Source organism: Ambystoma mexicanum, chromosome 14, assembly GCF_040938575.1.
Source record: "Ambystoma mexicanum isolate Mex_15411 chromosome 14, UKY_AmexF1_1, whole genome shotgun sequence".
In the NCBI taxonomy this organism is placed as follows: Eukaryota; Metazoa; Chordata; class Amphibia; order Caudata; family Ambystomatidae; genus Ambystoma; species Ambystoma mexicanum.
This window is the reverse complement of record NC_090940.1, coordinates 301,818,555-302,395,270: the sequence shown is the minus strand read 5'-3', so window position 1 is coordinate 302,395,270 and position 576,716 is coordinate 301,818,555. Positions and strand designations below refer to the sequence as shown.

General features: G+C 46.7%; 1 protein-coding gene across 1 annotated transcript; it reads right to left on the bottom strand.

Annotated features, from left to right (window-relative positions):
* Window positions 1–100,846: 100,846 nt before the first annotated feature.
* Window positions 100,847–573,433, bottom strand: HHIPL1 (HHIP like 1). Its single transcript, XM_069637428.1, has 9 exons — window positions 573,025–573,433; window positions 568,135–568,784; window positions 530,761–530,904; window positions 487,290–487,618; window positions 333,431–333,557; window positions 317,935–318,080; window positions 201,212–201,293; window positions 142,322–142,404; window positions 100,847–103,100 (listed from the first exon to the last, which is right to left on the bottom strand). The coding sequence occupies exons 1-9, from the start codon at window positions 573,313–573,315 to the stop codon at window positions 102,442–102,444; spliced, it is 2,511 nt and encodes an 836-aa protein (XP_069493529.1). The 5' UTR covers window positions 573,316–573,433; the 3' UTR covers window positions 100,847–102,441.
* Window positions 573,434–576,716: the final 3,283 nt, after the last annotated feature.

Genomic DNA, 576,716 nt, shown 5'->3' with positions numbered 1-576,716 from the left:
AACGGAGGGCATATTTGCCTTGAGATCACCAAATTCAGTTACCAAGCTGGAGCAGGAGCTCGAGCAGAGGATAAAGTGCAAAACCGTCCCTTGAGGAATTCTTTGACCAACCTGTGTGACCAAAGGGAAGGTGTATCTGAGGCCCGCGTGTAATGTGAGACAGCTGCTAAATGCACTTTAATGGAAGAGTGTGCTAGCCTAGCTTCTGTCAACAATATAGTTTGCAGATCAACTTTATTTTTTGTAACCAATTGATAGTGAAAACTATGAAAGTAACCTGCTGGGTTTGAACCTATGTAATAGGCTGCTTTTTATTAAAGGCTGAAGCATCGCTCATTCAACTCTAAAGAACACTAGGAAGAGTGAAGCCCTGAAAAACATTTTGTCATATATTTTCAGCAAACATGCTACGATTAAAATCAGCAGGACTGTATTTTTCTGCACCATGTCAGTAGTACACACCTCAACCAGTTTAGAATTCACCAACCAACCATATAAGTCCAAATGCATCATTTATGTATTTTTGAAATTGTGACTGTTTTATATGTATAATGGGAACCCTGGCCCTGCATTAGAGTTACCGGGACATAGTGCATCTGCTATTAATGGGGCATGACTGGAGCTTTGGCATATAAAGGCCAGAACACTCCCCTATGGCGCATTCCTTCCACTATGTTGTTGGCCTGTAATGGTATATTTAAAATATGCCATTTCCTAAGAAGCACAGAGCAAGTGCAGGCTACAGAAATATTCCCCCAGCACAGCGATCACAGCCCATCAAAATCAGGCCCCCTCTTTAGCTCTATCTTTTTTCTCTCTCCCTCTGTCTGTCTCTCTCTCTCACTCTTGCTCACTCTCCTCCTTACTCTGTGTGTGACAAAATGAGTACCCTGCTGCAGACGTACAAAGATGAGTAGTGACTAAAGTGCCTACTCAGCCCCACACTACTATTGAACCAGCAGTCATCCCAATCAAAAAGGGGAACAAGGCACAACCAGAATGGTACTCCTCCTTCGCCTCTTTTGGTAACATGGGTCATGGGCAGGTTATATATTGTTAGAGGAGCATGTGAGCTGGCAACAGCAACAACCCCAACAACATTAGTACAATGATTCCACAAATATAAGAATGTCCATTCAAGGTTCTATACAAATATATGACCTTTAATGAAACTATCAATGCAGACAACTAATTAAAACCTCTTCAGTCCCACCCATGCAAGAGAAACACAGAGAATGCAGACTTTTGGTAAGAAATGACACCCTGGAATGATGTGTAGGTTTGTTCAGGCAAAGAGAGTTTAGCAGCAATATCAGTGTTCAAGTAAATGTCTTTAAGACGACAGAGAAGGGACTTAGAAGTCACTATGGTCCTTTGAGCTAAACCAGCGTGACATGACCTTTTCAGACACATTTTGTATCTTGTCTTTGGGGCTCGACAGCATGGAGCAGAACCTTTGGGTGCTTTGCTATAGTCGACCCACTGTGGAGACGATTGAGACGTGTGATCCCAATGACGAGGCATAGTTAAGTTGGTCCAAAGTGCGGCCTCCCATTGGATTGAGTCAGCATTCGAGAAGGTCACATTAATGGCTTCCGAGTTCAGTTCTGCGGTCTCTTCAGCAGAAACATGATGCTTCTACAGAGTCAAGTCTGCATTTGAGACGATGATTCATAGGTTTCTAGCAAGTCGAGCTGGCACTTGAGACCAACCCCGGTAACCATATTTTAGGGGAGATAAAAACAGAAATGGATCTCTTCCAGAAGCATGCGAACAGGGAGCTGAAGTTCCTGGACTGCCCTAAGCAGGCGAGTAAATATGGCGAGAGTGAATGTCAAGTCAGTTGCTTCCATGGAGTTGCATGAGGACTGATGTAGTTTATATCTTGACTCCTATTCAATTACCTGAAATCGAAGATTGGTTGGGTTGTTGTGACTGGAAATCATGTGGATTGGCAGCCTTTCCAGGTTTCTGAATGATCGTAAATATATAGTCCTGTAGACAAAGTCTCCATCATGCAAAGCGTGTGGGCATACGCGCTGTGGGGTTGCTATGGTGTGGAGTGCTTGATTGTCTGTGATTATCATGGAATCCTTGCCATACACAAATAAGTGAAAGTGTTTGCATGCCTACGCTACTGCCAGGCTTTCTTTCTATGCTTGGGAGTATTTTAGTTCTGTATCCGATAAACGTCTGCTGACATCTGAAATGATGCAGCGTAAACTATAACCTTGGAGATCATATTGAGCTAAAATGATGCCCAAACCTACTGGACTAGCATCTACTGTCACTTATATAAGTTTGTACGAGTCAAAGTAGTATGCACATTTGACCCTACATGTATCTGTCATAGTAAGATGTACATGGCCAGGAGAATAGCAACACTACTCTGGCAAGCAGCCTGCCTGGGCGTTCACTCTCGCCATATTTTCTCACCTGCTTAGGGCAGTCCAGGAACTTCAGCTCCCCTGTCTGCATGCTTGCGGAAGAGATCCAGTTCCGGTTTGATCTCCCCTAAAATATGCAAGACAACCAGAGAACCAGAGGTTCAAATTCCAGTCCCACACTTAGAGACTGGTCTCCAGTATTAAGCATGTTATAAAAGATTAAATACATGTCGAAGCAACAAGGCACTGATGAATTGTGCCAAATGTGACTCAACATTCTTGAAACCAATTTGAAGTTTGGTTTTGTTTGCTGAGATTTCCTAGTGGTGCACTGATCGATGTAAAATCCTGAATGTACCTAGTACGGTAGCTTGCCAAACCCAGGAATAAGGAACGGTCTGCTACATTTTGGGATTTGGGGGGGGGGTCAGTCAGTGCAGAGATTTGTTCTGGGTCAGGTTCAATGCCTTTGTGAGAGAATGTATGTCCAAAGAATGTGGCATATGTTTCCCAAATTCACATTTGTGCGTATTTAGTGTAAGTTTGGAATCTTCCAATGCTATACAGACTCGTAATGCATCAGCATGTTGTTCCTGTGTTTTTATGAAACCAATATAGCATTTTTTAGAGGGTGTGGATTGTGTGAGCAGTTCTGCAAGCAATTCTGAAACATTTTCTGTGTTGTCTGTTTCTTCTGAGTGGCATTGTTTGCTGTAACAATGATCCAGGGTTACTTTCCATGAGTCACTGCTGACATTCAATTCAAATTATGGCCACTGGACATCTGCATCACAACACTGAATCTTGCGAGGACCATGCTGAGCCTCAAAATGTAGCTGCTCCCAAGAGACACCAGTTTGGCAAGTAACATCATTAGTTTGTGTAGTTGTCTGAGTTTTTATGCTCCTCCTCTTCCTAGGCCTCTAATCGAAGAGAAAAAAAAACATGCTTAATTTATAGCACACATACAGAATATATGAATTACAACATGAAAACGTAATATCAATTAAATAACTGATCTATTTTTTTAAAAAAACCTTTCTGTAATGTATCCTTGTTTTCTGAATTTTCCTTGAAACAGTCAAATTGGATTTGCTAACCACCAGACCAAGCTGAAAAAAGCAGCATTTTGAAATTTTATAAACCTTGAAATGTAGTCTTCCACTTAAAGAATGATATATACATACACCCATATATAACACAATGCCACTATGGAAACCATTAAAACATATTAAATCAAATCACAGTTAAAATGTATGATAACTGATATTTTACAATATCTTATGTATACCTCTTGTCCATGTATCTCTTCAACTTCGACAACTTCAGTGGTACATTCCTTGTACATAACAAATTCAAAGAACATTGATGCAATTGTTAAACAATTTAATGTTAAAATCATTTATTTCAAAAAGTACATCTTGAGAACGTTTATTTCATTATTGTTGACCTTACAATATCAGTTAACTATGTAAAAATATATGGTTAGTCATCAGATTAAAATGTTTAAATTTGTATTGACATAAAGTTGAAAACTGTGTACATGTAACATTCTAAAAAGACATATTTGCAAACTGTACCTGATAACCTTCTGAGATGTTGCAGGGAGTTGGTGCGAGATCATCCTGCAGAACATGATTAAATTATGGCCCCTTTAATGCGTTGTAATGTTATATTCTTTCACTGATTGCATTTTTCGCTAAGCAGCTAAAGTTTATAAACAAAAACATACACCATTCATATAGTGACAGGGTCTGTTATTCAGTGACAAAGTACATTTTTCTGAAGGTTTACTTTCATTGTTGCATGTGTTTCTGAGATAAATACATCGAGGTTGATGATCTAATGTTTTGGAAATTGCTGACAGTATTGCAAATTATCAAAAAAGTTATCTTAAATGTAAAAAGATATTGTTAATCAATAACTATTAGTATAAATCAATAAATTATCACTTCTCTTACCTCATCCTCCACACCGGGTGCTTTAGAAGAATAGTACGTTGTTGATGTTCCAGGCTCTGCCTATATAACAGCAATTGTGATAATAAAGATATAACATCAAAAAAGAAATTACATGTAAAAGATGGTTGATATTGACAAAGACGCCTATAAACCAGTTTGTATCAAAAGCTAATGTTATATATAGCAATAATCAATATGTGTTAAGTTGAACCTGAACAATATTTTGTATAGTCGCATCTGAAGGAATATTCTAAGAAAATTACTTGAAAGGTGTGGCCAATGTAGCATCACAGTCCTTTAATCATTGTATATATTCATACTATTGATCAATAGAAAATGGACATTAGTATTATAATTTAGACCCCATCAAAAACAATAAAAAAAGGTTTGTGTGCAAGTTGCTTGGACTCACCATTAGGATCTTCGATATGTCTATGGTTTCCTCCATGGTAACAGTCTGTAATTCCATCAGTGTGGTCTGCTTAAAGACAGATATGGTCATTTAAAAAAATAAATGACCTATTTTTAAAGGACACAGTGTGAGTGTATGGAAAGGCTCCCATTGCACTGAACTATTTGAGTATCTCTAAAGTGCGGATAGACAAAGCAATCTAAAGATCAAAATGTACAAACCACAGTACATCGTGTCACGTAGGATCTTGTGTAATAAAATATCATTGTAAATATTCCTCAAACACTGAAAACAATTCAGTATGATACCTGTTCACAGACTATTTCAATATATTGAGTGGTCATTTATAAGACATATTATACAGGCATATTTAGAAAAAGGTCAAATACATTAAAAAATTCAAGATCCAATGCTCAACCTGGGTCAGCGTGTGCTAAAACTCAGTTGGAACTGCATTGAGAAGTAATTTGTGAAGGAGTCTGCAGCTACCCTTTTTAGTGTACTTTGAAGAGGTGCAGGTTTGCCAGGGGGAAGGGAGAGACACAATCAGCGATGAGGCACGGTCGGGAGGGCTAAGAAGCGCAGATCAAGCAGATTCCCCAACTTCTTACCTGGTGGCCGCAGACAGGGTGGTGAAACATCTGCACTCACTGTCTACGTCTCAGACTCCTTCATCGCCAAACACCTGCATCAGTCAACACTGCGGCCTTGACGAATGCAAAATCCCAGTCTTCCATGAATCCACCATGTAAAGACATGATATGACACAAGTCTGTACCACCTGTGTAAGAGATACAGAAATAGTTTACTTGAATAAACCCAATCATTGAATTTTGTTTTGTTTGTACAGCCTTGTAAAACATAAGGCATTGTTATTCTTTAAAAAGTACCTTTTTATGCAAAGTACTGACATTACATCTGGTTTCAAGTAGGGATCAATTAGAAATGTGAATGCACATTCCAGCAAAAAACTGTTTGGGAGATACATCCAAGTGAAAGAAACGTAATTGTTCGGATGATAAATCTAAAGATGAACACTTTGGTTTGAGATTAGAATGAGGAATTTATTCAATTTACAGAACAATTCTTTTGTCAGTGATCCATCGAAGTTATATTGATGTAGAGGAACAACATGTTATGTTAGCCACCTCGGTCGTCAAACACACAACATATATATGGTGAACATACTCATTACTTAGATTACGAGGGCGATCTGTAGCTCGAAGTTCATGCAGAAGGACCCTCATAGTTTGCAGCATGGATCTTGTAAGGCAGGCGGCCCTGAAGTTATGAAGTTGGGTAACGCATAGCGGTGGTGTGTCTTCTTTGGCAATGTAGGCCGTGTTTTCTCTGCAACAGAAGTTCTCCACCAGAGTAGGCATAAGCTCACAACAATGGCAGGTACACCAGGTGGAAACGTGTTCCATGCGGCTGGGTTGAGGCTCCGGTGATTGACCCTCATGACTTTCATCTGATTCCACATTGTCTTGACTTTTTTGTCTTTCAAGGATTTCCTCTTCTGAATATTCGGGCTCGTACAGGTCGGGCTGAATTGTTGCCATAGTTCCTGAATAGTGAGGAAGCACTGAATCAACAGTGAGTTAAATAAAAACCTTTTTTTTGTTTCTATACAGTAAAGAAAAGACGTTTCCCATCAACATTGAATGTTAAAGAAAGACAAGCGAAGAACCAGCCATGTTACAAAAACACATTGTGAAAAGGCAAGATTTATAGGCTCAAACTTTAAAAGTTTTCAAGGTCACACGTTTAAGTATGGTTTGGTAAAGACATTTGTACATAATAAAAGAAATGAAAAGCGACTACTGAGTTAGTTCATTTTAGGCAGTGTAAGTACCGGTTCGGAGCGTATCGCACTTGGTAGATAGCTGAACAGAGCAGAAACAAGTCAGGGAAGCTTGAAATGAAATACACTGGCACAGAGGAAAAAGAAGCTAACAACGTTGTGGGATCAGAAAGGGTATGTTTACACTTGTCTAGGAATGAGGCGTCTTGGCATTTCCATGGGGACACGTCAATAGATTGCGCACAGAGGACGTTGATATGAGACATGCATCAGCTTTGTGAAATGGAGCGTGAGCGTCTAGTGATGTCAGCGTTAGGGGCAGGTGATCTGAATTAGTGCCACAAGGGCACTTGAACTTAGGTCGATGGATCATCATATAAGATTAGCACAAGATGGCGGCACCCGACGCGTCGTTTTCACATGTGTTAAAGTGTGAAAAACTCTGGTAAGTTGCATTGGAATGTTTTTTAAGAACGATCGATGTATGATTTAAAAAACATGCCCGATCGATTCGGCCAATAACGTTTCTGACCGAGCTACCCCTTTAATGCTCCTACGTGAGTTATACAATTCCTAGCACTTTTACTGTGCACACTCAACTACTTTACCTTTTCAATTCACAGCCGTCCATATTGTTTACAAGTATGTTTAAAAAAGGCCAGCGATAGCGGCAATGCTTGTTGACACTGCTCACCATGTGTAATCATATAAGCCTGCCGATAGCTGGAGAACTACAATCAGTCAGTCCTTTTAAAGTTCTGGTGCCAGCGCATGTGGGGCTGTGTGTTACTGGTAAATAAGCAGTGGGCTCGTTTTATTCCCGTTGGCACGTGCCATTCTCAATGGGTAATGGTGCCTTATTGGACTGTGCCAGGTGCTATACAGTGTGAACACTGCATTCAGTGGTTCAAATCCCAGCAGGGCCAACCCAGCCTGCATCTATCAAGGTGTATCAAAGGGGTACCATTTGGTTGGCTAATAACTATATCGCTCATATAGAGAGCTTTGAAGTCAAAAGAATCCGGCAGTATGGGCTGTATAGAAATCCAGTAACACAAAGGTTGCACCGGCATAGCGAGATCACATCTAATGACACAAGCACACCACAAGGCACAATGAAATAGGCAGTTGCTCTTTCCATGTTTCAACTGATAAATGACTCTGGCATAAAAATACAACGCCAAACAATCCCTCATTTACAAAAATGGGAGAACATTTTCAATTTCTTATTCAATCGTGCCATCTAGTGGTTATGTTCTATATCACAATTAGATACTGGTGCATTTACACTACATACTTTTCAAAACTGCCCGGCAACGTGTTTTTGTTTTTTTGCAGTTTTTGGTGTCAGTCATATACAAGTTCTGTCTTTTGCTGTCCGGTGGCTTCCCGCTACGTAGTTCAGTATCGTGGGCTCTGCTACTACCGTTAGCACTGTACTACAGCACATATATTCTGGTCCGTACTAGAAGAGAAGTATCTAGCATTGCAAGAGTGTGTGTTTGTGGAGTGGGTTAAAGGGGGCGGCACGAAAAAAGTAATGCTACGTTCCCCGCAAATGTAGTGCGCGCGATTCCATACGGTATCATCCACACTCCCCAATCAACGTTTTTGGTAACATTAGTGGCAGATGGCATTTTAACACATATACATAAAAAACGAAAAAACTGCAGGATCGTTACCAGGCTTGGATTGGCCTATGGCCGAACAAAAAAACACAAAATGCTGGTGTGGGCCAGTTTTTGTTGGTCAAAGTGGGCCACTTTTTGGCCAATGAGTTACTTCACTATGTGGCTAGTTGTTTTGACCAGTGTTGCTGAGTAATTGTATTCTTTAAAATGCACAAATTGCATCACATTTTATCAAAACACTCCCCCTTGGTTACTATTCAAACGGTGTCACAAAGGAATGAATAGCCATTTGCAACTTTGGGCCACTTTTTCATTGGTGCCTGAGCCAATTTTATGGCTCTGTCCAACCCTGTTGGAGGGCTGCAAGCAAGATGTTCTCTCTGACCCCGGCTTTCTGCACAGGTTACTGAAATCTCGCAGCACTTCCCTCTGTGCCACAGCTTGCCTATCAGGCCCTGGTCTCTGCTGATGGCAGGCAGCTAAGCAACGCAGACACATCTTTCTAGAGTTACCCAGTTTCTGCTTCCTACTTCCACCTCAATGCTGATGTTACTGTGGAGTAAACAGGGTCATTAGAGAGAGGGGGTCAAGAGCGAGTGCACTGAGTATGCTAGAACCTAGTGGGAGCCCATTCCTGCAGGCCCAATGAATGCTGGCCAGCTGCCCCGAATGGTTGAAGAAGGGCCAGGCTGGGCTAGGCCACAAAGCAAAGGCCAAGCCGTCCTCTGGTGCTCCTTCTGACAATGTGTTGTAACGGCATCTGTGTGTGGATGCAGGATGGTGATATAACATGGGCATCTGTGTGTGGATGCAGGAGGGTGATGTCACATGAAACCTGGAGTGTTGGTGTGACTGGGTTCTATGGGTTCATACAGTGACAGTTGGAGTTGCCTTGCTGGATGGGGTGAATGTCCCAGTATTTGTATTATCTGACTTACTTGTGCTCACAGTCTGGAATAAACTTACCTGTAACATACCTCCTGACTACAGCGTGGTGTGTTAGCCTGAGAACCCCATTACTTCACTGGCGACGAGGATTCTTGGCTGCTGGGAGGGGACACTAGGGGATGAAGTACTGCCCTCCAGGTGTGACATCCAGCCAGGCAGGTGCCAGTTCCTTGAGGGCCAGAAGGAGTTGATCCGGAGCATCCTGCAGGCTGGGTAATGCAGGAGCAGCAGCTGTCCAGGGTCAAGGCCCAAGCTGGGCGGCCTTGATGGTCTGTCCGAGCTGGCAGTCCAGGGGAGGCAGGGCATGACCAGCAGCGACATGGGACGAGGCCCAGGAAGGGTGGCCTTTGTTGTTACTGTCCGGGCGGGCAGTACAGGTGGAGGTGCTGCTGGTGTCCGGGGTCCTGGAAGGTGTTGCGCTCCAGGCAGAGCGCTGTCTGGGCTGGCCGACTGGTGTCAGCTGGCAGGCGGTGCAATAAGGTTCCAGGAGACTCACAAACAGCTGGGGGCCAAAAAGGTGCACTGTACTGGGCAAGAGTCGGCTGTGACAGAGTTACGGCGCCGGGCGATGCAGGAACAGCTGCAGTTTAGTAGTCCATCCATGGCTGGGCGGCGCCAGCTGTGGTTTGAGTCTCCAGGGGACGGGTGCGCAATGCCTTGGAGCACCTGCACCGAAGCGGCTGCACCTTTGGCTGTGGTGTAGGAGTGTCCTGGGGCCCGCCGCAGTGTCTTTGGGTGAGTTGCCAGGCGTGGTCATCTATGCATCTCAGCCGGAGCTCGGAGTGAGCGTGGCGAATTTGGGTGACCCTGGAGGTGTTGCTGGGTACGCGGGTGGAGTCATACTGATGATGGCAGCTGCTGCGTTAACCGCCGCACACAGCTGACGTTCTAGTTGGGTGACCTGCTACAGTTTTGACGAGTTGGGTGCAGGATGTGGTGCAGTGGTCAAGGGTTCCTTGAGTTTCGGAGACGGTGTTCCACAGATACTATGAAGGACTTTTTGGTACATGCCGAGGAGCCATGGGGCGTGTTGCTGATGAGGAGGTGGGAGACCGTTACAGACAGAGAGGTCTGTCCTATGCCTCGGTTTTCCAAAGAAGGTATTTCGTTATTAGCGGTGAGGGGCAAGAAGCACTGTTCTGATGTCGGGGGTCTGAGGACAGGAAAGACTTGCTGTGTGGAGGGCCAGGCTGATGTTGTTCAGGTGTCTGTTGTGTGCAAAGAGAAGGCTCTACACGGGGGTCATATTTGCCCACCCTGTAAAATTATGTACATTTCAAAGCTGTCAGTGTACCAGAATGCCTTTGTTGTTCTGGATCGGGGGAGAGAAGCATCCTTTTCTCTGCAGGTGTGGACAGGCTTGAACTGGCCTATATGGCAATAGGCCCATGGCCCAACCAAAAACACAGAATGCTTGTGTGGGCCAGTTTTTTGGGTCAAAGTGGGCCACCTTTTTGGCCAATGGGGGCCAGTTTGATGAGATACTTCAACAAGTGGTTAGTAGTTTTGACCAGTGTTGCTGAATAAATATTCTTTAAAATGCACAATTTGCAAAAGAACTCTCCCGTGGGTACTATTCAAACAGTGTCACAAAAGGAATGAATAGCCATTTGAAACTGTGGGCCACTTTTTCATTGGTGCCCGAGACAATTTTATGGCCCAGTCCGACCCTGATTACAGATGCAGGAAACTCCTCTATTACAGCGCTGTCCAGGCTCTGTGGGGCAAAATACATGCACACCTCCTAATTTGCATATGGATTGCACCAACAAAAGTGACTTAATAGAAAAGGTCATTGCAAGGAGCATCATTAGTCTTTGATACTTGGAGGCACCATGGGCGTGACTTTACAATAAGTTGCCATAAGTAAGCCAAGTGGCAAATAACTTTGTGGTGCAAAATACCTCAATTGCACTATTATTATTTATGCAGCACCTCTATAGTCATTAGACTTTTTTTTTAATAATAGCATGACATATTAACATAAGCTAATCACTTCCGGGGCTACAGATAAGACACAGAGCGATTACATGATTTGCCCAGGATCACACACTGTGGTTAAATGGTGAAACCGGGATATGGACCATTTAAGTAACCTACCACATTTTCCCAGGTTTAGTTGATATAGGTATTTATTAAGGTTTTGCTTTCCATTTCATGTAAACCATACTTTATTTATAGCAATGCCTCAGAAGCAAACCATGTTACATAATAAACTAGCCTTTCATGACAAACTAAATGTACACTATATACATTGTTACAGAAATATGTTGAGCAATAAGAGTATGGCTTTAGTTTTATTCTCCCTATCCTACATGCAAAGTCACAATAGCATCATGCAGATTAATGTGAGCCTAACAAATCCCCCTTGGGTTTTAAAGCCATATTCATTATTTCATAAAGCATGCAGCATTATGCAGCCTTCTCACTTCTGATCACTCCCATTCCCATTTCTTAAGGGACAAAAGTCCCTGCTAATAATCCCCCCTCCCTCCCATCAATGTATAATGGCTCTGATTGTAATGCTCTGTTGAAACAGAGCAATGTGTCAGGTCCCTGGGAGAGCCCCTCTGATGCGCGGAGCTCGAACGTAAACACGAACGTTTGAGTGCTAGAAAAGCCGAAATGACAGGGTGGGTCCCGCGTCCTGCAAACCCCTTCACAGTCAGCTCAAAGCAAAAGCTAGACTTTGGCCATCCCGCTAAGGGGGTCTGCAGATCGCGTGACCGACCTGTCATTTCGGGACATTGCCCTCCTAGCAGGACACCATTCATTCAATGTCCCAGTCTGGCTCTTAAAGGAGCCACGGGGTGCAAGCTGGCCCCCACACCCTGGTCTGGTATGCCACTTCTGTGCCGGAACCTCAGGACAGTGCTATTTCCTATTGAAAGGGACCAGTGCTGGGAGAATATCTGACCATGAGCATTGCCTGCCTCAGAGAGCCCGCGCTGCGGTTGCAGCACCAGATATGATTCGTTTGGGAATAGTGTCTAGAATTCAATTATTTCAGTGCTTAGTAGTGGAAAGAATATGTAATGAAGTGCTACGGAGAAATGTGATATTTTTATTTTTATTATGATTAACTTTTGATGAGAGGGCTCTGGTGTTTGCACAATTTCTGTGAAACTGCACCACAACAAACTAGTCCAGGATTTAGATCTGAAGTGATCCAATAGAAAAACAGTTGGGACTCTGGGTTGCACTGCCCTGAGCTACATATGTTTTTTTCACGTTTCTCCACTGAGAAAAATGTCTTACATAACAGGCCATCCTCTGGCTGAAAATCTGAACCAGTGGGAACTCAAGTTAGCAGGATCACACCAATAGGCCTGTGCTGCTGGGTAAAGGGTAATTGTAACCCCGGGTATAGAACACGTCACTTTCCTGGAACTCCTGTTCTCCAGCATTGGTATATGTAATGGAATCACATGCTTATGAATATTCCCTGTCATCAGGCTGGGAATCCTCAGAAATATTAAAGCAGTTTACCTTTAAACTTTTAAACGGTTTGTCACTTTAATGCTCTATCACAGTCACTTTGGGTCATACTGCCCAAGCCAATCAGGCAGTTGCCCTTAGTTCCACGCCTGGCGGCCAGCTTCAGATTTGGCAGGACATGTAATGTGGCAGGATGAGCCATAAAAAGAGCCAAAGAGGGGTAGGAAGGAGGGTCACATGTGAATCCATGTAAGATACCAATGCTGTAGAACAGGAGTTACAAGTAACTTGTTCCTTCTCCATCATTGGGTCTTTCAACAAATTCACATGCTTATGACTAGATTAAACAGCAGTACATATACACAAACAAAACGGGTGGAGGCACAGCTCAACAGAAGCAACAAAACTCACCTCTGGAACACTCACCTCACCTGAACAGGTCACGAAGCACTGCTTGGCCGACTCGGGACTCCTCCCTGGAATCCCTATCGACGCAGTAGAACCATGTGAAGGTATGGATAGACCTCCACATGGCCACCCTGCAGTTGTCGAGCAGGGGAACACTGGACAGTAACGACGTAGTAGAGGTTGCAGCTCTTGTTGAGTTTGCTCCTGGTATTCCTGTTAGAGGCCTGTTGGCTATATGGTGGCTGAAGGAAATACACACTGACAGCCACCTGGCAATGGTAGATTTAGACAGGGCAGAACCCTTGCCTACAGGTGCAAAGGCAACAAACAGATGAGACGACTTTCAGAACTTCCTTGTACGAGCGACATAGAACTTGAGGGCTTGGACGACATTCAAAGAGTGTAGGGATCGCTCCACCAGAGACAAAGGAGAGCCAAAGAACACTGGTAAGATCAAGGGTTCATTAAAGTGGAATGCAGAGGGACCTTTGGCATGAAGGAAGGGTTTGCAAGCTGAACCACCTCAGACTGGTGAAAACTCAAGTAGGGAGGTTTGCAGGAAAGGGCTTGCCGCTCGCCTACCTGTCTGGCTGAAGTAATGGCAAAGAGGAACAATGTCTTCCAGGAGAGAAACTTCAGCGAGGCTATATGTAGAGACTCTAACGGAGGGCATATTTGCCTTGAGATCACCAAATTCAGTTACCAAGCTGGAGCAGGAGCTCGAGCAGAGGGTAAAGTGCAAAACCGTCCCTTGAGGAATTCTTTGACCAACCTGTGTGACCAAAGGGAAGGTGTATCTGAGGCCCGCGTGTAATGTGAGACAGCTGCTAAATGCACTTTAATGGAAGAGTGTGCTAGCCTAGCTTCTGTCAACAATATAGTTTGCAGATCAACTTTATTTTTTGTAACCAATTGATAGTGAAAACTATGAAAGTAACCTGCTGGGTTTGAACCTATGTAATAGGCTGCTTTTTATTAAAGGCTGAAGCATCGCTCATTCAACTCTAAAGAACACTAGGAAGAGTGAAGCCCTGAAAAACATTTTGTCATATATTTTCAGCAAACATGCTACGATTAAAATCAGCAGGACTGTATTTTTCTGCACCATGTCAGTAGTACACACCTCAACCAGTTTAGAATTCACCAACCAACCATATAAGTCCAAATGCATCATTTATGTATTTTTGAAATTGTGACTGTTTTATATGTATAATGGGAACCCTGGCCCTGCATTAGAGTTACCGGGACATAGTGCATCTGCTATTAATGGGGCATGACTGGAGCTTTGGCATATAAAGGCCAGAGCACTGCCCTATGTCGCATTCCTTCCACTATGTTGTTGGCCTGTAATGGTATATTTAAAATATGCCATTTCCTAAGAAGCACAGAGCAAGCGCAGGCTACAAAAATATTCCCCCAGCACAGCGATCACAGCCCATCAAAATCGGGCCCCCTCTTTAGCTCTATCTTTTTTCTCTCTCTCTCTCTCTCTCTCTCCCTCACTCTTGCTCACTCTCCTCCTTACTCTGTGTGTGACAAAATGAGTACCCTGCTGCAGACGTACAAAGATGAGTAGTGACTAAAGTGCCTACTCAGCCCCACACTACTATTGAACCAGCAGTCATCCCAATCAAAAAGGGGAACAAGGCACAACCAGAACGGTGCTCCTCCTTCGCCTCTTTTGGTAACATGGGTCATGGGCAGGCTATATACTGTTAGAGGAGCATGTGAGCTGGCAACATCAACAACCCCAACAACATTAGTACAATGATTCCACAAATATAAGAATGTCCATTCAAGGTTCTATACAAATATATGACCTTTAATGAAACTATCAATGCAGACAACTAATTAAAACCTCTTCAGTCCCACCCATGCAAGAGAAACACAGAGAATGCAGACCTTTGGTAAGAAATGACACCCTGGAATGATGTGTAGGTTTGTTCAGGCAAAGAGAGTTTAGCAGCAATATCAGTGTTCAAATAAATGTCTTTAAGACGACAGAGAAGGGACTTAGAAGTCACTATGGTCCTTTGAGCTAAACCAGCGTGACATGACCTTTTCAAACACATTTTGTATCTTGTCTTTGGGGCTCGACAGCATGGAGCAGAACCTTTGGGTGCTTTGCTATAGTCGAGCCACTGTGGAGACGATTGAGACGTGTGATCCCAATGGCGAGGCATAGTTAAGTTGGTCCAAAGTGCGGCCTCCCATTGGATTGAGTCAGCATTCGAGAAGGTCACATTAATGGCTTCCGAGTTCAGTTCTGCGGTCTCTTCTGCAGAACCATGATGCTTCTACAGAGTCAAGTCTGCATTTGAGACGATGATTCATAGGTTTCTAGCAAGTCGAGCTGGCACTTGAGACCAACCCCGGTAACCATATTTTAGGGGAGATAAAAACATAAATGGATCTCTTCCAGAAGCATGCGAACAGGGAGCTGAAGTTCCTGGACTGCCCTAAGCAGGCGAGTAAATATGGCGAGAGTGAATGCCAAGTCAGTTGCTTCCATGGAGTTGCATGAGGACTGATGTAGTTTATATCTTGACTCATATTCAATTACCTGAAATCGAAGATTGGTTGGTTTGTTGTGACTGGAAATCATGTGGATTGGCAGCCTTTCCAGGTTTCTGAATGATGGTAAATATATAGTCCTGTAGACAAAGTCTCCATCATGCAAAGCGTGTGGGCATACACGCTTTGGGGTTGCTATGGTGTGGAGTGCTTGATTGTCTGTGATTATCATGGAATCCTTGCCATACACATATAAGTGAAAGTGTTTGCATGCCTACGCTACCGCCAGGCTTTCTTTCTATGCTTGGGAGTATTTTAGTTCTGTATCAGATAAACGTCTGCTGGCATCTGAAATTATGCAGCATGAACTATCACCTTGGAGATCATATTGAGCTAAGATGATGCCCAAACCTACTGGACTAGCATCTACTGTCACTTATATAAGTTTGTACGAGTCAAAGTAGTATGCACATTTGACCCTACATGTATCTGTCATAGTAAGATGTACATGGCCAGGAGAATAGCAACACTACTCTGGCAAGCAGCCTGCTTGGGCGTTCACTCTCACCATATTTTCTCGCCTGCTTAGGGCAGTCCAGGAACTTCAGCTCCCCTGTCTGCATGCTTGCGGAAGAGATCCAGTTTCGGTTTGATCTCCCCTAAAATATGCAAGACAACCAGAGAACCAGAGGTTCAAATTCCAGTCCCACACTTAGAGACTGGTCTCCAGTATTAAGCATGTTATAAAAGATTAAATACATGGCGAAGAACAAGGCACTGATGAATTGTGCCAAATGTGACTCAACATTCTGGAAACCAATTGGAAGTTTGGTTTTGTTTGCTGAGATTTCCTAGTGGTGCACTGATCGATGTAAAATCCTGAATGTACCTAGTACGGTAGCTTGCCAAACCCAGGAATAAGCAACGGTCTGCTACATTTTGGGATTTGGGGGGGTCAGTCAGTGCAGAGATTTGTTCTGGGTCAGGTTCAATGCCTTTGTGAGAGAATGTATGTCCAAAGAATGTGGCATATGTTTCCCAAATTCACATTTGTGCGTATTTAGTGTAAGTTTGGAATCTTCCAATGCTATACAGACTCGTAATGCATCAGCATGTTGTTCCTGTGTTTTTATGAAACCAATATAGCATTGCAGTAATTTAGGCAATTTGGAACATGTTGGATTATTTTGTTAATTTCTTCGTAGAATATTTCCTCTGCAGAGGATACCCCAAAGGTTAGTGCTTGTATCGATAGAGACCCAGATATGTGGCAAAAGTGGCTCTATAGCATGATTCAGGTACCAATTCGTTCTGATGGCAGCCTTTGCTGAGGTCTAATATTAAGAAAATGGTGGCTCTGTTTAGTAAATGAATGCCCTGATTAGGCATTCCCATGTCCACACAGATGCAGATGTGTTGGTCTGATCCCTTCTTGGGTACTGGGACAAGGGAGAAGACCCATGGAGTGGGAACTTTGGTCAGTTGTATTATTTCTTGATACACAATATCTTGTAGTTAATTTTCTTTTTGTGTCTGCATATTAAACAGTATGCCACAATATGGTTATGCTTTGGGCTTTATGGACTGGTCAATATTCTGTTTGACTAGACATTTCTTTAGTTTTGCCACACCTTGGAGCTAATCATGGAAACAGCTTCTCAATTTTATCTTTGGTGTTATGTTATGGTTGACTATGATGCAGTAGATATTATGGACCAGACCCATGCGTACAGTTGTTCTGTAGCTTAGTATGTATCCATTCTGGGTTGCACCAGTGTCAATGAGAAACTCAAGCAGGTGGTTATTTATATTTGGTAGAAGAGGTGTTTTCTTGTGCTGTTTTGTTTCATAATGCGAATACATATCCTCTTTTGCGGTCTTCTCTCAATGATGCACTGTATTTGCTTTCAGATGAGGTTCTTGTGTGTGGATAACGCAAATGTTGTGGTCTGGTGATTTGCAGTGCATCCTCATGGATTGTCTCTTTTTTTCAGGTGATTGTCCTCCTCGTTTGTCTTCTCTCAATGATTGAGCATTGTGTTTCTTTGGAGGTAATGTGTTTCTTTGGGCGGTAATGTGTTTCTTTGGAGGTAATGTGTTTCTTTGGGCGGTAATGTGTTTCTTTGGAGGTAATGTGTTTCTTTGGAGGCAATGTGTTTCTTTGGAGGCAATGTGTTTCTTTGGAGGTAATGTGTTTCTTTGGATGTAATGTGTTTCTTTGGAGGTAATGTGTTTCTTTGGAGGCAATGTGTTTCTTTGGAGGTACTGTGTTTCGTGGTATGATGAAGAGTTGGTGAATCGGGTCGCTCGGTATATAGAAGAGTTGGTGAATCGGGTCGCTCGGTATATAGCTTGATAGTAATGTTCACTTCCACACGTTGCGCGTGGCTGGCCAATGCTGGGCATTGGCCTTCATTTGGGAAAGTATGTCCACACCTGTATCAAAGATGTGCAGTTGATTTCATGGGTGTTGGTGATTAATATATTTGATGTAGAGGGGCAACCAAGGGTACGCTTATTTTAACCATGTCCATGGTTTCCAACTGTTTTACTTTAGCTATGGCGCCATGGCTAGAATTTCCTCCAATGAGTTAGTCTTCTGTAGTAATTTATTTCTAAACGTGGAATATTCACAGCCCTCTATAGTTAGTGTTTTTATTCCTTCATCATTGGAATAAGGATAGAAGTTACAGTGTTTTACCCCTGATCTTAGTCCTATATATGAAATGATCCCTGGCTTAATCGTTTTCTTGGTGTGTGTGTGGTGTGAAATGTCTTTCATAAGTAACGTTGATATGCGGTGCGTACTTGTGTTCCCACTGTGAGTGTTAATATACTCTCGAGGCATGTGTGTGTCTTCCTGGGGACCTAAATCTTTCATCCACCTGATCCATCTTGAGCCTAAATCACTGGAGTCAGTAAGGTCGTATGAGAGGGGTGCGTGTAGCGCCAATGTATCATGCAATGCATAGGATGCTGGCCTTGTTGGAGTACTCTGGCTGGTAGATAAAATGTCTTCCTCTGACATGTTGACTATCGTGGAGGTGTGCAGTCCCTCTAGTGTATGTGTGCTGGCATGCTAATGGAGGCTTTGACTTTGGTTCTTCTGGGCACTATGTGCTAAAGTCACCAGGATACACAACAAGGGTGCACAGACCTGATGGTGTTTTCGATGTTCCCCTTCAGTTTTGAAGGATATGCAGGAAAATGGTGATTTGTTATAGCGTCATGTATTTTTCAGCGGTGGCATTGCAGCTAGTGTCGTGGTATGCTGACAGGGATTCGTGCTCTTCCAGTAGCAGTATTCAAGTAGTTGCTGAAATGTTCACCTTCATGATGCGTCCATGCAGTTTTAAGCAATAGTATTTTAGAGTGTGTTGCAGTATACTATAGGATCACACTCATTTCTGGGTGCTAAATCTTTGATTCCAGTTTCCGAAAACAATCTTCGATGTGGTTCCGTCTGCCTCTCTGATGCCTACTGTAGCAACAAGGAATGAAGAGACTGACCAAGTGGTGCCATAGTGGTTGCTTTAGAGCTATATTAAATGAAAAAACAAACCTATCTATCCCTACCGCTAAGGGAATTTCCCTAAATAAACCTGTGTTCTCACCAGGAAGTGTGTGTGAGACAAAACAAAAACGCACAGTTCCAGTCACAAATGCTCCTACTCTATCCATGTCACTGCAACAAAAGACCATAGAGTTCAGTTATTGTTTGTAATCCAGGAGAATGACTGCAGTTCTCCAGGATGTAAAGCATCCAAACGCCTCTTGGGTTGTTTAAAGCAAATGTTCCATAAAAGTGTGGGTTCTCCATAACCCAACAGAAAACCAAATAGTTACATAAGTTTGTGTGGGGATAGGAGAATGACCCCCTTCTCCTAGCTGATTCCCCAATGTCTTACACAGTTTTTTAACAAGATTTGTAGTTCCCTTATGGCGGTTTTCACAATCTCTGGGTTTTGCACCATTCAGGCTCCAGCCCCACAGAGACAATGAAGCCGTTCCCAGAGTTCTTCTTGACTTTCCAGTATTACACCTCCATGAAACTGGCCTGGTAACTGGATCTTAAAATGGTTTACAGTTTTCTCAGTTTATTTATGGTTTATAGTCTCATGGGACTTTCTATTTGCCTGGCTTTTCAAGCGTGAAGAAAATGACAATTATAATGTTTTTCTTCTTATCTTGAGGAAGGTAAGGTTATGGTCACGAGTTGAAAGGGCGGGTTCTTGGCCACATCGGGTTTTGACCAATCAGCAATGTGCGACAGACTGATGACAGAAGATAATTGACCTTCGGATTGGTAGACCAGCCCTGGATGATGCTGAGGTGTGCCCAGTAGGACCCCTCCATCTCCATCAATGATTGGCCTCCTGAGAACTTTGTTCTCATCAATGATGTTTCCGAAGACTCGTTGATGGGTTTCAGTTCCTTCAGACCGTACTTGAGACATTAACCACTTGAATACGGTTTAAGAGGGATCTGATTTCCAGAGCAGTACTGACAAACTTTAACCACAACTGCCAAGGTGACAGTTAGCTTTTTACAATTCTTAATCTTCATACATGTTCAGCTAACAGTTCTTTACACCCTCCTGGTATTTCTAATGTCCTTTGAGGCTCTCTTAGGTTTCCCGTGGCCCTCTCCCGGACTTTAATAATTCCTGTTACCTGGTACTTTGTATCGGGAGTCTTCACCGGTTTGGGCTGGCTTTTCGTGACATCAATTGCTTTTCCCCACTCTCATTGGGATTTGCTTCTTGGGCCCTGTACCGCTGGCTTTCAGGAAGCGGACCAGGGACTCAACCTTCCCACCTTGTATCAATCCTTCAGCCACCACCTTTCTGGATACTGATCAGGTTTGTGTAGGTAACTGATCAAATGGGTAAGATTAGCGGTTTCGGTGCAGTTGTTGGACCGCCCGGTCTACCCATTACAGGTCACACCACCACAACCCAATCTCTATCCTTCTGTAGGGTTGAATCTCGGCTGACTGGTATGAAGCTTTCCCCACGTCTTACAAACCATGCATTTCTGGCTAACTGGGGTGTTCTGCCACTCTTGTTTGGCTTGCCTCTCACCCAGCGGCCACCAGCTTTCAGTTGTACAGTGTTTGGTGTTCCACCTCCATGTGGGACACTTATTCCCTTCTTCGTTTCTGCTTTCTTTATGGCCCAAACCCTGTCAGCCTACAAGACGTCCTTGTGCCTTCCTTGAACCACTCTCTCCATGTCTCTTGCCTGGGATCCTCGGCCTGCCTTCGGGTGTTCTCTTGGCTTCGATCTTGCTCTGGTTCTTGATTTCTTTCTCCACCTCGACTACTATCTCTATTTCATTTTCTCTCTCCGGTACTCTCCTCTGGAGTCTCTTGGGTATTCACCACAGTACCCTTCCTCGTACCCTTCTGCCTTTGTTTGTTTCTGACGCCCTGATATAGTAGTGCCCGCCCTGACGCAATGTCCAGTCCATTAACTATAGCTGTTCTGGTACTGTTCCCGGTCGCTTGCATCGTTCGAGTGCTTCTTCATCTTAACACCTAAAATATCATTATGGTACGATGTTTCACAATAACACATGGTTTTGGACATGAGTTTAGACCCATGAGGTTCAGTGACTATCGTCAGCCTACCGGGTTGGGATTTAAAGGGGCTGTGCCTCCCGATCGCATCCTTATCCCCAGGAGAGGAGTCTCTCTCCATGAGATCCTCCCGCATGTTACCACCCCTAGGGGGACTATTGGTTAGCTGCCTCACCTCCCTAACCTCATGGAGAGGGGTTCTCCCCTGGAGAGATGTGACACCCTCTTAAGCATCGTCACACTACACAGCACACTCCTGCGGATGTGCATCGCGCCTGGCTGGCCTTTATTTTGTTAGGCTGCAGTGTCTCTCGGGCACCCAAGATTCATACCCTTCCTCGCCATTGTTATGACCCATGTAGGATCAGAGGCACACAATATTTTATATTGAGGTGTGCCTGAAATAACAACTCAGGAGCCAGCATGGAGTGTTACTGCACTTTGCTTCCCGCTCTCTAGCGTCACTTCCTTTCCTTCCTCCACAAACCATCCTTGAATTAGCCCACCTTTTGATGATGAGAAGCGGCTATAGGAGTCATGACAGTTTGGCATGTAGTGCGAGCTCCTGCATCACTGAGAGCAGTAGAAAGATTCATGATGGGGCCAGGTTCTACTGCGTTGGCACACGTATGTGGGGAAAGACGTGCGCCACTTGCAGTGGAACCATTTGCAGAAGAGCTTTTGCAGAGCCTGTGTCTCATATGTGGCTTCACAGGAGAAGGAAAATAAGGTTGCACTCTGAAACTATTTAAGAAACATTCAGTAATTTAACATTTAACAAACTGGCTCAAGGGTGTCTGAAAAGCAACCACTCCCCCCTAATGTACATGCAATTAACAACCCTTTTTCAAGGCAACTATCCAAATGTACATAGCAGAGAAACACTAAAAGGGTAACACAGATTGCAGTGGTCAAGCAGCGGATGATTAATTAACACCCACCTGAGTTATACTATGCAACAGTACCTTATTGGCTGTGTAATGGACATGACCTTGTCCTCCATGTTTGTTTGGTAGAATGTTTCTGTTTCATTCACAGAAAGAAAACTGTTAAATTACAGAAACCTTTATTTCGTAGCTGCTAGTTGGAAGTAAAGAAGACCTTAACACAGTAGGCCTATTGGGCAAACCTTATATATTCCTCTCTAACGGCCAATTGAAATATGCAGAAACACGGAAAATGAGAGGGTATTGAGCGATTTCTTATCACCTGTAGCCTAGGTATCTGTCCCTACAAAAAGACTCTAATTGTCCTTAAGTGTAGGTGCCTCACCCTAGTAAACACTGATGAGCCGCCTATCTAGGCGAGGGATAGAGGGAAGGTTCTGACCCTATCTCACTACTTTGTCAATATCTTGTGTGCATCTCAAGCTGTACTATCACAGTAAAAACTTTAAAAACTAAAAGGTTGATAAGTAGTATAACTGGACTAGTATGTTTATAGAGTTGTATTTGTTACTATCCAGTCTACTTATATAAAAGACTCTCAATCAGCAACAAGCATACACTGCTGTTTCGAGTAAAGGACTCCTTCTACTTAGATATGTGGAAGATGTCCTTCTGGCACACAAACAGACTTGGGTGAAGACAGATCTTCACTTTCAATTGATGTGAGTTTCTGAGGGGAGGTGTGCCATTATCATTATGTACATCCTCACTTGTCAGTCGACCGGTTTCGGTAGCGCTTATCTGATTTCGCCACCTTCTTCAGGACGGGCTGGTGCAGGGTTGCTTCCGAACCACATTATTGCGCCTTCTGATGCCAGAAAAACATACCACAGCTTGTCACTGCATACTGTGTTCTGCCCACAATCAATTGAGACAAACTTCTCCTGTGTTTATATTGGTGAGTTTATTGTGGTTTCTCATCTTTGTGCGTGATAAGTTGTGTGTCTAATTCTTCCATCCCACTTCAGTGTTCGAATCAGGGCTCGATGTGACTGCATTAGTCAATGTGGGCACAATACTCTGCTTGTTCTAAAGACAAGAAGTAAAGAAGACCATAATGCATAATAGGACGTCTCCGGTCTGGTCATAGAATTGGCAGCAATGCTGGATCTTTCCCTTGAGTGCCCTGGCAAGCCAGAAGAAGGACTCGGACCAGAGGACATGTTTGAATGTAGTTTAATTTGAAATTAAAAGAGAATGCCTGACTAACCCTACTACTAAAAGGGAGTTCCCTTACTAACCAAACTAAACTAAGGTGTTTGTCTATAGTCCAAAACAAAAATAGTCTTCAGTACAAACCTATCCACTAAACTGGCCCTACCACTTAGCAAAAAGATAAAAGAAATTGGTTAAGTGTTCTGCACTCTTGTTTCTTCACAAATGTATCTCTGGCTGTCCCAGGAATCCCTTCTGGGTTTGGATACAATGGTTAGAAGTGAATAAAAGTTCCTTTCCAAGAAAACAGTTCTTGCCAGTCTATCAAAAGTTCCTCAAAATTCCCCAAAGTAAAAAAAAGTCTCAAGTTCCAGGAAAAACAAAATGTTCAAACTTCTTTAGGTTGTTGGCTTTTTCCTGATCCATTCAACAAACTTGGTCGATCTCTCCACACTTCCACCAACTTATGTGTCCCTCCATGCTTTCATGGTATCTGCTTTTCACCCTGCTTATTGTGCCACTTTGGCTTCTTTCGGGTCCTCTGACCCAATATCTCACTTAGGTCTTTAGGGTTCCTATGACCCACTCTGCTTCTGGTCCTCTTAGTTTTCTTGGGTCCCTCTGGCCCATCTCAAGGTTTATGTTGCTTGGATTTCTCAGGCTCCCCTAATCCTTTTCCTTATCTCATTCTCTATCTTCTCTCAGGGCCATGTGACCCTTCTCGAGGTATATGCTGCTCAGGTTTCTCGGGATCCATTAATAATTTTCCTTGTCTCATTCTCCTTCTCGACGGTTCCTGTGACCTTATTTGTGATTTATGCTGCTTGGGTTTCTCAGGCTCCTGTAGCCATTTTCCTTGTCTCGTTCTCGCACCTCTCTCAGGTCCCTGTGACACTTGGATGGGGCTAGTGTAGTCCTTGCCTCTTCCCCGCTCGTTTTCTCTATTCTTCTCACCCCCCCCGAACTGGGGAACCCACATACCGACTGTGTTGCGGTGCTTGCTTCAGTGAGGGTCCATCTTGTAAGTGACAGCAGCATTCTCCACGGCTTGCCACTTTTCCACTCTGGGTGCTAGCAGTCTTCACTTTCTGGGGCGACCCTTTTCAGTGTACTGTGATTGTTCATACGTTTCTTCTGGAAAGTGCATGCTTTCAATTTCAGACACTGGAAATCCACAGCTCAAGAGCCATTTTCTTATTAAATTGAAATCCTTTGGAAATACATGCAGGATTGTACTCTGACTTTTAGCATGGCTGTTATTAGTGCAACTCAAAATGATACAAGAAGGCACTGGTGGTGTGTCCCTATGATATGAGAAATATAAATAAATATTACTAATAAAAAAGTATCACAGTGAGTAAATCAAACATCATATTCCTTTCATAAAAATGGCACCTAAAGCAAACTTGCATTGAAAACATGCACTACAAAAGATTACATTTGGAAACAATACTCTGCAACGTTATGCGCTTATTACAGAGATCCAAATGAGAATAGGGTTTACATTGAGTATAAAGCAATAGCAAATGGCCTAGCAGAGAACGTTGACACTACAGAAAACAATACTAAAAGTTGACTATAGGGTACTTAGAAAAACAGATGAGCCGACTCAGCAAACAAGGTAAAAAGTGGAGAGCTGGCGATATCTGTTGTCAATCTCACAGATGTGTTCTTGTTAACTCCCACATTGTTTATAAAGGATCACAGAAGTGGGTGTGTATGTGAATGTGTGACCTGCTAATTCCAACCCACACTTTTTGACCTCCTCAATCCCGCCAGTGCAGCCCCCTTGCAATCGCACGCCCACAGGTGCGAACTGTCACTGATAGCGGAGGGGGATGAGGCGAGCACAATAGGCCCAGGCACAGTCAAAGGACACAGACATGTGTTGATTGAAGGGATGGGGTCTTCAAAGGGGAGTCTGGAGACACCGGGAATGGGCTGGCCATGTGGATAAGGGACCCCATGTGAAAGAACTCTTTGTGGTGTACATGGTATTTGGCAAGTGAGCATTCTCATCCTCCCAGCACCATTGTGAGCGCACGCCCACAGGTGTGAACAGCCATTTATAGTGGAGGGCGGGATGGATGTGTATGAGGGGAGTGTGATAGGCCAGTAAACTTGTTAAAGCACACCAATCTTTTATGATACTCTTAGATGTTTGGACGTATTGTTACTAACAACTGTCCAGATTTACTATTTTTTTTTATTTTTTTTATTTAGTTTGGTAAAGTGGATGGAATGACATTACAAATGATACTGCCGTGGTCGAGGTGCTGTCTGTGTAAATCCACGGTATTGTCCATGGTGACTAGGGAATTCATCACAAATGGCTCAAACCACACAAGCAGGTATGACTTGTCGAATGCGAAATCCCAGTCTTCCATGAATCCACCATGTAAAGACACAATATGCCACACGTCTGTACCACCTGTGTAAGAGATACAGAAATAGTTTACTTGAATGAACCCAATAATTGAATCTTTTTTTTGCACTACCTTGTAAAATGTAAGGCATTATTATTCTTTAAAAAGTACTTTTTTGTGCGAAGTACTGACATTACAAGTGCTTTCAAGTAGGGATCAATTAGAAATGTGAACGCACATTCCAGCAAAAAACAGTTTGCTAGATACATCCAAGGGAAAGAAACGTAATTGTTCGGACGATAAATCTAAAGATGAACACTTTGGTTGCAGATTAGAATGAGGAATTTATTCAATTTACAGAAAAATTATTTTGTCAGTGATCCATCAAGGTTATATTGATGTAGGGGAACAACATGTTATGTTAGCCACCTCGGTCATCAAACACACAACATATATAAAGTGAACTTACTCGTTACTTGGATTATGAGGGCGAACTGTAGCTCGAAGTTCATGCATAAGGACCCTCATTGTTCGCGGCGCGGATCTTGTGAGGCAGGCGGCCCTGAAGTTATGCAGTTGGGTAACACATAGCGGTGGTGTGTCTTCTTTGGCAATGTAGGCCAAGCAGCCAGAGTTTTCTCTGCAACAGCAGTTCTCCACTTGAGATCACCACATTCAGTTACCAAGCTGGAGCAGGAGCTCGAGCAGGAGGAAAAGTGCAAAACAGCCCCTTGAGGAATTCTTTGACCAACCTGTGCGACCAGAGGGAAGGCGTATCTGAGGCACGCGTGTAATGTGAGACAGCTGCTAAATGCACTTCAATGGAAGAGTGTGCTAGCCCAGCTTCTGCCAACAATATCGTTTGCAGATCGACTTTATTTTTTGTAACCAATCCTTACCTTACTCTGTGTGTGACGAAATGAGTACTCTGCTGCAGGAGTACAAGGATGAGTAGTGACTAAAGTGCCTACTCACCCCCACACTACTATTAAACCAGCAGTCATCCCAATCATAAAAGGGAACAAGGCACAACCAGAATGGTGCACCTCCTTCGACTCTTTGGGTAACGTGGGCCATGGGCAGGCTATATACTGTTAGAGAAGCATGTGAGCTGGCAACAGAAACAACCCCAACAACATTAGTACAATGATTCCACAAATATAAGAATGTCCATTCAAGGTTCTATACAAACATATGACATTTAATGAAACTATCCATGCAGACAACTAATTAAAACCTCTTCAGTCCCACCCAAGCAAGAGAAACACAGAGAATGCAGACTTTCGGTACGAAATGACACCCTGGAATGATGTGTAGGTTTGTTCAGGTAAAGAGAATTCAGCAGCAATATCAGTGTTCAGGTAAATGTCTTTAAGAAGGCAGAGAAGGGACTTAGAAGTCACTATAGTACTTTAAGCCAAACCAGCGTGACATGACCTTTCCAAACCCACTTTGTATCTTGTCTTTGGGGCTCAACAGCATGGAGCAGAACCTTTGGGTCCTTTGCTAAAGTCGAGCCACTGTGGAGACGATTGAGTCGTATGATCCCAATGGCGAGGCATAGTTAAGTTGGTCCAAGGTGCGGCCTCCCATTGGATTGAGTCAGCATTCGAGAAGGTCACATTAATGGCTTCCGAGTTCAGTTCTGCGGTCTCGTCGGCAGAAACATGATGCTTCTACAGAGTCAAGTCTGCATTTGAGACGATGAGTCATAGGTTTCTAGCAAGTCGAGCTGGCACTTGAGACCGACCCCGGTAACCATATTATAAGGGAGATAAAAACGGAACTGGATCTCTTCCAGAAGCATGCGGACAGGGATTGAAGTTCCTGGACTGCCCTAAGCAGGTGAGAAAATATGGCGAGAGTGAACGCCAAGTCAGTTGCTTCCACTGAGTTGCACGAGGACTGATGTAGTTCATATCTTGACTCCTATTCAATTACCTGAATTCAAAGATTGGTTGGGTTGTTGTGACAGGAAATCAGGGATTGGCAGCCTTTCCAGGTTTCTGAATGATGGTAAATATATGGTCCTGTAAACAAAGTCTCCATCATGCAAAGCGTGTGGGCATACGCGCTGTGGGGTTGCTATGGTGTGGAGTGCTTGATTGTCTGTGATTATCATGAAATCCTTGCCATACACATATAAGTGAAAGTGTTTGCATGCCTACGCTACCGCCAGGCTTTCTTTCTCTGCTTGGGAGTATTTTAGTTCCGTATCCGATAAACTTCTGCTGGCATCTGAAATTATGCAGCATGAACTATCACCTTGGTGATCATATTGAGCTAAGATGATGCCCAAACCTACTGGACTAGCATCTACTGTCACTTATGTAAGTTTGTCCGAGTCAAAATAGTATGCACATTTGACCCTACATGTATCTGTCATAGTAAGATGTACATGGCCAGGAGAATAACTTAGGAGCAACACTACCCTGGCAAGCAGCCTGCCTGGGCGTTCACTCTCGCCATATTTTATCGCCTGCTTAGGGAAGTCCAGGAACTTCAGCTCCCCTGTCTGCATGCTTGCAGAAGAGATCCAGTTGCATTTTGATTTCCCCTAAAATATGCAAGACAACCAGAGAACCAGAGGTTCAAATCCCAGTCCCACACTTAGAGACTGGTCTCCAGTATTAAGCGTGTTATAAAAGATTAATTACATGTCAAAGCAACAAGGTGCTGATGAATTGTGCCAAATGTGACTCGACATTCTTGAAACCAATCGGAAGTTTGGTTTTGTTTGCAGAGATTTCCTAGTGGTGCACTCAGTGCTTTAAGTGGGCCGGGGCCTGCCGGGGCCGGGCCCCGGCAGTCTCCAAAAAGTGGGGCTGAGCCGGGGCCCTGCCGGGGCCCCCCAGCCTCACCACGCCATGGCAGGACGCATTATCCCGCCGCGGCCGCAGCCGCGACGGGAGATGCGCCCGCCACTTTAACGTCAGGCGAGCTGACAGAAGTGCCAGCCAGGCACAGCGTTGCTGTGACTGGCTGGCACTTCCGTCAGTCACTGTAACTTTCTCTGATGACCCCTCATCTGAGGGGCCATCAGAGGAAGCTAGAGTCCCTTAGTTTTCCCTCGCCAGGTCACTGACCCTCAGCGAACCCGCGGGCTCCGTGATCTAATCTGCAGATTAGATCACGGAGCCCGCGGGTTCGCAGAGGGTGAAAGACGCCTCAGGGTCTGTGATCTCTGCTCTAAGCAGAGATCACTGAGCCCGAGGCGCCTTTCACCTTTGGCAAGGCTTTATAAAAGATGCCTTCAACTGTGTACGTTTAAGCCATCTTTTATAAACGTAGACATATTTCTATGTTTATAACAGACAGCTTGAATCGTACACAATTCAAGGCATCTTTTATATAGCTTTGTCGACGGACAAAGCCACCTTGGGTTTTGTCCGTCCTCAACGCTTTATAAAAGATGGCTACGTTTCAAGCCGTCTTTTATAAACATAGACATATGTTACAAATGTCTATGTTTTTAAGAGGCAGCTTGAAAAGTACACAGACCATAGTTAGGTAAGCACACAAGTGTGCGTAACTTACTATGGTTTGTGCACTTACAAGCCACCTTGTATAAACATAGAAATATGTAACATTGCTATGTATATAAAAGAAGGCTTGAAAAATCACAAACCATAGTAGTACGCAAACAAATATATAAATGCTCAAATACATTTATATATTTGTTTGCGCATCTTACTATGATTTGTGCACTTTTAGGCCATGCCCGCAATGGAAGCCACGCCCCCAAACGAGGGCCCCCCTCAATTTTTTACCCCACTTAAAGCACTGGGTGCACTGATCGATGTAATATCCTAAATGTACCTAGTACGGTAGCTTGCCAAACCCAGGAATAAGCAACAGTCTGCTACATTTTGGGATTTGGGCGTGTCAGTCAATGCAGACATTATTTCTGGGTCAGGTTCAATGCCTTCTTGAGAGAATGTATGTCTAAAGAATGTGAGCATATGTTTCCCAAATACACATTTGTGCGTATTTAGTGTAAGTTTGGAATCTTCCAATGCTATACAGACTTGTAATGCATCAGCATGTTGTTCCTGTGTTTTTATGAAACCAATATAGCATTGCAGTAATTTAGGCAATTTGGAACATGTTGCATTATTTTGTTAATTTCTTCCTAGAATATTTCCTCTGCAGAGGATACCCCAAAGGTTAGTGCTTGTATCGATAGAGACCCAGATATGTGGCAAAAGTGGCTCTATAGCATGATTCAGGTAGCAAGCTGATGGCAGCCTTTGCTGAGGTCTAATATTAAGAAAATGGTGGCTCTGTTTAGTAAATGAATGCCCAGATTAGGCATTCTCATGTCCACACAGATGCAGATTTCTCGGTCTGATCCCTTCTTTGGTACTGGGACAATGGAGAAGACCCACGGAGTGGGACTTTTTGTAGGTTGTATTATTTATTGATAAACGCAATGTTGTAATTAATTTTCTTTTTGTGTCTGTATATTAAACGGTATGCCACAACATGGTTATGCTTTGGACTTTAATGACTGGTCAATATGCTGTTTGACAAGACATTTCTTTAGTTTCCCACATCTTGGAACTAACGATGAAAACAGCTTCTCAATTTTATCTTTGGTGTTATGTTATGGTTGACTATGATGCAGTAGATATTATGGACCAGATCCATGCGTACAGTTGTCCTGAAGCTTAGTATGTATCCATTCTGGGTTGCACCAGTGTCAATGAGAAACTCAAGCAGGTGGTTATTTATATTTAGTAGAAGGTGTTTTCTTGTGCTGTTTTGTTTCTTAATGCGAAAACATATCCTCTTTTGCGATCTTCTCTCAATGATGCACTGTATTCGACTTCAGATGGGGTTCTTGTGTGTGGATAACGCAAATGTTGTGGTCTGGTGATTTGCGGTGCAACCTCAGGTAGTGTCTCTTTCTTTCAGGTGATTGTCCTCCTCGTTTGTCTTCTCTCAATGATTGAGCATTGTGTTTCTTTGGAGGTAATGTGTTTCTTTGGATGTAATGTGTTTCTTTGGAGGCAATGTGTTTCTTTGGAGGCAATGTGCTTCTTTGGAGGTCATGTGTTTCTTTGGAGGATATGTGTTTCTTTGGAGGTAATGTGTTTCTTTGGATGTAATGTGTTTCTTTGGAGGTAATGTGTTTCTTTGGAGGCAATGTGCTTCTTTGGAGGTAATGTGTTTCTTTGGAGGTAATGTGTTTCTTTGGAGGTAATGTGTTTCTTTGGAGGATATGTGTTTCTTTGGAGGTAATGTGCTTCTTTGGAGGCAATGTGTTTCTTTGGAGGTAATGTGTTTCTAATGTGTTTCTTTGGAAGCAATGTGCTTCTTTGGAGGTAATGTGTTCTTTGGAGGATATGTGTTTCTTTGGAGGTAATGTGCTTCTTTGGAGGCAATGTGTTTCTTTGGAGGTAATGTGTTTCTTTGAAGGTAATGTGTTTCTTTGGAGGTAATGTGTTTCTTTGGGGGATATGTGTTTCTTTGGAGGTAATGTGCTTCTTTGGAGGCAATGTGTTTCTTTGGAGGTAATGTGTTTCTTTGGTGGTAAGGTGTTTCTTTGGAGGCAATGTGTTTCTTTGGAGGTAATGTGTTTCTTTGGAGGTAATGTGTTTCTTTGGAGGTAATGTGCTTCTTTGGAGGCAATGTGTTTCTTTGGAGGTAATGTGTTTCTTTGGAAGCAATGTGCTTCTTTGGAGGTAATGTGTTTCTTTGGAGGATATGTGTTTCTTTGGAGGTAATGTGCTTCTTTGGAGGCAATGTGTTTCTTTGGAGGTAATGTGTTTCTTTGAAGGTAATGTGTTTCTTTGGAGGTAATGTGTTTCTTTGGGGGATATGTGTTTCTTTGGAGGTAATGTGCTTCTTTGGAGGTAATGTGCTTCTTTGGAGGCAATGTGTTTCTTTGGAGGTAATGTGTTTCTTTGGAGGATATGTGTTTCCTTGGAGGTAATGTGTTTCTTTGGAGGCAATGTGTTTCTTTGGAGGTAATGTGTTTCTTTGGAGGTAATGTGTTTTGTGGTATGATGAAGAGTTGGTGAATCGGGTCGCTCGGTATATAGCTTGATAATAAGGTTCACTTCCACACGTTGTGCGTGACTGGTCAATGCTGGCCATTGGCCTTCATTTGGGAAAGTATGTCCACACCTATAGCAAAGATGTGCAGTTGATTTCACGGGTGTTGGTGATGAATATATTTGATGTAGAGGAGCAACCGAGGGTACGCTTATTTTAACCATGTCCATGGTTTCCAACTGTTTTACCGTAGCCATGGCGCCATGGTTAGAATTTCTTCCAATGAGTGAGTCTTCTGTAGTAATTTATTTCTAAACGTGGAATATTCACAGCCCTCTATAGTTAGTGTTTTTATTCCTTCATCATTGGAATAAGGATGGAAGTTACAGTGTTTTACCGTTGATCTTAGTCCTATATATGAAAGGATCCCTGGCTTCATCGTTTCTTGGTGTGTGTGGTGTGAAATATGTGTCTTTGATAAGTAACATTGACATGAGGTGCGTACTTGTGGTCCCACTGTGAGTGTTAATATACTCTCGAGGCATTTATCTTCCCGGGGACCTAAATCTTTCATCCATCTGATCCATCTTGAACCTAAATCACTGGAGTCAGTAAGGTCGTGTGAGAGGGGTGCGTGTAGCGCTAATGTATCATGCAATGCGTAGGACGCTGGCCTTGTTGGAGTACTCTGGATGGTAGATAAAATGTCTTCCTCTGACATGTCGACTATTGATGAGGTGTGCAGTCCCTTTAATGTATGTGTGCTGGCATGCTAATGGAGGCTTTGACTTTGGTTCTTCTGGGAACTATGTGCTCAAGTCACCAGGATACACAACAAGGGTACACAGACCTGATAGTGTTTTCGATGCTCCCCTTCAGTTTTGAAGTATATGCAGAAAAATGGTGCTCTGTTATAGCGCTGATGTGTTTTTCAGCTGTGGCATTGCAGCTAGTGCCGTGGTATGCAGACGGGGATTCATGCTTTTCCAGTAGCAGTATTCACATAGATACTCAGGAGGATAGCTCAGGGGCAACATGCTCGCCTTGGAAGCAAGACGACATGATCAACACAGGTTCGATTCCCAGGTCCGCGCTTAGAAACCTCTGGGTATTAAGCGCGTTATAAATAACCTATCATATCATATCATAGTTTCTGAAAAGTTCCCCTTTATGATGCATCCATGCAGTTTTAAGCAATAGTATTTTAGAGTGTGTTGCAGTATAGTATAGGATCACACTAATTTCTGGGCACTATATCTTTGATTCTAGTTTCCGAAATCAATCGTCAATGTGGTTCTGTCTTTCTCTCTGATGACTACTGTAGCAACAAGGAATGAAGAGACTGACCAAGTGGTGCCATAGTGGTTGCTATAGAGTTCTATTAAATGAAAAAACAAACCTATCTATCCCTACTGCTAAGGAAATGTTCCTACATAAACTAAAGGAACCTGTGTGCTCGTCAGGAAGTCTGTGTGAGACAAAACAAAAAGGCACAGTCCCAGTCACAAATGCTCCTACTCTATCCCTGTCACTACAACAAAAGACCATAGAATCCAGTTACTGTTTGTAATCCAGGAGAATAATTCCAGTTCTCCTGGATGTAAAGCACCCAAACGCCTCTTGGGTTGTTTAAAGCAAATGTTCCATAAACGTTTGGGTTCTTAATAACCCAACAGAAAACTAAACATAAGTTCTTGTGGGATAGGAGAATGACCCCCTTCTCCCAGCTGATTTCCCAATGTCTTACACAGTTTTTAACAAGGTTTGTAGTTCCCTTATGGCAGTTTTCACAATCTCTGGGTTTTGCCCCACTCTGGCTCCAGCCCCACAGAGACGATGAATCTGTTCCCAGAGTTCCTCTTAACTTTCCAGTATTACACCTCTATAAAGCTGGCCTGGGAGCTGTATCTTAAAATGGTTTACAGTTTTCTCAGTTTCTTTATGGTGTATAGTCTCATAGGACTTTCTATTGTCCTGCCTTTTCAAGCATGCAGAAAATGACAATTATAATGTTTTTCTTCTCATCTTGAGGAAGGCAAGGTTAAGGTCACGAGTTGAAAGGATGGGCCTCTTGGCAGCATCTGGTGTTGACCAATCAGCAATGTGTGTCAGACTGATGACAGAAGATGATTGGGCTTCGGATTGGTAGACCAGCCTTGGGTGATTCTGGGGTGTGCCCAGGAAGACCCCTCCATCTCGACCACTGATTGGCCTCCTGAGAACTTTGTTCTCATCAATGATGTTCCCAAAGACCCGTTGATGGGTTTCAGTTTTTTCAGACTGTACTTGAGGCATTAACCCCTTGAATAGGGTTTAAGAGGCATCTGATTTCCAGAGTAGTACTGACAAACTTTAATCACAACTTCTAAGGTGACAGTTAGATTTTTACTATTCTTAATCTTTATACATTTTCAGCTAACAGTTCTTTACACCCTCCTGGTATTACTAATGTCCGTTTCCCTTGGCCCACTCCCGGACTTTAATAATTCCTGTTACCTGGTACTTTTAAAAAAAAAAATGTTTTATTAATTGTATTTGGTTCAAGAAAACTTGGACCTTTACAAAAAGATAAAGCAATTGTTACAAATAGACATCACATAGATAAAACAATAAAAACATTTCATTCAATTAATTCATGTGTTCATCTAAATACATTTTGCTTTTTGATTCTTTTGTGAATTTGAAAATACAATCAGACATGCTTGAACCTGATTCTAACTCGGGGACAGCATACTATGTGTATTTAAAACATTGAATTAAAATCCTAAAATCCCTTTTATAAAAACTAAGAAAGTATCCTTTGATCTCATGTCGGCTTATTTCACTCTCAATAGTTGGACAAGTGCATATATTAGTGGTTTAAGTTCCCCAGTCATCATTCTTGCCCAGAGTGTTTCTTCACAGTGCTCAAAATTGATATTGCAAAATTTTGATAATAAATTAGATCTCCTAATAGTAAAATGGGGACACTATAAAATCAGATGTTTCAACATTTCAAATTATTCTGAACATGGGATAAAATGACATTTTTCAATTACTTTGTGCTCACTTTCCTTATTCCACTGTTTTGTCCTTTCTCTTGTATGAAGCAAATTTAATTTAAACCACATATACTTCCTTTTGTAGTGTTGACATGGGAAAGTCTCAATATAAGCATGTCTAGGAGCCCGTTTCTTCGCATATTTACAATACTCCAGGTACATTTTATACTTTCCCATTCTTGTGATAGTATTACACCAGTCAATTTCAAACAGTTTCTTCTCAACATAAACTGGTCTAAACGATAAATCTTCAGTTGTTATGTTTAGTTCATTGAAACAATGTTGCATTTGACGATGAAAGGTATTAATCGATGGCGTGTTCAAAAGTTGGTTATTTGTTTTAAATTTATAGTATAAGGAGTTAGGTTGAGCGAAGCACATTTTGGATTAGTTACATAATTGACGCCATTTCCTTCTTGATGACAATGCTACTAGACCTAATTCATGTCTTAAAACACAGTTAGGAAGACTTAGTGGAAGGTTCAATGCCTTTTTTAGCAAAGATCCTTGAAGGCTGTCTAAACACGTATCAATCACCATCAAACAATTATCCAATGTATACAGAAGAATACTTTCAATGTTCAAGGTCCAGAAGTCTATTATCGGTATTAATGAATGTTTACAGTACTTTGCATAGATTAACTTCAACTGCGAGATAAATGGGCGGCTTTTAAGTTTTAATAAAGCTGACCAATATTCCATTGAGTTTGCCTCATTTATATTATAACCCAGATATATTGTATCCTCCAGGAGTGGTAGAGTAGTTTGCTGCAGATACCATCTGAAATGTTTGATTTTTGATTTTGTGTTTGTGCCAAATTTCATGATAGCTGTTTTTGCTGGGTTGGGAGATAGATTATGCTCTCGTGCAAAATTCTCAAAAAGATGATGTTTATTTTGTAAGCCAATTGGAGTTGGATCGAAAATGATTATATCGTCTGCAAAGGCGAGCCATTGCAGACGTAATGTACCTAATTCTACCGAGAAGAGACTTCTTTCAGACCAAGTTGCATCCATATCTGCAATATATAAATTGAAAAAACAGGCAGCTAAATTACAACCTTGTTTCAAACCTAGTGAGGTTTTTATCGGAGCAGTTGTTCTCCCTTCTGCTGATATATACGAATCCTATATGATGTGTCTGTATGGAGTTTTATAAACCAGTAAATTAGGGCAGGACAGATACCCATTTTTAACATTTTCGCCCACAGCAGATTGCGTACTACACTGTCAAAGGCTGCGGACATATCAATCATGGCCCTATATACCGGATAGGAGTTCTTAAGTTTTGTGCCTGCCTTTATATGGGCCATTATCGTGGAATTTAAAATGGTGCTCATATCTTTGCGAAAACCTGTTTGAAATTTAGACTACAGATCTAAATACTTAATTTCTTTTTCTAATTCACACAGGAGTAGTTTTGTGAAAATCTTCAGTGTTGATGAGCGAAATGGGACAATAGTTCTCTGGAAGTGAAGGGTCGCCCTTTTTGAATATTGGAATAATAATAGAGGTGGTCCATGATTGCAGGATCTGTACAGTAGTAGCAATGTTATCAAACTTATTTTTTAAGATTATGGTCCATAGGTTTTGCATCAGTCTTATAGACACATGGTGGTTATCCGTCTGGTCCAGCAGATTTTGTGTAGGATAATTTGTTTATCGCCCATGTTATGTCAGCGTTTGACCATTGATAAGGAGTAAGTTCTTTATAACAGAGCAATGTATTAGGAAAGTTCCTAAATGTTTCTGGCAAGTCAAATTTGCGTGTGATGAAGTTACACCAACTATCTTCAGAGATACAATTTGTCGTAAGAGATATTACAGCATTGTCTTTGCTTTTTATGGTTTGCCAGATTTGTCTTGTATCATGTCTACATATGGCTTTTATTAAGTTACAGTTCACTCTATTGTAGTTCAGAATTCTTAGATGTCTGAGATTATTTTGATATTTTGCTATTATTTCTTTGTACAATTTCTGATAGTTAATTGAGCTAAGACCCCTTTTCCTTAGAGTTCTCAATTCTTTGTTTTTGTCACGTTTTAAAGATTTAATAATCAGATCAGAAGGATGGGTATAAGATTTAGGCTTACTCTTGGTATGGAAGTGTTCTAATGCAGATTGGACTATCTCAGCGCAGATTATCTCTATATTAATAGTCAATATGAACTGGTCTTTTATGGTATCTTCTATATGCTTCAATACATATGCAGAAAATTAGTGGCATAAGTTCGAATTCCATCTGAGGGATATCAAGGGGCGGTCCATCTCTACGTGGGCTACAGATAGATTTAACGGTAGAAGGGTACAATCCAGCTTAAGTGAGAGCGGTTACCTGGTACATTGTGTCAGGAGTCTTCACCGGTTTGGGCTGGGTTTTCGTGCCATCAATTGCCTTTCCCCACTCTCATTGGGATTTGCTTCTTGGGCCCTGTACCGCTGGCTTTCAGGAAGTGGACCAGGGGCTCAACCTCTGCACCTTGTATCAATCCTTCAGCTAACACCTTTCTGGATACTGCTCAGGTCTGTGTAGGTAACTGGTCAAATGGGTAGGATTAGCAGTTTCGGTGCAGTTGTTGGACTGCCTGATCTACTCACTACAGGTCACACCACCACAACCCAATCTCTATCCTTCTGTAGGGTTGAATCTCAGCTGACTGGTATGAGGCTTTCCCCATGTCTTACAAACCATGAATTTCTGGCTAACTGGGGTGTTCTGTAACTCCTTCTCTTGTTCGGCTTGCCTCTCACTCAGCGGCCACCAGCTTTCAGTTGTACAGTGTTTGGTGTTCTGCCTCCATGTGGGACACCTATTCCCTTCTTCGTTTCTGCTTTCTTCATGGTCAAATCCCTGTCAGCCTACAAGACGTCCTTGTGCATTCCTTGAACCACCCCCTCCACGTCTCTTGCCTGGGATCTGCAAGCCTGCCTTTGGGTGTTCTCTCGGCTTCTATCTCGCTCTGGTTCTTGATTTCTTTCTCCACCTCGACTACTATCTCTGTCTCATTTTCTCTCTTCGGTATTCTCCTCTGTATTCCCTTGGGTACTCGCCACAGTACCCTTCCCTGTACCCTTCTACCTTTATTTGTTTCTGACGCCCTGATATAGTAGGGCAGCTTGCCCTGATATAGTAGGGCCCGCTTTGACGGAATGTCCATTCCATTACCTACAGCTGTTCAGGTACTTTTCCTGGTCGCTTGCATCGTTCTGGAGTGTTTCTTGATCTTAGTACCTAAAACATCAGTATGGTTCGGTGTTTCATAATAACACATGGTTTTGCACATGAGTTTAGACCCATGAGGAGCAGGTACTATCGTCAGCCTACCGAGTTGGGGTTTAAAGGGGCTGTGCCTCCCAATCGCATCCTTATCCCCAGCAGGGGAGTCTCTCTCCATGAGATCCTCCCGCATGGTACCACCCCTATGGGGACTATTGGTTAGCTACCTCACCTTCCTAGCCTCATGCATAGAGGTTCTCCCCTGGTGAGAAGTGACACCATATGAAGCATCGTCACACTACACAGCACACTCCTGCGGATGTGTATCCCGCCTGACTGGCCTTATTTTGTTGGGCTGCAGTGTCTCTTGGGCACCTAAGATTCATGTCCTTCCTCGCCATTGTTATAACCCATGTACGATCAGAGGCACACAATATTTTATATTGAGGTGTGCCTCAAATAACAACTCAGGAGCCAGCATGGAGTGTTAGATCTTTATTGTTTACTTCACTTTGCTTCCCGCCCTCTAGCGTCACTTCCTTTCCTTCCTCCACAAACCATCCTTGAACTGGCCCAACTTTTGATGATGAGAAGCAGCTATAGGAGTCATGACAGTTTGGCATGTAGCACCAGCTCCTGCATCACTGAGAGCAGTAGGAAGATTCATGCTGGGGCCAGGTTCTACTGCATTGACACACGTGTGTGGGGAAGGACGTGCGCCACTTGCAGGGGAATAATTTGCAGCAGAGCGTTTGCAGAGCCTGTGTCTTATATGTGGCTTCACAGGAGAAAGACAAATAGATTGCTCTCCAAAACTGTTTAAGAAACATTCAGTAATTTAACATTTAACAAACTGGCTCAAGGGTGTCTGATAAGTAACCACCCTCTCTTAATGTATATGCAATTAACAACAGTTTTTCAAGGCAATTATCCAAATGTGCATAACAGAGAAAAACTAAAAGGGTAACACGGCTTGCACTGGTTAAGCAGCAGATTATTAATCAACACCCACCTGAGTTATACTATGCAACAGTACCTTACTGGCTGTGTAATGGACATGACCTTGTCCTCCATGTTTGTTTGGTAGAATGTTTCTGTGTCATTCAAAGAAAGAAAACTGTTAAGTTACAGAAACGATTATTTCGTAGCTGCTAGTTGGAAGTAAAGAAGACCATAACACAGTAGGCCTATTGGGAAAACCTTATATATTCCTCTCTAATGCCCAATCAAAATATGCGGAAACACGGAAAAAGAGACGGTATTGAGTGATTTCTTATCTCCTGAGCTTAGGTATCTATCCCTACAAAAAGACTCTAATTGTCCTTAAGTGTAGGTGCCTCACCCTAGTAAACAGTGATGAGCCGCCTATCTAGGCGAGGGATAGAGGGAAGGTTCTGACCCTATCACACTACTTTGTAAATATCTTGTGTGCATCTCAAGCGGTACTATCACAGTAAGAAAAACCTTAAAAACTAAAAGGTTGATAAGTAGTGTAACTGGACTAGTATGTTTATACCGTTTTATGTGTTACTATCCAGTCTACTTACATAAAAGACTCTCAATCAGCAACAAGCATATACTGCTGTTTCGAGTAAAGGACTCCTTCCACTTAGATAGGTGGAAGATGTCCTGCTGGCACACAAACAGACTTGGGTGAAGAGAGATCTTCACTTTCAATTGATGTGAGTCTTCAGTTTCTGAGGGCAGGTGTGCCATTATCATTATGCACATCCTCACTTGTCAGTCGACCGGTTTCGGTAGCACTTATCTGATTTCGCCACCTTCTTCAGGACGGGCTGGTGCAGGGTTGCTTCCGGACCACATCATTGCACCTTCTGATGCCTGTAAAACGTACCACAGCTTGTCACTGCATACTGTGTTCTGCCCACAATCGATTGAGACAAACTTCTCCTGTGTTTGTATTGGTGAGCTTATTGTGGTTTCTCATCTTTGTGTGTGAGAAGTTGTGTGTGTAATTCTTCCATCCCACTTCAGTGTTTGAATCAGGGCTCGATGTGACTGCATTAGTCAATGTTGGAACAATACTCTGCTTGTTCTAAAGACAAGAAGTAAAGAAGACCATAATGTATAATAGGAAGTCTCCGGCCTTGTCATAGAATTGGCAGCAATGCTGGATCTTTCCCTTGTCTCGTTCGCTCTTCTCTCAGGTCCATGGGACCCTTGGATGGGGCTAGGGTAGTCCTTCCCTCTTCCCTGCTCGTTTGCTCTATTCTTCTCATCCCTCCGAACTGGGAAACGCACATACCGGCTGTGTTGCGGTGCTTGCTTCAGTGAGGGTCCATCTTGTAAGTGACAGCAGCATTCTCTACGGCTTGCCACTTGTCCACTCTGGGTGCTAGCAGTCTTCACTTTCCACTCATTTTTTCTCTCTCTCTCGCTGGCTCTCGGTCGGAGATTGGAGGACTCAGTTCTCTCTTTGTCCCTGGACTCAGCATCTGTGTGCAGGCTCTGGACCCACCACATCCTGTTCGTGGTCATGCCTCCAGGTCCGTTCGTTATACGTGGCTCTGGCCTTGCTCTCTTCCTCATCTGGCATACAGCGTTTCCCTCTGGCATCTGCCTCCTTCTGAGCTGCAGCCAGCTCCGCTGGTCTGCGCAGCTCCTCCCCTTTCTGACGGTCTCACGTCTGAGATGCATCTCAGCATTGGGTTTCTCCTTTATTCAAGGATTGTTGCCCCTTTAACCTTGCTTCGGTACTCAGAGGGGGCGTATTGTTCAACACAGGTTTTCAAACACGTGGAAAGTTCAGCATTCCCTTGAGCCAAACTGCAACCTAAATGTTTGCATTATTTTCCTGGTAGGTGTCTATAGTCCCAGGATAAGTGCCTGGTGCAGGTTCCTCATTTCAAATGAACAGGGAACGGGTGGCCAGGCTTTTTCTATTGCAGCTGCAAAGTTATGGAATTCAATTCCATTTCTTTTAAGATCTACAGCAACTCACTTGGAGTTCACGCTTGCTTTAAAAACGTTTTTGTTCTAGTTTCTCCTTTTAGGTTTCCGGCTGTTGGTTGGTTCTTGCCTGTCCTCTTAGCGCCAAGATATCTTTGGTTATAGTGCGCTTTAGAAATACGCTTAACATATTTGGCTATATAAGCCAATAAGCCAATGTCCACAGAAACTTGCCTAGTACCTCTCTTACGTGGTAGTGCGGGTAGGATGGCAGTTCAGGAATCTTTCACTCTGATCACTTGCACTGATGGTCTGTAAGACGGGCCAAAAAGAGTCTTGCCATGGATCTTTTCCAGGACCCAATCTCCTGCTTTGAGAGTATTCTCAGGACTGGCCTCAGCAGCTTCCACCTGGAGGGATTCCCTCAGCAACGTTGTCGCCAGCAGTTGCTTGTGAGTGGATAGGGGGCTGGGAAGAGTATGCAGTTCAGGCATATACATCTTTCTCCCATACAATAGTTCAAATGGGGTCTTACCGTTGCATGGAGACTGGCGTGGTAAATTATTCACACTCCTGATTACTAATGGCACAGTCTAACCAGTTACCACCCAGTGACAAAATGCATTTAGTCAGGGTTATTTTTATGGACTGGTTTGCCCTCTCCACAACCCTGTTCATTTTGGTGAAAATGGGTGCGAGAATTGCAGCTCTGTTCCCCATGGACCATTATCAGAATGGAACGTTTCAGTCGCCGTCATGGCTACTACACTCCTAAGGGCCTGTAGGACTGATTTGCAGCCTGCTTTATTTTGAGGAATCATCCTAGTGCAAGAATCCACTATTACTAGAATGTACTTGTACTTATTTACTGCTGGTAATGGGCCTATGTGATCCATATACTGGACATCAAAGGGTGAGGCCCCCTCTTTCAAAGGAACCTCCTTGGTTGTTTGCTGTGGTCCACAGTTGCCTGTAAACGTGTCACAGTTTGCAATATATATTTGGACCTGCTGTCGAAGCCCTGGCCACCAGAAGCGATCAAGAAGCAGCTGTGCAGTTGCACCCACCCCAAAATGGACAGATGCAAGTCCAGCGTGTGTGGCTGCAATCAGCTTTTCCCTGTCTGCTCTATTAGGGATTCATCTTTGAATAGGATCCCCTTTCTTCATTGGAATGGTAACTATTGCTTTGATATTTTCAATGTCATATATGTAATTACTGGGGAAACCTTTTGGCCTAGGTACAATGCCTAAACAAGCCTCTTATTTCCTCATCCATTGCAGTCGCTGAGCGAGTTTGGCTGCTATTGTTTTTCTCACTGTGTGCTCTTCGGTATATTTATCTGCCAATGCATTGCCAGTGCTATGAATGTGCTCTTTGGTATGTGCTCTTTTGTGCATTACCCATAGCAAAGATCAAGTCTGTTTAAGATCCCAAACCTGCTTCCAGAGCTGCCAGGAAGCGATAGTTTTATGCCTAATGCCTTTGAAGTCATTTTGCATCCACCAATGCAAGTCAGTGTTATAAGCCGTGACAATGTAATCTGAATCTGAGACTACTAGAGTGGGCTTCCCTGTATCTGCTTGGCGCAATGCAAGCAGTAACCCATGCAATTCAGCTGTCTGGCCAGACATGTCTCCCAGATGCTTTGTTGCAATATAAGTGTGTATGAATGCTTCTACATGTGGGAAGTGTCCTACAACAGCTGCACACGCTGCTGATTACTTGGACTGCCCACTGCTGGAATTGCCGACCCATCGAAGTAAATTAACTGGAAAAACCAAACAATGGTATGTCAGGCTGATGTGTCTGCCTCCGTGTCCATTGTCCGACTCAATCCACTCAGTCTTTGCAATTCTGCCTTATAATGGTATTTCACATCTGGAGCATGTTGAGATGCTAACCACTGAATCCATCTAGTGTGTAATGCCTTTGCATTTGGAACGCTAGCTTTTGTGGCAGCTTCAAGTTGAGCTAAAGGTGTGTTATGTGTAAGGTTCTATTTGCTGCCAGAGGTCTCTCTTTCTGAATAATCATCTGAACTGAAGTCAGAAGTTTTTCCTCAGGTGTACATTTTAACTCAGGTGTGGAGTATACATGTGACTTATATGCAATTGGTTTAGTGTCCCCTAGATTGCACACTGTGTATGTGAAAGCATTAACTCCCACCACAAGGTGAATCTCTGAGTCTTTATCTGTATTCCTGTCCTGCAAAGGACCAGTGTGAGTCATTAATGAATACACCTGGTGCAGAATGTGAGTGTGCCTTGGCAGCCAGTGAGCTGCCTTGAAATTCGGTTTTTATCAAAGCATACAATGGTTTCACTAGCTCAGCAAAATTAGAAACATACGATTTGCCAAAATGTCCTAGAATGGCCTGTAACTGCCTAAGCATAGTGGGCGGTCTTATATTGGCACACTTCTCAAGAAAATCTGCTGACAACCCTCTGCCCTCATCTGAAAGAATGAATCCTAGAAAGGTAAACTCACAATGAGCTATTATTGATTTTTTAAAATGAATCAGGTACCAATGTGTGAATGACTGTCTACTTGTTGCAAGTGTTCACTGCGATTCTCACGGGTGATATAAATATCATCTCCATACTGCCAACAATTAGGAATGTCTGCAAGCAAGCTCTGTACTCTACGAGATAATGTGCTACGTGAATCTTTATACCCCTGCATTATTCTAGTGAACTGGAAATGTGTTCCCTTAAAAGTGAATGCAGTGTAATTCTGGCTTTCTACACTTAGAGGTTGTGTGAAATACCCGTTACTAGTTGAGGTTTGTTTTATATTTACATCTGTGTAAATTGGCTAGCAATCCAGAACTGTGTTGGTTCTGGACTGCCTCTGCCTTACAATGTGCATTCAAAATTAGAAAATCTACAATAAAACGTTAAGTACCATCAGGTTTTAAAACTGGGAGCACTGGACTGTTATGTGGGCTAGCTTGCTTTATGATTACCCCCTGGTCCATTAGCTGCTCTACTATGGTTTGCATGTGGGCAACTGCCTGTGGTTTAACTGGACACTGCCTTTGTGGCGGGGGTGGTTTCAGTACTGGAATTACATGTGCTGGACATTCTTTATCATGCCCTACATGATTTTTAAACAGCTGCACTGCTGCCAGCGCTGACCATTTTCTTGCATATTTTTGCATTAGTTCCCCACTTACTTCGTTTGCAAAAGCAGGCATTACCACTTCCTCACCCCTTGGTGCTTGCCTTACATACAAAGGTGGCCAGTCTTGAAACGCTAACAGCCCTTTATGTTGAATGTGTAGCTGTGGCCAAAACAGTGCTTCAATCTTTTTGGAATGTTCGCCTTCTAGCTGAATGGTTACAAAATACACTTTATTATGTGCTAATGCCTGCCCAGTGGGTGTAGTGATCTGCGCATTTCTGTGTGCCCTTGCCTGCTGCAATAGTGCCTTGTGGCTGCATTCAAATATGGAAATGTCAGACCCAGAGTCTAATAGGACCTGAATACAATCTGTGTGTCGATTAGTATTGGGGACAATGCGATGAGTGCGTGGACTCTGCATTCTGTGAAACCTGTAGTACTGCTGTGTGTTTTTTCTCAACCTTTACTTCCTTCCCCTCAGCCTTAGAACGGTCTGGCGTCCGTGCCTGTTGGGAAGGAGACAGGCTCTCATCAGTGCCGTAGTTGTGTGGACTTTTCATGTGTTTCCTATCTCTAAAATAATAGTCAGTAGGTCTGAAATGGGACTGGCCCCCAGGCTTACCCCATTATCGTCTCCCCTGTCGTTCCCTTGCCACTGTGTGGCCTGTATATCTCCTGTAGTTCTCTTATTCTTAGGCCCATGTTCAGGATATTTTTCATCCTCTATGGGCGACAATTGCCGCCTCTCTGGTTTGTCGCCTTTTTTAGCATGGAACGATCCTCGTCCTTTCGAGGGCCTTCCTTCATGGTGTGTTTCTTTATCTGGCTTAAGATCCTTCTTACACTTGTTATGTGTCTCTGCAGGTCCTCTGCCCAAGTGATCCCTGCACAGCGATTGATAGGTGGATGTCACAATGTCTCCAAATTGCTCTCTTTTTTCTTGCTCATTTAATTGGGACAATTTCATATGGACTTCTAACCTAGCAGGCTCCCCTTTTAATAAGGGTAGAATTATGCTCTGAACCATTTGATAATTGTTCATGGCTGCGGTTGCACCTGCACCTTGTTTTCCCATGATGTCAGCTAGTATCAGTGCTAGTGATGTGATGGACGGCGTGCCTATCAGCTGTAAATAAAGCCAGCTATAGATTGAGATCCAGCTGTCACAGCTCACTAGAGGCGGTGTGCAGCCAGATGGAAGAAACATGGCTAGGGCCCTATGCCTGTGCCAAGGGGTGACTTGTGGATAGGCAGCTTGCAATTGTCCCACTTTTTCTGAATACCACTTGGGAATGTCTTCATTCTTGGATGGACAAGATCCCAATATTATTCTCAATGTCTGTAGTTGTACCCCACCTGGATCCAGCAATCCTTGAAGTTGCTGCGCGGGTGCTATACTCTGCTGAGCTGCATATTGCAGCGCAATGTTGCACCCTGTATCAAAGTGGGTGGCTAACAACTTGTAGTCAGCCTGCAAATACGGACCTGCACGGTTTGGATGAAACCGGGCCAAGAATTCTAGTGACAGATTGGATGTAGCTCACGGGCCATGCCTTACACCTCTTTGTGAGTAAACTAGATTACATCTAAACCAGTTGACATTACTTGTATGTGTTAAAGCCAATTCAGGATACTGGTATGGGCGATACTGAATGGTGTCTAAGTCTCCCCTCACTAGGAGACTTGCATATACATTATTTGTCCTGTTAGCAGTCTTTAGGTAAGAAAAGAGCGATTCTGCTGGCAATCCACCGAGTTGCGCCACTGCTACTGTGAAATTCGTATTCACTGCATGGCAGTGCGCTGCTCTGAGCCAATCATATAAAGCTATTCTACAATGAATGGGAATATTGATTTCCTGGTGCGCCATCTTCCGTACGCAATCTAACCTCTTATTTAAATAAAAAAAGCTTTTTAGAATTTTGTTTTTTGCCTTATCGTGACTGGGACATGAGGTTATTTAATTATTAGTAATGCTCTGGTCATCTCCAAGATGTCTCATCTGTTGCGGGTGCCACCTTACAGAATTGCCCCTATAGGGCGTGATTTTCTGCCCCCCCACCCAAAATAGGGCTGTGTGAAGTGAGCAGGGAATCAAACGTCATGTTCTATGGCTAGACATGCCCCCAGGATTTAGTCTAGCGCTAGGACTGTTCCCTTGGGTGTTTGCACCCCTTGACATACTTGACATAATACAGCCAGGAAAAATGTTTGTGTGATTCATTTGGACTCAGAGAGACCTCATTAGGAAGCGTTACTCAAAAATGTGAAACTGACACTTGAAGGTAGCAAGTCAATATATTTAATATTACTTCTGTTCTCTGCCAGCTCTAATTCTCATTACACCTGCTATGGAAGCAGCAATTATAAACGTAACATATTACCAAACATGTGAAGAGCGTTATTGCTTAAGCTAAAAGCATGATTTACATTTAATAAAGATCAAGTACAATTCATCATTTTAAGATACCAGCTTCAGCACCATGGAGTTTATGTTATGTTGGTCTACACTAAACTATGGTATGATCAGGAGTGGTGTAACATAATAAAGCACGCCTTTAGTCTCAGAATACATGCATACGGTTCGACTTCCACATTCAAACTCTGTCATGATCTCTGCTTCCAAAAGGTCAGGGTTTTCCCAACTCCCTTGGAAGCAGATCCATAACCCAGGTTCCAAGTGCCAACCAGTCCCAATTGGGACCTTTTGGACCCAGTCCTGGCGCCAGTGGCACCAGGCTCATAAATATGCCCAGTCCCAGCGCTGGAAGCGCCGGGCTCATAATGCTTGGGTGGACTTACCTGCAGCAGACCATGCTGCTTACTTGCCTGCCAGTTGAGCCTCTGATCCTCTTCTGTTTGGAACTACTTTTCCTGTTGGGTGGGGCAGGAGCCACTCCCTAGGTTCAGAACACTGGAACTCTTCTGGAAAGCAGGAACTCTTTTCTTACCTAGGCGTGGCTGTGGAAGGAGACACCTAAGCACTACAGGAGGCTATTTAAACCACACCCGATGGATGAATCTTGCTTTGCGTTATTCTGCATCCTCTGCAGCAGAACGCTCATCGTGTCTTCTGCATCTGATCCTGGGCCTAAGGAAAAAGGCTTACCATCCTGAATCCAGTCTTCAGCAACACCTATAAAGACAAGAAAGAACAGGTTAGCATTACGGTCTTCAGTGACAGCGCTTCACTTACCTGGTCCATCGGCTGTCACCAACGCCTCGCGCTGCATTCCGGCATCTGAAAGACAAAGGCTTACCTACTCTTTGTGCGCTCCGGAGGTCTTAGCACTGCATTCCGGCATCTGAAAGACAAAAGCTTACCAACTCTTTGCACGCTCCGGCGCTGCATCCCGCATCTGAAAGACAAAACAAGGTGCGTTTAAAGACATTGGGGAACTTTAATACTCACGTGCCATTACTCCTTTCCACATCTAACCCAGTGGGTATTCCGGCACCCTGCAGCCGCTCCGAACTTGTACCTGCAAAATAAAAAGACAGTTAGAGCGCATCGTGAAGCAGGCAACAAGCGCTTACTTACGTGCTTCCAGGCGCTTCTATTCATCACACGGGTTCCATCTTCAACTCACTTCAGCCCGTCATCCGCCATCGCCGGAACCCTGCAAAACAAGAGACATCATTACTAAAGACTTTTAAAGACATTAGAATTACTCGAAACTTACCGTTCGTGTAGTAAACGACGGACAGCAGTCCTCTGAAGTCAAGAGGCCTGCTCCCCTTATCCAGTGAAGAAACTGGTTACAGCACCCTGCCCCGAAGCAGATGGAGAGCACGGCGTTCACTTACCTAAGGTGAGCGCGTTAACCTTCGGGGTTCTACAGGAGAAGAGAAAGGGAAGAAGAGAGAGACATTCAATAACCCAGTTCATTAATCCCATATTTTCTATCTGCAGACACCTTACCCTTCGAGTCAGACATACAGTGCACAGAGGTCCAGCCCAAAGAGCCAGCCGTGTGTTACACATCACCTTTGAAGATACGGTATACGCCCAGTCAAGACCGGCGCCTCTACGGGAATCAGGTGAGCGTTACAGAACACAAAGCCTATTGCAAAACTCCCGTCCAGGCGCTATGGAAACCTCGGATACCGACCAGCTAGCCCAGTTACTTGGGGAACTAAGGGCAGAAGTGCATGCAGCCCGTCAGGAAACGAACGCTCTAAGAAGGGAACTGATTATTTCCAAGGAGCGAACAGATGATCTCGCTAGACAATTGCTACAGTCACAAGCCGGACAGACCCCGTTACCCGCATCTGGGGGAAATCTTCCTTCTCCATCCTCTATGAATCCAGTGCAGATCAACCTACCTGGGAATGTACCTCTGGCTCTGCCCGAACGATTTTCTGGTGACCCAAAGAGGTTTGCAGTATTTATCAATCAGTGCCGGTTGCATTTCCTATGCCGGCCAGCAGCCTTTCCAACTGATCAAGCTAAAGTAGCTTTCGTGCTTTCGTACCTTAGTGGCAATGCGGCAGACTGGTCGATCCCTCTAGTAAATCAAGATGATCCGGTCCTCCATGATTTTCAAGCTTTTCAGCTCAGTATGGAAAAACTGTTCGCAAGACATTCACAGGGGCAGGCCTTGGACAATGAGCTTCTTTCGTTGCGACAAGGTAATCAAGACCTTTTGGCTTATATTGCGTCTTTCAACAGACTGATAGTGGAAACTCAATGGCCTGAGGACAAAAGGATTACGCTGTTTTATAGAGGTCTACGTGGAGAGCTCAAAGATGTGTTAGCCCAAGTAATGAATCCCCCACAAGATTGTTCGGACTATATAGACTTAGTCGTTAAAATAGATCACAGGCTGCAGAACAGGAAGGCCGATCGTTCCAAGTTTGATGCTCGAGTATTTTCCAAACCGCCAACTCCTTCCAAAGGAGTAGACTCCGGGAAACCCATGCAAATAGGGGGCCTGAAAGGTCCTCTAACACAAAAGGAGCGGGAAAGGAGAAAACAGTTGCAATTATGCCTCTATTGCGGAAACTCAGGGCACTTTCTTCGAGACTGTCCGGTGAAACCTGCCAAGAAGGCAGTAGGAGCTGCAGTTACCAAAGTTACAAACTCTGAGCAGGGAAACGACCTCGCCCGACAAGAATAGAGGTCCTCTTGCCGAGCGTGAAAACCAGTTCCATGACCTCGCATTTCGTGATACCTATGGTCCTCATTAGCCCTGATAATCCGGATCGATTACATGCAATTGAAGCTTACGTCGACAGAGGTGCCATCGGCAATTATGTGGATCATGAAATGGTTTTGAGGATGAATCTAACTCTTTGTCCCAAGACTGTAAAGGACGTCATTACTACGGTGGATGGGACGGAGATAGCCTCCGGACCAGTAACGCATACCACTCAAGAAGTGACGCTAGTAAGTCAAGATGGACACCATGAGAAGATTGTGTTCGATGTGATCAAGGCCCCTCAGTTTCAGATTATTCTAGGAATACCTTGGTTAGAGAAACACAATCCTCTGATCGATTGGCGAGCAAGAACGGTCCAGTTTCAAGAATGTGTCTCTACTTGTCACCCTCCACCTGGTGTTGCACTGGCAGCAATTTCTTCAGAGACTCCCCAGTTACCTCCCGAATACCTAGAATACCAAGATGTTTTCCGGAAGGATCAGGCTAACTCTCTACCTCCTCATAGGTCTTATGACTGCCAGATAGACCTGATACCTGGATCTACTCCTCCTTGTAGTAGAATTTATGCCCTCACCGAGCCTGAGAACCTTCACCTTCAACAATACCCTGATCAATACCTGGCAAATGGGTTTATTCGTCCTTCCAAGTTCCCTGCTTCTTCAGCTTTGTTCTTCGTTCCAAAAAAGGAAGGAGACCTTAGAACTTGTATAGATTATCGCTCCCTGAACCAGATCACCGTCAAGAATAGATATCCGTTACCTTTGATCCCTGAACTCCTGGACCAAGTCAGAAAAGCATGCATATATACAAAGCTGGATCTTAGAGGAGCCTACCACTTGGTACGAATAAAAGAGGGCGATGAATGGAAGACGGCCTTCCGCACCAAATATGGGCTATTTGAATATCAGGTCATGCCCTTCGGACTTTGCAATGCCCCGGCCGCCTTTCAATATTTTATGAACGATGTCCTCAGAGAGCTCATAGATGTGTGTGTTGTTGTTTACATTGACGACATCCTCGTTTATTCTTCATCGGAATCTGAACATCGGAAACACGTGAAAATGGTCCTCGAAAGATTGCGTCAACACAACCTTTTCGCTAAGTTGGAAAAATGTGTTTTCAACGTGACTGAAGTTGAATTCTTGGGATTCATATTATCACCTAGCGGAGTGCGTATGGATTCAAAGAAGGTCGATGCAGTTCTCAAATGGCCATCACCATCCTCCGTAAAAGGTGTGCAAAGCATGTTAGGCTTCGCAAACTTTTACTGCAGGTTTATCCCCGAATTTTCTCGAATAGTCCAGCCCATCACTGCCTTGTTAAAGAAAAACAAACGTTTTGAATGGTCTACCGAGGCGGAACAAGCTTTCCAGGATTTGAAGACTAAATTTATCTCTGCACCAATCTTAAAACACCCTCGCCCCGAACTCCCCTACATCATGGAAACTGATGCTTCAAGCCTTGCCATGGGGGCAGTTCTATCACAAAAGGACCCGGTAACCAATCAGTTGCATCCCGTGGCATTTTGGTCCCGCAAATTCTCGCCTCCTGAAATCAATTACACGATTACTGACAAGGAACTTCTGGCTATCAAGTCTGCCTTTAAGGCTTGGCGGCATTATCTGCTGGGGGCCCGACACACCGTTACTGTGATTACGGATCACCGAAACCTGCAATATTTGAAAACCGCAAAAGCCCAATCCTCTAGACAACTCCGTTGGGCATTATTCTTTGCCGAGTTTGACTTCATAATTACCTATCGACCTGGTACAAAAAACGGTAAAGCTGATGCCCTTTCTCGGATGGGAGTGGAAGAACACTTGATCAACCCTAAACCTGTACCAATCATTCCCGAACAAAGAATTCTGTGTGTAATCGCTACACAATCCATAGAGGAAGTTAAGGATAAAGCCAGGCAACTTGTAACTCCAGCAGACATACAGAATTGGCATCTGCAGGGAAAGGACTTTGCAGTAAAGGACAACTTATTGTATTTCCAAGAACGATTATACCTGCCCAGCACAGATTTACAGAAAAAAGTAATCTCTTGTTATCACGATTCTTTAATGGAAGGACATCCCGGTATGGCCAAGACCTCAGAAAAGATCAAGCGCTACTTCTGGTTGCCGTCTTGAAAAAAAGATATCAGAGACTTTATAATGTCCTGTGGAGTATGCGCCCAAAACAAGAGTCAAAAGGAAAGACCAGCAGGCCTCTTACGCCCTATTGACATCCCACCTCGCCCTTGGCATACGCTTTCTATGGACTTCATCACCGATCTACCTCCATGCTCCGGATACAATATGATTCTAGTAATCGTGGACTTATTCTCCAAGATGGCGCATTTCATTCCGCTCAAAGGCTTGCCAACAGCAGCAACTCTGGCCCGATAATTTCTCGAAAACATCGTCCGACTGCACGGTTTTCCTTCGGTTCTAATATCGGATCGAGGTAGTCAATTTATTTCTCATTTTTGGCGAAGTTGCTGTCGGTCGGCTCAAATTGATGTGAGACTATCGACCAGTCACCACCCTCAGACCGACGGACAAGCCGAGAGGACCAATCAAACTCTGGAACAGTATTTACGCTGCATGCTGCAACAAACTGAAAAAACTTGGAAAGACATCCTTTGGATAGCCGAATATGCCTACAATAACTCTGTCCATTCGGGAACTGGGAAAACCCCGTTTTTTCTTTTATACGGCAGTCACCCTCGAACCTCGGAGTTGGATCCCCTCCAAGATCTTGAAACACCAGCAGTAGACTACCTGCATTCTACAATCACCCAAGCCTTTAAGGAAGCTGTTTCTCACCTTCAAAGGGCTAAAGAACAATACAAAAAAGGAGCAGATCAACATCGGAAGGAAGCCCCTCAATATCAAGTAGGGGATCAAGTCTGGTTATCCACCAAATATCTACCTCTAAAAGGGCCACGCACATTCAACCCAAGATACCTTGGTCCTTATTCCATCACTACCATAGTAAACCCAGTAGCGGTCAAGTTGGACTTGCCCCCGGACATGAAGATACATCCGGTCTTCCACATCTCTCTATTAAAAACCGTGCAACCTCAAACCCAACTAACTAAATCTCCAAAACCTATCCTAGTTGATGGAGAACTCGAGTTTGAAGTCAAAAGCATTCTGGACTCCAAGATCTCCAAATCTAAACTATTTTACCTAATTGACTGGAAAGGCTACGGCCCCCAAGAGAGATCCTGGGAACCTGCTGAATATGTCCACGCTCCTCGCCTAATCAAAAGATTTCACCGAACATTTCCTGACAAGCCAAAACCCCCGGAGAAGCCCGGTTTGGGAGGGGCCTTGAGGGGGGGTACTGTCATGATCTCTGCTTCCAAAAGGTCAGGGTTTTCCCAACTCCCTTGGAAGCAGATCCATAACCCAGGTTCCGAGTGCCAACCAGTCCCAATTGGGACCCTTTGGACCCAGTCCTGGCGCCAGTGGCACCAGGCTCATAAATATGCCCAGTCCCAGCGCTGGAAGCGCCGGGCTCATAATGCTTGGGTGGACTTACCTGCAGCAGACCATGCTGCTTACTTGCCTGCCAGTTGAGCCTCTGATCCTCTTCTGTTTGGAACTACTTTTCCTGTTGGGTGGGGCAGGAGCCACTCCCTAGGTTCAGAACACTGGAACTCTTCTGGAAAGCAGGAACTCTTTTCTTACCTAGGCGTGGCTGTGGAAGGAGACACCTAAGCACTACAGGAGGCTATTTAAACCACACCCGATGGATGAATCTTGCTTTGCGTTATTCTGCATCCTCTGCAGCAGAACGCTCATCGTGTCTTCTGCATCTGATCCTGGGCCTAAGGAAAAAGGCTTACCATCCTGAATCCAGTCTTCAGCAACACCTATAAAGACAAGAAAGAACAGGTTAGCATTACGGTCTCTAGTGACAGCGCTTCACTTACCTGGTCCATCGGCTGTCACCAACGCCTCGCGCTGCATTCCGGCATCTGAAAGACAAAGGCTTACCTACTCTTCGTGCGCTCCGGAGGTCTTCGCACTGCATTCCGGCATCTGAAAGACAAAAGCTTACCAACTCTTCGCACGCTCCGGAGGCCTTCGGCGCTGCATCCCGCATCTGAAAGACAAAACAAGGTGCGTTTAAAGACATTGGGGAACTTTAATACTCACGTGCCATTACTCCTTTCCACATCTAACCCAGTGGGTATTCCGGCACCCTGCAGCCGCTCCGAACTTGTACCTGCAAAATAAAAAGACAGTTAGAGCGCATCGTGAAGCAGGCAACAAGCGCTTACTTACGTGCTTCCAGGCGCTTCTATTCATCACACGGGTTCCATCTTCAACTCACTTCAGCCCGTCATCCGCCATCGCCGGAACCCTGCAAAACAAGAGACATCATTACTAAAGACTTTTAAAGACATTAGAATTACTCGAAATTTACCGTTCGTGTAGTAAACGACGGACAGCAGTCCTCTGAAGTCAAGAGGCCTGCTCCCCTTATCCAGTGAAGAAACTGGTTACAGCACCCTGCCCCGAAGCAGATGGAGAGCACGGCGTTCACTTACCTAAGGTGAGCGCGTTAACCTTTGGGGTTCTACAGGAGAAGAGAAAGGGAAGAAGAGAGAGACATTCAATAACCCAGTTCATTAATCCCATATTTTCTATCTGCAGACACCTTACCCTTCGAGTCAGACATACAGTGCACAGAGGTCCAGCCCAAAGAGCCAGCCGTGTGTTACACATCACCTTTGAAGATACGGTATACGCCCAGTCAAGACCGGTGCCTCTACGGGAATCAGGTGAGCGTTACAAACTCACGCTTTCAGGCCTTGCTGAGCTGCATGCGAAATTGACCACGACTTCCTATCGATCGGGCCTGCTCACCTTCATTCGTGCCTTCTGCTCGTGGGACCGGCAATGGATGTCTCTTCCAAACCCACATGATTTCTTCGGCAGCGCTGTGTGTGTCTCTACCCCGTCAGCCTGTGCTTTTTATATTAAAGCGGGACATGGTCTGCCTAAAATGTGTGCGTCATTTCCTTGGCCTGTAAAGCTAAAGTCTAGAGCTTAAACCTGCTCCTGTGCTTTGCTTTGCGTTGCCTACATGATGTACCTATGTTCAAAATCAAGAGACATGCAATGTCCTTGATCCTTGTTTTTTTCCCTTAGAGAACATGGGTTTCCGCTTGAGGACAGAGCACCATGTGTGTTTTGCTCCTAGACAACTTTAAACCTCATTCTAGTAAATGCTTTTCTGAACAGGGTAAGAGCGATACTCGTCTGTGAACACATTCAACCATCCGTGTGTATTTTTGGTATCGTGCTTCCTGTCCTTGGCTTATCTATTCTGACTGTTGTGAAAAAAGCATCCCTTCAATTAAGCCATTTGAGACAGGGAGCTGCTATTTTGTGGTTAGAAAGAGGAAGTTATCATGTCCTGTTCATCGCCTTTGCTAGAGCCAAGCAAAAGACTATGCGTTTGTTCTTTGCTGACTACACGTTAGTTTGTATTCAATGGTGCCTATATCAATTACAGTATGTATCTATGCTTGTCCTTTGAAAGCAGCTCCTGTATTATAAGTGAACGTGTGCTTTCTGCTCAACCAACACTTGTAGTCTCTTGCTAAATATTTGCCTGGTCTGAGCCAACTTGTCTTAATATGGCTCATTAATCCATGACACTTCCAAGATACCTCAATTATTGGTTTGATTATGAATTCATTACAGATGGAGGCGACAAGGAACAGCTCATATTTTATATATTTGTCCAGTATAGACCTTTCTGAGGCCTTTCGACAGAGTACATGGTAATGTTTTATGGTGAAAGTTGTGTGATTGGTGATAATCTGACGATCTTCTCAAATGGATTATTCTTTTGCATACAGGCACCCGTATTCAAGTTAGACTGAATTAAAAATGCAGACATTTAGGGGTTCAAGACAAAGGTTTATTCTTGCACTTGGCCTTTTCAATGTAGATCTATCAGACCAGCATTACGTCCATGGACAGGGACATTAAGTCACCAATGTTTGGAATATGCCGACAATCTTAATTCGTTAGATCAGACCCAATCAGACCCAATCGGTCTACAGCAGCCTTTAAATGCCTTACAAGATCACACAATTAATAATGTTTGTCTATTAACATTAACATAACAATAATTCTATATTTTTCTAAGTCAAGAAGAAAACAAAAGTTAAGCTGGTGTATTAATGATACTGTTAGTCATGACGAAGACATTTAGATATTTGGATTATTTCATTACGAATAGACCCTATAAACAGACAATTAAGTAGGCTCAGTGGGTTCGATATATTTACTGCAGGGTCGGATTGACCCCTCAGCCTTTTGGCCCGTAGCCGGGCCGAAATCATCCCTGGAGAGTGGGGGCCGGTTTCTGGCCATGCCTGGGCCGGTTTGGAGAAAAGAAATGTTTTTTTTATTTATTTTTTTAATTTTTTTCTTTTCAAAAAGCCTTTCATCCTTCTTAGGTCAATAAATGAGTACCAACACAGGTTGGGTGATATGGTATGTATATTTGTTCTATAAAAAAAAACTTAAGCGTAAGTGATATACAATAATATTATCATTTGTCCTTGGACGTCTGCTTGGATTCACAGTAATTTGACAATATGGATCTATACACACAGATATTAATGATACATATGGTGATCCATTCTTGTATGAAATCTACATCACATTAGTGGACTCATAACCATTGTTTTCGTAGTGTACTTAGGAACAATGCCATTTGATGTCACTTCCTGTTTTGTCAAGGGGTGAAAGGTCATGTTTCATCGCATCCCAGCATGTCACTTTGAGGTGGGGTCAAATAACATCACTTCCAGTGATGTCATCAGAGGTCAAGGGTTGTGAGGCGAGGGGTGGGCCACTTTTATTTGGGTGACCGGGCGTATTTCTTGTCCCACCTGATTTACTGTGCGCTAGTGACCACTCTGGATTTAAAACCCTATAAACTTCTTGATCGGCAGCGAAGGATTCAATATCTGGGAAGGTCACTCGCGCTCAAACTGTTAGTATTGCCTAAACGAAATAGTAATGCAAATGAGTATAATCATAATAGGTAATTCTGTAGTATTCAAAGTTTATTTTCTGTAGTATACAGCTGACACGTGTTTCGACCACCTGGTCGTTCTCAAGGCTGTAAACAGTTATGAGCATTTGGTATGACACAAAACAAAATTGAGCAACCAAATGTGTATATAAAACCAAACAATACAATGTCATTATATTGGTAAAACCAAAATATAAAACATACCAAACGTACCACATTTCAGGTCAGAAGCGGGGAATGGAGCCACTTGATCAAAATTAAAAGAAAAATACAAAATTCCAAATGAGTAGAGTGCAACAAATGTATAGTCGTTATACATGAGCATCTAATTTGATTCGATTACAGCATCCTCCTGTCCTGAGCAAACTTGAAAGATTGGTAGTGAAAGACGTTAGATGTGAAAACCAACTGACTTGCATTCTAGTTATAGCCACGAAGGCTGATAATGCCCGTATTTAATAAATATAAATCACCCATGCATGTGAAAAGGTTCATAGTGCATTAGTGGCCCATAAGGATTCGTAAGGATGGTAAAATTCCAGTTAGAGATAGTGAGGTGATTAGATTTGAGTTATTCTAGATCTTGTATGCATGGATACTCAGAAAAGGGGCTTACCCTGCTGATGAGGAAATGCAATCGTTCCCCTGAAAACATGAAAAGATTGTTAGGGAAGTGGACGATTCGAAGGGACTAAAGATTCATGTCCATGGAGTTTTTTAGAGCAGATTCGCAGATACAAAAAAAGCTATCAGAGATTTATCACAGATAATCAATTATGTGTGCATGCAAGGTGAAGGGGATCTTAGGGGTCAGGCATGAGATTGCATGTAAGGCACTCAGAATACCAGGGGACTGGACTGGCATTCTTTACTGGGCATACCCATTATAAAAAATACCATGCCTTACCCCTGGGCCCCAGAGCCTCACGCGCAACAATGACTGTGATTATGTGTATGCAGGCAATGCCTGGCACAGTGGTCAGGCATGCTATTATTTACTGAACATCTATCATAGATGCCCATTATAAAAATGACATGCCGGTCCTCACACTCACACATTTAATGTGTTTATGTATGTATGCCAAACGCTAGTGGCCAGGCATGGCATTTTTACTGGACATCTTTCTCTTTCTCTCTCTCTCTCTCTCTCTCTCTCTCTCTCTCTTTCTGTCTCTCTCTCTCTCTCTCTCTCTCTCTCTCTCTCTCTCGTACAGGCAATCATTGGATCACAGGCACAATTCACATAAAAACACATTTAGGTAGTCAGAGAAGGAATTCAATACTGCAATGAGAACACACACACATATATAAGATGCATATAGCATAGCAGAAAGGATTAAAAACAGGCCGGCCACTATATTTATGATAATTCAAAAGAAAGGACTAGTTAGAGTGCACCATCATTTCCATTTTTAAAGAAAACAAGTTTTGCATTTTTTTGAGCTGCGGATACAAATAGACGACCCCAGCAACATCATATTGAAGGGAAAAATAAATAACCAAGGCCTATTTTAAGGAAATAACTGATCGCTTTGCTAGCTTAGCATGGCTTTGCCTCTTTTTGGTTCCTATACGGAGCAAGAAACCATATTAGCTATGGACACGCCAAGAAGAAAGAAGGGGAGCGGCTGAAGAAGACGACATCCTTTTTTGAAAGCGTTTTGAATTTGTTATGTTGTTTCTTTTGTCTTTTATTATTCTATCATAAAGAAGGAAACAATGTAACTCTGGTGGTGTGAAGAATGACACAACCACAGAGAAAATGTTTCCTTTGTCACTATAAGAAAAAATAAAAATGGAGTGTGAGCCCATGAAAAAAGAAAAGAAAAACAATTATGTATGTGCTTTGTGGTCTCATGTCATAGACACACCCAAGTATCAGCCAGTACGTATATAGCATAGGTGACACTAAGATATGCATGAAAGGGAGAAAGAAGTAGCCAGGCTATTATATTAGAAAAAGAGGAGATTCAGTAGCAATTGTTTTTAGTATGTAGGAGTGCTTTAAAGAAAGCGACACAGTTATTATAAGGTTCAGGTTTAAAGAGGAAGTACTGATGATAAAAATGTACGTATTCTTCAAGAAACTGACCCAGTTTTTATATTACCAATGCAAGGGCAGCACCTGCCCTCCGTGTGATTAAAGGCAACCGATCCTGCGAGCAGGGAGAAAAGCCCTCATTGTCATGAAAAGGGTTTTTGGAGGGACCCAGCCAGATGCCCAGTTGCAACTAAAACTGAAGAGTCTCTTTATGAAACTCCCCCATTCATATAAATAATAGCTCCCTGAAGGAAAATACAGTGTCAGACAAAAATATATTTCAAAATGGATACTCAAGCGCAAAATGGTTTCCCGGCCTAAGCCAGGTGTGGAGGACTATGACCCATGCCAAGAGTTTTCTGACAAGCAACAGAGGCTGATACATTGGAGAGTCTTTGGCAGCATCTTGCTGTGAGGTAATTAGGTTTGTTAGGTTAAAAATGGAAATTGTCAGAAAAAGCAGAAAGGATCGTGATGAGGCCAAATAATTATGGGAAGCTTAGATACATTTATCTATGTTGTTATTGAAGAGGGCACAATGTGTTTCATGCAGACTATTCTGAGAGACCAGCTGTATTATTTTGGCACCATATAATAGAGTATATATATATTTCTCCAACAGTATAGAGCACTAACTAACTTGGCAGGACCTCAGCAATCAGATAAGGATTAGATATTGTTGCATGGAAATGTTCTTGGCAGGAGTTGAGCACTATCATAGTTGTTTCCAGCCAAGTCTAAAATAAGCTTATCAGTTTTGTGCATCAGAGAAAATTGTGGATGCCAGCTATGCTAATGTGGGCTTGTTGTACACACAGGTTAAGCTATCCAATGATACTGAAGGAATGTTTTCCCTCGGACTAAGGGGACCTATCAGAAGCATATCATGTACAAGGTAGTCATTTGCATAAACATGTTGCAGCATCTAAAAAGACTATAAAGCATGTTAAAGGAAAACAATGTCTTTGAGTGTGTGTCTTGTTCTTTCATCAAAGCCACAGAAAAATGAGGCAAGCTTCAAGAGGGGGTACAGGATCTCCCCCATTGCACAGCATAAAGGCATACACACAAAAAACATACAAAACCATGTCCCCAAGATCACACAATTTGCGAGACATGCGCTGAGAATAAAAATGTAATTATGAATGCAAATTACATTAAAAAGTAGGTTAACACAATAACAAATGATACAAGATTAAGCACAGTAAATATTTATGGGGAACCGCAAGAATTAATAAGGTAAAACACATTTTTTCAGCAACAATGTTAAAAGTGCATGCATTGATGCAAACATTTGTATTTAGAATGGGGAAGCAACAAGTAATGAGAGGAAGTGCTCTCAAACGCACAAGGGCTAAGGTTACACACACTATAGATGAAAAGCATGATATATTTTATAACAAATTAACAGTTGTATTGACGAAAGATCTCAGTAAGTAACTAGGAGAGAACATACACTAGTTTTCGGGATTAGTTCTGTAGACATACAAGAAATTACACTAGTATTGTTAAGGCCTGTACATGTAAAGGAGTTGTCATTAGGTCAAAGGAGTATTTTATATAGAGCACACACCCTGATTACTATGATTTTCAAGAATAAAAAGTGCATTATTTAGATTTTTGCAGGGTTTGTTTAGATGAAACATATTCATGAATAAGTGCAAGAAGGCTGTGAGCGGACAAGGAAAAACAAGGAAGGCTTGGCACAATTATTAAGCACGATATGGATTACTATTAGGCAACGATGAACTGATTAATTAGGAGGATTAGGGAGAAGTGGAATTTGGATATATGGAAATAGAAGGTATTTTTCATGAGATTGGGGAAAAATAGAGATAATGAGGTTAGAATCCCTGTCATGATATGCTTATAAGGAGAGGGGGAGCGATACACACACATACATACACACACATATAGAACCACACCCACACACACACACACACCCATGCCCACACACACACAATCTTGTGGCAGTACAGGCAATCAATGGATCACCGGCTCAATTCACATAAAAACACATTTAGGTAGTCAGAGAAGGAATGCAATACTGCAATGAGAACACACACACATAGGCTGCGTTTGCTTTACATTAGGAACACCAGTTAGAAACATTATGTCCTGCTGAAATTTAATATAAGAGTAGCTGGATTTTTGAGACTATAAATGGAAGAGAGATATGTATACCTTGAATTTACAGGATCAAGAAGAGAAAGAGAAATGCAAATCCATCTTAAAAAATGCATTGAAAACCAATTCATCGAAATCCTATCTTTACTATAGAAAATGCCAATCCATCGAAACCAATCCATCGAAGATTGAAATACAAAGAAGCAGAAAAATCCCATGATTAACATGTTTAAACGTATACTGTATACATATGATGGGGGGTCCCTACCAACCCCTCACCTTAGCCCCCAAAGCCCTCACCCACTGCCCGTCTCACCCAAAGATACCTCTGTGGCATAGTAACTGCGACGTTGAAGCCCCACTACAAACAGTTAACCCATGTATAAATAAACAAGAGTAAAGCACCCTATGTTGTGACGTGAGGACAAATGATGATCTAAACGTCATTGTCACCGGGATCGGTGATATCCTCGTCAGAGAACATAGAATCCGATTCACCACCCTCCCCTAACTCCTCACCTTCATCTCTTCTTCCTGTACCCTTCTTTCCTTTACTTCTTGGTCGCTCCTTTTTTTTGTGTAGGTAAGGGCGCCCACGGAAGGAAGCCACCATGTCACCCAAGAAGGGTACCCGGTGACTCCTCCCGGGAACGCCGGGAAGGGGAAAAAGCCAAGTGGCACAAAAAACCCCTGAGCGACCTGCGTGACTCTAATAACGAATGAGCTGGTATACTGGGAGAATGCAGTCGGCTGAAGCTGAACTCCGTGGTAGAAAGGTAGGTGCTCCGGAGGAAGGTAGAGAGATATATATACCTTGAATTTACAGGGTCAAGAAGAGAAAGGAAGGGTTTATGGTCTTTGCATCGAAAACTTTGCATCGAAATGCAAATCCATCTTAAAAAATGCATTGAAAACCAATTCATCGAAATCCTATCTTTACTATAGAAAATGCCAATCCATCGAAACCAATCCATCGAAGATTGAAATACAAAGAAGCAGAAAAATCCCATGATTAACATGTTTAAACGTATACTGTATACATATGATGGGGGGTCCCCACCAACCCCTCACCTTAGCCCCCAAAGCCCTCACCCACTGCCCGTCTCACCCAAAGATACCTCTGTGGCATAGTAACTGCGACGTTGAAGCCCCACTACAAACAGTTAACCCATTTATAAATAAACAAGAGTAAAGCACCCTATGTTGTGACGTGAGGACAAATGATGATCTAAACGTCATTGTCACCGGGATCGGTGATATCCTCGTCAGAGAACGTAGAATCCGATTCACCACCCTCCCCTAACTCCTCACCTTCATCTCTTCTTCCTGTACCCTTCTTTCCTTTACTTCTTGGTCGCTCCTTTTTTTTGTGTAGGTAAGGGCGCCCACGGAAGGAAGCCACCGTGTCACCCAAGAAGGGTACCCGGTGACTCCTCCCGGGAACGCCGGGAAGGGGAAAAAGCCAAGTGGCACAAAAAACCCCTGAGCAACCTGCGTGACTCTAATAACGAATGAGCTGGTATACTGGGAGAATGCAGTCGGCTGAAGCTGAACTCCGTGGTAGATAGGCAGGTGCTCCGGAGGAAGGTAGAGAGATATGTATACCTTGAATTTACAGGGTCAAGAAGAGAAAGGAAGGGTTTATGGTCTTTGCATCGAAAACTTTGCATCGAAATGCAAATCCATCTTAAAAAATGCATTGAAAACCAATTCATCGAAATCCTATCTTTACTATAGAAAATGCCAATCCATCGAAACCAATCCATCGAAGATTGAAATACAAAGAAGCAGAAAAATCCCATGATTAACATGTTTAAACGTATACTGTATACATATGATGGGGGGTCCCCACCAACCCCTCACCTTAGCCCCCAAAGCCCTCACCCACTGCCCGTCTCACCCAAAGATACCTCTGTGGCATAGTAACTGCGACGTCGAAGCCCACTACAAACAGTTAACCCATGTATAAATAAACAAGAGTAAAGCACCCTATGTTGTGACGTGAGGACAAATGATGATCTAAACGTCATTGTCACCGGGATCGGTGATATCCTCGTCAGAGAACGTAGAATCCGATTCACCACCCTCCCCTAACTCCTCACCTTCATCTCTTCTTCCTGTACCCTTCTTTCCTTTACTTCTTGGTCGCTCCTTTTTTTTGTGTAGGTAAGGGCGCTCACGGAAGGAAGCCACCGTGTCACCCAAGAAGGGTACCCGGTGACTCCTCCCGGGAACGCCGGGAAGGGGAAAAAGCCAAGTGGCACAAAAAACCCCTGAGCGACCTGCGTGATTCTAATAACGAATGAGCTGGTATACTGGGAGAATGCAGTCGGCTGAAGCTGAACTCCTTGGTAGATAGGTAGGTGCTCCGGAGGAAGGTAGTCAGTACGTAGTAAGGAATACCACAAGGGGAACCAAGTCCATAGGTGTAGCACAAAGTGATAAGGCAGTCCAAATACAGGCCAGGATCCGGTACACGGGAAGTCACAAGGGAAGTATCCGAACAGTAGAATCAGCAATCCAAGAAAACAGGCAGAGGTCTGGTACACAAGGAGGCAGGCAGAAGGAAAACAGGAAGGGGAAATAAGGTAAAAGAACGGGAACAGAGAAGAGCTGGGAGAAGAAGGGTAGCGAGAGGGGAGGAAGGAAAGAAGCAGAAGAAGGAGGGCAGAAGGCAAACAAGGAGTAAGAGGACCAGGACCCGAATAGAGATCGGAAAAACTGCAACCAGGGCGAACGAGGGAACAGCAGGCAAAAGGCAGACAGCACTAACGGAGGAAACCGGAAGCGTTGCAACGCGTACGCAACCCGGAAGCTGCTGTATTTAAACTCCGGGACGCGTCAGCGCGCATACGCATGGGGCAGTGCTGCAGGTGGGCGTGACGGGCTACCAGCGTGTGCGGCGCAATAATGTCCGCACTGCCAGCGGTTCCACAGGCGCCAAGTGCTGCGCGGCATGACAGTCATACTGTCAACTGTGAGGAGAGTGAATAGACACGAAAAGGTTATCGAAGTAGATTAAAGACAGAAAAAGTTACTACAAAATATTGGTAAGCATAATTCATCATAAAAACGACCAGAATATAGCGTATAACATTATCAATTTAAAAGGTTGGCCGTTATAATACATATCTGTTTATTTTCTTTTACAGATATAATGACAGACACAGTCGAAAATGAGAAAAAAAAACAACTAGTGTACTTAGGCTACACATATAACAAGGAAAGGTAGATTAATGGACGGTACTATTGGAAGTGCACAGAGTATTTTCAAAGGCATTGCAAAGGGTGGGCGATTACTCATGAGGAGAAAACAATGCTTAATAGTGAACAAAATCATTTGACGGACAATACAAACGTGTTAATAAAAAAGTCACTGCAGGAAATTAAAAGTAAAGCACAGGAAAACACATCGGAGCCAATTGGTTCCTTCATCAATCAGATTTGTACTAAAATACTGTTTCATGTGGCGGCACAGATGCCGGAAGTCAAAACAATTTAAAGGCAAATAAACAGAATGAGACAAAAAAAGGAAAACTTTCCAAATATACCAACCACATTTCAAGAAATTGACATACCATCACTGTTGCCAGTAAGAGAAAAAAATGAAAAATTCCTTCTTTTTTCACAAGAAATAAAACAAGAAATAAATCCTGTTATTTGGAACGAGTGAAAATATGAAATGCCTGAAACAGTAAAAAATATGACATGGTGACGCGACATTCAAGGTTTGCCCGAAACCCTTTACACAATTTTACAGCATGCACGGGATTGTTGAAGATACACTAGTGCCGTTAGTATACGTGCTGATGCGGGATAAAACTGAGGAGCAGTATAAAGCAATTTTTAAATTCATTAAATATACAATGGCCCCGGAAAGTCCCCAAAACATGATAGTAGATTTCAAAATTGCACAGGGGAAAGCCATAACAGACACATTCCCGGCGTGTAAAATACAAGGTTGTTTTTTTCATTTTTCTCAAGCAGTGTAGCATAAAATTCAGAAACTAGGTATACAAACAAAATACATCACTGATTCAGAGTGCCAACATAACATTAAACTATTGTTCGCACTGGCATTTGTAAAAATAGATCATGTCGAAACGTACTATGAACATTTGATTGAAACAGATTACTTTAAAAATAATGAAAATTATTTAGAGCTACTACTAGATTACATGGAAAGTACATGGATTGGACAGCTTACACGGAATGGCACAAGAAGGAGACCAAGTTTCAATAAAATGTTATGGAGCTGTTATGATGCAGTGAAGGAAAATCATGCAAGAACCAACAACCGAATGGAGGGTTGGCACAACAGACTTAATAAAAGTTTCAAAACAACAAATCCATTCCTATGGGCATTTTTACAGCAAGTGAAACTTTTACAGGCCAGCCAGGAAATAGACATAGCACAAACCATCTCACGAAAAAAACACACCAGCAGAAGAAAAAATATAGGGACTACGAGGAAAGATTGAAAACTTGCATTAACAATTTCAAAAATATGGATAAAATCACATATTTAAACAGTGTTGCGTTCAAGTTAAAATGCTAACAAAAAAGAAATAAACTCACAATTTTCCAGTGGTAGCCATGAATCCTCGTAAAAGGAACACATAAAATTCGAAGAAAGGTTTGAAAAAACGCCCAAACAAATCAATGCAATCAAAAAAAAAAAGAAGCCAAGCACAAAAATCCATTTAAAAACCACTCCAATCCGGCAAAAAAGCCATATACCGATGAGAAAAAATGATGCTATCCATAAACAAAAAAAATCCAGGAAGAAATTTAAAAAATACCATACGAAAACATCCACGAGGAGCAGGAGTTCAGTTGAGAGGACCGACAACAACAAACGGTAATTAAAAAATGGTGCTTACGTAAAAAGGACGCTTATGTCGAGCGTATGACGTATAGGGAAATGTTGTATATAAAAAAAGTTAAATGCATTTGAAAAATGAGCGGAGATCGTCATCTAGAGGTGATTGAAAAAACGAAATTAACAAAGTATTTATGTAAAAATTAATTATATATTTAAAGGGATGGTCTAGTAAAAATTTGTATTTAAAAAATAGATAGGCAACATAAAAAAAAATACTAGCATTCTCCGTTTTAAAACTTCCTACGTAAAATTTTGAGCTATTCAAGCTCAGAATTCGCAAAAGCAAGCACATGGGCGCATCCATTTTGTGAAATGGAGGCCCTCTTGTGCTGGCTTTTGCTTTTGCTGCACTAATGAAGGAAAAGCCAGCCAGCTGTAGTAAACAAAGGCTACCGCTGGGTGGCTTTCCCTTCATTAGTGCTGTAGGCGGAGGACGGGGAGCGGAGAACAGAGCAGGAAAGCTGCAGCTGAATCTCGGTAAGTGCTATTTATTTATTTTTTTAAATAAGCACTAGCTGCAGTTTTTTTTCTAAGTTTTCCGGGCTGGATGAGCCCGGAAAACTTAGAAATAAAACCGCAGCTTTAAAAACGTTGTATTTATGTTTGCGGTCACTTTTGAAGCGACCGCAAACATAAATACAACGTTATTGTGTTGGAAAACGCGGCGGTTTTTCTTTCCAAGTTTCTCAGGCTCCTCGGAGGAGCCTGAGAAACTTGGAAAGAAAAACCGCCGCGTTTTCCAACACAACCGCGTGTGTTTCTTCCTGTTGTGGCTATCACTTTGGGTCTCCGGTGCTCCCAGGGGAGCATCGGAGACCCAAAGTGAGAGCCACAGCAGGCAGAAACACACGCGGTTATGTTTACATGCCACGTAGTGTTTCTACCTGCAGCCGATTTCCCATTTGGGGCTCTCGGGCTCCCCGTGGGGAGCCCGAGAGACCCAAATGGGAAATGCTAAATGCTGCGTTGTCTGCCTAAATCTGCTTTCCCATTTGGGGCTCTCGGGCTCCCCGCGGGGAGCCCGAGAGCCCCAAATGGGAAAGCAGATTCAGGTAGAAACAACGCGGTTGTTTTCCGCAATGCCGCGTTGTTTCTGCCTGAATCTGCTTTACCATTTGGGGCTCTCGGGCTCCCCAGGGGGAGCCCCAGAGCCCCAAATGGTAAAGCAGATTCAGGCAGAAACAACGCGGTTGTGTTGGAAAACGCTGCGGTTTTTCTTTCCGAGTTTCTCAGGCTCCTCCGAGCCGGAGGAACCTGAGAAACTTGGAAAGAAAAACCGCAGCGTTTTCCAACACAATAACGTTGTATTGATGTTTGCGGTCGCTTCAAAAGCGACCACAAACATAAATACAACGTTTTTAAAGCTGCGGTTTTATTTCTAAGTTTTCCTGGCTCCGCCTACAGCACTTATGAAGGGAAAGCCACCCAGCGGTAGCCTTTGTTTACTACAGCTGGCTGGCTTTTCCTTCATTAGTGCCGCAAAAGCAAAAGCCAGCACAGGTGGGCCTCCATTTCACAAAATGGATGCGCCCATGTGCTTGCTTTTGCGAATTTTGAGCTTGAATAGCTCAAAATTTTACATAGGAAGTTTTAAAACGGAGAATGCTAGTATTTTTTTTTATGTTGCCTATCTATTTTTTAAATACATTTTTTTACTAGACCATCCCTTTAAAGTTTCCCTTGCAAAACCATTATATTTATATTTTTAAAAAACTAGTTGACAGTTAATAATTGTGAAAAAAAAATAATAGAGTTAATGTTAAAAATGATATAATACAGTTGATTAATATTGTAAAAAATGATATAGTTCAGTTAATAAATGTTTGTAAAGAGTTGCCTACGTGTGTTGATAGACTTCGTACACCAAAATCCATCATCAAAATACCATCGAATTTTATTCAAGAAAAAGGCATTTCGATAGAAATGATTTTCGTTGAATATAATTTGATGGAAATGTCTTAGATGCAATTAAATTCCATGAAAAGTCCAGATACCGATAGGAAGGGTACACACTAGACAACTTCATATAAGAGTGGTAAGGATTCCTACTGGCAGGGCCAGGTAGAAGAGTGTGCATCAAATTCCCAGAAGGGATAACAAAAAGAGAAGACAATACATCCACTAAGGCAGTGGAGGAAAAATGTATACAGAGGGACAAAATAAAAGTACACATATGTAAGGGATTATAATCAACTATAAGAGTTTGTGTTGTGTTTAGACTAATTAATATAAGATAATAATAAACAGTTAAAACTAAAGTGCTGAAGTAAGAAGTTCCTAACCAAAATATCGAGGTCAATCCAGGGGTTGAAATAAATAAAGAAAAAAATTAATTAATATTAAAGCAACACAACATACAAATTGATAGAAGGTGTAAATAAAGGTACAAAATAACATTCTGACAAGGTTGATGGAGGAAGGTGTGGATAAAATATTCTGTTTTTCAAACAATGAGCAGCAATGGATGGTGCCTGTTCAAATTGATCAGTGTAGTATATTTGATAAAATAAATGTGATTAACGAAAGGCCTAGAAGGTATGGATGGCCAAGATTGAGCTAACAGTATGAGAGAACTTCTAGCAGAATTGCACGAAAGAACATATAAGAGTAAGTAACAAGAACATTTTTTATGTTTATATGAAAATGTTGATTTATGTTTTACAGATGAAAACAATTTTCATTTTTGAAGCGCGGGAGGAAGGTCTATATGGCCTCAGCAGAGTATAGCGATATAATGGGAAGAAACATTATGACAAGGTAAGTACTAGTGGACAAGTAGACAAAGAAAAGGTAAGTACCAGTGGACACAGTAAGTGTGTGAATAACCTCATTGATCATTATTAGGAGAAAGAGGACCCAGGTGAGTACAGAAAACAGTATTAAGGGATCAGTCTTTAAATAGGTAGCATTTTTCCCAAGAAAGGTGTAAATAGGTGTGAGCACAGAAGAGTGCATATATGCGAGTATGGCCATATCTAATGAAGAGAATGAAGAAGACTTTTGGATAAAAGGTGGAGTAGTCTTTTTGAAAATCCTGATGATAAGGAATGTCAAATATGTACATTTGGCAAATGCATGAAACTTTAGGGATAGGCAAAACATTGTATGCCTATATGCCACATTTGTATGCACTTAATAGGATCAGTGCTTATTTCTAAATACAATAGGTAGGTAAGATTAGTGTAGGAAGGGCAACAAACATTTTTAACAGAATAAATACATCGGTCTCCGGTTGGGTCCTCGACTGGTTTCTTTCCTTTCTCACTGATTGATCCCAATCTCTTCTTCTTTCTCCTTTCACCTCAACCCCCTTCCACTCACCTGTGGAGTTCCCCAGGGTTCTGCTAATGCAGCTTGATCTGGCCCTCCCTTCTACGGCTGAGCACTGTCGACTATGCCTCTCTTCGATCTTTGCCTGGATGGGCCACAACTGTTTTGGCTTAACAGCGATAAAATGGAGATTCTTATCATCCGTCGGTGCCCCTCCTGATGCCTCCCCCTAGTCTTCTGCTTTCTGGCTGCCTGAGCTTGGGCCCCTACCACAGCCTTCTACAGTGGTAAAAACCTTGGGGTGATGCCTTCAGCCTCTCTCCCCATCCTACCTCAAGTGAGCGTGGTCTGTTAAACGGTTCATTTTAAGCCCCGGATCTTGCGGAAAGTGCTCCCTTTTCATCCCTCTGCACTCCGTCTCCTGGTTGTCTCCTCTCTGGTTGCGGGTTCTCTTGACTATTATAATTCTCTTTACTTAGCCCAACCCAGTTATTTCCTTCACGGTCTTCAGCTCCTCCAGAATTCAGCAGCTCGTCCAGCCACGGGCGCCTCACGACTTGCTTCTGCCTCTGCTATTCTTAAGTCCCTGAACGGGCTCCCAGTAGCCAGTTGGGTCAAAGTTAAGGCCCTCTGCATAGTGCAACGTGCCTTCTACAAAGCTGGCCTGGAATACATGCAGAATAAACGTACTTGCTAGGTTCCCACATGTCCTCTCCGCTCTGCCAGTGTGCTGTGCATCGCTGTGCCTTGTGTCAATCGCTCCAGTGGGGGGTGGGGGGGGGACTCCTTTTCAGTGTCCACAGTTCACTTGTGGAATTCTCTCCCTTTCTCTCTTTGTAGGGTCTATGATCATCTGTCATTTAGGTGCGCTGTTAAACATTTTTATTTTCGGCCTAATTTCTAATTTCTGCTGCTTTTTCGATTCCATCCTCAGTCTTGCCTTCAGCACTGTGATGCCCTAGCTGGTGTAGGTTTGCGCTATACAAGTGTTTATAACATGACAAAACATAACGTATACATCAAATATGGATGAAGAGAAGGAAGAGGTTATATGACTGAGGATAATGGAATGAAACAATCGTCACCTAAGTTATTGTGCCCTTTGTTTATGGCATGAGATTGATATTTTATTGAATTAATTGATTTGATTCAATGTTTGTGTAATGTATTTCTATTTTTATATCTGTGATTATATTATTTATTGGATATATTTGTGATTATTTTGTATAAAAACGTGTATGTTGGCATAACTGTAATATACACAAAAAAAATGTCTAAAGCCTGTGTGTCTACAAGCAGCCAAAAGGTGGCAGGTAGCACAGCCCAAAACACCTAAATAAATAATAAAAAAAGGAAAACGGAGGAGCAGCCATTAATACTGAAAGTATACCTGGAAATGTAATCTGGAAAGCATATTCTAGATCTCTATGTTCACTTAAGATATGCATTTTGCCTTCTAACAATAGGACAAGGTAACTGTGGTACAAGTCGAGAAGGCTATACAATTGCTGGATTGTGCAGATTAACTCCAATAAGGGCCTAGCCTCAGCCTGGGAGGAGTCCTGCTTCAAACTCCACCATAACCATCCCCATAAAGTTCCCAGCAGGTCACAAGCACCTCCATGAAACCCATCTGAGGTTCTGCTCACAGAGGAGCCATGAGTCAAAATCCACCCTCATTTAAAAAGTGCCCATATTTCCCCCTAGCTTTCCTGTCAATAGAATCCTGCCTTTTTTGGCCCATACCGGGCCAAGGGACATAAGTAAAAGGGGTTCTCCCCCCGTTTTAATTGGGCTTCATTTTAACATGTCCAGGTTCAAAATGGCATCCTGACATTGGAGGCCTAAAGGCCTCACCACTGCCGAGCCAAAGACAGTACTTGGTGTCCTCAAATATTTTCTGCAAACAGGCAAGTCTTAGCTCTTTGAGGGTACTGCAGTGGTGGTTTGGCAGAGTATAAAAACTTTGCACCATAAATGGGTGAAAACAACAGGAAACATTTTGCAAATTTTTCAGGGAGTTGGGAGCATGGCAAATTCACATTTCTGACATTCAATCCATTCCAAAATGTTTCATTAAAAGGGACTGCAGTTTTATAAGCTGTGCAGATTACCGCTGCTCTTGCCTGCAAGTCCATTTTGGAGCACATTCACTTTGGTTGCACGCCAATTCTCTGGATTTTGGCTTGTTAGCTGGTAGGCTGTCTGCCTGCCTAGGGAGCTCCAGAACACTGATCTCTGGGTGCACTTGTGTTCACATTGCCAGACTGAAACACCCCTCAGTTCCGTGAGGTGAACTTACTGTGGCATAAACCACTGTACAAGCAACACTGCATGTTAAAACCTTACAGCAACAGTAAAAGCATAGTAGCATAACGGAATGGTGCCAGTGTCACTGCATCTAGAGATAGAGAGACATCTGGTCCTTTACCCCTACCTACACTGCATGTCCCACATGCGCCTTTCACACAGTCCAATAAACTCAGCCTGTATAGGTAGCTCAGGCTATTTTGTCTTGCTATAGATGGCTATTACTACTAATACGCTCAACAGTGCACCACTATATATGCATCCAATTAAAATGTTGGCAATTATTGCCTCTGAATCATGCAGTGCCTTCCCTTTACTGCCTACTTACGACATGCGATAATGGTATTTGACTTTGGCGGTATTTCCATATAAAGTACGCCCAAAATCTCAATGGCACCCTGTGTCCCCCTACTATTTAGCCTCTGTCTCACTCATAGCACTCGCTCCTCTATCGGTTTCTGAGACGCTGAACTCTTTCTCTGCTCTCTGTCGATCTTTGCTTTAACAGCAGCAACCACCCACTCCGCTCTTTCTGATGATGTCACTGCGCCCCTACTCTGCCTCCCTTCACTCTAACTACCTCAGCCCTAAAACGGTTTGGCCTCTGAATCAAGTTGCTCACAGGACGTTAGGGGGGCACGAGGGACTCATGCTAGCACCTCATGTAGGTAGATGTTTCTTTCGTTCCTTTTCCAATCCTGCCAATGACAACTCTCAAATTTACTTCCAGCTGTTTTTTTTAAATATAAATCATTCTTTATTGTTTTTGTTCGCAGACAACCAAAATGAAAGATCAAACCATTACAACTACAGGTCAATCATTACACGTTCAAAAGCATGAACTGTCCTACCCATCCCTTACCCCATCCCCCCTCACCCTTGTGGTCTCCGAAAAGACGCCTCCTATCATCCCACGTCCCTCCTCCAGGTATGCTCCGTTCCCATCCCCCACCCGCAAAAGCCTGACCCGTCTCCAACCATTTCGCCCAGAGTTTTTGAAACGTTTGGGGGCAACCCCTGTCCCTGTATACCCTCTTCTCCAGCTCTACGCAATAGTCAATTTCCTCTAGCTATTGCTGGAATCTGGGAGTTGCAAGGGTACCCCATTCTTTTGCCGTCCAAAGCAGTCATTTGTTTTTGTTGCTGAAGCCCCAAAGAAACCTAGCCACACATTAGGCAGGATCAGCTTGGAGCAGTCGGGTATCGTCTCCTCTACCATCCCGGACATTTTGTCACTCACCTCGTCCTAAAGGATTTTACGAATGGACACTGCCAGACTAAGTGATAAAAGGAACCCACTCCCGTCTTGCACTTCAAACACATTGGGGTTTTTGAGTCGCAAATCGTGTTCTGCTTGTTTCAGCCACGGCTCTATACCTTCAAGTGTTAGAGCGCCTTTGAGAAGGCAACATCAAAGAGAGGATGTCTCTCTTTTGCTCGCCATCTATGGTTTTCAATAAGGGGGTTTCTTTGTGAAATATGGCTTTTGGCCCTTAGGTAATAACAACATAATTGATAGATTCACTAATCAGTGCAAAGAAAACATTGTTTAGCGTTTTCCTTGTACCTTTGACGCTCCACGTATCTCTAACCTCTAAATGACACCTTACATTGGCATCGTTTTTAATCTACCAAACACATCTGTGCATGCAGGCAGGGAACCTTTTGGTTTTGGGTTTTCCCAGGCCACTCTATAGTGCTAGATCGCAGTTTATTTAGGCCTGTGCTTCAAATTAAAGTCTATGCTTGGCATATACTGATACAAATGTACATTCGTTTTCCAATGGCATACAAGTTTAAGGAAGGGACCAATCAGGAGCCCCTACCGATATGTGAATATGGGGTGCATCTATGTCACATCCAGATATTGCATTCCTAACTCTCCTATTCTCCATATCTGCCTTGTAATGCATGCCAATGAATTCCATGCACATTCGAATCACCCTATCTTTTCTGCATCATACATTCTTTGGTACACCATGCTCACTGTAACTCTCTTCCTTGCAGTAAAACAGCCAGCGGTACTTCCTGTGGCCAGAACACCAAAAAAGTGTATTGTAGGGTTGTCACAAACACTAAATGAGTAATAAATGAACGATGCGTTTAACCCCCCTTCTGGTTATGCTGAGACAGGGTGCATGAGCTCGCCATGACAAGGTTCCCAGGTGACACAGGAGGGATATGGCACTGCAGTTCATCCAAGCTGACTGAAATTAAACTGGACATGGCTTTTAGCGCATCAGAAATTCCAGTGGTTGTGATTAATTCAAAGCTTTCCATCCAACACTTTTTTTTTTTTTTTTTAAATATTTATTTTAAACAGGCAGGATAAAGCGATACAACGTCTGATCAAACACGACAAATGGCATAAAAAGGATACAGCTGGTTGCACTTCCCTCCCCTCCCCCGGGCTCTATCGTTCTTCTTCCTGTCCCTGCTGGAAGTCATCGTCCCGTAAGGTTCTCCTGGCTAATTGGGGCTTGTACGTTAAGGCTGGATAGTTCCGATCAAAGTCTAGAATTGGGCCCCAGATGTTCTCGAAACGATGCAGGTGGCCTGCCCCGGCTGCTGTAACCCTCTCCGCGATTAGGATGTCCCAGATTTTCGTCCACCAGAAAGGCATTAGTGGGCCCTCCACCGTTTTCCAAGTGCGAGCTATTACGTTTCTGCCCGCCAGAAGGCATTGGGACAGTAGTTTGGCCCTGGGACCGGACCTGGGATAGATCCCGGGGACTGGGGCACCCAGGAGGATGGGTTCGGGCTCAAGGGGAAGTCGTACCTTAGTGATGTCCGTAATCATCGCTAGGCATTGTTCCCAAAAGGTCTGGGCCCTCGGGCAAGACCACCACATATGGAAGAAAGTTCCTACCTGGCCGCATTGCCTCCAACAGTTCGGGCTGAGTGTAGGGTTCATGTGGTGTAATCTCAGAGGAGGATAATACCATCGGAGGAGGATTTTGTAGGCGCCTTCTCTGTTCGTGATGCAAGACGAAGAGGAGTGAGCCCGCGACCAAATATCAACCCACAGCTGGTCTTCGACTGGGTGGCCTAGGTCCGCCTCCCATTGAGCCATGTATCGGGTTTTGGAGGTAAGGAAGTCATTTTGAAGGCGCATGTATAGGGTGGAGATGCTTCCCCTGGGTGGGAGATCATTTAGGGTCAATTCAATGGCCGTGGGGGGCCGGGTGGCGGCTTGACGGGTCTGTGGATGAGAGCACCAGTGGCGCAGCTGAATGTATGTAAATCTGTCCTGTTCCTGCAGTTGGAAGAGTTCTTTACATCGCCCGAAGGTGCAGGGCTGTCCCCCTTCGAAAAGCTGCCCCAGGGTCTCCAGGCCCCCCGCTATCCAGGATCTGAAGTTCCGGGTGGACCAGCCAGGTGAAAAGGCTGGGTTCAGGAACACGGGTGAGGAGGAGCTGAGTCCCACTGGGGTTTTCTTCTGTTTCAGCGCTTTATCCCAGGTAGTGATAGTGTGTTTGGTGGATCTCAGGAGGTCCTGCCATTGGCGGCGATCGGAGGGATTGATATGCGGGAGAAAGCGTAGAGGGAGCGGCAGTTGTGCTTGTTCGAGGTCCACCCATTTCGGACGGTTGGTAAGCACCTGCCATGATCGGATGCAGGAGAGCTGGGCCGCTATCTGATACTTTCGTAGGTCCGGAACTCCGAGGCCACCCAGTCTAGCATTGCCCAGCATCGTGGTCTTGGAGATTCTGGGCTTCCTCCCCTTCCAGATAAACCGTGACATTTTCTTTTGTAGATTTTGAAGGGCCGGGGCCGGGATCGATACCGGAAGCGAGGAGCAAGTATATAGGAACCTTGGTAGCAAGTTCATTTTACAAGCCGTGATACGGCCCATCAGTGAAATTTCCTGTGTCTCCCACCGTTTCAGGTCAGCCTCGAGGTCCGTGAACAGTTGGGGAAAGTTAGCCCGGTAGACGTCTCCCGGGTCAGCTGGGATCCGGACCCCCAGATAGCTGAAGCTCTTAGTTGTCCAGTGTATCGGGCACATTGGGGCCAGAGCCTCCTTGACCTCTCGGGGAAGGGCTACCCCCATGGCAGCTGACTTCTGGTAGTTGATGGCGAAACCGGTGACCTTTCCATAGTTCTCTATCTCAGCTAAGGCCTGAGGGAGGGAGGCGCAAGGTTCTGTGATGGTTAATAAGACATCGTCGGCATACAAGGCCAGTTTATGGTGTGTCGTACCCGCCTGGAAGCCCTTGATCCGCGGGTTTCGCCTGATCCGTTGGGCGAATGGTTCCATGATTAACGCAAAGAGCAATGGGGATAGCGGGCAGCCCTGTCTGGTTCCACAGGTCAGGTCAATAGGGGGAGAGAGGATGCCATTGACTCTGAGCAAGGTCTTGGGCGCGGTGTAGTTAGCCCAGATCATGGCACGGAACTCTGGGCCAAAGCCAAAGGCCTCGAGGGCAAGCTTCATAAAGTTCCAGTCTACTTTGTCGAAGGCCTTAACTGCATCCAGGGCCAGAAGGACCAGTTCTCTGGAGTCTCGGGAGGCTAGTTCCACCAGATTCAAAGCTCTACGAATGTTATCAGTGGTTGAACGGTGTGTGATGAAGCCACTCTGGTCGGCATTGATTATCTCTGGCAGGATCCGGGACAAGCGGGTTGCTAGAATTTTGGAGTATATGTTGGCGTCTATATTGAGCAGCGCGATTGGTCTGTAGGACGCCGGGTCCTTCGGGTCGCCGCCAGGTTTGGGCAGCAAGACTGTGATTGATTCTTGCATTGACGGAGTTATAGAGCCTGTGGTTTTGAATGAATTAAACAGCTGTACCAGGGGTGGGAGGAGTTGGGGTTTGAAAACTTTGTAAAATTTTGCTGTGTAGCCGTCCGGACCAGGGGCCCGAGACTTCAGGGATTTTATCGCCTCGTCGACTTCCTCGCCGGTAATTGGGGCTTCCAACGAATCCCGGGCTGCGTTTTTCAGTCGGGGGAGCGCTGCCCCTTGCAGGTATTCCCTCTGTTCCTTGTCGTTGCGGGGCGGGGCGGTCATTACCTGGGTCAGGTGGGTCGATGCAATTTGAAGCTTGTCGAGATCCGAATATTGAGTCTTGCCCTGCTGATCCCGTAAGCCCACGATTGTGTTATTTCTTCTCATCTTGGCAAGTTTGGCCACCAGCAATTTGTTCGCTTTATTATTTTTGGCATAATAGAATTGTTTGGCTTTCGTCATTTGATGGGCGGTGTGTTCAGCATAGTGGGCTTCGATTTTCTTTTTTGCTATGCGGAGGGCTCGCTGCGTTTTAGGGGTCCAGCCCTTCTCCTTGTGGATCCTTTCAGCCCTCTCCAGATCTTCTTCAAGGCCCTGGCGGATTTGTTGTTTGTGCCTGTGATAGGCTGCCCCTTTGGCGATCAGATCTCCTCGCACCACTGCCTTCATTGCGTCCCAGGTGTTGGCTAGGGAGGTATCTCCGCTCGGGTTTTCCTTGAAAAAGTTGTTGATCGTGGTTGCGACTGCGTCTCTGAGTGGCATCTCATTAAGGATGGGGTCATATAATGTCCATCTGCGCCGGTGGGGGTCAGGAGGCCCCTGGACTCGGATTTCCAGGGTTACCGGGGCGTGGTCGGACAAGATTCTGGAGCCTATGGTCACCTCCTCAGCGAAGGCAAAGATTTGCGGGGATATTAGGAGGAGATCTATTCTGGAGAATGTCCGGTGAACATAAGAATAAAAAGAAAAGTCCTTTTCGGATGGGTGGAGCACCCTCCATGCATCCACCACCCCCAAGGTCCTGAATAGCCGTAGGAGAGCCAAGGCCGTGGTGTAGTCTCCGGGAGAGGGCGGATGCGATTTGTCCTTCACGGGGTCCGGGACCCCATTAAAGTCCCCACCGATCACAATCTGGCCTTCCAGAAAGGGAGAAAGAATTGTAGTTAGCGAGTCATAGAAGGACGCCTGGCTCGCGTTCGGTGCGTATACGGAGACCAGGGAGAACAGCTGTCCCGCCAGCAGGCATTTCACCGCTATATAGCGTCCTTCCGAGCAGCTTATGGTGTCCAGAATCTGGGGATTCAGCCCCCTCCGAAACAAAATCGCCGTGCCACCTCGCTTGGAATCACCGGATGCGAAGAGTTGCTTTGGAAAGTCACGGGAGTGTAGGCGGCTGAAGTCTGCCGGTAGCAGATGACTCTCCTGTAGCATGGCCACTGCAGCGGTCTCATTCCGGAGCTTTTGCAGGATTGATTTGCGTTTAGCCGGCGAGTTCAATCCCCTGACGTTTAGGGAAACAAAGTTCCAGGTCTGCTGATCCGGAGCGGGACTTGGGGTTGCTGATGAGACTTGTGGGAGGGGGGAGGCCATTAAGGAATCAGCCATCATGCCGTGGAAGATGAGCCCATCTGTTATCCTGCTTCTGGGGTTTTTGCTCGGGCCGCCAACGGGAAGTCCGAGATTTAACTGGGGATGGGGGACCCATTGTGGGGTTGGCCCCTCCCCTGGCCAACAGGGCCGTGGAACGGGGGATAGCCAACATGGCTGAAAATGTGAGTGAAATGCTCCAAGGACTCATAGATGGAACGTACCTTGGAGCCGGGCACGGGCCGTGGGGGGGGAGCCCGCCGCATCAGGGATGGAGATCATCCATGTCTTCAAAGAAATGGCGCTGGGATATGGGGGTCGCAATAGTCCCTTGTGGGGTCGTTTCCAGTTATCTTCTCCTCCTAAATCTTGGGACCTTCGACCACGTGTTATGGTTGGACCTGGGGGAGGCTATGAGATCCGAGTCCGTTGCCGCTTCGGAGGCCTGTGGAGGCGAGTGGGTAGCGGGGTCCGGGTGCAAAATACTTCCAGCGTCATCCAGATGGTTGATCCGGCGTGTAGTACCCTTATAGGAGAATTGTAAAGCTGTAGGAAAGAGCCATTTGTAGCGGATTTTTTGGGCTTGCAGGAAGGTGGTCAGCGGGCGCAGGGCTCGCCTTTTCTGGAGGGTCAGCGGAGATAGATCTTGATAAATCTGGAGAGGAGACCCTTGGAAGGTGATTTCGTCCTCGGAGCGGCTTATTGCTGAGATGGCTTCCTTTGTTGTAAAGAAATGCACCCTAGTGATCACATCGGGAGGGCCGTCTGTCTCCACACTACGGCGTGGGATTAGTCTGTGGGTTCGGTCCAATAGCAAAAGTGAGTCCTCCGTATCTGGGAGGAGAGACCGAAAGAGGAGGCCCACATATTCGGCAAGCCCCTGGTCTGGGACTGACATAGGAACCCCCCGGATGCGGAGGTTGTTGCGTCGGGTTCTGTTCTCCAAATTTTCTTGCTTATATTCCAGGATTTCGCATTTGTCCTGCAAAAGTCCCATGGAGCGCTGGATCGCAATCAGGGAAGCGGTGTGGTCCTGAGCTCGATCCTCAATCTCTCCCACTCTCTGTTCCACCTCCGAGACCCTCTTGTCGGTATTCTCCAACTTGGCAGTAAGCTCCGACATACAGGATCGAAATTCGGTTTTGATGTCCGCCATAAAGTTACGGAGGTCCTCCTTAGTTGCTAGCGGTCCCTTGTCGTCCAGGGATTCTCGTGAGGCGGGGGGAAGAGTGTCCGGTTTCTTTGCTTTGTCGGACGCCATTAGCATTGTTGCTATGTCCGAGGATTTGGCGGATTTCGGTTGCCTGGACATCGTATGGCCTCACAGACTGGGATGAATGTCCCGATATCTTGGTTGCATACGGTGGGTTTGAGTGCGTAGGGGAGAGGAGTCACAGGATTGTCCCGGTTTTTCTGGTACCAGGGGAGATGATGAACGTGGGCCGGGGCGCCCCAGGAAGCGAGCAGGGGGCGGTAAATGGCTCCCGCCGGGGTGCAAAGTCCGGAGGCGATGGGGTGTTGTGGTCGCCCCGCCGGTGCCGATCAGGGGGACCGCAGCTGCGTGTTGTGGCGCGTAGGCAGAAGGGGCCGGGCCCGAGGCACCTACTCCGTTCCCCGCCGCTCGGGGTCTCAGCGGGGTCGCTGGAGAGTGGTCCGGGTCCCTCCAATTATGTGGAGCCGAGTGTTTCAGGACTCAAGGCAGCTCAAGGGTGTGTAGGAGGGGCTCCGATGGTGAGGGGGCCGGGAGGCCTAAGGCATCTACTTCGTTCCCCGCCGCTCGGGGTCTCCGCTGGGTCCGGGTCCCTCCAATTATGTGGGGCCGAAGGTATCTGGGTTCAGAGCCGCTCAAGGGAGTGTGTAGGCGGAGCTCCGATGGTGAGGCCGCGGCTCGGCTGTCGTCGCTGGGTCCCGTCCGCCATCTTGGATTGCTTGGTGGAGGAGCCGCGAGTTATCAACGGCCCGATTATCTTTATTTCGGCGAATTCGAGGCCCAGCAGCGCATCGGTGGGGCACCGGACCTTCCCATAGCCCCTCACCGAGTTGGGTCCAAAAACGCTGCCGGGGAGCCTTGGAAAGCTGATATGCAGCGGGCTTCCCACGGAGGCCATCAAGGAGGCGACTGCATGGTCCGCGCTCCAGGCCACGCCCCCATCCAACACTTTTTGATTGGTTAGCCTTATGATCAATTTTACTAGGCACGTGATGATCACAAGTACGGTCATGAAATAAATACTAAATATGATTGCAACAGTGAGAGGAGTTATATGTTTCTCTTGTGTTCGTTGCTCTTTTAAGCCTACAGTCTGAGCACAGTGGCAGTTATTATTTCAAACAGTTTATAGAGAAACCCTTAAATGAATGAAATAGGAGTCAAGCTTGGGCCTCATTACAACTTTGCCAGTACACAGTAAAAGTGCCAGTAAATACGTTTACCAGCACTTTCACCGGTCCTGCAAAGTATGAGTTTGCTGGAACACAGTCGCCAGAATTATTGGTGCCAATATCACCAGTGCTGGTAATACCGGCAATAACAGAAACATGCACTGGTAATACTGGCACAGTGTTATCACCAGCACATCAAGGGATTGGATTTGCTGGTAATACCGGCAAAACCAAGGCAGAGATAACATCACCTCAGAGCAGCCGGTTAATTGGCACTGGCGAAGTAAATAAGGCCATAGGTGCACCCAATCCACCCACGTGCACCAAATTCACACAGGAAGACTACATAAGGGCCACACCTACCCCACAAACACTTCCACGCTGCCACTCATTGCTGCATCTATGGAGCTGGAGGTGCTACGTGCCATTCTACAGCTGCAGGGGCTGGAGGACCAGCATAGGCAACAGGAGGTCAGGGAGAGAAGGAGGAGGATGCAGGTGGAGAGGCAGGACGTGGTGATCCCTTGTGCCAGGTCCCCACCCTGGGCCCTCACTGACAGGCCTATGCTAACCCTGTACTGCCTAAACAGGGAGACCATACTTGACCTCCAGGCCCACATCCAGGAGGATATTGAGAGCAGGATTGGCATCAGGTCAGTCATACTACTGCTGCTAATGCTGGTGTCGGTCCTGCACTTCCTGGCCAGTGCCACGTTCCAGCACTCTGAGAGCCAGCTGCATGGCATTTCGCAGCCTGCCTCTCCAGAGTGCTGGAAGCCCTTGTGTGCCACGTGGATCAGCAAATCACGCTCCCCACCAGCAAGGCACAATGCAAGGCCACCAAGGCCCACTGCCATGCAATTGCGGCTATGCCCAATGTGGTGGCAGCATTGGACTGCACACATGTTGAACTGGTGGGCAGGCGCCTCAGAGGTCTACAGGAACGGGAAGCAGTTCCATTCCCTGAATGTCCAGGTCAGCTGTGATGCCGACCTTACCATCACGCACTGCTGTGCCCGATTCCCAGGATCAACCCACGATGCAATGGTCCTTCGGGAACAGCATGCTGACAACCTACATTGAGTGTCACAAAGGACCTGGATATTGGGTGAGTACATGTACAATACCATCTACTTAGTAACGCAAGTGACAGGGAAAGGGGGGGGCACAACAATTTGACAAATGCATGCCCAGATAGCACCCTGCACATGCAGGATGCCCCAACGCACCCCTCAATTCACAGGCCACAACACACGAGTATCACATGACTGGAGATGTAGCAGTCACTAACCAGGCCATTTCAAACCCAACAGGACATCCACACGTAATGCACTACAGGTACCATAATACAACACCCCCTGAGCAGTACAATATGCATGACTGTAAAGTGAAACAGTGTGGCACAATGTGACATGCACGCACAGACTGACCATTGAGATTTCACTATAACAGGTGGAATCATTACTCACACCTGAGTTGTTACCCTTTTAGGTGACACTGCTTCCAAGGCTGATGACCCCTCTGAGGAATACCCAGATGCTGCAAGATGTGGCATTGAACAGTGCCCATGTAAAGACCAGGGAGACCATCGAGCGGGTCTTCAGGCTCTTGAAGACACATTTCAGATGCCTACACCGGTCTGGGGCTGCGCTCATCTACAGGCCAGAGAAGGTGGAGCAGATAGTCTTGGCCTGTGCAATGATTGATGACCTTGCTCGCTTGGTTGATCAGGGTGGTGTTGGGGAACTGATTTTATTAGACCTGTCAGCTGCCCTCAATACCATTGACCATCCCACCCTGATCTCCCGGCTGTCTGCGGGTCTGTCTGGCCAGGTCCTGGCTTGCTTCTCTGCCTTTTTGTCTGACTGTACCCAGTCTATTTTTCTTGCTCCCTTTTGCTCTAGGTATGTCTCTCTGTTCTGCGGAGTCCTGCAGGGCTCTGTTCTATCTCCCACTCTGTTCAACATTTATATTCGCCCACTTATCCGCCTTATCCATTCCCACGGCTTCTTGTGCTACTCCTACGCTAGTGACACACTGATCATACTTCGTCTGGATTCTGCCAGGCCTGATACTACTACACGGTTTAAGGGGTGCCTTGAGGACTTATGTTAAAAAAGACAGAGGTTGTGGTTGTTGGCACCTCCAGCCCTCTGTCTTTATGGACCCCTGACTTCTGGTCTGCTATTCTTGGCCCGTTCCCTTCCCCTGTGAAGGATCTGGGGGTTAATATCGCTTCCTCTTTCTCTATGTGCGACCAGGTCGCCTCTGTCTGTAAATCTGGTCATTTCAAACTTAAAATCTTACAGAGGTCTTGCCTTTTATTCCTCTGAAATGTCAGGCACCCGTGGTAACGCGCTCTACCTGGCTCAGCCTGCTTATCTTGTGGGCCGTCTGCACCTTCTTCAGAAGGCAGCGGCTAGGTCAGTAACTCGCCCTCCTTTCGATGCCCCCCCTTCTCCGCCAGCTTCATTGGCTTCCGGTCAAGAAACATGTTCTTTCTAAGTCACTCTGTATTGTGCACAGAGCTTTTTTATAAATGTGGTGCTGAATATTTGCAAACGAAATTCCCTCATGTTCCCCCGAGATTCCTTTGTTCACAGTCAGCATTCCTGATTCAAATCCCTCATGTTAGACTCTTGCGTATGGGTGGTCATGCCTTTTCGGTAGCAGCGGCTAAGGCTTGGATTTTACTCCCCCTGTCCCTGTGTGCCACCTCTGACCATTTTCTGTTCTGAATCTTGCCTGCTTTATCCTGCTATATCCTTTTGTCTGGTGACCGCCATGATGCCCTTAGGTGAACGTGCACTATATAAATTCACTTAACATAACAATGTTGCACAACATCAGCACCATGCGCAACATATCCCTGCCCCCAGACCTGGGCATACCTCCACCAGAGGATGCTGATGCAGTGCCAGCCGGGCCCATGCACGTGCACATAGAGGGCAGGGAGGGCCCCATGGCCCGCCAAGAACTGAGTTTTTTTTTGTATGCCCTCCACTCTGTACACCCCTTGCACATGTGTAGTCATCGTGCACCATCACAGTAAACACTTATTTTGAAAAAAGGAAGGTCCAGTCAGTGATGATGTTGACAACTATGTTTAAACCAACAACAAAAATACACATGCAACTGGAGGTGGTGCTGAGGCCTTTGGCAGGTCTGCCTGCACCTGCTGGGCCTGATGTTGACAGCCCAGACACGTCGCTGTCAGAGGACAGTGTTCCTGTTGGGGCGAGATAAGCATGCTGTTAGTCTTCTGGGAGTAATTTATGCGGGCTTGCATTACACTCATGCTACATCGTGCATGTTCTTTTTTTTAAAACTCTTTATTTCTCATTTTCAACAAGGTACAATAAATAACAGAATGAACATCCTAGGTCATTGAATTACAAATACATAACAGTGGAAAACAAAGTAGCACAGAATTCCAACCATAACTCAGTATTCCACCATATGAAACTTAAGACGAACCCAAACAAAGCCAGATGTACCGAACAAACAACAACAGACAAATAAGACCACACAAAACAACCACAAAGACAACACAAACCCCCTCCCCATATATTAACGTTTCTTGAAAAAAGACCAAAGCACTCCATTCTTGAACCCAATCTAGCTTCATCCATAAAGGTCACTAAAGCTTCCCCACATATCTTCATAAAGGGTTTCCCTGTTTTGTTTACAATACATCATTTTCTCAAATCTGGATAAAACTCTAATATCTAAAATCCATTCCTCCACCATCGGCTTCTTCCGTGTCTTCCAGACCCACAACACCTGTTTAGCCGCCACCAACAAAACTTTAAAAACCCCACACAATACCACTCAACTCACATCCCGTCCACCACTGTACAATAATAAGATGCAGCTTCTTTGGTCTGTTTGCTCCGATGTGTGCTTCTACTTGTGGGTGGTGGGAGTTCACATTGACTGTTGCTCTGCCAAGGTGGCTTGTTGTGTGTGCGCTGGAGCTATGATTCCTGTCCTGTTCTCCCTTGGCACACATTGGTGCTCATGTGTCATTGTGTGGGGCTGTACATTTTGGAAACAGTGCATGTGCATGGCTACATCTGCCCGCATCCCCTGGCATGTGTGTAAAATCGGGCCATTTGCTGTGATTGACACGTGTTGGACCGGTTCCCATGCCCATTTGGTGTTTCTCTGCCTGGGAATGCATGCATTTCAACTCAACATTTGCATGGGGTTTTCTGTACTTACCACCATCTCCTTGGGTCCCAGCTCCAGCCTCTGCTGTCCCGACTCCCTCTATGCCCTCCGTTTGCATAATGGAGCTGCACCTCTACGCCCAGGGCATGAGGTTTAGGGGTGCCACTGTCCCTCCTCCTGTAGCAGCAGATTCCCTCCAGTGTGTGGTTGGGGGGGTAGCAGAACCTCAGGCGCAAGTCGTTCCACCGCTTGTGCCAGTCCCTCAGTGTACAGGGGACAGTCCCCACAGCCATCACCCTGTCTGCCACCGCCTGCCAGATGGCCGTCTCCCTTCTTTGGCTGGTTCTCCTGTGGCCAGACCCAAAGAGGGCCTCTGCATGCTGCAACACTGTGTCTGCAAGTGCAGCCAGCTCCGCCTCTGCAAACTTTGGCTTCCTTAGCAGGACTTCAGACACAATGTATTTTTTGCTCCCAGACATTTTGGCGCTTCCTGTTCTGGTGGATGGCATTTGGAAATGGGGGATTCAAAGTGGAGTTTTCAAGAAGTCCACCATCAAGCTTCCAGTTTCTGGCGGTGAAACCATTTCCGGTGCCGGCAGTTCCGGCTCTGGAAATTCCAGTGCCAGAAATTCTGTTAGTTTGGGTGCCAGTATCGATATTACTGGCACATTTCTGCCGATTATATCGGCACATTGCTGCCGACGTGGTAATTCTGGCATGCAGGTATTACTGGTTCTGGCACGGGGGGTGCGCAAGCCCGAAGACCTATAATGTGCCGGTATTCTGGCGGTCAGCCTGCCGAAAACGGTAATATCAGCAGGCTGGAATTACCAGTGTTTTAGCTGCAAAGTTGTAATGAGAGCCAAGGTATTAACTAACTCTCAGAACTGGAAGGATCAAAGGGATGAGAGAAGTCAACTTAACACCATTAATTACTACTGGGGTGAGGTTGGGGTTTTTATTTGTGCCAACTCATTAGGACCTGCACCCAAATTTAATGGAGCATATTTACTCTGGTGTCGCACAACCGTGAGGAAAAGAAGAGGCGAAGACCCCTACCTCTATTTTGTAAACATGTAGAATGGTTTCCTCACACAAGAAAGGTGCGCCACATACTTAGTTTAGTTTCAGAAACCATCATGATGGTTATTTAATCATAATACCTAATGGTTAAATTACAATCAAGAAATGTTTTCCTCCTTGAGATTGTCTCACAACCAGTTTGCCCCTTTGGGATCACGCGTGTTTCGGCACCGAAATGTGCCTTTTTCAAATCAGGGCAAAATAGAATTTACATCTGATTTACATTGTCAAACAGGTAATACATGGTCAGTAAGCATCGATCAGCATTACAATCGTTTTGAGTTAAATGAAAGAAGTTTTTTGTTTGCAAACAAAGGGGGGGTCTGGGAATCTCTCTGCCAGCACGAACACAGCCCAATGACCTGTTCTTGAGTGAATAACCCCTGGGAGAGACTCTACCAAGTCTTTAGCTCACTGTCCTTTTCACAGAGAAGAAATTTCCCCGCATATCAGCCTTTGTCCTGCCCAGGGGCAGTCCAGCGCCGAAATGCTAGGCAATTCTCCTCTGAACAAGAGTCCCATCAGTAACCCCATACACGTGTTTCAGCCTTGTTGGGCATCATCAGTGAGGTGAAACTGTTGCCTCTCTAAGAACAGTGAGCAAGGAGTTCCACGTCTGGATTGCCCTGTTAACTTAGGGTGAAACCCAAAGTTAATGTATGCATACAAAGGGGGGGTCTGGGAATCTCTCTACCAGCACGAACACAGCCCAACGACCTGTTCTTGGGTGAATAACCCCTGGGAGAGACTCTACCAAGTCTTTAGCTCACTGTCCTTTTCACAGAGAGGAAATTTCCCTGCATATCAGCCTTTGTCCTGCCCAGGGGCAGTCCAGCGCCGAAATGCTAGGCAATTCTTCTCTGAACAAGAGTACCATCAGTAACCCCATACACATGTTTCAGCCTTGTTGGGCATCATCAGTGAGGTGAAACTGTTGCCTCTCTAAGAACAGTGAGCAAGGGGTCCACGTCTGGATTGCCCTGTTAACTTAGGGTGAAACCCAAAGTTAATGTATGCAAACAAAGGGGGGGTCTGGGAATCTCTCTACCAGCACGAACACAGCCCAATGACCTGTTATTGGGTGAATAACCTCTGGGAGAGACTCTACCAAGTCTTTAGCTCACTGTCCTTTTCACAGAGAAGAAATTTCCCCGCATATCAGCCTTTGTCCTGCCCAGGGGCAGTGCAGTTTTTTGTTTGTTGACAGACAAAAAGAGGAGGGGCCACATAGGGATGGTAGGAAGAGACAAACCACAAAAAAATAAAAAATGAAACATGGTAAGTTTGATCTTCTGTTTTCTTTAGAGACACTTTAAGCTCACTGCTATTATTAGTCTGATTTAGCTATGTGATAAAAAATCTCTGCGTAGTTTCCATTTTAACAGAATTGCTTTCCATTGTAGCACCTCAGAAATTTCAAAAAACAATTTTCACAAAATGGGAGATCTGCATTCCAGAATTTACATAAAATGATCATAAATCATAATAATGGCTTCTCTGGTGTGTTCTAATTACAAAATGTACATTTCCTTACCCGAATGTTTAGTATGCCTTCATAATCTGGCTAGCAGTTCATGGGTTCAATCCCTCCTGAAAAGTACATGTTGTTGTAAAAGTTCAACCCAAACATATATGACTGGTTCATTGTTTGGCTTTTGTCGAGCTTGTGCACTAACATCATTTTATGTGCCGGCTGGGCGCTTGTTCATATGCTCACCTTGCGAAAAATAGTGTTTTACATCACTTATTTGGCATTCACTGACATGGTCCAAATACTGGCGCGGTGCAAGGATGTTTCCACTATGAGGTGTCACAGATCGTCTGCCTTGTGCGGCGCATTAGGGCTTACCTCTAAAGTGACGGCGACGGTATTGTCTCCTTGGGTCAGCCCAGAATAGTGTTGATCTCCTGCCTATAGTAGTTGCTATGGAGACACAAAAGTCCTTTTTTCCTGTCTTCACCTCCCGAGTAAAGTGTCAAAATGCAACCGCCACGTTTTGGGCTCCAATGCCCGCGATAACTGCTATTAAAATGCGAGTTATCCCAAACGAATATTCTCTATGGTAAACTTCTCTCAAGTTAGGTTGAATGCATCACAAACCCATTATGTCCAATATTACTCATGACCGCATATGGTATGAGTGTCTCATATTTTCTGACATCAAATTACAATTATTGAACGTTGTAAAACGTAAAAAAAGGGGGAGGACAAGTATGGTGAATCAAATGAAATCGCTATACATTACGCTTTGATAATAATACCTTAACTCGTATGTTTACTTTAATCTCACATCAAAGGCGGGGCCAGCCACTCCTTATTTCCGATCGCGGAATGCAGGCTACTTAGTGCAGTCTTGAGTCAGAGCTGCTCAGAGACGTCATTTCACCAAAATGCCAGGGGTAGCGGAAGTGACATCACACGACCCTTGACCTCTGATTATATCACAGGAAGTGATGTAATTTGACCCCACCCTGAAGTCACATCGTGGGAAGCGATGGAACATGACCTTTCACCCCTTGATAAAACAGGAAGTCGCATCACATAGCATTGTTCCTAAGTACACTATGAAATATATGGTTACGATATCACAGTAATGTGATGTACATTTCATACAAGAATGGATCACCATATGTATCGTTAATATTAATGTGTAGTGGCCCATATTACCAAATTACTGTGAATGCAAGCAGAGGTCCAAGGCCAATCGAGGATGTGTTATTATATAGCACTTACACTATGCCTGTAACCTGTAACGTTAACTAATCTGTAACCTGTAAACGTTAACTAAGCTGTAAACCTCCTTGTTCTCTTGCGCCCTGCTACCCTAGGGTCTGGTGCGCACAATAAATAAATAAACAAACAAACAAACAAACAAACAAACTTACCTTAAGATAGAACAAATAGACATACAATATCACCCAACCTGTTTCATGTATTGACCTCAAAAGGATGAAAGGCTGAGTTGGCCATGCTGGGATTTGAACCTGCGACCTGCAGATCACACACACATTGCAGCAACGAACGTTCAACCCACTGAGCTATCTTACCTGCTATAGTAAAATGAACAATTACATGTCTGAATGTTCTCAAAGTCAGAAAGCATATTACACTCTGTAGTGGCTACCATTAAACTGCTAACTGAGATTTAACAGCAGGCCAGTTCATCTGTAGGTCTGGTACAAAGTTGGCCACATGCCAAGCCTGTGTGGATCTACTTTTCAGGCTTCAGAGTTTGGCAAACTACATACCATTGGGAGGGTTCATAACTGTGTATTAAAGAATTTAGAGTAGCACAGAGATATACTGGCTTTTGGTGGTAAAATAAGGCGCATGTGGGCGAGTGCATTGCACCTAATGTTCAAAGATCAGATGTGAACCTTCACCTTTTGCCCATCGTGCCATCTAACACTTGAAAGGCACACTTTACAGCATTCGAGGCGCTAGAGTAGACTATGTGTCGATGACAGCGCTAAAGGCACGTGTGCAACCCTGCAATGCTGACTGACTTTTCCGAGCCTCCACTAACACTGCACCATGCACTCAACCTCAAACCTTGTCACCTGACAGAGCACCGAATAGTCTATCACCACCACTTTGCACGTGGCTGCCCATCCTATAAGGGGCATGGACCAGCACACTTCCAATCGCACCCCAAATCTATTGCGCCCCATTTCAAGAAGATTTTCACACACACGACTTTACAAAAAGAAATAAAAATGCAAATTAAAAAAAAACGGTCAAAACAAATGTATGAAACACTTTGTCCTGCATGCAGTGCAACCCCCATTTGCTGAGTGTGCACTGGTTGGGAACACGGGAGTGGGAGATCTGGTTGCTTGCCTGCATCCCACTGGAATAGACAGCCCCACATCTTGTTTATATGATCCGACTGGCAGACAGCGTTTGCTGCCTACGGCTTGAAGTGTGCGTAATAATGGAGACATTTAAATTAAAATTCCCATGCGACTGCAAACCCTTTTTTTCCCACTGGGCATTGCTAACCAGCAGCGCTATTTGGGGGTAGCTTCTGCATTTTCGAAGCAGCTGTCTGCGTGTGGCTGTGGGTGGGGATGATAAAACACAACCTCACATATTGATTTAAACGTTTTTTAAAAAAATAGCAACCAGCGTACTTACTGAGTTAACGATGCCTGCTGCAGCATGCCGTGTGTCCTCGCTCTGCCTGGACGTAATGTGCACACCTACTCTCGTAATACAAAGGAAATTCATTGCAAGTCCATCCGTGCTCGATTATATCTTTTTTTTTTTTTTTTAAAGAATATACAGAGGTCGCAAGCTAGACCACAGAGGTCGCGGCCACGGACACAGAGGTTGCAGTTGCGACCTCTGGTGACCCCCAAATGACGTCCCTGGAGCTGCTGCCGACTGAGCTTGCCAAATATGTACAACACAATGTTTATCCATCAGATGAGCTGTGCATTATGTGTATTGCGAAATCCCCACATGTCATCACTCCTGGTGTGCCTTTTATCAGAAAGGCATGTGAAAGTGTATGTAGCGTCACACGATAATACATGTACATGTGTATTAGGTTAGTTTTTCTATCAGATGTTGATCAAGTACAAGTTCACCTCACAGCCCAATATATTGTATATGTGCATTTCGTCAATTTCTCAATCAGATGTTAGTCAAATAATAATTTCACAATAATGTACATGTGCATTACGTCAATTTCTCAATCGAATAGTATTCACAAACAAGTTCATTTCACAGAACAAATAATGTTCTCTAAGTATTTTTTTGTCTAACATTAGATTTTCCCGATTCAATCCTAAATTACTGTACAACATGTCAAAAAATGTGTGTGAACTCCAGGCAGAACTTAACTTTGCCTAAATCAGTCATTTGTTGCAGGAACTTTATAAAAAGTGCACGATTTCATTGTCCTTGTTTAATCTAAATTCAATAGTGCAAAATTTACATATCAAAGGAGCCTCATCTTGTCGCAGCTTGATTTCCCCGTTTCCTCCGCTTTTTCCTAGTACTACTCTCTGCAGTCCCACAAATCTGAGGATACGTTTGTCTTCCAGCTGGTGTTTTTGCTGCCAATCTTGCGCCAGGGGTAATGTTGCATCCTGACTTCCAATTGTCGAAAAGTGTTCTCGGATTCTGGTCCACAGCTCCCTGATTGTGCTTCCAATATATATACGTTCACATGTACATATTATACTGTAGACAACATATTTGGTTCTGCAGTTGATGTTGCTCGTTATTTTTATTTTGGTTCCCCTTGTGTTATGAAAGGTTTGTGTTCTCTCATATGCAAATGTACATACTCTACAGGCCTCACATTTCCTGAAACCTGATGCTATAGATGGAAGCCATGTTTCAGCACTGTTGCTGGTAAATGGGGGAGTAGTGACGGGCTCAAGCTCATTCTCAGTGTTTTTGCCTTTCTGAAGACAATTATAGGTTTGTCATCAATATGTGATTCCAAATGTTGGTCCAGTTTGAGAAAATGCCAATGTTTGGAGCGAATCCTCCTAATTCCGTAATTCTTTTCACAAAATGTTGTTATAAAGCATACTACTTTGTCATTGTCCATGTTTTGTTTCCTTCTATTAGATGTAATTGTTTGTTCCCTTGTCATATTCCTGGCTTTTGCATAGCCTTCTTGAATACATTTTTAATTACTACAACTGCTGGGAATCCTTTCACTGGGAACACAAATACCGTTTGGATTGTGTGCATGGTTATTACTAAACTACGGCTGGGTGACCATTTTGCAAGCAGAGTAGAATTCATGTGGAGACAGCTGCTGTGCGCAGAACAAATTTGTATCACCCAGCTTTTTGTGGGGAATATTTAGGGCAACGAGGAGGCCGGAATTAATATTCAGTCATTTCAGCCAGAGGACAAGAAAAATGTCAGATTCTTAATTGGCCAACATTTTGCCTACTGATGAAAAAAACTAAAAAGGCTGCACTTTTGCTCACCCAATTGCAAGAACCCAACGAAGGAACAGATTTATTTTGAATCATCCATTCTGTTCTGCAGGTACGAAAAATCACCAAACTTGTCCCCTCTGCTGAGAACAGCTATGGTATCATCATCGATTTACCTTCAGTATTATGGCGCCAGCTTCTTCCTCTGAACACCTTTGGCTATGGGTCAGGCAGCCAGTTGGTCAATACAGTTTTTCAAGCAAAGAACATAAAAACTGCTTAAAAACAATACTTTGCGTCATGATTCAATACTAATCGTAAAAAGCAATGAATAAAATCACAACTTATACTATGTACATTCAGAAGTCTCGGGAGGATAGCTCAGGGGCCGCGTGCAGCCAGCCTCGGGATGATAGCTCAGGGGCAACATGCTCATCTTGAATGCAAGACGAGGCGGAGCAACACAGGTTTGATCCTCGGGTCCGTGCTTAGAAACCTCTCGGTATTAAGCGCATTATAAATAAACCATTACAATTACAAAAAAAAGAGAAAAGGAGCTAACAGTGGATTCATCACAACATACAGCGCTCACTGCTCTTTTGATCTAGAATGCATGGCTAAGATATTTCCTTCTTATCCTCCAAGCTCTAGCTAAATATGTGGTCATTGAATTAATCCCATGTGAGAAATTTGCCAGCTGGCAAAGTTACCATTCTTCTCGCCCCACAGTGACCGCGGAATCAGTTTTAACAAGTATTTCCTGATCAAAAGGAAGAGTAGGGAGGGAAACTAAACTAAAGTGAACCACAGTACGTGCATTTCTTGCTATTATTCTGCTTTGTGTCTGGTAAAAGCTGTTGCAGCACGTAAAGCTCCCCAGAACATAAAGTATAAGATCTTAACTGGTACAGGTTGAACACCATCTAAGTAAGCCTCAAATCAATGCCATGCAAAGTTTATGCGTAAAGTATGGGTGACTTTGATTACTTCACATAGGAAAGGTTACTAACTACGGTTAACCTAGCTTGCACTCTAGTAACCAAAAAACTATTTTCCAGGTTAACCCAATTTAATTCCTGGATTTAATAGACGACTCTTCATTACATAAAAAGGTTTCAAAACCTATCATTTATATTTAAGTGGTGGGGACTCCTTCTTTCCAAATGAACTGCTACAAGGAAGACTGCTTGATTGAGGATGTGCAAGACAGAATGTGTGTTTCCAATAGAACACTTATTAAAGTCCATTATATAGCACAGATATCTAATCGGAAACTTGAGCAGGTGAGCAAAGCAGCACAATCCCGTGGATGATTTGAGAAACCTGAGGGCGTTCTCACTCCTATTACCCCGGGATCCTCTTCTCAAGTGGGAAGGGGATGGCCATCGTTATTGGATCCAGACCCTGGGGGTGGACAAGCGAGGGAGGATCACCTGGGTGGAGGGTCCTTAGGCGGTACAACGTCCTTTCATCCTCTGCTTTTACATCGCCAGGCTTTTAAACGTGCACATTACATAGAATGTGCTCATCAAATTGTTTAGGGGGGGTGTGAAAGGGCAACTAAGGGTTTGGGCGAGTGGGCAATAGTAAAAAATAAGTGTGGGTGGGGGGAGACCCCCCCAAAAAAAGAAAAAAAACGATGAGCACATTCGATGGAATTTGCACGGTTAAAAGCCTGGCGATGTAAAAGCAGGCAATGAAATGACATGGAACCCCTTAGGCTACTGTAAAACATCTCTCATTTTCCAACATGTCACATCTACTATTACTGAGACGAAGAAGAGGCGAACAAGAGTAGTGAATAACATACACCCATTTCACCACTTTGATACTGGGATGAAGAAGATGAATGAAGGGAGCTGTAAGGATCAGGCATGTCTCTGAAATCATGGTCAGGCAGAGTCAATTAAGTGTTTACACTTGCAGCCAGTCAAGGGGCTGCAGGTGTATATAAGGGAAAGGAGAGAGCGACAGAAGAAGTTGTAGTTACAGCAGCAGGAACTGCAGGTTCGTGGAATAAATTGGAAGCAGGACTGTGTAGCAGACTGCACTGAGACCAAGGACCCCGTAAAACTGGAGGCTGGGTCTTGTGATTGGCAAAGGAGCAGGAGCTCCTTTCTTGAAAGGGTCCGCAGGAGGAAATTATACCGGGCTGGTCTGTTCTCCGGAAGCCTGGTCCAATGATTGTTGCTCCGGGTGTTGACTGAACACCGAGATGTCAAAGGGGTAGTGTGGAACCCCCTACGAGGCAAAGGAAATGAAGCCGAGCAGTGTCACAGGAGCCGAGGCAAGAGCGGGTGAGTTTCAACAGAGAGGAAGACACTAAACCACCTTGCTCGTGAAATGCTTATGTCGGCTGCAATAGTTCTGAAAGCGGTATTGAACATTTCCAGTGTGATGAAACTGACACGCAAGTAGATCAAACGTACCAAGCCATTGTGAAAGCGAATGAAGAACCTTTACCGGCAACGCTGTTACCGCGAGTGTACTATTTATATCGTAAATCTCCCCATTGAATGATTTGAAGTAGAGGAAAGAAGGAAAGCGAGCTGTGCAATATACAGGAGGCTTAAGAAAGCTTTCTGTTCAAATCAGAGGGAGGCTGGAAGCACGTTGTTTTGAGATAACTTTTTGCTTTGAAGTGGATCAGAACGCAAGTACGTGTGTAAACTAAAGAAACAAGAATATGGCTGAGAAAGGGTGCCTGGCTACCATTGAAGTTAAAGACAGTTGTTTGAAATCATGCAGTATCTGTTGGAACTGGTAATGAATAACCAAATATGAATTATTGAATACCGAGCTGAATGAAAATGGGACCGAAGTTTATACATATTGAATCCCAAATAGGATGAAACAAGCTCCATAGTGAAGGGGGCGAAGGACATTGACAAGCAAGATAAACACTGAAATCTTGCACCTCCCAAGGTCGCTGAATGAGAAAGGGAAGAAGCTGGAGAAGTGGGAGCAAAAGTACGAGAAATACATAAAGCAAGGCAAGGGAGCTAGAATTAGGCAAGAGAGCCGAAAGGAAGCATGGGTCAGAGAGAAAGAGCACATAAGAGAAATCAGTAATGCAAACAGAAGCCTGAAAGGAGGTGAAGATTCTAAAGTAATAAAGGGGGCCGGAGAAGTGCCTGGAATACGTAAAAAAAGTGAACTGCCAAGAGAAAGAAGAGGCTAAGGGCAGAGCCGGGGTGACTGGTTACGTGACCTATTATGGGTGGACAGTGTGGTCTAAAACTGCGCCTAGAGCAGGAAACCCTAACATGTCGAGAGAAGCCCTAAGGCCCAACACTGTGCCAAGCATGAAGAGCCACTGGTTGCGCGACCTGTAATGGGTGGACTGTGCGGTCTGCAACTGCGCCACTACCATGGGGGGCTCCAATGAAAGAATTGTCAGGCGAGAGGAGCCTGTGAACATTATGCTACAAGGAAGAACTGTGTTATACTTGGGGAAGGGAGCCCTACTGTTTCCTGAGAATGTTGTGTTTTGTGACCTTTAATCAGCTGAGGAAATTCATGAACTGGTGCCTGAAGTTTGGGGAAGGGAACCCTGAGCTTCTTGTGAATTTATGTGTTGAACAGAACTTTTCCATTGAAAGGCTATCGAGATCGCAGACGAAGCCCACAGAAGGTACCGTACAAGTCCTGCAAGACCCTATTATAAGAACTGTATTCAGGCTTGTGAAAGGGAGCTAGTGATTGCTGCAAACCTTATGTGGATCACATGTTCAGTTGAACCAACCCTTCACTATAGTTTTTGTTCTCTTGGTTGCGAGGGCAAGCATAGGTTTGGACACAGACAGACCCTTTGATTTGGACACACGGACTTTGACGTTCCTGAATTTGTGTACGCAGGATAATACTGTCATAGCGATAAGGCCAGATAGGCATTTCACCCATCCTGATTTATTGAATAAAGTTTTTCAAACTGTGTCTGTCTCTCTTAATCCCATGCCTGCCTCACAATGGTTAGAATGGAAGAAAACAGAGATAGCCTGTGTGCTGAGTAGTCGATGAATTCTGCACCATTAACTGTTCCAACAACCCCTGAAACCGAGCCAGGTCACCAGATGAACCCTGGCCCCACCCTCCCCATCCAACTCGCATCAATGTGAAGCTAGGCCTTCAGGAATGTTTGACACCATAACAGGGTTATTGCCTACTATGTGGTTCAACATATTCCAAACGGAAATCCTTTTTAATCTTCTGCCATTATTCCGTTAATTCCTTCAAAACTGTACTGAAGGTCACATCAATTCTACAACTCCAGGATAGAACCACTGACACAAGTGCAATCCTTGAGCCTATTAGGCCATGATGACGCTCCATGAGCGAGACACATGTGTTGGCTAGTGCAGAACCTACATTGATGAAGACATTGAAATAATTTTCCCACAGAAACATATACTATTGAAAGCTATAAAAATTCCACACATTCATGTTTCTTTTATTCTACATTCAGGCTGTAATAAGCACATTATTTTTACAGTGGCAGGCACGCTTGGAGTCTACAAACGTCTACACAAACAACTTCAAGTATGCCTGTCACAAGTGAAGAACAGGACAAGGTACTTATCCCTTCATACCTTGTCACAAAGCTGAGTGGGTCTCCTCAATGGGTACAGCACCAGAGCTTGATATACAGCAGATTTTATTTTGGGGTATTTGCACAGTGGGGCAAAATAAATGAGAAAAGTTAATATGCCTTGTCATTTAGCATCAAATGGAAAAATAATTTCTCTCTGGTTTCTCTGAGGGTCCTCCAAAGCATGTTTTCTACAGTTTCGCCCTGGGTCTCTCACATAATAAGGGGTTGAAGGTCCCCATTCTTCTTTCTTGATCGTCCTCCTTTCTTGGCTCCTTTATCTTGATACGGTCCTGGTACAATACCATCCCTTGTTCTCCAGTTAACACAGACATTATGGACGTGGTTCCCGAGTACTCCCATCCCATGGAGGTTCTGGAACACAGCATGCGGTGGGTTCGGGAAGACTATTGGAAGCAGGGTTTGATGAGGGAAGGAGCTGCTGTCCGGTGATGTTTGCGGTCCGCAAATTAACCCACTGGCTCCACTCCTCTTGTCTCTATGTAATTCGTTACGTCATGGATGGCGATGATGAGGTGAGCAGGGACCGCAACAACTCCACTGCTGCCTCAGACCACAGTGCTTTGAAGTCCGCCCACAGTGCCTGAGCATATCATGCCCCACGCTACAGCCGGTGCAATGAAGTACCCATTGAGTATGCCAACCAGCACAAGGTAGGAGCAGTGAAAGGAAAAGTGGCAATTAGCCCTAGCGTGCACCTTGTCTCTATGTCATTCGTTACGACAGCAGGCCACCAACAGTTGGGGTGTGCAAGATGTTAACGCAGTCTCGGATTATGGAAGGCCCAGATGCGCAGCCAAGATTTTCCTTCTCTTCTCTCACCCTTTTCCTCTCTCCACTTGATGTTCCTCTTTTCCTGCTCTCCACCCCTTTCACCCTCTTCATCTCCTTAACTGGTTCTCCTTCCCTTCTCTCACCTGCCTCCTCCCAACAACAAACATTCCTTCTTTACATCTCCCTCCTCTTATCCTCCCCCTCCTTCCTGCAACTGATCCTCCTCCCCTCACCCTTCTCCTCTCTCCAGCTTCTGGCTTACTGCAGTCTCTTCCCAAACTTCTTGTGCTGCCCCAACATAACAGAGTTCAGGTATGTTACATTAATCATTCTGTAATGGGATTGGTTAGCTAAATTTTCTCTGTGGCCTTCCTGCCATTTATTTAGCCTGCCTCTTCTCAACATCGTTCAGCATGTCAAGCCAATAAAATCTCGTTCTCGTTTTGGCGCAGGGAGAGCCCAGAATGTTTGCGCGCCCTGCTCCTTTGACCCGCTCTCCCTCTGTGTGTGCATCCAAGGCTGAATTCCTGATGAATTCCTTCCATGGGTTATAGTGTGCTTGCAGATGAAACATCTATTTAGTCTATATACAGTGTCCGGGGGTCCTGCCTTGCTTGTAACTTCAGGCCGACATTGTGACTGGGGTACACCGCATGGGAAACAGAGCAAATCTCGGATTCTAGAATATCAGGATACCTTAATGGGATAGCACCAAATTGGGCATGGCATTGGCCAGGGAATTGTGGGGTTGGCCAGGGGATCCTGCCCACTCCAGCTCCCGGTCCTGCATAAAAGTACGAATGGCGACACTAGGCCCCCTTGACCACTCGAAGCATCACCCCAAGGAACAGGCAATGGGCTTTATCAAAACTAATGAACCCCGAATTATAAATGCCAAAGCCATAAACATATCTTTCTTTTTGCTGACTAAAGATAAAAGAAGAAAACATACCTGAACAAGAGCTTTACGCCAGAACCTTTGAAACACATTTTAATTGCAGAGCAGCAAGGGAAGCTAACCTGACATTAAGGAGGTTCAGAACTATAACATTTTGGTTTTGATGCAAATAAAAAAAACTGGAAATATGAAGCATTTAAGCAATCGATGAATGACTTGTCTATCAGATGCAAACATGCTTCTATATGATATAGGTGGGCACCCACAAAGACACACAGACAGATATGAATGGGATGTCTTGGCACCTCCATGCAGGGTCAGACCACAATCCTGCCATTGTTAGTAAACTTGCTCTTTGGATTATAGTTAGGATAGTGCGATGGTTTTGCCTTCAAAGACACAATGGCAGTTTGCCCACCCTCCACCCCCTTTGACAAAGAAAGACGTTTTTTGCTTTTTGGGGCACTTTGGTGCCACTCTGCTTGTGGAGTCCGAGGCAATGACTCAGTATCACCCTTCAAAGGATCTGGTTTGGCGCACAAGGGTGGAAAGGAGTTCCTACATATGACAAAACTGGGGATGGGCCACTGACCTGTGCTAAATTAACACCAGGGACAGGGAAGCAGCCAATCAGCGCTCTTCAACACTAGCCTTGAACACATAATCAAAGCTGCATTCGGAGGGAACTCCTGGCTCCTCCGCACTATGGGCGCTGATTCCCTCACACTGCCCCCTCCCATTGCACCTGCCCGAACCTCCTCTCCGAGCATGAGGGAGCCACTCCCTCACCTTAACCTACGTGATCCACGAGCAGCCTGCCTCCACCTCTGCTCTTACTGCTGCCATCGACAGCAACAAGGGACTCACCCCCAAGTCCCTGTCACATCTATGTTGGCCATCTTGGACTTGGGAAAGGCAGGTTCCCCCTTCATGAAAGGTCGCACCCACCCAAGTGACCCAAGTGAAATTAAATGTTTTTCCTTTTTAAAAATAAATCCATTAATAACTGATAACAGCACTCTGGGCACAAGGCCTGGGTTCTCATAGCATTCATACATGCATTAATGTATGTTTGCAAGCAGTGTGACCTTGGCTCTTGTGAGGACTTCACTTCACTCTGACTTACAACAAAGCTTTATTCAGATACAAATTCACCCATGAAAGCAAGACAAAACTGACAAAATCAAACACATCATCATAGAATAACATCATTCTTCATAGCAGCAACAATCTTAAAAATGCTAAAAAACATATAAAGAGAAAGAAACATTAATAAGACTTAGATAACACTAGTTTTCATAAGACGGCAACGTTTGGACCAAGCAGCATCTTGGAAATCTGCTAGAGATAAAAACACATCAGAGTTAGACAACGTTTTAAAAACACAATAGCTTCCCGTGCACTGTTAATGTTACCGAAAAAAAACGTGGGGGGTATCAGAAATGTAATACGTACATTTTTAATTAAGGGCAATAAAACAGGAAAGTATTCAAACATTCCACAGTTGATTTGCAGTGTCAACATAGTGGCGACTTATTGTTGCACTGATTTTCCATTACATCAGCTGTGGAAAGCAGATCCACCCTAAACGTTGTGAGAAGAGCTCTTTTCCTAGGACATGTTATTAAGTTCAAATACCATTCACACCCCCAAGATACTTTGTGACATATAAATGGATATAGGTTCAAGGGCTAGCTCAGCTAATAAATGAGATAATGACCACACCTCAACAGCCTTCTTAATCTTAGTTAAATCCCCTGTGATAAAAGCACTATTAACATTCCATAGGTCGAAAAAATCTAGATCCAGTAACATTCCTTTCACAAGGGTGATTCACACCCTTCTTTCAGATTGCAGAATTCTCATAGTGCATTCTCATAGTGCAGCTTTTTGTTAACTCAGCTCGTCTCTCGCATTAATATGGAACCATAACTGCAGTACTCTTAACCACATTTCATACTGGATGGGAATCAACCCAATTTCTTCTGGATAGACTGGAATAGTAGCCACACTTTTCGCGAGATAGAGGAGATTTTTCAAAAAACTCCTTAATTCAATATCATCTCAACACAAAACCCCCCACAATTCTGCCCCAGTGCTGATGATCGTATTTGTATTTTATAAAACTCAAGGCATTCTGTCAGAGCTCCCCCACCAAGCTTCTTAGAGAAGTTTAAAATAGCACCAGCTCGTTGTCTTGGCACACGACTGTTGCGATTAATTTTATTACCCCAAGAGCAATTAGCAGACAATCGAACACCCAAGTAATCCAAGCATTCGACCTGTCCAATTTAACCTGTACCTTTCAATTTGAGTGAAATCTTTTTTCTTTAGTTCTATGACATGCCATTACTTTGGTTTTCGAAAAAGTTGACTTGCATTGCTCGGTATTCACAGAAGGATTCTAAGCACTGTAATTGTCTTGCTGATCCAGTGGTGGTCTGTGAAATCAGGACAACATCATCAGAATATAATAAAATGCCAATTTTATTGCCTCCAAATTTGGGTGCATCACAATCTCTGCAAGGGAGTTAATGTACTGACAGAACAACAAAGGTGACAAGACGCATCCATGTCTCACACCAGAAGTTACTTACTTTGGCTCCAGCTGGAGGGCCATAATGTCCACCACAGCCCGCAAACGTGGGTATGAATGCCAAATTAACAGCTTTTTATCCCAGCATTCTTTGAGATTCCTTCTCGAAACATCTGGATTCTTATTATTGGCCACCTTTGCAGGCAGGTCGAAGGACTGCATTATCTATATAAGGAAAATGCTTATCATAGACATATTGGTCTAGTTACTTAAATGGCCAACCAATACATTTAAGAATTTTCACTGTACGAGAAGCCTTGAGTGCTACTGTCAGGAATCAGAGGTGGAAGCTGTGGCATAGCTGGAGGCATTAGCCTTAGGAACTATTTTCCGCTCTACTCCTCATCCAAGATGGTGGACTTCCGTATTTAAACAGACTCCGCCCCCCTGTCTGTGCGTTGTATCTGTTTTTCACCCTACAGTGCTCCGCTATCTACTCGGTATTCGTACCAGTGCCTTTCTGCCTTCTCCGTGCTTTTTCCCCCGTGCTTTGTTTCCTTGTAGAGTTCCGCTTCTTTGCCTTGCGGTTCTACTCTAGTCCTGCTGCTGTCTGTTATCGCTCTGCCGAGTCTCGGCATCTTCTGCTCGTTCGCGGCGCTTCCGCGACTCTGCTGGTGTAAGTATCAGCGTCTTTCAAAAAGGCGCTGCAGGTTTCCTTTCTATCTCTTGGCGTTCTACCGCCTTTCGAACTTACCTGAGATCATCCCTCGTTTTCGGGTTTTCTTCCGCGGCTCTCTGCGGCTACTTCTTTGGAAGGGGCGGGGCGCCTTGCAGCCTTCTGGGTGCCTGCCACGCCGTTTCGGTTTCTTTTAGGTTTTTCTCCGTTTGCCCTTTTGCCTTCCTTTTACATTTCACCTTTCTTACCTTTTGCCTGGTTTGTTTTCACTTTTGGAGTCCCTGCTACCCATACCTGAAGGCGTATCCTTTCAGTAATACAACTTGTTTTCTGCCTTCTTCTTACCTCATTCCTTATCATGCTGTTGTTCATTCTTGAGAGCCTTATCCTTTGCTGTTGTTTATTGCTGGATTCCGGGTTTTGTGCTGTTACAACAGGATCCGGATTGCCTACCACAACAGACATTCTTCAGTGCATTTTTGGATCAGGGTTTTTTACGCCCATTGGCTTTTTCCCTGAATTGGGCTTGGCTCCTCGGGGTCCCCCAAGGGCAGGTGCCAATCCCTGCCAAGGTGGCCTCCGAGGGAGCCAGACCCTACTTACACGATCGAAGGTCCAAGGAGAAACAGCCTACAGACAAGAGGAAATCCCGTAGGAAGACTACTTCGACAATCAAGGACAAGTCCTCTGAAGGTTCAGGTGAGGAGGAGATTTGGGAAGGTGGACAGAGGCCTGGCAGCTTCTAGCAAAGAAATGCATTACTGCACAAGTCAGATAAAAATGTATGATGCTGTTTGTGTTCTGTATTTAATGTATGTTGACCAAGGATCACTGGTCTAAAATCTTCTGATAGATACAGTTAGAATACCAGAGTAACAACTTTACAGGTTTGTTTTCATTCTGTATTCTTTATTTCTAAAAAGAACTGGATACCAAAGGCCACTGACTGGTTAAAGGGTTGATAGCTCACTGATTATGCCTGCACCTCAGAAGATTGAATCCAAGCAGGGTTGAATCATCCCATCATCCTTCGTAGGTCAATAAATTGAGTATCATTAGATTGGGTAATAATAATTAATACATAGATGAGAAGTGGGTTGGACTCTATCATGAAACACTACATAAATACCTGCTATTAATATAGCGTTAAGTGCAGAGACTGTAGTGGACTTGGCTGATAGCAGGGCCTCAGTCATGTCGCAGGGCCAATATCATCCAAGTCTGTCCCCCGCCGAGGTACTGAGCAAGGTCTTATTCTATGTTAATGGTGGCCATCTTGGGAGGTGGGAGCGAGTCGGCAAGGGATCAGAACAGTGTCCCACAGGTAAGTGTGGTGAGGAGATAGATGCAAGGGGCAGGGTGCACAGGGGCAAGCTAACGCATTTGGGAGGATACACAGACATGGTGGGGAGGGGGAAAGGGTGAACGCAGCCCACTGTGTAATGGGCCAATACTGGTTAACCACGGCCACATGCCAGCCAGTGGGAATGAGCGGCACCTCTCCCAGGGTGCTAATATTATTCATCAGCCACAGAGTTATGAATTGCTGAATCTGCCACTCTTTAATCTGAACGTATGGCCTACAGGTACCAGGATCACAGTTAGGAACACTTAACTAAGCTATTTTACAAGTTTCTAGTTCTCACCAGTTAATGTAATAGCCTGGAAGTGACCTGCGGGTCATTCTGTCACCAATCATAGATTGTACAGTTAATATAAATTTCTAATGGAACTAGATACTCAGTTGATATCCCACACTGAATTTACGTCTTTTTTTTATAAAATATTTGAATTTATTGGGTCTGCAAACCTTTGGCTCTACAGATGATTCAGAGTGAGACTTCAATCAGCTGTTCTCGGCATAGTGAATAGTGATACATCATCGGAGTTGTAGATCAAAACATCTGGAGAGCAACTTGCTGCAGACCCACGATTATTTCTCCCATGCATTTAATATTTCTTATTTTCATGGTGCTAACTTCTATTTTTGCACTCATAGTCTCATCTAATTCTGGTTTAAAAAAATGTTTTCCCTCCTTTTTCTTCTTCTTGAAGATAGAACACTGTTCTTTCTTGCTGTGTCTTAATGCGCACCTACAATGGATGCATGGACCGACATTTTGGACCATGAGCATTGACTTCGAACCATGGCTCTACCTGTTTCAATGCTGGGATTTAAAAAAATGAACATGCTTTTTCGATGTAAGGATATTTGATACAATAACTGGCTAGTGATTTTCCTGATGCACCTTTGTCGCTGGGAGGCGAGTACTCACTTTTCCTATGAGAAACTTTGGGTGGTTGGTACATAACACTGAAAGTTGGTAACCTGGAACATGGACATATACCTAGTCCGTGCCTATAAATCAATCGAGTAAACTCTCCTAGCTGGTATTTTCATTCTGACTACATAGCACACCTGCATCCTCTGTGTGAGAGCAGTTGTGTTTGCCAATGCCTTTGTGGGCACATTCAAGAAGGTTATTCTCCTTGCCAGTACACTGCACGTCGTCGAGCAGAATCTTCAGCGCGCGCCCTTCCCCAAATTCGGCGTGCTTGCTTGCCCTAATGACGTAAGGAAATCCTAGCTGACGACACACCACCATTGCTGCTTTCACATTCCACAGGTCATCGCACACTGTCCCCCATTCTCCATTGATGTAAATCTCAACCCTTCCAAGGTCTGCTCTACCCTGGCTGTTCACTAGCCGCACTGCCCCATTCTGAAGCTCTGCTGATCCAGTCCTAGCAGCTGAAACTCCTGTAGATTTACTTTTTTTCTTCTGCCCTCTTCTTTCTCCACTCTTACCACCTTTTCTCAACTTGTCAGGCTTTGCTGTAGATAGCTTGGTGGCTGCAGTGGTGGGTAGCACTCTGGAGGTCCCCTGACTGTTATTGTCATTTCTAAGGAGCGTCAGTAATTCTTCCAACCAATCTGGCGTTGTGTTCTTTGGTGGTTGGGCAGTTGGCCGCTTTCTAACAGGTGCTTTAGTTGTCGTTTTAAGCTTTGGTCTTTTGGTTGGTGTAATTTTCGGTATGAATTCTACAAAAAGAAAAATATTTATAACATTTATTAAGTCACAAGTGAAGTCAATACTCACTTTACTTCAATGTGAGAAAAATATGCATAATCACCAATGACATCTTGGAGAACAGTAACAGACATATACAAAGATCGTATTCATCCCTAAACATTAGGAGCAGCAATTGCCATTTTGAAGCTCCACTTCACAGTTTTTCTTGTCCTCCTATTTTGTTTTCAAATAAAGATGAGAGATATGTTATTCAACGAAACAATGACAGGCTGCATAAGTGAAAGGGAACATCAACAGGGCGCATATTAGAATACTAGGTCAGATGGTTGTATAAAATAGGGCAACAACAATAGTTGCCCTACAGTTAAGGTGAAACCTATCATCAATAGGAAATGCCAACATTCTATGTTTAATAACCTTCGACTGTGAGGAACCCATGGTGGCAACAGTAAAGACGGACACAAGTGATCACAGTTCAAGCGTGTTCATTAAACTGTAAATGCAGGGTGGAAAAACGCCTAATCTAAACCTAAATCTAAGATGGGAGCAAGCTCTGACCATCAAATGAAAAAAGGTCTGTCGTTGTGGCGTCTTGTCAAAATAAAAAGGGCTATACTAAAAAAATCCTTACAACTAATTATAGAAACAGTGTGGGATAGGGTTTTCATAAAAACATTTTTTTCACAAATAATAATTCAGGATGTGATTGCTAGGTGTCTACCTTCCCCACTTTTTGAGCACGGGACAGAGTAGATCTCCTGAGCACAGCACACACTTGAGCCTTCCCAGTACGAGTCGACAGTTCCGTATCAGCTATCACGCTCTTTGATAGTTAAGTCTCTTTTCGATAAAGGTCTCTGGCCTTCGAGGGCCTGATGCATTCAATGAAACAAACAAACAAAAAGTTCCTCCCCAAATGAATGAACATTGGGGTGATCCCTTTCCACCCACTGGATCTCCCTCTGCCAGGCCCGGATCCTAATGCCAAGGGAGACAATCCACTTCCCCTGGTCTTACAATCCTTCTTGCACTCACAAACCTTAATGTCTTTTCAAACAATTAACTGTGGACATCCCTCCCTCGGGTTAATTCCTGTCAACAGACTGTCCATGGGACTTCAGACTTTGTCCCTTCTTGTGAGCATCCCTCTGTCGGGTTCACTCTTGCCAACCTTTGCAAAGTACTGTTCATGTACTAATTTCACCATGCAGGATGTATTTCCCTTAGCTTTCACAATAATCTGTCGGTCAAAGACTTTCGACGGTACAGAGGATTTTACCAGACCCCTGTAAGACCACTTTGACCTCTCTTTGCCTCTTCTCAAGGCCTTCTGGTTCCGGTAGTCCCTACCATCGGGCAATCGCCCAGAGATTCCTGCGTGAGCACCCACGTGGTGCCGGACACCTCTGTTGCTGGTTTTCCCCCACTTTCATCAATAGTTTCTTTAAACCTTTCAAAGTTTAAATTAGCCGTTTGCTACTTTTCGTTCAAAACAGTTTGGTTTCTTATCGAGATCTAATATCTAGATTATTTTCCAGTGGCAAAAGAAAAGATTAAATACTTCAAAAATATAAAATAATGAGATGTGGCAAGCACAGTAAAAGCTAGTAGAGGGAGGAGGTATATTTTAAGTGCATTTAGAATGCAATCCCTGTTTTTCTGGTATAAAAACAAATCCAGGAGTTGCTTCCTAAATTAACCTAAAATATGTGGGAGGTGGTATTAGGGGGGGTATTCCTGTTGAGGGATATTGGATTAGCTTTGAAAGCTTTAATTTGCTTCTTGAAAATGAAATAAAAAGTCTTCAACACAAGCACGAGTGGGACCAATGCATGTTTTCAGTAGCATTTCTTTTGATTGGACAATCTTTTCACGTGATTTAACAATGACGATTTAGATATTCTCGGCACGTCAGTGGTGAAGATCTCGATTTTTGTATAAGATCCATGCATTGTAATACAAAGAAAAAACAGCACTTTCCTTTAATGGATGAAGGGAACATATTAGGAGCATTGAAGGGAGGTAGGGGTCAAGTCAATGTGGAAATGGATATAGTGAGGAGGAAGAAAATTACACACTATTTTTTCAATGATCTACATTCTCATATATTTATATAGTTATAATACGCTAAGCAACCATAACTCGCGCCACCTTCGTGCACTGCTAAAACTAACATCCAGGACATCAAAGATGACATCACAAATGCCATTGATGACATCATTGATTCCATTTTATGTGACATTAATTGTGATAAAAAGTCTCTAAAAGGGGTTATGTTTATAATGTTAGTAACAAGATGTGAGGGGTGATCGGGAGATCCATCATGAACTACTTAATGTATTAGAGAATGTACTTATCTCAACAAAACATAACACTGGAGTGTTGTTGTTAATACAGGACCCTAATCATACATACACATAGCTAATGGCTGCAGCAATCACTGTAGAAATACAATATTTTCAATTTGGTAATTGTGGATAGAAAAATAATGAATGGTGCCTTATCAGAGTTTCCAGTAATGATAAAGATGGAATAACTAGCTAATAGCTAATAATTGAAGACTTACTACATACTTGTGTTAGTACAAACAATACACATCAAGACCCACAATGCATACAAATCTGAGGCACATATAAGGAAACTTAAGGAAGGAGGAAAGAAACAACACCAAAAAATAATACTAACATTAGACTTTATCAGGAAGTATAGAAATGATTTGTGTATTTGAGGCTTGCTTATTTGGTCATGTTTGTGTACCATGAGCTGAGGCCAAATCCTAAGAAAAGTGCATTAACAACATCCAGGAAGGTTTATGTGTACATATGTAACACTTTTTAATTGGTAACATTGTTTCTATCAGTGAACAAAATCATATGGCCTGAATATGTCAGTGAACAAAATGAAGTGGGCCAGATATGTGATGTCATCTTTGATGTCCTGGGTGTTAGTTTTAGCAGTGCATGGAGGTGGCGCGAGTTATGGTTGCTTAGCGTACCATAACTGCCGAATTTCAAGGGTTTTTTGGTTTTACTTGTATCCATAACGTCCCTTTAACAAAGTTTGTTCACTGAATTTCATGGGTTTTTGTTAGTGCAACTTAACCATAACGTCCCTTTAACCCCTTAACTGCCCCCCACCCCAGTGCCAAGGCGTTTTTTGGTGATTTCGGTATGTCGCCATTCAATGCCTTGTAACATTTTTGTTACATGAGATATCTCGGCCAAATTTGGCTCGTTTTTCCCCACATGTAGGAGGTCGCAACACCACCAAGGAATCCTAGTTTTTTGTAGGGGGGAGAGAAAATAATCAAAAAGGGAGAAAATGTTGGGTTTTTTCAGAAAATGCCAATAAAATGATGTACAAAGGAGCCTGTGGTTTTTTCCTTGTAAGTGCTAGGAACAAATGGGTTGCTGTGCTGAATTGCCCATTTTCCAGGCTTTCAAGAACAGGTTGAGTGGAAACCAAAAAAACTGATTTTGATATGGTTACCAACCATTTTGTGAGAGGTCGGCGATTTTGGCCTTTTTTTCCAATAGGACATGCGTGGACGGAATGGAAGAAAAGGGTAGGATAGCTGAATGGGAGGACAGAAAGGCATACATTTCTGAAAAGTAGACAAAAAAACAAGTTTAGGAAGGGGTTATTTGCACAGGTCAGGAAACAACTATGTAGGGAAAAATTCCATAGTTTGGGGAAAAAAACAGGAACACGACAGAAAAAAAGGTATGTGGTGGACATGGTTGGCCCGGTAAGGCAATGGCTTCTGTGAATTGTTTGAAAAACAATGCTCCACTACATTCCCCCAACTCTTCCAGTTAGGAAATGACACATTTTTTGTAATATTTCACAAAACAAGCAATACCACAAGCCAAAAACAGAGCCATGGTACACAGGAGTTTTATGCTTACGACCTAAACAGACGTAATTAGCATGTGTAAATAAGGAAAACAAATGTGGTGAGGAAGGGCAAGCATACATTTTTTTAAAGAGCACAGGCAGACCTTTTGAAGGGCAGGTGACATGTGTAGGTTACAAAAGTGTATAGTGCCTAAAGCAGCGACTAAATGTAGGTCACATTTGGGAAATGAAAGGGTTGTGTGACAAATGTCAGCAGCAAATGGGTCAAAACATTATGAAAACCATGCAAACACAACAAATGTCGTACTTTGCCGCGTTCCCACAGGTGTCCCGACGAGAACGGTATCTCACATGTGTGCGTGCACCTACCTGGGCGCAAAGGGAAAAGGCTAAACCACTGGTAACCCCAAGTCCTTCGGTAGAGCAGATTTTGAGAAATGTTGCTCTTGACAACATCTTCACCAAGCTCCTCTTTGACCGCCTTGATGACTTGGGTGTCACATACACAAATTATGTTGACGACACCCAGGTCCTCATCACGCTCACGGGGAGTTATGAGGACGATGTTGCAAAACTAAATGAAATCTACCTTGAAATCCAAGCATGGATGGCTACCCACAGTCTCTGCTTAAACGATGACAAGACGGAACTACTCATCGTCGGTTCCCAGGCTCATCTCAAAAAACTCGACCCTAGATACCAGTCCTTCACCATTGATGGTAACATCTTAAAAGTGTCAAAAGAAGTCAAAACGCTGGGTGTGTATCTCGATTCCACACTCTCGCTCAAAAAACAAATTAACGCAACTATCTCTTCCACGGCCTATACTAATAAACTTATTAATGCCTGTAAACCTTTACTATCTACCAACAGGGCCCTGATATTGTCCAAATTGGACTATTGCAACACACTCTTCCTTGGCTCCACCAACCTCAATCTGAATAGACTACAGATTCTTCAAAACAACGCCCTCAGGTGCGCCCTCAACCTCCCTGCAAAGGCCCACTTCTCCACCATCAGAAAGGAGATTCACTGGCTCCCTATCTGTGAGATAATCAAACTACGCTCACTCGTCATCACTAACAAATGCCTCTCTCTGACAGCCCCACGTTACTTATCAGACAAATTTACAGGACAAAACTCGTCCAGACCTACTAGATCCCCATATCTGCACCAACTCAACATCCCGACGTTTAACTTGAAAATGGCAGGAGGAGCAAGTTTCCCTGTGTTAGCAGCTAAATGCTGGAACGCACTACCCATGGTAATTAGAGCCGACACTTTGTTCTGGTCCTTCAGAGCCAAGGTGAAGGAGCTGCTCGCTACTCAACAATAGATTGCTACCTGCTCTCAGCTTATTCTCACATCTGGTTAAACCATTGCTTTTCATAGCTGCGGACCAATTTGTAACCCGGTCCTTTATAGAACTGTCCTATGCCTTTTTATCATGGACCACTCTGTAACCTGGTCCCTCATGCTATTTATTGTACTGTATCATAATTGACTGTCTCTTGGCATGTGCAACTTTCTGTAACCTATGTTGTTCTTAAGGATAAAGTGCCCAGTTACCCGAGGGTTTGGCCGCGCTATACAAATAAACAAACCAAACCAAACCAACCTACAGCTTTGGGCATAGGGTGTCAAAGCCACCAAGGACAACAGGGAACCCCATGCATTTCCGAAAAAAGGATACCCATGGGAATCCACAGTGGTGTGACTTGGGCGAATCGGCCCAGAATTTATTACCCACAACCCCCAGCAAAGTCCGAAATTTGTCGAAAAACCCCACAATTTTCTGACATTTGACTCTGCCCACCCACCGAAACACGCACCAACACCACATTTCCTCTGTCACTTGTATATGCTGTCACTAATCACAAATAACAAGGTCTAACCCTAGATCAAGCATTGATTGACATTGGCAGCACAGTCTTTAAAGAAGGGATGAGTTACGCAACACTTTCACTTCTGCGTACACTCAATGGTCTATTCCTAGTTAACTTTGATGCAAACAAAGACAATGCTAACATTCCTTGCATCCTGGAATACAACAGGCTACAGGCACTATGCACCCCTCATCTAAATATGTATGCACTACCTCAACAAAAGAAACCTTTTAAAAGAGAAATAATAGAAACAGAAGCTATAGCAGATTTCCCAACAATACCACCAAAAAAGAACAATCAATTCTTGCATCAAACAATACAACCACAAAACTGTCTAGTACAAAGTCATGGTCACATCAATCAGAAAAGAAAGCCACACATGTCTCTTCTCCACAAAGATCTGCAGGCCCATCTAACAATCCACTAACAGAACTCTCTGGTCCATTTAAATTCCCAAACACAACTGGAGTAAATTGTTATGCTAATGTGACATTTAATCTTCTCTTTCAATTGAAAACGTTTTATTTTTCACCAGTATGGATTTTTTCCCCAATGATTATATAAAGTAAAAAACAACAGCAGTGGGCCATACACTCATTTTGTAGCAAACATAGTACTTAAAATGTACTGTTTATGAGGGTCTAAAAAACGAAAATGTATATTGAAAACTGCATATCATGCTTAACCAATTGTAATTTTTATTTCCACAGAAAAGAAACCACAGTAGGCAGCTGCATGACGCTACAACACTAAGTAGCCACAGCAATCTCAATAAACTACATATTCTGTGAGCACTATCCTCAATTTTACTACACTCATAAATTCTGTATACAATTCCATTACATAATTCCTCCATATTACAAACACATTCTGCTCCCACTGCATTACATACAATTACTGTACACATATTCCTAGTATAGTGATTCTGGCCATACTCCTATTACATTACCTATAATTACAATACACATTACTACTGTGGTTATTTTACCCAGTGCACATATTCTGGGGGGCATGCCCCCCAGTATCTGGCCACTGACCACAACACGATTAACTGTATAACAAGTACGTATCAGACAGTCAACCAATAAAATTCACCCCCAACCCCCTGCAATCGAAATGATGTCTGCAGACACCGAAATTCACAGCGGGCCCAGCGACATTTCCAAACCCCTTTCTCACCTATAAAAACAGCTTTATATTGCCTTCATTCCACTTCCCTACCATTTCTATGCCCTCATCCAGCCATCAAATAACCGCAAATGTATTTTCAAAGCCGCATTTTCACCACGATGTTGGCGAACTATTATTGCGTTGTCCGCGGGCAGCTACAGCACCAGCCAGGCCTTTATCAACCTAGAAAAACAGCCCCATATCATCTTTTCTTCAATCCCCCACCCTTCCCACTTTCTACTACCAAATGACCAAAGATGTGTTTTCCAGACTTTTTCCCCACCATCCTGTCTGCGGTCCACGGCAAATGGCCATGGATCCAACATGGCGGCGTTTCCCAGAAATCTGACGCACCTCACGCTCTTCACCATCCAATCAGCGAATGTGTTCCATGTCCGCGGACATCACGTCAGCCTCTGGGCCAATCAGAGGCCCGTCCGCAGACCGAACAGGGAAGTAAGTCCACAGACCGAACTCAGATATCACAAACATTTTTTTGCCTACTTTTTGGTCATTAAAAAAAAAAAAAATACTGGACGGATTTACACCAAATTTACAAAAGCACGCTTTTGGGAGCAAGCCGCCACTCCTGCTGCGAATTAGGTGAACATCCGTCCAGCAGTTTGGGCTGTCGATGTAAGCAAAATATTTTTTCTATCGAGTCTACAGGAAAACCCCCACATTTTGGGACCCCCTATAACTTTGCCACCCTTAATGAAACCTCACCAAACTTCATAGTATCCATCTGACGGGGCATATAAGTTTTTGCAAAGTTTCGTGAGGATTCTTCTGGGTGTTGCGGGGGGATGGAGAGCTAGGGCGAAGTTATAAGCCACCCAAAAAGTGCTCTTCCTATGGGTTGAGCAACTTAACCGTAACTACAGGGCTGCTACCGTTCTGGTGAAAAAGATTCTTACTCTCCCTAAATTCTAAGGGGGATTTCCCTGCCTCAAAACTCAAAGGGCCTGTCGGAATCTCAGTCAAAGTAAATTCCATCGTCCTGTGTCAGAACCTACCTCTGTCCCTCACACTTTAATTAAAAAGGTAAACCAATAGAAAGATACTTTTTTAAGGAGAATGGCTCCCTTCTCCTGTCTTTTGGATGGGCTTCAACAAAATGTTCTCTCAAAACAAAAATACCAGGGGGAATTACTCCCTTCCCCTGGCTTGAAAGTTTCAGTCAGTCTTTACACAATGTTCCTTCCAGGAGAATGGCTCCCTTTTCCTGGTGTGGCACTGTATAATATCCAATAAAACCAGGGCGAATGACTTCCCTTCCCCTGATATGGTGGGTGCAATTCACAACAAGGCCGGGGGGGGGGGGTGACACCCTTCCCCTGGCTTCTTCACCTCAACTCTCAGTTCAGGACCAAGAGTATGTCAACCTTCTCTTGGTATGCTTTGGCACATTTCAACACAAGGCCAGGGGGAATGACTCCCTTCCCCTGGCATTTCTATCAAAACCTCTGATTTGGTACCAGGAGAATTAACCCCTTCTTCTGGTATTGCTTGATACAGTTCTTTCTCACTGTTTCCAGCTTGGTGCACACTTTGCCACAGTAACTTGTTTTCAACAATGTCCCAAATCGTCCTAAGATCCCAGACCCTTCTCTGGGCCCTAGTGGTCTCCTCTTGACCACTGTGACGAAGAAGAGTCCCTTGAGAGTTTTGCTCATTCATGGTGGGGTCCCAGAGCCTTCTCTTCTTGAATAGCCAGTGGTCTCCTCTTCCCAACTGTTATGGTCGACAGGGTCCCAGACCCTTCCCTGACACACAGTGAGCTTCTCTTTCCCACTGTTATGGTGAACAGGGTCCCAGACCCTTCCCTGGTGGCCACTGGCCTTCTCTTCCCCCACTGGTACGAGCAGGAGGAGGTTGGATACACTCTCGACCCTTTGGGAGTCTGTCAGCAGTATGGCTAGTACAAAGCCATGCAAGGATTGACTGTGCGCCTCCTGCCTGCTGCCCTGCCTTCCTTCCGGGTCTCCCGTACCACACCTTACCTGCTTTCAGGCTTCGGTACGTCACTCGGCTTCCAGGGATGGTGGTCGAACTACTCGGGCTGGCTCGGCTTTCCCTGTCTGCTTCTGCGGCATCTCCTGCTGCTGGGCCCCCCAACTCTTCTTTCCCTTGGTATCGTGCATGGGTCCTCTCCTGCAGTACCCTATGAGAACTCATGCGGCCTACCGCTGGCGTCCTGGGTTCCTCTTCTCGTTGGGTCGGCAAGCAGACTTTGGATTTCCTGCGCCAAACGCTCTCAGTGTCTGTTGCTTCTCCAAGCAGGCGCTGCAGCTGAGCTCCGCGCTGGGATTGAACAAAACTATTGTCCATTGTTTGTCTTTATACATTGAAGCTCGTTCTTGAGGGAGTGGGCTGTCAAAGTCCCTTGTTACTTTTGACAGGTTGATCGCTATGCCGCCTCGGGCCACCTTCTCTTAGTACCTGTATTGGGAACAGTCTGTGTTTTCTGTGTTCTTCCTAGTCTCAGGATTTTCAAGGCCATTTGTTTCTTTTGCATCACAGTAGTATATGGTTCTGCTTTCAACAAGAAGGTTGGGGATGGAAGAATGGGCTAGAGAATCTGGAGATGTTTTACTATTTGCTGGGCTAACCCCAAGATGGTCGTCCTTGTCCCCAAGGATGGAGTTCCTCCCCATGAGGTCCTCCCGCATTAAACCACCCCTAAGGGGACTATTGGGTAGCGGCCTCACCCCCCTAGCCTCATGCGAAGGGGCTCCCCCTAGGGGAGAAGTGATGACACCTTGTGAATTGTACTATATATATTATGTATATTACAGGGCCTGTGGTAGTTATGGTTAAGTTGCTCAACCCGTAGGAACAGCAATTTTTGGGCTGCTTATAACTTCGACACCCTTTGGACAAATACTCACAAAACTTTGCAAAATAAGTATACGGCCCTGTCAGATTGATTCTGCAAAGTTTGATGAGGTTTCGTGCAGGGGGATCCCAAAATGTGTGGTTTTTCCTATCGACGCAATGGGAAAATAAAATTGCTCACGCCTACAAGCCCAAACCGCTGGAAGCATTTTCACCAAATTTGCGGCAGGGGCGGCGGCTTGGTCCCGAAAGCGTGCTTGTGTACATTTGGTGGAAATCTGTCCCATAGTTTTTTTTTTACACAGGCAAAAATTTGGTAAAAAAAAAATAAACAAAAAAAGAGATATCTGGGTTCGGTCCACAGACTCACTTCGCTGCTCGCTCCGCAGGCAGGCCTCCGATTGGTCTAGAAGACGCTGTGATGTACATGGACATCGGACGCGCCCACTGATTGGATGGTGAAAAGCTTGAGGTGCGTCAGATTTTTGGAAACGTCTGCCATGTTGGATTCACAGACAGTCGCTGTTGTCAGCGAACAGCGCAGTGAAAACATATTAAAAAACACAACATTGCACTTGTCAAACTAGCGAAACAATATCTGCGGAGGTGAGGGGTGATGAGGGTGGGTTGGGATATGGCCTTAAAAAGCCCAAAAAACGGGTGTTTTTTCAACTCTGACGTCCGCGAACAGTCTGGATGTCTGGGGCAGTCCTGTGATGTTCGCGAACATCTCAGATGTTCTGGGACATCTATGCCTATTTCTGCATTACAGGGTTGGTGAAAAGCAGTTTATGGATGGCTTATAACTTTGACGCCACTCAATGAAACTGCATGACATTTTGGAATTTCATTCTAGACCTAGATATGAATGGTTTTGCAAAGTCTGGTGCGATTTTGCCAAGAGGGGGCAAAATTAAAGGGGGGGGTCTCAACATTTTTAGATGGCTTATAACTTTGTTGCCGTTTGACGAATCTGGACCAACGTTTTCAGAAAGATTATAAACCCAACCTTGAATGTTTGTGCAAAGTATGAATGGATTTTGTCAAGTGGGGGCTAAGTTACATGACTATTTTATGTACATAAATTTTGACACTTTTCAAAAAATAAAACATGGGCGGATTTGCAGCAAACACGTGCAAGGAGCATTGGCAAGGACCTGAAAGCATGGTTTTGCAAATGTGTCCGTGTTTTATTTTTTGAAAAGTGTCACAATGTAGGTAAAAAGAATAGTGATATACCTTCGGTGACTGAGGTATAGCCTGTGGCATTGGGCAGTGGCCAGATTGTCCGGGTCATGGCCAAAGGCTATGACCCGGACGAACAGGCTACTGGCCATGACCACAAGAGACCAGCAATGGGGTTAAAGGGGGCATGGCCACCAGGGACCGGCTATGTGGCAAAGTTTTTCGAAATTGGGATAGGTTTGAATGGGGGAAAAAATCTGCTTGTGGGTACAGGTTGAAGTGCTGGATGGGATTGCAGCAAATATGCATGAGGAAGGTCAGCAAGAATTTCAATGCATGGTTTTGCAAATATGTTATGCGTTTTTTTTTTGAAAGTGTGACAATGGAAGTACACAACACAGTGATATAACATTGGTGTCTGGGCAATGGGCCAAGCCGTCAGCAAGGAGAAATGTGTACTGCAATTTTCTTATTGGGGCATGCAGCATGGCCGAAGTGGTAGGTTTGAATGGGAAATAATATACTGCTTGCGGTTACAGCTTGGAGTGGTGATTACAACAAACCTGTTCGACTAGCATTAGCAAGGACCCGAATGAATGTTTCTGGAACTATGTCTTGCATTTTATTTTTCCAAAGTGTAAGAATGTAAGTAGAAACACCACCAAATTACCTATAATAGATAGTACTAAATGTCCTACTGACTAAATGTTCGTAGGACATTTTGTAGTATCTATTTGGTGGTGTGGGTCATTTTTTTTTGGTTTTGGTCGGAACAGCTGCATGGTATCTCCCCCGCAACACCTTGCTCACTATACTATACTATACTGTATAGTCGCAGGGACCTGCGAGATGGAAGGAAAGGTAAGTAGGGGGATAGGGGTGTGGCGGGGTGGAGGGGTTGTCAGAGGGGGTTAGAATTTCTATAGATTTGGAGTTATGTTACCTTGGATTACCGAATGGGAAGTGTACGAACAATTTTGTATTACGTACATTTTTCATGCGGTCATTTCCGTCGCAAACTTTTCAGTTGTGGTAAAACAACCCCAAATCTCTGGGTAGTGGGCCTGGCCCTCGGCAAACGCAAATGTGTACTCTGATTTGCTTATTGGGTAATGTGGAATGGCCGAAGCCCATGCCCCATGGATTTGGAGACTGGCCATGGCTGCAAGCCATGAGCACTGGCCATTGGTTACATTATTAAGGTATAGTGGACACCCAGCTAGGATGCAGGGTAGGTGCAGTGAATAATAGGGGTGGTGTGGTTGGGCTAGGGTCATGGTTGAGCCTTATGCCGTAGGCAAATGGATGATGATTTGCATCTCCAGCATGCACTGCTGATAACGACAGACATAAGTATGTGTTGCAAAAAATATGTTTCTTAAATGAGGTATATAGTTCTTTCATATATATGAAAAAAGGAAATATTAATAACTTATATACAGTGATGTAACACCATGAAACATTTTCACTTATAAAACCTATTAAATTGACAGAAAAAACTTTGTTAAATGGATGTTACGATTAAGATGTATCCCACTCTTGGGACGCCTCTGCTTCAGTAGTTAGCCAGTGGCATCCCACCCTGACATTCCCTCCTGGGTTCTCATGAACACTTGCCCATCCGTACTGTCCCTTCTCTTTATGCACTTCTCTCACTACACAAAGCATATGTGCATAGGAGCACTGTGTACAACTTTTAAGTATAAGTAAGGGAAATGCAGATGCAAAAGATTTGTAGAAGATTGTTAAGTGGCAGTTGGTATGTGGATGCTTAATATGGTCGTAGGGTTATATGTACAGTTTTCGTAAGTCGTGCCATCCGGGTCTTTAATGTTCCATGGCCTGGAAAGGGGACTGTAGACACCGCGGATAGTTATAAAGGTCCATCGATTATGGTCCTTATTATATGCTAGAGAAAAGTATTTGAGACCCAAAATTATTTATGTCCTTTTATATTTTTCTCTAGTATACAATTGTCCATTATTCCCATTAGCATAATGCAAAATGCTAGTGGGAATGTTGGAGAGTCTTATTGAGTCCAACTACTTTACTAAAAAATGAAGTAGAAGTGGTCTATGAGATTATTTTGTTTAGTTCTATTTTTTAACTGTGAAAGGTGGTTCATAAAGGAACCTCTTGTTTGGTGTTTTTCTGTTGTGCAGGAGAGGTCAGAAAGAAAGGTGGGGAGAGAAATGAGGGAAAAGGAACCAACCACAAATATGGAGGGTCAGGTAAGAGGAAGATGCTCCGCGTGTGTTACTACATCTAAGGTAGGATGCTGTGTTTCTCATGCTCCTTGATTACTGCTACAAAAGAACTTTGAAATGACTTCCCCCTGCAGAGTGGTGTGTTGCAGTACATACAGAGTAGTGTTTTCTTCGAAAGACATCGATCAACAGCCTCTTTTATCGTTTACAAGGTAGCTGGTGGGATTTTGTGTCCCACAGAAGTAGGCTGTGTGGTTACAGTATTGGTTGAGGAAGATGAGGTGGAGGAAGACAGCCTAGTACTTGCTAAGAAAGGAATAACCTTTCTGAGAGCATTGCAGTGGTTGAATTTGGTGTGGCGGCGCATGGAGGTGGTCCTGTAGGAGTACTGTCCAGGTAGTCATCGGCTGAGTACAACATTGCACTCAGTACATTTCACTTTGGTCGCTTTAGCCGTTGGTACATTCCCAACAGTGGTAAAGAACTGTCACACCCATGATGCTCTCTGGGTGCTAGAGGTAGGCACTTCCTCTACCTCATTTTCTTGTTCCTCTTCATTGTCTTTTGAAGTACTGCACTTTTTTTCTTGTGTAGGTTCTCCTGCTGGTGGTGGTGACTGTTGCGGAGGAGGGATGGCAACAGCTGCTTTTTAAGATAAATAACAGTTTTGCTAATATTCTTCCAAGTCTGTGATGACGTCAAATGTTTGCGAATGTCAACGGACACAAAACAGTGGAAAAAGTTGCAAAAAGTGCACAGAAGTGTTAAAAATGATGCTAGAAGGTGGGGATTGAAAGAGTGTTAAGCTGGAACTTTGAAAATTGGACAAAAATGTTATATTGGGGTAAGTATGATATTAGTAAGTTGTATGGAATTAGCATACACCCGTTAAAACCCATGAAATTCACTGAAAAACTTTGTTAAAGGGACGTGAAATTCGCCAGTTATGGTAAGCTAAGCAACTATAACTCACGCTACCACTGTGCACTGCTAAGACTAACACCCAGGACATGAAATATGACATCAAAAATGTCAAAGAGAGCCAAATTACCCATTATGAGTACGGCAGTACAGTAAAATGTGTCAGTAAACTTGTTGCATTTCCATTACCATCACATTACTGCACCGCAGTACAACGTGTTTAGATGTTAAGGTAGAAGATGTACCGTAAGCACAAAGCTGCAGGTAAATCATCCACCTTACTGCCAAAAATCGTTGGAATTATTGAAGCAGAATTATCGCTCTGGGTAATTCCCAAAAATTCAACAGTCATATGGTTTAAAAGAAATGAGGACTACTGTCCTCCATTTGCAATCCAATGGTAAATTCACAGGACTGAGTGGCTGGCAGCAATGGGAAACGATTTCTGTGGTAAATCTGACTCACTGTTGATTTACCAACAGACTCGAAATGAGGACCGAAGTGTTTACTTTTACTGAAAACTGAAGAAAGAGAATAGTTACTGGATTAAATCAGTTTAAAAAAAAGGCAAAGGTCGCTTTAAGTTATGCCTGGCAATTGTGTAGGCATTTAGAGAAATCCTTACACTACTACAGGCATCATTACAGCCTTATTGCAGCAATACATGGCAGTAATGCCGTGGTTACCACGGCTTTACCGCCACATTACCGCACCGGCCGTACTAGGACTTTGGTGGTGAGGCGGAGGAAAAACCCCCAGCAAAATTCTGGAGGTAACTCTGCTTCCTTACTGCCAAAAATTAGCAAAATTGGCATAATTATTGCAGGCGATAATTCTGCCGAACCCCCCATGGAGTCCTATGGACTTCCACCACCCTACCACGACTTGTAATCTGATGGTAATTACGCCAGACCAAGTGGCAGTAACGTTAATTTGATTTTGTGGTATTCCAGCAGATACACCACCACAATACCGCCAATCTTGTATTGAAGCCCAATATCTCGGAATATCACTTTCATACATACAATTGTCATTACCAAATTGATACCAAACACTGCATGTGTAATACTAGATTTTAATTTATTACTGGCAAGAAAAGTACATATGCCAATGCTTAAGGTTGGCATTGTGCATTCAGATTTACAGATGAACAATATGTAGCACTTTTGGACTGGCTGTTGCATGTTGGTCTTGTTAGGTAGTTTTTCATTTCTATGCCAAATCTCCTTCACCTGTGAGACACTGAGCACTTTTTGCTGGACTATGTTTTTGATCGGTGTCCTGAGTGAGTGGTAGCCTTTTTCCCCACTCACTCATTCTTTTACTCTGTATATGAGAACACTTGTTCATTAGTGTTTTACTTTATTTTATGGAGTCATGTTTTCCTCCATATTTTGTAAGGCATCTGTAATTTACTTTTGTAGCATGGAGCACCTTTTGTGCGGTGCTACTGGGAGACCTTTTGGGCTTACCTTTGTATTTTATTTTATTTTCCTTGTGAGATATTTCCTTGTGAGAACTAATGTTCCCAAGGGTAGAGGGATACTTTTTATCCTTTCTACATTTTATATTGTGCGATCAGCACACCCCACCTTATGTGGAGTGCTGAGGGGTTATCCCCTTTCTCACTGCTCCTTTAACATTTCTGTTACAGTGACAAGCATACCTGAATGGCTGGTGGCAGTGGATGTGTTCTACTGACAGTTGTGCGATTTTTACCTGCCGGCTGTGTTAACAGCCCCGATAATACACAGAAAGTTCACCATTGACCAAAATGGTGGCCTCTATTTTTTCCTCGTCATTTCTTATATGCTGCCCTTTCTTGGTCCTTCCTCTGCCGTGTTGGGCATGGGAGGTCCTGGTTTGACTTTTGTCTACGACGGGAATCCTCATCAAGCCCGCCAAGTCTCTAGAGTGTCTGTGAAGACAGGAACAAGGGAGAAGTCTGAAACTCTGCCGCCCTTTGTCTTCTGGCATGCCTGCCTGGAACCAGTTCCAACAAGGAGGCCGGCTGTTTTGCAAGCACAGCCACCCCTCAAAGTTTGAATGTACAATGAGTGCTGGTTGGCTGGGCTCCTGGACAAATGGCCTGGATCTGGAAGCTGAAGACAAGTCAACCACTGGAGAATCAAAGAAGAAGACTACCAGAGACGCCTGCATCACCTTCCAGGAACCGGTGAAGCCCGCTGAAGAGACTGCTGCTGTCCTGACCCAGTTTTCGAATCAACAGAGAAGCTCAGAAGAGGAAGACGTCCTCCCTTAGACTTGTGGGCATAATCAGTCACAAGACAACCAGCAATTTGAGAAATCCCACGACATGCTGCAACCTTCCTAGGCTGCAACGCCAATACCCTGGAACCTGCAACCATTGTGCGGTGCATCGTCTTCTGAAGAACAAATCTTTCTGAAACTTTGGGGGACTCCTGCTGGACCTCCCGAAGCAAGATTCCACTCCTCAAAGCACCCTCACCAGAGCGCAGGACCGAGCAAGCGAGGCGAATATATTGGACAAGAACCGTTCTTCACTGGTGTCTTTGAAAAGGTACCAAATCCACAGATCTGCATTGGAACATGAAGAATCCTTTGATGGGAGTCACCTCTCTCGACTGCTATTGTGAAATTCCATACAGAGCCCATCCTTGCATCACAAGGCCCAAGGAATAGGAGAACGGGCCTGCAGCTGCTACCGGGTGAAGGCATCCAGCTTCACCTTCTTCAAAACTCCTAAGGTACTGTGGGACTTGAGGTAGTATGTACCTAGAGTCATTAAGTCACTCCTGTGTGGCTAGGGGGGTAATTTGTGTAGTTGGGAGTTTGTCCATCTATGTTTGCCCAGGCCTTACGCTGGTACACATGCAGGAAGCCTTCTACGAAGTCTTTGTTCCCTTTTACCCACAAGAACTGTCACTTAACTGCTCCAGAAGATTTCCACAGGAACTCTTGATTATTCTACAGCTTGTGCCTGCCCTTTTGACCCCTCTTCTGACCTGAAAGAGACTCAGAACTAGATAGGTATGGGCTCAAAGCCTAGGTTCTGCGAAAAGATTATTAAGTAACTTACCATGTGTTGGTGTTGTTTCTATCATAAGGATCTGGAACAAAGAGTTATAAAGTTCTTGCTTACCTTTGAATTGTGTCAATATTCTGAAAAGTAACTTACACGTATTGTACTCAGTTGCAACATAAGGGAGTGTATCTGTATTGTCCCTGAAACAGAATAGGATATATAGTTTTACTATAAAGTTATTACTTACCTTTGAATGACATGATCATCTAAAACATATTAAAGTTATAATTTACCTCTGGATGGTTTCCACCATTCTCAAAGGTAATTGCAGGCTCTGTAAAAGGTTTACCTGCATGTGTTTGTCTTGTACCTCCATGTTATTCCTGAAACTGAATAACCCCTAAAGTTTACTATAACAGTGGTTTTACTTACATAGAATTGCATACTGTCACTAGATAAGTCTTTTACACAATGATTTACTTACAAGAAGTATTGTACTGGTTTTATATTGTGTTTGCTTATGGTGGTAGTACTTAACTTTCTAAAATATTCTCTTTACCTGTGTATGGGATACATTACTTACCGTAATCGTATTTCTGATGCTTGTATCTGCTTGGATTCACCTTCTTTGCATAGGCCGATATCTAGTGGAAGCTGCAGAGTATTACAGTTTGTTTTTCGAAACTCGAACATGGGCGTCGACACAGTGCGTGCCAGTAATACTATGCCTAGTGTGACGTCCACTGTACCCATGATCCCTCACGCGTCTAGGACCCTCAGATTGTATTTTTTCTGACATGAGGTAGCATGAGGAGTAGCGGGAGTACAGATAATCCAAGCAGATAGATAGAAAGATAAGACTACAAGCATCCATGCGCCTTCTCTCAGAGGGGAGGAAGGGTAGGTCGCATGTGAATCTAAGCAGATACAAGCATCAGAAATACGATTACGGTGAGTAATGTATCCCTTCTCAGGCTTGTGGAATCTGCTTAGATCACATGCTGTGCATAGATTAGCGAGCAGTGTTAGAAGAAGGAGGTGGGATATGAGAAGGGTCATGAGCAAATAAATGTCTTAGAACCGCTTGTCCCACTTGAGTATCTGTCTTGGAATGGGTGTCAATGCAGTAATGCTGAGTAAAAGTGTGAATAGAGCTCCAAGTAGCTGCTTTGCAAATCGTGTCAAGGGGTACATTTGCAATGAAAACCAGAGTGGCCCCAATGCCTCTTGTACAGTGGGCTCTTGGCGTGAAAGGCAGAGTTTTTTTCAGAAAGGGAGTAACACAGGTGGATACATTTAACAATCCACTTACAGATGGCACCTTTAGAGACGCGATCTCCCTCTCTGCCTGTAGCTACGGAGACAAACAGTTGGTGTTTTCCTTAGCGGTCTGGTTTTGTTTACATAGTATAGGACCGCACTACGCACATCTAGGGTGTGTAGTTTCACCTCAGCCGAGCTTTGTGGGTTTTGGAAGAAAGCCGGAAGCTCGATGGACTGGTTCACGTGGAATTTAGAAATAAACTTAGGTGAGAACCTAGGGTGTGTACGTAAAACTAGTTTATCTTTATGAACTGTAAAGAAAGGATCCTGCACTGACAGAGCTGAATTTCACGAACCCTTCTTATAGATGTAATAGCTACTAAGAAGGCCGTTTTATAAGTCAGGTGTTTGAGACTGATTTTATGCATGGGCTCGAAAGGGGGGCCCATGAGTTTAGATAGCACCACGTTAAGGTCCCATCCTGGTGGTGGGTTTGAAATTGGAGGGTGAAGTCTCTTTACTCCTTCCATGAAGGCTTTAACCACTGGTACTTTCCACCACGACACCTTGCTATGGGAGCGGTGTATGCTGACAGAGCTGCCAGGTGTACCTTCAGCGAGTTAAAAACCAACCCTGCGTCTAGCAGGTGGAGCATGTATGTGACAATTGTGGAAGGAGTGCACTCAACCGGGTTGATTTGCTTATTCTGGAACCAGATAACAAATCTTTTCCATTTGTCAAAGTAGCAGTGCCTCGTGTTTGGCTTCCTAGATTCTTTTAGGATGTCCATACATCTCTGTGGTAAATTGAGATGTCCAAACTCTATGACCTCAGGAGCCATGCTGCGAGGTTCATTGAGTTGGGTTGAGGATGTACTTTGTGACCCTGGTGCTGGGACAGTAGGTTGTACCAGCCGGGGAGTTTGATGGGTTCGCACACCGCTAATCTGTGTAAGTGTGGGAACCACGGTTGTCTCGCCCACATTGGAGCAACTAGAACGAGCGTCATCGATTCTCAGTTCATCTTGTTGACCACCTTCCTGATGAGAGGTGTTGGTGGAAAAGCGTACGCAAACATTCCTGACCAGTTCATCCACAGGGCGTTCCCCTGTGAGCCTGGTTGGGGAACCTGGATGCGAATCCTGGGCACTGTCTGTTTTCGCTTGTGGCGAATAGGTCTATAGTGGGGAAACCCCACAGAGAAGATATCTTCTACGACTTCTCTGTGTAGACACCATTCGTGTTCCTCTGGGAGGGGATCTCTGCTCAAAGCATCCGCCAGAGAATTGAGATCCCCTGGAACATGTTGAGATGACAGGAAGATGTTCCGTCTGAGTGCCCATATCCAAATTTTCTGGGCAAGCTTGGACAGATTTGGCGAACGAGTCCCTCCTTGTTTGTTCAGGTAAAACATGGCTGTAGTGCTGTCTGTCAGGATCTGCACTGACAGGTTCAACAGGTAGGGCTCGAACGCTTGAAGTGCTCTGAATACTGCCAGGAGCTCTAGCAGGTTGATATGATTCTTGGCCACTGAGTGAGACCAGAGACCCTGCGCTGTGTGGTGGAGATGGTGTGCTCCCCACCCTGTGAGGCATGCGTCTGTTGTGACTACCGCCTGTATCTCGGGATCGTAAAAGGGTTTCCCCTTGGACAGATTCTCTCTTTCCACCAGTGAAGGCTTTGTACAAGTGTTGGCGAAACGACCACTAGATCGTCCCACTGACCACTTGCCTGAGACCACTGTTTCGCCAACCATTCTTGCATGGGACGCATGCGCAGGCGCACGTGGGGGACCAGGTAAATACATGACGCCATCATGCCCAGCAAGTGCATTGCTCTGCGTACCGTTATCTGGCGACTGGCCTGATATTGCGGAATTTGCAGCAGTATATTTCGAATTCTTTCCTCCGATGGAAAGGCCAACCTCTCTGTTTAGGACAGCTCCTAGGAACTGTTTGGAGGTGCTTGGCACCAGACTTGACTTTTTCTCATTTATGGAGAAACCTAATTCGAAGAGGAGGTCGATCTTTCTTTGTATGTTTGTTCTGCAAATTACTGGGGTCTCCCCCGTGATGAACCAGTCGTCCAGGTAAGGTTACACTGGGATTGCCTCCCTGCGTAGGTGTGCCGCCGCCACCGCCAGTACCTTGGTGAATACCCTTGGTGCCTGAGGCTATCCCGAAGGGCAGTACCTTGAACTGGTAGTGCTGACTGTCCACCTTGAAGCACAAGTACTTTCTGTGCGCTGGGAACATGGAAATATGAAAATAGGCATCTTTCATGTCCAATGTTGCCATGTAATCTCCCTTTTTTAGGAGGGGGATTACCTCTTGGAGAGTAGTCATGCGAAATATTTGGGGCTTGACATACTTGTTTGCAGGCCGTAAGTCCAATACTGGGCGCATTGTCAAATCTTTTTTGGCACAAGGAAGTAAGCTGAATAAATACCCTGGTTTACCTGGTGTCCCGGGACGAGTTCTATCGCGTCCTTTGCCAGAAGATTGACGATCTCTTCGAGGAGGATCTTCTGGTGGTCCAATGAGTGTATTTTTTATCATGGAGGGTGGTTTTGGGGACGCTCTAACAGTTCTATGCAGTATCCTGCGGACACTGTGGACAGCACCCATCTGTCTGATGTGATCCCTTCCCAAGCTTGGGTGAAGTTGGAAATGCGTCCCCCTACTGGGGATGCGTGAGAAGAGACCCTGAATGGAACATCACTGTTTTGGTGGAGGCGTGCCGCCGCCTCTATTGGGGCTGCCTCTACCTTTACCACATCCTCTCTTATTACCCCTGCCATAACCCTGGGTAGACTGCTGGTTGTTGTTGTTCCATGGTGTACCCTGCCCCTGGGAATAGTTAGATCCTCTCTGGGAATTTTGTCCGCGTGGGTGACGAAAATTGCCATTCCCTCTTTGATTCGGGGGTTTGTTGGTTAATTGGCCCAGGGATTTGAGAGTCTCGTACACATCCTTGGCATTTTTCAGCGCGTCCTCTACCGCCTTTCCAAACAATAGATCCGGCTCCACCGGTTTATCTATTAACGATGCTTGGGTCTCGGGTTTGAACCCAGATTGCCGTAACCAAGCATGTCTTTTGATAACAGTGCTTTCTGCTATCAATCTGCCGGCGTTATCCGGGGCATAAAAGGTTGCTTTTAAGATGCATTCGGACACGGCTCTTTCCTCCAACGCAACTCGTGCCAATTGGCTCTTTAAGGGTTCTGTGGAAGAGTCTGAGTGCCGCGACTTCTTCCCACTGGTGGCAGTTGTAACTCGCCAGTAGGGTGGTGGAGTTGGCAATCCTTGCCTGGTAGGTGGAAGTGGAGGCTACCTTCCTACCCAAGCCATAAATCTTCTTGCTCTCCTTGTCGGGAGGAGCTTCGGACGAGGACAGGGGTGTTCCTGCCCTCTTTCGGGTGTTCGTAACTACCAGGGAGTCCGGTTTCAGATGCCCCCTTATGTACAGCGGGTCTGATTGGGCTGCCCTGAAAAGCTTTTCGATCCTGGGGTTTACTGCCCTGGTGAGGTTGGGATTTACAAGTGAAGGGTCTATCCTCCTTTGTATCGATTTAAGGATATGGATGGCCTGGGAAACAGGTCTTTCTCCCACTAACTCTTCGGCAAAGTCCCTCTCTTCTTGTACTCCCTGGGTGTCAATGTGGAAGTGTTCTGCCGCTCTGGACAAAACTTCATTCAAGAGAAGTTGGTTGTAAAGGGGAGTCGGTAACCGGGGGATCTTTGTCTACTGGGGAATCTACCCCGTAGGTTCCTGGGTCGTCCTCTTCCTCCTCTTGGTCCTCGTCATCCCCATAGTAGCCAGTCCCAGTTTGGTCTTCCAACATGGCCAAATCAGGATCCTCACTAAAAGGTGGATCTTCATGATATTGAGTGTAGGGCTGTATATAGAAAGGGTCCGAAGACCTTGTTGGTGCTTCAATCCGGGACTTCTTACTTGCGGGTATTGGGTCCCTAGAGCCTGAGGGTGATGCCCCGTCGGGGGTATATGAGAGGAAGTGCTCAGGATTCTTGGCATAGAAGTCTGCCAATGATGACATCCTTGACATAACTCTGTCTATGTCATTACTAGACCATTCTCTCGAGCTGGGAATGACTCTCTCCTGGGAGAGTTTCCCTGTTTTATCCAGACTGGACCTATTGGTTTGTGCAGGGGTCCTTAGGATGACAGAAGACTGAGACTTGTCTGTTTGTCTTTGTGGAGTAGTAGACTGTGACCTGGCTGTCTGCTTCTGAGGTGTGGAAGAAGGCAGAGACTGCTTATTTTGTTGTTTTCCCCCCTCCCCGTGGGTGGAAGAGTGTTTTCCCTGTTTTTTGGCCCCTTCTGAGCTTTTCGACGTCTGGCGTTGAGGTTCGGGGGTAGTGTCCCTATCTCTCGTGTGTGGAGGAAGGGACTCGGGAACAGCCGTTACGCGGTCTGCTGACGCCGACTCCTGGAGTGTGGCCTGGGGATAGAGGTTGGCTTCGTCTTCCGACGATCAAACCTCTGTTACCTTAGGGAGCAAGGCACTTTTGGCAACTGTGGATGGCTGCCTGGAGTCATGCGGCGATCTAGATCGAGAACGCCCAGAGGACACCGATTCGGTGAACCGTTCTCTGTGTGCCTCTTTCCGAGAACTCGATGTGTGCGTCGAGTCTCGGTGGGACTTCGTGTGTTTGGTGGAAGTGCTGTGGGTAGCGCTGGTGTCGCTGGGGGTTTTCCCCATAGCTGCCCTGCCGGACGACCTTCCGAGGTCTGGGACCTGCGCTTCGCTGTCTCTCGACACCACGTTGCTCTCGCCGTCCGAAAGCACGGCGTCGCTGCCATCGCTGAAGGCGACCTCCGCTGCCATGGCCTCTTGACGCCTGGCGTGGTGGGCCCAACGCTTGATCGAACGGTCCTTTAGTGTTTTCGGTTTAAACCTACTGCACGCTCTGCAGTTCGCCTCGGGGTGGTCCCTTGGCAAGCAGAGGTTGCACGTGGCGTGTCTGTCAACCCAAGGGTACTTGCGGTTGCACTTGGGGCAAAATTCGAAAGGGGTGCCCTCCATACGCACACTGTGGCAGCGGGCTAATGAGTGTGGAATATATAAGAATGTACCTATATATTAAAGAGTGTAGAGTATGTACCACCCCCCACTCTCCCTACTTGCAGGGCCCAGGCCATAGGCCTTCCAAGGCCCGGGCCGAGGCCAGAGGCCTTCCGAGGCCCAAGTCCGTCGTGCAGCTCTCGACGGTCGATTTCCTCTCCGGGCCAGCGTCGAGTGTGGAAGTTTGGTGACTCGACGTTGGGGTGGAGAAATATAACAATATTTTTGCAAAATTATGGCTAAGGCCAGGGAATTCCGTGGGATGCTTCCGACCAGTATGGCGGAAAAAAACAATCTGAGGGTCCTAGACGCGTGAGGGATGATGGGTACAGTGGACGTCACATTTTAAGGGGCCCCTAGGGGTCCCTTATGTCTATGAAAACAAGGCAAGTCACCACACACGATAGATACGCCAGACACGAGGTTGTATTCCCAAAGCTAGGGTTTATTGCAAAGCAAATAGTCTCAGTTGGCCAACTCAGTCTCACGCCCCGCGACGTGTATCTCTAGACCTCGAGGGACACAAGAGAGTGAATTACGTACATCAGTTACATATATACAAAATGCATATCATACAATCAGCTATGACATGTTTAACACCCCCCTTTATTGGGTTTCTTTGAACTCGGTGTAATGATGGACACTTACGACAATTATGACACCTTCAAATATCTATTCTAGTAACAATATGCAATTTGCAAGTGCAGAGGCATCTTTCAGTTGTTGATCAGAACACAGTGCTTTGTTCTTGGAAGCGAGCTACATACGGGGGAAGAGTCACATTCCAGACCCTGCTATCTATGAGGTGCTATTCGTGTCCTGGGAGCCGACACGCTCTACAGGGCTCAGTAAAGGGGGCCGTAAGACGAGCATAATTCAAGCCTTTAGCTGCTTTATTCTAACATATTCTACCATATAACGAGACTGGCTGGCAGCTGCGAAATGATTAAATGCCCTGCAGCTCTGCTTCAAGGCTACATTCGGGAGGGAGCCGGGCATTCCTTCCTGGCGCTGCCTACGTTGTGTTTCAACAAACTCTTGTTATCCCCGCGGCCCTGCGGCCTTGTCCTTTCACGTGCAGACAACAATGTTTTACAGTCGAGCAGTGTAAGCAGAAAATGTGCTGCAAAGCAATAAAAACAGAAAGCAATGAGCAATGGTTAGAAAACAAAATGGCGATCCTTGTTACATCAAAATGGTCGTTCATTGGCAAACTCGGAAACCTATATGTCTGTCATATCGTGCATGAGACGGTTGGCCCACGGCCAACAAAATACGAGAGGTATCCATTTTTCTAGACTGACAAACCCTCCTTTGGCCGTATGCCAAACGTCTCATCCATTCATTGTATCCTCCTCTAATGACGATAAGTCTGAAGTACTTATGTCTGAATTTTGCATGCTATTGTAAGCATCATCATCTTCATTAATATCTATAGCCATCAATTCTTTTACTGTTTTCATCTCATTTGTGTCTCGGTCAGCCCGACCATAAGTTTGCTTTCTTCTTGTCATCATATGCTTACATACCTTAGTACATCCCTCAGTTACCTCAGTGCAAACTATCGGTAGGCAGTGTATGCAACAACAGCACGTTATGAATATTCCAAACACCACTGCTAATATCAAAATCAACTTCCATCCCCAAGAACACAGTATTCCCCAAAACCAGGACTCTCTTCCCCAGCCTCCTTCTCCAGTAGGGAGGTCAGAGTTTAGGACATGCATTTTCTTTATCGCTTCAAAGATTGTAGGGGAATAGTCATCTACAAATACACAACACGCTGATCCCACTATTTTGCAAATTCCCCCACGATCAACCAGGATCACATCGAGAGCCATTCTATTTTGCAGCGTCATTAACCTGATTCCTTTTTCTTCCAACGTCATGTTAAATAATATATCTGTCGTTGTGTTTATGGTATTTTTTAGTATTCTGGACAGCTGCCTTATGTTATAGGAGTTCACTATTTGGGACAAAAATGGAATGAATGTTTTTGCTATGTCAGTCGCTATCAGAACGCCTTCGCTACTCCTTTTGGCTCTAGATCTGGATAGTCTGCCATGTCTGCTGTTTCTAAGAGGAACACTCCTGGGAACAGTAGACCTAGGTAACATGTACCTCCCCAGTTTCTGGGCAACCAAGGATATGCTTTCTCTCCACATATAAAATAAACTGGATCTCCCACATATACTGGTTCTATTTCCCATTTTAATACCACTGTATTCATGCATCCAGTAAATGTTCCAGCTGAATAGGAGCCTTTCTTCTTTAGACAAAAAGGGACAGTTCTTGGGTTATAATTCATCGTGTAAGAAGAGGGAACTGCATCTTTGTTCCCGTCTGTTCTTACACGAAATGTCATCACAGATGTTTTAACTGGTGGGGACAATCTATCTTGTCTATTTTGTCATGTTATTTTTCGCTTACTTTTCCTTGTATGCTCTGGGGTCATCACTTGTGCTTTATGGAATATGGAACAACCCACAGGCCTCATAATTATTTCCTCAAACTCATTCATGTTTGTTCTGCCTAATTGACCCGTACTACTCTTATTCCATTTCCCATAGAACATTGCACTTAAAGATGCAATACATGCAGAACTTAATGGTAATGGCTGTACATACCAACCTATTCCTTTCCCAGCATGCTGCGGTAAATGGGCACATACCCAGCAATTTGTTTTCTTTAGAATTGCATGTGTCATATTCATAATTAATAACAAAGTATTGTTCCCAAACCCTTCCCTGTGTCTTTCTTCCATTGGGGACAGGGTATAAGTAATCACCTGAACCGGGCTTTCAGTAGTGGATATATTAACTATTGGTAAAAACATTCCCAATGGGTGTATCGATTCCACATACTATAATACTAGGGCTGTCGTTATTGGTGCTACCACACTCATAAAGCACATAATTATTGTCAGTGCCAGCATATAATTCTTTTTACCATGCGTTTTTCTTAAGCTTACAGTCTTTACAATTAACTCATTCTCAGCAGCGGTGCAGGAGGAGGCTGAAACCGGTCCCGACATGTTTCTCATCGTCCTTCTTCTTCCTTATTAGAGTTTGTCGTGGATATCTCTCTTCGTTGCACTTGCTCTGATATCAATAAATTCAACGGAATTGTCACAGTTCAGATCTGCCAGTCCTTTATAGCCTGGATTTGCTTTTTTGTTTTTAGGCAAGATCACTTGTCCTTTCTCATACTGCTCAGAGGACTTTTGATGATCAGTTATCTATTGCCTTAGTACCATGTGCGCTCAGCTTGTCCGCTCTGGTTCCAGACACATGTACTTTTTATGATCGCACCGAGGAGCCGCGAGTCTTGAATTGTCCGACTTGCACAATTCTCACGCTTCTCTCCTCTACACCTCTAGTTCCTTCTCCGTCCATGAGCAGAACCAGAGGTTGACATAAACACCAAAGAACTGTCGATCACTTTGTCTTTCGAGGCCGCAAATTATATCGCCTCACTCCTGGTATTGTGTGATCCGTGAACAGTGCCGGTGCACTTCCAGATTCATGCTCAGAGTCAGCCTGTGGCGCTACGGCAGGTGTTGGTGTGCGCTGCGCCAGTGATGCAGATTCGGTCTTTGGCGTGCTGGCAAGTGCTGGTGGGCGCCAAAGGGGTACACGTTTAGTTTCTGACGGTATTTGAAATGCAGATTTCATGTCGGCCAACAGTGATGCAGATTCTGCTGGGCAACGTTGGGGCACTCTTTGCCCTTCCCCCTTTTTGGCAATCGTCTCAGGCTTTGTTTCGAGTTTCACTTCTCGCTTGGGCAGATTTGGTGGCTGCTTACTGGCAACAGTGTCTTTCGTTTCTAGGACCGCTCTCTCTTCCCGGTCGTCTTGGTCAGGCAAGTCTTTCAGTGAAGTTGGAATCTTTTTGGCATGGGTGGCATGGATCCTCGACTTCCGTCCATCCACCCGTATCGCCGTCTGCGCTGCCAAGAGTACTTGATAGGGGCCGCGCCACCTGGGTGCTAATGATGACTTTCTTTCAAAATTTTTAACCAGCACCCAGTCTCCTGGCTCCAGCGCGTGCCCCGGACTGGTGTATCTCACTGGTAAAGCCTCCTGCACCTGCTGATGAATCAAACGCAATTTCTGCATTAAAAGGCCACAATAAGTACTAAGCACAGGATGTTCTACCTCTCTAAGTCGTTTTGGCTGAGGTGCGCACCAAACATTTGCCAGCCTCCCCATTACGATTTCGTACGGGGAGAGCCCAGTTTTAGCCTGTACAGATGTGCGCATGCATAATAGCGCTATTGGTAATGCATCCACTCAACTCAACTTGCTTCCTGCACATATCTTGCTTATTTTTGACTTGAGAATCCCGTTGTGCCTCTCCACAAGACCGGCCGAACTCGGATGCCTTGAACTATGGAATCTCTTATCAATCTGAAGACCCGCACATATCTGTAACACCACTGCGCCCACAAAATGTGGGCCATTATCTGACCATAGGACACGGGGCAAGCCAAAACGGGAAAAATATTCTTTAAGCATTGCTTTTACCGTGCTCATATCTGTGCAGTCTTTTAAGGGATATGCCTCCACCCACTTGCTGAATGCACAGATCACCACTAAGACATATTTCAAATTTTGGCATCTCTCCATCTCTATGAAATCAAAATGGATTACCTCAAAAGGCATAGAGGCCGGGCCAAAACTGCCTACTGGAGTCACTGTTCCCTTTCCTACATTGTGTTGTAAACACGTGATACAGTTCTGTACCAACCTCTCTGCATTCCTCTTTATGTTTATATTCTGCCATACTGTAGATAGGTGCTGTATTATCTTTTTCGCGAAGATGTGAGTAGGGCTGTGGGCCATTGTGACCATTGCAATCACATACGAATTTGGCAACATCCAGTTTCTAGATCCCTTGTCCACCCAACAACCCTCCAGATCTAACTCAGCAGAGCCCTCTGCCCACCCTTGTATTTCATCGGCCGTAGCTTCGGCCTGCATTTCTTTGACAGTGGCAACTCCATTTTCTATCATACAGGGTACTTCCTCAGTCTGAACCGTCATCATTTTGGTATTTAAATCAGTGGCAGTTTGTTTCGCGATTCTGTCTGCAAACGTGTTTCCCTCTCCTACTTTGCATGTTACCTTGTTGTGTGCCTCGCATTTCACTATTGCTAGGCGCTTTGGAAACGTGAGTGCAGACAGCAATCGTACAATCAAAGGGCCATATTGAATTCTGGCACCATGTGATGTCAAAAACCCTCTCTCAGCCCAGAGTCGACCAAAGTTATGAACCACCCCAAAAGCATACTGACTATCAGTATATATAATCACATTCAAATTTTCAGAAATCTCGCAGGCTCTGGTCAATGCTATTATCTCTGCGGCTTGTGCCGATTTGTAGGGGATTCTTTTGCTTTCTACAACGCTCTCTAGGGTAGTGATAGTGTATGCGGCAGTTGTTGTGCCATCAGGTAATTTAAAACAAGAGCCGTCACAAAATAACTCTCCATATGGCTCTTTCTGTGGGGTATCACTTAAATCAACTCTCCCCTTGGTTTCTTCCTCAGTGACCATTAAGCAATCATGGGGGGGGGGGGTGATTCATTCTCACCAATTTCTTTTATGGATAGTGGCATTAATTCTGCAGGATTCAAAGCGCTACACCTCATAATTTGGATATGGGGCGCAAACAAGATAATCTCATATCTTGTCAATCTAGGTGAGGTGTTGCGTCTGTGTTCTATTTAATAGAACATCTATGGCCAGTGGCACCATCAGAATTAAAGTATGCCCCAGTACCATCCCTTCCATTTGTTTCACTGACGCACCAGCCGCTGCGACAGATCGTAAACATCGTGGTAGTGCTCGCTACAGGGTCCAGCGCAGAAGAAAAATAGCCGCATGGCCTATTTCTTCCACCTTGTTCCTGTGTCAAAACCGCCAATGCACATCCTTCACTTTCACACACAAACAGTCTAAAAACCTTCTCATAATTTGGTGTGCCCAAAACTGGAGCAGAACATAATGCAGTTTTCAATTGATCAAATGCTCTCTGACATTCCTCTTCCCACTGTAGAGGCATAACCGCATCCTTTCTAGTCAAATTCACCATCGGTTTCACAATTAACGCAAAATTCCCGATCCATTGTCGGCAATATGAAGCCATGCCTATTATGGCTCTGACTCCTTTCTGTGTCTTTGGAATAGGCATACAAGAAATACTTTCTATGCGTTCTGGCGTTATCCTTCTCCCCTCTTTCGAAAGTAGGTAGCCCAAATAAGCTACCTCCTTTCGATTATATTGAAACTTCTTCAAACTAGCTTTATGGCCATGTGCCGCTCGGTGTGACAGTAGTAATACAGTGCTTTCTTTACAAATCTCCTCTGTGTCAGCAGCTAACAATAGATCGTCTATGTATTGCAAGAGTACGCAACCCACTGGTAATTCTAGCATGTCTAGCTGCTCTTTCAGTGCTCTACTGTAAATACTCGGACTTTCCGTGTAACCTTGCGGAATCCGAGTGAATGTAAATGATCGTCCTCCTAATGTGAACGCGAACAAATATCTGCTGTCCTTGTCCACCGGAATGCTAAAGAATGCATTTTTTAGATCAACTACACTAAAGTATTCTGCTGAAACAGGTATCATTGTCCATATTGTAGTGACATCTGGCACTAAAGGAAATTGTGGATCTACTACTTTGTTTAGCGCGCGCAAGTCAATTATGAAACGGTATGGTACTTCATTGCCTCCTTTTTTATAAACTGGAAGAATCGGGCTGTTGCATGTACTGCCTGTAATTTCTTCAATTACCCCTAATTTCACCAAATCTGTAACAATACTCTTCAATCATTTCTCATCTTCAGCCGAAATTCTGTATTGGGGAATTCGCGGTAGTGTAACACCCTCTTTCAAAATGATCTTTACTGGCTCTATTTTTAAGCAACCTACATCGTTGTCATGCATTGCCCATATACAGGTTGGCACTTTACTTAGTTCTCCTGGTAAAGTTTCAGACATGAATTCTGACACAGGGGCATCTTGTGGCCAAATCGTTAGGAACACCCCGTCTGCCGTGCAATGTATAACGGAACCACATTTTTTAAACAAATTTAATCCCAACAGGTTCTCCCTGCAATTTTCTGTTAAAAGGAAAGGACAATGTTCAGTGAATGGTCCTATAGTAACTGGGACTGGTTGGGACACTGGGTTTATGACTGGCGTACCTGCAAACCCTAAAGAAACTTTCTTTTGCCCTCACAGTGGTATATCCGGAACCAAGTGATGGTCTATTGAACACTTTTGCGCTCCTGTATCTACAAGGAAGCGGTGCTCCTCATTCCCGACTCTCATTTCTACGTAGGGTCCTCTCTGATTCACGGGAATAGACACTGGTTCCGACCTCTGTCCTGGGCTGTCCTGTTGGGGAAATAACACATCGTCCGATGTGTAATCATTACTATTACTGTAATACGTGTTTGGCTGTGTATCGAAAACATTCCCACTCTTCCCTCTATTTCCTCCACTCTGGTTTCCATACTGTTGGTTTTGCTGTCCCTAACTCTGGTTAGGGGCACTTTGGTTTTGGGCTTGGTTTTGATTACGTCCATTATTGTGGTGCTGCTGCATACTATTCCTATTTGGTCCATTCGCTCCTTGGTGCCCTCTATGCTGTCTCCTCTGACCAGACCCATTTCTATTCTGCAGATGTGGACATTGCGCTCGCCAGTGTCCTTCCTCCTTACAATACGCACACTGATTTGGTCCCACTGCTCCCCTATACATATTCGAATTACTCCTTCCTTGTGCATTCCCTCTCCCTCTATTATGTCCTACTACTTGCTGCAGTAATACCTGTGTTTTCAGTAGGCATGCTTTCAAATCTGCCCCCATCTGTTTTAACAACGATAATTTGTCCACCATTTCCTTCTGCCCCGGCGATGATAACTGCTGCCGTCCATTATGTGACCCCTGCATTCCCTTCTGATGTCTCCCGATATCCTTACCCCTGTACCCAGGTGCAGTAAACATTTCGGCATAATCATTATCTAATTCATCTTTAAGTTCAAAAAGTCCATATACATGTTCTCTTACTTCTTCATCCCTCTCCCTACCGCGTGCTAATGCATTCAAATCCAACAATCGCTGCGGTGGTAATTTCCCAATTAACTGTTTCCATCTCTCCACCAAATATTCACCCATGTATTCCAGCACTACCTGTCTTTCGTTGCTTCTTCGGAAGTCATATATTGAAGCCAATGTTGTCGTCCCATCATTCCCGTCTATATACATCTCTGCCTGTTGCTGCAATTCCACCTTCCTTTCTTTCTGATCGCACTGCGAGTTACCCTCGTGCATCCACGTTGTTCAGTCCCGCCTCTCGCCCCCGTGGTTTCAACTACTACCCCGGGAGGGACAGACGGTACCGAGTCTGTATCTAAGGCGGGAGGTGCGGATGGGACAATGGGAACAGGGAGTGTCTGCTGTGGGCCTGGTTAGCTAATAGGAAGTGTTACATGCACGGTCTGTGGCTGTGGGAGGGCTTGAGCTACAGGAGGGAGAGTTTGGGCTACGGGCGGGGTTTGGGCACTAGTTACTGACGTGTTTGGCCTCCCTTCTGATCTTGGGCCTTGTTTTGTATGGATCAATATGTTTTCTATCAATTCATCTGCTATGTGCAATTCTCGTTGTGGGTATATTTTTTCTATATTCAACTGGTCATGTCTACCTGACCTCCTTAGACTTTCAGTCCACTCCTCCTCTTCCTTTTCTTCCGCTACTTCACCTTTCGCTTTATGCCTGCGCGCATGCTTCGCTCTACTTCTAAATCGGAGCATTGCTTCCCTTCTCCAGTCCTTAACGATATTAAATGCTGCAGGACGCGCTTTCTTTCTTATCAACACCCTTTTCAAGTTATCTATTCTCGCTATCTCAAAACTACCATTAATCGGCCACTGATGGTCTTGTTGCTTTCTGGTTTGCCTATGCCAAGTCTCACAGAATATTATTGCACCCACTCCATACTTCACATACATCTCATATGCCGGCGTTCCCCCAGGTGGTGCAATTTGGCCATCTTCCAAAGATTGTCTACCACAGCAGAAAAACCCTGCTAGGGTGGACAATACCCCAGGCATGTTTCAACCTTCCCCCTGGTTAATCAACCTTACCTAGGGCGTTTGATTTTGCAAAGTCAACTCTCAACCAATATCAGGATTACTTTGAATCGGGGAATGACTCACCTGATAAATCAATTTGTCCTTTCGGACACAAGTCGTCTGTATACTGACGCAACCAATGACGTAGTGTCTGCGTTTCTTGGCTTCCACCTCGTTTCGGGACCCTCGCCTCCTTGTTCTCTAGCCAGGTACGTCGATCAGAGATCAGATGTGTGCAGATCTGCAAAGGAATCTCTCATCACTTCTACAGGGCGCCCCGAACACCTCTTGATCCCGGCTCGATCGTCCCGTCCTCGCCGTTCTCCGCCTTGACTCAATTACAACGTATGCGATGGAACAAGTGGGGGAGGGTCCCTATTCGGGCGCCATCTCGAAAGGGGCCCCTAGGGGTCCCTTACGTCTATGGAAACAAGGCAAGTCACCAACACGATAGATACGCCAGACACGAGGTAGGTTGTATTCCCAAAGCTAGGGTTTATTGCAAAGCAAATAGTCTCAGTTGGCCAACTCGGTCTCACGCCCACGACGTGTATCTGTAGACCTCGAGGGACGCAAGAGAGTGAATTTACGTACATCAGTTACATATATACAAAATGCATATCATACAATCAGCTATGACATGTTTAACACCCCCCTTTATTGGGTTTCTTTGAACTCGGTGTAATGATGGACACTTCCGACAATTATGACACCTTCAAATATCTATTCTAGTAACAATATGCAATTTGCAAGTGCGGAGGCATCTTTCAGTTGTTGATCAGAACACAGTGCTTCTGTTCTTGGAGGCGAGCTACATACGGGGGAAGAGTCACATTCCAGACCCTGCTATCTATGAGGTGCTATTCGTGTCCTGGGAGCTGACACGCTCTACAGGGCTCAGTAAAGGGGGCCGTAAGAAGAGCATAATTCAAGCCTTTAGCTGCTTTATTCTAACATATTCTACCATATAACGAGACTGGCTGGCAGCTGCGAAATGATTAAATGCCCTGCAGCTCTGCTTCAAGGCTACATTCGGGAGGGAGCCGGCCATTCCTTCCTGGCGCTGCCTACGTTGTGTTTCAACAAACTCTTGTTATCCTTGCGGCCCTGCGGCCTTGTCCTTTCACGTGCAGACAACAATGTTTTACAGTCGAGCAGTTTAAGCAGAAAATGTGCTGCGAAGCTATAAAAACAGAAAGCAATGAGCAATGGTTAGAAAACAAAATGGCGATCCTTGTTACATCAAAATGGTCGTTCATTGGCAAACTCGAAACCTATATGTCTGTCATATCATGCATGAGACGGTTGGCCCACGGCCACCAAAATACGTTTGCCGTCAAATATGAGAGGTATCCATTTTTCTAGACTGACAACACTAGGGATAGTATTACTGGCACGCCCTGTGTCGACGCCCATTTTCGAGTTTCGAAAAACAAACTGTAATGCTCCGCAGCTTCCACTAGATGTCGGCCTATGCACAGCATGTGATCTAAACAGATTCCACAAGCCTCAGAAATATATATATAATATATATATAATAACATAACTAAGGGTGGAACAAGTTACTTACCTGTAACTGTTGTTCTCCAGCATGGGTCTGGCATGGATTCACATGCTCATGAATATTCCCCGTCGTCAGGCTGGGAATTCTCGGTAAAGAAAAAAACAGTATCAGTTTCGTTTCTGATCTGTCTTTCTTAGTAGTAACCAATCACTGATCTCTGGGTCATACTGCCCCCAGCCAGTGACTGCCTTCTCCCTAAGCCCCTCCCCTGGCAGCCATCCTCAGATTTGGTAGCACGTACAGTGGCAGTATGACCAAGTGAAGAGCCGCAGAGAGGAAGGAGGGAGGGTTCGCATGTGAATCCATGCCAGACCTATGCTGGAGAACAACAGTTAGAGGTAAGTAACTTGTTCCTTCTCCAGCATGGGGTCTGGCATGGATTCACATGCTCATGAATATAAGAATACATAGCAGTACACACATGCACAACCACGGGAGGTGGCAAAGGCTCAACATTAAGCATTACATAAACTCAACATTAAGCAACTCTTACCTCCTCACCAGGCCCACCTTCAGGCGAACAGCTTGTGCAGCACTGCTTGGCCGATTCTGGACTCCTCCCTGGAATTCCGGTTGACGCAGTAGAATCTCGTGAAGGTGTGTGTCGACCTCCACGTAATAGCCCTGCAGATGTCCAGCAGGGGCACACTAGAAAAGAACGCCGTGGTAGCAGTGATCGCTCTGGTCGAATGGGCTCTCGGGCGGCCAGGCAACGGTTGGTTTGCCAACCTGTGACAGTGCATGATGCAACCGGGGAGCCATCTGGAAATGGAAGCCTTCGAGAGAGCCTTCCCTTGGTTCACAGGTCCAAAGTTCAACAACAGCTGTGACGTCTTCCGAAAACTCTTTGTGCGGTCCACGTAGAACTTCAGAGCTCTAGCTACATCCAGCCAGTGCAAAGTCCTCTCGGCCGGCGACGAAGGCGACGTGAAGAAAACTGGTAACACCAAGGGCTCGTTGAGATGGAAGTCTGATGGCACCTTGGGCATGAAGGAGGGGTGCGTCCTCAGCACCACCCTCATGTTGTGAAAAGTCAAGTATGGAGGCTTGCAGGATAGGGCCTGGATCTCTCCCACACGACGTGCGGAGGTTATGGCCACAAGAAATGCTGTTTTCCATGACAGGAACTTCAACGGCGCCGAATGCATAGGCTCGAATGGCGCCCCCATGAGCCTGGTCAGCACCACGTAGAGCTCCCACGCCGGGGCTGGAGCCTTCACCGGCAGGAACGATCGGAACAGTCCCTTCATAAATTCTTTCACCAGGCGATGAGACCACAAGGACGGCTGTCCTGTAGTTCTGGTGTATCGGGAGATCGCTGCCAGATGTATCTTGATGGAAGCGTGAGCTAGTCCAGCCTTGGCCAGCGACAGTAGGTATGGTAGCACCTGAGGGGCCGTAATCCATGGAGGGTTAATCTTCTGTGCACGGCACCAGACAGAGAACCTCTTCCACTTATGTCTGTAGCACTTGAGAGCTGAGGACGCCCTGGCCTTTGCAAGAACCTCTCTGCAGTCAGCTGGGATATCGTACCCTCCAAACTCTAGTGCTGCAGGAGCCAGGCCTGCAAGATCAGAGACTCCGGGTCGTGATGAAGGATGGTGCCTCCTTCTCTGGAGAGAAGATCTGCGTCCGTCGACAGTTCGACTGGTGGAGACGCTGACAAGTCCAAAAGGTCCGGGAAATAGATCTGTCTCGGCCACTCCGGTGCGACGAGGATCATCCTGCACCGGGACTTCTTGAGTTGGTTGATGAGTCGGAGCAGCAACGGCAACGGAGGGAACGCATACAGGAACAGGCCGTCCCACGCAGTCGACGCAGGTCCAGGATGGGTCGCCATTCGCATGTCTTCTTTCTGACGATGAAGTATCTTGAGTATACTCCGGAGCCCCGGAGCCTCTTTGGGACGAGCTCGATGGTACCTTTTTTGAGCATCGCCTTTACCTCCAACAGCAGTTGAGGGACATGGTTCACCTTCCTGGCCACGGGAGGAATGCAGGGGCACTTCTTTAGAAATTCGAGGGTGTGCCCCTGGGCCAGGGCATCTAGCACCCTACTGTCGGTGGAGATGAGCTCCCACACGCTGACGAACCTCGTCAGCCGGCCTCCCACCGGGGTGCTTCGGTGGGGGCCCGACGCAACGGCCAGTTCAGTCTTGTTTGGCAGCAGCCTTGCCGCCTTGGCCTCCTTGGCGACGACGGCGAGATCCACCTGACTTGCCTCGTCCCCTGTAGGCCTCTTGCGACGAGGAACGGGCCGCTTGACGGTACGTCGAGGAGCCGCCGCCGAATCCCTTGGAGGCAACTTGCTTGCCTCCGGAGCTCTGAAAGGGCGGCCGTCGTTGCTGCAGAACTCCCAAGGCCTGAGCCGTCTCCGTGTCGGTCTTGATGGCCTGAAGGGACTCATCCACTGTCTTCCCAAACAGGTTGCTCCCGTCGAAGGGCATGTCCAAAACTTTGGCTTGTACGTCTTGGCGGAAATCCGTCGCCTTGAGCCATCCCCGCCGTCGAAGGCAAATGCTGTTGCCCAATTGGCTGAAACCGGTGTCGGCAATGTCCGTGGCCACTGTTATGGCGTGGTCCGACGCCACCTCACCCTCCTGCACTGCAGCATTGCCAGGGCTTCTGCCCTCTTGTCGTCTGGGAGGAAGTCCAAAAGGGGCGGTTGATCTTGTACCACAACTCCCTGTCGTAGTGGGCCACAATTGCTAGGGCGTTGGCCGCCTTAATCGTCGTCGCCGCAGACGAGATGACTCGTCGTTCCATGGCATCTAGTTTCTTTCCCTCGCCGCCTGGCGGGGAAGTGGAAGTTGAAGCCGATGCCCCCCCGCTTTCTTCTTGGACGCTGCCGAAACGACCGAATCCAGGGTCTGTTGTGCTCTAAGGCACAAGGGGGCGGCGTCGGGGACCCGCTACTTCTTCTCGTACCGGTCCCTCTTGGTAGGCGTCGTGGACAGGTTCTTCAGGAGAGCCAGTCCCTCGTCCCATATGTCATCCAGCAACGGCACCGCGAGGACCGTCTTCCTCTTGGCCTCGCGCCGTTGGTAGAGGAAGCCTTACTTCTTCTTCTCTTCGGGCCAGAGCTGGAAAAGCTCGGACGCCCTGGCAATCATGGCGTGAAACGAGCCAATTTCGTTGGGTGGGGATGCCCGAGGAATCAGCGACGTGAGGTCAGTCCCGTCGTCACCACCGTCGTCATCTGTCCCCGTCGTGGCCGTATCTGTTCCCGTGTCATCCCTCAGGATCGGGGAAGGAGACAAAGGCTGAAAGGGCCGTGAGGGCTGAAAAGGTGGGGCTGGATGAATCCTCCTCCTCTTGCTTGGAGGGCTTCCCGACGGACCCGGCTCAGTCGGGTTGTCCGTTGGGGGTAGGGGCAATCTCGTCCTTATCTCTGTGCATAATGCTTGGATTGCTGTGAAAATGGCCGCCGAGTTGTCCTGTGGCTCGGGCTGCGACGGGTGCCCCTCCTCCACGGGTGCCTCGTCGTCACCACCCTCGCTCTCGTCGTCCCCCTCGTCGGGATCCCTCCCGTGGGAACGGGCCCCTTCCAAATTCTTGTCGAGTCCCTCTTCGACTTCGACAAGCTCCTCCTCGGAGGCTGTGTCCGTGTCCGTAATGGCCACCGCACCCCCCCCTCTTTTTCCACCGGGGTCTTCACGGGGGTCTTCTCGATAGGCTTAAAAGAGGATTCCCTCCACGGAGGCAGGGAAACTCTGGGCCCCGAGGTCGCCTCCACTGGGGTAGCCTCCACAGGCTTTGCCAGGGCCGCAGCGACTCCCTCAATAGAGGCCTTGGCCGGGTGAATCAAGGCCTTCACCACCTTGGGCGCGCTTGAGGCCTTCACCTTAGGGGGAGGGTCACCGCCTCGCTCCCCTTCGGCCGGCTCCTTCGAGATCGACCGGGGCCTCTCCAGAAGCTTAGCCGGGTTCTCGGATTTTCTCTTCCCCGAGCCAGAGCGTTGGCTCGTGGTTGATGGCGTCGGTGAAGGTGCGCCCTACCTGGCAGCTGAAGAGCCCGACCGTTCGGCACTCCCGGTGCCCCCGGACTCGTGCTGCTTTACCTTCTGTTGGGCCCCCGTCGCCGGGGCGCCCTCACACAACTTAGAAGACCGCTCAGACTTCTTCTCACCTGCTGGGCTCTTGCCTTCCAGCCAGTTGGCAAGACGGGTCCGACGATCCCTCATGGTCCGTTCCGACATGTTCATGCAAAACGCACTGTCCTTCTCCACGTGCGTTTTGTCTCCGTGAAGGCAGTAGAGGCACCTCGAGTGCTCGTCCTCCTTGAACAGGTTCTGTAGCTTGCATACAGGGCAGTTCCTGAACAGCTTGCCGGGTGTCGAGCTTCCTTTCTCCTGGGCCATGTCCACGAGGTAGGCCTCAGAAACATCTGGAATCCTCCAAGAAGCGTGGCTCGACGAAAACTTCACCCTTGAGGGGCGGAGAAAATTCCAAAACAGGTCCCTGTTGATCGGAAGTAGAAACGTTGGCGCTTGAGGCTCAATTTAACCGAAAAATTAGATAAATCTCTTTGAAAAAGCGCGAAACGCAGAAAAAGCTCGAGAGCTATAGTACGAGGACTCCCAACACTTGAACGTGCGGTAAAAATCTGAGGATGGCTGCCAGGGGAGGGGCTTAGGGAGAGGGCAGTCATTGGCTGGGGGCAGTATGACCAAGAGATCAGTGATTGGTTACTACTAAGAAAGACAGATCAGAAACGAAATTGATACTGATTTCTTCTTTACCGAGGATTCCCAGCCTGACGACGGGGAATATTCATGAGCAAGTGAATCCATGAGAGACCCCATGCTGGAGAAGTAAGTATTTCCTTGGGCATATGTACACTACAGGTTCTTTGTACCTCCCTACAGCCCTCTCTCCCTCCTATGATAAGCCTGGCAGCTCTGCTACAATACCATTACCTTGAGCAGTATAGACTTATACTAGTAGTTGGAGCTCTGTATTGCCAAGTAGAATAGTTTTATAGTTTTTGTTGGGTGGACTTTAGAATAATTGTCGCAAATGGTCTGATTGGGCCTTGCTCTCCCTTGGCCTCTTGGCAATATGTCACTGTAAGAACACAAGATGTAAAGCACACATAACTTACTTTCTTTCGGTACGAAGTCTATGCGCCTGCTTCTCACCCGAACCGGCAGAGGCTCAACATGACACTTCCCGGGTGGTGCGCGCCTAAAGAAGCAATAAAAAAAACATTTTTTGTAATTAATCCTGCCCTTACAGGCACATAATTCAAATGACAGAATTTATTTCATATGTGGATGGGTTGTGCTTTTCCTGGCAAAAGGCATTTTCATCAGAGGTTTTTCTGGGTTATTTTTCTCTTTAAGCATCGGATAATGCACCGGCCAAGCTCCAAGGAGCACAGGAGGAAATGCTTTACAGGGAGTGTGCCTGTAACAAGAGCATCTTGAACATGAAAAGCATGGAGCAAGAGAAATGTATGAAGCAAGAGAAAGTGTGGAGCAAGAGAAAAGTATGGAGCAAGAGATCCAATTGAGACTTGGACCCAGAAATCAGTATGTGATGTTCGGGGGCATGAAATAGGGACAATGCAAGTTATCAACTGTGCAGCTGGCTTTACATATTTACATGGCATAGATTATCTTGAAATACATGTAAATGTTATGTTATGTTAATATACTTTTATACTGCGACAAACCACCAATGTAGTAGTATGAGAGTGTTTAGACTTATCTGTAGAGCAGTAAATTGTGCCCCTGTCGCTGGCATCCAGACCCAAGTCTGCTGATAAAATTGAGCGAGGGGAGGATTAGAGGATGGAAACGCAGTAAATAGATGCTACAAACAAAGGGTAAGGGATTCAGCGCAGGGGAATGTTTTGTGATCGCTTGGATGCTTGTCAGTTTGGTTACCTGGACCATAGGTCTGCAAAAGAGAGGAGGCGGCTGTGTCCTTAAGCGCTGTGATAACTGGGTTGTGTTTCCAAGGCAGCTTTGGTGAATTCTAAGTTGGTACAGAAGTTTAGTGGCTTAATTACCCAGTGTGATAAACCTGAGGGCATCTTCATACCTACTCCCCTAGGATCCTCTTTTCAGGAGGTCAGGGAAAGGCAATCGCTCTGGGGTCGTGACCCTGGGAGTGGAGATGCGAGGGGGGGATCACCTGGGTGGAGGATCAATGCGGAGTGGGGAGAAGATGTTTTTGGGTGAGGCATGGTATCCCCCTTTCCGTTGTGATAATAAACCCTCCCCTCCCCTCCCCTTACCTTCATAGGTTATTGCCAGCCATTTCCTTTTATTTGCCCTCAGTCATACCACTCTAGTACTGGGACGAGGAAGAGGCGACTAGGAGTTGAACACACTAACATTCAGTTACACCACTCTGGTACTGAGACAAGGAAGAGGCCTGGAAACTATGGTGAGAGTCAGGTATGTCTAGAGAACACCAGTAATTATGGTCAGGTAATTGGATTTGAGGGTTTGCAACAAAACAGGTAATAGGTGCATAAAAGGTGGAGCCGCCAGTAAGGAGGGGGAGACCAGCAGGATAGATGCTGGGCTCTGAGAGATGTGCCTGAGAGGGGAGAATTCCTGCCCCGGAAGGGGCTGCTGAGGAGAGTCCTGCCTGGAGACCAGGACACCGGCTACTGCAGTGGAGAGACCCTGACGCCGGGGCCTGAGCGGGCTGTTAGAGGGTCGAGGCCGCCACAGTCTCCTCTGCCTTGTACTCACAGCCGGAGCTGTGGCTCATGGAAGACTCCTGGGTGCTGCAGGTCACCGGTAGCATCCGTCGGTGAAGAGCAGAGCTATTGGCAACCCACAGCGAAGTTTGCATAAGGCGAGTGCTGCTCGTAGAGCTCCAGAGAAGTGTGCACAGAACTGAGGAATGCCAGGAAAAATAAGAGTGAGGACACCTGGAGGAGCAGCCGAGGACCGGTGAGTGAATTGAAGGGAACACTCGTACCGGGACGCTCCTGGGGCTACAACTGGTCATATAGTAATCCCGGATGAACTGAAATTTGTGTGCAAGCGATGGTGAACACAAAGTGAGCAGTTTTTGAACATCGAGCAAACGTTGAACTATAAGTGAAGAAAATTGAAAAAAAAGCAAGCATTATTGAATACCAAATGGAAGGAAAAGCTTTTCAACCATTATTGAACACCGAACTAAAGGAAATCTTTGAGAAGCCTACATGTCTCTGGGGTTGCTGTTGGTACTCTTGTTCAGAGGAGAATTGCCTAGCATTTTGGTGCTGGACTGCCCCAGGGCAGGACAAAGACTGATATGTTTGGGATATTTCCCCTCCGTGAAAGATAGTGAGCTAAAGAATCTGGGTAAGGCTCTCGCAACCAGGACTAATGTCTGGCAGAGAGACTCCCAGGACCCCCCTTGTTTTTTTCCAAATGAAAGGAAAGCATGTGCGAAACACATGTAAGGAGCACTTAAAGAGAAAGAATTAAGCTTTATGAATAAAGTGAAAAGCAAGTGATGAGCACTTATAAAGATTGTGAAAGCAAGGTGGTGGAAGAGAGTGAGCACCATGGAGTAAGTTGTGTGGAAGAACACACTGTGGCAAAGCCAAGAGGCTGTGAAGGAGAATGCTAAGTGAATGTGAACCAAATCACAGGTGAAGTGAGAAACCTGTGTGGGCAAGAAAATCTAGGGTTATTGATTGCGTGACCTGTAATGGGCAGACCATGCGGTCTGACAACTACGCCTAGACCGAGGCTACCCAGTCTGGAAAAGCCTGAAGGACTGTAAAGTCGACCTGGAACTGATTTTAAGAATTACGAGACTTGAACTGATTTTAAAAGCTGGAAGAGCTGATGTCTTGGGAAAGGGAACCCCAGAGACATTATGCACTGTGTTGTCACCTTACGGAATGGAGCCTTGAGGCCTTTTCAGAACTGTATTGTCTACTTGGGGAAGGCAAACCAAGGCATTTTGGAACTGCTTTGAACTTGGGGAAGGGAAGCTGGAAAGTAAGCCAAGATCTGGAAGAAGCTCAGAACTTTATTTAGAACACTATTTCTTTTGTTGCTGACATCCCGACACATTGTTTAGCTTTAGTTGTGAGGGCAAGTATAGGTTTTGGACACAGTCAGACTTTTAAGTTGAACTTACTGACTCAGACTTTCCTTAGTTTCTTTAGGTAGAGAAATCCCACCTTAGCACAGGGCAAGTTAGGCCTTACTCCAGCCTGACATTTAAGCAAATAAAGGTGTTTTGTTTGAATCTTGAATTTATTGTCTGTGTCTTGCTTCATGATGCCTTCACACCAGGCATCTCCATATGTTGTACCCCAAGTCATACTCTAGAATGTTAATTCTGGAACTGCCATGTCTGGGCCAAAAGTGGCCTAGTCCAGAATAGACTGACAAGGGAAATGTAGTTGGTATCCAAATGTAAGGGAATGGAGTGGTCAAACTGGTACAGTCAAAAAGGTTATTATTAAGAGTTTGATGCTAGACTTTACTTTAGCTATAAAGACTATATGCAGAATCACACTGACAGAGGGATAGAGCCGAAGCTTTTTTGATTTTTAGTAAATATAACAATTAACTCATTATGTTGCTGAAAGGAAGATCTGCTATTCCGACCCACCTTTCAAAAAAGCTCCATGTCAAAATTATAGTGCAAACATGAGCCTTTGCTGTGATAGTCTATTTTATGTTCTTTTCTGATCAAAAGAGCATAGTACTTTCCTGCATATAAATAGGCTACAGACACCTTCCACACCAGCCCTGCAGTGGCACAGGGCTGGTTCAAATAAGGTCACATGTGCACCACAGCTGCTGGAACACCAAATTACAACAGTAAGACAGAACCTTTTGATCTGCTGCATCTCTGTTTCCAAACTTAATAATTGTGCAGCTTAGTCAGTCTGGTGGCACGTAAATGTTTAAATAGAAGTAAGGGTTATGATTTTATGGTAATTAATTTTGCATGGTTTCCATCTGTATTTATCCACATTTATGTTTTGTTATTTCTGTATTCATCCAATTGTATGATTTCTTATTTTTTAAATGTTGCAACTGGTATTTCCCACATTTATTCAAATGAAAAATGTGTATATTCAGAAAAAGCAAGCACTCCCACATGTTTACAATAGACAGATGGAGCAATGCTCTTGCACAAAAAAGCCAGGTACCTTCTTAATTTGAAACAAATGCAAAGTCCTGTCCCTGCTGCTGACCTGGGATACATCTTGGTGAAATTTAAACAGCTTAAAATGTGATATCACAATTGTTTTACACTACCCAAGTTGCGAGTTTAATAAATGAATAGCCTTCATGGCGTAATTGACAGCAGCAGGATCTAAGGAGGGGGGCTGCTATTCTGTTTTATTCCATTTTTATACATAAATACAGAAAGAAAACCAATTGATTTCCGTCTGTATTTATGGGTAAAAATCAATAACAACAGAAAACAGGGAGCCTCAAATATAAGCCACGCCTGGTTGTGGCTTGGTAACTACTAAAAGCACACAATTATACAGCCACAGCAATTTGGTATCATACCAGTGTAAGCTGTGTGAGCAGGCATGCAGCTCTGGCCTGGATGTCACCACTTTAGCCATGTGGGACAATGGCCAGAAAGCTGCCTTATTTGTGCCTCCAGGGGAAGGGCAACAACTTCCTCCTGAGCATAGGCACCCTCCCCCAGGAGGTCTCCTGGGAAGCAGGAGCTTCAAAAGCTGCACTGACAAAGTCACATTCACAAGAGGATGCTGCCCACTGGAGTTACTTTGAAGTCGGCAGACATGGGTGAGATAGAGGTTAGAGTAGACAGAGGATGGCTGAGAGAAAGATTCCGCCATCTTGGTTTCGGGTAGGGCTATCTACAATTTCCTATCCCCTTTCCCACAGGACAAGGCATTCTGGGCCTGATGTCAGAAGACAAAGGGCACTTGTTACAACAGCCTGGATTGCCTGCCTGCAGTAGGCTTGTTTTGGACCAATCTCCTGTGACATTTTGTATTTATCAGAAGGGAAACCCCCATTCTTCTTTGATTCATTTCTGAACTCTCAGAAGAACAAGAGGACTTCACTGGACCTCTCTTGGGGTTGGAGTATATCCCAAAGTCCTCTGCCAAAGAGGTGAAGACAGAAGGCATTTAAGGCAGAGGCCAGCTCTGTAACCCAACCATCTCCAAGGGAACGGTTGGGGTGAACTGCTGTGGATCAATGCCTCTCTGCTGACTGTGGCACTGGAACCACAGCCGTGCACTGGAGGTGAAGGACTTACTGTAGGTGCCAGCCAACTTCCTGAAGTGGAAGTGCAGAAGTGAAGAACTCACCTTCTCCTGGCGATTCTGGATTGGTCCTCTCAGCAACCCAGAAGCAGCTGGAATCCTATTTTGTCGCCTCTAGGGTTCTTCGAGCCAGATCAACCACACCTGACACCCTTTGATTTGCAACAGGGCCCACACTGCTGTTTTTGGTGCCCTATGGAATCTTTGAACTGCTGGCTGCACTTTGAGCCATCCAGGCACTGGCTCAACACATAAAAGTGATTAAGGGGTCGAGATCATAGGAACAATTGACATGAGCACCGACAACTGCTGGAAGCCATCAAACTTTCCCATCTTGCACCCAGAGTAAACCCAAAAGAGCCAATTGTCTTTGCATTGAGTCGACTGCCGCCCGAACTGCCTGAACCACTGGAGGCCATCATCTCGCTGTCTTAACACCAACTCATCACAGTAGGAGTCTGCACCTTTAGACCAACTCGATGCCCACTGCCAGTGGGCTCACATTGACTCATACATCTCGAAATTGGCTCAACAACAGCAAAGGCACCTAGAAGCCTAGCTCAATGCTGGTGAGCACTAAAGACAAAACTTAAATGTACTGTGAGGAAGCCCTGTTCCCCTGGTCCACTTTATGGGACCATGGTGACTTTTAAATCCCTTTCTTTACCTTTTCTTCTATAAAGACATATACTTGTACTATTGACATTGTTGTGCAGTCTCTTGCCTGAACACCTCTTCTTATCAACCTAAAGTGTCCTTTCACACAGAGGTCTGCCTTCTTTGTGTTTTCTTTACAGGTGCAGATTTGTAGTGTTTTAAGTTAGTTTGTTGCATTGATAGTTTTCATTAAAGTTCCTATATTATTTATAGAATCTTGATTTGGCCATCTTTTAATTTGGAACCATTGTACTTAAGCTGTTTGGGCTGCTACTATTATCATCTCACAGTCCTCCTGAAGATATAGCCTGCAGTCAGCCCACATTAGCAAAAGAGGCGAAAGTGGTATATTTTTCGGGCTGTGCCTGCTTCACCTTTATGATTGGGATTACTGCTGGTTTACTAGCAGTGTGGGGCTGACCAGGCATTCTGGCCACTTATCATGTTTGTACTCCTGCAGACACCATTGCTAATCTTGGATTAGAACCCAGGTTTCAAGCCACCATCTATACAAATCAATGTTGAATAATACAATTTCGCAATACACACAGGTGTTTTGCTGAACAATGATCAATACTGGAGCCGCAGTCACACTGATCACCCTCTGTGATGGAGGATGAATGTGCCAGAATCACTGGTGAGGATTACAAATAGGAGACAAGTATCTTTATTTAAATTCATTCTAACAGGTAAAAAACCCATTGCACAAACTTTGGTATTTTATGTGTCTCTGAGCTTTCTTTAAGCTGCTGAACTGTTTTTAGCAGAGGCTCATAAAGATTCTCAGGCTCAGCCTGCACTGGTATACACTGGTTCTCATGTTTAAAAACTAATACAAATGAACACACTCTTGTGTAGAGTACCTCACCAATCTGAAAGAAAAGACACAATATGATTACGCAAGAAAAAACACATTAAAATGTCTACCTCAAATAGAATCCTCACTCCCATACGTGGATAACTATTGGGTACCAAGATCTCTATTCGCAAGAGCAAAACTGAGCTCCTGTGTTCCCATCTTAGGTCTTATTGTGGTCCCTGCATAGAGTTTGTTGCACAGATAGAATGTGATACATACCATATTAGTAGAAATACATGCAATGTATTATTGGATGTCATAGAAACTATTTGTGGGGCATTTCCGAATTCTCATTTGCTATACCATGAGGTATAATCAACCAGAAAGTGTTGTGGCATGTTAGCAAATCATGCTCACTCGCAGCAGTCTGTCTTCCCTTTTCATTGACACCAGGCGACCTGCGACTTTGTAAACAGAAGACAAGTAGTCATAAGATCGGAATGGCGAGTTCTCACCAGCATAGAGGAAAAGCAGTAAGAAATGACCCATGAGCAGTGGCTGAGAGAGAGTCTGAGAACCAACATATTACTGAGGAACGGACGGTGTGCACAGCTTTTCCACAAGGAATCTGTGCTTCATTAGTCAACCCTGGATGTTGTAGTGACTATGAATTGGCGCTCTAGAGAGGAGGAGGTACTGTCATCCTATCTGTCACAATGATAAAGAGAAGACGAAGGTCAGAAGACTGAAAGACAACTGGTGGGATAGATTGGAGAGTTCCCAGATAAAAAGGCTAGAGCAAAGACTGGAAGAAAGTCACTGGAAACCAGGAAATGCAGTGGCGGGGACACCATTTTAGAGTAGGCTCTAAGAAGGCTGACACAAGAAGGTGGAGACCAGACTAAGCCCCAAATCAATCGAGTAAAGTCAGACAAGATAAGAACAATAAGCAGGAAAGTAGTGGAGAGTACTCATGCAAAGCGGTTTCACATTTGAAGGCCCTGTTCTGAGACTCACAGAGTACATTCCACTGTAGAATAAGCACAAAGTAGAACAGTGCTCATGTGTAAATATTTAATGTTTGAATTACTTGGTCTAAAGCTCACCGAGTATATTCCGTAAGAATAGGAGTAAAGGAAACAAGTGAATTGACCAATTGCATGCTTGAATGCCATGCATAAATAATGTGGCTAAGTTTACAGAGAGCGAGAGAGATGTGGGAAAACCCAAAAACAAAGAAGAGTACAAAGAAAGTTCAATATTAAATCACTACGAAACAAAGATTTGCATCCTGTACATTGTAGTCAAAAGCCAACATTAAATCATTGAGAAACACAAAGAATTGCATTCTGTCTGTTGTAGTTTGTTGGAAAGTCCTCCTTTAACCTGATGTGGGGACCCCCTGTATTTTATTCTAGCTTCTGTGTTTTTGACTTCTTTTCTATTCCCAGCCAGGCGTAGCCTATATACGCTCTCTGCGAGAGTGTCTCTTTACTTTTGTGCTCTCTCTTAAGTGTCCTTAAGACTCCTAAAGGTAGCGGTGCTCCATAGAGTAGCACAGGAAAAGCAGCGAACTCACACGGCATCCTGTACTCTGGGCACTCGTTACCTCATACATGCAAACAAACATCCTGAACAGCATGCCAGGGATATAGGAAAGATAGGCATATTACAAAGCATTAATTGTGGCACTATGAAATCAAGGGCCACTTTATGTGCTATGGTCAAACATTTCTACACTGTACACAAGCTTTTAGGTACAATGCATTTGTCAAGTGACCGAGGACACTGAGATGGAGTGTCTTGTGAAGATCTTAACATAGACAATGGCAGAAAAAAACATGCTATAACTGCAAACTTGCGAAAAGCAGAATACATAGGGCCTCATCACAAGTCCGGCGGTAGCTGTGCCGGTAAAACCGGAAGGTTGCCACCAGACTTGTGAATTTTACCGGCACCTGGCTTGCCGGAAACACTGGGGGATTACAACCCCGGTGTTCTGGGAAGTCAGGCGCTGGTAAGTGTAAATCCCCATTGGCATTTGAGTCCCATAGGACCCGCCCACAGAGTTGTACTGTGCCGTTTCGGTAACAATGGTGCCAGTAGGTTTACCAGCACCATTGTTACCCGGCACAGTCCGAATGAGGCCCATAGTCCGAAATGGATGCTTGTTCTACTCTAAATACTTTTTGGAAGTTTTTGTCTGCATTGTGAATTTGAGGTGTTTAAGAACAGACTAAATCAGTGACTCACCCCGTGAAGTGTGCCTGAAATAAACCTTTAATGTGTCTAGCAATTATTGTATAGAAGTCCAGAAAGACAAATTATGTGTTATTCCTAGTCTTTCTTATTTAGGGTCACTGCTCAAAGTGTTACACTTGTGGAACCCCCTGTTTCTTTAAGAGGCATGAACAAGAAACCCAGCCACTTCAGAAACAAGGAGCCACATGGTTCTGGCCATGGCACAGGAGCTTCAGTTTAAAAAAACGTTTTTTAGGGGTAGCAAGGGAGACCACAGGGGTAGCAATGGAGAGCACAGGGGTTGCAGCTGTGACCCTTGGCGACCCCCAAATGACGTCCCTGCTCTCAAGTGCTCCACAAAATCTAACTTTGATGCTCTGCTTCTCTAAGGACCAAGAGCCTGCTGATGTTGCAGGATCCTTGTATCACTGGTGTGCGCTGATACCGGCTCTTTCACCTTTCTTAACTGTAGAGTTGGCCCATTGGCGGAAAATCTCAAACAAGCCTGCATCCTTGGGGTCTGATGGTCTTTGCATCAGTACACTATCGCTGAAGCCTCTGCGGGTCTCGTGAGAACTCTGTTTCTGGAATGCCACCTGGAACCACAAACTGCACCTGCATGGGACTGGTTCATAAACTGTGAAATTCATCGTCCATCCTTCTGGCTGTGCTGGTGGGCTTCTGCCTCCTATGAACCTCAACTGGGGGACCACCCTTTGGATCAAATGGTCTGCCATCATCGGAAGACGGCCAGAACACAGACTCTAACTTGAAGGACTTTCCACACAGGTGGCAATAGTAAGACAGACACAAGTGACCACAGTTCAAGGGTGTTTATTGAACTTTTGCAGGGGTGTGAAAAACGCCTATCTAAACCGAAATCTAAAGATGGGAGCAAGCTACAACCATCAAATAATACATAAGAGAAGCCTAGGGGAGTCGTGTCAATAAATAAAAGGCCCATACTAAAAAACCTATTGCCAATCCTTACTTCTATACAAATAGTACAGGGTGCAGTTCATGAAAAAGAAAGAAGTGTTCACAAGTCAGGATAGGTGGGCCGTTGGTCTCCCTTCCTCACGTTTTCAGCACGGGGCAAGGCGGTTCCCTCGAGCAAAGCGCATACTGTCTTCTGCAGCACGAGGATACAGTTCCGGTTTTACAGTTTACGGTTTTACAGTTCACAAAACTCAAGACCTTCTGTGTTCAAGTCTCTTTACTTCTCACAAGACTCTTGATGCAGAGGGTTGACTGTAAGAGAGATTACACGCAAATGTTCTCTTTAGCATTTTCAGTATTCAGTTTGGGTATTCACCCTGGATCCCCCTCAGCCGGGTTCAGATCCTTTTCTCTAACAAAAAGTTCACTGTGGATCCCCCTCTTCCGGGTTCAGATCCTTTCAACGTTGGATCCCCCTCTTCTGGGCTCAGATCCCTTTACCAAAGCAAGGTTCAATTAGTCTCCCTCAGTCAGGCTCGAACCAACTGGACTTACTTTATACTGTCGAAGACATTTGAATGTGCACGGGTTTAGCAAAACCTGTTGCATGACCACTTCAATCTTAGTATTTCTTTCACACTCAGCATCAGTTGGATACCTAACAGACTTTCCAATGAGCACCCATGTGGTGCCGGACAACTCTGTGTATGGTATCTTTTCTTGATTTCCTCAGAGTTCAATTATGAAGTACAAATAATTTGTTCTGGCTTTCAATTACAGGCGTGCTGCTCATTCCAAACACTTCATACAATGTTCCCTTTGTACAATGTTGCTGCATGCAACCTTGGTTCAAAACACAAGCTGGCTTGGTATCAGTTTCTCCGACTCACTGGTTGTGTTGCTTCTTCAGATGCTGCTTTGTTGTAGGAGCCAAGGACAGTACCACGGCGGCAATCACTCCTCCCTGCCTTGGTTGTTGATGCGGGAGAGCCCTGGGTACCTCAGACACACTTTGTAGGTTTGATCAGCCTTAGTTCATGGTCTTCGGTTTCTTACTTTCCAAGGCTCGTGAAAGTAACGGTCTTTATAGGTCAAGGGTGCTTCCTTCTTGCAACTCTCTCCAGTCTCACCGTCTTCCTCCTTGTATTAAACTGCCATCTTAGAACTGCTGTTTCCTCGTTTGTTTTGCCTCGCTCACAGTGTGCTTTCGTGCTCCGCCTTTTATCCGCGTGGGGAAGTGTGATGGCAGTCAGGTGTGTGTATTGATCTGTAATTGCCTGACCTTGCCGGACCGTGGTTTTGGGACATGTCAGGTATACGGCTCTGGTGTTAGTCTGTTGTCGCTCACGGTGAACTGTCTGTGAGAAAGTGTTTTTGTAGGGAAAGGTGGGAGAGGGTTCAATTCCTAGGTATCCTACTGGGTAGGATGGGGAAAAGGTGTTACAGGGAAGGGGTTTCCGCATCTCGCCGTCAGATGTCCCACTTCTACTCCCCAAAGACCCCTCAACCAGGTGATCCTCCGGCACTGATCCACCCCCAGGAACTCGATCCAAAAGCGTTGGCCGTAACCTGGCAACCTGGATGACAGATCCTCGGGGACTAGCGGGCGAGACACCTTCAGGTGTCTCACAGCAGACACCAGATGGGCAGTCCTTCGTTTTTTCTTTGACTGAGAAACATTTGACATGCCAGACACATGATCTGACATAGATGAGGGCGTTGAGCGAGAACGATTGTATAATGTTGCTGAAGACATTTGAACATATGGACTGATGTGTTCAATGGCATCAAAAAGTCCCATAACTTGATCAAGAGTTCATGGTAACCAAAGGGATGATGTGTCCACTTCAAAGACTTGCACCATGCACCAGAAGTCCCAAACCATGGTGGGATATCCTGCAGAAATCAATCAACAAGTGCTATTGTTTACAGTCTCTTGATGTAGTCAGGCAACCTTTTGGCTGAGACAGGATGGTCTGTCCTTTAACATTTGTGTATTTTGACTGTCTGGCTATGACCAACAGACTCAACATGTCTTTTGCGGCAGACATTTGTATGTCTTTCAAGCTTTTATCTCTTTGAGTAGTAAATAAACTGGCAAAAGTGGACGATTGTGCCATCTTCTAAGACTTACTATACCCCGGTGAGACATCCTGCTGAATTCAAGCAGCTAATGCTATTTTTTACTGCTTGATGAGGTCTTAACTAGTTAGGCAACATTTATGAGGAGACAGGATGGGCTGTTGATTTATGCGTGTGTATTATTTTTTTTTAACGATTTCATTTTCTTGAGGAGGTTAAGACATTTACATACAAGCAGTGCATAGTAATACACAATATAACAGTGAGCATATTCAACATATCTTTGTTGTCTATTGTTACTTAGCCGGAACCCCCAATTTTGAACTCTAGCCCTTAACCCTCTCCTCCCACCCCCTGCCCAGATCCCCTTTCTCTGGATTTCAGAGTCTTTGTAATTGTACCTTGTTCTGGAGTCTCCTTCCTCTCGTGTTCCTGGGGGTCAAGAGACCTGAAGGTTACCGAGGCCCAGAGGCTTGAAGAAGTAGGCCTCTCTTTCCCCGACAAAGTCCTGAAAGGGGAACCAGGTGGATAGAAACTTCTGGAACTTCCCTGTTATGGCTGTAACTTTCTCCATTTACATGACCCCCCAAACCTTGACCCACCACCATGGGGATGTTGGCCCCTCCTTCGTCTTCCAACGTTGTGCCAACGTCATTCTACCGGCTGACAGCAGGTGCGTTATTAGGGAGGCGATGTGACCCGATGCCGCATAAGAACCCTCCGCTCCTAGCAGGATTACCTTGGGCGAGAATGGGAGTTCCCTACCGGTGATGTCCTTGATGTGACTCAGTATTTCTTTCCAAAAGGCTGTCGCCTTAGGACATGACCACCACATGTGGAACACGTCTCTCTTCTCTCCACACAATCTCCAGCATTCTGGGGTTATTCTGGGTTGATTTGGGGAATTCGATATGGGGACATGTACCATCTATAACACATTTTGTACGCTGTTTCTTTAATTGCTGCACATCTGGACGATTTGTGGGCTCTGGCCCATATCAGGTTCCATTCTACCTCTGTAATGGGATCCCCCATATCTTTTTCCCAGGAATGTTTATATGGAAGATTGTCTGCTGGTTGCGCTCTGTCAAGCAGTCTGTATATTCTGGATATCCCCTTCAATGTCCCCTCGTCCTGCAGAGTTAATTCTAGACTGATGGGGGACCTTGTACCTACTTTTTTAACCTCTGGATGGGAGATCCAATGTCTTATTTGCGTGTATTTGAATCTTTCTTTTTCACTGATACCAAATTTCTCTTTACACTCTGTGAAGGCTATAGGGCCACCGTCCAGAAACATCTCCCCCAGGGTCAGAGAATCCGCTCCTTTCCAACCTTTCCAGAACTTTGGTTGTAAGCCCGGATTAAAATCTGCATTGTGTGCGAGTGGGGAGAACGGGCTGAGGCCTCGACCGATCTTCTTCATTCGCATCGCTCTGTCCCAATACCACAGGGGTACCCTAGTAGACTCTAACAGTTCCCCCCTTGATTCACGGGATCTAGGGCTCAGAGCCTGGAGGGCTAACAATGGGATCGTATAAGCTGCCTGTTCAATTCTGCACCAGCATTTCATGTTTCCTTGTCTCAACCAATTGAGCATCGGGGCCAACTATGCTGACATGATATATCTTTCGATGTCGGGGACTCCCAGGCCTCCTAGAAGAGGGGCGCGTGTCATGATGCGTCTTTGAATTCTAGGTCTTTCCCCCTCCATATGAATTTGAAGATTGCATTCTGGAGTTCTCTAATTAGGCGAGGTGGAATCTCAATGGGTATCGAGCTTACTACATATAGGAGACGGGGGAGGAGGGTCATCTTTACCGCTGCTATACCTGCAAACCACGATAGTTCTTTGTAAGTCCTCCTTCAGCTGTTTCCAAAGTGAAGGGATATTTACTTCAAATTGGTTCCCCGTTACTCTAGCCAAATTGATCCCCAGGTATTCTATAGAGTCTTTTTCCCAGCTTAGGGGAGAAATTGCCCTCATCTCTTCTATCACATCCGGGTCTTCTGAAATGTTAATCGCTTTAGATTTAGAGTAGTTTACTGCAAACCCTGATGTGATGGCAAATTTCTTTAGTTTTGCTATAACCTTTGGTAGGGTATTCCTGGTGTCCTCAATGTAAATCATCACATCATCTGCATATAATGCAATTTTTTGGATTTTGTTTCCAGCTAGTACCCCCTTTATTTCTGGATCTTCTATAAATCAGTGTGCCAAGGGCTCCATCGCCATTGCGAAGATCAATGGGGATAGGGGACATCCCTGACGGGTACCCCTCTGGATGTCCACCTGTTTTGATTTCCGACCGTTCACCAGAAAATGTGTGGATGGGGATTGGAAATTAGCCAGTATCATCTTACTGAATATTGGCCCGCACCCGAACCTCTCCAGGACTAATTTTAGGTACTCCCAATCTAAACTGTCAAAGGCCCGCCTGGCATCTAGGGCAGATTTTGAAAATTTCTGTTTGGATCTTGTTCCCCATTCAATTATATCTATGGCCCTTCTGACATTATCTTGCGTGTGTCTCCCTTTAATAAACCCTGCTTGGTCCTCATGGATGACGCCTGGGAGAACCCTCGCCAATCTATTTGCGATTATTTTAGCGTACAGTTTAGCGTCTGTATTTAAGAGCACAATCAGGCGGTAGCTCGAGCATTCTAAGGGGTCTTGCCCTGGTTTTAGGGTCAAGATCGTCAGTGACCTAGCCATGTCTGAGGAAACCGACCACGTCTCTCTGATGTGATTGAAGAGGTGGGTAAAGGGTCCCAGGAGTTGGGCCCGGAATAATTTATAGTAGACATTCACCAACCCATCTGGCCCCAGAATGTTATTCCTGGGTAGTGCTGATATAGCATCATTGATTTCTTGGGACGTGATTATTCCCCCAGTTCCTCCCTGTCTTGTTTGGAGATTTGGGGTAACAGGGTTGACAGCAGATAGGATCTTTGTTCTGTCTCATTTAGGTTTTCTTTACTTAGTAGTTCTTCATGGAACTCGACCATAGTTTCCAATTTATCCTCTTCAGACCTACTCATCTCCCCCCTTTTGTTCTTAAGGCCTACAATGTTGTCACGGGATATTCGTTTATTCAATTTGGCTGCCAGAAATCTGTTAGCTTTCCCCCCATGTACATAATACCATTGCTTAGTGTATAGTAGTGATTGCGCTACATGGTCTGCCGTATGGTGTTTTAACTGGGCGCGGGTTTTCTTTAGCTCTCGCCATGATTTCCGGGTTTGTCGGCTTTTATGGGTATCTTCAGCCTCTTTCAGTGCCTTTTCCAGCTTTTGGGTTATTAGGGCCCTTTCTCTGTAATATGTTGCCTCTCATTACTTCCTTACTTGCATCCCACACTATTTTCCAGTCAACCTTCCCATTGTCGTTTTCTCTGAAGTAGTTATTTATTGCACCCTCCATATGAGCCCTAAGTGCTACATCCCGCAAGATCAGTTTGTTCGATCTCCGGGGGTAGGGGGGTGGGGGCGGGTGGGGACGCTGTTTACCTCCCTCCTTTTCTATTTTGTTACCTATTATTATCGGGGCGTGATCCGAGAGGTATTGCACTCCAATCTCCACCTTTGTCACCTGGGGGATAAGGGTAGCTGAAACTAGGACCATATCTATCCTAGAGTATCCTCTATGTATGGCAGAATAGTGAGTGTACTCTGTTCTTTTCATGGAAGAAGCGCCAGGTCTCAATTACTCCCAGGTCCCTAAAGAATTTCCCCAGGGCTTGTCTATTCCTGGAATCTGCCGCTGTAGGTGGTAGCGGTTTATCTAGGTTAGGGTCCATTACGCAGTTAAAATCCCCCGTAAAATAGTCTGTCCTTCGCACCAGCTTCCAATCTTCTGCAGGAGCGCGGTCAAATACACATCTTGTCTGTCATTGGGTGCGTATACCGCAAGGATTGTGTATGTTCTCCCTTTGATTGACCCTTTGATACCCTGGTATCTCCCGTCCACATCACGGATCATGTGTTGTTTCTGGAATCCCAGATCTTTCTTGAGCAGGATGGCCACCCCTTTCATTTTCGAACCATTGGAGGTGAAGTATTGCTGGCGGTAGGACCTACTCCAGAGCCTTTTCTCATCATGTTGTAGCAAGTGAGTCTCTTGCAGGATCACTATTGCTGCATGCATCTGGTCGAGTCTGCCGAGGATTGCCGGGCGCTTCTTAGGAGAGTTCAGTCCCTGTACCAGCAAGATATAACATGTCTCTGGTGGCAGATATCTGCATGTCATTGAAGACTGCATCCCTTTGACAAGTAGAGATTATGGTGAAAAGAGGTGTCTTGTGCCACATTCTAAGACTTGTACCACGTCCCGGTGGACAGCCAGATCCGCTCAATCAGCAAGTGCTATTGTGCCGAGAAGTCTCTTGATGTAGTTATGAAAAATGTAGACAGAGACAGGTTGGTCTGTTTGTGTTTGAGTATTTTCACCATCTGCCTTTGCACAGCTTGATGCACCATTTGTCAAAATGTATAGTGATGTGGGCGGGGAGATGTGGATTGGCTCCAAAAACAGTATAATTTGATAAACAAATACGAACAAGAGCACAATGTACATAAATTATTAAATTACCACGTTGATCTAAGATGTTGCATAAGGCATAATATCATCTATGACGGGTTTTCTTATAACCAGGCAGGATATCCTGTACAATTTTCAATTTTGAATGCAGTACTTTGACAAATGCAAGCACTATCCGACAACAGAAGATGATAGTCGAAGGCATCTACTTCAAAACAATTATCTTTATGTTTGTCTAAACAGTGCCACCCAAAACATCAGAGTAAAAGTGAGAGAACTCACTAGAGTATCAGCAATTGGATTAATGAGATATGCCTTATCTCATTTAAAGTCACAGACATAATGGTATAATATGCGCAATGGAATGGCATGTGTTAAGACGGATTTCTGAACTCTGTCCTGGTGGCGCAGAAGTTCAGAAGGCCAACCTAATTACTTGGAACAGGGTAACCTCTGGACGAGCCAGACCAATCAAGGTAGCGATCGCGGCGGTCAAGACTAGGTCTCAAGAGGGGTGAGGGTGACTGAAAGCCCGCAATGAGCACACAAAGCAAGAGCGCTTACAAACTACTCCAAACAGTTGTTATATCAAAAATATATACACATTTATTTTAAGGCCTTTAAAATAATGACCGTAGCGAGAAAATCACAATATCACAATATTAAGCCAACACATACCATATCAACACAATATATATACAAATACGACAGTCGCAAGCGTTATATGCACGAAATGTGTAGTCCACCTGAAAGGGAAGGAAAACAGGCAGTGCGATAATGCTTTAGACTTAGTTCGCCTTCAGAGGCACCTAACTAGATGGAAGTCCGAGCCCTGCGAAGAGTGGAGCCTTGTGCTCAAAGTACCTGCACACGCTGGTGTCAACGGGCAAAAGGAGAAGCTCTTCGGAGGGAGTCAGGCAGTTCGGGTTAGTGCACAATAGAAGAAGAACAGGTTCCGTGACTCAAGCGCAGCCTCCACAGGGAGCAGAAGCAGAGCGCGAGTACGGACAAAAGGGTGCTGTTTTTACACAGCGGGGAAAAGCAATGGGCTACTGCAGGAGGGCGACCAGATCCTAGCTATACTACTCACCGGTCCCCGATGCAAGCAGACCAAGGCTTCTCCACGTTAGTTTCAGCAGCTGGCAGGTTCAGAAGAGCCGGGAATGCCTCGTCGTCGTGTAGAGAAAAAAGACGTCCCAATCGAAGAAACCTGCACAGTTTTGTCACCACCGCAGGGCAACGGAGCGGCCGTGTGTATCCGAGCCAAATGTACACTACCCACTTCAGACTTGGGAACGCCAAGTGTACGAAGCGTGTGAGAGTGACCAGGACTCGAAATACAACACAACCTGGCGGCGGTTACAGAGCAAGACTCCCGTGTAAGCTGGTCAGTCAACTGGATGGCCCAGAGACGCTTCCGAAGGCTTACTGGCAGGAGATGATGAAGTCGCCGAGAATAGCTGTTCCTGCTATTCCAAAGGTCGAAGCACCAGTACAGGCCTTCTGGTCCGATCAAAGGAGGAAGGGGTTTCACAGGACGACAGCAGTGCAAAGGAGGAGTCCTTCAGCGGGTCACCAGCGATTCCTCGGTCCAGCCTCTTGGTTGCAGGATACTTGGCTCCTGTATTCCTTCGTTCGTGAGAACTCAGGAGATCGACATGGTAGTGGTGTTTCCAGCCCCCTCTTATCCACGGTTCCCTTCGCGCCAAAACGGAGGGGAGCCAATGGGAGATCCGCTCATCAACACACACACCATACGTGGACCAATCACGGACCACGGTGGTCCCAGGCATTCACACCACCCTAGACTCTCTGGCACTCAGAATGTGTATTGGGACCAGACATCCCAGCCCACACCCTGGAGGCACACAAAAGACATGTAGAAGCCCGCGAAGGCAACCAGGTTTCGCGGGAAAGTACATGCCCAAATAAGGAAGGCCCCGGGTCGGCTCGACCTGGGGAAGGTGAAGGGAGCAAGACGGTCAGCGGACAGGACAAAGGAGCCTCGTGGTCTGGCCATTTTGGGAGCCAGGCCACCATTTTGGGTTAAGCGCATAAAACGCGCTTAGAACGCCAAAAGGAGCTCAAAATACAAAGAAACGATCGCTGCCACCATTCCCGTCCCTGAATTACTTGCACCGATCAAATACAATCCTAAACGAGTATCTAGGGCCTGTAGAAGGCTAGAGACCCAAGAGAGCTGTAACTTAGCTTACAGTGCCCTCTTGTGTCATGTTGCACTAAAGCCGCAACATGATAAAAGAAACTACGGGAAACAGCGTTCCCCGGTGCTGACTGTCTTAAGGGCATGTCAGTTTCCCCGTAAGAAAAGGAGCGAAAGCCCAGAGGAGTGCGGCAGACGGCTGCACTTCTCTGGCAAAGTCAAGAACAAGGTGAAAAACAACAGCAAAAAGTTTAGGGGTTGCCACATGGAAGGAAAATTACCTACAATTACAAAATCTTTCCTAACAGCATGTGTAACATTTTAAACCTTCTTTCGAATGTTCAAGTGCCTTATGTTATCGGTACAGATACTTGTTTTATAAATAGATGCAAAATGTTGATTAGATGGTCCATGTTGATGCTCAAGGCTAGTTTGCGACACAACACACATTGGTCCAAGCGCACACCATGATGTGAAGTCTCCAAAATCTCACATATTTACATGAATTGCTAACTGAGACATTGCAGTGTCATTTTAAATAAATAGCTTCTTTTACATTTTCAATAAAATTATGTATTTTATCGTGCTTCCCAAAAGCAGTGAACATAGAAAATGTTTAAATACAATTATTACCCAACAAAAGGTGGTACTCATTTATCGACCTCAGAAGGCTGAAAGGCTGAGTTTGCCATGCCGAGGCTTGAACCTTCGACATGCAGGTAACACACAGATCTCAGCAGCGAGCACTTAACCCAGTGAGCTATCTTACTGGATGTGCTGCGCTTCAGCGTTTACAACTATTGTAGTCTAATATATGCTTAATATAAATGCCAGTACCTTTTATAAATTCTATTAAAGGTAGTGTCAATAATGTATTTTCATACTGTCACACACATTCTCCCTCCAAATCCCGCCTCTCACTACCCACTTAGGACATTAACAGTGCCACCCTTGTTTGGGGGTGGGTGAGAGGTTAGCTACACTTTTAGGAGCCCGCTTTGCTAGAAACACATCCTTAGCAAGGTTTGCGTGTTGTAACTATGCGCCAGTTTCAAGAACCAATCAGACGTAATGCTGTGTACACATGATTTGTGTGCACTTCTACAGCTTTGACAAAGCCACTACGATAGTGTGTGTGTGTGTGTGTGTGTGTGTGTGAAAGTGTGTGTGTGTGTGTGTGTGTGTGAAATATCAACCAAATAATCAATCATACATACTGTGTTTAGTTTGCTGTTTTGTAGTAGAACAGTACTGAAAGTGGTGGAACATATTACCAGAGTATAGCCTTTTTTTTGTGGTAGGTGGTACAATGTAGCTGACAGTTTCCAATAATGGCTCTTGACACATCAAATTCATGCATATGACATCAGATTAGATGCTCAATTTGCAACTTTTTACTTTCATTTCTATGCCACATTTTATAAGAGCAGGGAAGAGTACAGGAACAACAAGGTGCTACAGAAATACAATTAAATAATTTAATAGCCATGTGTTCAACGATTATAGTTGAAAATGTGTTACATCTTTAAACAACAATGATATACTTAATACAAATAATTATATATGTCATGCTCTTTGGATAACTTGTATGCTGCCAAATCCAAGTCTGCAGTGAATGCATGAGGTATATGCTCTATACGCCACAAGACTGTATCATCTGTTGAGAGAATGGATAATGATCGTTTGATAGAAGTGATGCGCAGTGTACCATGCTGGAGGCTCATTTTTCAAAGTGATTTGCTATGGGACATTTTTATTATCCATGCCAGGAATCCCTTTCCGATGGCCAATATGCAGCTTAAATGCAAACCAGAAGCTGAGATGTGACTGTGGCATGCATCTGGTGTTAGGAAAGATTTCTCTTTGATGCACCTTTCCGTCACTTTATATGGACCCCCACACTTTTCGATTTTATTTTTGATCCTGACATGTACTTTTTACAGTGCAGTGAAGCCTTACGCTTCACTACACTGGCTTTTGCTCATCTGTTATGGGGAAACTGACATGTCCTTTAGTCCAGTTACTTTGTTACTACTTTTAGTAACTTGTTATCACTTGAGATGACTTTTTTATCATTGTACAATGCATCTTACAATGCAGTACAATGGGGTACACTTTTGTTTTTGCGCTAGACTAACACTCCAAAGATTTTTGGTTACTCTAGGTGTGCTAAATGGACAAGCTGGTGGCAGCAGTGACTTTTTACCATTTTTTGGTGCTTTTTGGTTTAGCCTTACTGTGTTTGGCTACTAACTGGCTAGTGATCAAGCATGGCCATGCCACAAGGTATTTTGCTTGCCCTTTGGCCATCTTGTTTTTAGCCTTCTTACTGGCCTGTGAGGCCAGGAAAATCCTTACATTGACTTCAAGTGACCGGGAAAACAGAGGCCTTTGGTGGGCTACTGGAGGGCTATGTGTGTTTGCTGGCAGTATGTGAGCTGGGACTGTCTGGTCCAAATCCACAGACTGGTTACAGTGTGCCTGAGTGTTATACATGAGTGTTCCCGCCAATGGTCCTGATTAAACCACTGCTGGTGTGTGCGTGGGGCTAGTTCTGCTATTAGCTAGTGGGAATTTCAGCTCTTACCTGGCTTCTGGCTTTTAGGGTAAGAAGAGGACCCCTGCACCCACTCTAGAGAGATCCTGGAGTAACCTGAAGGAGCCAAGACTCCTGCCCAGCTGTGAGAGCAGTGAAGAGACCAGAGACCTGCCTGAAAGAGGCCTGGCAACCAACTTCTACTGCTGTCCTGGAATATCCCTGTAGCAGTCCTGCAAGGGAGCTGCGACCCTTCGAGTTGCGGGAACATCCATTCCTCATGTCTGCTCGGTAGCCTGCAAAGACGAGCCGTCAGAAGTGTCCAGGGCCTGTCCTTTGGCTGACCAGCTCCGAGTTTGGCTGCCGTGCTGCCGACGCCGTCCAACGTTGAGGGCTGGAATGTAGGGGATCCTCAGCTTGTCCTACAAGATTTAGTTAAGCTGAATTTCGGAGTCCTGGCGTCAAGGGTACCTGAGATAGGAGGGAAAGTCTGAACGCAACAAGTGAGTCCCACTGTCACCGGGATCGGTGATATCCTCGTCAGAGAAGATTGATTCCGATTCCCCACCCTCCCCTAGCTCCTCACCTTCGTCCTTCCTTCCCGTACCCTTCTTTCCTTTTCTTCTTGGTCGCTCCTTTTTTTTGCGTAGGTAAGGACGGCCACGGAAGGAAGCCACCGTGTCACCCGAAAGGGGTTCCCTCCTGGGAACGCCAGAAAGGAGAAAAAGCCCAAAGGCACAAAAAACCCCTGAGCGACCTCAATGACTCTCAGGATATGAGTAATGGGTACTCTTGAAGACGAGGCCAGGCAGAAGAGATGATCAGCGGAGTTCTGTAGGTGCTCCGGAGGAAGGTAGTCCATACGGAGTAAGGTATTCCACAGGGGGAACCCAGGTTCAAGGTAATGACACAAGGAGAAGACAACAGTCCAATATGCAGGCCAGGATCCGGTACACAGGAAAGCAACAGAAGAAGGTATACAAACGGTAAGACAGCAGGCAGCCGAGGAAGAGTAGGGAACAAGGAGGATAACCAGAAAAGAGGTAAGGAGATCAGGGTGAGAGTAAGATGGGAAGGGGGGCGGGCTGGAAAGTCGGAGGGAGTGCCGAGGGGGAGCAGCAAGGCTACGGAAACAAAGGAGGAAGCAGACAACAAAGAGAGAGGAGGACCGGGACCCGATAGGGATCGGGACCCGACAGAAAAAAGAACGCTCGAAATGGCAAAGACAGGCACAGAGCAGACAGCACTTTCGGAACGAAACCGGAAGCGTTGCAACGCGTACGCAACCCGTTAGCAGCAGGCTTTAAGCTCCGAGCCGCGTCAGCGTGCAACCGCTAGAACGGTGCTGAAGCAGGGCGTGACGGGTAGGCGGCATGTGCGACGGGATAGTATCCGCGCCGCCAGCGGCTCCACAGGCGCCACCCGCCTCGCGGCATGACACCCATGCTGCGATGACCACCGTACAAAACAGCTTACCTGAGTCGAGTCCAGTCCTGAGAGGGGTCCTACATCGAGTTTTTCTACATTCTTCACCTAAGAGTCCTTGCACCAGTGAAAGACACTGACAGGAGATCAGCTCAACCCTGCAATCCCTGTGAATCAAGGACTGAGGCTGACGGCAGGAAAAGCAACCTCTGAACTTCTTCCATTGACCTACCAAGTCCTGCGAAGAATCGGAGTATGTGGGTGAGTTACAGTGGTTCTTACCTACCCCTAAACTCCCTTTAAAAGTTTTCCTAACTTTTATAAAACATTTACTATACTTTGGCTTTGCCATTGCTTGCTCGCGCAAGCTTTCCGAAAGTTGGGGATACTTCTATTAGTTAGAATACTCTGTTCTCTAACCGTTGGAACTATTCACTGGACTCCAGAGACCCTACCTTCATTTTTTCCTGCATCAGAACTTTTCCTGAAAAGACTTACCAAGAGCTGTCCAGACTGCAGATATATCTGAGTGCCATAAAAAAACAAATCCAATTAAATCCATTGGAGAATCCGGAACCCAGATGAAAAAACAAAAAATCCACATTAAAGAACCAATATTTGAAGAAAGCCAATAAAAATGTATTAAAAAATCCAAGAAATGCAAAGAAATCCAACCGAAAACCAAAGGTCCAGTGAGCTAGAAGTGAACGCAGGAACCAAACGAATCAGTGTAAATCCAAATCCAGTGACCGAAATGTAAAGAAATCCAGCAAAATGACTTCCAGCAAAATGACAACAAAAAACCATGGAAATTGTGAGAAAAGAAATCCAATAAAGGACTTAAAATACAACTGAAAACCAAAAGTCCAGCGAGGCAGAAGAGATGGCAGGAACCCAAAGAACCAGTTGCAATCCAAATTCAGGGACCCAAATGTGAAGAAATCTGGAAAAATGACAAACGCAAACCAGGAAAAAAGAAAAAATCCAATTCAAAAGGGAACTCCAGAGAAAGCTGTCCGATCCCATATAAAGTTAAAGGAATGGTTTGGTCAGAAATATTGTTGTCCCTATGATTCGGCCATGTGCTTTTAATCTTAATTCGATCGATCGTACAAACATTTCATATGCACCTTACCTGAGTTTTCGTCTCATGAACACAAGCAAAATCAGGCAGCAGGGCGCGGCCATCTTGTGATAATCTTATCACTTGCCGCATCGCCCTGGGTGACCTGCGTTTGCGGCACTAAATCATATCCCCCGCCCCTGAGCCTGACATCACCAAATCATTTATATTCTCCGCCTCTCTCCGTGACGTTGCTGGGCAGCGTGGCCAAACGCGCCCAGTTGTCACCTACACGACTAGACGCGGAACCCGGAAAACAACACACATCATCTCGCAGCGCTGCGCGCCACAATTAGAAATATGAAACTGTACTTTAAGTGGAAACAACAAGACTGTACAATTGGCAAAGTACATTTATTTCACATCAAATGTTTCGATAACAATCGGCGTGTGACCGAATCAATTAAAATAGAACCTTGTCTGTCGTTTAATAAATCCGCAAATGTTTTTCGTGAGTCACGTGCTGTTCCTTTATGGGTACACAGGCTGTTTTGGGTAATAAATCCAAAATGTTTATCGTGAGCCACGCGCTGTTCCTTTTGGGTACACAGGGTGTTCGTTTTGGGTAATCGAAGCACTTCGGTCGCACAGTGAGTTGCAAGGCTGGTGCTTCAACTTGGCACTAGACCAGCATAAAGGTTGTTATGTTGCTCCTAATTGCCAGTACCGCGTACGGGCAGATTGGACCTTCTCTGTTGTCCCAAAATACGGTCAAGTAGATCCAGCGATTGACATGTAGCTGCAGCTGGCGGTTGAAGAAGCCATTGGTCGGGGTCTGGAATAAATGACAATCGCAGAATGGCACGATGTAACTGTTTGCAAAAGATAAAAATCGAAAAGTGTCTCAGTAGCCGATCTTTATTACAATTATTAATTTCCTTTATTAGCGCAGAGGTGACACAATGTGAACCGAGAGAATACAACGTGGAATATCAAAGTACTCTGCTATTTGCTTCCGCGGATAGTGCGAATGAGAATGTTGAGCTCTAAATGTAATGCGTAAACTGGGGCTATAATTCAAGGTGCAAAAACAATGTAATTATTTTTTAGCGTTGATCCAGGGAGAAACGAGTGGTGGTCTACATGCGTCTCGATGCTGGCCTACCCCTGTTGCCCGGTAGATAGAAGTACTAGCACTTCATTGCAATATGCCAAACAGAACGAACAAGTACAATGTCACCCATCAGTAACGGTCAGCTATTCTTATTTCGATTAGATCTGGAATGAAATCGTCTAAAGAGAAACTTACATTATATTCGCAATTTCCATTCTCTAGGCATAATGCAGACCGTGATGCAGAATCCTCCGTTCGTGTCAACGTTTTCTCATAAACTGAATTTACATGTAACGAGGTGCAGTTTCGGAATGGGCAACCTAATCATATCATACGTTATTACACCCCCCTTCAATTCAACCCCTTTCGGAATGGTCCCTGCCTCTCAAGGTCAAAAAACCATAGAACCTTATACTGTGCGAGGGACCCGTGGGGCCTCACAGCTCCTAAGCCGAAATTCAAAGCTGGTGACCTTCACTCAAAATGAACGTACATTCTTACTTTGCAACATCCCGTGTCAACGCATCCATGATAAAATAAATTTTGAAACACAGGCTCAGGAAATAGGGGGCACGCTCGTTGTTTGTGGCGCTGCTCAACTGTAGGTGAAATTTGCCAATAGGGCCACCACTGCTTATTTCATGGCCTCCTACCCCATGGCATGTTTTCACGGTCGGTACTTCTTGCGTGCCTACTATGTTTTGTGGCCTCTGTCTATTCCCTTTTGTAGGTCCAGCAGTTATTCAGCTTTTTGTGGAACTTTATTGCAAGTCAACTGCCAAAACCCAAATATTCTTACACACTGTAACCCATTGCTCATTAACACGAAAAATGAAGGTCCCACAGTATCTCAACTAAACTGTGAAATGTGAAAGCAATCGTAATAATTGTAATATATTTTCTAGATAAAGGACTGAGAGGATAGATTTCAAAAGACAAAATGCATACTTTATTTATACAGATTATAGAAACATTTTTTTGCAAAAATAAAAACAGACGGTAATCATTTCAACTGGGATTTGAACGATTTAACAAGCTCTGCTTTGGGTGGACATGGTACGCTGCAATGTTTTGTGGCAATGTATGTGTGCTCTGAACAGATTTGTGCGCGATTCCAGGAGTATGCATCTCAACGACATTAACAATGAGATCTTTCACAACATCAAATTCCATTTGATCATATACTGGCTTGACCACCCATTTTTTGCCTCTTTTTGTAAAGGCCATATTGTAGCGAAGCATCCCTAAGTTTCCTGCAGTCCTAGATTGTTCCCGGCCAACATTCTCGTTATGCGCTAATACTGCTAGTAAAGTCCTACATTTCATCCCCTGGATGCCAAAATGCAATCCCTTTGGCCTGTACTTTAGGCACATATTGTGGAACACCTCCAAATCTCCTGTGTGACAGAATTCTGTGAGTCCCTTCAAATCTCTTGATAGAGTTTTATCAAACAATCTTTTCAAGGGCTTTGCGTGTAGGTGAAGATGATATCAACCACTTCTTCTTCCGTGCCTGCTCTGGGGACAAAGGGCCATGTTCACATTTGTGGAAATGTTGGTTTTCTGTCCAGTGGTGAACGTTGGAACAGTGGTGCATCAGTGAGCGCCATTTTTCCAGTAGAATTTCCACAGACCCATCACATGTTTTGGAGCTCCACCAAAGATGGTTGCTGAAAGACTGGGACCAATGCAAAATACTTTCAAAACCTTTTTTTTTTCCCTGCAGCCGAGACTTTTTTATTAATTGATTTGGCAACATGCAATACATCAAATTGATGTTTAATATTTGGATACTGCTCTCTCATTGTCTTGGCTATTGAAACGTGTCTGTCCGTGGCTATGAGTTCAATTTGCATTCCCCTCGATTGTAGATCTTCCAGTGATTTTATAAAACCAAGTTTCTCTATGGCCACCGAGGATTTACATTGGGACACCTGCACGACCACTGAACTCACAATTTTCTTACTTTCCATGTCGTGAAGACGGTAGGGGCAGTACTTAGCAGATAATCCGGGCCTGTCACACTGTCCATCGCCGGCTAGCCTGAACCGTTTGTCGGGGAATGTACTTTCAATAGCCAATTGTTCAATTTTCCAAGCTTCACTAATGGCAGGGAATAGATAATCATGTTGGTATTTGTAGTATTGTGTTTTAGAAATGAAATGTAGTCCCACAAACTGAAAGAAACTGGATAACTTCGTGAAACTAGAGCCACTGAAAAGTAAAGCTGCTGCACTTAGTAGATTGCCAGCTGGCTTTCCCCAGCATCGGTTGAGCGGACCATGAAAATGCTTTATGTGACTTTTCACAGGTGGCATGTATTTTCAGGTTACTGCCTTGTGTTAGATGAGTCACGCTCACCAATGGCTTTCCACATACTTCCCCTCCCACTGAATGCACACAGTTCAGCCTCTTTATAATCTCCATCAAGCTGCTGTCGAATACTATGTATTTGGCCTCCTTTATTATACTGTCATCTGGCAACACTGTTGTTTCAGACTGAACCGTTTGGACATATCAACCAAACCGGACATACTATAGTCGATATCTTTGTCTGTTTTGTAGGTCAATAGTGTTAATGCTTCAGTTTGTGTCATTTCGACATCTGTTAGTTGACGATGGATAGGAGAAAACATCAATGTGGACTGTTTTTTGGGGGGCATTTTTTTGGCGGGTGTCGATTGTGTCAAGTGGTCATCGAGTAATGTAAAACTATCTTCTATAAATTCAATTGCGTCTTCCTCTGGTGGAGGGGGCGCATTGTAGCAATGGTCCAAGAACACTTTTTTGGAATCGCCGGTCTTATTAAATTCATTTTCTGGCCATTGGACATAGGCATCTCGAGTGTGAACACGACGCGCCTCAATGAATAGTTCCTCCATGGTGAAAACAGTTTGGCAAGCAGCATCTGTCATTTGTATCGCTGTCTGTGTAAGCATAGTCCGTTCTCGATTGGGCAACTACAGGACAGATAGGAAAAGGGATGTTCAGTCTAAATCCAACATGCAGTGTTGTACAATTGACATAAAAAAAGCATATAATGAAGGCATTAGCACAAAACTTTTGCCAACAATAGAAAGTGTTTATAACTAACCTTATTTTTATTTCTTTTCTTTGAAACCTTCTTTGCTCTAACATCAGCAAACTGGCGGACCGACTCTGATACACGTTCCTCCGGTTCAATGTACAGATCTTGTATACATCCCTACAAAAAATAGTATCCATTTAAAATAAGTCATTGGCATTACACATCTAATTAGACCGACTTTCTTTTATTCGATGGTACTGTCAATGCGCATACCTCTGGCTCTGGAGCAACTGTATGGTCTGTTTCCGGAACAACCACAATGGATAATGTAATTGTATCGGAAGTTGCAGCATCTCTGAGGTAGAAAAGATTGGAAATGGGACAAAGACGACAAAGGTACATACCAACAGTAAAGTGGCAAAGAAACATTGTGCAATGCAATGATAGGTTTCGAAAATATGATCAGATTATCTCGTCCTATTGAGCTATGAAGACCCATACCTCTGACACCGGATCTACTATGAGGGGTGTTCGGATTGTAGTGGACGCTTCAGCATCTCCTTGAAACACAGTACTTTCATTAGTGAGGTAGAAAAGATTGGAAACGGGACACACATTTTGGAAAGACGACAAAGGTACTTATCAACAGTAAAGTGGTAAAGAATCATTGTGTAATGCAATGATACGTTACTAAAATCTGATCACATTATCTAGAATTCCATACATAAAACCAGTCAGGAACAGAATAGCTAGGTAAGATTACCTGAGACGCGTTCAAAGTGGTTGATGACTCCATGCAAAACGTGGATGTTGAATCTTGTTCCTTCATATTCCGTGGATAGTAATGGAGTGGTAAAGGGAAAGTATTATTCGATTTAGAAATTCAAACATTACAAAATGGTATGTAAGGAGACTGAATACTAGAAAATTACACTTATTGAAACGCATAATATAGCATAGTTATCGGTCCCCGTAAATCATTTTTCTATGTGGGTTCTACAAACAAGGACTGATGTTTAGCAAAAAAGTAATTACAGCAGCTATTCAATCACATAAATATGGAAAGTACTATAAGTGGCATTTACACCGAAAATACAGACGTAAAGCTAAATCCTGCAGCGTGACTCACCTGTTGCGGCATTTTCACCAGTAATGTCGGAATAGCGTTTGGGAGCAATTTACGAGTTGCTCTCGGTTGATTCCTCTTTGTGTACAAGGATGTGTTGTACATATCCTGTGAGAAGTGCATGCTGCAGATGCGGTATCGATGACCCCTCTTGTCCTCCAAGACTTGGTTGACTCTACTTTCAAGGTCTTTCAGTGGATATCCGCAATGTCTGACCCATTCTCTTATTCGATCAACAGTCTTAGGGAATACATGCATGGTAATGCCTTTGGATTTGTCATGGGTCTTCGAAGGGCAATCGAAAATAGAACATGCAGGCATTGTTGTAAATTCTGCAAAATAAAGGTCAACATTATTAGGCTGTATAATAGGTTAAATTTCACAAGCGATTCATTGATTTGTTGAAAATCAGAACATGTTACTTGTCCCTTGAATATTCTACCATGCACGAAAATGAAACATGCTTATTCTATAGGCACGGTCCGCGAAGGATGCAATACGATTCCAATTGACAATGATAAAAATGTATATACCGATAACATAACAAAAGAAACTCAGGTCAATAGCAATGATACAAATTAACATAGCACTACGGAGTTAGATACTTCGGAATAGATATAAATTTACAAATAAAGGAGATATGTTTGGGATACATGTCCTTACCTTGACCAACAAACAGTTGGATTCAGCAAGCAGATTAATTAGTGGCAGGAGAACAAGTAGATGTTCACAGGTAGCACACTGACAAGTTCACTCGAAGCTGTCACAGAGTAGCACGTTCACGAGTTGACTTGGAGTGCTCAAGGATGTTCTCATGGTGAATCTCCAGTGGTTTATAAAGAATAACAAAAAGGGGTGTGTTTGGGAATGAATGACATGTATATGTCGTGGCATTATGTACATTGCTGGGCGCGGCCTGCTTCAGGGGAGGCCTGCCTGGAGACACGGGGTCTGACAAGGCCATGAAAACAATGGCCCATGGGTGTAAGATAGCTTTTGAAGTGTACATGTTGTTTGGCACCTTGGCCCTTTGTGCCCCTGACAGCACCCCATGGCAGCGCACATCCACTGGCGCGGACTGCCTTTGATAGTGGGGGGTGGGATGGATGGGCCGGGAGGCGTGCAGACAAGGCACCGGAACACTGCTTAATAGAGACACACTTGATTCACTAAAAAACTGAAACAACCATAGATAAAAAATATGTTGTGTTTTATTTGGTTTCTTATTTTGATGGCACAAAAATACTACACATTGTAAAGGTCTGGTTGCAGCTCGGCGAGGGAAAATCCCCTGTATTGACCACTGTCGCTGGGGAAAGTTTGTCTAATGGCGCCAACGACACAGGCGGGTATTACTCGTCGAATGCGGTGTCCAAGCCTCCCATGAAGCCACCATGTGTACGAATGATGGGCCACCAGCCGGTACCACCTATGAAAGTAAAAGATACAATCTGTTTTTAAATGACCAAGGTAAGTGTATTAAACCTTAGTTGGGGGCGTGGCTGGATAGCTGCGTGAAAGGACGTTCCTCTAGGGAGCTCCCACAGATTCGTTCTTGATCCTGAGAAAAACGATGGTTTTTGGTGGACATGCACATCCGCAGCGCACCTGGAGGAGCATAAAGACTGGGATCACGTAATGAGCACACATACAGCCCGTGGGATGGCAAGCTGGAGAAACTGTAGCAGAAACAAGAAACGAACTGCCCGCGATGGAGTATAATCCAAGATGGCCGATAGAGGACGAAGGGCCATAAAGGGACCGTGAAGCTGTGGAGGATCGAGCCGGGCAGCGCGGCGCACTGCACGCCAATAATAGTGGCCCGAGAAGTGAGGCATCCTGCCTGGGAGCAACCGGGGGAACTCGTGAGAAGGAGGACCCCGCCGGACCAAGGAGCGAAGAGCGGCCAGTGAAACAGACGGGGAAGCCGGCGGACTTCAGCCCCGAAAGTGTGTCGGACCGCTGCGAAGACGCATTCGAGGTGCGACCGCCTGGAACCCATCGTGGCGATGCACGATATGGTGGCCCTGGGAAAAGCAGTGGCTCCTGCAGCCCCCGTGCCGGAGGGGGTGGGGGGGGAAGAGTGGACGGAGCCAGTGGCGCTGCGTCGCCGAGACGGAAGCGGCCGCAACGGAGCCCAATCGGGGCGGTGGGTGCCGCGCCTGGACCAGGGGTGCCCGGGACCCGTTGCGCCGGTGCGCTTAAAGCCCCAAGGCGCCTGGCGAGGCCCTGCAACAGCCTTGCTGGGAACACACAATGACATCGGGCCAAGGGCACGGATGTAAGTGCGAGTCCCTTCTTAGAGTGTCTTACACGGCGCAGTGCTGTGTATAGCGCTATAGCGGGACAAGGGACACTGGAAACAATTGGCCAGGGGAGTGGGGCCCGGTCTGCCGGGTGGACGGTGTCAGGGCTGGCGGAGGACAGCCGCTGAGAGGCCTGTGCGCGGCAGATCCCGGAAGGCCCCCCAGCAGGCTGTGCGGCGAGGTAGCGCACTAGAGTGATATATAGGGCGGCCTGCAGAGACTGGAGCAGAGAGCCGGAGAGCATTCAGAGTTGGGCCCAGTTGAGCCTTTCAGTGGCACGCAAAAGTACCAAGCGTAAACACATCTGGCCCTGAAGCAAAAGCCCCCCACACAACGAGACGTCCACGGCAGCAGAGTAGCTGCAGCTTGCAACAAAGGTGGGTACAAAAAGGCAACCGAGGAGCTTGGGTCTGGTTACAGGAAGAGAGGACACCGCGGCCAGAGTCAGTTGACCGAAGAGGGGGCCCCCATCTCACTAATCAGGCGAAGGCAAGTGATTAATGGGACGCTGGTACAGGGTCCCGACACTGGAGGACACCGCAACCTACGCTGAGAGGCTGAACGTCGCAGCCCACTCCGGGGCAAACCTAGTACTCAAAGTGGTACACAGAGGGTAGCTTGTCACGGTGCTGGACCCTGAGCAGGGGAGAAAGACGCTGTTGTGAATCAAACTGCCGGGCAGCCCTGTCAGGTCCCGGTGCAGTAGTGAGGAAGACAGGCGAATGCACCTGACCACCGGTAGCTGGGGAGCCACAGTGTAGGCCTGTGATATATCACGGAGCTGGACCTGGTACGAGGGAGGACACAGCCCATTCCGGAAGTTCAGTCGGCACTCAACCCCGGAGTGGCGGAGGTGCGCCCCACATGCCGGAAAACGTAGCGGAGAACGGCGGAATAAGACTGAGTGGGCGAAAGACACAGCCCACCCCAGGAGCCCTGTGGGTGGTGAGTGTGCACCCCCAACACGATAGAAAGGGGCCTCAAACATCGGGAACAGCCCAACACCACACAGACCCTCTTGCGAGACGTGGCTGGGCTGGCCCACATCTTGCTAGCACAGCACAATGTCTAACAAAGTCGTAAGACCGAAGAACAAACAGCCCACGCTGGAGGCCTACACTAAGACACCCCCAGGGATGGAGGGAGCCAGGAGCAAGGACAAAACTGCCGCTGCAACGGAGGAGGCTCCGGGCACAATCCAGGAGGTGCTGGCAGCAATTGCGGACCTGAAAGTGGCCTGGGAGACCAAATTGGGCCTGGCCATGAACAAACCGAAAGTGGCACTAGACCTCAAGGTGGGAGCGGTCCAGGAAGATGTGAACTTACTAAGACAGGATATGAGAACACTTGCGGAGCGCACCGGGAACCTGGAAAAAGAGATGGCCCCAAACACAGCGGAAAGCGCCGCCCACAGATCGGAACTCCATGCCCTTGTGCAGCGTGTAGGTAACCTGGAAAACAGAGCAGAAGAAGCGGAAGGACGCGCTAGACGCAACAAAATCTGCATCGTTGGATTGCCAGAAGGAATGGAAGGGTCTAACCCAACGGAATACGTGGAAACCATGTTGCTACAGGAAATAACCGGAGGGGAACTGACCCAGGGGTTTGCGGTTGAAAGGGCGCACAGGGCTTTGATGAGGAGGCCGCCCCCGGGAACCCTCCCCAGGCCACTGATCGCAAAGATTCTAAACTACCGAGATCGGGAAACAATACTTCAATTCTTCCGGAAAGGGGGAACGATCAAAAGGGGGCCCGCGAAAATAACTGCATACCCTGACTATACCTTGCAGGTGCAACGCAGCAAAATGAACTTCAGGGAAGTTAAAAGAAGACTGAAAGAAGCAGGCCATAGATATATGCTGCGGTACCCAGCCAAACTGAAGGTGTTCCACAAGAACAAAACTCTGTTTTTTGATACGCTGGAGGATGCTATGGGATGGCTGGATATGCAGAGCCACCCCCAAGAATCGGGGATCCAGACCGGAGCCGGAGCAGATAAGTAACATGTGGTTGTGGCCCCCATGGTGATATAGCGAGAGACACTGGCACTAGAATATAGCAGTAAATAAGGCTCTCACAGATTTTGCTATTGGGTATGTGCTGGTTTGCAGGATCCGTTTGAACTGAATAATTCTAATTACACAAGAGGGAGCTCCCGGGAGTCAACCCTCGAAACCCCATAGCATCACGCTTAGTTAGGTCACTATTAGTTTGGTGACGCCCCGCGGAGTCCTAGCCCTCGGTACCACGAGATAGGATGAGACGCGGGTGGGCCTGAGATCCAGGGATGGAGCTGGGCATTTGTTGGGGTTGGGAAAGGAGGGGGAAGGGGAAGGGGTGTGTGCAGTGGGGTGGGGGAGGAAGGGTGTGAGGTGGAATTTGGGGGGCAACTGAGCCAGAATACAAGCCATGGGGGAAGATATAGGAAGTGGGGGGGAGTGGGAGAACATCGAGCCAATGGAATCGGGGAACCTTAGAATTGTGACATGGAATGTGCGGGGCCTCAATAGTTACTTAAAACGGAATAAAATAATGATGTACCTAAAGAGGATGAGGATTGATATAGCTCTGCTACAGGAAACCCACCTCACCAAGGAGAAATTAGATGTGGTAAGGAGAAAATGGAAGGGTAGCGTCACGGGAGCCACATACTCGGCATATGCAAGAGGGGTGGTCACATGGGTGGCACCACATGTGCCGTTCCAACTGCTCAGATCGACGATAGACCCGGAAGGTAGAATGGCGGTGGTGGTGGGACTCCTGGAAAACAAAGAAGTGACCATCATTAACTTATATGCCCCTAACCACGACACTGCAACCTATTTTAGGTCATTGTATGGTAAAATTAGTCCCCTGATGGGTGGCGCGATATTGTGGGGAGGAGATTTCAATTGCACCCTGAACCCAGAAATAGACAGGTCTGCTAGCAAGGTAGCAAAGCCTGCGCAAGCAGCTAGAGTGTTGAGGACACTGTTGACAGACCTCAAACGGGAGGACGTGTGGAGACGATTGCACCCAACGGACAGGCAATACTCGCATTACGCAGCGCCACATGACCTGCATACCAGGCTAGATTACGTGTTTGCTGCGGCTGAGATAGCGGGAGAAATGGTGAGTGCAGAATATAAAGCTAGAGTGCTTTTGGATCACTCGCCCTTGATCGTGGAGTGGCGATACCGCCCCCACAGGGCACGAATCCCGACATGGAGGCTCAGAGCTGAGGCCCTACAGGACCCGGGATTCCGAGAGGACCTGAGGGAGGCTATTGAGGAATATTTTTATATTAATACTGGCAGTGTACGATCTATGGGAACAGTATGGGAAGCATTTAAGGTGGTGGTGCGCGGGGTAGCCATATCAAAATCTAGGGGGCTCCAGGGGGGCATAGAGCAGGATTTTCAAGAAACCGAGAGAGTTAGAGGACTTGATGCGAAGGGGGGAAGCCTCCCGAGAGAACAGCGCTAAGATATGAGATTTACAAAGAGCTAGCAGCAAACTTTGGGACAGACTATGTAAGCTAAATTATAAGAAATACACAGAGAGGCAACATGCGGGGGGAGACAAGCCGGGTAGACTTCTGGCCTGGTTATACAAAAATGAGACACCCCGACCGGTGATCAGAGAAGTCAGGAATGCGGAAGGCCAGATCCGTAACACCCAGGAAGGTGTAAACGAGGAGTTCCTCAAATATTATAAATGCTTGTATGAGGACGCAGGTGGAGAATTGAGTCAAGAAATTCAGGACACAATAGAAGATACAGAGCTTCCCATCTTAGACGACTTAGAGCGAGCGGAGCTGGAGGCCCCAATCACCTCAGACGAACTGGAAGCGGTGATCCAACACCTGCCCACGTGTAAAGCGCCTGGGTCGGATTGGTTGCCCAGCGAATTCTATAAAGCATATAAGCAGGAACTACTCCAGCCACTGCTGGCCATGTTTAATGAGGCCTACGAACAAGGGGAGCTGCCGGAATCCCTCCGGGAGGCGGTGATCATACCGCTCCTGAAACCGGGCAAGCCGAACGTCGATTGTGGGTCCTATAGGCCCTTATCGATGCTTAATCAAGATAGCAAAATACTCACGGCGGTGCTTGCCAACAGGCTTAAGCGAGTAATTGGCAAATTGATACACCCTGACCAAACGGGATACGTCCCCGGCAGAAATATCACGGATAACCATAGGAGGCTTCCCCATATTATCGACCATACTGAAAAAGACCCGGCGAAATGGCCATTGTGTCGTTGGACGCGGTCAAAGCCTTCGACTCAGTGAGGTGGCCATGGTTGATGGCGTCCCTGAAAGGGTACGGGATAGGACTGGGGTATATTAGATGGGTCAAAATGTTATATAGCTCCCCGATTGCAAGGGTCAAAACGGGTCCTATAATTTCCGACAAGTGGCAACTCAGTAGAGGGATTAGGCAGGGATGCCCCTGGTCGCCCATGTTGTATATTCTTGCGTTGGAGCCACTGGCAGTTTGCCTAAGGCAACAATACAGGGAGGTGGGGATACAAACGACAGGAAATACACATTTGATATCACTCTACACAGATGACATACTCCTCTATCTGCGCTTCCTAGAAGAGAATGTGCAATATGTGCTGGAAGTGATGGACCGCTATGCCGTCCTCTCCGGCATTTCAGTAAACCCTGCGAAGTCCAGCGTATTCCCCTTAGGGAGGTACAAAGGTGTTCCACTGGAAAAACTGCCCGTCTTGCAGATACCCTGGCAGACCGAGACGTTTAGATATTTAGGTATAAACATATAACATAACATAGAGGCTGAGCACAAACACAACACAGAGCAAGCTGTTGAAAGCATACAAAATAGCATGGTGTTGTGGTCCAGACTACCCCTGACCATGATGGGAAGAGCAGCGCTGCTCAAAATGCTGGTTTTACCCAGACTGTTGCATTTTTTTGTAAATGTCCCGTTCTTGCTCCCCAGACGCTTCTTCACTAAACTTCATAGCCAGTGCAGGGGCTTCATTTGGCATAATTCTAGGAACAGGGTGGCCCTGTGGAAACTACAAAACTCGTGTGATAAGGGAGGCATAAACCTACCGAATCTTGAATTATATTACCTGGCGGGACAGCTATTATATGTATCCAGATGGTTGTCCGCAGAGGAGTCTGCGGAAGCCATGCTCTTGCGGGGCGACTGTTCCCCATACTTTCTAAAAGAGACAGTGTGGCTGCATAAGACAAAAGTGCCAAAGATGGGGCGACTGTTGAGTCTGGGATGGGAGGTCTGGCGTAGAGCATGGAGAACTGTGTGGGACCCGAACCCGCTCTCTCAGCAGGTCCCACTGGTGGTGCTATGTGGGGAAGACTCCCAACCGATCAAAGGGGTCCGCAGATATTGGGAACCGGTGGGCCTGGCCACCCTTGGAGACATATGGTGGGAGGGGGAGGCAGTGGAATTCCAAAGGTTGCTGGAGGAGACTCGGGTGAATAGGGGCTAATATATCACCTACACCAGGATTATGAAACGGGTGAGGGAAAGGTGGCCTGAAACAGTTCTTGCAGAAGAACCTGATGCCACCCTAGAAATGACATACAGTGTCTCGGAGGGCGGGCACGAAATATCTCGGATATACGGGCTCTTGAGCATGAAGGCGGGGAAGGAGTTGCTCCAATTGAGGCTTGACTGGGAGGGGGAGGTGGGTGAACCCATGACAGAGGGACAATGGGATAGAGCCCAAAGGTACCATAAGAAGGTGTCCCGGAATGCGAGACTCCAGCAGATCCAGCTATACATCACCCACAGAGCGTACTTGAACCCCGGTAGAATAGCCACGTTTGGTGGCTCAGCTATACAGAAATGCCCCAAGTGCGAAGAGGAGGAGGCGGGGCTGTTGCATATGTTCTGGGCTTGCCCAGAGGTGAAGAGATTCTGGGCAGAACTTAAGACGAAAATGGCCAGCCAGTGGTGGTGCTTGACTGGGTCAGCTTGGGCATGTATGCTGGGGAGTTTCCCTAGGCCACGTACCCTAAAACATATTAGCAAGATGAAAGACTTGGCCTATATTTTGGCCAAGCGCAGAATAGCAATGTGTTGGAAAGCGGCCCACAGGCCTAGAGTGGAGATGTGGTGGGCAGACCTCCTAAAATGGGCAGAAGCAGAAACAGCGGTCTGGTATGAAGCAGTCACTAGAGGAGGGGAGGAGGAGGTAGGCCCCTGATAGCCTGGAGGCAACTGGTGACCTCGATGGCGAACCCCCACCAGGCTAATCATGATATGGAAGACCAGGAAGAGATAATGATAATTGAGTTACCTGAAGATGGTCAGGTAGATGGCACGGAAACAACGTCTCAAGGTTTTGGGGAGGGAGGGGGGAGGACGGAAGAGAGCATTGAATAATGTAATGACTTGACATTGATCCTGTACGTCATAAATGGTTGTAATGTTTGGAGTGTTGTTTGTTTAAAAAAATAATAAAAATTAAAAAATAATAAAACATTTTCACAAAAAAAAAAGTGTATTAAACCTTAGTTGTCAATCACAATTGTTGTATAAAATGGAATTTTTGCCAGGACAAGAGAGAATTGCAAGACTAAACGGATATGACAATGATATCTTGAAGTTACGAGAATATAGGGGACAACCGTGAAATAGTAGTGGCCTAAGTGACATCTCAACCAGACTACACTTACTCGTTGCTTGGATTACGAGGGCGAACTGTTGTGCGAAGTTCATGCATAAGCACCATCAAAATCCTCAACACGGACCGTGTGAGACAGACTGCCGTGAAGTCTGGCAGCTTGGTAATGCATTGCGGCTGTGGATCGCCTTGCGATATGTAGGACAAGCATCCAGAGTTTTCTCGGGAGCAGCAGTTCTCCACCTCGGTTGGCATTAGCGCGCACCGATTGAAGGTACACCAGGTGGAAACACCGTCTATGCGACTAGGACCAGGCTCTTCATCTGTTGAAATATCCGCCCAACTGTTGTCCAAATCCCCATCGTCTACAGAGCTTGCTCTTTCCAGCAATTCCTCCTCAGACTACTCGGGCTCGTACAGGTAGGGCATTATTGTTGCCATTGGGTGGTAAAGAAACAAAAATAAATTATAGCAATGGTACTGGTATCTGTTCACACGGGTTACAAGCAACAAAGGTAGCTGACCAGAGCACAGAAACGAGTCACAGAATTCTCAAAGAAATACAGCGAGAGGAATGGAAAAGAAAATCTGCTGTTGTGAAACGCTCTGTTTATACTTGTCGAGGAAAGAGGCTTCCTGCCGTTTCCATGGCGACACGCCAGTAGCTGAGGCACAGAGAATGTTGACACGAGACATGCTTTAGTGTTGTAAAATGGGCGGTAATCGTCTAGTCATGTCAGGATCAGGGGGGGGGATATGATTTAGTGCCGCAAACGCAGGTCACCCAGGGCGATGCGAAAAGTGATAAGATTATCACAAAATGGCCACGCCCTGCTGCCTGATTTTGCTTGTGTTCAAGAGACGAAAACTCGGGCAAGGTGCATAGGAAATGTTTGTACGATCGATTGAATTATGGTTAAAACCACATGGCCGACCCATAGGGACAATAATATTTTCTGCCCGAACCATTACTTTAAGGCAGAAAATGGCATTGGAGTGTTTTCCACCCAAAATGTATGCATCAAAGACATAAGCATACAAAAAAGTGAATGGGTGAGACATGCTTGCTGAAATTCCCTTTGTTCTGTAATGAACTGTTGAGGGGGGAATCTTCTTTAGTTGGATAGATCCAACAAGTGGAATTCTCCTGACAACAGGTGTTTTCAGTTAATGTGGTCATCAGTTCACAACAACAGCATTCACACCAAGTAAAGACATTGTACATAGGACAGGGCTCGGGGTCTTCAATGTTACTTGCTTGCTCTGGTAGTTGTTGAATTTATCTTGCTTCCATTTCTTCATCTGTATACTGTGGTTTGTACATGAATATGTGAAAATCATGCATCATACATTTGAAATGGGCTTTGTAGATAAAAGATGTAATAGTGATAATTGACGACAGAAGAGACTAGCTCAAAAGATTATCAATATAACATGTATTACCTTAAATATTATAGTTCAAGCATATTATTGTGAAACTTACTATGATTGGTAAAACAATGGCAATCAAACAGATCAATAATTGAGAGAAATATGTAGATAAAATGTGTAACATTTTCACATTAGACAAATTAATGAACCTTAGTCATACTCAAGATGTAAAAAAAAAAAAAAATTGCAGAGAATGTTAAGTGAAATGCAGACAGGACAGTAGGAACATCCTTTCATTGATGTACATTGTTGAAACATATCTATTGATGCATACATGCTGCGTTGGGAACATAAATAATGTTCAACACTTACGCCGACTTATGTAGCAGATGATCGAGAATGTTGTAGTTTCACCATGACAGAGAGTGATTTAATAAAGCGAACATTTAGTTTAAAGCAATCGACAAACATGGAGACAAACACACACAGGTGGATAATAAAACGAAAACAGATAAAATATGCGTTGATGTGTTACAAGCAAAAGCGTGTTCCATATTCCCATGGTGACACGTTGTTGCATAAAAGCGTTGAGATTACGTTTTGCGCCGGTGGTCACAGGGATCACCAGCAGGAGTGTTTGCTCTGGTTTGTGCATTTAACATGAATGTGACCAAGTGGGACTTTACGTTAACAAAAGTTGGCTGTGACGAACATGTAAGTGATGCTTCACATAAAAGACACTGGGGGTCATTACAAGGTGGCCGGTCCGGAAACAACGGTGCCGGTAAGCTTGCTGGTACCGTTGTTTCTGGAATGGCAAACTACGAGTTCTGCGAGCAGGTGCCTTTCAGCCCGCCAGCTCTGACCTGGCGGGCGGAAAGGCACCCGCTCGTAGGCCTTGGCGGATGCACCGGCACCATTCATGAATGGTGCCGAAGCATCCGTCCTCCCCATCCTATTGAGTCCAATGGGACTCGAATGGGAATGGGGAGCAATATTTTCCGGTGCCCCAGCAAAGGGCAATTATCGGGACCGCCGGGGCTGGTAATAAGTCCCTATTGCTGGGTGCCAGAAAAAAATGACTTTGGCGGCAGCCATGCTGTTTTTTTACCGACACGGCTACCGCCAGACCCATAATGAGGCCCACTGTAATACATTGCCATGAGATGTGGAGCGGGTGTATTGATGATTCATGAAGGGAAGGGATGACCATTCACTTAAGAGGTACAAAGAGGTTCATGATGCACACTGAAATTAAAGGCCGGCACGGGAACCGTTGAAGTGATGATTTCAAGACTTGACCTTTTGTCAACCTGACAAAAATGTATCTATTCAGAGCATTACTAAGACATTTTCACATCAATCAAATCTAAGGCATACAATTGTAATAGAAATCCTAGAAAACTACAGTAATAGTTTTCAGAGTCTTATTATTTCCTATAAAGAATCTCTGAATTGCCTGATGCTATAATCCCTCATATCATAGACATGGAGGAAAGACTCTGCCTGGTTTAAGTTTTCAATATTCTTTATTTCTATTATGAGTGGCTTTCTATGGACAGTGGAATGTAAACCATTGATTCAGGCAAACCCCCCTCTAACCCCAACTTCTACTTGTAGGGTTGTCAAACTGCCAGCTTCCCAATGCTTTCTTGCTATGCTGTGCCCACTTCCGGGGCTGTGGATACAGTGAGATTTGGAAATACATGATATGACATGATATGATATATGATAGTTTATTTATATAGCGCCTATACACAATGTGTTTCAAAGTGCTTCAAGGCAAGGGAGAGAACAAGGAAAAATACAATAACATTCTTACAGGCCATGAACAGTAAGGATGTGAAATTAACTATCGTACTTGGCCTGACACAATTTCAGATAGTGCAAGAGATAAGACATAGATAAGGAAGGCAGGGGGAGACTGGGAAGGAAATGGAAACAGACAGGCGACTACTGTACTAGGCCCGACGACATTTCTGGTAGAGCCGGAGAAAAACAAAATGTGAGGGAGAGGGATGCAGAAAGGGAGGGGAGGAACAAAACAAGCAACTATCATACTAGGCATGACGACATTTCAGATAGTGCTGGAGCGGGGGCAGGGGGACAAGTGAGGGGAGGGGGAGAAGACAGACGAGGTTGCTATCATACTAGGTCCAGGGACAATTCTGATGGAGTAAGTGCATAGAAGAACGTAAGGAGAGGAGGGGAGGGGAGGAGATAGGAAAAGGGAGAAAGGGAGAGGAGGACAGAACAGAGAGTAAGCAGTCAAAAATAGTGGAGAAGCAAGAGGGGAGAGCAAATACAATAACATAACAGTCCCAAATAAGAATGTCATCCTTGGGATGGCCAGGATAACTTCTCCTTTTCCTAGTCTGATCGAAATATGGCGAACCAGAAGAAGGACTCAGACTAAGGTGTGTCGGGTTTAGGATATTGTATTTAAATAAAAAGAAAATCGCCTATCTAATCCCACTGCTATGAGGGAAGTTCCCTGACTAACAAACTAAAAAGTAAGGGTGCTTGGCAAAGTCCAAAGACATACTCCTTAGTCCAAATCCTATTAGCTAACTAGTCCCTACCACATAGAAGAAAATAACAAAAAGAAAGGGTGCCTGAGAAATGGCCTCTATCTTTGGGTTTCTGCCTGGCCCAATCGCTTGTTTCTCTTTCCCATATGTTTAAAAGGTTTGTCAGTTTCTCGTACCACAGTTGTGACTGGGCCAGCATTGTGACCCTGTCAAGGCGATGGAGCCCATGCCAAACCCACATGGGTGTTTTAATGTAGGCCGATCCCCTCCCCACCCCTCCTTACCTGTATTGATGGCAGCCTCCAGGCTGCAGAGGAGCAGCATGACTGCCCCAGAAGCCACAAAGCAAGGACGCCGGAATCCTTGTGGTGGCTCTCTGCAAGGGGAACACCAGATGACACAACACGGGCAGAGTACACAGGAGCTGGAATGCGCGGCATCAAAGGGGTGCCGTGCTATCCACAACACCGCCCAGCAAAGGAGTGCGGCTCCAGCCGACAGTGTCAGCTGCAGCCTGCACAGGGACAAGTCCACTAGCTCACATGGGAATATTTTTAAAGGCCATATTTAGGTGACCACTAGGCCACCAGTGTTATTATTATTAAAAGGCCTCTGGGAAGGCCTAAGAACAACAGTCCCCCACAGGGATCTTACATGGACTAGGCTCCATGTTGGAAAGGGGAGGGCTTACTAGCCCTATTAAGTTCTCCCATGGCCTTCCCCTGAAGCCACGTAAGTGATTGGATAGGGTAAGTATCCAATCCTGGGAGGGGTGGGGTACTTAAGAAGGTGTTTGTGAGTGAGTAGGTGTGGGTTAGTTGGGTGAGGACAGGAGGCGTGGAGGACGACCCAGAGACCAGTGGAGACGAGAGTGAAAGGAGTGCAGAGGCTATTGTTAAGAGGGGCAGGGGGAGTCTGTGGAGTGTTTGTGTGAGAGAAGGAGAGTGTGAATATTATAGATAGAGTAGGAGTAGTGGCTGAATGGAGTAGTGGTAGTGGTAGAGGTGGTGGAAGTAAGTACAGTAGGCAGTGGGAGTAGCGAGTGAAGGAGATAGGTGGTAGTGGGTAGTAGAGGGGTGTGCAGGGCACCATATCCCTGGGTGTCCCTGAGGGTCTGATCAATCAGGGGCTAGCGAGAGAGGTGAGCAGGGCAAGATATCCCTAGAAGTCCGGAGAGAGGAAGACTGTGGTAAAGTGGGATTGGTAGTAGTGGAATAGACGCAGTAGTGGAGGGAGAGTGGTGGAAGTGACAGTGAGTGGGGGAAAGGAGTAGCTATTGTCATAGAGGGAGAGGCAGGAAGAGATGCTAACCAAGGTAGAAGGGGTAGTTGGCGGTAAAAGCAACACTAATACAGGAATAAGAGAAGAAGTAAGATTGTAGGGTGGAGATGGAAAGGCGGAGTGAGAGATTGGAGAGACAGTGAGGTGGTGGGAGGAGAGCAGCCTGAGAGACCAGCATAGAAAGGGGCAGGTCTGAAAGGGTGTGAAGGGATGACGCTGGGCGAAAGAAGGCACCATTTCTTACACCTCAGACTACTAAGCAGGAATAGGAGCGGGAAAGCTAGAAGATCCCTAGGGAGTCAGCTAGCATCATATTAGGGATACCACCACCAGACCTAGAAGGAGAACCGACAGGTAGGTGTTACTGTTGGCTACCACTAACTTCCCTAATAAAGATGCCTGACTTAGGGTGGAGGGAAAAGCCCAGGGAAAGGTCAGAGAGAGAGAGAGAGAGAGAGAGGGGTGGCTATAGTGCCAAAAACCCAAGCCCTGAGAACCATGAAGAAATCTATAACTGACCTATAAAGTCAGACTGTTTTGCAAAATAAATACCTTTGGACTTTTCATCTGAGTCAGCATGGGTCTTTGTGGTGGGCCACTCCATCACACAGTTCACAACCTCTCAGCAGATTCTGTATTTCAAATCTCAATTCCATATGCTTCTCTCTCTCCAGGAAGAAAAGGTTTTCTTAATCCAGTTAGGTTTTAAAGGTTTATCCATTGTCTCGCAACACACTTTACAACCTCTCAGTAGGTTTTGTATGTCAAGTCTAACTTCCATACGGTTACCTTGTTCCAGGAAGAAAGGTTTTCTTAATAAGATAACCCCATTTCCGACTTGGTGTTTGACAATGTTCTGACACGATGCTTAATGGCTGGAACCCTCCAGGTTCTCTGTTTCTCCAGTTTGGACTGTCCCTCCGTTTCGTATGGCTCTCCAAAACCTTTTGGCTCTCTGCTAGGTTTGCGTTAGTCGGTTTTGATAGGGTGCCTGCCTGCTTGATTGATTGATTGATATTTTATTTCTCTCGCTCGTACACAAGTGTTTCAGTTGGATTGGGTTGGTCTGGCTCCCGTAACCCATGTGTCTTTCCCAGCCTCCACATTTAATGCCTCCTGTTTTCTCAGGGTTCTCCAAGACCCTCTACTCTTCTGATATGCTTGGTTTAGTTTGATCTAGATATTAACTCAGCCCGCTATGGTTTATCAGGCTCCCGTAACCCATGTGGCTTTGCCAGCCTCGACAATTAATGTCTCAAGATTTCTTAGGACTCTCCAAAGCGATCTGGGCCCTGATAGGCTTGCTTTCGATTGATTTCAGAAGGGCGCCTGCCCACTCGGGTTTATCTGGTAACCTTGATGGCTTCCCCAGCCCGAATATCACTTCGCCCTCACAGTGTTACCTCTTCGGGAGTGTTTGCTTCGCTTCCGCTGCTCGGCTTGGCAGCTAATGCACTTCTCGTGTGAAGCTCAGGGTTACAGTCTCTCCTTGCTGGACTCTAGTCTCGGCATCAGTTACCGGGACCCAGGCCTGCCATGGCTACCGTGCATTAGCACCACTAGATGAGACGGTCGCTTTACAGTCCCTGTATCCTTTTTGACCCAGGCTTCTTTGCCAGTCAGCATGCCAGCCTCCCGGCGTCTTGCAAGCTTTTAGTTCGCTCTCCACACTACTGCTGGCTCCACGTTCTAGCATGGTTCCGCCACTCCTGGAAGTCTTTCTGTCAGAGGCTTGCCTCTGCATAGAATTCGCTCTCTCCCAATTAAGGTTCCTTGGGGTTTTATGTACGTCGTCACAAACAAAAGGGGTTTGTCTTTCTTCTTTGACTGCGGCGTTCAGGCGGAGTCCAACATTACCTGAAGTCAATGGGATTGAAGAAATGTCACTATTCAGAAAATCCAAAACAGTCACTATTCAGTAAATCCAAAGCAGGGTTATCCACAGTCTTTCCAACACCCATGTAGGTCGACAATGTACTCTGGACCGGAGTTCCTTGCAGAAATGGGAGTCCTTGTCCCCAGGAGGGGAGCCGCTCCCAGTGACGTCCCGCTTGCCCAAACCACTATGGAGGGTTTGGCTGAGCGGGCTCCCCACCCTAGCCTCAAATACCCTGGATTTGTCACAGCAACTAACAAAACAATTAAACAAGAAAGCCTTATGACCAACCAGAAGAAGAAGTCGGACTAATAATTGACATGTTAAAGGGTGTTTATCTATATATGTAAAACTAAACATTCATTTGTTTGTGGGTTTGTGACTTGGCGAAGCGTTGGTTTATGGGAGGCGTATGAGAGGCGAGAGGCGAAGGCAAGGCGTATGGGAGGCAAATGGATCTGTAAGGTGAAGGTGAAGGCAGGTAGCATTCCAGAGGTTTCCAAATTGTTGCTATATAAAGAGGTGCAACAGGCATTTCTCCAACTCTCTCACGAATAGTGCTAAAAGAATGCCACCACATCACCTTTGACTGAAAGTTCAGCCTCCCATCATGCTGCTTCATAATCTCGACCCACCTAGGCTGTGTAATGGCACGAGACTGTGCGTTTAACAATTACTTTCCAACGCAATTGAAGCAACAGTGTTGAAAGGGAAGGGAAAAGGAGAAGATGTATTCGTCACCCGCATTCCCCTGATTCCGACACACCTGCCGTTCAGTTTCAAGCACCTACAGTTGCCAGTCTGGCTGGCATTCGGTATGATGACCAACAAGGCACAGGGCCAGTCAATCAAGTGCACTGGTATCAGCTTGGAATCTCCATGATTATCCCACATACAGTTATATGTCGTGTGTTCTAGAGTGGGCTCCCCGACTCGGTTGTATATCTTTGCTCCAACTAGAAAAACAATAAATGTGGTTTATCAACAAGCCTTACAATGAACATGTACTTTGGTAATTTTCAACTTTAGTTCCATAGTTGTTGGCACCGTCGGCAGCATGTCACCCATCATGCTGCTCAGGAATCTCCATGTTGTTCTCAGGGACAGTTATCCGTTTCAGGATGAGTTTCTCAGAAGAACACAAAATTGTGTTGTGCAGTCTTTATAAGAAAACATTTTAAAAATATTAAGTAACAGACAAATGTAGTGCATCTTTCTTCTCACCTTCATTTTGGAGCCTTTCCGACAAGTGTAGAACTACCTTAAGATATTTCTAACAAATAGTACCTATGAGAAAATGAGATCCCAGGCAACGTCGGGTATATAAGCTAGTGAAAAATAAAAGGAAAAACGCCTATCTAGGCCTATCGCTATGAGGGACGTTCCCTGCCTAACAAACAAACTAATGGTGCTCAAAGGAAAACAGTCCTTGGTCCAAATCCTAAGGTCTTCCAACTGGCCCTACCACTTATGAAACCTTAACAGAAAGAAGACGCAAGAGCAATAGCCCAGTCTGTGGCTTCTGCCTGGCCCAATCACTTGGATCTCTTGTCCCCAATGTTTCGCAAGTTCATCAAGGTCACAAAACACAGTTCACAACCTCTCTGAGGGTGCTGTAGGTCAAATCTCAGTTCTTTACAATTCTCTCTCTCCAGGAAGAAAAGGTTTTTCTTATACAATTCCACCAATTTAGACTTGGTTCTGTACAATGTTCTTGTTTTATCAAAAACACAGTTCACAAACTGTGGGTTTTGTGTGCAAACTTTTCATAAACTCCACAAGGTTTCCTTTTCCTCTGGCAAAACAAGGTTTCTTTAACAGAACTACACCATTTCCCCCTTGGCACTTGACAGTGTCCTTGTCTTGCTTGCAACTATTCAAACCATCCAGGTTGGCTCGCCTCCCAATTCTGTTAGTTATATTTCAGGTTTCTTGGACTTCTCAAAGTCTTCCAGCCCTCCGTCAGGCTTTAGCAGGACCTCGGTAAGGTAAAGCATCTGCCTGCTCATGTTTTCCGGGCTCCGATAACCCTTGTGGCTTCTCCAGCCTTGGGAGTTAAAAGTATTTTAGTTTCTCTGGGCTCTCCAAAGCCCTATAGTCATTTGATAGGCTTGACTTATCTCTGTTCGGGTTTTTCGGGCTTCCGTAACCCTTGTGGGTGTCCGCCTCACTCAACAGCGTTACCTCTTCGAGAGAGTTTGCTTCCCATTTGTTAAAGTTTCACAGTTTCTCCGGGCCCGCTGAAGCCCCATGGCCCTCTGATGGTCTTGCTTTCTCTCTGCTGAGGTTTATCAGGCTCCTCTAACCTTGTTGGCTTCCACAGCCTTGATTATTAATGTTCGCACTTCTCAATTGTGTTCTCTCCTTGGGATCGTTTGATTCCCTTCGGTTGCTCGTCTTAGCAGAAAATGCACTTCTCGTGCGGAGCTTGGGGATCTGGGCTACCATACGCAGTCTAGTCTCTGCATCGGTTACCAGACCAGCCCCAGGCCCACCATGGCTTCCTTGTCGTCACACCACCAGATGAGATAGTAGATTTTCCATTACTGTCTCTTTCCCGACCTTGGCGTCTTGGTTGGTTAGGATGCCGGCATCCGGCTAGTGTCTTGTTTGCTCTCCACGCTACCACTAGCTCTTTGTTCTAGCGTACCTCCACCCCTCCAGGACATCTTCCCGTCAGAGACTCGCCTCTGTGTTAGGTTCTCTCTTCTTAAAGTTCCTCTTGTTTTTGTGTACCTCATTCGCAACAAAAGTGGTCTGTCTTTCCTCTGACGTTAGAGATCGGCAAGATCCAGCATTACCTGAAGCCAAAGAGATTGAAGAAATGTTACTATTTGTTGAATCCAAAACAGAGGTAACAACAGTCTTTCCAATTCTAACGTAGGCAGATAACGTACACTGGACTGGGAGTTCCTTATCAGAATGAGTGTCCTTGTTCCTGAGAGGGAAGTCACTCCCAGTGAGGTCTGACTTGCACAGACCCCTAGGGAGGTTCTTGCTGAGCGGGCTCACCTCCCTAGCCTCAGAGGGGCTGTTTCCCGTCTGGGGAGGAGTGTTCAATAGTCCAGATTTGACACAGCCTCTTCACAACAAACCAAACATATGATGTCAGGAAAGTCTCTTTTCAAAAGTTCTAACAGTTCAAAGGTTTCCTTATAAAGTTTGCAGGTGCTTGGGGTACCACGCCATCCCTCACAGACTCTGAGGGACTCTATGTGGTTTTCCTCCGGCTTGTCTCTTGTAGAGGGTGTGATATGACCACCTCTGGTCTACCTTTAAGCTCTTTAGAAGCTTCTGTTTCTCTGCCATGAGCTGTACATCCAACAGTAGCTTCTCCTTGAGTTTGTGAGAGCCAATTGGGTTTGCCTTCCCCAGATTCCACATATGAGCTTGAGAGGGTCTCATCACCTCCTTCTCCTAGGGTCCTGAAATCTCCCCTCCAGACAACCTCCCCAACTGCTCCTCAGATCCTACTCATCGGACGTGCCATGTCACACATGCTCCTTCCTCTTCCCACTGTCATTTTCACCACTTTACCATGCCTTGGGCCATATGTACCCTCATGCTCCTTCCTGCTCTTGCTTGCTACCATCCTGTTAGGCTCCTGACGCCTCAATGTTATGTTAATAAATCATACCATGCACCAAAAAGGGCTCAGAGGCATACAGGCGCTATACTGTATAGCAGATAGTAGACACAACAAAAAACAGATAGACAGACAAATGCAAGCAAGCCAAGAGGCACCTAGACAGAGAGAAGGCTGGGGGGGTGCGTTACCCAAACAGAAAGGTTTTAAAGTTCTTCTTAAGCAGATCCTGTGATTTCATCTCTCTTAGGTCGGGCCGTATTGCGTTCCATGCTCTAGGCACGGCTGCAAAAAAGGTACTTTTACTGACCGAGGTCAGTTTAGACCTTGGCACCAGCAGCAAGATGGTGTCATTTGATCTCAGTGCTCTCAGCACTGGTTTTCTCCTCAGTGTTTCCGCCAGGTACTCTGGGCTGATCCCTGCCAAGCATTTATGTGTTGTCAACAGCAGGCGGTAATCTATTCTGGCTTCAATAAAGAGCCAGTGCAGCTTTTATCTCATGTCAGAGATTTTATCTCTTCTTTTCAGACCTTCTATTGCTCTCACTTCGCTATTTTGGATTACCTGTAGTCTGGCACAGTCACCTTTGCAGACACCGACCAAGAGGCTACTACAGTATAGCCCTGGCTACTGTCTCATAGCACTTTTTAGTTAGATAAGGCCGCATCTGTGATAATAGTTTAATATAGTATGCTGACGCAGAGACCAAGCTATTTACCTGGGCTTGCATGTTCAGATTTTGGTCCAGGTATATACCCAATGTGTTCACCTTCTGTTTTGTGGCAATCTTACAACCTGAAAGTGGCGATACTCTGAACCCAACGTCTGCACTTTGATCCCTGTAGCAACCACCATCAGCTCTTTCTTATCATTATTTAAGGCTATGCCGATTTTTACTATCCAAGCCTGGATCATCCATACACTTTATTGATGTTGCTTGCATCCTCCTCGTACACTACAGATAACGGAATAACGAATTGCGTATCATTCGCGTAATTTGTATAGTGCACTCCCTTATTGTCAATCATCTGAAAGAGTGGTACAGTGAAAAAGATGTCCAGTGAGGGAGAAAGGCATGCCCCCTGTGGGATTCCATATTGCAAATGAGCTGCCACTGCACCTGCGCTAATACTACATACCCTTAGAAGTCTGTTTTCCAGAAAGGTCTTCACCCACGATGCAGCACCATCTGAGAAAACCGCCACTTTCTTTATCAACCAAAAATGGTCCACCAGATCGAAAGTGGCAGACAATTCCAACAGGATGAGAAGTACCATATGCCCTTTGTCCATTACTTGTAGCATACTGGATTTAAGATCCAGCAAGGCTGTCTCTGTTCCATAACCTGTCCTGAATCCAGAATGACATTTATTCAGGATATTATAGTTCATCAAGTGCTCTAAAATCTGCTCATAGGCAGATGTTCCGTAAAGTGATTTTGGCACAAAATGTTGCATTTGTGATCAGTCGATAGTTGGAAGGCGCCAGTGGGTCGAGCCTGGGGTTTTTTAAAAAGTGGTGTGATCCATGCATTCTTTAATTCATCAGGCACATGATCCTCCTTAAAGGACAAATTCACAAATGTTGTCAAGGGCCCTTTAAAAGAAGGCAGACAGACCTTAACTCTAATTGCTCAGCAGACACCTCTATTGCAATTAGTTGGTTTGAGTTTCATAATGATGTCGGACAGCTCTGTTTCTGTGACAGTTGCAAAGCTAAACTGCCTGCATGAGTCTACCGACATGGTCTCACTTATCTCAGCCACCATAGTTTCTGCACCAATCCCACCTCTTCCTTTTAACACCTGCTTCCACCTGGTGTTCGGATCCCTCCTCCTACTGATGTCTTCCAATGCCATCTTGATATTCTACACCAACCTCCTTCTGATTATGTCTACCAACCTCATTTTCGTGACTTCCAACCTCCTCTTGATGTTCTCCATGAACCTTCTTCTGTTGATACCCAACCATCTCCTGCTGTTCGTCACCAACCTCCCTATGCCAACGCCCAACCACCTCCTGATCGTCACCACAAATCTCATCCTAAGGAGTTCCAACCTCCTCCTAGTGTTCTCCACCACTCTCCTAATGAGTCATAAATGCCTACTGATGTTCTCAACCAACCCCCTTCAGATGACTGACACCAATCTCTTTCTTTCTCTCTCTAACATCCTGTCTGAAAGGACATCTTGTCTCAAGCCTCCTTTTCCTTGCTAGTTTATCCAAACCTCTTGCCCAGCATACTCCTTAAAAAGCCAACTCCCTCCAAACTCCTGCTACTACCTACTTATCTAAACACCTACACTATTGTGCTTTGAGCCAGCCTTTTTTTTTTACTGTGTGGGTCCTGCTCTGTTTAGACTATCAGGATTTGGTATTTATACCCATGCGTCGTAATGATTGGGACTACCGGATCGGTATGGCTTGATTTCTGCATTTAGATAATGTGTATGTTACTATGTATTGAATTAGAACCTGGGTAGGTAGACTACAGCTTTAAAAAGCCATTCTTCCATCTTGGATTCTGTTAGAGAGATGTATCACGTTTATGCTTCATCCCCTCTCATAGTGAGACTCCCATCACTTTTTGATGGACTTCTGGACCTTTTTCTTCCAATCCTGAATGAGTGGAGCCTTTTTTTCTTCACTCATTCATTCTTGAGGCCTCTGTCTTTTGCAACTCTGTTCTTTGTATTCTACCTGTACTAAGGTGTCTGTCTGCTCAATAGCTCTGAAAGGCATCTGTGTTTTACTACTGCAGCACACAGCTCCTTATGGGCAGCGTTGCTGGGGACCCTTAGGGTCCTCCTTTCAGATTATTTTTCTGTTTCCTCAAGTAACTAGAGTTCTTAATATCTCTCCCAAAAATCTATGGTCTGAGAGATTGGCACACACCACCTTCATTAGAGTGCCAAAGGGATACCTAGTATCCCCCTTCTCTCTGCTGCTGTTGCTTTTTTTTTCGTCATGTAGACAATCACCTCATTATGGCTGGTGGCAGTGGACGTGTTCTACCAACTATTGTGTATTTTTTATACCGCAGGCTATGTCCATAGTCTCGGTAGTGTACAATAGGGGCACCCAAGTACCAACTCCTTCTTTTTTCACCATCACTAGCATGGTTGTTCTTTGTTAGCCATACTTCTACGATTCTGGGCAGGGGAGGTCTGTGTGAGTGTTTTGCCTTTGGCAAGAACACTTGGGTATCCCCGCCTACGCTCCAGAGTGTCTGGGAAGGCAGGAAGTGGGTGAGAAGTCATCCACTCCCCCTCTCCTTTGTCTGCCAGTGTGCCTGAATAGGTCTAGCTCCCATAGGGGGTCTGGCTGTCCTGATTGGACAGCCAAACGCCCCTTTCTGAAAAATGCTGAGAGGTTGCAGAGGAGTGTGTGTTGCTGAGAACTAGATAAAAGGTGAGGCTTCTGGAGGGAAAAGCAAGTTGATCACTGGAAACTGATGTTAATGTTAATGTTAAAGGATATTTGTACCGCGCACTATCACCACCGGAGTGGTCCCCTGGTGCTCTGGCGGATCTGAAAAAGAGAGGGAGGGGGGTGAGTTAGTTGGGATAAGCTGGAAAAGTGAGCAGTGATGTGCTGTTGGCAGCCTCAGCCCGGTGGGTCCATTGGCTGGGCTTGTGGTGTTTTACGGTCGGTAGTCGTCATGTGCTGTTGTGCGAGTCTATGTGTGGTTTGTTTTGTTGTTGCAGTGTAGTGAAGTTGGTGCGGATTGTTGTGTTATAGGCTTGTGGTTGTGTTTGGTTAGAGTTTGAGAGGTGTATGCAGAGGAGTGTGATTGTTAGTGGGTTGGTTAATTGGCATTGCTGTCCTTGTAGTTATGTCTAGGTGTGATGCTTGCTATCATTCACAGTTTCATTTAAGTGTGGCGCATGCTAACATTCACATTTCTAGCTAGATGCGACGCAGGCTAAAGTTAAGAATTCCATCCAAGTGTGGCGCATGCTAACATTCACAATCCTATTCACAATCCTATTTAGATGCGACGCAGGCTAAGTTAAGAATTCCATTTAAGTGTGGCAGATGCTAACATTCACATTTCTATCTAGATGTGACGCAGGCTAGGTTAAGAATTCCATCTAAGTGTGGCGCATGCTAACATTCATATTTCTATCTGGATGTGATGCAGGCTAAAGTTAAGAATTCCATCCAAGTGTGGCACATGATAACATTCATAATCCTATCTAGATGCGACGCAGGCTAAGTTAAGAATTCTATCTAAGTGTGGCGCATGCTAACATTCACATTTCTATCTGGATGTGACACAGGCTAATGTTAAGAATTCCATCTAAGTGTGGAACATGCTAGCATTCATAATCCTATCTAGATGCGATGCAGGCTAAGTTAAGAATTCCATCTAAGTGTGGCACATGCTAACATTCACATTTATATCTGGATGTGACGCAGGCTAAAGTTAAGAATTCCATCTAAGTGTGGCACATGCTAACATTCACATTTCTATTTGATGTAACCGAAGAAGACGGCCAGAGACGTCTGTAGACCCTTTGCAACACTGTGAAGCGACCACCGCTATCCTGATGCCATTTTCTGTGTGACAGAGGAGCTCCGAAGAGGATGCCTCCTTCCCTTTGGATGGTGGGAACAACCAGTCCCAAGACGAACTTTGAAACAAGCCATCTCCCGAGGTCCTAGGAGTTTCCAGAGCTGTGGAACCCCAATACCAGGAGACCTGCTTCCTATTTCGAGTCCATTGCTGTGGAAAGCCCAAATCCATCCAAATCTTTGCTAAACCGTAAGGACACTCCAGAGATCCGATCCAACTCGCCCAGACCCCCTCATCAGAGTGTGGGACTGCAGGAAGCGAAGAAGATTGACCAGGCGATCCGTGTCCTTTGTTGGTGCTGCAGAAAAGGCGCCTCAGAAGTTGCTGAAGGTCCTCCCTCGAGACTGCTGCTGAGAGATCCTGTCTATTGCCCTGCATTCAGTCATCAGACCAAGGAATCTGGAAGTCAGGTCCAGAGCTGCAACAAGATCACGGAACATCCAGCAGGAACATTTTCTTCTAACCTAAGGTGCTATGGGGGAAAAGGTATTGCTTACCTGATTCCAAGAAGTTGCTCCAGAGTGTTGGAGTGCACTTAGAAGTGTCCAAGGCAACCCCCCTCTTACCTCAGACCCAAGCCGCTGGTTGTGTCCCCTTCTCGAGTCCGTTTTAAGGTTTCCGTTGATAGTTGTTAACTTGCTGCTTCAATAAGACTACAAAGTGGAAAAAATGCACAGGAACTCCTTGCAATTTGCTGCTTGTCAAGACTTCAAGCCCTCGCCTAACTGCCTTTAGCTAAGGTTGCGTTTTTGGACTTAAAGGACTTACTAGGCGAAAGAACCGTCTCTAGAACCTTATGTTACACTTACTTATTATTTTCCTACCTTTATGTGACTTTACTATATGCGTTTACAGAGTAAATGTATTACTGTATAAACTGTTGAAAACCTTTTCCCTTTCTAACGTTGCTACAAATGTAACTGCGAACAAACGCAAAATTGAAAGTGCCCTTTGAAGTTTATTATCAAGTATTCCTAAGTGTTCTAGTATAAACCTCTGACGTATTTGACATTTGCAACATGCGCGCTCTGAAACACTTGTGTATGAGTGCAATAGAAATAAAATATCAATTTCAATATCAAAATGTAATAAATATATACTTTTTATATAACTATACGTGTAAGTGCTTCTTTGTTGTACTTGTCTGGCTAAGATTCAGTGTACTTACCTACAACTCACATCTTCCTCTCAAGATAAGCCTGACTGCTCTGCCAGCAAGGTCCTGAGTTAGTACAGACTGATACTAAGAGTTGGGGATCTACAAACCACTGGGATAGCTTAGTAAAGTCTTACTACCAGTAGGACTTTAGGAAAACTCCCCTAATAGATTCCTTTTTGTGTTTGACTGCCCATGCATATCAACATTTGTAGACTGCAGCGTAGCCGCATCTGCTACGGTACTACTGGAGAGTGTTGCAAGTGCTTCTCTGGTTCACACTTTCAGGGGCAGCAGTTCCCTCTAATTTCGCCAGCCTGTCTGGTGTACACAGTACAGCATGAGGTTGCAGGTTCCTCTGCAACCCCCTAAAGAGCCTGTGATCTCTTTAGCCTGCATACGACTATTTCTTGTCCATTGACAAGAATTAAGAGAAGGGGACCACAGAATCCTTTCCATACTGGCCAGATTTACATTCAATAGCTTGTGGAGGCTTGTGGCCCCTTGTTCACCCCATTCGATGTCCCCAATGTGTCGCACACCGCAAACCTTCTAGTTCCAACAGTCGTCTGACCAAAGCCTGTTTAAATAAACTGCATCTGGGCCGGATCCAAGTATAACCCCATTTTAATTTGTTCACTGCAGGGCTGGTTATTCACCAAGGCTTAGAAGTCTTGTATGACTCCAGTTGTGGAGAAGACTCATATAGGTTGCAAGTAATTTTGAAATGTCTCTACTTCATCAAACGTGTCTTTTGAGTCAATGAAACCAACTGCGGACCTTCTTGCCATCTCATTATTCTCTGAAGCAATTTTGGGTCTGTTGATATCACTGCATGGAATTGAAATGCCTCAATGGATATATTGGATCCTCTGATTCAGAGAGTGGATGGTGTGGCAGGCCCACTGTATGGTCTCACCACCATGTCTCGTACATTAGCAGAAAGAGACGGACAAAGTAGATACGTTTTAGGGTCTTTATTTTAACTTGTGCATACATTGTCGGGATGCTGTTCACACGTAACCAGAAGTGTCAGGATAATACGTGTGGCCGCAAGTGAAGTGCCAGATACTATTTCCATGGTACCTATCCCTAACATGAGGAAAAGACCAATGGGTTTAATAATCATGAACTCAAAATAATTGGCGTCTCGTCTCTTGTACCAAATGGTGTCCTCAAACCAAGTCCAATGTTCAAACAGTGCAAAACAAAATCCTGAAGTCCATAATAACAAAATTCCAAAGTTCAGGAAAGGGTTATACAGTGTCCAAACCAAAGTATCTAGCAAAAGTCATCCCTGGAGGCCATCTCCTTTCTCTTGACTCAGGGTCTGTCCTGTACCGCTGCCCTACGGCTCTCGGGCAGACTGATGCTTTGGATGTCTGCCAGACCTTTGCCTCCTAGTTGAACATTCTGGGTTTCGCTTGTAAAGAGGTCTTGCTGGCTTAAATCATGTTTGATGGTGAAACGTGTTTCTGCTCCTAACTGCTCACTTCTTCCCTTGATACTTCCTCTTGGGCCTACCTTCCTTCTCACAGCTCTTCCTACCCTATCCTTCCTGCACACCGTTGCAACATAGGCATCTCAAATCTCTACCGCTTCTTTTCTCTTCCCCTGAACAACATGCTCCTAAGGAGCACTCCTATATTTCTTGTTATTTCTAGCATTCTCCTCTCCTTTACCTCTTTCTCCCAAATGGTCTATACCCTTTGTCTGCCCTTTGGTTTCCTCCTCAATCCTCTTCAAATATCTATTGAATTCCTTTTCTCAAGAACTTTATTTCTCTCTATAGCCTCTCACTCCAAATGTCCCCTGTGGTCTCTCTCTCTCTCTCTCTCTCTCTCTCTCTCTCTCTTTTTCTCGCTCTCTTCCCTTCTTTCCACCTCACCTGTTACCTTTCTAAGATTCCCTCTATTCATTGTAACCTCACTCTCTTCACAATCTATTCCTCCAACTAACCAGCTGTTATCCCTCATGCCCTTCTCCAAAGCACTTCTTTCCGTCTTTCCAGACAATCACTTACCCCATCTCTCTAGTTTGTCCAAAGATCACCTCTATTTCGTTTTCCATATTTCCCCTTGTGTCCCACACCAAACTGGTACTCTTCTCACTTTCTTCCGAAGTAAACTTTCCTCTCACTTTAAACAATTCTGACCCCCTCTCCCTCTTACTTCTTACAGGGCACCCCTTTATACATAACCATCCCACTCGGTCTATAATACGACACGATTCTCTGACCATAACTCTCACCTGGGCTTCCTGTAGCAGCACTTTGTCGATGCTCTCTTCTTCTTGGGGACCCTCTTAGGACCAAGGCTGCAAGTGTCTGCTGCTTGCCTCTGGACAGCTCTACCTGGGTCACTCGTCCTCTTCTGAACAGGCCTCGCTGCTTGGGGTCTCTGGCATTCAAACCTTCCAGCTGGCAGTTCTCCCAGACACTGCGTCGGCTAGCTGAATTTCAAAGGAATGATGTTCCTCCCCTTTGGTACTCTTCAGGCTATAGCCTGCACCTGTGGGCTGGTCATTGAGCTTCCACCTGATTGGTACATCTCCTCCTGGTCAGGTAGTCTCTACGAAGGCTGTCTCAAAATAATGTAAGGCCCAGCTACCATTGTGGATTTTAAACCGGTCTCAGCTATGCATGGTTTTGCAAGACCCTCTTCTGGTATATCTCCCCAGGCTACTCTGTGTGCCTCAGTATGCCTCGCATGTGTCATTCTCATACAGAAACTCTCTGGTATGCTTGGGGAAGGGTTTGTTACATTTGTTTCTTCTGCCGGGTCTTTAACCTGCATAAATTGTAACTTTTTATCTCCTGCCATGCTTGCCAGAGTGGGAGAACAACGCTCGATACATTTTAACTTTGTGCGTGCTTGCTTTCTTTCTCCCAGCAAAGGGAAAAACTGATAAATTGTATTTCCACAGGTTGCCATGGCTTTTATATTTGTTTTTCACAGCAGTGGTGCTGGAGAAAACAAAGTGACAAACTCATTGTTTGGTAGTTGCAATGTTTTCCTTTTCATTTGCTTAAAGTGAGCAGAGATCTATCTAACCTTGAGAGACTGTCTCTAGCTGGAAGGAGATTTCACCTCTCTTCAGCATACGGGCCACAAATTGAAAGGGGTGTTCTGGCCTACAGGCCAGTTGCTCCCCACTGGGAATTCCCAGTGGCTGACTGGGGTAGGCACTTGCCCTCAGGAAGGCTGCCTCATCACAGTGCTGAGAATATTTGACATTTGTTATTTGCCACTACTGCTGGCCAGAACTATTCTGCAACCTGCTCTGAATATGCTTTTTAAAAAAGGTCTTGCACTGAACATCTATTGCCCAAACAATTACTGCTTACATTGGTATCTATTTGTGGGAATGTCAGAGGGATAACGGCAAGATATGAAAACTTAAATTTGCATGCTCCTTTTGTGATTGAGTATAGAATATATTGTGGTTGAATAAATGGTGTTATGTGACTTTATAGATGGAGGGCATTTTGAGCTAATTTTGAAGTTATTTTTCTGAATAAAAAAAAGCAAGTCTGAGGAGAACTACACAGTTCTCAAAAGTTTGGGGAGAACTATACAGTTCTCGAGAAGCAACTACCATGGTCTGCAATTCTACAGGATTCCTAAATTCTTTCAGAATTGTAGAACACTCTTCTGTGGAGCAGGTGAAGATTGATTCACATTTGTGTAATAAGACTTTTTTGCATTTTTGATTGCAGATGTGCAAAGGCTAGCTATCTTTACGTAGACTGCATTGGTTGCAGGGTCATGAATACAACTCCAAATATGTCTGACATGTTTTTGAATGCTCTTCGGATGTTCCGAGTTAAGAGACCTTAGCATCCTCAATCATATCCCAAAATTGAAATACATCTGTGGTATCTGCCTTCTGTTACTTGTTCTGCCCTTGCTTTCATGTTGCAATTGATCCCTCTCCAGCATTGGGCTCTGCGCGGCAATAGGAAGCACATGGGTAACCAAAGGACGAGATAGGAGAGGATGCCAAATTACCTAAACATACTGGCAGCCCATACGATTGCCAAAACGCTCCCACAAACTCCAATTAGTTTCCCCTCTCATCCTAGCCACTAACTAATTTAATTAATTCTGCGTTCCCATTCTCCCTCCTTCATACATGGATTCCTCCCCATGCGAGTCATACGCATTTCTCTTCCCCACCTTCTGCCTCTTAGGGCCTGATTCAGATAGTGCTTTCCTATGGGATTGCGCCACTATCAAACACTTCTGTGAATCAGGCCCTTCATGTGCAATACACCTTCTTTACACATTATAAAAAAACAAGGCCAATTAATAAAGCTGGTCTGTACACAAAGGAAACTAAAACCTCTGTACTCTACTTAAATTATTAGACATTTCGTTACATTGGCGACGTGCAAAAGTCATCAACAAGATTAGTGGAAATTGCATATATGCCTTCAAAGCAAATATAAGTAAAATAATATATTGACCATCTGAAGCAAATTAAATACAAATTCATTTAAAATTAGAGTCCAAAGGTAGATAAACAATTCAAATTTTAGATAAGGAAGTGAATGACAAGCTTTTGAATCATTAGGTTAATTGTTTCAATTATTGAGATTGCATGGAAAAACTCTACAGTATAGACACATCACTGCTATAATCAGGTGCTTACATGGATATCTTTGGTGCACTGATCATTACATTTCCAACATCTACCCACATAACAGTGTTGTATACAGTTTACAGGGAGTACTTGGAACTACTAGTTACTTACCTTGAGGTGTCCACTATTTTGTAAACTACACCAGTGGGAGATGTGGCACTTGGAAAGCCAGTGGACATGAAGTACAATTCTCCTGTTAAAAAATAAAAATGGAAAGCTATTTAAATGGGGAGAAGCAAATTAGTACTTCACACCAAAAACTGGTTCATTCTGTTTAAGAGTGCATCTTCTAAAGATTGTCAGCATTGCAGCAGCGCACCCTGTGGAGAAAACTATCATCGCAACATTCCTGGTCCTACACTCCTAAAACAGAGTGCTGCAGCAGTTCTGTCAATCCTAAAAGACAACTGTCGGAAGTCAGTAATATCCATAAAGGCCATGCTCAATATAAACTTTAACAAGGGTTCATTTGGAAATGTACAGGGGTTGGTCATGGAACACAAAAGCAAAGGATAGTAGTTAAGTGTGGCAAGCTATTTCTTTGGTATGATAAATAAAACAAAGGGCCTCATTACACGGACGGCGGTGGACCAAGGTGCTATTAGCACCTTGGTCCATGCCGGTAAAATACTGGCACTGGTAAACCCTTACCGCCTACCGTGTAATGAGGCCCAAAGTATATCAAAGAGATAATCTCTGTAGGATTCTACCGAGTCTCTCTCTGGTGTCCCTCAAAGTCTCAAATGTTGTCAAATGCACTGGTCTCTTTTGTCGAGTCTTCAAGCTTTCATAAGCTTGCCCAGGGCAAGGAAGATCTTGGTTGTTGGTCCGGACAGATGACTTGTTTGGGAAATGTGGTCTCTGCTTGTGGAGGTGGTCCAAAGGCGTGTCACATGTAATTGTTCTTTGCCTTCAGAACAAGGAATGGGGCCTTGTTACAGAGCAGGTAGGATTTTCACAGAAGAATCAACATTACGCATTTATTTTGTAAATATGCAAAGGAGGTTCAAACTACAATGATCCAGTAGCATAGTTATCAGCTAAGCTATTCCTTTGAGCATCTTCCAAAACGTGCTGCCAATCATTGACAACATAACCCACACAGAAAGTTGAGGGTTGAATTCACTGTATTTTTTCTTTTGGTGCTTTAACAAGTTCTAACTATTGACAGAAAAAAATTGTCAATTCTACAAAAGGACTCAATAATGGCACCGATAACTAAGATAAACCTTTCTTGTGCTAAAAGACATGTCTTGTCAATTGGCTTCCTGGATTGGGAAAGTTTTTAGTTCTGAAAGATACTGAAATGTATTTTAATTTGCCAGAAATCACCATCTTTTCTATGCTGAAGCTGCTCTTGTTGTGCAAACATGAATAAAAACAATGGTGGTAATCAAGTTTAGCAGTAGTTCGGTGGATTTACCCAGTTTCCAGTCATTGTATTGCTAGCAAAACAGAGTGGTACATAACAGAGCGGACAATAACATTGGAAAACACAGAAAAGATGAAATAAATATATAAAGAGTAGTGTGGGTAAAGGGTTAAAATGGGTCGGAATGTGGTGGCTTTAAAAGAGTGGAAACAATGGGTGTTTGGAGGGGTGACCCCTCAAATATATATATATTTTTTTAAACGTGGGGGTTTTCGATGTTTTGTCCGCTCTGTTATGTACCACTCTGTTTTTGTGGTTGGTAAGATCACATATAACCAATTTACTCCAATGTATTTTCACATCCATTGACAGGAAAATAACAAGTCTATGGGCCTCATTATGAGGTTGGAGGTAGCCATGGCGCTATTAGCGCCATGGCTGCCTCCAAACTCGTTCCGACTCCACCCTGGTGAACGGAGCAATTACCGGTCCATTCCAATGTTGGCGGGACCGGTAATTCCCCATTCACCAGGGCCCTTCCCCATTCCCATATGCAAATTGCGGTACCGTTATTAGCTCCAGACTCCCTTTGCGGGTCCTGTCCTTAATGCCTGGAAAAACCAAGCATTAAAGGAGGACGCGCAAAGGGAACTTGTAGTAGGGTGGTAAGGGATTACCGGTAAGGGATTACTGGCACCGGTAATCCCTTACCGCCCGCCTCGTAATGAGGCCCTATGTGAATTGATTATATAGGCCCTCATTAGGACCCTGGCACTAAGTGTTTAACGGCGCCGTGAAAGGCTTTGGCGCCATTAAACACTTAGCGCCTTACTACGAAGTCCCTTTGCGGGACCCGATCTGAACGGCTGGTCTAGACCAGCCGTTAAAGTAGGGACCCGCAAAGGGACCTTGGTGCCAAGTACGGTACCGCAATTTGCGGTACTGTTCTTCGCGCCTTCCCCAGTCAAATTGAGCCCTATGTGGCAAAAATGGGAATGGGGAAGGGCCAATGTTCGATGGGGAACTACCGCCCCCGCCAACCTTGGAATGGGGTGGTAATTCCACATTGAACATTGGCGGACTCGTTACGATACCGGCACCAACCATGGTGCTAATAGCGCCATGGTTTAGCGCCAGTATCGTAATGAGGGCCATAGGCTGTAGGATGATGCAGATATCAGAGGATTAGACACATGTAGTCGGATTTAAATGGTTAGCGATACTAACAAAGTGTGAGCAGGATAAATAAAATGCGGATGGATCAATATGTAAATTACAAAATATTCCAATTGAAGGGTGGTATTTAAGGCATTCAAATTGTCCTTGCTCTAAATGAAATTGTAATCCAAGTAAAGATTGTGTGAGTCAGTCTAACTAAATGTCATTCAAGGCCCTTCACTGGATTACTTAAATTGCCAGGTTTTGTGGGTCCGACGCACCCCTTCTTGCGCGGACGCTGCCCAGCCCGAATGTCCCTGATCATTAAATAGCTTTATTTCGACATCATGTCATACAAGCAATACATAAAGTAAGAAATCCCCTCACTTGCACCAAAAAAGTGGCCGCCCAATTCACTAAGGGCATCTGAATGAGTGCATCTTACATGTCTCTTCCCCTCAACCCCCTTTGTGGATCTGCGCAAAAAGGAGGTGTTCCGCCATTTTAAAGAGCATCCCAAATTCACAAATGGGATGCACTTCAAAATGCCCAGCAACAGGGGAGGCGCAAGTCATGGCAATATCATTTCTGACCTTGTCATGATTTGTTTTTGAATTGTGACAGCCCCGGCTTAAAACGTGTCTGTCACACTAGCATTTCCATGCCCCAAACTGGGATGAAAATGCCTTTTTTAATGACACATTTCAGTGAAATGCACTCCCAGCAACCATGTGGTTGCAGGGAGCCTGTCCTACATTAGTGTCAGGAGCTGGAAAGCACATCTGTGCGCTATTGTCCAGCCCCCTGTGAAATGCTCAGGTCATCCTTGTAAATAAGGTAACCTGAACATTTCTGTAAACAGAACAAATGAAACAAGCGCATTTGCTGCACTGTTTTCATTAGCACTATTTTTTGAGAATCTGGCCTTTGGAATTTAAACTGGAAGACAGGCGAAATGCCCCTTTTAATGAGCCGAGATAGTTTAGTCACTTAGTGAAAGGGAAAGAAACCGCAAAAGAGGAATTTCCTGTTAAAAAACACTCTGTGCCATATATTTATCATCAAACCTTTTGCATGAAAACAACAAAATAAATCGAACAGTAGTCATTGAGCAAACAACCTTTATATTGTTTACGAGATAAATCGCTTTGTCTCATTGAAAATCAGAACATCTGTGTCAAGGTTAATACACATGTAGAGGAGGCGCCAAAATCCTGAAGAGACCCAGAGGAATCACACTCAGTTAAAAAAACTCAGTGATGGAGTAGACAAAGTGCACAGCAAAACGCAATTTTATTCAAACACCAAAACAAAGCTGGGCGGCATAAAAGCATTCAAGTCTCGCTGCTCTCACATGTTAAATCAAAGAAAATTGCTCAAGTACTGAAACCTCGTCATTAATGACATCACACCATAATATTAGTAATTCTGGACTCATTTTGTCAAAAGAAAAGTCAATTTAAACAATGTTCAATCAACAGAAATATTTCTTCTTCCACTTTGAGTAATAAGTTCCACTTCATTAAATATAACCAATGACGTTCTGGGTCATGATATTTGCCACGATTTATAAATGTCAAAGAAGAAATACAGTTTCTTGTCAGATCCAAAGAAACACCACTTTTGGCAAGGTAAAATAAACACAGCTTCTTGGTAGAACTTCTCAAGTCTGTTTATAGCTTTATGAATCACAGTTTAGCTCTTTGTCAGGATAAACAGTGTATGGGCCTCATTACAGGCCGGGCGGTCCGGAAATAACAGTGGCGGTAAACCCGCCGCCACTGTTAATTACGGACCGCCCGATCCCGACTCCTGCAGGCGGGAGGTGATGTTCCTGCCAGGTCTGACCTGGCGGGTTTAACACCGCCTGCCTGCAGGCGGACGTGGAAACACCAGCACCATCACGAGATGGTGCCTGTGTTTCCACTTCCCCATTCCCATTGAGTCCTATGGGACTCAATGGGAATGGGGATTTACCGAATTCCGCCTGCAGAATTCCCGGGACACCAGGGTCGTAATGCCCTGGTATTTCCGGGAGTCACGGAGGCGGAATGGTAATACGAGTCCGGCGGTAACCAGGCAGTTTTACCGCCTCGGTTACCGCCGGACTCGCAATGAGGCCCTATATCTTTGTTAGGATGATTTCACAGCCCCACTGCATCCACCTGGGTAACTCACATACCAGGGTAACTTCTGTAAGAATTCATCATGCAGGTTTACTCGCCTGCCCCATGGTGGTTCACATTCAACTGGGCGTGTAAAGTTTTAAATCCACTTACAACCAAACGTTTGATCACAGTTTAACAATCTCCAACTTGGTGATTAGCAGCTTCCCAGAAAAGACAACATTCACATCAGGGTTCCTTAACACCTTCATGTAGGCAAGGCACTTTTCCTCTGAGCATTCACCTTTCAGAAGGGTAACTTCTTTGCCACTTGTCTTTCTGCCACATTAATTACCAAAATGCCTTTAAGGATATACTTCTCTCTCTCTTCCTTATGGCTTCGGCAATGTGAGTTACACCAACCTTTAGGGAATAATCACCATCAATAAGCTTCACCTTTTTATAGCCTTGCATTCACATCATTGCTTCCTGCCATTCTGAGTAGCTTAACTGTATGCCGTGTTGTTAGTCTCTCTTGGCTTAAAAAGTGTTTGACCAACTCATGGCTTGGGCAATGCTTGTTTCGCTCTTGGCTTGGGCAATGCGTGTTTCTTACACTCAAAATGAGCAATGTTCAGTCACTTAACTACAGTGTAACATTGTTTTCAACTACTTCACAATTGATTTTTAGGTTAACCTTTGCCTCAGAACCAGTTTTAGGCACACGCAACCAGTCTTTCATTTGTTTTCACAGGTTTTGGTATTCAATTAACGTGTTTCACAGCATTCTACTCTTATGCGAGTGAAAGGAATAAGGTTCACTTATACACAAGGGCTTCTTTCAGACTTCTCATTGTCGGATAATCAACAGTCAGTTCAATATAGCTTTCACTCGTATTTGAGTGATTCTGCTTAGATATTGTTGCCTGCCTTTGTATGTGCAAGGGATCAGAACGCTCGGTAAGCGGCTTCTGTTTTGCTTCCTTCACGTTCAGCAGGGCTTGGACTGCTTCTGGCCTCTTTTGGACACACACTGCCCCTTGGCAAAGGAATCTTCGGTCCAGGAACTCCTCTTGCTCCTGGGACCCCCTCTGCCCCCCGGCTGCATAACACTCTCCAGCACGGTCCCCGGCATACTTCCTTCTGCATAATCTCTGCAATTAGGTTCACATGTGGAAAAGCTGTGCAACCTCTGCACTTCAGATTTAGAGGGAAAAGGACCCTCTTAGGACAGGCAGCTGAGATCTGCTTGGTCAGAGACCTGGCGTTCTTTCTTTTCACTCACTTCTGCTTGGATTGCCAACACTGGGTTCTGCCTCTGCTACAACCACTCCAGCTACAGCTCCATCTAATGGCCTGCACCTGAGGGTGCCTTTTAAGACTCTCTGCGTCCTCAGGTGTGGGTCATTATGCTTAACAGGATGACTACTCCTGCAACATTGCTCTTGTGTCCTCTTCCTCGTCACAGTACTTAGGGTATTATGGGATTTATAGTCTCTAACAACGAAATTAGGTGTTCTTATTTCGTCTACTTTTCAATAAGCCATTAGAAGTGTGGGATTGCGGGGAAATTTAAACAAGGGGGTTTCACAGTCTTCCTGACCTGCCCCCCCATGTGATCCTCCTGCAGAACACAAATCCCAGGGTCAGGATTAGTATGTGTCTGCCCTTCCTATGCCACATGGGAAGGGTCCCAGGCAGGTTTGCGGGTCGGGGGAATTATTGCTGATTTATCACAGCAGTTGTGTACGTGCAGCAAGACGGGCCAATATTTGTGCACATGCCACCCTCCATTGTGGTTATGAGGTCAAGGACATACCTGCTTTGGAGAGTCATGAACCTAACTGCTCTCAGCTCTTCCTTTATTGCATTGAATCTTTTCACAGTTGTATTGAGTGTTTGCCCAGCTCCCATCTGTTTATTTGTAACCATTTTGCATTCGTAGAGGCCTGCAATCCGGAAGTAAAGAAGGATGTAAACAACATTGCCATTCTCCTGAACAATGTATGCTTGTCTGGTATGTCATCATATGCATTTGCTGCCTTTATCGAGAAATAATTCTCTCATTGTGTGTTTATGGGTGAGGGACCTTTTGCTTCTTAAGTGTGCATCCATCTGGGGGAAATTACGAATCTGCACCTCTGTCTGTGGCACTACCAGGCTGGAGCACTAATTGATCGGGAGTAAAGGCCTCCCTATTTGGAGAGAGCTGAATGTAAGCTCTTGAACCACAGGCCCAGTAGTAGTCCATTAATTCAGCTGTGCCTATGTTCATGCCAGGCACATAAACAACTTGTTTGCACTCTTCATTTCCACCTACTTTTACTGTAACCATATTTCTGAAGCATACAATGGCATTCTTCATGGGTACTATGGGTAGGGGCCTGATTCATCCTCTATCAACGTGAGTATTCTGGAATATTCAGTCCATTCCTTGAGGCATTTATCATTTGCATTCTGCACAACCTCTACTGGTACTGATAGAAGTGATTGTGCTTTACAACTAATAATCCCTTCGACCCAGCCTTCTGAGGTAAATATCTCTCGGTGTATTAGTAACTGGGGGCTGTTCCAGCAACCGGGTATTGCTTTTCCTTCTGCATTAATGCATTGTAACAACTTATGGGCCCTCATTACGACCCTGGCGGAGGTCCATGGTGCAATTTGCACCATGGACCATGGCGCAGAGCTGCCAACACCGCCATGGGGGTTGGCGGACTTACCGCCCCATTCCGAGGTTGGCGGGGCGGTAAGTCCCCAATCCCCATTTACCCTTCCCCATTCCCATTTTTGCCCCATAGGGTATAATGGGAGTGGGGAAGGCGTTAATTACGCCACCGTAAATTACGGTGGCGTAATTAACAACAAGTCCCGTAGCGCCATGGATTTTTCCGCCTGCAAAAAGCAGGCGTAAAAATCTCCATGGCGCTACGGAATGTCGTAGTCTGGCGGAGAGGTACGCCATGCATTACGCTGGCGTAAACCCCTCTCCGCCAGGGTCGTAATGAGGGCCATGGTCTGTTATTTAACCTCTCCTCTATTCAGGCCTGCCAGTGTATATTACATCATCCGCTTCTTTTTGTTTTAGTGTCATCTATCATGGACTTTTGTTTTATGTAGCTTGACAGATCTGACATAGTCATCACTGACTCCCCGTCGGAAAGTCTTTCCCCATGTGTCCTGGGAAGGGCAGAAGCTACCTGACTCTAACCCTGTGGATGGCTATCTGTGGGAGGACCATAAGGGGGGAAGACCAACCTCGGGAGAACGGAGGTGGTTCACCATGGAAAATACATCATGACGCCCCCACCTTTGAAAGGACTAAGAATAGTAGTACTTTATATCCATCTCATGCTGAGCACAATCACTAATATGGCTGAAGATCCATGAGAAATCCACGGAGAAGGATTAGGCAGGACGGCAGTTTAGGAGGACCGGAATCCAGGTAAGCAATTTCTAGAGCACAGCAAGGAAGAACGGCGAGAAGTGCCGAGAAGGAGAGGGAACCAGAATAAGGACGGAAGAAGGAGGATAGAAGGAAAAGAGAGGGAACACAAGCGCTGAGCAAGGTACAAGCAGGCCGATTCATGGAATAATTAGCGCGGCGCAAGTGGGCAAAAACGTGCGAATCGCAGTGGAATAGCGAAAATCGCAGTGCAAGTGCGAAAATCGCACGAAAAGCAGCGCACATCGATTCATGGAAGGCCTTGCGCGAGAAAACCATCGGATGTGCGATAAAAAAGTGCGCGGCGCACGTTGGCGCACAGGCCATCCAACTGTGTGCGCCAGGTCACAGCGAAAATCGCACAGGCCACAGCGAAAATCGCACATAGCGCGGCGCACGCAACAAAAGTAGGCGGAACATGGGGCGTAACACTCGGAATGGGGAACAACTTGCCAAAACGTGGGCATCACGGGGGAAGTACAGGGTACAAGTGCGCGGAACGCCCACACGCTCGCCTACAACACGTATTCATGGAATAGAATAGGGCAAAAAAGCGCACGCTCAAACCAGCGCACAGGCACAAACACGACCGCCACAAGAAAGCAGGCGGTAGCGTCTCTGCGCCTGGAAGAAATGTGCGCCAAAAGGTGCGCCAACAAATAGCACCTATATACAGCCATGATGAATGTCCTATACTGTGGCCCTCCAGGACAAATGACGTGCAAAGGGGTACCCACAAACACGGACACCCGCTGACAAAAAATACGTGTGCGTGTATACCGGGGTGCGCGGAAAGTCTCACACGCGATTTCGGCAGGGTACGTGTATTTCAGGGGTGCGCGGGAAGATCCACACGCGATTGGCCCAGTGCGAGCAGGGTACGTGTATTCCATGGGTGCGCGGGAAGTTCCACACGCGATTTCGGCAGGGTACGTGTATTTCAGGGGTGCGCGGGAAGTTCCACACTCGATTGGCCCAGTGCGAGCAGGGTACGTGTATTTCAGGGGTGCGCGGGAAGTTCCACACACGATTTCAGCAGGGTATGTGTATTCCAGGGGTGCGCGGGAAGTTCCACACGCGATTTCAGCAGGGTACGTGTATTTCAGGGGTACGCGGGAAGTTCCACACGCGATTGGCCCAGTGCGAGCAGGGTACGTGTATTCCATGGGTGCGCGGGAAGTTCCACACGCGATTTCGGCAGGGTACGTGCATTTCAGGGGTGTGCGGGAAGTTCCACACGCGATTGGCCCAGTGCGAGCAGGGTATGTGTATTTCAGGGGTGCGCGGGAAGTTCCACACACGATTTCAGCAGGGTATGTGTATTCCAGGGGTTCTGGGGAGTACTACACGTGAATTGGCCGTGTGGGTCCTCCCAGGTGTACGCTCCAAAACCTCCACGGCCCCTGCAGGCAGCCCACACCACGGGGGACTACCCTGCACCCCTGCTCATGTCCCGCAGGCAGCCCATCCACCATGGGCATGCCCCCCAGCCAACCCACATGTCACCTTGCACTACTGATCAACAATGCACGTCTCCCACCACCCCCACCCCCCAGCCACCAGGGGCACCCTCCACCAGGCCCCCACTCATGTCTCCCACCACCCCCACCCCCCTGCCACCATGGGCAGCCCCCACCAGGCCCCCACTCATGTCTCCCACCACCCCCACCCCCCAGCAGTGCAGGGGCAGCCCCCACCAGGCCCCCACTCATGTCTCCCACCACCCCCACCCCCCAGCCACCAGGGGCACCCTCCACCAGGCCCCCACTCATGTCCCCCTGCACCCCCACCCCCCAGCATCCAGGGGCACCCTCCACCAGGCCCCCACCCATGTCTCCCACCACCCCCACCCCCCAGCAGTGCAGGGGCAGCCTCCACCAGGCCCCCATTCATGTCTCCCACCACCCCCACCACCCAGCAGTGCAGGGGCAGCCTCCACCAGGCCCCCACTCATGTCTCCCACCACCCCCACCCCCCAGCAGTGCAGGGGCAGCCTCCACCAGGCCCACACTCATGTCTCCCACCACCCCCACCCCCCAGCAGTGCAGGGGCAGCCTCCAACAGGCCCCCACTCATGTCTCCCACCACCCCCACCACCCAGCAGTGCAGGGGCAGCCTCCACCAGGCCCCCACTCATGTCTCCCACCACCCCCACCCCCCAGCAGTGCAGGGGCAGCCTCCACCAGGCCCCCACTCATGTCTCCCACCACCCCCACCCCCCTGCCACCATGGGCAGCCCCCACCAGGCCCCCACTCATGTCTCCCACCACCCCCACCCCCCAGCCACACCCTCCACCAGGCCCCCACTCATGTCTCCCAGCACCCCCACCCCCCTGCCACCATGGGCAGCCCCCACCAGGCCCCGACTCATGTCTCCCACCACCCCCCACCCCCCTGCCACCATGGGCAGCCCCCACCAGGCCCCCACTCATGTCTCCCACCACCCCCACCCCCCCGCAGTGCAGGGGCACCCTCCACCAGGCCCCCACTCATGTCTCCCACCACCCAGCAGTGCAGGGGCAGCCTCCACCAGGCCCCCACTCATGTCTCCCACCACCCCCACCCCCCAGCAGTGCAGGGGCAGCCTCCACCAGGCCCCCACCCATGTCTCCCACCACCCCCACCCCCCAGCCACCAGGGGCACCCTCCCTCCACCAGGCCCCCACTCATGTCCCCCTGCACCCCCACCACCCAGCATCCAGGGGCACCCTCCACCAGGCCCCCACCCATGTCTCCCACCACCCCCACCCCCCAGCAGTGCAGGGGCAGCCACCACCAGGCCCCCACTCATGTCTCCCACCACCCCCACCACCCAGCAGTGCAGGGGCAGCCTCCACCAGGCCCCCACTCATGTCTCCCACCACCCCCACCCCCCAGCAGTGCAGGGGAAGCCTCCACCAGGCCCCCACTCATGTCTCCCACCACCCCCACCACCCAGCAGTGCAGGGGCAGCCTCCACCAGGCCCCCACTCATGTCTCCCACCACCCCCACCCCCCAGCAGTGCAGGGGCAGCCTCCACCAGGCCCCCACCCATGTCTCCCACCACCCCCACCCCCCAGCAGTGCAGGGGCAGCCTCCACCAGGCCCCCACTCATGTCTCCCACCACCCCCACCCCCCAGCAGTGCAGGGGCAGCCTCCACCAGGCCCCCACTCATGTCTCCCACCACCCCCACCCCCCAGCAGTGCAGGGGCAGCCTCCACCAGGCCCCCACTCATGTCTCCCACCACCCCCACCCCCAGCAGTGCAGGGGAAGCCTCCACCAGGCCCCCACTCATGTCTCCCACCACCCCCACCACCCAGCAGTGCAGGGGCAGCCTCCACCAGGCCCCCACTCATGTCTCTCACCACCCCCACCACCCAGCAGTGCAGGGGCAGCCTCCATCAGGCCCCCACCCATGTCTCCCACCACCCCCACCCCCCAGCAGTGCAGGGGCAGCCCCCACCAGGCCCCCACTCATGTCTCCCACCACCCCCACCCCCCAGCAGTGCAGGGGCAGCCTCCACCAGGCCCCCACTCATGTCTCCCACCACCCCCACCCCCCTGCCACCATGGGCAGCCCCCACCAGGCCCCCACTCATGTCTCCCACCACCCCCACCCCCCAGCAGTGCAGGGGCACCCTCCACCAGGCCCCCACTCATGTCTCCCACCACCCCCACCCCCCAGACACCAGGGGCACCCTCCACCAGGCCCCCACTCATGTCTCCCACCACCCCCACCCCCCTGCCACCATGGGCAGCCCCCACCAGGCCCCCACTCATGTCTCCCACCACCCCCACCCCCCTGCCACCATGGGCAGCCCCCACTCATGTCTCCCACCACCCCCACCCCCCAGCAGTGCAGGGGCACCCTCCACCAGGCCCCCACCCATGTCTCCCACCACCCCCACCCCCCAGCCACCATGGCCAGCCCCCACCAGGCCCCCACTCATGTCTCCCACCACCCCCACCCCCCAGCAGTGCAGGGGCACCCTCCACCAGGCCCCCACTCATGTCCCCCTGCACCCCCACCCCCCAGCAGTGCAGGGGCAGCCTCCACCAGGCCCCCACCCATGTCTCCCACCACCCCCACCCCCCAGCAGTGCAGGGGCAGCCCCCACCAGGCCCCCACTCATGTCTCCCACCACCCCCACCCCCCAGCAGTGCAGGGGCAGCCTCCACCAGGCCCCCACTCATGTCTCCCACCACCCCCACCCCCCTGCCACCATGGGCAGCCCCCACCAGGCCCACACTCATGTCTCCCACCACCCCCACCCCCCAGCAGTGCAGGGGCACCCTCCACCAGGCCCCCACTCATGTCTCCCACCACCCCCACCCCCCAGCCACCAGGGGCACCCTCCACCAGGCCCCCACTCATGTCTCCCACCACCCCCACCCCCCTGCCACCATGGGCAGCCCCCACCAGGCCCCCACTCATGTCTCCCACCACCCCCACCCCCCTGCCACCATGGGCAGCCCCCACTCATGTCTCCCACCACCCCCACCCCCCAGCAGTGCAGGGGCACCCTCCACCAGGCCCCCACCCATGTCTCCCACCACCCCCACCCCCCAGCCACCATGGCCAGCCCCCACCAGGCCCCCACTCATGTCTCCCACCACCCCCCAGCAGTGCAGGGGCACCCTCCACCAGGCCCCCACTCATGTCCCCCTGCACCCCCACCCCCCAGCAGTGCAGGGGCAGCCCCCACCAGGCCCCCACTCATGTCTCCCACCACCCCCACCCCCCAGCAGTGCAGGGGCAGCCTCCACCAGGCCCCCACTCATGTCTCCCACCACCCCCACCACCCAGCCACCAGGGGCACCCTCCACCAGGCCCCCACTCATGTCTCCCACCACCCCCACCCCCCAGCAGTGCAGGGGCAGCCCCCACCAGGCCCCCACTCATGTCTCCCACCACCCCCACCCCCCAGCAGTGCAGGGGCAGCCCCCACCAGGCCCCCACTCATGTCTCCCACCACCCCCACCCCCCTGCCACCATGGGCAGCCCCCACCAGGCCCCCACTCATGTCTCCCACCACCCCCACCCCCTGCCACCATGGGCAGCCCCCACCAGGCCCCCACTCATGTCTCCCACCACCCCACCCCCCAGCAGTGCAGGGGCAGCCTCCACCAGGCCCCCACTCATGTCTCCCACCACCCCCAGCCCCCTGCCACCATGGGCAGCCCCCACCAGGCCCCCACTCATGTCCCCCTGCACCCCCACCCCCCAGCAGTGCAGGGGCAGCCTCCACCAGGCCCCCACTCATGTCTCCCACCACCCCCACCCCCCAGCAGTGCAGGGGCAGCCTCCACCAGGCCCCCACTCATGTCTCCCACCACCCCCACCCCCTGCCACCATGGGCAGCCCCCACCAGGCCCCCACTCATGTCTCCCACCACCCCCACCCCCCAGCAGTGCAGGGGCACCCTCCACCAGGCCCCCACTCATGTCTCCCACCACCCCCACCACCCAGCAGTGCAGGGGCAGCCTCCACCAGGCCCCCACTCATGTCTCCCACCACCCCCACCCCCCAGCAGTGCAGGGGCACCCTCCACCAGGCCCCCACTCATGTCTCCCACCACCCCCACCCCCCTGCCACCATGGGCAGCCCCCACCAGGCCCCCACTCATGTCTCCCACCACCCCCATCCCCCTGCCACCATGGGCAGCCCCCACCAGGCCCCCACTCATGTCTCCCACCACCCCCACCCCCCAGCAGTGCAGGGGAAGCCTCCACCAGACCCCCACTCATGTCTCCCACCACCCCCACCCCCCTGCCACCATGGGCAGCCCCCACCAGGCCCCCACTCATGTCCCCCTGCACCCCCACCCCCCAGCATCCAGGGGCACCCTCCACCAGGCCCCCACCCATGTCTCCCACCACCCCCACCCCCCAGCAGTGCAGGGGCAGCCTCCACCAGGCCCCCACTCATGTCTCCCACCTCCCCCACCCCCCAGCAGTGCAGGGGCAGCCCCCACCAGGCCCCCACTCATGTCTCCCACCACCCCCACCCCCCTGCCACCATGGGCAGCCCCCACCAGGCCCCCACTCATGTCTCCCACCACCCCCACCCCCCTGCCACCATGGGCAGCCCCCACCAGGCCCCCACTCATGTCTCCCACCACCCAGCAGTGCAGGGGCACCCTCCACCAGGCCCCCACTCATGTCTCCCACCACCCCCACCCCCCTGCCACCATGGGCAGCCCCCACCAGGCCCCCACTCATGTCTCCCACCACCCCCACACCCCAGCAGTGCAGGGGCAGCCCCCACCAGGCCCCCACTCATGTCTCCCACCACCCCCACCCCCCAGCATCCAGGGGCACCCTCCACCAGGCCCCCACCCATGTCTCCCACCACCCCCACCCCCCAGCCACCATGGGCAGCCTCCACCAGGTCCTCACAATCCCCAATCATGTGCGTTATGGTCAGCCTCCACAGCCAAAAAGCCCTACCAAGTAACCCATTCATCCACATGGAAATGGAAATTACATGTTACACCCCCAATGTTCATGAAGCTAATGAACCCATGTCCGTCACACACAATGGTTGCAATTGAATGGGAAAACACCCAACATGACATGCATGAAACCAATGAGATGATACCACACAGTGAAGTATGAAAACAAAATTGTATTGAAAAAAATTAAAGAATGCTAAAGAAATGAAACAAACTACAATGGGAATGAGAAAAAATAAGCTGCATGTCCGTATAAAAAAATAAAAAACAGCAAATCAGAATCCAAAAAAATGTGGTCCAAAGTCAAATGTAAAAAAATTTCTATCCAATCAAGAACTATGTAAAAAACTTCCAAGGGTCCATGAGCCCAACTGAACAAAGGAAACCTACAAAAAAACCTAACTAAAATGCAACTATATACAAAAAGTGGAGCAGTGTCCGTCGACTCCAAATCATAATAAGAAACAAAGGAAACCTAAAACTAAAGAACTATATACAAAGGCGGCAGGCAAGTCCAGCGGCTCACTCCGTGGTGTTCCGGGCCAGGGCATCATCGAATTCCTGTTCGATGTCCCGGAGGCGGTCCTGTTCCATGTCCCCGAGGGTCCGCAGGGACGACGCCGTGTCCTCCTCCAACCCCCTGCGGATTGCCTCGAGGCACTCGGCCCGCCTCAGGGCCCTCCGCATGGAGTTCTCCGCCCTGACCATTGTGAGCCGCGCCTCTTCCGCCCGCCGCCGCTCCGCACCTATGGCGTGGCCCAACCGCTGCCACACGGAAGACACTCTCTGTCCTGGGTCCTCCTGCCCTCCGGCCGATGCCTGCCCCTCCGATGTCGAAGGCCCCGAGCCTTCATGGCTCCCACCATGTTGCTGCTGCTGCTCTGCCCGTGCACTGCCTCCTGCTGCCTGCACATCCTCCGCCGGCTGGGGTGCAGTTGTTGATGTGGCCACCCCTGCTGGACCTCCGACTCCCGACTGTGGCAGGGATGCCTCCTCCACCAGCCTGGCCGCACCGTCGGAGGCAGCTCCACAGGGCACCCAGGTGACTGATGGGTGGGAAGATGGCACAGAGGACGACTGGCGCGTAGGGGGTCCAGTTGAGGAGGGGGTCGGAGCAAGCCCCATCAGACGGAGGAATCCGGCCTGGGTGACCTGTCCCAGCAGGCTGACGTGGTCAACGAGCCATTCGAGATGACGTGCAGTCTCTCCATGAAAAGACTGCAGGTCACCTCGCATGGCCCGTTGACGCAACGCCACACCAGCCAGGACAGGCTCAACCCGGACCTGGATGGCCACGTCCGCAGGCAGAGGAAGGCCAGTTGACGTCAGCTCATCCCCTGCCTGAAAACGGGTCTGGACGTAGGCATCCCTGCTGGTGCAAGATGATGCAGGGACAGGATCGGGGACAGGATTGCACACAGGCACCTCCGCGGCGGCCTGTGCTGCCTCCTGTCCCTGGTCCTGCACTGCACCACTAGCACCAGTGGGATCCCCACCTCCAGACCCCGTCTCTGGTGCTTGCACGGCCTCCTCCTCCACCAAACCCCCCACCAACCTGGATGACTCCGTGCCATCTTCCCCTGTTGGGCCCTGTGGGGTCCCAACTGCCCCTTCTGCTACCGAGGAGTCCAACTCCAACCTCCGCCTCTTGGACCTCCCCCCGGCAGCTGCGGCCTGGGACGCGGCACCGGACTCCTCACTCCCCGACGAGATGACAACACGGGAGGGGAGCCGGGCCTTGCGTCTCCGGCTGGCGGTGGGATCCCCGCCGCTGTGCTCCACAGCACCTTCTCCGCCCTCTTCATCAGTTGACGCTGCAGACAGGGAGAAACAAAACACAGGCATCAGGGCACTGTACAATGGACACATACACACATGACAGTTGCACATGAGTGGCATTGGCAAACCTCAGACATGTCATCACAATCCCCAACACACATGTCATTGCAACTCGCACACATGAGCCATACCACAGCCATATCGCAACTGCCAGCACCATCCCTACACATACAACAGCATGAGCAGCCAAAGGGGAGCCAGACATCACATGCAACACAGGAAGTGCACCACACATGTACACACACCACCACACTTGCATGCATGTGTACACCTCTGCCAAGTGTCGCACTGTTCAGACGGGCATCCATGTCACATCTGCCAATCAGGCTTCCACATACCGCTGTCACATGCATCCATGTTGCATCACTGTTGCACCCTTGTCAAATACACACACATGCACATGTACACAGTGCTCATACATGCAGCCGAAAACAACATACATGCGTGACATCACGGACATGTCTACTTACAAACACATTCATCCAAACATGTGTGCACGCACAACTGCATTTGGCATGCAAGCCTACACACACAAGCACCATCCATGTCTCACACATTACAGCCCTCGCATGTGTCAGCCCCACGGCCCTGTACACCCCCACTCATACTCGACCCCATACAAACAGATGTGCAACCTGCACACTACCGAATAATCACCACACGCACTGCTCACAATCAGGATGCATGTACACTCACCGCTCGACTCCAGACGGGTCTCCTTCTCCAGGACCTGGACGTGGAGCGCTGGGGATATGCGTTCCAGGACCCTCATCTGTTCTTCCGACAAGTGGCCCCGGCGCCCCTTGGCATCCGCTGCCTTCAAGAGGCGCCGGGCCTTGTTCAGGGTCCTGGACCTGAAGTCCTCCCAGCGCTTCCTGACATGTTGTAAGTCCCGGACTGCCACCCCCTCCGCGTTGATGGCAGTCACGATGTCAGTCCAGATCCGAGTCCGTCCTTCCTTGTCGGCGCGGGAACTTCCGAAGAGGGCATCATACTGCCCCAGGACTTGCTCCACCAGGACACCAACTTCGGTGGCACTGAAGCTGGTGCCCCTCTGCCTCTCTGGCCGGGGGGTGTCAGTGGTCACAGATGGTGTTTGCCCCGACATGACAACCCCAGAGGCAGGAGTGGGTGGGCAACTGGGTCCTGGGGCTGGGCTGTGGAGCGATGGAATCCCAGTCGGGAGTCTTCGGTTCCAGCAGGGGTGGTCACAGCAACAGCACCCCTGGCTGATGTGCAGGCAGCAAATGGCAGTGCACGTGGGCAGCAGGCAGTCAGGCAGCAGCAGATGGCAGGTGGGAGCGTGCTCGGGGCTCTGGGGGGCAGTAGTTCGGCCTTCTGGGCAGGAGCGTGGTCTTCTGTGTGCTTACGCGTGGCCAGCTTGGTACGGAGTGATTTTGCACGTGAAAATCCTGCACGTCAGCGTGAAAATCGAGGAAAGGCCCTTAGCGCGTAAGCGCGTCAGCACGCATACGCGATTCTATTGGACCAAAGGCCCTCAGCGCGTAAACGCGTCAGCACGCATACGCGAATCTATTGGACCGAAGGCCCTCAGCGCGTAAGCGCGTCTGTGACGTGACCCGCACGGGTGTTTCCCACACAGCACGTGATGACAGAGCACACGTGGAAAGACTGCACGTCAGAGTGTCATCGCGTGTAATTGGACAGCACGTCAGAGTGTCATCGCGTGTAATTGGACAAAAGTGCGCGTACACGCGATTGGCCTATGTACGTGTATATCAGGGGTGCGCGGGCACTTACACACGCAAGTACGTCAGCGCACCTGTATCCCGGGATGCGCGGGAATTTCCACACGCTATTCGACTGGGTACTGGATTTCAGGGGTGCGCGGGTCACACGCTCGCCTACAACACGCGCAACGCATAAATTTGCGCGCTAACAAAATAACAAGCTCAGACCCAGGATGAACATACCATTCCTAGCAGCAGTGGGCGTGGGCTACCAAAGGAGGAGGAGGAGGATAGTCAGGGCCAGAATATTCACACCCAGAACCAGCCTTTTCGGGATGCCTGATGACCAGGTGCATGGGAGGTACAGGTTTCCACCACACATTATACTGGACCTGGTGAGTGAGTGGGAGGATGACCTCACATCACCCACCCTGTGCTCCCAAGCACTCAGCCCCCTGGAGAAGGTCCTCAATGTACTGCACTTCTTAGCCACTGGATCATTTCAGCGGACAAGTGCCATTGTGGGTGGTGTATCACAGGCCACCCAGTCACGCTGCCTACACCAGGTCTTGAACATCATCACTGCACGCCCATCAGTCCGCAGGCACATATAACTGCCCAGAACACCTGCAGAAAGGCATGCTGCCACCCTGGATTTTTACGGTGTGGCACGATTCCCCAAAGTGCTAGGTGCCATCGACTGCACCCATGTGGCTCTACGTCCCCCCCAGGGCATCAGAGCACATCTATAGGAACCGCAAGCACTGGCATTCCATCAACGTGCAGGTAGTATGTAATGCCAAGGGAATCATCACCTCAGTATATGCCAACTATCCCGGGTCAACCCACGACAGCTTCATTTACCGAATGTCCACCCTAAGCCGGGACCTAGAAGCTGGGCGGCATGGCGATACATGGCTGCTTGGTGAGTATGAATGCTACTGCACATGCATGCATGTCAGATACTGAGCAAGGTCACAACCCCACCAATGATACCAATCACCACCTCCACAGGGGACAGTGCCTACCCTCTCAGCCCCCACATGATGACGCCTATTCGGAACCCCACCACGCCACCCGAGGTAAGATATAACACAGCCCACATTACAACCCGGGGCATAGTGGAGCGCACATTCGGAGTGCTAAAGTCACGCTTTCGCTCCCTTGACCGTTCTGGCGGGCAGCTGTTGTACGCTCCCCCAGTAGTGTGCAGGATCATAGTGGCAGCATGTGTCCTGCACAACGTTGCAACACGCCGGGGCCTGGCCGTGGACATGGTGGTGGCCCCACATCCCCAACCACATGCACAGCCGCTGCGCATGGGAGGGGAAAGGGCACGGGGGGAGGCAGCCCGTACACAGCTAGTGGCTAATTACTTCACATAGAAATCACACCCCTGTGGAGTGCACACTGCCCTGGCACATTCCATCTGACAATCAATGATGACTCAACCTGACACTGATCCTGAATGTCTGGAGAATGAAGCGTGAAAACCATATCAGCCTGAGATTGTTCACCTGGAAGTGTCACAATGTGTGCATCCCTACCCACACAGACACCACCAATGCAGTTTTGTGAAGTAACACATTCAAGCAGCTAAAATGAATACCCACTTGCAAAATGCAACAAGAGGACAGTGCCATGTCAGCCAACCCAACCCCAGCACCGCCACACAACACACCGTGCCATGTCATGCTATTTGCAGGTAAACAAAGTAATCCCCACAACATGACACTAGTGTCACAATGTACAGTGTCCCTAATTGAAACTTGCAACATCTGAAATGCTCACAGTAATGCAGGACCAACAACAAACTTGAGCAGGTACTACCATTAACATGACATCACAAATGTTATATATTAGTAGTCTCACCACCTGGAAATGCCTGCACTCCCACCACTACCAACTGTGCAGTGTTGGCGCCATGTAGAGTTGTAGGTGCACTGCTGCCAACATGGACCCCATCTCCAGACTAGAGGGCCTTGTGTAGACATGAGGAAGGGACCTGCAAATTGGGAGGTAGACACAGATGATGAGTTACACATCAATGCAACATGCAGTGTACAACACAACAGCAATATGCACTAGGAATGTATACACAGTATTGACTAGACTACCCACACATGTAGTGGGAGTCCAATGTCACCATGTACGTCAATGTCACTTGGGCACACCCTTTGCAAGCCCATGGAAACGGGAAGCAGGAGGGGTGTGTGTGACTCAAACCCAAGCATCTGAACCAAATACATTACAAGCCTGCATGTGCCCAGCCACAATGCAGCGTATGCCCACAGGAACCACGGAAGCCAACAAATCGTCCCCAAAAAATTGGGAATAAAATAATTAAAAATAAAAATAAAAATAAAAAAAAATCAAAAATGGCCATTGATGGGCCCGGGGGGGTTGGGGAGGCCACCCAGGAGGTCCGAGGACAGGGTGCACACCAGAACCCACCTGTGTGGATCCTGGAAAAAAAAAACACCTCCATGGGCTCATGGCCCACACGGCTACCCTATTGTGGGAGTATCACTGCTGTCGCTATTATCACCCTGTGCAGCTGCATCCGGAGGTGGTTGCACTATGGGAGGCAGCCCACGCAAGGCCCTAGTCTGCTCCTCCATGGCTGCAAGCATGCGGGTGTGGTAGGTCTGGTTCTGGAGGATGAGTGTGCGGAGGTCCCCATGCAACAACTCACGGGATGCCCGGACCTCCGCCCTTGTTGCCTGCATCTCAGCTGAGAGCGTACGGGTGAGACGCTCCAGCTGCTGTTCTGTCCTTTGGTGTGTTGAAGCCTCAAGCTCAACAAGAGTCGTCCTGAGGTGAAGGAGCTCCTGCCTCAGGGCTTCCCTGTGGCCCTGGGACTCAATGGAGATGGCCTCCTGCAGAGTCGCCAGTGCCGCCCGCCTGTCCCTGTTGGACCCCAACATGTCCTCCCTGTGTGACTGGCAGATGGAGTCGGTTGCCTGCTGTAGTCGCCCCATCAGCCTTTCAGGGGGGACAATGGAAGTGGCCACCCTATCCATGGCCTGAGCCATCATCTCGGATGATGCTGCCTGTTGGGTTGCCATACCGTAAATGGATTGCTCCCATGCGGTATTGCCAGGTGGCGTACGGCCACCACGTCGGCGGGCACCACACCTGTCTGGGGCAAGGCGAACTGCGCCTTGCTGTGCCGGCACTGCCTGAGGCTGCAGGACTGCATTCCCCCTCTGATCTGCTGACCCAGGAACAGGATCAGATGTCGCGGAGTGTGACCCTGCATCCGTAACCACCAAAGGCGTAGCTGCCAACACTGACATCCCCATTGAGGGTTCTGACCCTGGTGCAGGTGGGTGGGACAGAACAGAATCCCTCCCTGGAACACTCACCTGCGACGGCACGTAGGTCTCATCCGAATCAACACCTGAGTACAGCTCGGGGGAGGTGCAGCCAGAGACGCCCCTTGAGAGCACGACCTGCAGCAGTTGTGGGTTCTCACCCACCACCACACCACGTCCCTCACTGGTGGTTGGTCGGCCCTCGGACCCCTCCTGGGTCTGCACCATCTCCACAACCCCAGCAGTATCAGGTGCGTCTTCCCCTGCAAAGACATAAAAACAAAGAAATGGAAACAGGCATTAGCACCATGGCACACAATGAGGGCTGAGAAGCAAGAGAACCAGTACTTGATTGACACATGTCCCACATGACTAAAACCCTCCCATGCATGCACCCTCACTGCGTATGAAGGGCAGGCAAATGGCACACACTGATGACACCAAGATGGAAGATGAACACATTTTCTGCATGCTGCCTGGCAGTGGCATCACACATTGGCCTGTGATTGCCAGGTGAAACACACATGCCATCACACAGATGGCATGTACCATTGCTATTGAGTGAAGATGGAGAGGAGGGCAGCACCTATTGATTCAGTCCAGTTCCCACATGTAATAGTTTTTCTAATTCAAACAGCTCAGACTTTTCACCTGGAGCTGCCAGTCCGAAATGGTCCAATTGCACAGGGACATGTGTGAACAAATGATATCCAGGTAACAAAGTCACTCCACTTTACCATAGCCATGTCAGACATGTGACTAGAGGACTGCGACATGCCTAGTAAAAGTGGTGGAATGCAAACAATCTGACTGAATGAACAGTGAAAAATAAGCAACAATGTTGTGGCAAGGTGACACTTCAAGGGCAACTGGAGTGCAGTTGGGCTAGATGTCTACTGTTGGCAGAAGGGATACTGCTATGGCCAAATGCAGCTGCGCAGGATGTATTGCATGAAGCACATGGCTGACCCATACGACTCAGGCACACACACTCTCACCTGGCACACAAACAGAAGCCCTCACACACACCATGCACATGGATGACACACACATGCATGTGCACTCACCGGACAATGCCTCGTAATCAGCCAGATCTCCCACGCCTTGGATCTGTTCCTCCGTGACGTAGGTCCCAGCGACTGACTCATGTGGAGTGAGTTCCATGTCTACTACTGGAGACCCACCTCCAGTCACTAGAGTTGCGGCATGACTTGAGGCCAGCTTACTCTTTGCCCTGCGCTTTAGGTCATTCCAGCGCTTATAGCAATCATTGGCTGTGCGCCTCACGATTCCAAGGGCACTTACGATGTCCGCAACAGTCTGCCAGTGTGCCTGGCGTTGTGCAGGTGTGGTCTTGGATCCTGCAACAATGACCATCTCGTTGTCATGTGCGGACACATACTCGACAAGTGCATTCAGTTCGTCATCCGTGAAGCTGGGCTTCCTCGACGGGCCGGACTGTGTAGCCGTGTCTGGGGCATCAGCCTGTGCCGGACGAGCACTCTTCCTCTTCCGCTTGGAAGGTGGTGGTGATCCTGAGTGTCCTGCGCCGCTCTGGACACTAGGGGCAGGAGCCCTGGTGGACTCTGTATCAGGAGTGTGGGATTGCACACTCAGCATGGGAGTTGGTGCAGGCATTGGCTCAAGTGTGATGGTGTCAGGGGGAATGTCAGCAGGATGGACTAGGACCGACACTGTCCTGGCTGGGTGTGTGAGGGCTGGGGTGGATGGAGCCGCAGCTGCCCCTGCAGCCTCTCCGCCCTGCCTAGTTGGGGCAGCAGATGACCTTGCTGCCCCAGATGCACGTGGCATGGTGACATCAACGTGCACCAGCGCACGTGTCATAGGCCTGCTGACCTGGAAGTCAGCCATGGAGTCAGCCAGGTCTGGTGCCACAATGGGCTGGTCCAACAAGGGCTGAGCATGGATGGTGTCAGCCACATCAGCCTCAACAGGAGGGGGGGGGATTATGGGTGCCCTTGACTGGTCCTCCACACATGGGGGGACAGGCTCACCCTGCAAGTAACGACCACGTCCCCTACCGGATCCACCACGGCCATCACTTGTGGCTCTTCCACCTTTGCCACCCTTACGGAATCCTCGCCTCCCAGCCATGGCACTGATGTAAATGTGCGTATGGGAGTGGCTGTAAACTATTGTCCTGGGCAATTGGGGGTCAAAGGGGTTGGGTACAAGATGGTAATTGTACCCTAGTGCTCTTGCAAGGCTCAATGTAACCCCTGGGGAAAGATGACGGGTCACGCTACGCACAGGAGCCCCATAAAAAAAGGGAGATGAGGTGCATGCAACCCCTCCTAGACCACGTGTGCAGAAAGAAAAACCTGCACTACGCTGTGGCACCCAGTAACACAAGAAAGAACATATGCGTGTCACACGCAGCCTAGAATGACCTCTGAAGGGGTAGGCTACACACGGGGCAAGCACAGATGTTAGATACGTGCGTGACTCACCGTCTGCCAGGTAAAAGAGCGTGAAAAAGGAGCGCGTTTGGTTGGCAACACCCCCGCCAAAAGAAGATTTGTACGCTGTCTGAGGAGACAGGACAACAGTAGAAGGGAACACTGTTTGAGGGAACAGGCCCAGGTAAACCAGTAAAAGCGAAAAAAGAGAAAAAGCTGTCAGAGGTAACAGGGAATACGAACTTGAAACGCCGTGAAGTAAATCGCGTGTGAAACGACAAGAAGTACAGAATTCACCCACTCGCTCTCCACGAAAAGCACGTACAAGGAAATGGTGTTCTACACGTACCTTTTATACAGGCCCACACGTCCAGCGTCACTTACGCGACGTGTACGCGCTAGGGCCATTTCCACCAATTACACGCTTTGTCACTTCTGCGTGTAGGGCCATTTCCACCAATTACACGCTTTGTCACTTCTGCATGTAGGGCCATTTCCACCAATCACACGCTTTGTCACTGCCGCGTGTACGCGCTAGGCCCATTCCCACCAATTACACGCGATGACACTCTGACGTGCTGTCCAATTACACGCGATGACACTCTGACGTGCAGTCTTTCCACGTGTGCTCTGTCATCACGTGCTGTGTGGGAAACACCCGTGCGGGTCACGTCACAGACGCGCTTACGCGCTGATGGCCTTTGGTCCAATAGAATCGCGTATGCGTGCTGACGCGCTTACGCGCTAAGGGCCTTTCCTCGATTTTCACGCTGACGTGCAGGATTTTCACATGCAAAATCACTCCGTACCAATCTGGCCACGCGTAAGCACACGGAAGACCACGCTCCTGCCCAGAAGGCCGAACTACTGCCCCCCAGAGCCCCGAGCACGCTCCCACCTGCCATCTGCTGCTGCCTGACTGCCTGCTGCCCACGTGCACTGCCATTTGCTGCCTGCACATCAGCCAGGAGTGCTGTTGCTGTGACCACCCCTGCTGGAACCGAAGACTCCCGACTGGGATTCCATCGCTCCACAGCCCAGCCCCAGGACCCAGTTGCCCACCCACTCCTGCCTCTGGGGTTGTCATGTCGGGGCAAAAACCATCTGTGACCACTGACAACCCCCGGCCAGAGAGGCAGAGGGGCACCAGCTTCAGTGCCACCGAAGTTGGTGTCCTGGTGGAGCAAGTCCTGGGGCAGTATGATGCCCTCTTCGGAAGTTCCCGCGCCGACAAGGAGGACGGACTCGGATCTGGACTGACATCGTGACTGCCATCAACGCGGAGGGGGTGGCAGTCCGGGACTTACAACATGTCAGGAAGCGCTGGGAGGACTTCAGGTCCAGGACCCTGAACAAGGCCCGGCGCCTCTTGAAGGCAGCGGATGCCAAGGGGGCCGGGGCCACTTGTCGGAAGAACAGATGAGGGTCCTGGAACGCATATCCCCAGCGCTCCACGTCCAGGTCCTGGAGAAGTAGACCCGTCTGGAGTCGAGTGGTGAGTGTACATGCATCCTGATTGTGAGCAGTGCGTGTGGTGATTATTGGGTAGTGTGCAGGTTGCACATCTGTTTGTATGGGGTCGAGTATGGGTGGGGGTGTACAGGGCCGTGGGGCTGACACATGCGAGGGCTGTAATGTGTGAGACATGGATGGTGCTTGTGTGTGTAGGCTTGCATGCCAAATGCAGTTGTGCGTGCACACATGTTTGGATGAATGTGTATGTAAGTAGACATGTCCGTGATGTCACGCATGTATGTTGTTTTCGGCTGCATGTATGAGCACTGTGTACATGTGCATGTGTGTGTATTTGACAAGGGTGCAACAGTGATGCAACATGGATGCATGTGACAGCGGTATGTGGAAGCCTGATTGGCAGATGTGACATGGATGCCCGTCTGAACAGTGCGACACTTGGCAGAGGTGTACACATGCATGCAAGTGTGGTGGTGTGTGTACATGTGTGGTGCACTTCCTGTGTTGCATGTGATGTCTGGCTCCCCTTTGGCTGCTCATGCTGTTGTATGTGTAGGGATGGTGCTGGCAGTTGCGATATGGCTGTGGTATGGCTCATGTGTGCGAGTTGCAATGACATGTGTTTTGGGGATTGTGATGACATGTCTGAGGTTTGCCAATGCCACTCATGTGCAACTGTCATGTGTGTATGTGTCCATTGTACAGTGCCCTGATGCCTGTGTTTTGTTTCTCCCTGTCTGCAGCGTCAACTGATGAAGAGGGCGGAGAAGGTGCTGTGGAGCACAGCGGCGGGGATCCCACCGCCAGCCGGAGACGCAAGGCCCGGCTCCCATCCCGTGTTGTCATCTCGTCGGGGAGTGAGGAGTCCGGTGCCGCGTCCCAGGCCGCAGCTGCCGGGGGGAGGTCCAAGAGGCGGAGGTTGGAGTTGGACTCCTCGGCAGCAGAAGAGGCAGCTGGGACCCCACAGGGCCCAACAGGGGAAGATGGCACGGAGTCATCCAGGTTGGTGGGGGGTTTGGTGGAGGAGGAGGCCGTGCAAGCACCAGAGACGGGGTCTGGAGGTGGGGATCCCACTGGTGCTAGTGGTGCAGTGCAGGACCAGGGACAGGAGGCAGCACAGGCCGCCGCGGAGGTGCCTGTGTGCAATCCTGTCCCCGATCCTGTCCCTGCATCATCTTGCACCAGCAGGGATGCCTACGTCCAGACCCGTTTTCAGGCAGGGGATGAGCTGACGTCAACTGGCCTTCCTCTGCCTGCGGACGTGGCCATCCAGGTCCGGGTTGAGCCTGTCCTGGCTGGTGTGGCGTTGCGTCAACGGGCCATGCGAGGTGACCTGCAGTCTTTTCATGGAGAGACTGCACGTCATCTCGAATGGCTCGTTGACCACGTCAGCCTGCTGGGACAGGTCACCCAGGCCATATTCCTCCGTCTGATGGGGCTTGCTCCGACCCCCTCCTCAACTGGACCCCCTACGCGCCAGTCGTCCTCTGTGCCATCTTCCCACCCATCAGTCACCTGGGTGCCCTGTGGAGCTGCCTCTGACGGTGCGGCCAGGCTGGTGGAGGAGGCATCCCTGCCACAGTCGGGAGTCGGAGGTCCAGCAGGGGTGGCCACATCAACAACTGCACCCCAGCCGGCGGAGGATGTGCAGGAAGCAGGAGGCAGTGCACGGGCAGAGGCAGAGCAGCAGCAGCTACATGGTGGGAGCCATGAAGGCTCGGGGCCTTCGACATCGGAGGGGCAGGCATCGGCCGGAGGACCCAGGACAGAGAGTGTCTTCCGTGTGGCAGCGGTTGGGCCACGCCATAGGTGCGGAGCGGCGGCGGACGGAAGAGGCGCGGCTCACAATGGTCAGGGCGGAGAACTCCATGCGGAGGGCCCTGAGGCGGGCCGAGTGCCTCGAGGCAATCCGCAGGGGGTTGGAGGAGGACACGGCGTCGTCCCTGCGGACCCTCGGGGACATGGAACAGGACCGCCTCCGGGACATCGAACAGGAGTTCGATGATGCCCTGGCCCGGAACACCACGGAGTGAGCCGCTGGACTTGCCCGCCGCCTTTGTATATAGTTCTTTAGTTTTAGGTTTCCTTTGTTTCTTATTATGATTTGGAGTCGACGGACACTGCTCCACTTTTTGTCTATAGTTGCATTTTAGTTAGGTTTTTTTGTAGGTTTCCTTTGTTCAGTTGGGCTCATGGACCCTTGGAAGTTTTTTACATAGTTCTTGATTGGATAGAAATTTTTTTACATTTGACTTTGGACCACATTTTTTTGGATTCTGATTTGCTGTTTTTTATTTTTTTATACGGACATGCAGCTTATTTTTTCTCATTCCCATTGTAGTTTGTTTCATTTCTTTAGCATTCTTTAATTTTTTTCAATACAATTTTGTTTTCATACTTCACTGTGTGGTATCATCTCATTGGTTTCATGCATGTCATGTTGGGTGTTTTCCCATTCAATTGCAACAATTGTGTGTGACGGACATGGGTTCATTAGCTTCATGAACATTGGGGGTGTAACATGTAATTTCCATTTCCATGTGGGTGAATGGGTTACTTGGTAGGGCTTTTTGGCTGTGGAGGCTGACCATAACGCACATGATTGGGGATTGTGAGGACCTGGTGGAGGCTGCCCATGGTGGCTGGGGGGTGGGGGTGGTGGGAGACATGGGTGGGGGCCTGGTGGAGGGTGCCCCTGGATGCTGGGGGGTGGGGGTGGTGGGAGACATGAGTGGGGGCCTGGTGTGGGCTGCCCCTGCACTGCTGGGGTGTGGGGGTGGTGGGAGACATGAGTGGGGGCCTGGTGGGGGCATGCCCATGGTGGCAGGGGGGTGGGGGTGGTGGGAGACATGAGTGGGGGCCTGGTGGAGGGTGCCCCTGCACTGCTGGGTGGTGGGAGACATGAGTGGGGGCCTGGTGGGGGCTGCCCATGGTGGCAGGGGGGTGGGGGTGGTGGGAGACATGAGTGGGGGCCTGGTGGGGGCTGCCCATGGTGGCAGGGGGGTGGGGGTGGTGGGAGACATGAGTGGGGGCCTGGTGGGGGCTGCCCCTGCACTGCTGGGAGGTGGGGGAGGTGGGAGACAAGAGTGGGGGCCTGGTGGAGGCTGCCCCTGCACTGCTGGGGGTGGGGGTGGTGGGAGACATGGGTGGGGGCCTGGTGGAGGGTGCCCCTGGATGCTGGGGGGTGGGGGTGCAGGGGGACATGAGTGGGGGCCTGGTGGGGGCTGCCCATGGTGGCAGGGGGGTGGGGGTGGTGGGAGACATGAGTGGGGGCCTGGTGGAGGCTGCCCCTGCACTGCTGGGGGGTGGGGGTGGTGGGAGACATGAGTGGGGGCCTGGTGGGGGCTGCCCATGGTGGCAGGGGGGTGGGGGTGGTGGGAGACATGAGTGGGGGCCTGGTGGAGGGTGCCCCTGCACTGCTGGGTGGTGGGGGTGGTGGTGGGAGACATGAGTGGGGGCCTGGTGGAGGGTGCCCCTGCACTGCTGGGGGGTGGGGGTGGTGGGAGACATGAGTGGGGGCCTGGTGGGGGCTGCCCATGGTGGCAGGGGGGTGGGGGTGGTGGGAGACATGAGTGGGGGCCTGGTGGGGGCTGCCCATGGTGGCAGGGGGGTGGGAGACATGAGTGGGGGCTGCCCATGGTGGCAGGGGGGTGGGGGTGGTGGGAGACATGAGTGGGGGCCTGGTGGGGACTGCCCTTGCACTGCTGGGGGGTGGGGGTGGTGGGAGACATGAGTGGGGGCCTGGTGGGGGCTGCCCCTGCACTGCTGGGGGGTGGGGGTGGTGGGAGACATGAGTGGGGGCCTGGTGGAGGGTGCCCCTGGTGGCTGGGTGGTGGGGGTGGTGGGAGACATGAGTGGGGGCCTGGTGGAGGCTGCCCCTGCACTGCTGGGGGCTGGGGGTGGTGGGAGACATGAGTGGGGGCCTGGTGGGGGCTGCCCCTGCACTGCTGGGGGGTGGGGGTGCAGGGTGACATAAGTGGGGGCCTGGTGGAGGGTGCCCCTGCACTGCTGGGGGGTGGGGGTGGTGGGAGACATAAGTGGGGGCCTGGTGGGGGCTGGCCATGGTGGCTGGGGGGTGGGGGTGGTGGGAGACATGGGTGGGGGCCTGGTGGAGGGTGCCCCTGCACTGCTGGGGGGTGGGGGTGGTGGGAGACATGAGTGGGGGCCTGGTGGAGGCTGCCCCTGCACTGCTGGGGGGTGGGGTGGTGGGAGACATGGGTGGGGGCCTGGTGGAGGGTGCCCCTGGATGCTGGGGGGTGGGGGTGCAGGGGGACATGAGTGGGGGCCTGGTGGGGGCTGGCCATGGTGGCTGGGGGTGGTGGGAGACATGGGTGGGGGCCTGGTGGAGGGTGCCCCTGCACTGCTGGGGGGTGGGGGTGGTGGGAGACATGAGTGGGGGCCTGGTGGAGGCTGCCCCTGCACTGCTGGGGCGTGGGGGTGGTGGGAGACATGGGTGGGGGCCTGGTGGAGGGTGCCCCTGGATGCTGGGGGGTGGGGGTGGTGGGAGACATGAGTGGGGGCCTGGTGGAGGCTGCCCATGCACTGCTGGGGGGTGGGGGTGGTGGGAGACATGAGTGGGGGCCTGGTGGGGGCTGCCCATGGTGGCAGGGGGGTGGAGGTGGTGGGAGACATGAGTGGGGGCCTGGTGGGGGCTGCCCATGGTGGCAGGGGGGTGGGGGTGGTGGGAGACATGAGTGGGGGCCTGGTGGAGGGTGCCCCTGCACTGCTGGGTGGTGGGGGTGGTGGGAGACATGAGTGGGGGCCTGGTGGGGGCTGCCCATGGTGGCAGGGGGGTGGGGGTGGTGGGAGACATGAGTGGGGGCCTGGTGGGGGCTGCCCATGGTGGCAGGGGGGTGGGGGTGGTGGGAGACATGAGTGGGGGCCTGGTGGGGGCTGCCCCTGCACTGCTGGGGGGTGGGGGAGGTGGGAGACATGAGTGGGGGCCTGGTGGAGGCTGCCCCTGCACTGCTGGGGGGTGCGGGTGGTGGGAGACATGGGTGGGGGCCTGGTGGAGGGTGCCCCTGGATGCTGGGGGGTGGGGGTGCAGGGGGACATGAGTGGGGGCCTGGTGGGGGCTGCCCATGGTGGCAGGGGGGTGGGAGACATGAGTGGGGGCCTGGTGGAGGCTGCCCCTGCACTGCTGGGGGGTGGGGGTGGTGGGAGACATGAGTGAGGGCCTGGTGGGGGCTGCCCATGGTGGCAGGGGGGTGGGGGTGGTGGGAGACATGAGTTGGGGCCTGGTGGGGGCTGCCCATGGTGGCAGGGGGGTGGGGGTGGTGGGAGACATGAGTGGGGGCCTGGTGGGGGCTGCCCCTGCACTGCTGGGGGGTGGGGGAGGTGGGAGACATGAGTGGGGGCCTGGTGGAGGCTGCCCCTGCACTGCTGGGGGGTGGGGGTGGTGGGAGACATGGGTGGGGGCCTGGTGGAGGGTGCCCCTGGATGCTGGGGGGTGGGGGTGGTGGGAGACATGAGTGGGGGCCTGGTGTGGGCTGCCCCTGCACTGCTGGGGTGTGGGGGTGGTGGGAGACATGAGTGGGGGCCTGGTGGAGGCTGCCCCTGCACTGCTGGGGGGTGGGGGTGGTGGGAGACATGAGTGGGGGCCTGGTGGGGGCTGCCCATGGTGGCAGGGGGGTGGGGGTGGTGGGAGACATGAGTTGGGGCCTGGTGGGGGCTGCCCATGGTGGCAGGGGGGTGGGGGTGGTGGGAGACATGAGTTGGGGCCTGGTGGGGGCTGCCCATGGTGGCAGGGGGGTGGGGGTGGTGGGAGACATGAGTTGGGCCCTGGTGGGGGCTGCCCATGGTGGCAGGGGGGTGGGAGACATGAGTGGGGGCCTGGTGGGGGCTGCCCATGGTGGCAGGGGGGTGGGGGTGGTGGGAGACATGAGTGGGGGCCTGGTGGGGGCTGCCCCTGCACTGCTGGGGGGTGGGGGTGGTGGGAGACATGAGTGGGGGCCTGGTGGGGGCTGCCCCTGCACTGCTGGGGGGTGGGGGTGGTGGGAGACATGAGTGGGGGCCTGGTGGAGGGTGCCCCTGGTGGCTGGGTGGTGGGGGTGGTGGGAGAAATGAGTGGGGGCCTGGTGGAGGCTGCCCCTTCACTGCTGGGGGGTGGGGGTGGTGGGAGACATGAGTGGGGGCCTGGTGGGGGCTGCCCCTGCACTGCTGGGGGGTGGGGGTGCAGGGGGACATGAGTGGGGGCCTGGTGGAGGGTGCCCCTGCACTGCTGGGGGGTGGGGGTGGTGGGAGACATAAGTGGGAGCCTGGTGGGGGCTGGCCATGGTGGCTGGGGGGTGGGGGTGGTGGGAGACATGGGTGGGGGCCTGGTGGAGGGTGCCCCTGCACTGCTGGGGGGTGGGGGTGGTGGGAGACATGAGTGGGGGCCTGGTGGAGGCTGCCCCTGCACTGCTGGGGGGTGGGGGTGGTGGGAGACATGGGTGGGGGCCTGGTGGAGGGTGCCCCTGGATGCTGGGGGGTGGGGGTGCAGGGGGACATGAGTGGGGGCCTGGTGGGGGCTGGCCATGGTGGCTGGGGGGTGGGGGTGGTGGGAACCATGGGTGGGGGCCTGGTGGAGGGTGCCCCTGCACTGCTGGGGGGTGGGGGTGGTGGGAGACATGAGTGGGGGCCTGGTGGAGGCTGCCCCTGCACTGCTGGGGGGTGGGGGTGGTGGGAGACATGGGTGGGGGCCTGGTGGAGGGTGCCCCTGGATGCTGGGGGGTGGGGGTGCAGGGGGATATGAGTGGGGGCCTGGTGGGGGCTGCCCATGGTGGCAGGGGGGTGGGGGTGGTGGGAGACATGAGTGGGGGCCTGGTGGAGGCTGCCCCTGCACTGCTGGGGGTGGGGGTGGTGGGAGACATGAGTGGGGGCCTGGTGGGGGCTGCCCATGGTGGCAGGGTGTGGGGGTGGTGGGAGACATGAGTGGGGGCCTGGTGGAGGCTGCCCCTGCACTGCTGGGGGGTGGGGGTGGTGGGAGACATGAGTGGGGGCCTGGTGGAGGGTGCCCCTGCACTGCTGGGGGGTGGGGGTGGTGGGAGACATGAGTGGGGGCCTGGTGGAGGGTGCCCCTGGATGGTGGAGGGTGCCCCTGGATGCTGGGGGGTGGGGGTGCAGGGGGACATGAGTGGGGGCCTGGTGGAGGGTGCCCCTGCACTGCTGGGGGGTGGGGGTGGTGGGAGACATGAGTGGGGGCCTGGTGGGGGCTGGCCATGGTGGCTGGGGGTGGTGGGAGACATGGGTGGGGGCCTGGTGGAGGGTGCCCCTGCACTGCTGGGGGGTGGGGGTGGTGGGAGACATGAGTGGGGGCCTGGTGGAGGCTGCCCCTGCACTGCTGGGGGGTGGGGGTGGTGGGAGACATGGGTGGGGGCCTGGTGGAGGGTGCCCCTGGTGGCTGGGGGGTGGTGAGAGACATGGGTGGGGGCCTGGTGGAGGCTGCCCCTGCACTGCTGGGGGGTGGGGGTGGTGGGAGACATGGGTGGGGGCCTGGTGGAGGGTGCCCCTGGTGGCTGGGGGTGGTGAGAGACATGGGTGGGGGCCTGGTGGAGGCTGCCCCTGCACTGCTGGGGGGTGGGGGTGGTGGGAGACATGAGTGGGGGCCTGGTGGGGGCTGCCCATGGTGGCAGGGGGATGGGGTGGTGGGAGACATGAGTGGGGGCCTGGTGGAGGCTGCCCCTGCACTGCTGGGGGGTGGGGGTGGTGGGAGACATGAGTGGGGGCCTGGTGGAGGGTGCCCCTGCACTGCTGGGGGGTGGGGGTGGTGGGAGACATGAGTGGGGGCCTGGTGGAGGGTGCCCCTGGATGCTGGGGGGTGGGGGTGCAGGGGGACATGAGTGGGGGCCTGGTGGAGGGTGCCCCTGCACTGCTGGGGGGTGGGGGTGGTGGGAGACATGAGTGGGGGCCTGGTGGGGGCTGGCCATGGTGGCTGGGGGGTGGGGGTGGTGGGAGACATGGGTGGGGGCCTGGTGGAGGGTGCCCCTGCACTGCTGGGGGGTGGGGGGGTGGGAGACATGAGTGGGGGCCTGGTGGAGGCTGCCCCTGCACTGCTGGGGGGTGGGGGTGGTGGGAGACATGAGTGGGGGCCTGGTGGAGGCTGCCCCTGCACTGCTGGGGGGTGGGGGTGGTGGGAGACATGAGTGGGGGCCTGGTGGAGGCTGCCCCTGCACTGCTGGGGGTGGGGGTGGTGGGAGACATGGGTGGGGGCCTGGTGGAGGGTGCCCCTGCTGGCTGGGGGGTGGGGGTGGTGGGAGACATGGGTGGGGGCCTGGTGGAGGCTGCCCCTGCACTGCTGGGGGTGGTGGGAGACATGAGTGGGGGCCTGGTGGGGGCTGCCCATGGTGGCAGGGGTGTGGGGGTGGTGGGAGACATGAGTGGGGGCCTGGTGGGGGCTGCCCATGGTGGCAGGGGGGTGGGGGTGGTGGGAGACATGAGTGGGGGCCTGGTGGAGGGTGCCCCTGCACTGCTGGGGGGTGGGGGTGGTGGGAGACATGAGTGGGGGCCTGGTGGGGGCTGGCCATGGTGGCTGGGGGGTGGGGGTGGTGGGAGACATGGGTGGGGGCCTGGTGGAGGGTGCCCCTGCACTGCTGGGGGGTGGGGGGGTGGGAGACATGAGTGGGGGCCTGGTGGAGGCTGCCCCTGCACTGCTGGGGGGTGGGGGTGGTGGGAGACATGAGTGGGGGCCTGGTGGAGGGTGCCCCTGCACTGCTGGGGGGTGGTGGGAGACATGAGTGGGGGCCTGGTGGAGGGTGCCCCTGGATGCTGGGGGGTGGGGGTGCAGGGGGACATGAGTGGGGGCCTGGTGGAGGGTGCCCCTGCACTGCTGGGGGGTGGGGGTGGTGGGAGACATGAGTGGGGGCCTGGTGGGGGCTGGCCATGGTGGCTGGGGGGTGGGGGTGGTGGGAGACATCGGTGGGGGCCTGGTGGAGGGTGCCCCTGCACTGCTGGGGGGTGGGGGTGGTGGGAGACATGAGTGTGGGCCTGGTGGAGGCTGCCCCTGCACTGCTGGGGGGTGGGGGTGGTGGGAGACATGAGTGGGGGCCTGGTGGAGGCTGCCCCTGCACTGCTGGGGGGTGGGGGTGGTGGGAGACATGAGTGGGGGCCTGGTGGAGGCTGCCCCTGCACTGCTGGGAGGTGGGGGTGGTGGGAGACATGGGTGGGGGCCTGGTGGAGGGTGCCCCTGCTGGCTGGGGGGTGGGGGTGGTGGGAGACATGGGTGGGGGCCTGGTGGAGGCTGCCCCTGCACTGCTGGGGGTGGTGGGAGACATGAGTGGGGGCCTGGTGGGGGCTGCCCATGGTGGCAGGGGGGTGGGGGTGGTGGGAGACATGAGTGGGGGCCTGGTGGGGGCTGCCCATGGTGGCAGGGGGGTGGGGGTGGTGGGAGACATGAGTGGGGGCCTGGTGGAGGGTGCCCCTGCACTGCTGGGGGGTGGGGGTGGTGGGAGACATGAGTGGGGGCCTGGTGGGGGCTGCCCATGGTGGCAGGGGGTTGGGGGTGGTGGGAGACATGAGTGGGGGCCTGGTGGGGGCTTCCCATGGTGGCAGGGGGGTGGGGGTGGTGGGAGACATGAGTGGGGGCCTGGTGGAGGGTGCCCCTGGTGGCTGGGGGGTGGGGGTGGTGGGAGACATGAGTGGGGGCCTGGTGGAGGGTGCCCCTGCACTGCTGGGGGGTGGGGGTGGTGGGAGACATGAGTGGGGGCCTGGTGGGGGCTGCCCATGGTGGCAGGGGGGTGGGGGTGGTGGGAGACATGAGTGGGGGCCTGGTGGAGGCTGCCCCTGCACTGCTGGGGGGTGGGGGTGGTGGGAGACATGAGTGGGGGCCTGGTGGGGGATGGCCATGGTGGCTGGGGGGTGGGGGTGGTGGGAGACATGCATTGTTGATCAGTAGTGCAAGGTGACATGTGGGTTGGCTGGGGGGCATGCCCGTGGTGGATGGGCTGCCTGCGGGACATGAGCAGGGGTGCAGGGTAGTAGTCCCCCGTGGTGTGGGCTGCCTGCAGGGGCCGTGGAGGTTGTGGAGCGTACACCTGGGAGGACCAACACGCCCAATTCACGTGTAGTACTCCCCAGTACCCCTGAAATACACATACCCTGCTGAAATCGCGTGTGCAACTTCCCGCGCACCCCTGAAATACACGTACCCTGCTGAATTCGCGTGTGGAACTTCCCGCGCACCCCTGGAATACACGTACCCTGCTGAATTTGCGTGTGGAACTTCCCGCGCACCCCTGAAATACACGTACCCTGCTTGCACGGGGCCAATCTCGTGTGGAACTTCCCGCGCACCCCTGAAATACACGTACCCTGCTTGCACGGGGCCAATCGCGTGTGGAACTTCCCGCGCACCCCTGAAATACACCTACCCTGCTCTCACTGGGACAATCGCGTGTGGAACTTCCCGCGCACCCCTGAAATACACGTACCCTGATGAAATCGCATGTGGAACTTCCCGCGCACCCATGGAATACACGTACCCTGCTCGCACTGGCCCATTCGCGTGTGGAACTTCCCGCGCACCCCTGAAATGCACGTACCCTGCTGAAATCGCGTGTGGAACTTCCCGTGCACCCCTGAAATACACGTACCCTGCTGAAATCGCGTGTGGAACTTCCCGCGCACCCCTGAAATACACGTACCCTGCTTGCACGGGGCCAATCGCGTGTGGAATTTCCCGCGCACCCCTGAAATACACGTTCCCCGCTTGGCGTTTGCTGTTTGCCAGCCCGGTGAACTGGTCTAGGGTTAGCGCAGCCCTTTGCGATGATTTAGCGATTTTGATGGCTTTTCCTTGCGCGAGGGCGTTCTTGGGGGCGTTACTGGCGCTGCTGCAGGGTCGCTGCGATTCTCTGCGCCACGGCTGGTTTGGAAGCCTAAAATCCATGAATACGCTGTGCGCGGAAATCGGTTTTAGCGCACGTGCCTGGCGCAGTCAATCGCACGCGGACACTCTGCGCCAGCCGCTTGCGACACTTTTCTGCGAAATTCTATGAATTACCCTGAAGGAATACTGAGTGTTGAGAGGCGAGGCACTCACGACCGGCGTCCAGTGATAAGCAGGAATGCAAACAGCCGGTGTGAGAGAGCTCGAAGAACTGGAGTGCTTGATCCACTTCTGGGTGGAATAGCTGATGCCATCTTGGTAGTAAAGGAGGTGCCCGTCAACCGAGACTTCAGTTTCCAGGAGGACCACACCAAACAATGACGGTAAGGCATGACAATCCATCTCAAACCTGCATGGAATACGGTGCAGCAGAAAATATTGAAAGTCATGGGCAAATTCATCTTGATTCCCGTAAATCCAATGGGATGAGGAAGAGGTCACAAGCACTGCAGATTAACTACAACAAGATGCCTGTAATGTGGTTTAGTTATTCTGATCAGATGATCCATACCAGGAAGTTTAATAGCTATGGCAAGACAGAAAGATGCAGAATCTCCTTTCCCGATGCGGTTTGGGAAGTAGACGGGTTGTGGCATGCAGCAGAGCAGAAGAACTGTCGGGAAACCGTCAGCAGTAGATACCAGAAGGACCGCTGTCACAATACACAGAGCAGTTAAAGCTCCAACCTGAAGGCCAGAGCGGTCGAAGACCAGAGAGCGCAGAAGACGCTGATGCTAAGAGAAATAAGACTGCTCCAGTGAATGCCACCCGCGGAGGGCGACAAAGCACCAGAAACTACTGGTGTGCCCAGGCAAGCAAAGGGGGGCACTGGCGCACTTCACTGTGTGAACCAAACAGCGATTGAGAAGGGAGGGCTCTGGTCAGAGAATGTGAACAAGGGTGCTGGAAGATTTAAGCAAGCACTAATTGTATCGCAAGCAAGAAATTGGGAAAACCAGGGAATCCCGAGCAGGGGAAATAGTGAATAAGAACAAGCATTGACAACAGCCAACAGGAAAGGGGGAAGAACCCAATATTGGTAGAAGGGAAAACTCCATGAAGTTTGGCAAAGTCCTGACAGGAGAGTATACAAGGCATGCGAAGAGAAAATAACACTATGAAGTATAATACAAGTAAACTTGAGTAATATCAGGCAGGGAGTATACCAGGTGCATTGGTTGGAAAACTATGGAGTCTCAAGACATTGGCTAAAGATAATGCATGAATCTGAAGAATACTAATGATGAAGTAAAAGATTGAGTGAACTTTTAAATGTAAAAGAAGAAGATTACATACACGTGCACACGTTGTGGCTGAAAACAAATTGTTCAATAAATGTACAGATGCTGAAATGCAAGGTAGATTAAGCCATCATAGAAGCTAGCTATAAGTAGTAAATTGAATGCAGGCAAAGCCGCCATTTCACAGAATTTGGACATTGATATCATGAATTTAGTAAGCCAGAACCATGAAGCAGGAATGGAAAACTATGTTGCAGCAATAAAAGCAGGCTCGTGGAGCTGCATGGCAAGGCTGTTTGGCCTGAAGTCAAGATTCTAGAAGGCAAGGTCAGCTATCTAAAATGAAGAAGAACAAGTGTGCAGAGGATGAATCTTCTCACATCAAGGTGCAATCAAAGACACATGAGATGCCAAGTTTTAATTCATTTAGAGCATATAAAAGCTGCAAAATGGGCCAGATTGTGGTCTCCTGTCACGTGAGCAAAGGATGGAAATAGAGTTGAACTTGAAGTTCCAGACACGATAAGCGAGTGCCCTCACTCCCGTACATTCTCAAAGACAAGGATATTTTGCAAGGCCAAGTACAAAGACCATTTCATGGCAGAAAGCATGGGTGATGAGAGATGCAATGCTAATTGGGTGGTGAGGTAGTCTCATGTCCTATCTCCCTGCACATGGGTCTGGGCCCATGTGCTGCTAAATGAACCAGATGTTCCAGACATGGCACAAGCGTGCCAACCAATTACAGTAGTCCATATAACAAAGGACCTTATTGTTCAAAGACCAATGAGAAATTGTGTATTTAATGTTTCTGAAATTACATGTTTTCTAAAGGCAGGCATAAGTTGTCCACCTGATAACGGGCAGCCAGTAACAATCCTAGCTCTTATAGAATTGTATACTTAGATTTCTCCCTTAACCAATCCCGACCCGATAGGTTTATTATTATTTGCCATATAGTATGACGTTACCCTGATTAAGTTTTTGGTATAAAATCTATATTTTGTGTGAAGATCATTGAGAGACTGAGCGTACGTCCATTGTAACCTGCCTGCTTTAGATAATTGTTAATAAAACAGTACTTTACCATCTTCCTGAGTTGTTTCCGTTATTTGGATTGAGAATTACTCTGGTGTGATCCCATCCATTACATATGTACGTTCCTAAAAGGCCTTAAGATCATGTGATAGGAGTGAGGGTTGTTTAAAGATACAAACTAGTTTTGCTACAGTATTTCTGACGATCGGGCATCCTCCACCATTAACTGGAAGATCGCAAGGAGAATCGAGATGGTGGGAGGTCCATCTTTGAATAAATCCCAGCTTGGTTTCAACAGCCACTCTGCAGATAGAAGGCAAAGTGGTCGGATTGAAGGAGGAGTCGATACCGAAAGCCTCGAGTTGATTAACGAATTTAAGTAGATTGAGGGAAATGGCAAAATAAAGGGGTGGGATTGTAATGCTTTTAAGTAACAGGAAGTCGTGAACAGATAAAAGTAATGCCTAAAAAGTAATCGCACTTCAAGGGAAGTGAAAGAAGACGTCTCACACTCCAACGGAAGTATTGTAGAGAGAAATCGCATGGTCAGGATCATGAAAGATGATACCTTAAACCCTGTATAGGGTAAAATAAGTGAAGGCGGGAGATGTATACCTCTTCTCATAAAGCAAAATAAGTGATGAGACAGTGATCACTGGGGTTATTTGTGTGTATTATATGTTTGTTTTCAGTATTGTTTGTTGGATAAAGTTGAGAAATATCAGGTTAGATTAGAAGTAATGTTGTTTAAAGTAAAGGTGTAGTAAAAGATTGGCGCCAATCAGGAGATAGACATGTTAAAGCAGGAAAGGGTTGAGCGGTAATTGATGGTCCCTGCTCGGAGTTGTTGAATTTGAAATTAAAAGTGGTGGCGAATTAGCTCTTGATATAGAGGCTTTATTTAACAACCTGGTAAATATCAGCAAACGATTGTGACTTATCATTATGGAGGATACTCCTCTTATGCACCTTTGTAAAACACTGCCAAAACACGCACCCAAGCTCAAACAGTACAGTGCAGAATGGGTAAAGGGCACAGTCGACAAATGTTCAAGCCATGGCCGCAAGGGTAATCTTTGTCAAAACCGGTATTACAACATATGACCACATATGTGCATGCTGCATACATGGGGATAATGTTAGAGAAAAGACTGGCAATTTTGGAGCTTTAAGAGGAGAAAGAGGACCCGCCACCAGAGGAGTGGATGCTGAATCAACATAAGGGGGAGGGCGTTGAGCCCTCAGCTCCTCTTACTTCATCAGAAATTAAGAGTGCAAGGCAGGAAGAATTAGGGGTTTATCCTTTAAAGGAATTAAAGGCAGCAGTGGGGTATAGTAACCCAATGTATGAACCCCCGGTGTATAGTTGTGATGACAGTCCAGAAGAGATCAAAAGAAGGGATGATGAGTTTAGGAACATATGGGACAGAGAGGAAAAAGGGGAAAGGGTGAGTATTTCAGCAGACATAGGGCCTCATTACAAGTTTGCCTGTCGGGAACCACGGTACCGGTAAGCTTTGAAACACTTGTGTATAGGCGCGTTATAAAAGCCATATCATATCCTAAGCTTGCCGGTACCGTAGTTCCCGGATCAGCAAACTATGAGTTGTGCTCATGGGTGCCTTTCTCTGGCGGGCAGAGCGGCACCCGCGAGCAGAGCATGTCGGATGCACCGCCACTATTCTGAATGGTGCCGGTGCATCCGACCTCCCTATTCCCGCTCAAATGAGAATGGGGAGTAATGGATTCCGGCCCCTGGTAATGAAGACATACAGGGTCGGCCAAGGCTGAACTTGTAATGAGGCCCATAGATGGAGAGATTATGAGATGGAAGGGAAATAAACAGAACAGATGAGGTAAGGCTCATACAAAATGAGTGGATGGGAGGACAGGTATTACTCAAGTTAGACGGGAAAAGCATTGAGGAGGTTAGGCAAAGAGAAGACAAAGACAACAAACAAAGAAGGATGAAGAACTAGAAAAAAGATTACGAGAGGATGAGCAAAGAAGGAAAAGTAGGGAGTGAAGGGAAAAAATATCCAGAGAGGAACAAGACAAGGAGGAAACGCAGACAGAGGAACAAAGAAAGTTCGATAATAGGGCGAGAGATATTGAAGAAAGGGAGAGGAGAACGAGAACGAGACAAAGAGAGGAAGAGGCACAAAAGATGAAAGAAAAAAGATTACACAGGAGAAAGGAAGAGGAAGAAGGGAGAGGGAGGACAAGAAGGGAAACACATAGACAAGAAGAAGAAAGAGTAAGAAAAGATGCAAAAGAACAGAGGGAAATAGAAGAAAGAGTAAACCAGAATAGACAATCGTGAGACCTTGATGCAAGCATCATTCTGAAGGAACAAATAAGGCCAAGCGAACCAATAAGATGGGGTACGATAAAAGATATTCTTCCAGCAGGAGGAATAATGCCAGAAATGCCTAGGGTAGCACAGGAGGAAGAAAGAGAGGATGTGGAAAGTATTGGGAAACGGATCGATAAGGTATACCCACAACTGAGACAGAATAATGAGTATAGGAAAAGAGGAAGTGATGAACATTCCCCAATATTGAAATCACAGGTTGAAGAAGAAAATATGCTCACTAGTGAAGACTGAGCATTGTCCTTAAGTAGATTAGGGGGGCAGAGGGAGAGGGTGCTTATATAAATACCCCCAGGAAACCTTCCCATGGATAAGGAGGTGAGATGATCAGATCTTGAACATCATAAAGAAAGAACGCCAAATCCTGTATCAAACCCCGAGTTTCCACAAATACGATTATATAGTAAGAAGGGAGAGTCTCCATCATATGTAAGTAGACTAAGGTCACTACCAGCGCGATGGCGAATAGGAACAATTACCCCTGTACTAAGTAAACATGTAGTGGGATCAGAATATGGGATGGGATATTGACAGTTTCCCTTATTAGAGAAAGGACGAATGAGGCTGCAATATATTCCATGGCCTCAGATGGATAAAGAAAATGGAAAATGTAAACTCCCTAGTTTGATCTTGGGAGCTGGGAAATGGATACATGAACTAGTGAAAATGTAGGAGGAAATATGTTGGCCATAGGAGACATAAAGGGTCTATTGGCAGCTATTCTTGGAGAAAGGGCAGACGACATTTGGAGACAAGCAGGATATGCTGGCGTGACAGCACAAAACACAGCACATGATGGACCGATATTTAATAACTGTAGGGCTGACATTTGGAGAGCTCCAAGGGTGCAATATTCAGACACGTCAGACATGGGTGCAATTATGACACGTAAAATGAAGGAAGATGAAGACCCTATTGCTTACATTCAGGATATTCAGGAGAAATGGCAGCTTGAAACTCGCGAGCCATGGGAAAAGACAGTTGCATTATTTTACCATATTGTGTGTAGGGGTTGCCTGAGCCAAAGCAGATGACAAAACAGGTAGGGATAGAAGCAAAGCCATGGGCAGAAATACAGTTAACTATTGTACATGATTGTCGACTGTTACAAGAGAAGAATAAGACAAAGGAGAATAGAAAGATTGAGGAAGCCAAGCTAGTTCAGAAAGAATTGTCGAAATTCGTAATAGAAGGGGCGGTATTGACAAGTGGAGAAGGCTTGGGCATGCAAGTAGTAGCGGCAAGATTGCAGGTGAATAATGCATCACAGGTGGATCAAAGCGGGTATGGATTTTGGCCATGAGGTAGAGGTATAGGTTTCAGGGGAAGCGGGTTCCAAAATAATCAAGTGTTGGAATGATGAGATGACAGGGCACATTGCGCGTGTATGTAGAAATCGAGGGATCACACAACAGAATGGTTAATTTACGAGAGGGGGGACAGTTTATCCTCTGCCGTATAGCACGCAGACACAAGAGGGCTTTGCCCAGGTTCACACATCTTATCAAATACAAGTGCTGCAAATACAACAGGCACAACAGCAGGGGGCAATCGCAACAAGCACCTATCCAAACACAACAAAATGCAAACACGGGACAGATACTGACACCAAATATAGGAGGCGTCACTGTGGTAGGAGGGAATCCCTTTACAGGGACGGGAATGAATGTATACCCTCAATAGGACAGCTCATAGGGTGACTTGATGTGTTCAGTACTCTCGGTGACATCAGACCCCCAAGAGGATCCAAGGGTCGATGTGACGATAGGAAGCAAATCGTTTTCTTTTCTTGTAGACACTGGAGCGACTCGCTCTGTATTACGGAGGGGAATTCTCAAGGGTTCTCTGGAGCTACAAATAAAGTTCCTTTTACTGATAAGTTACCTGTCTCCATATGGGAATGCGACATGTCTCTCCGCTTGTTATATTCATGACAGACGCCAGTTAATGTTCTGGGAAGAGATTTAATGACAAAACTTAACATGACCATTTCATTCACTGATCAGGGAATAGTGTGCTCTACCCCAGGGATACATTACTTAAACATAGGAGAGTATATATTGGCCATCACAGGACAAGTGGCCCTACAAGGAGTCCCAGTAGATCCTGAGATTTTTATTAATGGAGTGAGCATTCTGTTAACATGTCTACCTGGACTAGTAGGAAATATTGTGAGAATACCTGATGAGTTTTTATTTAGACCACAAATACCTATGGATGAGGAAACATAACAGATTATCACTATCGAATTGGAAGCAGCTATAGTGCGAGGAGAAATAGCAGCGCTTGAGGGAATGGATGACCAAGGAAGAGCATGGAGAACAGTGATAGCTCTGGAGGAGGGGTACAGATTGACTGACATAACAGATGAAGATATGTTCAGAGATGAACGATGACGAGGTAGTGTTCTTTATGTCTTTATGAGCATTACATATTGGATAATTGAAAAAAGAGAAATCCCACAGCGAATGGCATTAATGCAGAAAAAAACAGCATTCTTTCAGGAATACCTAGAAAAGGTAACAAGTGTCCTATGGACTACAGGCCCATACGATGTAGGTTTATTGAAGGGAATAGGTGAAGTTAAAATAAAACTTAAACCAGGAGCGATTTTACCTCAAGCAAAACAGTACCCAATGTCCCAAGAAGCTGATGCGGGCATATTTTAGACCATTTCAGCACTAATGAATCAGGGAATACTAGTGCCATCAGAATCATTGTGCAATACTGCGGTGTATCCGATTAAAACATCTGAAGGAGGGTCGTGAAGATTCATACAGGATTTAAGGCCTCTTAACCAGATTGTAGAAGCTGAGTTTCCTTTAGTTCCTAATCCTGCAACAATATTGTGCAGTATTCTAGTTGAGGCAAAGTATTTCACAGTGATCAATTTGAAGAACGCGTTCTTCTCGATCCCATTACACAATGACTCACAAGTATTTAACTTCATTTACATTTCGCCGAAAAAGACTAAAACATACTCGGCTGCCTCAAAGGTACTGTGAGTCTCCATCGATCTTTAACAGGGTCCTAAAGATGAATCTTGGTAATATTGAACTTAAGAGTACAGCTATTCAGTACGTTGATGAGATATTGATTTGCAGTAAAACAAAGGAAGAGTGCAGGCAAGATTCTAGTCAGTTAATGACTATTTTGGCAGACAAGGGATATAAAGTGGACAAGGAGAAGTTGCAGTACGGTCAGGAAGAAGTACTATATATAGGTCAGCAAATTTCACATGAAGGAAAGAAAGTGACACATGAGAGAGCTGAGGCCATCATGAAAATGCCGAAAACAAACACAGTAAGGCAAATGCAACAGTTTTTGGGCTTGTGCAATTATTGCAGAGACTGGGCGTTTGACTACAGCACATATACTAAACCGAATTTGCAAGCGTTAAAGAAGGCACAAGTTGGTAAAGAAAAAATAGAGTGGACTGAAGAGATGGAATAAGGATTTGAGGATTTGAAAAAAGCAATTTGTACAGCTCCAGTTTTAGGGATTCCCAATTACAGCGAGGAGTTTTATTTGTTTTAACACACAAATGGTTCGGTCATGGCGGCAGTGCTTAGACAAAGGACAATGTTGTGGTACAAGCCTTTGGCATACTACAGTGAGATTTTAGATCCAGTTATGAGAGGACAATTTCCTTGCAAACAATCTTTGGCTGCTGCCGCGTTCGCAATTGAGAAAGCCACAAGTTTGACCATGGGCTGTTCTATAACTCTTTACGTGTAGCACGCCCCATTTGCTATTTTAGAGAAACCCGGGGGTACAATGGAGCTTTGGCTCATGAGGTAATAATTTCCAATCCAGCGATTAAAGTAGTGAGGTGTAAAATAGTGAACTCAGCCACGTTTGTAGCTGAACTCTTAGAAGAAGGTGATCATGTGCATGACTGTGTAAATTATGTTGAATTATATGATATACCACGTGTGAAAGAGAACACTTTGGCTGGAGGGGAGATCCTTTTTATTGACGGTTCTTCGTAAATTGACCAGACTAGTGGGGAGAGGCATTCAGGCCCCGCAGTAGTAAGACACAGGTTAAATGGAGAATTCCTGGTGGTGGCCAGTGCAAGGCTACCGTCTCACCTTTCAGTGCAAGCAGCAGAATTAGAGGCGCTTATTGTCGCACTAGAGAAACATGACAGACAGGAAGCGACAGTGTGTCCCTTCTCTAGGTGGATCGAAGCCAGTCCATGCACACACCTTGATGCCACTTGCGCAGCAAAGTTTTAAGTGTGCAAAGATTTCCCAAGGTGTGTGTGTGCAAAGTATTAAGATCCGATAATGGGCCACATTTTATCAATGAGTTATTTGAACAGATAGGACTTCTATTCGGCATAAAACAAAAGTGTTCTTTTGCTTATCACCCGCACACAAGGCGTGATGCCCAGAGTGTAGTAAAGGTTTTAGGTAATAAAATGCACGATTATTTGACATGTATGACTACCAGTATTTCTTTCATTTCAGATCAAGTCAAGGATCGAGGGGAGAGGTCTAAGAACACGGAAGAGGACAATCCAGTGGCCAATCCAAGTGAACTATTGCCATTGCCAAAGTTATTTGTCAGAGATTTCATTTTGATAAAGAATTTTACTCGCAGGTGGCACAAACCTAGATTTAACGGACCATTCTGCACTGAGGAACCGAACTGCAGTTAAGGTGTCAGTGGCAGCATATGACTGATGTGAAAGTTTATAAAGGCTAGACCCCCCTCCAACGGTTGCTGACCCAGAAGCAAAAAAAGAAGAATTTCCGCACATGCAGACTCGATTGATGACTAAGAAGAAGGACGATGAAGCAATGAGTGATTAACACATATTTTCTTTGGACTGGAATTCAATGGACACTCCTTAAATATTTTAGCAGGAAGTGCAAAAGACTTGCAGAGGAATTCCAGAAGTTGAAGCAAACTTTAGGAAATATTTTTGAAGAAATAAATGTTACAGTGACACCATGCCTAAACGTCAGTTTTTGATTAGAAATTAGAAAAGGGATCAGTATCCAGATTCATTTTGTTGAGCCTATTTGTTCTAAATTAATAAAATACATGCCACCTGTCAACAGTAAAACACATCAGCTTGTGGTTGCTATATTTGTGTTTATCTTTCAGTCTTATTCTATTCTTGTTAGAAGAGACATTGACATTCATACCTTTTTACAAGATGCCAAAAATGGCACAGTGATAAGAAGGCTCTTCATCGCTATAATTGAGCAAAATTTGTGATTACAATTGTAGAACGAACAATTGAATACTTGTATTAAAAAAAGATTTGTGAGGAAGATAACGTCATTTTATAAAGAGCACGAGTTCAACAAGTACTGGGATGGCACACTAAATGTTTTACCAGACTCTTATGTGTGATATACATATGCATGTGCATTCTTTTTGTCTTTCTGTATCTTACATTCCATAGCCTCTATTATCCTAATGGTTGTGTTGAAGCAAGGGCTCCTATCATTTTCCCTACTATGAGTATGAATTATGACAATTTATTTGATCCTTATGGATATGTTAGACAACACAAAAGGGATGTGGAGGCAGATAATCAGGGGATAAATACTTATCTAGATAATTCTGCTCACCTAGGGAATAATCTGTGGTATCAACACATGAAAAAGGTGGGGGAAACAGCATCTGATGAGAATTGCTGTGTCTACTCTCTCATCCCCTATGCCATGAATACAGTAAAGACTTTCATTTCAAAAGAAGTATCAGTGCACGATGCAAAGTGCTTCAGCCATCTTGCAGCATGCACTACTCGAGGAGTGTTCCCAGGGAATTGGGCAACCTTGCAATGGAGAAATAGACAGTCTTCCTGTACCAGGATGGTTATATCAAAACTACTCAAATGGAAAAGGAGCCTGGATGGACAGACAAGATGCTTGTGTATCCTGCTGCAGGAAAGGACAAGGTGATCGATGAAGAAATGAAGAGAATTAACTGCTCTTATATGACAGAAAAAGCTTGGATGCCTGGATGTTGGGAACAATCACAGCTGCTAATTTATGGACGAGTGAGCACGTCCATTTGCTGAGGAAGGAAGAAGTACAAGGAATACAAAAAGTGAACAATGACTGTCTGAAGTCATGGACAAAATATTCTAAATCATTTCCATGGATGGAAGATGAAGCAGCCCCAGTGGCTGTAGTCCCATTGGTTAATGTGACAATGTGTTTCTGAGGCCATGGAATGAACTACGACGTTCAGAACAAAGGATGCAAGACTACCCTTGATGTCCCAGGAATGAGGAAAGGGACAGCCGTTCTGATGGATCGATATTGGGCCTGTGGATCAAGGGCATATATGAAATTGCCCAGGAATTGGGGAGGATTGTGTTCTTTGGTGTTTGGCCATGTTCCAGCATTAGTGATCACTCAAAGCGACCTGAACATTGATGAATTCCCAAAGGTGGATGACCATATGAGAAAATGAAGATCTCTTGAATTCGACGAATACAAAGAGAGAATTATTTCTCGTCTAAGTCAATAAAAGCCTATGAAGCCATTCCTGATGAACATAAGTTATTCAGTAAGACTGCCATGATCATTAAATCTATATTCATGCCTGGTCTTCAAACAGCGGTGAATGACAAATGGCTACAAATCACCAGGTGGGAGCTTCTACAGACAATCAATGCAACTATAAAGGGATTGAATGCCATAAAAGAACAGCTGAGGGCCATACGACTGGTGACCCTCCAGAACAGATGTATCCTTGATATGATCACAGCTATGGAAGGAGGTGTTTGCGCCAAAATCGGGCCATCATGTTGCACATTCATACCTGCTCACGATGGTGAGAATGGGACCCTGACGGATCGATGTTGAAAGACCTGCACACGAAGATGGAGGCAGAGACAGATGGTACTGAATGGGACCCTGACGGATCGATGTTGACAGACCTACACACGAAGATGGAGGAAGAGACAGATGGTATTGAAGATGATAGCTAGCTCACGTGCCTGTTCTCATGGATTCCTCATTGGATGGAGAATTTATTCAAGTTTCTTGGTACAATACTGGTCCTGGTAATGTTTGGATTCTGTGTGATCAGGATAAAAATTTCACAATATAAGAAGACAGCAAAGAAGGCGGCAGGAATGAAGCTGATGATTGATGCCAAAGAAGAGCCGGAAGCTATAGAGCTAACTGTGGCACTTGAAGGAACAAAGTACTGGTTCATAAGAAGTACATAGGATGATGGGTCTACTGCACTCCGAATGGACAGTGTAGTTACATAATTTGAAACGTGGCTGAGCACATCAAATCAGTAGGCACCCTGAGGAGGGTGATGAAGATATGGACACTGAAGAAGAACTTCAAGAAAAAATGCAGGAAAACAGAGAAGTTGGAGGAGGTAGTTGAGGATTCGACCAGAGGGTGGAATGCAGAGGAGCAGCAGTACACATCCGCCGGATATCCCCCCCCCTGCCTCCCATATACTGGAGACATGAGACCGTACCATGTTTGACAACAGCCGTACTGCAGAAAGTATTTGGAGAAGGATACCCTTTGAGAGAGGCCTATCGAATGTACCCACAGAGTAATCGTATCCTGCAGGAGGAACTCCCTCAAGGAATATGAAAAAGAGCAAAGAAGATGAGCCAGTGACATCATGAAAAGATGTGCTCGGCGTCTCAAGACATTGGCTAAAGAGAACGCATGAATCCTAAGAATACTAATGATGAAGTAAAAGATCAAGTGAAATCTTAAATATAAAAGATTACACGTGCACAAGTAGCGGCTGAAAAAAAATTGTTCAATAAATGTACAGATGCTGAAACGCAAGGTAGATTAAGTCATCATAGAAGATAGCTAAAAGTAGTAAGAAACAAGTTACTTACCTGTAACTGTTCTCCAGCATGGGTCTGGCATGGATTCACACACTCATTAATTTTCCCCCGCCGTCAGGCTGGGAATCCTCAGTAAAGAAAAAATCTATTTCAGTTTCACTTCTGAACTGTCTTTCTCCTAACAACCAATCACTGAGCACTGGGTCATACTGCCCCCAGCCAATGACTGCCCTCTGCCTAAGCCCCTCCTCTGGCAGCCATCTTCAGATTTGGTAGCATGTAAAGTGGCAGTAGGACCAAGAGAAGAGTCACAGAGGGGTAGGCGGGATGGTTTGCATGTGAATCCATGCCAGACCCATGCTGGAGAACAACAGTTAAGGTAAGTAACTTGTTCCTTCTCCAGCATGGGGTCTAGCATGGATTCATATGCTCATGAATAAAGAATACATAGCAGTACACACATGCACAACCACGGAAGGTGGCAAGGCTCAACATAAGCATCTCTTACCTCCTCACCAGGCTCACCTTCAAGCGAACAGGTAGCGCAGCACTGCTTGGCCGACTCTGGACTCCTCCCTGGAATCCCTGTCGACGCAGTAGAATCTCGTGAAGGTGTGCGTCGACCTCCATGTAGCAGCCCTGCAGATGTCCAGCAGGGGCCCAACAGACGGGAACGCTGTAGTTGCAGCAATCGCTCTGATCAAATGGGCTCTTGGACGGCCAGGCAACGGTCAGTTTGCCAACCGGTGACAATTGGTAATGCAGCCAGAGAGCCACCTGGAAACGGAAGCCTTGGAGAGGGCCTTCCCTTGGTTCACAGGACCAAAGTTCACAAAAAGTTGCGACGTCTTCTGGAAACTCTTTGTGCGGTCCACGTAGAACTTCAGCGCTCGAGCCACATCCAGCGAGTGCAAAGTCCTCTCACCCGGCGATGAAGGCGTCGGAAAAAATATAGGCAACACCAAGGGCTTGTTTACATGAAAGGCCAACGGCACATTGGACATGAAGGAGGGGTGCGTCCTCAGCACCACCCTTGTGTCATGAAAAGTCAAATAAGGTGGCTTACAGGACAGGGCCTGAATCTCACCCACTCGTCATGCAGAGGTGATGGCCACGATGAACGCTGTCTTCCATGACAAGAACTTAAATGGAACTGTCTGCATAGGTTTAAACGGAGGGCCCATGAGCCTAGTCAGTACCACATTTAGTTCCCACGCCGGGGCTGGAGCCTTCACCGGCAGGAATGAACGAAACAGTCCTTTGACAAACTCCTTAAACAGACGGTGTGACCATAAAGACTGTCCCGGAAATCTGGTGTAGCAGGAGATAGCCGCCAGATGAACTTTGATGGAGGAATGGGCCAGTCCTGCTTTGGCCAATGACAGCAATTACGGTAGCACCTGCAGAGCCGTGACTCGCAGAGGGTCGATCTTCTGTGTACGGTACCAAATGGTGAACCGCTTCCATTTATGTCTGTAGCATTTAAGAGTAGATGATGCTCTGGCCTTGGGAAGTACCTCCTTGCAGTCCACTGGGAGATTGTAACCCCCGAACTCTAATGCTGCAGGAGCCAGGCCTTCAGGTTCAGCGATCCTGGGTGGTGGTGCAGAATTGCGCCTCCATCCCTGGCGAGAAGATCTGCGAACACCGGAAGCTTGACTGGAGGGGACGGTGACATGTTGACAAGGTCCGGGAACGAGATCTGCCTCGGCCACGCCGGTGCGATGTGGATCGTCCTGCACCAGGACCATCCGAGTTGATTGACTAGTCGAAGAAGCAACGGCAACAGAGGGAATGCATACAGAAACAGGTCATCCCAGGGGAATGAGAATGTTTCCCCCATGATCCCCGGATGGGGAAACCCGCTGGCGAACCATCAGCACTTGGTGTTCGTCGCTGTCGCAAATAGATCGATCTGGAGATTGCCCCATCTGCGGAACAGGTGATTCACTTGGTCCTGCCGAAGTTCCCACTCGTGGCAAGAGCGCAGCTCCCTCCTGAGAGAGTCAGCAACTGCGTTCTTCACTCCTGCCAGATGAAACGGGATGAGGAACATCCCCTGGCTGACGGCCCAATGCCATAGGTCCTGCGCTTCTTTGGAGAGCGCCGGGGATCTGGTGCCTCCCTGCTTCCTGATGTAAAACATTGTGGTGGTGTTGTCTGTGAAGGCCCACACCACCTTGCCCTTGAGGGACAGAAGGAAAGATGATGATCTGATGACCTTCTTCTTGATCAAGGAGGATGGTGGCGAGGTGTTTCTAGTAATTCTTCTGAATAACCTTCGGCCATGGTTGCTAGTACCCAGCAATCTGACATTATCCCCTCCCATATGTGTCTGAAAGGTTTTATGCGACCCCCTACTGGGGAAGCATGGGAGGGTACCTGGACTGGATCGTCATTTGCTGGAGGGGGAAGTAGAGCCTCTAGAGGCTGCAACTCGTCTGCGACCTTTACCGCTCCTAAACCCTCTTTGTTGACTGCTTTGAAAAGAGGAGGATTGGCTTTGGGGATTGCACCAATAAGACGAGGAGACTCCAAAACCAGAATGCAAGGCCCTTGAGAAACCCTGGTTCCGAAATGAACACTGAGTATTGAAGGTGGCTTGTTGGATAAAGGGTTTATTAGAAATTAGCTTTAGCGTTTTTAGGAGTTCATGCTCCTTTTTTGTGGTCTCTAGCTGATCGTCTACTGCCTGACCAAAGGTGGCAGAATATTCAATAGGCATATTTAATAAAGTTGCCTGAGTTTTGGGTTTGAACCCTGAATCCCAAAGCCATGAATGGCGTTTGAGCAAGGTGCCCTCAGCTATCACTCTACCAGAAGTGTCTGCTGAATCTAGAGTTTTTTATTAAATATTCTGGACTACATGTTTCCCTTCAGTCAAGATTTTGTAGGTGGGACCTAACTGGTTCGGGGACTGAATGCTGTTTGTGTATTTCATCCCACTAAAAATTATTATAATTTGCAAGCAAAGTAGTATTGTTTGCTAGGCGAGTAAAATATGCCCCAGTGTGTATAACCTTTTGCACTCTTTATTGTGTGGTGCTTCAGCACTAGACAGTAGCACACCCAACCTTTTCCTAGTGGTGGTGACAACTAGCTAATCAGGCTTTACATGACCTTTAACATAAAGAGCGTCTGAAGGGGATGGCTTAAACAAAATGTTCTATCCTTGGGTTGACTGCACGAGTAAGTGAAGGCATAGTTAGAGATGAGGCAGTTTTCTTTTTAATATACTGCAAGAGAGGAAAACCCTGACTGATGGCTTTCCTCTCATTTAAAATATAATCTACGAAATCAGGGTCCTCCACTGTCTCCTGTGTGGGAATATTAAAGTTTCTTCCTCATCCTGAAGACCGAGGGTCGCTCCGCTCCCCCCTCCTTCTACCTAACCCAGCAGCGTGCCCGGAATTCTGGATGGCTTGTAGCGCCATTCCCTAAGGTAGGCCCACATGATCGTTGTATTGAATTGCGGCTTGCTGCCTCATTGTACATTTATGAAAGCATCAGCAGTCTTCCAATACCACTACACTGCATTTGTTACCTGTTTTTCTCTTCACCAAGACATGCAGGCAGCACCAACTTTGTTTGTTGTAACATTCTTCATGATGCCGCTCTCTTTTTTTTTTTTGGCACAGGAGTGCCTCAGAGGGTTGCCTTGGGAACGTAGTCACGTTACTCCTGATAGACTCACCCTGTTGTTAACTGGCCGGCCCCCAGCACCAAGGCCAACACCAAGGCCCCTGTCTGAACCTGTCTGGAGTTGGAGGGAGCAACTCTCCCTGCAGCTACTCGGCATCACTCCTAAAGGATTCATACAGACTTGGTGTTACGCTCACCTGGTAACCACGGGGACGCCACCCAGCCGGGTTGGTCGCTGGTATCCTTCTCAGTGTTTCCCAGATGTGGCCTGCGGGGAAGGTTCTGCCTGAAAATACAGGAGGGCTATGTTCAACACTGGCCGACCGAGGTAAGTATCCTCTCACCACCCCGTATGATTTAAGCCCCTCTGGGCCCTCTCCTCACCTTGTTGTAGGATTTGGTGTGCTCTCCATCCTGCCTTCTTGGCAGAGGCGCGTTGTCTTTCGTGGGTGTGTGCGGTCCAGTTACTTCACTGACGCCGGCCCGTTTGATGTCTTTCAGGTAGGTCTTATTGCTGTTTTTTCGTATTGTGTTGTTATTCCTGCATGCCTTTCTTGGTCTAATAATGTCTCTTTTCTCCCTTAAATGTGCGGAGCTTCAGCGTGGCGAATTGGCTGGGTTGGGCCTCGTCGGTAAATGATGGTGCGTAAAGAGCACTATGCGCAACGCTGCAATGTCTTGCCTTTGCTAACCTGTTTTCCTTCTTTTCTTGTAGGTCGCAGAGTTCTCCCAGCGTGAAGGGAATTCCGGAACGATGCCGGCCGAGAGGCGACCAGCCAGGCAAGCCTTTTGAGCAATTAGTAGTTTTGTAATGCCTTTAATGCCTTCTTTAATTTTGTCGTTTCCTTCTTCTTTCAGGTCTTTCGGTCCGGGAGGCGTGCAGATCCAAAGGAAGCTGTTCACAGGAGCTGCGAGCGAATAAAGATGGAGATTTCAGGTAAGATGCTGCTGCTAACGATGTTCCTTTTGTCTCCTTGCAGGTTCCGTTTCTCAGAGGCTCGTGGGTATAGCTGGACATGGTGAACGTCACGTTGCAGACGTTGCACGAAGCATGTTGTCTAGTTTGGGTGTGGTTTAAATAGCCTCAACAAAGTACTCCAGGTAAAATAGTCCCTAGGCCACCACACCCAAAACACTATATCCCCAAAGCTTGGTTCCTGAAAGCCTCAAATAAAGTAGTTCCCTGAACACATGTTTTTCACAGTGTATGAGCCTGGTGCCGTAGGCGCCAGGACTGGCCCCAAAAGGGCTTTGGAAGGGGATGCCAGGCCTTATTAGAGACCCAAGTCCTGATCCCACCTGGCCAATGGGCTTGCCAGTGGGGATCTGGGATGAGGGTCGTGACAGTACTCCCCCCCCCCCCAATGCCCCTCACACGGTGTTCCTTCTGTCTGGCCCAGGTTTAGTTGGGAAGTTCTGATGAAACTTTGTGATCAGACGTGGTGCATGAATGTTCTCACTGGGCCCCCAGGATCTATCTTGGGGTCCAAATCCTTTCCAATCGACGAGATAATATAAATTGGACCTAGAGTATTTAGAATCCAGGATACCTCTGACTTCGAATTCTGGTTCTCAGTCAATAAGTATGGGTTTTGGTGGTGTCCCAATCCGTGTATCGGGTTGCATTGGTTTTAAGAGGGACACATGAAATACCGGATGGATTTGTAGATTAGGTGGTAAATCCAGTTTGACGGCTGTTGGGTTGATAATTGCCTTGATGGTATAGGGTCCTAAGTATCGAGGATGAAAGGTTCGGGTTCCCTTGATGGGTCCAAATCTAGCAGCCAACCAAACCTTGTCTCCTACTTGATAGTCAGGGGCTTTCTTTCGGTGTTGGTGGGCGAATTTCTTTTGTTTTTCCTTGGCATGAATGAGATGTTCCTTCGCCTTTTTGAAAGCCTGAGTGATGGTGGTGTGGAGAGTCTTCACTGCTGGCATTTCCAAGCTGGCTGGAAGGTCTAGTTCAGAGGTACGTGGATGTCTGCCATAAAGGGTATAGAAGGGCGTTTGTCCCGTGCTTGAATGCAAGGAATTGTTATATGAATACTCGGCTATCCATAGTAAGTCTTTCCTTTGTTCGTGGTGCAGCATGCACCGTAAATATTGCTCGAGAGTCTGATTGGTCCTCTCGGTTTGGCCGTCCGTTTGGGAATGGTGACTGGTAGATAACCGGACATCAATCTGTGCCATTGCACAACACTTCCTCCATAAATTGGATACAAACTGGCTGCCTCGATCAGAGACCAGAACTGATGGGAAGCCATGTAGTTTAACAATGCCCTCCAGGAACACATTTGCTATAGTGGATGCGTCTGGGAAGCCTTTGAAAGGAATAAAGTGTGCCATCTTTGAGAATAAGTCCACGACTACAAGAATGGTGTTAAACTCTTGACTGGGAGGTAGGTCAGTGATGAAGTCAAGGGAAAGAGTATGCCATGGAGCGGGAGGAATGTCCAATGGTTGTAGAAGACCATATGGTTTTTGTTTTTGTGATTTATTTTGTGCACAGACACTGCAGGACTGAATATACTGGATGATGTCCTTACGCCAGGTAGGCCACCAAATGTTCTGTTTCACCTTGGCTAGGGTTTTGGCGATCCCAGGGTGCCCTTCAATCAGTGAATCAAGATAACCTGAAATAATATGTGTGGTAATTCCTTCTTGAGTACATATAGACGATCCCTAAAGAAGGGTAAGTGGTCTTCGATGGAATATTTTTCTCCTTGAATTTGCCATGCAAGGAAAGCATCAGGGTTCATTGTCTGTTGAATTTAATTTCGTAGTTCTGCTTGTGTTAAGGCTGTCGTGATACCCAAGAGTTTGTCTTCAGGTATAACGGGTACTGGGTCTGGAGTCATATATACCATTTCATCAATGCCCATACGAGATAATGCATCGGCCTTTCCATTCCTGACCCATAATCGAAACGTGATTACATAATCATATTCGGCGAAGAAAAGGGCCCACCGCAATTGGCGCGAGGACTGGGCCTTGCCTGTTTTAAGATATTGCAGGTTTCGGAGGTCCGAGATAACTGTAATGGTGTGTCTGGCCCCCAGAAGGTAGTGCCACCAGGCTTTAAAGGCGTATTTGATAGCCAGGAGTTCTTTGTCAGTGATGCGTAATTAATCTCCAGAGGTGAGATCTTTTTCGACCAGAAGGCCACAGGATGTAGCTGGCCGGTTTCCGGGTCTCTCTGTGAAAGGACAGCCCCCATTGCCATACTGGAAGCATCAGTTTCCACAACATAAGGGAGGTCTGGACGAGGATGTCCCAGGATTGGAGCGGAGGTAAACCTTAGTTTAAGTTCCTGAAAAGCTTTTTCTGCTTCTTCGGTCCAGGCAAACGTTTTATTGTTTTTTCGTAACAATACTGTGATCGGGTGCACAACCTGGAGAAAAGTCTGGGATGAACCGGCGGTAAAAGTTCGCAAAGCCCAGCATGCTTTGTACCCATTTCAGAGACGTCGGTGATGGCCATTTCAAAATGGCGTCTACCTTGTGCACGTCCATTCTGATGCCTCCTGGAGTAACGATAAAACCAAGAAACTCTACTTCGGTGACGTGAAAAAAGCATTTCTCAAGCTTTGCATATAAGCGATGTTGGCAGAGCTTGGTGAGGACTGAACAAACGTGCCTGGTATGATCTTGTTTCGAGGCTGAGTACACTAAGATGTCATCTATGTACACTAAGGCGCAGACGTCAATGAATTCTCTTAAGACGTCATTCATGAAATATATTCAAACGCCGCGGGAGCGTTCCATAACCCGAAGGGCATGACTTGATATTCATACAAGCCATATTTGGTACGGAAAGCGGTTTTCACTCATCTCCGCTTCTGACTCGGACCAGGTAGTACACTCCTCGAAGGTCCAATTTGGTATAAATCTGGGCATCCTTGACTTGGTCTAGCATTTCTGGGATAAGTGGCAAGGGGTAGCGGTTCTTCACAGTGATCTGGTTTAATGCGCGGTAGTCAATACAGGTCCTCAAGTCCCCTTCTTTCTTAGGTACGAAGAACAAAGGACTGGCTGACGGGGACTTCGATGGGCGGATAAATCCGTTTGCAAGGTACTGGTCTAAATAGGATTTCAGTTGAAGGTTTTCTGGTTCTGTGAGAGCGTAGATTCTGCCGCAAGGAATTTGTGCACCAGGAACAAGGTCAATCTGACAGTCATAGGGCCTGTGGGGCGGCAATGTGTTTGCTTGGTCCTTTCGGAATACATCCTGGAAAACGTGGTATTCACTTGGTAAGGTATTAGTTACTCCCAGGGTTTATACTGTCGCTCTGGGAGTCATGGAGATACAGAAGTTGGGTTTCTGCTCTTGATAATAGCAGGCAGAGGAGCAGTCGCTGGGGAAGGTTAATTTCCGTGCCCACCAGTCTATCAAAGGGTTGTGAACAACTAACCATGGCATCCCTACTATTAGCCGGAACTGAGGTGCTTTGATGAGATCGAACGAAATAGACTCCTAATGTCCATCCTGACACAGCAAGGTTACCCCGGCTGTGCACTGGGTTACTGGTCCGGAAGCGATTTCTGTCCCATCCACGGTGGTTACCTTGTCCATGGTCGGCTTGGAACATAAGGGAAGCCCCATCTCTGCTGCCAGCTCTTGATCAATATAATTTCCACCTGCTCCGCTGTCGATGTATGCTTCAACGGCATGCATCCTTAATGACTGTTGGTGGTTAATTAAGATCACTGGTATTGCAAAGTGCGAGGTCAGCGACTCTTTCCTCTCACTCGACAAACTGACCTCTAAGTTTGCCGAGCTTGGTAGTTTTCCGATTCCTTAACCTCATCCTTTTCTGTGGGCCGACTATCCTCCTTGGGGTTTTTACTGGGCAGTCCTTCAGGAAATGTCCTGGTTTTCCACAATATAAACATAGTTGTTGTTGTCTTCTTTTATCCCGCTCTTGTTTTGTTAATGGAGGTCGTATCCCTCCGATCTGCATGGGTTCTACAGCGTTTTCTGGCACACAAGATGCGTTGTCCCTTGGTCGAACCTACACGGCCCGAGGGTCTGTTTTGGACCGGTCTGCTTTTCGGTCCTGCAACCGGTGATCTAGCTGCACAACCAAATTTATAAATTCGGTACAGTCTCTGGGGGGGGGATCAACCACCTGGGCTAGAACGTCCTTTAATTCGCCTCGTAAGCCTCGATGAAACAACGTGGTTCTTTTGTTTTCTGGCCACCTAGCTTCGGCAACCAGTCTATTGAAGGTAGCAATGTACGTTAACAAGTCCTGATTCCCCTGTCGGAGGGATAAGAGTTCGTTGTCTACTGCTTGTTCTTGGGTATGGCGAGCAAAAGTTTTTCCATTTCTCTCTGGAACCCGCCAAAGTCATGTAACAGAGGATCATCATGGGTCACCAACAGCACCGACCAATCTGCTGCGCTACCACTCAGGTATGACAAAACAAAAGCTACCCGAACTTGGTCATTTGGAAATGCTCCAGGCCTACAAAGAAAGTGAAGGCGACAGTGATTCATGAATGCTGCATACTTCCGTGGGTCACCTGAGAACCTATCCGGTGGTGCCAGGGGAACTGTTCCAGGTAACGTGATCTGTACTGGGGTGGGGGTAGTGGATGGTAAGGTGGGATTTTGCATCACTGGATTGCTCCCAGGCAGAGGAGTCTGTCCTGCCTGTGAATGCAAGAACTGCCTACCGATTCCCTCAGTGCGATCCTTGGTCACTACTAGGTCCCTGCGGAGGGCATTAGTCTCTTGACGGGCAGAATGAACCTCGGCACGAAGTTCCCCTAACAATTGGGCCAATTGGTCAATTTCCGATGTCTCTATGGCGCCGTGGTGGATTAGTTATGGTAGGCTTTGCGTTCTGTTAGGCTCACCTGGTATCCACGGGACGCCACCCAGCCGGGTTGGTCGCTGGTATCCTTCTCAGTGGTTCCAAGATGTGGCCTGCGGGGAAGGTTCTGCCTGAAAACACAGGAGGGCTATGTTCAAGACTGGCCGACCGAGGTAAGTATCCTCCCACCAACCCCGTATGACTTCAGCCCCTCTGGGCCCTCTCCTCACCTTGTAGGATTTGGCGTGCTCTCCGGCCTGCCTTCTTGGCAGGGGAGCGTTGTCTTTCGTGGGCGTGTGCGGCCCAGTTACTTCACTGATGCCGACCCGTTTGATGTCTTTCAGGTAGGTCATATTGCTGTTTTTTCGTATTGTGTTGTTATTCCTGCATGCCTTTCTTGGTTTAATAATGTCTCTTTTCTCCCTTAGATGTGTGGAGTTTCAGCGTGGTGAATTGGCCGAGTTGGGCCTCGCTGGTAAATGATGGCGCGTAAAGAGCAATATGATGCGGTAAGTAAGCGCTGTGCGCAGCGCTGCAATGTCTTGCCTTTGCTAACCTGTTTTCCTTCTTTTCTCGTAGGTCGCAGAGTTCTCCCAGCGAGAAGGGAATTCCGGAGCGATGCCGGCCGAGAGGGGACCAGCAAGGTAAGCCTTTTGAGCAGTTCGTAGTTTTGTAATTTCTCTAATGCCTTCTTTAATGTTGTCGTTTCCTTCCTCCTTCAGGTCTTTTGGTCCGGGAGGCGTGCAGATCCAAAGGAAGCTGTTTACAGGAGCTGTGAGCGGATAAAGATGGAGATTTCAGGTAAAATGCTGCTGCTAACGATGTTCCTTTTGTCTCCTTGCAGGTCCTGTTTCTCCGAGGCTCATGGGTATAGCTGGACACGGTGAGCGTCACGTTGCAGACTGCAAAGTAACGCGAAGCGTGTTGTCTAGTTCGGTTTAAATAGCCTCAACAAAGTAGTCCAGGTAAAATAGTCCCTAGGCCACCACACCCAAAACACTATACCGCATAGCTTGGTTCCTAGGAGCCAAGCTATGTGGATGCCTCCATGGTGGCTGAAAGCCTCAAATAAAGTAGTTCCCTGAACACATGTCTTTCACGGTGTATGAGCCTGGTGCCATAGGCGCCAGGACTGGTCCCAAGAGGGCTTTGGAAGTGGATGTCAGGCCTTATCTGAGACCCGAGTCCTGATCCCACTTGGCCAATGGGCTTGCCAGTGGGGATCTGGGATGAGGTTTGTGACACTTGGTCCCCTGCACGCTCGCACCAAGATCAAAAATCTTACTTCCGTTGCCCTGGTAAGTAACTATGGATCGTATTGGTCCACCCACCTTCCTTGGACACTATGGGCCTCATTCCGAGTATGGCGGTAAGGGATAGCGGCCACCGCTAACGAGAGCGGTGGCGGTAATCCCTTACCGCCATACTCCGAGTTCCCTTTGCGCCATGGAGGTTTTAACACCTGCTTTTAGCAGGTGTTAAAAACCATGGCGCTAAGGGACCTTGATGTTAATTACGCCACCGTAATTTACGGTGCCGTAATTAACGCCTTCCCCACTCCCATTATGCCCTATGGGGCAAAAATGGGAATGGGGAAGGGTAAATGGGGATTGGGGAATTACCGCCCCGCCACCCTTGGAATGGGGCGGTAATTCCGCCATCCACCAAGGCGCTGCCGGTCCGGGTACGGCGTCAACCAAGGCGTTAATAGCGCCATTGGTTAGCGCCGTACTCGGAATGAGGCCCTATGACTGCTTAAATTGCTGCCTGCTCCTTTGTCCTACCTGCCTAATCTGTAACCTCTAATCTCAGCACCAACAGTACTATGCATCGTGTTGTGCCTACTGATTGCATCTATGCTGCTCTCTTAATGCCCTGTTTAAAGAAAAAAAAGAAAGCAAATAATGTATAACTCTTTTCTATTCTCTGATGTGCATCCACCTTTCTACTGCATCTGAGTGCTTTCTGGCTGAAAATCGAATTTAGGTGTGCTTCTAACTTTGCATCAACATTTTTCTTTACTGCTTTTGAGTGCTTTCAAGCTAAAATCGAATTTAGATGTGCTTACCAATTTGTTAATGTTCTGTAAATCTGCCAATTTCCAGCATGCTCACTGCTTTCTGGCTGCTTGGCTGCCTGGTGTGATCCTATTGTTGCATAGTGCTTCTGACCCTCTCCACTGCTATCCTCCGATTCCCCCCTCTTGTCTCTGCCCCTATGGTGCTATGCGTCTCTCCTATCTTTTCTAACTGCTACTTCATCTCTTATCCTTCCTCTCTCACAAAATCTGGAAGGAAGAAACTAAAACAGGCACTCATGAGATCCAACCCAGGTCTCCCCATTGCAGACACCTACATAAATGCTTCCTCCACACAAATCATCACTGACATTCTCTTTGCTGTTTCTTCTTCTAACATATGGACCCCCATATGGTCTCTGTCCTCTCCCCTTTCTCCTCCTCACCCATTACTGGGCACCAGATGTGAAGTGCTATTGGCTCACTTAATGGTACTATCATGGCACAGGGCTCTCATCATAACCTCCTCCTTCTTGACAGGTGTCTGCCTTCTCTCTTCAACTTCCCCCCCTTTCCTTCCACCCCTACTTCCCTCATCCCCCTTCTGCCCTCCCCCCAGCAGTGGCACCTCACCTGTGACCCCCTCGCAAATCTTTTAAAGGGAGCAACGAGCTTCACTTAGCTACCCTTACTTCTCGCTCTGCTATCAAACACTCCTCTGACATCTGTCACCTCCTTGAAGACCTTGTTTTGATGTCCTTGCTCTCACTGAGAAATGGTTCAAGGCCAGCTCTGCCACTGCTTTTGACACTCTTCTCCCTGAGGGTTACAAGATTGTGTCCAATACCAGGCCCTCCCGGCCTGGTGGTGGTGTGGCTGTGCTCTTCCCTGGATGGATTGCTGCCTCCATCATCCCCACTCAAGCATACTCATCCTTTGAAAGCCTAGTCTGCAGGCTGTTGTCTTGCCTATTTTCTCCCTTACTCTCGCTACCATCTACAGACCCCCTGACCGGCCTCCCTCTTCCCCTCAGAATGGTCCGACCTGTCCTCCTCTCTTCTTGCCTCCTCTCCCAAACTTATCTTCCTTGGGGACTTCAGCATTCATCTTGACTCACCTGATGTGACCACTGTTCTCTTCCACGACCTCTGTGACAAGAAACTCTTTCCCTCGCTATACTTCCCTCTGGCCCAACCCACTCTGGCGGACACACCTTGGATGCTCTCATCTCAACAGACATCCCTCTCTCCAACCCTCTCACTACCCCTCTCTCCTGGCCTGACCACTCTCTCCTCTCTTTCCTCCTTGACCTCCCCTGCCCCCAGACACCTCCGCCCGCACTGTCAGTCTCCTCCGTCATTCGACCGATGAAGCGTGTGTCAGTCGCTGACTTTGCCTCCTCCTTCATCCCTCCTCTTCCCACCTCATTGGACTCTCCATCCGACTCTGTTCTAGCTAACCTCCATCTCTCTATCTCTAACACCCTAGACATTCTTGACCCAGTCATGAGGATCCACATGAAGCCTGCCTCCAAATGCAACTCTTGGTATGATTCCGATTTGGCAACTTTGAAACGCAAGTGCAAAGCTGCAGAGCGAAAGTGGCAGACATCTAGCTCATCCCCTGACAAACTGGCTTGCCACCTCCTCCAAAGGCAATACCGTCTCTCCATATGCTCCAAGGAAAGGGCTAAAGTCCAAGCCTGCATCTCAGAAGTAACCAATAACAGGGCTGAAATCTGCAAGGAACTTGCCAATCCTACCATAGTATTCTCATATCCACCTCCCTCCCAGGCCACCTGCTCTGCACTGGACGCCTACTTTTCCTCCAAAACTCTTGAGATCCTGTCCTCTCCGTCATCCACTCCCCTCTTCTCTCGCCTCCCTTGGCCCGACTCTTCCCCCAAACTCTCCTCCTTCTCTCCCATTGCACCAGATTAGATTTCTAGAGTTGTCCGCTCTATGAAAGTCTCCTCTAAACAGTTGCTCTCCTGCTCTCCAGAACCAGCAAGGACAACATTGCCTCTCCACTCCAGCCTTGGATGACCTCTACAACCAGCCATTTGCTACAGGCTCCTTCCCTTAACCCCTTAAGCACTCTCTTGTGCACCCTCTCTTAAAAAAGCCATCTGCTGACCCTTCTTTCCCGGCTAACTATAGCCCTATCTCTATTACCCCTTTTTTGGGCCAACTCATGGAGAAGCTGGTCATCCCCAACTAATCCTCCACACCGAAATACACGGAAACTGCTCTTCCGAACACAGTGAAGACATACTCTTTAACCTGGACTCCCTCTGTTCTGATCCTCCTCAATCTTTCTTGTGCTTTTGACACTAGGCATCACAGATAGGGCACTGGCATGGCTGACCTCCTTCCTTGCAAACAGACCTTCACAAGTGCAAATGGGTCATTTTCTCTTCTCCACCTCACTCTCTAGCTGTGGCATCCCTCAGGGCTCTAGCCTATCGCCATGGCTATTCAACATCTACCTGGCCCCTCCGGCTCACCTGATGTCCACTTTCTTCCCTTATTTCCAGTGTTATGCAGACGACACAGATCTCTTTCAAGCTGCCTTCCCTACCTCCCACTCCTCTTCCTCCTGCATGCCTGACTGCTATTCAGGCATTGTGCTCTGGCAGTGATCTCTGCCTTAATGCCAGTATGACTGAGATCCTTCTTATTGGGACACCTGCTCCTTGTCCACACCCCCCCCCCACCCCACTCTCTGGCCAGACTCATTGGGTCCTCTCCCTTCACCCACTTGTGAGGCAAAAATCCTTGGGATCATCTTTAAATCATCTTTCTCTTTCTCTCTCAACATCATGAATCTTGCCAAGAGGTCCAATTTGCAGCTGCATCTCCTCAGGAGTATTCTACCTTTCCTCACCTTCCCCCAGAAGCTCAATGTCTCCAGAGCTTTGGTTCTCTCTAGGCGTGACTAGTGCAACAGCCTCTTCTTCAACTTGGCTCTTCCTCAACCTGCATCTTTCCTCCCTTCGCCCCCTTCAACTAATCCAGAACAGGACTGCAAGACTCCAGGCTCGGGAGAATAGCTCAGGGGCAGTGCACTCGCCTTGGAAGCGAAACGATGCGGAGCAACACAGGTTCGATCGCCGGGTCCACGCTTAGAAACCTCTGGGTATTAAGTGCATTATAAATAGGGTTTCCTGTTTTATAGGTTTATTTTATTTTACTTCCGGGGGTGTTTTTGCAGTGTTTTCAAAAATGTTCAGAGTCTGTGTTTATCAGTGTTTTCCCATTTGCCCTCTTAAAACAAATTAGGGAGAACTGTTTTTTCCAGTGTAAACATACAAATATTATTATATTATTTCATTGTGTGCATAAGTAGGGTAATGTCTCTCAGAGCACGAAATTATGAACACTTTCAGGAGAATAAAGAAGAATGTGTTAATCCAGTAATATCTAACATTTCTACAAGTCAAAATTATTGTAGTAAATCATGCAATTCATTTTCAGGGACTCTTTGCCCATCTTTGCCCTTTCTTTTCTTCCCATGAAGACTTTGATTTGTGAAAATGACCTCTTCAAAAGCCCAGCAGTATTCCGCAGAGCGGAACACGGGGCACGCGAAGTTCGCTAAGTTTTGCAGTCCTGCAGCAGAGTCTGCCTTTCAGCTCGTCTATTGTGGGAGGACCCACAAAAGCCCAACAGTATTCCACGGAGCGGAAGGCGGAGCACGCAAAGTTTGCTAAGTTTTGCAGTCCTGCAGCAGATTCTGCCTTTCAGCTCGTCTATTGTGGGAGGACCCACAAAAGCCCAGCAGTATTCCGCGGAGCGGAACGCGGAGCATGCGAAGTTCGCTAAGTTTTGCAGTCCTGAAGCAGAGTCTGCCTTTCAGCTCGTCTATTGTGGGAGGACCCACAAAAGCCCAGCAGTATTCCGCGGAGCGGAACGCAGAGCACGCGAAGTTCGCTAAGTTTTGCAGTCCTTGGAGGCAAATGCAGGGAGCAGGAGCCCCTGTCCCAGACTCTAAGGGGAGGGACTCGTATCAACATCCTGAACCGGAACCGTTGGAATCGTTGGAACCTCCAAGAGTTCTCCGGAGCAACTTTAAGTTAGCTCCTCAATGTGAACGGAGATCGCTGGTGAAAAGAGGTAAGAACCTCGTGCCCTCCACCTCAGACGTTAAGCCTGTCGAAGCCACCACACCCGGTATGCACTCCCGCCACAAGGGAGCGGGAGGGAGGTGAGCAGACGAACTCCCCAGTATGGACACGGCTAAGGACATCGCCAAAATTGGTATTATCGACGCTCCCCCGCGTAACATCATAGATGCCGCGGAGCCAGCACAGGACCAGAGCGCCGCTTGGGCGAGAGGTCTGCCAGCTCAGCCTGCCGGAGGGTGGACTAACCTGGACCTTGCCCCGGGCCTGTGCGCTAACAATCGCGGGGGGCTTACTGAGGCATACAATGATCTGGAAACCAGAGAAAGTCTCTACCCGGGAAAACCGGGAAACATCTCCATAGAGGTGGCTTCCCCCTCTATTCTTTCATCGATCAAGGAAGGGGCAATGGTAATGAGTACTGCCACGGGGGCAAATAGGAATACGACTAAACTCAGCCGGACCTCAAGTATTAATCCAAAAATAACGCCAGAAGGCTCTGCAGACCATGGGCCCGGGGAGAATAATGCAGTGGCTACAGTGATAACAGAAAAGCCGGTGATTTTAACCAGGGCATTAATCCACACAAATATGGATATATATGCGGCTGCAGACCGGAACGCAGACTCGAATGTTCAGACAGGGGCAATAAGCCCTAGTCAATCAGTGACGGAACAATCAAAATCAGCGCTGACAAGGACATTAGAGGAAAGTTTGAGCATTGAGACTACCGCTGTGCTCACAGAAAGCACTAATAAGGAAATGAACCACGACCTGGGGGACTGGGTGGACCTATGCCCCTCTGTACATGAAATCTCCAAAGGTCCAAAAAAGAACAAAAAGCCAAGTGGCACAATACGACAATACACTAAGAAGCAAAGGGGAAAGATAACAATCCCAAGTGGACCTGAAAATCTAAACTGTCAAGATGACGGAGCAGTGAGGCACAATCAGAAAAACACAGACACCAAAGAAATAAATAAATCCAATTGTGTGGCAGCTAGAAAAACCTGAATCAGGGACTTGTACGCTCCCGAAACCTCTATTTTCAAATGCCCGGTTTAACTTTTTCAAGACACAACAGAAAAAACGAAAACTAGAGTCAGATGATGAAATCTCTGATGCCGAAATTTTGGAAGTGATTGAGGGTTCGTTTCCAGCAATAAAAGCTATAAAAACGGAAACAGACATTGAAATCACAACAAGACACAGTGAAAGGGGACCACGAGTAGTGGACAAGCTGGCGGTCAGCCCGAGGAAAAATGAACCCAATGAAGTGAATTTAAGTGAAATGTGCCAGTTAAACCCTACAACCCCTAAAGAAAGGGACACTCGGATCCAAAAACAGATTGAACAAAAAGCACTACTTACCGAACTTAAAAATCCAAACGAAGTCTGCAGGGAAAAAAACATAACGGGGACTCCAAGGGAAACGGATGACCAGTCAAAGATGTCCCCAAAAACGAATGAAACCCAGTATCGAGTGCAGCCGGGACCAGAGGAGGTCTTGCCTCGACCGAAACCTGATACTGGAGAAAACACCATCATTATAGAGACACTGACCCAAAGTGCCGACCCTTCGCCTAGGAGCGGAACAGCAGCAGAAACCTGGCACCAAGAACAGATAGAACAAGAATAGGTCTTTTTACAACCTGAACTCATGAAGACACATGATAAACAACACCAATTACGACGCGAGACCCCAAGAAAAGAACAAGTGGAGCAACAAGAGTCCCATGCAACTTTAGGACAAAATTTAAGATCTGAAAATCAGTCGGGAAACAGAGCAAATTTGGAGCCACGGAGATACCTGGAATGTGTTCCAGGCTCAAGGGCTCAAATGAGCAACCAATCCTGGACAAAAATCCATTTTACACATATAGAAAGAGGAGAAAAACTGATAAAGCTAGCCAAGGATGGAACAACACTTAACTCAAACGTCTCTAGAACATTTTTTGACTCTGAAACATCTGCAGCCACAGTTGGGAGCTCGACCCTTGAAATTTCAACACAACAATTCGATAGCTGCCCTAGCAGGGACTTTCAGAACACTCCGGTTAAACACAGAAGACACAGTGAAATTGTGACCGACTCTCAAAGACCATCACCAAATAAAAAACCAGACATGACTACAATCATGGCGGCACTTACGATTGCCCTTGCACCATTTTGCAAATTATAGGAAACAATCAGTAATTCGACAAAAGATAATACAACGATACTATGCAAGATACAATCGAGAAGTAGCAAGCAGGTGACGATGTGGGAGGAGAAATGGGCCAGTTTGGAGGCTGAAAGAAAAGAAGCTTTACTTGAAAAAAAGATCGTAAAAAAGTGCACGGATAGAGCATGCCAGACAACTGCGAAGAAGGAGATAGGAGAGATGGAACAAATTTTCAGTAAACAAAAACTGAAAAATCCAAGTAATCCTCCTTTACCGCAAATCCAGAACATTAGCCTGGGCACAAAAATATCACCCTCATCGATAAACCAAAAGAAAAAAGTGGCACTACGATTGGCTAGTGGAACCCCCATAGGTCAAACAAACAAAAAGGCATTAAAAGGCGTGCCGGATGAAGCATATAAGGACCTAAAACAAGCAAGGTTCAACCTGATGGAACTACGCTTACCTAAGACAGATCTAAAAGCGCAGCCCATAAAGGAAAGTGGTGAACACAAATGGCACTACATATCCAAAACAAAAGATCTATACAATAGGAAAAGACAAGCCCCTAGCTACCATATGGAACACGAAAGCCACTGGCATTACGAGTGGGAAAAATCTGAACTAAGGAACGAGAGACATAGACGGATAGAGCATGAACCTATAGAAGAACGAAAGGAAGATCGCTCGGGGAACGGGGGACAGTCCCGTGATAGAAGGGATCGATACAGAGTTGAAACCCCCACTCAGCTACAGACGTCCCGGACCAATAGAGAAACACCAGAAAAGGATTGTAGAAAAGATAAAGATCGGGAAATGAAGAATGCAGACAGTCGAGAAGCTAGAACACCAAAGGGCCCATGGAATTGGCTAAAAGCAACGTTAAATCCACATAGCGATAAATAGCAATCACCAGGAGGTGGGATTAGAAATCTACCCCCTCCGACTAGCCACCAAGAAACAGCACCTCAAAAACATCTCTCTATGGCCTTGTGGAACACGAGAGGCCACCGGCATCTGACGAACCCCGAAAACCAGGAGCTAGGGGCTTTCGACATCTTATGTCTCCAGAAGCACTGGCTAACAGAAAAACCATCCTTGGACGGATTCGAGATAGCCTTCTCTCCAGCATCGAAAGGCCTGTTTGGCCAGCCGTCCTCAGGGCTCCTGATAGCAATAAAGTTGGGCTCAGGAATCTCTAGCATTAAAACTACAACAGAGTCATATGGCATACTGGCAGTCTTAACGGCATGGGCCCAGGAAGACGCCAGGGGAAAGGGAAGTAAAAAAGTGAAAATAGCCCTTATAACAACATACTGGAACCCGGAAAAAATAACTACAGCAGATTTCTGTAACCAAGTAGCAAAAACAATCGATGACATTATCGTGGAAGATGCCCTAGCACACATAATAATCTGTGGAGACCTAAATGCAAAATGTAGTAGCGAAAAGGAGACTACTGTGCTGAAGAGGACGAAATCCCCCGGGGAAGACAGAGGAACAACCTGGATGAGGCTTATGAAATCGAGAAACCTCCACAATGTGGCAGCATTGAAATCTTGGAATGTCAAGATACCCACATGGGAAAGGGGTAATCTAGTGCCAATATTGATTATTTCTTCATCTCCCATAGTCTACTGGCATGTATATAAGACTATTCGGTGACCAAAACTCAAGAAAGCGATCACAATCTTTTGGCTATACAATGGAAATCGCTACGACCTGCGACTAACAGCTACAGTAACTCAATCGAGCTGAATAATCAACAAACCCGCATTCGTTCACTGCTGCGAACATAGAATGTATCACCGAAAAGTATAAAACAGGTATTCAGTCGCGAGGAGATAAGATGCAAAGCCCGGACTACTTACCTTCCTTATTACAGTTTAGGACGAATACGCAGGGAAAAAATCAAAAGGCTCTACAAAATATTCACACATACCACAAAGTGGTCGTAGAAAGAAAGAGAACGTTGAGAAAATTGAAGAGACAAATTTAAAAGGATAACTCGCAAACGGCATGGAATACATGGAAACAGGAAAACTCAAAATATAAATCTTGGGTGCGAGGTCATAGACACGAAATGTATTAAAAAGAAATGCAGAGGAAATGCTTCGATCAATAAGCACAAAAAAACTGGCTATTTTTGGGCGCTTATCAAAAAATCAGATAAGAAGGTGGAAAACCAAATCGTAAATGCAGTGAGCGGAAGCACGTGGGTTACATTTTCTGAAAACCTGTTTAGGGCACCACCATATCAAATATCGATTGCCGAAAGACCAGGTGAAACAACATGGATCGATATATCATTAATAGATGACATAAAGAACGTCATACTCAAATTAAAGAAATCAAAAGCACCTGGCCCCGATGGCCTAAGCAACATTGACTTAAAGCAGAAGACTGAGCAATGGGCCGCCTTTATCAGTATCATCTTTGACCAGTGCAGACAGACAAGAGCCCTCCCAACGTCTTGGGTAAAAGCGGTGGTGGTTCCGATCTTTAAACGAGGGAACAGAGAAGATCCGAGTAACTACAGACCCATCGCCTTATTCGATATAATAGGCAAAATATCTGCGACCCTCCTTCTGACACTTTCGAAATTGGGCCAGATTATCCCCAGCCAATGACCCTTTTCAAATGGGATTTATAAAGAAAGGGAGCACAACAGTTAACATCTTAATTCTCAATCTGATAAAGGCCAAGGTCAAGCAAGGGGCACCTACCGTGTTCTTGGCATTCGTAGATCTGTCACAGGCCTTTGACAGAGTTGACAGGCGTATTCTGTGGGACAAACTGAAAAAATGGAATTGCCCGAGGGAACTGCTGGACCCTGTGATGGCCTTACATACAAACACTAAGCTAAGAGTTTGTTTAAACAACCAAGGCCTTCTGTCTAGAGAGATACCGGTAGAACGAGGAGTGAAGCAAGGCTGCCCACTGGCCCCAGCGTTGTTTATTGCTTTTTTGGGGGATCTTAAAGAGTCGGAAGAATCAGTCAGAGCTTTCCCACCCAAGTTGGGAATGGTAAATATATCGCGTCTACTGTATGCAGATGACTTGATATTATTAGGCCAAACCCAAATCGGCCTGCAACGCCAATTTACCAACTTGGCGCAATACATGGACCTGAATAACCTAAAAATAAACAAATCAAAAACGAAAATAGTGATCCTTGGAAAAAGTGGCAAGAAGACTCAGGCTGGCTACGAATTGGGCTTTGGATAAAGTCGAAATCAAAGTGGTCCCAAGCTTTAAATATCTAGGAGTTCATGTCAATCATTTGGCGAAGTAAGTAACAATGCAAAACTCTTTATGGGAAAAAACGAAGAATCTTGCTGCCCAAATGAAAATCATTGACAGAAAATATGGCAAATTCTCGCTATTTCCACCGATAGAGTTCTACAAAGGGAAGGTTGTGCCAACCTTAACTTATGGCATGGGAGCAACCCTGAACATGCCAAACGACATCTGGCGGAAACTAGAGAGCCACATTTGGAAAATGGTCCTAGGACTTCCTAACGCAATCTCTATGGAGCTCATCAGAAGAGAACTAGGTCTACTCTCCCTGGAAGAGACGGTGGCGCAAAACGCAATGCAACTGTTTAGGAATAGCCTCATACCTGATATCCCGCCTATCTATAAGATCGTAGCTGCTGAAATAACAAACCGTCACCTAGCCATCTTAAATAATTTGACGGACGGGGGTTGGCTGCCTAGCCTCTCAGCTCCGTACGGCGTAGGCATTAATCCTTGAACATCTGCGGTCCTACTTGCTATATGACACCGATTCTTCGCTGAGGCACTGTGCACACCTGTGGCCGTGCTCTTTGAGAATTTGGGACCATTTCGACCTTCGGGGACCCAGCTGCGACCCCTGAGAGCTGCTGGCCGGGTGCGGCCCTCCCCGGCGCGCGGCCGTCGGCCCCCTCCGCTGTGATCAACTTCCTGGGCCCGCGCCGAGACGGCCGGAGGAGCGGCCCCGGCCCCCCTCCCTTCGTACATTGCCGAGGAACTTAGGGCGCACTGCGGGAGCCCAACACTGCTGGCCGAGGGTGCTCCCTGGAGGTGAGCCGCAGCAGACATAGCCGCGTTCTGGGCCTGCGCTGGAGTGCACCCTCCACCCTCACCCCCCTCTGGAGAATCCCTCATCGGGCTGCCCGCGGCCCCATATTTACTGCGACAGTCGTTTTTCACCCGGACCGGGGATTCAGGTGAGGAGTGGGGGGTGGTGAGGGCGGCGTTCCCCCCCCTCCTCCCTGCGGCTGCCCATTCCACGTGCGCCCGTGTGCGCTGCCTTAATTGTGGACCCGGCGGCGCCTCTTCTGCTATATGTGGGCCCCACTACATACCAGCCTGCCAAGTGTGGGGCTCGCCCATACAAACTAACTGAGGCCAGGCCACCTTACAATCTGAAACCGCCCAGGGGTGACACCCACCCTAAACCACCTTGCTGCTGAGCTTGGCTGCGCGGCTGGGGCAGAGGCATCGGGTGAGGGCTTTTGGCCCAGCTAAGACCTACACCTACTCGCTTCATCGCCCTCCTCCCGCAAGCGTCCCTCTCCAACTTCCAGACCTACGCTGACCAAATGCCAGCCAGATCTAAGAGCGCTACCCACGGGGGCACCATGGACAAGTTCACCAAAACGGTCCCTCAAGCTGAGTCAGACCAAGCGTCATCCTCACAAGACGCACCTGACCCGGGCCCTCACCGCAGTGTCACACCGCCTGATCTCACCACTTTAATGGAATCCATGGCCAAAAACGTTGCCGCTTTTCACGAAAAGCTCGATGACATCAATGCAAATATTGCCCCACTTAAGCCTCGAGTGGACCAGGCGGGATCCAGGATCACTGAGGCCGAGAATAGAATTTCCCTCAATGAAGATGGAATCCACACGCTCCAAGACACTGTGGCTTCCCTGTCGCGGGAAATGAAAAACGTCAAGGCGAATTGTGACGATTTGGAGTCTCGCTCCCGCAGAAACAACCTGCGCATTCTCGGGGTTCCCGAGAACGCCCTTAAGGGGCGAATGAAGGATGCAGTTGAAAAACTACTTAAAGACCTGCTAGACAATCCTGATCTTTCACCGTATTTCACTGTGGAGCGAGCCCATCGGGCCCTATCGCCTCGTCCTAGACCGGGCGACATTCCCAGGCCCATTATCGCTAAGATACTAAATTATCGCGACAGGGACCTCATTCTCCGCCTGTCCCGGGAGAAGGGAGACCTACGATTTGAGGCCCACACTATCAGAATCTTCCCTGACTTTTCAATTGCGGTGCAGCAGGGGAGGCGCCAATTCCTCGGCGTGAAGAGACTGCTCAGGGAGCGCAACATCCCCTACGCTATTCTGTTCCCAGAGAGGCTGAAAATTACCTACAATGGGAAGCTATATTTCTTCATAGTCCCGGACGAGGCGGTAAAATTCATCGAATTGCAGATACCGCTACAGGGCCCGAGGAACGACCCCCCCCCAGCGGTGACTGATCATGAACAGTACGGCCTGGAATGTCACATCATGTCCACTGATCCTTATTTTTCGATGTGTTAATGGCAACCAGTCTTCATTCACTCTGCAGATATGGCCTCCTATCACGTACATTGGGTTGCGGGCTGGCTCCTAGACAAATTACACTCTCCCTACTCCTCTTGGTGCCTGGGGCCAGCCTTGCGTCCCTCCTTCTCCTACTCCACTGCCTGGCCGGAGGGCGCCCTCTGGTTTCAGAGACCGATCACAAGATCCGTCTACCGCAGTAACATCACTGGGACGGCAATGCTGCCCCACATCATGCTTAAGTTGCTGGCCGCACAGCACTAGCGCTCTCTGCTGCAGTTGCAATGTTTGTTTTCATTTGGTTACTCCTTATGTTTTGCCCCTGTTGGGCGGGAATGTGGACTGTTCCACGATGGACCTGGCCCTTCGCCCCTCACCTCTTGCTGGGATTCTGCCCGGTTGGAGGCTCTTGTGTTCTTGGGTGGGGGGGCTGCACTGCATGTTGTGGTTGGGCAGTGAGGGTGGGGGGGCATAGTTGGGGTTGTGTTTAAAGTAAAAGGCATGGCAGAGAGGTGCAAGACGTCAGCGCACTACACCTATGCAGGTGGTGAACGCAGACTACGACATGGGAATGTACACTACTGCAGGGATGTCCCATAATGTGACACCATGGCTCTTAATATAATGACATGGAATATTCGCGGACTGAGCAACTTCACCAAAGCACGCAAGATAACTGCCTATGCCCAGAGGCATGGCGTTAAGATTCTCCTTCAAGAAACTCACGCCCCGGGGCGCCTGGCGACATACCTCGCCCTGACGTGGGGCAACAACAGGTACTACACGAAATACTCAACCCAGTCCAGGGGGGTACTGACGTTAATCCACAAATCAGTCGAGTTCTCATTGCGCACCAGCCATATTGACCCCGAGGGTAGATTTGTAATACTTCACTGCTTGCTCGCCAACATGGAATGCCTCCTTGTTAATACATACGCCCCTAATTTTGACGCTCCAGAATTCTTCGACGCCATCACCAGAATACTTCTAAAGTACATTGGTATCCTGGTCCTATGGGGGGGTGATATGAATTTAATCCTCAACGGCGACCTAGACAGATCCGGTACCTCCCGCAGAGCCCCAACATGCGCGGCTCATAGGCTCCTGGCGCACATGAACACACTTGGTCTTACAGATGTATGGAGAGCCCTCAACCAACAGTCTAGAGAGTACACTTTTTACTCATCGGTGCATGATAGCCATTCCAGGATAGATCTCTTTCTCATATCAGGCTGCATGGTGGGCAGGGTCAAGGAGTCAACATACTACCGCGCACACTATCGGATCACTCACCGGTAACACTACGCATAGCATTGGGACAGGACCGCCCCCCCCACCCCCCGCTCCTCTTGGAGATTCAAGGCTGAGGCCCTACGGGACATAGTCTTCAAAGCGGATAACCTGGCTGATATTAACATCTTCTTTGACTGCAACAACAGGCGGGATATCTCTGACGGAGTGCGATGGGAGGCATTCAAGGTCTTCATTAGGGGGATGTGCATTTCTAGAGAAGCCGGGGTTCTCAAAGCTATCAAAAGTAACCTGCAACGGTCTGAGGCAAAACTAAAGGAACTTGAGAAAGAATATGCTGCTGCCCCTTCCCTGACCATACTGGCACAGATCAGAGCGGAATTGGAAGCATTTGAGTCCCACGCCCAAAGGGAGGTCCAGTATTATGCCCGTCCCGTAGCGGCCAGGAAATATGGAGAGGGTGACAGACCGGGGAGGACGCTGTCCAGGCTGGTCCGCACGGAGGGGGGCAGGACTCGCATTGACTGTATCAAAAACACAGACGGCACCCTGTGCTGGTCTGACCAGGACATTCTCGCGACGTTCACTGCGTTTTATACAACTCTATACGGCCCCCAGCAGGAACATAGTTTACAAGACACAGATGCCTTGCTGGACCAAATACCCATGACCCTCCTCTCCCGCACCACTAGCGACCAGCTTGAAGCTCCATTCACCCTTGACGAGATAACCACAGTCATCTCGAACTGCCCGATGGGCAAGGCTCCTGGCCCGGACGTCCTCACCGCCGAGTTCTATCGAGAGCATGTAGCAATTCTCTTGGAGACTCTTGGAGGTTTGGAATGAGGCACTAAGCCTACACACCCTGCCCCAATCCATGTGCGAGGCGCTCATAACCATGCTTCCCAAACCTGGAAAACAGCTGGACGAATGTGGCACTTACAGACCCCTCTCTTTGATCAACACCGACATGAAAATATTTGCCAAGATTATCGCCAATAGATTCCTCCCTATTATGACACACTTAGTCCATCCCGATCAAAGTGGTTTTGTGCCTGGCAGGTCCACAGCGCTCAATATCCGCCGCTTGTTTAACGTCTTGGCCAGAATTGACCCCAATGCAAACGCAGTAGCGGTCACCCTTGATGCCCAGAAGGCATTCGATATGGTGTCGTGGCAATACATGTGGGCGGTACTCAATAAAATGGGAATTGGCCCTCGCATGATGTCGTATATCAAGCTGCTCTACATAGACCCCATAGCCAGAGTCCTGTTCAACACCAGGACCTCGGCCCCCTTCGCTCTCCACAGAGGTACCCGCCAGGGCTGCCCGTTCTCCCCGATACTTTTTGCACTTGCCTTCGAACCCATGGCTGACAGCGTCAGGGACAAACACACGCGTAGAGGTATACGTCTGCGCGATGCCCCGGAGATCATCTCGCTGTATGTGCTACTTTATATCAGGGACCCGTGCACCCACCTGGACCCGGTAATACGGGAAATTACCAAAATTGGCACTTTTTCAGGCTTTTCCATTAATTATGCCAAATCTGACATTTTCCCGCTCACACCGACCACAACAAAGCCGTCATGTGAATTCCTCCTTCGCTGGTCACCAAAGGGCATCAGATACCTCGGGGTGCAGGTATCCCTCACCAAGTCTTCACTACTGGCCTACAATTACGGGGCTGTAGCGCAGCTTGCTGAAGCCCAGCTGTTGAGATGGCGTAACCTCCCGCTCTCCTTGTCGGGCAGGCTGGCTCTAATTAAAATGATAACTGTCCCCAAATTGCTCTACGTCTTTGTCAATGTGCCGATCTGGCCTGGAAGGCGATACTTCAGAAATCTGCACTCTCTCTGCGCTCAATTTTTGTGGCATTCCGGTGCGGTCCGGAAGAAGTGGCAGCATATGACCTGTCCATACGAGGATTGGGGCTTCACCGCTCCTGACTTCGCAAAATACTGGACTGCTGCACAGGCCCAACACGCCACATACTGGTACACGTTCACTGACCCCCCCCGCCCCCACATGTGAAGCTTGAGAAACTAGCTGGCAATGGGGTTAACGCCCTCTCTCTTATACTCCACCACATTTTTCATACTGATGCCCAGACCGACCCCGTGGCGGCCACAATCATGGTGTGGAAAAAAATACTACACTCACAACCCGGCCTTCACCCGTATTATAAATGGTTGCCCATTTGGCAATTCCCAGGCCTCACCCCCACACATGATAAACTTCTAATGAAACACTGGGAGGACTTGGGATATTGGCCTTGACCGATTTCTATCCCGAAGGGAAGTTCATCACTCCGCAAACATGGCGTCTGGGCCACTCTGGCACTGCGCTAGAGCTACTGCAATATTTCAGGTTGAGAGCAGCGTTTCGAGCCTGCTGGCCCTCATACCCTGATGAGCCCCCAGACGCACCGGAGATACACTATATAACTACCTGAGCCGGGGCTAGAGGGATCGTGTCCTCCCTATGTAAAATGCAAACCCTACAGAGTTGGCACGTGCGGCGCGCGAGCTATGGAGCGACGAACTGGGACACCCTATCACTGACGCAATATGGAAGAAGATGTGCGTACACACCCGCGCCACCTCCTTTAATGCCAGATATAGATTCATACAATATAAGCTCCTAAATCGCCTGTACTACACTCCGCACAGACTGGACAAGTTTACACGCACTCAGGCTCACCCCTGCCCTAGATGTAAATCTTTAGATGTGGATCATATGCACATGGTTTGGTCCTGTGATGCATTGGGTCCATACAGGAAGGCCATAATAGACGCCCTCACTGAAATCACAGCGCTCCCCATCTCCCCGGAACCATTAGCTGTATTATTTGGCCTCTGGGATAGTCCTGAATTGGGGAAAATGTCCAGGTTTCTGAATGTCGCCACCATAGTGGCCAAAAAATGCATATTGCAATGTTGGAAACGCCCCCCCCCCCCACTCATTTGAAATGTGGCTGAGGGCCCTCACCTGGACTCAAACGTGCGAAGAGGACTACATTAACACCCTCCCGCAGACCTCCCGTCCCAAGAATGTGTGGTCAGAATTTTGTACCTACCTGAACAACAAGGATGATCTAGAACTGTTGTCTTCCCCCCCCTCCTGGTGAGGTGAAGTAGTCCTTCCCTGAGCCTTATATGTCTGCTCGATTGGGCATCTGCCCCCACTTGTATCTACCATGCAATTTGAAGTCGCTCATGTACCTGCTACCATATTCACCTTGTACATTTTGCTGATTGTCTGTTCTTTCGCTACGCCAATAAAGAAAGTTTAAAAAAAAAATAATTAGACTGACAAACTCAGAGAAAAGCTTATCGAGATCGCAAGTACTGAAGAGGATCTGAAAGCTAATCCAGTAAGAGTAAAATCTAAACTCGAGGCCCAAGATTGGATAGAGACTCTGGAAAAAGCCCAAGCTAGTAAACTGACCAAAGATCTTCCACCTAATTTCAACAGATTGAAGGAACTTATCAAATTTCCAAACAAACACCTAAGGAAACTGTTTATGAGAGCAAGCTTTAACCTCCTCCCGACACGGGAAATCCAGGCTATTAGGATGCAAACAAATGATAAAGCCTGTCGACTTTGTTCCCAACCAACCAAACCAGAAACAATAAAACATCTTCTGCTACAATGCCCAGAGTTAAGAAAATCAAGAGCCACATACCTGACCAGCCTGTGTAAAGACCACTCGGGATTTTTAGAAGAAGCAGACACAACATGGTGGAATAGGTTGATGTCAGGGGAGAAAACAAAATGGACTATAGCGACTGTAAAAATTCTGGAAAGCGCTTTTGAATTGATCGCCAGAAGAACTTCCACGGCGATCAACTGTCAGGACCCTTGTGTGGGCTGAGCCCTTTAACTGGGAACAGCAGGCTGTTGTGGTTTTCGATCCCCAGTCCCTGTTCGGCGTACTGCTTTTGCATCCGTTTTTGTTTTATTATTAGTGTTTACTGTCGCTATACTCCGTCCCTTCTGTTTATCTTGTGTCCTTATCACACATATTTCCGTCCTCCTTTCTACTTCCTCGCCTTCTCCTCTACTGTTCGATTGTTTTGTTTTCTCTTACCATGTGGCTCTTTTAAGAGGATTATCAAAAGTTTTGTAAAAATTGCAAAAGCAATTATATACGAAGTAAATAAATAAAAAATTAATAAAAAAATGACCTCTTCACATTGTAGAGACTTCTAATTTGAACAGATAAGGCATAGTGTGATAAAAGGATTTGCCCGAGATCACACACTTTGGTGGGGACAAGGATAATTTTGACTGTCAACGAAATAAACTCCAAGCAGATAATAACTGAGAATAGAGACTCATTAATGTACCCCCTGAGGCTCGACTGGAGAGGGTGAGCAGGTCTAAACTCTTTGCCCGGTGTGGAAATATCAGGGGATCCAATAGCACAGGGGTCTCCAACCTTTACCTTAGCTAGAGCTACTTGTAGTGGAGGCCAACAGTGGAGAGCTACTAGCGGGCGATATCGGGGTGGGGATATTTATAAACCTCGGAATTTTTACCAATATTTTTTTGGCTCCATTATTTCCCCTCTTTAAACAGATGGAATGACAAATCCCTTCACGAATATATTAAGAACTTCAAAAACCTCTTTGTTGAATTATTATTTATTAGTAGCTGTCTCAAAAAGACAGATATTTGTTGGATTTCCACACAAATATCCTGTAATTTTTGTGCCCCTTCCTTTGCGTTTTATGCAGGCTTTCTACATGCTAGGCACACTATTGTTTTCCAAATGTGCATTTCACACTTCCATAAAAAAAAAGCAATTTCCAAATTGAAAAATGCTGCTTGCGTTCACGAGTTTTCTTTGAAATGTTTTTTTTGTCAGACACCACACATACTCTGTTATTTGCTGGTATGATAGCTCAGCGGGTTGAGCGCTCGCTGCTGCGATCTGAGCGTGATCTGCAGGTCGCAGGTTAAAGTCCCGGCAAGGCCAACTCATCCTTTCATCCTTCTGAGGTCGATAAATGAGTATCAATTTCAGTTGGGTGATATTGCATGTAAATATGTGCTCTGTAAAGCGCTTTGGATTAAGGCGCTACATAAATAACACATCATTATCATTATTTGTGTGCCCCTCTGTGTTTTAGCACAAGTTATATTTTTTATTTATAAAGATTTTAAATGCTTGTCAAACTGGTTAATCACAAATAAATGCTTCTGTTATGCTGACAGCAGTTTTTAGAAATTAAACTGTGGGTTCATGGGTGCCAACTTTTGATTTTCACTACAGGGGCAGAAATATCCCCACCTCAGCCCTGAATATAAGCAAGCAACCAACCCAACCCATACCCTGGCCAAACACATTGTATAGCACTTTTTTTTATAAGGCATTGCAAAAAGTCATACGATTAACAACCTGTAGTTTTGTATATATAACATCTCAGCATCGGTCTGTCAACCTGCTGAGCTACCCTGGTAGGCTTCTACTGTACAGCGTGTCTATGGATCGCTTAATGTACTAAAAGTGGGTGTACCTGTGTCATGGAAGTGATTTAAAGTGGAAATGTACAATGAGGAATTTGGAAAGAAGCCACATAAAAGAAATTGCACCATTTTTTAAATATTATTTTGAACATTTCCAGGCGAGTGGCAGTGCTACTGTGATATTTACATTGCATGGTCACAATGATCCTGATCCTGCCCCAGCCCCTCCAACATCTCTGGCAAACAAGAGCAGCTTGCTTAAGCAAGACTGTCGTGGGGGCGCACAAGGCCAACTGTGGTACTACAGGCGGACTGCAGAAGCATAACGTGATACTGACACTTGTCAGTGGATTTCCAAGCAGCTCCATGTGGCACAACAGCCAAGCTCCCCGCCCCCAATTGGGAGGACCAGGGTTCGGATCCGGAACACGGAAATAGCTGCAAAACGCACCATTAAATGATATAACTTAGGATAAATGTTTATTTTTCTGTATCTTCAGCGCGGGCGACTGAAAAGGCTCAGGCGAGCTACTAGTCGCCCGCGATCGACTGTTTGGCGACCTCTGCTATAGCAGAATGTTGCAAAGGAAACTCATCAGGTTAGATGATTGTTGCTGAGATGTTATATGTTTATACCTTCCTGTAATTCATATGGCTTTTTTCCAAATCCTGCTGAACATGTGCTGTAAAATGTGTTGTTTTGACTGGGGATGAGCATGGTTCTCTCGCTTCACTCGTTGTGGGTACCTTTGTCCCCATAGCGAAAATCAAAAGCTGGAACCCACGAATATACGCAGAGTAAGTGAACATATCTTAAAGTGAATTATGCAAATATAGTTTAATTGACCTTCCCCTTAGAAGAAAATGGGCAAGACAAAAGAGCATTGGACTTTTAAAAAAGTAATGAACACCAGAAAAACAACCGGAGAGAGGAAATTTTCCGATAAATATGTTGGCAAAGTATAAAAGGTTCTTACCTTTAAAACCCAACAATCTGTAGTGAAATATTCACTAGAAAATAAAATTCCAATAAAAGACAAGTGCTTGTTTTCTTGTGGGTACGCGTCTGCACTGGAAACCATGACAACCTGGGTAAAATCCTGGTAGACAAATACTTGAGCAAGCTTGCCAACCTAAAAAAAAAATGGGATGCGTCCTCCCTCTGAAAAAAAGTTACGCTGTCCACTCAAATGTATCCTTTACTTGTGCCCTGAAAAGCAGCCACAATCAGGGAAGAGTAACTGTACAAGTCTCCAGGATTGCTACTCAGCAAAAGGCAAACAATGGCCTTTGGGTTTTGAAAGGCTTATAACAAAATGTAATGCGTGAAAGGGTTAACAGTTTGTGTTTGATAAATTCAGGGTTCATCCATGGTGTGATGAAAATATTACATTCTACCAAAAATAAACACATTTTGGTGTTAAATATAAACATCTGAAAATAATGTAGTTAGTTTAAACCTGCCTGATGACGTCATAGATTTAGGCAACCAACTTGTGCTTTCTGTGTGCTTTCAGAATGAAATTTCCATTTGCATTTCTTCTCACAGAAAGGTTAAGAGCGTCTTGTAGAAAACAATGGTCCCTTAAATGAGCCATCATTTATAAATCGCTACTAAATTTAAAACCCCTCCTTGAAGAAAGTGCTAAGCAGCAGTTAAGGTGCCTGCAGCTTCTGATGGGCCACTGTGTGCGGGTGCTCTAGAGAGCCACATGAGGTTGAGAGGTGGCCGTGACACAGTGGCCTCATGCGAGCCTCGTACATGGAAGCCTCACTTCGCTTTCCTTTTAAAGCAGGCAGGCAGCAGAAAGTTTTCAGCTCTCCTCCAGACAGATACACACACACACAGAGGACCTGTGTTTGGCCACAGACACTGAAAAATCGATGTTAAACAGTTTTGTGTAAATACAAATATTTGTCAGTGGTATTTTGAGGAATTTTAGGCAATTTTAAGACGTGAATCGGCAACCACAAAAATGGCTAAAATGTGTCTACAATTCCTCAAAATAGGAATACAAATATTTCATTTTACAAAGAAAACAATGTAGCATTGAATGTGCAGTGTTTTTGAATAAGGTCAGGGAACAGAGGGGAAGCAAAAGGAGAAAGCAAACAAGCATACATGAGTGGGAATAGGGCCCTTTTCCTATTGTCTGCCAAGACCCGTCTCCAGCCAGCCCTTCACCACCAAACTTCGTCCCATTCCTGCTCACACTAAGGTACCACTAGGATATGGGAAACAGTGTTTTTCAGTTCAAACCTAGAAGGCACTTTTTCTTCCGAGGGTGTTTTTCTGGTGTTTATCGGATTTCACTGAAAACAGGAAAGCATAATTATAAATAACCAATTCATTATTTACCCCTGGTCTCAAGCCCAGGGAAAGCATCTCTCCAGTCCTAAAACCTCTCCACTGGCTCGCTGTGACTGCAAGGGTCAAATTCAAGACCCTTTGCATCATCCACAAGGCTGTCTGTAGCCTGGGACCTCTTTACATCCAGCTTTCCCTCCTGAAATACCTCCCTGCCAAAGTCCTTCGTTTGCCTGGCTCCAACTCTCTGCAGGTCAAACGTTTGTCCAAGCAGAGAGTGGGAGGTAGATCTGTTTCCTTGGCTGGCTCCACCCTCAGGAATGCCCCCCCCTCAGACTTGAGCCAGGTCTTCTAAAGTTCTGGAAACTTCTCAAGACTTTCCTCTTCTCCTCCTCCTTCCCTCTCCCCCCCTGCAAACTCCCTGTCTGCCGTTGCGACTTGGGCCTGGTCCCTTCAGAGACATACAGGGGCCAGATCCCCACTTCCAGTCCCACCAGCATTCTTTGCCAGCACTTGCTATCGGGCTCCCTTTCCTTGACTAGCCCAAATTGGTCCTCCATGTCCACTGCACTCATCCCCCGCCCTTCTTCCCCTGACACTTGCCGCCTTGGCTTGCCAAGCACTTTCCAGCCCCACTCTTTGGGTACCCCAATCCTGCACTTCTCCCTCTAGCCCCTCCTCTTTGCACTTATCACCTTTGTCATGCACTTGCATAATAGGATTGTCACAAGGCCAATATAACCGTTTTCTGTTCTACCTTTGTGATTCCCATGTGCCCCCCCCCACCCATCTTGTCTTGTGGCACCTGGAAACACCTGTGTATAGGAGCCATACAAATATCCAATAAAAAAAAAAAAGATCAGCAGCGCTTTTCAGCAAGAACGTTAAATAAACACTGATCATCAGTGGGGGAAACGTGACCCCTCTCAGGTGTAACATCAGGATGGTCTATAATGGTGACGTCAGGGTCATCCTGATCATAGTTATCGGGATCATCTAGGTCATCATACCACACGTCTTTGTCTTCCTCCCTATGATCTTGATAAGAATCATGAGAGGCTTGATTGTGAAGATAAGGTTGCTCAGCAATGTCCACAATAGGATGTGTGGGAGAAGGCTGATGCCTTGGGGATTTAGCCAAAGGCTGCCGCATTTGTAAGTCTAAGGTTTTTTGCCTAATTGGGTACTTTTCCTTGAATGTTACAAAAGAGGAGACCTTGTTCATAGTGCCCTCAAAAACGTTCTCTAGACCAGGTAACTGTCTTGAGTGTTTCTGGTAGAGGAAACGGAACAGCTTCACGGTGCTCCCTAGTCATTTTCTTTTGTAGAGACTGAGATAAAAAGGAGGTAGCCCCAGAATATTCTGGCACCTTTTGTGGGACAGTATGTGTGTATGGGGGGTGTGTTCCTTGAGACATTCCATGATGTTTTTCTTTTCTAGAATGAGTTTTGTGTGATTTTGACGTGTGTTTCGGCGTTTGTGAAACATCCATTGAGCGACTCCGATGCACGTCCACGGAAGCACAGCGGGTATATGGTGCTTAAGGTTGGTAGACCGCAAGGTGCCTTTCTGCCGGCATGCAGCCTTCTTTTGACGCATCCGTGGGAGAATGTCTCGCGGTTGTCTGCTTTTTAAGTGTGTGCATGTGAGTGTCTGTCGCCAGTAGTCTTCCTCATAGCAGTGCGCTGCAACTGCCTTTCGGGCTGGGGACTGAAACGTGAGAACAGAAAGGTCCCCTTGGTATGTCTTCAGCTTCCAAAACAGAGCTGTCGCTGCCTTGGCCTTCCGGGTCCAACTCAAAGGTGCCTGTTGGGGGTCTCAGACTCGGCTATCATGGAGTGTGCTGCCCACCATTTGGTGCATTTTTCTTTAAAGAGCTTTGGGCCTAAACAACTTGCACGATGCACAACACCCAACACCCAACTCTGGGTGGTCTCGGGGAAGCCAGTGGTTGCACACTCGATGGCTGTCTTTCCACAGGTACTTTCTGTTGCAAGATGCACAGAATTTAAAAGGAATTCTCTGCATTGCTAAATTTTTTGAAACAGCAGCTAGACAAAGGCAGAATATTTGGGAAGTGGAATTGTGCATTCTCTAATAAAGGTAATCGGTCGCCCAACTCTCCCTACTGCAAGACCGAATCCCGGTGTGGCCGATGGCTGTGGTCGAATCTGAGGACTTGTCAGATACGGCAGGAAGGTCTTCAGACTGTTCATTGAAACATGCGTCGAACTGCGACCATTGAAAGAAGTTCTGAAAAGTAGCCACACTCTACAGACTCTGCATAACACTTCTGACAACGATGGCAGAGAAAAAAACAATCCGAGGGACCTTGCCGCTTGAGGGATCACGGGTACAGTAGACGTCACACTAGGGATAATATTACAGACACGCCCAATCAACGTCCCTTTTCAAAACTTCAAAAACAACTTGTGAAATACTCTGCACCTACCACTAGATGTCGGCCTATGCAAAGCATGTGATTTTGAGCAGATCCACAAGACTCAAATATATAAAGCACTTTATATTGTATGCTGATTTATGTATAAGCACCTTTTATTGCTACATCTGCTTTTATTTTTACATTGCAGCTAGCACTTGCACTTTATTAGATCCGTCCATAAACCAGTCACTTATTACAGTGCTGGTTCCCTCATCAACACGTTACTCATTGAATTTACTATGCATCTCTTTTCCATGTGACTAGATGTTATATGTATATTATTTTTTAAGATCATTCGAGTGCACTGCCCTGGATACCATGTGTTCTCCCCCATTCCAACATGTCTGCCTGCATAACACACCCCTCGGGTCGTACTTATTCATGCTGTCAACATGAAGCAAGGACTCTACTTGCAATATAAATTCTATTGCATTTTTTGTAACCCTTGTGTGAACAAGTGCTCTGTGCGCACGAAACCCATCATCCAGGACCTTGTCCTTGTTGTGCCCTGACTCCACTGTGCGTTTCTACAAATAAACTTCTGTGTTAATTATCCGTGGAGTTTTGTCAACTTTTTCGGCATCTCTCGACCCTTGAGTCCTACTGCCCACAGCAGTTTTGTTCTCTGGGTTTTTTTAATATATATATATATATATATATATATATATATATATATATATATATATATGGGATACATTACTCACCGTAATCGTATTTCTGATGCTTGTATCTGCTTAGATTCACATGCTGTGCATAGGCCGACATCTAGTGGAAGCTGCGGAGTATTACAGTTTGTTTTTCGAAACTCGAAAATGGGCGTCGACACAGGCGTGCCAGTAATACTATCCCTAGTGTGACGTCCACTGTACCCAAGATCCCTCATGCGTCTAGGATCCTCAGATTGTATTTTTTCTGACATGAGGAAGCATGAGGAGTAGCGTGAGTACAGATAATCCAAGCAGATAGACAGAAAGGTAAGACTACAAGCAATCATGCGCCTTCTCTCGGAGGGGAGGAAGGGTGGGTCGCATGTGAATCTAAGCAGATACAAGCATCAGAAATACGATTACGGTGAGTAATGTATCCCTTCTGAGGCTTGTGGAATCTGCTTAGATCACATGCTGTGCATAGATTAGCGAGCAGTACCAGAAGAAGGAGGTGGGATGTGAGAAGGGTCATGAGCAAACAGGTGTCTTAGAACCGCTTGTCCCACTTGTGTATCTGTCTTGGAATGAGTGTCAATGCAGTAATGCTGAGTAAAAGTGTGAATAGAGCTCCAAGTAGCTGCTTTGCAAATGGTGTCGAGGGGAACATTTGCAATGAAAGCCAGAGTGGCCCCAATGCCTCTAGTAGAATGGGCCCTTGGCGTAAAAGGCAGAGTTTTTTCAGAAAGAGAGTAACACAGCTGTATACAGTTGATAATCCACTTCGAGATCGCGCCTTTAGAGACGCGATCCCCCTCTCTGCCTGTAGCTACGGAGACAAACAGTTGATCTGTTTTCCTTAGCGGTCTGGTTTTATTTACATAGTAGAGGACCGCCCTACGCACATCAAGGGTGTGTAGTTTCACCTCAGCTGAGCTTTGCGGGTTCTGGAAGAAAGCCGGAAGCTCGATGGACTGGTTTACATGGAACTTAAGATATAAATTTAGGTGAGAACCTAGGATGTGTGCGTAAAACCAGTTTGTCTTTGTGGATAGTAAAGAAAGGATCCTGCACTGACAGAGCCTGAATTTCACTGATCCTTCTTATAGAGGTAATGGCTACTAAGAAGGCCGTTTTATAAGTCAGGTGTTTGAGACTACTTTTATGCATGGGTTCGAAAGGGGGGCCCATGAGCTTAGCTAGCACCACATTGAGGTCCCATCCTGGCGGTGGGTTCGAAATAGGAGGGTGAAGTCTCTTTACTCCTTCCATGAAGGCTTTAACTACTGGTACTTTCCACCACGATACTTTGTTATGGGATGTGGTGTAAGCCGAGAGGGCTGCCAGGTGTACCTTCAGAGAGTTAAAAACCAAACCTGCGTCCAGCAGGTGGAGCATGTATGTTACAACGTTGGAAGGAGTGCAATCAACTGGGTTGATTTGTTTATTCTGGCACCAAATAACGAATCTCTTCCACTTGTCAAAGTAACAGTGCCTTGTGTTTGGTTTCCTGGATTCTTTTAGGATGTCCATACACCTCTGTGGTAAATTGAGATGCCCAAACTCTATGACCTCAGGAGCCATGCTGCCAGGTTCATTGAGTTGGGTTCCTGGTGCACTGTTTGACCTTGTTGCTGGGACAGTAGGTTGTACTAGGCTGGGAGTTTGATGGGCTCGCACACCGCCATCCTGCGTAGGTGTGGAAACCATGGTTGTCTCGCCCACATGGCAGCAACTAGGATGAGCGTCATCGATTCCTTGTTCATCTTGTACACCACCTTCCTGATGAGAGGAGTTGGTGGAAAAGCGTACGCAAACATCCCTGACCAGTTCATCCACAGGGCGTTCCCTTGGGAGTCTGGCTGGGGGAACCTGGATGCAAATCCTGGGCATTGTTTGTTTTCGCTTGTGGCGAATAGGTCTATAGTGGGGAAACCCCACTGAGAGAAGAGATCTTCTACGATATCTCTGTGAAGGACCCATTCGTGTTCTTCTGGGAGGGAGTCTCTGCTTAGGGCATCCGCTAGGGAATTGAGCTCCCCTGGAACATGTTGTGATGACAGGAAGATGTTCCGTCTGAGTGCCCATATCCAGATTTTCTGGGCAAGCTTGGACAGATTTGGCGAACGAGTCTCTCCTTGTTTGTTCAGATAGAACATGGCTGTCGTGCTGTCCGTCCGGATCTGCACCGACAAGTTTAGCAGATGGGGCTTGAACGCCCGAAGCGCTCGGAATACTGCCAGAAGCTCTAGCAGGTTGATGTGGTTCTTGGCTACTGAGTGAGACCAGAGACCCTGAGCTGTGTGGTGGAGATGGTGAGCTCCCCACCCAGTCAGGCATGCATCTGTAGTCACCACTGCCTGTACTTCGGGATCGTAAAAGGGTTTTTCCCTTGCGAGATTCTCTCTTGTCCACCAGTGTAAACTCTGTACGAGTGTTGGCGAAACGACCACTAGATCGTCCCACTGACCACTTGCCTGAGACCACTGTTTCGCCAACCATTCCTGCATGGGACGCATGCGCAGACGCGCGTGGGGGACCAGGTAAATGCATGACGCCATCATGCCCAGTAACCGCATTGCTTTGCGTACCGTTATTTGTTGACCTGACTGATAATGTGGAATTTGCAGTAGTATATTCCGAATTCTCTCTTCCGAAGGGAAGGTCAACCCTTTCTGAGTATCTAGGATTACTCCTAGGAACTGTTTTGAGGTGCTTGGCACCAGACTTGACTTCTTCTCGTTGATAGAGAAGCCTAATTCGTGGAGGAGGTCAATAGTCCTCTGAATGTTTGACCTGCAAATTCCTGGGGTTTCCCCCGTTAAGAGCCAGTCGTCCAGATAAGGGTACACTGGGATTGCCTCCCTGCGTAGGTGTGCAGCTGCCACCGCCAGTACCTTGGTGAATACCCTTGGTGCTGAAGCTATCCCGAAGGGCAGTACCTTGAATTGGTAGTGGCGACTGTCCACCTTGAAGCGCAAGTATTTTCTGTGCGCTGGGAGCATGGAAATATGAAAATAAGCATCTTTCATATCCAAGGTTGCCATGTAATCCCCCTTTTTTAGGAGGGGGATTACCTCTTGTAGCGTGGTCATACGGAATTTTTGGGGCTTGACATACTTGTTGGCAGGCCGTAAGTCCAATACTGGGCGCATTGTCAAATCTTTCTTTGGCACAAGGAAGTAAGTTGAATAGATACCCTTGTTTACCTGGTGTCCTGGGACGAGTTCTATCGCGTCCTTTTCTAGCAGAATGGCGATCTCCTCGAGAAGGATCTTCTGATGTTCTAAGGAGTGTATTCTTTGTCGTGGAGGGTGGTTCCGGGGACGCTGCAGTAATTCTATACAATATCCTGTGGACACTGTTGACAGCACCCATCTGTCTGAGGTGATCCCTTCCCAAGCCTGGGTGAAGTTGGAAATGCGTCCCCCTACTGGGGTTGCGTGAGAAGGGACCCTGAACTGAGCGTCACTGCTTTGGTGGAGGCGTGCCACCTCCCTTGTTGGGGCTGCCTCTGCCTCTTCCACGACCTCTCTTGTTACCCCTGCCGTAACTTTGGGTAGACTGCTGGTTGTTGTTCCATTGTGTACCCTGTCCTTGGGCATAGTTGCCTCTTTGTGAATTTTGGCCGCGTGGGCGACGAAAATTACTGTTCCCCCTCTGGTTAGGGGGTTTGTTGGTAAGCTGGCCAAGGGATTTGAGAGTCTCGTATTCGTCCTTGGCATTCTTAAGTGCGTCTTCGACCGCTTTCCCAAACAATAGATCGGGTTCCACCGGCTTGTCTATTAATGAAGCCTGGGTTTCTGTTTTGAACCCCGACTGCCGTAACCACGCATGTCTCTTGATAACAGTACCTTCCGCTATCAATCTTCCTGCGTTGTCCGCGGCGTCGAAAGTTGCTTTTAATATGCAACCAGACACGGCTCTCCCTTCTGCCGAGATCCGAGCCAACTGGCCCTTTAACGGTTCAGGAGCAGAGGCTATGAGCGCCGCGACCTCTTCCCATTGATGGCAGTTGTAACTTGCCAACAGGGTGGTGGAGTTTGCAATCCTTGCTTGGTAGGCGGACGTTGAGGCTACCTTCCTGCCAAACCCATACAGTTTTTTGCTCTCCTTGTCGGGAGGAGCTTCTGACGACGATAAGGGTGTCCCAGCCCTCTTCCGAGTGTTGGTAACCACTAGGGAGTCTGGTTTAAGATGTCCTCTTATATAAAGAGGGTCAGACTGGGCTGCCCGAAAAAGTTTTTCGACTCTGGGGTTGACGGCTCTGGTGAGGTTAGGATTCACCAGGGATGGATCTATTCTACGTTGGATGGATTTAAGGATAGGGATGGTCTGAGCGACCGGCCTCCTCTCTCCCACCAACTCTTCTGCGAAGTCCCTTTCCTCCTGTACACCGTGGGTGTCGATGTGAAAATGTTCTGCTGCGCGAGCGATAACTTCATTAAGGAGGGGCTGGTTATCAACTGGCGAGTCGGTAACTGGGGCTTCGCTCTCTACCGGGGAATCTACTCTGTAAATTTCCTGCTCATCTTCTACCTCCTCCAGGTCCTCATCATCCGCATAGTATTCAGTCCCGGTTTGTTCCTCCATAATTTTAAACTCCTGGTCCCCTTCAGGGAAAGGCTGTCCTTGGTATCTGGGGTGTGGAGTAGAGTATGGAGTAGAGTAAGGCTGCACCTCGAAGGGTTCAGGTCTTTCGAACCGGGCCTTTTTACTTAGGGGGATAGGATCAGAGGAGCCTGAGGGTGTGGCCCCTTGAGGGTCATACGAAAGGAAATGTTCTGGGTTTTTGTCATAAAAATCAGCTAAGGAAGACATCCTTGACATGACCCTGTCTATGTCTTCACTGGACCATTCTTTGGAACAGGGTATGACTTTAGTAGGCAACTTAGAGGACTTATCAAGGGTACCCTTGCTGGATGTTGATGTCCCAGTAGATTTGTGTTTGTCTGTCTGCTTAGGGTGGAAGGATGGTCTTACAGGAGTGGAAGGCTGTGCTTTCCGCTGTTTCCCCCCCTCCCCGTGCGTGGAAAAATGTTTTCCCTGCCCCTTGGAGGCCCCAGAGACTTTCGACGCCTGGCGTCGAGGGTCGGGAGAGGTATCTGTGTGTTTTGAGCGTGGGGCCTCGCTGGTGTTAACTGCGGCCTCGGTCTCCTGGAGCGCGGCCTGGGGGTGGAAGTCGTCTTCGTCTTCCGACGATCGAACTTCCGTTAATCTAGGGAGCGAGGCACTCTTGGCAAGAGTGGATGATTGCCTTGCGTCATGAGGCGATCTCGATCGAGAGCGCCCAGAGGACACCGAGTCGGACCGTTCTATCTGTGCCTCTTTCCGAGAAGTCGACGTCGTCGAGGTTCGGTTGGACTTAGTGTGCTTAGTGTGTGTAGGGTGTGTAGCGCTTGCGTCGCCGGGGGTCTTCCCCATAGCCGCCCTGCCGGACAACCTTCCGAGGTCGGGGACCTGCGCTCGGCAGTCTTTCGACGCCGTAATGCCCTCGCCGTCCGAAAGTACGGCGTCGCTGCCATCGCTGAAGGCGCCCTCCGCTGCCATGGCCGCCTGCCTGGCGTGGTGGGCCCAACGCTTTGTCGAACGGTCCTTAAGTGTCTTAGGCTTAAACCTACTACACGCTCTGCAGTTCGCTTCGGGGTGGTCCCTCGGCAAGCAGAGATTGCACGTGGCGTGCCTGTCGACCCAAGGGTATTTGCGGTTGCACTTGGGGCAGAATTGGAAAGGGGTACCCTCCATACGCACCTTGAGGCAGCGGGCTGGTAAGTGTTGGAAATATATAAGGTGTACCTATATACCAAGAGTGAAGAGTATGTACCACCCCCCACTCTCCCTACTTGCAGGGCCGAGGCCAGCGGCCTACTAGGCCCGGGCCGAGGCCAGCGGCCTTCCGAGGCCCAGATCCGTCGTGCAGCAGCCGACGGTCAATGTCTTCTCCAGCCGTCGTCGAGTGTCGAGGGTCGACGTTGGGGTGGGGAAGGATGTCAATAAATAATTTTAAACTTCAATAATTAGCAAAAGTAAGGCTAAGGCCAGGGGACTCCGCAAGATGCTTCCGACCAGTATGGTGGAAAAAAACAATCTGAGGATCCTAGACGCGTGAGGAATCTTGGGTACAGTGGACGTCACACTAGGGATAGTATTACTGGCACGCCTGTGTCGACGCCCATTTTCGAGTTTCGAAAAACAAACTGTAATACTCCGCAGCTTCCACTAGATGTCGGCCTATGCACAGCATGTGATCTAAGCAGATTCCACAAGCCTCAGAAATATATATATGATACATTGCTCACCGTAATCGTATTTCTGATGCTTGTATCTGCTTAGATACACATGCTATGCATAGTCCAACATCTAGTGGTAGCTGTGGAGTATTACATTTTTTGTTTTCGAAACTCGAAAAAGGGATGTCGACAGGGCATGCCAGTAATACTATCCCTAGTAACGTCTACTGTACCCATGGTCCTTCACGCATTGAGGTCCCTCTGATTGTTTTGTTTCTGATATGAGGTAGCATGAAGTGTAACGCGAGTACAGATGTAATAAAGCAGATGATAGCAGATAAAGCCAGAGAAACATCTATACGCCTTCTACTCCACAGGGGAGGAAGGGTGGACGCTTTTGAATCTAAGCAGATGCAAGCATCAGAAATACGATTACGGTAAGCAATGTATCCCTTCTGAGGCTTGTGGAATCTGCTTAGATCACATGCTATACGTAGATTAGCAAGCAGTGTCCGGAGAAGGTGGTGGGTTGTGAGAAGGTACAGTGGCAAATAGATGTTTTAGCACTGCTTGTTCCACCTGTGAATCTGCTTTAGAAGGTGTGTCAATGCAGTAATGCTGATTAAAAGTATATATGGAACTCCATGTATTTGCTTTGCAAACGGCATCCAGAACAACATTTGCAATATAGGCCAAGGTAGCTCCTTTGCCCATGGTAGAGAGGAGCTCTTGGTGTGAAAGGCAGAGTTTTGTTTGATAGGGAGTAGCAGAGCTGTATGCATTTCACTATCCATCTGGAGATGGCGTTTTTTGAAACATGATCACCTTCCCTGCCAGGTGCTATGGAGACAAACAGTTGGTCTGCTTTTCTTAGTGGTTTTTTCTTGTTTACATAGTAAAGACCTGCCCTTCATTAAATCTAGTGTATAGAGGTTCTTCTCAGCTGAGTTTGAAGGATTTTGAAAGAAAGCAGGTAGTTCAATGGATTGGTTAACATGGAACTTGGATATGAACTTAGGTGAAATCCTAGGATATGTTCTTAGTAACAACTTGGCTTTGTGGATAACAAAGAAAGGGTCTTGCACTGTAGCTCACTGACTCTTCTTATGGAGGTGATGGCCACCAGAAAAGCTGTCTTGTCTGCTAGGTTTTTAAGGCTGGATATGTACATAGGCTTAAAAGGAGGGCCTATGAGCTTTGAGAGCACCACATTGAGATTTGAGATCTCACCCTGGAGGCGCGTTGGAAATGGGGGGGTAAAGTCTCTTTACTCCCTCCATGAAAGCCTTGACAACAAAGACTTTCCACCAGGACAACTTGTTTTGTGAAGTGGTGTATGCGGATAGAGCCGCAAGCTGAACCTTGATGGAGTTGAATACTAGGCCAGAGTCTAGTAAGTGGAGCATGTAGTGAAGAATGTGTGATGGAGTACATTCAATAGGGCTTACATTTGTTGACTGGCACCATACTACAAATCTTTTCCATTTGTTAAAGTAACAGTGTCTGGTGTTTGGTTTACGTGCCTCCTTGAGGATTTCTGTACACCTTTCAGGAGGTTTTCAATTACCAAACTCTATGACTTCAGGAGCCAAGCTGCCAAGTTCATAGGTTGAGGATGTGGGTGTAGTGTTGTCCCCCCGTGGGTGAGTATGTTGACTGGGCACGGGAGCTTGATTGCGTTGCACATCGCCAGTTTGAGCAGATACAGAAACCAAGGTTGTCTTGCCATCATTGGAGCAATAGGATTAGAGTTGCTTGTTCCTGGTGAATTTTGTGCACTATTCTGCTGAGGAGCGCTGTCAGTGGAAAAGCAGAAGTAGATTTCCCTGACCACCTCATCCATAGGGCATTCCCTTTGGACTGGGTTGGGGAAACCTGAATGCAAAGTCTGGGCGTTTTGGTTGTTGGTGAACAAGTCTAAAGGAGGATAGCCCCAGAGGGAAAAGATATAGTCTAAAACTCTTCCGTTGAGTTGCCACTCCTGTTCTTCGGGTAGGGGAGCTCTGCTAAGAGAGTCTGCTAGAGAATTGAGTTCCCCTGGAACGTGTTGGGATACTAGGAACATGTTCCGCTTGAGTGCCCACTTCCAAATCTTCTGGGCTAGCCTGGACAGACTTGGAGAGTGTATGCCTCCCTGCTTGTTTATGTAAAACATGGCAGTGGTGCCGTCTGTGAGGACTTGCACTGTTAGACCTGTTAGATGCACTTGAAAGGCTTGTAGGGCTTTGAGCACTGCTAGTAGTTCTAAAAGGTTGATGTGATCTTGTGCTGTGATCTGTGTCCACAGGCCATGCGCTGTGTGGTGGAGGTAATGGGCTTCCCATCCGGAGAGTGAGACATCTGTTGTAACTATCGCTTGCAGTGGAGGATTGTGAAAGGGTTTACACTTTAACAGATTTCCCTTTGGCCACCAGTGTAGTGCTTGAGCTTGGGTTTGCGAAACAACCACTAGATCGCCCCACTGATCGCTGCATCAGACCACTGTTTCACTAACCACTCTTGCATTAGGTGCATGCGCAACCATGCATGAGGAATTAGGTAAATGCATGAAGCCAACATCCCGAGCAAGTGCATTGTTTTGCGTACAGTTATTTGGAGACAGCCACATTTTGAGGTATTTGCAGTAGTATGTTTTGTACTCTTTCGTTTGAGGGGAAGACAAGCCCATCTTCCGTTTTTATGATAGCTCCTAGGGACTGTTTGGTTTTGCTCTGAACGAGACTTGATTTTTTCTCGTTGATTGAGAATCCCAATTGGAACAGAGGATTGATTCTCGTTTGGGTGTTTCGCTTGCAAATTTGAGGGGATTCCCCAGTTATCAGCCAGTGGTCCAGATAAGGGTACACTGGGATTCATTCTCTGTGTAAGTGTGCTGCCACTACCGCTATACCGTTATAAATGCTGTGTCATATCATAATACCTTGGTGAATACCATTGGAGCGGAGGCTATGCCGAAGGGTAGCACCTTGAATTGGTAGTGTTGATTTGCTATTTTGAAGCGCAGGAATTTTCTGTGCACTGGGAACATTGAAATATGAAAGTATGCATCTTTCATGTACAAAGTTGCCATGTAGTCCCACTGTTTTAGCAGTGGGATTACTTCTTGTAGCACAGTCGTGCAAAATTTCTGAGGCTTGACATATGTATTCACCAGGCACAGGTCTATGACAGGGCTCATTGTTAGGTCTTTCTTTGTCACAAGGAAGTACATTGAATAGAAACCCTTGTTTGCCTGGTTTGCCGTCATGATTTCTAGGGAGTCGTTTAGTAGCAGTGCTTGGACCTCTGCCAGCAGAATGTTCTGTTCCTCCTGCGTCGTTTGTCTTTGTCGTGGCGGGTGGTTGGGTGGTGTCTGTATGAATTCTATGCAATAGTCTCCCGCAATGGTGGAAAGTACCCACTTGTCTGATGTGATCCCCTCCCATGCGTGGGTAAAATGAGAAATGCAACATCCTACTGGAGAGCAATGGGAGGGGACATGGAGCAGGTGGTCATTGCTTTGGTGGGATGGAGTCTCTGGACGAGGAGGATCTGTCTCTGCTTATCTCCTTCTGTGGCCCCTTTGAAAATGTTGTTGGGAGGATTGCCCTTGCGTCGAACCCCAAGATGATGTCTGCCCACCCTTGTTTTAGTTGGAGGATTGCTGGGAGTTTTGTCCTTTAAAACGGCATGTATTGGACTGCCCTTGTGGGTGAGACAAAGACTCAGATGCAAATGGATATTCCTCCTTTGTGAAAAGTATAATGAGCAAAAAGCAAAGGATGCAGACTCTCAAAGTAGAAAAAAACACATAACAGGTTATCATGCCATGTTCTTTCTAGAGAGGGATGCCTGCTATCTTTTTTGTATTTTTGCAAGGAACTTGGGGTTGGTCACCCTAAGTTACCTGGGGGAACCCAGATGTGGATGCTTTGATCACTGTGCTCAGAGAGACAAAGCCCCACTGCACTGATGAGGCCCAACAAGGATGAAACACGTGTCTGGGGTTGCTGTTGGTACTCTTGTTCAAAGGAGGTTTGCCTGGCATTTCGGTGCTGGACTGCCCTTGTGGGCGGGACAAAGACTGATATGCAAATGGATATTCCACCTTTGTGAAAAGTACAGTGAGAAAAGAGTGATGGCTGCAGACTCTCCAAGTGGAAAAAAACAGAGAACAGGTTATCATGAGATGTTCTTTTTAGAGAGGGGTACCTGCTACCTTTTTTGTATTGAAAGCGCCCCTCTTCACAAATGGTTTGTTTGGGAGTTGTCCCAGGGATATGAGCGCGTCATACTCTGCCTTAGCTCTTTTTAGTGCGTCCTCGACCGATTTCCCAAATAGGGCGTTAGGCTCAATTGGCATATTTAAAAGGGTGGCTTGGGTTTCCAGCTTGAAACCTGATGGACGTAGCCATGCATGCTGTTTAATGAGGCTACCTTCAGCTACTATCTGGCCTGCATTATTTGCTGCGTCCCAATTATTTTTCAGGATGCTGCTTGCCACCTATTTACCTTCAGCTACTGTTTTTAAAAGCTGCGTTTTTTAGGGTTCTCATGGGAAGAGTATATTTGTTGTGAGATCTCGTCTCACTTGTGGCAATTATATCTCACCAGGAGCATGGAGTTGTTATAATAATAATAATAATAATTGTTTATTTATAACACGCTTAATAAAAGGAGTGATTTCTAAGCGTGGGATCGGGATTCAAACCTTTGTTGCGCTGCATTGTCTTGCTTCCAAGACAAACGCATTGCACCGAAGCTATACTTCCTCCCCTGTTGGCTATCCTTACTTGGTAAGCAGCCGAGTAAGATACTTTCTTGCCCAGTGTGTACATCTTTTTGCTCTCGCTGTCAGGAGGGGCTTCGGCAGAGGCTAAAGGTGTGCCTGCTCTTTTCCTTGTGGTGGTCACCTAGAGAGAGTCAGGCTTTAGCTGCCCCCTGATGTACGTTGGGTCTGACAGGGCCAGTCTAAACATCTTCTCAAAGCGAGGGTTGACTGCCCTGATCAGGTTGGGGTAAGCAAGATAGATTGGAGCAGTGGAATTAACTGTGCTTCAGATCTCTTATACCTGAGGGTGTCCTCTACAAAGTCTTTGTCGATTGTAACCTCCTGGGTATCGATTTTAAAAGAATATCATTATACTGCAGCTGGTCATCCACAGGGGAATCAGCCACTGGTTGGTCAGTATGGTCTGGGGATTGGATGATGTGTACATCATCGTCACCATAGTATTGATCTGTATCCTCCAAGTCCCCTTGGTCCCCTTGGTCTGTTAATGAGCCAGGGTCTTGGGAAGCTCGAGTGTCATAATAGTATAGGTCATCAGATACCTCTTGATAGATAGATGTACTATGTTGTGTTAGGTCCAGGCAGGTTCCTTTGGAGTTATGCTACTTGTTAGCTGCTCTGCCTTGAGGGGGCACATGGAGTTTGGCAAATTGGTCTGGATGTTGATCCGGAAAATCAACAAAACTAGACATTCTCCTCATAACTCTATCAAACTGTTCTGGGGTCCATTGGTAGGAGCTTGGAAACACTATGGGAGCAAGTGCAGGCAAAGGCTCTGGAGCAGGGGGCTGTTTATGGTGCATTGCCCCTGAAAGGGTGTCCCTAGGGGCAGAGTATTCCTTATCTTTTGAACCCTGTCATTTTGACGGAAGGGGCATCTAAGATTTGGAGTTTTTCGATGGCTTTGCCTTGAGGAGGGTGTCAGAGATGTGTTTTTTTTCACTCATTTTCGAATTTTTAGCAGGGGCCGTTGACGTGTCTTTTGGTGCATGCTCACCAGCACTCAAGGACTTTCCTGATTTGGTTGCGCTGTCGTAAAAGGACTTAGGCATCTGTTTCGGGGGCCTGTCATGTGGTGATCGCGAACGCGATGGCTCAGAGGGCAGGGATTTTTTGGACCTTCCCTTCGACACGGCGTGTGGCTTATGGGTCGACGACGCGGTCAACTGTCAGCCATAGTGGATGTTTTAGTGTGGCATGCAGTGGGAGTGCCAGAGCCTCCGGGTATAGTCTGCATAGCAGAACTGCCGGCCTGCCTGTTGGAGTCGGGGCTCGCATGTGGGAATCCTTCGGGTCCCGATCACCCTCTGCGTTACTTAGGATTACTTAGGACGCCAATACTGCCATTGCTGGAGGCTCCCTCGACGTCCATGGTGGCCTCGGCCTGCATGGCTTGGTGAACCCAGCATTTAGTTTTCCGGTCCTTTAAAGTTTTTGGCCAAAACAGTCTGCAGGACTTGCACTGATTTTTTGAGTGTTCCGTAGGGAGGCAAAAATGACACACACTGTGTGAATCCTTCCAGGGAAACTTCCTGTTACAGGAAGGACAGAATTTAAGTGGTGTGTTTTCCATAGAATGGAAAGATGGCAGCCTGGTGGAATAAAAGGAAGTATAGGGGAATAGGCATTCTTTAAGTGAAATGGATTATGACCTACCCCATCTCTCCCTCCTGTACAGGGCCGAGGCCCGTTGGGGCCTAGGTAGGCCACAGACAAAGTTTGTTGATACAGGTCGTTGTCGTTGGCGAAAGGTCTTGTCCTTGAAAGCCATCGCCGGAGATCTTGCGCTGTGCGGTCGTCGAAAGGACAGAAAGAAAGTCTAACTTTAAACTTTGTATAAGAAATGGAGTTAGCCAGAAGAAGGAACTCTGCAACTTTCATCTGACTATGATGGCGGAAAAAAACAATCTGAGGGACCTCGACGCGTGAAAGACCATGGGTATAGTGGACGTCACACTAGGGATAGTATTACTGGCACGCCCTGTCGATGTCCTTTTTCGAGTTTCGAAAACAAAATATGTAATACTACGCAGCTACCACTAGATGTCGGCCTATGCATAGCATGTGATCCAAGCAGATCCACAACCCTCAGAAATATATAGGATACATTTCTCACCGTAATCGTATTTCTGATGCTTGTATCTGACTAAACGTAATGTTATTACTACAAAGAACGCCTTTATTAGGCAATAATATGTTAGAATTATCTAAATGAAAACATGAGCATTATACAGGGCACTGTTTTTGATTTATTCGCAGCAGTATATGCAACACTGACCACTTGAAGTCTTTATTAGTTGACCTTGTTTTGGACACACTTGATTATCCGTTGAAAAATAGACCGAACAACTATGATGTTGAATAGCTGAGTGAATATTTTCTTTGTTGATGAAATGTATCTCAGTACTCTATACACTGATGGAATTCTATCAGAGAATATATGTGAACAGTATATACTTAACCATGAATGCCTTGGAGAACAAGTTACCATATGGGTAATTATATGTTTTTTTGAAATTTCCCTTTAGATGTGATACATTTTGTTGAATATGCCCCTGAAGAAGAGATGAATTTCTCGAAACACGTTGGGCCATCTATGAATTATTGAAAATTAAAGAAACTGAAAATATCTTCAATTGATGTGTTGAGGTTCTTCATTGAATACAAAACAAAGTTTTATACAAATTAACAAGTACTGTAAAATTTCTATACACTCTCTGGGTGTATTCAAGTTATATTAACAGTTTGGCTCATCCTGAGCTTGTGAAAGTGTGCAGGGGACGGGAGTTCCTCCATTAGGAACTTACTTTGTTTCATTAGGTTGGTTTGGCACGGATGTTTGATGGGATCGCACATGGTCAGTTTGGGCAGACGTGGGTAACATGGTTGTGTCGCCCACATAGCACCAACGAGGATGAGCGTCATCCTTTGTGAATCTCTTTCACCACCATGTTCATAAGAGGTGTCAGGGGGAAAAGCGTAAGCAAATTTCCCTGACCAGCTCATCCATAGGGCATTCCCCTTGGAGTCTGGTTGGGGGAACCTGGACGCAAAGTATGTGCATTGTTTTTTTTCTCTTGTAGCAAACAAGTCTAGTGTGGGGTAACCCCACTGAGAGAAGATGTGGTCTACGACCTGTGTCTAGTTGCCACTCGTGTTCCTCTGGTAGGGGATCTCTGCTCAGCGAGTCGGCTACAGTGTTGAGTTCCCCTGGAACGTGTTTTGAGGATATGAACATCTTCCATCTGAGTGCCCATTTCCAATTTTTTTCTGCTAGCTTGCACAGATTTGGAGTATCTGTGCCCCCCTGTTTGTTGATGTAAAACATCGCCGTAGTGCTGTCAGTAAGGATCTGTACTGACTGATTTGTTAGCTGTTCTTCAAATGCCTGAAGAGCTTTGAATACTGCCAGGAGTTCCAGCAGATTGACGTGGTTTTGCACCGTGGCGTGAGTCCACAAACCATGTGCTGTGTGATGAAGGTGATGAGCCCCCTACCCGGAGAGTGACACGTCTTTCATAACTACCGCTTGCACCACCAGTTCGTGGAAGGGTTTCCCCTTCAACAGATTCTCCCTTTGTTACGCTCACCTGGCTCCCACAGGGGCATCGGTCGGACCCGGACAGCTGCAGTCTCCACCCACGTGATGCGTAGTGCAGCGATGACTGACTGGATCTGCCCTCCTAATCTTGTCTGCTTAACCCGTAGAAATATTCTACTGCAAGTGGAGAGATGGATATAGCCACTTGTGGATTCAAGTGATGGCACCCCCACAGTCCTCCCCAACTAATCACCTCCGAAATGCCCTCACAGCAATCTCACCTTATATTATTGAAAGATGAGCTCTCCATCCTGCGTGGATTTGCAGGGGCACGTCGATTCCAGTTACTTCACTGGTCTGAAGGCTCGGGAGAGTTCCGGAGAGTATTGACTCTGAGGTTCCTGGTGAGGACCAGTAAGTATTAAGTTCATAGAGTTCAATATGTCCGATGTTCACTCTTGTTCCCCCCTTCCTTTCTTGTCTTGCAGCTGGCTCGTGAAAAGATGCTCTTGTGGCAGCTGGTGGCGCTCAGGTAAGAGTCTGTATTACCCGGCGCTGTCCGGTAAATGTTGCACGAGGAAAACGTGTTGTTTTGTCTCTCTTTACAGATGCGGCACGTGAAAATATGGAGAGTCACAAAAGGATGCCGCTGGTGGTAAATCAGGTAAGTCTATGGTGGTAAGAATTATATTTTTTGGTTCCCTCGGCTCACCTTGTGGTTTTCTTTTGTCTCCTAGGTGCCGAAGTTCGGCGAAGAAATGATGGAGGCAGCGCCGACCCGAAGGATGCTATGAAGACTGGTGATTATGGTGCCGCGCTGCAGCTGGAGGTGCGGCGCGTGCAGAATTGAGGTTCTTTACAGGTCCGGAGACAAGATGGATCCAGAATCAGGTGTGGAATAGAAATAAGTTAGTTTTCTAACCTTGTCCCTTTCTTTCCTCTTTGTTTTAGGAGCTTCGGATTCGAGGCGGGTGTGGCAGAAGACTGGATGCAGGCTGCAGGCACGGTGAGTGATACGCTGCTAGATGCAGAATAACGCGAAGCGTGTGTTGCTGGTCGGGTGTGGTTTAAATAGCCTCAAAAGTAGTCCCAGGTAAGAAGTCCCTAGAACCACACCCGAGTAAAAAAATAGTCCCTGTAGAAAAATAGTCCCTTTCAGGCTTCATGTTGGATTGGAGTCATTTGCAGCATGGTCTGCCTGAGGTAAAAAATGACTATGAGCCTGGCGCCTTAGGCGCGAGGACTGATTCCTACTATGAGCCTGGCATCTAAGGCGCCAGGACTGAACCCTGATAGCCCCTAGCCGGGGCTGCTGAGGTTTTACTAAATGTCTGGATGCCTGCTCCCGGGGCTGATGGGCTTGGTCCGGATGCCTGGGGGTAGGCATGTCACCCTTGTCCACCAGCGAAGATTTTGTACTAGTGTTGGCGAAACAACCACTAGATCGTCCCACTGACCGCTTGCCTGAGACCACTGTTTTGCCAACCACTCCTGCATGGGGCACATGTGCAGACATGCGTGGGAGACCAGGAAAATGCAAGATGCCATCATGCCTAGCAAACGCATAGCTTTGCGTACGCTTATCTGGTGGCCGGCTTGATAATGAGGTATTTGCAGTAACATGTTTTGGACCCTTTCCTTTGAGGGAAATACTAACCCTTCTTCCGTGTTTATCACAGCTCCTAGGAACTGTTTGGTTGTGCTTGGCACCAGGCTTGATTATGTCTCATTTATTGAGAAGCCCAATTGGAAGAGAAGGTTGATAGTTCTTTGAGTGTTTTGCCAGCAAATTTGGGGTGTCTCCCCTGCAATCAGCCAGTCGTCCAGGCAAAGGTACACTGGGATTGCCTCCCTGCGCAGGTGTGCTGCCACCACCGACAGTACCTTTGTGAATACCCTTGGAGCAGATGCTATTCCAAAGGGCAGCACTTTGAATTGGTAGTGCTGGTTTGCTATCTTGAAACGCAAGAATCTTCTGTGCGCTGGGAACATTGAAATATGAAAATAAGCATCTTTCACGCCCAATGTTGCCATGTAGTCCCCCCTCTTTAGCAGAGGGATTACTTCCTGTAGCATTGTCATGCAGAACTTGTGTGGCTTGATATAGGTGTTTGCAGGATGTAGGTCTAACACTGGGCACATTGTTAGATCTTTTTTTGGCACAAGGAAGTAGGTTGAATAAATACTCTTGTTTACCTGGTCTGCTGGGACGATTTCTATGGCGTCCTTGAGAAACAGTGCTGCGATCTCCTCGAGAAGGATGTGTTGTTCTTCCTTTGCGTGTGTCTTTAGACGCGGGGGATGGTTTTGGGGTCTCTGAAGAAGCTCCAAACAATAACCGCCCGCCACAGTTGATAGCACCCACTTGTCTAAGGTGATCCCCTCCCATGCGTGGGTGAAGTGTGTAATACGCCCTCCTACTGGAGAGGCATGGGTGGGCACCTGTAGCGGGTGGTCATTGCTTGGGAGGTGTAGCTCCATTTCTAGAATTGGAGGACCTCCCCCGGACACGAGATCGACACTGGCCCCTCTGGTAACCATGTGAGGCTTGACCCTGGTTGTTATTCCAAGATGAGCCCTAACTTTTTTCCATAACCTGATCCCCTTTGTAAATTTTGTCCACGAAATCTACGAAAATTGCTACCGTGCGTCATCTACAGCCTTCCCAAATAGGACGTTGGGTTCCACCGCCATATTAAGGAGTGTTGTCTGGGTTTCCTGCTTGAAGCCAGACTGGCGAAGCCTCGCGTGGCGCTTAATAATCATGCTCTCAGCGATAATTCGGCCCGCATTGTCTGCAGCATCTAAATTATTCTTTAAAATGCAGCTGGTTATCGCTTTGCCATCTGCTGCCACTAGGGCCAGTTGCGACTTAAGGGGTTCAGGAGCTGAAGCTAGTAGTGTAGACACCTTATCCCACTTATGGCAGTTGTAGTTGAAAGGCTGCTGAGGTGGCCACTTTCCTTCCCCTAGTGTACAACTTTTTATTCTCCTTATCCGCGGGTGCCTCTGAAGAGGCTAACAGTGTCCCAGCCCTCTTTCTAGTTGTGGTAAGCACAAGAAAGTCCGGTTTGAGCTATCCCCTGATGTAGAGAGGGTCTGTAAGAGAAGGGCGGAAGAATTTTTCGATACACGGATTGACTGCCCGCATCTGGTTTGGGGTCTCCAGAGAGGGTTGTATTCTCCCCTGGATAGTTTGCAAGATGGGAATAAATTGGATGACGGCTTTCTTGTTGCCCAGTATATCCTCAACAAAGTCTTTATCCAGCTGAGTCTCTTTGTTTGTATCTGAAAGTCTTCAGCTGTTCTAATCAGCATATCGTTCTGCAGTGGCTGATTGTCCACTGGTGAATCTGCCACTGGGGGGGGGGTCTAGGTTGACGGGAGAGGCTATGCTATACACAGCTTCCTCATCGTTATCATAGTACTGGTGTCCTCCCTCCTGTATGGCATAACTGCCTTCAGTGTCTGTATTAGGGTCATACCGATCGATGAGTACCGGGTCCTGCTGGGGTGAGATAGGCAGGGTGTCAGGATGTGACTTTTAGGCGGGGCTGAGAGGAGGAGGTGGCAGTGGTGGGAGGGGTGGCCTGTAGGCTTTGAACTGCCTCTAGGTTCTTTTCAAAGAAGTCTGCCATAAATGACATTCTCTCCGGTCCGGAAAGAACGGTGGTGGTAAAACTGCCACCACCGTTCTTTCCGGACCGGCTGATTAAGAGTCCTGCAGGCGGGATGTGTCACTCCCACCACACCGCCCGCCTGCAGGTGGAAATGGAAACACCGGCTCCGTCATAGATGGAACCGGTGTTTCCATTGTCCCCATCCCCATGGAGTCCTATGGGACTGCATGGGAATGAGGACTTACACAATTCCGCCTCAGGAATTCCCAGGTCACCGGGGTCGTAATGCCCCAGTAATTCCGGGAATCACAGAGGCGGAATGGTAATAAGAGTCCGGCGGTAACCTGCCGGTTTTTCCGGGTCGGTTACCGCCAGACTCGTAATGAGGCCTGTCAATATCCTTGCAGGTCCTGGGGAGATACTGGACTCTGAGGTGTTACTGGGGCCTGATTTGGAAGAAGGCCCTTGTTTTTCAGGGCTGCTGCCAAGGAGTCCGCCCACCCCGGGAACCTGAATGTTTTCCCTGTGTGGTGTAGAAGATTTTTCCTTAGAGTGTTTCTTGGTCTCCTTAACCTTAAGGAGGCTTTGAGGGACATGTTTTTTCACTAGGTGGGCTAATCCCGAATGTTTTGAGCCCTTAGCTGTTTTCGACAAGGAGTGTCTTCCGACTTCCAACGTTCGGCAGTGTGTTTAGACACAGCGTCTGTGCTGTCTTTAGACTTTCAGGGCCAATCGTGTGACGATCGGGACCTCGATTGCCCAGAGGACAGGGATACTGTTGACCTCTCCCTTCATGCCGTCTGTGGGTGTTTGGTCGACAGTCGCGTCGATTCTCAGCCCTTGGCTGTGTGTTTAGTGCTGTGGGCTGTGTGAGTGCTGTCGCCGCCGGGTGTCGTCCCCATAACAGAGCCGCCAGCCTGTCTATTGGGGTTGGGGGCTTGCACTTGGGAATCTAAAGTTTCCCCGTCGCCTTTGCCGTCCGAAGAGGTTCCCTCCACGTCCATGGCGGCTTTGTCCTGCATGGCGTGATGGGAAAAGCGCTTAGTCTTGCGGTCCTTAAGCGTCTTGGGCTTGAAGAGCTTGCAGGCTCGACAATGGCCCTCGTGATCCTATGGTAGGCAATGATTGCACAGCATGTGCTTGTCTACCTAGGGGAATGTTTTATTACAACTAGAGCAGAATTTGAAAGGGGTTTTATCCATAGTTAAAGGAGATGGCAGTCAGGCAAGAAAAGTGAGTGTAAAAGGGTAAATACATTCTCCAATGGCCACCCACTCTCCCTACTGTTTGGGCCGAGGCCCGGTGCGGCCTTCCAAGGCTGAAATGGTCAGTCAATGGAAGTTCTTATTCGACGGCCGTCTTGTTCACCGCTGTCAAAGATATTAACGAGAGTCGGTGATAGAAAGATAGAAAGTATAGGAAGAGTAAACTAACTAATTGAAATAATGAATGTGTTATGCCGAAATCAGAACCCCGCGATTAAGCATCCATCTACGATGGCGGAAAAAAAACAATCTGAGGGACCTCGACGCGTGAAGGACCATGGGTACAGTGGACGTCACTTAGGGATAGTTTTACTTGCATGCCCTGTCAATGTCCCTTTTCGAATTACGAAAACAACAACTGTAATACTCTGCAGCTTCCACTAGATGTCGGCCTATGCATAGTATGTGATCTATGCAGATTCCACAAGCCTCAGAAAAATATATTATATATATATATATATTCAAATAAAATTGGATATTGAGCGCAAAATAGGTTTATAAAGACTGGTAAACAATTTTTTACAGTATTTGAAAACATCTTATCAGGGCGAGGCAAGTTTATGCACCACACTAATTCAATCAGTGTGATTGTTCCCTTTGCACACGGGACGTTGTCACAACGTCCCCTACCTGACCTTGAGGACTGACAGTAGGGTAATCAAAAGGCCTGGAGGACGACCCGACCTAGGGGATGATGGACCTGCAGGGAGTATACAGGGGAACCTTAGACCACCCCACCTTTGTCCCTGAACCAAGAGAGTAGACAGTCAAAGGAGTATTCTTACCACTTGTGCCAAACTAGTGAACAAGAAAAGAAACAAGAAATATTCTCCAGGCCTCACTAGACGCATAGAGGGGATTGCATATTCACCATGACAAAGGCACTGTTGAGCTAACCAACAGCTTCCCGTGCTAAACAGAAGAGTTCCTGACTCCATATTCATACCCTGAGGGATACCAGGACTAAAGCCGACAGAGGCAACAGGGTTCCAAGAGGGATGGAGAAAAACCTTACACACATCAAAGTCCCCCCATAGCTGTAAGCACCACCCAAGGTGATCAGAGACCCTGCTATAAAAAAAGCTACCAATTCAGCTTGGCAGTGCGGCTAGTGGAGTAGAAGTTGGAAGGTGTTTGGCAGAGAGAGAGAGAAGTGCTGAGAGGAGAGCAGGAGGAAAGAATTGGAGGATAGAAGGAGAGTGTTGAGGAGGTTGGAGAAGGAAGGACTATCATTTAAAAGAGAGAATTGGAGGTTGATATAAGTGAATCAAGGAGACTGGAAGGAGAAATTTACTTAGAGGAACAGGAGAGTGATCAATTGGAGGAGAAGAGTTATTGGGAAACGTAGGAGATTGACCATCAGAATAAAGATAGAATTGTGAAGAGATTGGAAGTAAAATGGATAACATCTGAAGCACAGAAATGAAGTCTGAAGGGTCATCCTCAAGTAGGGAGATGAGAGATTGGATATCTTCTGGTGAGAAAAAGTGGGAATTTTGGAGGAAAGGAATCACCAGACACAGAGAAAAGAAGCACAGTACAAAACCTTTAATCTGTGAAAAAGAAGATAGAAAAGCCAGAGCAGGAACTATAGCTACTGCACCTAAGGTGGCAGGAGGTGAATAGGTGAGGTCCCGGCAGACCAAGTCTGTCCAAGGCAGATATTAGAGTCTGTGGGGGAGTTGCCAGATGGTGCAGAGGGTGAGAGAGCTTACAACAGGGGCAATCACAAAGTTGCTGTCTTAGGTATGAGGACCTAAGAGCAGGGTGTTGGGCAGTGGGTAGGAATCATTCCAAACCTGATTGAGACCGTAGGAGAACGAACCAAGATGGAAATAATTCAACCATTGCCTTAACTGCCTATCAGTGTTCTTCGGAGATATTCCCCGTTCTGGAACACATTGGCACACTGAAGGGCCTAGGAATCATACTTAACCAAGTAGTTCAGGAATCCTGCAAACCCAAGGACAAATACAGAAGGGTCCTCGATTGCACATTTGAGTGAGGGCCATGCCGGGCCCATCTCTAAGACTTTGTAAAATACTTTTTCATTTAGTACGAAACGCAAGGTTACATATTGTCCATATTCCTTCTTTACTCTTCCCCTTTTTCATGAGCAGATACAGGGGTGAGGACCTGAATATACATGATGACTTTATAAAGACATGTTGCTGTAGATAAACTGACTTTATTTCCTTATTATAACTCTTTCACTTTGAGTTATTACTTACACTCGCCATGCCTGGACTACATTGTTCCTTATAGAAATAATATATATTCTAATTTCAGCACTCTGACAGCTTATTTTTTAACACAATTGTACAACAAAAAAGGTGATGCTGCTTAGTTATATCTGAATTAAGCAGATGCTCAGCTTGTCTGATACCAAGCTCCAAATCCAAGAGGGCAGACTGGCCTTGTAAAGGCAGAGTCCAGCAGATGTAAGAGAACAACGCTATTCAAATAGATATACCTAAAACCGAGAATCAATCAGTGGACATCCACCTCAGCACCAGTCAGTGAAATAAGAAACATATGCAGCCCCTCACTGGGGGCCTGGCCTAAGAGGAGAGGACAGGGATATATGAAAGAAAGCCCAACAGCGCATGTGTGTGGGTGTTTGGAGAAGGTTTTCCTGCAAGTTTGGAGGCAGCTGAGAGAAAGAGAGGTTTGAGAAAAGGAGTAGGTTGGAGGTGGTAGAGGCAAAGGAGGTGGTGGAGGGAGGAAGAGCTAAGCCTGAGGAGGTGAAAGGAGAAGCACAGGAGGTGGTGGATAGAATAAGAGGTAAGGAGGGGGAGGTGTCAGGAGAAGCAAAGAGTTCAGTGTAAGAGGTCCTAGGGAGGAGGAGGTCCTAGGAGGTGCCAAAGAAGATAATAAGAGCTACACAAGGGGTAGTGTACAAATACAGAGGAGGAGGAGGTGGGGGAAAGAAATTGAAGGAGGTACTGGTAAAGCGATTTGGCAGAGAAGGGGGACTACATGGACTAATAGAGGAAGTTATGAAGTGAGGAGCTAAGTAAAATGAGAGGTCAGGGAAGACAACAAGAGACTAAAGAAGAACAGCGAAGTAGGGACATATCAGGTACCTACATGGTATGTGAACTTTGACGTCATTTGGGGGGTGACAGGTAGAGCAAAAACAACCCCTAATATTTCCTGTGGAACCTCCAGCACTGCTCTTGTGGCCCACAGGTTGCAGGAGCTGATCCAGGGGGACTAACAGCAACTGAAGGGAACCGAAACAAGGGCAAGCAAGAAACTGACGGTGAACCTAAAGAAAGAAAATGGGTTACAGGATGGCATAAGAAACCACATCGCTTCTTGAAACCGCAAATAGCAAAGCCATTAAAGAAGTGAAAGTAAAAGTACAGAAAGCCACTAATGGATTATTAAACAGCAAATGTAAAGAAAGAGCAATTTTTGTAATAAAAACCTGGCAGACGAGTATATCAGGTGAAGTTAAGTATGTGTGTAGTAAAGCCCTGTCGGGGAAGTATACCAGGTGAAGCAAAGTGTTTGTGTAACAAGTCCTGGCAGGAGAGTATACCAGATGAAGACAAATATAGACACTAATTGTACAGATCTTCAAGGCAGGCCATGCCCTTGAAATCATGAACTGTTGAGAATAACTCCAGTAGAAAAGAGAATCCTTAGGAAGCGACATACACTTAGGATTTTTTGGTATTAAAGAGGAAGAGAAAACCTGGGGAAGGGAGTTGATGCCCCAAGAAGAGTGAATACCCCAAGGGGAGAAAGTAATCCTTTTGGAACTTGATTATTAGTTTTGAACTGGTGAGACTGATGTTGTGATTATGAGATATTGTTGTTTTATGCTATATGATAATCTTTTGAAATATGTTTTATATAATATGATGTATTTATGAAATCAAGATATTGTAAAGGTTTTTTTTTACCATATACACTAAATAAATGAAATGATGCAAGGAATCTGGGGAAGGAAGCCGTAGCCTGCAATTGTGGACATTGTTCATTGGAACTCCTTTTGACCAAGGGGAGAGAGAGTAATCCTTTTGGAACTTGAGTATTCCTTTTGAATTGCTAAGATTGAAAAATGGAAATTGGAAAAGGAAGCTGTTTTCTGGAACTGTGAAGATTGGTTACCGCAACCCTTTTTGTTGGATTGAACTTTTGTGTTGAACCTGAACATTAGAGCACTTGTGAATACCAAGAGACAGGATCCTTTGCACTGTGGAGTTTATTTAGAGTGTGAGGGCCAGAACAGGATTACGACACAGGACATACTTTTGTTTGGACATCTTGACATTGGACAGACCCATTCATTTTTGGCTTAGGTAGGGAAATTCCTCCTAGAATAGGGATAGGGACATATTTTCCAACGCCCATTTCTTTTAAATAAAAGTTTGTAACTACAAACATGTCTCCTCTCTGCCCACATCTCATTCCTGGCTCCTCGCAAGACTGGCGGTAAGAAAGCAAGAATATTTGGTCCTGTTGCATGTTAGGCCTCAGAATTCAAGATGCTGAATTTATAAAAACACATGTACTGTAGAAACTCGTGAAGAGCCCAAGCAGTAGCACACGGCTAGAGCCAGGGTCAGTAACAAGGGAGTAATAGATGAATGGAACGCAGGCACAAGATAATGGTTCCCAGGACGAGATGCAGTAGGCTCCCAAGTTCATCAATATTAATAAGAGCACAAACAACCATTGATGTCCAGGTGCATGAGATCAGTAAGCCAAAAGACTTTACAGAAAGTAACTGCCTAGCACCAGAAGGGGCCAAAGAGAACACAACATGCATGCTAGAATTAGCTAAAACCTCAATAAATAGAAGGAAATCCACTCTCAAACACAGTACCCCAACATGTGATCCAGATATGGAAAACACTGGCTATTCACAGCCAAACATAGATAGCACATGTGCAGAACTCCTTCAGCACGCACATAGACACCAGACAGCACGAAAGGCCAAGTAAAAAGGATAGGGAAGGCCTCATCGACCTCAGGATGACTTGGAGTATTCTTTAATTGGAAGTATGGCAGCCCATGGAAGTCTCTTCCCCCAGTTATATCTTGCTCATATCTTGACGCCTTGCCAAGGTGTCCAAGGTTGGTAAGATAGATGCCAACCAATGAGAAGCCCCCTTGCTGCATTGCTTATGATGGATAACAGTAAGCAATTACCGGTCCCTGTAATGATGTAGTAGAAGTAGTATCAATAGTGGGATGGGTCCAGGAGGAGCATTCAGATAATTATAAACCAATATAGTTTGAGCCATTTACTAACCTCACTTCCCCATAGGTTTTGTAAACTGATAGTGTAATGTGACATCATTGCCGACATAATCTGTATACAATGGTATTGAGAGATACAACTCAGCCCTCTACTGGGTTCTCACCATTTGAACTTCTCTTTGAACAATGACCTAGGACCATTCTGGACACAGTGAAAGAAGAATGGGAACACCAAGAAAAGAAACCCATTATTGAATATGTTGATACCCTAAAAACACATGTAGAGAAACTAAGACAACTAGCGATGGACAATCTGGGTAGAGCCCAAGGCAAACAAGAGGAACAATACAATAAGTAGAGCCGGGTAATGACCTTTCAACCAGGGGACAAAGTACTCATACTCTTACCTACAGGGGAGAACAAAATGCCAGCCACATGGAAGGGACCATGTACTATCACAAAGGTCCTAGAGCCAGTGAATAATTTACTGAACCAACCAGACAGAGTACAATCAAAAAATAACTGTCACGTGAACCTCTTAAAGGAATGGAACAATTCCCCGGTGACCATGTTTCTCAATCAAACCAACCCAACCGATCTCACAGAAATGCTCCCCCAGAGCTTCATTTTACTTTAAACAATAAAAATGTTTGTTTCAATGAACAAATATATAAACAAACTCAAGGTACAGCTATGGGTGCAAAGTTTGCGCCGGGCTACGCAAATCTTTACATGGGACACTTTGAGACCCAGCATGCATGGCAGCATCGAGCATTTACTACTCAAAATAAGGTCGCATTCTGGGGCAGATATATCGACGATATAATTATGATTTGGAATGGTACAGAAAAGGACCTTTTAGAATATCACAAATGTCTCAATACACATATGTACAATCTACAACTTACCATCATGTACAGCCAAACAGAAATTGATTGTTTGGATTTACATCTCTACATTAAGGATCAAACAGTACACACTACTCTATACACCAAACCGACAGCAGTAAATAGTATTTGAAATGCATCAAGCAACCATCCACACCATACAATAAGAAATATACAGTACGGAGAATTGCTGCGAATAAAAAGCAATTGTACTACAGAAGATGAATATATCAGACATGCAACCGTAGCAATTCAAAAATTCAAACAAAGAGGATATACAGCCAAAGACATATCCTGTTTTAAGTGAATATCACAGCACTTTGGGGAAAGAGAAAAACAATTATGTTACAGTATTTGAATGAAGTAAAATGTATACTAATGTTTTGAATTAAGTCAATTCAATATGTCAGCTGAATGAAGATAATTCAAAAGAAAAGATACAAATAAACTATAAGGAGAATTAAATCACTGTGTAACTCGTAATTATTAGAGTGAATCAAGAATTCACAGGAACAAGTCTATCAAATAAAGGAGTGTGCAAGCGCAAATAAACAGTCTCAACAATCCCAAACTCGATTCAGACAGCATTCTGGTCAGCCTCAGAACTTAGAGACTGTATTCTGCAGCACGCACCAAAACATTTATTTTTAAACAAAATATATTGAACTGGCCATAAACTGCCAAAGGCTGAATTTTCTTCAAATAAAACCTAAGTAAACAGTCAGGCTAAGACCATACAGGATACCAAAGGCCAAAAGAAGCATGGTACAACACGAAATAGAAGAAATTGTGAAATCAGACATACCAGAACCTTCGCTAAGCCCCTGGTGTTCTCCCATCATGCTAGTACCAAACCCTGATGGCTCATCAATGTTCTATATGAACTTTTGGCAATTCAACAACATATATGTGTACGAGCCATACCCGATGCCCAGAGTGGATGAACTGATTGAAAAACTGCATGGCACGATATTTAAGTATGATAGATTTGACCAAGGGGTACTGGTAGATGCCATTAAGGGTCCAAGATCGAATAGAAACCCACCTTTGCAGGTCCCTAAGAACTTTATCAGTTTAAAGTATTACCATTTGGCCTACATGGCGTGCCAGCTACTATTCTGGGATTGATGGGCAGAATATTAAAACCACATGAGACATATGCTGCTGCCTATCTAGACAATATAATCATCTTTAGAAAGACATGGCACGATCATCTAGTGTATTTAAAAAGTGTAGTGGAATCCTTATAAGCAGGTGGTCTGAAGATCAACCCCAAAAAACATCCTGGGAACCACACAAACAAAATATTTGGGATATACGGTGGGACGTAGGGACATCAGACCTCAGGTGGATATGGTTGAAGCCATCAGGAAATTACTGCTGCCATTCACAAAAAGGGTATATGTACCTTCTGTGGATTGTTGGGCTACTACTGCAGGTTTAGTTGCCATTTTCAACTGTAGCTGCCCCCTTAACCGACGCTATGAAAGCAGCCCATAACAGGGACCTGTCACACGATCCAGTGGCCCAAAAGGCCTCATTCTGTTGAAAGACATTATATCCAGACAACCCGTACTTCATTGCCTTGACTTCTCTGAGCACTTCTACCTATATCCAGACGCCTCGTCGTGTGGACTAGGAGCTGTGCTCTCCCAGGGGTCATCCCCTGATGATCTGCGTCCTATTGGGTTCATCAGCCCCAAACTGCTACACATGAAGTGTTACCCTATTCAACCGTGGAGAAGGAATGCCTGGCGATCAAGTGGGCGGTTGAGTCGTTACGTTCTTACCTAATGGGCAGATCGTTCACCCTTCATATAGAACACGCTTCATTGCAATGGTTGGCTGTTCACAAGGACTCCAATCATCGAAAACTTCGGTGGTTTCTTACCCTGCAACCATTTATTTTTGTGACCTTGCACAGACCTGCTGACTTTGAAGTGGTGGCTCATTACTTATCCAGGGTTTGTGGTCTGACCAATGGGCAGGATCTTGGTAGGGGGATATGAGAGGTTGAACGCATGCAGCATGCCGGGCAGACTGCAGATGGTGCTGGGGCAGCTGTTGGGGTGCGAAGAAATCAGCAGCTCGTGTGGAATCGGATGAATGCATTGTGGAACTGGACCACCCAGTTACGTTTCCTTGGGGCACTGTGGGAGAGCCACGCAGCCCGAGCGGGGTAGGCACAGCGACACCCAACCCTCATTTGGGAGTCAGTCTCACATGGGGCAGGGAGGAGGAGAAATCCAGAGGGCAAGGAAAGCAGGAATACTCGGTCCCGCTGCACGCAGGAACAGAGACCTGTAGAGAAATCCTACAAAGTGGGGAGGTGCCATGGCAGCCGAATCCAAGGACTCGATGAGCTGGAAAAGGGGAGCAGGGCATATAGAATAACAGGCAGGAAAGGAGGACTACGTAACTAGAGACTGATTGTTTACACGTAACACTGTCTGGTATAAAACTGAGTGAAATGGATACTTTGTGTCACTCTGTATTTCTTACATCCAGGAGGAAGAAGCTGCCAACGAAAGCCCTCAATTCTACTGGGCTTATTGCACTGGGAACCAGAGGAAGAAGGAGAACACTATAAATAAGAGGTCAACACCACCCCAGCTCTAGACCAACCCTGCGAGAACATCTTTGTGAAGAAACCAAGGGAGGACTATCAGGGCAATATTGCGAGGAAAGATAAACCTTTAAAACAGCAACAACTGGTGACTGATTCTCTATATCTCACACCTGCCCAGAACCATTCCCTTGTTGAGCAGTGACATATGATGGCATTATTTGCTATTGCCAGGGTGCTAATTAGAAAATCAAAGGTAGTAATTGGATTTATAACATTCATTGTTACAATAATACAATCAACGTTACGCAACAGGACATTTATATCAATCAACAAAGCCTCCAACTGCATGTATATAACAAACATACAAAGTAAATAGTACAAATTCAACACTATATATCCATTGAATATTATGGAGCCTGCTGTGAGTTTACTGAACTCCCCATCTTAATTTGTGTGGGAAGTGAGCCTTCAGGGAATGGGATGGTCTGGCTGATACTTGATGTGCCTCACAGGGAGTGGATGAGGGAGTCTCCTCCCGGCTTCCTGTCCCCACAAAGACATGGCAATGTACCCTCATGAGCAGCCTTATGCAGCTTTGCACTCAAAAATACTGTCTACCAGAATGCACCACAAGGAAGCAGACTGGTCAACGGACCAGAGTACAAAGCATGCAAAAATCTGCTGTAGTCAATTGGTGGATTCACAGAATTTGTGAACAGTACTGGATCCTCCTGAAAGGAATAATGGATCATCGAAGGGTATAACAAATCAGAGTCAGCATAAGAAAGTGCTCCACAACCTCATGGCAATTAAAAGGTCTGGAAAGGTTAATTCTGTAGCTTGGACCCAGAAGAAGAAGGCGTGCACCCATATGCTCCCTTGATACAGAGGAGACTGCTGAAGGTGAGAAGGTTGAGAGAACTCCTGCCTGGCAGTACGCAGTACAAGAGGGGGATACTGAGGAAGTTGGTGCCTGGGAGAAGCTGCTGTTGGGAAAGAAACTCAGACGACTGCTGGCTGAGGGAAGGCGGTACAAGCCTGGAAGGCTCAGAGAGAACAACTAAATGCTGGTGCTGACTGGATGCCCTAGGGAAAGGGGCTAACCAGCTTCTTAGCAAGGTACATGGCAAGACTGTGGGGAATTAAGTCAGAACTAGAGCCTTTCCACCTGCACCTTTGAGCGAGAAAGAAAGACTAGACTAGTAAGCAGACACATGGCAGAAGGGTAACAATATCAACTGTCTGACAAAGACCCTGATTGAAGTGGGAGAGAAACCCTTGCAAAAGCACAAAGCAAGGCTGCTTGGAAGGAGACAGTGCAAGCCTGGGTGGTACTAAAGAGAACAGTGGAAAATGGAGGCTGGCTGAATGCCCTGGAGAGAGTTGCAGAGGCAAAGCCTAGACAAACAGCTCCCAGAAAGGGACTTGAGTGAGAGCTGTGCAACTGAGGCCTTGGGAAAACCCAAACATGCAGAGGTCTGAAAGAGACCTGCTGGACAGACCTCGGGCAGTGAGAAACACCTGCAAACTAGAGGTCTATGATTAGACTGAATATGATTAGTAAGAGATAGATGCACCATACCCAGGGAGCTGCAGAAAGGCATATGTGAATGATTGGGGTGAGGTAAAGGCAGAGGAAGGCCTGCAAAGCAGTGCTACACTATAAATGTCTTAGGAACGGCCTGAGGTAAAAACACTGAAATCTAGGATTCCAAAGAGAGCAAGGGCACGTTGTGAAAGCAGGAAGACCAGACTAAAGACTAGACTGTGAATTACCCCTGCAGGGGCATTTGCAGAGAGAGCAGTTTTGTTTGCTTTCTTAAAATAGGGATTAACTTTTTGTTGGCCATCTATTGAAGACTCTTGCATTTTAGACAAGGGTAGCCAGCAGGCTAAGGTCTTGATAATATTAGGTTTTGAAATTATGTTGGACACCTGTTTGGACATTTTGTTTTAGGGTAGGATTTCCCAGGAGACATAAGGACTTTAAGAGTAGGATTGAAAGCTTCATCATTACACAGTAATCTAGGGGGCAGCCAGTGTGCTGCAAAATGACCCATCACCTTTTAGCGCCGCAACCAGGAGCAGCTCGTTGATAATGGGCAAGGGGGCTCGACTCGCCAAAACCCTTGCTCATCATGTATGATCTGTGCCAGCTCAGGAGCGCTCACTCAGCTGCTTGCTCAGTTGAGGGAGTGCTCCTGGGCGGGCTTGAACTGGCAAGGGGAAACGTTGTTTACCCCCAACTGTTCTCAACCCAGCCTTGCATTTCCGATGGGCTGTGCAAAGCTGGAACGTGTTGCTTCCCCAGCCTTGAATGGCCCATTGAAGATTCAGGATGAGGTTCTGCAGTGCAGGGTCCTGCGTCATTAGTGCTCTGGCTCCTGCTCGCGCATGAGCAGGAACCAGGAAGCGCTCCCGCGAAGAGGCTGCTGCGGAGCTTCGGAGGATCACGGTGCATGCAGGTCAGATTTGTATTTATTATGTAAAATGTGTATGATGTATGGGTGCGTGAGTGAATGCTCTATGCGTGTGAATTGTGTGAATGTGTGTACAAGTGTGTCTTTGTGCTGGGCTGGGGAGCGGGTGGGGTGGTGGTGAGGCAACAACGCATTTTTTTACTGGGGCTCTATCATAGTTGGCCAGTAAAAATGATCATCCTGTCTTTTACCAACCGCCGGTTGAAAAAAGAAAGGATGTTGTGTCATTACGTGACTGGACTGGCATTTTGAGGCAGCCAGTCTAGACATTTATTGCTGTGGCATGACATTTTATTACAAGATATCTATGACAAAGCAAGCATGTCAAGTATTTTTATTTGGCTAGACTTTCATTTTTGGGGGAGCCAGTCTAGCCCTTTCTTAATGTGGCTTGGTATTTTATTCTATGGTAAGCCAAACATGATATGATCAAGCATGTTAAATGTTATTATTTGGCTGGACTGGCATTTTGGGACAGCCAGTCTACCCATTCCTTACTGTGGCATGGCCTTTTTGTATTGGGCATTAAGGATAAAGCAAACATGATGACTGTCATTATATGTCTATTTGGACTACATTGAGCAGACAGTTTAGACATGTTTTCTCATAGTAGGTTTACTGGCATTATGTGCAAAGAAAACACTAGTATGTTATTATATAGGTATTCCGGCATATGTTGGTGCAGCCAGCATGGAAAGTAATGAGCACAGCCGGTGTGAACATGTTTTTATCCTGGCATATATTGTGGGCAAAGGCATCATGAAACTACATTGGGAAATGCTCCTGTGCACGGTTGGTGACTTGCATCTACTGCATTTTGGGATTGGAGTTACCCTACAAAACCAATTACAAACTGTTTGACTTTTTACCCCGTTTTCTTCACAGAAAGTGTGCTGTATAATGTACAATTTTTTCCCCAATATTAAAAAGCAATCCCTTGAACCCCCAATTGTTGGTTCCTTATCCCTAGCACGCTTGGTTGCCACTGGCCCCAACCTGACACTGGTTTGACTGGCAGTTCCTTAACATTCATGGTTCTGTTGCTTGTTGCTGTGTACCATTTTACAATGTACTTTTAGCATATTAAGACAGTTGATGTATATTGCTGGAAAGTAAAGTAGCACTTTAAATCAGCATCACCTCCTGTGATGACATCAGGGTTAAAGTTCACGTGCAATACTTTATGTGTAGTAACTGGGATCAAAGGTCATTAGATGAAATTGGGTAACTAATGCCGCTTCTGCTACCTTTATCATTTTGTTGGAATTGAAGTCCCTGAGTGTGCGTGAGTGTGTGTGAGGTGAGAGGAGGAATGAACACGTGCTGAAGCGTCAAGAAGGTACGACTGGAGCTAGAACCAAGTGATGATGAATGACAAACACCAGAAAGCGATCACTCTGGTATGAGCCAATGTAGGCTAACAAGGAAGTTAGTAAGACTAGGATGGGGGGCCTTAGGGTCACGACGCTTGGGCTAAGGGAAAGTCAGTGCCCCAGGGAGCATCCTCCAGAGCTTCAGTCCCAGCATACCTCTGGCGACACTCTGCTACTGAAAATCAAAAGCCAACATGTCGGCTGGCAGGATGTCTGGAACCATGTGAAAAAACTGCCCAATTTTCTCATAAACTCTGCGCTGACTACAATCTACCAAGATGTAGTGGCCCCTAGGATGGAAGCCTTACCCAGGATCCCGCAACCGTATAGCTGCAGTGATATGAGACTCAGAGAATATGTTATCTGCTGAAGAGGCTGCGAGTGAGACAGGGGAAAGACACAAAGAACATTTTGAAAGACATTCCTTTTGGTTGGTATAAAATGTTCAGACACTTTGAAGGACTGGGCATCCCGACTGTAGTTTTGGAAAAAATGCTGTTTGTCCTATTCGTGATCTTGTCTAAAAGGAGAAAAAAGATTGGGAAACTGGAGTAGATATGTCTGGGAATGGAGAGAGTGACTAACTGCTGGGAAAAGATATCCTATTTTAGTTCAGTTTCCCCTGGTTTGTCTTACCATAAGAGGCCTTTTAAAACCATTGTTTAACACTACTGAAACATTCTTATAATTGATAGAAACGTTATTCCTAAAACCGAAAGCAGATGAGTAGGATATGGCCATATTCATCCTTCAAGCCGCAGTCTATATTATTTGCAGCCTGTCTGATATGCCAGAATGGATGGTAACCCAAATACAATGAGTGCAGTTCAACTGTTAATAGTTTAGTAGAGCACATTTACCTGCCTCGTCTTCAGCAAAAGAGATGATATACTGATAGTAGTTATTGATGAGACCAGGGAACATGCATGTCTGTCCGGTCCCCATGCAGATTTCATTGTACTGCCACTCCCCAGTATTCCGATTCTCCTTCAGTGACATCAAACGCCTAAAGAAAAGAAAGCACATATCATTCAATACACTACCAAGTATTATCAGGACACGCATGTCACACTTGTATGAACAGTTTACTACATATGCAGTTAACATAATTTTCTTCCTTCTAGTGACACGGATGTATAATACGAGTGTATTGACCTTTTACTATATCAATATCTTCACGCCGGACCAATGATTGTAAGATTGTACTATTGCTGTGAAGGTAGCCGCACCAATGAGGCCATCTGCTCGGCCAGACCATGGTGTAATTGGGGACTCATTTGGCCATTGGAGGAGGCTTGAAGAGCCCCGCAAACGGTGGGTGCAATAATGTTGGTCCCTTGGCTGCACATGCATTATTTGAGTCAGTGTCCTCATAGTTCCTTTGCAGGTGACCGCTAAGGTTCTCATGGACATCCTTGCTCCCTGACTAACGCAGATGGGGAGGAGACACAAACGGGCATTTTTTGCCCCTTCACCCTATGTTAATCTGTGATGGGAACATCATTTGGAGCCAATGCAAATGAGGGGAGCACACACATACATTAAGGAACATCCTCATTGGGATACGTAGATGCTTGAACAGGCCTATGCATTAAAAATTACAGAAAGGGCCTTGATGCACTTCCTTATTACCAGGTGGTGCAGAGGCAAACTGCGTTAATCGTTGATTTCTACGACACAAGTTCATCAGGATAGCAAAAGCTAAAGACTATAGCAATGATATTCTAAACATACACAGTAAGACAAACGTTATTTTCAACACATATATTTATTCACTGTTCTTCACATATTTATTTTATTTCCATGTCCTCCAACATACAGCTATATTGAACCTTAATATATTTGACTTCAAACCATGTAGGCGGAAACAATCCATCTGAACGTATGTTTGTCCTGTCTGCTTGGTGTAACACCATACACTGGCATGCAAGAAACTGAATTTTCACTCCACAAGATAATATAAACACATTAAGGGGATCATTTTCGATGGTGCAGTGTATTAAAAAGTGAGGTGTAAAAGTGAGGTGTAATGCTTTTACTCCTCCACTTAACACTCTGACCTATTTGCATGCCTTTCCAAGGCGTAGAAGGAGCACAACACAAAGAGTTTGCATCTCTGCTTGATTTCCTCCTCCATCTTGGAAGAGCACTGTTGTTTAAGGCCTGCATGAGATTTTCATGCAGGTGTAAAACAAAAGGATTCCTATGGAATATGCCTTGCATTTACACCTAGCAAATAGCAGACCGATTCTATACGATTCCATCATAAAACAATACCTTCAAAACATAATTTGCAAGTAGCATCATATTTTTTTTTTACGAATTGCAGAGTAAAAGTGAAGAGTAAAGGCATTTTGCCTTAATTCACTCTTTAGGGTTACACCTCGCTTTGTGAATGATGAAAATTGCATGCTGGAGGTAGATCTCTGTCTTCGTCTGAGGCATCCCTCTGGAACAGCCTCTCTGCCACCTTGAAACTTGAGGAGAACCATCTCCAGTTCCGGAAGCAGCTCAAGACCTTCCTCTTCGCTTCCGCCTTTGCCCCTCTTCTCCCCTGATGATCTGATTTCTCTCTCGGCACTGTGCACCTGGCCACCCTCTGTTCATCGGGCCCAGGTACCTGCTCACCCTGCCTCCGTCCTGCACTGCCTCCGGGCCACCCCTTGCACTGGGGTCTGTATCTGTATCCATACAGTCCCCACCCACTTTTCTTCTGTACTTATCAGATGCACCCTATCTGACTAACCTAGCACTATGCCACTTGTTGGCTGCACTACCTCTGTTTATCGCCTTTATTTATTTATTTATTTTACTTATTATTTATTCTGTTCTCTCCTCTGTTCCACACTTACCCCCTTGTTTCCTTTCCCATGCACTTGCGCGCTCTTAATGTCTTTGCCTGGTCGCGCTCAGAAACACCTGTGTATGAGCGCAATATAAATAAAATATAATTTCATTTCATTTCAGGGCAACCAAAAGCATGTAAGTGCAAATGTTGGAGGGCCCCTGCATGTAATATTCATTTTTTACAAAATTGCCCCCCCAAGTTTCCCGCAACAGATACGAGAAATACAGAAGAAGTGATGAGCGGAATTAGACTACGTCATTGAGAGCATTGTCTACCCTGGTGTACTAATCACTAATAAATATAATCGCAGATTAATACAAAATTACATCAACTGAGCTTACAAATATATTTCACAGCATCAAAAGCTTTATGCAAAAAAGCAGTTGGTTTTTCGATACACTCCCTACAACTCCATTATCTCTCAAGCCGTAGACACCATTGCCCCACTATCTCCAAGGAAAGCGAAAACCATAAAACAAACCAACTTTTGGTTCTCACCGGAACCCCTCCAGCTGCGGACAAAAAAAAGGTCAGCCCTATCAGCCTGGCAAAGCAACCCAAGCGATACCACCAAACTGGCATTCACAAATATGTCCAAACAATACAAACCCGCCATCATCTCAGCCAAAGCCAACTCCTTCAACTCCAGGATATCCAACGCAAAGTCTGCCTCCAGAGAAATCTTCGCCATCTTCAAAGAATTCGAAACACCCACCCCCACACCCAATACCGTCACCACAGACAAAGACTGGTGCGACAAAATCCAGGATGCCATGCTCAACAAATTAAACACCATACAAGAAAAAATCATCAGCCACCAAAAAGCACTAAAACAACAACTATCAGACTTACAACAAAAAGGCACCAGCAGTAATACCACCATTCTCATTCCAAGAAATGAAAGAACAGGACGTCCTAGCTATACTCAACTCGATCAAGCTCTCCAACTGTAAAGGCGACGCCTGCCCTGCTCAGGTCATCAAAGACAGCGCTCTGGCACTGGTACCTTTCGTCACCGCCTTCATCAATGCATCCTTTAAATCCAACCTAGTACCCTGCTGCCTAAAAGAAGCCTGGGTGCGCCCGTAGCTGAAGAAACCCACACTGGATCCAAAAACACCAGGGAACTACAGACCCATCACCACGATACCCTTCCTACTGAAAATCCTGGATAAAGCAGCATACCTTCAAGTCCAGAAATATCTGGACACCCATCACCTACTTGGTCTCCGAAAGTCAGGCTTTCGCCCCAACCACGGCACAGAGACCGCCCTCCTGGGCCTCAAGAACCAAATAGATGACCTCAGGGACGCAGGCAAACCCGCCCTCTTACTACTTCTTGACATATCCGCGGCATTCGACCTGGTTGACCACGACACCCTTTGCCGCCATCTCACAACTGCCGGCAACTTCTCACCCAACGCCAGGGCATGGATCTCCTCCTTCCTTAGCGGTAGAGTAATGAAGGTCTTTTAAGACCAGGCCTGCGCACAACCCCACCTAATCAAATGTGGAGTTCCACAAGGATCCTGCATTCCACCCACCCTGTACAACCTCTTCACAAGGTCACTATTCAACTATCTAGATACCATGGGCATCACATACACCAATTACGCCGACGACACGGAGGTCCTTAATCCTCTTACGGGAGACTACGATGTGGATCTGACAACCCTCAACAACATCTATGCCACCATTCAGTCTTGGATGGCGGAAAGCTGGCTCAGTATGAACAGCGAAAAGACCGAACTCCTAATCATTGGCTCTCCGAACATAATCAGAAAGATGGGTTCACAATATGACTTCTTTCTCATCGACAACACTCGTATCCCTGTATCTCAGTCAGTCAAAACACTTGGAGTCTATCTGGATTCTAATCTCACCATGACCAGACAGGTAAACGCAATATCGTCAGCAACTTCCTACCATTCAAAACGTATCACAGCCGCCAGACCTTTCCTAACGCAACAAAACTCCCTCACCATCGCCAGAGCAATCATTGGATCTCGCCTCGACTACTGCAACGCGCTTCTACTAGGCACGTCAGCAAAGAACATCAGGAAACTCCAAATAGTGCAAAACAATGCCCTGAGAGCAGCCACAGGCATTTCCAGAAGAGAGCATATCTCGGCCACAAGGAAATCGGTCCATTGGCTTACCGTGAAGGAACGCATCCTCTTTAAAACTCTCGCACTTACTCACAAATGTCTCCATGATACCGCACCACGATACCTTGCTCAGAGATTCTCAGCACCCCCCTCGAACAGACTCATCAGAGCCAGCTACACCAACCGGCTCGCCATTCCCAAAAGCCTCAAAGCTCGAGCAGGCGGCTCAAGCTTCCCGGTGTTAGCAGCCACCAACTGGAACCTGTTCCCTCCCACAATCAGAAATATTGTATCCCACACTGCCTTCAGAAAAGCAATCAAAACACGACTATTTGTATAACTCTTACCCTTGATCTCACGCTGAGCACCTGATACTTGTAAACCATGCATTTCGATGTACCTGTCGTAACTAAGACACTTTCTTGAAACAGCGCCACAATGCCTCTGGGCTGCTAGGCGCTTTACAAATACAAAAATAAATAAATAAATACAGGGCATTATGAAATTATACAATACTTGTTTTATCCCATGTTTATTGTTTGGAATTTTAACTTGTATGGTTCAAGACATTGGCTGGCTCAAGGTATTGGAAGATAAGTTATGGCATGGCACTCTGCAAGGGAACTCCAATTGAGGCAATCCGCTTGGAATTAGGAATTAGGAATTATTTCCTTATTGACCTTATACAAGATCAAGCACAGCCTCCTGCTTATTAAAATGCGGACTAACAAATACCATACTCCATTAACAATCTTTGGCAACTATTTCCAGGATTCCTGGTTTATGCAAGAATGTATTCATCCTTGTCTAAACTTTCATAAAGAGATATTTTGATTGGCAAGGGAGTTTGGAAACGAATTATTGGCAAGCCAGAAAGGGAATTACTGATAGGCCCTATAAATGGGAATGGACTGAACATATGATTCACTTATCTACACTTAGTAATTTCAGGGAATGTTCCCAATAACAATTCCCCTATCTAATGTTCGCCAACTACTTAATTGCCACTGTAAATCGACGGCAACAAAGGTACATTCTCCTTTCACGTTTTAACCGGCTGCTGTTGTGTTTTTACCTATCCTTACTATGTGGCTATTCCCTGTATGTATGTGTGCCTGAGTCTGGAATGTTGGTAGGGAGTGTTCTGGTTGGAATGTTTGGATGTGAGTGCCTGTGTTCCGTTATTGCCAGTTGGAAACTTAAGCTTGGCACAGGGGGACCGGTGGATGCTTCCATCCTATGAACTTGTCCTGTATTATTCCCAATGTAATTACCTGTGTTCCTACGAACTCACTAAAGCTACCTAAACTAAACAAGGCTCCAGAGTGGGGATTCTCAACCCTAAACTTACATCATAACACTGGCGACGAAGATGGGATGTATTATTCCCAATGTAATTACCCTGGAGTGGTGGAGTGGAGGTTATTGGTTGCTTTATGGTGAGCATGGGATGTTCAATGGTGAGCATTTAGTAGCTCAGGCATGGTGCCTGGAGTGGAGGTTATTGGTTGCTCTATGGTGAGCATGGGATGTTCAATGGTGGTCATTTAGTAGCTCAGGCATGGTGCCTGGAGTGATGGAGTGGAGGTTATTGGTTGCTCTATGGTGAGCATGGGGTGCTCAATGGTGAGCATTTATTAGCTCAGGCATGGTCCCTGGAGTGGTGAGCAATGGGTTGCTCAATGGTGAGCATTTAGTAGCTCAGGCATGGTGCCTGGAGTGGCGGAGTAGTGTGAGATTTGGTTGCCCTATGGTGAGCATGGGATGCTCAATCGTGAGCATTTATTAGCTCAGGCATGGTGCCTGGAGTGATGGAAATAGTAGTGTGTGTTTTGGTTGCTCTATGGTGAGCATGGGATGCTCAATGGTGAGCATTCAGTAGCTCAGGCATAGTGCCTGGAGTGGTGGAGTGGAGGAAATTATATTGTGCTCAGTTGTGAGCATTTGGTTTCTCTAGAGGGTGTTTTTAGGACGCCACAATGGAGTTGAGATGGGTACGCTTTAGGCAGATAGTGGGGGTAACCCTGTAGATTGTGTTAGCACATCTTGTTGTGGGCGAATGATGACGCAGGGTTATTGTTGTGATGTCAATGGTAATGGTTGTGCATGAGATTGTGGGGCTGGTTCCCTTGTAGCGAGTTCCATAAAAGGCCTGCTATGGTTCTAGTGATTGTTTTGGAAGTGGGTTAGCTAATTAGTAGCTACTCTAAGAACTTGGTAGGGGAAAGCTTAATGCTAGGAGCAGTTTGATGGATGAGTATCTAGAAGGATAGTTTTTCATATATATATAAATATGTTAGCAATGACTGTTCCTTCTGTTTGTTCCTTTCATTGAATGGTTATGTAAGGGGGGAGATGTGTTGTGTTTTTACCTATCCTTACTATGTGGCTATTCCCTGTATGTATGTGTGCCTGAGTCTGGAATGTTGGTAGGGAGTGTTCTGGTTGGAATGTTTGGATGTGAGTGCCTGTGTTCCGTTATTGCCAATTGGAAACTTAAGCTTGGCACAGGGGGACCGGTGGATGCTTCTATCCTATGAACTTGTCCTGTATTATTCCCAATGTAATTACCTGTGTTCCTACGAACTCACTAAAGCTACCTAAACTAAACAAGGCTCCCGAGTGGGGATTCTCAACCCTAAATTTACATCATAAGAGCTGCGTTCCCCGATGATCATGGGAGGTTTGAGTAACAGCCCAAAGAATGCTGGAAAATGTTGTTTATGTCATAATGCATTAGAGTACACTCGCCACTTGCTGACTCAATGCCCTGTTTTGTTCAGGTATTACCATGAATGTGACTGGAGACAAGGTAACAGAGAAATCATAGTGGCTAAAAAAAAAAACTTACTTTGACTCTCAAAATAACACATCCAAAAACGATTCTAGAAAACCTTTTGAGATCCTCCGGGAACTGGAAAAACCCAAGGCAATGCTCCATCAGTTTACACCAATAGAGGCGGACTGTGAAGCTGTTCAGAAAGCATTTGCAGGCACGTTTGCCGGAGCCCATGCCCAAATTAAAGCCAACCTGGGTCATGATGAGTATAACAATTATTCCCAGGCTATAGAGGAGATAGGTAAGGTGGGTATCCCACCTTTCATTTTTCAAGCTATCACTAAGAAAGCTTTGGGCAAAGTCCTAAATAAAATCAGATCCACTACATGTGACAGTGAGGTTCTCCCTTCCAAAATCATCCTGGCTAATATTGAGCTCTTCCACCCTTTTTTAGTTTGTTTAATGAATGCATCTTTTAAAGACAATATAATAGCGGACTCAATGACAAATGTATCCGTGACACTGCTTATAAAAAAAACAAGATTGGATCCTAAGATTTATACGAATTACAGGCCCATTACAAATGTGCCTTTCTTGATGAAAATCGTTGATAAAATGGCTACGATTAAACTTCAAGAACATTTGTAAAGGACTGAAGTCTATCATCCTAGGCAATCGGGGTTAAGGTCTTTCCATGGCACAGAAGAACAAGTTACTTACCAAATGGTAACATTCTTTTGAATTGATTGTGTCCTCCACCATATTCCACATCTTTGACATGTAATGTCCACAGCTGTGTACTTCGGAAACTTTTTCGGCAGAGGGCGTCCTGCGTCAATGTCCCTCGAAGGCCTCCGTCGAGGGCGGCGTCACCGGATGTTATAAATAGGATGCACGGCACCCGTAGCCTCAGTTTATGTTTTTTCCTCCATAACGTGTGGAACCAATCCAATGCCTGCTTGACTGCACATAGCCTTGCGGAAACGCATAGGAAATTCTCCAGAGGGGCAGGTTGGGAGGGGGATGTGGAATACATTGGAGGAACATCCAATCGAAAGAACGTTACCAGTTGGTAAGTAACTTGTTCTTCGAATGGATTGTGTCCTCCAACGTATTCCACATCTTTGACAGACTCCCAAAGCAGTACCAGAAAATGGAGAAGGGAAAGGAATTTAGAGTACCCAATCAGACGGCAGAATAAGGAACCGCCTTACCAAAGGCCATATCTTGACCATGGATCGTATCCAGGGAATAATGTTTCACAAAGGTGTGGATAGAAGCCCATGTGGCTGCATCACAAATATTTCTATTAGGAACTCCCCGTTGTAGGGCTGTGGAAGTAGCCACGCCCCTAGTGGAATGAGCTTGCAACCCTTCAGGAGGGTCCTTACCCACCAATCGGTAACATTCAGTTATGGTGAGGATAATCCAACTGGACAAGGTCTGTTTGGTAACAGCCTGGCTCAATCGGTGTCCAGTATATCCCACAAAGAGTTGATCGTCCACTCTGACCCTGGCCATCCTAGAAATATAAAAGCTCATAGCTCTCCTTGGATCCAACCTATGGAGTCGCTCCTCTTCCTTACCAGGATGAGGAGGAGGATAGAAAGACGGAAGAACCACTTTCTGGCTTAAATGAAAGTCAGACACTACCTTAGGTAGAAAGGAAAGACGTAACCTCAGTACAACCCTATCATTGTGAAACACAATAAAAGGTGGCTTAGATGAAAGTGCCTGCAATTCACTCACTCGAGCAAGCGGAAATAACAGCAACCAAGAATACCGTCTTGAAAGACAATAATCTCAAAGGGCAAGAATGCAAAGGTTCAAACGGAGCACCCATCAGAAATTTCAAAACCAAATTCAGATCCCAAACCGGCATCTGGAAAGGGAACGGAGGGAACACATTAGTGAGCCCTTTAAGAAATTGGGAAAGCAAGGGAATCTTAAAATAAGAACATTCTTCAGACGAGCGCTTAAAGAGACAGCACCGCCAGGTAACCTTTAATGGTACCCACTTGAAGGCCCCTGTGGTCCAAAGAAAGGAAGAAAGACAAAACCAAAGGAATCGAACACTGAAAAGGATCAACATTTTGTCCCCCGCACCAGTCGCAAAACCTACACCAACGAGAACGGTACAGGGATTTTGTTGCTTGCCTCCTGGCCGAAAGCAACACCTCCATCACATCCGGGAGGTCCCAATCCTTATACCTCAACCTTTCAGATTCCAAGCGTGAAGGTTGAGAGTCCTGACCTCTGGATGGAGAGCATGAGCCCACTCGAGCGAGAGCAGATCCTCTTGGTAGGGAAGACAGCGTGGAGGGCAGATGGACATTTCTAGAAGGTCTGGGTACCATGCTCTCCTGGACCAATCCGGAGCAATGAGGATCATGTGGGATCCAAACCTCCGTAACCTCCTTAACACTTGAGGAATGACGGGGACTGGAGGAAACGCATACAGCAGTGGGAATGACCAATCCACTACGAATGCGTCTCCTAAGGCTCCTCTCGGAGGAAATTCCCTTGAGCAGAATCTCTCGCACTTCCAGTTGGCACTGGTGGCGAAGAGATCCACTTGTGGGGTTCCCCAAAGGGCGAAGATATCCAGAAGGACTTCCTGAGCCAACTCCCACTCGTGAGAGACCGTGCTCTGCCTGCTCAGAGCGTCCGCTGCCGCATTTTCCTCCCCAGCCAGATGAACTGCAGAGAGCAAAATTTCCTGCTGGATTACCCAGAACCAGAGCTGCATTGCCTCTCTGCATAACGGGAGTGACCCTACCCCCCCCCTTTTTTTGTTGAGGTAATGCATGGCCACTGTGTTGTGCGTCATGATCAGGACACTCTTCCCCTGCACAGACGGCAGAAACGCCTTCAGAGCCAGCCTGATGGCCTTCAGCTCTAACAGGTTGAAGTGGAGTTTGGACTCTGACGTAGACCAACGACCGCTGGCAGTCAAGTCTGCGGCATGAGCTTCCCATCCTGTGAGGAAAGCGTCCGTCAATACAGTCACCTCCGGCCATGGTTGCCAAAACGGCTCCCCCTTCATCAGGTTCTCCTCGTTGGCCCACCACAAAAGATCCTGGGAGACCGAGAGTGGAATCTGAATGGGATCTGACATCTTGCCTGAGAACTGAGACCACTGTATCTTGAGAACCCATTGCAGGGATCTGATCCTCAGCCTGGCCTCTGGCACCAGAAAAATGCAGAATGCCATGAGGCCGAGCAACCTTAAGAATTTGAAAGCCGGGAGACTCTGGGCATGTTGAAACTTGTCCTCCATCTGCACAATGTGATAAGCCCTCACCTTGGGAGGCGAGCACATCTCCAAGGACGTGTCCAACACAGCCCCGATGTACTGGAGCTATTGGGAAGGTGTCAGATGCGACTTCTTGAAATTGATGGAGAAGGCCAGCCTGTGGAGGGAGCGGCAGGTGAGACTGAGGTGATCCAATGCTTGCTCGGGAGAACGCACACGGATCAGCCAGTCATCCAGGTATCGGTACACGTGAATCCCCCCTCGCCTGAGATACACTGCCAGCCACCACCATTAGCTTGGTGAAGACCCTCGGTGCGGAGGTCAATCCGAATGGCAGGACCCGAAACTGAAAGTGTGAGTCGCCAGCCGCAAACCTCAAATACTTTCTGTGCTTGGGATGAATCAGCACATGAAAGTAAGCATCCTGTAGGTCCAGAGACACCAACCAATCCTGAAGTTGAAGGGCCTGGAGGACTTGAGAAAGAGTGACCACCTTGAACTTGTCCTTCCTGAGAAGTTTGTTCGACCAACGCAAGTCCAGGATGGGTCTCAATCCTCTGTCTTTCTTTGGAATAAAAAAATAAGGGGAATACCATCCCTTGTTCCTCTCCGCTACAGGCACCAATTCTATGGTGCCTTTCTCTAGCAGGGTCAAGATTTCCTGCACAAGGAGCGGATCTGGAAGCTTCAAAGAGAGATTCCCCGGTGGATTGTCGTGAGGCCGCTTTAGGAAGGGAAGGCAGTAGCCATCGGTTATGGTATCCAGAACCCACACATCCAAAGTAATAGCTCGCCATTCTTCGAGATGCTGAGGCAGTCTGCCCCCAACCGGCGAACCATGGGACATGGCCTCATGACTGTTTTGGAGCGGCTGCGGCAGAGCCTGAAGGCAAAGGGGCAGCTGCCTGAGTGGCTTTGGCACCTCTATTTCCCCGACCACCACGGGTACTTTAATGCTGACTCCTTTAACTGCCAACTCCTCTCGTTCTACCAAAGGAGGAGTAGTAACGAAAAGAACCTCCCTTCCACTGCTGTCCCCTAGGACGAAAAGGCAGAGGTTGGCGCACATCTGCTCTTAAAGATTTTGCCACAGCTTTTGAGGTCTGCAACCTCTCAAGGCTCTTGTCCGACTTGCTGCCAAACAAATGCGCGCCATCAAAGGGCATGTTCAAAAGACGGCTTTGCACATCCGGGGCAAAACCGGACTTCTGCAACCATGCAAATCTGCGTATAACAGTGCTTGCAGCCATGGACCGGCTAACACTGTCGGCCATGTCCAAACACCCGACTGAAGGGATTCACACATGGCATCCTTGCCATCTTGCACGAGAGCAAGGAACCCATCCCAACCCCATCCCTCTCTTCCCCTTCGGGAATATGCTCAGCTGCAAGAGAAACACAATTCCACAGAGTGTGCGAAAATCTTGCCAAGGTACAAGTGGAGTTGGCTGATTTCAGCGCCATTCTCCCCGCAGAAAACACCTTGCGTGCCCAAACGTTGAATCGTTTGTCGTCCCTATCAGGAGGGATGGTAGGGTATGCCACCTGCCTCGAGGAGGCCGTAGCTGCCTGAACCACCAAACTCTCGGGAGTGGGGCGAGGTGAAAGGTAGATGGGGTCGCTACCGAAAAGGCAGTATTTTTTAGTCAACGATTTGTTAACTGCCGGAAGAGATTCCGGGACCTGCCAAGCAGCTCCCATGCTTTTGTGCAAGATCAAATGAAATGGCAACACCGGGTCAGAGGACGGACCTTGATCCAAGATGTCCGTTAAGTCATCCTGAATAAAGGACTGGACCAACCAAGGTATTCAGTAACTCTAGCCATAAGTCTCCTGTACGACGACTCAGCATGAGCCCCAGGCTCAGGCCTGCCAAATTCCACCTCAGGTGAAGTGTCCAGGCCATTAGCGTCATGAAGAGTTTGTCTCAAGTCTTCCAATGGGCAATCCCCTGAAAAGACAGGAGCCCCATCAGGCTCAACAGGGTCAAGATCAAAATCTGACCTTTCCTCCTCCTCATAGATGTCATCCAGACGGAGGTAAAAGTCCTGTCTCGTAACAGCCGAGGGCCTGGAGTCCATAACAAGCCTTAAAGACTTGGAAGTAGCCTTCCTAGGAGGATCCACAGTAGCAGGGACCTCGGGTGGTAAATTTGAGCCAAAAGCCCTCGAAAGCTTCGCCGTCGAGGGCATCGACAGCTTCAGCGTCGACACGGGCGCTGACCGCACCAAGTGCTAATACGAAGGCAAAGCTTTGACATATGTATCCGACGGACACGGTGCCAACAGAGTCGACGCCGGCCTCAAGCCCTTAGCAGGTTTCTGCGCTCTCGCTGGGGACGAGGACCGAGATCTGGAAGCACGTCTCTTGCGATCATCCTGAGCCTTGTCGGAACGGGACCTCGAAGGTTCCCAATGTGGATCGCACCAAGGAAACGAACCCGAAGGCGTGCAAGCCACGGATTGAAACCGTTCCTTGACGGCTTTGTTAGAAGGCGCAGACGAACTGTGCTCTGCGATTGGAAAATCGCCAACATCTGCACCCTAAAGGCAGCCCATTCCTCCGGAGTCGAGGACTTAGTTGGACAAGCCACTTTCCTCATGGCGCCATCCTCCGAGGACGACGGGGAAGTGACCGGTGACGGCGCTTCCTAGAATGCAGAGACGAGGAGGACGAATGATGGGAACCACTCCGGGACTGAGACCCCCCGGGACTCCTTCCAACGCGGAGAGTCACCCCTCGAATCGTCAGTGGACATACCCTTGGACATGGATTTACAGCACTTGCAGGGATTTGAACCCCTACCTACCTGAAGCTTTCCGTTATGCACCCGCAAGGCCTTAGCAGTCAGCGACTGGCATTTGGAACAGTCATCGGTGTCGTGGCTCTCACCCAAGCACCACAAACAAATGCGATGCAGGTCAGTAATCGACATTTTCGACTTGCAATCCCAGCAAGTCTTGAAGCCAGACCGTGGAGTCGGAGGGGTAAAAGAAGACATATTCACGAGGAATACACGAGGCGCGCAGAGCCTCCGAAGCTAACACGTTTGCGGAAAAAACGTAACTGAGCCTACGGGCGCCGTGCGTCCTATTTATAACATCCGGTGACGTCGCCCTCGACGGAGGCCTTCGGGGGACATTGACCCGACGCCATAGAAGCAGGACGCCCTCTGCCGAAAAAGTTTCCGAAGTACACAGCTGTTGACATTACATGTCAAAGATCTGGAATACGGTGGAGAACACAATCCATTCGAAAGTGCATTACTGGACCTGCAAACTGAAATGCTGAAAATCATGGATAATAGCAAGGCGGGCTGCCAATACTATTAGATCATTCAGCAGCCTTCGACCTAGTGGACCATGATAGGCTCTTGGATAGACTCAAGGATGTTGACAATTGCTCTGGTGACACAGTCTCTTGGTTTAAAACCTTTCTTCAAAATAGAATGTCCAAAGTTGTTTGGGGAGAAGTTTGTGCTAAACCATAGTGACTAGGACACAGAGTCCCGCAGGGCGCATGCCAATCACCGGCTCTTTTTAATGTATACTGCTGTTCACTATGTGACCTCTTGACTAAACTGGGAGTGTGTTTTTCTAACTACGCTGATGACACCCAGCTCGTCATTGACCTAAGTAACGATTATGAAATTGATGTCGAGCGGATTTCTGATCAACAAATGCATCCAAAATTGGATTACAAGTAATGGCATGTGCTTGAATACTGCAAAGACAGAGCTTTTGATTTGTGGGTCGTCACAAGCACACTGAAAATTAGGAAGCAAGTACTCTGAATTTCTCATTGACAACCATTGCATTAGCACAGTTGCTAAAGTGAAAACCTTAAGGGTAGTTCTCAAAGGATCTCTGAGCTCAGATGCTCATGTGCATAATGTCACCAGCAAAACTCATTATTACTTGAGATTACTCCGGCTGGTGAAACCTTATGTTTCTGAAGCCAACTGCCCCATGCCAGTTTGTGCTTTAATCATGCCTAGGATCGATTATTGTAGCGCATGGTTAGCTGATGCAAGTAAGGGTAGTCTGGGGGAAACTTCATATTGTGCAAAACGATGCTGTACGCACCATGATAAATGTACCCAGGCACAAGCCTATATCGATCCACAGGAGAAACCTGCATTGGCTCCCCGTTGAGGCTAGAATTTGCTACAAGGTTAGCACTGTTGTACACAAATGTCTGTATGGGCATGCACCTAGATATTTAAAAGACTTAATTAATGTGTCCAAACCCAAGAGAACCACCAGTTCTACCAATGCTATACGGCTGATTGTCCCTAATAGCAAAAGGGTTAGAGGCATGGGCAGGTCCTTTGTGACACAGGCAGCTCTTGTATGGAATAATCTCCCAAAGGATCTGCGTACCGATAGCAACCGAACTACCTTTAGGAAGCGACTGAAGACAGCTTTATTTAAATAAATACATGATAGGCTTTTCTTTTCCGACAATGGTTTCGCCCCCCTCCTTTTCTGCGCCCTGATGCCTGCGGGCTCCGGCGCATTGCAAACAAACAAATAAATATATAAAATGAACATCATTGATTCCAATTAACTTTGGTGCTACATACTCTCTGGTAGATCTACTATCTTCTCTAACACAGTTTATGAATTATGGAAGCAGATCGCAATTATGTTACCACTAGATTAATCTAGAGGAAGAGAATCATGGCTGTTTCTATGGCAATGTTTTATTAACATAGGCACTGTAATGCAATTTGCGCTTATGTATTGGTACGCAATTAATTGTATTATATTTACAATATTATAGCACTAACTGTAAATACAATTTCTAATTTTGTACCTATACTCCTGTAACTTATTGTGTTTCTCTTATTTTCTTTACAGTGTTTATGGCTGAATTGTTATTACCCATACAACATCTAAATACTTCAAAAAAAATATATACGAGAAATAACAGATTCACACAATTAGAGCAGATTAAAACAATCTTCTGAAGTTAGACTAATGGAGACACATTTCTGAAGGCCCCACTGGATGATGCAAGTTTGTATTTCTGTTAATACGTGGGCAGGTTTCTCCACTTCATTTGTCACTTTCTGATTTACTATTTATGAATTAATAGTAACACTACTAACTGTATATTGTCTATGAAGAACTTAATATTCATACGCTGTTTGAATCGGGTGGTTAAATACAAATGCAGCAAATGAATAGTGACAGCACATATTTGTTAACAGGCAGTTCTACAGCAAGGCATTTAGGTGCGCAACATCAGGTGCCAGGTGCGGGGAGATGCAAGAAACAAGCGATGGCATATATCCTGCTATCTACACTTCTTGTAAACTAGCATTAACTGGAAGGCAGTCCTGTGAAGAATTTAAACTCACCCACTCATAAAATCACCAAATATGTAGAGTCCGTTTAAATTTGGAAACTCACAACCTCGATAGATGTAACCTCCTGTCACCGACTTCCCTATTTTGTGAGGGTAGGCATAAATTGGAAGCACATCACCTGCAAGTAAAAAAAAAACATTTATGGGTTCATGGTGTGATTTTAATACATGTGTACATTGTTCTGCATTTTTCTCAAGTGGTCAAATAGGATGCTGCATGAGAAATCAAAATGTACTTGGGATGGGTAACTTAAGGCATGCTAGCTCGTTGTGGACCTATAGCATATACATCTGTTCCAGGATCCCAGATGAAGAAGCAAGTCTTCCCCAACCCCCTTATAGGGGCCAGCTCAGCAAAGTCCATATCCCTAGTCTTTAAACATGAAGTGACAATGCAACATTTGCATGGGGCAGGCCAATGGATCAACCTGTTGCCTTCATAGTGGTCCGAGGCTGCCCCCACAACGCCACTTAGTGAGAAATGCATAGGTTCTGGCGTCAACATACATTCTTGTAGCCCAACGACCTGAAGTAACATCTCAAAATAGAGTAGGCTACCCCGCCTCTTCTGCAGTTGATCCCAGTTCCAGAGTTCACTTGCATGTAATCCATAAACCTCATCTTCAACCATCAAGTTATACTCAAAACATTACCATCTTAAAAGAATACATTTGATTAATTAATACAAATGCAAACAATATAAGTGCAAAATACAAAAGAGTGCAAAAAGAGCATTAAGTGCAAGGGGGTTAGTATTCATGTGAAAATCAACAAATTTGAAACTTTCTACATTTCATTTTCTGATTTTTACGTTAGGTGAAACCCTGCCACGCGGGGGAATCTACTCATCAAATTATGAATTAATTGCATGAACAATATTTTTTTACACCGCTTTGTCACCTAAGTGACTCAAAACTACAATCTAAGAAGTTCCATATAGGTGGTTATAAGGAAATCCACCCCTCCCATGTTTCCTTCTCAACTAAATTGAACAGCCTTCATCGGGACAATGTATTTCTTCAGCAACAGGCTTTATTCTCCTCACGGCTACCCCGTCGACTCAAGTTGACTTCCCACTCTGTGTGAAAAACAAGGAGGGTCTATATCAACATTTAAAATGCATTGTGAAGCGTGGCATGTGTAATACTAGTAAACTCCTAGAACGACACTAACCGTAATGTTTCGTTTCAAGATGGGGAATGTTTTCTGTTCTTGCGCATCAGTTGCATACACTGTCAGAGTGTATCCTGTTTGAAATAATCAAGACACACTCATTACTTTAGTGTATGCCCTTAACTACTTGGCATACCAAATGTATTAATCAAAAAGAGAGTTACATTCCCAAGTGGCTACTAATGGCAAAGCTTAGTTTCCAAGTGTGCAGCATTCCTAAATTCTGTGCCCGATACAATGCGGTCAATCATTTCATATTGCCTCCAATGTAGGGGTTTCCTGCCATTGATTGCTGCCAATATTCTATGATAAATCATTACAAATAGCCTACTTAGATCAGACGATGTGTACTGCATCCAGACAATATTGCCTTGATATAGTGTCTTTCATTTCTGCTGCTCGCATCCTATATCTTTTTCCCAATAATCAGAGCACTTTATGCTTGGATGCATATGGCCTCGAATACTGCGTGACTTTCAACTTAGTGTTTAAGTGTTAAACCATTTTCTCCCTGATGTCAACCAAGAAATTTGAAAACAAAAAAGAAGTTTCAAGGTGCGCCTCACATCTTCACTTGATCGTGTATAGTTTCATCGCACCATTCACCATACCCGAGGGGTTACTCTTGGTCTGCAGATCTCCTAACAGACGGACGCGACAGCCTAACTTTAACATGAGCCAATTAAACTATACACAATCAAGTTAAGCACTGGCTAACGATTAGTGTTACAGTTCGCATGAGTTATGATTACAGTATAGCCCTGGTGAAGAGCAGAGCTCAAAACATGTGGTGGCTACACAACAATTTCACTTTTATTCTTCTTAAAAACAACCAAATACATTTGCAAGTGTTTTCACTAACCAGTGCACAAAATCTCTTTTTCCAAGAAAACCTCAATGTGAGGCACACCTTGAAACTTAGTTTGTTTTTTGTTCTCATCTTTTGTTACAACTACTAAAACTCTGTATCTTTTTCAAACAGAGAGGCACTCCAAGAGTCCGCTTGTTTACCCCAAGCACATTACTTATCTTGTTTCGGCAGCACACTGAGCTATGTTCTAAATCTGATCACCCAGATCATGGTGTATCACTCTATGGCATCATCTTCGCATACGTCTGAACCATGATCTTGTACAGAGATTCACCTGGTGTTCTATCGCATCCTGCCCCCCGCAGCTTCCATTGGTTCTTGAGCCGGCGTCCTTTGTTGCGATGAAAGCAAGATGTGATAAACCCCTTCATGTGACAAACGTACGTCAGTGGACATAATGTCACACAGCGTAAGGTGACCTGTACTTCTGATTGGTACAAAATTCAAGCCTATGGCACAAGAATACCCAATAATGTAATCCTGGGAGCACAACTTTAGATGATCTCGGCACTGTTGACATGTGCCATTCATTTATTAGATAAAAACATATTCCAAAGACTGTTTTAACAAAGTTGTTTAACCCAGCCACATCTGATGGATCAAAGACTTTATTCTCAAGAAACATCATTTGTTACATAATGTTTCTATACAGACGAACAATATCACAAAAGAGACAAAGCTGAGTTACAGATAGAGCAGAACTCAATATTGATAATACAAGCGTGTTGCTGTACTCATAGAGCCTATCACGTTGAAAAGAGATCAACTTAGGAGGCTGACACTATACCCCATGGGCTATACTGCATTTAATATGTGTTGAAGTCACTCTATGAAATGAATAGGTCCCATTTAATGCTTGAGTTCAGACCATTATTCACCGTATTAGGACACTTTATCCTTTTTTTTCAACCTTTCTTAATGAGAGATCTCTATCCCCCCCTTGTTGATGGACCCTCACAGTTTGAATGAAAAAACAATCATTCACTTTATGATTCTTTAATATATAGTGTTCCAAAAGAGTTTGTCGGGAACCTTGTTCTTTATGCAATAGTGATGTTCACAAATTCTTTGTTGTACTTTGTGCTTGGTTTTGCCAATGTAGATTAAATTGCAAGGGCATTTTATGAGAACCCAAGTGCTTTTACAATTTGAGAATTCCCTGCACTCCCACCTGAGACCATACAGATCTAGTGTGTTTACGTTTTTGGCGAGTGGGAAAACTGATCAGTTACCGTTGTGAGGGATCAAGAGTAATACTTGAACATAGTGCCATGTTTGGTGTTGGATACAGACTTTTATTATCACAATGGGGTTGGGGAAATCCTACCTATCCCTAACTCTAAAAGGAGTTTTCCTGCCTTAACCAAACTAAGGACTGTCGGTGTCAGGAGGTTTTTAAAATCAAGAAAGTCCTCTGTCCTGCGTCCAAAATCCTACACTGACGCTCAGACACTAAACCTAATAGTGTAAAAAATAATAAAAGGTGAAACTAGGGATTTCTGCTAGCTGTACACCTACAGCTTCTTTCAAGAGTTCCAAACGTAAATGTCTAAAGAGCAGAAAATAAAGATCAATAAAGATCCACCAGAAAAGGGGGCATTCCTTCTGGTTGTTCGCTTGATATCTTGGAATGTTCCACAAGCTCAAGGGGGACGACTCCCCCATGAGTTTTCTCCACTCACACAAGGTTCTTTACAATATCCAGTGTCTTGCTCTCTGTATCTCGCTTGTCTTCCAAAAAGGGGTATGGTTCTTCCCTTATTACATTTTCCTTTTCCTACCCCTGATATACTCTCCTGCCAGGTTATGACAGCTTCCAAAAGGGCGATGGATCTTCCCTTATTATATTTTCCATAGATCACTCAGTGGTTTTAGCCCCTGCACCTTCTCAGTCTTTTCCTGTCCCTGGTATACTCTCTTGCCATGGTATCACGTTCCAGCTACTTGTGCCTGGTATACTCTCCTAAACAACAAACACATCCCATTAATCCGGCTTCCTCCCTTTGGGTTCTAAAACTGTCTATGACAACAAGTTATTGCATACATAAACCACCCTTTTCTCATTTAGGTAGACACACAAGGTAACTCAAAAAAATATACATATTTTAATCTTTATCACATAAAACCATAAAAATACAACCATCCTCGGTGTCTATGCTATACACCATTTCATTGAACAAAAGTGGACATTTTAACACATTATGACCTATGTGAGGTTTCACAAAATCATATTATACACAACATTTATAGTATTCCCCATTGATGAGAAGTATAGTGTGCCAACACGTGACATGTGTTTCTGGAATCTAGACCAATTTGTCCATACAACCCAATCCACTTGATGTTTGTATTCTCCTAGATCCCATCTTCAGGACACATATTCTTTGATGTAATGCAGCGATGTTATATACATTGCATTTTACAGGATGTGGACCTTTCCCACCAATCTACAAAAATTAAAAACAAACAAACATACATATAAGTCTCTTGTGTGAATTTTATGTACTCCAACAACTGTGCCATTTTACATGTTTTATCTCATCTTTTCATCTTTATATCCCCAAGGGACATATCCATAGGTATTATTTCACCTGGATACGCTTCGTTTCAACCCCTTTTCCTTTGGGTCCAAACAATTGGTTGTGCCATCATCTTTTGGCATACCACTATTGTCTTAGTTTATTCAATGATTCATTGCAACTTCATTGAAAACAGGAAGAATGACCTCATTATTTAGTATTTCTCCCTACTATACTTTCTCTCCCCCATTTTTTCTACTTTACTCCACCTTATTCTCACATCAACCGTACTCTCGGTTCCACAAGGAATGTATCAACATGTTCGGCCGTATCGTCTAATATATACACAGTGTCTCTTATTGCAACATTCAACACTCTTACCAGCCGTATAACTGAGCGACTGGTCCCAATGTTTTTGCGGCGTGGTCATGACTCACGTCTTCTCAATACTTCCACCTCGTCGTATTAGTTTTCCTCATATACAACGAAATCGAGGGACACAACCTGCAATGTCATAATGCCACAGTTACTCAAACCGCCAGCTCAGGTTTCTCTATTCTATTATATTCATTTCACAATCGGAAGTTTACCTTGTTATGGGTCAATCCTTCACCTTATGCCTGCCCGTGCGGAGAAACGTTGTTCGACCGCTGATGCTATTTCATAAATCACGTGATCGATCATAGTTTCACGTGATCACATACTGACGTGCATCCAATGGATTACTCGAGTACCGATTACTCATGGGATATGTGGTCCAAATAATATTATTTATTATAACCTCTCGTGCCTATTCGTGGGAACAAAAAAGCTTACAACCCTCGTTACGCACCCTGCGGTGCCACAATGTCACAGTTACTTAAACCACCATCCCAAATATCTCTATTCTATTATATTCATTGTGCAATCGAAAAAGTACCTTGTTATGGGTCAATCCGTCACCTTCTACCTACCCGTGCGGATGAATGTTATTCGACCACTGATACTTTTTCGTCAAAAACGTGATCGATCATTGTTTCACGTGATCACGTGCTAGCGTCCATGTGATGGACTACTCAAGTCCCGGTTACTCATGGGATATGTGGTCCAGATAATGTTATTTATTATAACCTCTCGTTCCTATTCATAGGAGCAACAATGGTTACAACAACGATGGTTTCAAATGCCGAAAAAGGCATCGCAACATTGTCTCGCTTATTACTCATGATGCGTACCATGGTGTTAATCAATATCTCAATTAATAAACAAAACTATCTGTTCATATAAAGCAACGTGAAATAACACACCTAGTCTTTTGTGACCCACGTGCTCCATTTCAATATCATGTGGTCACAACACGGTCTCCAATCCTACTTGTTTATGGGACATTTAGTTCATGTATGCCTCTGTTTATATATTAATGAATGAACAACCCCCACTCAATGGAAATGTTGAGGCCATCTTTTACCGTGTTGAGGTCAAAAATCCATTTCTGTTCAATCTTTCTTAATTTCAAATCTCTGTCCCCTCCTCTAGGGTGGGGGTCAATCACCTGTATGATATACCACCGGATATCTTCATGTGTATGTTTAGCTACATCGAAATGAGCTACCAGTGGCTTATCTGGTACATGATTTTTAACACAGGATCTGTGCTCACAGATCCTTTGTCGTATGGGTCTTTTTGTTTTTCCAACATACAATAAACCACACGGACAAATTATTACATAAATCGCCCATTTTGTGTTGCAGTTGGAAAACATACGTAGTTTCCAGTTTCTGCCCTTTAGATCAATTTCTTTTATGTTGGAAGTAAGGCAGCACACTGAGCATTTACCACACTTGTAGTGGCCTACTACAGGCTGTGTGTTCCACAATGTAGACTGGGAAAGATTCTTTTCCAGACCGGCTGAATCATATGTGTGGACCAATTTATCGCGTAAATTCGTCATCCGTTTAAAAGCAAAACGTGGTTTGCCTATCGTGAAATCCTCCGTGTTTATCATCCCCCAGTTCTTAAGTATACTGCGTCGCAACGCATTACTTATGGGTGTAAAAGTTGATACACACGTAACTTTGTCTTCTTTAATCCTTGGTCGTTTCATAAGGCATTCCTGTCTATTAGTGTTTCTAGCCCTTTTCAATGATCTCCTTATTACATGAGACGGATAGCCTCTGGCTTTCAATCTTGTGGACAGGTCTTTGCTACTTGAATCAAAATCCTCTCTTTGAGTACAATTTCTACGAATACGTAGAAATTGACCGAAAGGTAAATTTTCGCGCAAACTCGCTGGATGATAACTGTCGAACACCAGTAAAGAGTTCTTGTCTGTTGGTTTTCTAAACAGTCTGGTGCCCACTGTGTTGTTATCTCCTTTATAGATCTCTAAATCCAAAAAGGCAATCTGATTGCTGCTACTGGTCATGGTGAAATTAATGCATAGTTCTTGTGCATTCAACCATGTCAAAAACAAAGTCAAATCATGTATACTCCCAGACCACAACATAAAGACGTCATCGATATACCTGTGCCACGTTTTCATTAAGTGTTTAAATGGATTGGTCTCTGCGTAAACTGAGCGATTCTCTAAATCATCCATAAAAAGATTGGCCAGATCTGGAGCAAAGGTTGACCCCATACTCGTACCATGTTGTTGTAGGTAAAAGGTACCATTAACAATGAAGTAATTGTTAGTCAAGGCTATTCTGATACATTCAGTGATGAAATTAGACGGAACCTTTTTATCAACTCGTTTTTCTAAAAAGGTATGCATGATGTCAATGCATTTCTGCTGAGGGATACTCGTATATAATGCCTCCACATCTAATGTTACCAGGATGTCATCCGCCATAACACTCACCTTCTCCAGAATATGGATCATATGTGTCGTGTCTTGAATGTATGAGTTCATTTTGGTAACAAAGGGCCTCAAGAAAAAGTCTGCGTAAACCGACAATGGTTCCAACACTGACCCGATTGCTGCCACGATAGGTCTACCCGGAGGACAAGTTGCATTTTTATGCATTTTAGGTAAGCAGTATAAGGCTGGGACAGTCGGATTAGATTGTATTAAGAATAATTTCTCATCACTGTCTATCCAGCCTTCCATCTCAGCATGAGTCATCAGACTCGTTATTTCTTCCAAAATCCTTGTATACTCTCCTGCCATGGCTTTTTATCCTCCCATATGGGTGCGAGTCCCAGATGTGCAGTTTTCCTGGTTTACCCTCATGCCAGGACTTTTCAGCTCACCCTTCACCTTCTTCTGTAGCCAACAAATTAGGTTTTTCGCATATTGGGTCACCAACCCTTTCTCAACAGTCTCAGTTTTCTTGCCAAACACTTCAGCACCCTTATCTGGGCTTTCTCGTGCTGTCAACGGTATGCAGCATTTGCCCTGAAGCACCCTGGTATCCAATTTGCCTTCCTTGGGCTTACCGTTCTTCACTGGCAGCTCCGATGTCCCTCACGTGTTACCGTTTTCTCTTCTCTCTGCTTGCTGACCTGGAATGCGTCTCATCAGTTCCTTGGTCACCGCTTTGCACTGCTGCGGTAAAACGTCCTCTTTCCGACTTTGCTGGAAGCTGGTTTCATCGGCCTCTCTGATTCGGGCGTCAACGCCTCTCCTCCTATGTCCCAACCAACGCTGGGTAAAGACAAAAAGGAATTTAATCTAGACCTAGTCTTTCACTATACTACGGATCAAGCTAGAGAGACAGCCAAAACCCAACAACCTTCACAAAACCAGGGTAGATACAGGAAGAAATGGGTTTCTTTTTCGAACTCCAGCAGCAGCGGTTCGGACGACCAGAGTCGCCAAAATCAACCCCGCTCCTTTGGCAATTATCCACAACAACCACCACCACTCCCTTTTTTAGGAGGACGTGGGATGATGGGAATCCCCGGTTGGGGACCCCCGTGGTACAATCAATTCCCACCAATGATGCGCAATCCTCGAGGTCGCAGGAGACGCACCAGGTAGACGAACAACCTATACCGATCTTTAATCTTGCCAACTTCGCCCTCTCGAGAATACAAATATGAGCCATTTCAAAAGGACTCTCTTATGTCCCTACACATCAAACCGATTGGTTTAACACCGAAATGGAGGTGCGGAAATTCTTTCGCACGGTACGACTAAAAGCCTTTTTTGTGGATCAAGATCAGGAAGACATGGATCCCGATTCCGGGTTACATGTACCCTCCACTTTCTGCCCTCAGGACCATCAGGTACGACCTGAAATGATCACCTTTGAGAAATGTGTTTTAAAGGACCTACATTCCCTCAAAAGAGAAAAAGCTAATTACCACCATAATTTATCTAAAGAAGAAAACTTGGCCATTGTTGAACTGTCTAAGTTCATCACCGGTCATAACATCACCGGTCATAAAACCAGCAGCAACATCACCGGTCATAAAACCAGCAGATAAAGGCGGTGGCATCGTCCTGATGACATCCTCCCAATATCTACTTATGGTTAATGATCTTCTAGCTGACAACCTAAGCTACATGAAAATTAGACAAGATCCAACGAAAAGTATTTTTAAAGAGATTACTGAAATCTCTAAATACACATGGGAAAGAGACTGGAACAGCAAAAAAGAGTTTGAATTCCTGACCAATAACCAAGGGAGGGTACCTACCATCTATGCCCTCCCCAAGATTCACAACAATAGTGCCCATCCACCAGGCAGGCCGATCGTATCTGGGTGCGGTTCGATCCTCGAACCAGTGTGCAAATTCATAGACTACTTTCTAAAACCCATCAGCATTTTGACCCCCACATACATACGTGACACAACCCATGCCATTCAAACCTTTGAAGACCTACCCTTTGATCCAACATCGCACTTGCTAGTAACTATGGACATTAAATCTCTATATACGAGCATACCACAGGGCGAGGCTATTGAATGCATGAGGAGACAACTCCTTAAATACGATCTTCAGAATAGAGTCCCGGTCCCGTTCATCACTGAGCTACTAACATTGGCCCTGAGTAAGAACTACTTCGACTTTGATGGCCAATTCTATCTTCAGATAAAAGCCTAGCTGTTATCTTTATGTCAGAATTCGAGGAGACCAACGTTCTTGCTGACAACAACCCATTCAAAAGACAGATCCATCACTGGAAGAGATATATAGATGACATTCTCTTCATCTGGGAGGGCTCAAAAGACACCCTTGATAATTTCTTAGTGTGGCTCAACAACGTAAACACTGATATCCAATTCACTATGGAATACAGCAACAACATGGTGAATTTTTTGGATCTAGAAATATGACACAAGGAAGGGCTTATAAAATATAATCTTTTCTGTAAACCAAGTGACAAACACCCTACCTCACTTTTCTAGTGACCATCTGAGACACCTCAGAGAGAATCTTCCATTTGGCCAGTTTCTCAGAATTAGATGCAATTGTTCTGAGATTGAAGATTTTTACCACCATGCACAGGACCTCGACAACAGACTGACACAGCGAGGGTACCCACGGCATATAATCTCTAAATCTAAAAAGCGTGCCAGATTCTATAACAGGGAGGCCCTACTGACACCTGATACTCAAACCCCGGACCTCAACACCAGGACGACCTGTGTGATTACATATGGAACCCACTCACAGAAAATACGCAAACTAATTTCCAAATACTGGCCACTGACTCGTCTTTGTCTACAGGATGAGCCAGTCCCTAGATTTGCGTATAAACGTGCCAAGAACCTACGGGACCACCTCGTTCATTCGAGGTTCATAAAACCAGCACCGAGGGTGGGTCTATGGAATTTAAGGAGTGCTGCGGGGCACTTTCCATGTGGCAATTGTACAGCCTGTAAATTAACCAGGAAAACCAAAGACTTTTTGGTCAACAGCAGACCCTGGACTCTCCATAACCTCACGAATTGCAAAAGCAAACAAGTGGTGTATGTGATTGAGTGTCCCTGCGGCCTCAGATACGTGGGCCAGACGATGCGTCCAGCCCACATCAGGATTTGTGAACATTGTTCCAGAATCCGATGCAAGATCATGAGTGCCCCATTAGTATGCCACTTTATAGAATCACATCACTCTGTTGATCACATTGCGTGGTGGATTATTGACATAGTTGTCAACTCAACCAATGCCCTTGCAAGTCTTCTATCTAAAGAAGCCCGCTGGATCCATCGCTTGGACTCTTTTCACAATGGATTGAATGAGGAATTCATACCTCCAATATGATCCTCTTGACTGGCCTACCAACTGGCCGACATTTATGCATATAACCTCCCCCATGTAAGTTGGCCTTTCATGGCCCTCCTTACTTTTGGGACATCCTTTTCCTGCCCTTTGATCTGCCGGCTACCCCGGTTTTTCCACTTACTCTGGGGATTTGTTTTCTACCCATGTCTGGTTCATCCGACTGTGCAGCCCCCGTCTCTGTGATTGACCTCACGTACAGCCCTGTTAGACGATCCTGTCGTCGGTAGCAGCCCTTGCCACCAGGGACGGGGATCGCCCTTCTCAGGGTGCTCCACCAACCCTGGCTGTTTATTTATTTATTTCACATTTATAAAGCGCTCACACAGCCCGCAGGCATCGAGGCGCTGTTACAGGAATTGTCTTGCGTAATTGTGTGTTTTTTTTTTTTTTTCTTTATAACGCGCTTAAACACCCAAAGGTTTCTAAGCGCGGACCCGGGGATCGAACTTGTTGTTGCTTCGTGTCGTCTTGCTTCCAAGACGCGCACGCTGCCGCTGAGCTATCCTCCCGGGTGAATACGGCTGTTCCCCTCCTGTGCGGGGTCCGTGTGCAACTTGAGCCTAACATTCTACTAGGCTCCATCTTTCCTCCCCTTGTTTACACACCATTTCACATATGGGTTCTGCTTGCCGTTTTCATACAAACGCCTACACAGCCCTTTTACCTTACTGAGCTGCGTATCCACGATTTCTCCGTGCTCACTCTCGACGAGGCAGCTGCCCCGCCCCTTGCACCATTAGTCTTGAGGCACTGTGACACAATACGTGCCCCACCCCCGCGCCATTGGCCACGATGCAACTAGATATGCTCCTACCAGGAGACGTAGGCACAGTTTGGCGCCAGTCACACACCCTTCCAAGCTATTTACAGGGAAGTTGTCATGACAACCACCACGCGAGTACGCTAGTCAGCGTTACTCGGCTGCAGCTGCTCGCCAGGTGCAGGCTCCCTCGTTTTGACTTTCCTGCATGACACGGCATTTCCGCTTTTCGCCGTGTGCCTTAGTCTTCTACACTCCTGCTCTAAGCGCAAACGGTAAGCATACCAAGCATGTTTTTTGTAAAGGGACGGACATTTACTGTGTGCTCCGTGGAAGACATTGCGTTCCCCACAAACCAGTTCTTCTTGTTATGCAAACATGAGGCCGCCTTCAATTCTACTCTTACAGGTGATCCAACCCTCCATTTTATAGACGATGCAACTATATTGTCTTTGCCACCCATACAAACGTGCATCTAATGTCCAGTTTGTAACTGCTCGACCCGGGCGTTTTTTGTTCTTCTCTTTTTCACAGTAATCTCTGTACTGCAGCATGTCGACCGCGCCACATCAGTTTCTCCTGGACTGACCTGTGGCGTTCACAGCTTCTCTCCACCCAGCACTGATTGATACCGTGCTCCAAGGTAATCTTCTCATGATCTTTTCCGTACCCCTGTATACTTTGTTAGTGTGTCTCACACCGGCCACCATTTTTTCACGGGTAGCGCCCCTTTCCCTCTTCTGCCACCCTGCACATGGAACCTATTAGTGTGTCTGCCGTTCTCTAGTCTCTCTCACACATCTATTTCCTTCTTCTTCTTAAATAGCATATGGTCACCTCCGTGCCCGTATCCTCTCTTCAGGCAGTCTCTGACACATGGTGCATGTACAGTAGTATAATCCATCACACCATCCTTTGATGCCTGCATGCATTTTTGCACAATACTGAACATAATGACCTCTTCTCTCTTTTCTGAAATTTACTTTTCTTCATGTGCTTGCTTCTATATTTGTTGGATTTCCAGCACAGCAAGCAGAAGTCTCGGCCCTGGCCCTGCCCAGCTGGCCATTTTCACAAGCAGTATAAGAGTCCTGGCACACCGGGATAGCAACCACGCGGCATTCCCCTGCCCTCCATATATTCATAGGGCGAGTGTCCCGCGTCCGTTTGTCAACAGTATCAAAAAACCTCGACACTCCTTTGTAATTTTCCCTATAGAGTACTAGTTGTACCAATCATGTTCAATTTTTTTCTGCCCCCTTTAGGGATTAATCACCATATTACATCTATTCTGCCCTGAGGAAGACTTCGACCACACTAGCCTGTACAGGCCCGCCGAAACGTGTTTCTCCTTGCGCTTTGTTCCCCTCCCTTCTAGAAGCACTTTGGGAACAAATCTTCGATATTTCATACACGTTGGCAGTTAATTATATGGCAAAATAACCATATGACATAAGTTGATTGTGAATAATTTCACTCTGTCTAAACCAGGGTAATTTTTTACACACCCTGGTGATATTCAGCCCACAGGTACAATTGCTTTCCTGTTGGGCTTCTGTTCTTTCATTAATTGTTTTTTTGCATAATATCCTATTTCATTTCTCTGACTAAATTATAATGTACACATGATGAATGTTATGCTTTATGTTTCTGTTTCATTTTTTTGCTATGTCTTTTAAACCTGTGTAAAAAGCATTCTGAAATTCTTAAAAAATATGTTTTTTTGTATAATAAATTTATGTTCATGTACTCCTAGGATTTTCCTTTGGTTTTATTGTTCCTGTGACTTTGAAAGCACACACCTTATAATAATATGGAGATTTAACCGAAATTATTGACAGAATTTAGGACTGTCATCGGCGTGGGTTCCTTTCTTAGGTTCTTTGTTTTGAATGTTTATACTGCCCCTGCCCACGCATGCACACTGGGGCACACCTATTGTTTGTATCCAACCAACGCTGGGAGCAGTCAGCCTCCTGTTCTGCTCACCTGTGCCATATTTGAATGTCCCGGCACTGATTAGCCTTTTCCAACAACTAGAGCGCAGTGTGGGCTTATCACTTCCAGTTGTCTTCATTGCTCCATCCATCTTCCTCGTCTCAGTACTAAAAAAAGGCCGAGGGAGATATATAAGTCTGATGATTGGGAAAACATGAGGATTCCTTGTTCACATCACAATAAGCCATACAAGAAGGGGATGTGGGTCACTCAGGTATGCAGGTAAGGGATTGTTCTGATCTAGGGCTCTCAGTTTGCCTCCCTGGAGTTTGTCCTCCCCTACATGGCCCTCTCACAGATAACCACCCCCAGAGTCAGAGTCAGGTAGCTTCTGCCTTTTTATGGCCACATGAGGGGAGATTTTCCCCAGGGAACCAGTGAAAACTTCGCTAGATTTGTCATACCACACTTAAAGTGCCCTTTCACAGGTTCCAAACCACAGAGAATATTAAAGAATTATATTAAAGAATCATAAACTGAATGACATTTGTCATTCACACTGTGAGGGCCCATCCACGTGGGGGATAGAAATGTTTCCTTAAGAAGAGTTGAACAAAAATGGATACAGAATCTTAATGCGGTGAACAATGCTCTGAACACAAGCATTGAATGGGGCCCACTCATTTCATAGAGTGACTTCAACACATATTATATGCAGTATAGCCCACCGGCATGTTACGCAGCATGATGTTACGTCCACTGACGTATGTTCGTCACATCAAGGCCTTTTTCACATCTCACTTTCATCGCAACCAAGGACACCAGCTCGAGAGCCAAAATTAATCTCCTGGTGCAGAACGCTATGGAATGCCAGGTGAGCCTCTTTATGAGAGTATAGTTTAGACGGTTGCGAAGATTATGCTATAGAGAAATACACCATTATATGGGTGATCAGATTTAAAACATAGCGCAGCCTAAACAAGATAAGTGATGTGCTTGAGGTAGACAAACTCATTCTTGCCTCACTCACTATGAAAAGGAAACAGAATGTGAGTAGTTGCAACAAAAGATGAGATAAGTAATGTGTGCAATGTTTAAAATTGGACTGCAGGGAGAACGTGGTTTAAAGCTTAAACACTAAGTTTAAAGTCACATAGTGTTTGAGGTCATATGCATCAAAGCATGAAGTGCTCTGATTATTGGGAAAAAGATATAGGATGCAATCAGTGAAATAAAAGACACTATATCAAAGCAAAATTGTCTGGATGTAGTACATATCCTCTGGTCTAACTAGGCTATTTTAATTATTTTAATCGAATATTGGTGTCAATCAATGGCAGGAAATGACTAAGTTGGAGGTGATATGTAACGACTGTTGAGAGCAGAATTTAGGAATGGAGCGCACTTGGAAACTAAGCTTTGTGGTTAGTTGCCACTTGGGAATCTAAATCTCTTTTTTTCAATGCATTTGGCATGCCAAGTGGTTAAGGGCATAGACTAGAGTAATGTGTTTGTCTTGATTATTTCAGAAAGGATACACTGACAGTGAATGCAACTGATTCGCAAGAACACAAAACATTCCCCATCTGGAAACTAAATATTAAGGTTAGTGGAGTTCTAGGAGTTGCAAGGATGCAGAAGTAAGACTCTGACACAGAGGGGTCACCATGATTGGTATATACTTTTACTCAAGTGGGAAAATAAAAAGAAACACCTATCTTGCCCCATCTCTTAAGAGGGGTTTCCCTGCCTCAACAGAAATACTAATGTCACAGTCAGGATGTCAAAAGTAAAAGCCCACATTCCTATGTCAGCATCCTATCTCTGTCCCTCACACTTTATGCTAAACTAAATAAAAAGGATATATTCATGAACCAGGGGAATGGCTCCCTTGCCCTGGACAACAGAAAGTTCTTGGTTTGAAAGTTCGCAAAGTTCAGTTTCAACTGGTAGAGTACATGTTTCCCTTACTCAGCCTTCCTTGGGTTTCTAGTATAGTTCAACTGTTGGGGAATGCCTTCCTTACCCACCTTTCCCTAGGCTTATGACACAGTTCACATATTGCTGGGGGAATGTCTCCCTTCCCCAACCAGCCTTTCTCAGGCGTCTCATCCGTCTCTGGGCGTCCCAAATCCTGGATGATCAACCTGGTTCCTTTTGCGAACATGTGCTGCGACGAAGAAGAATGGTGTGGATGCTTCGCCAATCGTGGTGGGTCCCAGATTCTAGTTGGCAGTCCTGGTTCTCTTCTCGACCAGGCACTGCAATGAAGAAGAGTGGTTTGGGTGTTTCTCCCAAACTGTTGTGGGTCCCGACCCTGGTTGGCAGACCTGGTTCTCTTCTCTATCAGGCACTGCAATGAAGAAAAGTGGTTTGGATGCTTCTCCAAACTCTCGTGGGTTCCTGACCTTAGGTGGTAGACCCGTTTTCTTTCTTCAACAGGTACTCACTTTCAAACACGGTCTTGGTTTACTCTTTTGCCAGGTTCTGTATTCATGTCTTACTTTCACAGTCTCTTATTCTCATATATGGACTTGGTTTACTACCCTGCCAAGTACTGCTCTCACTTCCAGCAATACTTAGTTCATTCCCATGCCAAGTATTGTAATGTCTGCTGTTGCTGCTTACTCACTTTCAACCAACAGGCCCGGATTACTCCCCTGCCAAGTACTGTTGTATTCACATAATTTAAAGTTCAGTTACTTCTTCCTTCTTTCTTATATTTCAACCTTTCATTACTGACAGGGTCCCAAACCCAGGTTGTCTTATAATGGGCTTTCTTAATTGTCTCTATAGTGAGGTCACTGCACCTTTTTGAGCTACTTGACTCAGAGACTCTGTACACCTCACCCTCTGTTCCCTCCATTAGCCCTTAGACCTCCTACATTTTAGTTGCATTGTCTCGGCTTCTGGTGGGTCAGGGAGCATTCCTTTGGACTCCTTGTGGCTCCCGTGCAATGTTGTGTTGCTATGGCATCTCTGCAGCCATTTACATCTGTTGGTCTGGTTTCCCGACGCGGGCCATGTGCTTTCCTCTGCCCGTCGGTACTTGCAGTGTACTTGCAGTCTCCTGCAGCGGTTTCCCCAAACACTAGCTCACTCTCCCCCGTTCACATGCAACTCGTATCACAGGCTTCTCTTGCCTCGGAATCCTTCACATTCGTAATGGCTTTGGCTCCCTCTCTCCGGTTCACCTCTGGATGCCTGCTTCTGTCTGTACGGTCTTGGTTCCACTCCAGCGGACCAACTAGAGATGCTCCTGCCACCCTGGCAGCGTCCCAGTCCCTTCCGGTGTCTGGTCTCCACCCGACAGCTTCCTCCAGCTCCTGGCTACTCCAGGGAAGGTCTGACTCCTTTCCCTGATTGCCCTCTTCTATTTCACTTACCGTTGGAGCAAGTGAATATCGGTAACCACTTGATTGTTCCTTGTAGTTCCCAGTGATGATCTTTAAACTCCTGCACCACCTCCTCATCACACTATGAGAAGGGGATCTCGACTTAGGTGACTCGCATTCTTCCTTGTCCCAGTACTCTTTAGGGAAAAGCTAGAGTGACCATAATTAATGACTACTTTAGGGTAGAGGTTATTGTTAGGGTTGTAGGGTGTAGGGTCAAGTGAGTGGCGGGGATACCATGTTCTTCCTGGAGGGTCATCCCTTGTCTCACAGGGGATTCCACTCCCTATGTGATCCTCCCAAAGTGCACCACGCCCAGGGGACTAAAGGACTGTGGCCGCACCACCCTGGCCCCATGGGAAGGGCCCTCCTCTATAAGAGAAGGGACGACATACAAGGATTTGTCACAGAGTCCACTGGTAGTTTACCAGTATTGCACATGCCACGCTTTACCATGCATTTCAAATGTTGCCATAGACCATCCTTGTTTTTCACACAGAGTGGGAAGTCCACTTGAGTCAATGGAGGTAGACGTGAGGAGAATAAAACATGTTCCTGAAGAAATACCTTGTCCTAATGAAGACTGTTCAGTATAGTTGAGAAGGATGCAATGGATGGGCGGATCTCCTCATTATCGGACGAAACACAATGTGCCAACATTGTTTAAAATATACATCCTATGTTTGTGGTATTATTTTTTAACCAGTGGGAATAACCTTTAGAACAACCTACACTAAACTTGCAAGATTGTATTTCTGCATTAGGTGATAAAGCGTTGTAAAAAATATTGTTCATGCATTGAATTTATAATTTGATTAGCAGTAGCCCCATATGGCAGGGATCCCCACCGACCCACAAAAATAAAGAAGGAAATAAAATTGGAAATGCCATAATATAGAAAGTTTCAAATTTGTTGATTTGCACATGAATACTAACTTGCACTCTATGCCCCTTTTTTGTATTTTGCACTTGTGTGGGAAGCGCTCTTGTTTGTGCCAATCTTGTATAAGGCATATACTTTTAATTTTAGCATTTGTATTCATTAACGAAATGTATTCTTTTAAGATGGTATTGTTGTGAGTATAACTTGATGGTGAAGATGAAGTTTGATTACATGCATGTGAACTCCTGGAACTGGGATCAACTGCAGAAGAGGCAGGGGTAGCCTAATCTGTTTTGAGAGTTCCTTGAGTGAATTCCCAATTATGAGTAGGTCCCCCAAAAACATAAAATAGGAGAAGACCCTTTGTGAGAGAGCCCTATGTAGGTCAGTACGTAAGGACACAATAGACTGAAGAAGGACTTGCAAAGACGAATAATCACAAAATGGAGGATGTCCCTCAGGTGTCACTCTTGTCCTGCCCTTGAAACACTTGTGTATAGGCGCGTTATAAATGCCATATCATATAATATCAGCCACCTCCAGGATGAAGGAACTTTTATTTCATGAGGCCAGGTTGTTTTACAACCCAGTAACATCACAGAACAAAATGAAACCAAAGCATAAAGGTACATGAAGGCATGTACCTTAAAGAAAGATGCAAAACACTGACAATTAACTAAAAAGCCAGATATTTTCAATTACATTACTTTTTTAAAATAATTAGTTTTCACCTTTTGTCAGGATCCTTAGTCTCTGAATTGTTCTATTAAATATAATGTTAAAGCACATGCTCAAGCCCATTGAGGCCACATGGTGCAGAATATGTTGCAGAAAAAGGAGAGTACTTTCTTAGGGGAGAGATAGGATTTGAGTTGTTTCCCGAAACCCAGATTGATATTGATATTCACGGGTGCTTGGGTTAGTTTGTTCCAGAATTCGGGAAAAGGAACCAACTCCTGGTCTTCTGTATCAGTTGTGTAGGGTTATCAAGAGTCTTTATTCTTCTGAACGCAGAGTCTCTGTAGGTCTGTATTTCTGTACTTATGATAGAAAAGGGGGGCCATTGTAAAGAGGGCTGAATGGCTTTAGCAGAATGACTTGCATTGTATGAACTGTGCCACAGACAGCCAGTCTCTGGTGTGATATGAAATCTCTTAGGCTGTTTAATCCTCTGCACATTTTGTACAGAGCTTGTGGGGAGGCCTACACACGGGGTGATGCAATAGTCCAGTCTTGATGCAATAGAGACCTTTACTAGAACATTGAGTAATTATGGGTATATGTGTGTGTGGTGAAGGTTAGCTGATTGTCTATGAGGATTCTGAGATCCCCAACTCCAGTGACAGGAGCAGGATGTGAGGCAAGTGAGTTGGGCCCAATAGCTAGATTCAGCTAATTTCCTTGTGAGGTAATTCTGGATCCATGGAAGAGTTGTATTCATGAATCTGAAGCATTGAAGAGGACCAACTAAAGGCTCTGAGCCACGATATCAAAGGGCGCTGGGAGGGCAAGTAGTATCACAGCATGTGTCACACCACTGCCTTCTAGCTTTCTAATGTCATCTAACATAGAGGTAACTTCCAGCTAGCTCAGTGCCTACATTTGAATATATGCCAACCTGTAACGATTACAAGATAAGGTTGGATTCAAAGTAGTTTTGCAGCTGCTGAGTTCCCTCTGGTACAAGCAATTTAAGGAAAGAGATGAGATGCAAGATAGGATGTAAGATTTCAGTTCCATTGGGACGCAAAGTGGATGTTTTCAAAAGAGGTAGGGCTATTCATGTTTAAAGTCATCCGGGAATTCACCTGATTGTGACATCGCTCAACCAGCTGATGAATTGATTGCTTCAAAGGGACTGTCCAGGCTTTTACAACTCTTGCCAGATGGCAATCTCTGGGAGGACTAGGCAGGTTTGATTTTCTTAGCAGGATTTCTGTTTCCGCTGTAGAAATAGACTGAAAAATGTGAAATCTCTTAGGGAAGTGTTTTAGGTTATAATACACATTGATGGCATCCTCAACTGAAGGTGGGTTGGCATAACATTTATTTAGGGCAGATCACCTAAACTCAATGGATTGGGTTGCACAAAGTGAATACAGCATTTCTAATTAGATTAAAACAGTATAAAGTTCCTTTGGAATATTCAGACCTGAGAATTTCCTGTTAGAATAATAGAATTGTTTAACTTTTATTAGGTTCTTCTTATTAAATCCAGCTGCCCCTATGAGTTTCAGTATATTCTACGATTGTTTAGTGCTTCGCCATTTTCTTCCTTCTGAGAGTTTTTCGGGACGTACATTCAATGAACCCCCATTCCTTTTTTGTAGTGATTTGGCAGTGTTAAAGGAGAATAAGCATAATGCTCGCCTCTGGTCTTGTCATAGAATACACACCACAAGCTGCTACTCCTTTCAATGACGACAAGCAATGTCCACTTATAACACAATGGGCCTCATTACGAATCAGGTGTTAAGGGGTTAACGGCGCCGTAAACGGCGCCGACCCTTAACGCCTGATTACAAGGTCCCTTAGCGCCATGGTGATATTAACGCCTGCTTTTTGCAGGCGTTAAAATCCATGGCGCTAAGGGACCATGGTGCTAATTACGCCACCGTAATTTACGGTGGCGTAATTAGCGCCTTCCCCACTCCCATTATGCCCTATGGGGCAAAAATGGGAATGGGGAAGGGTAAAATGGGAAATGGGGATTTACCGCCCCACTCACCTTGGAATGGGGCGGTAAATCCACCATCCACCATGGTGTAAACGTAGTTTACACCATGGTGGTAAGGGTACGACCCAGGCGGTAACTTACCGCCTGGGTCGTAATGAGGCCCAATATCTTTTGATTTGATGTGTGTCTGGAAAGCACAATCTTAAAACTAAGAGGAGATTATTTCTTGGGCCACATTGCTATATGGCCTAAGACCATGAAAGTGAAAATTTGGTTGAATTGTGTCTTTTAATTTGTTAAAAAGTACTCAATGGCCTACAATAGTTCAAACATGCCAATGGTCCACATGATTATACGAAAGAAAACACTCCCTAAAAATAATGATCTCCTTTATTTGATTCAGGCCCTGCCATGGGTCTGTCGTAGAAGTGTAAAATACAGTTGTTTTGTATCATTTAACTTGTTTGAAAGGAGCCAATAAATAAATGCCCCTTGAGGTAGCAGACATTGATTGACAAAGAGTCCAGACCAGGGAATAGGGTTGGCAACTGTTTTATTAACAAAGGTGCACAAACTGGGCCAAACATCACAAGAATGGTGGAGTCTGAATTAAGTTAACAGGATAGCTATTCTACACAGTGGGGTAATGCTCTTGGGCAACTTGATAAAATAAAGTGTTACTCAGAGAATTGAAGGATTCAAACTAAATGTTTCCCCAGTTCTTAGTAAGTCCGAGTCCAGGTTTCTACCAGTCAAACAATGTAATAATCAGTAAGCTCACCAGTCCTGGGCATTAGGGTCTGCAGACCCTAATGCCCTCTTGTAGTCCATCTAATAGCTGGTTTCTGAGGGTGCCAAGGACCCTTTCCTCAAAGTTCACAGGGTGTCCTCTCATTGATTCTCCACTGCCATTTTCTTTTTAGCTCTAGACTTGTAGGTGAGGCCGTGACCATCAGAGCTTCCAGTATGGCTCGAAGCCTCAAGATTAAAGAATATTTCCCTATAGCTGGGAACGGTGTGATCACTATGTCTCTCACTGCCTCCCTTTCTCCCAGGATCCTGCTCCTCCAGTCAAGTGCCCCAATCTCACTCTCTTCACCTCTCTTGGGGTTGTCGTTTACCTCCTGTTTCCAATCGTTCACTCCACACTTCACTCGACCATGTCCTCCAATTAGTCTTCACTGATCCCTTTCAGCTCTTCAGTTCCCTCCACTTCCTCCTCCTTCACCTCCATGATGTAACCCAATGATTCCCTTTCACTTCATTCTATCACCTCCCTCTTCACCTACTCCACCTCTTTCTTTCAACAACCTATCCACCAACTCTGCTTATCTTTCCTCCATCGCCTATTCTTTTCTTATCCTTTCTTTAAATTCTCCAGCCATATACTCTACTTCCCACCTTCTTCACTCCTTTGGACACTCCTCACACAACAGCCAGGGTCCTTACTTCTTCACTAGCTCTTCCGCCTTCTGGTCCTTTCTTTGTGTGACCTCCCAGGCCTTACATTTGCCTGCTCCTTGGGCCTCTTAATTTTGCCACTTTCAGGGTCTGGCTTTCCCCAGCAGCCTGCTGATCCCCCCCTCTGCAGCAGTCTGTCTCCTCTATACCCAAGCCTTCTAGGTCTCTCCTGTCCCCTGCTCGCTCCAGGCTCTAGGAACTCCCCCAAGTCTCCTCTCTGCAGGTCTTGCTACTTCTGCAACTTCTCCTCACTTCTCCAGCCAGTTCTGAATGAGCTCTTCCTCCTAACTTCACCTCCCACTGAATGAGTCCCTAGGTTGTATAGGGCTCTGGGCTCGGGCCCCTCCTTCCAGCTTCTCTCTAGTGTAATGAGACTCAGGAATGGTAAATGGGATGGGGATTGACTGTTGGGCTCTGACTCTGTGGATGGTACATATGGGCAGACAAATTAATTAATGCATGGAGAGACTATTCAAGAGTGTAAATGAGCGTAATGAAAAACAAAGTATCCAAAGTACAAGCAAGATTGTGCAGGTAACCATCTTGCCTACCAAAGCGAACAATCTTACCTTGATACACCTTAACTTCCACAACTACTCCCAGACCCTAAATGTCCCATTCCGATCTACGCCCACTCCCCAGCCCTCCTTCCCCTTCAAATGCAAGGTTGTGGTCAAGGTGTTGTGACAAGGCCAGTCCTCTGGCCTGGTCAAGTGGGAGTCAGGGCACCTCCATGTATGGGGGGATTTGCAGAGTAACCCTGAGCCAGCCCTAATTCTGAAGCCAGGATCAGTGGAGAAGGCCCTATTCCAGCTCACCCACTCAGTGCCAGTATGCCTCTGTGTAGACCCTTGTCTCCAGTCTCAGCTAATTTCTAAGATACTTGCCAGGGTTTTGCTTGTCTTTTCAGAGCTCTGGCAAGTGAAGACCAGACCGTAGGAAAAATAAAGAAATAACTAGCGCAGACGCCCGGGCCAAGTCAGAGAGCAGTCGGGAAGATGAGAGATACTGAGGGAGATGCACATCCACAAAACCCCCTTTCAAAACTCTCCCAAAGAGTGAGAGAGAGAGAGAGAGAGAGAAAGACAGGAAAGCCACATTCCTACCCAGAACAAAAGCTCGCAGAGTGGTCAAAAGGAGCTGGCAAACCCACATCCCAACAAAGACATTCCCTAGATTACCAGAAACCTCTCAAGGGGAACCCCTCCCTCGCAATGTGCACTTACCTGTGGACCCAGCAGACACGGGTCTACAAACACGGCCCTTCGCCATGTCATCATCAAAAATATACTTCGATTCAACGCAGAGGAAGTGGGTGGGGTTATCCCCCATCTTATGGGTTTCCATTACACATACCCATCCAGTGGCGAAAAGAGCAGGCTAGAGTGCATAGTGTTATGGAAAAATCCCATTGGGAAAAGAAGGATATAAGGGAGGAACCGGAAGCAGAACATGCATTATTTACAGGCGAGTTCAGAGGTGGAGGACGACCAAGAGACCAGCAGGAGAAAGGTGGGATTGGTGGCTTGTGCAGGAGATTCATGGAGCAGGTAAGGTACTGGCTTGGGAGTGGAAGTAGTTCCGCCATATGAGTGGGCATGTTTGGGTGGCAAGTGAGTAGAGAGGTCAGTTTAAGGAGCAAATGAGAATTGAATGGTACAGGGTGAAAGGAGAGGGTTTCAGTAATTGTGGGAAGAAAGTAGTGAAAGGAAGAGCATAGGAGAAAGGAGAGTAGCAGTGGGAGTAGAATAGTAGTGGGAGGAGTGGCGTAGAGGGTGGGGAGTAGTAGTAGAGATGAGGAGTAGTTGAGTGGAGGAGGAGGTAAGATCAGGAGTGAAAGATCGAAGGTATATCAGGAGGGAGGGAGGCGTGAACAGGAAGTGGTCAGAGTAGAGAGGGAGTAGTGAGTGTGGACGTGTAAGGATAGCCTAGCCTGAGTCAAACCAGAGTAAGTGCAAGGCTACCTGCCCTATTCACTTATAACATTAACCCTTGGGCAGTGTAGGGACAGCTAGGAAGTATCTGAGGGAAACTAGAGTGCAAGTATTTTAGGGAGCCATCCATAGAAACGGTTAGTGCTTAGTTCAAGGGTTTTTACATTTGGGGAGCCTACGGTTGCCCATCTTTCTCTGATCTTGTTACGATCCGCCTCCCTAACCCAGGCGTCCCTAAACCTACGTTAGTGCTATTGAATGTTGACCCTTACTGTCTGTCTCTAAGACTAAAGACTCAAGTGATTGCTGTGAAATCTGTGGAAGTCCGCTCACAGCTGCCACCGCTCACCATGGGTGGCTTGGGGTCTTGAAGAACCCTGTGAAGGCTGCAGCATCCTGGGGACAACTCCTGGTGGTCCGTGTGCACTCTCTGGCATGCTATGTGACATTCTGCTCATGTAACATGGAAGCCCCAGCAGAGATGCAAAACATCTGGGAATGCATTAGGAAGACGCCTTGTCCGACTCCGGTGCACCACAACGAACCTCCACCCCTGGGAAGTTTATTAAGATCATCTTATTTCTAGTTATGCAGCTCTTGTTTCTTGTGTACCCGTGTTGTCCCTGCCTCATTCTGTGCCCTTCCATGTACCAGATCTTGGCTAATAAGTGGGAACTTTTTGGATTGCATTTGTGAATTTGATGCCTTTAATAACCTTTGCCTTCTCCTATGTTAAATATTAGGAACTGTTTGGACCTTAACGCTTCTGTCTCTCCCACACATTCTCTGTAGATTCCTACTATGCTTGTTTATGACTTCCTCCCTGGGATGAGACTGCCTTTTTGGATCCTCTTTGAATTGAGCCCCATGCAGTCCTGTCCTCTTGCATCTGGGTAAAGTGCCTTGCATCTTGGTGAGGTTTTACTTGCTGCAGTCCCGTCCTCATGCCGTTGGCTAGACTGCCTACGTTTTGGTCGAGATTGAACCCTGCCCATGCAATGCCTGTTACTGATGACTTCTGTCAAAGCACCAAAGCACCCAGTTCCACATTCAGGTAGGTCCAACTGTATGTTGTTGAATTGTCTAACATTTATGCTGTGTGCACCAGCACTTTACAGTGGCAGCTTACAACCTCTCTGTTGGTTTCTTCCCTGTGGATGCAGTATATTGATTGAGACAGTTGCACACCAAAAGCTGGAACCAAGGTGAACTAGGTGTGGGGGGGTGTGATTAATGCTGCATCTAAAGAAGGATGAGATCCTGGCTTGACAAAGAAGGAGGGCAATGAATTGTAAAACCAGGATTTACAATAGGAGGAGGTGGAGAAACAAGAGCAGAAGGACGAGTGGGAATAAGAGAAGGGAGGTGAGAGCTGGAGGATTTAGACCAATAATGTCTCCTGGGGGCAGAGTCAAAGACCAGGAGGGGTCAAACTAAGGGAACTACATTGATCCAGGACCAGGATGGACAATCCAGGCTAAGACAAGAGGCCCATTGAGGACCTCGGGATAGAAACTGGTCAGACAAGGAGAAATGCAAAGGTTGCTGAAGCGAGTTAGGGGACCATTATCCTGCTTGATGTTGGCAGATCAAGAAGAGCACTATAGTCAGAAGACCAGAAATGCCAGAAAGACAGGGTGGGATTCAGACTACGGTGGCAGTAAGCAGGCCATTAGCATTACCCCAGGATCCTTGCATTAGTATCTAGGTTGAGAGGGAAAAATCCTACACAGTATTACTCTGTTTTGTGTGGTGATACTTATCAGAGTTGTCCCAGGCTGGACAGCCAAGCCCTTGAGACCCTAGGGTCCCTGAAGGAAACTATATGCTTGTCCACTCCAGACCCCTCAGGACATGAGGATTGTGATGAATCGCAGGATATTGTCGCGGCTCCCATGGGGGCAGCCCCTTCCCATTCGGCCAGGGAGGTGAGGCCGCTACCCGATAGTCCCCCTGGGGGTGGTACTCAGCGGGTGGATCTCATGGGCAGGGAAGCCCTCCATGGGACCAGTGACGATAGCCTTGGGAGAATGTAGTATTCACCCACTTCATTTAACCCACTGTGGAACCCACATAAGTGGTATAGCTTACTAGAGGCAGCCCTTGTGAGAAAAACCAAAGAAGGACTATGTACTTCGTCAAGCCAGCCCTGAAGGAGCAAGGAACGGAACGCCACTTCTGTGGAGAGGGACCCGTGGAGAAGAGGACGAGACGATCTCGGGGGGGGGGGGGGCACGAGTATCTCCACTAGGTCCGTTGAGCAGGAAATTGTCTGGTGTCGGAGAAGATGAAAACCCGACCAGCAAAATCAAAGAAAGAAGAAGCTACGCAGTTGAGGATGCAAGAGAGAGCCTAGTGTTGCTGAGCCGCCAAGACCAGAACGCTGACCATGGAAGCAACAGTAAAATCCTGCTCTTCTCCCGGGAAAGACCTGCAACCGCAACAGCATTTCCCAAAGGTAGGGAAATGGTTGGGCTGACTGTTCAGACACAGATGGGGACAAAGAAAGGAAAGACACATACCAATATCCTGTAGACAGAAAGGGATAACAAGATAACTACAAAAGCCAGGAAGAAAGTTAACACATTTGATATGGAACAGTACCTGGCAGTGGAGTACACCCGATCTGTTCACTTGGTCATTGGGTGAAGTAGGGACAGTGGTCTCACAGAAGCAACACACCAGGGTCTGGGACCCATATGAAGTCAGGGAAGCCATGCCAGAACAGCGTCGGACCCACATGAAGTCGGGCGAGGCACTCCAAAGCAGTGCACAGGAGTCAAGGACCCACAAAAGCCAGAAGAAGCACAGAGTTACAGGGCTGACGCCCCAACCAAGTCAGGGAGGTCCCGAGATAATCTAAAGGGGTCTGGGACCCACATAGAAGAGAAATAAACTGTGGAGCGAGTCAAAGAAATCCTAAAACACCCCAGAGGGATCTGGGAACCATATAAGAAAGAAAGAAGAGTGCAACAAGCCAAACCAAGGGATTGAGGACCCAGTGCATGGAAAAAGATATTTTCTGGAATTCTACAGTCGAATCTGGCAGGATAGTGAACCAGACTGGAAGCGACAGTTCTGAACTGGAGAAGGAACAGAGGAAGAGTCCCCCCCACCCCCGATATATGGGAACTGTGCTTTTGGAAATCTACAGTCAAGTCTGGCAGGGTAGTGAACAAGACTTGACGCTGCATTTAAAAATTGGAGAGAGCAGGAGAAGGGACTCCCCTCTGACATTTGAGAACTGTGTTTTGTATATGTTTGGAACAACAGTTGAAGAGAAAGAACTTTTAAGTTAATGAATCACATCTTGTGTTTCCTCATCAAGAACTGAACAATCAAATTCACATTCAGAGTGAGAGAAGCCTCTTTCTGGATCAAGAAGATACACAGTTTTTCTTAGTTTATCTAGAGCAGTGGTCGTCAAACGGTTGATAGCGAGCTACCAGTAGCTCGCCTGAGCCTCTTCAATCACCCGCGCTGGAGATATTGAAAAATAAACACTTTCTGAAGTAGCATTACTGGTTCAGCTACCATCCGTGTTCAGGATCCGAACCCTGGTTGTCCCATTTGCAGGCGGGGAGCTTGGCTGTTGTGCCACGGGGGGCTGCTTGTAAATTCACTGACAGATGTCAGTATCATGTTCTGCTTCTGTGGCCGCCTCTAGTACCACAGATGGCCTTGGGCACCCCCACAACACCATCTTGCTTGAGCAAGCGAGCTCTTGTTTGCCGGAGATGTCTGAGGGGCTGGGGAAGGATCAGTGCGTGCCACGCAATGAAAATATCACTGTAGGTCTCCAGCGTGAATGCCAGGTCCTCTGGTCTCTTGGTTGTGAAATGCTGCAGACCATTTTTTGCGATGGACCCCACTGATATTGAGTAAAGGAGCATCTGTAGCCCAGAGCGTGGGGTCTGTCGGTACCAATACCAGTTTGGGTTGGAGGTGCCCATTGCAGAACAGTAGAGGGGCACAGGGCCACATTTCCGTTCAACTGTGGACTTTGAGAAATAATAGTCTGATATCTGGCACCTAAAATAAAAAGCATATAGCAGTTAGAAAGAGACATTACAAATCAGATAGCGGGTCTTGTGCTTTACTTACATGTAACAAGGGCCAGGGCAAGGGTGAGTCTTAGGATACGGTACATCATGAGTTTAACAGTCTAGCGTCTAATCTCTAGTAGGGAGATTAGTGTGAAGGGATGTTCACAGACTGATGTGTCATCTCTGGCCTTTACGACAGCATTATTAAAGGGTAGTTTGACCCCTCCTCTTCTATTGGCTCACTTCGCCAGCACCATGCCTCATTAAGACCCACCCCTTTTGCTTCCCGTTACCTTGTTTCTTCCTCTGCATATTTCACTGAGGTCCCCCTGGCACCATTTCTGTCACTGCCTCGAATGCATTTCCTTCTGTCAAACGTAGAAGTGAGCAGATGCACTTATGTGTTGCAAATTATGCCTGCAGAGTTTACAAATGCCACTTCCAGTGCAAACAAGCTTTTACATTGCCCATAGTTCTGGCTTTCCTTTGGTCCATCCATGCAGACATGCATTCATAGTCAAGAATACACGTAGAAACATGTACATATACCATAGTTTTAGGCTCAAAGAGGGCCGATATGGAGGTACACTAAAGTTCACGTTTTTTGTGCTTAATGTTAGCGTCTTGATAAATGCACAAATGTGCTTTTTTTGTAAGTTTATGCCTTCACATCCAGAGAGTGTTGTGTCTATGGTGGCATTGAGAGGTGGCATGTTGAGTTATCCAGGGTAAACATCACAAACACAGGATCACAATATTGCTAAAACTATCCCTGGTGGCAAGGCCATGGTGTGGGAAGCAGAGAGAAGCCTGTCCAGGCATAGAGAATCAGCCATCTCAAGTGGCGTCAGAGCCCCATAAAAGGGTGGGGGGAGAGAAAGAGACAGAGACCCAGGTTGTTCGGAAAAGAGAGACCCAGGGTGCTGGAGAGAATATGGCCCAAGGTGCTGGGGAGAGAACAACCTAGGGTGTTGGGAAGTGACAGACACAGTGGACAGGTGAAAGAGATTAAGGGGCTCAGGAGAGAGTGAGAGAGAGAGAGGAGAGAGAGACAGACAGACAGACATTTGGTCAAGGAGAGAAGGTAGCTCTGCTGGCAGAGGTGCTTAAGGAGAGAAGGAAAAAGGAGTCGAGCAAGAGGTGGGGCGATGAGTCAAGAAGGACTTTGTGACAGAGGCTGAGGAGGGCATGAAACAAGTCCAGGAGAAGGCGATGAGAGAAGCTACGTAGTATGTACAGAGGAGCCAAGAAAAAGGTGGCTAGGGAGGCTAAGAGTAAGGGATGAGAGGAGTCCAGGAAAATGTGGTTAGAAAGGCCAAGCAGAAGGTGGTAAGGTAAGATAAGGAGGTGGTGGTGAGGGGAGCAAAGGACGAGCTAACAAAGAAGCAAACACTAGAGGTCTCTAAGAAACCGGTATTTGAGGAATGCGGTAAGCAATGATACACATGACACAGTTGGGGTGTCTCAACCAAACAATCTTTATTAAAGTGGTCCTACTATAACAATGTAAAAGTTCCAACTAGTAGCCTAAATGCTTCAAAGTCCCGTCCTACTCTAATACAATCAACAAAGTGTTGTTCTGGGTAGTGTGCTGAATTGTGTTTTTTCTTCGACTCACACAAATAACATATCTCTGAATCCTTGTGGCGGCGAAGGGAGGGGAGCGGCTGGTCAAGCCAGCAACATGCAGCGAGACGCGCTGAAGCATGGAAAGAGGAAAATCATTTCAGCTTCCCTCACAACTGAAAAACAGCACAGTATAGAATTGGTACCTCCGATGTAAAAAGACGCAGGTTCAATTCCACATTAAGAAATAACATCAACAAAACCACAAAGACATGGGAGATCAAATAAACCCTTCTTTCATAAAGCAAGAGGAACACAGAGCCATGCCTACCATCTACACAGGAGGAGCAAAACAAATAAATTGGAGCAAAGCCCTAATATAGGAGAGATAATTGGAACTCCTAATTTACTCAACAGATATTCGAAATGACCAATAGGGGATACCCTACCCTGGAAGGCTATGGCATAAGCACTTCTTCCCCCAACAGAGAAGTCGTATAGTTCATCCAATTAGTAGTCAGCTAGCAGAGAAAGGACTGAATAAATGGAGAGCCAGTTCAGTTACAAGTTTTCCCAGCTGGGGAGCAAGTTCTCAGCTGGGTACTCGTTCCTTGACTCAATGGTTTTGGGACAATAGTGAAGAAGCAGCCTGATGCAGGGGAAGGAAGGCTGCCTTGTGTCTGGTAGCTACACCCTGCTGTGCTGAAGAGGGAAACCTGAGAGAGCACCCAGCTGACCCCAGAGGGGGAAAAGAGGCCCACGCCCCTCTGATCCAGACGAGTTGGAAGAAAGGCAGCCTGTTCTAACCTATGGAAGGGGCTGGGCAACCTAAAGTTCCACAGTGAAGGAGGGATTATTTGCAGCCTGACTAGTCCTAGAAGGGAAGAGGCAAGAAGGGGTGAGCCCAGTGTGAAGGAGTCACGTAAGAGACTCACCCCTTTGCTCCGAGTGAAGATATACCAAGAGAGGGTGCGAGTGTGAAGATACCCCAAGTGAGGGAAATGAGAGTCAAGAGACCGCAGGAGAAGGAGAGTGAGTGAAAATATCCCAAGAGAGGGGGCGAGAGTGAAGAGACCCCAGAAGAGGGGGATAGAATGAAGATACCCTGGAACAGGGATAAAAGAGAGAAACAAGAGAGAAATACCCTTAGTGGAGTGAAATATTATGTGAAGCCCTGGAGGGGAACAGAAACACTCCGAAGTGGGATAAAGAAGTGGAAACGGCACCCCGAGATATCAGGAGAAAGAGAGACTGACATTTTTCAAGTAAGACTATTTTGAACGACGTTTGGAAGTAGTCAAGCATCTTTTTAGTTGTTGAACCCTTTAGACTTATGCATGTTTTTTTATAAACGTACAAGGCTAGATTAGGATTTGGGCTAGAGGCTTTTATGTTTTGATTCATCCTGACAAGAATACCCTTTCCTTGAATTTTTATTATTTTAGCTTGTTATTTTCTATGAAGCTGGCCAAGAGGTCAGACCAATTGTAAAAGGCGATAATACAAATCCATGAACATGATGTCCCAGAGTCTGAGTCCTACTTCTGGCTTGTGTAAGGGTGCAGAAGTACGACTCTGACATAGTGGTGTGTAAGGAACGCATGATGGCAACAGTTGAGACAGACACAAGTGATCACAGTTTAAGGGTGTTTATTAAAATGTAGAAATGGGTGAGAGAAATGCCTAATCTAAACCTAAATCTAAGATGGGGGGTTGGCTAAATAGCCATGAAATAGGATGGAACTCCTGCAGCTCCTGAGATCCGGAATTGATATTATTCTCAATGATGGTAATATGCATGCCTAACAGCTGGTGGTCAGAGCCCTAGACGTGGGAAATCGGCGAGCAGAAACTGCCCGCATTCGAGGATTGCTGTGAATTCTATCTGTGAGCATTGGCCGTCCGAAGTCAGGGACCCAGCTACGAGGCAGAAGAACAAGATGGCTGCCTGAGACAAAGGGAATACATCAACACAGAGAAATATGGAGATATAATGCAGCTGTGCCAGACGCGATCTAACAGACAATAACATGCTCAGAGAGGTACAGGATTGGCACTGTGACTGAAGAGACAGAGCATGATCAACACCCAGATGCCTACGTCGGGTCCTTACAGTAAGTCGCAAGGAGGCATTGAGCACTCGTTAGTGCTGAGAGCTGGCAGGACTACTGTGGATCGCCTACACAGAGGGTCATTGGGCTGCCGTGGGGACGGTGCAGTGCACAACCCAGAGGAGACACAGTGCACAGTCATTGGTGCACAGATATGCTCATAGTGACATCTCCACATGGGACATATGACATAAGCCATAGCGCGGAAACAGTGTGGTTGGTGGCGAGGTGGTCCGCAGAAATTGTCACCCATGCAGGAGGTGCTGCCTTGGAGGGATCGACTGGAGGTGCGTCTGAGAAGCCAAAATGCAGGCCAGAGTCTAGGACCATTAGCGGCCTGGCTGTGGCCCGGGAGGCGGGGCTTGGAGAAGAAGCCGCCGGCAAAAGCAAAGGCAAAGACTAAAGGGCACAGGGTCCAATAGCTGCATGAGAGCCAGCGAAGAACGGAATGAGGCCCTGACATCCACGCAATCTGTAAATTCGGAACAGTGAAAAGCCGTCGCAACCGAGGTCAACGTAGCATAGGATCTGACAATGGTATTGAAATGGGCGCCCTGACCGTCCGCCGCAGCAACACGAGAAGAGCCAAAGAGGGATCGCCAGCCGGAGTATTGGACAATTATCTACGGCAAGTCTCATGGGCCGTAACAATAATGAGCACGTTCTGCAGTGCAACCCCTGGCAGCCGGGTGGTCTCCTGGTGGGAGGAGCGTGGCACTAATGACTTATGATATCAAAGGAGGCTGAATAGAAAAGATACTAAACAACCGGGAGTGGGCGGACCAGAGGGGGATCTGGCCTTGCGGATGAAAGCGGCGGACTGCTCGGGAAGCAGGCCCTGTGAGCAAGCAGCGTGGCTGGGCGGACCACAGGGGGAACCATGCAGCTAATACAGCGCAAAACTGTAATGGAACACTGGGAAAGATCCATAGAATCTTCAGGAGACAGGCCCGCCTCCCAAGGGGGTTTTGTCACACAAAAGGTTGATTAGCCCACATATACAGTCCACGTTGCAGAGCCACTCGCGATTGACCTGGCAGCGAGAGTAGGGCAGAGCCACAGGAGGCACTGAGTGCAGCACACATAAGACCCCTTGCTGGGAAAGACCCCGGTATAACAAACAATCTAAGTGGTGCATTGCTGAACAACGGATGGTCCAAAATAAAAGAGCTAGCTGGTGGTTTTATGAACCCATTAGGGGCATCCTCTCCAGCGCTGGGGCCCTGCTTCAACAAATCGCTGAGGAGTGGCACTTCTGGGGTGCAAGTTAAAGAGACTGTTACTGAGCGCTACCCTGAGGGGGAACTTTCCAGAAGGTTCACCCCCAGACAATGAGAGCCAAGTCGATGTGCAGCAAGTATACCAAGTGGATAACGCCTGGAAATTTGGACTGACGACTTGGTTAGGTAGCTAAAAGAGGCACCTAGCAGGCACGCCACGGTATAGCAGAAAGAAGGCGGAGAAAGGGGGAAGCTTGCCTGCACCAATTGACTGTGAAGCAACAGAATCGACACGCCAGGACATCGTGGACACCATCACGAGGGTGGGGACAAAAATGAAGGCAAGTCATGGCGTCCAAGCACCAGAAGGGCAAAGGAAAACAGCTTACCTTAGAAGCGTGTACCAAGTCAGCGTACACAGTAGAGAGCCCAGCCCAAGCAACTGCAGCACCACAAATGGAGCAGAAGCTCACAGAAGGAGATCAGCACATTCTAGCAGCCATAGCATCTCTGAAGGAGACCATGGAAGCTAAAATAGATGCCATCAGCATTGATGTGAACTTGCTCAGACAAGATGTGAGGGCACTCACTGAACGTACAGGAACGCTGGAAGTCAGTCGTAGAAAATCAAATCAGCCTTACAGACACCACGGAAGAAGTTAGGGTTCTGCGACAACAAGTGCGTTATCTGGAGGACACAGCTCAGGATGCGGATGGCAGAGCCAGACACAATAATATAAGGATTATTAGACTCCCGGAAGGAGAAGGAGCAAACCCGAAGGATAATGTGAGTCAATGCTACAGCAAGAAGTTGGTCCAGGCACACTCAGTCAGGGCTTCACAGTGGAAAGGACACACATGTCTTTAATGAGGAAGCCACCGCCGGGTGCCCCACTGAGGCCAATAATAGCTTAGATCCTAAACTATTGGCAACAGGCGGCAGGGGCCTAGAACATAAGTTTAAGAAAACGAAAGTCGCTAATTCAGGAGCCAACAATGTGGTACTTTCTCTAGATCGCACCACGCAGGAACGTCCTTTACCCAAGATTGCAGTGTTTTGCACGGATACTAGCGGTTAGGTATCTGCCCACTGCGCCTCATGCACCAGGCCAAGATCCTGGGACGGAGGCAAGAAGAGGGGAAGCCTGAGCACAAGGAACTGAGCAGGGCTATTGTAGGGTGGGTGTTGTGAGGGGGAGTTGAGGGAGTTGAAGGGGAGTTAGCCTATGGAACCACATGGAATAGATTGATTTTGACGGTGGGACTGGGAGTACATGTTGGAACCCTTCAATGCAATGGGGGAACTTAAAATTGCAACCTGGAACGTAAGAGGCCTCAATAGCTACATTAAACTTAACAGGATTATGACATGCCTAAAGCGTCAGAAAGTTGATATTGCACTGTTGCAGGAAACGCACTGCACAAGAGAAAAACAGACAGCTCTTGTTCACAAATGGGGGCGCACAACGCTGGGCTCGCCATACTCAGCTTATGCTAAGGGTGTGTCGATTTGGGTGGCACCATTGGTTCCCTTGAGAGTGCTCAACACGTTCCAGGATAAAGAGGGCAGAATGATTGTGTTACGGGGCCGGGTATTTATTTATTGTAACGCGCCACATGCATTTGTATTTTGTATTTATTTTATTTATAAAGCGCTGCCAGACCCGGGGGCATATGGGCGCGTAAGGTAGAGCTGGTTACAAAGGAGCAGTTAATCAGAGTTACGTTACAGTTACAGGAAGGTACAATCAAAACAAAACAGTCAGCCGAAAAGTTCTGTGATAGTTACAAGTAGGAACAGGCATAATAAGAAAGTGCAATCACAGATATATTAATTACAGGTGATTGGCCACTGTCATAAGGCTATGGTTATAGCCCGCAGGCCTCAGGGCGCACATAAAACAGGGACAGGACACACAACATGCAGAATCAGGCCATGAAAGAGATAAGCAGACAGAAGCTAATTAATCTGGGCTGAGGTTGAAAGGGCAAGTCTTGATGGGCTTTTTGAAGAGGGAGTAGTTCTCTACTTGGTGTATAGCAGCAGGAAGAGAGTTCCAGAGAATAGGAGCTTGAATGTCAAAACTTGTGCCACCAAAACGGGGCAGTTTGAATCTTGGCTGAACAAGTGCCAGAGCTGCAGCTGATCGAAGAATCCTATTGTTTAACTTTATCTTGATAAGATCTGATATATATACTGGGCTTGAAAGAGACACAAATTTATGAGCCAGGGTGAGAGCATTCTTTGCCTCAAAGGAAGCCAGAGCAAAGTTTTTCTAAAAGTGGAGATATGTGTGCGACACGAGAGTTTAAAGATGGTGCGCACAGCATTGTTCTGTGTGATTTGATGGGCTTGGATGTTGACGGCTGGGGTACCAGTCAACAGACTATTACAGTAGTCCAGCCTGAAATGTATTAGTGCTGTAGAAAGCAAGGCACAGTTGTCATTAGTTATAAAAGGTTGAATGTATTGTATACATTTATTAATGAATTCACAGACCGACCGAATATTGGAAACATGGGGCTTCATTGACAGTTCATCATCCAGAAGAACACCCAATGTTTTTTTGAAACTGTTATGATATGAACTGCAATCAAGAAGTTGGAGTAGTCTCCGGTGAGCTTGCTCCGAGTGTTCTTGGTGGGAACAATCATAAGCTCAGTTTTTGTGTTATTTAGAGCTAATGAGTTACAGGACATCCAGTTCTGGATGGCACTGTAGATGTTATTAAGAGTTGCAGAGTTTTTCTTATATTGACCACTAAGCTGAATGACAACCTTGGTGTCATCAGTGTGGTGTGTATATTGGACACCCAGGCTATTCAGTAGGTCTAACAGTGGCTGAATATATATGTTAAAAAGAAGCAGCGACAGGCAATTACCCTGCAGAACACGGCATGTTTGAGGGATGGGAGTGGAGTGGTTATTCCCAACAAAAACCTCTACAGACCTCTACACACTCCCTTAACAACAGCACATCCATGAACACTATTTTGATAACGACTGAAGGAAAAGCATAAAAGGCTACAGACAGTTTCACTCCATTCCCCCACATTAGTGTGGCCCAGAATAGCTCAGCAAGTTCTATCAAGCCCGGATACCTCAGCCTTTGCTGAACATCGCAAGACAATGGGCCTCATTATGGGTACGGCGGTAACCCTGCCGGTGTTACCGGCAGGTTGCCGCCAGACCCGTAATAATTTACCGGCGCCTGACTTCCCAGTGCCACCGGGCTATTACACGTCTGGCGGCCAGGAAGTCAGGTGGTACATTTGTTAATCCCCATTCCTATAGAGTCCTATGGGTCTCTACGGGAGTGGGGACACAGGAGCAAGTCTGCCTACCTTGGCCGCTGCGCACGGCAGAGTCAGACCGATCGGCACAGTGGCTCCGGCAGGCAGACTTGGAGTTTGCCGGTCCATAAACAAGGGTGCCGGTGAGCTTACTGACACCTTTGTTTCCGGACCGGCAACATCGTAATGTGGCCCAATATGTTTCAGAGATTCCTCAGCTGACTGCTCCATACAGAACCTACAGTCAATGTTTTTTATGGGTTATCCCATTTGCTCCTCAGCTCAAGAGTAAGAATTTGGTTTAAGCAGAAGTGAATGTAGACTCTTTGGTTTTTGGACAGGGAAATAAAACTATGTATTGAAGAGTTTCCTCTCTCTCTTCCTTCTGAATTTCGCATACTCGCTGTACCGGGAGAAAGTTGCAAATAAATCACAAGTTTCACACCAATGTTCCGGGAACAACTTCTTTCAACTAGATTCAGGGTGATCTTCAGCTCTTCCGTTGATGAGCCTATTAAGAGCATCATTTTGCACATTTCTCCCTTAAAGTCATTCATTGAAATTGCAGACTGTAAGGTGGACACTTCCCACAATTTCTGGTAGAGTGAGTTTTTAGGAGGGTTGAGAAATGTGGGGTATTCGGACAGTTTCTTCCAGACAGCCCTTCCAGCTAAAGTAACCAGGCCCAGTTCATGCCTTATCACCACATTTGGTAAAGAGCTCTCCAAGCCCAAGGTTTTTTTTTCATAACTGGCCCTGTAGTGTGTTCAAGCAGGGCCCCATGTCAAAAGGCACTATGGCCAAACCGTACACAATAGTCGTCTCAACCTTCTGCAAATTGAGCCTAACCAGGGAAGAAGAGAATAGCGGCACAGCTGAGAATAGTCTCTTTTCATTTGTGCTAACACCACAGTAAAACCACCCTTCAAGAATATTTTCCAAGCTTCCCTGGAGTATTTGTCAGGTTAAACCCTAGGTATCTCATCGTGTGAACTCTCTCCAGAGGTTGCCAACCCACCTTCCAAACAAACCCCTCTAAGTGCCATTTGGTTGAGAAGATGATGACCTTGGATTTATTCCTATTAACCTTCAAGGTGCTACTCATGGAATCAACTTCCTGTAGATACCTATTGGTGTTCAATTGACTAAGATAATATCAAGGCGAATGCTAGCCAATTTAGTAGCAGATTGCACATTTTAACTGGAAACGTGACTCCCACAGACCGTTTAAATCTGAGATGTAGAGATTTAACAGAGTGGGAGCCACAACGCAGCCCTGCCTTGGGGCCAGTCCTAACAGGCCCCCCGCCCCCTGGACAATCTCACCCTCAGCACAGATTCACTGTGCAACAGAGCCAGGAGTTGAATCGTTTTTAAAGGAATGTTCCACTCGAGGAGTTTATTCCATACAGTGTTCCGGCTCACAGTGTCGAATGCGCTCGACATGTATATAGATGTCATATAGACGGATCCACCACACCCTTTTTTAGAGAGGCCAGCAAGTGCGAAAGTACTGTGGCATTCAACGTGGTTCCCACACCAAAATGAAACTCCACCTGATAACTCGAAGGTAAGTTCAGTGGCTCTAGCTGATGGTTTAGGTCTCTAAGCAGCAAGGAAGCAAACATTTTGCTGGAGGAGTCTAACAGGGCAATCGGCTTAAAATGTCCCCATGTTTGTGTATCAGTATTATGATTGACTGTTGCCACGTAGGGGCGGGGGGGAGTATGTGCGTTTGGTAGATGCTCTTAAAGAGAGTCACCAAGGGGCCAACCCAGAATGACGGATCCTTCTTTATAAGAAATGGCGGGATACTGTCGGGACCCGGGGCTCTAGAGGCCTTCGCTCGCCCTATAACCCACAGAATGTCATCTTCCTCACAGGGGAAAGTGCCCATTGTACGAGTGAGGGGAATTCGGCAGTCAACCTCATTCGCAGGTAATGTACATTTTTCCCTATAATAAGCAAGCTATGTCTGCTCCGGTATAGAAGAGACCTTTTCATGGTCAGGACCGTGCGTTTGGGGCTTGATTATGGTCCAAAAATAAGTGTGATTGTTGTCTACCAAAGCCAGGGAAGTCTCCTGGTTCTGCTCGATGTGTGCCTCTACTCTTAAAGATTTCAAGATTCTGCTGTACTGACAAAGCATGTTTTTTTTTCTCCAAGATGCGCTGTAGAGCAGGCAAGGTTGATGCCCTCAGTTTTCTCAGATCTTGCCTGTTATTCTTCATTGCCTGCACTATATTAGCATTATTAGCATTGTATCGATGTAAGTGATTCTTTGTACCCAGGAACTTTCCCTTTTTAGCCAGAATTACAAGACAGTTACTGAGGGTTTCACTAAAGAGCGCTACTGAGAAGTTTCTAGTGCTGATGCCCTCCTTTGGAGAAAATGTTAACATGCAACTGTGTTCCAATTGACCGTCAGTCCACCTCTTACTAGTGTAGTGAACGAAACTGCTTGAGCAACTGTACACATCAGCAGAGGCCGACTCATATCAGCGGACAGTGGTCCCTTCCCGGAAAGGGACCTGCTCCAGGGGCCTACACCTGAAGCTCAGAGTGTAGGAAACATAAAAAGGGTCAATCCATGACCGGTTCTAACCCCTGCTCCAATTGTGGAACTCCTGCCCAGGTTCCCATCTCGCAGGCAAGAATATTTCCAGGCCCCAGTTTCACAAATGGCTGTCCCACACAGAAGAAGGCGCATCATTAGTTTGGATAAAGGTAAAGGTCCCCTCGTCATGGTCCCTGCTGTACGGGCCATCCACACATCAGGCGTTAAAGTCACCACCCATGATAATTGTTTGTGGCGTGTTTGATTGCAGGCACCCTTTCAACACATCATCCAAAACCCTGTGTAATACTGGCAGAGTGTACTTTTCCGGATTCCAGTAGACATTTACAAACAGAACCTCTTCCGCCCTGCCTGCAAATGTGTCACTGATGGCCAACAGTTCATTACATTCGGTAATCACATCTCTATGAGTGGAGGACAGCTTCAGATCTATAGCTATAGCCAGACAACCCTGAGGGCAGCCCCTGGGACCTTTGGTGGCATTTCTACAATATATATGGAAACCTTCCAAATGAAAAGCACTAGTAGCCATGGATTCCTGGATAAAAATGATGCTGGCTTCTTTCACACAGCTTACAGCATCCCTGGATAAGTTCATAAAACCACACACATTCCATGTTACAACAGTTAGTTCCCCATCCTAGAGGACATTCCTGGACGAATGGTCATTCGTAAACATTTGTTTTTTCCAAAATCAAACTTTATTGCCATTTTATTCAAAACAACAACGGTCAGCCACAGGACAATCCCCTCATAACCACACGTGCCCGAGACCTTGAAACTCCAACCCCCACTATGCAGCTGAATTCAATTGTCCCTATGAAATTTAAACAGAGGATGGTACCCTTTTCTCTGACCAAAAGTCTGTTGAGGTACGCTTGTCCGTGAGTTGGGAGGGACCCTCCCAGAATGCACATTGTTCACCCATTGTCCAAAGCTTTTACAGTGCTTTAACCACCACTCCTCTTGGTGATCACCCCTTTCTCACCTCCCAGCCCTCACCCCCCCACTCTGATCCCATTTCTCAAAAAACAGGAGCCATAAGCCTTCAATGTCCGACCTGGACTCATCCAGGAGGTGAGTGAGGTATTCCATATCGTATATAGCTCGTGTCTTCAGTACCCAATCCTTTTCCGTCAGCATTTGTGGGATTTTCCAGAACTGGGCCAGACAACATCTGAACATAACCTGAAACATATGCCCCTTTTCTGGCTCCAGCTCATCCCCTGCGTCAACCCCAAAGAGGAGAAGCCATGGTGAACACTCCCTCTGTATCCCGTCTACCTCTTTTATCCATGAGAGAACCTCCCTCCAGTACACCGTCACCCTTGCGCATACCCACCACATGTGGATGTAACCCCCCCTTTTCCCGGTGGCACTTCCAACAGATCTGGTCGTAACCCGTTATCATTCGGGCAATACTCGCTGGGGGCTAGTGCCATCTGTGCAGTAACTTCAGAGCCTGGTGTCTATATTGGAGCGAGGTCTTTGAATGATTGGCCCTCCTGCACATCGGAGTGCATAGGGGGTCTCTAATGTCCCTACCCAAGTCCTGCCTCCATTTGGTTCTGGATCGCGGGGGATCCTGTGGGCTCGCCAAAAGGATCCTCCTATACAACCCAGCTATCAGCCCTATGTAGCCCCGCTGCGTAATCAGGAATTTCTCAAAACTCGTCAGTTCCCACCTTAGATTGCCCCCCCACCGATTCTCTGTCAGAGCACCCTTGAGTTGCAAAAATCGGAACGTGGAGAGTTTACGGAGCCCCAGGATTTCCTCCAACCTGCCCAGAGATAAATGTATCTCCTTCCCACATTTGGCCCGCTCTACTTAAACCAGCTTCTTAGCATAGCCGTAAGGCCAGCGGCTACGCGATCCCATCTCTCAGCAGGGGGGGATCAAAAACAACTCAAAGATGATGGCCACGTCATGAGACACCTATTGTCTCCATCCTCCCTCCATATTGATCACAGAACCCCTAGGATCATGTGGTGGAGAACTCTCCTCGGGATACGGGCCCTGGGAACCCACAACCATTCGTCCAGCGTGACCTGGGCTAGCACTGCATTGTTCATACTTACCCATTGCTTCTCCGTGTGTGGGTCAAAGTGATCCACTAAAGCCCGCAGCTGGGTCGCTCTATAGTACAGCATCAGATCAGGGAACCCAATCCCCACCTCCTCCTTTGGCAAGAACAATGTCTTATACGCGATCCTATGTCTAGCCCCCTCCAAGAGGAACCCCCACATGGCCCCTTTAACTCCAATGAAAAACGAGGTAGGCATTTCTATGGGCAGCATCTAAAATAGAAACAAAAATGGAGGGAGCAGAACCATCTTTATGCAATTCAAACGGGCCATCCATGAGAGTCCCGAACCCGACCAATGCTCCATGTCCTGTTTTATGGCTGACCAGAAGGGGAGGGCATTTCTGGGGAAGAGGTCTCCAAATCGCAGTGTCACCTGGACCCAGAGGTACCTGAAGGTGTCCTTCTGCTTCCTAAATGGTAGTTCCTCAACAAATTCCCTTTCCCACTCTTGACAGAGATCCCACCACATACGCCACTGACTTTCCCAAATTGATTTTGAATCCTGATAACCTCTGATAACGTTCCAGGCTTTCCAGCACCCCATGTGCCGAGTGGGTCGGTCTGGTAACATAAAGCAAAGCGTCGTCCACGAAGACACTCATCTTGCAAGTCAGTCCCCCAACTGCGACCCCCCCTTATCCCTTCGTCCCCCCTAACCGAGGCCGCCCATGGTTCCATCACCAATGCATAAATTAACAGGGAGAGTAGACACTCCTGGCGTGTGCCTGGTCACAACGGGAAGGCCTGTGATTCCGCACCATTCACCACCACCTTGGCAGATGGCTTTGAATACAGAGCCACCATCCATCCCCTCCACCTTGGGCCCACCCCTATGTGTGCAAAGACCTCCCCCATGAACGACCAACTGACCCGGTCAAATGTCTTTTCTGCATCCAGGGCCAGCAAGAGTATCCTCTCCTCCTTTGCTGCCGACGAGTCAAGCATGTGAAGTGTCTTACGCATATTGTCCACCCCATGCCTATGCAGCACAAAACCCGCCTGGTCTGGATGGACCAACCCGGGAAGGTACAGTTCAAGGCGTGATGCAAGGACTCTAGCGAAGAATTTCGCATCCACATTGAGGAGGGAGATGGGCCTGTATGAAGCGCACTTGGTTTGGTCCTTCCCCGACTTCGGGATGACAGATGTTAAGGCCTGAAGAAAAGACGACAGTATCATGTCTAGAGTTGTGCTCTCTGCCTCCGTGAGCCTGGGGATGCTCATCTCGGCCAGATACCGCCTCATTTCCCCCTCCGGTTTGGCATATAAGTCCCTGTAAAAACTTTCAAAAGCAGACGCAATGTGCCTGGGCCCCTGTAACATATGTCCCACCTCATCCCGTATCACCTGCACCCTCCTCTCCACTCTACAGCCCCTCACCCTGTTAGCCAAAAGGGTCCCACTACGTCACCTTTTTTGTAGTACCTTTGATGGGTGTATCTCATCTTCTTTATGACCTCCCCTATCAAAACCGTATGGAGATCCTGCCTCCTATCTCTCATTTCCTGCAGGAGCTTTTCCCTGACAGCGCTCCGGCCGTGTCAATTGGGACCTCAGTCCCCTCAGTTCCTCTCAGAGCCCCCTTTCAATTAGCCCTTTCTCCCACTTTCTGCGTGAGCCCTCAGCGATAATCAATACCCTAAAATTGGCCTTGGCTGCCTCCCAGAACATTACCATACCCGTCTCCCAGTTGTCATTAGTCTCAAAGTAGGCTTGTATCTTCTTCTCCAAAAAGTCCCTGAATACCCGGTCTCTGGACAGATTATCATCGCACCTCCAGCGAAAGGATCGTGGGGATTGCAGGAGCCGCCAGTTAGCCACCACCATCTTGTGATCTGACCATGTGATCACCTCAACCTTGGCCGCCCCTACCTCACCCGCCTGATCTCCCGGGACCAGTCGGAGGTCAATCCGCGTGTACGTCTGATGCGGGGGAGGGGGGTGCGCATCACCTCCCGCAGTCATGCAGTGGACGCCTCAGACATCTGCCCAAAAAGGGTCCTGTAGGAGATTCTGGAAGCCCAGGTTTTCCTTTGCCACCACCTTTTCACCTGTTCCTTTTGCTGACCACCAGTCTAATGCAGGATCGATCACCAGATTAAAATCACCTCCCAAGATTGTTGATCCCTCTGCCCATCCATCCATCATCTTAAAAAACTGACAGACGAATCCCACCTGTCCCGTGTTCGGAGAATAAAGAGAGACTAGCGTGATCTGTGTTCCCTGGTGTACCCCTTTTATACCAAGAAACCTTCCCCCGAATCCCCTCTTGACCTGGAGTCCCGTTAAACGTAGGGACTTTCCAAGCAGAATACCCACCCCCTCCTTCTCAGAATCTTTGTGCTAGGCCCAGAAGTTCCTGCCTATCTCCTTGCCCTTTATAGGCGACTCTGCCCCTTGCCTATAATGGGTATCCTGCAGGAAGAGAATCCCAAGTTTATGCTTTCATAACATGTTACTAGCTAAAGATCTTTTGTTCTGGGAGTTCAGTCCCTTCACGTTCAAGGTGCCCACTACTACCTCAACCATACCCCGACCTTCTCCTTCGTTGGTCGCTCCCCAATTTTCTTGCCATGTATCTAACCTTGGTTACATGTGTTCCCAGCTGCGTAAGGTCTTCTCCCCTCCCCTCCCCTCCTCCTCACCTGTCAGGATCACAGCCAAAGCTCCCAATGGTCATTCCAAGAAAACCTGCTCCGGAGCATATCATTCTTGGATTAAATGTAGATTCAATGTTGATACAGCTGGTGAGGAGTCACTTCCTGACTTCCAAACATGGCCGCCTCCTAATTCCCAGAAGTTACAGTGTAGGTCTAGTCATCTCCACTCTGTCCCTACTTAAGCCCCGCCCCTCGAGTACTCAGCGCTTCACGTCTTTTCTGCTTCAGCAGTTAACGCTTTCCGCGGTCTGCTCTTCAAGAGAATAGCAGCTATATTCTTCCACAGTCTTGCAGTGTATAAGCCTTAGTAATTCCTTTCCCAGTAAGTTTAGTTCAGGTGCCCTAGTTTATTTTTAGTTCTCTGTATCCTCTTCAATAGTTTTTTGTCAGTCAGCTGTTTCTGTCAATGTTCGCTACACAGTTGCCTCAGGTGGTTTTGAAGTGTGTTGCAGTGTACAGAGCTAATTGCAGTCAGCACCTCATTCACAGCAAGTATCTTTGTACATGTGGCTGCCCAAATAAAACTGCCTTGCGCCCTAAGGAGGTTTATGTAATTTTATGGCGTTATGTTATTACGAGTGTGTGAATCTTGTGGAGTAGCCATTTAGGCTCCGCTGGTAAACGCTGTTGTATGCATTAAAAGGCTCGCATCCCTATTCCTGAACTTCGCTCTTAAGTTGTTGTTAGCCGTTCTCCTCATTAGAATTCAGTCAGAAAACTTGGGTAGAAAGAGCGATAAGATTTCTGCTTGCTAACGTTTTTTCCCTATTGTCTTGTGGCATCTGCATATTACGGAATAATTACCATTTGGCATTTTCCTCAGGGAGTTGTTTGTGTCTTGTGTAGTACTAGGTGGTGTCTCATTATTATTGGGGTTCCTTCCTGTGCCCTCTGGGTTGTTTACCATCTTATCATACCTTTCAAGTCCTCTCCTCTCCACAATTAATTCCAGTAATTGCTTGTGCCAGTTCCACTTATTGTCCTTCTTTGCCCATTCTTCAGAACAAGCGCCGCTGCGCAGATGCAGGATGGAGAGCTCACCATAAAAAGGCAGAAGGTAATAAGAAGAAGGGTAACCATAGAATTTTCACATAGTGTCAGTGCCCATAGTTCCCCTTGAAAACTTGAATCCTTGTTCTAATAGGAACCTTCTGTGTTTGACAGGAATTCCATCGCAGTAAGGAGGCCTCTAATTAGTAGTAGCATCGCTCACTAAGAAGAGTCCTCGTAGTGTTCCCGCAGAGTTCAGGTAAACGTTACATCACCCTCTCCACCCCCTCCCTGACCCCCCCCGCCCCCACAAACGAGGCGTCCTGTACCCATGTCATGTTGGGCATGTCTATCGAACCGCCAGGGGCGTAACCCCTACCTTGGGCCACATGTCAGGCAGCCCTATGATCCCTTTTCCCCAACAACCCAGGTGGGGGGGAACCCCCCTCCTCTCGGCAAAACCTTCAACCAACTTCCCCAACTCCCAGATCCCTTCCCCCTTTCAATGTGTACTTCTATCGTACAGTGCGCCCCTTTTCAATAGAGCTTGGCAGTTACATTTTAACTCAGTAACCTACCACCTCCTTGACGTTCACCGGGTGGGGCTCCCCTGCAAACCTTCAAACATTAAAGAGATCCCGTCCCCCAGGGGGCCCCAAGGAGTCGAGGAGGCCAACATAGGAAAGTCAGCCTCCCACTCTCAGTTGTATTAATTTCGAGGCAGAGGGGTGTTAAGCTTTTGGAACTTCTGGACACCTTTTGCCCTGTGCTTTTCTCGCACCGATTCTGGGCCTCAGGGGGTCCGATTAGGGTCTGGTCCATGCCTTCTGAGTTCCGAAGTAGAACCTTCCCAATAACCCACCAAGTCTTCCGACACTCGTATCTCTTCCTCGTCCACCAGATGGTTCAGTTCTCCCCCCATTTGAACACCAGAGTGAAGGGGTAACCCCAACGGTATCTCACCCCCTTCTCCTGAAGCCATCTAGTGAGGGCCCCGCATTTCTTTTGCCTTAAAGTGCGAGTCGACAGGTCCTGAAAAATGGCCACCTTGAAGTCACCATAGACCACATCCTTCATGCGCTTTGCCTTTTCAAGGATTCTTGTCCCTGTAGTAGTGCATATGCGCCAGGACTGAGCACGGTCCACGTGTTTACCCTCCGGTTCGGTGCACCCTGTCTATGATTACTCTCTCTCCTTCCCTGGATTTAAGGACCATCCCTATTATTGACCCAAAGAACCAGAGGTTGTTGCGTCCCTCCCTGTTCTCGATGTCATCCACCTTGAGGCGCAGCTCCTCTTCCCTCCATCTCCATGAAGCATGCTTTCATTTTTTTATCCAGTAGGCCCATGGAGGCCTGGTTGGCTTCCACCCCATCCATTCTGTCCTCCAGGGTCACCACATTGGCCGAGGGGTCTGCCAATTTTGCCCCCATGTCCATCCTCATCCCTCTGATCTCCTCCAGGATGGTTTGTATGTCGTTCTTGATGGAGCCAAGCCCTGCAGAGGGGGGGCGCGGAACCAGAGCCCCCAGCAGCTCCCCCCAACGGCTCTGTGCCTTGCCACTGAAAGCGTGTCAAGGTTTCCTGCCAGCTGATGGGTAACCTCAGACATTACCACCAGCGGTCCCCAAGGGGAAGTCCGGGGGAGCCACGGGTCCACCACCAGGTCGCATTCATCCAGCACCCACAAGCTTCTCCAGCAGAGTCCACAGCGAGTTCACGTAATCTAGGTTCGAGGCCCTCATACCACCCCTTTGCTGAGTTCCCAGGCTTCCCGGCAGAGTCTACAGGTGGATGGGCTTCCTACTCTATTAACTCTTGGACTATTACTATTACTCTATGAATGATTAACAATGGACCCTACTTGAACATTCCTGCTCTGGCGTATATATGTATGCTCATGGACTGCTGGTAAGCCCTATTCGAAATACTTGTCTAATTCTGTCTCCACATTGCTTTTACGCGAGGTGTTTGCGCCCTGAGCAAGTCTCTGCATACAGAAATCCAGTGTTACTAACATTAGTCATGACTAAGGAGCTGGGCTATTTGCTTATAATGTGTGCGCATCCCCAACTATCATATGCCCACTGTTCCTCCACCCGTTGATTGGCATACTGTGAGCCTCCTCTCCTGCATTAAGCAGCACACGTTACACGTCATCGCCTCTCGTGTGCTAATGCCAAAACTTTAGTCACTTTGTGAGAACCCACGTGTAACTTTGCACCTCCCATTGACACTGGGTGTTATAACATGTTGTATTTAAGACTAGTTAGGTCAATCCACACCGTACTGCATCTCATTGTACTGCATCTGATTTAACTTGTGAAGCAAATCTGAACTGCATCTGTTCAATCCTGATAGGCTGACCCACATAGCATTGCTCTATTTTGTATTGCATCTGATCTACCCTGCTAGGCTGACCTATATAGCACTGTACTTTACTGTACTGCATCTGATCTCCCGACTAACAGACCCTGCCTACTTTACCCTGTCATCTCCTCGGGTCTCTAGACCATATGGCCGACTCCATCCCGGCAACGCCACAAGATGCACGCCTTAGGAGACACTCTAGCCCTCCTCATACTAACAATAGTCTTAGCCTGCAAACTTAGGATCTTACCAGCCCCTACCACTGACAGCACTACCTTTCAACTCCTGGCCCACATCCCCGCCATGACACAGACACAAACCCAACCGCTGACTAGTCATAATGACCAGGTCGAACAACACCAGCAGTCCCGCACATTCGTTTCCCAACCGTGCAACACTACCTCTAGACTCCGAGCCAGACTAGCAAAAACTATATGAACCGCTTTCTAGAACTCTGACCACGTCAAACCGTAGCAAGACCACACCTAGTGGCTATCTCAACAGGAGCATAGAAAAAACACATAGCCTACACCTGAGGGCACAGAATGTACTCATGCACACTAATGCCACGACCCAAGAAATTCTATGTACACCTACATCTATCACCCCCCCACTTAAAAGGCGCTCTAATCAACGCTAGATCTATGATTGCTCAAGCCATTGAGATTGCAGATCTCATCCAGACCGAAAACCTTGATTTCTTGGCTATTACTGAATACTGGCTTCATGCCGCTGCAGGACCTGCCATCATGCTAGCCATCCCAAAGAGATACACCAATCTAAGATCAGATAGAAGTGAAGCCTGTGGAGGCGGCATAGCCCTTATTGTCAAATCTAACTTATCTACTAGGCTAGTTCCATCTAATGATACTAAATCCTGCGAAAGCCTTAAGCCAAGTTAGTTCTTAATAACTCTCAAACCCTCACCATCCACTTGATTTATAGACCTCGAGGCTCTATTGGAACCTTTGAGGAGGACATTTCTACTATTCTATCTCACAACCTAAAAATCTCGTCACAGGTTATCCTCTTAGGGGACCTCAACCTGGGTTTTAGCGACCTAAACGACCCACATGCAACTAGTGCGGCTAACCTCCTTTCTGAACTAGGCCTCTCACAAAGAGTGCTCCACCCTACCCATAACAAAGGAAGGATACTCGACTGGGTGGCAGACCACAATTGCAATGCCTCTATCCTATCGATCGCCCCTCAAATCTGGACAGACCACTACCTTATATCATTTGATCTAGAAACTAACAGACCTATTCCTACTATCACCAAGCTAGCACCGCCCATTTCGACAAGGAACAAGAAAAACATCACCCGAACAATTTACTCCCACTGCTCCTTCCTACACTTAATTCACTACCAGACAACCTGGACCCCGAAATTCTAGTGAATGAGTACAAAAAAATGATGTCCTCCACACTTGACTCAATCGCACTGCTTAAAATGAGACAAAGCAAAACCAAAGCCCACCTCAATTCCCGGTACACCCCGTACCTGAAAACACTTTGCACCAAAAAAAGACAATGCGAGGTCACATGGAAACTACAACCCTCTGAAGAAAATAAAAGTATTCTTAAGGATATATCTATCCTCTACAAAAAGGAAATACTGTCGGCTAAACGGGAAACTTGCAACTCTAGAATAGCCCAAGCCAATTCTAGTATGAAGGAACTCTTCATCATCTTAAAGGAAATAGAATCTCCTATCCCAGTGCCAGACAATTGTGTCAAAGATAAACTATGGTGCACCAATATTCAGCAAGCCTTGGCCAATAAAGTGATAACTCTCCAATCCAAAATTGCGAAGAAAAAGTCTTCACTTAGTCTGGATACCATGCCTAAAACGCCTACCACCCTTCCTAAAAACAACATCGACACCCCTCGTTTCAAGTTCTACAAAGTATCCATTATTGAGACAGAAAAAATGATGCTGTCACTCAAACCATCAAACTGTCAGGGAGACCGATGCCTAGCCCAAATGATAAAGGACTCAGCCAGAGACTTGGCTCCCTTCATTTCAAAACTTTTCAATGCCTCATTCGCAACAGGGTCCATACCAAGCAACCTAAAAGAATCCTGGGTACTCCCCCTGCTTAAAAAACAGACACTAGACCTAGCAATACCTACTAACTACCGCCCAAACACCATCGTGCCATTCCTCCTAAAAATCATAGATAGAATGGCGTATTCACAAATACAGAAACACCTAGAAACCAACCACCTGCTAGAAGTACGTCAGTCTGGTTTCCGTCCTCAGCACATGACCGAAACAGCCCTTTTAGATCTAAAAGGCACAGATCGACGAGTTTAGGGATAAAGGGAAACCAGCCTTACTCCTCCTTTTGGACCTATCAGCTGCATTCGACCTTGTTGACCACAAGGTCCTTTGTAGGCATCTGGACATGACTGCGCACTTCTCTGCGTATAAATCAGTGCGACATTGTGACAATTACAGAACTGCTACTGGAAGCGCAAGACCAGAATCCCTCAAGGTCAACAGAATATCAACAGTTCTTTGAGATCTATAAAGTCAAGAAAAAAACGTCCCAGACGAGACGTGTGATACAAAAACACAAATATGATCCTGAGGTAGCTGCCAGAAAGAGAGAGGTAAGAAAAATTATAAGGAAAATACGCGCCACAAACCCAGAGGACCTAATGGTGCAGATAAAAAAGGAAAAAAACAAGTATAACAACTGGTGCAAAAATCACAAGGCAACCATGGAACAACGGGACGCGGAAGCAATGTTGAAGGCTCTAAACCAAAAGAACACAAGAGGCTTTCGGGACATTATTAATGATACAAAGAACTCTGATAACGCACTACTATCAAGTACAGTTCTGGAAAAGGACTGGGAAAACCATTTCATAGCACTATTTAAAAGAAGAAAAACCTTGAGCCAGACAAAAGTGGAGACAAGTCAGCAGTGGGAAATCGAAATGGAGAGAGACGATATACGAACTACCATCAGGGAATGTAACGCCTCTCGCGCTGCAGGTCCAGACGGTTCGTCGAACGCAGACCTTAAGGCAAACAGCGAAGAATGGTCAGACTTTTGTCATACACTCTTCACTGCCATAAAAAAGGAAGGGAAAATACCTGGGACTTGGAAATCTGGGATTATTGTCCCGATCTACAAGAAAGGTATTCGCTCAGACCCGGCAAACTATCGTCCAATTGACTTATTGGATGTAGTGGGGAAAGTGTTCACCTCGATGCTGCTAGCCCAATTGACCATGTGTATCCAGGAAGAGAAAATATACGACAAACGCCAGTCGGGCTTTGTGAAAGGTGTAGGTTGTGGTGCAAACCTACTAATTCTGAACCTGTTAAAAATCGACGTCATTAGAACGGGACGAAAAATATATCTGGCGTTTATTGACATGGCGAATGCCTTTGATGGCGTGGATAGAGAAACCCTGTGGAAAAAACTCAAAGAAAGGGGGTGCAATGAGAGTCTCATCCACGCTATCCGTGAGCTGTATTCCGACACCTATATTCAGGTGAGATTAGATCGTGGGGGAAACCTAACCAACCCCATACCAACGGAGAGAGGTGTGAAGCAAGGATGCCCGTTAGGGGCCACCGTGTTCAACTTCTACATATCCGAAGTAGGAATAACTCTGGCAGATGTTGTGTCATTTCCACCACAGATAAATGGAGTGCCAATAAACCATATTTTGTATGCAGACGATATGGTGATCCTAGATCAGACTCCTATTGGTCTCCAAAGAAAACTTTCAGCTTTCAAAACCTTCACAGAGGATTTAGGCCTTGACATCAATGTGGCCAAATCGGAGATCTTAGTATTAGGAAACCAAAGAGGTAGATCTGCAAGTTAAAAAAAAACAACGTGGTCCATAGGTTCAAATAAATTAAACCAGGTACCACATACAAGATATCTAGGGATCACTATCAACTCTGGCATCGACACCCCAATGGTAAAAAAAACTCCTGAATAGCTGTAAATTATTAATAGCTCAAGGTACCATCTTACAGCAAAGATACGGCAAATTTTCCTATGAGCCGATAAGGAGATTTTATCAAGGTAAAGTGTCTCCAATTCTCGTCTACGGTGCCGAGAACATGTTCGGGTGTGATTATAAAGTATGGGCCCAATATTAAAGTCTCTTTTGGAAAAAGATTCTTCAGATCCCCTTAAGTACACCTACAGCGTGTGTATTGTATGAGGTTGGAGTCTCTACCCTTAATTCAAGAATCACCTGGAATAAGCTGGCGTTATTCAGGAAGACACACGTGGAGGCAAACCTCCCATCTGTAAAATTCTTGTCGGAGGAAAAAGGACATGAAAAATCGGCTTTGCATCTTTGGAAACATCAGTGCAGAGGGATACTAGCACAACTGGGCACAGACGAACAAACTTTGTGGTGGAATCCAGATCTGGTTAAGAGGAAACTGCTCGACTGGGACTGGATTGAAATCGATGTCAAAAGGTCATCACAAAAAGCTATGCAGAATACTCCTCCAGAAGCGAAAAGACGCAATACGCTTCCGTCCTATCTAACATTGTCACCCTGTAAACGCCTAAGAAGGCTATACCTGAAATTTCGTTTGAACATCTACGAAACCAAGGAAGTCTTAATTCATCGCAGGAAGATTCCTATGGACAATTCAAAATGCAGGTTCTGTGCAATTGAAACAGAAGATCTAAAACATCTGGTCTTGCGGTGCACCGAATTTAAAGTTTAACGTGAAAAATGCCTCGGAAAGGAGAGAAACGGAGTTCAAACATATGATCTAGAGGAATGGTGGAAGCACCTTCACATTGGTGAGAGCCGATCACTGTTGATTGCAACGATGAGATTCCTCGACCAAATGCAAATACGACTAGAGGCGACAACACCGTATGGGGAGAATGAGTGACCCCAATAGATGCCACATTCAGTAAGCCAGAGAAGACACACTCAGCAAACAACTAAGACTGTAATCAAGGAAAGTGTGCAAATGAACTTTCTCAATGGCCACAAGACAGGAACTAAATGAGATGAGTCAAGTGCAAGTTCACTACCAATCGGTCGCTTTTTAGTTATTTGAGTGTTTTTCTTTTTTCTTTTTCTGTCACTGCGGAAATTAGGAATTAAGAATTGTAAAAGTTTTCAAAAAGTTTGTAAAAACTAAATGAAATAAAAAAAAAAAATTAAAAAAAGAAACACCTAGAAACCAACCACCTGCTAGGAGTACGTCAGTCTGGTTTCCGTCCTCAGCACTGGACCGAAACAGCCCTTTTAGATCTAAAGGCACAGATCGACGAGTTTAGGGATAAAGGGAAACCAGCCTTACTCCTCCTTTTGGACCTATCAGTTGCATTCGACCTTGTTGACCACAAGGTCCTTTGTAGGCATCTGGACATGACTGCGCACTTCTCTGAAGAAGCCACAGCATGGATTCAATCTTTTGTCAATAATAGAACCATGAGAGTCTTCTCCACCACAGCGGCAGCAGACTCTATCCCCATCACATGCGGAGTGCCCCAGGGATCCTGTGTTTCTCCCACACTATACAACATCTTCACAAAGCCCCTTTTCGACGATCTGGACCTTCTTGGTATCACCTACACTAATTATGCAGATGATACTCAGATTCCCCTACCACTTACTGGTGATTACGACAAGGATTTGGCCTTGGTGAACAGGGTGTATCTCATCATCCAGGCATGGATGGCCACTCATGGACTATGCCTGAATGATGACAAGACTGAAATCATTATCCTTGGCACATCCCCTACCCTCAAAAACCTGGGTCCCAATTCTTCTTTTAACATTGATAACAATCAAATCACCACCGCTCATGCGGTAAAAACTCTGGGCGTCTACCTAGATTCTACTCTATGCTTCAACAAGCAGGTCAATGCGATGACCTCTGCCACTGTTAGGGAGAATTCTCTCTTTAGGCTGAATTTCCTAACCTAGTGAGTCCCCCAGCAGCTTTGCTGGATTTCTGGAGCTTGTTTTTTTCTCCTTTCAAGAGTGAGACTCTTTTTCTCCCACTCTTGGACATGATTTATGGTGTTCCTTTGACTGTTAATGTGTTTTATGGGCTATGGGGTCCTTTACTCCATAGGGTTTCATGTGTTTTTACTATGTGTGTTACACAGCACCCTCCATGCAGTAACACAGGGGTGTCATAGTGACACCCCACCATAGACTCCATACCCTGGGACTGACTACTGTCTCCCAGGGCATGTAAAGTCACCATTGGCTTTACTAGTCCCAAATTATGAACAGAAACCAGTACAAACCATCATATTGTGGACGTACTGGTCAGGGCAATTCGATTGTCCCGGGGTCTGTTAGTCGAGGGGGCACGTCTCCGTCCACCCTGATCGAGTTTTGGCTGGTGGCAGTGGACACTACTTTTTATATTCGACCGTGAATATATCCCTATGGGATTTTCCCATTGTTCGAGGGTACCAACTTTAATTATTTAATTCTCATAGCCTCGAACATACCGCCGGTTTATTTATTTAATATTAATTCGTCGGTTAGTATTTTTTGCCAGGACTCGATTCTAAAATGGGGTTTGTGTTCTCTTCTGTGACTCCAACCCAAGTCGAGCCCTTTGTTCCACTTTTTGGCGGCATCCAAAAGGGGAGCCACTCTGTCTGGGTACCACAGAGGCTGTGGGAGGGGGTTTAGGCACCCTGGACTGAGTTACCTTGGTTACTCAAGTCGCACTCTTGTGTGATTGGCCCAAGTGGTGAGCCGGCCGGCTCACCACTTAGCATGTTTGATTGACAGCTAGGCTGAGTGAATGGGGGTGTGCTGCATAAAAGCAGGGCTTTGGGGACTGGAACTTCAGAAGTCGCCACAGGACCTGAGAATCCGACGAGGGAGAAGCTGAGCCGACCTACCACGACGACACCACCAGTGGAGCCCTGCGGAACCGACTCACCACTTCCCGACGACAGAGAAGATCTCCCAGCTGGAGAGGCTTCTTCCCCTGACTGGTGGGCACAACCAGTTTACCTTCTTCTCTTCGCACCCCAGACCGTCTTGTGGTCGAATTGCCCGTGCCAAGCACCCCGGCAACCGGATAGCCACTTACCACTGGACCGCGAATAAAAGGACTGCTCCTTTCACCTGAGAACTCTGCGGCTGGTTTCTTCCCTGGCAGTGCAACGGACTCTTGTCTTCCTCCCCGACGAGATCATCTCTTCCCCCGGACGAAGCACCGACTTGCATCCGCTGCCAGGAACAACTGCCCCCGCTGGAGTATTCTCACCACTTTAAGGTACGGTGTCCGCCAGGCCTCCCTTTCTAAATATTGCTACAAGGTAATAATAACCCCTTAACCTTCTGGACTGGGCTGGCCGCCTTGACCCTCTAACTGGTCCCTTTCTTTTGGTCCAACTCTTTTTTTAACCTTTGCAAGACTCTTGTGCACTTCAACCGTGTGACCTTGGACACATTTCGTTTTGATCCTCTTAAAGTGGATCCGGCCTACTGAACTCTAACTTCACGGTTTTACTTGCCTCCCTCTCTTGTTTTGTTCTTATGAAAGTGTTGGGATCTGTTTCATATTATACTCTGCTTTTCTCTCCCTTTTTAAATGAATTATTAGAGTGCCATCTGGGTTAAGCGCTCACTGCTGTCTGAAAATAAGTGGGGCTTTACTTAAGACTTGTCTAGTATTCTTCTAAGGGACTGTATATCTTTAAGTGACCATGTTTTTGAATTGCTTACTATTAGTGCCTGTGTAATTTTCTAGATGTGGTTTTAAATAAATAATTATATCTCTTTTACACCAAGCCCTGGTCAGTGTTTACTTGTTCTACTATGTACTTTTGACCTATTGTGAATACTCTGTATACTGCCTAACTCTTCTTGAGGGAAGTCTGACTGCTCAGCCACAGCTACCAAGTGAATCTGTGTGGTACAGACTGCTACCAAGTGGGTTTACTGGCAAACACCTGTAGTCCTAAATCTTTTGCAGTGGTCCCGGAGGGAACTGCACAGGTTTCTGCCTAACAGCCACTGCTTACACCTGCAAATTGATAAGAGCAGGCAAACCCTTCCTATCCAATAGCAGCTGCATTACACTTGCTAGAGCTCTCGTTTTATCGAAGTTGGACTATTGCAATTCGCTCTACATTGGGGCCAACAAGGAAATCAATCAAATAATTCACATCCTGCGGAATAATGCGCTTAGAGCAGCACTAGGCATTCCCAGGAGGGCCCACATGGCTGAATTTAGAAAAGCCAATAACTGGCTCTCGACTCATGAGAAAATCCAGCTAAAAGTGGCTTCACTCGTTTACAAATGTCGAAACAATGCCGCACCACGCTATCTATCCAAGAGATTCACTAGAATAAGTCCAACAAGACTCACCAGATCCTCCAACTCCAAGAACATTTCGACACCTAGATTTAAACTGTCCAGAGTCGGAGGCTGTAATTTCCAGGTCAAAGCAGCCCAACTATGGAATTCCTTACCATCCACCCTGTGGTCAGATCAACCATACCCCACTTTCCGACAAAACCTTACAAGGTGGATTAAAGATGTGGACAAATAAACAGACTACTAACTGCCTGACCAACTCTGCATGTCCATCCACCGCTTGACTGAACTTGTATCTTTGTACATATCTACCACTCAGTATTTACCGCCTGACTGAGCAGGACTGCAATAATGTGTACCATTGTTTTGCCTTACTGTGTATATTTATTGTCTCCATATGTGCCTTTGTGTTATTGTAACTAAGCTGTAAGTTGTTGTATGCAATGCGCCCTGGTACCCTTGGGTCTGGTGCGCAATACAAGTAATAAAACAAGCAAACTCACAATACTGTTCCTTAAGAGGGGGCCCTCACTGCCCTCTCACCATTCTTGGGTTAGGCCATCCATTCGGAGTCTTGCAATCGCCCACTGGATCACAGTCTTATATGGGAGGGGTTCCATTCGGAGGGCAGCCTGCCACGCCACCTCTGCTCGGGCCTTTCTGCTCACTATGCACTGTCCATGGCGCACGGGGCCCCCTGGGGACAGGGCAGTCACCCCTCCTTTGGACTTAAGGCGCTTGCCTCCTCCTGCCTTCGGTGTAACCCCCACTGCAGGGGCGCTGTGTGCTTCATCCCTGTAGGAGCCGCAGGTCCTGGTGGGCGCCCGGGCCCCACAACCTCCACCACCTCTGCTGTACTGGGATCTCTTCCAAAACTCGCCAACTATGCGCGGGGTCCAGGTCAGGAGAGCCCAAACGGGCACCCGTGCGCCAGGCCCTCCCCGCAGAAACGGATTCCAAAAAGTCTTTGTACTTGGACCCAGCCGGGGTGTGTGCCTCCTAACAAGGAAGGGAACTTACATGCTTACTGCTCCCTAGCGTTGTTCCACCTGTCTTTGGGTAGTTAGCAGGCCCACAGGCCTATCCAGAGGTCGCTGCAGCCCCTCAAACTTCCTGCAGACTGGAGATTGTGACCTTATCTCCCACATAGTCCCTGTGGCATTGGTGCGTTACTGTTCTAGGTCTGCTGGGGGCAACTCCTCGCGTTTCCGTTGCCGGTGATCCCAGTGATGGGAAGGAATGCAGTTTGTTCTTCACCAGAGCTAGTGTATGATTCTTGCGTCGGACTCCGGGGCCGATTCTAACTTCAGCACCGGCCACAGTCTGCCCCGTAGACTGACCCCACAATATGTGGGGGGGGGACCGTGGCAGCAGGGGCTCAGCAGCGGTCCATGCACCCCAAGCGGGCACCTCCTGAGCCCCAGGCCCCCTCCCACGTTGACGGTCCTCACCTCCAGCGGTGTCTGGGAGCCTACCGGGTCTCCCTCTGATCTGCCCCTCTGCGGTTCTGCGCTTCACTCTGCCTGCTCTCCACCTGCGCTCCCGCTGAGCCCGACCTCCCCACATGGGAGGCAAGACATGGGAAATTTGCACCACAGGCGCCTCACTGCTGCATCTCTCCTGCAAAGCAATGACCTTGCCTGCCACTTCGGGGGAGTTGCTGGAACTCCGCTCACCACCGCCCTCAGTTGGGCCACTACCTCTGCCTCTGCTTCGCGGGAGACGCAATGTTTGTAAGTTCAAGCCCGCCTTCAGCCCCGGCCTCTGCCACCGCAGACAAGCCCCTCCTCCCCCGAAGGGCCTTCACAAAGCTCCACAGGGACAGCAGGCCCGCCGCTTCCCAGAACTTACAGTGAGTGCAGGATTAGAGCCAGGCGGTCCCACGAGCCTGTAAAGCTCCAGCTGGTGCCCACTGAGTCACTATCAGGGGATCACTACTTGAGGGTGGCTATCACCTCTACAATGCCCAGACAGGGGACGGAGCTAGTAACTCAAGCAGCCATCTTGCCTGCGCCCCCTGGTGGCCTCCCTTCGTAAACATTTTAACCGCTACTTCCAGCCACGACCAGTCCTACAGAGGGTTCTTGACCATCAGTATCCGAGCAGCCTCCTCCAACGGTTCCACCAAACTTACCGAAAAAAGCCAAGGAACATGGTACTTGATTTCCCAAAAATGTGGTGATCTTGCTTTGTTTAGATGCTGCTTTCTTCTTTGGTGTCATGACCTGAGGTATGTTGTCCTCCTGAAGTGTAGTCATACAAGCATTACTAGACAAGGATTGGACTGGGGCCAAGTCCTTAACAGAGTCTGGATCAGACAGTGTAGCAATGAAATTCTGCACACTTTTCTGCTTGTTATGGCTTGGGGCGGGCTGATTTTTGCTTTTTCTTTTTTTCCTGGCCCTTCCTTTTTTTCGTTGTCTCCTAGGTTTAACTTGGTAGTAAAGGTCATTTTGTTCGAAGAATAGGAGATTTCACTCGAGTTTCAGTATTGTCTTCATGCTGTGGTGGGAGAGTTGCCGCAGATGCCTGATGTTCTTCTGTTTGCTGAGCGTCCAGTAGTGCCGTAAGTGTATCAGGTATAGAGCTACAGCTCACCAAACTGTTGACGAGTAGAGCCTGCACAGACCCCCAGAAGCTTCATGAACATCCCGCCTTTCCACACCATGGTTAGCCAGGATGTTATCCGTACTGTTTAGTTCCACGTTTGAGGGTTTAAGAACCAAGGAAGCGTTATTGGTTCCTCCCAGCAAATAGGCAATGTTTGTGTCCATCGTGGCCAGCTTCTTTGCGTTGTCTTGCACCACATCTTTGATGGTGTCGTAGAGTCTGAGCAATGATTCTAACACTAGGTGCAGTGCAGAGATAGATGCTGGCCGCAAGGTATCCATCTGTGTTAAAAGTGCTGAATCACGTCTCAATGCTGTGTTACAAGGGGTGAACAAAATCTGCATTCAGTGGCTGCTTTAAAATTGATTTCGGCTTTTTTGGTGAAAAAGTCGCCAAATTTCCTAAGGGGGAGCTAGAAGACAGACCCCTTTTTTCCATAGAGAAATCCACTCCCATTGAAGTTGTTCTGAAGCCTGGAGGCTCCAGCTTCCCCTACAGTGCCTCCGCACTCTGGAATGATCTCCCCCCGTCCTTGAGAGCTGAGACTTCCTACTGGGTTTTTCACACAGCCCTCAAAACCCAGCTCTTCTCCTAACACCCCCACAACCACTTATATATGTATTGGGTGGGTTTTGGATTATAAATAATATAAGGGGATTGGGTGGGGGTTTGCAGGGTTTTTTGGATTGGGTGGGGTGTTGCAGGGGGTTTCCCCCCGCATATATGTCCTAATTGACCTTCTAAATTAGGTCAATTCTCCCGAGGTCAATTGAGAAAAGGTCAATTAGTATACAACCGGAACTACAACATCTACTCCAACCCTGTCAATTCCTTCTATAGCTGGATACAAACTTGGATGCTTGAAAATGGCCTTGTGCTCAATGAGGCCAAGATGGAGCTCATGGTCACTAGTACAGCATCACAGCTACGCAGGTTAAGCCCAGAATATCAGCACTCTGTCATTGCAGGGTGTACCATTGCAACCAAGGGTAAGGTTAAGACACTAGCAGTCTCATTACGTGTTTGGGGTAGCCATGCTCTTAATGGCTGCCTCCAAACTCGGGTCCGGGTTCCCTGAATGGGGAAATACCGGGCCATTCCGACTTTGGAGGGCCCGGTATTTCCCCATTCAGGGAACCCAGACCCGGCACATCCTCATTCCCATTTGAACCCCCATAGGGTTCAATGGGAATGGGGAGCATGCTAACAATGGGCCCATTCATGCCGGGCCCGTTGTTAGCATGCTGGTCCCCTCACGGGTCCCGCTAAGGACGTCTGGTAAAACCAGATGTCCAGAGCAGGTCCCGCAAGGGGAGCTCGTAATAGGGCGGTATGGGGTTAACGGCTCCGGCGCCTTTACTGGCGCCGTTAACCCCTTACCGCCCACCTCGTAACTAGGTCCTAGGAGTTATTCTTGATCAAGGAATCAATATGAAAACCCATGTTAAGGGCAAAGTGTCAAGTGCATCAAACCATCTTAAACTGCACAAACAACCGAGACCCTTTCTGAACCCCACCAACTGTGCCGCTATGGCACAAGCAATAATCGGTGCGAAGCTTGATTACTGCTCTATCCAGCTGCAGGGAATTGCCCAGGGTGAACCCACTCGGCTACAAATTATTCAGAATTCTGCTGTGCGAGTTGTCAAGGGGCTCCGCAGATGGAACCATGTGTCCACAGCCAGGAGGGCTCAACATTGGCTTCCCAATAGCAGTTGGATCACCTTCCGAGTGCTTGCATGGCTGAAGCCCGAGGTACCTGACCAGACGCATTTCATGGCTGCCAGCCCAGAGGGCACTAAAATCGAATAACTCCTGTCTCCTAGAGTTACCACAGCCAGACTCTCTGTCGTGGGATCCATTCCTTATGCAGCTCCCAACGACTGGAATGCCATGCCCCCTGATTTGAGAGCACGTAACTCATTGGCCATCCTCAAAGGTGGGCTGAAAACTTTGTTATTTCATTAAGTGGCCATTTTGAGTTCCTTCTGCTAGACTCCCTCCCTAATGACCGTTTATTTGTTTCCTGTTGTCTTGTCTTGTCCTAGCACCTCAATTCCTATGGGCCTTTGTGACACGCTATACAAATAAAATAAATAAAGATGGGCCTCATTACGAGTTTGGCGGTGAGGGAAAAAAGTTGAGGTAATTACATTTTTGTAATTTTTGCTTTTTCTTTTTTTCCTGGCCCTTCCTTTTTTTCGTTGTCTCCTAGGTTTAACTTGGTAGTAAAGGTCATTTTGTTCGAAGAATAGGAGATTTCAATCACCACTCGAGTTTCAGTATCGTCTTCATGCTGTGGTGGGAGAGTTGCCGCAGATGCCTGATGTTCTTCTGTTTGCTGAGCGTCCAGTAGTGCCGTAAGTGTATCAGGTATAGAGCTACAGCTCACCAAACTGTTGACGAGTAGAGCCTGCACAGACCCCCAGAAGCTTCATGAACATCCCGCCTTTCCACACCATGGTTAGCCAGGATGTTATCCGTACTGTTTAGTTCCACGTTTGAGGGTTTAAGAACCAAGTGAGCGTTATTGGTTCCTCCCAGCAAATAGGCAATGTTTGTGTCCATCGTGGCCAGCTTCTTTGCGTTGTCTTGCACCACATCTTTGATGGTGTCGTAGAGTCTGAGCAATGATTCTAACACTAGGTGCAGTGCAGAGATAGATGCTGGCCGCAAGGTATCCATCTGTGTTAAAAGTGCTGAATCACGTCTCAATGCTGTGTTACAAGGGGTGAACAAAATCTGCATTCAGTGGCTGCTTTAAAATTGATTTTGGCTTTTTTGGTGAAAAAGTCGCCACATTTCCTAAGGGGGAGCTAGAAGACAGACCCCTTTGTTCCATAGAAAAATCCACTCCCATTGAAGTTGTTCTGAAGCCTGGAGGCTCCAGCTTCCCCTACAGTGCCTCCGCACTCTGGAATGATCTCCCCCCGTCCTTGAGAGCTGAGACTTCCTACTGGGTTTTTCACACAGCCCTCAAAACCCAGCTCTTCTCCTAACACCCCCACAACCACTTATATATGTATTGGGTGGGTTTTGGATTATAAATAATATAAGGGGATTGGGTGGGGGTTTGCAGGGTTTTTTGGATTGGGTGGGGTGTTGCAGGGGGTTTCCCCCCGCATATATGTCCTAATTGACCTTCTAAATTAGGTCAATTCTCCCGAGGTCAATTGAGAAAAGGTCAATTAGTATACAACCGGAACTACAACATCTACTCCAACCCTGTCAATTCCTTCTATAGCTGGATACAAACTTGGATGCTTGAAAATGGCCTTGTGCTCAATGAGGCCAAGATGGAGCTCATGGTCACTAGTACAGCATCACAGCTACGCAGGTTAAGCCCAGAATATCAGCACTCTGTCATTGCAGGGTGTACCAAGGGTAAGGTTAAGACACTAGCGGTCTCATTACGTGTTTGGGGTAGCCATGCTCTTAATGGCTGCCTCCAAACTCGGGTCCGGGTCCGGGTTCCCTGAATGGGGAAATACCGGGCCATTCCGACTTTGGAGGGCCCGGTATTTCCCCATTCAGGGAACCCAGACCCGGCACATCCTCATTCCCATTTGAACCCCCATAGGGTTCAATGGGAATGGGGAGCATGCTAACAATGGGCCCATTCATGCCGGGCCCGTTGTTAGCATGCTGGTCCCCTCACGGGTCCCGCTAAGGACGTCTGGTAAAACCAGATGTCCAGAGCAGGTCCCGCAAGGGGAGCTCGTAATAGGGCGGTATGGGGTTAACGGCTCTGGCGCCTTTACTGGCGCCGTTAACCCCTTACCGCCCACCTCGTAACTAGGTCCTAGGAGTTATTCTTGATCAAGGAATCAATATGAAAACCCATGTTAAGGGCAAAGTGTCAAGTGCATCAAACCATCTTAAACTGCACAAACAACCGAGACCCTTTCTGAACCCCACCAACTGTGCCGCTATGGCACAAGCAATAATCGGTGCGAAGCTTGATTACTGCTCTATCCAGCTGCAGGGAATTGCCCAGGGTGAACCCACTCGGCTACAAATTATTCAGAATTCTGCTGTGCGAGTTGTCAAGGGGCTCCGCAGATGGAACCATGTGTCCACAGCCAGGAGGGCTCAACATTGGCTTCCCAATAGCAGTAGGATCACCTTCCGAGTGCTTGCATGGCTGAAGCCCGAGGTACCTGACCAGACGCATTTCATGGCTGCCAGCCCAGAGGGCACTAAAATCGAATAACTCCTGTCTCCTAGAGTTACCACAGCCAGGCTCTCTGTCGTGGGATCCATTCCTTATGCAGCTCCCAACGACTGGAATGCCATGCCCCCTGATTTGAGAGCACCTAACTCATTGGCCATCCTCAAAGGTGGGCTGAAAACTTTGTTATTTCATTAAGTGGCCATTTTGAGTTCCTTCTGCTAGACTCCCTCCCTAATGACCGTTTATTTGTTTCCTGTTGTCTTGTCTTGTCCTAGCACCTCAATTCCTATGGGCCTTTGTGACACGCTATACAAATAAAATAAATAAAGATGGGCCTCATTACGAGTTTGGCGGTGAGGGAAAAAAGTTGAGGTAATTACATTTTTGTAATTTTTGCTTTTTCTTTTTTTCCTGGCCCTTCCTTTTTTTCGTTGTCTCCTAGGTTTAACTTGGTAGTAAAGGTCATTTTGTTCGAAGAATAGGAGATTTCAATCACCACTCGAGTTTCAGTATCGTCTTCATGCTGTGGTGGGAGAGTTGCCGCAGATGCCTGATGTTCTTCTGTTTGCTGAGCGTCCAGTAGTGCCGTAAGTGTATCAGGTATAGAGCTACAGCTCACCAAACTGTTGACGAGTAGAGCCTGCACAGACCCCCAGAAGCTTCATGAACATCCCGCCTTTCCACACCATGGTTAGCCAGGATGTTATCCGTACTGTTTAGTTCCACGTTTGAGGGTTTAAGAACCAAGGGAGCGTTATTGGTTCCTCCCAGCAAATAGGCAATGTTTGTGTCCATCGTGGCCAGCTTCTTTGCGTTGTCTTGCACCACATCTTTGATGGTGTCGTAGAGTCTGAGCAATGATTCTAACACTAGGTGCAGTGCAGAGATAGATGCTGGCCGCAAGGTATCCATCTGTGTTAAAAGTGCTGAATCACGTCTCAATGCTGTGTTACAAGGGGTGAACAAAATCTGCATTCAGTGGCTGCTTTAAAATTGATTTCGGCTTTTTTGGTGAAAAAGTCGCCAAATTTCCTAAGGGGGAGCTAGAAGACAGACCCCTTTTTTCCATAGAGAAATCCACTCCCATTGAAGTTGTTCTGAAGCCTGGAGGCTCCAGCTTCCCCTACAGTGCCTCCGCACTCTGGAATGATCTCCCCCCGTCCTTGAGAGCTGAGACTTCCTACTGGGTTTTTCACACAGCCCTCAAAACCCAGCTCTTCTCCTAACACCCCCACAACCACTTATATATGTATTGGGTGGGTTTTGGATTATAAATAATATAAGGGGATTGGGTGGGGGTTTGCAGGGTTTTTTGGATTGGGTGGGGTGTTGCAGGGGGTTTCCCCCCGCATATATGTCCTAATTGACCTTCTAAATTAGGTCAATTCTCCCGAGGTCAATTGAGAAAAGGTCAATTAGTATACAACCGGAACTACAACATCTACTCCAACCCTGTCAATTCCTTCTATAGCTGGATACAAACTTGGATGCTTGAAAATGGCCTTGTGCTCAATGAGGCCAAGATGGAGCTCATGGTCACTAGTACAGCATCACAGCTACGCAGGTTAAGCCCAGAATATCAGCACTCTGTCATTGCAGGGTGTACCATTGCAACCAAGGGTAAGGTTAAGACACTAGCAGTCTCATTACGTGTTTGGGGTAGCCATGCTCTTAATGGCTGCCTCCAAACTCGGGTCCGGGTTCCCTGAATGGGGAAATACCGGGCCATTCCGACTTTGGAGGGCCCGGTATTTCCCCATTCAGGGAACCCAGACCCGGCACATCCTCATTCCCATTTGAACCCCCATAGGGTTCAATGGGAATGGGGAGCATGCTAACAATGGGCCCATTCATGCCGGGCCCGTTGTTAGCATGCTGGTCCCCTCACGGGTCCCGCTAAGGACGTCTGGTAAAACCAGATGTCCAGAGCAGGTCCCGCAAGGGGAGCTCGTAATAGGGCGGTATGGGGTTAACGGCTCCGGCGCCTTTACTGGCGCCGTTAACCCCTTACCGCCCACCTCGTAACTAGGTCCTAGGAGTTATTCTTGATCAAGGAATCAATATGAAAACCCATGTTAAGGGCAAAGTGTCAAGTGCATCAAACCATCTTAAACTGCACAAACAACCGAGACCCTTTCTGAACCCCACCAACTGTGCCGCTATGGCACAAGCAATAATCGGTGCGAAGCTTGATTACTGCTCTATCCAGCTGCAGGGAATTGCCCAGGGTGAACCCACTCGGCTACAAATTATTCAGAATTCTGCTGTGCGAGTTGTCAAGGGGCTCCGCAGATGGAACCATGTGTCCACAGCCAGGAGGGCTCAACATTGGCTTCCCAATAGCAGTTGGATCACCTTCCGAGTGCTTGCATGGCTGAAGCCCGAGGTACCTGACCAGACGCATTTCATGGCTGCCAGCCCAGAGGGCACTAAAATCGAATAACTCCTGTCTCCTAGAGTTACCACAGCCAGACTCTCTGTCGTGGGATCCATTCCTTATGCAGCTCCCAACGACTGGAATGCCATGCCCCCTGATTTGAGAGCACCTAACTCATTGGCCATCCTCAAAGGTGGGCTGAAAACTTTGTTATTTCATTAAGTGGCCATTTTGAGTTCCTTCTGCTAGACTCCCTCCCTAATGACCGTTTATTTGTTTCCTGTTGTCTTGTCTTGTCCTAGCACCTCAATTCCTATGGGCCTTTGTGACACGCTATACAAATAAAATAAATAAAGATGGGCCTCATTACGAGTTTGGCGGTGAGGGAAAAAAGTTGAGGTAATTACATTTTTGTAATTTTTGCTTTTTCTTTTTTTCCTGGCCCTTCCTTTTTTTCGTTGTCTCCTAGGTTTAACTTGGTAGTAAAGGTCATTTTGTTCGAAGAATAGGAGATTTCAATCACCACTCGAGTTTCAGTATCGTCTTCATGCTGTGGTGGGAGAGTTGCCGCAGATGCCTGATGTTCTTCTGTTTGCTGAGCGTCCAGTAGTGCCGTAAGTGTATCAGGTATAGAGCTACAGCTCACCAAACTGTTGACGAGTAGAGCCTGCACAGACCCCCAGAAGCTTCATGAACATCCCGCCTTTCCACACCATGGTTAGCCAGGATGTTATCCGTACTGTTTAGTTCCACGTTTGAGGGTTTAAGAACCAAGGGAGCGTTATTGGTTCCTCCCAGCAAATAGGCAATGTTTGTGTCCATCGTGGCCAGCTTCTTTGCGTTGTCTTGCACCACATCTTTGATGGTGTCGTAGAGTCTGAGCAATGATTCTAACACTAGGTGCAGTGCAGAGATAGATGCTGGCCGCAAGGTATCCATCTGTGTTAAAAGTGCTGAATCACGTCTCAATGCTGTGTTACAAGGGGTGAACAAAATCTGCATTCAGTGGCTGCTTTAAAATTGATTTTGGCTTTTTTGGTGAAAAAGTCGCCAAATTTCCTAAGGGGGAGCTAGAAGACAGACACCTTTGTTCCATAGAAAAATCCACTCCCATTGAAGTTGTTCTGAAGCCTGGAGGCTCCAGCTTCCCCTACAGTGCCTCCGCACTCGGAAATGATCTCCCCCCGTCCTTGAGAGCTGAGACGTCCTACTGGGTTTTTCGCAAAGCCCTCAAAACCCAGCTCTTCTACTAACACCCCCACAACCACTTATATATGTATTGGGTGGGTTTTGGATTATAAATAATATAAGGGGATTGGGTGGGGGTTTGCAGGGTTTTTTGGATTGGGTGGGGTGTTGCAGGGGGTTTCCCCCCGCATATATGTCCTAATTGACCTTCTAAATTAGGTCAATTCTCCCGAGGTCAATTGAGAAAAGGTCAATTAGTATACAACCGGAACTACAACATCTACTCCAACCCTGTCAATTCCTTCTATAGCTGGATACAAACTTGGATGCTTGAAAATGGCCTTGTGCTCAATGAGGCCAAGATGGAGCTCATGGTCACTAGTACAGCATCACAGCTACGCAGGTTAAGCCCAGAATATCAGCACTCTGTCATTGCAGGGTGTACCATTGCAACCAAGGGTAAGGTTAAGACACTAGCAGTCTCATTACGTGTTTGGGGTAGCCATGCTCTTAATGGCTGCCTCCAAACTCGGGTCCGGGTTCCCTGAATGGGGAAATACCGGGCCATTCCGACTTTGGAGGGCCCGGTATTTCCCCATTCAGGGAACCCAGACCCGGCACATCCTCATTCCCATTTGAACCCCCATAGGGTTCAATGGGAATGGGGAACATGCTAACAATGGGCCCGTTCATGCCGGGCCCGTTGTTAGCATGCTGGTCCCCTCACGGGTCCCGCTAAGGACGTCTGGTAAAACCAGACGTCCAGAGCAGGTCCCGCAAGGGGAGCTCGTAATAGGGCGGTATGGGGTTAACGGCTCCGGCGCCTTTACTGGCGCTGTTAATCCCTTACCGCCCACCTCGTAATTAGGTCCTAGGAGTTATTCTTGATCAAGGACTCAATATGAAAACCCATGTTAAGGGCAAAGTGTCAAGTTCATCAAACCATCTTAAACTGCACAAACAACCGAGACCCTTTCTGAACCCCACCAACTGTGCCGCTATGGCACAAGCAATAATCGGTGCGAAGCTTGATTACTGCTCTATCCAGCTGCAGGGAATTGCCCAGGGTGAACCCACTCGGCTACAAATTATTCAGAATTCTGCTGTGCGAGTTGTCAAGGGGCTCCGCAGATGGAACCATGTGTCCACAGCCAGGAGGGCTCAACATTGGCTTCCCAATAGCAGTAGGATCACCTTCCGAGTGCTTGCATGGCTGAAGCCCGAGGTACCTGACCAGACGCATTTCATGGCTGCCAGCCCAGAGGGCACTAAAATCGAATAACTCCTGTCTCCTAGAGTTACCACAGCCAGGCTCTCTGTCGTGGGATCCATTCCTTATGCAGCTCCCAACGACTGGAATGCCATGCCCCCTGATTTGAGAGCACGTAACTCATTGGCCATCCTCAAAGGTGGGCTGAAAACTTTGTTATTTCATTAAGTGGCCATTTTGAGTTCCTTCTGCTAGACTCCCTCCCTAATGACCGTTTATTTGTTTCCTGTTGTCTTGTCTTGTCCTAGCACCTCAATTCCTATGGGCCTTTGTGACAAGCTATACAAATAAAATAAATAAAGATGGGCCTCATTACGAGTTTGGCGGTGAGGGAAAAAAGTTGAGGTAATTACATTATCTCAATTTTTCCTGCACTGCCGAATTACAAGTTGTGGTGGAATTCCCACTGGTGTAATTACAAGTGGTAGTTCTGCCGATTTTTGCAGTAAAAGTGGAGGATGTACCTGCAGCATGATGCTGGAAGTGAATGCTCCACTTTTCCTCCAAAAATATCAACAGAATCACCTCTCATAATTCCATCAGTGTTCATTCCACCAAAAATCCCCAATGGAGTCTTGTGGACTGCAGACAATGGGGATTTGCACCACCTACCACCATTTGTAATCCTGTGGTAAATCCACAGGACCACGTGGTGGTAACTGTAAATCCGTTTGGTGGTGTCTCAGAGGATTTACCTCCGAAATACCTCCAAACTCGTAATGAGGCCCATGGTCTTTTACCTCGTGAGCCTGCCGATTGTAGATTTTTGGCCTCATTACGAGTATGGTGGTAAGTGGTAAAATTAGAGGTAACTGAGTTACCTCCAATTTTACCACTACGGTAAATTTTGAGTTTTGGCTTTGAGGGGAAGATTTACCTCAGCAAAACCCCTGGAGGTAAATCTTGCCACTCAACGCCAAATAATCGGCAGAATTGGCAGAATTACCGAAAAAAAACACCATTGAGTCCAATGGACATCAAATAAATGGGGATTTACACCACTACCACCACTTGTAATCAGGCGGAAACTCCGCCTGACCAAGTGGTGGTAACTGTAAATCCGTTTGGTGGAATTTCAGAGGATTTACCTCTGAAATACCTCGAAGCTCGTAATGAGGCCCTTTGTATGGAGAAAGGTCAAGTAGAATCACTAAAACATCTTTTTACCTCCTGCCCAGCAATCCATGGCAAGAGAACAATCCATTTTTAAAAACTTGTAAATTCACATGAAGTGGGTGAAAAAGAAATGGTTTGGAGTTATTGCCTGGCAGGAAAGACCACCTACATTGTATTATCCATAATTGGGTTTTTTGAATCACTATAGATAGAGCATAGCGTGGTCGTTGATATACTGCAAGATTCTGGAATTTTATGACTAAAATGAATTTGCTGGTAACTTTGTTATGCATTTTCTGGTATACATTGTGGGGTGGGTATTAAGGTAGGCAATCATATATTTATTGTTATGATTTTAACAATGTCGTGGCATACTGATTGTTTTAGAAGGATTACATTTTTTATTTTGTTTATTTATTTTTGTATTTTTATTTTGTCTTTCTTGAGTATATATGCGAGTCCGAATCTGTGTTTTTAAGAAATGTAATGTCATTTAAGTCTATTTTTGCATAATGTGTTTTGATAAAATGAATAATGTTAATAGTTGTTTTATAACTGTACAACATAAATAAAATAAATAAAAGTGTTTCACACATAATGTGGAAACTGGTAATGTGAAGAAGTTCACAATGATGCCGAGGATCACCCTGGAGAAGCAGATGGAGTGGTCTGGCTTCTTGTCACGATGCCCGCTCCCGGGGAGCCGGCTCAGGCCCTGCGTCCCCGAAAGCGGACATCAAGTCCCCGGGGAAGGTCCCAGCAACCCCTTATAGGGGCCCTTTGGACAGCGTCCTGGCGCCTATGGCGCCAGGCTCATAGAAAACGTCAGTCCTGGCGCCATAGGCGCCAGGCTCATTATGAAAGTGTTTGGGTGCACTTACCTGATGCAGACCATGCTGCAGAACCCCGGCCTCCTTGAGGCCTGAAAGGAACTACTTTACCTGTGGGACTCATTTACCACCAGGGCGTGGTCGGGGAAGGATACATACCTGATTGGAGGAAGGACACATTCTAGGAACTTCTTCCAAGGCTATTTAAACCACACCCGATCAGCCACACGTGCTTCGCGTTGTTCTGCATCTAGCAGCTGGACGCTCACCGTGTCTGCTCCTGCATCCTGACTTCTGCCACACCTGCCAGCATCCTGAATCACCTGCAAAGGAAGGGAACAAGAGAACAGAAGAAGAAAAAGGCCTCACCTGCTAAATCTGCATCCCAGAGACATTTCGCCGACAATCCTGAAAAGGAAGACATTTATTTTTAAAAGCACATCGCATCGATCGCTGCAGCGCCGCATTCTACTCACCTTTACAGGGCGCCTCCATGTTCAGCAGCGACCATCCGGATTCGCAGTCGCGCCCTCGCGCCTAGGGAGAAAAAGACAAGAACAAAGGTGAGAGAAAGAAGGGAAAAGGGAAGCTAAAACTCCATGTCAAGACTTACCTGTTGGGTCATTCCCTTTTCATTTCGGGTCCGCGCCGCATCCAGGCATTTTCGGACCCCGGCCCCTAAGGGGAAAAAGACATCAGCGTTAATGAGTGAATGAAAAGACATTACCAAAACACTCATTAAAGACTTACCTGATTTCCACAAGGATTTCACCGCTCACCTCGGGTCGGTGCCTGTTCCCCGGCATTCCGTACCCCGGCCCCTATGGGAAAAAAGACACTAGCATTAGAACATTAATGCATGGACACAAGGGGAACCACTTATAGAAAAACTTACCTGGAAGCCAAGCAAGTTTGGTTCTCACCCATCCGAAAATCCAGTGACGTAACTGGATACCAACGCGCCCCTGCATCAGAAGCAGGATGGAGAGCTCGTCCTTCCAGACCCTAAGGTGAGACGCTACGGGGAAGCACAGAAGGGTTTTGAGGAGGGTGAGAGGGGTAAGTGGGAGGCCGATTGCATTACCCCGCAGACAGTTAACCCCCTATTCTCACCTACAGAGGATACTTCTGCGAGTCAGACAAGCCAGATCTGGGGCCCGGTCCAGTCCGTCTTCCGAACCCTGCGCATCACCTTAGACAAGGTCACAGCAGAGTGAACCAGGCCAGCGCCCCCGTGGGAGTCGTCAGGTGAGCGCTACACTTCTTACCACAGGTGATTGGCCCAATGAAATACAACCATCCTACACGGGAGTTCTAAAATGGATTAGCTGAGGAGCCGACGAGAGAGAGTGGTCCTTGCAGGAGGAACAGCACGAGTTGTGCAGGAAAACAGTCATCACAAGCAGTAAGATGGACCGTTTCGAGAGCCTGAAAACAAGTAAAGAAAAGTCCAAAAAGTTGTACATTTGGCAGAAGAGTGTACCAAGCGAACATAACACATAGTTGAGGTCTGGGACTCGCACCCATATGAGAAGTTGAAAGCAAGAGGGTAAAGAACCCTGGAACAGACAAAAGGAATCCAACGCTTGATAGCAAACTGTACCAAGTGGATAGGATAAAGAAATACAACATTTCAGAGGCATCATCTTGCGAATTGCACAGTAACATTATATCTAATGAGCATTTGACAAGAAGTAGTCTAGTGGAAAGGAAAATAACCCTAGCATTGGAACCCTATATTTTGGGAAATTATTTTGCATCACTTTATTACCCGAGAGACTGGGAACTTTTCTGTTGTTTGAAAACACCAAGAACACTATTTACTTTGAGAAGATATCATTCTTTCACAGTTATCTTAAGTTTGTTAGTGATAGGGACAGAAGTAGGTTATTGGGACACGACAGTGACAGACTTTTTAGTTTTGGACTTCCTGACATTTCACTAGTTTCCTTTGATGTAGGGAAATCCCTCTTAGCTTTAGGGATAGAGAGGCCTTTTTCCAACCCTTCTTTTATATAATGAATGTCTGTACCCAAAAACATGCCACCATTGTGTCGTAGTCTTACTTCCGCACCCTAACAGTGTCCTGATTCAGCTTTGGATGCCCATGTACAGCCATCATATTCTAGGAAAACAGGCAAATGGTCATGTGCATCCAAGCATGCCCGCATACCATTCACATGCCAGGATTCTAGGACCGAGGGCCTTTAGTTGGAACCTCTCCCAGGAGACTACAAGGACCTGGGGCTGCGGATCACAGAAGATCGGCCCGAGAAGCAGATTTCAGAAGACTGGCCCGAGAAGCGGCCATAGGCAATCCAACAACAGCAGGAAATCCCACCTTTGGAAACGTGATGATATCAGCCAATCCCAAAACTCATAAGGGTAGAAAACATGAGATATAAGAATGCCAGGTGCAGACACCTATGTTGTTGCAAAAAATGTAAAAGGTGCAACAGAGAGTTACAGTTGTTACTCTCAGATCTCTGAAACTTGAAACTTTGCATTTTGTTCAGATGCTGAGCGACCCCCACCTCAGCGGGAAGAGTCACCTGGAGCTCATTTTCTTTTTTAAAGGAGACTCTTTTTGGGAAACCTCTTCGATCCCCTTTGCAAGTCTCTACCCCCAATGTACCCTCTGTGATGCTTCCTCCTCCTTGTGGAAAAACAAGGAACTTGCAACTCAAGGATAGTGAAAAGAAGCCATCCTGTCTGCGTTTTCCAATAATGCTAACAGGAACTGCAACGTTCGCTTCGCACTACTAATAGTAATCAGAAGATATTTTACACACCCACTTTAAGAAATATACACTTGAGGTTAAAAGGGTTGTGGGAGGGTGGACACTAGTCAAATGCTATCCTCACTGTGCTGGTGTCACCCCTTCAGGTTTTGGACCGTCCCCAGTCTTAGAACTCTGAAGGCTAGCCCCGATCAGCGCATTTGCCTGGGACATGCCTCATTCTCACTCCCGGATCCATACAGGGAGGGAGAGAGAGAGGGATGGTTCTGGGATTGGGGTGTTCTCATCAATATTTATTAATTTATTCGTATTTGTTGAGCATACATCAGCCCGTAGGCATCGTGGCGCTTGTTACATTGGTGTTTACAGATTAGTTACATACAACGGAGGAGTGACAGCCAGGGGGTTATACAGGGGTAAAAAACTTCTTATACTTCCTAAATGCATATAGGAATATGGTGGTATAGGGAGAGAGAGAGTTAGTTGAAGAGTGCCGTTTTCAGTTTTTTGCGAAAGGCATAGTGAGATGTTTCGGCTCTGAGGGCTGTAGGGAGTTGTTAGGCAGAATCCAGTGCAGTTCCCTTAGGGAGCACTACACCAGATTAGGACTACAGGTGAGAGCAATAAATCCCCTTTGGTATCAGTCTGTACCACAAAGATTTAGTTGGTAGCTGTGGCTGAGCAGTCAGACTTATCTCAAGAGGGAGATGAGCAGTATTCAGGGTTTACACAATAGGCCTACTGTACTAGGGTACAAGGAAACACTGACCAAAGCTTTGTAGTTAATAAGTATATATATATTTATTTTATACACTTCTAAGTAAACACATGTATCACAAGTATCAAGCAAGTTAAATTAAGTCAATAGAAAAATATACACACTCCCTATATAAATTGTAGACCAAGTGAGCCAAAGTGAAAACTGAGCAAAACGGCACAGTGATAGCTACACAAAAGGGAACCTCTAGCAATTTCTCACAAGGGAGGGAACACACAAGTTTTCTAGAAATAGGCTCTTATACACCCTAGCAACACTTCCCATCAGTTCTGAACTAGTTCAGCAAGACAGTGCCTCAATATAAGCAATACTTAGAATGAAAACTGAGCAAAATGGCATTTCACAATGATTATGCAGTGGGAAGGAAAGGGTAGTTATAAGACAGGGCTGCACCACACAGTTCAAATGGAGAATCAATATCGAGAAAGCAGGTCTAACAAATGTGACCAGAGTCAATAGGCCTGTGCCGGAGTTAGTGGTACAGGGCAAGGGCCCAGGAGCAAAATGTTCTTGTAGCTGCAGTCAAGTCTTTGGTTAACGATGTTGAAAAGGTGGATGCAGAAAGGGGAAGACAATAGAGAAGGGCTGCCAACCCTACTGGTAGGAAAAGGATTTAAAACACCTTTAGCACTACCGCGAAGAAAGGGCAGCCTGGCGGAACAATGTACCTTAAAAGCGGAGAAATGGCTCCTGCGGTGGCGGGTGTTCCTGGTAGTTCCTGCAGTTCGGGGGATCCAGCAGAGGAAGAGAGGCTCTCGTCGTGGAGGAAGGCTCGAGGTACTGCACTACTCAGGGAAGAAGCCAACCGCGGTGCTGACAAACGAAGTTTAAAAGGAACACTCCTTTTAATCGCGGTCCGGGTCGATAGCTGCCTTGCTATCCGGTCTCCAAGTGCTGGGCACTGTCGATTCGACCAAGGCAGGTCCGGAGAAGCGATGGGCGGACTGGTTGTTCCCACCAGCTCAAGGGAAGGAGGCTCTTTCGAAGAAGATCTCCTCTCGTCGTGTGGAAGAAAAGTGGTGAGTCGATCCGGCAGGGCTTCACTGGTGGTGTAGATGCTGAAGATGTCTAAGGCTTCTCTGCTTCGGTTCCGTAGTTCCAGTGGCGATGTCATGCTTTTCCAATCCTCAGGACCCTGCTTTTATGCAGAAAGAGACCCATTCATACATCCTAGCTGTCGCTCACACAGTGGAGTGGTCATCTTGGCGGGAGACCCTCCAGCCTATCAGGATAGAGTGCGACATGGGTTGCTGAGGCAACCCTGTCCAGGGGTCCTACTCCCCCTCCCACAAAATGGACCCACCCCAGACTCAGTTGCGCCGAAAGGAGGGTTACTTGGTAGAAGCCTGCCAAAAGGACGAACAAAGGATCCCCGACCTGGGTTAGGATTGTAGAGAAAGACACGAAAAAGAAGTTATATCAAAGTTCTGGCAAATAAAACCTACCGGAGCAAAGTTAATATTAAAATGCACCGGCGGTATGTTAGAGGCTGTCAGAAAAAGTGGTAGCCTCGAACAATGGGAAAATCCCATAGAGAAATATTTGCAGTCGAATATTTTTGGGAGTAACCACTGCCACCAGCCAGAAACTTTTTAGAGGGGTACTGTAGGATACACCCTCGAAAATGAACCTAGGGGATAAACTATTAACCCCTTCCAGTACCTCCATAGTAAGATGGGTTGTACTGGTTAAGTTCGTAGAAATTGACTAGTAAAGTCATTGGGGACTTTACATGCCCTGGGAGACAGTAGTCAGTCCCAGGGTATGGAGTCTATGTTTGGGGGCCGCTACGACACCCCTGTGGTACTGCACAGAGGGTGCTGTGTAACACATGTGCATAAAGATGGTTCCTATGGGGGAGAGAAAGTCCCATAGGCATTAAACACAAGAATAGCCTAGAACACACATAGCAAAGATGCCTAAGAGTGGGAAAAAGAGTCTCACTCTTAGCAGGTAAAAAGAAACAAACCCTTCAAATCCAGCAAAGCTGCTGGGGGACTCTATAGGTAAGGGAAATTAGCCATAAAATGAGAATTCTCCCTAACAGGAGTGCATTCCAAAGTTTGGGGGCGAGGTAGGAAAATCCAGTACCTCCAGCCTTGGCCCTGTTGATGCGCGGTACAGTGGGTTGGTGAGAGTAGTGTAATCTCGTAGGCCTAATGGATTGAGCTGTGGTAAGCGCGTCTGATACGTATGTGGGTGCTGAGAGGTTGATGCATTTGTGTGTGGGAGTGAGGATTTTGAATGTGATGTGGTCTTTGACTGGGAGCCAATGCGCAGTCTTTCTAGCTTGTGAGATGTGGTCTTTTAGGTATAATGAGAGCCACTCTGAGTGCCTTATTTTGGGTAGTTTGGAGTCTTGCTATGTTTCTTTTGGAGGTGCCGGCTAAGAGAGCATTGCAGTAATCCAGCTTGGCTTCTATGGTGGCTCTGGCTATGGAGAGGCGGTTGTTCATGGTTAGAAATTGTTTTATCGCATTGATCGACTTTGTGCTCAGGGCAGAAGCTGTGACAATAGCGCTGACTTGTTTATCCATGGATAGGGTAGCATCAAAGTGTACACCGAGGGTTTTAACAGAGGTTAATACATGGATGACACTGTCGTCGATATGGAAGTTTAGGTATGATGAGTCAAGATTGGCTAGTGTGGACTTTTGGCCAAGAATGAGGATTTTGGTCTTGTCCCCATTGAGGCATAGAACGTTTGTGGCCATCCATGCTTGTATGGTGGAGTACATTTTCTGTATGGTAGTGGTGTCTTGTTTGTAGTTCCCAGTAAGGGGGAGGAGCACTTGGGTGTCATCAGCATAGTTAGTATATGTGATCCCAAGTGCGTCCAGTTTATCAAAGAGGGGCTTGGTAAAAAGATAATAGAGTGTGGGGGCCGTACATGATCCTTGGGGTACACCACAGTGAATGGTGGTGGGTTCTGCATTCGCTATGTCTGAGAACACTTTCATAACCCTGCCTTCTAAGAATGAAGTGACGCATGTAGCTGCATGCTTGAAGAAGTATGCAGCCTGCGTGAGGTGATTAGTGAGGGTATTATGATCAACCAGGTCAAACGCTGCTGAGAGGTCAAGGAGTAGGAGAAGCGCGGGTTTGCCTTTGTCGAGGATGTTGGTGATTTGATTTTTTAGATCTAGTAGAACGGTTTCAGTTCCATGCCCTTTGCGGAACCCTGATTGTCTCTTGCCTAGGATGGAGTTGGTTTCGAGGTATTGTTGGATTTGTCTATGGGCGGCTTTATCTAATATTTTAAGGAGAAATGGGACTGTAGTTATTGGTCTGTAATTATTCAGTTGAGATGGGTGTTGGGTTGTTTTTTTTAGAAGAGGGCGCACCCATGCCTCTTTCAGGCTTTTGGGGACTGAGCCAGATCTGAATGAGGCATTGATGAAGGCTGCGAGAATGGGGGCGAGTTGCTCGGCACATTCCTTGAAATTTTCAGGCGGGCATATGTCACTTTTGCATTGTGAGGGTTTGAGATGTTTCAAGATGTCAATGACATCAACTTCAGAGATTTCCCTAAATGCAAATTCTGGGACGTTGTTAATTTTGGAGCTAGGAGCGGACTGCCTTGAGCAGTTCTGCATGGGAAGGTTTTTGCAGTGGTCTGAGATTTTGTTTTGGAGGAGTTCTATCTTGCACAGCATAGCTGTTTGTATGCTGTTGCACCATGCTTTATCTTTAACGATATCATCCTTGCTAGTGGGTGGAACTGTAAGTTCTTTGAAGATAGTGAAAAGTTCTTTGGTTTGGGAATTAGCAGTGGAGATGCGAAGATTGTAGGCTTCGGATTTAGCATTGAATATGGTGTCTTTGTATTTTTTTGCGATAGCATGGAAGTTATTTTTGGTGCTGTCACAGGGGTTAATCTGCCATGCTTGAAGTGCTTGGCGCTTGCTTTTTCTTAGAATCTGAAGCTCTTCAGTGAACCATGAGTTGGAATGGAATGACTTCTTTTCTTTTTTGCTTTCTAGCGGGGCAGCAGCATTGATAGCATTTCTGAGGGTGTTTTTGAATATTTCTGCTAGGACGTTGGGGTCTGGTGAGAATGGAGGAGCAAGCCATGGATTGTTTAAATGGGTCTTGAGGTTGTCTGCAGTGAGTTTTTTTGCACTTCTACCTAAAGTGGCTGGTGCTGATGTGGTGGGTTTTGTGGAGGGTATTAAAGGGATGCGGAATTGTAGGCAGTTGTGGTCTGTGCAAGGCAGGCTAGTATTAGAGATGATGTCTGTGTCGCAGTTATGATCTATCACCCAGTCTAGGATGCAGCCTTTGATGTGAGTGGGGGAGGTGATTGTCTGTGAGAACCCCAGATCGAGAAGTTCCCTAGAGAGAGAGAGTTGGCAGTTTTGTCATTAGGGTCATTGAAACCTAGGTTTAGAATGCCTACCAGAAGGGTTTTGGTAGATTTTTTAATGTTGTTCCCTAGGAGATGTGTAACCTGTCCTTGGAAGTCAGTAGAGGGACCCGGAGGATGGTAAATGACATGGATGTTTATGGTATTATTGGGAGAGAGCGCTAGTTTGGCTGAAAGGATGTCTGCGTTCCCTTCACTTGTGTTTGGGATGTGTTTTATAAAGTGGTCTCCTTAAAGATAAGAGCAAACCCCCTCCTATTTTGGCTGGCCTATACTGTCTGAGAATTGAGTAGCCTTGGGGTACGGTTGGTGTGATAGCGGGGCCTCGTGAAGCCAGGTTTCTGTGATTGCTAGTATGTCTAGATCTTCTTTGGTGATTAAGTCATTGACTTCTAGTGCGTGGGCATTAATGGAGCATTAATGGAGCGTACATTGAGTAGGGCGCATTTGTAGTGTAGTGGCTGATGGTTCCTTTTAGTAAAAGGTGGGGAGGTGCTTGTATTGGGTAAGGTGGACCGTTGTGTAGTGGTGTTGAGGGCGGGTTTGCCTAAGGCACACTTGGTATTCCTAATGATGTTTGTGGGCTGGAGTTGACTGTTATTAACTCGGGCGGTGGCCCGTGAACCCAGACGTGTGTTTCTGAGAACTGCCTGGATAGGAGTGGCTGTGATATGCATGGGGAGGGTGCGAGACCTGAGTCTGCTACGTCTTGACTGATTGTTTGGCTCGTGTGCAAATGCATAAGAAGTGGGCTTGAAAGGGCTGCGCTAAGAGAGAGAGGAGAGTTAATTCTGTAGGAGTTACCATGTTTGGCAGGCTCTAAGTGGTGGTTATGAATGAAAGTGAGCAGTGTGAGCAATGTGGCTAGGAGAGGCAAGGTGTACATGCTGATGTAGTATGTTACTGTGTTGTTTGGTAGCTATAATGTGTTAATGCATGTGTGCACATTGCTTGTAGAATAATAATTAGGCTAGCAGTAGGTATGCAACGAAGAGCATAGATGGATATGCATGAGTATAGTGTATATTAATAATACATTGGCCCTCATTACGACCCTGGCGGAAAGTAACTGACCTGACCGCCATAGCGTAAATAGCGTTTCCGCCATTGCACGACGGAGTAAAGTGCGGCCAATTCTGACCCATCGGGCACGAGCACTACGCCATGGCGGAAGTGCAAAGTCCGCGATGGCGGAAATGTCCCCAAAACGCCCCTCACCGCCGTCGTACGGCGCCCTAGGTGCAATTCCGCCACCCATCATAGCGGTCACCGTAATGAGCGGCAATCGGAAAATACGGTGACCGTAAATATACGGAAAAAGAAGTAAAAACATGGTCCCGGAACGGGAAACAGCACGCCGTACACCTATAAAATCAGAATTCCCACACAACCATTAAAAATACTACCCTGAGACACATCCCAACCCGTCATCCACCCTAGTGAAAACAATAAAAATGGGAAAAGTAGCGAAAAAAGCGTGCGACCGCAAGCGGCAGGTCCACTTCTCCCCTGAGGAACTCACCATGCTCACAGAGACCCTCCAGGAGAATGCTGCCGTCGTCTTCTCGACGCAAATGACCAGGACGGCACTTGCGAACAAGAAGGCCATATGGGCCCTGGTGGCACAGTGGGTAAGTGCGGTGGGGACCGCACCCCGCAACCCACAGCAATGCAGAAAGCGATGGGACGACTTGCGGATACGCGTACGGAGCATACTATCCGCCAACCGTAACATTGCCACAGCTACCGGGGGAGGATCGGAATCACCCATCAAGTTGACCCCCTGGGAAGAAATCTGTGCCTCCACCATTGGAATGGAGAGTATAGAGGGAGTCGGAGGGATGGAGAAAGGAGTGCAGACATCCGAAGAATCAGGTAGGTGGGCCAAATAAAACAATGCTAAATCCACAATGTCCAATCATGTGAAGTACCATGTGTCCACATAGTGCAACAGAAACACATGTCCAGGAGAACGTCCACATACATTGGCCTGATAGCGCACTTTAAAAGTCACATTAAATACATAAATAATTAAAAATCCTAAAAACACCCTCTACACGTGCAGCAGGCACACCCTAACTGCAGGCTGCAAAACAACTGCATCCTCAATCCACACAAAAATGAAACCACCTCCAAGGCCCTGACCCAAATCACCCTCAGGTACCACCCCAATGCATGTGATACATTGCCATTCCAATTTCCACAGACCCATTAATAACGCTCGCCCTCCTTTACTCCACCACAGGGTCCGATTCAAACGACGAGCTCCAGGACACCCCTACCAGCACACCTGCAAAGAGGGCCAAGACCAACGGCCAAAGACCCTCCACCTCAGCTGCACGGATCAAGACACGGCAGCAGCACAAATCAAGTGGCAGCACACAGGAGGGCACTTCAACAGGCACCCCAGCAGCCAGCATGCCCACAACAGCACCACCACAGGTCCCCCCAATGGATGCCACAGAAGGCACTGCTTCTGGTGGCAGCAGCACCATAGGTGACACTGCATTAATGGCAGCATGCTCGGACACAGAAAACGGTGATGTCGATGTAGGATCCATCCATGACCTGTCTCAATCCCCCTGTTTGTTTCATCCCGTACACCATGAGGATACCACGCAGGGGCACCCACAAGACGACGACTGGCCATCCCCCACAAGCCCTGTGTCAAGGCAACATGAGGTGATCAGCCCCTCTGTGACACCACCGCAAATGGCCATGGCCCAGCAGAGGCAACAGTCCCTCGACCAGGTGATCGTGCAACAGCAGCAACTGGCCACGCTCCTCAAGGACCATGCTGATGAATGTGGGGGTACTAAGGCAGCCATAGAAACATCTACTGAGACACTTAGGGCAGAAATGGAGAGAAGTACAGAGACACTAAGGGCACAAATGGAGAGAAGCACCGAGAGCCTGAGGGTACAAATGGAGAGAAGCACCGAGAGCCTGAGAGTACAAATGGAGAAAAGCACCGAGAGCCTGAGGGGGGAACTGCATGCGACGTCCAAAGACGTATGTGCTGAACTTGCCGCTGTGCGCCGTGTGCTCACTGAGCTCTCACAAACCCTTAGGGACATGCATGGACGTGAGCAGGCAGAGACATCATCCGTTGCAAGTTCCGTCCAGGGCAGCCCCCAACGTAGATCTGGGAGGAACCTGCGCTCCACAGGCAGGGGTGCCCCTGAAACCCGGAGAGGGGGCTTGCAATAGCGTCTGCCCACTGACAATGAGCATCTTTGGACACTGGTGTTCGGGGGGGAGGTAGGAGGGTGGAGGGGGTGTGTTGGGCTTACTTGGGTGGCGGGTCGATGGGGTGTGTAACATAATTTCACATATGCTATAAACATTTCACAATCATCCAATGAGATGTGTGGACATTGATCTTTGTGTACGAGGCCTTTATAGGCGTACAGTCCATATTGTGCATGTTCCAGACACACACAGTGCCACAAGTCCCGTGTCCATGTATCAGCCACCGGGCGTGAGTGCTAGAAGCATGAATCTATGATAATCTGACGAATTTCACGGCCCTCCTGTGCCTCGCGGACTCCTTGAGGTGCTGCCACATCCCCACCCTCATCATGACCATCTTCAGGTGCTTGCAGTTCTGCGTCAGGGGGCATGGGCACATTTCTACGTACGCACATGTTGTGTAGCATGACACATGCCATGACCATCTTTGCAACCTTCTCATGGCGGTACAGGAGTGCCCCGCCAGACCTGCTGAGGCAGCGGAAACGACCCTTCAGTAGGCCGAATGCCTGTTCTATGACTACACAGGTACGTGAGTGGGCATGGTTGTAGTCCTCCTCATGCTGGTTCTGAGGGTTCCGGAGTGGTGTAAGGAGCCATCTCTTCAGTGGATACCCGGCATCACCTGTATGTGGACAATAAAGGATGTTTGTGGAATGACATTGCTACGTACGCATCCCCCCCCCTTCCTGCCAGGTCATTGCCGCATCACATACCCCACATTATCATGCATGAAATGAGACTCACCGAGTAGCCAGGATCTGTTCCCTGCGTGTCGCTCCATGTAGCGTGGTATTGTAGAGTTCCTCAAGACCATAGAATCATGGGTTGATCCAGGAAATCGGGCACAACAATGTGTAATGATCCTGTTGGAGTCACACACCATTTGTACATTAAGAGAATGATATTGTTTTCGGTTGCGGTACTGGGCCTCCATGGCATGTGGGACAACCAAATCCACATGGGTGCAGTCGATGGCACCAATGCAACCCGGTATGCCGGCAAGTGCATGGAATCCCACTTTTGTGTTCGTAATTTCCTGCTCCGAGCGTGGTAGAGAGATGTAGTCGTCTGCGTGCTTCATGAGGGCATCGAGCACTTGCAATAGTGTCCGTGACAACAGTGGCTGTGAAATGCCATGCAACTGTCCGACTGTGTGCTGGTAGGTGCCTGTGGCCAGGAAGTGGAGTACAGACACCACCTTCAGTAGGGGTGGGATGGCGGTTGGGCTATCTATCATGCTGACAAGGTCAGCGTGTGTCATGTCCACAATGGCGGTTTGGTGTCCCGGTCCAAACGGTAGAGGGTGTGGATCTGCTCATCAGTGAGGTTGAACGGATGTGCCTCGGAGGCGTGGGATTGCGGGCTGCCTGCGTGGTGGTAGTGGCTGTGCTGGTGGGCCTTGCTGGCCCTGCCTTGCCCTCCTCCTCCTCCTGCGTCTCCTCTGTGCGGCCGGTTGTTGTAGTAGTTGGTGTTCGTCTTCTTCTTGAAGTTGGAGTACTTGCAGTGCTATCAGGTCCCCCAGGGCCAACATCGCTAGTCCTGCCGGTAGCATTTTGGAGTGGGTGTGGTTGTGGGAGGGGGTTGGGTGTGCAATTTATGTGTTTTCAGGCTGTATAGCCTCCACCTGTGGTGATTCATTCCACCTGTGCAAGCTGCAATCCCCTTTGGGCGAGCACGTCCCGCACACAACGCTGCAATTCGACGCATGGCATCTTGCTATTACAATCATGTATTTAATCCCGATGGCAGTGAAATATTGGTTCATATGTTCATTCTGCTATGGTCCCATTTTCTCACATACTATCTTTGCAGTCGCGAACAAACTTGTGAAGGGTCAGTGGAATGTAGTACTCGATTAACGGTGGACCCTCATGCAGCACTGTACCGCGGTTCACCGACGGGCGGGCCGTCCCATTTGTGAGTGAAGCCAGTTGCCATTTTCACACACTGCCGCACTACATGGATGGATTTGTGATTTCAAGCGGTCACAGATGCCTTTTCGACGTGATGTTGCAAATGAGGAATTCGAAGGACAGCGCTTTCGGTTTTCAGCTAGCGGCGAGGAGACGCCCACAGGTCTGACTGCAGATATAAAGTTCTATTGTTTAATGTCCTTCGGACAGGGGCCATGGCGAGAATGCAATGATTGATATGAATAGTATGGGATGCGCAATAGCGTAGTGGACGATAAGGCCGGACGTTCCCAAATACATGTTACTTCACAACACTGGAATTCCGGGCTGGAGCACAGTGGATTTTGCAGACTGCATTACGCACAGACTCAATGGAAATTTCACATGTTATGTGAGTAAATAATCAGGCGTTTTCATACCAGGATGAGGGAATGATGTATGGATGCATGGACAGATGATTTAATAGAGAGTTTGCCATGTACATGGTTTTTTGGAATCTATCCACTTCCCCTGCGCTATGTTATGCAGGGCTGCCATAGTGGGACCATCGTCTATGTGCCCTTGTTGAACCCTCCCTGTCTCGACGCGCCTTCAAACACTTGTGTCTATGCACGTTACTAATCCCATCTAATGGAATCTGTTTTAACAGACGCATGCGCACAAACACTCGTTTGTAATAGTGTTTTCACCTCGATTTATATAGGTATGATTCGCAAGTGATTTTTGGGTGGGAATAATCCTTTTGAGTGGGCTAGCATGCATATGGCTGTGGATTTAGTGTGATCATTGAAGTGAGTAATTCAAATGAAGTTCTGATGCCCATACTATTCTTTTTCATTTCATTTGGGTGACAGGTATCTCCTCCCCTTTTGCCGCTGCCATCTGTATGCCACTCCTGCAGATGGCTTTTACTCCCGACACCTGCTGCTTCGTGTTAATCAGTGGAGCACCATTACGATCTTATGGGACGATCGCCAATGGGCCACATGCCCTTACGCAGTACTAGTGGCTAGGAGCAACATATCGACCTTTCAGCTGGACTAGTGCCTACCTAATGGGACGGCCCTGCGGTTCTAGGCGCTTCCATGTTGCCTTTTTGAACGTGAATGTAGCCCCTGTGTACCATGAAGGAACAGGGCGTCACACAAGAAGAGGCTGGTCATTTATTGCGGATGCAGCCCACAATGATGAAATATATTTTGGAGTTCATGACCTAATAGCTGTATGGGCTTGGTGATTTTGTTGTGCATTAAATTTTGATTATGATATTGACCGTGTAGCGTTATTCTTTGCAAGTAATGTAGCATATTCCTATTTGTGGAGCGATGTATTGTGAGAAGATCTGCATTGGGTTCCGGCTTCTGAGTTTAGTTGCGTGGTACTGTACTGGGCGCGTTTGCCTACGAAGCCCAGTGAGGTCAGGGATAGGGGCTGCCATTATGACTGTTTTAATGATGTCATGCTCAGGGGCGGGGGATTAGCTTTTGTGTAACAGATGCCGGTCAGCCAGGTGGATTGGTGGAATGATGTGATTATCAGAATATGGCTGGTCACAGGTGCCTGTGTTTGCGTGCGTTTCTTGGAGGGAGACTGAGGTCATGTCCATTGGAATAGCTTCTGTATTCATGCCATCTGTGCCCTGCAGCTCCCATTGGCCCCTCTTGAGATGAGCCTGGCTGCTCAGTCACTCTGCCAACTTGTGTGGTACATGCTTATGCTGATGGTTGGTTTGTTTACTGGCAGGAGTACAGGGCTGGTGCAGTCTCACTCAAGATACTGCTTTGAATGTTGCCTTACACTGGTGTCAAGCGATGGGGGGCCTGTTTTTGTTTGTCTCATATTTCAGTTCATGTTGCTGTACTTGAACCTTCACATGCCTGTGCTGCATCAGTACGGCAATGGTGCCATGGCAAATATGGATGGCCACTCACAAGGCACTTGGAGCCCCTACATTCTTTTGTTCGTTGACATGCATGGGTGACTTGTACATTTCACTGGTTGCATTGTGTGACTTCATTGCACCTACGAGGAGTTGTGCAATGTGGCCAGGGAGTGGTGTACGGGCACTCAGTAGGGCCTTTTACGGTTGGTTCGCGATGCCGTACTTCTCACCATGGCGGAATGGTACTTTCCGCCATGCTTGATGGCGTTAGGTAAATGTCCGCTAGGGTTGGAATTCGCGTACCGTTGCGCCATGGTGGTAATTACGGTTTCGCATGGCGCGCGTGCGCGTACTTGGTGCAGTTAGCGTTGGCGTTCACTACGGTGTCGCTAATGGCATCGTACTTTACGGTGACGGGTCATAATCGCACCGAGCGCTATTCGATGGCGGTATTGCATTTCCGCCATCGTTTTTCAATTTCCGCCAGGGTTGTAATGAGGGCCATTGCCTAGAGATACAGGTAACGCCAAAGTACTAATGCACTGGATTAGAGGATAAATGATTAGGTGGTATATGGCAATCTGGAAGATCTGATGCAGACCATCTAATGAAGTAAGGTGCAGCACATTGTTTAGCATGCAATAAATGATGATACAGAAGTATACATAGTACAACAGTTGTTGTTCAATTAGATGCACGGGCAGGTTGGTACAAGTTGTGCAAAATAGAAAAACTGCTTAACCTTGCCTGAATGGGTTGTACATATGCATGTGTACTTATAGTTTGTGTACAACGCGAGTGACAATGTGGGGTAGTTACCAGAGTATAGTCCTGGTCAATGTTCTCTCTAATTATTTTTCTCTATGTGCGGAACCGGTTGGCTATTGTGCGCACATTATTTTCCATGTGCGCAACTGACTAATGAGGTAAGCCACTTTGTGAGCTACTGTTGCAGAAGAGGGTTTGGAAAGGAATTTCCTCTTGCCAGCCACTACAATTGTTTAAAAATGTAACAACAACTTTTTCCAAACACATAGTCTAAAATAAGCCATATGTGATTGTACAGAAAACTCATCAACCAGTTCAAGACTTCAATATCTGCCACAGTACCTTGCAAACGTACTTCTGCGCAGAGAAAAATGTTGGTCACAATACGATTTTGGCGGTAAGTGGTAAAGTTGGCAGTAACTCCCTTACTGCCAACTTTACCACTATGCCAAATTATGATTTTGGGCCTGCAGTGGAGGATTTGCCTCCAGGAAAATCCTGGATGTAAATCATCCAACTCAATGCCAAAATCTTTGGAATTTCTGCTGCAGTAATTCTGCCAAAAAAGCCACATTGAATCCAATTGACTCATTATGGGCTCAATATGAATGAGGAATTACACCACCACCACTAGTTGTAATCCGGCGGAAATTCCTCCGGATCAAGTGGTGGTAACAGTAATTCGTTTGAGCAGTATTCTGGTGGATTTACGCCAGGATACCGCCCCAAGTCGTAATGAGATCCATGTTTCATGCCACTGGAAAATCACTAATTTGTATTACAAAACACAAATATCTCTTGTCATAACTGATGTGGCTGTCAAGAAACTTGTCGATGGATTAATGGCAATTAAGAGTAATGTGTCAAAAACATGCTGAAAGGAGTCCAAGTGGCACTTTAATGCAGTAATTCAAGGGCCAGGAGAACATGCTTCTAATAATTTGTATAAGGACATTATTGCATCAAAATAACTGTACCTTAGAATATAATGATGCAAAATTCCTGTGCCTCTGCTTACTATCCACATTACGTTCGCCTGTGGGTAGTGATAACACCAGCCTTACAGCTAAGAGACTTATGCACCATACATTTTTACTCCCTAAAAAAGGAAAATGTGCCTAACAAAACCGAGAAAAAATGAACATATCATTGCTTCAACCCACAAAGCTCCACTGATATTTTTTCGAATTAGTGACCAGTAGAGCAGTGGCATAGGAAGGAAAGAACTCTAATAATATTAACGCCCCATCTCAAAAGGAATTTTTTGGGGAAATAACATCTTTTAATAAGCAGAAAGTATCCCTATTGGCAAAGCTAATTACTTTTTTACTCCTTGAAAAATAATTTTCTCCAAGTAGGGAGAAAAATCTCATCAGAGGCCTGCTTGTACCCCTGACACAGGGAGCGAAATGGCAGGGCACATAATACAGTGTATAGTTTTGCCCAGCCTTCCGCACCACAGCCTAGATAAAACTTAACAAGAGCTTTACTGAGATTTATTATGGATCGCTGTTGAAAGAAATCATATATATATGCCTTTTAAGTTAATTGCATGAATTCATCAGAGATACAACTGATTGAGTGCCTTTTTCTGTAACTATGGATCCCTCTTCTGTAATTCTTTGTGATCAGTTAAATAAGATGCAGGGAGATGCTAGAGACTGCACACCAAGAACATATGGTTATATTGAAAAGCCCTCATCAGTGGAGCATAGAAATAAAAAAAGGTGCTATTCTCTAGATGGGTACTAGAATTTCCTATCCTTTAGCAAACACGCAACACATTTCCTTCAGTTGACTGCCAAAACGTCTGACTTGGTCTTTGAAATTTGCTGCTTTGTTCATCACCCGCAAGGAGTGATGCTTCCACCCATTCCCTTCCCCGGCCCCTGTGCTTGCCTCCAATACTAGTTGATAGAGCACGGTAAAAAGTGAGGGATTGTAGCAGTAAACACTCCCTGGGATATTTCCAGACACACAATACTTTGCAAGCAAGGCATTTTTAAATGCCTCACCATATGATGTTCATTTTAAAAATGTCATGACTTTGCATGTATACAATTCTTCTGCAGTGCATACAAGATTGTTTGCAACATACCCCAACGAATATCATTGTGTAGGATTACGCAAGTGCTCAGTGAAATGGTTTTTTTATAGAAGTGAGTTACCATATATTGTGTGAAGGTCTGTGCCCAAAGGAACTCTGAACACTAGGCTACGATGCGGATTGTGTGAAAAGCATGCTTCCGTCTGAATATCCGGTGCCTTGATACTATGGATGAGTTATCCCAGACATAGTCCATACTCATTATCCCTTGTAGGCTAAGCAAATGATATTGCAATGGTGCTCTCTACTTATAGGGTAATGTCAGTAATGCTAAAGTAGGAGATGCTGAGCATCACATTTGTCTTCAAAATCTTTAGAGGGCAAATTAATATTTGAGTTTTAAAATGTGTTAACACACAAGGGGGCAGCTTCAAAGCACTTGCGTGACATATGTTCAAAGACGAGGCAGTATGGGATTTGGTTACACATCAAAGTAGCCTGTTTACTTACAGTCAGTATCCGATATTTGAGCAGGTAGTTTGATTATATAGTGTGGGTGACACTTTTAGTAAGGCACAAGGAGTAACAAATTCTGGCGCGTGAATGTTATTCATGTTACAACAAACATAAAACAAGTGGATGTAGGTACACGTCTGCTAACCTTTCTCAGAGCAAAGAGAGCAAGAGTCCAGGTTGTCCGGTAGTATCGTAATGTACTCTGGGGCAGAAGTTAGAGCCATAAGGTAAATGTGTGTTAGAGTCAGGTTTAGGAGTCATGGATGGGGAGGGAAAAATGTTGGTTAATGTGTGCAGGCATATCTTGGTTAGATTCTTCTGTTTATGGAGCCAGTTTTTCATATTAGTTTTTACCTTTTTTTTGTATTTTGCTGTTAAGGATTTTAGGTGCATAGTAGTGTAATGCGAATTAGCAGAATATCAAGACTAGTTGCTTATTCTAAGAGAAAGACCATTTCAGGTAATTGCTGTAGTTTGTGCATTATTAAATCATTTTGAATAGGTGAGAATTGTCTGTGTGCGCTGCCAAAAACCTTCTGAGCGGCACCCAGAATGAACCTGGGCAAGCGCACATGCGCACAGCTTAGAGGGAACATTGGTCCTGGTAGAGGAGACCTTGTCTGGTATGGGTGGAAGTTGTAAGTTGCTGTACAGATCGGACTAGCAGTAGTAATACATTGTCTTACCTAACGGCAGTAACAGTGTTTTGTGGCCCCTGGCTCCTGCGGCTCAAACCGGCTTGAGACAGGCAGAATCCTTATTGGGAGGTCCTTGCTCGGAGGGCCGGCGTGCGCCTGCCGGCACGGGATTGGTCCTCTTAAAGGCAGCACAGGCCAATCAAATGGCGTGGTGTTGATGAGGAAGTTTAGCTCCGGCTTCAGATGGCAAGTGCGCCGGCCATTTTGAAAGGGAAATACCTTGTGTGTTTCAATGGCAGCGCGGATTCGGTGCAATAAAAAATGCTTTTTCTGCTGCAATCCCACTTCATATAATGTAGGCGGATGATCGAGTACATGGGCAGAAGTTAAACTGGCATTAGCGTTGAAATACTCCTGAGGATGTCAAGAAATCCATGGGTAGTCTAGCAAATTACAAAGACCTTTAAATCCTCCTAGGAAAAGATGGGAAACATACAAAAAGATACGGCAGCAGCCATTTAGAATCTATAGACAGAAGTAGCCACATCTAGACAGGAGAACGCCACACCCTCACATCTCTCTTCGCTTTGCAAACTACCCCTTAGAGTGTCTGTCCCTGGGGTTATGGGCGGTACAGTCGCAAGGGCTTGAGGATCAGGTATATATGGTTAGTCAGAGGAGAAATTACATTGCTCTCATAGCCCTTCAAACCCCCAGAGCCACACCCCTGCAGACACACTCACACACACCACTCCCCTCTTTGCCATTTCAGAACAAAGGGATCCCAAGGGATATAAGGCTTCTCTGAAACAATGCAATATACACAGACTAGCCCTATTCCTAACAGAGACAGTCAAGGTAGAATTTATACTCGTGCATTAAACGCTGACTGCTGTACCCTGGGCCGACCCTTATGTGGAGGGGGGGGCCTGGTCCTAGATGACTATAACCAATTTAAGAATTTCAATCAATTTTCAATAGCAATATGCCCATCAATCCATCTGAAATGAGCTCCTAGACTTAAAACAAACCAATATTGAATTATCGGCCCATATAGCCCAGTTTAGGAGTCTAGTCACTAAGACGAACTGGCCAGAAGCTGCCCAAGTCTCGATATTCTACCAAGGACTAAAAGACAATCTAAAAGATGTACTCAGTCAAGTGGTGCTATAACCAGCCAAGATCATGGAACTCATTTAATTCACTATACAACTACATCAATGTCTGATGGACTGAAAGAGAGAAAGAAAAAAGATGGGACCATGTAAAATCTTCCCATGCACTGACATTTCTGCAACACCCTTAATGGGGAGTCCCTAACCCATGCAGTTAGGAAGCCTCAGGAGTGCCTTAATCCCATATGAAAGAGAATGGGGGCGGCAGTACAATTTATGTTTTACTGGGGAGAGTTATACCATCTGGTAAGACTCTACCCTAATTGGGAGGAAAAATGCCGGGGAAACACAACATTCTGCTCTCCATGCCCTCCAGGTGAGCCCTTATTTGAAAACAGTTTCCCCATCACTAACTTCTATTATGCCATCAACAGGAACTCATATGCATATTGAAGTCACGTTCTGGTGTTCCTCTCAGATGTTCACCCTTTTGGTTAGTGGCGTGTGAAGGCATCATGAATGAGACAAAGACAACGAGATATAAGTTTAACGTATACTCCTTTATTAACTAAACAAAAGGGTTGGAAAATGCCTAACTTGCCCTAAGCTAAGGTGGCATTTCCCTACCTAAATGAAACTAATGATAGTCTATGTCAGGAAGTCCAAAGCAAATGTCTGTCTGCAACCAAACCCTATACTTACACTCACATCTAACTGAATAAACTGTGTAGGGATGTCAGCATCAAAGGATAAGTGTTCCAAACAATAGTTCAGAGCTTGTTCCAGCCCTTAAACGGAAAAGGGGTTTTCCCTTCCCCATGGTTCAAATAGTTCACTTCACAACAAAGGGGTTCCCTTCCCCTGGCTTTCAAATATTCCAATGTTTCAAAACAACACAATTTCTTGGGATAGTTAATGTTCCAACATAACACAGTTCCTTGGGAGATTGCCCCAGTTCTTCAAGTTTGGTTACTTGTCACCAGTTTCAAGATCAGCTCATCAATCTCAGTTCACATAGGCTTTCTTTATTTAATCACAGTGTGGGGCATTTCCTTAGGGGATGTATTCGGTCTAGGTGCAGTTGTCGGTGCACACATTACAAGTCACACCCCGACACACCTTGCTACATTCTGTTTTATATATTTCTTGCCACTGTTTCAGCTTCAAAATTAGGCTTGTCTCAATGGCCTTTCAATTGCCTTTGAAGCTTTATTCTGACAGATTTCATTTACATTATTTTTTCCAGTAGCTTCTTGTCAAAGTTTCAACTTCACAATGAGGCTTGGTTCATTGTCCTTTCCATTTCCTTTTAAGCTTTATTATCACAGGTTTTGTTAACATTCACTCTTTCAGTAGCTTTTGCTTGCAAAACCAACACTCTCCTGCTAGGAAACTTGGCTGATGCTATGGTTCAGGTTTCACAATCCATCATAAGCTGCCCAGTACACACTCCTGCTAGGAAACATGGGGCCTCATTACGACTTTGGAGGCAGCCGTGGCGCTATTGGTGCCATGGCTGCCTCCAAAACCGGGTCCGGGTTCCCTGAATGGGGAAATACTGGGCCATTCCGAGTATGGAGGGCCCGGTATTTCCCCATTCAGGGAACCCGGACCTTCCCCATTCCCTTTCGAGCCCCCAGAGGGCTCAATGGGAATGGGGAGCGAGCCCCCATAGGGCTCAATGGGAATGGGGAGGGCCCATTACAAGAGGGCCCGTTGTTAGCTCCCTGGATCCCTCGCGGGACCCGCTATGGATGTCTGGATAAACCAGACGTCCACATCGGGTCCCGCGAGGGAACCTCGTAATAGTGCGGAATGCGTTTAACAGCGCCGGCACCATTACCGGCGCTGTTAAACGCATTACGCAATAGTTATAATGAGGCCCATAGTCTCTTGCATACTAGTTTTGTTACTATTTTAGTTCTCATGCTTAATTATTCTCGGCTCTTGGCCATGCTTGATCATTGAACTATTTACCTTACTTGACTCTTATTAATGCTGACATATTTGACTCTTGGCAATGCTTGATTTCCATTCACTTTTCCCACATATTCAATTCAGATATTCAAGACTAACTGTTTCTTGATTTCCGTTAACTTTTTCCGTCTATTCAATTCAGATATTCAAAATCAACTGTCTCTGGCTTGAAAACCAGCCATCCACCATGTCCGGGGCCCCTTTTTCACCCAGGCAGACTCACCGGCTTTCTTACGGTCGGATTTCCCCTATCAGTAGCTTTCCAAAGACTCGTCTCCGTTCACGGTCTGCTCGCGCTGGTTCCTTCTGGCATTCGGCGGCCTACACGGCTTCTTCGCTTCCCAGCTGCTTACTGCAGATCTCCAGTCAGCTGCAGTCAGCAGGCCTGCACTGGCGAGCAATCAGGAGCCTCTCCAAAGCTCCCAGTACCCTTACTCTGAACCACACTGCTTTCTCTGCACTGCCTCAAACTTTCAACGAGCCCTTCTCACTTGTTGCACCCAATCATGCTCCATAAACCTCCCAGCGTCTCAGGAAGGTGCCTCCTCGCCGCCACAGCTTCTGCCCTGGAACTCTCCCTTCACGCTTGCCATGCTTCCACTGATAACTCTCAGATGAGCCAGTTTTAATGTTCCCAGCTCCATGGTAATGAGCCCAACAAATAGACTGCTCAATTTTCTTCGTCCAGTCTTTCTGCTGTTTCAATGGTGGCCTCGGTGTCTCAGTACCTAAGTGGTGTGTGTTGGGAGTAGGTTGTGTAGGAAAATAGGGAAGGGATTGATAACAGGAAATGGGGGATACCATGTCTCACCCAAGGGTGCCTCATCCCCACTACCCAAGTCTCCTCCACCCAGGTGATCCTCCCTCGCATATCTCCCCCAGGGCCTGGATCAGAAAATTACTGGCCACCTGGGGGGAGATTGGGGAAAGAAGTGATGACAGTGGCTTCATGTCATTTGCACTGAACACCATTATGCCAAGAATTTGGGAATTCCCAGGAACTTTCAGGGACAGGCAGAGTCAATCTTGTCTGTAGACAGATCCGGACAGATTTCAGGTCCCATCACCCAGCACACTGTGGTGCTTACCAATATCTGTTTCCAAAGCCACCAAGAGAACATTATTGTTGACATTAAAGCTGCCCCTCACTTTCAAGTGATCCTCTGCATGCTATGACTACATCATAATCCCCAGATTGATTGGCGCTATAGAACTGTATAGTTGGTAGCCCCTTACCAACTGAGGAGCCTAAAGGACCTATAAATAAGCAGTATAATAAGGGAGCACCAACCTGAACACGTTAGATCTAATACTCACTTAGCAAATTCCAGCAGTCTGCCAGGAATACAGAGCCATCTTTGATGCAAAAGAAGTGGAAACCTCATCCTCACTTAGAGTACACAATTGTCAAATTTACTTTGTTACAGGTACCAATATTCCTATCACAGATGTGTTCAATGGCTGAAAGACCCAGGGTGTGAGATTCAGAGGCTCTTTATTTTTTATTTCAAATGTTCGACGGTTGAATGACGGTAGAAAGGCCAGACTAAAGTGGTCCCTGGTCTCACCCTTGTCTTTTCTATGGGCTTCCAGCACCCTAGCCCAGGTGTCCCAACTTCCAAACAGGATGTGATGAAAACTAGAGATACATAATCCCTACAGTCTTGCTCTAACTTGGTCTGTCAATGAAAACCTAAAGGACGTAGCCTTTTCTACCTTACTCCTTTCCGAGACTTGCTAAGGGATTTTACTCTAATGATTTCTCCCAAGTTGTGTTCCAACAGTATGAAGATTGTGCCACATGTTCTCGAGCAGCTCTCTTTCTTAATTGAACAAGGTGACACTGGCTGAGCAGCCTTCTCTTTTGGTTAAAGAAGGGGAGACTGGCCGAGCATATTTATTTTCTTTCACTTTCCTTCTTTCTTATCTTGCTAGGTCTTCTACCTCCATCCTCGCTCGCTACTACCCCTTGCCCTACTCATCCCTTTTCCCTCCTCCTCTCTCTCTTCATCACTACTCCCTCCCTTCTTTCTCTTTCTCTCTCATTCTACAGATCTTTTCACATGCCTTCCTCACTATCCTCTCTCTCATACTACCACTTCCACCCTTCTGTTCTCCAACTGCTCAACTATGACTACTTCCTCTCTCATATCACCTTCCTCTCACTCACATTCTGACTCTGTACCACACTTATCTTCCACTCTCTACCTTCACCTCTCTTCCAACTATCACTCTCCATCGCTCACTCCCACCTCTCCTCACACACACAGTGCACACTCAGTACAATATCTAAAATTTGGCACCACGCTCTCTCACATACACCTTACTACACTTTCATCTACTACTTCACCCAAGTCTTGAACACTTCACTCCACCTTCCACTCTCCATCGCCTGGTCTCTTGGTCCATCTCCATTCTTTCGAATTGCACCTGAACACTCATCATCCTTGCCTGTGTGCGTTTACGTGTGTATGTGTGTGCGTGTGTGCGGTTTGTATAGCCCTGTCTGACGTGATGGTGATGTCCCCGCTCTTTTGACTAACCCTGACTGGCCCCAACTATCCAATCTTCCCCTGTGCACTCTCCCCATGAAAGGTTTTAAAATGCACTCCCTTCTCCTTTGACAGTGTTCTCTGTGGCCTCCCTGTCAGGTGCGGATCGGTCTTGCAGAGGCTGTCTCTCTGTCCAAGCAGTTGCTCCTTCAGGTTTGTCACTGTGGTCAATGGTGGAGCCAGGCTGACAGCCATCCTTGTTCTCCCATTGGGCATGGCACACAGTGGACTCCAGATGCTGTGGTTCTGAAATAAATTAAAAAAAGACTTCCCAAACTGCCCTAAGTGATCACTGTTTCCTTAGTACAGATTTTAGTCTCCTGCTGGAAGAGCAAACAGAGAGGGACCCATGGGATACCCTGGTCAATTGTGCGGGCAATCGTATAACCTGGAGCCCAAATAGGGTGAATAAGGTTAATGAAGAATTTGAAGAGTGGTTTGTCAGGTCTACTGGGGTCTGGAAAATGTCCACACTTAGTCGATTCCTTTAACCCATGGGTTTATAATGTAATACCTAAGGTGCTTAATCTAGGTTATCCATTATTCAAGGTACCAAAAGTGAGACATCCTCACAGATTTGACTGTGTTGGCTTAACAGTAAAGTCTTGTCAGAACAGAAATCAAGTCCATCAAAGTAAGGCAAGGAGGAGATAAAGATAAAATGGTTCATTCCATAACTGAGTTAAGGGTAGAAAGGTAATACTACTTCAAAATTACTGTGAACATGCTGAAGGTTCTTGGCACTAAAAACTCCTTGCTATTTTGAGGACGAAATAATGGTACCAGATTCTCACAGGCTAAAATGCAAATAAATCCTGTTTCGGAACAGGAATGGGTATCGCATTTTGAATCTATTTTTTCCCTAAACAACCCAAATATTAATTTTGAGTTTCTTGACATTTCTGATGATTGGCACCTTGAGGTCAATCAGGAGACTATTTTAGGAATTCTCTCAAAAGTCAGTTCTTCTCAGGCTCCTGGTCACAAGTTGTCAAAATCGGTTATTCGTAGTAATCCATTGCTTTGGTCCCACATTCTGACTTATCTTTTCAAGAATGTAGTGGAGACTAATCGATTCCGGGAAATCGGCCAGGCTGCCCATGCAGTTCCCATTTACAAGAAAGGTTTAAGATCAGACCCTACGAACTACCGCCCGATCTCTATTTTGAACACTGATAGTAAAGTGTTTGCTACACATCTTTTGGGCCATTTGAAGATCTGGGCAAAAGAGACATGACGATTGTATAAATGGCAAACCGGGTTTAGGAAATGTATGGGGACAACAGTAAACGGTTTCATTTTCAAGTGTCTTCAATCGTTGGCATGGTCTAAAAAATATGTATCAATTTTTCTTGCAACGATTGACCTCATTTTCGCCTTTGATAAGGTGAATAGGGAACTCCTGTGGAAGAGGTTACAGAGCCGGGGGATTCCATCTGGCCTATTGAGGCTCATAATTGCCCTTCATGATAATTCAGTAATGCAGATCAGACTCAACCAGGAACGATTGTTGTCTAGGTGGATTTCCGTGAAAGTGGGTTTAGGCAGGGCAGCATCCTCGCTCCATGCCTTTTTAATTTGTACATGTCAGACATCGGGGAGCATCTAAGCATCAGTCTTTGCATCGCCCAAATGATCACATCTTAAAGTTACGTGGTTAAGCTACACAGATGACTTGCTGATGTTTGACTGTACCTACTAAACTCTGTTGACAGATTTGCCAGTGAGAACTGCTTGGCAATTAACCCACGAAAAACAAAGATAATGCAGTGCACAGCGACAAAAAGGGAATCATCTTAGAAATGGAGAATTGGAGTCGAATAACTGGAACGAGTCGATCATTTTATATACTTGGGATTTCCTCTTTTTAGCAGAGCAAACATTTCACAAGTCAAGGGCTGGGTGAGAGCCTCCTCCACAGCAATGTGTTATGAAATGAGGCGTGTTGACTCAAGGTTTGATACATTTTCAATAACATCTCTTCAAATGTTATGAAGAAAGAAAATCTAATCCCAGGACTTTTATATGGTATTGATACACTGCTCCTGTTGGTTTTAAAGTTTGTAAAGCGTTTGGAGGTATATATTTGGAGGAAAGTTTTAAACCTTCAAAAATCGACCCGAATATCTACTATTCGTTATGAATTAGGTTTATGTTCACCGGAAAGCAGAGCCATTTGGAGACTTATTATATTATCATAAAATACTTGATCCTCCGAAAGATTCCCTATTTTGTGATCTCCACCAGATTAAGAATGAAAAAAGCCCTGTAATGTAATGGATCTGGTGGAAGTGTGTACTAAAGCTCTAAGTAAAATTGGGCTATTTGAACAAGATCTTATCGAAAATTCGTCAAAGTAAAAAAAAAAAAAAAATCTAATAGGGACCACTGGTTGAGCACGGTAGATGAATTTCATGCATACAAGTCCTTAGGACATCCGAAATTTGACTACAAAAGACTGCGGACATTGGCCCCATACTTTTAAAAAAAAACTTTTATTTTAACTTGCACAGACATTACAGGATACTTGACATTGTAAAGTTAATGATGAAGACGTTAAAAACAATGTGCGGGTACACTTCGATGCAATATTACAGTGACTCTGAGTTCCCATTTCTATCACATTTATCTGTCAAATATTGTCTATATCTGCCCCAAATGTCTCTGGGGTGATTGTGCGTGGGTAGTAGGTCGGTATACACCTCCTCACAATCGCTGGCCCAAGTCATGTATTTTTCCCAGTGATTTAATGTGGGTGGGTTTGCACATTTCCACTGCATCAATATTGCTTGTTTTGCTAGTATCAGACTGAGATTAAGCAATTTACGCCAGGTGGGGTTAATTTTACTAACTGTGCCCATCATACATATTCCAGGATCCCACACTATAGGATGAGCTGACATTTCATCAAGCGCAGTACATACACTCTCCCAGTACTCTGAAAGGCGCCTGCAAGACCACAACATATGAAGGATGCCAGCCCCTTCGCTCCTGTACCTGGGACATTTCCCATCGGCCGTAGGGTATAAGGTTTTAATCCTTGCCGGAGTGCAGTAGGCCCTGTGCAGTACCTTATAATGTATTAGCTGGTAGCGTGAGTTTTGTGAGACATTTCTTGATAGTGCACACAATTTGGCCGATTTGTAGAAGACGGTACATGACAAACAAAATGAAAGCTGAAAGAATCCTTTGGAAAGGAGATTAGTTGAAGATATGGGTCTTCATCAGTTTGCGGAAACACAAATAATTGGTCTCCTTTCTTATGTTGGCTGGTAGTTTGTTCCACAACCCTGCCGTAATGGTGGGGAACGACTTCCCCATGCCCAATTTAGGCTTGTGAGCAGCTACAGAGATCATACCTTGGTCAGATGATCTCAGCCTGCGATTAGGTATGTATGGGTGTATTCTAGTTATTAAGTACTCAGGTGCTTTTCCGTGGATGCATCTATGCGCCGGGGTCAGTGCCTTAAAATTAATTCTATTTTTAATTTTAAGCCAATGAAGATCCTTCCTTGAGTCATTGATGTGTTAAAATTTGGTTTTGTTCTTAGTGATCCTTACAGCGTTATTTTGCATGATCTGATATGCTTGAAGGCATTTTTTATTGGAACCGAACATCAAAGCATTACCATGGTCTAGGCGTGAAAGTATGGTTGCTCTGGCCACCGTAGCACAGTTGCCCTCCGAGAGGTAGGGCCTAATGGCTTTAAGAAGTCTGAGATAGTGCAGGTTTTCTTTATGTATTGGGCCTGCGCCTCAGCACCCAGAGAAGCCTCAAGCATCATGCCTAAGGTTTTTACTTTTTCCAATACCAGAATATGGGGGTTTTCTATCTGGAAAGCGCAGTATTCAGGGGGAAGGATGGCTCTGACTTGATGGGAAACGAATACCATTAACTCGGTCTTCTTGCCATTTAAGCACATCCAATTTGTATCCATCCACTGTTCTATGATGGAATAGACCTTAAGCAGATGCGTGTTGTCTTTTTTATGGTCTCCCTGAGTTCTATTACAAGCTGAGTATCATCAGCATAGTTGGTAAAAAAGATATTAAGGTGGTCTAGTACGTGACAGAGAAATCTCAGATACAGGTTGAATAATAATGGAGACATGCTGGCCCCTTGTGGGACACCGCAGAGGATTTCCTTTTCTATGGAGAATTTGTCTCCCCAGTGTACCCGTGAGGTCATTATCCAACCTCTTGCTTCTATAGAGCAGTTGGCTGTTTTTTCCAGTGCTGTTTTGAGGAGATTGTTATCCAGCAGATCGAATGCAGCACTGAGATCAAGTAAAATAAGAAGTCTTGTTTTCCCTTGATCCACGATACTTAGCATTTTAGTTTGGAGATCTATCATAGCAGTCTCCGTGCTGTGTGCTGGTCTGAATCCAGGCTGCTGGGGATGGAGAGATCCAGATGCCTCTACGTGCTCTTGAAATTGTGCTGTGGCTAACTTGTCCATGATTTTCAAGATAAAAATTGCAGTTTGTGAATGGTCTGAGATTGCTAGGGTCTCTTGGATCCAGGCTAGGTTTTTTTTACCAAGGGGGTAACTATGACCCTTTTTATGTCGCGAGGGACTGTCTCATCCCTAAATGACGTATTAATGATTTTTGTTAGTATTGGGGCAAAGACGTCAGAATGCTCCAATATCATTTTTGGTGGTATGATGTTTTCAGCGCAGATAGTTGGTTTCATGGTGGCAAGGGTTTTTATCATGACCTCAGGGGTGATGTCTGAAAACTTGAAAACATCAATGTTTTGATGGCCTCTTCTGTAACAGGGGCTGTAGCTCTTGGCTTGTTTGTTTGAGATTTCAAGATTAGGTCTCTGGCTTTAGCAATTTTCGTGAAAAAAGCATTTGGTGTATTGTCACATTCCTGTTGAGTGGGGACAAAGGGAGGGGAAATTGCCATAGGTTTTTCGATAGATTTCAAAATATTGAAAGGTTTACTGGTAGCATTATCTGCAGAGGTGATTTGATTATTGTAATAATTCTTTTTTGCCTCAATTATTGCTTCCTTATAGCTTTTCTCACTAGCCTTCCAATTCTCCTTGTTCTCTGTGGTGTTTTTTTTTCCATTCGTTTTCTAGTTTTCTCTTAGCCTTTTTCTGTTGCGACAGCTCGCTAGTAAACCATAGGGATTGTTTGATGCTAGTTCTAAGGGTTTTAGACTGCAGGGGGGCATTCGGGTCTACCAATTCTTTGAGATGATCTAGTAAGTTGGTCACTAGTGTGTCACATGTGTCTTCTTTAATGTTTTCATTAAAGTCTTTTAGGCAGGATTCAAGCAGTCCTCCGTTTATATTTTTGAAATTCCGTTGTGTGACTTTAATTGGAGGGTTGGGAATTTTATATCTGGGTATAGGTGGGGTGATTGAGAAGGTTACCTTATAATGGTCAGACCATATGCAGGGATCTGTCCTGTAATCGTAAGATTTGAGATTATTGGTCACAACCCAGTCTAGTTGATGCCCATTTTCCATTGTGGGTTCATGATTGGTGACTTTAAAATCTATATTTTTTAGTGCGTTTTCTAGGTAAATGGCATCTTTGTCTTTCAGGTTGCCACGCCAGCGATTGAGATCGCCCACCACTAGTGTGGCCGAATTTGGGCCTTTGAGAAGATTAAGGAGGTGTGTGAAATCTTCATTGAAATCATGGGTGGTAACTGGTGGTCTATAGGCTGCAATCAGGTTGAGGTGAATATTTTAAGTGAAGAATTTCACTACCATTGCCGGTTGATTTGCCTGGGAAGAGGTGTATGGAGCTTATTACAATAACTGCCACCCCTCCTCCTTGGCCAGTTTCTCTATTGACATAGTGTATAAAGTAGCCTTCAGGAACTGCAATGTTGCAGGTTGGGCCCATCGGCTCCTTGAGCCAGGTTTCCGTGATGCAAAAGATGTCAATCCTTTCACCGTGGATCCTATTGTGGATACATTGAGCGTGTTTGTTTAAGGAACGAGTGTTAAGTAAACAAACCTTTAGCTCTTGTTTATGTGTATTTGCTTGGGTGGTGTTAGATTTCTGGTCTGGCGTTCTTGCTCACCGTACCATCTGGAGGCCGCCTGTCAGTCAGAATAACGAATCTCCTGTCCCACTCCCCCTCTGTACTCCTCTAGCTGTGTCTTAATGGCCAGTTTTATCTGGGCCACTGGGTTAATGGCGTATCATTACTGCAATTGTGCTATACTTTCCTCCTGCCTCCCGAGTCCTCTGCGGATATATCTTTAAGCACTCCCAGTTTTGTCGACATAGCTATCCCCCTTATATATACTTTGAAGGCCTGCCATAATATCACCTGGCTCTCCACCGTGCCATCATTTTTCTCAAAATATTTGTCAATGTGCTGGGTTAGAGACTTCTTATACACATGTCTGTTAATGCGGCTGCCTTAAATCTCTAAGGGGCTCTCCGCAGGGAGATCTTGGGGATACGCAGAGACAGTAACACCGGGGAGTGATCGGATAATGTTCTGGGCAATATTGTCGCATCTGATACCCAGCCTAGAATTGCTTGAGATGTCAACCAAATGTCGATCCTAGAGTGCATGTTGTGCACTGACGAGTAGAAGGTGTATGCTCGTTTCTCTCCATGTAGGGATCACCAAGCATCACATAGTTCCAGGTCGGTCATATGCATGTGTATTGTGCGTGCAGCTTGAGTGAGTGATCTGGGGCTATTGGATGTACGGTCTAGTTGAGTGCACAGTATCGTTTTGAAATCTCCACCCACAATGATGTGGGCTATTGGATATCTAGCGCACTTCTGGAAGACCTTGTTATAAAAGTCTGGCTCATCTGTGTTAGGGCCGTAGAGATTGATGAGGATGACCTCAGACTCAGCAAGTTTCCCATGGGCGATCACAAACCGTCCTTGGGGTCGCACTCAGTTGCTAAGTGTGTGTACGGTAGCGATTTGTGTATTAAGGTGAGAACCACCCGTGCTCTGCTGGAGAAGGACGTGTAGTAGTAGTGATGGCTGCCCCATCCTGGTGCTATTCTATCTGCATATTGTCCCAGTAGATGTGTCTCCTGGAGAAATGCGATCCGGACGCCCATTCTATTAATGTATACCATTACTTTCCGTGCCTTCACTGGCATCCCCAGTACCCTCACATTCCAGCTTATTAGTGTAAATCCTTTCGGGTCTTTATTAGCCATACTCCGCCCAGTGTCTAATGGGATTCATGGTGGTCAAGTGTCCCTGACTGTCACCTTATTGCCATTTTATATGTCTGCGCATTTTTAACTTTAACTCCCCTTACATTCTCATCACCCCCCCACCCCCATAGTTCCCCGAACTTCAACTATGTGTCCCCTTGCCCCTCTTTGCTCGCCAAACCCTTGCGCCTGCATTAGGATCCAGTAGTGGTACATGGTTGCCCATAGGTTCCAAACATTAATGTTTCCAGTACACATTCTGATCAGTGGCATACAGTAGTGTCACAATGCGTAGCAATAACAAATACAAAATAAAACAGAATATGCAAATCTGGGGTATCTGCCACTGTAGCCGAATGTCCCTAGTTTCTGAGTGTGGCATTAGGTTAATTATTTTAGTCTTCTCGTCGTGGTTGTGATGTTATTTCACTGCCTGTTCCAGTAGTACCGTGTGGCTGCTGTGCTGGCAGTGGAATGCTGGATTCAACAAAGGAGGCTGCTTCCTCAGGGAAAGTGAAAAAGTATGTTTTGTTGTTGTGCTGTAGGCGAAGCCTAGCCGGGTACAGCATCGAGTAGGGCACTCCTCTGTCGTGTAGCATCTTTTTTACACCTGTAAACGAGCAGTTCCTCCACTGCTGTCTCCATCAGGCCCTTCAGTGCTTCTTCGGGTACCCCCACTATACGCACATTATTGCGGCGGGACCTAGCCTCCATCCTTGCATTTAAGTTTCACTGTTCCCAGATCTTTGGCCATCTCAATGACTGTGTTCTTTAATGCTTCAAGCATGTCTTCCGTGGTAGTGATCCGGTTTTCGGCCTCTGTGATGCGGTTGGTGGGTTTCTCAAGCTGGTTTCTGACCGTGGTCACATTGGCGTTGACCCCGTCCAGTCTATCATTCAAGGCTGCAAAGCATTGCTGCATGGATGCAAAGACAGCCTGAGGATCCATGGTGGCCGGCATGGCTGTAGATGTGGTCTTCATGGTTTGCCCGAAGGGTATACACGCATTTCGTCGACCACTTTTTCATCGTGGGACTTTTCATCGCCAACATTTTTATTTGAAATTTTCTTTTTGGGGGGGGGTGTGTTTGTGCGGGTTGGGGTATGATTATTTAAGTAAGGGGGGTTTGGGGTGGCGCAGCCCCCCCATAAATAAAAATAAATAAATAAAATGTTGGCGATGAAAGGGTCGGCGATGAAAAGTCCCACGATGAAAAAATGGTCGACGAAATAACGTAGAACCGCCCGAAGCTGGTGTTATTCTTTCGCTCACTTTGGGGGTCTGTGTCATGTACTTTTCAACAGCACCTTTCCCTTTCTTGGGGGCTGCCCCTTTGGGCATTGTATATCTTCTACCACTCTGCCACTGGTAGGAGGTATGTTCAGTGAGGCTTTGTGGCTGTGTTCCTATTTACTTGGTGTAGCTGCAGTTCAGCTGTAACCCTGAGGTGGGTCCTGTTGCAAAGGAAATGCTGTGTTGTGTTGCTGGTCTCTGAGCTGCTATGTGAGCCACGTAGCTTCAGTCTGTTGCCAGGGAACTGTGGTCTGTCCTGAAAATTTAACTATCTCGCGCCTTTGGGGCCAGGTCGTTTCTTGCAGCTTCAATCCAAGTTGAGGGCTATGCTTTCTGTGGAGGGCGAGGTGCAGCCCTATGCCGGGTCAGTGGTGGACCTTCAATGCATACCAGCCAGTTTAATTCTTGCTCTGGTGTCTATCCAGGACACGTTGGCCTCAGGTGTCTGAGGATTTGGATATGTCGGGACCCAGATTTTTGTGCTGCTGTTCTCCCTGTGACCTCGGTGCTCCTAATATGTCATCCAGACTGCAGCTCGTGAGTATCAGAGCCTATGCCCAGGCTGTGCGGTATGATCGAGGCTCCTGGCGCTGTGGGCTATAGTGCAGAGTATCTTCATCTGCCCAGGTCTTATGTGTTTTATGACTGGTGCTTCCCGGACCCGGCGCAGTCCCTGCCGCCTAATGATATTGTTTCCATGCAAGCTGGTAGGTGGTGGCAGCAGGTAGGTCCCGCTATATAGCGGGAGGTTGTGGATGATAGGGTGTCTCTACAGAGCCGGCCTTCTGAGCCCCCGTGCTGGCGACAAGAGCGCTCTGCAGCCAGTTATGCAGAGTTCCCTCTCACTACAGCCGCTTTGTTCTAATTTGGGTATTGCGGCTTGCAGAATGGGCCGGGATTCTTGTTTGCGGTGCCTCAGTGAGGTTTGCAGTAGTTTATACGGGCCGGTAGCCGTGGAAAATCAGGGCCACCTGGGTCCCGCAATTCTCACCAATGTCGCAAACAATTCTTAATGAGCCTCAATGGGCACTCACCGGCCGTCACTGCCGTCATAGTGTATATTGTGGTGATCGATGCGTATCATGTATGGCCCCCGTGTCCCAGGTCTCACCTCGGTTACACTTATTGGGACATGCACGGTCGCTGGTGACTCCACAGTGTGCTTGAGGGATCTGGGGACCAGTGTTTACTGCAATGTGTCAGCGCGACGATGCTGGTCAAGGCCTGTCCCAGTCTGCGTCGTATCATGCTGCGGCCCTATGTTCTGTATGTTGCCCTTCTGCTGGGATTAGTGGGACAATCAGAGGCCCGAGAGGCCAGAGGCTTATACTACTGAATTAATGTCTGGGAGCGGGTTCACCTTCACTGCTGGTTAATGTAGTGGAGCTACGTAACACCGTGACCAGAGTTTACCAAGAAGTTGATGTACAGGCACTCCACGGCAATGCTACCGGAGAGCCCGCATGCACACTTCAGCAGTGAATGTCACCAGCGTCTGTGGGTTTGCTGTGCCGCATCCGCAGTGTTCCAGGGTCCTCGGGCTGGTCTAGTGGAGGGCAGGCAGATCGCCAACTCCCGGGCCGTCACGCTGAGCAACATTGCGACCTCTCAGCTGCCAGTGTTCTCCAATCCTCCCAGGAGGCCTCTCAGGGTTGCGTGGTTCTCACAGTGTTTCTCGTGAACCACCGTTTGGATTCACTTTATATTTGGAAGACAGGTAGATGATGTCTTCATACACCACTTCTAGCAGTTTGAAACAAAACCGGGCAATAATTTAGGCGTTTTGCTTCCCGAACTTCAGCACGCCTACAGAGCTCACACACAAAGCTCCATCTTGCTGTGTGCGCAACAGCACCCCCCATTGGCCCCATACTTAACAAGATAACCCAACAGACATATTAGAAGAGTGTTTCTAAAAATCAAACTGAATCTGCATCCAACTAGAGATGTTCTTGCAAAATATGAACTTTTATGTGGGGATGTTGCGTTTTGTCATTTTTATAGTGATAAAGCCACAAAGCAATCACTTTTTCATTTGGGAATACATTGACCAGCTTTACAAGGGAAAAGATCAGTTCTTTTTGAAAAACATATGGGGTTGAGACATCCCAATAGTTTCAATGAGGAAGAAGTCAGGAATGCATGTTTGGCGGGTCACACCGCCTCAATGGTCATAGCTATTGTTGGATTCATAGACAGCTTGTACCTTGAAAACCCATTGATATAAGCTTACGAATGAGGGAAGTATTTTATCTTTTGTTAGTAATGGTGAGAACCTTAAATTAGGTTTTATTCTTTTATGAAATGGTTATAGTTATAAAATGTCTATGTATTTATATGACTTTATTTTAAATTCAATATGTATGCATTTTCTATGTTTTTCTTATACCTGTATTTTATGTTTTGATAAAGGTCAAATGTTATTTGTATAACTATATAACCAATAATAAAAAAGAAAGAAAAAAGAAAAAAGTCTTCTGGCCAGAAAAAAAGGTAGGTAGTGTGATGAATTCTATGGAGTCATCACTGATCCCCAGGCTAAATTGTCCTCCAATGTGGCCAGCGGAAGGCAGCCGCTACCTGATCCTGGGGGTAGAATTATGAGGAAGGATCACATGGGAGGAGATGGCTGTCAGGGTGAAGTGGTTACCCCATCAGGAGAGACGTGGTATGCTCCTCTTTCATGTGAAGAAGACTTTAATTCCAGGGTTCCTGATGGCATTTTGTCATTATTCAAATCCCTCTAGTTGTGAAATCCTAAAGCCCCTCCTTATCAAACATCCTAAACAAATGGCCATTCACACTTCATATGTGCATAACACCAATATAACATCTTCTGTCTCTAAGGTTTCTGATTTAAACACAAATGTAAAGAAATGTAATATTAAAAGGTTTGAAACTCCTAGAGACTGAAACTCCCATAAAGCCTAAAGTACTGAGACAAGGAAGAGGAGGAAGGAGTCAGTGTGGAATGAAAGGAACATCAAATGAATCGTGCTGACTAATTTTCATACTGGTAAACAGCTGTGCAGGGCATTTAAATCTACGGAGGAAAGGAAAGGGGAGCTGCATAGCAGGCGAAGCAGGAAGCGTGACCAACCGCAGAAGGAGAGACGCGGAGACGAGACATGCTGGGAAAGCAAAGCACTCACAGGCAACCGCATGGAGGCTTGCTTCACCGGAGGAACGGGAAACCGGTGAGAGCTGCGGAAGAACCGCTGAAAAGCAAACCGTCGCTGCAAGGCTCCAAGAGATAGGGTTTTGTGGGGCTGCCCTGGTTCCATCGGCGAGGAGTTGGGAAACCAACACAGAAACCAAAAGTGGGTCTGCCCGACCGGGATAGCCTTCCCAAAGAAAGAACTTCACCACACGTCAGATCAGTGAATCAGCCCAAAGAAGTTGGGGGTCCCAGGACGTGTTTGCAAACTAATGAAAAATTGAATAGCCGGTTTGCATGCCGACCAAATAAAGTGGAAAGGCAAGGATTGTAAAAATCTCTGTATTGGAAATATCAATTTGGGAAAATTGGAACGGGCATTGCTTTCAGCCAAGATATGTTAATGTAGAAGTTGAAAGGCAAAAGTTGTGCAATTTCCTTATATGAGATGTCAATTTGGGAAAACTAGGAACAAGAATTGCCACAAGCCAAGAGATATTAATGAAGAGGTTAACAAAAAGAATTTGCACAAACCTCCATGTTTGAGACGTCAATGTGGGGGAAGTTGGAACAAGTGATACCTGAAATAAAAGAAGTATACACAGTGAAGGAGTGTAACTGTGTTCTACTTAGGAAGAAAGTGAACATTGTAGAAAGACTTGTTGAACATAGCACATCAGACAGTGAACTCTTTTTGGAGAAAGATACCTGGCAGGAGAGTACACAAGGGGATCTGCAAATTGCAGAAAGGTGAATTCCTGGCAGGGAAGTACCCCAGATAGGGCATAAAACCTATGAGAGAAAGAGACAGCAAAATATACCTGGCAAGACAGTATACCAGGAGACCTAAAGAGTCAAAGAACAAATTCCTGGCAGGGGAGTATGCCAGGAAACGATCTTTGGAAAAGTAGTGTGAAAGAGACATTTTCCCATCCTGTCAATTTTGAAGTAGTTGTGAAAAATAGAAAATGTTTCAATTCTTTAAAGTTGAAAATACTTCTTTTGTTAGCCCCCAAACAGTGTTGTGGGAGAATACATTTCTACCATTTCCGAGGAATCATTACTTGGGAAAAGACACTGTCATCCTTAAGTAAAGATGAAGGAAGTAGTTTCTTACCTGTAACTCAATTTTTCCAGCGTTGGTATCTTTCATGGATTCACATGCTGTGAATATTCCCCGTCGTCAGGCTGGGAATCCCCAGTTACTTTGACTTAGTCATTTTCCTATGGAAAAACTTGACACCTTGAGTGTCCCATTGACGTCATTCTGGGTGCTTTTGGTCCCCAAAATTGGGACGTTGAGTGTATAGCTCCACCCCAGCAGCTTCCCCTCAGACTTCAACCACTCCAGCTGGAGGATATCCCGATGTAGAGAATGTTTGCCTGTAGGGGGTAGGCTGGAGGGCGCATGTGAATTCATGATAGATACCAACGCTGGAGAAAAGCATTTCCAAGTAAGAAACTACTCCCTTCTCCGGCAGTGGCTCTTTCATGGATTCACATGCTCTGAATAGATTTTGTAGCAGGATACATGTTAGGAGGAGATAAACAGGAAAACACAGATTCGATACTTTAAAATTCTCTGCGTTAATGTGAGAAGAATACATACACAAGTAGAGAAAGCAAACAACCCCGGAAGCTTGCGAGGCTCATCTTACTGGGACAGCCGTTGAAGGACTGCTCATTCCATTTGCACGTCCTCAGCGTGTTGCTGATGTAAGCAGTAGTGTCTGGTATATGTGTGGGGCACTGCCCATGTTGCCACTTGGCAAATGTCTCAGATGGGTACTCCAGACCAGAGAGCCGCTGAGGCAGCCGTGGCTCTAGTGGAGTGCGCTCTGGGCGCCATTTGCAACAGCCTATTGGCCTTTGAGTGGCAGAAGGAGATTGTAGATGAAACCCATTTTGAAATGCCCTTTTTTATATGGATTTTCCCTTGTTGGATGGACCAGCTGCTTAGTCGATAAGGATTTTGTGTGATCCAAATATTATTTCAATGCTCCTTTGACATACAGAGAGTGCAGGACCTTCTCTGATGGTAAAGTGGCATTTTGAAAGAATGTGGGCAGAGTTATGGTTGCATTTTTATGAAACTCTGATGGTACTTTAGGATGAAATGAGGATTAGTGGAAAGTACCACTTTGTCTTTCATGAACCATAGATACAGAGGGTCTACAACCAAAGCTTGCAGCTCCGTAACACGTCTAGGAGACGCAATGACAACTAAAACAGCCACCTTCCACGTGAGAAATTTGAGGTGTGTTGTCGACAAAGGTTCAAATGGAGGCTTTAAAAGCCCTGCCAGAGCCAGGTTCAGGCTCCATACAGGTGGAATCCTTTTCTTTGGCGGAAAGGTACGAAAAAAGCCCTTTTAAGAAGTGCTTGATTAGCCTGTCACTGTGGAGAGGGGAAGATCTTCTTTTCTGTGTAAATCTAGAGATTGCTGATAAGTGCACTTTGATGGAAGAGATCGCTAGACCTTCTGTAGCTCACTTTAGCAGATATGGAAAGATCTGATGAGGCATTATAGTTAGCAGCTGTAGGTTAGGCTGTTGCACACTCCATGCACATAATCTTTTCAATTTTCGGCTATATGAAATGTTGGTAGAAGGAGATCTAGCTGCTGCTAGACTGCGCTGACAGTCTTCAGGGATATTCAAATGACCGAATTCGGAGTGGTCAGGAGCCACGCTGTTAACTTGAGAGAGCCTGGATCTTGATGAAAAATCATCCCGTTGTTGTGGGATAGAAGATTAGCATGAGGTCCTAGATGGATTGGATCGTCCGCTGCCAGATGTAGGAGGTCCGAGAACCAGGTCTGCCTGGGCCAGTACGGAGATACCAAGATTATTCTGCAATCACCTTTGTGGATCATCTGTATGGTTTTCCTGATGAGAGGAAATGGAGCAAACGCCTATGCCAACACGTTGTCGCAGGGGAACGAAAATGCGTCCCCTTGAGAGTCGGGATGTGGAGTCCTGCTGGCAAATTTCTGGCACTGCTTGTTGTCGGAAATGGCGAACAGGTCTAGAGGGGGTTGACCCCACCTTGAGAAAATCTTGGCTATCTGGATGTTGTGCAGTTGCCACTCATGTGACTGCGAGGAATCACTGCTGAGGATGTCTGCTTGCTTGTTCTGCTTCCCCGGCAGGTGGAAGGTCTGAAGGAGAATGTTGTGCTGAATGGCCCAATGCCAGATGGTCTGTGCTTCCTGGGACAGGGTGCTTGACCGCGTTCTGCCTTGCTTCCGTAGATAAAACATTGTGGTTGTATTCTCGATAAGCGTAATGCACTGCTCGTAATTCCAGACCATTTATGTGGAGGACGGCTTCCTCGGTGATCCAGAGCCTTTGACTTGGTGCTAGTCCAAATGAGGGCCCCATCCCGCCTGGGAGGCATCGGTCAGAATCGTAAAATGATAATTTGTTTCTGTATGTCAACCATTTCAGTGTGTTTGATAGAGCCTGAGTGATGGTTACTTTGTCCCGCCAGGAACCCTGGTTTGGGGCCATCTGGTAGCCAGAAACGTTTGCACTGGCCGCATGTGCAGCCTGCAGTGGGGAATTAGAGGAATGCAGGAGGACATGGTCCCAAGGAGAGCTATGTATGTGCGGACCGTGACCAGCTTGTTTGGCGTGAACGGGTTTGCTAGCATTATCAATTTCTTGATTCTGTCCGCCCAGGAAAACCAAATTCCTTGAGGGAACTGTGCAGGATTTTGTATCATTTATTGTAAAAGCCCAAATGTTGGAGCAGCGATTCTGTTTGTTTGAGAGAAGACAAGGCTTGTTGATACTTTGAACCTCGGACCAGCCAATCATCCAAGTACGGGTAGAGGTGGCGGCCCTGTTTTCGGAGGAGGGCTGCTACCGGTACCAGGCACTTTGTGAATGTTCTGGGTACCGATTTCAGGCCGAATGGCAGTACCCGAAACTGATAATGGCTCTTGCCGACCACGAATCTGAGGTACGTCTGGTGCCTTGGATGTATTGGCACGTGGAATTATGCGTCCTTGAGACGAGCTAGACCCCAACGAAGTTGTCGTCGATGCCGTTGTCGATGGTGCTGTTGTCAGAGCGGACTTAGACAACGATTTGGATGTCGGCAGGTGTCTCGATGACGGCTCATGGCCGGAGGAGGAGATTCCGACGGCGAGTAGGGTTTCTTTTTCATCGACGACAGGGATGGGATGGATCTCTTCAATATACTGGGGTAATTTGATCTCCATCGGGCCGAATTGTCGGAGCTTGAGGGAGCGGCATGGAAACATCATTATAAGAACTCAAATCGCCCGGCCACGGAGTAAAAGGCGGTGCATCTTTTTGGACGTGTGCTGTTTGCGGCTGGCGCTGGATTTTTACATCAGACAGCAGTGAAATCTACACATCGCCCATTTATTGTTTACTTGGATCATTTTCAGCGTACATATTCAGCTGTACACCGAGCTACCTGGAGGTAGTGAGCCGTGAATCAGCTGTGCCGGCATTGATGTACCCGTTTGTTTAAGGACGCCGGAGAGGGTGGTGAGGAGGCCACGACCACAGAAAAGCAGGAAGCTAAATTGGGTGCACCTGGCCCTTGCAGCATGAAGCCAGGCCGCAGAGTAAAGGGCGGTGCATCTTTTTGGACATGTGTTGTTTGTTGCTGTTTGGCGCTGGAGGTGCAAGGAATTACCAGACGCTAACACCGAGCGCCTCAGCACAAGCAAGAAAATCACAAACACAAACGGTAAGCAAAACACACTGCAATAACTTAACAAAAGGCCCGGAAAGAGAACATGAGTGTGGATATACTGTGTGGCATCGGATTGTTGTCATATTGGAGGGTTGTGGAGCAAGGGCTGTGCTTAAAAATATTGCTTAGTGTTGTAAACCTCAGAAAGTATTATCATTGAAGAACCGCAAAGAGGGAACAGCAAGGGACGGGACACTGTTGGAGAGAGCTCTCCTTTGATCCCGCTTGCAGTGTAAAAAATAAAAACTGTGAAGTAGTTAGAACTCTGTGGAGTTGCCACAGCCCATACGACAAACTTAGTGGTGTCTGGTTTGCTTCTTGTACCGCGCTGTAGCAACAGCGCGGCCCTTTTGCTAAGCCATTATCTAGAGCTTTCTTGGTGTTTCACCCTATAACTTCATTACACCACTATTAATCATTCTGAGGGCTGAATTATAATCTGCCAACAATTTTTGGGACTCTCAAATCGTACCCTTGGTAATGTTTGGAGTTACTCCACTTAGTCCAAAGGGAGGCGATTATCCAAAAGAAATTGGTGACCAAGACTGCGGAACTCCATTTTCCCCTCAGAGGTACTCAACAGTAGCCACATCAGAGGATAAAATCCAGCATCTACCATGAAACTGCGTAGTATGCTATCCTTAGATAAGGAGGTGGAAGGAGATGGATCTTACCTGCTAGAAGGAAAAAAACCAGATACAACCTCTGTTGAAATGGTCGCTCAAAATGCACACTTCAATACTTTGGAAATAACTCATGCTCAAATACATGCTGAGGCACACTCTGCTACCCCGAGAGGCAGGGAAGTTGAGAGGATCTATCAAATAACGCTTATGCAACAGTGGCAACGAGGACTGGAGTATACGTTAACAACCAAAAAGATTCAACAAAAGATCCAATATCATTTTGGTAGGAAAAGGCATAAAAGCCACAGCGATGTGGAAGGAAACTCTGCAATTCTTTGGGCTGTGCCACAAATCCTGTAAACTCCATCTTCTAGCACTGAAATGTACTCCTCTTCCATCAGCGTGGGTAACGATGTGGAGGTATCGTGCTTGGAGAGGGGCAGAGAACCCCCACATCACCTAATTGGGTGCTCTCCAAACAATCCATTGCACAATTCAAAAGTGCAGGATGAAATAACTCAGACAGATCCACCTATAGAAAAACCTGAACCAAATAAAGATACACTGTTAGCTTTAAATTTTGTTCTGAACTCCTTAGTGTCAGTTTTTGAACTGTTGAAAACAGAAGTTCAATCACAGGCAGGCATACTTACTTCTGGAAGTGACAAATGAAGTGGTGTCCTGTGAATCAACCTTGGTGGGGCTGGTTTCAACTATTAACACTAATAGGACTCAGCCGCTGAGAGATGTAAGATGAGAAGTGACCAAGCAGGGTCTTGACATCTATTCAATACAATCTATGCTAAGCAGCAAGAAAAAAATCTGATGAGGAGACCAGCAGACGTCTGGGAGAAATAGCACAACTTTTGAAAGAAAACATTGCTTTACAAGCAACGGAAGAAAAGGAGGGTGTTATCCAAGACCAGCCTTTTGACGATACACCCCCCTCTGAATCAGTATTGGAGGAATTTCATCGTCTGGCAAATGCAGCAGATGGGGAATTGGAAAATACTGTGGCAATGGCACCAACGCAATCTGTGTTGGGAATAGAAAAACAGACTGATGTCAATCCTGATTGGCAACCAGTATACTGCCAAAGATCAAGAGGCAGAGGAATCTGAGAAAGTGACAAGCGGGAAGGAAGAGGTCAAAAATGGTGCAGCCTGAATCTAAGAGAAACAGGAAAAAAGTGAAAAATCAAGATATTTCAAGTGCTACTGAATCAGACAAAGCCACCCACCAGCAGAAAATGCTAATTCTTAATCAGGAATTTGACATAAGAGCCCTAGTGGATGGATCCAAAGCTGAATTTGTTCACCTGGCAAAAAATGGGGAATCGGAAAAAATAAGAACTCAGGGCAAAACCAAAAACAGGACAAAAGAGCCTAAAAGTACTCTGCACCCCAACACAAATGAGAGTATCAAAATTATGAATAGAAGTATTGGCTTACAAACAGACCTGAGTCCAAGACAATGCAATGACTCAGAAGGTGCACTGGATGAGAATAATACAAGTGGACTAAGAACTGGAAAAAGGCATCAAAGTGCTCATCTTTTACCTACACTCCATCAAAAGGATGCCTCGGCGAACAAGGTCAAATTGGTGCCTATTTTTCTATGGAAAAATTCCACCCTGAAGCAGAAGAACGTTGCCTCTAAGGATCTACCATCTGTATATAATCAAACTAATCTAAAGTTGGCCCCCGATTTTTTTAACAACCAGTAAAAAGAATGCAGTAGAATGCTTGGTAAAACAGACATCTTGTTCAGTTGACAAAGTTCGGGAATCCTGCCAAATAAAATCTCCAAAAGCAAATTGTATACAAAATGGCAATGGGAAATCCGTGGCACTCGCTACCCAATCCAGCGAAGAAAAATGTGGCCCAGTGTCGCAGGCAGCAGTTCAAGCAACTATGCAACTAACAACAAAAGACTTTAAGGATAATGCTATTCCAAGGGCATGGCTAAGAATTTGTAACACAGTTAGACAACATAAATCTTTAAGCTGTTCTGTGATCCTGGGAATTGTAAAAAAAAATGTAAAATCTGTACCTGCTTTCGTCAGAGGATATTGAAAGTGTCACATTCCCTTTGGCACAAGACCCTTTCTTGGTGGAAGTGGTGTTCACATCAGCTAGTGCAAAAAATGCTATCCTAAGTGAATCAAGAGAACTGGAGGCCTATGGTCTAGAAGTTTCAATCAGTGAGACCAGGGGCGACCCTAAAGAGTGCAGCAGGACTGTAGAGCATAGCACAAAAAGCCCAGCAAAAGGAAGTGCCAGCCAGGAGTTTGGGAAAGAAAAGTATAATAATCCAAAGACTGAGCAGAATCTACAGGGAAATATATTATCCCTTCTGCCAGAGATTCTTTCCCAAGTTCTGCAGAAGCTCGGCATAGGTACCCAGCAGCTTTAGATGGGAGGGACTAAATATAGTGAGTTGGAACACGCGGGGCTCCAGCACAATCAAGGCAAGAGGCATGCGGGACTACCTATTTGATTTAGGAGACATAGGGCCTCATTACAAGTACTCCGGTCCGGAATTAACACTGCCGGTAAAACCATACCGGCACCGTTTGCATGTCCGCGCAATCATGACCCGCGGCCCCGGTAATAGCACCACCCTAAACCGCCACCGCGGAAATAGGGTTCCCCTTAATTCCGCCTGCACGGAAACCCCTCCGTTACCGGCAACACGAAACACCGTGAGCATCACAACTAGCGCGGACACGGAAATACCGGGAAAAAAATGGCGGAAATACCGTGATCACGGTGGCGGAACCGCCGCCACCGCGAACATGGCGTTATACACTGCCGGCTGAACTGAATCAGGGCACAGGTGCACCAAATCAGCCCAGCTGGACCTAGCAGGCCACTGGGAGCCTACAAAAGGGCCACACCCAGCCCAACACAACACAGAACCATGCAGGCAGCAGGGCTAGTAGCACTGGGACTGGGCCTACTCAACCAACAGGCAGTACTGCACATGGTGGCAGCAATGGCGCAGAGGAGGAGGCGTAGGCGGAGGAGGCGCAGGCGGCAACCAGCCAACCCTGCAGCTATGGCAAACCCCATTGCCCAGCCAGCCCGACCCCGCCGCCAGCCACCAATACCACGCATCAGGGCCTCACCCTGGAACCTCACCCCAGGACAGATCCACACCCTATACCGGCTGGACCGTGCAACAATCATGCACATCACCGCCATGATTGAGGACAACATCAGCAGCCTAATTGACACCCCCACCGCCATCCCCCCCCTCTTGAAGGTTGTCTCAGTTCTGCATTTCCTAGGCACTGGCACCTATCAACACACGGTTGGTGAGCTGCACGGCATATCACAACCGTGTTTCTCAAAAGTCCTGGTACAGGTACTGGATGCCATGTTGCGCCATGTGTCGGAACACATAGCCCTACCCCGCACCCTCCCCGGGGTCATTGCCACCAAGTTGGCCTTCCATGCCATAGCAGGCATGCCAAATTGCATAGGCGCAGTTGACTGCACCCACGTCGAGCTGACAGTACCACATGCAATTGAGGCGGTGTTCCGCAATAGGAAACAGTATCACTCTTTGAATGTCCAGATGGTTTGTGATGCCATGCAACTGATTACACACTGCTGCGCACGTTTCCCAGGCTCATCACATGACTCAATGGTACTGCGGAATTCCACGTTGCCACGGTACATGGAACGCTATGCCGGACAAAGCACCTGGCTATTGGGTGAGTACAGCTGACGATGCTACAACCCTGTCGGAGTGGTGTGTGTGTGTCCAGGCAATGAGCATTGTGAGTGTGCCGCGGTGATCGCACATGCATCACCCCCCTTCCATCTACCAAATACACAGCGGATGCCAAACATCATGAAGGAAGACATGACAGGGCACCACAATGTGCCCGTGCACACGCTGCCACAGCCAATCCCGTCACTGTCCCATGAACCCTGTGCCACTGCAGACACCCACCCTCAATTGAAACACTGCCCCAAAAAGCACGAGAGGCGTGTAAATGATACGACGAGTATTTACTACTTCCGTACAGTGGAGTCACTCTGCCATGTGTGGACAGCACTGCACCATGACATGCACACAATCAAATGTCACCCGCAGGGCACAGCAAACATGCAAGTTAATGTGTAGGCCCATATGCAGTCAGCGACATTCCTCGTGATGGCCAAAACATACCTCCAGACACTGCATGGTTCATATGCATGAATGAATGATGATACAAGAATGCACAGCAGCAGATGAGGACATGATGCCACAAACACTGACATGTTCCCCCATCTACATCCCATGTAGGTGATGCGGGATATGCACTCACGCCATGGTTGATGACACCTGTACGGAGACCAAGGAACAGGCATGAAGAGGCATACAATAGGGCACATATCCGCACACGTGGAATGATTGAGAGGACATTTGGACTGCTGAAGGCCCGTTTCCGCTGTCTGAGCAGATCTGGCGGATCACTGCTGTACAGCCCAGTGAAGACGGGCAAAATCACGCTGGTATGTGCCATGCTGCACAATATATGCCTGCGCAGGAACATCCCAATGCCACCAGACGCAGATGAGGAAGATGGGGATGGGGATGGGGATAGGGATGGGGATGGGGATGGAGATGGGGATGGAGATGGGGATGGAGATGGAGATGGGGATGGGATGGCACCGCCTCCCCCTGGGGGTGCACATGATGGCCAGAGAGCACGGGATGCCCTGATTCGCATTTACTTTTGAGTCACAGCACATTCACAGTAATGCACAAACATGGTGACGACAATGAATTAATAGTTGCACTGCAAAATAAATGATCAATGTCCACACATGTATGTCTTGATTTGAAATGGTGATGTATTGATGTAATAACAACAGGGAAGAAGGTGCATTGGTTAGGGAAGCTGTACACCCGGGGCCACCCACGACCCAAACGTGCCCACCCCCACCCAGAGCCCATTGTCCAAACCCCCAAAACTACCTACCCCACCACCCAAACGTGACCACCCCTCTCACACCCTTGTAGTCCACATGTGTCCTGCACTGCCCCACACACATGCCATCACTTCCGTGTGCGCTTCTGTGCAACCTTGCCCAAGGGACCCGTTAGCCTACTCGAGCGCCTCCTTGGACTGGCAGTAGTGGAGCTGGATGGGGTGGTAGTGTTTGATTGGCCAGAATCAGGGATTGAGGGCATCCGTGCCAGATTTGCCTGTTGGCCAACCAACATGGCCTCCACAAGCCTGGAGGTGTGGTCATTGCCCTCCCGCACATGGCGTGCAAGGGTCACTATGGTGCTCGCAAAGCGTCCAATGGACCTCGACAGGCGACGCACTGAGGCGCTGTAGCTCTCCCTCTGCAGCCTGGATTCCTCTAGCTGCCTCTCCACCAGCTGGGTGAGGGTAGCCTGCTGGTCCTCCATCCGCTGCATGCGGGCATTCAGTTCGGCCATGGATGGGGTGGGCGACCTCATGGGACTCCCCAGTGAAGTGGGGCTGAACCCCAGCTCATGGAAGGAGCCCAGGTCTTCCAATGTGGGCATCTCCCCCTGTGGCCCCGTTTCCGAGTGCTCTTGCGGGGCACTGTTATCACTGCAGGCCGCCCCCTCTGCAGTGCTGCTGCCTTCGGTGTTTTGTTGGGTGGCCATGATAGGTTCCTGTGGCACCTGTCTGGACTCAGCCAGTGTGGAGATGGTGGGGATGTTGGTGGTGGTGGTGGTGTGCTGCACATCTGTAGTGGCTGGTAATGTGGCCAGAGGTGCAGAACTGCCGGCAGCATCCTCCTGTGTGGTGGCGGTGGCTAGTGTACTTGCCGATGCTGATTGGCTGGCCTGTTGTGCAGTATCACTGTCACTTGAAACGGCTGTGGGGACACAAAGGGCATGCAATTAGTGTTGTTGTGGTGGCAGATGGGTGCATCTCATGCGTCATTAAGATTGTACATTGAATAGTGTTAGTCACATGCATCTGATTGCTGGTGTCTGCATTCAGTGACATTGGTTGCCATACGGATCATAATGGGTCCTTTGGCCCACACATGCACTGCCTGGGGGGGGGGGTTGTTAATGGGTCCTTTGGCCCACACATGCACTGCCTGGGGGGGGGGGTTGTTAATGGGTCCTTTGGCCCACACATGCACTGCCTGGGGGGGGGTTGTTAATGGGTCCTTTGGCCCACACATGCACTGCCTGGGGGGGGGGGGTTGTTAATGGGTCCTTTGGCCCACACATGCACTGCCTGGGGGGGGTTGTTAATGGGTCCTTTGGCCCACACATGCACTGCCTGGGGGGGGGGGGTTGTTAATGGGTCCTTTGGCCCAGTACTCACAACTGCATATTTACATGTGGCATTCATGTTTGGGCACTTACCGGCATCTGCAGGTGGGCTCACTCCTGCCTCAGCCTGCCCAATCCCATGGATTCCCTCTAGGTGGAAGACGCTGCTGCAACGCTCCTCCCATGCTTGCAGCCTCAGTGGGGAAGGGGGTCCTCCGCCTGTCCCACTGCTGCGTTGGCGGTGCGTGGAAATGAGGTTGCGTACCCTCAGCCTCAGGTCGTCCCAACGCTTGCGGCAGTCCTTCACGCTCCTCACTGCCACGCCCACAGCGGTGCACTTGCGTGCAGCTTCGGCCCACACCTCCTTCCTCCGCTGCTGTGTGGCACGCCGTTGGTCGGCGCTGAACAGCATCTCAGCATTGTCCACAATGTGCTCCACCAAGACGGTTAGCTCCGCCTCGCTGAAGCGCTGTTTGCGCTGCCTCTGAGCAGGAATCCTGGCAGACATGCTGGTGGTCCCTTTTGGCTTCTCAGAGTCAGGATTGTGCTTGTGCTGGCTCTGGATGGCAATGGATTGTGCTTTTATATGATGGCCGCCTCTCTGTTTCCTGTTTTGGCGATCATGGTATTTCCGGTTCCGTGTCCGTGGCGGCGGAGGCGGAAACGGGTTTTGCGCCACTTGTGGCTTCGTTATTTCCATTTCCGTGGGGTATTCCGTGACGGCGGTAACAACGTTTCCGAGTCCGTGTGGTGCGCGCGACCGACAGCGTGTAATCGTGCGGTTTTTCCGCACCCTTGCGGACACGGAAACGTTTTTACCGCCATCACGGATTTTGCACGGTCCCGGACTGGCAGGTTGTAATGAGGCCCATAGTATTATTGCAGGAAACGTGGTTAGTGAATCCCTTGAGCATAGAGGGTTTTGCTGTACTATGTCTACCAGCATTACAAAAAACAAAAGGATGACCCTCGGGGGGTCTCCTGATAGCTTTAAATATCTAAACTTCAAAAACATAGTTCCTATTTTTGAAAACATCTCTGATATCCAGGCTTGTAGAGCACACTTGATCCAGGATAGCATAGCCTCAGTGTGGGTGATAATTAATATCTACTGGAACCCTGCCTGTTCAAAACTACACTTTTTTCTTGAGCTTTTGGGCTCATTGTTGGAATTAATGAAACTAGGCACAGCAAGCAGTAATATAATCTTGGCTGGTGACTTAAACACAGACTGTTTGCAGGCAAAAAAAAGGCCTAAAAAACCATTCCACTTTAAATAAGACACAGGCCCTCATTACGACCCTGGCGGTAAGTGAAAAACGATGCCAGTAAAGAATTACCAGCATCGTTTACCGCTCCGGCCGATTCTGACCCGACAAAGCGCTATTAGCGGCACCGTAATTAACGGTGCCGCTAAAAGCACAAAGGGCGCGGGCTCACGACCTCCCATGCCGTAAATACCGGCATGCTGCAAAGTGGGGAACATTACGAGTCGCGCCGACATGCAATTAACGCCCTTGTGAAGGCCGTAAAGTACCTTACCGCCATGGTGCAAATACCGCCATTGCGGACCAACCATAAACGGCCATGTGCAGTGTTCCCAACTGCCACAGGTGCACACAATCGGCACAGGTGGAGGCATAAGGGACGCACAATGGAACTCAGCAAAACCACCTGGGAAATGGATGAGAAGGATTGACTGAAATCATCTGGGAGGAGCTGCTAACCACAGAAAGGGACAGAGGCTGAGGATCTTTGACCGAAGGAGGAGCAAATCGGGTGCTGAACAGGAGCATCTCAGATATACACCTGCTGGCTGGAGCACTGGGAAAGCTGCGCAGCTGAATCCAAAATTGTTCAGATTTTGGCAAACTGAAATGTGATGGGAGAATACCAGAACATATACAAAGACTGAGTGCCCTGAGGACAGCACCAACAGAATATACAGAGTGGATGAATTTCTATGTATATTTCACCTGTTCAATTCTATGTTGGTTCTAGAAACACATTGTTGAAGTGTTGGCACAGCCTTGGTGCCCGTAGAAACTAAGGAGGGCATGAATAATAGTGGTGGCTAAAATATAAAACATAACAATACCCCACATAGAGGCATAGAAAAGGTTTCTCTGGAAGTATCAGTCTCTATGCCAGTTGTTAAATATGTATACACGGATATATGTGGTTGATGATGTGTCTAGACCACAATGATGTGTTACTTTTAAGAAAATTCAGTTGTGAATGTGATGTGTTTTTTGATAGACATTAAAATATGTGTATATTTTTGATAAGTACATGGTTTTTCGCTTGACTTTTTGGGTAAGGGGCGAGCACAAGCAAGTTGACATGCATCTATGGTGACTCATTCTGATCAGCAAGGGAAGGAAGCTGTATTGTGGGACTCTTTGTATTTTGGCACTACAGACTGGGCAAGCACAAAAGGAGCACACCCCACCCTTTCCCACACCCAGTCACACTCCACAATGATTCCAATACTACTAGAAATGCTGGGGCTGGAGGACCTGATTGCAGTGGAAGTGCTACAATGACAACAACAGGCAGCACAGAGGAGATGCAGGAGGAGAAGGAGGGCAAGCTGGGCCAGCCTGCCCACCCAGCACAGCTAGTGGCACCACGCAGGCAGCCCCCAATCCCACGCATCAGAGCCAGTCCATTCAACCTAACCGCTGAGCAGATCCACACCCTGTACCGTCTGGACCGGGACACCATCACCACCATTGTGGACATGATACATGACGACATTGTCAGCCTGATTGAAACACGCACTGCCATCCCACCCCTACTGACGGTAGTGTCTGTGCTCCACTTCCTGGCCACAGGCACCTACCAGCACACAGTCGGGCACTTGCATGGCATTTCACAACCATTATTCTCACGCACGCTGAACCAAGTGCTTGATGCCCTCCTCAAGCACACAGACGACTACATTTCCTTACCACGTTCTGCCCAGGAGATCTCAAACACCAAAGTAGGTTTGCATTCACTGGCCGGCATACCTGGTTGCATTGGCGCCATCGACTGCACCCATGTGGAATTGGTGGTCCCACATGCCATGGAGGTAGCGTACCACAACCGTAAGCTATACACTCAATCAACGTGCAAATGTGTGACTCAAACAGGATCATCACACATTGCTGTGCCCGATTCCCCGGATCAACCCATGATTCAATGGTCCTGCGGAACTCCACGATACCAAGCTACATGGAGCGACATGCAGGGCAGAGATCCTGGCTTCTCAGTGAGTCGCATGTTATGCCCATGGAAATGTGATGTGGGTAGGTGATTGAGGTATAGATGCATACTTCACCTAGCTGAGATGGGGGGGAGAGATGCATACTTCACCTGGCTGAGATGGGGGAGAGATGCATACTTCACCTGGCTGAGATGGGGGGGAGATGAATACTTCACCTGGCTGAGATGGGAGGAGGGGGGAGAGATGCATACTTCACCTGGCTGAGATGGGGGGGGGGGGAGAGATGCATACTTCACCTGGCTGAGATGGGGGGAGAGATGCATACTTCACCTGGCTGCGAGTGCCAGAGGGAATGGAGCATGCTCATACCCCAAAGCAGCCCAGACTGGAGCTGACACCTGACCACATTATGCAAGATGTAAGCAGCCCTACCATGTAAATGAAGCAGTGTCGCAACCATTCCACAGCCATCTGCATGTGCACTGTACCAAATCAGACCGCATCCCCCTCAAAAAAATGCAGCTACAAGCAATGACTATAGCCAATACACAGCACCAAACACCATCAACTGAAAGGACAGTCCCCCATTAATGCGTACAAAGGAGTCACATGAGGATCAAATACATATATACACCACTACACTGACACAGAGGCCCAAATGAATTGCATGACACCATTTGTTGTGCGTAGTGAGATCATCATGAGGCTGACATCAACGGTGCCAGGATGAAAGCACACAAATTACTGGAAATCTGCCAGATCACAGAAACAACCGCTGTGGACTAACACAGTGCATGGGCACTCACAAGGAACTGGACCCCCCTGCGCCCACTAGTTGATGGCATGCAAACGAGTCCACAAGAGGAATATACACATAGCAGTCACATCGTGTGTCTCCATTCATGCATGGAAATCGGGATGAAATTAAGAAATAAATGCATGCCATGGTGTCACTTAATGAGGTCAAATATGATGTGATAATTTACACATACATTGTTGCCCACATGCAGGTGATGCAGGCTATCCCTTGAAGAGGTGGCTCCTTACCCCAGTCCGGAACCCACAGAACCGGCACGAGGAGGACTATAATCGTGCCCATACACAAACCCGTGTGGTGATTGAGAAGACATTTGGCCTCTTGAAGGCACAGTTTCGCTGCCTCAGCAGGTCTGGTGGGGCACTCCTGTACCGCCATGAGAAGGTGGCTTAGATCATCATGACATGTGTTATGCTACACAATATGTGCATCAGACGAAATGTACCCCTGACGCTGAACTGCAACCACCTGACAAAGAGGATGAGGAGGGTGGGGATGGGGCAGCACCTCAGGGAGGAAGCGATGCACAGGAGGGACATGCCATGCATCAGACTCTGATCAACCAATGTTTCTAGCACACATGGATGGGGGTGTTACATGGAGATGGCACTCGGGGCACTGGGTGTGTCAGGGACATGGACATTGTATACTGTTAACCAATAAAGCACACGTACGCAATAAGCAATGTCCACACATGTGAATTATGAGTAACCAAAATGTGTATTGTAGAAGCATAACTAAGTGAACAAGCCCTCCACCCCACACACCCACTCCCCCCTCCCCCCTCAACTCCCCAACACACCCACTCCCCTCTCCCCCTCAACTCCCCAACACACCCACTCCCCCCTCCCCCCTCTACTCCCCAACACATGGTGTGCAGGACTGTGCACAAGTGGACCACGTGGAACGAGTACAAAAGGCTGTGCCTACTGGCATCCCCCTCTCCCAGCACCCAGTGCACTCCTGTCCGATCGCTGCAGGTTCCTGCCCGACCTGCGCACGGGGCTGGTCCTGGTGGAACTGGCAGCCGAGGAAGAACTCGGTTGCTCAGATGGACGCATGTCCCGCATTGCTTGAACCAAGTCGGATAGTACGTGCCTTACAGCGGCCAGTTCAGCACATATGTCCTTTGAACTGGACTCAATAGCAGACCTCAGGGAAGCAGCACAATCACGCATATCCTCCCTAGCACTACCACATTCTGTGATATGCTGTGTCAACATGCCAGTTAGTTGTTGTTGGTGCCTTATTATTTCCTGCATCCCCTCTTGGGTGTTTTGGGCTGTGGTTGATGGTTGAGGGGTGTCCATTATACTGTTACCCTCCTGCACAGGTGTGGTTGGGCTGGGAATAACCGGCCACGAGTTTGCTGGAGATGGCCTGTGTATGGTGTTGTCGGGCAGGCTGCACGGGGACAGGTGGGGGGAATGTAGGGGGCCAGTGGGGGGAGTGTCAACATGAGAACATCCCCTTCCTCTCGTCCGAAATTGCTGCGGTGGTAGCTGTTTCTCCAAAGATGCTGCTTTCAGCCGATGCAATACCTACGGCGGACAACACTTGGCAGATGCTGGATGTTGGTGGTGCCAAAGTGGTGGATGTCGAGCACATTGGTGCCGTGGCATGTAGTGTGCTCTTGGCCATTTCCTGTCTTTGAGGTTTCCTTATTCCCCTTGAAGTGGAGGGCCGGTCTTGTCCCTCTTCCGCCCTGGCCTTCTTATCTGGGGTGGCACCGGTGTCATCATCGGCGCTGTCTGATTGTGAGCCTGTGGTGGACCAAAGGAGGGAGAGGGTTAGTGATGGGTCTACCGGCATTGAGCACGCATTGTGATGGCTGCATTGATTTTGATTGGTGGATGAGTCACATTGGAGGCAGTGACATACAGGTAGTCTCATTCTTGGGTGGGTGATGCATGGAGGCATGTGGGTAGCTACAGAAGCGGAGTGCATTATGGATGTAGACAAGGTGATGCTCAGCACTGCCTGTAGGCAGTCTTGTGCTAATGTGTCTGGTGGACCCTGGTATGCATCATTGCACTTCCCATTCATCTGGACATCATCGTGGTGGTATTGGCATAGTTAGACTTGAGACATCTACCTGCATCGGCTGATGACGGGGCTCCTCTCTCCATGTCCCCAACTCCCTCTATGCACTCTGTGCCTATAGTGGAGGCACATATCTCCTCCCATGGCTGGAGTTTGAGGGGCGACTCAGCACCTCCGCCTGTCGCCATCCCGATATTCCGGTTTGCCGTCAGTATGCTCCTCACGCGGAGACATAGATTGTCCCACCGCTTGCAGCATTGTTTTGGGGTGCGGGGTGTTGTGCCGACAGCACTGACCCTCTGGGCATCCATAGCCCAAATCTTCTTTTTCCTCAGCAGCGCCGGTCGGGTCATCTCAGTTGCAAACACGACGTCTGCATGTTCTTGGAGGGTTTCTGCCAACATGGTCAGCTCCTCTCTTGAGAAACGCTCCTGGCGCAGCCGATCTTCGCTTTTCTTTACAACTTTTGGCATTCTGGTGTCAAAGGGGTGGTGGTGGAGGTGTGTGGGAGTTCTGGGGGTCAGATGTCTCCTGGTTACAGAGGATGGCAATGGATTGTGTTTTTAAAGATGGCCGCCGTGCTCTTTCCCGTTCCTGTGGATGACGCTACTTCCGGATCCGCTTATTTACAGTCACCGCTATTAGCGGTGACCGCTAATGTCGATAGATAGGGTGCCGGAGGTGCTATTTGCACTGCATACGATGCCGGTAAGTGGGATTTTTCGCCCTTTAGCGGCATGGCAGTGATTTCATTACCGGCATGGCGCAATGCTCGTGCCTGAGGACTCATAATGTGCCGCTTTTAGCAGTCTCTTGCCAGTACAGACACGTTATTTGCGCCATGCCGGTAATGACCGATACTTACCGCCAGGGTCGTAATGAGGGCCAAAGAATGGGAGGATGTGGGTGGATTTTATGGAACACTGGGACCTTAAAATGGTAAATGGTAGTTCGGAAAGGGGACGTGGGGGCCTCCACGACATTGCATAAAGGGGACTCCTCCTCAACCTTGCACTATATTTTTGTCTACCAATATTTGCATACATTTCAGTCCACTATGGTAGTGAAACATGACGGAGGGAGTGATCACAGTAGGCTAGAATTATTTTTCCCTGATCTATCTAGCTTTTCCCAAAGTGCTAATAATCAGCTGCTGCACGGGGTAAAAGGGAAAATTAGGCTGGTAAAATATAGGCATAAAGGTAAAAACCTACACATGCAGCTGGAAGAGATCCCAAGAAGTATTTGGGAAACAAAATGCCACCCGCAAACATTTACCAAATTCCTTTAGGCTATATCTGCTCCCAAAGAGCCAGCAAGACGGATTAAACAAAAATACACCCATGTATTTGATGAAGAAACACAGAGAAGGAAAAGAGAGCACAGAAGAGCCCTGCATGGCTCTCACCAGAGGTTTATAGATTAGAAACTAGCAGAGAAAAGACCAATTATAGATCGTGGTCATCTCTTCACAAGGCTTCCCAATTACAGAACTACGGGGAGCAGGTGCTCAAACTACTCAGAGAAGGGAACACAAAAAAATTCTGGGCACTAATTAACCAATTTGAGGGTGGAACCGGCAGTTCTTTGAGTAACTTTGTCTCTGAGAAAGGGTGGGTGAACCATCTAACAGAAGTTTTTATAAACACTAGTGGTTCCCAGTTTGTAGTAAAACCATATACACCCTGGCGGTATACAAGCATTTCGCCGACCTATTTTTGGTCGTGGTACTTTTCATCGCCGGATTTTACATCGCCAGAAACTCCGTTTTTTTTTATTTTGGGGGGTGTTTTGTTGGGGTATTATTATAATAGTAAGGAGGGGTCTGGGGGGGGGAAACCCCCTCCTGAATAAAAAATAAACCAAAAACAGGGTTTCTGGCGATGTAAAATCCAGCGATGAAAAGTACCACGACCAAAAATTGGTCGGCAAAATCACGTAGAACCACCCTGGCTGTTGAACTTTAATGAGAGGGATATAGAGGAGATAATTATCAAGTCCTCGGCTTCAAGAGCAGCAGGCCCTAATGGCCTGACATATCAAATACTCAAAAATGAGCCGATAATGTGGTCACACCTTTTATTTTTCTTATTTAAGAGATCCTCACGAGATGTCTATTCCCAGTATCCTGGAAGACTGCACTGGTCATACCATTCTTAAAGAGCAGGGATCGTCGAGCAGCAGTTAATTATCACCTATAGCTCTGCTCGACATAGAAGAACAAGTTACTTCTTACCTTGTAACGTTCTTTCGACGGGATGTTCCTCCGACGTATTCCTCATCTTAGATATCTCCTTCCAGCTCTGCTGGCCTCGGAAATTTTTTTCTCTAGAGGGCGCTGCGCGTCGTCGTCCTCCGAGTCGATGTCCCTCGACAGCCGCCGTATCGACGTCGACGTCATCCTGCCTATAAAGGCCGCGCACAGCGTCCGTTGCTCAGTTCCGTTTTGTAGCCCACAAGAATTCTTTCTGGACTAGACTAATCACCCTGAAGGAGCGTAAGCTGCAACAACAAGGGAAGTAGAACTGCGGGGATGGATAGGAGGGTCGATGAGGAATACGTCGGAGGAACATCCCGTCGAAAGAACGTTACAAGGTAAGAAGTAACTTGTTCTTCGAAGGGATTGTGTCCTCCGACGTATTCCTCATCTTAGATAGGCTCCCATAGCAGTATTCTATTATTGGAGGAGGGAGTACTGTCTTTTATTGATGAATAGAATGCAGTACAGCCCTTCCAAACCTAGTCTCTTGACTGGAGGAGGAATCCAAGTTGTAAAATCGTGTAAAGGTATGGACAAAACACCATGTAGCGGCCGCAAAGATGTCTTTAACCAGCACGCCTCTTTTGAGGGCCGATGAAGCTGCAATACCTCTGGTCGAATGAGCCCTAAGGTTTTGAGGGGGCTCTTTCCCTGCCAGTTTATAACATTCCAGAATGGCCATAATGATCCATCTGGAAATGGTCTGCTTAGTTATTGGTAACCCCAGCTTGTGACCTGTGTAACCTACAAACAGCTGGTCTGCCTGTCTTATCCTGGCTAGTCTACTGATGTAAAAACTTAAAGCCCTTCTAGGGTCTACCCTGTGTAACCTCTCTTCCTCTTTCCCCGGATGAGGAGGAGGATAGAAAGATGGTAGGGTAATCTTCTGAGTGATATGGAATTCAGAAACCACCTTTGGGAGGAAATTAGGCTTCACTTGCAGGACAACTTTGTCTTTGTGAAAGATTGTGTGAGGGGGTTTACAAGAAAGAGCTTGTAATTCGCTCACCCTTCTAGCAGATGTAAGTGCTATTAATAAAACGGTTTTAAGGGTCAGGAATCTTAACGAACAAGAATGGAGTGGTTCGAAAGGTGTGCCCATCAGGAAAGTTAGGACTAAGTTTAAATCCCATAGGGGAACTTGGAATGGTCTTGGGGGATAACATTGGTTAACCCCTTTAGAAACTGTATTACCAAGGTTAACTTGAAATAGGATGGTTCTTCCGCAGTGCGTTTAAAGATGGATAGCGCTGCGAGATAGCCCTTAATGGTGCCAACTTGAAGGCCTGAATTCGCCAAATATAGTAGGAAGGACAAAACCATTGGTGTACCACATGAAAAAGGGTCGATATTCTGTTCTCTACACCAGCTGCAAAATCTGTTCCAACAGCAGCGGTATAAAGACTTTGTTACTGGCCTCCTTGCCGAAAGCAACACCTCCATAACATCATCAGGGAGGTCCCAATCCTTGTACCTCAGCCTTTCAGAAGCCAAGCGTGAAGGTTGAGGGTTTTGATGTCTGGATGGAGAACCTGACCTCCCTTCTGTGAGAGTAGGTTCTCTCTGAGTGGAAGTCGAATTGGAGGGCAGATGGACAAGTCTAGAAGGTCCGGGTACCACGTTCTCCTGGCCCAATCCGGGGCAATTAGGATCATGGTTCTCCGGAATCTTCTCAACCTCCTGATCATTTGAGGAATGACAGGGACTGGTGGCAACGCGTACAGAAGCGCAAACTCCCAGTCCACTATGAACGCGTCTCCCAGAGCTCCTCTCGGGGGAAATTCCCTTGAGCAGAACAGATCGCATTTTCTGTTGAGGCTGGTGGCGAACAGATCCACCTGAGGGGTTCCCCAAAGGGCGAAGATCTCTTGAAGGACTTCCTGAGCTAGCTCCCACTCGTGGGAGACTGTGCTCTGCCTGCTCAGAGCGTCCGCTGTCAAGTTCTTCTCTCCGGCTAGGTGAACTGCCGATAGAGAGATTTCTTCTTGGATTGCCCAAAACCAGAGCTGCATGGCCTCTCTGCACAGGGGTAGTGATCCTACACCTCCTCTTTTGTTGAGGTAATGCATGACCACCGTGTTGTCCGTCATTATCAGGACGTTTTTCCCTTGTACAGCTGGCAGGAACGCCTTCAGCGCAAGTCTGATGGCTCTCAGCTCTAACAGGTTGATATGTAGTCTGGACTCCGATGGAGACCAACGACCGCTGATGGTTAAGTCGTTGGCGTGGGCTCCCCACCCCGTGAGTGAGGCATCCGTGACTACTGTTATTTCCGGCCAGGGTTGCCAAAAATGTTCTCCTTTCAGAATGTTCTCCTGACAGGCCCACCACTGAAGGTCTCTGTCACGCCGCCCAACCCGGGCTTGTTCTAGCCCACTTACCTGATGCGGCGTTCCACGCCTTGGAGGGTTTACCCCTGCTTTCGCCTGGGGGGTACGGGGCGGTCCTGGGTACCGGTTGCTCCTGGATCTTCGGGACGCTTGGTCTCGCGCATACGCGGTCGGCCGCTCCGGTTCCCGCGCTCTTCTGGGTTCCTGGGGTGTGCCGTTCCGCGCATGCGCGGCCGACCCCTTCCCGCTTTCCGCGCATGCGCGGTACACGATGCTCTCGGCTCCCGGCCGGTTTGCGGCCCAAGCCTCGTTTTGGGCCTCCGAGCACCTGGGAAACTGCACGGCTTGCGTTCCAAGCCTCCCGGGTGTGGGAGGCCCTACTTAAGGAGCCCGGCGGTTTGATCAAACCGCGTCTCAACGTGGTCTGACCGGATCGTTGTTTTGCTCCTGCCTTGACCTGAGTTCCACTCTGTCCTGCCTGGTCTTTCCATTCCCTTCTGTATAGACCTGCCCTTCCTTGCCCGGGTAGGGGGTCTCCCTGGTTCCCTTCTCCTTGCTCCCTTCCTGCTGGGGTGGTTCCCCCCTTCTCAGTTGTTCTCTGTTCTCCTCTGGGTTCTTGGTCCTCCTTGGTTCCCTTGCCTTCCCGCCTTCCCTTGCATTCTGCTGCCTCCTGGATTCCTGCTCCTGGATTCGACTCACAACTCTTCTTGCTCCAGTTGTCTGCAGAAAACTTCTAGCCAAAGACTATCAGGCTCCCCCTGTCAGTGCTTGCACTGTCCTGATGCCACATTAATCAGGGGTGAGCTAACCTGTGGCATCCGGAGCTGGTTCACCTCCAGTCCAGTATCCATTTGGACGGGAGTTGGGCTGGTTCCTTGTGTCACTCTCACATCACCACAGAACTTCTGGCATTCTGGCATCGTCTACTAAGCCGACTTCCGGACGAACATGTACGCTGCGCCCTAGTGACGCCATCTTTAACAGATTGAGACGCCAGGCTTCAGGCTCTTCGGAATCGAAGATGGATGAGGACGCCAGTCTTCGTGATGAGATGCAGGCCTTACGTGCTGAGATGATTGCACTCCGCCAGGAGAACCAAACCCTACGCCAGATGGTAACCCAGAGCTCAAATGTTGTTCCTCCACCTGAGAGCGCTATGGCACACACCACTCCCATCAAGTTCGATGGAGACCCCAGACGTGTGGGGGAATTCTGCAACCATTGCCGGATACATTTCCTGTATCGTTCAGCCCACTTCAATAATGATAAAGCCAAGATTGGATATATTTTGGGCAATTTGTCTGGCAACGCTCTTGCTTGGGTGACACCGCTTGTGGTTTCTAACAGTCCCATTCTCGGCGATTTTGTGGCCTTTGAAAAGGCATTTCTGGAAGTGTTTCAGTCCCCCAATCTGGCTTCAGCAGCACAGAACCAGTTAATGGATTTAAAACAAGCCAACACAGACATAATCTCTTATATAGGCCGTTTTCGCCAACTAGCAACTGATTCCCAATGGCCTGAGATAACACAGAAGACCTTGTTTCGCCGTGGGTTAAGAGAAGAGTACAAGAACGAGCTGTTACACATTCCTGAACCCGAAGATCTACAGAAGCTCATTGAACAGGTGCTAAAGATTGATCAGAGATTGGCTGAGAGAAGAGGCGAAAGGCGCAGTTTTGAGAAATCGGACCTCAGACCTCCAATTCCGCCTGCTGGGACACCAGTGTCCTCGAACACCACTCAGGAACCTATGCAGCTAGGCGCCGTAAGGGGCCCTTTGTCTGAGGAAGAAAAGAAGCGGAGGAGAAGCCAACACCTATGTTTGTACTGCGGAGCCGCATGTCATTTTCTGGGTACTTGTCCTCTACGACCAATCAAGAAAGGGGGAAACTAGGTGACCTGTTGTGCTCCGGAAAGGCCCCGACAGGTCTGATTAAACCACCAGTCCTTTCCTGCCCTGAATCTGTGTTTCCACCCATGTTGCCTGCAGTCCTAATGATTCTGAAGGTCAGTCTCAAGTGGCTGAATAAGACAGTCGAGATCCATGGGTTGTTGGATTGTGGGGCCGCTGGGAACTACATCGATGAGCGCTTTGCCATCAACAACGGCATACCATTGCTTACCAAAGAAGAAGCGATTCCAGTAGAAGTCATTGATGGAACCCCATTGGCTTCTGGCCCCATACGACTACATACTGTGGGTATGTTGTTACGCATTAAAGGACATGAAGAGAGAATTGCGCTGGATGTTATAAGGACACCTTCATATCAAGTGGTCTTGGGGCTACCTTGGCTTCAGCGACACAACCCCACAATAAACTGGGAGACACGTACTCTGGAGTTCACCTCCTCTTTTTGCCTTCAAGAATGCTCTAGCCCTAACATGTCCTCAGAGATGTGTGTCTCGACAGCCTTAGTCCCAGGTAGAGAATCATCTGGTTTGTGTTCCTTGTCTATGATACCGTCTGAATATGCTGACTTGATGTCAGTATTCTCCGAACCAAGGGACATCGCACTGCCGCCTCACAGGCCTTTTGACTGCTCCATAGACTTGGTTTCCGGAGCTGTGATGCCACATGGAAAGGTGTATGCCCTCACCAAGTCTGAAAAACAGGTCCTCCGGGATTATCTCGATGATTGCATCAAGAAAGGATACATTGTTCCTTCCAAGTCACCTGCAGGTTTCCCATTGTTTTTTGTGAAGAAAAAGGAAGGCTCTTTACGGCCTTGTATTGACTACCGCCAACTGAGCGACATCACCCTTAAAGACAGGTACTCGTTACCATTGATCCGGAATATCATGGAGTCCTTACGTTCAGCCAGGGTCTTTACTAAATTAGACCTCCGCGGAGCCTATCATCTCGTCAGAATCAAGGAGGGAGATGAATGGAAGATGGCTTTCAAGACACCTTTCGTGCACTATAAATACAGGGTAATGCCCTTCGGGCTGTGTAACGCCCCAGCTGTCTTCCAACGGTTTATGGACTATGTTTTCAGCGACTTAATTGGCATCTCTGTTTGGGTGTATTTAGATGACATCTTGATCTACTCCGACAACCGAGAGGAACACATCTCCCACGTTCGTGTAGTTCTCCAACAATTGTTACAACATCATCTGTTTGCCAAGGCTGAGAAATGTTCCTTTCATCGGGATGAGATGGAATTCCTGGGATATGTAATTACTGGTACAGGAATTAGCATGGATTCCGGTAAGGTCCGGGCTATTCAGAACTGGAAACAACCACAGGACGTGAGATCACTTCAGCGATTTCTGGGATTCGCAAACTTTTATCGGCGTTTCATTCCGCAATTTTCACGTCTCACAGCTCCATTGACGCGTCTGACCAGTGTGAAGATACCCTACCTCTGGGATACTGAGTCATCAGTGGCGTTCGATGCCTTGAAGTCTGCATTCTGTACTGCACCTGTACCGGGTGTGGGAGGCCCTACTTAAGGAGCCCGGCGGTTTGATCAAACCGCGTCTCAACGTGGTCTGACCGGATCGTTGTTTTGCTCCTGCCTTGACCTGAGTTCCGCTCTGTCCTGCCTGGTCTTTCCATTCCCTTCTGTGTAGACCTGCCCTTCCTTGCCCGGGTAGGGGGTCTCCCTGGTTCCCTTCTCCTTGCTCCGTTCCTGCTGGGGTGGTTCCCCCCTTCTCAGTTGTTCTCTGTTCTCCTCTGGTTTCTTGGTCCTCCTTGGTTCCCTTGCCTTCCCGCCTTCCCTTGCATTCGGCTGCCTCCTGGATTCCTGCTCCTGGATTCGACTCGCAACTCTTCTTGCTCCAGTTGTCTGCAGAGAACTTCTAGCCAAAGACTATCAGGCTCCCCCTGTCAGTGCTTGCACTGTCCTGATGCCACATTAATCAGGGGTGAGCTAACCTGTGGCATCGGGAGCTGGTTCACCTCCAGTCCAGTATCCATTTGGACGGGAGTTGGGCTGGTTGCTTGTGTCACTCTCACATCACCACAGAACTTCTGCCATTCTGGCATCGTCTACTAAGCCGACTTCCAGACGAACAGGTACGCTGCGCCCTAGTGACGCCATCTTTAACAGTCTCGAGCCACCCTGTCGGGAACCTGAAGAAGATCTGTCATTCTCCCTGAGAATTGTGACCACTGAGTCCTCAGTGCCCACTGGAGGGATCTCATTCTCAGGCGAGCCTCTGGCACTAGGAAAATGCAGGATGCCATGAGGCCTAGCAACCTCAAAAAGTCAAAGGCTGGGAGACGTTGGGCATCTTGGAACTTGGTAACCATCTGTAGAATATCTTGAGCCCTCACCTCTGGTGGCGAGGCTTTTCCCAGGGAAGTGTCCAGGATCGCTCCTATGAACTGGAGTCTCTGCGATGGTATCATTTGTGACTTCTTTAAATTGAGGGAGAAGCCCAGTTTGTGAAGGAAGTGGCACACGTGATTTAGCTGGATCTGAGCTTGTTCCGAAGAAACAGCCCTGATCAACCAATCGTCCAGGTAGGGGTAGACGTGAATCCCTTCCCTCCTTAGACTTGCCGCCACTACCGACATTAACTTGGTGAAGACCCTCGGGGCGGAGGTCAGCCCAAATGGCAGCACTCGAAATTGATAGTGAGAGTTGCCAATTGCGAACCTCAGGTATTTCCTGTGTTTGAGATGGATAGGCACATGGAAATAAGCGTCCTGAAGGTCCAGAGGTACCAACCAGTCCTGGAACTGAAGGGCCTGGAGGATCTGAGAAAGAGTGACCATCTTGAATTCGTCTTTCCTGAGGAATTTGTTCAATTCTCGCAAGTCCAAGATGGGTCTCAGTCCTCCGTCTTTCTTTGGAATGAGAAAGTAAGGGGAGTACCAGCTCTTGTTCCTCTCCTCTACAGGTACCGGTTCTATGGCACCTTTCTCTAACAGGTCCAAAATTTCCTGCAAGAGGAGCGGATCTGGAGCTTTCTGAGAGCTGATCCCCGGTGGATGACTCTGAGGTATGCGTAGGAAAGGCAGGCAGTAACCTTGGGCAACTGTTTCCAATGCCCAAGCATCTGACGTGATAGCCTGCCATACTGCCAGATGTTGTGTCAACCTGCCTCCTACAGGTGTCCTGTGAGGGAAGTCCTCAGAGTGGTTTTGGGGCGGCTGATGCAAATGCCGATGGTAAAGAGGCACCTGCTGTTGCTGCGGCTTTTGAATATCTACCCCGTCCACCTCGGGTAGTTCTTCTTTGTCCCCTTTGAGCCGCTCGTCCTCTACCTCTTCCGAATGCGGAGTAGAAGCGAAAGGACTTGCCCCTCGCAGAGGTTCCTGTGGGATGAAAAGGTGTCTGACGGATTGCAGCGCCTCGGGATTTTGCTGCTGCTTTTGAAGTTTGCAGTTTCTCTAAACTGTCATCCGCCTTTTTCCCGAACAAAGAAGAGCCATCGAATGGCATGTTCAAGAGCCTGGCTTGCACATCTGGGGCAAAACCAGACTTTCTTAACCAAGCGAATCTCCTGGTTGTTGTACTTGCCGCCATTGCTCTGCTGATACTGTCAGCCGAATCAATGCCCATCTGGAGGGATTCGCACTTAGCGTCTTTACCGTCCTGTATGATATTCAGGAACGCCTCCCTTTCTTCTCCCTCCGGGATGCAGTCAGCCGCTGTAGAAGCACACTCCCAAAGTGTATGGCTGAATCTAGCAAGGGTGCAAGTAGCATTAACAGATTTTAACGCCATGGTACATGACGAAAAGACTTTCTTTGCCATAGCATCATATTTTTTATCGTCCCTGTCCTGCGGGACGGTAGGATAAGCCGTCTTGACATCGGTAGAAGATGCTGCCTGTACCACCAGACTTTCTGGGGATGGGTGTTTTGACAAAAACTCCGGGTCTGTAGAGGATACCCTGTATTTTGTAGACAGTTTTTTATTTACTGCCAGGACGACATCTGGGGTTTCCCAGTTCGTCATAATCTTCCTCTGAAGAGCTTTATGAAAAGGCACCACAGGATCCTCCTGTGGGCCTTTGTCAAGAATATCCGTGAGGTCATCTTGTTGAAAAGATTGTGAAGGTGCAGACCACCCCATAAACTCTGTGATCCTGGCCATTAAGGCTCTATAGGGGGTTTCAGCATGCTCCCACGGGTCTGGCCTAGCAAACTCCACCTCAGGGGAAGTGTCTAACCCACTTGCCTCATGTAAGGAATCATGAAGATCCTTTAACCTGCGTTCTTCAGAGGAAATGTCCTCTCTAATTGGGGTTGCAGGTCCCTGGAACTCAAATGTGTCTTCCTGTTCAGACAATTCACCCTCTTCCATAATTGAGGACATAGTTCTCAATTGTTCTGAACTCATAAAGGGTGTAAACCCCATTTCCAAGGCAGAGGGTGCCGAACTTGTCATAATCGGCCTCGAAAACGTCGATGTCGTCGACGCCGAAGGCTTCGAGCGTGGCGTCGAAAACAAAGGCGGAGGCCTCGATGACCTCGACAGAATTGGGATTCTGCGCGACAATCTCGAAGCCATCGTCATCGAGGACCTGGGGATAGTCACTGGGTGTGTCATAACCGTGACTTTTCTTGGCGTCGACGCCAGTGTCGAAGCTGGCGTCGAGTCGACAGACCCGTGTGTCGAAGGTCCCTTCGACAACGGCGTCGAAGACACCGACCTCGGCGTCGACGGAACCTTCGTCGACGGCGTCGACGGAACCTTCGAGGAAGGTTTGGAGGTCTTAGTCCTACTCGAGGGTTTGGGACGCGCTCGAGAGGTTTCCTTCGCCAGGTACTGCGATTTGCGGCGTTTTTGACCTTCGGGTCTTTCGACCAGAGCATCGCTCTCGGCAGTCTTCGAGGGGGTCGAGGCCGCTTTCTCGAAGACGCTCATCATATTTTTGCGGAATTCCTCCCATTCAGCCCGGGAACTATGTTTCGTGGGGCAAGGGATTCTCTTTGGCGAAACAGAGGAAGACGGAGAAGGGGATCTTCGACGTCTCCTCTTCGAGTGCTTCGATCTCGAGGAGTGATGGGACCCACTTCGAGACCTGGAGCGCGAATGGTGACGAGGAGACGAATGTTTCGACTTCGTCGACGAAGAAGAAGCTTTAAAAGTCTTACCTTTCTCCAGCTTCCCCCTACACTCCTTCAGGGCCTTAGCTGTCATGGACATACAGTCCTTGCACTGCGAACAATGGTGTTCAGCTCCCAAACACCACAGACAAACTCTGTGAGGGTCAGTCAGCGACATCTTTTTCCCACAATCTCGGCATTTTTTGAAGCCGGATCGAGGAGTTGTCGGTTCCGACGAAGAAGCCATCGAGTACGGATCGAATAACTCGAGGTAAATAGGTTAAACCTGACAAAACTGAGCAACAGTATTCCGAGGCACTGAGTAAGCGCGGAAAAACGGAACTGAGCAACGGACGCTGCGCGCGGCCTTTATAGGCAGGATGACGTCGATGTCGATACGGCGGCTGTCGAGGGACATCGACTCGGAGGACGTCGACGCGCAGCGCCCTCTAGAGAAAAACTTTTCCGAGGCCAGCAGATCTGGAAGGAGATATCTAAGATGAGGAATATGTCAGAGGACACAATCCCTTCGAAAGTAAGATCTTCATGAAGCTCTTATTGAATGAGGTGACACAGTGGGTAGAAGATCGAGGCATTTTGTCCCGTTTGCAAACAGGCTTTAGGAAAGGCATGTCAACAGCCTTAAATGGCCTGATATTAAATTTAGTGAGTGAACAGGCAGAAGGTGATAGATCATTGCCCCTGTTTGGAGCGTGGGTCAATCTTTCAAAAGCCTTCGACCAAGTGGACAGGGCCCTACTTTGCAACAAACTGAGACTGTGGGGCTTGCCTGAAACGCTTCTAGCAATGCTGGTAGAGCTACACAGAGAGACTAACTTAAGAGTTTGCCTGGACGAGCTGGGGCACCTCTCAGAAATCATTGAGGTAAAAAGGGGGGGTCAGGCAAGGGTGTTTATGAGCCCCCCTTTTCTTTAATCTCTTCCTCGCGGACCTGGGTTTCTCTCTGGAACCATCTGCATTGGTCAGCCCTGTGTTGGACGGGAGAAAGATCTTTTCGCTGTCATATGAAGATGATATAGAATTGCTAGATAGGACGCCAATTGGGTTACAGCATTTGTGAACAAATTGAGTGACTATGCGGAAGCAAATAAGCTCTCTATAAATCCCGCTGAATCAAACATCATGGTTTTTAAACATCCACAGAAAAAAGGTAAATATGCAAACTGGGAACTCAATGGGCAAAAAATCCAAAAAGTGGAGATGGTTAACTACCTGGGATATTACATCTATGCCTCTCCAGCCCTTTACAAAGTTGAGGCCGAAGTTGCAGCAAAAACAGTGTAGAGTGCAGCACAAATGCTAAAACTAAACCATAAACTCTACTGGTTTTCAATCTCTCTGTTAGTCAGATATTACCTGGCAAAAGTAGTTCCAGTAATTCTTTATGGATTGGAGGCCAGACCGCGGCTCTGGTCTATCAATTGGGACACATTTGAAGGTCGGCTATGGAAGAGAGCACTAGGTCTCCCTGCCTGCACGCCCAGCTGGTGCCTTAGATTTGAGATTGGTTTAAAATCTTTGGGATGCATGGCGAATTGGAAACAAATCTCCCTATATCGGGAGGTTATTGTTGGAAAAGAAGTCAACCTCTACAGTGACATTAAGTACCATATGTCAAATTCTAAATCTGCAATTTTGTTGTCATTGGAGAGCAAGTTAAGAGAGTGTCTTTCCATTTTCGACCTTGATATAATAGATACTCTTATTACTAATCCTTTGAAAATTAAGAAGAAACTAGAGTCTATGGACTGGATAAGAACAACTGAGAAAGTGAGAATGTGTTCTCCTGTAAACCCCTTTTTACGGGGCGGGAAAAAGCTAGGTTGGCTTTCAAGCTACCTTATGAAATTCCTGGATAGCTCATTACGTAATAACTTCTTAAGGATAAGGCTAAACCTGGTACACTGTGGAGAAATACTGGAAAGACGTAAGCAGGGAGACAGAGCGAAACAGTTATGTAAAGTTTATAGTATTCCAGCAAAACAAACACTCAGAAACCGACTTATGGAGTGTGAAAGGACTTGGAATATACCCCTAGTAGATCCTAGGAGTTTTGTGCGACATGAAGAAAATCTTATCTCAGAATTCTTTTGGGATAGAATAACTTCAGGTTGTAGTGTTGTAGTGCCACATTAACATCCGCGGTGGTACATGTTCTAAAAGTCTGTGAAATTATTACCGAGGAATTTATGTGGCCCCAAAAATAGTAATGGTGGAGAAACAAAAAGATAGATCATGACAAGTGCAATATTGGCAATTTTAAGTGAAATGAAATATTGGCTATGCATTTTTTTCTATGATTGAAAAATGTACTGGTGGTAAATTTGTTGTTCTTTTATTTGAATATGTTTTAATAATTTTGTAAATACTTGCAAGTCATAAACAAATAAAAAGAAAAAGAAGAACTTAAATTGAGGTTACTGGAACACATGGATAAGGGCCTTGCCTCTATGCTTATGCTTTTGGATCTCTCGGCCGCCTTCAACCTGGTCGACCATTCTCCGGCTGCTGTACTTTGGACTGCCTCCTTTCTCAACAATAGACAAAGCAGAGTCTTCTCAGAGGAAGCAGAGGCCTCTCCAGTCGCCGTTGATTTCGGCATTCCAGAGGGGGCTTGCATTTCCCCCTGCCTTTACAATATATTCATGGTGCCTTTTTTTGCTTTGTTGGATCAGGAGGGCATCATGTTCACCAACTACGCAGACGACACTCACTGTGTCGTCCCCGTGATGGGTACTCACTCGAGTGATGAGGCAGAATTGAACAGAGTATCCAGCTATTGAGAGCTGGATGGTCGAGAACAACTTAGCCTTGAATAAGGGCAAGATGGAACTCTTGATTATAGGTTCACAGCCGACTCTTTCTAAATTAGGCCCTACCTATGAGAGTTTCCAACTCTGTGACGTTAAAATAATCCCCTTGAAGAAGGTAAAAACACTGGGTGTAGTTCTCAACCTACAATTCTCTATGAAGGCCCACTAGCCCATCTCAGGCCCTTCATCACCCAGGCTAATGCCGAGACAATTGCCGGAGCAATTATGGGAGCAAAAATAATTATTTCTGCAGCCTTCTGGCTGGAATTGTAAAACAGAGGGAAACAGACTTCAGGTCATACAAAAATGGGGTTGTAAGGGTTGTGATGGGGCTCTCCCATCGTGACCATGTGTCTGCTGCTAGAAGAGGGCATCACTGGCTCCCGGTGGAGTCCCGGGTGCGGCAACGTCTTCTAGTTATTACTTTCAAATGCACCCAGGGACACTTTATAGTCCAAAAAACCCAAAGCAGATCCCTTAGATCTGCTAACCAGAAACTCCTCTTAATCCCCAGATGTAGAACCAGAAAGGCAGAAAGGGGTGCTTTCTACATCTCAGGGACGAAGGCCTGGAATGACCTTCCACTGGATCTCAGGTGACAACCTAACCTTGCTTCTTTTCAAAAGAAACTGAAAACCTGGCTGTTTGCTTAACCCATGACTCTTCGCCCATCGCCTTTTAAGTTCCCCCCAGCCTTCCCACTTTATGTTTGTCAGTGTCTTAATTCCCCCAGGTCCAAGGATTGCACTTTATAAATATTTTAAAGTAAAGCAAAAAGTAAAGACGATGAGGAGGAAGTCTTTGTAGTCGATTTGGCTGTGTGTTTGTCCGTCGATGGAAATCTCCTGGACGGATCAGACGCGGGATTTGACGATGGGCGTGAGCCTTTCTCCCTCAGTATCTCCGATAGTGCTTTCGTCAACGGGCCCTTGGATGAGTGTTTAGACCTAGTATGGGACCCTTCACCACTAGCTGGTAGTTTCTTGACAGGGAAAGAATGTTTTTTCGCCACCGGCTCCTCAGATCTGATCCTCTGTCTTGACGGTGACCTCTTGTCAGAGGGAGTGGTTGCTCTCATACTCCCTGACGGGACAACCTCTGACGCTGGATAGACTCCTTCATTGAGCCAGCAGATTAGGCAACGGTTCCTGTCCTTAAGGCTTTTTGTGAGAAACCCTGGCAGACGTCACATCAGTCCGTGGAATGTTTTGGGTAGAGGCAGTAAAGGCATTCTGTGTGTCTGTCCCCCTCATACACATTTTTTAGGCCGCAAGTGTCGCACGGCTTAAATAAGGACTTCTTTGGTCCTGAAGATTCCATGGTTGGAACTGGAACCGTGTGTGTGTGTGTGTAGACGTCGGTTGCTCAGGATGGTGGAATTTAAAGAAATGTACATTTTCTAGGAAACATAATTTTTTCTCAGGAGAGAAACACAAGGAATCCCAACAGCTCGGAAGATAGTTGAAATCTAGGGGAAGTTGCTGGGGGGGAACTATACACTCAACGTCCCATTGGTGGAGATCAAAAGCACCCACAACGACGTTGATGCAGCACTTAGTTGTCAAGTTTTTCCATAGGAAAATTACTTAGTCAAATTAACCGGGGATTCCCAGCCTGACGACGGGGAATATTCACAGCATGTGAATCCATGAAAGATCCAACGCTGGAGAAAAGACTTACTTTGCTCATTGTTGTGGGATAAGACATTTCTGCTATTTCTGAAGAATCATTGTTTGGAAAAGGACACTGTTTACCATCCTGAAGAAAGTGCTTTGTAAAAGAGACTTTCCAGCTATTCTTAAAGACTCATTTTAGAGAACACTTTGGTTATCCTACCTCCAGTGGAAGGGGACCCCTCCTGGATTCAAGGATTATTTGTTTAATTTTCATACTTGCTTTTCTACACACTTTCATCAAGTAAAATTCAGAACATTTACCTTGTACCTTTTGATTGATTGTTTAAGTGTGAGGGCCAGATATAGTTTGGACACAAGGACTGTTTATGTAATTGTGACAAGACTCAGACTGATCTTTAGCTTTAGTTTCCTAGGTAGAGAAACTCGTTAGGATAGGGGTAGAAAGGCCTTTATCCAACCCTTTTGAGTTAATAAAAGGTCTCCTGTAGAAAACAGTACATTTTGTGCCCACCTCTCATTTCTGACCCCTCACACTAGGCACGGTGTAAAAGATAATGGTACCAATCTTTGTACAACACAAGACAAGATCAAGGGGTTCAGGGAATGGGTCTGCTCCCCAACTCCGATAGGTAGAATCCGATCTGGCATATGCCCTGGCAGGCCACCTACTCAATTTGGAATGGATCCATGCTCCCTATTGAAAGAGTCAATACCCTAAGCCCGCACATTCCTGATGGATGATCATACGCCCTAACAGAACCCAAAAATTAAGTGCTCAAGTAATATATCAAATACATTCTAGAGACAGGGCTAATTCATGAATCCAGCTCCCCCCGCATTGCCTCCCCGCCCCAGACTGAAAATAATGGGAAATATTAGTTAAACAATAAAAAGGTTATTAAGAAAGCAAAAAAAAATGTTGTTTTCGCCATACTCCCATTCCTTTTCCCACAGTGAAAAAGTCCACATTTTTTAAGTCAAAGCGCATAAACCGCTGGAGGGAATTGGATCAAATTAGAAACAACTTGGGCACAAAGCGTTGACTTCATTTCCAAGACAATTTTGGGGTATTTCCGTTCAGTAGTTTTTAAAATATTTGACGGGGAAGGGTATGCCCCCTTCTCTCAAAAATATAGCTATATCTCCCATGGTGCTTTGAAGTATAGAGGCTTTTTTAAAATGAGCGATTAGTGCGGTAATAATGGGGAATGCGTAAACAAAAGTGCCAAAAAGTGCAGAAAAAGCCATTTGCAGGAGGGAAAAGGTTGAAATTCCATGAGACTAGAGGTGGGGAGGGGGGAAGAGGATATCATGGGAAGTTGGGGTGTTTGGGGTGGTCTGAGAAGCCAGTTACTGTTCAGACGTTTTTGCATTATTGAGGGAATACAGAGGGAATCTCACGATATTATGGCAGTAATAAGACAAGACATGCTCTGAAAGAAAAATGCGTAACACGAAGCAAAGAGAGAAAGGATGAAATGGGATTGGCCAAGGGAGGTAAAAATCAACTGAGGTGGATGGGGGGACCTAGGGAAAAGGAAGGAGGCACATGAGGAATGCCTGCAAGGACGTTTTCATTTTCGAGTGTTAGCGTGGGAATTAGCGTAAGATTACTGCAGTAATTATCGGGGAATGAAAAAAATAAATGGGGGGACATCTGTTATGATCACATCTACTAGGCAAGGGAGAATGGGTGTTTTTACCAGTGCCCGTGGTCAGTGGGCCCCAAAGAAAGCTAGAGGTATAACATTTGGACCGCGGTCGTGGCCACTGTCCAGGGCCCCCAGAAATCTTCACAAACCGATGACAACCGATATGTGGATTGACAGACTACAAGAGCCAAAATATCAGGTTCACAATCAAATCTGGTTATCTGCGTACTATCTCAACCTGCCTGCAAGTTCTGAATAACTGAAACCTTGCTATAAAGGACCCTTTCCTATTGGCCAATGATTTAACTCTATTGCCATGCACCTTTAACTTCCTCCTCACTATAAAATCCATCTACCTTTCCATGTAGGGCACCAAGAAAGAGTGTAACATTACTAAGATTTTACAATCATATAAAAATCAAACTAAATTGAAATATATAGTGAATTAGAAGGGTTTTGGTCCAGAAGAAAAAATCCTGGATTTCAGCCTCTGAAGTCACAGTGCCCAGATGGTCAACAGTTTCATATCAAACATCCTCAAAGTCCAGTGCCAGTGAGATGGAAAGGACCGGAGTGGGGAAGGCGGATGGGCCAGACTGTTAGGACCCACCGGCCACTAGGTCTTACCTCTCCCAGGAGAGTACATAACCTATACTTCCACAGTGGCTAGCCCCGGACCACAGAAGAAAGGCTTGAAGAGCGACCGAAAGTCATAGAATTCAAAAGACAGTGGGAAGTCCCATCTTTGGAAAAGCGTGATGATGCAAGTCCATCCACGAGCTCAAACGGGAAGGACACAACAAGGTCAACAGACGCTAGGCATATACACAAGCATCTTTAAAAAAAAGGTTAAAGTAGCAATGGAGAGTTACAGTTGTTCCTCTTAGATTTCTGGAACCATTGAAACTCTGTTTTGTACTGCAATTGAGTGGGCCCCATCTTCATGGGGAAAGATGCACCCCCACCTGGAGCTTGATTTATTTTCCTCAAAATAATAATTTATTTTGGGAAACCTCTCTGCATCCGCCTGTAAGTCCATAACCCCATATACTCAGAGGGGCACTTCTTCCACCTTATGCAGGAACAAGTGACTTGTAACTCAAGGTTGATGGAAAGAAGCCATCCTCTCTTGGGTCTCTAAGCTATGTACCCATGGTAAAGCAAACAGGAACAAGGGTCCTCAATCCGCTCTACTGATGAAAATCTGGTCCATGACAAGACCTTTCCATGTGGGGTTAAAATTGGTGTCAGAGGGTGAACAATAGCCAAACGCTATTCTCCCTGTAGTGTTGTCCCGCCTCCTCTTCACTCCGAGATCGATACAGGGATGGGCGAGAGGGGTGATTCTTGGATTGGGGTGTTCTCTTCAATACTCTTGAGGACGTCACAAAATCCACTGGTAGCCTAGCATAGGAACACCTTATGTCATTATGTGCCAGGACAAAAGGTTCCTATATCCAAGAATCACACACCCCATGCTTGGTAATACCATAATATCCCCAAGTACCTTCCGTACATGGCAGGTATCAACCAAACCATCAGAAGTCCAGCTTTCCCATTTCCCTCAATAACCACCCCCTTGACATACCTGGTATTGCAATTATATGCCTAGGTAAGCCTCCCCTGCAGCCAAGACACACTGCCATACAAGAACCCCACCATCAACAGATGTTAGGCATTACCAGATAGGCATATCGTTGCATGTGTGCACCCTGAGCCAGTCCGAGCTTTTGAATCTGCAAGCTGGGCCTTACAGGTAGACACTTCTAAATTGAACAATTAGTCTAAAAGTCTGAGTATGCAAGGTAGACTGTCAGAACAAGCTCAAATGTCAGATATGAGGTCCTTGGAGCACATGTGGGCACTGAAGCTAAGGGTCAGGTATAGACAAAGCAGTGCAACATAGGTACACACTGCAATCGGTCTAGTTGCCAAAGCCAAAGAAGAGCGCACGCTTGTCAGTGGGATCATGCTTGTTGCATCATCAGTTAAGATTCCCAGGCACCAGGTCAGGGAAACACCATAGGATTGGATAATGAAGACCCATTCATTTCACTGACATGCATACCACTGTACAGCACAACAGTGATGGAAATGCTCAAAAGAACTTGGCAAGATCCTAGTTCCAAATGATGGGCCCTTTCATTCTTTCCTGGAATCAGACCGTTCCCCCTTCTCCGTTCCCCTAGCCATCAACATTCAGATGGGTAGCCCACTGGTATTTATGACGACCTGCAGGTGGCAGGCAACCGGTGCCTGGCAGAGGAGCTGTCCAGACTCTCTCTGTGCTCTTACTCATCCTTTTGCCTGTGCATTGGCCAAACCTCCTAATAGCAGTGCTTTGACCAGAGTTCCACCCCAGATCTGTCAACTAGCTCCTACAGGCTCATCCATGAGAGCTCCTGCCAGCAGTACAGCAGCTGGATGAATAAGAGGAGTAGTTCTTAAAAAACCATAAAAAGAGGTCTGGTAGATAGGGCGTGGCTTGGCGCCGGGAGGAATGTCTGCCTAACCTTCGCGCTCCGGTGGAGATTTCTCACTTTATTATCTCCTGTCCTACCTGCTATCTGGCCTCCACCATCTTCATAAGCATTCCGCTAGACCTTTTGAGTGTCTGAAAGAGCTTCGTTTCATCACGCCGCAGCTGCATATCCTCAAGCGAAACCTCCAGAGGCTGGGCCTAAAAGCCGCGTCATCCCGCAGGAGGCCTGACCGGTGGCTCCTGTCAGCTGCGCAGCCACCGCGACGTTGGAGGCCCGTGAATGCGTGGGGTAACACTTTTCTTGTACAATACAGGCACGGCCCATAAACATATTGTCCAAAACCAGGATGTTTCTGAAGTTTAAAGGATATTAAGGCATTTCTATAAAACTTTATTAGTTTGTCGATTCCTGACAGGAAGTTACCCTTCCTCTCATATTGTGATTTGGCCTTCCCTTTGCCCTCTTCCATAATAGTCCTCTGAGCCAACCCACTGTTCTCTATTCAACACTTGACATTTTTCTTTTAATAGTTTGGTTTTACTTAAAGGACAAAGGGAGGAAATTTGTAAAATATAAAGGAAGAAAGAAGTGAGGAAGAGGCAGAGAGAAAGGTAAAGAAAGAAGTTGAAAGAAGAAGGAGCACGTAGGAAGAGAAGGAGAAAAAAGAGGGGAAGGGAGGAAACAGAAAGTAAAAAGAATAAACAAGAAAAAGAAAAGGAGACAAATTAAGGAAATCGAAAGGCAAGAAATAAAGAAAGAAGGAAGGATAAGGAAGAGTAAAGAGGGGAAAGGAACAACGTACTTAAAAGGGAGGTTAACAAGGAAGAAAAGAACAGAGAATATAAGAAGTGAAGGAAAGAACTTAAGACATTATATTCACACAGTCTCTGATTACATTATGGCCTAAAAAAAGAATCAAACTAAAGAGATCCCCTTGTCATCCCTGACTACTCTTAAAAGGCAAAAGATTGAATCTGCTACACCTGAAGACGATGTGACTGACCCTGTTTTGCAAACTATTCTATCAGAGATAAGAGGGATCAAAACCTTCATGGAGGATACCAATGCCAAATTGCAACAATTGGATAACAAGTGGAACATCTTTGATGCTAGAATGAATGAAGTGGAAAGAAGAGTTGAAAATGCAGAAGATATCTCGAATAAAGTTACCAACCTAGAAATACCAGTTGCAACTCTAAAACAACAAGCTGAGAATCGTGAAAACAGGAATAGAAGAAACAATCTTCGCATCATTGGCCTTCTGGAAGAAATTGAAAGGGATAACCCTATTGCTTTTGTTTATGAGTTCCTACTTCGAATCCTAAGCCTGCCGCCATCTTTGCAACTAAATATACAAAGAGTGCATCGAATAGGACCTATTAGATCACCCTGAATCTCACATGACTCACCTAGGACCCTCATACTTGCTCTCCTAGACTTGACCCATGTGACACTTATGGCAAAAGTTAAAGAAATCAAACTTCTGACCTGGGAAGGAAAAATAATTTTCATCACCCAAGACGTATCCAAGGAAACCGCTGACCAGCCCTTAAACAACTGAATGCCAGCTAAGGCATTACCGACCCAGCCACCTTAAAAGTCACTTTAAATGGCCATACCTGAACTTTTCAGAACACAGGAGACTTAAGGCAATTTATTCAATCCCATAAAATAAATGATATGAATACTTCAAATCCTTTCACTTGAAGGATGTTAGTTTCCTCAATCAAGGTAATTGCGTTCATGTCTGAATTCTCCACCGGAGTGGGGTTTCTGTGGGCCTATCTCCTTCTCTTTTTTGGCTCTCCTCCCCACCATTACTTCATCTTTAGACATGAATTGGTGTGGCTGGTTCCTGTTTGCTACCGTTCTGTTGAACTTTTTTGACTATAACTCTTTTTTACCAATTTTCATGTCTTCATTGTTTGTCTCACCTCTTCTCTTGTGTTTTATTCCATTCATGTGGTCCTTCGCCTTGCTGGGTACTAGTATCTTTATACTTGCTAACAGGATTTAATGCCTTAAAGCTAACTATTTATTCAAATTGCTTGTTATGTTAATTTACATTATCCTTTCTTGCTTCGATTGATGCCGCAAAATATTGTATCCTGGAATGTTAAAGGCTTGCATACTCCCATTAAGCAACAAAAAGTACTTTCACACCGCAACAGATTAAACCCTTTATAGCCTGCATACAGGAATCGCATCTTTCAGCTGATGAAGCAGCAAAACATATGCGGCATTGGGAAGTTCAGGTTTTTTCGAGGGCTGCTAACGGGAAAAGAAATGGAGTAATCACACTCATTAACAACACCCTCAAATGCAAAATTATATCTGCGGATTCTGGTCAGTCAGGACGATGGGTTATCCTTAAGATATTAGTTGAATCTACTACGTATACAATTCTTAATGTATATGGACCTACCTCTGCCGATCCCTCCTTTTGGAAACAACTCAGAAATGCTATACTACTCTGTAACCCCCTTAATTTGATTGTATGTGTTGATTGTAATCAGGTAAAACAGGAAATCCAAGGTGAGATATACTAACACTACGTCCCATACACAATTTATTAACTTTATATCTGAATTAGGCCTTAGTAATGCTTGGCGTATTTTACATCCCACCCACTCTGAATTTACACCCCACAACTCCTTTTCACGGCTTATTATATTTTCATCCCCAGTTCTATGGTTAGCCTTCTACTCGATGCCCAGATAAAATCCATCACCATCTCTGATCATGCTCCAGTGCATATTCAAATTGCTACCCCAATAACCTTTCATAACTCTTGCAGATGGAGATTTAATACTAGCCTATTAAATGATGCATCCTTCACACAACATATTACCCAACATAATAACTTTTTTGCTGAAAATAAAGAGCAGGATACTTCTATCCGCAATAATTGGGACTGCTATAAAGTGATCCTGAGAGGTCATATTATTTCTTTTGTAGCTAACAAGAAGAAAAACCTTAAATTTGAATCTGAATCCATTCTCAAACAACTTAAACCACTAGAAATTAAATTTGCCCGCACTAACTCTTCTGCAGTGCGTAGGGACATTTTGAAACTTAGATTTCAATACAATAAAATGATTACACAATATTCATGTTCTAATTTGCTTAAATACAAAGCCAAAATGTATCAATTTTCCAATAAAACCAGTAAAACATTGGCTTCTTACCTTAAACTTAAGAAAGAGCAAACAAAAATTGTTATTTTTAAAGATCCCTTAGGAAATAGGAAATGTTCGGATGAAGAAATTGTGTAGGCCTTCAAGAAATTCTATTCCAATCTTTACACTTTTCAAAGCCCCTCCTAACAATGCAGCTATTAATAACTTCATATATAACATACCTCGTAACTCCTATCCTCAAATTGACCTCTCTTCACCCAATGCTCCAATTACCCCCTATGAAATTCATTTAGCTATTAAAAACCTTAAAAAAGGTAAAGCCAGATGGCTTTCCAATTGATTTTATTGCCCATGTTTCCAATCTTCTAGTCCCTAAACTCAACAAACTATTCTCATTGCATTTAGAATAACATGGCCCAAGGTTCTTTTTCAGAAGCTATGCTATTAGTATTTCCTAAACCTAATAAAGATCCTGAACTTCCCCAAAACTACCGTCCAATTTCCCTTATTCAATCTGACTGTAAAATGTATGCAAATATTCTTGCCAATAGACTTCTCCTCTTCCTACCCAATCTCCTTAAGCAAGACCAAGTTGGATATGTAAAAGGTAGAGTGTCCTCCTCTCACATTAGACTTCTTTTAGACATTGTTGACATTTTAAATAAATCAAGTTACCCCTTTGCAGCAATAGCTCTTGACGCTGAAAAAGCTTTTGATAGAGTTGAATGGGATTTTATGTTCCAAGTGCTCAAATGGCATGGTTTTGGTCCCCCTTTTCTATCTATAATCAAAGTTCTATATTCCAACCCCAAAACCGCTGTCTTTGCAAATGGTCAACTATCCTCCTTCTTTCCCTTATCTAGAGGAACACGTCAGGGCTGCCCACTATCCCCTATTCTCTTTATTCTAGCGTTAGAACCTTTTCTTGAAGCCATAAGACAAAATGATAATATTCTGGGAATTTCATTTGACAATTTGCATATCAAAATGGCGGTTTATGCCGACAATGTACTTTTATTCTTAATAAACCCTCAGCAGTGAGCCCAACATCTACTTATTATTATATCTAGATTTTCAGATGTGTCAGGCTACAAACTTAACACTGACAAATTGGAGATCCTTCCACTTAATATCCATTGCACCCCGTTTCACACTAATACTTTAGGTATGAAGTGGTGTCCCCTAGCATTCAAATATTTAGTTATCCATATTTCTGCTTCCATCAATAGTATTTGTAAACATAATTCAGATAGTATGTTGGCCAGAGTCAAAGATCTAGTTTCCTCTTGGTCCCCCCCCCCTTTAACTCTTCTGGTGGGGCCGGCTGGAATCGATTAAGATGATGATTTCCCCCATTATACTATATCTCCTCTATATGCTGACCATTCCGCTTTCTCCTTCCTTTTTTCAATCTATACATTCTTATCTCACCAAGTTTTTATGGGGGGAAAAAGAAACATACAATTTCGCTTAGTAAGCTCAAAGGATGCCGCTCACAAGGAGGGGTAGGATTCCCCGGTTTAAACAAATATCATTTAGCTTTTACTGTTAAGCAAACACAGTGGTGATTTTCTCAGGATGTATCATCTCGAGTGCCTATGTGGATATGCCCGGGGAGAACTATGGCTTCCCCAATGTCCCCCGCTGACCTTTACCTTATTAAAGGGAAAAATAAATGTACTAAATACTCCTGTTTTCGTCAGTCTATCCTTTCCCTTAAGATACTGATGTTCCCATCCATAGCTAAGCAATCCTTATTCATATCCCCTTTCATTTGGCATAACCCCTTAATTAAAATCAAAGGTAAATCCATTCGCTGGAAGCCGTGGCTCTCTAAGAAGGGCATCACATTCTGTAATCAGTTATTTAAATGTGGTATTCCCATTATATTCGATGAATTTATTGTCAAATTTCATATGCCTGGATCTGCCCTGATGTAATGTCTTACAATTATTGCAGCAATAATACAACATTTAGAGACACTGATGTATAGTTCCAATAATCCTGATGCGCTAAGACTGCTTCATATGCTCAACTCTAATACAACAGCATCTATGTACTATAACATCTTATTAAATAATTCACCTACCCCGAGGATTGATGGTCTTCACAATGACTGGAGAAGAGACTGCGTACTGTTGACTCATCAGTTTTGCTGACCTCCCCCCCCCAAATGGCAGTGTATTTCTAAAATTAGCACCTCTGCAATTCTTATCCAAACCTTATTCTTTTTTTACCACAGAGCCTTTATCACCCCTGTATCCCTTTTCAAATGTGGTTTATCGCCCAATGATAATTGCTGTAGCTGCTTGCAAGTTCAAGGTTCTTTTAAATCTATGTTTAAAGAATGCCAATATGTCAAGTCATTCTGGAACACTCTGTGTGGAATACCATCAAATGCATTTTTAACCTTACTATGGATTGTTGTTTTATTTTCTTATTTTAGGTAGCTCCTTGCTACATAACAACTCAATCAACAAACATACTAGATATCTGTTTGATATATGCTTAATGGTGGCAATCCAAAATATCATGACTAATTGGAAAAACCTAAATCAAATTCATTATAAATTCTGGTTGAATTCTATATGCAATATCCACAGATTGGAAGGCTGTAATGCATCCATCCCTGACCTGCAAAATAAGTATAGTTTGAAATGGCAATCATTCAATGACTATCTATCCATGTAAATTCTTATTGGTTTGTTCAGTTGGTGTTCTGTCTTGGTGTTTGTATTGTTTATCCTCCTAAATATTAAAAAATTATTATTACTGGTTTGAAACTTCATGTTATAAGGATACTTGGCTCATCTTAGTATTAAGTTTTATTATATCTTGTTTGCCTGGTTTCACCTATGCTGCTATTCTTGATATATAATGTTTGTATTATTAGCCTTGTATACCTAATTTCATCCAATAAAATCTTGAAACACAAGAAGTCTGGTAACATGCACATGCTAGTAGAACCATGCAACTCCCTTTGTTGTTTACTTAAATGATAGACATGAGAGGTCACTGCTACTTACCAGTCTGTGCTGACAACTTAAAATATAACACACCCATCTACTAAAGTGATCCATGTCATCCTACCTTGGGCACCAACAACAGGGTAATTAAAGGGCCATGGTGTGCCCCAAGCTAGTGGGGTCTAGCCAGTAGGAGATATACAGGGGATTCCTAGATCATTCCCACTGGGTCTCTGCAGTACGGCAGGAGGCAATCTCAATAGCAGTATCTCACCCTCAACAACCAATGACAATCACCTTTGAGGATACCTCTAATCATAATATTGTGGTTTCTATAGAGCTCTTTCAGTCCCATAGCCAGAACCACAAACCCTGCATTGAATGAATACCTTCCAGTTTACGCAGAGTTGCAGCATTTTGAATTCACCAACCCCCAAAGGAAACATTCATGAGAAACAGTCAGAGTCCTGTGGATAGGAAGTTGTGCTTAACAGACAGGGACAAAACAAACCAGCACAGTTCACCTGCTCTCTCTACATTGAAGGAATTTTACCGGGACTGAAGTGGCCTGCATTGCAATAACTTCCATTGTTTACCAAAGATTCCTCTAACAATTGATTTACAGACTGAGAAAACAGAGGTTTATTTTCAATATTTGTTTTATTTTATTCCTGGCCACCCAGGACTCTGCCTGCAAGTGTGGACATCATCTGGAGCACCGTGATTAGCTCTCAGCGGGTCATGTGACACACTGCTTCCCTTATTCAGTCTCCCCAGGGAGTCCATGACAGGCGTTTTAAGCAAAGGGCCAAAAGCAGGAATGGATAACTCCCTGTTTTGGTCTGTTGGGGCCGGAAAGGGCCTAGGGCCAGAACCCTTGCACAAGCCAGGACTTCGTCAAGCTCACCCTTTACCGAACTGCTGCTTATAGGCCTAGGGATCCTTTCACTCATTGACTATCCATTCACTACTGAGCTAATGTTACCTCACAGCACAAGAAACATTGTTGTTTTGAGCCGTTAACTGTCTTTTGGCTAAGTATAGTCTAATTTCAGGCAAACTCCTAACTTACACCTGCATCTTCTCTGCCAATCATCCATCCCTTCACTTCACTTTTGGCTCACTTACCTACCCTCTCTCTTTCTTGGGCTGCACTCTTTCTTCATTGTCTTCATGTGTCTATTTCTTCTACCCGTCATCATGCAGTTTGACTTTGCATCATTCCTCTTTCTACTCACTTTTCTCCTTCCCTTCTTTCTTAGCCATCATCCTCAACTTGGTGTATATTATGCACTATTCTCTGGCCTCACCCTCTTCCTCCGTACCCCCTGCACACCACAAATATGAAGCTCCTGTGTACCCAGAATCTCCACCTTCATCTATACCCCCTCACCTACCGCAGAACACCTGCTCCTCTCCCCCACCTCCTATCAATCTTTCTATTGGTTTATGGAATGCCCAATCCCTCTGCAACAAGTCTTCCTGCATCACTCACCACTTTGACTGTTATCAACCTCAATTTTCACTTCTTGCTGTCACAGAAACCTGGATCTCCGCTCATGGCTCTGCTATGCTAGCATCTCTTCACACTGACTCTGTTACATTTTCACACTCTCCTTACCTGTTGGGAAGGGCACTGTTGTGGGATTCCTATCAATAAGGCTCTCAACACTGACTGTACCCCATCTGACATCAACTCTTATTCTTTTCAATATGCCACTATTCAACTTCTTCCGCCTACTCCTCTCACTGTTCTTGCTCTCTATCAACCCCATGGACCTTTCAAGTCCATTTTCCGAATCTGATCCTTCTCCTTGAGTCACTTCCTATCCACCTGCCCATGTCATGCTGGGGAACTTTACCCTCCCCAAGCACTCTGCAGACACATTCCTTGAACGTAACTCCCTCCTTCACACCAGCCATCTCGGAAGGAATTACGAACTGTCTCACTGCAATAACTCACTGAATGGCTCTCTGCTGTTTTATGCTGAACTTTTCATAAATGGAAGTCATCTTTCCCTCTGCTTCCAATGCCATCCTTAGCCTCCCCCCTCTTATCTCATTTCCATCTGACCTTCTTGCTCCCTACCCAACGCTCGCATTCTTGGTTTCCTCTTTGATATTGGCCTACGATTGTAAAAATGTATCACTACCACTGCCTCCGCTGCTTGTATTAATCTCTTCAACATTCAGAAAATGTGTCCTTTTCTTACTAAACACTGCAAAAACTCGGCAAACTGACTACTGCTCAAGCCCACTCCTTGGCCTTCCTCTCTACTCCTTAATCCCTCTAGAAAAAAGTCCTCCACTTTGCTACCCGCACTCTCTACAACCTACACAGATCCACCACAATTTCTACCTACTGACAATAGATGGCTCTTGTAACTAATCCAGGGATTTTGTCCCTTCTCCTCAAGGGATCCCAGTTAAATTCGATGTCTGAAGAGCAGAGACAATGCTCTTATTGGGTCCTCTCTCTTGCTCCAAGGAGGAACATAAAAAAGCAAGTTCTAAGTAGAGAGACAGCCTTAGAGCACAAAACGGAAGATACTTTTCCCCCCGACTAGCACTGCCACCGAGAACCAGTGTGGCTGATAGAGAGGAGTGGTTAGAGGGCGGTGAGGCACCAAAATACCCCATGAGGGGATGAAAACAGTACAAAAACCAGACGACCCGAGATGCCGAATAGCCATGCCGAGCTGAGCCACAAGATACGCCACCAGGGGGAAAGAGTGGTACGGAACCCAGACGGCCTAAGAGGCCAGATAGCACATGGCATGCTAAGCCACATCATGCCCCACAAGGGGCCCATAAAACACTGTTTAAAATTTGAACTTGTCTTGTTCATTCACCATTGTTCATAGACATCCTTGGGTTATTTTTGCATAATGCTTCCCATCGCTGAGGTGTCATCTCTTCCTCCAGACAGAACAACCAAGATTGCAACAACCGGTCATTTCCTTTTGAAGATACATGTAGTAAATGATATACCTTTGAAACCATATGATCTTGACCTCCTATGGATTTCATCAAGTTCAACAGATCGGATAAATCAAGCTTTACTTGTGGAATCAAAACCAGATCGCTTATATAGCCAAGGGCTGATTTCAACTGATGCTGTCTGGGGCTGTAGTCACTCGAGAGGTATTCTTGAATATATGACTTGCGAATGTCACAGAGTAAGACCATTTTAATTGGGGAAACCTGCAACCTGTAGACAAAGACCAGGGTGTTAATGGACACTGGGGTTGGGCCCGGAAGGCCCCAAGCCAAGACTTCCATAAGCGAATGCGCCTTTGATCATTACTTTTTGGTGAAGAAACCATCTGACATTTTGATTGTGTAGATAAACTTTACTTTCTTAAGAACCACATTCTTGTGTCCAGCTCTTTAGCTTTACACTTGCCCTGCCCATGACAACCAATGCCCTTTTAGAAGCACCCTTCCTTAGTCATAGATACTTACGAATCCACAGTTGGTTGAAAAAATATTCCCAGCTACTCTTTAAAGGAATGGTGTGGTCAGAAATATTATTGGCAAAAAAATGGCCAATAATAAAAGAAATATCTAGAAAAAATATTTTTTTAAAGTCCCTATGTAAAGTTTTGAGCAAATGAAGCTCAAACTTTAAAATGGGAAGCACTAGGGAGCATCCATTTTGTGACATTGTGTTTCCATGTCGCGGTGTTTCTGCCTGCAGCAGCTTTCTTTTTGGGGCTCTCGGGCTCCCCATGGACGCTGTAATGCACAAATCCCATGGGGAGCCCGAGAGCCCCAAAGTGAAAGCTGCTGCAGGCAGAAACACAACGCGGGTGTTTAGAAATGCAGCAGTGCTTCTCACTGCGGCAGCTTTTGCGTGGAGTCTCCTGGGCTCCCCGAACTCTGAGGGAGTCCAGGAGACTCAAAGCGAAAGCTGCCGCAGTGAGAAATACAACGTTTTTGGATTTGTAAATGCTGCAGTATTTTCAAATCCAAAAACGTTGTTATTCTGAATGCGGCAGCTATCGCTGGGATTCTCCTGGACTCCCTCAAGGTTGGGGGAGACCAGGAGACTCCACGCGAAAGCTGCCACTGTCAGAATAACAACATTGTTGTATTTGTGATTGCTGTGGTTTTCCCACCATGGCAATCACAAATACAACAACGTTCTATTTTTAATTGGTGCGCCTCAGCTTTTTGCCTTCATTTTATGTTTTCTGTGCTTCCCTGGGCTTGCCTGGGCTTGGGGAGCACAGTAAACGTAAAATGAAAGTGAAGGCAGTCTCCTCAGCTCTGCTCAGGCTGCACTAAGCAAAAGCTCCCAGTAGGGGGCTTTTGCTGCTTGTTTAGTGCCGCAAGGGCAGAGCTAAGGAGGCGGCCTGAAATCACAAAAATGTATGCTCCCATTTAAACACAGTGAGCTTCGTTTTCTCAAAGTGTTTACATAGGAACTTCCATTCAAAATATGTCTAAACTAAGTTTTAGACTTTTGGCAATCATTTTATAAATTATCATTTCTGAGCGCACCATTCCTTTAATGACAGACTTGCCAAAACAATGTGTGAATTTGTTAGCACCACAGCACAAAGGCCAAACATTTCTCAAACATAAATCAATACATTTTGTGCAAGCTCCCCTTACTACAAACAATCCTAGTTCCAATTAAAATAGATAAATGACTGCATACAGTTGGTTTTTGAAGAGGAATAAACATGCAACATATATATTGTGGGTATTGCATTGCATTGCATTGACAACCAAAGCATCCACAGCCAAACCATCTAAATAAACAACTAAAACAAATTATCTAATGCATTTTTTTAGATGGTAAAGGGTTTAGTTTAATAATAATGGGTTTTAAAGGTTAAAAAAAAGAAAAAAATGCATTAGATGCTTTTTTTAGATGGTATGGCATTAGATGCGTTGGCTGTCGATGGAATGACTATAAACCATGCCGTGTAGTATTACTAAAATAACATTAAAAAAACACAACCTAATACTATTTAAGTATCCTTTCTATTTATGGCATAATCATTATTACGGACTGTCTGTAAACAATAGAGTATAATTCTTAAAAAATACCTAGAGAAGAATTGGAGCAGAGCTTCTTATCGTAGCAGCTGAACCCTTCCTTTGCTCTCCACCCGTAATTCTTCCCCTTCTCTATGATGTCCACTTCTTCAAATTTATTCTGCCCTACGTCGCCACAGAAAAGACGTCCCTTTCCTTCTTTTGAAGAGCGGTCGCCTCGGTCAAAAGAGCAACGCCACATGTTTCTAACACCATACGCATATATTTCAGGCCGGGCTGACACATCATTAACAAACGGGTTGTCTGGTGGAATTCTATAAAGTGGGCCATGATTATTGTTGTCCACGTCGATCCGCAGAACCTTGCCTAACAAGGCTGACCTGTGAAGAGATGCAAGAAGCAATGTAATAACCTATAATATCAATTATTATTATCTCCTTATTCTGACATCTTTTTAAAAAATGTTTTAATTTAGGGTGCATTTAGGAGGCACTTGGCGTCCTTTTGCACAATTCAGACAAAATACAGAAACATATAAATCACAGTTGAAAAGAATCCCACTAAAATCAAACAATACATAGAAAAATATGATATCTACATTAAAATCACATAATTTAAAAGGTATAATTTGATAGTAAGCAATAAACATCAGTGGGACTAGTTCTGACATCACAAATGGACCAACCTATGTAATTCCCCATGTATGTGTGTTGGAGATTGGGCATGCTCACAATGTTACCTTGAGACCCTGTCCCTCCTTTTTCACAATTGTTCTTCACTCCTCCGACCACAATGGAATGATATATCGTAGCTAGTTTGTCCTCATCTCCAAAAACGTGTTTTCATATGCACGCGACCACTCCATAACAAAGTATCGTCTCTCGATTCAAGGATTACAAAGTCCTATTAGTCACTGGTTTGCAAGGATTTGGATCAGAGACCTTCGAAAACGTGTCTCACCATTAACGCAACCACTGTGATACAAAATAACCTTGCGCGCACGTACGATCAATCACTCCCATACCGGGTTTCTGTTTGCTAAGAAACTCACTAGTTGCTTCGATGCAAGTTCCTGCAGCAGTGGTCTCCCAGGCTCCTGGTCGTTGCCTCAGGGCTCCACCTCCTGCCCTTTAGGCACTTCTGGGACAGCTTCTGGCCCGCCGAGAATGAGCACTTTGACCAATAGAAAAAGGGACAGCCTTCCAACACAGCTCCCCTTTCAAGGCTCCTTCGGTTCCACAGAGCCTCAGCTCCCGGGCCGCTCTTCTCTGAACCATAGGTGTGCTCCACACGGGCAGCTTGCGCTGTGTCTCTTGGTCCCTCTGCTGCTGCTGCAATTGTACTGCCACTGCTCCCGTCACTGCTTCCTCTCTCTCTCTCATTAGATGGGGATTTTAATAGACCTGCAGCCCCTTAACAGGCTGCATGGGCGAGTTTACAATTAGACCTGCCTGACCATCATTAAGGGGACATGACAGACCTCTACTTCTGTCAGCAGGCCTCTTCCTCGTCCCAGTACTACTGTGGTAAAAACAACTACTACTCATTCCTCCAGATTGCCTATTTCTCGTCTCAGTACTTTTTGTAGTTTTATAGGAGGAAGTCAGGGGAGTTGGCTTATAATATCCCATAGAGACGGGGGAAGAGTTGGGTTGGCCATTAGTGGGGAAAGGGGCATACAAGAGCCCAAATGCATCCCACTAGTAGTCCTCAAAGACCTGCCACCCAGCTTATATGTAACTCCCTTTGCTTTCTTCCTGATCCAATTGGACGGAGTGTATCCCATACCCTTTTTTCGGTCAATGGGACATGGATAACAATATCCCATAACTGTCCTTGGAATAAAGGTTTCCTCCTGGTATGGAAGTGGGGAATACCGTGTCTCGCCTAAAGACACCCCTCTCCCCGAGGACCCTCCACCCATTTGATCCTCCCTCGCTTCTCCACCCCCAGGGTCGGGATCCAAGACTGATGGCCTTTCCCTGGCCACCTGTGTAGAAGACCCAAAGGGAGTGGAAGTGAGAATACCCCCAGGTTTCTCACAGTATACAGTGTGATCCCTGCACTACTTCTCTAGGCGAAGACGTCTAGCACAGAACGTGTATTTTGGGAGTCAAATGGATATCTGACTGTGTGCACACCTAAAAAAATGATATAACTGGAGTCACTCCTAGATACACCATTAAGCAGAATACTGTTGTTAATGCTGAGTTGCTCAAGACAAAAGGGAAAGGGTGAATATTTGCTACCCATTTTGCCGCTTTTAAGTTGCCCATTGAATGTGAGAAAGGTAAACTTTTACACAGTAGTGCAATAGAAACACCACTGAAGGGAATTTAATATACATATGCTTTCATTGTGCAAGGAATTCACATCCAGTTATGCAATAACCTATTTAATTTGAATTTTCTAGAACGTGGTTTGAAGGTGTGATACGTGTAACACAGTAAGGGTGTGTTATCTATTTTCAATAAAGGGAAAGGACAAAGAATCAGAAAGGCACAGATGTTGTGATTTGATTTGGGTTTTAACAAATACGAGTCTAAACGCTCATGCATTTTTCAATCAATGGTGCATGTGTGCCCATGATAAACAAACTGTACATATGGTAATGTGTGTTTACAAATGACTATTCAAGTACATGTAGCATATAAAAGAGATGCAACCAGTATATTGTACATTTTTCATTGTAGTACCATTTGATATTGGAAGTTTATAGATGTGTAACTGGTCGATATTTAAATTGTTTCAATTATTACAATTTTTTTTTCAAATAAATAGAACTTCTGTGCAACCCTGTCTGATTCTTGTCCCAAAAGGGGAAAGAGGCTGTAAGGAATCCATATTGCTACATTTGCGGTCCCAGAGTCATAAAAAGAACTTTATCAAATAAAGTAAAATTGAGCACCCCCGGTGTGGGGTGTGTGGACAGTTCCCCTGAATTAGATGTTGCCTAATTAAAACATCCTACAAAACGAGAAGAGAAAGAGAGGGAGGAGTGTCGAGAGAGAGGAGGGAAGATTGGGAGAGGAGTGAAAGTAGGTAGAAGAGAGTTGAGGGGCAGAGCTACAGAGAGAGAGAGAGAGAGAGAGAGAGAGAGAGAGAGAGAGAGAGAGAGAGAGAGCGAGAGAGAGAGAGAGGGAGGGAGCGTGGGAGACTGACTGGTGGAGAAACCCAGGTGAAATCAGTCTGCTGACCGAAGGGAGAGAGTCACTTTGAAATTGCCAACCCAAAATATTTCTCCTAGCGGACAATGCAGTGAAGTACCTAAGCTACTTGTAGGTAATGATCTCATCCAGCCTCAGGATCAGAAAGTGAAGACAGTGGCCCGAACCTCCCCACCAAAAACAAAAAGGACCTTAAAGCCTTCATATGGCTGGCCGGTTATTACTGTTGGTTGATTCCAAACTTTTCTACCATTGCCGTAGACAAGATAAAGAACAAAAAAACCTGTCTGTACTCACTAGGACCAACATAGCTTTGAGGGCCTAAAAAAGATCCTTTGCAATGAACCTGTCCTTAAGATGTCTGACTTTAACAAGGAGTTCCTCCTGCAAACCAATGTGTTCAAAGTGGGATTAGGAGCTGTCCTGTCCCAGCAGTTGCATGATGGGCAAGAACACCCGGTCTTATACAGAGGCAAGTAATTGTTCTCTCAAGAACTAAGTTATGCAACTGTGGAACTGGAAGCTCTGCCTACAGAGTGGGCCACTACCAGTTTGCTATTTGTCTAATGGGATGGATGTTCTGACTCATGACCGACTATTCACCATTGACAAGGATTTACTCGAGAAAAGACACCAACGCCAGGGTAATGAGATGGTTTTTAGATCTACAGCCTTCCTGTTTCACAATAGAGCATAGAAATCAGAAAGAGCAAGAAAATTAAGATTTCCTCAATAGTTATCCCCTAGGCCGACTGGAGGAGGGCATAAAACCAATGATGGACGATGGAGTTATGTGACGAATCCAAGGAATTTGTTGCTTCTGCCCAAGTGGGAGTCACCACCTTTGGGACTAAAGAGGTGAGCCCACTAAGCTTAACACTCCCAAAGGATAGAGCCATTCGCTAGGGGTGAAATCCCCCTTAGAGGACAGCCAATCCTGACATAAGGATATGCATTATCCTCCCTTGTCCCAGGAATCTAATAGTGTTTTGGTTATATGGGAGTTAACTTGTATAATGACTTACCACTTCCTACACCCAACATCTGGTTTGGTTTCTGACCCTTTCCAGGCATCATCCTCAACTTGAAATGGAGAATGGGGGATAAGCCTACCCCCGCGTTGCATGGATAATAAAGACCAAATCAGTGTTAGACCTGAGGAGAAGAGAAGTCCATGGATGAGGTGCAATCTCTTCGTGGTCGGTGTGGCAGAGAGAAGCGAGCACACGTCCGGCATGGCGGATCAACTCGCCAAATGCTCTGCAATCCTGCCAGAGCCAGTACTGGCGAAGCATAGTCCATGAGAGTCTCCAGCAGTGGAGAACGTCTGAGCAGCGAACGAGTGGCGCAATGCAGAAGCCCCGCATGAAGCCAGGGGAAAGGAAGCACCAGCTCCATCACAAATGGAACACATGGACGACGAAGCCAGAAGGGAGAAACCGTGCAAGCCTGCGTGAATGTCTGCCCAGAGGAGCACCACACAGAAACAGATGTACACATTCACTCCAGGGAGCCATGAAGAGGGTGGAAATGCCAAACCAGACCCCAAGGTGGGATAAGAGAAACCAGACCCAAAGGCTGGGTGACAGGAATCATCCCATTGCTCGTGGAGGGGGTATTGGCATCCTCTATCAATCTTCTTTCTCACTCATTTCTTCATCTTTGGTTCTCCCTACTTACTCTTCGTTGGAATTCTCTTATAATATCTTTTCAAACCCCTATCATATTGCTTTTCTTATATATTGACCTCCTTGCCCTTTTGGATCCTTTTGTGATGATATTGATCATCTTCTTTCCTATATACTTCCTACCTCCACCCCTTTAATCCTGGAGTGGTTGGCCTCCATCCTCCTGGACCGACCCTCCCAGGTCCAACTTGGGTCCTTTCCCTCCACCACCTCTCTCTCCGCCTCTCTCTCCACATGTGGTGTTCCCCAGGGCTCAAACCTTTCACCCTGGCTTTTCAATGTCTACTTGGGCCCTTTAGCCCACACGATTTCCACCTTCTCCTCTCACTTTCAGTGTTATGCAGATGACACGCCGCTCTCTTTCAGGATTCCCTCAGCCTCCTCTTGTTAAGATGAGAATCACGGGAATGCTGCGTACCTGTATTTCTGGATGGTCTCGACGGGGCAGCCAGGCTGACGGGAAGACTTGGTGACACAAGCAACCAGCCCTTCCTCCACCCTGAATGGGAACTGGGTGGAAGATGGACCGATTCCCAATGCCACAACCAGATTGCAGAGATGGCAGTTCTGCACAGCGTTGACAGAAGAAGTGGTTGGAGGGAATCCTTGAAGAGAAGTTAAGAGTCCCAAGGTGTGGAAGGCCACACCCACAGCTGGCAAAGGGTGCTGAGAAGCTGAGTCCAAAGGTGTGGGAGGCCACACCCGTAGCAGGCAATGGGTGTTGAGAAGCAGAGTCCAAAGGTGTGGGAGGCCACACCCGTAGCAGGCGATGGGTGCTGAGAAGCAGAGTCCAAAGGTGTGGGAGGCCACACCCGTAGCTGGCAATGGGTGTTGAGAAGCAGAGTCCAAAGGTGTGGGAGGCCACACCCGTAGCAGGCGATGGGTGCTGAGAAGCAGAGTCCAAAGGTGTGGGAGGCCACACCCGTAGCTGGCAATGGATGTTGAGAAGCAGAGTCCAAAGGTGTGGGAGGCCACACCCGTAGCAGGCGATGGGTGCTGAGAAGCAGAGTCCAAAGGTGTGGGAGGCCACACCCGTAGCTGGCAATGGGTGTTGAGAAGCAGAGTCCAAAGGTGTGGGAGGCCACACCCGTAGCAGGCAATGGGTGCTGAGAAGCAGAGTCCAAAGGTGTGGGAGGCCACACCCGTAGCAAGCAATGGGTGCTGAGAAGCAGAATCCAAAGGTGTGGGAGGCCACACCTGTAGCAGGCAGTGAAAGCTGGGAGGTAAAGAATCCAAAATGGCACAGGAGAACCAGGAAAATAGCCAGGCCAAGGGAAGAGAGGAAGGAGGACAGGGAACCAGGGCTAACAAGAGAGGAAACCCGGAGGGGATGAAGCTGGACCAGAGAATGAAGCCAGGAAGAACCCCGGCCACAGGAGGGAAAAAACCGGCAGTAGGGGAAGGTAAGGACTGGAGGATCAGGGAAACAAGGTAAGCGTTAACTGACAGAGCGGGAGAAGGCGAGGACACGATCCGGAACAGAACGCGTTGAAACGCGATCTGCTCCCGACCGCGTCTCTCCCTTTATGGGCCGCCGGCGCCTGCGAGGCCTGGAGCGCAAGCCCGATGGTTGCCAGGTGCCGGCGGCCCCAGAATGAGGCTTGGGCAGCAAGCTGCTCCACGCCTCGGCGACCGCCCCCACGGCGCATGCGCGGGACCGTAATCGCGGTCCCCGATGCAAGCGCCGCGGAGCTGCCGCGCCTGTCCCTGGAGCTCTCCCCCCGGCGCCTCCCCAAACGCGGAAGCGCGGGTAGAGGCGCCAGGGAGGGGGAGCGCGAACAGTGAACCCCGGTCTCCTGGTAAGCGTGACACTATACCCCCTCCTAGGAAGATCCGGAGCCCCAGGCTTCCAGGGAAACCGCCGATAGAATTCGCGCACAAGGCGCGGAGCGTGCACATGCCGAGAGGGTTCCCAAGTGCGATCACAGGCCGGGTACCCCTTCCAATCCACTAGGAAATGGAGCACCCCCCTGCGATAGCGGGCATCACAGATCTCCTGAACCTCAAATCCGGGAACCCCCTGTACTAGAACTGGGGCTGGACAAACACTGGAGCGACCATAAGGATCTACCACATAGGGTTTCAGGAGGGAAACATGAAAAACAGGATGAACGTGCCATGAACGAGGCAGCTGGAGACGAAAAGCTACAGAGGATAGACGTTTGACAATCCTAAATGGGCCAAAGTATCGGGGAGCTAACTTAACAGGTAGATTGCGGAGAGGCAGATTCCTAGAGGACAGCCAAACCCTATCACCAACCTGGAAATCGGGTTCCATCCGCCTCCCACGGTCAGCCTGAACCTTCATGCGGTCACGAGCGGCCGTCAAAGAGGCACGCGCCAATTCATGCTGTTGTTGGATTGTGGAGACCAAGGCGTCAGCGAAAGGAACCGTACTGGTTGGTACAGGGTGGAAAGGAATCAGCTTAGGATGTTGTCCCATAGAACAACAAAAGGGGCTGGTTCCGATGGACGAATGAAAAGAATTATTGTAGGAGACCTCAGCTAGGTCTAAATAGGTACTCCAATTGGTTTGTGTGGCATTAGCAAAACTACGGAGATAGGCTTCCAAGGTCTGATTAGTTCTCTCCGTGAGACCATTGGTCTGTGGATGATATCCCGAGCTTAAAGCCCTATGAATGCCGAGATGACCACAAACCTTACCCCAAAAGGAAGAGAGAAACTGAGACCCTCGATCTGAAATGATCTTCTCAGGAAGACCATGTAAACGGTAGATTTCGTGAAGAAAAGCAGTGGCCATCTGGACCGCAGTGGGAATCTTTTTAAAAGGAATGAAATGGGCATACTTTGTAAAACAGTCCACTACGACCATAATACAAGTATGTCCTGCAGAAGGGGGAAGATCGACAATAAAGTCGGTAGCAATCGAGTGCCAGGGGTATGGTGGTAATTCAGTAGGAGAGAGCAGCCCTAAAGGATGTTGTCTGGGAACCTTGGATTGGGCACAGATGGGGCAGGCCTGTACATACTTCCGAACTTCCTCAGCCCAACCAGGCCACCAAAACTGTCGTGATAGTAACTCTTGTGTAGCACGAATTCCGCGATGACCTCCAATGGGGGAATCATGAACACCATGCAGAATGCCATCGCGAATATCCCCTTTAGGGATGTATAGTCTCTTCCGAAAGAACAAGAGGCCATGACTTTCAGACATAGAGGGCCGTTGGAGCAAGACTGACCTCCAAGGATCAGACCGGGTAGCATCAGATATCGACTTTAAGAGTGGCGATACCGTCGACAGAAAACGATGAGAAGGAATCAGAGGTTGAATCTGACTGGAGGTATCTTCGTTCTTCTCTCTCTCCAAGGACCGAGACAAGGCATCTGCTCTAACATTCGAGGATCCGGAGATGTAAGTAATATGGAACACAAACGGAGAAAAGAAGAAGGCCCACCGAGCCTGTCTGGGTGTCCGACATTGTAAAGAGCGTAAATACTGTAGGTTTCGATGATCTGTACGGACCTCAACCGAAAAACGGGCTCCCAACAGATGGTGTCTCCATTCCTCGAAAGCTATCTTGATGGCCAATAGCTCCTTCTCAATAACTGCGTAGTTCCTCTCACTAGGATTTAGCTTGCGAGAGAAGTAAGCCACGGGATGTTCGATTGACGTAGCAGGATCCTTTTGTAACAGTACAGCTCCAACAGCAAAGTCCGAAGCGTCTGCTTCAACGATGAAGGGCAATTCATCCTGTGGGTGGCGTAAGATCGGGGCAGCCATAAAGGCTGATTTCAGAGCGTTAAAGGCTTGCGAAGCAGAATCATCCCACAGAAAAGTTATCTTGCTGCTTGTCAATCTCGTAAGAGGTGCTGAGATTTCAGAGAAGCGTGGAATGAATTGCCTGTAAAAATTGGCAAATCCCAAAAAGCGTTGCAGAGATCTTACGTCATGTGGTAGCTGCCATTCTTGAATTGCCTTTACCTTCTTGGAATCCATCTCAATACCGGACTGACTTATCACAAACCCTAGGAATTCGATCCTGGATTGATGGAAAGAACACTTTTCCGCCTTGACAAACAGATGATTATGGAGCAGCCGATCGAGAACCTCTCGTACATGACTTATGTGTTCCTCCTTAGATCGGGAAAAGATCAAGATGTCATCCAGATAGATCCAGACAGAGATTCCGATTATGTCCCCAAAGATATGATCCATGAGCCGTTGGAAAATCGCCGGGGCATTGCACAGACCAAAAGGCATAACCCTATATTTGAAATGCCCAAAAGGAGTCTTAAATGCCGTCTTCCATTCGTCTCCACACTTGATTCGGACCAGATGATATGCCCCTCGAAGATCTAGCTTAGTAAAAATCTGAGCCTGATGTAGGGTCTCTAAGATACTTCGAATCAGTGGTAATGGGTACCGATCCTTGATGGTGATATCGTTTAAGAGCCGGTAATCCACACAGGGTCTTAAGGAACCTTCCTTCTTCTTTACGAAAAATAGAGGAAACCCAGCGGGAGACTTGGATGGTACGATGTACCCCTTACTCAAGCAGTCCGATAAATAATCCTGTAATACTCGTCTCTCTTCCCGAGACAACGCGTATAGCCTGCCATGCGGAATCTCAACTCCCGGAGACAATTCTATGGCACAATCGAACGACCGATGAGGTGGCAGAGGTATATTACTTGGTTCGGCAAACACTTGTTCGAAGTCAGCATACTCAGGAGGGATCAGCAATGCAGAACAAAGGTGAGTCCCCTTGTCTCGGAGTTCCAGATTAGTTGAAGAAGCCTGAGTCTGGACAGGCAAGCTGCATCTCGAGGTACAAGAGGTGGAGGAGAAGGTCAAGGTATGAGTCCTCCAATTAATAACAGGATTGTGATGCTGGAGCCAAGGTAGCCCCAAGACCAACTTGTAGGTAGGTGACCTGATGACGTCCAAAGCAAGCCTCTCCACATGATCGGCGATCCTAAGTCTTAGTCCGATAGTATGCAGACGAACTGGTCCAGAGGACAAAGGAGTACCATCAATAACCTCCACAGGAAGGACTGAGTGTCTGGGCAAAAGAGGGATTTTATGAGTGCTAGCAAAATCCTCATCAATGTAATTGCCCGATGCTCCACTATCCAACAATCCAAACACTTCAAGTGTCCGGCCGGGCAGTTGAATCTGAATCTTCAAGGTTAATAAAACAGCTGGTTGCATGGGAAGAAGAATCGAGCAAAAGGCGGAAAGGTCTGAAAAAGGGGTGAGACCTGTCGTTGCCTCTCCTCCACACGACAGGTCCTCTAGTTTCCCGACTTCTTCTTTTGAGGCCGTAAAGGACACATTCCCAAATAGTGTCCGGCGGCTCCACAATACAGACATAATCGTAATGTTCTTCTCCTCCTTCTTTCTTCCTCTGATAATGGCCCTCTCACAGCACCCAACTGCATAGGTTCTGGTCCAGAGTCTGTCGAACCAAAGGCGCCGGCGGGAAGACTGGCCGTTCTGGGAGTGACTCTCTCTAGTCGACGTCTCTCGGTCTTTCGTTCGGTTAGTCTCTGGTCTATGCGAAGCACCTGGTTAATTAAGAGTTGGAGACTTTCAGGTTCAGGGATGTGGAGTAGTTCGTCCTTATATTCCTCCCTAAGCCCCCGGCGAAACAGGGTCTTTTGCGTAACTTCGGGCCATTGCGAATCCGTAGCCAGCAGGCGGAAGCGACTGATATATGTTATTATGTCTGAGCTGCCCTGTTTGATGTCCATTAACTGATTCTGCGCAGCGGCAGCCAAGTTTGGTGTCTGAAAGACCTCCAGAAATGCCTTCTCGAAAGCAGCAAAATCGTTAAGAATGGGACTGTTGGTAGCCACAAAAGGTGTCGCCCAGGCTAGGGCGTTTCCAGTCAAGTTTCCCAAGATATAACCGATCTTGGCCTTATCATTATTAAAATAGGTTGTCCTGAAAAGGAAATGGATACGACAGTGGTTGCAAAATTCCGCCACTCGACGCGGGTCTCCATCGAACCTGATTGGGGCAGTATGGGCCAATGAACTTTCGGCCTGTGGAGCACCTCCGGTCCCCTGAGTTACCATCTGTCGTAGGACTTGATTTTCTTGATGAAGAGCAGTCATCTCTGCCCTGAGGGCTTGCAACTCACTAAGCAGGTCCTGCGTGTCCTCCATATCCAAATCGGAAGGAAGGCATCTCAATCTGTTAAGATGAGAATCACGGGAATGCTGCGTACCTGTATTTCTGGATGGTCTCGACGGGGCAGCCAGGCTGACGGGAAGACTTGGTGACACAAGCAACCAGCCCTTCCTCCACCCTGAATGGGAACTGGGTGGAAGATGGACCGATTCCCAATGCCACAACCAGATTGCAGAGATGGCAGTTCTGCACAGCGTTGACAGAAGAAGTGGTTGGAGGGAATCCTTGAAGAGAAGTTAAGAGTCCCAAGGTGTGGAAGGCCACACCCACAGCTGGCAAAGGGTGCTGAGAAGCTGAGTCCAAAGGTGTGGGAGGCCACACCCGTAGCAGGCAATGGGTGTTGAGAAGCAGAGTCCAAAGGTGTGGGAGGCCACACCCGTAGCAGGCGATGGGTGCTGAGAAGCAGAGTCCAAAGGTGTGGGAGGCCACACCCGTAGCTGGCAATGGATGTTGAGAAGCAGAGTCCAAAGGTGTGGGAGGCCACACCCGTAGCAGGCGATGGGTGCTGAGAAGCAGAGTCCAAAGGTGTGGGAGGCCACACCCGTAGCAGGCAATGGGTGCTGAGAAGCAGAGTCCAAAGGTGTGGGAGGCCACACCCGTAGCAAGCAATGGGTGCTGAGAAGCAGAATCCAAAGGTGTGGGAGGCCACACCTGTAGCAGGCAGTGAAAGCTGGGAGGTAAAGAATCCAAAATGGCACAGGAGAACCAGGAAAATAGCCAGGCCAAGGGAAGAGAGGAAGGAGGACAGGGAACCAGGGCTAACAAGAGAGGAAACCAGGAGGGGATGAAGCTGGACCAGAGAATGAAGCCAGGAAGAACCCCGGCCACAGGAGGGAAAAAACCGGCAGTAGGGGAAGGTAAGGACTGGAGGATCAGGGAAACAAGGTAAGCGTTAACTGACAGAGCGGGAGAAGGCGAGGACACGATCCGGAACAGAACGCGTTGAGACGCGATCTGCTCCCGACCGCGTCTCTCCCTTTATGGGCCGCCGGCGCCTGCGAGGCTTGGAGCGCAAGCCCGATGGTTGCCAGGCGCCGGCGGCCCCAGAATGAGGCTTGAGCAGCAAGGTGCTCCACGCCTCGGCGGCCGCCCCCACGGCGCATGCGCGGGACCGTAATCGCGGTCCCCGATGCAAGCGCCGCGGAGCTGCCGCGCCTGTCCCTGGAGCTCTCCCCCCGGCGCCTCCCCAAACGTGGAAGCGCGGGTAGAGGCGCCAGGGAGGGGGAGCGCGAACAGTGAACCCCGGTCTCCTGGTAAGCGTGACACTTCTCCTCTCTCACTCATTCCTGTCTATCCGTGATTCAGGTTTGGTGCGCCTCCAACCATCTGTGCCTTAATGCCACTAACACTGATATCCTTCTCTTTGGGAATCCCTGCTCCCACTTTCCCTCTCTCACTCTGCCAACCTCCTTGAGCCCTCTTTCTTCGCCTTCCTGTGAGGCAAAAAACATTGGTGTCATCTTCGACTCACTCTCTCCTTCTCTACTCACATTACGGACCTGTCCAAGAAGGCCCACTACCAGCTGCACGTCCTCAGAGGTATTCTTCCTTTTCTCACTTTCCCCTAGAAGCTCACTGTCTCCAGAGCCCTGGTTCTCTCTGGGCTGGACTACTGAAACAGCCTCTTTCTCAATCTGCCTTCCTCTACTCTCCGCCATCTGCAACTAATCCAGAACAGGACTGAAAGACTTGTCCTTGGCCTCAAGCCCAGGGACTGTACCTCTCCAGCTCTGAAATCTCTCCACTGGATCCTGGTGGTTGCAAGGATCAGGTTCAAGACCCTCTGCATCATCCACAAGGCTTTCTGGGGCCGTCGCTACATCCAACTCTCCTTTCCAAAACACCTGCCTTCTCGAACCCTTCACTTAGTCACCTCAAACTCTCTGAGGGTCAGACTTCTCTAGGCAGAGAGTGTGGGGGGGGCAGATTTCTCTCCTCTGCAGGTACCTCCATTTGGAGTGGCCTCCCTGCCCCTCTCTATCTCTCAAACTTGAGCCAGACCAGCTGAGGTTCCAGAAGCAGCTCAAGACTTTACTTTTCACCTCCGCTTTCTCTCTTGCTTTCCCCTGCTGACCTACCTGTCTGTCGTGGTGACTGGATGCCTGGCTACCCTCAGAGTCTCCTTGGGTACCAGGCTCCTCCATGACCAGGTGCCCCTGCACTGCCTCCGGGCCTACCGCGCACACAGGGGCTGTAACTGTAACTTTACATTCTCCAGCCTCCTTGCACTTACCCAGAGCCACGATACGCTGGCTGCACATACTCAGAGCAATGCTGCCCTGACTGCACTTCCTCCTCTTCCCCTGGCAGTTCCCCCTCCCCCTGCAATTTGCGTTATCGCACTTGCACGATCTGAATGACGCAAGGCCTAGTAAGATCATTGTTTTGTCCTCCCTCTATCTTCCCTCAATTGTCTTGTCGTGCCTAGAAACACTTGTGTAAAGGCGCATTATAAATGACTCATATCATACTTGCCCCAAAGCTACTGGAGGTCTTCCTGGATGCCAAGGAATTGGGTACACTCCCTGGATCAATTTTGGAGCCCTTGGTAGTTGTTCTCTCGAAAGAAGGGAGAGATGGCAGGGACTGAGCCCCTTACAGGATCTATGTTCAACATGGGCGTAAATTAGTTATGTAAGGTTTTGGTTTGCCGTTCGACGCCGGTGATGCAAGCTCTGGTGCACCCGGATCAGATCGGAATTCATTGCTGGTAGGAGTACTGCGCACAATTTGAGAAGGTTGTTTTTTATGCTGGACAAATATACACATTTTACAGACAAATTGGCAGTGGTCAGTTGAGATTCCTATAAGGGCTTTGTTTCGGTTAGCTGGGAATTCCAATGGATCGTGCTGGGAAGAATGGGATTGAGATCACAATTCATTGAATGGGTTAGGCTCATGCACGAGGGCTCAACGTCTAGGGTTGAGAACAAAAAGGCCATATCCGGTCCTTGGTAGATACATCAAGGCACGAGACAGGTGTGTCCTGTATCGCCATTGATCTTTGCGTTGATTGTAGAACCGCTAGCGCAAGTGATCCACAAGAGACACGAAAAGGTGGGACTATCAATAGGCGGGGTGCAGCACTGCATCTCCTGGTGATGATGTGCTTCTGTATGTCCAGGACTTGGTGGCTAATCTGGAGGGGGTTCTGGTGTCAGTTGAGGAATTCGGGACGCTGTCGGGCTGGTGGTGAATCATGCCAAGTCTGTGATCTACACCATTCCAGCAGGGGTGGGGATGATCTTGTGAACCTACAGATGGATATGTCAAAGGGAGGTTTCAAGTATCTTGGTATCTGGGCGAGTGCAGAGTGGGTGCATCCGAAAAATATTGAGTGTGTAGAGATAGACTTTGGTGAAGCTGCTGAATTTTGGGTGTGGTTCCTGTTGTCAGTGATGGGATGGATGGCACTGGTAAGGATGATAGTGTTGTTGTTGTTGTTTGTCTTCCAAATGATGCCCATACCCATATCAGCAAAGTGCTTCCAGGTGTTACATATGATATTGTCTAAGTTACTGTCGAAAGGAGGGATGTCCAAGGGCTGCCTTGGCTACCATGCAATTGCCTGCTGATAAAGTTGGAATCAGGGTCCTGGAACTCAGGTCATATTACTGGACCCCTGTGCTAGAGCACACAGTGGATTGGTTTGTTAACCCGCACATGGAGTTACTCACAGATTGGATTGAGGTAAAATGCGCTGTGACATTTGTTGGAATCACTTGGCGCCCATTTGAGAGAATTTAAGACGCGTCCCTCGCCAGTTAGTACGATCATACAAACTTTGCGGCAGGCTGCGAAACTCTTGGGGCAGTAGCTCCCGTTTATGCCGGAGATGCAACTAACCAGCAGTAGGCTGAGCTATATCATGAACCCCTTAAATGCCAGGCTATTATGCAAGTCTATGCAAAAAGGACGAACATACTCGTCATTGGCACTTAAGGGAAGGACAGGGATGCGAAAGGGCCAGTTGGATGGGAAGGGTTGGGCAGGAGTTAGAACACTGTGGGATGGGTTTCCTGTAGGAGACCTCAGATACACGGGATCAATGCAACGCTGATATAATTGGCTGAAGGCGCTAAGCGTCTGTCTGAGATTTCAGCTGCTGACAGAAACGAAAAAGGATGTTGAAACAGAAATGGGAGGTAAACATGGGGGACCTGTTCACTGATGCTGAATGGAGCAGAGAGCTCTTGCACACAAAACAGGTCTCCTGAAACGTGCGGTTCCAATGGATCGTAGGTTTGATGATTTGCAGAGGGATGTACAGAATGGGCCTAGGTTTGTTGATTACCGGAGGGACGTATAAAAGTGGATCACGGTGGAAATGGATGTAGCCAACCCCAGGGGTACATCAGAGGATGGGGACAATCGGTACAGTGTCTGGCATGAACTGTGGGACCTGCTGCAGGTTTGCTCGTACTTGATACCCCGTAGACCTGGTGATGAATGATTGGGGGATGTTGAGTCTATGGGTAGTTGTTTTGAAAATTGGTCGTAATGGCATGAGAAAGACGTGTAGTGGGAGAGTATTGGGCTAATTAATATTGATTGGGGGAAGTGGTTCATCACATGTACAATAGTGCTCTGTGCTAACGCTGTAATGCGTGTCCATAGGGCTGGCCAACTTGGATATCCGGCCATGGAGCTGGGGTGAGGGGCTGAAGAGATTATTCAGCCACTGATTAGCGAATGTGTTAACAGAAAACGGATTGATTTTATATAATCTTGATGTCTTTTTTCTCTGAAGGTGAAATGGGAGCTGGTGAAACGATGTCATGTAATGTGTAATAGAAAGATGTTACAAAAAAAGGAATATGTTGTTTACCCACAGGCACGAGTCAGGCAGCAATACATGATCCCACCACAGTGATAACGTTTATGTTTCTGCATGAAATTCAAGAGGGCAAAGATTGCGGGAATAAAGGAAGGAGGCACAAAAGGGGGCTAGAGGCCTAATTGCTGCAACATGAACAGTGCCGAATTGCTGCAAAATGGACAGTGTGGAAGGCCATGGCTGGCGGTGCCAGGGTATTTACTAGTGAGGGGAAAATGGACCATGGCCATAGGACATGGCCACTGGCCATGCATCGGCCTTCAGCCGATAACACTGTCCATGTGTTGGCCAAGGGTAGGCACAGTCTTTTAGCTTGATAATTGCAGCATTGGCAGTGTTAACGGCGGAAGGCTATGGCTGGTGGCACCTAGTGATTTACTAGTGGGGGGTATCAGCCTGAGGCTGTAGCCATTGGGCTGTGGGTCCTAGTCTTTTAGTTTAATTGTTTTAACGTGGACATTCAAGGCCGTGGCCGGTGGGACCTGGTTATTTACGAGTTAGGGAAATATGGGCCACAGTCATAGGCTGTGCACAAATGCCTTGGCCAAAGGCCATATCTATTGTGTCATGCTAAGATATAGCATAACAAAACCATTGAAATTCAGTGAAAAACTTTAGTTAAGAGTTAAAATAGGCCAATTTATTGAACAAAATCCATGAACTTTCGGTGGGTGTCACAAGTGACAACAACCTTAGATCAAATAAGCCCATAGACATATCCATGAGATCACAGCTAGGATCAACAATGAGATCAGAAAATCACATCAGGGGTGACATGTGGGGGTACGACGCAGAGTTAAGTTTGTCGTCACTTCCCACACCCACTGAATTTCATGGCTTTTGTTGCGATAGATCGGTCTATCTTAACTCTCTCTTAATGAAAGTGTTTTACTATATATATCACTAAAAAAAACTTTGTTCAGGGGACATTGTGGTTAAGTTGCCCTACCAAAAACCTGTAAACTTCAATAAAAACAACTTTTCACACATGCCATTATGGTCCAAAGTAAAACCGAAAAACCCCTGAAATTCGCCAGTTATGATTCGGCTAAGCACCCATATCTTCCGTCACCACTCTGCACTGCTAACACTAACACCCAGGACATTGAAGATGGCATCACAAATATCATTGATGACATCACTGATGACATGACATTTTTAGGCCCTTTGTTTTTGTTCACTGATATATATATATATATATATATATATATATAAAATCAGTAACAAAACTTTCTTAAAGGAACACTATACTTCACAGTAAAACCGAAAAAACACTTGACATTCGCTAATTATGGTAAGCTATGCAACCATAACTCGCTCCACCTATGTGCATTGCTAAAACTAACACCCAGGACATCAAAGATGACATGACAAATGTCAATGATGACATCACTGATGACATCACCTGTCTAGCTCCCTATTTTTTTTGTCATTGACATATGTAAGCCAGGTGGCTTTCTTCACTGTTACTCAGGAATTAAAAAAAGTAAAAAGTACTATATTTGTAGACCTAACCCTTCTCACATGTTCTTACAATACTGTCCTTACGGTACATTAACATCATATCATACATATACATAGGCGTGGAAGGAATCCTGAAAGAAGAATTTTTTCTGTGCATGAAGTTAATTAGGTCGGTTATGAACACTTTCTGGTAGTATTGCAGGTTTTTTTGCTTACTTTACGTTCCCTATATAAGCTTCTATTTGTATGCATTGTGGTCTCTTTGTGTTTTGAGTGTAATAGTATAAATATGCAGTAAGCGAAGCATTCGTAGATGCTTATGTTTCATGGTAAGCAAAAATCTGTAATGGAAGCATATATTAATTTAATATCTAATATGGGAAGATTTAGAATATTGCACCTATATAGCGCATGCGGCAAACAATGCATACATTTCTTCATGACGTAGCTCATGTACTGAAAGAACTCAGTATTGCAATGTAATTTTTTAGAAATGCATTTGGCATGTGATACTTCTGCAATGATCGCTAACACTTTTCTGGCAATATTATAATGACAATCCCTTGAGGAGGCTCTGCATGAAACGTAAATGGACATGTGATGTCATCAGTGATGTCATCAATGACATTTGTCATGTCATCTTCGTATAATTCCTTACAAAACTCATAAAGACATTTGTTTATATCCTGTTGTGTCTCACAGGTCTCCCCATTCCTAGCTGGTGATTGCCCGAATCATGCTCCGCTCAGTTTCACTTTTGTATAACCAGGCTAGCTAGCGTCCCGGTTTGTCTCCTTCGGCGTGCTGTCGTTCCACATATTTCCTGTAACTCAACTTACCCAATCTATCCCAGTGTGCTAAACATTCATGCCGCAGGGCAATAGCCTCTTGGGCGCTCTCGCTGGATGGGTCACTCTGACCGTTTATGGCTTCTAATTTAATTTCTGCCTTGCTTAAGTCGCTCTCTATTGCGGCCTGAACCCCATTCGCCTTGGCGATTACAGTCCCTCTGATCACCACCTTGAAGGCTTCCCATAACGTACCCGCTGACGCTACACTTCCTGTGTTAAACTTTAAATAACCCTGCACACCTTCCCTTAACTGTTCCTGGAATGCTTCGTCCCTCAGAGACTCACCCCTAAGTCTCCATGTCGGGATGCGTGCTCTCGGGGGAGAAACTCGCCATGTGACCACCAGCGGGGCATGATCTGACAATACTTGTGCTTTATATTCCGCCCTATCGAATTCAACCAAGGTGTCCTCTCCTGTAAAAATATAATCTAATCTTGTGTACAGGGCTTGGGGAGCGGTATAATGAGAGTATCCGCAGGCATGCGGGTGTAGAGTCTGTCATATATCTCAGAGTTTAAATGCTTGCAATAATGTGCACAGGGCTTTGGTGAAGTAGGATTAAGCGTACAATTAAAATCCCCTCCCCATATCAATGTGCCATCTCTGTATGAACTTATTAGCGGGTATAACATGCGAAAATAAGCCGCAGTCTCTTGGTTTGGTGAGTATGTGTTTATAATAAAAAATTCTCTGTGCTCGACCCAGCCCCGCAATACAAACATCCTCCCCTCTTTATCCTGGAACCTGTCAAGCACTCTCAAAGGAACCGACGGTGCCACCCAAATGAGTTGCCCCTAGCATAAACCGAATATGACGAGCCCAGCATTGTGCCTCCATTTTTGAGCGAGAGCCGTCTGTTTCTCTTTTGTGAGGTGCGTTTCTTGCATAAATGCAATGTCAATTTTCTGATGCCTTAGGTAAGTCATAATCGTGTTATGTTTAATGTAACTGTTGAGGCCTCTAACGTTCCAGGTTACTATTTTAAGTTCCCCCATCGCATTGAAAAATTCTGACATGCACCATCAGTCCAACAGTCAAGTTCAGCATATTCCATGTGGTCCCATAGGCTAACTCCCCTTTAACTTCCCCAACTCCCTCACCACCCCCACCGTCCCCCCCAACAATAGCCCAGCTCAGTTCCTTGTGCTCAGGCCTCCCCACTTCTTGCCTCCGTCCCAGGATCTTGTCCTGGTCCGTAAGGTGCGGTGGGCGGATACGTAAACGCCAGTATCCGTGCAAACAACTGCAATCTTGGGTGTAGGATGTTCCTATGTAGTGCAATCTGAAGTAAGCACCACGTTGTTGGCTCCTGAATTTAGCAACAGTAGTTTCCTGAGGCTTATGATTCCAGGCCTCTGCAGTCCTGTAATTGTTATGGTCTTCTGCATGTGGTTACTCCTGACTACATGGATCAGCTTCTTCTCCGGTTGGCAAATTCTGTATATCCATCCATTTGAGTGCGTCCTCGGGGTTATTGAAGAATACAGCGTGGCCCTTGTGAATCACTTTCAGTTTAGCCGCATACAGCAGCATGTAATTATGATTAGCCGTCTGCAGTCTCCTCTTGACCGCTATATAGCTTATTCGTTGTATCTGAACCTGCAAGGTATAGTCTGGATATGCTGTTATTGTAGCCGACGCTTGCTGGATTGTCCTACCTTTGCGAAAGTTCTCAAGTATCTCTTCCCTATCACGGTAGTACAGAATCCGGGCTATTATTGGCCTTGGTGGGGCTCCCGGTGGTGGTTTCCTCATCAGCGACCTATGCGACCTTTCTACCGCGAAGCCTTGACTGAGGGCGTCTGGACCAATTTCTTGCTGAATCAGGGTCTCTATGTACTGCGTCGGGTTTGCTCCTTCTTCTCCTTCCGGGAGCCCAATAATTTGTACATTATTGGGTCTAGCCCTGCCTTCTGCATCCTCAGCTCTGTCCTCCAAATTGCGCACTTGTTGCAGTACCCAGACTTCTTCTGTGGTGTCTTTAAGGCAACTTGTATTCTCTGCCACTGACCTTTCAAGCGTTTCTGTATGTTCAGCGAGTGCCCTCACATCTTGTCTGAGCAAGTTCACATCGATGTTGATGGCATCTATTTTAGCCTCCAGAGACTCCTTCAGAGATGCTATGGCCGCAAGAATCTGTTGATGTCCTTCCACAAGCTTCTGCTCCCTTTGAAGTGTTGAGGTTGCTTGGGCAGGACTCTCTGCTGGGAGCGCAGTCTTGGGGCAGGGCTCCAAGGTGAGCTGTTTTCCTTTGCTCTTTTGGGTTTTAGATGCCATGATTTATCGTCATCTCGTGTCTCCGCACCCGTGATAATGTTTGTGCAACCCAGGCACATCGATTCCGCTGCTTGCCAGTCTATTAGTACAGGCAAATTTAGCCGCACCCTCACTGCTTGTTTCCTGGGATACTTTGGTGTACCTGCTAGGTGCTACTTGTAGCGTCATGACCGCCTTGGCTTGCAGTGTCTGAAGATGAACCGTCTGAAAATACCACCCGAAGGACAAAACCTGATAACGTTACTCTTGACAGGCTCCCTCAAAGTTCCACTCCACTGTGATGTTGTCAGAAGCAGGGCAGCAGCACTGCGCTGGAATCCTTCTGGCAGACTCTGGAAGCGCCAATTAGCTCCTCTATTGTGGGACAACTACTGTTTAGGACTGTGCCTCTTGGGTCTCTTATTGCAACCTGGGACAGTTTCTAGTAAAGGGTCTGATGGGTGCTGCCCGCTATGCTCCAGAATACTGTACTCCACACTGCTCACTTGGTTTATCAGGAAAAGCAGTACAACATGGGCTTTTTGTTTGGCGCCACATATGTGACAAGATGCTTAGGAGGTAGGCTTGTCTTTTGGTTGACACTGTATAGCAAGAACAGTGTTCTGCTCTTGTTTTTCGCTTCCGTGATTGGACACACGGTTTCCTTTGTGGTCCACCTAGCCACACAACAGGCTCTCAGGGGCTGCTTCCAGAGCGGTCCGCCTCCTCTTGTCAGCCGTGGCCAGCTCCCCCTATAGTCCAGCCGATCCCAGTGGTGGCGTAATGTTATCTCTACTCCACCCCAGTAAATAAGTTGTACTTTTATTATATCGCCCACTCACGGTGCAGGTATGAGTCCCAACGGGGAGGTCTTATGCCCACTAGGAGTCGCGCCACTGGACGCACGCCTCATTATTCTGGCCCAGTAAACATGCTTGGGTGCTCTTACCGTGAACGCAGTCGGATGTGCAATGCCCGATGTACCGGCAAGCGATCTCCCCACTTTCCCACTCCTGGTTACGGCAGCGATCAGTCAGGTTGCACAGATCAATGCAATCTATCAGACCCACAGCAGCATAGGCTTAGTAAGCAGCACTCTGACAACCTTCCGAATTCCTGGACTCCGCTTCTGTCAGGGCCTTATTTCCACCACCCACAGCTTCTTGTGCAACAGATTAGTCTCTGCACACTGTTCACCATGCAACTTACGTCTCAGCCAGGAGGTTTTGTTAAAGCTGCAGGCCATTAGCCATAGTGCCAAGCTCCTATTGTAGCACTACATGGGCCCTTGGTCGTGTACTGATAGGGATCCTTGCTTCCAAATAAATCCTTGCCGTGCCTACTGGCTCTTCAGTCACCTTTGTGTCACTGGCACTCCCAGAGACAGTATAAGATGGCCCAACTAGTGCCCCCAACCTGCGCCGTATTGCCTAGTATTATCAATGGCCACTAGCACCTATAAAGCGCCTTCCTTCACTTCAGAACTGTTGGGCCTTAACTCCACTGTAACTGTTGCAGTACCTTTGTTGGTCTTTGTCTGCGCCATATCCGCAAGGGCCTGTGTTGTCCTCTACACCACCGTTAAGAGAGGCTGCTGCTCGTGTAGCTTGAGGAGTCCCTACTGGATTGTATCGGGCGGGGGTCTGATTTCTGCCCGTTTCTGATCCATGCATTGTTAACAGCTCCTCCTCTTGGGAGCCTGTGATGAAGCCTTACCGTCCGTTCCTTTGTCTCTCACCGGGTCCCATCCACCAGCAGTCAGTACTCAGAGTTCATATTTCATTTTGAGCCAGAAAGTAATGAAACCCTATCGCGTACTGCTTCACTTATGCAATTGGCAGCATTTGTTCCTGTGGGTTGGACCACAGTGGAAACCGTTCACAGTTTTTAATTTGCGCATAGCCAATCTCTCGTTTCGCTTCAGCCGGACCACTGTGGAAGCGGAGCAACATCCGATGTTCACTCGTTTCTAAACTTCTTTTGATCACTCTGCCATTCTAGCTCAACTTTGCATTCACTTGTTATGGCTGACTGAGCCCGAACAGGCCTGTAACGTCGTGGGCTGGAACCGTTGTATCTTGCTCTTCGTCAATGTAATGTCCTGGGAGCTTCGGCAGCTTTGATTCTGCACTTGCTGTAACCGATTATACCCGCTTTGCCTCTACCTGTCCCCGGGAACACTGGAAATCCTCTTCCACATTACAAGCTGCTTATGTTAGGATCTTGGATGGGTCTACTGCGGCTCCGGTCTCACCTGCAATGCTCGATCACTTGGGCAGCGGCCACTGGTGACTCACCACTGTTGAGCCGTGTTGCCTCTGTCAGCATCTGTTAGATCCTTTGTTCCCCTTGTCTCTGCCATCTTGTTTCACTCGTGTCTTGTCGGATCACCGACTTTCTTCTGCTCGTTTTCAAGCGATCCGTCCTACTCCAGTCTGCAGATCGCACGCCTGTCTGCCCGGCCACTTCATGTATCCAGTCCTTAGTTTCAGCGCACAAACGTACCGTATAGCCACGGGTATTTGCCCAGGGTCATAACGGATCAACAGCAGCATGTCAGAAGCGCGTCCTACTGCATGGCTCTTTAGCCACACCCCCCCCAGAAGAACGCGTTGATACATCGGAATAGGTTGTTCCATAGCACACAATTGGCAGTTCCTACTTCCACCTTACAACAAGTCATGTCTCTAGGCCACAACAGCCCTCCCACAGGTCATCGCAGGTGGAAATTTACTTCGGAAATAATGCAGAGACTTTTTTAGTGACCTACCATGAAAAGAGATATTCAATCTTCTGTATCTGTAACGCTCACCTGATTCCCGTAGAGGCGCCGGTCTTGACTGGGCGTATACCGTATCTGCAAAGGTGATGTGTAACACACGGCTGGCTCTTTGGGCTGGACCTCTGTGCACTGTATGTTTGACTTGAAGGGTAAGATGTCTGCAGATAGAAAATATGGGATTAAGGAACTGGGTTATTGAATGTCTCTCTCTTCTTCCCTTTCTCTTCTCCTGTAGAACCCCAAAGGTTAACGCTCTCACCTTAGGTAAGTGAACGCCGTGCTCTCCATCTGCCTCGGGGCAGGGTGCTGTAACCAGTTTCTTCACTGGATAAGGGGAGCAGGCCTCTTGACTTCAGAGGACTGCTGTCCGTCGTTTACTGCACGAACGGTAAGTTTTGAGTAATTCTAATGTCTTTAAAGTCTTTAGTAATGATGTTTCTTGTTTTGCAGGGTTCCGGCGATGGCGGATGCCGGGCTGAAGTGAGTTGAAGATGGAGCCCGTGTGATGAATAGAAGCGCCTGGAAGCACGTAAGTAAGCCCTTGTTGCCTGCTTCACGATGCGCTCCAACTGTCTTTTTATTTTGCAGGTACAAGTTCGGAGCGGCTGCAGGGTGCCGGAATACCCACTGGGTTAGATGTGGAAAGGAGTAATGGCACGTGAGTATTAAAGTTCCCCAATGTCTTTAAACGCACCTTGTTTTGTCTTTCAGATGCGGGATGCAGCACCGAAGGCCTCCGGAGCGTGCGAAGAGTTGGTAAGCTTTTGTCTTTCAGATGCCGGAATGCAGTGTGAAGACCTCCGGAGCGCACGAAGAGTAGGTAAGCCTTTGTCTTTCAGATGCCGGAATGCAGCGCGAGGCGTTGGTGACAGCCGATGGACCAGGTAAGTGAAGAGCTGTCACTGAAGACCGTAATGCTAACCTGTTCTTTCTTGTCTTTATAGGTGTTGCTGAAGACTGGATTCAGGATGGTAAGCTTTTTTCCTTAGGCCCAGGATCAGATGCAGAAGACACGATGAGCGTTCTGCTGCAGAGGATGCAGAATAACGCAAAGCAAGATTCATCCATCGGGTGTGGTTTAAATAGCCTCCTGTAGTGCTTAGGTGTCTCCTTCCACAGCCACGCCTAGGTAAGAAAAGAGTTCCTGCTTTCCAGAAGAGTTCCAGTGTTCTGAATCTAGGGAGTGGCTCCTGCCCCACCCAACAGGAAAAGTAGTTCCAAACAGAAGAGGATCAGAGGCTCAACTGGCAGGCAAGTAAGCAGCATGGTCTGCTGCAGGTAAGTCCACCCAAGCATTATGAGCCCGGCGCTTCCAGCGCTGGGACTGGGCATATTTATGAGCCTGGTGCCACTGGCGCCAGGACTGGGTCCAAAAGGTCCCAATTGGGACTGGTTGGCACTCGGAACCTGGGTTATGGATCTGCTTCCAAGGGAGTTGGGAAAACCCTGACCTTTTGGAAGCAGAGATCATGACAGTACCCCCCCTCAAGGCCCCTCCCAAACCGGGCTTCTCCGGGGGTTTTGGCTTGTCAGGAAATGTTCGGTGAAATCTTTTGATTAGGCGAGGAGCGTGGACATATTCAGCAGATTCCCAGGATCTCTCTTGGGGGCCGTAGCCTTTCCAGTCAATTAGGTAAAATAGTTTAGATTTGGAGATCTTGGAGTCCATAATGCTTTTGACTTCAAACTCGAGTTCTCCATCAACTAGGATAGGTTTTGGAGATTTAGTTAGTCGGGTTTGAGGTTGCACGGGTTTTAATAGAGAGACATGGAAGACCGGATGTATCTTCATGTGCGGGGGCAAGTCCAACTTGACCGCTACTGGGTTTACTACGGTAGTGATGGAATAGGGACCAAGGTATCTTGGGTTGAATGTGCGTGGCCCTTTTAGAGGTAGATATTTGGTGGATAACCAGACTTGATCCCCTACTTGATATTGAGGGGCTTCCTTCCGATGTTGATCTGCTCCTTTCTTGTATTGTTCTTTAGCCCTTTGAAGGTGAGAAACAGCTTCCTTAAAGGCTTGGGTGATTGTAGAATGCAGGTAGTCTACTGCTGGTGATTCAAGATCTTGGAGGGGATCCAACTCCGAGGTTCGAGGGTGACTGCCGTACAAAAGAAAAAACGGGGTTTTCCCAGTTCCCGAATGGACAGAGTTATTGTAGGCATATTCGGCTATCCAAAGGATGTCTTTCCAAGTTTTTTCAGTTTGTTGCAGCATGCAGCGTAAATACTGTTCCAGAGTTTGATTGGTCCTCTCGGTTTGTCCGTCGGTCTGAGGGTGGTGACTGGTCGATAGTCTCACATCAATTTGAGCCGACCGACAGCAACTTCGCCAAAAATGAGAAATAAATTGACTACCTCGATCCGAAATTAGAACCGAAGGAAAACCGTGCAGTGGGACGATGTTTTCGAGAAATTCTCGGGCCAGAGTTGCTGCTGCTGGCAAGCCTTTGAGCGGAATGAAATGCGCCATCTTGGAGAATAAGTCCACGATTACTAGAATCGTATTGTATCCGGAGCATGGAGGTAGATCGGTGATGAAGTCCATAGAAAGCGTATGCCAAGGGCGAGGTGGGATGTCAATAGGGCGTAAGAGGCCTGCTGGTCTTTCCTTTTGACTCTTGTTTTGGGCGCATACTCCACAGGACATTATAAAGTCTCTGATATCTTTTTTCCAAGACGGCCACCAGAAGTAGCGCTTGATCTTTTCTGAGGTCTTGGCCATACCGGGATGTCCTTCCATTAAAGAATCGTGATAACAAGAGATTACTTTTTTCTGTAAATCTGTGCTGGGTAGGTATAATCGTTCTTGGAAATACAATAAGTTGTCCTTTACTGCAAAGTCCTTTCCCTGCAGATGCCAATTCTGTATGTCTGCTGAGTTACAAGTTGCCTGGCCTTATCCTTAACTTCCTCTATGGATTCCGTGGCGATTACACCCAGAATTCTTTGTTCGGGAATGATTGGTACAGGTTTAGGGTTGATCAAGTGTTCTTCCACTCCCATCCGAGAAAGGGCATCAGCTTTACCGTTCTTTGTACCAGGTCGATAGGTAATTATGAAGTCAAACTCGGCAAAGAATAATGCCCAACGGAGTTGTCTAGAGGATTGGGCTTTTGCGGTTTTCAAATATTGCAGGTTTCGGTGATCCGTAATCACAGTAACGGTGTGTCGGGCCCCCAGCAGATAATGCCGCCAAGCCTTAAAGGCAGACTTGACAGCCAGAAGTTCCTTGTCCGTAATCGTGTAATTGATTTCAGGAGGCGAGAATTTGCAGGACCAAAATGCCACGGGATGCAACTGATTGGTTACCGGGTCCTTTTGTGATAGAACTGCCCCCATGGCAAGGCTTGAAGCATCAGTTTCCACGATGTAGGGGAGTTCGGGGCGAGGGTGTTTTAAGATTGGTGCAGAGATAAATTTAGTCTTCAAATCCTGGAAAGCTTGTTCCGCCTCGGTAGACCATTCAAAACGTTTGTTTTTCTTTACCAAGGCGGTGATGGGCTGGACTATTCGAGAGAATTCGGGGATAAACCTGCGGTAAAAGTTAGCGAAGCCTAACATGCTTTGCACACCTTTTACGGAGGATGGTGATGGCCATTTGAGAACTGCATCGACCTTCTTTGAATCCATACGCACTCCGCCAGGTGATAATATGAATCCCAAGAATTCAACTTCAGTCACGTTGAAAACACATTTTTCCAACTTAGCGAAAGGTTTGTGTTGACGCAATCTTTCGAGGACCATTTTCACGTGTTTCCGATGTTCAGATTCCGATGAAGAATAAACGAGGATGTCGTCAATGTAAACAACAACACACACATCTATGAGCTCTCTGAGGACATCGTTCATAAAATATTGAAAGGCGGCCGGGGCATTGCAAAGTCCGAAGGGCATGACCTGATATTCAAATAGCCCATACTTGGTGCGGAAGGCCGTCTTCCATTCATCGCCCTCTTTTACTCGTACCAAGTGGTAAGCTCCTCTAAGATCCAGCTTTGTATATATGCTTGCTTTTCTGACTTGGTCCAGGAGTTCAGGGATCAAAGGTAACGGATATCTATTCTTAACGGTGATCTGGTTCAGGGAGCGATAATCTATACAAGTTCTAAGGTCTCCTTCCTTTTTTGGAACGAAGAACAAAGCTGAAGAAGCAGGGGACTTGGAAGGACGAATAAACCCATTTGCCAGGTATTGATCCAGGTATTGTCGAAGGTGAAGGTTCTCAGGCTCGGTGAGGGCATAAATTCTACTACAAGGAGGAGTAGATCCAGGTATCAGGTCTATCTGGCAGTCATAAGACCTATGAGGAGGTAGAGAGTTAGCCTGATCCTTCCGGAAAACATCTTGGTATTCTAGGTATTCGGGAGGTAACTGGGGAGTCTCTGAAGAAATTGCTGCCAGTGCAACACCAGGTGGAGGGTTCACACATTCTGGAAACTGGACCGTTCTTGCTCGCCAATCGATCAGAGGATTGTGTTTCTCTAACCAAGGTATTCCTAGAATAATCTGAAACTGAGGGGCCTTGATCACATCGAACACGATCTTCTCATGGTGTCCATCTTGACTTACTAGCGTCACCTCTTGAGTGGTATGCGTTACTGGCCCGGAGGCTATCTCTGTACCATCCACCGTAGTAATGACGTCCTTTACAGCCTTGGGACAAAGAGTTAGATTCATCCTCAAAACCATTTCATGATCCACATAATTGCCGATGGCACCGCTGTCGACGTAAGCTTCAATTGCATGTAATCGATCCGGATTATCAGGGCTAATGAGGACCATAGGTATCACGAAATGCGAGGTCACGGAACTGGTTTTCACGCTCGGCAAGAGGACCTCTATTCTTGCCGGGCGAGGTCGTTTCCCTGCTCAGAGTTTGTAACTTTGGTAACTGCAGCTCCTACTGCCTTCTTGGCAGGTTTCACCGGACAGTCTCGAAGAAAGTGCCCTGAGTTTCCGCAATAGAGGCATAATTGCAACTGTTTTCTCCTTTCCCGCTCCTTTTGTGTTAGAGGACCTTTCAGACCCCCTATTTGCATGGGTTCCCGGAGTCTACTCCTTTGGAAGGAGTTGGCGGTTTGGAAAATACTCGAGCATCAAACTTGGAATGATCGGCCTTCCTGTTCTGCAGTCTGTGATCTATTTGAACGACTAAGTCTATATAGTCCGAACAATCTTGTGGGGGATTCACTACTTGGGCTAACACATCTTTGAGCTCTCCACGTAGACCTCTATAAAACAGCGTAATCCTTTTGTCCTCAGGCCATTGAGTTTCCACTATCAGTCTGTTGAAAGACGCAATATAAGCCAAAAGGTCTTGATTACCTTGTCGCAACGAAAGAAGCTCATTGTCCAAGGCCTGCCCCTGTGAATGTCTTGCGAACAGTTTTTCCATACTGAGCTGAAAAGCTTGAAAATCATGGAGGACCGGATCATCTTGATTTACTAGAGGGATCGACCAGTCTGCCGCATTGCCACTAAGGTACGAAAGCACGAAAGCTACTTTAGCTTGATCAGTTGGAAAGGCTGCTGGCCGGCATAAGAAATGCAACTGATTGATAAATACTGCAAACCTCTTTGGGTCACCAGAAAATCGTTCGGGCGGAGCCAGAGGTACATTCCCAGGTAGGTTGATCTGCACTGGATTCATAGAGGATGTAGAAGGAAGATTTCCCCCAGATGCGGGTAACGGGGTCTGTGCGGCTTGTGACTGTAGCAATTGTCTAGCGAGATCATCTGTTCGCTCCTTGGAAATAATCAGTTCCCTTCTTAGAGCGTTCGTTTCCTGACGGGCTGCATGCACTTCTGCCCTTAGTTCCCCAAGTAACTGGGCTAGCTGGTCGGTATCCGAGGTTTCCATAGCGCCTGGACGGGAGTTTTGTGGTAGGCTTTGCGTTCTGTAACGCTCCCCTGATTCCCGTAGAGGCGCCGGTCTTGACTGGGCGTATACCGTATCTGCAAAGGTGATGTGTAACACACGGCTGGCTCTTTGGGCTGGACCTCTGTGCACTGTATGTCTGACTTGAAGGGTAAGATGTCTGCAGATAGAAAATATGGGATTAAGGAACTGGGTTATTGAATGTCTCTCTCTTCTTCCCTTTCTCTTCTCCTGTAGAACCCCAAAGGTTAACGCTCTCACCTTAGGTAAGTGAACGCCGTGCTCTCCATCTGCCTCGGGGCAGGGTGCTGTAACCAGTTTCTTCACTGGATAAGGGGAGCAGGCCTCTTGACTTCAGAGGACTGCTGTCCGTCGTTTACTGCACGAACGGTAAGTTTCGAGTAATTCTAATGTCTTTAAAGTCTTTAGTAATGATGTTTCTTGTTTTGCAGGGTTCCGGCGATGGCGGATGCCGGGCTGAAGTGAGTTGAAGATGGAGCCCGTGTGATGAATAGAAGCGCCTGGAAGCACGTAAGTAAGCGCTTGTTGCCTGCTTCACGATGCGCTCTAACTGTCTTTTTATTTTGCAGGTACACGTTCGGAGCGGCTGCAGGGTGCCGGAATACCCACTGGGTTAGATGTGGAAAGGAGTAATGGCACGTGAGTATTAAAGTTCCCCAATGTCTTTAAACGCACCTTGTTTTGTCTTTCAGATGCGGGATGCAGCGCCGAAGGCCTCCGGAGCGTGCGAAGAGTTGGTAAGCTTTTGTCTTTCAGATGCCGGAATGCAGTGTGAAGACCTCCGGAGCGCACGAAGAGTAGGTAAGCCTTTGTCTTTCAGATGCCGGAATGCAGCGCGAGGCGTTGGTGACAGCCGATGGACCAGGTAAGTGAAGAGCTGTCACTGAAGATCGTAATGCTAACCTGTTCTTTCTTGTCTTTATAGGTGTTGCTGAAGACTGGATTCAGGATGGTAAGCCTTTTCCCTTAGGCCCAGGATCAGATGCAGAAGACACGATGAGCGTTCTGCTGCAGAGGATGCAGAATAACGCAAAGCAAGATTCATCCATCGGGTGTGGTTTAAATAGCCTCCTGTAGTGCTTAGGTGTCTCCTTCCACAGCCACGCCTAGGTAAGAAAAGAGTTCCTGCTTTCCAGAAGAGTTCCAGTGTTCTGAATCTAGGGAGTGGCTCCTGCCCCACCCAACAGGAAAAGTAGTTCCAAACAGAAGAGGATCAGAGGCTCAACTGGCAGGCAAGTAAGCAGCATGGTCTGCTGCAGGTAAGTCCACCCAAGCATTATGAGCCCGGCGCTTCCAGCGCTGGGACTGGGCATATTTATGAGCCTGGTGCCACTGGCGCCAGGACTGGGTCCAAAAGGTCCCAATTGGGACTGGTTGGCACTCGGAACCTGGGTTATGGATCTGCTTCCAAGGGAGTTGGGAAAACCCTGACCTTTTGGAAGCAGAGATCATGACAGTATCTACTTGTGGAATTTGTGCACAGGTTAAAACACCTACCATGGCCCCACAGGGGAAACTCGTTCTACTTCCTCTTCCTACAGCCACATGGCAGATAATATTCATGGATTTTGTGGTGGATTTGCCTCCATCAAAGGGCTATTGGACCTTCATGGTAACCATTGATAAACTCACCAAAATGGCACATTACGAAAACTATCTACCAATTCAGAAATGGCTCAGGTTTTCCTACAAGAAATATTTTGTCTCCATGGTCTGCCTCTCACTATCATTTTGAACTGTGGCAATCAAGGTACACGCTGTGTAAATAACTGGGTCTTGAGCAGTGGTGTCTGGTGAATTTTGTGAGTGTAGGGGAGTCAATGGGCCTCATTCTGAGTTCGGAGGTAACCACGCCGCTATTTGCGGAATGGCTGCCTCCGAACTCGTCCAAACTCCGGCCTGGTGAATGGAGTAATTACTGGTCCATTCCGAGGTCGGAGGGACCGGTAATTCCCCATTCACCAGGGCTATTCCCCATTCCCATTTGAGTCCCCATAGGGCTCAATGGGAAGGTGGCAATAACGGTACCGTAAATTAAGGTACCGTTATTGAAAACAGAGTCCCTTTGCGGGTCTCGTCCAACGGCACCGGTCTCGTTACCGGTGACCGTTAACCCTTATCGCCCTACTCAGAATGAGGCCCAACATTTCCCACAATCGTATCAATGGAGGTTTGGAGGGGTTCTCTCCCGAGACATTTAAAAAAAAATAATGGGTTAAAATGGTGCATTTTATAGAACACTTGTTTAAAATATTGGGTAAAAAGCCAAACAGTTTGCAATTGGTTTTGTAGGTTAACTCATCAAAAAATCCAATCGATGCAAATCACCAACAGTGGTGCACAGGAGCATGTCTCAAACTCATTTTCATGATGCCTTTGCCCACAGTACGTGCCAGAACAAAAATATTTGCATGCTGGCTTTGCCCTTGCATTTCCATGCTGGCTGCACCAATGTATGCCAGTATTCCCATATAAGAACATACTCATGTCAGTAATGATACTATAAGAAACCATGTCCATGCTTGTTCTGCCAATATATGGTGGTATCTCCACATAAGGACATACTCCAGTTGGCTTTACCATTAAAAATGCACGCCACTGCATGAACACATATCCAAACTGGATGCACCAAAATGCCAGTCTAACTACATAATAACTGATCATGCTTGCTTTATCAAATATGCCCAACACAAAATGTCATACAACAGTAAGAAATGGCTAGACTGGCTGTGCCAAAATGCTAGTCCAGCCACGTAACAATATTTATCATACTTGCTTTATCAAAGGATGCCCAATACAAAACGTAATGAAACCGGGAGTTCCTCCATATTAAGAAAGAAACTAGCTGGCATGCAAGGGAAGCAGCAGGACAGCTGGAGACAGAGGAGAACAGGGGAAGGAAACCCCAAAGAAGAGAGCCAACCTTGAGTGGTGGCATGACCCAAGGAAGGTTGACTGTGCAGTCTGGTAACTACACCAAGGCCACTGAGACGTTGCCACTGTGGAGCCGTGGACAGGAATCAGAGAGAGTTGGAGAGAAAGCAGAAGCCATCCTGACCGAAGTCCCTATCCTGCAAGCAGGTCAGGTTACACAGACTTGTGGAATAGAAGGTAGCGGGGACCGTGGGAGACCGAGGGAACACGTGTTTAACGAGTACCAGAATCATACTGGTCACAGTAGTCTTAATGTAAGAAAGTCAAGCACAGAATATTATTGGCAAAATCATCACAGTAATACAAGAAAGAATCGAGATAGTGAGAATCATCACAGGACTCATCCTACTCGTCCGAGTGATACGAGAGAGAGCTGAGAGAATGAAAATCATCACAGCACTTATAATACTTGTCTCAGTGATGGGAAAGAATCAAGATAGTAAGAAAGACCGCAAGACTCATCCTACTCGCCCAATGATACGAGAGAGAACCAAGAGAGTAGGAATCATTACAGGATTCCTCCTACTCATCCCAGTAATAAAACGGAGAGCTGGAAGAACATCAAAACAGGTTCTAGTTCCCCGGTGGTAATAGAGAAAGAGGGACTTTCAGCGACACTGGAGAAAAGCACAATAAAAGAAGCTCAAAGGCCAAGAACGATGAAGAAGAGGACTTTACAAAGGGTGAACCAGGGGGTTGGAAAATTCCCCTAAAGGAACTAAATGAGTAAATACAGCAAATATCCCAAAACTATCTTAGAATTATATATTATGGCTGGAAAGCTTTTCCAAGTGATGGGAGTCATTCTCCTGGGCTTTAGTTGTTTTGCCTTAGTGGTAGGATCAGTGCAGCTTAGTTTTGGACAGAGGACACACTGTTTGCTTTGTACTTCACAACAAACGATGAGTACCCTATGTTTTGTTAGGCAGGGAAATCCACAGATTAGAGAGAGTGAGGCCTTTTAATTATCATTTCAATAAAACATTTGTAAGAATGCCAACAACTGGTCTGTCTGCTCCTTCTGGCCAACCACACAAGCTAGCCACGCAATAACACTTATCATGCTTGCTTTATCAAAGATGTCCAATACAAAATGTCATGCCACAGTAAGAAACAGCTCGACTAGCTGACATGCCTGCTCCCTGGGCCCTCAGCACCTCACACACGCAAAATGTGATCATGTGTTTATGCAACGCACTGGTGAGCCCAAGGGGCAGGCATGGTATTTTTTTACTAGGCATCTATCATAGATGCCTAGTAGAGATGCCCCTCCCTCGCACATACAAACATGCAGTTGCCCAGCCTGCATTCCCAATGGGCTACGCAAGGGTGGGGAAGCGAAACGCCCCAGTCGTGCATGGCTCATTGTGCATGTGCGGCTGGGGAATAGAACTGCCAAAGAGAAACCACGTTTCCCTTTGACAGTTCAAGCCAGCTCAGGAGCGCTCCCTCCGCTGCAAAAAGCAACAGAGGGAGTTTACACTCAGCTGGTTCCTGACTCCTCCATAATGGGAGGGAGTGCTGGTGCCCCTAGCCCATTATGGAGGAGCCGCCACTGCTAGTACAACACAAGTGGTTTCTTAGCGCCAACTCTTATGAAAAAGAAATCACAACTATTTAGAATGAGCATAAAGGCAAGGAGGAGTAATGGCGGGAGAGAAGGGAGAAGGTAAGGCAGGAAAGACAAGGACAATTACAGTGAGGATAACCGACAAGGTCACATATCACAACCATCCCTATACCCACTGTTGCCTTTAGCAGAGTCTGAGAAAAGGGGCAGAAGTTGTCCTCTGCATGACCAGAATATTTAACATTACATTACAAATACCCAGAATGTCCATCCTGGGCCTCCCAGCTAAAGGCAAACCCAGCAAGGGGTGGTGTTCTAAGGGTGACCCCTGTTTGATTCAGAAAGAATGTAGACCTACAACTCTTGTTCTACAGCTCACAGCTCAACCAACATGTGCCTTGGCTTATTACTACTACAATCCAATTATCACACCCACACACAAACAACTCCTGAAACTGTTATTCCACAAATGTTATTAAACCCCTACAGTCAATATACCTTCTTCACACCGATGAAAGCCCATGCTACTGCCCCACCATAGGCACATACACACGCACACACACTCAGGCATGCACATGCATGCAAGCACACCTGCACACTTTCTTGTCCATGCCTATATACATACACTCTGCTGCAGGCAATGCAGCTGATATTACAGAGCTCAACTTTTCATCATCACTGACCACCTAATCTACAATCACATAATGGCAGGCACAATAACCCTTCCAAGGTCGAGCCCACACATTCATATACACAAGCAGTCACACACCCATGGAGCCTCTCTTAATCATTCACACGACACCCACCAGAACACTTCACTTCACTCACACCGATCAATGATTGTGTGAATCTGCATGAATGAACTGTTCGAGTGGGGGTCATGTGGATGATTAAGAAAACTGTCTGGGTGCTTAACTGCTAATGCACATGTGTATATGAACTGTGTGTATGGGTGGGCTCAGAGGGGGCACTAGTGCAGAGCAATACCAAGGTATGAAAACATGTTCTTGCTGGCTGCGTACAGTGCACGCAGTCAGTAAGAACATGTTTTCTCAACTTGATATTACCCTGCTCCAATGCAACCTCCAAACCAAAGCCCCCCCCACACACACACACACATTCATATACACATGAACCTGCACACGAGCAGTCATGCACCCATACAACTGCTCTCAATCATGCACATGACACACACCAGAACGCTTAATTCGCAGATATACACGTTTATATGTACTTGGACACAGTCACGGTCCATACAGCTTCTCCCAATCACTGAATGATTGAGAGAAGCTGTTTGAGTGCGTCTCTGCTTCTGTACATGTATATATGAATATGTGAATCTACCTGAGTAAGTGTTCTGCTGGGTGCTGTGTGAATTATTTATTCGGATGGCCCAAGCAGAACACTTTACTCATGCATGAACACACATTCATACAGAAATGCACACAAGCAGTCATACAGGTTCTTTTAATGATGCACTCTGCACCCACCAGTACACTTACTCACACATTTATAAACACGTTCACATCATTCCCACAAGCAGCCAGGAACCCGTACAGCTTCTCTCTCTATCATACACGACACCCGCAAGAACACTTACAGTCACACATATTCAGGGCCTGATTGCAAGCCCTGTGTAAAAATAATAAAGAGTCTTTCCATCACAGAATGACACTTTTCTTATTTTACACAAAGCTCTCAATCAGGCCCTCATACACACACATACACGCCAGACACAAAAGCAGTCAAGCACCCATACAGCCTCTCTCATTATCAATCACACACAACACTTACACAGACACACACACATTCAGGGCCGGACTGCAAGCCCAGTGTAAAAATAATTAAAGTGTCATTCCATCACAGAATGCAGAAAAATAGAAGAGGTGATGGCTGAAAGGTTTTGAATTAATCTTAACATCTGTCATTGCTCTGGGCAACCCTCCAGGCCATCATTCTTTGCCTGCCAAGTCAGTACAAAATGGGAAAGACCATATGCAAATCAAGCTTGGTCCTACCCGAACTGCATGGTCAGATTCCTTCTGAACGAGACCACAAGCCTCCCCAAACATGTTTCGGCCCCATTGGGCCTCATCAGTGAGGAGTAGCTTGGGTCTCTAGGCCCAGCAGGCACCAGATCCACGTCTGGGCATACCCGTCCCTCTCGGCTGACTATAGAAAAACAGAAGAGGTGATGGCTGGAAGGTTTAGAATTAATCTAAACCTCTTGCATTGCTCTGGACAACCCTCCAGACCATCACTCTAAAACTTCCAGCCATTACCTATTGTTTTGCTTTTCCATCAAAGAATGACACTTTTCTTATTTTACACAGAGCTCTCAATCAGGCCCTCAAACACATACACAACATCCACACAAGCAGCCACGCACCCATGCAGCCTCACATCATCAATCATACACATGCCCCACTCACCAGACACTTAATTCATGCAAATAGTCATGTACGCATGCACACATTAAAATTGAATTTCTTTCTCTCTCTCTCTCTCTCTCTCTCTTTCACACACACACACATATACAAACAGACAAAACAAATGTGAATACTTAGCTGAGCGGTCCGCAGCGGTAATATTCTCGGAAGGCGCGGTCTTTCTCCCTCTTCCTCCAACCTCATCACATTGAAGGAAGAGGGTCAGCCAGGGTCAGGAGATGCCCTTCACTCCTCCTCCTGCCTATTCCTCCATCAGGCAGAGGGCAGGGTGAGCATTCTGATGCCTCCCCTGGCCGGAGACAGACAGGCAGAGGGAGGGGTGAAGAGCCATTCAAGACTCCTCCAGGGCTGTTTCTGGATGCACCTTCGAATAATCTTGAATGGTTGACGTCACCTATGGTCTCCCAATGCCTTTCACAGAGCTCTACATGGGCAAAGGCATGGGCACTTATTTTGTTGCCCTTCACCCATTTAAAGTGTTGTCTTTGCATTTGCAAGAATTTAAACGTTTTAGATGCTTTGCAAATGCAACTACTACATTTGCGTTATTATGGAGCAAGTTAAAACCACCTGCTCCATAATGCAAATGCATATTTTAGTTTACTTTTTTGTGCTTTCTTTTTTATTTGCAGGACCTGTAGGGCACTTCCCTAGTGTCCCCTATGGGGCGAGCCTCCACTGGTATTGAGTGAGCCTCATCTGGATTTCACCCTCAATTCAAAGGTCAAAAGGAAAGATTAAATCAGCCCATGGAAGAGTATTTGTGCGGTTTTTCCTTGACTTCTACTAACACCTGGGCTAATTTACTCACCAACGCAGAATTCACCTACAACAATTATCTACACTCATCTATCACAAGCAGTCCCATTGTTTGCACCTACAGTTTGTATCTACAGGCTTTTCCTATTATACCTATTCCTGCTACATTGACACACTCTGTGGATGAACAAATCACAATTAAACAACAAGGACATGAACAGGTACTCCAAAACCAGAGATTAGCCCAAGCTAATGCTAAGAAGTATGCTGATGTTCATTGCTCAAAAGCTCCTAAATATCAAATAGGCAAACAAGTCTGGTTATCTCTCAAGTATTTTTCTTGGTATCTGATAACCCCCAAGCTCGCTCCCCGGGACATGTGTGCTTTTAGAATCATCAAAAAAAAATAACCTTGGTCTTTAAACTCTGCTTATCGAATGCCTGGAACCGAATACATCCTGTCTTTCATGTCTCCTTATTGAAGAGTTGTATTCCTAACTCTTTTCCTTCTCTGACTGCTCATCCTTCTGCTCTTATTTGTGATGGTGTACCAGAATATTAGATTGATCAGATTTGTGATTTGCGTATTTGTCGAGGCACTCTACAATACCTCGTCCATTGGAAAGGGTACAGTGCCAGTGAACGCACCTAGGAACCAGTGTCTCACATCCATGCTGCAGCACTCCTCAGGCGATTCCATCGTCTTCATCCATGGAAACGTGGCACATGGAACACCGGGAGGAGGCATACCGTCCTGGAAATGTCCCTGTGGCAGCACTGGTGCTCTCACCCAGGAAATGAGCTGCGCTGTGTAACGTTGCATTTGGGTGCCTCTTGCCCAGCACGTCTGGGGCACAGATTTGGTGACAGTCTAGTTGTTGTTTAAAGTCACCGGCAGCATCCTACTTACTCCTGCATTCACTTGGAGCCAGCCTGTCGTAACGTTGTAGGTTTGTTCGTTTCCTCCTGCCTTCCTATTTATTCCTACCTCCTTCCCTCCCGGATGTCATTTTTGTCGTTTCAACCCAGCTGGTCTATCCAACTTGAAGCTTCCCGTTTCTGCCATAAGATTTGTGGAACCAGTTACTGCCAACAACTAAAAGAAGGTTTTCCCCCAATCCCTGATAATAGTATTATTGAGGGAGCAAGCTTGCTGCTGACACGGATTCGCATTACCTCTTTACATTACATGTGACAAAAAGTAGCAGGGTAAGGCTGTTACCTGATAGGTACGAGATAAGGTTCTGCATGCAAGCATACTGCAACAAAGGGGGGGCGGGAATTGGGGCCCCCTCTGCTGCCACCATCCACCCTAGGGGTAGGACCTGCTCTTTATGGCTCCAGGTAGGCCTCCCACCCCCAGCTGAGGACGGGTTCTCATCCCCTGAGGACAAAGCTTGGTTACTATTACTGTCACAAAAAAGAGAGAGGGATAGATAGAAGTGTGCAGATTATTTTAATATCTTCTTTTAATAAGAATGCACACTATTTATTTCTAAAAATGTCCTACCGTCTTGGAAAGGGTAATGCTCAAATTAAAAGCAACGATACGTTTTTTTGTGAGCACCAATGCAATGTTTAATGTGTCATTCTGGGCACTGATTGATTGCTAATGCTAAACCCTGCATCTGTTACAGTTAACTGCCTGGATTTGCAGCCTGTCAAGGTAGAGACTGAGGGTGCTGGGTTCCACCTTGCATAAGTGGTTGATGAGCCGGAGGGCGGTAAAAGGAGGATGTCCTGGTCACCTTCCCTTAATCCCCAGTACTTGGCAGAGGACAATCACAGACTAACCCTACAGGACAGCCAGAACCAGAAGAACCTGCGAAGGCCTATGGAGATACAAATGCCCAAGATCTATGGGACACTCCCCCGGGGGCATGCATATATCGGGGAGCATATGCACCTTGACCCTCCTCAACCGAGAGAGTCTGTACCCCCATCAGGCAGACACAAAGTCTCAGTTTAAGAAAACGCACATTCATTCCCCTTTAATAAAAGACAGTTTAAATTCCCCGGCGTTGGCAGTATGTGTGCTTAAATACTTTTACAAGACAGAACGCAACATTACGGACATTTTTAAGGTGAAAGATTTCCTTCATAATCGATGTTTCAGGTTTGCAGCTTTTTGACCGCTGATTGAATCATGCGAGAGATGAAGTTGCAAAAGCATTGTTTACCGGAGAAGACTTTACTTGGCGAGGATAAAATATTGCAATATCACTGCAGGCACAAGTCATCTAGAGAAGTGAAGAGTTTAAATGACCTTCCAACAGGTCTTGAATGTAGGGAAATATCTAAGTGGCAAGAGTTGTTAAGTTTGCTAACAAGGCATACAATTCTTAGTTTAAAAGACACCACTATTGCTGGAACTGTTAGTTACAGTATCTTCTTACGAGGTTGACTATGATGGTGAGAATTTGGCATCAGATACTGTCAAGTGTTCTTTTGCATCATCATATTTATTCTCATAATTCTCAAAAATAGGGGTCCAGTTATTGAATCTGTAATATTTTTCAGTAAGATAGTAATCCTATGTAAGACAATGACTGAGTTGATAAAGAGGAGGACACTACCTGTGCATCAATAACACGCAGTGGCAAAGCCAGTAGCTCGGACAATTAGATACTGAAAAGTGTTTACCTGCTGATCACGAGGACATGGCTTGTGTACTATGTTGTAGAACTTTGCATGGAAAGAGGTGGCACACGTGTTACAAATGTGACAAGTATTTGGTAAAGAGGGTAATGCAATTGTTCCATTTAAATTCCCTTGGCGTCAACATGTTTACCAGCTTTTAGCTAGTTCCTAAACTCGTCCAAATGGAACTTATTTGCCCGGGATAATAACATTTCGGTTTAATTTTAAATGCAGGCTAAAGGAGTTTGACCAAGATCGCACAATGTGGTGAAGCAGGGAAGCAAACAACCCACTAGTCCACATGTGGGGATGGGGTTGGTTAGAGTGACTCTTGCCCTTACTAATTGCATAGTTATGCATATCATGTTGGAGGTTGTGCAGTTGTCCGATAGGCAAATACAGACAACATTTAACCTGCCTTTTGGGGCTTTTCCAATTTTTGAGAATGAGGGAATTGAGGAATTAAGTGATTGGGATATGACCTGTTTCACACTATTTGATAAAGTGTGGAAGCTGGGAATCTGATTTTCCCAAATGACATGTAATTTGTGTTAAAGGTTCAAACACATGCTGGAAGGATCCAATCCGTGACCTGAAAGTTCAGCAAAGAAGCCTAAAGCAGGAATGTTAAGATATTGGACATGTGACATGCAGCTGAAACCCTTCACCCACCTTCCCAACTTGCCTTGGACCAAACTGGCCACCTCAATCCTTCCTGTTAACTTAACCGTCATATCTTCCACCTTTCACCACCTGCTCCAATTCTTCAGCTCCTCGAAGTGCTACCACCTCCTCCAGCTCTTCATTGGCTCCTCCTACTACTTCCTCCTCCAGATATTCACCACTGCCTTCTACTGCCACCTCCCCCAGAGCTTCACCAGTCCCTTCTACTAACACCTCCTAGATATCTTCACCATCTCTTGCTACTACCACTGCACCATGATCTTCACAATCTCCTTCTTAAACTACCACCTCTATATCTTTACTACCTCCCTCTTTTGGCTCCTGCTCTCACCTCCAACCACCCCGCTCCTCAACAATCCTCATATCACACTCCAAATCGCTCAAAATCGCCAACCACAGCCTGTTCCAACAGCCCACACCCAGCAGCTGGGGTTGCTGGCTTTTAAACACTGCACCCTCCTCACCAAGCTGAGGGGTCTTTCCCTGAGAGTCAGCACTTCTGAGAGGAAGCTGAGTAAGGGCTGTGATTGACTCAGAGTGGTACTTTCATCAGATTGAGGCATGGGGGCTGGGTAAAAATGATATAAGGCTGGGTTCCCATTTTGGGTTTACTTTCACTAATTCCAATCTTTTCTGTGGCTGTCAGGGCCGGGGGTGGCATCCTGATGCTTTAGTTCAGCCAAATCCTCCACTGGCTCAGGGAGGCAAACGGCCTCTGAGTCAAACTGCCGATGGTCCCCAGAGACCGTTAGCAGCCTTCGCTACTATCCTTGGTAATCTCACAAGAATAAACTTAAAATGTGCAGTGATACAAATGTTGTGTACAAAATTGACAATTAAATGTTTACACATATTTAAATGACTGCTATCATGCTATGGTTAAAATAAACCTAGATATTAAAACATGAAACTATCACATGGCATAGGCACAGGGTGAAGCCAGCATCCAAGCTGAGGAACTCAAATGTGGGATTTCTTTTGTATCAACAAAGGTGGGGGCACACACATAGTCTGGTGGTCTGCCAGTCTCACGTCTGATGATGCCTCATTCATAGATCAGCTCCACAGCCTCGGGACCCTCAGGGTCACTGGTAATGTGAAAGAGGTCAGGAGGGGACCATAGTGGCAGATTTCTCCCAGGGTTCCATGCAGCAATACCCCCGCCTCCAAGATGAAGAATGGGGCTTCATATATCCATAACCTCTCTGGTATTTGCCCACATCCTCCAACCACCAGGCTGACACACTATAGTGCACTGATGAAACCAGTATGCAGTTGCCTGAAGCCTTGAGAACTCTCTGTCTTGGGTTGATATGCCATGTATAAAATAGTAGTGCCCTATAAAGCTTAACCTGGGCACTATATCCTTCCGTGAGCTGGGCAGCCTATTTCTGCAGGGTGAGAGGAGCACCATATCCTTTGGAGGAAGCAGCGCTGAACCAGGCGCTATATATAGGTGGAGTGCAATAAGTGGCCTTGGGGCTTTATCAATACTTCTGTGTTTTGGGCCAGAGAAGCAAGCTGAGTGCTAAATCCCTTTGAAAGCAACAATTTGAGTAAAATAGCAAGCTGCCCGCTCAGTGCTCCAGATAAGATTTGGAAGTGGGAGTATTTTACTGCCTATTTTTTAAAGTTCGGAGTAAAATGATTTTTAGGGAGTAAAAATCGAAGTCGAATTCCCAGTGAGAGTTTATAATCGAGTAAAAATATGTTTAACTGGAAAACGGAAATGTTTTTGTAATAATTATTTCTTTGAACCTAGTTATTCCTGCACATTAAAAGATACATGTTTACTTCTTCTGATCAGGCAGTTATACTAGTAGTTTCTTCCTGTGGTAGTACGTGCACTACTGGTCCAACATATCCATGGAGATGCATGTCTGTAAGCAGGGGCACACAGTCCTACGTGTTGGTTTCTGTTTTTTGTTGTGAGTATTTATACTCCCTATTTTAATTTTTTGGGAGTATTTGCCTATTTTTAGGGCGTAAAAGTGGCCAATACACCCCATCTGTAGGGCTGTGCCTGCTATATTCCTGTGATTTGGTAAAAGAAGCGAACTTGCTGCTGTATCCCTGTGGCTGTGATTTAGAAGACAAAGTGAGATAGAGTCGAGATCCAGAGGAAGCCCTTTTAACTACTAAAGAGATTAAAGAGGGAATCCTAACACCTTATAAATTCTCCAATCATGACACCTTTGATTTAGAGATTTCCAAGCGAGGAACATGCTTTTCTGATGTAGATAATATCCAAAGGGAAAAACTCAAAAGCATTTGGGGTCAAATGAGTAATAAAGGTCTAAAAAGATAGTCCCCAAGTGGACCATTTTAGAAATTTGATTTGGTCTGAGTATTGAACCACACATTAAATGAGATTGGTGGCTGTATTGGGCTATGTAAAAAAAAACGGAAATTAATCTGAGGTAGGCGAAACAGGCATATGCAAATGATATCCTTTCATTTGCAGGCTAATGAGTCCTACATAGATTAGGGGTATTATATTTTCCCCGAAGTAGAAACAAGAAATGCATTTAACAGTATACACACCATTGTTCTAAGACACAAAAGGAATGACGGTATACACAACATTCAGTTATATGCAGCAAAATGCACCATGATTTAGACATATAGAACATTGCAGAAAGAAAATAGTTTCCACAAGAAAGGCTTGTAACAATGAATGATATATACAAGAAATCTCTGCCTGGGCATCCTCCTGTTTAGAAAAAAGCTAAACTAAGTCAGAAGAATTCAAGTCGTCATAAATCCTGCCCCCATATAAAAATCAATCTGACAGAGAGGGGATGTTTAGGGAGGGCCAGGGGTAGATAACAGAGTGGAAGTACTGAAGAGCTGTCGAGGGATAATTGCTCAAGGACAGTAGAAAATCTTAGATCCAGTGGGAGATCCTTAAGCCTAATTGACTATTGGGGTCATCATGGGTTGCACGGAGTGGCAGAAATGTGGAGGTAATGCTATTACCGCTGCATTACCGCTCAAAATCTATATTTTTTTCCACCTATTATTGTCCTGCTACAGCCTTCAGTCTCTCAGTATCACAAAGGGATGTCATGGAAAGAGAGATGGAAGTGCTTTTGTTAGTTACATTTGGGAGGCAAAAGTTTTTGACCTTTGGAGGAACATACAACGTAACCATTTGTGGATAGCATACTGCACAATTGTAACAGGGAAAATAGTGCACAACTTATCATATAAAAACTCATAGCTCTATGCTTATGTTATGGCTACAAGACCGGTGCAGGATATTTTTAAAATAATGAGTGAATAGACACTTCCCTTTGCATTTTACTTGATCCACATATGAACAAAATACTAGTTTGTATACTGCACAAAAGCCTATGCGAGCAAGAGGTACTTACATATTTTGAGCATTCCCAAATTTCCCAAAAGGGTCTCCGGCCATTCCCCCGTCTCCGATAAATATATAAAGGTAGCCGTCATCTCCAAAGAGCAATTGTCCTCCATTGTGATTCGAAGCTGGTTCATCTACCTCCAGAATTATCCTATGGATAAATAGATGGGACAATCAAGTAATAAATCTGAGTGAGTATTTCAAGTAGAGCACAGGTTGGGAAAAGCCTAATTGCCAATCACAGACACTATTCATCATCATTAGTTGAACTGACTAGCCGAAGATGAACTCATGATTCCACAATCATTTTTATAAGGATGATTTAAAAAAAACATTTAGGTAAGCCTTGCCACAGATAGCCTTAATAAATCACAGTCTCCAGTAAGATTAAAGAATTTTATTTTTATTTGATTTATTTTTATTTTTTGTGTTACAGCTTGACATTGGACAAAGTACAAAGCAAGCTTGTCATAAAAAGAAAAGGACAGCACAATGTTTTCAAACGTATACAAACATCAGGCAACCTATATAAAAAAAGAAAAAGAGAGAACATACATACATGTATACACTTAATTCAAGCTTCTCAAGTGTCTCCTTTAAAAAGTTATACAATACTTAAACGAGTGAAGTGTTGTCCCTCCACATGAGCCGAGCAGAACAGATCTCCTGAGGACTCCCTCTCAGTCCCTGGGTAAACCCCAAAGTAAAATGTTTTACACTCTGTAAGGCTAGTACAAAAGAACATCAGATGTTTCAATGCCTCTGTTCAAGAAGATTTCCTACATAGTCAGCAGAATGAAGACTCTGTACGATTACCAGTCCATTTATTATTACAGTCCAAAGTGAGTAAGATATTCAGTTTGAAACGCATGTATAGGCTTCATACTCTGGCCGATGGAAACAGCCAGATGTATTTAGACAGGTTGCCTCTTTTTCTGGGGAAGCTCACATATACCCTATAAAACGGGTAAGCCCCCATTTTTTGTATTGTGCAACTCCAGTCTGCGATTAACAGCTTCTTTTTTGTCGTGGCCAGCCTATTCACCAATTCCTCCACAGATTAGTTAATTTCCCCAACCGAGTAATCATGGAAGTTTTGAAAAGAACCAATGAGGCAACAGTCTCATGCTGACAGATAATCCCCAAGTCCTCCTATAGTGAGTGTGTGGGGGGCCCAATAATCCTAGAATAGCAAGTCAGTTGCCTCCACAGATACCTAGTGCCCAGTGAGATCAGACACAACTCATGTCCGATGATTGCATTGGGTAACCCTTGCGGCAAACTCAAGGTCTTCTTCCAAATCATACCCGGTATGGAATCAAGGATGTCTCCCAGTTCTAGTGGTCAGGAGTCCAGCCCGTAGACGACTATAGGGTCCACCTTTGCTAAGTAATACTTTATTAAAAGCAGAAGAGAGAATCTGCAGAGTAAACTGTAGACCCCCTTTAATTGCGAGACCAGCTGTTTCATTTAGCCTTCAGCCCTTCCCTAGTTTCTGACATAGAACAGGTGTTTGGTAAATTATGACCCAAGTAACGTGTTGTCAAGACTCTCTCAAGTCTTTGATCTTCAACGGTCCAACACATGGTCTTTGGTTTGGACAGGTTGGAGAAGATCACCACCTTAGGTTTGGATCCATTTACCAATAAGTCGTTTTTAACTGCGTAGGAGAAGAGATCTAACTTATTTTGTAGACCAACAGGTGTCCAATCAAAAACGCCCAGATCCTCTGCAAATGCCATCCAGTTCAGTTTCAGGTGTCCCATTCTGATGGGAAAAGTAATATCCTCCATCCGCAACATGTCTATGTTGGAAATATAGGCGTTAAAGAGTGACAGGGCCAGAACACAACCCTGTTTCAGTCCCACATGGATTGGGACTGGCCCCGTTTAGGCCCCCCTCTTTGGTGATTCTCACCTTCAAAGATGTATTTTGGTGCAGGCGCACCAGTTAAGTAGGAACTTTCCAGTAGGAACTTGCCAGTTCAGCAGTTTTGACCAGAACACAAAGCGATGTATGCAGTTGAACGCAGATGAATGGCCTGAAGCGAGTCATGATGGTAGCATTGAATGGTGTAAACATTCCCGCTCTGAATCCTACTTGATAGAGGGAAATTACCCCCAGCCTCAGGAGTGCAGCGTTAAGTTCTCTCAGTAAGGGTGTCGCAAAAATTGTACTTGAGGTGTTGAGTAGTGCAATGGGTCTGAAGTTGTTTGGATCACCAGAATCCCCCTTCATATGTATAGGAATTAACAGGGACTTCACCCAAGAGGGGGGCACCTGATGACTCTCCGAGATGGACTCAAACAAGAGATGTAACACCCCCACCCATTAGAGGGGATTGGTTTGACCATCACAGGCGCTAGGCCACCCGGGCCCGGTGCCGGAGATGCCTTGGCCTTGTTAATGACCCATACATCATCCTCCTCTGTCCACAAGTGATAAAGATTTTGTCAACCAGGATTTGAAGCTCCCATACTAGGTTCATGTCTGGACGAGTATATTTGATAGTAAAGTGCTCAACCCACATGTTTTCCGAAATCAGTCAAACTAATTCTGGCATGTGAATAGCTGTTTTTATGGTTGATTATGGCCAGGAATCTACAGAATTGCGTGACCTGAGCACCTCCAGCATCCCCCAGTTGTCATTATTCACCCTGCTTAATGGTTTTAAGGTAATTCTTATAACAGAGTGGAATTACTCTCCTTGCCCTCTGATACGATTCTGGGGTATGATATTCTTTCCCCAGGGCCCTCAATTGTTTTTTTGTTTTGCTTTGATTATCCTATGGTCATAAGATGCCTAGGAACCCCTGAGTGAGCCAACTTTTTTCTGCCACAAACAATTCTAAGACTCTGCAGCCTATACTCGTTGAAGTTTTCTATCGTTGTTCCCCTCTCGGAGATTCCCCCAGCCTCTAGTTCCCTATGAAGCAGCCTAGTAAAGATTATACAAGTGGAAGCATTCCATTTGATTGTCAAACCCCCCGATCAACATCAATAAATGCAGAACGAAGGTGGCGGGCATTAAAGCTTACTGGGAGATTGATGAGCAAATTCAAGGTCAGATAGTCACCAATATATAAGTCCACCAATCACATTGGTGAACAAAAAGCCTCCAATTCATGAGAAATAAATATATGGTTGATCCATGACTGTGCCCCCCCAGCCCACTCCCCTATGCCAACTGTAAATTGTCTCTACCTCCCATTCAGCCTCAGGAATACAGATAGGAAGCCCCCATTGGGTCAAAAAGGAATGCCGCGTAGGACCAGGAGTTGTAATGAATAGCACCACTTTGGCCGTTGCTGGGACACGTAGTATTGCTCCAACCCCTCCAGGGTTAGCCACCTCCCCACCCAGGAGTCTTTGTTTGGGTGTTCGTAGTATCGATTCACCCCCCCCCCCCCGCCTTCCCTCCAGGGTTAGCCACCTCCCCACCTAGGAGTCTTTGTTTGGCTGTTGCCAGGACATGTGTCCCTCCACCATCCACAGGGCTAGCCACCTCCCACAGGCAAGTGTTTGTTTGAGCAACTGTTACCAGGGTTGTTTGTGTGGTCTCCAGGGGAGGGGAGATGCAGAGCGGGGCACACCCTTTCAGGTATTCTGTGTGATTCCCAGGTCAGGGGAGTTAGCAGTTGAAGCCCAGAGGGGGTTAATTATAGGGTATGGGGAGATTAAATTATCCATTGTAGGACAGTTGGGGCCAAAGGGCAGGCTAATTGTTGGGTGGGGAATGTGGCTTTACAGAGCCCCCCACCCATGATGGATACAACAACTGGAACTCGTCTTGCAGGTTCAGAGAGGCTTCATGCCAAGACAAAGATGAGATGAACTATAGGGTGGGGTAAGTCGGAGGAAGAGTTGAAAATGGTTCCAGGCTGCAGCTGAACAACAGGTAAAATAAAAATAAGTCACCCAACACTTTGGAAAATGAAGTTGTGCAATACATTGAATACAGTGGGGAAATTAAAAGTCATGTACTAGATTGCAAATACAAGGGGACATAGAAATTGCCATTTCCACACCACTGACTTCTCAGCAACACGACATGTGCCCAAGATGGCCCATAGGTTGCAATCCGAGTTGAGTTCCCCCCAGCATGATGTTATGCGGGTGTCCTGCCTCCAACCATTCTGCTACCACAGTGCCCAGCCCCTCCAGAATTGCAGACAGAAAGTTTAGTGGAAGCACGGTTTCAGTATACATTGATAAACAGAAACTCCCTCCCACAAGCGACTGTAGTGACCCCAACTGCAAGTATGTTGTCAGAAAGAGTTTCCATCACCAAACATTGAACATTCAAGTTCAGGTCTACCACAATGAGCAAGCCACCACTCCCTTGCGTTCCCTTCTTCGACAATTTTGAGAAAGTTACAAACCCCTCTATATCAAGATGTTTTGTGGCCATTGTTTCCTCTAGCATGACAATATGATTATTAAAAAGAGAGATCTTGTAGTGCATTGCCCTTGAAATATTGTTAAAACTGCAAACATTCCATGAAGTGACGGACAACTTTGAGTTTAAATTAAAGACACTTTTATTAAACTATAAATGTAAGCGTAAGTACATCAATTGCTCTTTTCATCATTGGGTAGCTTATTCAATATAACGACAGACAGATGCTTTAATAGAATGTAGCGAGCTGGAAACAGGGGGTGGAGGGTGCTCAGCAACAGCTGTCCCTTTCTCTGTAGTCTATAATGCACCAGTCCATCCTTAGCTTAGGTGTCCTCATCCCCAGGTCAGATCATACTAATCTACTAAGTTCTGACTTTTCTAGAAGTGAGGGCTTATCTGTCTAACCTCCCTCAGGGACTTGCTTAGTTCTAAAGGGATTGTAGGGTTGTGCCTTACAGACACTCTAGCACCCCCCCACTCAATCTTCATTCCACGCCCTGATGTTTATCTCCCTGCGTGTCCCTATCGCTCTCCCTTTTCCCCACCCACTGTCTCTCCTCACACTTCCTGCTCCATCCCTCAGATGTCCCTCTCTTTCTCTCTACACTTCTTACCTCTATCCTCTGAACTAACTCACAGCTACTCTCCCTTCTCTGTACCCCTACTACTTTACCCTCTGCACACGACTCCCCCTTTCCAAACTACTACTCTCTCTGCACTATAACTCTCCCCTATCAGCGCTACTACGACTTTCTCTGCACTATTTCTACTCTCCCCTCTCAGCACTACACCCTACCCACCCCGATATGGTGCCCTACTCACCTTTCCAGGGAAATAGTGCTCTGCTCACTCTCCCAATACATGCAACCCCACAATTCTCACCCCCTCAGTTCCCTTCTGTACCCTTCTCCTTGCACCACAGTCCTACATCCCTCTCTACTAACATTACTCTCTCCCAACACTCCTTCGTTTTCACTTTACCTACTACCCTCACTCCCGACTCCCATCTCCCACTCTCCTCTCACTACTACCCTCACCTTCACTTTACATTACATTACATAATATTTATATAGCGCTCTATGGGCCCGTAGGCATAAAGGCGCTAACAGAGGTACAAGGCAGACAACGAATAAGGACAACTATTCTAATCTAATAGGGTAAAAGGATTAAAACTGGCTGGAAATACATTTCCAAAATAGTGCTACCCCCTTGAGGCATGCTCAAGAGAAAGGAAAGGTTTTGAGGTCTTTCTTGAATGTTGTCAGGAGTTTATGTTTGCGAAGGTGATCTGGAAGTTGGTTCCACAATATGGGAGCTTTATAAGCAAAAGCCCCATTCTCCGCCTTTGATGTTTTTGGTCTGAGTGCCTCCCGAAGATTGTACGAACCAGACCTTAAAGGTCAGCATTACTTATGTGAGTGTTATGATATTTTCTCTTAGCCAGAAGTATAGCATTTTTATAGTCCAAGACAGCTTTCTTATATAAGGTTAGTGAAACTGGGTTAAGATCACGTTTCCAAACATAAACCGATTTCTTCGAAACCGATTTTAGTTTTCTCAGTTCCTCAGAGAACCAAGTCTTTTTATTATTGTTGTCTTTGCGTATCTTTTTATGTTTGAGTGGTGCTAGTTTATCTGATATGCTGACCAGGTTGTTCGTTAGAGCTGTGGCCATTTCTTGAATTGTCAAGGCTTTTTCAGGGGCAAAATCAAGAATATTGCCAAAGGTTCAATATTAGCAGTTGTCAATTGCTTTGTGTTACGTGATATTCTTTCCTGCAGTACGTGGTTCTTTTTAATTACAAATGGGACCATTATGGTAAAGTTGACAAAAAATGGTCACTGCTTCCAAACTGATACTACTCTCCCTTACAAATACCTCACATTGCATGAGTAATCCACCTCCATACACCTCGGCCCGTTCTTCCTCCGCTTGGTCATTTTGTCTGCCTCCACCTCCTCTGATCGCCCCCAAACAACCCAAAATCTACCTTTCCTTCTGCCCCCTTTTATACCATGGTCCTGCTGGTTCTGTCTCCCCCACCCCCTTACCCTTCCATTGGCTGCAGCACTAACCTGACTCTAGAAACCAATCGGTGCCTGTCTTTTCCCCAGTAGCTGGATTATAAAGACTTTAAAACAACTCTAAGTCCCTCCCACTTTTCCAGCACGGTTTTGGAAACAGTCTATAGGGGTTCTGGCTACAAATTCGCCCTGTGTTTTTCCTCATGGTATGGTGAGTTTTGTTCCCAATTTGTTTTGGGGAGGGTTTCTGTTTCTTTTCCATCCCCTGCAGTCTCTCCTCACTCCCAGTTCATTTTCTGCTGGCCCCCCCATTCGTGTGGTGTCCATCTGGGATTGTCAACTTCAATATACCTGATGATTCAGTGACGACAATGTATTTTAACTTGTTATTTTTCATTATGAGCTACATGAAAAATAGCAAAATCGCACCATCCTACCCTACTGAATAGACGCACCCTTCCCAAATGGCTTCCTGACACCCTCAAAACAATTGCGGGAGCTGGACAGAACTGCACCTAGCTTAACTGCGCGTAAGCGGGAGGCCGTCTTAGGTTGGCTCTAACTTCCCTCCTAAAAGAAAGTATTTCAATCAGCTTCTTCCAAAACAAATACCATTTACCAATAGAGGAGCCCAAGAGCCTGTAGCAAGATGGATGTCTTTATATAGGTAACCGAATCCCATTGACCTTTTTTGTCCAAGAATCCTTCATATGCTGCCGTCACTGTACCATTCTTGCCTAAGGGATAGTGCACTAGGGTGTGCATGGGTGGTGCCCTTCCAGTGGCCGGTGGAGATAATTGTTGGGGTCCCTTGGGTCGGTTATATGTGACATTTCCAAAAAAGGAAGGCTGCATGCAAAAAAAGACTCTCACCCTCCCTTCTCCCACTTACAACCAATCCCCCGTCCTGATCCCTTCAAATGGGGTTTTTCACCCACCCCAACCACTCTTTGCTCCCCCAGCCCAGGCATAAACATTCCACCCCAACCCCTCCGTCCCTCACCGACAGACAGACACACACCAACACAAACAGAAATACACACATACACTCGCTCACCTGCTGCCTCCCTTCCATGCAATTAACATTCCTCCTCAACCCCATACAAACACACGTACACCTAACTTCACCCACGTCCACTCCTGTACACACCACAAACACTCCCCCTCAAAATACACACAGTGACAGGGCCAGCGCTGTGCCCTGTCAAGCAGTGCCCACCCCAGCACAAAACAGGTGCATGAATATAGGCAGGCACCCTCCCCAGCCCTCCTTACTGGCAGAGATGATAGCCTCCAGGCCGTACGTGAGGTGGGGTAGCCAACCCAGGAAACTGCAGAGGCTAGTGACGGGGCCAGCGAGAGCCCCATCACATCCAGGGAGTCTTTGGAGACTGTGGCAGCATCCCTGTCAAGGGGTGCCGCAAGCACAAGAACACCGACCGGAGGACGTGACAGTGGACAATGAAAAAAGGGGGTGCCGTTTGAACCCCAATACCAGCAGGTGTCAGCAGACTGTGTCTGCTGAAGCCTGCCCCAACAGGAAGCCACCACTAGAACCACCAGGGATAATTATATGGTTTAAATGAAGGCCTGCGTGGGGGCCATAGTGAAACCACTAACCAATCAGGGAGGCTTTTGGCAATAGGAGAGGGAGACCCAAGAGGGCAACAGGTCTATGGGAGACAGTACAGGTTCCAGCTGGGAAAAGTGGCAGGGTTTATCAGCCCTTTTAAGCCCATCAATGGCCTTCCCTGTCACACCTCCATGAGCCAGGTAAGTGATTGGGCAGGGTAAGTATCCAATCCTGGGAGGGGGTGGGGTATATAAGGTGGTGTGAGTGTGCAATTGAGGGTTAGTGGGTTGAGGACAGGCGGCAGTGGAGGACATCCGAGAGACCAGTGGATTTGAGAACAATTGGGGTATGAATGTTATTTTTAAGGAGGGGGTCTGTGGAGTGCTTGTGTGAGAGAGGGAGAGTGTGACTATTAGAGGTAGAGTAGGAGTATTGGTGGAGTGGGGTAGTGGTAGAGGTGGTGGTAGTAATTGGAAGTAAGTAAAGTAGGCAGTAGGTGTAGCAAGTGAAGGAGATAAGCTGTAGAGTGGTAGTGGGTAGTAGAGGGGTGTGCAGGGCGCCATATCCCTGGGTGTCCATGGGGGTCCGACCAGGGGATAGCTAGAGAGATGAGCACAATACCCCTGGCAATCTAGAGAGAGAAAAAGAGAGTAGTAAGGTGGGATTAGTAGTAGCAGGAAGGAAGAGACATTAACAGAGACCAAGGGGTAGTTGGAGGTGCGAATTCTAATAGGAACAGTAGGAAAGGAAATAAGATCGAAGGGTAGAGGTGGAAAGCTGGAGTGAGAGGTTGAAGGGACAGTGATGTGTTGGGACGAGAACAACTTAAGAGGCCGGTATAGCGAGAGACAAGTGCAAGAAAGAGTGAAAGGAGTGAGCGTGACACCGGCAAAAGAAGGCACCACTCCTTTTCCCTGAGACTAGTGTAGAGGAGGTCCCAAATAAAGCCTACACTCCCAGCGCCCATTTTGAAGTACCAGGAATGTTTACACCAAAATATGTGATGTATGATGAGCAAATAAACCAGCAGAGAGCCGCAGTAGGGCTCTGCCCAGTGCCTATCAGAAGAACAACACCTGTTCACGTACCGATACCCAGAAACCCATGGACAATAAGGTATACACTGAGACAGCCCTACCAGCAAATGAAACAAAATGAAGATTGCTTAAGTACCGTCTCGGAAGAAACTTAAAAAGGCCTTAATGGAAGACGAATGGTGACGTCACGAAGGCCCCGACGAACTCTCAGATAGAAGATATGACGACCCAAGAATGAAACAAAGAGACGAAATACCATGAAGAAAGATATCGTGAACCTCAAAATGATAGGAAGCTATCAAAACGGAAGAGTTAAGCTGTAAGCATGATGAAGATATTCAACCAAGTTAACGCCTGTACATATGCTTGAAACCACTAGAAAGCTAAGAATACACTATGGCTTGCTATACTAAGTAGAAGAATAGAGTGGCATGCGCCATTATACATGATCTACCTCACAACGAAGCACAGTTATATTAGTGCGAGTCCACTTTACACAAAAGCAGAATCAACTCAGGTTACTAGAGGCCAAACAGGACAAGATTCGTATTCCAGCTAAAACGAGAAGAGACGGCTGAATCGAAACTCAGCAGAGGCAACGTGCACCAGGAAAGAGCCAAGGTCAGACCAATAGAAGGAACGAACAGTAGCCTCGCAGAATTGAAACTTATGAACAGAAGATCCTATCTTTGGAAGGTCGAGATAAGGAGGCGTAGGCAGGTGGCAAGCCGAATAAGAACTAAATGCACAAATTGAGAGAAACTAGGCAAATTCACAGTGTGAGCAGCACGTGACCATCCAAGCAAGAAGCAGCACGGGTTCACACCTACGCTTGGCAGCCGTCCAGACAGAGATATCATAACTTTTCTTGACAAGAAGACACAGTTTCGAGGCCAACCACAGCCAACTAATTGACACATAGCCACTAAAGTAATGATTGATTGAGGGAAGGCCGGGTGAATTGTGGGGCACCCTGCACCTGGCTGACCATTCTGCATTGTAACGCTCACCTGATTCCCACGGAGGCGCTGATCCCGGCTGGACTGCTATCGTTTCTTCAATTGAGAAGCGTAGAGCTCGGACGACTCTCAGGACTGGGCTTCCTCTTATCGAATGTCTGACTTGCAGGGTAAGTTTTCTGCAGGTGGAAGAAAAAGGGTTAATCACCGTTTGATGGGATTCCTTCTCCCACCAATCGCCAGTTTCTCCCACAGCTTAGCTTTCTACTTGTCTCGGCGAGCTCTCACCTTAGGCGTATAAATGCTGAGCTCTCCATCCTGCGTCTGGTGCAGGGTAGCGTGGATTCCAGTTGCGTCACTGGATGAGTTCAGTGTTGAGGCTCAAGTCTTTTGCGGCCTTAGTTGTGGCACTGGTGCTGGGATGCCGAAGAGCGATGCCGACGTTACTGCACGAGCGGATGCCTGTAAGTATACTGTAATCTTTAGGCTTTAAAAGATGGGCACCTCAATAATGTCCCTTTTCCTTTGTTTCAGGCCTCGGGATGCTGTGGGCGTAGTTTTCCGTTGCCGCTGCACGTGCCGATGCACGTAAGTATAATGTTTGTTGGCCGCTTTTAATGGCATCTCTAATAATGTCCTTTTTCTAGTTTTCAGGTGCCGGATGCTGCGGGCTTTATAACCGTTGCCACTGCACGTGCCGATGCACGTAAGTATAATGATCGTTGGCCGCTTTTAATGGCACCTCTAATAATGTCCCTTTTCTAGTTTTCAGGTGCTGGGATGCCGCGGTTGATGCGGCCGCTTCTGCGCGTGCAAAAACTGGTAAGTTAAGATGAATGCGACTGCCTTCACCCGAACCCCTTTTTAATTATGTCCTTTGCCTTTCAGGTGCAGAGAAGCTGCCGAAGAGAAGGCCGCGGTTAGCTCCGTTGCAATCACGGATGGATCAGGTAAGCGGGCGCGGCTGCGAGCGAGTTGCACTTTTCTAACCTTATGTTTATTCTTTGCAGGTTTTGCCGGTGACTGGATTCCGGGATCTGGTAAGTATTGTTCTGCGTCTTTCTTCATCCACAGGTTGCTGCGCGAAAGCTGAAGATGACTCTGGACCTGGAATGCAGGAGCCGACTCGGTGAGCGTCCTGCTGCTGCTGCAGAATAACGCGAAGCACGTGTTTTCCATCGGGCGTGGTTTAAATAGCAGAGAAGTGCTTCCAATGTGTGTTCTTCCACCGGTTCCACCCAGGTAAGAAAAGAGTTCCTGAATGGAGGGAATAGTTCCTCCCAGCCCTGATGGCTGGGGACTTCAACCAGACTGGATTGTTCTGGGTAAATATGCAGCATGGTCTGCCTCAGGTAAGTCCACCCAAGCATTATTACACTGTTTATCAATATGAGCCCGGCGCCTATGTGCCGGGACTGAAACCCTTCATGAGCCTGGCGCCAAAGGCGCCAGGACACGGTCGAAAGGGCCCCTGTAGGGGTCTGCTGGGTCCGGAGTAGTGGAAGACGGGTCTGCTTCCGAGGGCGCTGGGCCAGTCCTGGCCCCTCGGGAGTAGCGCCCATGACAGCACCCCCCTCAAGGCCCCTCCCAAACTTGTCCTCCCTGGGGGTTTTGGTTTATCGGGAAAGGTTCGGTGAAATTTCTGGACTAGACGAGGAGCATGGACGTGGTCATAGGGTTCCCATGACCTTTCCTGAGGTCCGTAACCTTTCCAGTCGATTAGGTAGAATAGCTTCGATCTGATGATTTTAGAGTCCAAAATGTCTTTTACTTCAAATTCGGGCTCCCCATTCACTTGAATGGGCTCTGGAGGATTGGTCAATCTGGTTCCAGGTTGAATGGGTTTCAAAAGAGATACGTGAAATACAGGATGTATTCTCATATGGGTTGGCAATTCTAATTTAACGGCCACTGGATTAATTATGGCCGTAATTGGATATGGTCCCAGGTATTTGGGGTTGAAGGTGCGAGGCCCTTTAAGTGATAAATGTTTGGTGGACAGCCAGACTTGATCCCCAACCTGGTATTGAGGGGCATTGCTTCAGTGTTGATCTGCTCCTTTTTTGTACCTCTCTTTAGCTTGTTGTAGATGTGCAGTCGCGTCCTTAAAAGCTTGGGTAATAACGGTGTGCAATTGATCTACGGCGGGTGTTCCAAGATCTTGAGGTGGATCAAGGTTGGAGGTTCGAGGATGAATCCCATACAAGATGTAGAAGGGACTCTTCCCGGTACCCGAATGAACTGAATTGTTGTAAGCATATTCAGCTATCCAAAGGATGTCCTTCCAGTTACTCTCGGACTGTTGTAGCATGCATCGTAAATATTGCTCGAGAGTCTGGTTTGTTCTCTCGGTTTGCCCGTCGGTCTGGGGATGATGGCTGGTCGAAAGTCTTACATCGATTTGAGCTAATCGACAACAGCTACGCCAAAAGTGGGAAATAAACTGGCTCCCCCTATCTGAGATTAGTACTGACGGGAAGCCGTGTAGCCGGACGATGTTTTCAAGAAATACTTTGGCTAGGACTGATGCTGAAGGTAAGCCTTTTAGCGGAATGAAGTGGGCCATTTTAGAAAACAGGTCCACAATAACAAGAATGGTGTTGTACCCGGAACAGGAGGGTAAGTCTGTGATGAAGTCCATGGAAAGGGTATGCCAGGGACACGGTGGGATGTCTAATGGTTGCAGAAGACCAGCCGGCCTCTTCTTCTGACCCTTGTTTTGAGCGCACACACCGCAGGACATCACAAATTCCTTTATGTCTTTTCTCCACGAAGGCCACCAGAAGTGTCTCTTCACCTTTTCTGTGGTTTTGGCAATGCCAGGGTGACCCTCAATTAATGAATCATGATAGCAGGAGATTACCTGTCTTTGTAAATCGGCGTGTGGTAGGAACAATCGTCCTTGGAAATAAGGCAAGTCATTGCTTACGGTGAAATCTTTTCCTTTTTGTAACCAGTTCAGTAAGTCTGGTGAGGTTACAAGTTGTTTAGTTTTTTCTTCAATATCCTCAATGGATTGTGAAGAAATCAGACCCACGATCCTTTGTTCAGGAATTATTGGTACAGGTTCTGGATGGGCAACGTTATCTCCCATTCCAATTCGGGAAAGAGCATCCGCTTTGCCGTTCTTGTTGCCGGGGCGATAAGTGATCACGAAGTCAAATTCAGCAAAGAATAGAGCCCAGCGAAGCTGTCTGGAGGATTGAGCCTTGGTGGTTTTCAGATACTGCAGATTTCGATGATCGGTGATCACTGTGACGGTGTGTCTGGCCCCGAGGAGATAATGCCGCCATGCCTTAAAGGCTGATTTAATCGCTAGAAGCTCTTTGTCTGTGATGGTGTAGTTGATCTCAGGCGCCGAGAACTTCCGAGGCCAGAATGCCACAGGATGCAGTTGGTCAGTCTCTGGATCTCTTTGTGATAGGACTGCTCCCATTGCTAAGCTGGAGGCGTCGGTTTCAACGATGTAAGGGAGGTCCGGGCGCGGGTGTTTCAGTATTGGCACCGAGGTGAATTTAGCCTTTAGCTCTTGGAAGGCTTGTTCTGCTTCTGCGGACCATTCAAAGCGTTTATTTTTTCTTAAGAGGGCGGTGATGGGTTGTACCACTCGTGAAAACTCTGGAATAAATCTACGGTAAAAATTGGCAAAGCCTAGCATGCTTTGAACGCCTTTCACAGAAGTAGGAGACGGCCATTTGAAGATAGCGTCTACTTTTCTCGAGTCCATGTGGACTCCTTTGGGCGTCAGAATAAATCCCAAAAATTCGACCTCAGTGACATGAAAAACACATTTTTCGAGCTTGGCAAAAAGTTTATGTTGGCAAAGTTTTTCAAGGACCGCCCTAACATGATTTCGATGGTCAGCTTCTGAAGATGAGTACACAAGAATGTCATCTATGTAGACGACAACGCAGACATCAATGCGCTCTCTGAGGACATCATTCATAAAATATTGGAAGGCGGCCGGTGCATTGCATAGTCCAAAGGGTATCACTTGGTATTCAAATAGCCCATACTTAGTGCGAAAGGCCGTCTTCCATTCATCTCCTTCCTTGACCCGTACCAAGTGATAAGCTCCCCGGAGATCAAGCTTAGTATAAATACAGGCGTTTTTTACTTGGTCAAGGAGTTACGGGATCAGAGGTAAGGGGTACCGGTTTTTTATACTGTTATCTGGTTCAGAGCACGATAATCTATACAGGTTCTGAGGTCACCTTCTTTTTTTGGTACGAAGAACAGAGCCGAGGATGCAGGGGACTTCGACGGACGGATAAAGCCATTGGCCAGGTACTGGTTTAAATACTGTCGCAGATGAAGGTTCTCAGGCTCGGTAAGGGCGTAAATCCTACTACAAGGGGGAGTTGCACCGGGTAGCAAATCTATCTGACAATCGTATGATCTGTGGGGTGGCAAGGTGTTAGCCTGTTCCTTTTGAAAAACATCTTGGAACTCTCGATACTCTAGAGGCAATTGTGGACCGTCAGCCGTTACTGACGCTAGGCCAATGTTGGGTCGTGGATAACAAGTTGGTGTGCACTCTGGGAACTTTATCGTCTTTGCTCGCCAATCAATCTGAGGATTGTGTTTCTCCAACCAAGGAATCCCTAGAATTACTTGGAACTGAGGAGCCTTGATCACGTCGAACACAATTACCTCCTGATGCCCGTCTTGGCCTAGTATCGTCACTTCAGAAGTGGTATGGATCACTGGTCCGGAGGCGATTTCCGTCCCATCCACCGTGGTAATGACGTCTTTAACCACCTTTGGACAAAGAGGCAAGTTCATCCTGGAAGCCAATTCGCGGTCCACATCATTTCCAACTGCTCCGCTATCAATGTATGCCTTAATTGCATGCAAACGATCTGATTGCTCTGGGTTTACGAGGACCATTGGCATTATGAAGTGCGAGGTCAAAGAACTGGTTTTTACGCTCGGCAAGCGGACCTCTACACTTGTCGGGCGAGGTCGTTTCCCGGCTCAGGCTTTTCAGAACTCTTATCAGAAGCTCCCACTGTCTTCTTAGGTGGTTTCACCGGGCAATCTCGAAGAAAATGTCCTGAATTTCCACAATAGAGACATAGTAGCATTTGTCGTGGATGCTGTGGGCGTAGTTTTCCGTTGCCGCTGCACGTGCCGATGCACGTAAGTATAATGTTCGTTGGCCGCTTTTAATGGCACCTCTAATAATGTCCTTTTTCTAGTTTTCAGGTGCCGGGATGCTGCGGGCTTTATATCCGTTGCCACTGCACGTGCCGATGCACGTAAGTATAATGATCGTTGGCCGCTTTTAATGGCACCTCTAATAATGTCCTTTTTCTAGTTTTCAGGTGCCGGGATGCTGCGGTTGATGCGGCCGCTTCTGCGCGTGCAAAAACTGGTAAGTTAAGATGAATGCGACTGCCTTCACCCGAACCCCTTTTTAATTATGTCCTTTGCCTTTCAGGTGCAGAGAAGCTGCCGAAGAGAAGGCCGCGGTTAGCTCCGTTACAATCACGGATGGATCAGGTAAGCGGGCGCGGCTGCGAGCGAGTTGCACTTTTCTAACCTTATGTTTATTCTTTGCAGGTTTTGCCGGTGACTGGATTCCGGGATCTGGTAAGTATTGTTCTGTGTCTTTCTTCATCCACAGGTTGCTGTGCGAAAGCTGAAGATGACTCTGGACCTGGAATGCAGGAGCTGACTCGGTGAGCGTCCTGCTGCTGCTGCAGAATAACGCGAAGCACGTGTTTTCCATCGGGTGTGGTTTAAATAGCAGAGAAGTGCTTCCAGTGTGTGTTCTTCCACCGGTTCCACCCAGGTAAGAAAAGAGTTCCTGAATGGAGGGAATAGTTCCTCCCAGCCCTGATGGCTGGGGACTTCAACCAGACTGGATTGTTCTGGGTAAATATGCAGCATGGTCTGCCTCAGGTAAGTCCACCCAAGCATTATTACACTGTTTATCAATATGAGCCTGGCGCCGGGACTGAAACCCTTCATGAGCATGGCGCCAAAGGCGCCAGGACACGGTCCAAAGGGCCCCTGTAGGGGTCTGCTGGGTCCGGAGTAGTGGAAGACGGGTCTGCTTCCGAGGGCGCTGGGCCAGTCCTGGCCCCTCGGGAGTAGCGCCCATGACATGCATGCTGTTAAGTAAAGTGGGACCAATGGGATGTCATACTTTTATTAGTCATTTCTGAAGGAAGGGTTTAGAAGCCCACCTGACAGTGTTTATCCAATCTCCTAACTCCGTTACCATATACAGATATAGTACCTATAGTAAAGTTACCTTTTCTAACCAATAGAATTGTATATTAACTTTTGAATGTTGTACGTCAATTATGACATGTTTTGAGTATAAATGTCACTGTTTGAATGTAGTTCGAGGAGTTGAAGCGAGGCGAGCTATCGCATAACTGCGGATCTCCATGTCTCCCCGTTTTTTGTAGTTGTCATTAAACGGACTCCCTTTTGCCAAACCATTAAGTTGTCCTTATTGATTGGTGTTAGAGTAATGAATCTGCACCCCCATCCATCGCAAGATGCAGCGATCTGGTCTTAAAGTACTCTGGAGCAAACCCCGTCTCTAAGGTCCGACCGGGGGTCTCCCCAGTACACTACTAAGTGGGAATAGGAGAGGGAAAGCTAGAAGATCCCTAGGAAGTCAGTTAGCCAATGTATTAGGGCTTCCACCACCAGTTTTAGAACGCAAACAGACAGCTAGGTGTTACCGTTGGCTAGCCCAAGCATCCCTGATATGGATTCCTGGGCTAGGGAGGACGAAACCCCAGGGAAAAGTTAGACGAAAGGGACGAGCCTAGCTCCACAAAAAAAACCCAAGATCTGAGAATCCTAAAGCAATCCCCAAATTGTGCACCGAACCAGACTGCAAATTAAAAAATAAATAGCCTTGGACTTGTCATCACAGTGAGCGTGGTTCTTTGTGGCGGGCCACCCCATCACAACACACACAGACATACACACATGCAGTCAAACACTTACCTGATAGACTCGTTGCAAACATCTTCCATTCAGGCTCGGCTGGGCCTGTTAGCTCCTGTGCACACTTGCGTGCGGCGAGGGGCACGACAGTTCGCTTTAGAAAGACTGCACTGAGCGGTCTCAGAGCAGTCTTTCTAATGAGATTTCTTTTGGGAAGAAAACAAACTTCACCTAAAACCCCTTGGGTTCTATTTGATATTTTGAAGGCTGCATGCTTTCACCTAACACCCCGTAGGTCACCCTGCCAATGACCTACCAGGGCCAAAGCCTTGGAGCCTTTGAATGTCACAGAGATCTGCCAATGACAGGGGCTGGTGGAGAGCCTGTGGCAAGTGATTTGGAAAGCTTCTGACCAAGGCTTTGGGTGGACTTCCTCTGTGGGTGCTGGCAGTTGCATGTTCAAGAATGGAAATGGCCAGGCTCTACTGTGCCACTTGGAGTAGGCATGTCTTCAGCCCTGAGCGAGACTGTCGCAAGGTCCAGCAGTCCATGTAGTGAATGGGAGCGCTTTGCTTCAGTGTCTAGATGGTTTTGGCATCCACTAGTACACTGCTTGATGGGGCTCCATTGTGGGGCATGTCACGCAGGTAGAGGTGCTGGGTTTGCGCTCCACGATCGGCAGCCTCCTAGAGGGAGCTAAAGATATAGTATGGCTACCATTAATTTCATGAGACAGCATGATGTTCTCAAAATAATCAGATTCCCGAGATCATCATGATCATCTCAATGGTATAACAGTGTTGTGGAAGGTTGCCCAGAGCAATTGCCAGTGGTTTAGATTCATTCGAAACCTTCCACCCATCACTTTTGTGGTCAGTTTGTTTCTCCTTGTGAGAGAGGGTATGCCCAGACGTGGGTCCCTTGCTCGCTGCGCCACAGGGAACCAGGCTGCACCTCACTGAGGAGGTCCAACAAGGCCGAAACATGTCTGGGGTTGCTTGGTTTTCTGTGCAGAGGGGACCTGGCCTAGCAGTTCGGGCTGGGCTGCTACCTTCGGTGGCGGCAGCTGCTGACTGATTTGCACATGGCTGGTCCCCTTTTGCAATGGCGCAGGCGGGCTAAAAAACGGTGGTGTGGAAGGTTGCCCAGAGCAATTGCCAGTGGTTTAGATTCATTCGAAACCTTCCACCCATCACTTTTGTGGTCAGTGAGGGGACCTCATCCCAACTTCTAAAAATGAATCGTCCACCCAACAACAAATGGTTTTCCCAGTTGGAAGGAGAAATGTTAAAGTTCTATATTCGGGAGGCCCACAAAGAAATACAAAGTTCTGTTAAAAAGAGCCCATAAAAACATATTCAAAATTTGACCGACATCCAGAGTGTGTCTAACAATGGAAAAGGCTTCATAAGCGAAGAACTGTTTTGGCGACTCCAAAAATATCAGGCCATTCCATCTTTTAATTTGACAAATAAATGGGACGTTGGTCTGTAAACCCAAAATTCAAAACATGTATTACCTAGCAACTGCATTCAAAAAATTTCAGTTGCTGATAAAGCTATTGACTAGGATTGTTGGATTGGTAGAGATGTCAATACAGAATTTTTTTCTGAGTAGTGATATTCTCCATCGATCTGCAATTAATTAAGACTTAATTAATAACAAAGTTCGGTAATGACTGGGGGGTGAGCAATGGGCTTTGACAATGTTGATAAAGAATTTTGGTCAGCTGAACTGCTCCCTTATGCTGTTGAATTCCAAGCAAAGGAAGAGGTTACTATCGCAGGAACGGTGCAACAATTTACAGTCCAATCAAAATGAAAAAAAGAGTACAGGCCCTGAATAATGAGAAAGTGTTCATAAATTTTAGTCATACCCTTCAACAACAGGGATTGTCCCTACATCCAGTGCCACTGTTTGATCTAAAAGACAAAACCATTCGGATAGTGGTAAATAGCAGTGATCCTCAAAGTGTTACTTTGAGCGCAGACACCTCTATTGGAATGACGGTCGATTTCCAATATTAGTCGATCGAGTTAGAAAATGAAATCATAGGCCCAGTTCCCAAAGGTTGCTACAACAAGACAGACAGTATTCAACCTGAAAGGGAGACATTTCTTGGGGGTAGGAGATGTTACCTGTGACATCTTGGTAGAAAAGATAGTATTTAGAGTTCATAATAACTATCTTGAATCCATGGAAATCCCTGTCCAGGTAAACACCCTTAAAAGATATCTCTCCCCCCAACTGGAGGATACTTCTGAAATATCAAAATCAGAGTTATTTCTGGGTTTCCGGCAGATGATCGAAGAATAGATCAGTCTGGCCAATGCCTGAGATACCTATGTTATGATATGATCATAACGTGCCTATACACAAGTGTTTCAAAGCGCGAAGAGGCAGGGAGGGGGGACAAAGGGAAGACAAACAACAATTTTACTAGGCCAGGTGCCATTCAGATCGCGCAAGTGTATGGGAAGAGGGGAAGGGAAAGTGCAAGGGGAAAGGGAGAGGGGAAAGTGCAGTACAGGGGTAGTAGCATAACAAGATAAATAATAAGGGCCAGCTGGTGGCAAGTGCAAGGTAAGTGCAGACAAGTGCTGGGAGGGGGGCTGTAGTGATACAGAGACAGTCCCGCAGTGCAGGGGTTCCAAGGAGGCAGAGCAGGGGGCAAGTGGCTGGGCCAGGGACCGAGAACAGTGAGAGTGGCCCAGTGCAGATTCAATGCAGCATCAATCAGGAATTTAGCAGGGGAGAGGGGGAGAGAAAGCAGAAGCAAAGAGGAAGGTTTTGAGGTGCTTCCGGAACCAGAGATGGTTCTCCTCAAGTTTCAGGGAGGCAGGAAGGCTGTTCCAGAGGGAGGCCCCAGTCGAGGAGAGAGATCTACCCCCAACTCGTTGCTTGGAGAAGCGGCTGACCCTGAGGGAGTTGGAGGCGGATGAGCTCGAGAAGGAAGATATTTAGGAAGAGAGAGTTGAACGTATTTCAGCCCCAGGAATTAGAAAGCCTTGTGGACAATTCAGAGGGTTTTGAACTTAATCCTCGCAGCCACTGGGAGCCAGTGCAGAGATTTCAGTCCTGGAGAGAAACAGTCCCTGGGCTTGAGGCCAAGGGCAAGTCTCGCAGTCCTATTCTGAATGAGTTGCAGCGACAACTGCGGCAGGTACTCCTGGATTTCCAGAGTATCTTTTCAGTTGGCTCCTATTATTGTGGACATAACAAAATATAACTAAATACCAACAGACCCTGAAATGTCTACCATGTTTGTAGGACAATACCAGTTGACTCTCGCATCCATGGAATCACTGACAAAGATCAACATAAATCTGAAATCTCATGGCATTATTCATTGTATCCACAGTACCTTTAACAACCCAGTAATGGGGGCCCTAAACCCCAATGGACAATTTATTTATTTGGAGACTTTGTGCTGACCTAAGAGTGTTGAATAAACGGGTCGGAATGTCAAGGTGGCCTCTTCTCTATATTGATCGGGGACTTACACAGATCCAAAGTGTAGTCCGCCCTTGACTTGACAAACAGTTATTGGACAGTACCCATGAATATGGAAAATCAGTATAAGCTTGGGGGGGCAACAATATACTTGGAACCATACACCCATGGGATACATCCATTCATGAAATGAATTCAATGTGTTCCTTCACAAGGCCATGCCTGATGTAAGTGAAAGAGGAAACTTGGCTTATGTCAATGATCTGTTGATAAAAAAGCTCAACTGTGGAAGAACATCTGGCAGAAATCAGATATGTTCTTACCATGTTGCAAAAAGCTGGTGCGAAATTATCTTTCCAGAAAGGACAGATGCAAAACCAGAGTGAACTTTCTGGGACACAAAACCACAGCTGAGGGTCTCAATCCCCAGCAAAAGAAAGCTGAGGCCTTACTCAAATTAAAGAGTCGCATAACTCTGAGTGAGTTACAAAGCCTCCTTGGAATGACTAATTGTAGTCAAAAATGCATTGAGGATTGTGCAGAGATCACTCAACCTTTGGTCCATTTATTGAAGGCTGGGGTGAAGCACAATCCAAGGCAGTGAAGTAATTGAAAGACGGTCTGGCCCAAGCTCCTTGTTTGGCTTACCCCATCAAAAATAAGCGGGTTTTCTTAGGGACTGGCATGGTAGGTCCGAAGAAGGAGATGGACCAATTTTTGGCATGGTTAACAAGTGATTTATTTAAAGTATAAGAAAATAGCCCTTCTATCCCTATTCTATGGGTTTCCCTACTTAACAAAACTAACTATGCTGCTTACTGTCAGTAGTGAAGCCAAAGAAGTAAACAGTCTGTCCTCCATCTCAAAGCTAGTCTAAACTGACCCTACCACTATGTGAAAACAACAAAAAGGCCAGGAGAATAACCCCCTTCTCCTAGTTTGGCTTTCCAGCCCTAGTAGATTATTTTTAAATAGTTCTTGGCTATTTATTGAATTAACTTGTTCAGTTCATCTCAGTGACTTTTTCACCTTTCTGGCCATCCTTTTCCTTCTGTAGAGAAACTTTGTCTCCACACTCTGTTGGGGTTTTGATCCCTTTGTACTTTGATTTCCTAAATGTACTTTGAAGTACCCTTTGTCCAGTATTTTAGTGAAACTGAAATTCCTCTTTACTTGATCTTGGTTCTCAGTATTCTTGTGGTTCCTTACTTCCTCTTGAAGAACATGTTTCATATCAAATTTCTCTTGGTCTGATAAACTGATTTTCACTTTGGGATGTTCGTAATAGTCCAACCAACTGGGTTTACTCCTTGGTTCAGTTCCTGTCTTGTTGTAATGAGTAAGACAGGTTCCACTGTCATTCTCCTTCTTATGGAGATAAGACCTTTCGCTAAAACGTGGAAACTGAGTCCCTGAGTTATTCTCACTCTTATGGATATTAATCCATTCACTGGGACGAGTAGGCTGAGCCCCGTAGTTATTCCCACTCTTATCCATACTTGTCCAGGCACTAGGACGATTAAACTCAGTCCCGTAGTTACTCACTCTTGTGGATACTTATGTAAGTACTGTGATGAATAGGCTGAGTGTGCTCTTGGCCCACATATCCTCTCCCGGGTCTCCCGCCTCTCCCCTTACCTTCTTTCTCACGTCCTAGCATTACCGGGTTTCCTCCAGGATCAGGATGACATTCAAAGTCAGAACAGGTCCTGCTTTTATTCTGACTCTTCTTGGTTTGTCCTCATGGCTCCACGGAGTCCATGCTGCAGCAGTCTCAGCGTTGTTCCTAGAATGGATAGTCCACGGGTCATGCCACTGCTCACTCGGTTCTCTGTCTTCTGGGGATTCCTTCCCCTGCGCAGTCCGGCCATTTGCTTACTCCGTGCCTTCAGGTTACGCCCTCTCCCGGTATTCATCAGCATCTACCTTTTCGCAGATTCGAAATTCCCGGGTCTTGCTTTCTCCCTTGCTCATTTATGCTTCATTGTCCCAGTCTGATTGGCTTCCAACCATTGAGCTATCGCATTACTCACTCACCTTTCTTCTTCTTAGTATTTTCAACAGTTTCTTCTTTAAGTTGAATGTTGGTGCTGATATTACAATAACAAACAGTAGCTTGTTCTGATAGACTTCTCCGAAGTCCTCCGAAGTCTGGATGTTACAGTCAGCTCACAAGAAAGGCTTTCAGGGAGTTCCTTGATGAAACAGGAGTCCTTGTCCCCAAAAGGGGAGTCTCAACCTGTGAGGTCCCACATACGGCCACCCCTAGCCTCACAAGGAAAGGCTCCCACTTGGGGAGAAGTGATGAAAACCCACAATTTGCTACACTGGTTTCTCAGGTACCTGCTTGGCAGTGGTGCTGTACCAAAAAACAAGACAAAGGGGGTCATTCCGAGTTTGGAGGTAGCCATGGTGCTATTAGCTATTAGCCTCCAAATCCGGGTCCGAGTCCGGTCTGGCTAAATGGGCACTTTCCGGGTCATTCCGACCCTGGAGGACCCGGTAAATTCCCATTGAGTAAACCATTCCCCATTCCCATTTGAGCCCCCATGCGGTACCGTTATTAGCTCCAAGGTCCCTTAACGGGAACCGGAGAGAACGGGTGGTCAGACCACCCGTTCCTGCTGGGACCCGCTAAGGGACCGCGGAATAGGGCGATAAGGGTTTACCGGCACTGGCATCCTTACCGGTGCCCGTACACCCTTACCGCCCAACTCGGAATGACCCCCAAAGTCAATAAGGTAATCTCTGAGGTGCACAAAACATTATCCTCTGTAAAAGAAAATGTAATGATTGCAAAAAAGCAGTCCTGGCAATGGTGTGGGTGTTGAAAAACAATTGGCCGTCTATCCAGGGGGAGCACATCATGGTAGAGACCTCCCACCAACCATTACAATATCTATAAAGTGATAGCATATGGGCTGGGAATGTCTCCAATTCAAGAATCACTTCTTGGATTCTGTCAATGCAGGGCTTTCCTGTGAAGGTCAGGGACGGGCAAAATAAGAAGAGCCCTCTAGCTCAGGGATTGGCAGACATACTCGACTGTGCTGAAGAACATTGTCTCGAGGACAAAAGTCTAATCACCAATAATAACACAGAGGCATACTTGGGAGTCCCCAAACAAGGTACATGAAGAAATCACTTGTCATCGGATTCTGTTACGCTCACATGGTCTCTGCGGAGGCTTTGGTTCACGGGTGCAGCCCTCCCTGGACTTCAATCACCTCCCTTCAGGCCTCTCCCTCAGTAGAAAAGTTGTGAGCAGTGGTACATTGTGAGACTGCCCCTGCGTGGAGATAAAAGTGTGTGAGTGCGCCAATCTATGATTGTTGTTCCTCTCGAACCCTTCACCCGAAGTATGGTTTCTGTGAGCATATGCCGGCGCATAAAGCTCACCTGTGAATTATAGAAGATAAGCTCTCCGTCCTACTTCTTCTGGCAGGGGCGCGTCGAATGGGATCTAGTTCCTTCACTGATCCCTGATAAGGATTAGTCCAGTCCAGCTGCGACTATGCTTCTCCTTAAGATTGGTAAGTCTTTCTTGAGCTCTTGTGATGCTGTTTGTTCTGTTTAATGTTGTTATGTGTTGCTCCTAATTATGCCCGCAATAATGTCTCTCTTCTGTTTTCTTCCCTTAGATGGAAACGCGGCCTAGAAGCATCTATGAGTCGTCAGACCCGGCCGGAGGGAAGATGGAGGCTACCGCAATGTTCGACAGCAGGTAAACAAAGGTTTAAGGTAAAGCGCGAGGTATGGAGAAGCGCAACCTTAAACTGACTGTTTTTTCAATGTCTAACCTTGTCTTCGGTTTCTCCTTGCAGGCGCTGCTGTTGACAATGGAGCGTGTTGTGCTGCGGTGCCAAGACGAAGATTTCGGCGTTCCGGAATGTGTAAAGATGAATAGTTGGCTCGCCGAAGAGATGTACCAGTAAGAACAGCTTCCCCCAGTTGGTAAGCATGCTGACAGGAAGCACTATGTCCAGGAAGCAGGATCTTCAAAGGCAAGTCTGACCTCAGGCAACGGTGAGCGTTACGCTGCTTGCAAGTGCAGAAAAATGTGAAGCACTGGCCTTAAGGATGAGCAGCTTATATAGCTGAGCTTCTGAACCCACGCCCACCAGGTTCAGCCTGCCTGCCACACCCAAAGGCAATCCATTAGCAGCCACACCCAAGAATACACTTGGGGCTGCTTAATGAATAGAATGTTCAGGTTAATGCATTCTGCTAATGGATGGAATGTTCAAGGTTAATGCATCTGCTTAATGGATGGTCATGGGATGCCCACAGTTTATGTGGATGGGTGTTCCTATCATATTACAAAAGACTGGGAGAAGGAATTGATTGCTGGCATTGGGAATGCTTGGGCAAATTATATACGAAAACCCACTACTGGTTACAAAATGGGTCCCGAAGTAGTCAGGTGGCAGAGCTGATGGCAATTTATTAAGCTATCCTCACTGCTGTAAACAACCAACTCACAGAACTGGTGATTATAACTGATTCTGATTATGTGCAAAATGGGTTTGTGGAACACCGGATTAATTGGTAAAATAGAGACATGATTTGTGTGAATAAGAGACCATTGAAACGTGGTAGATTGATCCAGACTATTGATGATCTGGTGATGTCTAATGAAAGGAACATCTATTGGAAAACGATCAAAGGTAATTCCAAGATAGAGGGTCCTTATAACACTGGAAATGGCTTAGCTGATCAATTGCCAATACAGGAGCTCTGCAGGGGACTTGCTAGATATGGAACACCACCTGTGAGAAATCCAGGTAACAGCGGTGATCAGATCACAAGCTCGCACTGACAGTAAACATACGGCTGCTCAGTGGAGTAAGGAGACTCCTGGTGCCGACTTGATGACTCCTCAAAAAGATGCTCCTATTATTGAGAAATTCTTTTAACTACGTAGACGATCCAGTCAGATTACCTCTGAAAGAATCAAATTATAAGGGCAAGGAAGACTTTCGCACTCTTATGAAATTTCAGAATATATTCAAGACTCAAGAAGAGGGCTGTTGGTAAGGAATCCCCAATCTGGGTATGGCAAGTAGGTGGAACCTACCTCATTCTGAGGTCTGATGCTGAACCATGCCCATGACGTTCCAACTGCTGGTCAGAAGGGATTTCAAAAGACTCGAGATACTGTGAGAAGTTGCTTTCTGGTCACACATGGGCCATGATCTCAATACATATTTTAAGAGGATGTCTTGTGTGTGTTCAATTCCAACAGAGTTCTCCCACACACAGAGCTCCTTTACAGAAAATTGGAATAATGTTGCCATGGTGTGATTTGCAAGTCAACTTCATTAGATCAGGAACCCGTTCTTCCAGAGGAAACAAATACATGTTGACAATGACATGCCTCTTCACAAAGTGTATTTGGTGCCTTCCTGCCCCAAATTGTAAGGCACTGCCTGCTGCCACACTGATGATCGACCACATCTTTTCTCTTTTCAGTCTTTCCCAAAGGGCTGAGTCTGACAGGGGTAGTCATTTTACCAGTGAGGTGATGACAAAGATGTGGGAAGGAGTGAAAAGAAAATTCCACATTGCCTACTGCCTAACATCAATCAGGGGTGTGGAGAGATGCATCAAAAAAATTTATCTTGAAGAAGTGTGTGCTTGATTCTGGACCAAGTTAGGAAATCTGATCGTCGCTTGTCCTGATGGCCATTCGATCTACACCTTCTACTGCCACCAAGCTGTCTCAATTTGAATTATTAACTGGACGAACAATGGCATTTATTACCTCTACTACTGCTTTACCAAACTCAGGAGCAGATGTTGAAAAAAGGCCTCAACTACTCATGAGTAAATTGAGAACTTGAGGCGGCATCTACAGCATGCTTTTGCATATGTCCAACGCAATCCGGTGAAGTCTGCCGAGAACATATTACAACCTCAAAACAAAAAAATGGGAGAACAAGGTAGGTAACAGGACACCTCTAGGGTGATAGCTCTATAATTGTCGAAGAAACCAAGCCAATGAGAATACATTTTTACTTTCTTGGCAAGCTGATTTTGTCATTATCGATAATATTTCTCCTGTCGCCTATAAGATCCAAATCCCAAAAGGAGATGTAGTTAAGGAAAAATGGGTCCACATTAATCAATTGAAAAGCTGTCAGCCTCAACCATCTTTACGAATGATTGAGGAGCCATCCAAAGGTAGGCATGAAGAAATTGATGAATAATGAAATCAAAAGAACAGAAAAAAATAAGGAGTAACAAGGAAAATTACCAGGTAGGTTGAAATGTAAAAGAATTACTGGATGAACATATGATTCTAAATTAATGAAATTAATGAAAAAATTCCATGATAGGAGGTACTGTTTTCATAAAAATGTGTGTCTCTGTGTGTGCCTTTCTACCCCTCTCTGTAGTGAACTGAAGGAGGAATTATTTCCAGGACCTGGGAACAGGACTCCCAATGAAAGAAAAAAACAATGGAGAGAGGAGAAGATGCAGCTGTAATAGAAGATCAACGACTCATCCAAAGTTAACCTAAAATGTTTTCTTTAAAGCGCCTAGATCAATGCCCTTGTGTTCCCCTATGCTGCTGGGAGCATTAAGATCAAGGGGGTTGGGTGGGTTGTAGGCAAATCTAATGCAAAGAAAAGCTGCAGAGCAAGGCGCCATGTTAAATAAAAACATATAAGCTGCAGTCTGTGCACAGAATTAGAAAAACACCAGTGCAAGCAAAATGTATGATGTTTTGCACCCCCTCAAATTAAACTATAACTGACAAGGCCAGAGATAAAAGATTTCCAAGTATAAGACAATATCCTGGAACTCTTATTAAAAGGGAGAACTCATGACTATGAGGAGAAACGTAAGGCATTTATGTATTTATTTATTAAACGCAAGGCAGCAAGGCATTTTAAACTGACAAAGAAAAGCGAATTGCATTTTCTGCTGCTGTTTGTTCTATTTTCCGTTACAGAAATTACGATCAGAAAAAATACAGATGTTGAAAATATGGACCTTTGATACGGGGAACAGGAAAATGTAAAGTTAAAAGCTGAAATTGTGAATGGGACCAAATTAAATGAAGCCAGGACTGAACTCTGACCTATGGTATTCTGGTCAATTCCACAACCCCAGAAAACAAGATGGGAAAACAGATGATTTCATCTCTCAAGGATTTGAAATGTGTGTTAAGCTGAGCCATAAGGACAATGGGCCTCATTACGAGGTTGGAGGTAGCCATGGCTACCCCCTTAACTCATTCCGGGTCCGGGTTCTCGGAATAGGGACTTACCGGGTCATTCCAACCTTGGAGGACCCAGTAAGGGCCCATTCTGAGAACCCTTCCCCATTCCCATTCGAGCACCCATAGGGCTCAATGGGAATGGGGAATGGAGCTAATAACGGGCCCGCTAATAGCAGGCCCTTTATTAGCTCCCTGGTCCCTTAGCGGCTCCCACTAAGGGACCTCGTAATGCAGCTGTAAGGGGTTAACGGTAACGGCACCCTTACCATTGCCATTAACCCCTTACCGCCGACCTCGTAATGAGGCCCAATGACTATCCTGCGACTAGGTCGCAGGCAGACCGAACTTGCAATGAATTCTAAGGTTGAATTTATGGACTACATCTGGGGTATGGGGCTTACCATCTTTAAAAAAACAAATAGGAATTCAACTTGACCAGTGGACCCATATTATCCAGTCTGCTATTTCAATATCCCACACCTTCCTGAGGAATGGAATCTTATCTAAGATCTGCCAGGCCCTGGAACCCCCAAGACACTTCCCAACTGTATTCAATGTATCGCATGACTTAATTTTCCAATGTATTGTGTGACTTTTATTTTTACCAAATGTATTGTCCTCTGTTTCCCCTGCACTGTGTGGGGGGTTGTGGAACCCAAGCCATGTTCTCTTGTGGGCAATACTTTTCCCCATACCCGCCTGCATTCATAAGTAACTTAGAATGCATAGCGGCAGCACAGACATTTTCAGGGAAATAGTTTATTTCACTTAAGCGGGCTCAGCATAATATGCAATTAAATCATCCAAGCCTCCTCCTCTCTGAACTCATGATGAGAATAAACAGCTTTATACATTCAACACACATTGCTTCATGACAGGTCATTAAATCACAGGCTAACTGTGAACACAGGACAAGGTTTCGGCTTACTCCACGCAGCTGTCACTTCGCTAATTTAACTCACTGGGGCCTGCTTCACAAACATGTTTAAACTGTCAAACCCAAACAAGGACTTTCTGTTTTCTGCAAACCAAGCAGTCTTCAAACAGGTGCACAGCCAGCTAATTAGAGAACCTATGTTCATTCATTTGAAAATGGCATACAATACTTGTACATCATTTTCACACCCACAAGGAACCAGTTCTACCTGTTGCGCAGCTGCAGGATTGGCCCCTTTAACTCTTCCTCCTACTTGCCCTCCCCCTATAAATTCTATCTCCCCTTTGTCCTGGCACCAAGCTTCCCCAAGCCCTGCAAAACAAGTTCCACTTGTGTCCATCATGGGAGGGGGGCAAGCTGGCCCCTTTCATCTCTTCCATATGCCCTGCATCCTATAATTTCCAGCTCTCCTTCCCTGGGTACCACACAGAAACGAGTTCTCCCTGTGGGGTGGATGGGGCTCTGCAAGGCCACTTGTCCTGCACACTGTAATTATCCCCATACTTTTGATAAGCCTACTTCTCTGCCTGTAATAAATCTGTTCCGTATTTATGCAAACACTTTGGTACCTACTTTTGTGTTCCCACTTTTCTGTGTAGGCTGCCTGTTATTGGCAGAGGGAGGGCCTAGTCCACATACACAATGCACCCTCACCAGGGTCTGTTAACTCCCTGACCCAGAATGGTAGGTGGCCCTGCCTAGGATCTCCCTTGCGGCCTCCCCCATTTTGGCCTGCCTCCCTCTTCCACGCGTCAAAATACAAAATACTGTACCAATGCCACGCTGAAGTCATACATACCTTTAGCCCTGAACTAACAGCAAAGGGCACCAGATACTTGGTTACTGACAGGCCCAACTGCAGATTATTTTGTATATAAAATAAAATGCCTTTTTACTGTTACAGTGGGATTCACCATATTGTTCATAATTCTTGAACGAAACTACGTGGAGAGTAAATTTCTATTTTAAAATGTTCAACCCCAAATGCCTCATCAGGTGGTATACACATTTGGCGAATCTGTATTTTGTTGCACCGAAACAGGGCACAACAATAATATATATGTCCTAGCATCCGCACTGGCATGCCCATTTCTTTGAGATGTAAAATTAATTTGTGTATGAAAGCTGAAGTAGGTGTTACGCTCACCTGGTCTCTGCAGAGGCATTGGGGCACGGTTGCAGCCCTCCCTGAACTTGAATCACCCGCTTCAGGCCTCTCCCTCAGTAGAAAAGCTGTGAGCGGTGGTATGTGGTGATACTGCTCCTGTGAATTATGGAAGATAAGCTCTCCGTCCTGCTACTTCTGGCAGAGGCGCGTCAAATGGGATCTAGTTCCTTCACTGATCCCTGATAAGGATTAGTCCAGTCCAGCTGCGACTATGCTTCTCCTTATAATTGGTAAGTCTTTCTTGAGCTCTTGTGATGCTGTTCGTTCTGTTTAATGTCTTTAGATGTTGCTCCTATTTATGCCCGCAATAATGTCTCGCTTCTGTTTTCGTCCCTTAGATGGAAATGCGGCCTCAATGCAGCTGTGAGACATGAGACGTGGCCGGATGGAAGATGGATGCTACCGCAATGTTTGACAGCAGGTAAGTGATGGTTTAAGGAAAAGCGCGAAGTATAGTGAAGCGCAACTTTAAATTGACTGTTTTTTCAATGACTAACCTTGTCTTCTGTTTTTCCTTGCAGGCGCTGCTGTTGACGATGGAGCGTGTCGTGCTGCGGTGCCAAGATGAAGATTTCGGTGTTCCAGAAAGTTTAAAGATGAATACTTGGTTCGCCGAAGAGATATACAGGTAAGAACAGCTTCCCCCAGTTGGTAAGTATGCTGGCAGGAAGCAGGATGTCCAGGAAGCAGGATCTTCAAAGTTAAGTCTGACCTCAGGCGATGGTGAGCGTTACGCTGCTTACAAGTGCCGAACAACGCGAAGCGTCTGTCTTGAGGATCAGGCAGCTTATATAGCTGAGATCGTGGGCACTGCCACTACGGCCGGCTTACCAGCCACACCCTGCCACTCCTAGAGAGTGAGCACGTGCGAAGGCAATCCATTAGCAGCCACACCCAAGAATACACTTGGGGCTGCTTAATGTATGGAATGTTCAAGGTTAATGCATCCTGCTTAATGGATGGAATTTTCATGGTTAATGCATCTGAAGTGTTATGTCCATAATAAAAGCTTTTTGGTGTTAAATGGATGTTGTTTACTTTTGTTCATGAGCCTGGTGCCAAAGGCGCCAGGACAGTGTCCACCCAGGTCTACTGTGCATGCGACCCCTGCATGCCTGTGTCCCTAACTTGATGACCATGACAGTAGGTTATAATCCAAAATCTGTAAGTCATTAACCATTTGTTCCATCATTATAAAAATGGTGTTGTTTGATTTGTGCCAGAGAGAAATCTGGTGAGCCGATCAGTAAAGCAGTCATATGCGTGGAATGTACTATTTCAGAATGTTACACAATGTACAATGCAAGAAATCCCTAACATGACATCACATCAAATGGGAGGGAAATTGGGTGTAGAAGTTAGCCCCATTAGACTGCTTCCTTCATTAATGTGCCCAATGACCGCGGTCTACTGTGATGTCACTTTTGGACAATGTCCAATCACACAGGTTGACCAATTAGATTGGGGAAATTATACACACCTCAAAAAGGGAGAGTTCTTTGTTCTATTAAAAAAGGTCAAACACACACTCAGTAGGGGACAGACTCACTCGCTCGCTCACTGACTGAAGGACATGAGAATTGATAACAACAAGAAGGAAATCCAATAGATTGCTCTCCTTTTGGACCCCTTTTGGATTATCAGCAAAGCCCTCAGTGAGGCCTAGCAGGGGTTAAAGTACTAAGGCCTTATTCTTTTTTTATTATTATTGTTTTGGTTTGTACAAACCTTTACAAAACTTGACAGCATAATTTTATATGAACTTGAAAATATTTTTTAAAACAATTTCATTTACAATCTTCCATTTGCTTAATCACGTTACTTTGACATTTCGCCCTTAAAAAAAAAATATATATATATATATATTCTTAGGGATATTGCATATTATGATCCCCTAATATTATACAAAGTTAATACAAATTGCTCTTCACAAATTTAAACTGATTATCATGTTTTATCTAGTACAATTTATCTTAAAACTGTGATCCAAGAATACTTTACAATAAAACCTGTATTTTCTGGTTCACATGAATACTTTGTTTACTTGGTAAGAAAATCAAGTTCATAAACAAATGTTTTGTAAAAATGCATTCACCCTTATTCTCAGAGCTACAGAGGACCCATGTAACATCTCACACCACAGCTTCTCTCTGTCAACATTTGAGATATCATTTACACATTTTGAGAAATGTTCTATTCTTTGGTGCAATAGGTTCAGACATATCAAAAGTAAATGCATCAAGGATTCTACTAAGCCCTTATTCATTGAAAGAGACAGCAGACAGGCCGTGGAGAAAAGCTGATGCCATCTTGTTGACTGATGCCCACCTGTTCCTAGAGGAGAATTGAACCATTCCATAAGAGGGTTCCCACCTGTCTGAGACAGCTGTAAGGGTGCAGAAGGAGGAGACTGACACAGAGGTGCCATGTTTAAACACTCAGCTTTAATTAAGCTTTTAAAAGATAAGGAAAACCTACCTATCCCCAACTCAAAGAGGGGTTTCCTTGTTTCAAAGTAAATACTAAGGGTTGTGCCTGAATGTCCGAAATCATAAAATCCCAAAGTCCTGTGTGCATAAACCTAACACAATTTGCGATAACTAACAAATATAGGGGTTGTTGGTCCAGAAGAAAGACTCTCTTCATCTGGACAGCAGGTGCACAACCAAGTTCTCCTTGGGTAGGACAGCCTGAGAGAATGGTTCCCTTGTCCCAGACTGTAATCTTTGTCTTAGGATGCAGATGATGTAGTATCCAACAAATATTTCCACAAGTCGTATCAAACAAATGTTCTCAAAATATCTCTGGTGTTGCAATGTTCGTTGCTCCTACCCCAGTCAAGGGGAATACCTCCCTTCCCCATGATTCTCCTCTTGACTTCATACCTTGTTCAACAAGCATAGCACAACGCCAGGAGGAATGCCTTCCTTCCCCCATGTCTTTCTCAGACTTTCCCATTCACAAAACACTATTCTCAATAGCAGTGAGAATGTCCCTCTTCCCCTGCCCTTTCCCAGGCTTTCCGTGAGCCCATTTTCTGGCTCTCTCAAGCTTTCGTATATACAACACACAGTTTTCAATGCCAGGGGGAATGCCTCCCTTCCCCTGGTCTTGTTCAAGCTACAGACTGCTTTTCACAATGCCATGGGGTATGACTCTTCCCGTGGGTTTGATCAGGCTTTATGCAATGTCCCAACTTGACTCTCTGCAGTCGTACTGGTACGGGTCCCAGACCCTAAAGGATTCATGCTCTTCCTGTAGTCTAACTGGTACACTACTCTGCCAGGTACTGTGACTATGAAGATGCCCTCAGAACCCCTGAAGCATGCAGTGTGGGTCCCAGACCCTAGTTCCAGTTCCATGTGGCAGCCCCCGGTAGACTTATCTGACAGGTACCTTGATTATGAAGATGCGGCCTGCACCTTCTTCTGCATTCGATCCTTCATCCAGCCCGTAAGACTCCTTCTCTGCAGGGGTCCCTGCTGTGGGCCTCAGCTAGTCCAGGAAGCTATTTCTCTGATCCTTGCAGCTTCTTCAAAGTCTTTCCCACCTGTGGCCTCTCTGCAGCCATTGGGAATAGCTAGTCTGTTCCGATTACACGGAACACTCTGCCCCAACTCTTGTGTCAGTGGCAGAAGCCTCATCCCAGCAGGAGGAACAGTTCTCCTACAGACCCTGGCATGACATACTGGCGTCTAGCCACCAGCAACGGTTCGTCTGGCTTCTACGTCCTGCCTGGCTTTGCAACACTCTGGGTCCTCGAGGGAGGGACAAACACCTGGTTCCTACAGGGAAGTTTTCTCTTGGTTCCTCAAGTAAGAAATTATCCAGCTTCCCCCAGTTCTCCACACTTCGCAGACTTAGGTTCCGAGTCTCTCTGGTAGGCGATCTGGTCCACAGTCCCTTCTCAGCAAAGCACAGCTTCCCTGCTCCTTGAGGGAGGATTTAACAACACTTCCTGGAATCCCTCTTCTTTTTCAACTAAGGTTGGACCAATAGGAAGTCAGTAACTACTAGACTGTTCAATGTGGTTCACAGAGGTGATATTCATGTAACTGCACTTCCTCCTCACCACAGTACTGGTTTTACTGTTGCCTTGTGAGTCAATGGAGTTCTTCTTCTCAGTACAGGACAAGGAGTCTCCACTTAGGTAGTTCCTATTCTTCCTCATCCTAGTACTTTCTATGGAAATGGGTATTTCTTCCCTTTGGAAGTCTACACTCTTCCTCGTCCCAGTATTACCCAAGATGGTAGGGTGACAATTACATGGATATGTTAGGGTAGGGGTTGATGTTAGGGCTGTAGGAAGGTGGGCTAAGGTCAGGTGAGTTGCGGGGATACTGCGTTCTCCTCTGATAGTTGTCCCTAACACCATAGGGGGGATTCCTCCCCATGTGATCCTCCCACGATCTACAGGTCCAGGGTGACTTTTTGACTGTGGCCGCACGGCCCTGGCCCCATGGGAAGGGTCTCCCCCCTGGGGAGAAGGGACAACATCTGAGGATTCGTCACATAGCCAAAAGAAATTCATATACGAGTATGATCAAAAAAGGTAAATAATCTTGAGGGGAGCGATACTAAAAAGGGAATTAGATTAAACAGTACTGACAAGGGTTGTAATACATACATTAATTGCGCATCCTGAGAAGTTTGGGTACATTTCAGAAGTGTATGCGCTTCTGGAAAAATATCTATTTTATAGATTAGGTTCCATGGTGTGTATACAGTGAGATCCCCTCACTCTCTCTGTGTATTCCAGTTTAGCGCATAAGAATCATTGGGGAAGTTAAATGGGCATCTAACTGTGTGCATGCCAAGAAAAAGAATATAATTTTAGTAATTCCTGGGTATATCATCAAGCAGAATACTGTTATTAATGCCGAGTTGCTCAAGATAAAAGGAAGAGGGTGATTAGTCGCTACCCATTTCCCCACTTTTTAAGTTGCCCATAAAAAGTGAGAATGGTACGCTTTTACACAGTTATTAAATAGAAACACCACTGAAGGGAATCCAACCTATACATATTGAACATACATTTTCTTTTCTACAAGCCATCTACACACATGAAGGTCCAGTAGTTGGTTGAAATTGAGTTAGTAGAATGCTGTTGAAATTCTGACATGGGTTGTAACTATTTGCAATAAGGGGGAAGCATGGAGAATTGGATAAGCAGGAATGTTTTGAATTAATTCATTTTTAAACAAATGGAAGTCTTATCCTGAACCTGTGTGCATTTCTAACTCATTAAGTGCTAAGGACAAGGTATCTCGTCCTCAGCACTACGTTTGCAGTGTGGAGGGCGAGATGCCTCATCCTTTTAAGCACTTGTGTTTGTGTGATCGCTGCAGCGCAGTGATCACACAAACCCTAAATCCAAACACTGGGCTATGTGAGGAAGAGGTTCCTCCTCACGGCCCGGGGGTTGGATTTCCTCCAGTTTCACATCAGCGGGCTTAATGCACGCTGACATGAGACTGAATGTAATTTCACCACTGCAGCCATTTCCGGCTTCAGCAGTGAAATGGAAGGTACATACCTCCCTCGATGTCCGGCATTTCTATGCTGTTTTGATCGAGGGAGGTGTCGTTGGAAAGGGGGGAATCTCCCCTTTCAAGCGAGCAACACCACTAGACCACCAGGGATCTATTTTTTCGAAGTGAGGGGTGAGGGGGCTGCTTAGTATATAAACAGCCCTCTCCCCCTCTGGCTCCCAATGCATGGGGCATTACGGTTTGCCCACCCTGGGTGCAGATGGGCGCACTAATCTGCAACTAGGGAAGGGGCAAACCCCCCAAAGAATAAAAATAAATCATATTGAAGGGTTACTGGGGGATGAGTTGCGTATCAGCTTCTCCCTCTGGGAAAGGACGCCGACCCTGCCGATGCTCCCTGGAACCGCCACTGTGCTTTTGGACAGTCGACCCACACGGAAGACAGGCGCCAAAGGCCAGGGACATCACCCCCGACCATGCTGGATCTCTGGCTGGCCTACGTTAGAGCTTCTCCCTCCGGGAAAGGATGGGGACCCTGCCGGGCTTCAATAGAACATCTGCTGGGCTTGCGGACGTTCAACCCACATGAGAGACAGCCGCCAAGGCCAGAAGCATCACCCCCGACCATCCTGGAGCTTGGGCTGGGTTGTGTTACAGAATGTTACTCTGGGAAGGGATGGGGACCCTGCCAGGGCTCTCTGGGACTGCTGCTGCACTTGGGGATGGTCGACCCACATAGGAGACAGCCGCTCAAGGCCAGGGACATCACCCCCGACCATGCTAGAGCTCTGGCTGGCTTGTGTTACAGCTTTTCCCCAACAGGGAGCCCCGGCAGTGTGCCAATACCTTCCCCGAGGGAAAAGCTGTAATGCAGCCCAGCCAGAACTCCAGGACGGTTCGAGGTGATGTCCCCAGCCTTGGGCATCCATCTCCCATGTGGGTCTACTGTCCCCAAGCACAGCAGCAGTCCCAGGGAGCCCTGGGAGGGTCCCCGTCCTTTCCCGGAGGGAGAAGTTGTAACGGAGGCCAGCCAGAGCTCCAGGATAGTCGGGGGTGATGTCCCCAGCCTTGGGCGGCTGTCTCCCATGTGGGTCGACCATCCTCAAGTGCAGCGGCGGTTCCATGGAGCCTCGGCCGGGTCCCCGTCTCTTCCCAGAGGGAAAATCTGTAACACAACCCAGCCAGAGCTCCAGCCTTACCACAACTCGGGATCGAGCGCCAATATCACCGGACCAAGTTGCGTTAACGCTATTTGCATTGGCGGTATTCGGGCGGAATAACCGCCGGGATACCGCCAAGTTTGTGCTGAGGCCCTCTATCCCTATAATTGTAGCTTTGACAATGGAAGTAATTAGCGTGTTGGTTATTTTTCATCATTGGCATTAGAATTTCATGGATGTATAACTTATTCATGTTTAAATTGATTTATTTCTATTTTGTTGAGAAACAGACCCTCTGTTTAACCCTGCGTGTTTCTTGTCCCGAAAGGGAAGGGAGGCTGTAAGGAATCCATACTGTTAAATTGGGGGTTCCAGATTCATAGATTCATAATAAGAACTGTATCAAAATAAAGGACAATTGTGTGTGCCTGGTTTGGGCTGGGTGGAAAGTTCCCCTGAATTAGATGGTGCCTGATTAAACCATCCTACAGACACAACCTTGTGGTAGGAAAATGCATTCCTGTGTTTTGTCCCATCATGGAGGTGGAGGCTGGGATAGGATGTGATGTGCGGAGATAGATTCGATGGGGCGCAAGACAGTTTAATTCCAGGTTATTTTTCATAACTATACTTCCAGCCCTCCGTAAGATTAATAGAAGTTGTTTGTAGGTGCATCTTTTCTGAGATGGTTCTATTTTGAGTTAAGTGGTTTAAAAGATTTCAGTTTTACCTTTATACATCCAATACGGAAAGTCTGCAGCACATGAATCAGTTATGATTCTGGGGGCATTTGGTGTGAGAAGGTGATTAAACCTCCCTCCCCACCCCTGAATGGCCGGATCCATTCCCTCATTGAATCACAAGGTAATTGTCTCATATGACACATTCATCATGCTATCGAGAGCCGCTATAGGTGTGTCAACATAGCTCTCCAGTTAGACATGCGGTTACTCAACTGCACATATACAAAGATCAATATATGGTGTTAACAATGACTTCAAAAGAATGTGAACCAGAAATAAACATACATACCTCTCAGAACTATGATCCACTGTGTTCATGTCACGAGACGAAACGGTGAACTCACTAATTCTAATCCTCTCTTCAAAGTCCTCGACTTCAACTGAATAGTAGACATAGACTTTGCCATTGTGTTTGAATTTTGGATGAAAAACAATACACAGAAATCCACGCTCATCTCCTTCCCAAGGAGATGTCAATACTGCCTGTGAGATGTTTAGAAATGGTTTTTCGAGCCTCGTCCGGTCGGGCAAATAGGTCCAAACTAAGCCCACTTGCTCGGCTATGAAGAATCGGTGCGTTCCATCATTTGCATGTACCATGGCAACTGGATTCTGCAACCCATTGGCAACCTCGGTCAGACACAGCTGTAAACAGCCCTCCGAGTCAGCCGTGATGAAACCAAGATTTTGGGTCAGTTTTGTGTTTGTCAGCAGGTGAGGGAAGCAGTAGTCTTCGTCATCGAGTGCCAAATAGTGGCATAACTTTGCCGTATTATTTTCCAAAGCGATCATGTCTTTGTCCTCGGAAATGTAAGCAAAAATGGACCTGCATTTATGCCACACTTCTGTGCAGTAATCCTTACAAAGACCTGCTACAGTCCTCACTGGCGTCGAAGAATCCTCGGCATCAAACAGATGGGCTGCATAAGGGGAACACTCCTATTGAAAATAATGGCACTTGTTAAAAGTTACAAATATGCAGTGCTGTAGATGCATAAGGCACTTTGCAAGGAAAGTTTATATTTTAAAACTCAAGCAAATTACAATAATTAGATGCTAGCATTTGACCTGAATCTCTTGTCACAACCTACTGTACAAATCACTTCTTTTAATCCACCGCCCCCACACAAAGACTGGCATAGTTAGAACATACAGTAGCTGGCACCCTACAGCACTGGTTTCCTACTGGCAACCCATACAATAATTAGCTAGTTTGGGGGTGGGGGGGGGGTTCATAGACTGCCATTTGCTCTGCCTAAAACAGGGTTTTAAAGGCTGGTGTTTTGCAAGACTAGCCTTTTGTCTGCACGTACTTCTTTCATCCAGAACAGCAGTGATCATGTGCTCCCACAAAAACATGAACACACTAAGTTTGTGAATGTGTCTTCTTGGGTAAGTGTGGCAAGGTCCATGGAGACTTCTGGGAGGAGGAACGAAAGATACCCTGGACACCCGCCCTTAGTTCCCTTCCCATGGCATGGGTCAGTCACAGTGGGAATCAGGATCCTGTACCCATGCTTGAGACTTGAGAGACTGAAATTCCAACTAATCAGAACCACATCTCCAGAGTTGAGCAGAAAAACAGTCACACCGACATTCAGCTTTATAAACAAGATAAAAGTCTCACTCTTACTGATGCTGCAGGCCCTGCGATGGTGAAAACCCCACTTCAAAGGCCAAGAGAAGTTCTCGCCATGAGACCTATTGTCTCGTGAGTAATACAATGGTGCCACTTCACTGTTAAACAGAAGCATGTCCACAAGCAAATGATACCATTTTACCAAATCCAGCGTCTACTGTAAGAGGTTGTACTCACGCGTGATTGAACGCTGAGTTTCTCACAGAAGAGAAACATTCCTTTCATACTCAGGATTTACCAGCATCAGTTTCACCAGCATCAGCTTCACACGCCCCAGAAGGAAGGAGTTGTGTCCTTCACAGGGATTGCTCTCGAGTATCAGAAGATGGCGATTGGATTCCAAAATGGTGGACAGGTCAAATAAAGGCTTGGTTTGGCCCCTAACCCCCAGGTTAAGCTCAGGTGAGCATAATAATGGCAGCAAATCCCACCCCCAACAATTTCAGGACACAGGTAAGGGATTATAAAATCATTCCTTTATTTTATGATTCTTCTCCCATTTTTGCATGGACACGAAATCGTAGATTAACTGAAACTCTTACAAACCACATTATGAGGTCTCAGCTGTTAGGGCTTCAAGCACGATGAAAAGACACGACCCTGCTAGAAGCCTTGGTGTTGAGAGGTGGTGCAGGCCAGAACTAGGAGTTGCTTATGTGGGAAAATAAACTACTGGAAAGGTACAGGATGCCAAGCGTCAGAGAAAGGAGGCGGTTAGCCTTCAAGGTTATCAGCGAATCTGGACATTTCAGGAAGGTTTGAGTCATGTAACAGAAAGCAGCAGGTGCACAAAAAAGTGCAGATTGACAAGTGAGGTTTCTCTCTCTGAGACAAGAGACCATGTCTTCCCAGGACTGGATGTCCCTCCAAGGCCGAGTAAGTTCATAGTGATAAGTTAATTTGTCAGTTCTGATAATGCCATACATTGGGCTTCATTACGAGGTTGGAGGTAGCCTTGCCGCCGGGAGATTACACCTCCGGCGGCCCACGAAGTCAGGCGCTGGTAAATGTATGTCCCCATTAGCATAGGACTCTGGAAAGGGTCAGACCTGTCGGGCACAGCGGCTCCAGCAGGCAGACTCAGAGTTTGCCAATCCGGAAACAAGGGTGCCGGTGAGCTTACCGGAACCCTTGTTTCTGGACCGGCAAACTCCTAATAAGGCCCAATGTTTTAGAAACAGATTTTGCATGTCCTGAACCAAATACGGCGCAAGTATGCGAAATCTGTTATTCAAGTTTGCATCCTTGGAAAGGATGACCAAGGGAGCTGGGTTAAATTAAAAGGCAAACTGGGATCCAGGAATGGCACAGTGCTTAATTATTATGGACCAAACTATGATTCTATCGTTTTTGGAAAGGGAGTAGATTGTGTAATATATTGCATGGTGCAGTGCAAATTGACTGTTGGTGTTCTAGCAACCACACACCTGACAATGTGCCTCTTGCCCACAGGAACAGAGATCAAGATATACAGTAAGGGAAAAAGCGCAAGCGATGGAGCGCTATATCGGCGTATCATATGCCAGGTACTGCTTGTATATTGTTATACGTGATGAGACAGATCACTTTTTAAGGAACTCTCACATCATAAAAAGTGCCCCCAGTCTTATATCATCATTAATTTCTTCACAATGCACCATTGAAGCTGGATTTTAACAATAAGCGTGCAGAACTCAAATTGTATTTCACCTTTTTTAACGCAAAAAGGTATTTGGCTTTTTGTAGGCAATGGTAGACCTACATACCAATACTACTCTGGTGGCACAAATAAAAACGAAAAAAGTTATTGCTAGAAAAAGTAGGTGAAGATATGAATTGGGTGAGAAAAACAAATATGACGGATAAACAAAGGTCAGTGTTTCGGCTGTTTCCGCCAGAAAAACAGCAGAACGTGTGCACTATCCGGAATCCCAGTTATCCCGACTCATAAACTTTGTTTTCTTGCATTATATTAACCAAAACGGTACTATTACTGGCAACGAGAGGTGCCAGTGGTTGGAACTTTTTAGGTATAAAGTCTCCTAAAAAGTTCCAACCACTGGCATCTCTCGCTGCCAGTAATAGTACCGTTTTGGCTCAGAGCTACTGCAGCAGATGTTATCTTCTTTTACAGTCTTTGGTTTGTGACATAGTTCAGTGGTTAAGTATCAGCGTCAAAGGGTCAGCTAGCTTGCATCCTTGCAGGACAACTCAGTGTTTGAAGAGGGGCGCAAGTGACTTGAGTAAATAGACCCATTCAGGGGCGGATTATATATTAACCTCAACAGCAGGTCGTTGGCCCACTGTACCGCCAAAGACTCTCGGCAGGTCGCTCGCTGATCCAGGACTGCCTAGCTTCATGCAATCACTAGCCCTCCTTCTTTCTCCTTCAACCCAAGGGCTGCCTCAACAGAGGAAACACAACACAATCACATTGCAGGCTCGGACTGGCCTAGGGGGCAATGCCCGAAGAGCAGGCACAACATCCTAGTGTGGGACACTTTTTTTGGCCAAAGCGGGGCAGTTTTAAGAGTCATTTCACTGTGCAGCTGGTAGTTTTCACCAACTTTCCAACACTCTTTAAAATGCACAGTTTGCAACACACTTTACAACCCTGATACCCCACCTACCCCCTCCCTCCACAAACAGACACACCCCACTGGGTACTACTCAGCCATGCTGTCACAAAAGGAATGAATTGCCATTTGTGACTGCGGGCCGCTTTTTCCATTTGTGCCCGAGCTAATTTTCTACCCCAGTCTGATCCCATCACAAAGGCATAGCTAAAAAAAAAAAATGTCGCTATTCCTGCAGCACTTCCTTTGTACACTCACTGCAAAGAGACACGTGGCTACTTATCCACATCTGCACAACTCATGTTCACGTGTAGGACAAATTGTTCAGCCTTGGGTGTATATTGCTGAGCACTAATTGGTAACTCATTTTTCCATTTTGTGTTTGGTTGATAATTGTCTACCTTTAATATAGCTGATATCTACAATGAGGCTGGGAACAAGGGCAGCAAGTACCATTTAAACATATGATATACAGTGAATAAAATTCTAGTTAATGTTCACTGTCTGTAGCATGGACTGGTCGTGCAGAGGGGCCTGATTGAGAATGAAGTGCTTGCGAGAGAAACAGTGAGGTGATGAAAGTGGGCTGCTTGTGAACATAGACTTTCACAGAGGATGCGTGATAGGTAATATTTTAAGAATTCTAAATTGGGTCCCGTTATCAAACTGCTCGAGCTGGTCCCATTCAAGCTTAGGTTACTTGCTGACCAAAGTACTGCTTTTTAAACCCCTTCAATGCAGTCAGCAGACTGATGAACTCCGCACCTCTCGGTGCATTGTCGCCTCATATAGTGCTGTTTGAGTGAGTACTCACTACAACTTCAAAGGCGCCTGCGAGTGCCTCGTCTTGCCACCTAAACGTCGGCACTTGTTGAAGCAACTGGTTGCCGTGCCAGTAAGCGCGCTCACCCGCTGAAGGGGTAAACGCTCCCACCCCGTGTCCTGCTTCCCCCATGCCGCGCCGTGCCGCGCTGAGAACACTCACCTGGCACAAGATGTCCTGCACGTAGGAGGCGCAGGCAGAGTGCAGGGCCGGCGCCAGGCGGCCTAGCACCTGGTAGTAGCGGCCCATCAGCTCGCTGTCCCGCGCCGCCTCGCAGCAGCCGAACTCGCCGTACTGCACGCAGAGCGCCAGCCCCGGCGAGGGCCGGAAAGGGGGCTTGAAGTCAAGGCACTGCGGGTGAGCGCCGGCCAGGCCCGCACAGGCGAGCAGCAGAGCCCCCAGAATCACGCCCAGGCCGGGCGGCCCTCTCCGAGGCCTGCCGCGTCTCCTCATCTCCGGCGGGCGCTCTCTCCGGCCGGTGCCGGGGAACACAGAAACGCGGGGCCTTTCGGAGAAAGGCTGGCGTTATGCAATTGTTGACTGCGTCTCACGCTCTCCTCCCCCCCATCGCGGGTGTGCAGCCGGAGCAGAGAGAGGGCTCCGCTTGGCAGCCAGTGCCTGCACTTTGCTCGCAGTTGTGTGTACGTGTTGCATTTATAATTCTGTTTTCGAGGCGAGAGGTGGCCATTCCTACAGCTGCGGCCTGCGGCGTCCCAACGCCTCTGCCGTTGTTCCACATGTCCGTTCTAGCCCCTCTGTGCATATTTAATGAGCTCTACTACATTAAGAGCAGCAGCCAGCGGGTACACACGCCAGGAAAAGTAATAACTATTAAAAGCGGGGCAGGGGCTCACATCGAGAACTACATATATTGCTTATTGTGTTTGCCTGCCTGCGTTATGTCGCAGTGATGTCTGTGGTCGCCATCATTAAACCATATCACCAGGGTTGCCACCATTGTTTGAAGCAAAAACCGGAATTGAAGCTGCCCAATCCTTTCATAGAGTTGAACGCCAGCACAAGAGAATAGGACAAAATCATGATTTCATCTACTTTTTTAGTGTACTTATATTCTTTTTTAAAAAACATGGCATTCAAATAAATAATCGCGTATGGCTGAAATTGCATTGAATTATATATACAATATATTTTTTTAGCTATAAAAGATAAGCTGAACTGGTTCTTCCAAAATATGGGTCCAGTGACTGTCAAGCTGTTCATATTTCACCCAGATATGCATTAACCCACTTGACCATTTCCCCAGATCAATAGATGACTCTGATCATATCATTTTTGAAAATGTTATTAGTTTTAAAAGCAGTGGCAGAGACATTCCTAATCAAATTGTTTAAGCTTTGAAAGCTAGTGAATCCTTGGAATAGTTCAGTGGTTAAGAACTTGCTGCAGAGCTCTAGATGCGGGTTACACATGCATTACTGCAGGGGGCACATGAACACATGAAGTCAACATTCCAAAAGAATCTCATGGGGAGAAAAGTGTGCCTCTGTAACCATTTTATAAAGTGCACACCAATTACAGAATAGGGTGTTTGCAATGTTTAAGAAACATTCCATTATTGTCCAACCAAATTAATTGTATACGCACAGGAAAGTTTAAAGCCTAGGTACTGAAGGTGCCCACTCCCGACACAATATCCCCAAATCAGAATAATGGACACACCACAGTAGGGAATGAGACAAAGTTTATATAACATAAATTGTGCACGCAGAGAACTCTGCTGCCCGGAGAGCGATCTGCCAACAAATACATGAGCAGCACATTATATAGACATCGAGCGTCATAAATGACATCACATTACAGTATACAATCCCGCAACTCGATTGGATCAAATCATCGGCGCAGTATGGATCCATACGCGTTGACCACATGGATTGGTGGGTGCTTAGATGTCACTCCTGCAGCAAGTGGGTCAGCTGGGCTCATCTTTGTGAGGTGAAGGTCAGGCCAGCAAAAAGACACTTTCCCTGACTAGCAGATCTTGCAAAAACAGTATTTGAGAGCATGAGACAAATTACACTCGTAAAGTCAGGTAGGAATGTGGGTGCTTTCCAGAGTTCATACACAAGTTATAGACAGGCATTGTATCCTCTGCACCCCGGTACCCATGAACCTAGAATCCCAGTCCCATGTGCCCACCTTGGAGGTTTTGATCTACCTAACGCTTCATGGTACGAATAGACAAGTGTTATGGTTAGAAGGAAATATATGTGTGTCTGGGGTCGGGGCTCTCGAGGGTGTCTTCGTTGGGTCATTACAGGGGGCCAGATGTGTATCTGTATCAAAGAAAAGAGGGGCAGGGGCCTGGTAGTTCACATTTTAGCAGGGTGGGGGTCAAAAGGGGCACACGCAGGTTAGTGGCGATGAATGGGCACTTAGGCAAGGGCCTGTTCTGGTCTCACACAGTGCAGTGAGCTCATCTGTTCTAGGACGGCACTAAAGGTTGCAACAATGAATCGCTGAACTTCCGTGAGAACAAGGTCTGTGCGAAGCTAGCAGGAGTCAGTGCGGTGGGGCCCTGGGCTGGCGGTGTGCAGCGTGGGACCAAGGGAGAGACAGGCTTTTCATTTTTAGGCCTAGTAAAAGATGGAGTCTGGTGAGTTACCTAAAATGCGGTCTTCGTGCGTTAGTAAAGCCCAATTGCATGATTTCCTTGTTAGTAACTATTAAGTAATTAACACAGATTACAGTTGGGCGGAAGAGGGGGCGTCTCCCACCTTCTGCACAAGTGAGATCCGTGCATGTGGGAGTGGTGAGAGGGGCGGAATAGACCATCTCCCTCCCAACACTCCCTTCTTTCGTTACTCCTAAAGTAACAAATACCCTCCTCTAGCACTTCTACATTCCTCTGCCCTTTTTACTGCTTCATCCCATGCAGGCGTACCCTTTATTGGCATCCATGCACAGCAAACGCTTCTTAAACTTTCCCCATGCCGTGCATATTCCCCAGGAGAACACGCCATATAAATGCACCCTCCATCCCCCTCCGGGTCAACCCACACATCCTTATAGTTCTCCAAATCTCGGGGCTGTTTGATGGTTGTGTGCCATAAAGTATCTACTATATCCCCTGTATTGTAAACGGCCACCATGCGATATTTAGGTTCATCACTTTCCCCTGTTTGTACTTGGGCATCTAAAGTACCATGAGGCATTTTCCTGTTTCTCTTTGGATTACCCACAGTCACCATCATCATTGCTCTGTTAGGAATTGCCTCTGCACAACATCGTACTCCCAGTTGGCACACACAGAAGATCAGCAGGAGGAAGACAATAATAGGAACCAGTAACTTCAATGCAGTCCAGAGCCACAAGGGTACCCAGTCGAATGCTGCACTGAACATGTCACTTGCTTCAATGCCACCTTCTTCTTTCATCGGCACTCTGAGTTCATGCACTGCTGATATCACATGCAAAAGTGTTCCATTTTCAGCATCTGTATAAGGCACAAAAGTGCAACATGCACTCCCGATTTTTCGGCAAACACTGCCTTCCATAGCCATGAACAGGTCGAGCACATAACGATTTTGCATTGTCATCAGTCTTAGTGTTCTTAGTTCTACCTTTATCACATTGAATCCTTCTTCTGTGTCGTTGGCCAGCTGGATCAGTTCCCAGCTCACAATTTGAAGCCACTTGGCGTTTGCTCGTGCCTGGATGCTTGGAATAAGTGATGCAAAACATGTCTCTGCTGAGTTGAATAGCTTATACTGATCAGGTATTTGCGCCAAGAGGTTTGAAGAGTCTTTTGAGAGGTAATTGGATGCTCTCTTCCTGCGGGATACTTGATCTTGCATCTTATCTTCTGATAGCACGTCATAGATGAGGGGCTCTTC

Excerpts from the sequence above, each read along its gene's own strand:
- HHIPL1 (XM_069637428.1), bottom strand. The coding sequence starts at position 573,315 with ATGAGGAGACGCGGCAGGCCTCGGAGAGGGCCGCCCGGCCTGGGCGTG. Across the intron at positions 568,785-573,024 it reads TGCAGGACATCTTGTGCCAG|GAGTGTTCCCCTTATGCAGC; the intron begins GTGAGTGTTCTC and ends TATTTTCAATAG. Across the intron at positions 487,619-530,760 it reads TTTGGGAATGCTCAAAATAT|GTCAGCCTTGTTAGGCAAGG; the intron begins GTAAGTACCTCT and ends ATCTCTTCACAG.